Source organism: Phaenicophaeus curvirostris, chromosome 1 (assembly GCF_032191515.1).
Source record: "Phaenicophaeus curvirostris isolate KB17595 chromosome 1, BPBGC_Pcur_1.0, whole genome shotgun sequence".
Lineage (NCBI taxonomy): Eukaryota > Metazoa > Chordata > Aves > Cuculiformes > Cuculidae > Phaenicophaeus > Phaenicophaeus curvirostris.
In genome coordinates, this window is record NC_091392.1 from 139,312,384 (window position 1) to 139,778,233 (window position 465,850).

At 38.6% G+C, this 465,850-nt stretch overlaps 1 protein-coding gene across 4 annotated transcripts; it reads right to left on the reverse strand.

The window, feature by feature from the left end:
* Nucleotides 1–146,312: 146,312 nt before the first annotated feature.
* GABRG3 (gamma-aminobutyric acid type A receptor subunit gamma3) lies at nt 146,313–453,356 on the reverse strand. Of its 4 annotated transcripts, XM_069876156.1 has the most exons (11): nt 453,256–453,356; nt 452,390–452,455; nt 448,986–449,134; nt 434,103–434,170; nt 287,816–288,036; nt 285,412–285,494; nt 196,122–196,259; nt 161,013–161,165; nt 153,703–153,899; nt 151,296–151,325; nt 146,313–147,839 (listed from the first exon to the last, which is right to left on the reverse strand). In XM_069876156.1, exons 1-11 carry the CDS (start codon nt 453,354–453,356, stop codon nt 147,561–147,563), a joined length of 1,485 nt encoding a protein of 494 aa, XP_069732257.1. In that variant the 3' UTR covers nt 146,313–147,560. The 4 variants fall into 4 exon arrangements, with proteins under 4 accessions (XP_069732257.1, XP_069732248.1, XP_069732228.1 ...); XM_069876147.1 differs by lacking the exon at nt 453,256–453,356 and having other exon boundaries at nt 161,013–161,075; nt 452,390–452,585; XM_069876127.1 differs by lacking the exon at nt 453,256–453,356 and having other exon boundaries at nt 452,390–452,585.
* Between the last annotated feature and the right edge of the window lie 12,494 nt (nt 453,357–465,850).

Sequence of the window (465,850 nt, forward strand, 5' to 3'; positions counted from 1 at the left end):
TACCTAGGATCTCACTCCAGGTCCATGTATCTAGATAGGTTTCTGTGGTGATGCACCTGCTCACTCAGGAATTAAAATGGATGCTCTATTTCACTTGCTGTGAAAAAAGGATACAATATTTACAACAGCTCTAACTCTGCTTTGTGCTGTTGTGTTAAATGTGATAAATTGACATAAAATTACCTTTTAGACATGAATACACAGTAGAATAAAACCAATTAATTTGAACTTGGGTGAACTGAGCATCAGTGTTTAGTGTAGAAGTGGTCCCTGCTGCTACACAGAAAGCCTTAGCCCTGAAGATGCTGTGACTAAAGGACGCCAGACTGAATCACTTAAGTAGTCTTGCTGTCAGCAGACAAAAATGAAGGTTCCTTTTGCATACTAATAATAGAGATCCTGATCTTTTTCATGTGAATCTTTATTATCCTTTAAGAAAGCAAACAAGCTGCAAAAATATTAGTGATAGAAAGGGATGACCATAGCAGTAACTGCTGTTCATCTGTGCATGAATTCTCTTGCTTATGAGATCTACAAAGATATCTTTGGCACCCAGGAACAAATTCAGTCAGCTGAAATCTACAGTGCCTCAAATGTGGTGTAATTGCTCTAAAATTCAAGAGAAAAGAAGATTAGTTTGTACAACAATCTTATTCTCTTTGATGTGATTTGATGTGCATTTGACAAAGTGTTCAAAATATAGAACTATGGGGTTACCTCTCCAGAGCCCAGTCCTGACTACAGTGGATCCTTATGTTGTGTATAGGTATTCCTGATATCTACCTTTGGCCTTGAGTTTATGTGCAGTGAAGCGAACTGGAGTTAGAAGCCCAAAACGTAAAGTCTTTCTGCAGAACCTCGACTATGTGTATCATAGAATCGTAGAATCGTAGAATCATAGAATCACAGGATAACCGGGTTGGAAGAGACCCACTGGATCATCGAGTCTAACCATTCCTATCAAACACTAAACCATGCCCCTCAGCACCTCGTCCACCTGTGCCTTAAACACCTCCAGGGAAGGTGACTCAACCACCTCCCTGGGCAGCCTGTGCCAGTGCCCAATGACCCTTTCTATGAAAAATTTTTTCCTAATGTCCAGCCTAAATCTCCCCTGGCAGAGCTTGAGGCCATTCCCTCTTGTCCTGTCCCCTGTCACTTGGGAGAAGAGGCCAGCACCCTCCTCTCTCCAACCTTCTTTCAGGTAGTTATAGAGAGCAATGAAGTCTCCCCTCAGCCTCCTCTTCTCCAGGCTTCTCCACGTATGCTGAGCAACTGCAAGAATATTCTCTGCAAAGTAAATATACCAGTAAGTGTGCAGTCTACATCTGTGTCTGAATTATCTTGGCATGAGGAAGAACCATGTGAGGATTGGAACCTTTTTTTTGAAAGCTGAATTTACTTTTTGATTGCAAAAGTGAAATTCTTCTGCAATAAAACTTGAGGCACCATTACAACGCTGCTTGTTTGTTACTGCTGAGTAGAACATATGACTCTTTTTCTCTTTTTTTTTTCCAACCTGATAATTTCTTTGCCTTTGCTGCTATTAGCTGTACTCCTTCCCTGCATATTTTCCATGTCTCCTACAAATATGCTCTACTGATACAAACACATTTAGATCTACACTGCTGAGTTTATGCTCAGGAGGTTTTACTAGTGTAACTACACAGCATGATTAAAGCAATATGACTTTTGTGTCCTTATTCTTTCCCTGAGGCTGTTTTGCCTCAGATATATGATCATCCAGTCTCACTAGAATTCTCCTACTTTTCCTCCTTTTGAACTTTTTTAATTAATTTTCCCTTCTAAAATGTGTATGTTTCCCTTTTAAGACGTGCACATTTCCCATTTTTGCCTTCCATTTTTCCCCTCATGTTCTGTCTCCTATACTTCTACTTTTGCTCAACTTTATCTAGGTCCTTGGCAGTCTTTTTCTGTATTTTACTTCACCTCTGTCTTTCTATTTATTTTCGGGTAATTATTCCCCTTCTCTTCTCCTAGACATTTACAGGCTTCCTGAGAATGCAAACTGGCCCATTTTTTTGTTCACTTATTCCTTGTCTTATTCTTTTTTAATGTTTCAGACATCTACTCAAGCTTAAGTTTGCAAAAAGATATGCAGGTTTGATGCCTCTGTTTCCTTTTGCATAAGGGAAAGGAAGGGAAAAGGTGTTACTGCTGTTACAAGTCATCTATCACCCTGCCAATTTTTCTATCTCTCCTGATTTTGAGGTAAAAGAAGACTGGCTACTTGTCTGGTATGGTCTCTACAATTCTATGCATGGTACAGGCATGACATATTTCTGTCCAAGAAATCACAGCTAGAAAAATGGGGATGCTACATCTCACAGGTGTATGTGCCACGTTCTGACTGTTGAGTGGTGGTGGGTATTTTTATGTCATTAATCACATGCCTCTCACTGTATATAAAAATGGATTTCTCACACCATTATTTTCATATGACCACCTCCTTTCTTTAAAGGGAGGCTTAAAAAAGAAAAAATCTATTTGTAATGGGACATATATGGTATAAGCAACACATGCAGCATTATCCTATAAGCTGGAAAAAATCCCAGTGACAGTTAAGAAAGCCTATGTGTCTCATAATAACACAAAATCAAAGAAGTGTCAACAAAAATCAGTCTTGAAAGTAGACAAACAATGGAACTACAGTCCCAGCAGACACCTGTGACATCTATAATTTATAAATGCACTAATTAGTATGTAATTAATAGCTTGCTTTGAACCCAAATATAAGTGCTGTAAAACAATGTGATCTACGACAGCATATAAGTATTTCACAACAATGAGAAAGCAAGACACAATTTTTAAGGATTTTACAAAGGTGTATGAGCAACTTGACCACTAATAGGCAAAGAAAGACTTGTGTAGCTGCAGGTAGGAAGCATGGGAAAACATTTAAGAAGTAATCCTTGTAAGTAAATTTTAAGCAAAAGAGCATTATCAAGAGTGAGTTGTTAATGAATAAGCTTCGTAATGTTTTTTTGTAAAGTTTAACTCTGGCCTGGACAGCTGGAACACCTTTGCTATGAGGACAGGCTGAGAAAGTTAAGGCTGTTTAGTTTGGAGAAGAGAAGGCTCCAAGGAGATCTCATAGTAGCCTTCCAGTACCTAAAGAGGACCTACAAGAAAGCTGAAGAGAGATTTTTTATAAGGGCATGTAGTAAGGGGACAAATGGTAATGGCTTTAAACTGAAATAGGGTAGATTTAAATTAGATATAAGGAAGAAATCCTTCTTTATGAGGTTAGTGAGGCATTGGAACAAGTTATGCAGAGAAGCCACGGGTGGCCCCTCCCTGGAAGTGTTCAAGGCCAGGTTGGATGGGGCTTTGAGCAACCTTAGATAGTGGAAAGTGTACCTGCCCATGGCAGGGGCATTGGAACTAGGTGATCTTTAAAGTCCCTTCCAACCAAACCCATTCTCTGATTTTATGTATCTAAGGAAGAAGAGATTTTTTTTCTGCTCCTTTAATGCAACTCCTGAATTTCATGTGAAAAGATGCTAAAGGCCATGGGCCCCAGCTACATGGGTATCTCCTTTCTATAGTTGCTGATGTGGGCAGCTTTGAGTATAGCAATGAATCTGAGAGTTTATTACTGTTTGACTTCCAGCTGATTGTTGTGCTTATTATCTTTCCAGTGCAGGAACAGCAAATGTCTGGAGGGGCCAGGGAAGACATGGCCCCTGGGAATATCAGCAGTTGTGAGGATGTGGTGGTCAGTGCACTTGATCTATGGTTCAGACCCTGAGAAATGCAGCCTGGGAGCAAGGTGGTAAAGAGTCCCAAAACAGCCAAGAGGTTCATTAGAAATAACCACCTCACACCTGTGCCAGGGATTCAGGGATTAAGAAACAAAGCTTCATCTGTGGTAAAGGAAAAGGAAGGAAGGAGAGGAGAATGTGTGAATTCGTCCTGAGCGACTAGTGTGACTGTGGGGAATGGATAGCATGTTTATTCAACCTACTGGGACAGGAAGGACAAAGGTAGGAAAGGCTGGGCCCTGTTAGGTAAGGGTTAACCACAGCACAAAAGCTTGTCCTGCGGCAAGGTTTTCATAAACCAGCAAAAAAAGGAATGTGAAGCACAGATAATCTCACTCTGGTGGTTTTTGTATTCCCTTTGGAAACTTTTTTGTGTAGCTCTTGAGTATAAACTTCTAAAAATTTCCCACTAATTCAGTCCAAAGAGGCATTAATGGGCTCATGGTATTAAATTAAGAGTGTAGGCTGTGTTTCAGCACTATGGTATTTGTGTACAAATATTTTGCAGTTATGATGAAAATTAATTCCAGAATTAGATTAACTTAAATATTCATCTTCTTCAGTTGTATTCAAAACAAAACAAAAAACACTTGAGAAGTAAAGTTCAACTCACTATCAATGTGTTAATATTCTGAGTTCGATTTTAATAATACCACTTTTCTGTTGGAATAGAGTCATCTCAGCACTGTCCCTCTCATCTGCTACTCTATAGCAATGCTTCATTTTCATGTGTCTCACTTGCTGCAACTCAGGTTTAGGATTTATATCTTTTTCTCTCTTGGCAGTATTTGTGTTTCTTTCTCTCCTCATTCATTCCAGATAATTATTTATACCAATTCCACTTTCAGATTTTTGTAGCCTTGACAGCTTTGCCTACAGGGATATCTTTGTGTTTTACCATACAGTTTTGTAACCACTCATCTCTTCTGTTGAGACCAGGTTCTTTAATAATTCTGTATTGCCAGTAAGAGGTAACTTGTGGTACTAGCCGACATCTCAGTGTGCTGCCAGTCTGGAGTCGTGTTTCAGAAGTGGAAGAATTTTTACTGTCGGTGCCACTGATGCTCTGTGATGGAGCCCAGATGTGTTTAGGGACTGTAACACTGAGGTTTTAGCATTACAGTTTTGGTTTATATTCTCTGTTGGCGAAGAAAAGAATGTGCTGGCTGCTTACTTAAATGCTCCTGTTGCCACTTAAATGCTGCCATTGCTACTACAAGAGCTGTAGCTCTGATCACTTTAATGCTTCAGTGACAAACTTAGATGGCATTCTGGTCTCTATAAATCTCAGCCTATACTGTAATGGAGATTTACTCTAGGGGACAGACGTCCAGCTCTGCAAAATGAGCACTGCTATGGAATTGTAAGCAAGTCAAATTGAGCTCTCTGGGAATTTTCTATCCAATCTCAGAAGTGACCAAGTTGCAGGACCTACAGACCTATGAAGAATCCAGCAGTAAGGACAGAGATAATGTTTACAACATGTATAGCCTACCCCTGCTTCACACATTTAAAGCATTTAAATAGGAAAAATAAATTAAAAAATCATAATTTTTTTTGCTCTCTCTTCCAAGAAAGTCACATGGTGAAGTGACTGTAGCATAATTTTGTAGAACTGGCATAAAGGACAAAGAGCACAATATGAGTACAGGTAGATATTTTCTGTGAGATAAATGATTCAAAGTAAATGTGACAGCTTAATTCTCTAAGATATTCCAAAATGCCCTATCCCTTTCTCTTTTATCTTGTTCTATACTTTGGTGGGTTTTTTTGTTTTATTTTTTCTTTGAGAAAAGATAATGCTTTTTTTTTTTTGAGAGTGAATTGAGTTTGCCAGACTGAGGTTGCAGATGCTGGAAGAGAAAAGACGCATGGCTGGTATTGGAGTCAGAAGCAGTCCCCCGACCCAAGTTACAATTTCTACATGTTGCTGCTCCTGTACAAAGGCAGAGAGGTCATACAGGTGGGAGACTGCTTCTCTCTCTTTTATTCATACTATGCTAAGACTTTCAGTGGGGGAATACTTTAGACAGGTTGTTTTCTTAAATGTAGTACATCCTTGGCTCCATTGATAATTATGGAAGTTTTGCCACCAGATTTTGAAATGCACGCATCTATTTTCTTTTCATTTTCATGTTTTTCCAAAGATTTCTCTTGCAAATGGGTATTTCTACAGAATCTCATAGGACTGACAGTCCAGGGATCTTGCACTCCTACCTTCTGTATGCAGTGAGTTCCCTCAGTTGCTGTCCCCCTTGGAGATGAAAAACTTCCCTAATACACTGCCTTACCTGTTAGAGGGATCTGTATGCCTCAGGGGATGTATAATGCTCTGGAAGCTCAGGTGAGAGAACAGACATTTCAAGTCGGGACTAGATCAGTGAGTGGGCAATAGCTGGTATTTTGATACTTTGCTAGTAGGTTGAAATTTTCTGTAGCAAACTTGTCCAAAAAGTATGTGTATGTATGCATACATATGTGCATGTGTATGTATATACCTAAAAGTATGTACATATTTATACATATATGTGTATTTTGGTGTATCAAAGAGTTCTTATAAACTTTTCATGAGGGAACCCTCTCTGCCCTATGTTTTTCAGTGATCTGCACTGGTTGGTGTTAGTGTAGAATTCAGCTGCAGTGTGCTTGACTTACAGACAGCTGCAAGTATGTTTGACTTACAGACAGCTGCAAGTATGTTTCTGTTGTGATGTCAATACAGTGGAATCGGTCTGGACAGCAAGCAACTGGAATACACAGTAAATTACTATTGCTATTATTTTCATTATTTGTGTACTTATATTCTTACATTTGCTACAAAATAAGGCCTGCAGCGTATGTTTCACAATCCCATTTACTCCCATTAGCACACAGATATATTCTGTTTCAAATTGACTTTTAAAACCGATGTTGCATCAAATCCATTTCAAAAATAGTTTGTACCTACCCCAGGGAGATCTGGAATCCTTTAAAGCCTACGGCAATTTACATTCAGAAAAAGAAGTTCAAGTCAAGCTTTATCAGTTCATGCTGTGCAGTTTGGTGTGTTCAGAGTAGATTGTAAAAAACAAGAGCTTTGTAACCCGTAGCAGTGTGAACATAGGGCTGATACAGTGTTTAGATTAAAAGAACAGCTTTTTCTCTTAAGTAAGTGGAACAAAATCATCATCTTGAACCTTGCATCTTCTATGCCTCATTAGAGGTGTTAATTATTTCAGCATAATCACTGTCTGCATTCACAAAGTGTGGTCCCCTTGTGACACTGTGCTACCTCTTGTCAGCCACTTTTGAATGGCACCACTTGGCTGTTGGAGTTGTGCTTTGCAAAGCAGGTTAGATGGGGTCAATAGCTTTTTTAAGCTCCTACTTTACAGCCATGTATATGCTTGAGTGCTCTTTAGTTATTCATATGCTTTGTGTAACTGGGCATTACAAGAATAAAAGTAATTTTCCTTCTGCATGTTTTAGTCACACACTGTTCCAGTCTTATTTTCAGCTATGTTTTAAATGATCAGTTTGGGATAAGAGCAGGAAAGTTTATGGGGTCATCTGCAAACCCAGTTATAAAGCTTTCCACTGCCTTTCTGAAAGAATCCCAGATGGGTCCTAAAGATTAAGGCCTTTGGACACCTAAGTACTTGAGCTTCTCTGGGGTGCAGTTGTTTGCTGGCAAAAGGGAAGATGTGTATTTCCTAGGGGGAGATGCTTTGGGTCAACAGTGTGGTTCATAAGTCTAGCAGAGGAAACAAAAAGAACAGAGGTGATGGGGAACACAGACTTTTGAATCTGAATGGTATCTTCTAGTGCTGCTTGCTTTCTGATTACTTCAATCTCTTCTTCAAGTCTTCAAGACTTTGCTCTCAGTTTTTAGTGCACCAAGCCATTGTTGACATTACCATCCTTCAGTACTCACTTTATCTTCTATATTTCTTCATGCCAGATAATTGCTTTTGTACCTCTGTCTCATCTGTTATTCTTTTCTGTAGAACGTGAGCTCTCCTGAAAGATTCTAGATATCAGCAGCAGAATCGTGCTCTACAGTGCATCTTATAGATTTATTCCATACCTGAACATTACTTTTCACTTTTTTGTCTTAAAGAACAACCTTGTCTTTTGCAACATCTCCCTTGAAATAAGCTTTCATGGATTGGAGCCATTCTCCTTTATGTCTTCCTGTGCCACTTGCAACAGGAAAAGAAAGTCTCCATATTCTGTTGTCCTGAATTCTTGGACTGCTGGGTCATAATTTTCAAAGGCAAAGCCTGTTCAAAAAGAAAAATCTTAAACACTAATTGTAAATCAAGAGGCAAGCAGAGCTTTGGACTATAGTGCAATGTATGAGCATTTCCACTGAGCTGAAACAGAATCATAGAATGAATCACAGAATGGTTGGAGTTGGAAGGGACCTTGAAGGTCATCTAATCCCAAAGCCCCTGCCATGGGCTGGGACAGCTCCCACTACATCAGGCTGCTCAAGGCCCCATCCAACCTGGCCTTGAATACCTCCAGGGATGGGGCATCCACAACTTCCCTGGACAACCTCTTCCAGTGCTTTACTACCCTCATTGTGAAGAATTTCCTCTTATGTGTAGCCTAAATCTGCTCCTCTCTAATTTGTAGCCATTCCCCCTAGTTCTATCACTACATGCCTTTGTAAAAAGTCTCTCTCCAGCTTTCTTGTATGCCCCTTTCACGTACTGGAAGGCCACTATAAGGTTTCCTCAGAGACTTCTCTTCTCCAGGCTGAATGACCCCAACTCTCTCATCCTGTCCTCATACGGGAGGTGCTCCATTCCTCTGATTATCTCTGTAGCCTTCCACTGGACCTATTCCAATAGTTCCATATCCTTCCTGTGTTGGGAATTCCAGAACTGGACACAATATTACAGGTAGGACCTGACAAGAGAGGAATAGAGGGACAGAATCCACCCCCCTCACCCTGCTGGCCACTCTTCTTTTCATGCAGTCCAGGATATGGTTGGCCTTCTGGGCTGTGAGCACACATTGCCGGCTCATATCAAGCTTCTTATCAATCAACAACCCCAAGTCCTTCCCTGCAGGGCAGTTCTCAATCACATCACCCCTCATCCTGTACTGAAACCATGGATCGCCCCGACCCAGATGTAGAACTTTGCTCTTGGCCTTCTTGAACCTCATGAGATTCACACAGGCACACTCCTCCAGATTGTCCAGGTCCCTCTGGATGGCATCCCAGCCCTCTGGTGTGGCAACTGCACCACTCAGCTTGATGTCATCTGCAAACTTGTTGAGGGTGCACTCAATCTTGCTGTCTATATCATTGATGATGATATTAAACAGCACTAATTCCAGTATGGACCCCTGAGGGACACGACTTGTTCATGGATCTCCATCTGGATATTGAGCCATTGACCACTACTCTCTGAATACAACCATCCAACCAATTTCTTATCCACCAAACAGTCCACCCATCAAATCCATATCTCTCCAATTTAGAGAGATGGATGTTGTGGGGGAACATGTCAAAGGCTTTACAGAAGTCCAGATAGATCACATCTGCTGGTTTTCCTGCGTCCACAAATGGTGTTAACCCATCATGGAAAGGTACTAGGTTGGTCAGACAGGACTTGCCCCTGGTGAAGCCATGCTGACTGCCACTAATCACCTCCCCATTATCTATGTGTTTTAGCATAGTTTCTAGGAGGATCTGTTCCATGATCTTCCCAGGCACAGAGGTGAGGCTGAGAGGTTGGTAGTTCCCAGGGTCCTCCTTTCTGCCTTTTTTAAAAATGGGCACAATGTTACCCTTCCAGCCACCAGGGACTTCCCATCACTGCCATGACTTCAAATATCATGGAGAGTGACTTGGCAAGCACATTAGCCAATTCCCTCAGGTCTCTGGGATGCATCTCATCAGGTCCCAATGACATATATGTTCAGGTTCCTCAGGTGGTCACAAACCTGATCCTCCCTTACCCGGGTTCCTGGGGGGCAGCAGACTTCCCTGTGAGTAGGGTCTGCTCGACCTATTGGACTATCTGTTCCCCTCAGTGGGGAGTCTCCTACAACTATGACTTGCCTTTTCCCCCTCGTGACAGTTGTAGTAATATGCGTGTGTGTGTGTGTGTGTGTATCATTCTGGTCTTGGCCCTTCCTTTGATGTAGATGAGTCATCACTCACATTTTCAACTGGTCAGTCTTCCACAGCTACAGCCTCGTGTCCGCTGTGCAGAGGCACCTGGGGAGGCATGGGCAAGGAGAGGGTTCATTTTCTGCCCAGTTTATGGATTTGCTTCCACTCACTGCTTCCCCTTATGTCCCTGCCTACTTCCCAGTGTGGGGGAAGATACCAAATCCCTTTGATCAGGGGCTTTTTCTGGTGGCTGTCTCTGTTCCTTGAGGTGAGTCACAATTGTCTGCATACTCACAGAAATGTTCTTTGGTGCACTCTTGCTGCAGGTTTTATAATTCATTCAGCTTCAAGTGCAAGCTGGAACTTTTTAAATATCAGTTTGCAAGAATGATAATTGCAGACCTTTCATAGAGTAGGGAATGCTGTAGAGGAATTCTGTGCACAAAGGAGGTCTATGATTTTCAGAAAAAAAAGCATGATTGCCTCTAAGGACAGTTGAATTGCAAGTAACTGTTCAATGACATGTCAAGAGAGAAGCTGGAGATCAAACACAATCTGTAGGTGAAATACTTTAAAGGCAAGGATCGGAAAGTAAAAAACTGGTCAGTGTTTAAGATCTTTTGAAGATCAGTGGACTTCTTGTTTCCTTTTCCTCCTTTTTTTTTTAATATTTTATGCATTAGATTGTTAATTCTCGGTGGTGAGAGATTAGATATTCAGGTACCAGAAATAATAAATGTTATCCAAAGACATATTTAGCAGTCAGATCCCCTTACTCCACTCCTATTAATCAGAAAAATCTCTGAATCATATGGGGGACATCAAAATTGGGGCCTTTCAGAGGCCTTTCCAAAAAATTAGAGGAAACTGAAACAATTTAGGAAAGTAAGGAACAAGAGACAGTTAAAAACAGATGTTATGTGAGCACAATAAAGGTTACCTTTAGCACAAGCATGAGTAATGTTTTGCAGGTAATATAGTAAGTTCACCTCTGTTAAAAAAGAGAGACAGCTATAAGAAAAGCTGTCTCTGCAGAAGAAGAAACATAGCCTCCTTTTTTTTTTTTTTTTTTGCCCTTTTAGGGAAACGGGAGGACAAATGTGAAAAGGAATAGCTTCTTAAACTTTCTAACTTTGTTAGAAGTAATGATATCCTATGGGGCACCTGGAAGAATGGATGCCCACCTGGCTTCTGCTGACAGGGCTATAGACTAGTCTGCCAGAGAACATGTTTCCTTCCTTCCCTGGCTGCAAAATCACTTCCCAAGAGGCCCATTTGTCTATGTTTTGGATTTTCTTTCTCTAGCTCTGTCTGTTCCACCCTCCCCTCTCTATCCCTCAGTTTTCTGAAGTGTAGCAAACTCAGTCTTTCCTTCTTTCATAAACTTCGTTGTTTTCATCACTCTATGTGGCAGTGCTCTCATGTCAGAGAACATCTGAAATTGCCTTGCCATTTCTCTGAGACTGTCTCCAAATTTCCCCAATGACTTTTATATCCTCTCCCTTCCTCCCATCCCTGTCTGACTCCAGGCAGTTCTTTCACTTAGACAAGTCAGACACTGTTGAAGACCCAAAGCCTAGGATGTCTCTGACTTGTCTGTCATGCTTGTTAGTCAAACTTCAATCATTTCTTTGTTAGAGCATTTTTTAAAAGTGGATTTTTACTTAGTAGAATAATGAAAACAGCACTTATCCCAAATTATCACTGTATTATGCCTATGCTGCTCCATCTCCTCCCAGAGATGAAGTCTAGACTACTCCTTAATTTTATCTTCTCAAAGAAAAGGGAAAAAAAGTAGAAATATGGAATGCTGCAAAAGCCAGAGGCCGAGTAAAAATTTCCATTTTTCCAGACAGTGTCAGCTGTGTGTCTGTGTTTCAAGCCTGCACAAGTTCTGGTGACAGAGTAGTGATTGAGTGGGGTGCACAGAAGATGGCAAATTCTAACGTGTTAAACCAAAATAGTTGAAAACATGCCTGGCTGAAAAGAAGGCAAAGAATGAGAAAGAGAAGTAATTTAAGAAAAAAAGAGCTTTGTTTCCAGCAAGTTATCTTCTCTGATTCTCACTCTTTCACCAAGCATGTCATGCTTTTCCACTTAAATCACTTGGAACATGGATGTGCTTATCCAGGTTCAGCAATTTCAGTGGTTCCATCAAGCCAGTGACATCAGCTGACATCAGCTGATATCAGCTGTATTTGTGTTGCATAGCATTTACAGAAAATCTGCGTTTGACTAGGTATATATGCAAGTTTTCATACAGTCTGGATTTTATAACCAGAAAAAAGCTTGAAACAGGAACAAACATTTTCAAAGTCTGAAGAAGCTGATTTTCTTCAAAAGAAAACAAATAATGTTCTACATTTCCAACAACCTCCTGTAGAAAGAAGCCTGATCCTATTGTAAATGCTAAGTAACTGATCATACCTTACAGAACAGGTTTTCAATACAAGACCATGTCAAGAAATAAGCCCAAAATGGCTAGGAAGATTAGTTGCAAATTTATTCAGCTGCTTTTATTCCTGAACAGATTATGATCCTGGTATTTCAAAATTGATGAAAAAGAGTGGAGACAAACCCATGCTGGAAATCGCGGATTTTGAAATGACAAGTGATATTTCTCAGAATTCTGGGAGATGGCATACACTATTGCAGATGAAACAACAGATTCTGTCACACTAGCAGGTGGTTAAAAGCAGAGCCAAACTCAGTGAAAATTTTGAAAGTGTTACAAAATCACTGAATCAGTTGAAGAATTATTCAAAATGATAAGGTGTACATTAGGATCCGAAGTACACACATTCAGATACTCTGCCAGGCTATCATTCCATCAAGCCACTACTACCTGAAAGAATACATGTAATCAGGTAGTGTCTGAATCTGGCCCGAATCAAAATAATAAAAATATATATTTGCACTTATGATGAGTCTTAGACCTTCAGGCAATTATTTGTAATTAATGCTATGTATATATTTTCCTTTTATTTCTCTTACTTTTGTCTCTTTGGCTCACAGTAATTCACATTTACAGAGGAACTGCCTAATTACTGCTTTTCTTAAAACACTTTTATACTGATGAATGAGAAGTGCCGTGCAATTATCTTTTTCTTTTTCTTTCACTAGCTCTGGAATAGAGAATATGGAGTCTTCTCCAAGTTTCTCATGAGAGAATTTAGCACTGGGAGAAACTTCTGCTATAGCACAGACCTCCCTCATCTACCACCAGTAGAAGAAATAGCTCTCTCTCCCTTTCTTCTGTTCTCTTTTCTTTTTGGGAAACAAGGCCTCCCTGGGTATCTAGAGTGCAACCAGCAGACGCTGCTGGGGCAAACCTGGGAAAATCTTTCCTTTGGTCATTTGTTGACAGACACTGCATGGCAGTAGAAAAGTATTCTTTTGTGCTTCATTGCTGCAGTTATCTCACTGAGCAAAAGGCAAAGCAGACTTGCAGGACTTGAAAAGACTTGAGAAATTGTGCTGGTTATGTAGGGAATTTTACACTCCTGAGCCCCAGTCAGTGTGCAGGGGACCTTTGCGATGTCATCTAGTCACTTGGCAGCAGGCATACAGGAAGAGGGGAGAGCTGCACTTAGGCTGCAGGCAGCCACTGTGGTTTTGGATATGTTTTGTGTAAAGATTGTTGCTGTCCTTCTGGAACCTTGCAATATATTTCCTTTAAATGGCATCCCATTTGATTTTCATGCATAAACACTTCATCTGGAACTAAACAGGCAATGGGTTCATTAGATAGCTTAAAACACACTTAAAAACTATGTTTTAGTATCTGGTTTTGAATTAGTCTAATTTCTTGTCTGTTTAATAATAGAAGTAGAACGGGCAAGATTTTTCTGCCTGTACGCAGCAGCACATAAATGTTAGGAAAAAAAAAATATGTACTGAATCTGACAGCCTGAGAGAGGTGAGTCTGCAGTAGCTTCATGCCCCAGGTCCAGCCAATGAGGCTGAAGAGGCATTCCCAGTAGGCACATGCACTCAGAGCACATACATGCACCACCATGTGTACATGCATATACATGACTGTGCAGACACACAGAACACTTGCATGTGCACAGTCAGCACTAACAGCCTTGTCCTGCTCCTCTCTCTTGCTGAGCAGGGTGGAGATCACCTAGGGAGAATACATACATGCATGTACAGTGTAGACTCCTCCAGCAGCTGGGCTCAGACACTCAGTCAAACCAGCAGCTGCCCCTGGATTGCAGCATCCCCCATTGCTGGCTTCTGACTGGACATACGAGTTCCCAAGGCTACGGCCCCACTCCAGTTGCTGTCACAGACCCTTGAGTGCACACACACACAGAGGCATGACATTCACCCCTAGAGACCTTGGATCCTGCCATACCTCTCTCAGTTGTACAGGACTCCACTGTTCCTCACTGTACAACACACTCCTGAACTTGCCCTGGCTCCCAGGACACCTACTCACTGGCTAGTTGTGCTTGATCCTTCCTAGCTATCACATGCTTATTCACACACCCACCTACTGCTCCAGTTGCTAAGCTCAGACCCTCATACACACATGGGGCAAGGGTAGACAAGGGTACAAAGCAGCCAGTTACTTATAGGTGATCAGACTCTTTTATCCCTTACCTTTCTATTTTTCCACACCTTTTGTTCCCCAAATCACCCAAATCCATCCCTTCTTCCACTTCTGGTTCCCTCCCTAAACATTCTATCAGTCTTGTGCAGTTTGAAATGATTCTTCCCTTGTATCCCATCATGTCCCACACTCCTAGACAACAGCACTCTCAAGCCCAAAAAGTGCTTTGGGGTTAATGCCTCTTGGTCTATTTCACACCATTCCTGAGAAGGAGCTGGACACAGCATCCATTTCTCTGAGTCCTTAATTTGGGTTTCTGTGTGTCTTTGAGCCCCTGTGCATCCCTGGGTTTGTGGAGATGGGCCTTTGATGGTCTGATGGCTTCTGTGATGGGCCTGGAGCAGATAGGATGTTATGTGGGCTCTCCCACCGTGCTCCTTTGCAGGGTTCAGGAAAGATTTTATGACATAACCTAACAATAATAATTTTCCTGCTAATGGTCCACTTTTAACTTTATAACTGCTCTTCCTCTGCTACTCTGAGTTCTTTGAAAGAGTAGACTTTCTCTTCAAGTAATGCCAATTTACAGCAGACAAGCTAAGTAGTGTAAAGGTAAGTCTTCTAAAAGTCAGCATTACAATAACGAAGTTTAAAAAGTGTTTTCTGGTTCATGATTTAAGCTCAATGTACCAGGAGAAGTATTCTTGTAGTATTCTATGGACTCAGAGTGAGAGTGAAAATCTGATTCTGGACACTACCTATAAGATTGAAGATTTCTGTCTGAAGAGGAGCTGATCAACTTCAATGTCTCTTCAATGGCAGACTTACTTAAAAAATGTCCTAGACATTCAGAGCTCATCTGCACAAAGCAAAAGCTCCTCCATGTGAAAATCCTCTTGTGTCCTTGTAAGTAAAGTTGCTATCTTGCCTAACACTTGCGCTTTGTCTCAAAGCCCCACAATCTTGGTTGTCATTTTTTAAATTTTCATCATTGCAGAGAGAAACTTGAAAGTGTCAAACCTAGAAATGTGAATTAAAATGAAAAGCGCAAACCCATTGATTTTTAAAAAAATGTTGTTATTTTCACACTCATCGCTTCCATTGTTTTTCCATGGTAAAATACACAAAGTCGTGGAAAAAAAAAGTGTTATAGAAAGTCAATATAACAAGTTTTTAATATGAACTATTATCAAAAAGTTACAGCAGACTCAAAGGACAAGAAATCCAAAAGCTATGAAAAGAACCTTATGAGATACAAAAATAATAGTTCATTTCACCTGGAAATAAAAGGAGAGTGCTGAGGAAGGAAAAAAAGTAGCTGCTTTCATAATTCATTCAAGAACATGTATACCTAAATCCAAACCCTCTCCTTCTTCTGATATGTCATTCCGTAGTTAAGGTCTCCAGTAGAAGTATGTAATCAGTATTTATGCATAACATACAGGAATAACATTTAAAGGCAGAACATGCTGCAGTAAAATCAGAGCATTTTCAAAGCTCAGTAAATATTAAATAGCTCTTTGCACTCAAGCTGTTCTTCGTGTTTCTAGAAAACCTTAGGATTATCTTTATTTTTGTTTTACTTAATGGCAAGTGGTGCCTAATGATGATTTAACTTAGAGGCATAGCATATAGTTTAGGTGCTGTTTGCTAATATCTTTCTTTTTAGTGAAACTGTGTTTTATAGCAAATGCTTGTAACAAAGCTGTCTTCTTGGGTTTTTTTTTTCAGAAAATTAATAGCTTACCAAAAATAACATTAAAAACTGTATGGGTCTGTAAGCACCACACACCATAAAAATTATCATTCTAGTAAGCTCTCTGTTTTCTAAAATATTTGTCCCCATTTGAGCAGTGTGGAAATGCTTGACATTATTTAATATTTGTAAGTGCTGTATGTCTGTAATCGATATCCAGTTTTGTAAGCCAAATCAGTAAAGGGTAAGCAACTCAATGCTTTACCAGAGAGATTTAATACAATATATTTTTTTCATATTTTCTTTGAAAAACTGCGTTTCCCTCCTCCCCATTAATGATCTGAGAAGATTAAATGCATGAAGCTATCAAAATACATCCACTAAATATAAGAAATCAGGCACTTAACGTTTAGGATATCTACTGGAATGCCAATATAGTGACAGAAACTGTATTTTCCAGCTCAGTTTGTCATTTGAAATGTTGATCTTACATTGATGTTTCTTACTAAAATGTACCAACAAGCAAAAGATGAAGTAGAAACTGACAATTTTGCCTTATCCTAGCAGCAGGAGGTATTTTGCTTTTTTTTAATGAGGAAAAACTTGATGTCAGATTCACTTTTTTCAGTGTATAAGGATTTCATGATGTACTGTGTATGAAAATACAAATCTAGCTTTTACATTTGACCTCTGAAAAATAGCCATGCTCTTACTAAAGAACTAAAGCATAATTTCCTTGCATTGCTGTTTTATTTTGGGAGAAATAAAAGGAGTTTGAAAGGCTTCTACATGCATTTTTTGCTGTTGCAGATTTGAGGAAGGAAAAGAATTTTTTGGTGGTATCATTGTGTCTGTCTTCAGAAAACACTATTTACTTCATTTCTCAGGAAATTACAGTGCCCTGAAAACAACAAAGCCCTAGGTTGTTTCTACAACATACATTGTATGGTAAAGAAAAAGAAATGAATGATTATCTACTCTAATCTTTTAAAACTGAAAATAAAAGAGTGTGTTTGTAGTTCTCTAAATATCCCCAGATCAATGCCAGAAAAGGAAAATGTGCAGTGAAGGTGATCTTGTTTGGAAACGACATCCCTGAGATCAGAGGCACTGAACTGCTTTCATCTCTGCCTACCATCCACTTCCTTTGAAAAACCACAAAAGTTCAAATAAAAACATAGGCAAAATTACTTTTGCAACAGCCTGTCCCCTGCAAATGTACATCATCTTCTGATATGCATTGGAGAAGAGAGTTTAAATTTGTGTTTGTATCCTAATCCTCTCAGGATAACATCAGAATTATCTAAACACTGTCACTGCCTCTAGGTTAAGTAACAGCTTCCAAACCTGAATGCATCTGTCAGTGGCAGATTGCAGCTAACACCATACAATTGGCACCATACAGGCAGAGACGGATTAGAAAGAGCCAAGTGATTTTGATGCTTAGTTGTTTCCTTTTGTTTGTTAACTAGTTATTGTATACAATAAATTAAAAAAAATGCATGGTACTTTCCTATTTGGGGCTGAAATAATGTGTAATTAAGATGCATATCTGTTTGCAGGTTTTTCTGTAGGTGCCTGCTGTAATTTCCCAGAAGAGTAGAAAAATGTGATTAGACATAACTTTTTTCAATTCCACAATAGTTCCTTGCAAGATTACTCTTCAGTTTATAGAAGTAGTTTGTTACTGGACACATTTTTTAACCTACTGAATTCCTGCTGAAAGCTAAAAATATTGGATGCCTGCTGTTTCTGAAGTCTTCTATTTATCTCAAGTATTTGGATAGTTATCCACTCTCCTCCTGCTTTGAGGCTTCCTTATGTCTAAATAAAGATTTCTCCTACACCAAAATCTGCCCATCAATGAGCAGTTGCTATTTGGCAAACAACAAGCATCAGGAGGAAAAAAATAGTAAGTGGGTATGTTTCCATCAGCTGATAAAAGAAGCATTTATAAACAGAAGCAATAAAGACATTTGATTTTCTCAGTTGCCAGGATTTCCTTTTTAAAGAGCAATCAGCCTTTCTGGGCTCCTTTGACCTTAAGAACTGCCTCCCAAGGAACTTTATCAACCAGCCTTCTAAACAGTCAGAAGTCTGCCCCCACCGTTCAAGGTGATCCCTCTCCTTACATCTCCCAGAACTGAGAATCCTATCAAGTTGTGATCTCTGTGCTGTCCTCCAGCTGTCACATCTCCTGTAAGGCCTCCTCGATTCACAAATGGGTCCAGCGTGGCACCTTCCCTAGCTAGCTCACTCACTGGTTCTGTCAGGAAGTTATCTTCCACACACACCAGGAACCTCCTAGACTACTTCCTCTCTGCTGTATTATATTTCAAGCAGACATCTGATAAGTTGAAGTCTCCTACAAGGACAAGGGTTAGCAATCGTGAGACTTCTCCCAGTAGCATGTATAATAACTGATGAGCCTCTTCTTCCTGGCTGGCTGGTCTATAGCAGACTTCCACCACAATATCTGCCTCATTGGATGCTCCACTTATTTTTACCCATAGAGACTCCACCCTATCATCACTATCATGAAGCTCAAGGCTATCAAAACACTCTCTAACATAGAGGTCTATCCCACTGCTTCTCCTTCCTTGCCTATCCGGCCTGAAGGGTTTATAGCCAACCACAGCAGCACTCCAGTTGTGCGAGTCACCCCCCACATTTCTGTGGTGGCAATTATATCACAGTTTTCTTGCCTTACAATAACTTCTAGTTCCTCCTGTGACACTCTGCAAAGTTGAAATATGGTTCGAATCACAAACTTGATCCTAAACAGGTTACCTGCATCTCTTCTATTGTCTGTAAGAAAAAGGCTTGAATTGCAGACTTCACAAGTACTGCTGTACTTAGACAAGAGGATGAGGGGCTGGATGAGGGCTCAAAAGAGTGGTGCTTGCTGACAGGCACAGGGCTGTCACTGAGCTGCTTGGTTGAGTGCCCTATATGGCGGTGGGAAGGCTGGGAAGGAGACATATGCCATCTAGGCAAGAAACCAGCAGGGCTCTTCCAAGCTATTCGGACGTGTTTTCCAGAACTTCCAGGACTGGTATTTATAAACTCTTCTGGGAAAAGGGTCTTCACTTATGGCTGTTACACTCATATTGCTAAATATTCTGCAAGCCAGAAAGACGAAGAAAATTTCAGTGGTGATTTAATTATGGACCTTGCTACAAAATGTAGGTTTACATCCCTGTTTGTATGAATATTCATTTTACATGAAATGTAACAGGAAATACTTTGCACTTACCTGATGGTTGAGGTGTCTCTGGGGAAGACTGCGAGCCTGGCTGTGAATCAGGTAGAATGAGGATTTAAATCTGGATCTCTCATATCTCTGACAAGTGCCTTGACTCGCAGAGCTGGATTCAGGGGCTGTCAGGGAGGAAGAAGAGACAATAAAACCTTATTTCCCTTATTTTTGTGCATGGCATCCAAGTCCTAGTCTTTAATGGCGCATCTAGCACCATTTATCTGTCTTAGAATAGCTCAACTATTCACACAGAGCTGAGAGCTACGTCCCAGGCTGCTCTGGCTGCTCTACAGTGGGATATTCAAAGGGTATTCCGATGACTCTAGAGAGTTACACTAAGGCAATGGAAACTTAGTCTTAGTTTCAGAAATACAGACATAAGATACTGGATTTTAATTTTTCTCTTATTTGGACAAAGCTGAATGTTTATCAAACAAACTACATTCCCCAGTAATCTCCCTATTTTATCTGATAACAGGTACTTACTCATGTGAAAATGAAGAAAAAATTCCCAAAATCCTCCCTACACTATTGCTGTAGAGGTAAAGAGCAAAAGAGGTATTTCAGTTCACTGTTTCACTTGCAGATACCTCTCCAGGAAATAAACACATGAGCAGAAATTCTTCAGATGTCACAGATGTGCTGACCTTATGAAGATCTCTGTGTCTAAAAGAAATGAGGTGGCAGTACAGGGCAGCAAATTCCTCATATGTGTGACATCCAGACTGATCCAACACCAGTAAAGGTTTTGCAATGCATGCTGCACTGGGCTTTCCTAAACAGGCACTTGATGTTGGCACAAAATTGCATCTGAGAAGGTAGTTGGATTTCATCTGTAAACGCGGATCAGGTAGTGTATGGGCTTAATCAACAATTCCTCATTTTTATTTTCAGCTTAGACATTTGCTGTAATGCATACAGTAGCTCAGAAATATTGCCACAACCTCCACAAAAATATTGACTGAGGTACTTTCAACTTTAGTTAAAACTACTTTTTAGTTCAACTACTTTCAACTGTAGTTACATGAGAAAATGGGGACAGTCCATAGATTTAATGCTTGAAAATTCAGTTAATGAATGAAATTATCCTACAGTAAGGAGTATTGTAGTTGCTACACAACAGGAAAGTTGTTCATAATTTTTTATGAAGGGCTCTGCACAGGCCTCGCTGATGAAGCACCCACTGACAGTAATGCTTAGATGATGCGTGTCTGGGGCACTGCTGATGTCTTTATATGGGCTGTCTGAGCAGCAATACCCATGCACACTGCTTTTATTATCTCCCAAATAGGAGAATGAGCTTCGCCATGTTATATGCCCAGAGCAGACAATTAGTGTTAAAATAACAGGTATGTGTGTTACTGGATGCAAAGCTTTGCTTAATGTTAGTGGAAGCTAAGACCCATGTGAACATTATTCAGTTGTATTTTAAGAGAATAGCCTCACATGTTTTATGCAAGTATGAAGAAATATCATGTTAGATAGAAATGTATGATATGTATTTACATGTAGTCAAGTAGGCTATAAACATACCTGTTAGCTGCTGTCTGTAAACTACGGTTGCTATTAACACCTAAAGAATTATCCATACTACTGAAGCCCTTGGCCTAGAAGGATGTCTTGAATTATGCATGTCTTTTGGATTATATTTTTCTTTATCCATTTTAGGGAAATCTCATGTATCAGTTTATGATGAGATCATACTGCAATCTAAACTGAAAAAATGGTTTAAATGGCTTCTCCTTATCTGCTTTAAACTCATCCCAGGGTGTCCAGTCAGTTGTTGTTATTGCTATTACTTGGATGTCAATAAATAAAACGAAAATTTCTTTGTATTCAGTGCAGCTCACAGCTGGGACGATCTTTGTTTCAGAAGATGGAACAAAACATACTCACAGGATGTAAGAAACAAAGGATTGCTCTTGCTGTGTTACAGATAAGAGAACAGGCAAATAGACAGACTGGATGACTCTCTTGAACTCACACGTAGTCCGTTTGGAGAGCTGGACTCATCCAACACCATTCTGCTCTCCTATCCACAAGTTTATCCATCTCCAAAGAGAAAATTCAGAGGAATTTGCAACCCAGAAATCCAATATCCACATCCAGTTCATTCATTTTTCTGCTAATTATCCTCTTCTCTCCAAGTGCCTGACATCATCTTGCATAGAAAGAGAGATAAAGATAGGATTGACCTCTAATCTTTCCTGCTACTGATGTCTGCTAGCAGCTCAGGGGCAACACACTGCCTGCATTTTGAGAAAAGAGGGCCCTGTTTTCCAGGGCCTTTTCATAGAATCACAGAATCATAGAATAACCAGGCTGGAAGAGACCCACCGGATCATAGAGTCCAACCATTCCTATCAAACACTAAACCATGCCCCTTAGAACCTCGTCCACCCGTGCCTTAAACACCTCCAGGGAAGGTGAATCAACCACCTCCCTGGGCAGCCTCTGCCAGTGCCCAATGACCCTTTCTGTGAAAAATTTTTTCCTAATGTCCAGCCTAAACCTCCCCTGGCAGAGCTTGAGGCCATTCCCTCTTGTCCTGTCCCCTGTCACTTGGGAGAAAAGGCCAGCACCCTCCTCTCTACAACGTCCTTTCAGGTAGTTGTAGAGAGCAATGAGGTCTCCCCTCAGCCTCCTCTTCTCCAGGCTAAACAACCCCAGCTCTCTCAGCTGCTCCTCATAAGACCTGCTCTCCAGCCCCTTCACCAGCTTTGTCGCTCTTCTCTGGACTCTCTCCAGAGCCTCAACATCCTTCTTGTGGTGAGGGGCCCAGAACTGAACACAGCATTCGAGCAGCGGTCTCACCAGTGCCGAGTACAGAGGGAGAATAACCTCCCTGGACCTGCTGGCCACACCATTTCTGATACAAGCCAAGATGCCATTGGCCTTCTTGGCCACCTGGGCACACTGCTGGCTCATGTTCAGTCGCTGTCAACCAACACCCTCAGGTCCCTATCCTCCAGGCAGCTTTCTAGACAGACTTCTCCTAGTCTGTAGCACTGCACAGGGTTGTTGTGCCCCAAGTGCAGGACCTGGCATTTGGCCTTGTTAAACCTCATGCCGTTGGACTCAGCCCAGCGGTCCAGCCTGTTCAGATCCCTTTGCAGAGCCTCCCTGCCCTCCAGCAGATCGACACTTCCACCCAGCTTAGTGTCGTCCGCAAACTTGCTAAGGGTGCACTCGATGCCTTCATCCAGGTCATTGATAAAGACATTGAACAGGGCTGGACCCAGCACTGAGCCCTGGGGAACCCCACTTGTCACTGGCCTCCAGCTGGATTTCACACCATTTCCCACCACTCTCTGGGCCCGGCCATCCAACCAGTTTTCCACCCAGGAGAGTGTGCGCCTGTCCAGGCCAGAGGCTGACAGTTTCCAAAGCAGAATGCTGTGAGAAACTGTGTCAAAGGCTTTACTGAAGACCAGGAAGACCACATCCACAGCCTTTCCCTCATCCAGCAGCCGGGTCACTTTGTCATAGAAGGCGATCAGGTTAGTTTGGCAAGACCTGCCTTTTGTGAACCCATGTTGACTGGGCCTGATCACCCGGTTCTCTTGCATGTGCTTCATGATAGCACTCAAGATTACCTGCTCCATGACTTTCCCTGGCACTGAGGTCAGACTGACAGGCCTGTAGTTCCCTGGGTCCTCCCTGCGACCCTTCTTGTAGATGGGCACTACATCAGCCAGCCTCCAGTCCAGTGGGACTTCCCCAGTCTTCCAGGACTGTTGGAAGATGATGGAAAGCTCCTTCAATACCCTAGGGTGAATCCCATCTGGCCCCATAGACTTGTGGCTGTCTAGTTGGGCTAGCAAGGCTCTGACCACCTCCTCTTGGATCACGGGAGCCTCATTTTGCTCCTCTAGCTCCTGGGTTTGTACACAGACGGAACGACCCTCCTTACAACTAAAGACTGAGGCAAAGAAGGCATTAAGTACCTCAGCCTTTTCCTCATCCCCTGTCACTGTTGTTCCTTCTGTGTCCAATAGGGACTGTATGGTCTCCCTAGTCCGCCTTTTATTATTTATATATTTGTAGAAAGATTTTTTGTCATCTTTCACAGACTTGGCCAATCTGATTTCTAGCTGAGCCTTAGCCCTTCTGATTTTTTCCCTGCACAATCTCACTTCCCTCCTGTAGTCCACCCAAGAGGCCTGTCCCCTCTTCCAGAGCCCATAAACATTTCTCTTCCTTTTGATATCCCTCAAGATCTCTCTATTCAACCAAGCTGGCTTTCTTCCCTGCCGGCTTTTTTTCCGGAACACAGGGATGGCTTTCTCCTGAGCTGCTAGGATTTCCTTTTTGAAGAGCTCCCAGCCCTCATGGGCTCCCTTGCCCTTGAGTACCGTCTCCCATGAGACTTCGCCAACCAGCCTGCTGAAGAGATCAAAGTCTGCCCTCTGGAAATTTAATGCTACCGCCCTACTAACAACCCTCTTCACTTGTCCTATAACAGAAAACCCTATCATCTCATGGTCACTTAGTCCTAGGCGTCCACCTACTGCCACATCCCCCACAAGGCCTTCTCTGTTCACAAACAGCAGGTCCAGGAGGGCATCTTCCCTTGTGGGTTCACTCACCAGCTGTGCAAGGAAGTTGTCTTCCACGCACTCCAGGAACCTCCTAGACTGCTTCCTTTCTGCTCTGTTGTACTCCCAGCAGATATCAGGCAGATTGAAGTCTCCCACAAGAACGAGAGGCATTGATCTAGAGATTAACCCCAGCTGTTTATAGAAGAGCTCATCAGCTGCTTCTCCTTGGCTGGGTGGTCTGTAACAGACTCCCATCACAAAATCTACCTTCTGGTGGGCTCCTCTGATTTTAACCCACAGGCACTCAACCTCCTGATCGCCACAATCCATCTCAATGGAGTCCAAGTCCTCCCTTACAAAGAGGGCTACCCCGCCTCCTCTCCTACCCTTCTGTCCCACCCGAAGAGTTTGTACCCCACCATAGCTGTACTCCAGTTATATGAGTCGTCCCACCACGTTTCTGTGATGGCAACGACATCATAGGCTCCTTGCCCTACAACAGCTTCCAGCTCTTCCTTCTTGTTCCCCATGCTGCGTGCATTGGTGTAAATGCACTTCAGCTGAACTGCTGAGCCTTCAGCCCTCTTAGAGGGAACAGAGTTCGTTCCCAATTGCCTGGTAACTGGAGTAGCTAGCTCCAGAGTTCCCGTATCTCCCTTAGCCCCCCGAGGTGTGTTCTCCTCCACTTTCTCTGTGGTGAGGTACTGGTGGTCCTCACCAGCACACCCTCTCCCAATCGCCAGTGCCCCACGTCCAGGCTTGTTCCTGTCTAGCCTGGGCTCAACCCCCTCCCCCTTCACATCTAGTTTAAAGCTCGATTTATGAGCTTAGCTAGGTTTCTCGCAAGGGCTTTAGTTACCCTAGGAGACCCACGTGTCCCGTCCTTATCAAGAAAGCCCAGCTTTTGTGATGAGCCCAGCCCCACTGACAGGGGACAGGGTCTGAGGCGGTCAGGACTGACCCTTCTCTCTTTCCAGGCTGGGCTGTATTCTGACTGAGTATGAGAACACTGTCTTGGTTTTAAGGGATTATCTCACTACACTTTCTTTCCTTCTTTAATTCATTCTGTTTTCTCTAATAATTTTTGACTGCTATCTCTTGATCTCTGTTACAGTGTCCTGAACATGCACTGACAAAATCTTACAGAGACTGTTGAATACACTTCCTTTTTGATAAGTCTCCATTTATTTTATCACTGGTACATATTTATTTTATCTTTAGGTACATACTTATTTCTTATAGCTTACAAATACCGGAAAAGCTCAGAGCATTTGAGATCTGAAGGCCTTTCTGTAGAATGTATTTTCAATGTAAGTATAACCATACTATTACTTTGTAGACTGGCTGTGGGGACTTAGGCAAGACTCAGAATCAGCTTAAACATGACACCCCTGGACAGTAAAAATATTTAGTCAGTTGAGAAGGCTTATGCTATCTAGCTTGATGCTTTCCACCTCCTTGTACACACATAGCTAGTTTTGGAGGCAGCCCTTCTGTCAATCTTATTACAGGTAGGCTACATGCCGTCATAAGGGTTTACCTGATGTGACATGGTAAGGTGCTAATTATTTTTTATTATTTTTTCATGTCATTTAGCAACACCCCCGTTTCCTTGCTATACATAAGGTAAAGGAAGAAGTTGCAGGAAAACTCTAAGACTTGATCTGTGTTCAAAAGGATTATCTTTGCAATGGGATAATCCTCACTATGTCAGCTAACAAGGCTTTAGTTTTGGATTATGTTTGCAATGTAGTGCAAAGCGATGATACTAGATCAGAGAGTCCAGCCTGTTCTGTGTTGGGAGTGATAATTCTGCATGTTGCAAAAAGGCATCTGTCATTTAATATATGTGTACATACAAAGTGAAAGAAGTTTTTTTGCTCATTGTATATTGTAGAATTGCAAAAAACCTTGGCTACAGTACAGTAGCTGTCGTGTTCCAGGGATAGCTCTGATGAAAATAAGGCTTTGATTTACAAAAATAATCAGGATAGGAAACAAGATTTCTGGTACAAACTCTCTCCAGTACAGAAAAAATTTTAGAGGAAAAGTTTACCACTCTGGGCTAGTTTCCTTTCCAGAATGTAAGTTTTGTACTCAGAAATTTAACTGAACAAATAATACACATTTCACTTGGATGTGACAAATTAAGAAAAATCTAGAATCAAATGGGATAAACCTCTTAAGTTACACTGAAAAAAAGATATTTGCAAGTTATTCAGAATCATTTAATTCAACATAAATAAAAGTTTTTGTGTTTTTTGAAATTATTATTGTTTGCAGATGGAGAATAATTTACTGCCATTATATCCAGATTTAAAAGTTTATTTAGTCATTTAAACTTCCTCCTGTCTGGCATCAGGCCATGGCTTGAGGCCATGTAAAATGTTGCCAGCCTAAGCCTACTAGATAAGTAGTCAACGATGCTCAGATTGGTACCCTAGTTCTGTCATGGCAGTTAGGAAATTATGATCACATTCAGTGCCCATGACATTTGGTGATGAACTAGCTCATGGGAAAACACCATTCCTGTCTCAAGTGCTTCACAACATCCTGTAGCTTCCTTAAAAATTGAAAATGCCAGCAACATATGTCAACTAAATTTGAAGGAGGCTTTTATTTTGTAGCTTATAATGTGAACCCTGACTTCAGGCTTGGTTTTGGGACATCTTCAGAGAAGGGGAAGTGCTGTCCATGTATATTAGTGGATAATACTTACCAGTTATATTACTAAACTAAAATTTAAACGAGAAGATATAGGGACAAGTAGACAAGAAGGAGCAATTGTCATTCCAGGGCAATCAGCTCCTATAAGAAATCTGATATCTGCATTTAGAGGTGCAAAAGCATGTGAAAAACAGCACATGGTTAACAGCAGGATAACAAGCAGGAAAAATATCACCACAGCAGTTTAGGTGAAAGATTACAGAGTGAAAGACAGAATACAGAATTGCAAATCTGAAATCTTTAACATTACAAAGGTTAAGGCACAGTGTGAGTGGGGAACTTGAAGAATTTGATGAGACAGTCATTATTCCTTAAAGAAAGGCAGGCAAGATCAATAGCAAAATAAATAGACCACTGCAGCTTGTCAGGGTTTTACAAGCTCCCCTAATTGCTCAGTTTCCTCCCTTTGCATCTTTCAGAGCAATAATGATACCTGGCTCTAAAAGTCACTGCTAAGAAAGTCAACTTGACAACTTCAAGTGAGGAATTTAGATTTCAGCTTAGATCTGCTCCGTGGGCAACATACTGCTGCGGGAAATGGGGAGAAATACTAGGTGTATGGCAAATATGCCAGCAGTTATGGTTTGTTGTGGAAAGGTAGTCCCTTTGAGGAGCTTTGAAAACAGAATAATTCTTCTAATGCTTTTTAGGGCTTGCTGAGTCTGTGATGCTTTCATGACTATCATCTGCTGTCACACAAAGGTGTTTCCATCCACTAAGTGAGGGTTTGGGCTGCTTGGTCAGCTAAGTCTTTAACTGTAAGTAAGCTCAGGCAAGATGTTGGGAAGACTTCACCAATTTGGCCATCTGAAGACACACTGAAGAAGGGAAGTATTGCCAGGAGAATTTCTTGACAAGTCAGTGCATCCTTGCTTAACCTGTCTAAGCTTTGCAGAACCAATTTCTCAAGAGAATGCCATGTCTAGTTGCTAGACATCAACAGCTCTAATAGGCATGGAAGCCGAAATTCTGGGAAGTTAAATATGATAGAATAAAAGAGCTTAGAGCTGGAAGTCTGTTTGTAATGCTGCTTTCTTGACAAAGAACAAACACAGCCAGAGATTTCTAGCATAGGAATAACTTAGTAGAAGATACAGAGAGTGTTTTCTCTAGAGGCTGATTTCTTTGGCACAGACTGTGGTGGTCCCTGGTAGTGTGCAATAGATACTGCTGAGTTTTTCAGTCTCTGCTAATTTGACTGACATTGCTACTACTTCTTTCTTATAAATATTTTCAAGTTCTAGGAGTTCCATTGTTGCAAACAATTCGGGCAGTTTTACTTAAGAGTAATAATTTTAAAACTACAGTGAACTTTGCATAAATTGCCTAAAACCATGCTGCTACTCTTGGTTTCATGGCTTAGTGCTCAAAGTTTGTAAAAAGAAAAGTGTCTCTGCATTGAAAACTCTTGAGAAATGCTAGTCTTCAATGCCTATTTGGGAATGACATTAATTACAAAATACCTAGGCAGAGTAACTACACAGAAAGCTGTCAGTGACAATAGTATGAATAATCCTATGGGCTTTATCCACACAACCTGCGTGCTTTTGCATCAATTCAAGTTGACTAATAAGATGACAGATTAAAAGGATCTTTTTTCCAGTCCCAAAATGCAAACCCAAACATTGTTTCAAAGCTCAAAATTATACTCCTGTGATGGTGTTTCTTTGGGCAACTTGTTCCAGAATGTTTAGCTTTGTGCAGAGATCCTGCACAAAGGAGGGTATACACAGCTTTAAAGGATAAGACAATTATGTGTCAGCCAACACACACACACATCAGCCTATATTTAACAAGGCACATGGTTTTTTATGTTCCCTGCAAGAATAAGAAACTTTAAGAGTGCTTCAAGGCCAGGCAGGCACTAGTCAGGAAGAGAAGAGTTGAATTGCACTACTGCATGGCATAAATGCTGTCGCTGAGCTGCCATCCTTCAGCACTGCCTTTGGTTTTTATATTTTAGGATTTTATACCTTTTCATGACAGTGCTCTCCTCCTTGAATCTTTGAGTCGGTAATGATCCTGTTTCAGAATTCTTACCTGTCTGCAATTTTATCTTCCTTATCTCTGCTCTACAGACTTTTCCACAGATCTTTCTCAAACTGAGCAGTTACATCAGAAGTCTGAGCCAAGGTTATGCAACTGAGCCACATCAGTGTGGGAGGTCCCATTCCTGGAAAGCCAGGGACAATTGAGGTACAGAGAGAGAAACCTACACTACCTTGTCTTTCGTATTCCCCACCAGGAAACTATAATTGAAACAAAGAATAGAAACTTTCCTATATGCTGAAATTTCACTTTAGAAAAGCTTCTAAATGGTATTTGACAGAGCTTCTGAAGTAAATCCTTTGTGTTTTTCCTGACTACTTTTAAGATAGGGTAATTTGGTGTTACACACATTACTTCGTACTAATAATGTGATCCTGAAATACAGGTGCAAAGTGATTAAAAAGACAAAGAATGATCGCTGCATGTGAGTTTGAGCATCTTCTTGGGTGAAACTGTCAGTTCATAAACACAATAGCTTCTTGTGCCTTCTTGGCTCCGGGACAAACTTTATGAAGTTTATAGCAACGACTTTTCTTCTGCAGAACTTTTTATGAAACTGAGCAATATTTTAATCCACACATAAAATCAGAGTAATCTAGGACAGAAGAGATCTCCTGGAGTCTCTAGTTCACACCCTGCTGAAAAGAGTGCTGGCTTCAAAGCTAGATCTGTTCACTCAGAGTCTTCTCCAGTCCAGCTTTGAAAATCTGGGAGGATGGTAATCACACAGAATCTCTTGGCAATTATTCCAGTATTTGACAGTCCTCACAATGAACACTGTTTTCCTTGCTTTCATTCAGAATTTTTCTGGCAACTTGTGTCTGTTGCATTTTGTTCTTTGTAGTGTACCTGAGAAGAGTCTGGCTCCATCTCCTCTGCAAACCCCCTTAAGTAGTGTAAGACATTAGCTATATCCCTGCTTTGTATTGATTTTTTTCCAGGCTAAATAAATCCAGCTCCCTTATCTTCATATGTTATTCCATATGCTCCAGCTCCACTCACTTACCTGTCTTTGCATTCTCAAGTTTATCAACATCTCTCTCGTATTGGGAAGCCCCAACTAGACACATTGCTCCAGAAGTGGCCCCACAGGTGATCAGCAGGCAGAATAACTTCCCTCGACCTGCTGACTGTATTACTGCCAATATAGCCCAGGCTGTTCATCTTGGTCTCCACCAGGACCACTGGGCCTTTTCTGAAAAGCTACTTTCCAGACAGTAGGCCCCCAGCTTGTCCTGGTGCATGGTGTTATAAAAGCCCAAGTGCACGACTTTGCACTTGTCTTTGCTGAACTCCATGAAATTCCCATCAGCCCATTCTCTGGCCTGTCATCCACGCACCCAGTTTGTAATGGTCATATACATTTGGACCTGCAGGCTTTCCTAAAGTGACGTTGATAAGAATAGGTAGTACTCTGTAATCACAAAGGAGAAAAGGGAGTCTTGGAACATAAGATAAATTTTACAACTGTGCCTTCACATAGCTAAATATAAGGTCAGATATCCAGCAGTTATGCATCATCATTATTCCTGCCATTGGGTTTGATTTTTATTTTCCATTATTTGCCTCGCCTCTCTTTCGGATACAAAAGAAGGAAGTGAATGAAATTCAGTCTTCTTCCAAAACAGTGAGAAATTAATCATTTAGTTCAGCAGACCAATATTCCTTTTGATATTTCAGCTTTTCTGCTGTAAAAATATAAAATTCAACTGAAAAAAATACAGTGAATGAAGAATATATTAGAACTTTTTATAGTTGACCTTGCTAAACATAAAAAAGCATAAAAGCTTCAGAAATTATATAAAAAGTGTTTGACCTGTATGATAGAATAGCTACTTTCGCAATTCATGTTCATTTTGGCTTGTAATTTCGTTAAAAGCCCTGTAGAGAAGAGCATTTATGTTTTGGTAGATGTAGTTTGCATACATGTTAGTGCACTTAGATTGTCTTGTTTGCACGGGCAATGAGATCTGAGGTTAATCACATCTAATCTAAATAACGCTCACGTAAGATTTTGCCAGAGAATTGCAGAGCAAGGAATCCCATGTCTGTGCAGATAAGTAGGCACTTACCTCCCAGATTTCTTAAAAGGAGCATTATTTCCACATGCTTTATGCTTAGCTCGTGTCCTCTGTTCAACTCAAGGGTCAGAAAGCAATTAACTATTTTCATTCCTGTGTCATCCTGGCTGGATGCACAGGCAGTAGCAAGCTGCCTAGCTTTCAGAATGTTTGACATGAAGGGCTAAATTTCCTCTTCAGTGCGTGGGATTCATCCTTCTGCCTCCTATTTACATTAATGGGAATCCCTTCACTAAATCCCCTCTGTACACTGAAAATCTCTTCCAGTTTATAACTCAGGGTCATATTGTTGTCTTTCCCTGGACTGTGTCTTGAGGGGATTATTTCCATTTTTATGCCCATGTTTTCATATGAAATAGATGGAGATGACGCTAACATTTTCAGACAGTATAATTTGCCTTTTATGAGTTTCTAGGAGCTTTAAGATGATTAATATGTTCTAGTTTTAATTTCCCTCTAAACCTGGTCTCACTGAGAAACAGTTCTTCTGGCCCCTCGAACCAAAACATAAATGAAATACATCCCCTTAGATCTCTTCAGCTTTATTGCAAGTTGCTTCAAGACCTGAAATCTAAACCTGCAGGTCATCTGGACTGACAATTAGCAAGAATACACTATAGATCCTGCATGGGTCATGTGTACAGGTCTTATTTTAATGTACTGCTTGGAATATCAAGGAATTTTAACACCTGGAATGCACTCCCAAATTTCATAGCATACAAGTAGTCCTTGTGTGGAAGAGCAGCGCTCTCTGTGTGCATAAGGTGAGTTATTGGCTTGCCTTTGCAGCTGGAGGTACATTATAGCAACTAAACAGGGTGTTATTTGGACAGATGAAAGTTGGTCACAACTGTCTTTTCAGAGTGGAGCAAAGTTGCAGCAAGAGATGAAACGAGAAAGTTGTGCAAACATTAAGAAGTAAATGCTTTAATAAATGCCTGAAATATCTGTAGAACAATATGAAAAATTCTGTGTTTAAAGACTATGTTTGTAGTAGTATATAAAAAATGACTGGGAACAATCCTGGGCATTGATGTCAGTTGGTACTGAGTGGTGTGCATCTCTGCAAAGGAACTCTACTATTCTCCCTAAGCAGTTTGCCTGCCTACAAACTGCATGTATGGTGGGCATGGTTCCTGTCATGTGCAGACTCTTGAATCATGCCTGGGAATCATTTGTACCACACTGACTGAACAGTCACGGAGTCTACCTGTTTAATCATGTAAAATGTTGTACTGCGTAATTCACTACTATTCACTACTATTAATGTTTGCACATACAGATTTGATAGTTTAAATAGCTGGCATAATAGAATTATGAAGATGGGTCATAGAATCAGAATTGTAGAATAGTTTGGGTTGGATGGGAGCTTAAAGATCACCTAGGTCCAACCCCCCTCTCATGGGCAGGGACACTTCCCACCAGACCAGTCTGCTCAAGGCCCCATCCAACCTGGCCTTAAATACTTCGAGAGATGGGGCATCCACAGCTTCCCTGGGCAACCTGTTCTGGTGTCTCACCACATTCATAATAAAGAATTTCTTCTTAATGTCTAATCTAATTCTTCCCCCTTCCAATTTAAACCATCCTCCCTTGTCCTATCATTATATGCCCTTGTAACTGTTCTTCCCCAGCTTTCTTGTTGGCCCCCTTCAGGTACTGCAAGACCGCTTGAAGGTCTTCCCAGAGCCTTCTATTCTCCAGGCTGAACAAGCCCAGCTCCCTCAGCCTGTTGTCTCAGTCTGTCCTCATAGCAGAGGTACTCCAGCCCACTGATCATCTTCGTAGCCACCTAATGGCCACACTTATTTTGTTGCAGCCCAGGGTATAGTTGGCCTTCTGAGCTCTTGAGTGCACATTGCCGGCTCATGTCAAGCTTCTCATCAATCAATACCCCCAAGTCCTTCTCCACAGGGCTGCTTTCAATCACATCATCTCCTAGTCTGTATTGAAACCATGGATTGCCCCAACCTAGGTGTAGGACCTCGAACTTGGCCTTGATGAACCTCATGAGGTTCACACCGGCCATCTTCTTCAGCTCATCCAGGTGCCTCTGGATGGCATCCAATTATCTGTGGACTTGCTAAGGGCGTACTTTATCTTGCTGTCGATATCATCAATGAAAATATTAAACAGCACTAGTCCTAGTGTGGACTCCTGGGGGACACCACTTGTCATGGATCTCCATCTGGACATTGAGATGTTTACCACTACTCTCTCAAGATGACCATACAACCAATTCCTTATCCACCAAATCTCAGGCTTTATCTGAGGTTGCTGCCAAGGTGCAAACTTTTGACTCCAGGACCTGCCTCTGTATGTGGCAGCACGTGTTAACGCTGAAACTAAACCATCCTTGCTGTTGCCTCTGCTATCTAGATTAAATCTGCCACAGTAGTTTTATGATGTGGACAGACCATATTTTCCTTAGAAATCAGTTTCCATTTTAAAAATAATTTGAGTGTTCAGCTGCCTTAAACTTCCTGAAAATCAGCAGAGTTTAGTCCACAAACGAATTCTTCCGTGAGTGCTGCTCAGTGCCTTTCACTGGCGGCTGGCAGCCAGGGTAGCAGTGCTGCAGCACTGCCCCAGAGGACTATGTCTGGACTCATCCTGCTTCAAGGCAGACTCTTGCTGTGTAGACCCGCAGCTTAGTCATAGTTTTCCATGGTACAATAAACTTGAGCTTGAGTCAAAAGGAAGAGTCCTGTCAGATGAATGATTTGCACCATCATGAGGCATCTTAAATATAATTATCCTGGCTACCAACCATTCTCCTTCATTAAATAAGGAGTGATGTAGCCTGCTACACAGCAAGAGTATATTTTTAAATAGACAAAAGTTATATAATAATAGAAAGTTTAGTTGTATTACTGCATGAAAATCATCTCTACATAACTTGAAGACCAGCCACAGGTTCCCTTCTCCCTTCTCCCATCTCCCTTCCAGGTAAATCCTTGCATTTTGCAAAAAGTGGAGGTCATACATACAGGCAATTTTTAAGCCCAAATTTAAAGGGCTGGTAGCAATTATTATATGAATTTTAATGGGTGTCATATTTATTTCCATGACCTTTGAGCCAGACTCATTAAACAGTGGAAAAGACTGAAGTATAATGCCCTAAACCCCAGGAAAAACTCACACAGACCTTTCTTTTCTTTTTGCACACCCAGGACATGTTAAGAAACACATTTCTGAGATTCACTGACTTTCTTCCTACCAGTTATTAAAAGGCAATAGTAATTCTGCTGTTACATTGTTCATTCATCATTGTCTTCCAGTAATTCAGAGCATAATTGTTTTGGGGTTTTTTTTTGCATGTTTCAAAGGATTTGATATCAAGTTATTTTTAAAAAAGTAGGAGGGGGTAGATATCCTGATAATGGAACGTATCACATCCCCATGGAACACTGGAAACACCTTTTAATTATTTGTGCAACCAGTGTCCAACAGACTTCACCTTACACCCTTTCACATTTTTCATTCAGATTGTATTCCTTTGGGGCGCACTTATTGTTCTCCAATAAATTACATTTGTCAATATATTACAAGTGACATTTTAACTCCTGGATGTCTGTAGCACCTATGTCTGTGTTCAGAGTGCTTGCTGTGGTGCTGAAGATAACACCTGCTACAGTATTCAGGTGATTTCAGTTGAGCTTGAGTTGACAGATCTTGGCCGTCTCTAGTGTCAAGAAGGAAACCTAAGAGTTACCTACAGCCTGTGAAGTTTGACGTGTGTAAAAAGGTCTTTTGCCCCTCCCCCTGCTCCCTTTGTTTGTGTTTTATCCTTACAAAGGATGTAATTTGGACATGGGGCCTGTTTTTTCCTGTGTTTCTCGTTCTTTGTTGAAGTAAAGAAAATAGGAGCATAGATATAGGATAACAGACAGGTTAGGAAATCTTTGTTTTCCAGATGCATATGTTGTTTTAACGCATTCTTTAATACTCAGAGTTTTAAAACATTCCTGTGATAAAACCAGAGAGATATTTTTCTCAAGATGTCACTCTACTACTTATAAGATATCTTTTTAAGGGACTAAACCCACTGTTGAGTACTTCTTGCAGATAAGCACTGGAGGAGATTGCTTAAGGGGATAAGAATATCTCCTCTACTATAGATCTTTAGGAAGCTCTGCTAGGCATGTCATAGGTTTAGCAAGCCAGATTGTGGGGAGAAACAGACTGAATGACTTCCTGGGGTTTCTTTTAAGTCTGTCTTATGCGAGTTCTATATGGATTAAAGCACAACCCCCCCACCCAAATCTGTAAGTACTACACAGGACTAAAGCGATTTTTTTTTCTTTGGTTTAAAATCTGTAGAATACAAACCTGAAAAACGGCATTGATTATTCTACAAGATTTAAGTGCACAAAATAAACTTTAAGAATGTTTTCAAATACTGCCCTTGAAAGATTGCATAGATATTAAAAAATATGGCATTGTAGATTTGATTACTTCCTTCCAAATGGCTGTGTTTGCAGTGGCTTGAGGAAGTTCAGAGACTGTGTTAGATTTCTTAAGTTTGTCATATTAACTACAGAAAAATTTTTCTACTTCTTTTTCTTCAAATACTGGAGTTCTGACATTAAAATGAGATATAAATCACAAGACAGATTTTTAAGTCCCCTTCTATCTTGCAAGACTAACATAGCTTTCTACAGCACTGACAGTGAAGTATCCACATAAAGTTGATGGATTCAGCATCTCACAGAAAATGGATATTTTCCATTTTTTTCGAATGTGTAGTGCAAGGTTTTCTCCAGATTGTCAAAGGAACATCTTGCATCTATTGTGCTTTCTTCAGCTATTTCTAGAATTATTTAATAGCTAAGAATTATTAGCTTTACTTCATTAAAATGCTGGACACCAAAGCAACAAACTCAGAGAAATTTTGCCAGTGTTCTCTGCTTGTGCTTCTAGCTTTTCATCTGCATGTTGAGTGAGCTCTGCTTGTATCCCTGTTTCTCGTCATTGTGCTGTGTTTTGGTGGACATCTGGGCCAGGAAGAAATGAAGTAGAGTGTAGAAGAAAGTGAAGGAAAACAGGTCACAGTTGAATAAAGGAAATTTGCAAAAAAAATAACAATGAAGTAACAATGATTTAGGTGCTAATTAAATTTCCCTTTATGTTTCAGCTTTACAGTATTGTATATAGTATAATATCTGTCTAGATATATTGTCCCCATCACTATAATAGTGATGACCTGACAAACATTCAAATATAGGAATAACTATGGAAAGTTATTTCTGGCAAAGTTATGCTCAGTGGAAGTTTGGAAACTGGACAATAATTCAGGTTTTATGGCCCATCTCTGACAATCTATAGCATGGACAGTGACATAATGACATTTCTAGAAGATCAGGTGTTCCCATGAACTGCTTAAATGAGTTCTGGCTCAGCTTTGGAAAGAAAGTCTGGTCTTGAAACAGGAATATAACTAACGTCTTTGCCTCTTGATTTCTGGCTAGTGACATAAGAGCCCAGAGTACTGAAGACTGCCTCTAGATAAATAATATATACCACTAAATTCCCTGGAGTCTTTTTAAGATACTCATGCCCCTCAAATGAGGAAAATATGCTATTAAATAGAAATGAGGTTGTTTGTATTTATTTTGCAATGGAAGATACAAGGCAGTAGAGAACCTGACTCCTGATATTTTCTCTGTTAGAGATGCACAGACTATTCAATCTTGTTCAAAGAAAGTGGAAATAGGTGAAGTCACTGAAAAACCCACTGAGGCAATTATAAAATTTCAGCAAACGAAAGTGAGCTATACCAGCAAACCAGCAATTTCTTTATTCCTTTACTTTTATGTCATTACAGACGGTTATGTATAGGAAAGAAGTAGTGTCACTGAACTGATGGTCTCTTTTCATCACGTATTTCTGGAAGCTACTACGAGTCATGCTGACGCCTTCTTTTTGGGTTATTATTGCATTGACAAATTCTGTGATACATCAGGAATTTCAAATGCGTCTGTGGAGACACATTCTACTTGTTGATAGGTATTTCAGAAACTGATTAATATAAGGAATGAGAAAAGCATATTTTCTTAGCATATCCTGTGAAAAATACGTTACAGAAATGTGATAATGTGATAAATGCAAAGAGCTTATGACTCAGTTTTACCCTGGACATATTTGCTTAGGCATGAGAAGATGCATAGTATGTGCTCAATGTTAGCATTTCTGTGTATCCTGCCCCATTTGGACAGCTGGGTTGTGTCTGATTTGTAATGGTGGGAGATTTTAATAAGGATTATAGAAATATTTCTAAAATGGATTTATCAATCAATTATACCAGGAAGATAGGATTTTCTAAAAGAACCATATCCAGATGGACATTATATACCAAACTGGATTTAAATAAAATATGCCGTGTACTGTTTAGAGAGCAGTGCTCACCTGTACTCATGGATTTTAAGAGAAATAAGAGTTTGTCATTCACACAGGGAGTTCTTCTAATTTACATGAGCATTCTGAGCAGATTTGAATGTGGCCAAGGCACTGCAAACAACCGCATTGATAGCAGTATGTAACTTTATGGTTCATTTTTTAATATACTTCTATTTTTTTCATATTTGCACCTGTAAATCCCTTTTCTGTGTTTAAATAACTGTTTGATTCTGGATGGCTGAACTTGCCACTTGAATGAGGTCAGCTGAAAAGGAGTAGTCTTTTTCCTCTTTAAGGTAACAATAATATACCCATCGGCTTGGGTAAACTCACTTCACTCATCCCAGGTATGCCAATAAAAATATATTACTGGCTCATCTTTTTTATTTGCAGAAAAATTCAAATTGATATAATGCTGGACAGAAAGTAAGTTCTATTTCGTCCGTGAAAGATTAATAATTCCAATTTGCTGCTGCAGTGGGACGCCCCCACCCTGTAAATCCTTCATTTTACTTTACTCCGTTCTGAGAGTTTGCTCAATTACTGCTTTCATTCTCCCAATTTATATCCTCACCCTGCTCATAGTCAGCTTAAAATCATCAGTTCTTGTGTCAGTATTGTTTTTCTGTCTTGTTTACATGTTCTTCTGTGTCTCAGGTAAGATTTCACCGTAGTTCCTCCTGGCCTTCACTGCATCAGATCAGATATATCAGTTATTCTAATCACCATGGGATAATATAATCTTCATTCTCCTACTGTCTTAGCATCTCCCTCTGTGACTTCTCACAATTCAGTTTATTTTCTCTAATCATAGCTGACAAGGAATGTATGTATTTCATGAATTGTGTAGCCAGTACTGCAACAGCACTTACATTTCTTCATCTCCTCAAACACCTTAAAATACCATTTCTCCTTATTATATATGACCTTACATTAATTGTCAATGATTAGGTTTTCCAGAACATTGTCTCTGACTCTGTTCCTGCTAAAGTCCATCTCTTTGTGAGAGATGGAGAGATGAAACTGTCCTATGTCTTGCAATATTTGTCTTGTCAAATAGAAAGGAATAAAAGACTGAGGAGAGCTGCAGCTTATAATTTCCCTGGCAAATGTACTTATAAATTTGTGGTGATAAAAGTAATTTAAAATCTATTGGAAAAAAAACTTCTTAATATCTTCCAAAAATCTCACACTTTCAAGAAACTTGAATAATAGTTGCAGGAGAAAAGGAAGATGCTGTAAAAATGGTATAATTATCACTTGCTAATTTTGGTTGTTCATCCCACTGGCTAATTGACCCTGTGCATATTTCTCTGTGTTAATCACCATGTATTGTATGTCATAATAACTAAGACAACCAGCATTTTCTTATATTGCTATTTTTAGTAGGCTTTACTGTGTAATGTTTGAGTTCTTTGATAACAGTAGAATATTTTTCTGTCAGAGGAGTTTTACATATATTTTCCTTGCCTGGTTAATTGTTAGTTGAGGTAGACAAGGAGAATGCTTCCTTAGCTAGTTATATTATGACTTACAGCTGCAAGTAATATTATGTTTGGCTTCCATGTGAAGATTATCTGAGGTTTTGAGTGAAATGGATGGACAGTGAAAATAGTATAACTGTCTTTCAATGAGATTATTTTGCTTTGATAGTCATGGCTTTTTTGTTCAAAACTGTGCAGAATAAATGAAGTTTATTGTGCCCTGTAGACACATTTAAGATGTTTCAACAGACATTTGATATTTAAATGTAGCCTTGTCTTTAGAATGATAGTCTCATTTACTTAAAGTCCACAGCTTCCAGCTGTGTGTAGTTTGTAAGCTGGAGAAGGCATTACTGCAGCTGTATTCAGCAAAAGTTATTCCATAAAGGACTTCTACAAAATGACTATAGTCCAGTAAAAATAATCCCTTTTAAACAGTGAAAAATATGTACCTAGAATTTTGCAATAGGAGAGGATCCGTTTCTTCTTGTTTCTGTGAATTGAAAAGTCTAATAAAACTTCAATGGGAAAAGAGTGCACACCACTAAGTTTTTCTAGATTTGTCTTCTCCAAAAAGGATGGGAACTCAGACCTGATCCTGTAGTGCAAGTGACAAACTCAAATACAGAATTAGAGAGATGATACTCAAGAAGAATGGGGTTTCAGACTACAAACCCAATGATAACATGTATCACACCTTTGGCCAAATGGTCTACTCTGGTAACTTCTTCATTGAGATAGGGCTTGCTGGGAGGGTTTCTCAATAGGCTAAGGAGAGACTCTGTAAGTAGAATTTGTTATCTGATTAACATTGAGAGATATTTCATAAGTTAAGGACTTGGGCTGCAAAGTAACCTTTTCTTGAATACTAGATTAGACTGATTGATTGGTACTGTTTGTGAGTTTAGTGATAGGATGTTTTAGACATAGTCTCTCTCCCTCAAGGTATTTCCTGTACTGTCTGCAGACATACTCGTTTAGTTTAACCTTCTCCTATATTAATAGGGGAGGCTCAAATTCCCGGATCAGCTTCTTAGCATGTGCACATAAGTCACATTAGAGTGAGTGCATATCTACTTTCTGAGGATTCACCTCCCCTAACTGGGGTTAAATCTAAAATACATTTGGTATTCATTGAAGAAAGCATCTTTCTGTTAACTGTTTTCTCAAGAGCTTTTCTCTAGAGCTCTAGACAAGGTACCCTCTATTATCTTTTTCAGCTTGAGCTATTCTGCAAGGTTAATAATTTAAAAAACGATCTCAAAAAATACCTGTCTGGAATTCACATACGCTTAATAACATTTTCATTAAAAACTGAAATAAATATGCCAACTTCTTCACAGAAATCACCTAGTCGCTTCCTGTTTTTTAACAATTTGATGAAGAATGGAAGAATGATCCTGTTATCAGTGAAGACAAAAGAGATGGTGAGTGCTTTGTTTTGCACAGAAACCACAGCTTTAATAATTAGTGGTAATGCATCAAAAAGTATGTATTGGTTTTAGAAGTCAGAGCACATAAAGGTGCAAACTTTCCTAACTGGAGAAGTCTTGTGTACTGCAGTGATTTTGCTAACAACTGTACCTTGTGGAATTATTACGAATTTTTCCCCTGATTGGTTCTATGTGAAATACGAACACTTTACTTCCTAAAATTAAGCAAAAAGAATCCTCTAATTGTGTTACTTTTGGAAGAACACTTATGCAATTAAATGTCCAGGGAGGGAAAAAAACCTCAATAACCATCCTTGGTAATAAAGGGATATCTCTACATAAAGTGTTTCTGAAGAAGCATGCTCCAGGCCAGACAGGAATCAGCTATTACCCGTAGTGTTGCCAAGCAACACTTCCCTTGCATTCTTGAAATTAAAATGATTTCTCTTCTGTTTTGCAGAGCAATGGGGTTGAAATGGAGGGGGCACACAAGCCCTTCAAGTGAAAAAGGAGCTGGAACTTTGTGTGGTTATTTATTCTCTGTGTAATTGAATAAAGTAGAGCATTCCTATTCTGTAGCATAAATATTTATTTATTGTGTCCATCACTGCAGTGTGTGAGCAGGTGTGTATATCTGATGTAGCCCACCCTGGTTTCTGTATAGATTTAGCAATATTGAATTACAAATTCTGGCTTTTTTTTGTAATCACCAAATTATTTTGTGCTAGCACAGTTAATTCTCTGTCATGTATCTCATGCTGGACAAGGATTTAAAGTGGTGATAACAGGTGACTAACAAAGCAAAACCAAGAACAGCTGATCACCTCTTATCAGCATTGTAAGACACCAGCTGCAGTTCGGAGGACCTGCTCCTCCACATTGTTACTCAAAGAAATCAACTAATGAAGTCCTTGAGTGAGGGATATGAATTCATAAACCAGGGAGAAGTCACCTAATACCTGGAAAATAGGGATGTAAAGAGAAAACTTCATTGCTGCTGCAGGAAGAAGAAGAGTGTAGAGTTCTGCAGAGTGAAATTTCAGATGTGGAGCTGAGAGGTGCAACAGAAATATCCCTCAAGGATTCCCAGAAAGGGACACTACACTACATTATTTTGCTACTTCTTCATATTGCCTTTCTGTGCTGAGACATACCGGCTTATGGATTTCCCAGCAAAGGCTACATGACACATGTACTCCACTAGCTCCTGAAAAAAGACATATTCTTGGCTTTAAAAGAATATGACATTCTGGACATTAGGAAAAATTTCTTCACAGAAAGGGTCATTGGGCACTGGAACAGGCTGCCCAGGGAGGTGGTTGATACACCTTCCCTGGAGATGTTTAAGGCACGGGTGGATGAGGTGCTAAGGGGTATGGTTTAGTGTTTGATAGGAATGGTTGGACTCGATGATCTGGTGGGTCTCTTCCAACCTGGTTATTCTATGATTCTATGAGTTTCTCAAGAAATTTGAGAGAGATTTGGGAGAACTGATATTAAAATTTATACATAGGAAGTCGATCTCATCTGTTTCTAGAGGCACAAAATTAAACAAGAGACCTCAGAACACCCCCAAAGCAGGGATCTCTGGATTGAGACACTGAATTCCAGGTATGGTAGGTGTCCATACATGAGACAGATCCTTAAGGTCCTGGGATGGAGCCAATACAGGAGATGTGCTCTGGTGAGTTATTCATCTCATCCTCCAAGGATAGCTCAGATGTTGATGTTTCATCACCTGAAAACATGGTTTTAGTCTTCTCTGTCCCGATCAGTTCAGTGGCTTAGTTATAGGTGACAAAGTGAAGATTTAGATTATCTCTGAAAATAATGAGAACTTAGATGTGTAGCATACAAGCTGATACCTATTGCATTGACATCTGATAATGCCTCAATCTTAGGCTTAATCTCTACAGGTGATAAGTCAGCTGTCTAAACATCAGGACCTAGTCATGTTCCAGCTCTTTGGAGATAGTAATCTCTCTGCTTGGCACCATTCTGGGAGGATATAACCCTACACTCAGTCGCCTGCCATTTCTGCCAGTCTCACCCACACATCTTGGATACTCCACGATTTATAAAATGGTACTGGATGTTTTTGGCAGAAATCTTCATGGGACCTGATGCTTTGGTCTGCGTATACCCTAGTACTTGTTCTCTGAGGTTCCAAGCAAGGCAATTGTAAAGCAAACAGCAGGGTTAATCTCATCAGACTACAGAGGCCTGAAGTGTAGGACCAGGCTGGTTGCCAGCCAAATCTGGCTAGAGTAATTTCAGACACTCAGTATTATCTGAGATTTCTTCACTGGCTAGTTAGGTATGATAAAGGACCTACCAAAGGACAGATCTGAAAACAAGGTGAGACTAATTAGTAGTTTTAAAATGGTAGTAAGTGCCTCTGTTTAGGTAACTGAATCCCATCCTAGGTATCTGTATCTAGGCTAGTCAAGTGATGCATATTCCTTTTATAGTCTGTAGAGGGAAACAGGCCTTACAGAAGTGTGAAATGTCTTATCCCAATATGAATGTCTGCTCTGCATGGCTCAAAAGTAGGCATCCAAATTGTGATTGTCTAAAGGAATGCAAGATGAATTTGGCCAGAGTTTCCCACTTAGTTTCATCTTAACTGTAAAGCAAGGATGCTACTACAGAGTGACATAGCATCTGCAGTTTGTTTTCTGAGGAAATACCATTAAAGAAAAAAAAACCACACCATAAAATTCTTTTAACAGTATCAGTATCTATAGCTTGTTCAAATTAGGTTTTCTAACTGGTTTTGCTTCATGCAAAGCATATAATAAAAAATTGAACAGGATTTTTATGAATGCAGATCTAGATCTATTTACTTTGTTAAAGATGAATAGAGATGTCTGACAAGGTGATAACTTTAGAGTCACTCGTGGTTTTCATAGCTCTATAAACATTGCAGTTGTGCTGAATATGCAGTGGAGAGGTCAATAACTTCCAAGGGAGTGAGCCAATAATGCCTAATAGTGTAAGATAGAGTGAAATTTCTTATGCTGACATTATGTCTTGTTCTCTGATCCACAGCGTTGCTTGCACTGTTGGTAAATGTGAAAATTACTTCTGATATCAATCATCTAAAGTTTGTCTCTGTGATGATATAAAAACACACTTAATTACTGAGATGTGAGATGGGAATTAACTGTAAAGCGCTGTGGTTTTACACAGTAGGTGGCAAGTATTATGGGTGTGAAAGGATGGTCCACCTTTGTATTGCCTGAATGTTGTCACAAATCTCAGGAGTACTTTTATAACTCACTGTAAATTAAAGATAATAATGCTTTATCATAACAAAACAAGGAGAGATTGTTTTCCTCAGTTACAGACAACACAGCCATAATTGTATGAGTGGAGGTGACTTTCCACAGAAATTTTTCAATTGTTCTGTTTGTTTTCTTCAGAGATCTGTAGAAAGTAACATGAGGTTAATCCATTTTCATGTGTGAAGCTAAACAGAACATTTCTACCTTGCCAGAGGGACTTTCCTGACTGTACTGTTTTTTGCTGGGATATTCATTTTCTTTATAGTACCTACTATGGGGCTGTGTTTTGGACTTATTCTGAAAAGAGTGTTGATAACAGAGAGATGTCTTGATTACTGCTGAGCAGTGCTCACACAATGTCAAGGTCTTTTCTGCCTCTCACTGCACCCATCTATGAGCAAGCTGGGGGTGCACAATAACTTGGAAGTGGATGCACTGGGGACGGCTGGTTCCAACTGACCAAAGAGGTATCCCACTCCATATGATGCTATGCTTGAGGCTGGTGAGGGGAGCATTACCTGGGGACTTGCTTGGCATCAGATGGTTGGTGGTGAACAATTGTTTTCTTTTGCATCACTTGATTTCTTGAGTTGTATTTCTCTCTCTCTTTGTTGTGTTTGCTTGTTTTTTTCTTACAATTTTCAAAAATAATAAACTATCTTTATCTCAACTCCCAGGTTTTCTTCCTTTTACCCTTCTATTCCTCCCCCTGTTGTACTGGGGGAAGTGAGCCAATGACTGGGTGGTGCTTAGCTTCAAGTTGGAGTTAAACCATGACAATGACCTTCTCTGATTATGAGCTGAATGTCATTACCACAATGTGTTTCCCGTGCAGCTTACTGAGAGGAAAAGTCCAGATATATCCCAATTCTGAGGTACAGAAATTAAAAAAAAAAAAATGGGAAAGGAATATCAGTGTACCAAAAGTTGAGAGGTACCACTACAATGTAGCTAATGCAGGAGATAGTGAATTTAACATACCTAAGAACGCTTCCATCCACTAAGTTTGGAAAAATCTTTTGGGATTGTTTTTTTGTGGCATGACAAGAAGACTCATGCATACAATGGATTTGCTTACAACTTAATTGAAATATCTTTTCAGTTTGATTTATAAAATACACCCCATTCTTCAAAATGGGATGGGACCCTGAGTCTTAATTAACGCCATTGCATCTTGTTTAGAAACATCCTGGGGAAGACAGCTGCCTTATATTTTATTTATGTATTACTATTTCTTCTCATTGTCCTATCTCGTCTTCACGTTTTTAATGAAATGCTTGGGTGCCCACTAGAGATGATAAAATGTATGACATTTGCAAATGCCAGTTTAATAAACGTCTCTGGAGACCCTATGTATTGTTATTGGCTTGACTGAACATCAGAAGCATGAAAAGTGACTGCTCCTTTCCAGCTACAGCTTATGAACGGTGGATACACTGTTCTGCTGACTGTCAGGAAATAAGGGTACCTAGTTAGACAAGTCTCCTTCTTCACACAATTACTGTTGATTAATCTTACAGAAACATAGATTTAAAGTTCACCTGTCTAATTCTCTAATTACTTCTTCCAAGAACTGTAGATTTTTTTGCTTCACTTTTATAAATATTAATTTTAAATATAGGGTATTTTGGACGTTTAAGATTTTGTTTATTCTCATTAAAAAGAAAGTCTTGGTTTTCTTCTGTTCTTAAATCTACTTTTCCTTATTTTTTTCTGATATCTCTCTGACAAAACTCAGTACCAGACTATGACTCTTCTTCTACAACCTGGGCCACTCAGGAGAAGGTGTAAAAAAAGAGTCACTTCTTCAGGTTGTAGGAAAGAGACCCAGCTTTTCTGTGTGCATTAAGGCCATTCCTTGGGCTACAAAGGTGATTCTAACCTCCTAGCATAAAATACCACAGAGTGAAAAGCCAAGGCTTTTGATTATGGTAAACACTATGTCATGGTGTATTTAACAGGCTCTACTGAAAATCACAGACCTTTTACAAGACAGCTGCTGTTGAATACACAGAGAGGCAAGAAGTACTGTTGGAGTGATGAAGGAAAAGGAATTTCTATGGCTGTTAACATGAACTTGCTGGAAGAGGGATGTGAGATATAGCACAGATTTGCAGTTTAACATCCAGGAATGTCTGCTGAAAGGTGAAGAAATAAATATGAATGAAACACTGGAGAGCAAGAAGCATGAAGGAATGCACAGGAACCTGTCATTTGGCAAGGGAGTAGTAACAATTCTAAGATACAGAACTAATCCTAGAAAGAAAACAAATAAACTTTGGAAAATAGCACATAACTAAAGGACTAATAAAAACCAAGATAATCTTAGATACCAATCCTCTTCATGCTACTGTAAAAATATTACACTACTCAAGCCCTCGACAACATTTTAAAGCATAAGAGATAACTATTATTATCCATAATTCACACCAAGAGGGAGGAAACAGAAGGATTCAGTAAGCCAGAACATCAGCACAGGGTATTGGCTGGGAGGATGGGGGTGGGAACAGGATTATAACTCAGAATACTTGGATTCCCAACAGATCATGCCATCTTATGTCTGAAAAGCAAACCAGAAGAGGATTTATAAAAACTGCTGGAGATTGTGGTGGGTATTTCCTATCACCTGAGTGTCTATTTTAAGAAGTTCTTTTAGCATATTTTCCTATTGACAACTGTGTTTCTGTACAATCTAACACTCCTTTTATGAGTATATCAGAGCTAGATAATAAAGGGCAAAGAAGCAAGAGGAAGAAGACACAGACCTTGCTTTTACTGTTGTATAGAATAGTCTGTCGTATAGTCTGTTATCTGCAGAGAATTTCACTATATCGTTCAGATTCCCAGGTTGGATCAAATCTTGAAACAAGTAAGTCCACTGACATTGACCTAAAAGGCTTTACAGCCAAACAAAAAGTTGGGATTTTCTTTTCACACCTAGAAAAAAATGGTACTTCATAAAACTCTGTGGTGATGGAAATGGGGATAAATGTTACTAAGATGGCTGTAGCTAAATCCAGAAAGGAAATTTGCTAAGAAGTCCCCCCCCATTGTTATTTCATGTTAATTATGTCAAATGCTCTGTCTCTAAAGAAATCCAGCTCACAGTGCTGTGGTCTAAAATATTTTGAGAAATAACAACCTTTTCCAGGTTCCTGTCATGACTATACTGAGTCCAAATAGTAAATTAAATTGCATCCAATTTAAATGGTTTCTTATACAAGGAGCTGCATCTTACAAAGCTGGGGTGAAGAAGCTGTCAGCAAAGTAGGTTCTAACTACTTTCTTCAAAAGAAGAGGAAAAACGCCATAGATGAATTTCCACTTAAATTAAAGAGGGCAATGAAATTTGGGTGTCCACCCAACAGCCTTCCAAAAAAATTATCTTGTGTACAGATACATCTTCAGAGCAGCTGAGTGTGCAGCAGAACAAAGAAGAATCTTTGCTAATAAGAATAAATATTTGATGCTTCCAAACAAGAGCCTTTGGTTAACCTAAAGGTTTGATTAGTGGGAAAAGAACTGGGAACATCTCAGAAAGACTGGAAAATATGACAATGTTTTGGGGAAAAACTAATCAGCCTGGCTGGAAACACTGAAGCCATCTACTTGGAGCTCGTTATGGCAATACATCTCTTGGGATCTCAGTGAAGCGTCGCTCAACCTCAGGACAACAGTGAATCAAGACAACAGGAGGTTTTCTACAAAACTACTGGAAATCTCACTGCTCCAAAACGCTTCTGCACACATGTTCCAGTGCCCGTAAAGAAACAAACAGAAGGGAGAAAACTGCAAAAGATGAATAAGAATTTAGCTTTCTTTGACTGTCAATGAAGAAGCTGTTCAAGATGGCCCTGTGTGAGGTGGTTGAAGCAGTTACTTGGATTAGAAGCTAGGAAAGACTGTTCTCATATTTGTGAAACACACAATGAGCACCCTAATGAATGTGATGGGCACACTTGACCCCCTGACCTGACTGGAGGTGGTTTGTTACAGACTCAAGAGGAGGTAAGGGCCTGAAACATGGCTGGGACCTGGACTCCTCTAGTTTCAACCGGTTCTCTGAAGACCCATAATGGAGCAGAGTGACACAGTCCATATCAATGTATATGATCCTGGGACACCAATTCTATGATTATCACGTGAATAGCCGGTGCCTTTTCCAGGACTCATTTATCAAGGGACAAAGTAAGTTGTGGGCACAAAGAGTCTCATGCATACCTTTCACCATTCTATGTAGTTTGACTATGAGCTAACCACTTTATTCTATAAGTGTGACAGTCTAAATGAACCTTCTTTGTGCTCTCCTTGGTATGCAGAGTGGCTGCATGGCAGCGATCTCCCCTAGAGCTGGGACACCTCTCAAAGCTGCTCCACAAGGCAGAAAGATCTTTTATCAAGGACAGAACTTTGGTAAGTGATTGATATCGCACATAAGCTTGTAGTATCATAACTCTGATTTTGCGTTGATAACTTTGCTAAATTGATGCTATTCAAACATTACTAATCCATCTAGCTACTCAATATTAACTATTATTAATTTTAAATATATAATTCTTTGTACATAAACTATTGACCAAGTCTAGGACCAAGTCTGGATCCAGACACACCTAGACTGCTTTCTGAGAAGGAGTTTAGAAAGCGAGTGGTTCCACTCTGAACCTTGTGATTCTATAGGAGGTTCCTTGCCCTTTTGTGTCTCCAGTCTCTCTGCGAATTGACTCTAACTCAATTTTCATTTGTATATTTTTCCAGGCATTAATAAACAGAGTGAATGTTGTCATTGAACTTTATAAATCGCACTTTTACAACATCATATTAAAACCAATTTTGTTACTATCTTTGACAGTGGTTCTTTAAGGCATCTAGATCTCCTTTTCAGGACAATGAAGCACAATGTATTCTTCAGCTGTGGTGAGAGCACGAACAGTTTGTGGATAGTTAGCATCAAGGCAAGTGTAGGAACCATATACAGAAAACATAGGATCTGTTCAGTGCTGGCAGTGTCAAGAGCTGTTAATACAAGAGATGTGCTGGTTTTGACAAAGTCTACTTAGGATGTTACAAATTACATTCTGTAACATGTAATGATTCTCATTTCTAGCTTCCTTACCAAATCAAATGAACTTTAATGAGGAAGCAGTTTAAGTTGCTCACTGTTGATCTGCTAAGAAAAGTTTTATACTTTTATAGTGAAGCTAGTCTCTGTGTGATCTCAAGGGCTAAGTAGATATGGAGCTGTGCAGGGAAAACCAAGTTACTCCCAATCCCAGAGGTGTTTGGCATTTTGTATTAAGGTCCCAGCTTGTTTAAAATTTTGAAATAAGCAACGGTTTCATTTTAATCATCATTGTGTGTCACTCTTGAAACATGGCGGTAAAATGAATCCCAAGTACACTGGTGGGAATCTATGGAGCAGTTTAAGGGACCATATAATTTGATTAGTTTGGGACTTAAGGAGAATCACCACATTTGCATACTTTCTTATAATTATTTTCTAATTTTTACTAGTTCTCAATGGGTATGTTAAAATGAAAGTATAAGATCAGTTCAAAATTACTATTCCAGAAAAGCAGCTGGCACACAAATCATTGTTAAGTTGCATCATCTGGTTGATTAATCATGCTTAATATATCCTGCATTGTAATGCATTTTATCAATTGTTTCAGAAGCAAACTATAATTTTACTTTGTCTGAGCATACAACACTGCATTCAGAGGAAAAGTTGTCTATGATTCTGCTTATCTCCAGTATTCATATTCAAAATACCCCAGTTTCTCCAAAGGAGACAATATGAGATGAGGACATGTATCATGCCTTTACTATTTTAACATGTCATAAGTTTGTGACAGAAAACTATTTAAGTAGGCTATACTAAGACATAGATGTTTGGTTTAGTTTCATTTGTGCTTTAATAGCTATGCAGTGAAAACCTGGAAGTAAAAAGAACTGGGGATGAAAATGGTTCGATGCTCGTTTTACGCCTAACTTGCTCAGAAAGGCACAAGACTCAATAGGGTTTGCCTATGGTATCTCTGTAGTGAGGGCTTAAAGATTTTATATTATTTGTTTGGTTTGAGATAGACTGTGCTTTTCAAGAAAATCTCTCAATTATTCCCATTTACCTTGATTGAGTTCATAACCTGGAAAAATACAAGTGTGGAAACCAAATTCCTCTCAAGTGAAAGTAAAGTAAAGGATGCCCAACTGTTAATTGTCAATGTACTTTCAACTCAGAGCAATATTTTAAGCTAGCCATAGTCACAGATCTTTTCAGGGGATATGTGAGGATGAGGATTAAAGAAAAGAAGCAAGCACTGCCGGCTTCCTGAAGTTCCCTAGGATTTAAACGTCCACAATGCACTTGTCAGAAAGAAATTCACCACAAAAAATTGAAAGCATGAGATATTAAAGAACTTTACTCCTGTATGTTCAAGGTAGAAGGCTGCATAATTGTTCATTTCTTCAAGAATATAAAGACAATTTCAGATGGCTGGAAGGGTTAATGCTGGGAATGTGAATTAAAAAGAAAAAATACAAATAACTAAAAATAATTTTGTAGTCTGGTTATGGCACAAATTGTGCATAGTTTAAGAATATAAGTCTAACATAGCCAAGCATGGCTTCTCTTTGCCAGAAATGCTTACTGGTCATCAGTAGGAAATCCCATTAAAACATTTATTTATATGAATAACTGAGTTGCTTAGACAAAATGGAACTGAAGAAAATTTTGCAGAGAGAGCAAAAGATATATTAGCATTTGTTTGAACTCAGAGAGGTCACACCATTTGTGCCAAATGCTGTCCACTCATAGATGGTGTCAGTCACAGGGGGTCAAAGATTGCTAGCATAAAGTGAATTGTAAGGAGATAAACCCTATTTTTGATATGGATGTTACAGCAATCTCTCTGAGTTTGAGCATCCTTAGTAATCAGCAACAACTTAAAAGTGGTGAAACAATTTAAGAACCTGGGGTAAATGAGAGACACTGGTGCCTGGGCTTGAGCTGTGCCTGAACTCCAGGAAGAAAATGTATTCTTTATCTGTAGGAACACAAAATATTTCAGTGCGATTAAGTCAAAGAAGAGGCTGATCTGAAAAAGTCCACTCTCATATAGGATTTCTCATATGAGAGTTGAAAACTACACCCCTAAGATTTGTTAATGCAAGGACTACATGACTGAGATGGGTCAGGCCAATGCTGAGAGGACTGCTTTTTCATCAATTGACACAGAATTTTAGCAAAGTCTGGAAGGATTACAAGTAACAAATAACATATAAGGCCTTTGTTGGGACTACATTTCCTTCAAGGCGGGTTAGTAGTTTGTTTATTTAGAAGTGTAGAGAAAAGTGGGCTTCATCTTGTGTTTGCATCTGACCTTCTTACCACAGATTTCCTCTGTAACTAGGTAAAGCAATGGACTTTCTTCAAGATATTATTTTAGGCAACTAATTTAAGATAAGAGTTTAATTCCTCTTAGAGCTTGCACCTGCTGGATAACACAAGCACTCCAGTAGGCCTTCGGGAGCATGGTACATAATCACTTAAGTTGGCTTTACACAGTTGGTTTTAACACCTTGTGAATATAAATGCACTGCTTAACTTTGGACCTGAGTTAAGATTTAAACATACGCCCCCTCTGCAGTCTACCAGTTCAAGCATGGCACTGCATTAACACAGCAGTTCAGCACTTAGACCAAAACCAGTACCACACATCACTCCATCTCCTTGAAAGACTTACCTTTGTGAAAAGTAGCAGGTAGTTGTAGGCAGCTTATTTTGATCCTCTCCCATCTTCTCAGAGCACAATTTGAACAATTAAAAGAACCCAGACCATCTGTGGAAATAGGCAGATGTCTCTGCCTTATATGACTTATGTCTTCTTCCTTTCATCAGTGTCAGACTCCTAACAAGAAACATGAAATCATTGTTTACTAGCTATTCATGAGTGCCTTTCTTCACTTAATCTTCATGGTCATGAATTCCCATTGTGCAGAAGAAAGAAAGGATATGTTTAATGGTATCTTGACCTTCTGGGTCATGTTTCACTTTCCTGCAACTTTCTCTCCTTGTCTCCGAAAGAAGGTACTAATAATTAATATACTATTTTTGTGGTTATTGTATATATAAAAGGTATTGACTCTTTGAATTTTAGCTCTTTATCTTGTGGAGAGGATCAGGGAAATTGCTTTGGCACTCTAGCACTTGTCAGCTTCTTACTATGATCTGCACCAAGTCTCAGATTTGTAGCCCAAATATTTAGCCATAGATCCATTTAAACACTGGTTCTTATCAGAGAGTCTTGTAATGCACTGTGCCGCGTCTATTGCTCCCACTTTGCCTTTCTCCTTCCTTTTGCCAAATGCGAACAAATTTTCCTTCTCTCCTTTCAGCCCACCACGTTCTTTCTTCTTTCTGTACTGTCACATCTTTCCATTTCCCTCTGCTCTGGCCACCTGCCTACTTCTCGTAGTCATCTTTGTTCACTTCCCAGTTCCCTGTCACTCTTTGTTGTCTGCTACACCCTCCCTCCCACTTACTAAGAAAGCAATTTTGTGGGGAAGACAAAATGGCTGTAGGCTTAGATGTTGACTTAGGTGATGTTTTAATACCGTGTGTTAAGTTTGTTGGCACAGTTTTCCCAGTCCCCCAAATTAACATCCCATTCTGCTTAAAGTGAGGAGATAAGATTACTAAATACACATGCACACACACTACTCCTAACACATACAGACACACAGACACTCTTCTGATATAAATTTAAGATTTTCTTTTCATACACACACTTATTTTTTACCTTTTTACTTTCTGGAAGACAACTTCAAGTATCCCAAAATGTTTCCAACCAAAGACAAGAAATGAGCTAATAGAAAAAAAATAATGGTAGATTATCATTTGATCACTTCCCTGTAGGAGCAGGACTTTAAGACAATGACCACTATAATTAAAGTTATGAAGTCTGAAATCTTGCAGTGCAGCTAAGCACTTGTTCATATTTTTTTCTTTGCTTATGGAAATGGGGTGAATATAATTGAAATAATTCCCAATTAAAGATGAAGAGAAAATTCATACCAAGATATAAGGTTTATCTCTAATTGTTCTGTCTGTATCTTGAAAATGTGTCTTGAATATGAAACGACCCCTGGTCCTGTTGCCATTTAATTTGACACGCAAATAGTGTACTTCCTAGTGACATGGCAACACTTCCGTACTATCTCATACAAAGATCAAAAATATTTCTCTTGTGAAAAGGACTTTGATGTTTGGATGCTATATTTATAACTATTCATCAGCTTCTCTTCATCCTGATTACACTTTTTAGTTAATATATACAAAAATTGTTTCTAGGCAAGTACTAATTAAAACTATCTTTATGGACAAATAGGAGAACAGAAAGAAACAGTTTTAGCATAGAGTTTGTCTGTAACCCTTTCATATATAACTGGGAAATTGCTTCAGAGCTCCAGAAGGAGAATGTTATAGCAATTATTTGTACTATTTTATTTTATGAACAGTACAACTGATATATATAAAATGATTACAATACCCTAATAGTTTAAGTAAATTAGAATCAATATTGCTATTTAAATGGGACAGAAACAGCTAAGCTCATAGAAAGTCAGGATAAGTATTAACACTCAACCTATTCTGAGTTCACACAGTGTCCCACTGCAGTGAGGTGCCTATAAGCTCACCGTTTCTTAATGACAAAAAAAGAATGGTTTCAGTTGTTTCAGGCACACATTCTGCTCTTTAGATTCAGAAAGGAATGAGATTGTGCAACCAGTTTCTAAACCATATAAGTTTGTGTGTTCTTCTGGCATCTATGATATTATAACAAAAATTTGAAATAATGGATGTGTTGCCACTTACTTTATTCAAATCAGGTATGCATTCAAGATGAGATTTTCTGTGCTTTTCAAAGCAGAAATTGTGCCTGGCTTAGATAAGGTAATGTCTCACTCTTACATAATACTCTTTTCAGCTTTTAGCTTGATTTTCTAAGGAAATGTAGTTTACAAGATTATAGTGTGAGATCTGGACAACTCTTAAACTGTGGATCAAATCCATTCAAGCTGGCAGATGGACAGAGTTTCCCACAGTTATGAAAATAGGAACTCAAACTAGAGACTAGAGAGGCCTTAGTTTGTTTTCTTTTGGGAGAAAGGCTAAAAAACTATCTCACTTCCTTGATTTTCTTATCAGAGAACCAATATCTGCTTCTCTACATATTTCTTTCACAATTTTACTCCGGTGTGTGTTTCCACATCTCTTGTTTATCCTGTTCCTGTTAGCCCTTACATGGTACACATAAATATGATTTAATACACTAACTATATTCATCAACAAATGCATCCTTAGGTCACACTGAGTTTACTAGGACCTACTCCCAGGGTATATTGAATTAGGTTGTGATAGAAAGGATACAAAAGGGGGCAAATTGCCTCTTCTTTGTGCTCTTGAGTGCCATGAAATTTAGATTGGCAATAGCCTTGCTGCAAAGCTATTCAGGTAGATTGCTTGTTAGGGCATGATTGCCAGACTTGCTCTAAATGAGTTCATGTGGGCTCTGAAAGTGATTTCGGCCACAGCAGCAACCAGGCTTACCCTGCATGTGAAGAGACTTCTTGATGTTATGGTTTTGGACAAACTAGTTTAAACAATAAAATTTGCCCGGAATGGGCCAGTCCTACAAGACTTGGGCAGCCTATGGTTTTTTTTAGACATGTTGTTTTGTTTGATTGTGAGTTTGCTTTGGTTTTATACTGTTGCTTATCAGTTGGGACCATTACTGTTTCATATCTTCATCAATGACACAGACACTGGATCGAATACATCCTCAGCAAGTTAGCAGATGACACTAAGCTGAGTGGGGTGGCTGACAGGCCCATAATGGGCCCTCACAGCCCAGAAGACCAACCGTATCCTGGAATATAACGAAAGAAGATTGACCAGCCGGTCAAGGGATATGATACTGCCCCTCTACTTGGCTCTTGGTGAGACCCCACGTGGAGTACTGCATCCAGCCCTAGAACCCTCAGCCTGAGAAAGACATGGACCTGTTGGAGCAGGTCCAGAGGAGGGTCATGAAAATGATCAGAGGGATGGAACACCTCTCCTGTGAAGAAAGTTTGAGAGGGTTGGAGTTGTTCAGCCTGGAGAAGAGAAGGTAGCTCTGGACAGACCTTATTGTGGCATTTCAAATATTTTAACAGCAAATATTGAACCTAGATATGAGGAAGAATTTTTTTAGAAGGAGGGTGGTGAAACACTGGAACAGATTTCGCAGAGAGGTGGTGGAAGCTCCATCCCTGGCAACATTCAAGGTCAGGTTGGATGGGGCTCTGAGCAACCTGATCTAGTTGAAAATGTCCCTGCTCACTGCAGGGAGCTTGCACTTGATGATTCCAAAGCCATTCTATGATTCTATGATCAGTAAATAACCCACAGTGTCCTGTTTGTTACTGCAAGTTGACAGAGAAACTTGAAATGAGACACCTGAATTTAAATGCTGCCAGTGTTTCAAGGCTTGTGGGTATTCACCAAAGATAAAACAGAAATACACATAAGATACAAACCCTTCGCAATTCGCTGGAAAACAATATTTATAGTGAAGGGCTTGGTTTTTATTTCAGCCATACAGCTAAACCCCTAATCAAGTAAAATATTAAAATAACTTAGCCTCAATCCAGACTGTCTGTATTACATGAGGACTACGCATATGTTTAATGATTTTGTTGTAATAGAATGACAGCATGCAGCAGAACTGGGTCAACATTTCTGAAGACTGAAAATGCAAGACTCATCTTGACCACATCATGACACAAAAATGAAACCTCAACAAGATTTTGCTAGATGAGATGAAACAAGTAAGTGGAAACATAACCCACATGTTGACATGCTATGAACCTGTGAGAAATACAAACACATGCCTGAACTGTGTGTGGCCACATGAGATAGGCCATGCACTTTAAATAATTCCTTTAATTTGCAAAAAGTGATGAAATGGTAGATTATTATGATTTGATTATATTTTTATTTGATGCACTGATCATTGCTTTAAATTATTGAAGAATTATCCAGCTGAAAATCTTTAAGGCATTTGACACTGCTTCTATAACTTCCTTCTCTACATTTTCCTCTGCTGTGGAAAATTAATCTTTTGATTTTCACTGGACACACTGACAAAATGAACTTGATGATTTCCTTCATTTTTAGCTTTATGATCACATTCTCCTTCTGCCAAAATTAAGTTAGCTGAAGAGATGTATGTTTCACTTATAGGCATAATTTTAATATCTTTATTTCCCCCCCTCATCAATAATCTTCTTCTTTCTATTTAGGTCTATGTGGCCATCTCTTACCAATATTTAAATGCAATCATTAATATGCTTGGGTTGACATTGATTCTGAGAAAAACAAAAGTAAATATGATCACTACATTTGATTTTGGCAATGGGCTTGGGGCTAAATCCTTAGAGATATACAGAACTTTTTAATAAACCCATTTTGTCAATATACTCATATTCTGAGCTAAACTCGTCCTCAGACAAAGACTCAGTGCTTTTCAAGTCCTTCAGCTCTTCAAAACAGGGCTTTGATGAGACAGAATTTACATACAGAACTTGTCCTGGCACTGCGTACATGAATATATCCATCTGGTAGGCAGTAGAGCCCAAGCCACTTCAAAGTTTTACTGTTTGGAGTTCACATGGTCATAAGGACAAGTATAGAACCACCCTTACAGTAAGCCACGCTATCGTTACCTGTTAGCCAGACCTTGAAGTAAAACACCAAATGCTGTGATGTAGCTGATGAGATCACAGCACGGGAATCCTGGGAATCCCTGCTCTTTTATTATGTTTCTTCACAGAGTCTGTCAAATTTTCAGTGGCTAAACAAATAATTTGCATTATTTGGATGTGTGATTGTAAATCCAAATGCAGTCTATCTGCATGTTGACAGCTGATGTCATCTTTAATCACTTTACTGAACTGAGACTTCTGTGGAACTAAAACATATCAGTATTTGCTGTCCTTTGAATACGTAGTTGTTCTATACATGTGTGTACTTACTGAACACACTGACACTGAATCATGGTAAATGTGGTACAAATAGTTCAACATCAATACACACAGCTCACTTAAACTGTAAAGTCCATTTAATGATAAACCATTGCTGAAGTAAGTATGGATTTTTGTGTATAGGTGATTTAAGTATTTGCCTCATTTGCTGTTAAGACTATGACTCGACATAAATTGTAGCTTTTCACTTCCCATTTATATACATTATTTTTTCTAAAGGCTTGCCATGTTATCTGACAGATATTTAAGAAAATAATTGTATCATTGTTATATTAAAGCATTACATTACATTACATTACATTATACCTCAGTATGGGAGCTCTGATTGCCTGTTGTCTTAGTTAATTGTGTTCAAAAGCAACATGGCCTTCAAAATCTTCCGGGCATTTTCCCACATGTGTAAAAACCATGGGGGTCAATATCTGTCTATTAGTAAGTGGCTGAGATAGTAGAAACAAATGATTTAGTCCTTTTCGAAGTCGTATATGGCTGTAGGGTAAACAGCACATGAATTAAAAGGTCAAAGGGAAGATGCAGAGCCAGCAAGAAGTAATTGCTTCATTTCTTTCTTGTAATGTGCCACTTTTCGTCAGCTGGGTTGTTATGATAAATAATAATGAGAATTGTAAAAGAAATTAATTTTAGTTGCAGGGCACATTAGCCTACTTTTTGTTGCTGGTTTGCTGCAATACAATATTTTTCTCTGAAGTATGGTGAAGTAAATGCTTTTTGTATCTGAAATTATACATGATTTAATTGGGGTCAGTGAAAGGACCATGGCAATTTGTCCCCTGACACTTCCTGTTTCAGTCTTTCCTGATTTTTAGGTATTGCAGCACTACATAGTTAGCTTGCAAAGAAGACATTCTGTGACTCCTATTACTGATGGCTTTGCTTAAATGTATTCCAAACATGACTCTTACCTAGGTTGAACGTGTGATAATTTCAAGAAATCAGCAAAAAGCTGAACAAATACCAATGTAACATTGATTCTAAGATTAGATAAAATATTTCAATGTCATTTATAAAATATGGGATTTGGAAAATGTGCTTTTATTATCTTAAAGCTAAGACTTCAATGTATTTTGTCTCTGTATTGTCCCTACATAAATGATTCTTTAATTCAATATTTTTTTTTATGTTAGTATGAGTGCCTGTTATGAGTCTGAATTCTATGCAGGCTGGTTATATTTTTGTATGAGCAATTATATGATTTATACCTCTATGGTAATGAAAAATCAAATGGTCTTTTGTTGAATACAGTACTCAATGGAAACAGATGTCATTGAAGCTAGTGAAAATGTTGACCTACAAAGGTGCAGAGAGAGTCTGAAAGCTGAACAGTTTATCTTTGCAAGGGAAAGTTTATTACTGTGGGAAATTATAGCTTTCCCTTCATTGTCTCTACTGATGCAGCTCCTATTGAAATCAAAGGAAAAGCTTCTGTTGGCTTCAGTAAGAGCAGACTGGAGATTTGTAATACCTGTGGGTCTCTGTAATAGAATAAATCTTCCTCTCTCATTACTTTAGAGCTGGCTAATTCCTGAGTTCTGCTGTCATCTTCCATGCAGTGCAATCTAAAATATCACCAAAGCACTTATACTAGCTCCTCCAAGCTCAGCCTCTCAAGAGAAATTGGTGCTACAGGCAAGATGCCAGATGGGGATGCAACGGGTAGGACAAGATTTATGGTGCTTCTTAGTATAATTCAAGTTACAGCTACCAAGAACTAGAGGGAGAGAACAGAGTGAACTGAGGGCAGGCTAAGTAGCAAGTTCATTTTTTGTGAAATTAAAGAGATGAATTGTAATAAAAATAAGAACCAGAGCGGGGATATATTATTGCTGATGGATAAGGAAAACAACCCAAGAAAAATAGTTAGTATGTGCTCGTCTTTAAAAAAAGAAAGTGCTCCTTGCCAGTTCCACTGCACATTCAATGTTCAGTCAGTTCTAGCTGAAATAAATTATTCTATTCTCAGGTTTGCAAATCTGATGTTTAGTGACTTGTTGAGTCAAGTACTGAAAAGGAACCATTTTCAGGAGAATAAGACTCAAAGATAGCATAGAAGAAAAATAGAATATTACAAATTATCATCTAAACTCTAGTTATTTAGAGTGAGAATCAGTAACACGAACCACTGGGGGTGAAGCAATGATTACAACTCTCCAACCTACTGCAACAATGCAGTACTAATTCAGCACTGAATGTTAATTCACTGAGAAAAGATATGTAGAATGTGAAATATAAATTATTCACTAGAATTTCTGATTGTACATTATTTCTGCGTTACATTGTCAGGTACTCTATGGTGCTTACTGTAAAAAGTAGGCTCAATTACTTTCTTTTAAGAGTTTCTCAAAACACACATAGATCAGTAAGTTTTAACAAATGTATATATTTGATGGAAATACACTATGGAAAGATGAGCTCAGGCAACATTAACTAGACAGATAATCTGGACCTTAGATTCAGAAGGGCACTCTGGATACCCTTGCAGCCATATCACAAAGTAAATATGTCATATATTTAGATTATTGAAGGGTAATGAATATCGGTCAGCTTTTCCCCAGCTACTCTCCAGTTTTTGTGCCTCCATCTTAACAGAAGGAAACCAGAGCCTGTAGTTTGCACAGGAACTATAGTGTAAACCAAGCAGATTGCCTAGTTTTTCTATCTTGGGAGTAAGTTTGGCGTTTTTCTTTTTTTCCCAAAAGATAGAACTGTTCCTTCTTTTTTTGCTGTATAATCTATTGGTAAGGCCACACGTGTATTTAAGGGCATGTTGGCATCAATTACACTAGGATAACATCTTTTATGTAAAAGGAAACCAAGAAACATAATATTTGATAATTTAGTAAATCTTATTAGATTTATTTAAATATGAAATAGATACACTTTTTCATGATGTATATCTACTGATGAAGATGTTGCCTTGGTTTTCTTTCTGTCTTAGGGCACAATTGGCACCACTTACTAGGCATTGTCCTCAGCTGAGAAGTATGAAAGAACTCGCCATACCAATTCTGATTACTCTCCATTTCATTCTTTCTTTCTAGGTCTTCAAGAGAACAAGCAGAGGTTAATGTCACTTAAACATGTAATTGATATAGAGTCAGCTTTATGGCAAGCATGACTTACAAAGCTTCTGCAACTGCAACTTCTCTCCTGCAGGCTGATGAAGTCTGGGAAGAACAGACCATCCATTACACAGATGAAATTGTGCTATCATAGAATCATAGCATGATTTGGATGGGAAGGGACCTTATGTTCACCTAGATCTAACCCTTCTGCCATAGGCAGGGATACTGTACTTTCCCACAGATCGAGTTGCTCAAAGCCTTATCCAGCCTAGCATTTAACACTTCCAGGAAGGAGACATCCACAACTCCTCTCTTCTGTGGGCACCCTGTTCCACTGTCTTACCACCCTTATAATAAAGAACTTCTTCCTAATATCTAGTCAAAATCTATCCTCTTTCAGTTTAAAACTATTACTCCTTGTCCTATCACTACACTCCCTAACAAAAAGCCCCTCCTCATTTTTTCCTATAGCCCCCCTTTAAGCACTGGAAGATCACAGTAAGGTCTGCCTAGGAGCCTTCATAACAACCATAATTGTCTCAGCCTGTTCTCACAGAGGTGGGGCTCCAGCCCTCTGATCATCTTTGTGGCCCTCCTCTGTACCTCCTTTGCTCAATCAGGACCATGTCTCTCTTTTACTGGAAACCCCAGAGCTGCAAACAATACTCTAGGTAGGGTCTCACAAGAGTGGACTAGAGGGACAGAATCATTTCCTTTGACCTCCTGGCTACTTTTCATGCAGCCGAGCATGCAATTTGCTTTCTGGGGTTTGAGCACACATTACCAGCTCATATTCAGTTTTTCATCCACGAATATCCCTAGGCCATTCTCCACAGGGATGCTTTCAAACCACTCATCACCCAGACTGTATCCGTGTTTAGGATGGCTATGACCCAGATGCAGGACCTTACACTTGGCCTTGTTCAACTTTATGAGGTTCACAGGGGGCCACCTCTCAAGCCTGTCAAGGTCCCTCTGGATGACAGAAATAGTAGACATGGTATCATCTGCACACTTGCTGGGGGTGCACTCGATCCCACTTCCATGTCCCCAATAAGGTTGTTAAACAGCATTTATCCCAACATGGGTCCCTGTGGGACATCACTTGTTACTGGATTCAAATGATTCAAATTCTAACTGTAAAAGAAAGTTAAGCTGACTTGACTAGATACAGACATCAGTGCTGAATGTGACTACACATGTTCAGAGAGACGAAATGCCAGTATCACTGCAGTGGACCATAGTGATAAGACAGAGCTCACAGTTATTGTATTGCTGTCATGACTGATAATGTCTATTGTTTCTGCGAATGATATGAAAATAAATGTCTTCTCTAAACCTTTCCTTCAGGTGGTCTTGATCATTGTATTCACTTCAGGATATATCTTTCTTACTGCAGAATGGAAGGACTGTATTTTTTTAATGTGATACATATAATATATTTATACATATATATGTGTCTGAGTAAGTATCTTAATAATAAAATAATGCTTCAATAGGACATTTTACTTTAGGAAACAAATGCAGTCACTCATTTTGGTTGTAGAAGGAGACAGACATTTAGACAGATAAAATACTACCTCCATTACACTCACAGTTTTCATCTTCATTCTGTTTCTCGGAATGTGCAGGTCTAATTCAAGTCTGCTGTCTTGCTTCTCTGTCATATCATTAACCTTGCTTGGAAAGCTATATGTGAATACATGTGACATCTGCTCAGCAGAGAAGTCTGATTTTGCCCTCTAGTAGTTAAAACCTTGCCACCATTATTTTGTAAAAATAAGTAAATTCTTCATAGAGTCAGGATTACAACATCTTCCTGCCTCAGCCAGTCTCTGTCTCTATAAGCACATTCATAATTCAGCAAATGAAGGATATTCTTCACCTTTATAATGTGTTTGTCACTTGTGAAAATTGTCATAAAAAGTTTGGGCCGTTAGAAATGGAACAGATAGAGTGAGAAATGTTTTATCACCATTCACTTGAACACTCATAGCAAACACAAACGCATGGGCACAGACTGTCCATGTAGTGATTTAATAGACTAGACATCTTATTCTTCAAAGGGCTGAAAAAGTTGCCCCCTTGGACTTGAAACTGACACCTACCTACCTCAGGCATGACTAATGTTGAAACCACTTTTCTCTGCAGTATTTTCTACCAGCTAATGTGAGCATCTAGGAAGTTGCTTGATGCTCTTCTTGCACCGTCTAGAAAATCTGGTCTCCTAAACCTGTTCCTTAGTTTTCCACAAGTAAGCAATAGGCTCAGAAACTGATTTTTTCAGCTCTCACCCTTTCATGAGATCGTCTGTGGATGTAGCTCTTTATATTTTAATACTACCATCCATGCTGTCTGTATTAAGACAAAAGATCTAGAACCTTAGAAAAGAAACAGAACTCATGAGTCATTACATCTGTTTTTAGACTTTTATATTCATTTTATGAACTTTTACAGTCTATAAATAGGAAATAATCCCTGAAAATGAATAAATCAATTACTCTGATTGCAGTTACAGTTTAAAAAAAAAAAAGAGAATGCATAGTGTAGTCAATCAGGAAATATTATGCTAATTACTGTAAAGATAGCAGCTGCTCATACTCTAGATTATTAACACTTTCTACACTCCAGCAGGGAAGCACCCCATGCAATGCTAATCTTCCATGTACAAACAACTGCTGCTCCTTCACAGAGAAGCAGGTAATACATTCTTCTCTCTGACAGAACAATAGGCGAACAACAGCCCGCAGAACAGAAGTTCTATGACGGGCAAGATTTTGTTAATGTCATTGGTGCGGCAAACTGTACAATACATATGCTACCAGTAGAAAACGAACGTGGCTCTTATAAAGCAAAAGTCACATCTAGCCTTTTATGTATAAATAAATTACTGGATTATGCCAGATGTTGATTTTTTCTTTCTCTATTGATTTCCTCCTCTATTTTTATTCTTTATTTACTTAAAAATGGTGGACACTTCACATTTGTTAAGAACTGATTTTGTGAAAAAGTCTTTTTTTGCTTTAAAAATCAAAACTATAGCCAGCTTACTACAGCACTCACTCCTCATTTTCTGGATTATCAAAGTAATGTCTAGCATATTGCTGCCTTAAATGTTCTGCTCATGTTAAAAAGCAGGGAAAAAAAATGTTATTTTAAGAAAAAAAATCTTTCCTACCAAGGAAAACTTGCTGTGATCCGGGAAGAGATGGAACAATATATCTACAAAAATTATCACTTGAATAGTGAAAAACTCCACTCTAAATCTCTGTAATGTAGGCTTTGAATAAGTCCAAGAAAAAAATATGAGTTGTGAAATTAGCAAGTTCAAGGGCTCTCTGAGATTTTAGGCCAAAAGAGAGCTTAATTAAAATTAATTGAGAAATTTAGAAGTTGTAAAAACTACGGCAAGAAAAAGGAACAAAACCCCAGACATTCATCACCTTGAAGGAAATAAGATAATTGCATTGTTAAAGCTATCCCTTCGTACTGTGTCATGCTTGTCCTGTGAATGAATCACTCAGCAAGGTGAGTGTTCTGTGTACTTGCTTTTGCAAAGCTGTAGGCAGGTGCATGTCTTCTTGCTGATGACCAGCCAGATTAACGGGTCTTCACCCTCAGCATCCCCGACTCCTCTTCAGCCGTCCATTAGACAAGAATGTATAAAATAGAGATTTCCCACGTATATGTTATACAGGCAGCTCCCCAAAATATGGTAGATTCAAAGTGCTCTGCATGTGCTATTCTTGCTCCCCGCTCCTCTTAGAGCACTGTTCATATGTTTGAAACATCCTGGACCATTTTGTCCACAGTAGGTCACCCCAAAAGCAGCTGTGCCAGCAGAACTGAGGAGTGATAACTTTTAACAAAATTCCGACTTTATAAATTTTGAAGTTTGGTTTTCAGTTATTTGCATTGCTCAAAAACTTTTCAGCTTCTGTGGTACTTCTGGTCAGCCTACAGCTAAGGAATATCCTTAACAAGCTGAGTCACTAGGTGAATCAGCTCTGCCTCATTCTGAAGCATTGAAGAGTGATTTACTTCACACCAGCTAGGGAGAGAGCTTAAGGTAATTCCAAAACCTAAATTACCACCTCATCTTATGCAGAATCCATGTACAGAAGGACATGGGTGTGTGCCTATCTTTTCCTTCCATAGTTAGTCCTCAGGCTTCATTATCTCAGAGAGATTTGAGGTGCAACATACTATTTGCCTGTGTGGATGATGAGCTGTTACACAGCCTGTCCCAAATGAGAGGTCACCTTACTTCAGTGTTAATGGGAGACCAGGAAATGTAAAAAGTTTTCCTTATTTTTTGAGATCTAGGGGAAAAAAATTGCCTTATCTGTGATGCATTATAGATATCAGACTTAGACAAGCTGGTAGTGGACTGACTTTAACAAACCAATCTGAGTTTCTGGGACACCCAAATCAACCCTAATGTAAAGGATATGTATATCTCTCAACTGATAGACATTCCTGTCACTGAATCTTAGACGTTTCCAGTGTAGACACCTGAGATAGCACCGTGTGGACTCCTTGACAGGCAATCAATGCTTTTTAGATCAAAAGTCATTTCAGCAAAAGGAAGTGCTTAATTTAGGATGAGGTGAAGTGAGCCACAGAGATAGTTCCACAGAAAATGAAGAGGGAATTGTCATTCACTGAGATACAATATCTATATTGAATCAGATTCATGCCATCACTTGTATGTAACTTGCAGTAAGCTTTGTACTAATTTAGTTGAATATTAAAATAAAGCAGGAGTATTGTCTTGTAATTCTATTTCTTCCCTTTTTTGTAACCACTCCATGTAACAAAATCACAGAATCACAGAATCACAGAATAACCAGGTTGGAAGAGACCCACTGGATCATCGAGTCCAACCGTTCCTATCAAACACTAAACCATATCCCTCAGCACCTCGTCCACCCGTGCCTTAAACACCTCCAGGGAAGGTGACTCAACCACCTCCCTGGGCAGCCTGTGCCAGTGCCCAATGACCCTTTCTGTGAAGAATTTTTTCCTAATGTCCAGCCTAAATCTCCCCTGGCGGAGCTTGAGGCCATTCCCTCTTGTCCTGTCCCCTGTCACTTGGAAGAAGAGGCCAGCACCCTCCTCTCTACAATGTCCTTTCAGGTAGTTGTAGAGAGCAATGAGGTCTCCCCTCAGCCTCCTCTTCTCCAGGCTAAACAACCCCAGCTCTCTCAGCCGCTCCTCATAAGGCCTGTTCTCCAGCCCCTTCATCTGTCTCCTTCTACTGTTCCCACAGTTCCTCCAAAACAAAGGAAACATGGCAGCCTTCCATCCTTTCTGGTGAACTTGTGTTCTCATTAAAACTTTCATATTATATATCGTGTACTGCATCTCAGATTGTGGCTATACCAATAGATCTGCTCTGAAGCAGGAAACCTTGACAAGAAATCTTGAGGAATAAATAGTCTGGTGAATTCTGTACAAAATCAACATTTTGTCTGTTTCCCTATACCAGCAGGAGCTGGAAAAAACCTTCCCAGATTAGTGAAGGTTGCCATGTGTTGAGTTCATAGATTTATATTTTCTTTTACTTTGAATCAACTTGGGTTTCTAGTTTGCGTGTATGAAACCTATTTTTCTGATGTATATGCTAGCATTCTGTTATTCCCTGAGAATTGGCTGAATGTCTTGGGAAGCCTGGGATAGTTTCCAATAGTTGTTTATAATTAGGAGCATCTCAAGTGTTGGTGTTTTTTCACATCAGTGGAAAATAGGAAAAATATTTACTTTTAGTACTTATTTAATCATCAGCTATGCCAAATTGTGTTTTTCACTCTGTTTATTGTGCATTGCTCTTTTTTTTTTCTCGTATTTTTTCTGTGCTGCACAAAACTGCAGAATTTCTGGAAGAAGGCATCTACAAGCTAGCTTGAAAATGTCTGTCATAAGACAACTTTAAATCTTCTGTCTGTGATTCCATGGGCTTTGGATGGTCATCAACATGGAGGTGATTACTTACACAGCACTACTGATGTTTTACTTGCTTTGCTGATTCACAGAAGGTGCTAGATTAACTAGAGAAAGTGATTTATGACATAGAGCTGAGCAAAGACACAGTAATCTGTGGAAATTTTAATTGTCATGTTACTAGGCTTTGCTTTTGTATTTTAAATCTACAGAAGAGACTGATACCTCCCTGCAAACTAGCAGAATCCCAGAGGATACCATGTGAAATAATGATAAAGTTTTTTTGTTCAATCTCCTGCTTTGCAGTTCTGCAGTCAGACCAAAGCTAAATTTTACCACCCCTCCTTGACAAGGATAAGTGAGGATGCAGACAGACATTCCTCAGTTTTGCATGTGATATGATCTTAACTCCTCAATCTAACAATATTTCATTTGCTTTCTTGTAGGAAGTCAGAAAGCTTCTTATCTTCACTGAAGCCAACCGTAAACAGCTGAGAGGTTTATTGACAGGTTGCAGATATGCATATACCACATGTGTATTGACTTTTTGTATTCTGCCTTCCAGGATAATTTATCGAGGCAGAAAGCTGATGAAGGATTTTTCATCTGCATGCAGGCTAGGACTTAATGGTTTGCATGAGTGGGAAAATACAAGGGTAAAAAGCTATTCAGTTTATCAGTGGTTAAGGACTGCAAAGGTCTGTCCTGGAACCTGTCCTGCTTAATGTCCTTATCAATGACTTGACAAAGGTGGCACAGTGCATTCTAGTTTGCAGGTGACACTAAGTTGGTGAACAGTTGATATGCTGAAGGGTAGGGATGCCATCCTGAGGGACCCAGACAGGTTGGAGGAGTGCATCAACAGAAGAATAAATTTTAATGACAAACGCAAAGCCCATATCTAGATAATGTGTCCAGTTTTGGACCCATAAAATAGGAAAGACATGGACAAATTAGAGGAAGCTAGTCAGGAGAAGGGATGTTTTTTTGGGAACACGTACCAGCTCCCCCTGTACCTATGAGGGGTCATCAAGGAGACGGAGACAGGCTCCTCATAGAAGTGCATGTCAGGAGGGCAACAATGGGCACAAGTTCAAACAAGAGAGGAGAAACTTTTTCCTGAGACTATAGTCAGGTAGTTGAGCAGATTGCCCAGAGACTTAGAGCAGTGTCCATACTAGGAATTTTTAAAGACCCAGTTGTGCAGAGATCTGAGTAACCTTGTCTGTTCTCTTAGCTGATCCCAAGATCTCATTCAATCTGAATTTTCCTATAAATCCTATGATCTTCTTTCAGCAGTTTCTCTTTCTAAGCTTCTTTTTAACCAAGATTTTTAACCTATGCTGCAGCCTTTCCAGATATTTTAGCAGAGAAGCAGTTTGAATTTGGGTTGTTTCTCTCTGTCGTTTCCTCTGTTAAGTAAGGTGTCTCTTGTCATTGAATGAAGAAGAAACTGTGAAAGTCAAATCACCTGACAGTTAAAATGTACAGCATAGATTCCTACATCTGGGCTAATTGTCTAGACTCCCACTGCAACTGACAGAGAGAAAGAGACATTTTGGGAATTACATTCATCTCAGCTGAAGGCAGATGTCTAAGATAGGTTGTCTGGATTACGCATAAGAATGTTTTTCTCCTCTGGCTATATTGCAGATTTAGATTAATAACTCAGTTGCAGCTGCCTGTAATATAGGTACCTACAGAGTTAAATTAGATCATCTATATATGAAATTCCAGCAACTACCCACCACCCATTCTGTCTGCTCTCTATGCGAAGAGCTGTATGACAGACTGAAACCAACTAGCTCCTGAGATCCTTTGCTTCTGCCGGTGGTGGCATGTGAAGTCCTATGAGAATGAGCCACATGTACTTTGAATCTGTGGGCAAAAATGGCATTTCCCATCATATAGAAACCACAAGTGACTGGCAGAACTTTATGAAGAATTTAATCTTGATAACACAAATGACATTTCTTTCATAACTGTCAACATAGCATGAATTAGGCGTAAATAGTCTCCCTTTCCCCAGTTTTATATTCAGCAGATGACAGCACATTTTCAAGGCTTAATACTTCTGGGAGTGAAGGAAATGAGAAAAAAACCTAAGAAACTAGCACTGGAATTATGTACGTTAATCCTACTAGCTGAATGACAATCCCAAATTACTCCTTCTGCTTGTAGAAGGATCAGGAGCTCTTAACTGATCCTGCCTCACATTCCTACTTATTAGGTTTGTATACAGTTCCTCTGAGTACTTTTGGCATGAAAGAATCATGTCAGTGGCATTGATTCTAGCTGCAAAACTTCTAGAGATGGAGAAGAATGTAATTGTAAGAATGGGGCTGAACGACCTACATCTCTTGCACACGGATACACACACACATGGCTGCAGTACCTAGATCATGGGAAATTAAACATGCTACCTTTGGCTGACGGTTTCAATGGTTAGTGTGTGGAGACTTTTCATATTTCAAAACACCAGTACATTAATCTCATCAATTTAGGCAAGTGAGATCAGTTATATACAGTCATATTGTAACAGAAGCCTCAACTTTGCAATGATAGGACCATGATAATTTACTGCCTAAGTGCAGCAACAGCTTAGAAGAAAATTAATTTTTCACTTTTCTAAAAAACATAGAAGTTTCATTTCTAGTTAGAAGCTTTTCATAACTAGATTCAATCCTGTAAGTCAGAGCATAAAATTTAATACTTTTTACTGTATCCCCATTAAGTCAATGACAAAACCACAATATTGTTCTGTGTTCCTTTTAGCAAGTAATTTATGACTCATGAATTTACTTGTTTATTACCTGACAACATTTCTCTGTCATTTCCTCCTCTCTCCCTACTGTGGGATTTCTGTCAATGATTTGTGGCAGATAATGAAGAAACAGCATATGAAATTAGACTCACTTTGGCAAAAATTGTATGGAACTTTTCATCTTTCTGAATGAATGAACACGTGACAATCAGTATGATGCGTACCTGAGAGAAAAGATCATTGAAGATGTCATCAGGTAAGCAAGGTGTATGGAACAGATAGAAGTTTTAAGATGACAAGAAGGACCAGGGAGAATTTTTGTGATTTAAAACTTTTTCTTTCTTGGTCTAAGTCATGTGAAAGAAAACAGCCTAACATCAAAGTTTCTGGCTCAATATTGGTAAAATTTAAGTATAACTTTTCATTATACTCAATCAAATTATTGTACATGAACATAATAAAAATAGGAGGCATAATTATGTTAATTAGGAAGATTGTTGTTTTTGATTTAAATGAAATCTGGATTTCACATTAGATCTTTAAAAATTTCCAAATGCAATCAAAGGGGCATATGCGTAGCATACACAGGAGGTAAAAATGTTGTATGGGTTTCAATTTTTTTTTTTTGTGTGTGTGTGTTTGCAATTAAGTGTACTGGGTCTTGCAAATGCAAATAATTACTGTATGCAGATTTTGTAGGTAGAAATGGATTCTCAAAGACTATTTGAAACTGTAGTTTATAAAGTTAAGATTTTGGAGCACTGAACAGAGCTGGTTTTGACATTTCTAATGAAAGAAACAAATTTCCATGTATTTGTGGAGCTGAATGAAGAGAATGTCAGCAGCTGAAAGGTAATTAAGCCTAAATAGCAAAAGATATAAAATGCAGCTATTGTGTCAATTTCCCAAAGCTGCACATAACTGGGATGTGTGTGCAGTTCACTAATCTGAATCAAAAGAAATAATTCCTCTTGCGATAACAATGACAAGTGTCCAAGAAAGACATTATCACTTCTGTCTAGATTGAAGGATACTGAAAATCTCAGAAATCACTTATATTTGCTTAAAGAAGATGGCATGGATTTGATGGCATGGATTTGTTGGCTTAAAAATATCTAGAAAGGAAAGAAAGAGAAAAGTTCATTATGGGGGGAAGTTGCTGTTAGCAGAAAGTCGATTCATGCTAGAATAAAGATCCTTCTTCCTTCTAGATGATATCTTCCTAACTCAGATAGCTTTTAGCAGTACATTAAGGGGAACACTTGAGATCAAAACAGGCAAAAAAGACACCTTTTTTTTTTTGTATTTGATGATGCCACTTTACAAAGTGCTGAGGAATTCCTTGCCTCAGAGCAATGGGTTCAAAAACTTAGGTGGATTCAAAGATCAATCTGACAAACTCTGGATAGAAGAATCCATTGCGATTAGCTTTGTGTCAGGATGTTTTTGAGCCACAAATAACTCGTGATAGTGTGACTATACTGGGAAAATATATCTTCTCTTCTCTCTATATTCTTCCGTATGTCCTAGGTACTGGCCTAGATGAAACTTCAGTTTGACTTCACAGCTCTTCCTATGGTACATTTTTATGTGTTCTGCATGGTTTTCCTTTATTCTTAGATGGAAAAGATGGACCACTTTAGATTTTGATATACCCTAGGGATGTTCACAATGTATCTCAAGTATAATCTCTTCTGTGGGTTTCTGAGCATATTTGTTCAATTTTGATAGGAATTCCTACAGAAAAAATTGTTTTGGGGCTCTGAGTTTTATTGTTTTATTCAGCAGATAATGACAAATGACCTGCAAAATCATAATTGCAAACTATTTATTTGGTACACAGGATAGAAGGGTCTTTGTTTTCTATTGACCTACATAAAAACTAGTGTTTACCACTAGCTAGTATTTCTGTGTTCTATATAAACAGGGAAGGGTTGTAGATCTTCATGTATAATAGGCTGGCACTGCGGGAGACCATTGGATGGGCAGGGATTTTGAGTAATTTGTCCTCCCATTACAGCAATTATTCCTGAATAATGAAATAATTGTCTCTGCTTGCACAAAGTTTCAGTGTTGAAATGCCACAATAAAGTTGTTATACTGAACTAAAAATTGCCTTTCATTGAAATTCGAGAATAAAAGAATTTTCAGCAGCAAAAGACATGGAGTCCTCAGTTTTCATCACTTCTCTTTTTAAAAGAACTCACCACTTTATTTATCCTGCATCCCTCAAAGGTTTTGTGTCATCTCTAGTTCTGTCAATAGTAGGTACCTTTGTAGAGACAAGCCATGTCATCATAAAATAATAGCCCGTGCTTTATAACACAGGGATAAGCATCCCTGTGTTATAAAGCATCCCTGTGTTATAAATTAGATTAATCGTGGGCAGATGTTAGTTGATGAAAGGAAGCCTGTGGTTGCTGTCTGCTTAGGCTTTAATTAAAGCCTTTGGCACCATTTCCCACAGCATTCTCCTGGAAAAAGTGGCTGCTCATGGCTTAGACAGGCATACTCTTCACTAGGTGAAAAGTTGGCTGGATGGCCAGGCTGAAAGAGTTGTGGTGAATGGAATTAAATCCATCTAGCATCTAGTTACAAGAGGATTCCCCAGGGCTCAGTATTGACGTCAGTTGTGTTTAATCTTTTTATCAGAGATCTGGACAAGGGGATCAAGTACACACTCAGTAAGTTTGCAGACAATACCAAGTTAGGTGGGAGTGTCGATCTGCTTGAGGGTAGGAAGGCTGTCCAGAGGGATCTGGACAGGCTGGATCGATAGGCGGAGGCAGACTGTATGGTTTCCAACAATGCCAAGTATTGAGTCCTGCACTTCAGTTGCAATAACCCCATGCAATATCATAGTCTTGGGGATGAATGGCTGGAAAGCTGTCTGGCAGAAAAGGACCTGGGGGTATTGAGTAATAACCAGTTGAATATGAGCCAGCAGCATGCCCAGGAGGCCAAGAAGGTGAATAGCATCCTGCCTTGTATCTGAAGTAGTGTGACCAGCAGGAGTAGGGAAGTGATTGTTCTCCTGTAGTCAGTGCTGGTGAGGCCACATCTCAAATATTGCATTCAGTTTTGGGCCTCTCACTACAAGAAGGACACTGAAGTGCTGGAGTGTGTGCAAAGAAGGGCAACAAAACTTATGAAGGGTCTAGAGCACAAGTCTTATGAAGAGAGTCTGAGGGAACGTGATTGGTTACCTTGTAGAAAATGAAGCTGAGGGGAAACCTTTACATCTACCTGAAAGGAGGTTGTAGTGGGATGGGTGTTTTCTTCTCTCAAGTAACAAGAAATAGGGCAAGAGGAAACAGCCAGAAGTTGTGCCGGGGAGGTTTAGATTGGGTATTAGGAAAAATTTCTTCACTAAAAGAGTTATCAAGCGCTGGAACAAGCTGCCCAGGGAGGTGATGGAGTCACCACCCCTGGAGTTATTTAAAAGATGTGTAGATGTGGTACGTAGTGCAAGAGTTGGCAGTGTTAGGTTTATGACTGAACTTCGTGGTTGTAAAGGTCAGTCTCAATGCTTCTGTGATTTTAAGCACGAAGGATCATAGAAATTCTTGTGCTTTACCACTACAGATTGTCTTCTTCTGAACTATTCACCGTAATATTCACTCCCTTTCTAGCTAATGAAGAGGAGTAAGTACTTTTAATGTATGATCAAGCTACTTTTTCAGATAACTCTTAAGGAAAAGTTCAGCAGCACATTTATTCTTTTTGACTGTAGGAGAAGCTGGGGGTCACTAGCTTCCTTACAGATGCTTTAATGTTGGCAGATGAATCCTATCTTGTGAATCTAGTTCCCTCGTCAGAATATATTTCTGCCTTCCTTTCTACCTGTGATGCAATGAACAGGGCTATCGGACTGCTTTGGGAAAGCCAGGTGGCTAAATGAAGCAGCCAGATGCACTGATCCAAAAGCTTTTTCATTTCTCCATTGCAAAAAAAGGCATGGCTATAGAGGAACAAGCACATCCTTAAACTCACGAGCATTACTCTCATATTGTCAGTCGTAATTCCAACATTTTGTTTACTAGCAAAATCTACAGCAGTAGGTGTGAAAATTTGTCTACGTATTGAAGTACATGGTAGCTGTATCTTTCCTGATAAGGTAAGCAATACTTCTTAATTAACAGTTGTATGTGTTCTTTTTTGTACGTTCTCCCCTAGTAATTACGATTCATTTTTTTAAACAGAATTTTTATTTAAAGATAATAAAAATATGTTGTTATCATGTGATTACAGTACTGTACATGTATAGAAAAATACAGTAATTTTTAGAAGTCTCCCTTTCAGAGGGAATAGAAAGATTACTGTGGATAGGAAAGCCATTGATTTGTTAATTTAAATAAACCCTCCCCATAGCCTCCTTATTAATTTAGTCCATAATGCTTTGGACCTCCTAGAGTCAGAAATAAAGAAAGAATCAGCGGGTACTGGGAGTGCAAGTGACTTCCATGTTTTTTACAAAATCCATCTATTAAAATGTACTGTCTATCAAACAGTCTATTCAACACAAGCAGTTCTCCAGCAATGCCAGGTTCCTTCCTCCTATCCAAGCTCATCAGGCCAGAAGAGCTCACTGTACAGAACACCTAGAAGCTGTTGGACATTTTCAGACCCTGCTCTACTCATTTACAGCTACACATGCTGGTAGATAAGAAGAAATGGAATTGCTTCTGCATAAACACTGATTTTGTGGAAGCTGGAAAAAAACAGATTTAATTAGTATTGTGGGCTTAAAGGATACATATTTCCACCTGGAAAAAAGGTTTTTAAACAGCATCTCCCTAGCAGCCATGGCACTCTCAGCTCTACAGAACCCTCTGAAAGATCCCAGGGTGCGCTCCTGTTTATTCGTGATCTTTTTTATCACTACTCCTGCCAGCAGCATGGCAAAGGACGTGTTCAATATCCTTTTCAAAACAGAGCATTGCTACTCTAAAATTAACTACTGAAGCTGCCTCTACCTGGTGAAAGTAAGAAGTTGAAAGACGGAAGGGAGCAAGGTGAGATGGAATTGTGCCTTTGATCTCTTTTATGGGTTTACATCAATTGCATGTGGACTGAGAGCACCACAATAACTGCACTGACACAGTCTGCTTGCCTACTGCAGCGTGCCAGGATGCTTTGTGGAATCTGCATTTTCTGAGAGGAGGTCTGCCAAACCAGGCCTCTGAAAGTTGGAAAGGTGGGGGAAGGCAGGGAAGGGGAAGGGGAAAGGGAAAGGGAAAGGGAAAGGGAAAGGGAAAGGGAAAGGGAAAGGGAAAGGGAAAGGGAAAGGGAAAGGGAAAGGGAAAGGGAAAGGGAAAGGGAAAGGGAAAGGGAAAGAACTACACCAACATTCCTGTATCCATCTGCAAGTAGACATGCACTACTGAGATACCCTCAGTACCACGTATGGCCACAGGCGAACACATGTTTCTTCACTGCATCAAAGTAAGTAGAGGATGCTGTTTCCTGCAGTGCTTTTATACCCCTGCAATGCTTCTCAGCAGCCTTTGGAGATCAGGGCCCTTTTTCTATGCCAAATAACTCAGTATTTACCACACCGTACTACATGCTGCTCATTAATTCCATTTACTACAGGAAGATGGCTCTATCACAACTTTCAACAACAGATGACTTGTCAACAGCAAAGAAATACTTTGTATATTTGTACTTTCAAAAATCCTCACCTAGGTCTTATTCAGCTGACTTCCTCTGAGTCATTTGAAACAGCTGCTATGTTCTCCATTTGGCTTCCTTTGTTACTAGTCCTTGCTGCTGCTGCTGATCTCAGCTTTGCTGCTTCTCTCCTAAGTTCCCTGACTCTTCCTCAGTTTGTTGCACCTTTCAGCAGTTGATGTGATCCCTGGTTGCCCTGCAACAAGCACTATTAGAGCTGCCTGCTTCACCTGGAGGGTTTTTTCCAAAGAATATTTGTATGCCTCAGGAAATGGCATAATTCAGTAGAGCAGGTAGTAATCTTTCTGGGCATTAATATTAATACAGGCCTCGGCATCATGTCAACAAGCTGTGCTGCCTGGAAGTATTTTGTCACTGAAGTGATGTACAGTTAAAAGATTGACCAATCTTGGTTATTAATTAAATATTTCGTTATAGGTCAAATAAACTTGAAAAGTTTCAGCATTTTTTTTCCTTTTCAGTGTGACCATTAAATAGAAAAAGTAATTATTTGCACAGTCTTACTGAGGTTGGTATTTTCTTCTCTCCCTCCATTATCAGTTGACACAAGAAACATTTAGTCACAATTTAGACAATTTAGTCACAATTTAGACTGTAAATGTTTAGACTTGGCCATGGTGCCATTTGTGCACAGCTGGGACAAAAATCACCTTCTTAATACTAAATCTCTGCATATTGTAAAGGAAGTTTGGAAGAAAATAACCAAAATCCCAAAAAAGAGTGAGTGCCGAGAACTGTAGTACTAGTTCTTTTACTGCTATGCAAAGACCTTTTTTTTTGTATATGACACATAATCAAGTATATTTTTCTATAGCATAGAAATTACTGCATGTATTCAGTTGAAACATGCAAACAGTTGATAATGTGAGGCATAGAATATGAGAAGATGAAGGTAGAGCCTAACTCACAACCCTTGCAGAGTGACAAAAGGAGGATTCAAAAAGGATTGCACAGACCACTTACCTGGAGCATGTATATTAGGCCTTCCTGCTATCTGTAGACTTGGAAAAAAACATATAAAATTGCAGATGTGGCTGTATAGCTGCAGCTCTTCAGTAAGCTGATAAAAACAAAGAAAGAAATCACTTCTTTGAAGAGAGTAAAATGTTTGCCCCCACTTTAAATACTCCAAAGTCTAAATTCTGAAGTCCTTTTCATAGATTTATATATTTTTTTTGTCTGAGATTGCAGAAATAAAATGTGTTTTTTTTAACTTGTTTATGCATTTGTGAATACTAAGTTTTCATTGTTACATTTACAGGAATGGGCCTGAAGTTAATTTGCATTGTCAGTTTTACATTTCAAACAGTTAAAATGAAGAAAAAAAACCAGTTCTGAAGTGGGAAGATATGTTTCTAGGACCAAAAAAATAGACAGAAGGAATCCAAGACAAGAAAACATCTGACATGATTTTTACAGTATTTTTCTTAAAATTTATTTTAATTCCCAAAATAGAATTTTTCTTGAAACTGCATAATATAGCAATATATTTTCCTTCTCTAAATAAGGTATGTGAAGTATATTATAGCATTGTATGAACCAGAGAAGAATCCAGTGAACTTTCAGCAGTAACATGCAGGTGTTCTTCACCAGAGGAATTTCACTAAAGAAATGTGGGATGTACAGGGTAGGCTTCTTCAGAGCATGCTCTGTGAACATACATTGGGAGGATATGATGCAAATTCAGCAATAACTGAAATGGGAGCTCATGTAAAACAGAAACCATGAAGGATGATTCGTACTGTTGCATAGACAGCTCAACTCTTAAAATAAAGCAGGACCAGGTGTGTCCAAACTGTGATGACTTAACATTTGATTTAACATTTAACAAAATAGTTTCTCAGAGTTATTATTGATTCTTACTCACATTGGAGTCCCCACCGTCACCAGAGCCTCTTTTGCAGCCCTGCTGCTTAATTAGTAGTCATTCACCCTTCACCTTCAGTACAGGTAAAGGACTTTAGGATTGACCATTTTGCATTTCACCATTTCACACAATTTATTTAGCTTTTTTCTTTTTTGCCAATTTTTAAGATCATCGTTGGTCTCACAAAACACCCTGGGATAATTTTGAGTCTTAAGAGTTTGTTTCATGCTCCTTGGAGGGAAGGGAAATGTTCCTACTACTTTTAGGAACCATACAATCCGTCTCTTTATACTCAATTTATCTCAGAGAAAGTTGATTGTTGTCAGGATAATTAAACTGTATTAGCAAAATCACTGAACCTGTTCTACAAAATGCAGATTTGAATAATGATATTATCTGTACAGGCAAAGATATTCTGGTGGACTGCTCATCTCAGAGTCAGTCCCTGTGTTTTCCATTGCTATTTTATATTATATTCTTTGCTGATTAATCTAGATTATTTTTGGTATTTTATAAATTTGCACTTACAGTCTGTATTTAATTGATTTTACCATTAATAATTCATGAATTTATAAAGTTGTTAATCACTATAAAAATCTACATAACAAACTAATGAAAATTAAAATATAATAATGATTATGAATACAATTGGGGGGTCTGGGTGATATGACTCTGGATGTGTTTTTTCTATACTCTATGTGTCCTCTCAAAAGTGGAAAGTGGAAGTGCTCCCTGGATGCTCTGATATTTCTAGTCCATGTACATTAGGAATGAGTCCTAATGAAAAGAGGTTTTGATATAGATTTACATCTGCATATATTTTTCTTTCTCTACAGCTAGGACTTTTATCTTAGTGTCACAGTTTGAAACCTTCAGCTATCTCTGGTGAAATTCCAAGGATGAATGAAATGATAAGCCTTTAAAACTAACCTCAAATCATGACCTGGATGTCACAGGAAAGTTTTAGGGAGTGGAATGTCAAGGTAAATTCCATGTTTTTCTAGAAACTTGGGCTTTTTTGTGTGTCCGTGTGTGTGGGGTCTTAATGAAATGTAGAAATGAAACTAACCTTAAAATAATAAGCTAATTTTTAAAGGTGTTTACAATTTTAAACCACTTTTATTGCTTCTCAGCTCTTAGTCTTGACAATAAAGAAGAGTGGAATTTTCTCAGGAGAAATTCTACCTGTGTGAAATGGATTCAATAATTTTTTTTAAGTCAAACTTAAAGGTAGTGGAGGTTAGTCTTCTGAGCAGAAAACAGAAACTTACTGTTGAAATATTCCCACTGTGCTTTCTAATTAATTTTTGTGCCACAGTAACATGGTTAATTATTTCAGATCTACTACTGTGATTTACATTTTCTTTTAAAAGTGCCAAATACTAAAGTTTGCGTTGCTTCAAATTAAGAATTTTTTCACTGTCTTACATGATAGATGTTACTAAGGAAATGAGAACTCTTTCCTTGCACAGACTACTTACAGAATTCTCAAAAATTCTTTGTTGAAAAGAAAGAGTCTAGAGTACAGTGAGTTTGGGGAAGAGTTAAGAGACAAAGTCACAATGTAGGCATGTCCAGACTGAAGGAGATCAGTCCATCCACTGTAAACATACCCTTCCGTCATGGAAGATGCATCTCAATCCGTTGATGTCCTGGAAGTCTCAAAGCACATGCAGATCTCATCTCTGTAGTGTCCTTCTGATCTTTTCTTAAGTGATGACTGATGACTAGATAAGAGTGTGATACCATAGGTACAGGGATTGCATCTTCAAGGACGGCTATTTTTAGGTGTTAAGGAAAGTTATCCAGGACTTCTCAGGCAACTGTGTTTCTATTATGATCAGCATTCCTTTCTTCAGCTGAGCATTCCATTTTAAAAGTCAAGTGTGGTTGATACTATGTAAAGCTTCCCTCACAAGACCATTAAAAGCTCAACACTCTGCAGAACTTCTGTTTAGACAAATGACCTAGTTAAATTCCTCTCCATTCAAAGACAGGTTAGACTAGTTCTAAAATATCATTTATCTACAGTAACAGTGTGTTAATCCTTTATAAGCAGTGATTTATTGTGTATATATTTTACACCCCTGTCTTTTGTTACTCATAGAATTTGTTCATACACCAGTGGCTAAGAGGAAGGCATATTGGAACTGCTTTTATCACCATTCTTATGGGAATTTCTCCTGACAACACTGCTGTTTGTGCTGGAGTTATCCCCTGTATTTCCCTGGGTAAGCACCAGGAAAATAACAACAGCAGGGTCTGATACAATATGCTCATTAGTTTTAAAATGCAAATTCACTGACAGAAGATGTTTTGAGCTGTAGCAAGGGATTGTGTTGTCCTCTGCTTTCTACATTCCTTCAAAAGTAAAAAAGTTTGGTTTTGTTTTTTTTTTTGGTGCTCTACTTGGCAAACTGCTTTAGAGTCCATTAGCTTCCTCCAGAGCCTGTCAAGCCCTCCTACCCTTTTATTAATTTTTGTGTTCATTTTCTCTTGAAGAAGGGAGCTTCACATATTCCTGTACAAGGTATAAAAGGTTACTGTTTAATCCCCTGGACCTCTGCAAAACTAATTTACTTGCTGGCTGCTTTTTCCTTCCTTTACTTCCCCCATGTATAATTACATTAATTACATGCATATAAAAATATGCTGTCTCTTTGACATTAATTATTTGACAGTGAAGATTAATGAACTCTGTAAAATGTTCAGTGTTGCACATTCATAAATGGCTAACAACCTGCATGGGCTACCAGTGTAGTGGGAACTCAAGTTATGACCACAGAAAAGTTTCCATTCAGTGGCCAAAGAACCCCCCTAAAACACTCCCAAGATAAATAAGAAGCAACTTGGTATACAAAAAGCTATGGAAAGTGCCTCTGTAGATAAAATTTTTGTCCTTTGCAGCCATTTCCTGCTAGACTAGGCAGTCTTTAATAACTTTTTTTTTAAAACCCTAATGGTTCTTAATTTTGTTAAAAGTTTGGTCAGATTTCTCCCTAAACCTTGAGTTCTTTTCTTCATATTTCAATTTCTGTACAAAGGAGGAAATCTACCACTGAATTGAACAATGGTAGCATTGTTCTTGCAGATCAGTAAGGGTTTTCACAACTGTTTGATCAAACATACCTTTTCTAGGAGAGAAGACATTAACACTGTTATAACTGGCTTATTATTAAGACTGGAGCTGCACAGCTAATAGCTGCAATATTATGAAAGTTGGAGAAAAGTGCTTCAAACATTAGTATGACCAATACTCCTCTATAATTTCTTCAAATTTACCCTTCATTGGCTACATTGTCCCAGATGGTAGGATGTCTTTTGGTAGGCAGCCCAAGAAAACTCGCCAGGGTCTATTTTCTTGCATTTGATTTTCAAGTGCCCTTAAGGTGCAGAAGAGAGGTTAGAGGAGCACAAAGAAGAAGAAAGTTCTATTCTTCAGGTCCCTGTGGACCCACGGAGGAATAGTTAGCAATAATTGTAAATTCCAGAAACCACACAAGGGATTACAGCTCCCTAGAAATGAGATTGTGTGTGTTGGGAAATACTGGATGTCCTGGCACTGCAAGCAAGATTAAGTTGGAGAGCATAGCATAACACAGGCTGTAGGTGACTTCGCTGGCACTTTTAGTTGGTAAAATAAGATGTGCATCTAAAAGTGGTTACCACTCACTGGGCTCACTGTTGCAGCAAAATAACATAGAGAAAGTGTAGAAGACCCCTTATAACGTTTATAATATTCAAGTCTTTCCTCCCTACTAAAATTGTGTGTGTGGTTAAGTCAATTACCCAAGTTGAGAACAGTGATGAGTGGTGTTCCTCAGGGTTCAGTATTGAGACCGGTATTGTGTAATATCTTTGTCAGTGAAAGAACAGTTGGATCAAGTATACCTTCAGCAAGTTTGCTCATGACATTAAGCTGTGTGGTACAATTGACACACTAGAAGGAAGGGATGCCATCCAGAGGGACCTTGACAGGTTTGAGAGGTGGGCCTGTGTGATCCTCACGAAGCTCAACAAGATGGAATGCAAGGTCCTGCACATGGTTCAGGGAAATCCCAAGTGCAAATACAGGCAGGGCAGAGAATCGATTGAGAGCAGCCCTGCTGAGGAAGACTTGGGTGTGTTGGTTGGTGAGAAGACCAACATGACCTGGCAATGTGCACCTGCAGCCCAGAAAGCCAACTCTATCCTGGGCTGCATCAGAAGTAGCGTGAACAGCTGATCAAAGGAAGTGATTCCATCCCTCTGCTCTGGTGAGACCCAACTTGGAATACTGGAAACACCTGTGGAGCTCTTAACACAAGAAAGACATGAAAGTGTTGGAGCAGGTCCAGAGGAAGGTCACAAAAATGACCAGAGCAATGGAACACCTCTCCTGCAAAGAAAGGCTGACAGAGATGGGGCTGTCCAGCCTGGAGAACAGAAGGCTCTGGAGAGACCTTATGGCAGCCTTCCGGTGCTTAAAGGAGGCCTGTAAAAAAGTTGGTCTCAAACTTTTTAGCAGGGCCTGTTGCAACAAGACAAAGGGTAATGATTTTAAACTAAAATTAGACTAGATACAAGGTAGATTTTTTTAACAGTGTAGATGGCAAAATACCAGAACAGGTTGCCCAGAGGGGTAGTAGATGTCCCATCTTTGGAAACATTCAAGTTTATTGCACATATTATTATACATATATTATTATAAATATGTTATTAAAGATCTTCTTTTAAATTATTTAATGTAGTAAAATCAAATCTAGTTTTTATGACTATTATATCATTGAAAGAAAAATGTAACAAGACCTAGAAATCAGTCACTCTTCTGATTACTAAAGTGCTGTCAATTGTTTTTGAAATGCATTTCAGTGTTTTCTGCTGTACTTAGGTACTTCAAAGTTCTTATTTGTTTCATTGCAACAACCTCACGTACTAGGGAAGTTCCATTATCCTGATTTTATACCTTTGGTACCAAGGAAAAGTCACAAGCAAATTGGTGACAAAGCTGGAAAGCCAACCCTGGCTTTAGAGTCTCAGACAGACGACCTCACAATAAAACTGTTCTTTTCTCTCTATAGTTATGTGTAGGCACATACAGGGGCTTATATATCCAAGTGCAAGGCCATGTATATTGACTTCGAAAAGCCTGTGTTTTATGCTTGTGACTGGCTATGGGTATAATTTTTTCTATGACTCCATTCAAGCACTAGCTTACTGCATCACTGTGCTACTTAAAGCTCCCATGAAAGACATTGCTGCGTACATCTTCCTGTGTAAGTACATTGTAGTTAATTATTTATATTTCTGCAGTTCTTTTTCCCTTTGGATGACTCATTCTATAATTGAAAGACATTTTTCAGGTGAAGTGTTCAGGAAAATTATGCTTGAACTTAAACATTGTTAGGTTGAGTTGTATGGCTTTGTTTATCTGCACAGGTCAAGTGCATCAGTGTGATCACTCAGAGTGCAAATGAGTCACTGCTTACTATTCTATTGCTCATCGTTAATTTCAGAATAACACCAGTCCTCTGTTCGAGGAAGGAAAAAGAGGTCTTTGATTTAGCTTGCTCAGAAATGAAACTCTGATCCCAATAATACACATGAGATAGCAAGGGTTAACATTAATTATGAAGGGAAGGTTTTGCAAGATCAGGCCTAAGTTATTTCCTCAGAGCATAAACCTACTTTCCTTAATGGGTAAAGGTATGTTTAGTCAAAGCTTTCTAAAATGTGAGTGTCTCAATTTGTGAGATCTAGTTTGAGCTACTTCAAAGGAACTCCATTTTACTTAGGTTGTGCAAGGAATGGGTTTTTGAACGTATAAATCATGGTCAATTTAGTTGTTTCACTCTGGACACTTAGAAGACTCCTGAATCTTTCAAAAATTTACAAGTATATTCTTTTATTATTCCAACATTTAAGAAGAAAAGGAAAACTGTGTACAATCTGGGAGAAGCAAACACAAAATACTGTATTTCTTTTCTTCCCTAGATTAAGAATACTTCTAGAGGTAAAGAACTTGCACAAACAGAATGAATATCTACGTTTAGTATATTTAAAAATCTCATTTAAAAAAAAAAACAAAACACACCAACCCCACATATTTGCATTTGGACAGAGTCCCCCAGCACTTCAGTAATAGTTGTCTGGTAAACAATATTCTAAACACATGAATCAATAAAACTATCAGTACATATAAAAAGTCTACTATAGGAAAGACATTGCAAAAAATGTAGTCATTGCCTTTACAGGTTAACTTAATTATTTTACAATTCAAATCCTACAACCTAGAAACATGAATTATAAGAATTTAACCCAGTGATGATTTCTCTGATACACGCTGAAGCAGAGAGCAGTGTAGGGAACCAACACCTGCAACTATATTTCAAGGATAACTTAATCATTACAGAATAAGAATATTAAAAATGTAAAAGGAAACTAACTCAGTAGGTAATATCTTTATATTTGTTGTCTTGCACTGAAGAATTATTCCTTAAATATTTGTCAGCAAAAAAAATAAATAAACCAAACATTTTTTGCTGTATAAAACCTAGAATGCCTAGGTTACACACCAACAACAGAATCATAGAATCATAGAACCATAGAAGCATAGAATAGTTTGGGTTGGAAGGGACCTTAAGGATCATCTAGTTCCAACCCTCCTATGATGAGCAGAGACACCTCCCACTAGATCAGGCTTCCCAAGTTCCCATCTGACCTGGCCTTTAACATCTCCAGGGATGGGGCATCCACAGCTTCTCTGGGCAACCTGTTCCAATGCCTCACCACTCTCACTGTGAAGAATGTCTTCCTTATGTCTAGTCTAAATCTGCCCCTCTCCAATTTATACCCATTGCCCATAGTCCTATCACTACAAGTCTATGTAAACGGTCCCTCTCCAGGGAAGGGTTTGATTTCTGAGTCAAGTCCAATATGTCATCAACAGCAGCTTTAGGTACAAAAAGGCATTGTCTTATCTTCTGGACTGGTGACACTGTTTAGTCACCCTTGGGCTGATCTGAGTTTTGTGTCTTCCCAGATAAGTTTCCTTAATAAAGAATAATAACATACTTAAGAAATAATAAGGAAGTACATTTGGGGAAGACAATAGACTATTTAAATGTTTTCCTTTTGTGTATTTTGCGCTTTTATATCTGGCTGCTTAATAATTGCCTCATGAAAAAAACAGCTGGACATAGTGACTTGAAGTTCATGGTGGTGCAGAAGGCTGACAGTGGGTACTCTGTGGTACTACAATTTTTTCCTGAATTTAAAGCCACAAAGGATTCCCAGGTCACCTCTTCTGAACTGCAGTATATTAAAGGAGGAGCACCATTTACAGGTTGGCTTTCAAGTCACTGTTATTTGAACAGAGTGGGTAATTCACATGTATGAGAAGTGTTCGTGTGCCTGTGCAGAATCCATGCGGATTCACTTATCAGGTCAGTCAAGCACTTGTCTAAGCAGGTCTACATCAGCACAATAAAGCAGGAAAGTCATATTATGTAGGTTGTGTAGGTATCATTAAAGGGGAAAGGGGAGGACAAGGCTGGCAAGGCATTGTGCAGCTGGAATACGTTTCCCAGACCCTTATTCACAAATGACTGACCCTCTCTGTGAGAAATCTCAAACCCCTCATACTCTATTTGCCTGTATTCCTTGTGATGCAACTCAAGATTTAAAATAAATTGTGCATACATGCTAATAGTGTAAAAAAAAATAATAGTCATGGTAAGGAAATTTCTCAGATCAAGATAAGCCTGAAGTTTATCTGTTGCATCTACTGTACCCTGCCCCAATGCACTAGTAATTAAGCAATGAAGGGGGTGAAAATTATATTCTTTGATCTAGTTTTTGCAGTTACTTTCACTCTTATTCTGTTTATTCAAAATAATTAAACAGCTGTATAAGGCCACAGAACTGCTCTTCATGCTCAAATGAACAAATAGAAGCAACAATTGTTTAACTTGGCAACTATTGTGTGGCAATGATGAACGTGGAAACAAAGATGAAAGAAACAAGCGTGGAAGCTCTGCATCTGTTTGCCTCTTCTTTTAAAAGTGGTTGATGTAAGGGTTATGGCATCAACAAAAGTTAACTGGATTGTTAAATAGAAACAATATTGCTTCTGTTCATTTATGTGAGGGCTGCATCTTTACTGTTCATGCAATGCAGAGAGGGATTCCAGGAGGCTGTTTTTTGCCATGTACAAATGCAAGAGATTTAATTACCTGTGCCAGTTTACCTATGCAGACAAATCAGAGATTGGTAATGGCAAGATCCTGAACTACTTCAAAGGACATAACTTATTTAGTTTCTACACACAGTATGAAGACCTACAGCTCAACGTAACTTGGGCTGATACACTCTGAGCTATCCAGGAAGTAGCTAGATTCATTCTAGATGCGGTGTAAAGTTTTTAGCCTGAGCCAATCATTCTTGCAGACATGGATTCTGCATAACACCATATGACTTCTGTGCCAGATCTAATTTGTGTCTGGACAGCCTGGAGCAGACATAGGTAAGGATGCATGTGTCTCTCTACACTGTCCACATGTATATATATACATCCCTCCATAAATATGAAAAAGCGTACAGAGACATTGCCCTGTTACAGTAAAATGCACTCGTAGAGAACACAGTTGAATGGGAAGGATGTAATGAGTGTGACAGACTCCACAAGAGTCTCCCCAGGGCCTGGTGCCTCTTAGTTATTTTCGTTAATGCTTTTGGAAAGCAGCTGACAGCTAAAGGGTATGTACATGCTAAGCCTCACTTCCTCATATCACTTGTTAGCTTTCTTTTATTCTCACAGCCCTCTTTGTTTATTATCTTCATTCTTGCCTTTCAGACAGCTTTTGACCTCATCAATCCTAAAGACAAGTTGTCCATAAACTGACAAAAGAAAACCACTTTCAAGTATAGATTAAGTTTTAAAAGCCTGCCTGCTGTGTAGCCTTAAAGGCAAATTTGAAATCACTGCAGACAGGAACAGCCTCTAGTGTTCTCACCAGTGATTCTCCAAAAATGCACTTTACTCTCCTCATGGGCATATTCGGGAGTTGTATGAGTCCTCTGGGGACCTGGCTTTTGTTTTGGCTGCAAAGAATGGTTTTCTAGACAAGTTTTGCAATAGTTAAAGAGAAGCTCTTCTTCAAGCACAATTTTCACTTTTACATTTCATAAGGCTTTAATATATTTTACAATTTTTGTTCCCATGTGCAAATGTTCATCCAGCTTTGATTTTCATTTGGAATTCAAACCACATTTTAGAAGCTTGGATGGGATTATTCTTACTGAGATTTAGAGGTGGGAGTTAGTTGCCCAACCATAGTAGTCTAGTGTAACTCGAGATACAGTAAAAAGGCCAGAGTTTTTGTTGTCATTTTGGTAACAGTCTTCACTGAAAAAGTTGATTTTAATCAGGTGGCTAGCTTAAAAACACAAGATTGAAAACACAAAAATTTATTAGTTGCTTATCTGAACAACTGAAGGACTTTTAAAACTACCAGAAGATACTTTTGAAAACCTGAAGGAGCTGGAGCTAAGTTTAAGCTTCTAGAAGACTGGAAAAAGACAAGAAAAATGCTTGTCTGCTTTAAAAGTGGAAGCCTTTCCTCCCAATCAAACAATTATGAGTTTAGATTTCTTTCTTCCCAGAAAGAAATTGAAATATGATAAAGCAAAAGTTTTACTAACACCTAGAAGACACGAGAAAGATATTTTCAACGCATATATGTACAGCTATTTCATTCAATATTTCTGAAGACAACCTAGCAAAATATGCATCAGCTCTTAGGTGTATGAAATTATGCTGGAAAATCAGAAGAATAATTATTCAATGTTCATTGCCAGGTGGGAGGGATGCATTGAAGAGAAATCCACAGGAATGTCCTCTGGGCTGTATTCTTCAATATTATAGAATCATCAAATCATTATATCATTTGAGCTGGAAAGGACATTAAAGATCATCTAGTTCCAATCCTCTTGTGATGGGCAGGAACACCTCCCACTAGATCAGGCTGCACAAGGCCCCACTCAACCTGGTCTCGAACACCTCCAGGGATGGGGCAGCCACAATTTCCCTTGGCAACCTGTTCCAGTGCCTCACCACCCTCATCGTGGAGAAGTTCCTCCTTATATGTAGTCTAAATCTTCCCTTCTCCAATTTATACCCACTGCCCCCTGTCTTATCACTACATGCCCTTGTAAAAGCTCCCTCCCCTGCTTTCTTATATGCCCACTTCAGGTAATGGAAGGCCACTAGAAGGTGCCCTCCGAGCCTTCTCTTCTCCAGGCTGACCAGCCTCAACTCTCTCAGCCTGTCCTCATAGCAGAGGTGCTTCAGCACTCTGATCATCTTTGTAGCCCTCCTCTGGACCCATTCCAGAAGTTCCATATTCCTCTTATGTTAAGGTTTCCAGAACTAGATACAATATACCAAGTGAGGTCTCGCATAGAGCAAAGTAGAGGGGCCCTCAGCCTGCTGGCCCTGCTTCTTTTGGTGCAGCCCAGGATATGGTTGGCCTTCTGGGCTCTGAACACATATTGTGCTGGTTCATGTCAAGCTTCTCATCAATGAGCACCCACAAGTCCTTCTCTGCAGGGCTGCTCTCAATCACGTCATCCCGCATCCTGTATTGAAATCGTGGATTGCCCTGACTCAGATGTAGGACCTTGTACTTGGCCTTGTTGAATCTCACGAGATTTGCACAGGCCCACTTCTCCAATATGTCCACTTCCCTCTGGATGACATCCTGTCTTTCTGGTGTGGCAACTACACCATTCAGGTTGGTGTCATTTGCAGACTTGTTGAAGGTGCACTCGATCTCGTTGTCTATATCATTGATGAAGATATTAAACAGCACTGGTTCCAATATGGATCCCTGACTGATACCACTTGTTATAGATCTCATTCTGGTTTTTGAGTCATTGACCACCACACTTTGAATGAGATCATCCAACCAGTTTCTTATCCACTGAACATTCCACCCATTAAATCTGTATCTCTCCAATTTAGAGAGAAGGATGTTGTGGGGGACCATGTCAAAGGCTTCAAAGAATTCCAAATAGATCACATCCATTGGTTTTCCCGTGTCCACTGCTGTGTTTGCCCCATCATAGAAAGCCACTAGGTTGGTCATACAGGACTTGCCCCTGGTGAAGCCATGCTGGCTTCCTCTTTATCATCTCCCTGTCCTTCACATGCTTTAGCTTCTAGGAGGATCATATTTTCTACTCTTTTTAAGTATGGGCACAATATTACCCTTCTTCCTGTCACCAGCAACTTCCCCTCACTGCCATGACTTTTCAAATACTATGGGGAGTGGCTTGGCAACTACGTCAGCCAGTTCCTTCAGGACTCAGGGTTGCATTCTATCAGGTCCCATAGATTTATATATGTCCAGGTTCCTCAGGTGGTCACAAACCTGATCCTCCCCTACTGTAGGAGGGGCTAAAACCCCCTGGTCCCCTTCTTGTTTTTGATTGAGTCAGGAGGGGTGAGGAGAGTGGTTGTCGGTGAAGACTGAGGCAAAAAAGTTTTTGAGTACCTCATCCTTCTCCCTGTCTGTTGATATGAGGTCACCATTTTCATTCATTAGTTGGAGTACACTTTCTTTGACCTTCCTTTTCTGATTGTTAGTCTTCACTTCCCTTGCCAAGTTCAGCTCCAGCTGCACCTTGGCTTTCCTGATCCCATTCCTGCACAACTGGGCAGTGTCCCTAGACTCTTCCAAAGTTTTCTGTCCCTACTTGCACTGACTGTGCAGTTCCTTCTTGGTGTTCAGTTTGGCCAGCAAACCTCAACTCAGCCACACCGGTCTCTTCCCTTCTGTGCCTTATTTCGTACATGTGGGGACTGAGCACTCTTGTGCTTTATGGAAAGCATCCTTAAATATTTGCGAGCTCTGTTCTGCTCCCTCCTCCCTGAGGACCGTATCCCAGGGGCAACTACTACTGAGTAACTCCTTGAGGAGCTGGAATTTTGCTTTCCTGAAATTTAGGGTCCTGACTATACTTCTCACCTGTCCTATATGCCTCAGGTCCCTGAACTCCACCAGAGGGCGATCACTGCAGTCCAGGCTACCTCCAATCTTGATGTCACTGATGAGTTCACTTGCATTAGTGACCATCAGGTCCAGTACTGAATCCCCTCAGTTAGCAGTATCTATTATCTGGGTTAAGAAATTATGTTCAATGCACTCCAGGAGTCCCCTGGACTACCTGCATCTTGCTGTGCTACTTTTCCAGCATATGTCACAGTGGTTGAAGTCCCCCAGTAGGATGAGAGCTTGGGACCATGAAGCCTCCTGTAGCTGGGGGAAGAAGGCTTTATCGGTAGGCTCTGCTTCATCAGGTGGCCTGCAGTATACACCAACCACAAGGTTCTTTTTGCTGCCTTCATCTTTTATTCAGACCCTCAAGCTTTCAACCTGTTTGTGGCTACTCTTCAAAGACAACTCTTCACACTTTATCCATTTTCTGATATAGAGGGCAACGGCTCCACCCCTCCTTCCCATTCTGTCCTTTCTGAACAACCTGTAGCCATCGACAGCCACACTCTATTCATGGGATTTGTCCCACCAAGTTTCAGTGATGGGAAATAGATTGTAACTTTGTAGAAGCACAGTAGCTTCCAGCTCCTTCTGTTTGTTGCTCAAGTTTTGTGCGTTTGTATAGAGGCATTTCAACTAGGCTGTTGGCAGCATCCCCTTCTTAGTGGAACACCTCTTATTTCCCTTAAGGTGTTCTGTGGGAGTTTCCTTGTTGGCATCTACCACCTCAGGCTCCCCCAGCTCACCTCTGCAAGACCTTGGCTATGCTGTAACATCCCCAGCATGCCCTGGGGCATCAGGTGGAAGGCCTATACCAGCACCCCATCCCTCTACCCATTGTGTGTCCTCCTGCAGCTTGTCATAGGCAAGCCTCATATTATCCCTCTGCCCCTTAAAATCTAATGTATATCCTTATCAATAAGCCATGCAAGATCCTGAGCAATATTCTCCTGAGTGGTCTGGATGTGGGTCTGGGAAGGGTAGTAGGAGGGTAGGCTCTGCATTCCAGCTACTCAATGAGCATTGAAGAAATGGTGCAACTTAAACAAGGCACATTTCCTTGACACCAAGAACCAAATGTGACACACAGGCAGGAGCTGTAGGTTGCACGAATACAGGGTAGAGAACAACTGGCCAGATGGGAGCTCTATGAATGTCACAGGGATCACAGTGGCACGTAAGGCAAACATGAAGCAGTAATGTTGTGCCACTCTGATAAAAAGTGTGTCTTTGGATATATAAACAGGGCTGCTATGCGTGAAGAACACAAAATAATTCTCCCTATTTGATCTTTGTAATATGTGAGCTGACATATGAGCAGTGTTTACTTCCTAGCTGCAACAGAACTTGCATAGATGGAGAAGAGTGCATTGCAAGCATGATTGAGAAAATACAGTGGATGAGGAAAAGCTAAAGGAAGCCTTGGAATTCTTTGATTTAGAAAAGAAATAACTTAAGATAGACATGAGACCACATTTCAAAAAATTAGCAATAAAGGAAGAGGAAATAAGGTCTTCTCCATATTTTCTGTGAAAAGGACAAAAAGGTTGTAAGTCTTTAAATGTCTATTGGGACTGTCACAAATATAGCTGAACCTGCCTTGGACCAGGAATGGATAATCTAGGTGCTTTTCCACCCCCATGGTTTGCGAACTAAAGCTCTGTATCTGTATCTATATTAGGTAAAGCCAAGATTTTAATTTATATTTGGTGGTGCAATTTTTAAGTGCTTCTGTTTAAAAGCAGAATTTTCAAAGAATTGGCAGCACACATAGCTTTTTTTTCCTGAGTTGACTTAGAGAATAAGTGTATAGATTGAGTAAATCATCATTCCCTCATCTGATCTCAGTGGGACATGACCAGAATCAATGCAGGAACCTTAGTCAGATCTTTAGAAAGACTTCAATTATTTTGGATTGATTTCATTTTAAGTTGTTACAGTCACACTGTGATTAATGGCTCAAGGCATGGTACAGTTTTTCAGCAGAGATGTCACCTACAGTCAATTTTTAAAGAGAGCCTTTGGGCTTTATTCCAGAGAACAAATGGGCAGCGCTTACCCATGAAGAAAGAAATTAGTTATAACAGTTAACATTTCCACACATATTTGCCCACCAAAGCCTCCCACTGAAACAGAGGCCATTTTGGGAGTTTGTGCCTGCATTCTTACCACCCCACCCCCTGGCATCATGCCTTGTTGATGGAGTCCCAGCTTGAGGGCTCAACATTTCTGTGTTGTCTGACTCAAAATGGGGACTATAATCCACAGTGCTGATATGTTCGGGTAGTGAATATTAGGAAGAGGGCTTTTTCAGGGTCTCCTGCTGGAGCATCATGTGGCATCAGGAATTCAGATTTCAGTGCATCCTGTGGCATCAGGAATTCAGATTTCAGTGGGACAGAAAGAGAGATGGGTATCTGTAATCCCCCTATTCTGTTTGCTCACAGGGGTGTTAAAGGCCCTCCACCAAATCAAAGAGAAAGATTTTGAACTGAAGTTGTGTCTATCTACCAATCTATCTAGATAGATGTTTACTTTGCCTCTCTGCCACTTGTTTACATAATGTCCTTCTGTTTGTGGATGGAATATCCCTGGCTGAGACATACTCTGGCCATTCCCACAGAAGGTTCATTCCTCTTGCAGCACAGGCAGAGAAAGGCTTAATAACATCTGAAAATCTCTCAGGAGCTGTAGCTGTCCTTTCAAAAAACTTACGTATTAAACTCTTGGCCAGTGCCTGCCTTCTGGCAGCTCTGTGCACACAACATGGCAGAAACTGAAGAATTTGCTACATAAAATAAATGTCAAGTTATGGTTTGAGATGATCAGCAATTCTTTAAAGAGCTAATGTCTCATTCTGCTGGTAAAGCAGGGAATTTGAATCCCCAGGCTTTCCTGGTTTCTCTCTGAAATCAGTTGTACATTGCCAAGGTGGGAAACTCAGGGCTCTGTATCTCTGTACAGAATCACAGAATAGTTTGGATTGGAAGGGACTTCTAAGGATCATCTAGATGGCTAGGGATATAGATGAAGTTGCTTAAAAGCCTTGTCCAAACTGACCGTGAACACTTCCAGTGATGACGCATCCACAGCTTCTCTGGGCAACATGTTCCAGTGTCTCACTACCCTCATTGTAAAGAATTATTTTTTACCTCCAGTTTAAATCTGCCCTCTTTCATTTGATCATGTCCCATTTTTCATCCATCAGTATCCCAAAGTCCAGCATAGGGAGTCTGAGCATCATGTGTTTAAATTGTTTGCAGCTTCTAAACATTCAAGAAAGTCTAAGTGAGGAATGGGATTTAATCTACGTCTTTGTTCTTTCAAAAGAAATTTTGAGTTAGTGTAGGTGGGGTTTGTCTGACAAACTCTTGACTTCTGAAAATGTGACTAGTTGTCTAGACTAACTTTATTGAAAAAAAAATAAAGAGAATGGATGGGTGAAGGGGGCAAATATTCTTGTTTATTTTAGGTGCCTGTCCTGAGTTGCAGTGATTCTCTCTGTGAAGTTATCTACAGGTTAATATTGTAAGATGTGAGATCATTGACTTTGCTGGCTAAAACTCTTATTTTGCACACATAGCACCTGCTCATTTACACATTTTTGTCCTTTTTTAATCACAACCCTCACCTTCACTGTCTTCATGTGACTTTCTTTCCAACTTTTTTTTGTTTTAGTATGTTTCCTTTTCTAAGTGTCCCCCAAGATCTGTGTTTTCCTGAAATATCAGTTAGATAAGTGCTGCGTGACAGTAGAAGTAGCATCCCAGATGAATCATATTTGACATACATTGAAATTATGCAGAAACATATAACTGAATTATGACTAACAGAAGAATGACACACTGTCTGACAACTCAGGCAAACGTAAGTCACTGCCTATAAATGGAGATGTTAGAGTCAGCTGAAAAGCAGTTAACTCTTTCAACCGGGAACAACACAACCTGTGTTTATTGATCTCTGTGCACATAAGAATAAGGATTGATCTGAGAGGTTTAAGCTCTTCTGTGAATGGCCTGTCCTTAGCAGTTTTTGAGGTAGCAAAATCTGTCTTGGTCTTTTACTTCAAACTGGATATAAGACACAGGGGATGCAACTGGCCTGGGGACAGATGCAGGAAAAGCAAGAGCTCTTCGTCTGTGCACACAGCAGGTATCTGCCTGCAACACAGGCTCAGCTGCTCTAAGGAACCCAAGATCCCCTGGTCTCTGCCAAACAGGGATACATTCTCAAGCACTACTGTAGAGCTGCAGTGAGGGAGCGTGGCAGGGTATACAGATGAGCAAATAAATTCTTACAGGCCCTTCAAGGAGAATGACCATGGTGCTATGCTGCTGTACTAATTAGCCCCATCTGAGTTAATTAACAGACTTGTAAACTGAACTCAGTCAAGTGGTGCTTTTGCCTCCAGTCCTGGAAGAATCTCATTAGGAGCCTGTGCTAGGGTCTTTGCACCAAGCACTATTACACCTCCAATAACATCCTTCAGAAGGCAGTGACCTGGTGCCAGCTTCTAACTTCCCTTGGTGCCACCAGAACAATCTGGACTTAGAAAGCACAGATAATTGTCACAGGCAGGTGTGGCACGAGAGTCAAGTTCATCGAGACATGTCAGGGAGCGTGGCAGTGTCAGCAAGCACTGTTGGTATAAGGACAGCATTGGCCTTGGAGAGTGATCAAGATGCTCCTTGCAGCACAGGCTGCCTCCAGCAGCAGGCTTGCAAGCAACAGGCTTCTCCAGAGACAAGAACCGCACTTCCGCTGTTCTCTCTTATGCTCTGTCTTGATCTTGCTTGGCTTCAATGGTAGCAGGTTTAGCATCATAAAATGGAGCTCTACTCCACCTCAATTATTTTTACCCTCTGAAAGTAAGGAATTAGCCTTTTCAAATACAGTTTAAAATATAGTCGTACAAGAGCTTTTCTTATAAAAATTTTCAGTGAAAAAGATTAGGGAAATCATTAAAGTAAAAGCCTTCCTTAGAACCTTGTACTAACACAGCCTTAACATTTTTCATTTTCTTCCTTTCCTGTATATTAACAGGACATCTCTGTTTTTTTAATAGTAGTCATAGCTGTGGGACAAAGGAGATTAAAATCACTTCTCAAACGCTGCACCTTTTTTGCCAGTTTTTTTACACAGATTTTCCCTGTGTTATTCACTGGATCAATTACAGAACTTCGGCTGTTCTTCTAGATCAGTTCAGAGTCCCTAGAAGGTGACATGTGATGTGCTCTGGACTGCATATTTTTCAGATGACTCTATGAAGAGTTTATGGTCAAAACATGAGGAAGAACAACTTTGGGTCCAGTTTTATGAAATCAGAGAGCATAGGCATTTGAATTTTCATTTTGTCAAGAATCAGTCAGGTTACTTCACTTTCTACTACACTTTTCAATGTGATCCTGAAAGGACCAAGATGGTGCATGTGACCTCTAAAATTTAGACTTGCTCTTTTTAATTCCTCTTTTCTTTTTTATGTTTTTTTTTTGACACAAGGTAAAGTATGGAGCTTCTTGGCTGCTAATTTTCTTCTTTATTTTCTACAAATCAATGTTCATACCACTTCTCAGGGGGCACATTTTCACGGGGCAAGGACAGATGATGTTTTTAATGGGTTCTATGCAGCAAGTTTGGCAGAGCTTATTAGTATTCTCTCACAGGGTGCATTGAAAAGTAACACTTAATAAAAAGGACCATGGGAAGCCAACATCAAGTGGTACATTTTATTAAATACAAAGCATCTGTGGTTTACACAATTTGGGAAAAATGAAGCTCAGTCTTGTCTTTTGTCTATTCCTTTAAACACCTCAGGAAGGAAATTACCAAGCTGCTTAGGGTCCTAAATACAGAAGGACATTCAGATCTACCATGGGCACTGAGCATTACAGTGCAGCCCATTGCAGCACCTAACTTTGTGTGCCAACCTTCCTAGAAACTGTTGCATCCACCTGGGTTATTCAGGATTCCTATGTAAAACAGGGGGGATAGAGTGGCTAGATAAAACTGCCCTATTTAGGCTTATAGGCACTTACAGTGGGAGATTTAGGTTTGTTTTTTTAACTGGGAGCAGGACTGCCATAGTTCTGCTGGCATCTGACATGTAAGCCAAATGTAATTTAACAAAAAACATTAAGTCTCGGAGTATGTTCTAGCTTCAGACACCTAAAAATATAAGTGAGCCTACAGTGTTCACCTTGTGAACAAAGTGTTTCATTTCTGCAGACAGTGGGGATACAGGAAATACATATAGAGAGCTATTCAGTTCAGCAAATATGACTTTAACTTTCAAGTGATTTGAACAGGTCTCTGTGCTTCAAAGAAATGTGATTTACTTCCAAGTTGAAACAAATTGCTCACTTGTAAGTGTCTGGTGCCATTTGTGCAATTCTAGGACATTCTACCTGATCTCCAAATGCCCTTCCAGGACACTATGGCACCCATCAGTACTGTGTGGTACCTGCCTATGCCTTGTGGGTGTCTCAGGTGCTCAGTGCAGAGAACCTCTGATGGCACCAAATGTCAGCAAATGACTCAAGGTCTCTGTTGGCTGTCATGGAAGCTTAGTTAATATATAAATCAATTTCCTACTGTTAGATAGTCACCTAATATATTTTTGGGAACTGTAGGAAATCCCACTGGGTCTCCAAATATTGTCTCAAAGGCTCCAGCTCTTGGTCACATCCAGCACCCACCCACAGACATTTCAGATGCTCTATGGTGTGTCACAGGGCTTTAGGTTCCTATATTTTAGCAGCTGAACTCTCATCCTGGTTCGTAGGCTGACATGGCTGAAACCTAAATCTAGGGGTCTGAACTTCAATCTATTTATTTTGTCTGCAAAATCTGGCTGATGGGAGCACAGGGGATGATCTCCTCTGAACAGGCTATAGCATTTCCTGGTCCCTTATCACTTCATTTCATCTGCTCCTCCCAATGTGGGCCAGTGCTCTGGGAGGCAAATTATTCAATTTTAAAATATTATTAATTGAGTACTGTTTTCTCTGTTCCCCTATTTTCTGTGCTCTTCATATGCAAATGGTTAATTGAAAGCTGCAGCAAGAAGCAAGTGGTAGATTCCATTGCTTTAAGGTTTGCATACATTGTACATTACAGTACAGTACAGTACGTGCTGACACTTCACTTGGTGGGCAGCATTTGGTAGGCTGAATATTCCTATCTGGTGAGGTACCAGGACAGCTGAGACCAGAGGGACCAACTGACTCTGTGGCTGTTTCCTAGTATTTCAGGAAATTTACTGTTGTAATGGTGATGGTGGTACATTAAACATGTGGCTTGGTAGAAGTCCAACTCTTCCACTTAAACCTCCAAAAGAGACCAGAAGGGTGATTTCAGCTCTCAGAGCTGTTGCTTCAGTGTCTTTGCAGGCTCAGCTGGGTAAAGGAGGACTTTGAAAGCATTTGAGACACAGTGTGAAACTTAATTTTCAAAATGAAGGCTATACTGCAATGCAATCACATTAGCCCAGGGGTGAGATATGCAGCTGAGAGTTAGAATCATAGAATCACTAGGTTGGAAAAGACCTCTAGGATCATCGAGTCCAACCATTCTTATCTGCCACTAAACCATGCCCCTCAGCATCTCATCCACCCATCTTTTAAACACCTCCAGGGATGGTGATTCAACCACCTCCCTGGGCAGATTCTGCCAGTGCCCGATGACCCTTTCCGTGAAAGTTTTTTTCCTGATATTCAGCCTGAACCTCCCCTGGCGCCGCTTGAGGCCATTCCCTCTTGTTCTATCACCTGTCACTTGGGAGAAAAGGCCAGCTGCCTCCTCTCTACAACCTCCTTTCAGGTAGTTGTAGAGAGCAATAAGGCCTCCCCTCAGCCTCCTCTTCCCAAGGTTAAACAACCCCATTTCCCTCAGCCGCTCCTTGTAATACTTGTTCTCCATCCCTTTCACCAGCTTTGTCGTTCTTCTCTGGACACGCTCCAGAGCCTCAACACCCTTCTTGTGGTGAGGGGCCCAGAACTGAACACAGGATTCGAGGAGCGGTCTCATCAGTGCTGAGTACAGAGGGAGAATAACCTCCCTGGACCTGCTGGCCACACCATTTCTGATACAAGCCAAGATGCCATTGGCCTTCTTGGCCACCTGGGCACACTGCTGGCTCATGTTCAGTCGCTGTCAACCAACACCTTCAGGTCCTTCTCCAGGCAGCTTTCTAGACAGACTTCCCCTAGTCTGTAGCACTGCACAGGGTTGTTGTGCCCCAAGTGCAGGACCTGGCACTTGGCCTTGTTAAATCTCATGCCATTTGACTCAGCCCAGTGGTCCAGCCTGTTCAGATCCCTTTGCAGAGCCTCCCGACCCTCCAGCAGATCCACACTTCCACCCAGCTTAGTGTCATCTGCAAACTTGCTAAGGGTGCACTCGATGCCTTCATCCAGGTCATTGATAAAGACATTGAACAGGGCTGGACTCAGCACTGAGCCCTAGGGGTACCACTTGTAACTGGCCTCCAGCTGGAGTTAACTCCATTTCCCACCACTCTCTGGGCCCGGCCATGCAACTAGTTTTCCACCCAGGAGAGTGTGCGCCTGTCCAGGCCAGAGGCTGACAGTTTCCTGAGAAAAATGCTGTGAGAAACTGTGTCAAAGGCTTTACTGAAGTCCATGAAGACAACATCCACAGACTTTCCCTCATCCAGTAGGTGGGTCACCTTGTCATAGAAGGCGATCAGGTTATTTTGGCAAGACCTGCCTTTCATGAATCTGTGTTGACTGGTCCTGATCAGACTTTATCTTGCATGTGCTTCATGATAGCACTCAGGATCACCTGTTCCATAATTTTTCCCGGCACTGAGGTCAGACTGACAGGCCTGTAGTTCCCTGGATCCTCCCTCTGACCCTTCTTGTAGATGGGCACAACATCAGCCAGCCTCCAGTCCAGTGGAACTTCCCCAGGCAGCCCGGACTGCTGGAAGATGATGGGAAGGGGTTTGGCAAGCACATCTGCCAGCTCCCTCAATACTCTTGGATGAATCCCATCTGGCCCCATCGACTTGTGAGTGTCTAATTGTCCAAGCAAGTAGCTAAGCACCTCCTCTTCAAACATGGGAGCTTTGTTCTGCTCCTTTAGCACATGAGGATGTACACACAGGGAATGACTTTCCTTACTATTAAAGACTGAGGCAAAGAAGGCATTAAGGACCTAATTTATTACATACTGAGCTGGTTCAATTGATTGCAAGACAAATCAGGACATTGTAGCTGCTCATAACTGTCTTCAGGGGTTTCAGACATTTTGTGAAGAGAAAAATGTCTGCTTGGAACCACTAGGACAGTCAGGATGAAATACTTCATTCAAAGCATCTCAAATTCAACACAGTTCCTCTGGAGCCAAAATAGGCTTGTGCCTATCCCAGACCTATTGATCCTAGGAGCATCAGGGTCAGCATCCTGGTATCCCACTCACAAATCTACTGTGGGCTGAAGAATACTGAAACCCCCTGAAAGTTTTCTCATAAATCAATGCTACAGCTATTTTTAGTCAAATAACTACGAAAGTAATTGATTCAGTCTCAGTGGCTCATCTAAAACCATATATTGAAGAAAAAGTGATTAAATATTCCTTCATGAATTTTATTAAAAGTTATAAATAAGCAGGAATCAGTTTAAAGAAAACACAGTAGTTAAGCCTTGTACAAATACTTCCAAATCGGTTAGGATTTAATCAGTGCAAATATCAATTTTGGTCAAAATAAAATCATATAACAATTCATCAGCACCACTAGGATTAAATCCTCAGATTAGTCAAAACCATCAAATGAACACTGCAATTAATCACTCCTGAATCCTAAAGAAAAAATTTTGGGGAGGTAACCACCCAGTTAGTTCCAAAACACAATCAAATACATCTGTGGCATAAGTCTTTAGCTGTGTAAATATTTAGGATAAAAAGCAAATGGGTATAAAATTACACTGCAATTTCAGAAGCCAATTAACGTTTTCTTCTTGGAAGTTCACCACCAAGTACAGGTACTAATCAACTTGCTCTTCCTGTCCTCTCTCCCAGGGAATATAAATGTTACAAGGTATTCTTATGAGCTGGTATCTCAGTAGTTCTTTTACTGATCCACCACTGACAAAACCCCTGGAACATCACAATGTTTGACTGGAAAGCAATGCTTTCTAGTTTAATAAGGAAATATTCTCTGGTAATTTCCTGTGTAGCTACAAGTGTTCGAAGGACAATCCCCATTAAAAATAGAGTCAGAAAGTAATATAAAATTTTACTAAACATTTCAGCTTTGGCCCTACTTGAAATGGGAAACTGTCACTGTGATTATACATATTTTGGTGTTCATTTTCTGAACTTGAAATAGTGTTTATATGGTTTTAATCCCCATTGCAGGCTGAAGAATCAGTGCTTTCATTTCTATCAGGAATGGTGGAAGGGAAGATGGCAAAGTGATATCTGCTGCACGGAAAGGCATATCAGGCCCTAGAGGAACTTATTTCTATGGTGGATGGTTCATCCTTACCCCCCCCCCCCCCCGCAACAAATTCCTTAGTTCTTAATAAAATAGGGGTATCCTGTTTGAAACTGGACCTGATGTCAGTATAATGACTCCTCTGCAGTCTGTGGCCCCCCATCTCTTTCACATCTCCTCATTTCGACTTCTTTTCACAAAGGGAAAACAACAGGTGAATCTTACAGAAAGGAACCTAAGATCTGGATCTGATATTTTACTTTGTCTTCTAAAGCTGGTAATGGCACAGGGCTTCACCAGGTGGTGGCCCATCACAGCATTTGAGCAACCCCTTCAGAGAGCAGTCCAATAACCCATTCATGCCCTTTAGAGATATTCACCTCCACCAAATATATTTGTACATCTCAGAATAAATCTGCATGGATTTAATGACAGCTGTAAAGTAGCTCCTTTGTAAGTGAGAATTAGAGTGGTCTGGCTAGCTGCCTGAAGATTAACAAAATATCTCCTACCCTTAAAGGTCATATTTTCTCCCTTCTAAAACAATAGAATTTCAAAAAGGCTAATTATACTAGAGCCATTGAAGTTTATATAAATACTCATTTGTATGAAGACAATTTTTCACTTATTCTAGGTAGACTTTTATGCCTTTCGTTTACTACTTTAATCTCCTTTTCCTTTATGTTTTGTAATTTCTCATAGGGAGGAATTTCTGGTGTCCAGATTAATTTGATTTTGGTGCTTAACCTTTAGATGCTTAGCTCTTGCTTTATGAAATCCACAGCCATGAGATTAGACTACTAATACCCACAGAGATATTGTTGTTTTATATTATAAATACTACTAACAGAGGTGAAATGATGTGCAGAAGCAGGAACATAAGTCCAAAAGTTCCTCTCTCCCAAATTCTTGTTTTTCTATTGTATGGTTTCTATGAACACAGCTGATCCAGATTGGGTTTAGCTACCCCTACAGTATGTAATTTTTAGTTATGGAATGAATAATACAATCAGGAATATAAAAAGTCTCTGCAGGTAGAGATCAGCCTTTTCTCATCTCTTTCTGTTCCTGTATGCCCCAACCACTGGACACAGATCCTTTTTGTTTTCTTTCCTGGGAATTCCCAGAATGCCTAATCATGGAAATCCTGTTACTGTTGGCTGTTTAATGGCCAGCTACCAATAGGTGGGGGCAGTAGGGTTCCTCCATCAAACCTCCTTTAACTTCTCGTCTTTCCAGTTTGATGGTGGAAATAAGTGATGTGAATTACCTGATGCTCGGGCTCAGGGTTTCAAATTTTTCTGCTTTAAGAAGTGGGCTGTTCTGGAGAAAGGGGAAACAGCACCTGCTCATTCTGCCCAGGAACTTTTAGGAGTAAGTTTTCAGCTTTGGATTTTGAATGAGACAAGAATGAAAAGTTGGAATGAAAAGTTTACCAAAGCATAAACATTGAGATGACCATAGAAAGTATAGAAGCACTATTCAAACTTTTGTATTAGATTATATTTTAAGTGAAAAAGAATTTAAAAGAAATCAAAGCTGCTGTAGTGTGGCTGTATGTCAGGTCCTGGTGCACGATTCAGAATTTTTCTTTCTGTAGTATTTCTGTCATGTTTTTCCTTACCACAACTTCAGCTGAAGACCCACAGTCCTTGGCATAAATTATCTGAATCGAGAACAGAATGATGGGATTCAGGTTGGAAATTCATTCTGTAGCGCTGTCATGACAGGAGAGTGCTCTACATGCAAGGTGTCCCATCTTGTGAATAACACAGGCAAAGGAGGAAAACTTAGTTCTGCCATACCAAATTAGAGGAATGACAGGACGCTAGGTGGCACTGTCCAGATGTTCATTTTATAGAATTATAGAATCATAGAATAACCAGGTTGGAAGAGACCCACTGGATCATCGAGTCCAACCATTCCTATCAACTACTAAACCATGCCCCTTAGCACCTCATCCACCCGTGCCTTAAACACCTCCAGGGAAGGTGGATCAACCACCTCCCTGGGCAGCCTCTGCCAGTGCCCAATGACCCTTTCAGTGAACAAACAGACTGCTCAGTTTCTAAACTCCCAAACACATGTGTGGGGGCTCCATGGATTCAGAAGTACAACCTGTATGCACTCGCTCCCCTGCTTCTAGCAGCTAGAGCTCCAGTAAGGACCACACACCAGGAAAAACCCTACGTGACACCATTCCAGTCAGGCAGCTCACCTGCTTTCCAGATTTTAAAGTGTTATTGATCAGAAAATTAAAAAAGAGGGACTTTTATGAGAAAAAAGTGCTCTTAAACTACTCTCATCAGAAAGCGTGGAGAAATCCATTCCAGCTACATGTGTTATCAAGCCCTGTGAAACCAGTTTAAGAAAAGGGAGCTAAAGAAACAGCCTGCCCTGAGCAACACATCTGATTATTTATTCCTGACTTTTAAAAAAGCACTAGTTGTAATAAGGCCAAGAAGATCACTTAGCCTTTACCAGAAAAGTTAAGATCTGTCTTAACTATGAACTGCAAATACTTACTTAGAAAAGATTTCTGGTGGAAAATGACAAGAAAAAAAATAGTCCTAGAGTTATAAGGCAGGCCTGTCTGACAGCAAACATTTCTTGATTTAGCTGGACTTTCTTTTCAGGCTTGATTTCTAGTACTTATCAAATCACAAATACCTGTCCTCAGTGCCACAGTGCTATTCTCTAATTACAGTGATCAAAACCAGAAGACAGATGGGACAAATATCTCTGCAGTGCTGATAGAAGTGGAAATGCTTTGCTGAAGATCAGATTATTCTCTGTTATGTCAGCTGGTGCATGTACTAGCACAGATAGGCAGAGAGGTAACTGTGATGCCTTCAGCTTTCCCAGAAGTTGCTCTTCAGCTAATGCATCCCATAACAATTTCTATTTTTTTGGCTGATAGAGCAGTGCACCAGGACCTGACACAAACTCACAGTAGAGCTGCTTCCTGACACCTCTCCTCTATGTTCTCCCTGACTTGACCTGTCGCTAAAGTGAAGCTCCAGCTCACTGGATGTTTATGGATCCCTAGAAGAATGATGGTTCCAAGTGGCAGACACTTCCTGAGGTGCTGTTCCTTTTTCTTTAGCCAAACTGGGCCACATCTGGATGTTCCTGCTGTTGGGCTGTCTCCAAGTGGTAAAAAATTGGTATAAATCCTTCTGGGCAGGGAAATATTTGATACCTGGGAGGCAAATCTCCTGAAGGTTAATGGCTGTGCAATTTCTTCCTCCTGCCATGCTGCAACAGAGGCTTAGTAGTAATGCAGCTACTAGCTGAACCAGGATGTAGATTCAAAAGCCTGTATTGCTGTAAACTCATTTTTTCCTAGCTGTATGTCAAAGCAGATTATGTTTGTCAGATTTGAAAGACTGCTGAAGACTGTTAGCACAGCAATGACTTCAGGTACAATCTGAATAGAAGGCATGAATTTTGAGCAGTTTTCCTGCAATGTTTAGTGAATACATTGTCCTAGGGTTTAAAATGCTATTAATCAAAGACCTAAATTAACAGTATGTACTGTTTCTCATGTTATTATAACCATAGCCTGTAAATGATAATGTTGCTAAAAGTCATGTTCCATGTCATACTGAGTCATAATATTTAGAGGTATAAATAAAACTATGTAGTGCAACTTTTCCCCTAGGTTAGAAAGAAAACATAATTATTACATCAGTCACAGTAACAAGAAAGGACTGCCAGTTACAATGGTTTTGAAAGTATTATTTCTACAAGAAAACATAGTATAAAATGAAGTCAATAATAGCTGTTAGAAACTTCCATAATATTTCAGTCAACTTTATAGTAACACTTGAACACAGTTTTCTGCAAAAGAGGTACAAAATGTTTATTTGTTATTGTTCAATCATTTTAAGCCACAGTTCGCTTACAACAGTATTTACTTCTCAGCTACACAAGTATGAGAAAGAATCTAGCCTTTAAAGTGTCTTTAGGTGAGTTTCTGTGGAGATAAACCAGAAAGGAAGTGATAAAATCCAGTCCTGGTAATGGATTGCAAGACCAGTTTGTCCACAAGGAATTTGGTGGACACTGTGACGTTAGCTGTCATTTGGACCTGCTATTTAGGGGTATATATATTTTGTTACACTGGAGAATAGTTTGAGAAGTTAATAATAAAACTAGATTAACACTTATATTTGCATTGAGGTGGGAAACAGCTTTTAAAGTTAGGAACATGTCCTGGGTTAACATGTCTCTCCTCATATTGGCCAAAGAAAAGAGAAGATAATAATACAGCTGAGGAACCTGGTATTGGCTAGTATGCAAACCAAAGTATTTAGGATCTACCTGTGCAGTATTAAGATTCATATTAAAAAATTTCAGGGAGCCAGGAGTCATACCTGGTCAAAATGGGTTCATGGAAGGCAGATCTTGGCAAACTAACCTGATCACCTTCTATGACAAGGTGACCCACCTACTGGATGAGGGAAAGGCTGTGGATGTGGTCTTCATGGACTTCAGTAAAGCCTTTGACACAGTTTCTCACAGCATTCTGCTTAGGAAACTGTCAGCCTCTGGCCTGGACAGGCGCACACTCTCCTGGGTGGAAAACTAGTTGCATGGCCGGGCCCAGAGAGTGGTGGGAAATGGTGTGAAATCCAGCTGGAGGCCAGTTACAAGTGGTACCCCTAGGGCTCAGTGCTGAATCCAGCCCTGTTCAATGTCTTTATCAATGACCTGGATGAAGGCATCGAGTGCACCCTTAGCAAGTTTGCAGATGACACTAAGCTGGGTGGAAGTGTGGATCTGCTGGAGGGTCGGGAGCTCTGCAAAGGGATCTGAACAGGCTGGACCACTGGGCTGAGTCCAATGGCATGAGATTTAACAAGGCCAAGTGCCAGGTCCTGCACTTGGGGCACAACAACCCTGTGCAGTGCTACAGACTAGGGGAAGTCTGGCTAGAAAGTTGTCTGGAGGAGAAGGACCTGAGGGTGTTGGTTGACAGCGACTGAACATGAGCCAGCAATGTGCCCAGGTGGCCAAGAAGGCCAATGGCATCTTGTCTTGTATCAGAAATGGTGTGGCCAGCAGGTCCAGGGAGGTTATTCTCCCTCTGTACATGGCACTGATGAGACCACATCTCGAATCTTGTGTTCAGTTCTGGGCCCCTCACCACAAGAAGGGTGTTGAGGCTTTGGAGTGTGTCCAGAGAAGAGTGACGAAGCTGGTGAAGGGGCTGGAGAACAAGTCTTATGAGGAGCGGCTGAGGGAACTGGGTTTGTTTAGCTTAGAGAAGAGGAGGCTGAGGGGAGGCCTTATTGGTCTCTACAACTACCTGAAAGGACGTTGTAGAGAGGAGGGAGCTGGCCTCTTCTCCCAAGTGACAGGGGATAGGACAAGGCGCAATGGCCTCAAGCTGTGCCAGGGGAGGTTGCATCTGACAAGAATCCTCACCAAAGGCTCTTAAAGAACATACCATAAAATAAGGGAATATGCCCCACTATTGAAAAACGGAAGGTGGAATAAATCCTCAACAGTCCTGCTGAAGGAAGTAATCTGTGCAGGAAATTATTCAGGATAAAGGAGATATGGGTAAAAGTAAGATATGAAGGTATGATGGTTCAGAAGGCCCTTATGACGTGGCATAGATGATAAAATAGCAGGTGAAGTTTAATGCACATGAAGCCTGATCAAAGCTTTGGAACAGGTTCTGTACAAAGAATAACTTCAATAAATAGACTATTCAGCCAGCTAAGGGAGAAGAACCTACAGAACAGTTCCCACCACTCCTTATGTTCCCTGAGTTACAGGTTCCTTCCGAGTGGGAAGGTTCACTCTCTCATGACATGAGAAGCTCCATATTATTCCAGTCCAAGGTGTCTTTTGTCAGTCCCCATTCAGTTTTTATAAAGTAAAGAAGCTGGAATAACTGAAGCAGCAGTAAGTAGGTCAAGGGTGGTGGGTAGTCAGTTCTTCCCCTAGCCTGGCAATGTCCTTCTCTTGGGCCAGGAGCTGGAGACGCAGGGAGGTGAAGTAAACCTGGGGGGCCCCAGGGACTCTCTGCCTTGGGTTATGATAACCAACCTGCATCGTGCCATGCAATTTGCAGAAGTAATACATGATTTTAAGGTGTACATAATACCCATAAATGAAGATGCAGATAAGTCATGACAATGACACATTAATATCTCAAAATAATTTCAGAATGGCAAGCTATTGCATTGTTGCATCAGCATTTGCTGTATTAGCATTTTGTTGAGCTCTCAATTTGTTTCTAGTAAGAAGACTGCATTAAAACTCCCTGTGTTTCTCAGGCTGTTTTGCAGTTAAGAACATGGTGCTCTTGCATGTCTGATAGCTATCATAAACTGGAATGAAGAGTGAAATTTTATTTTTAAATTAACAAAAATCAAGACCCTTTAATAGGTAACAAATAAATTGCAGCCCCCTCATAGACAACAGTCACCTTCACAATGCTCTTGTTAAAGCTATGGTAAAGCTTAAAGACATTTGCTATAAAATATTTCATTTTTTGTTAGTTTCCCATTTAATTTTTATCATCAAATACAAGAAATACAATGTTGCTCTCATTGGTTGCTCCTATTTGCAAAAATGACCAGTCTCATGAGTATTTAATGGAAATTCCTTTTCATGTAGTTGTAGCTGAGAAGAGAGATGACAGCTAAAGTCTTTGGTACTATCTATTAAATTCTTGTTCCCTGAATATTATGTCTTCTATGGGCTTATCTGCTTTAGTCTCATGGGATGCCAATAATTACTTTTTTGTGTTTATTTGGTTGAAAATCAAAGAAAAGGCTAATAGATTTTACGACCTAGGTTTTCATAGTCATTTAGACTGAATCTTCTCATCCTCAGGGGTAGAGTAAAAGCTGCAGCAGCTCCCTGTTGTGACTGTCTGAATTCTCACAACACTTATTTCCACAAAACAATTATATTCGCCGATGCACTCTTCTGGTCATTTTCTTTAAGTTTGGTAGAACCATTCAGTAGCTGTTTCAAACATGCCCTGCTTGCTTTAGCATGCTGCTTTTTTTTGTGTTGGTACCTGTTATGTTTCATCTGGCTTTCACCAGTTCTCTTTTCATCACTGAAGAAGTGGTACCTTGTTATGTCATTACCTAACAGTCTCTTCTAGCTCTTGAAATACTCACCATACACTTGTTTGGTTTATCATCTGCTTGCTCCTTTTGCCAAAATATTCTGTTACTCTCTTAACCCAGTCATATTTAGACATTCAAAATCTATCTGCCTAAGTCAGTGCTTTGCCTGTAAATATAACTAAAATTAGGATTTCAATTCTAATATGAAATGATGGCTCAACAAGAAAAAGAGGAAGAGCTAGAGTTACAAATAAACACAGCAGTATTTAATTCATCTACTAATCAGTTCCTTATGTTTTTAAAAGATCTAAAACAGTCTGGCACTGAGTGACAGATGTTCAACCACTGCATCCGAGCTCTGAAGACATTGCAGCTGCACTGTTGAAAAAAATAGTGGGCTCTCCCCAGCTGCAACTATAATATAAATGTAAATTTATACAGTCAGACATTATGTGCAAACTTTCTTGTGCAACCTTATTTGCTGCAATCCCAATCAATGTGATACTGCTGGGTGCAAATCATGAACACTGGAGCCATTAATCATATAGAAAAAAAGCATCACCAACACATCTGACCTCCAAAGCACCAGCAAATATGGAATGTGAAGGCAGTAATTCTGGATGCCACAGGATTCCTGACAGCAGAGCCTTCATGCCTCAAAGTAATCCTGATATGCCAATTGTTCTGTTGTATCAGATAAGTCCTCAGGTACCTGGTTTTTAAATTCCCTTGGTTCCCCTCATCTGACTTCTGTCTGAAATGATATGTTAGTAAAGAGTCTCATAATACCCCGTGATTAACTTTTATATATGTAAAAAATTACTGATTTCCCAAACATCTACTGATTTAAACGGCTGGTGTCTTTTGTCAACTATGAGGTCCAACACAAAAAACCTGAGACTAATGTGACAGCTCAGGAACCAAGAATGCGAAGGCAGAGACAAAAAAATGCTTGTAGAACATGTTCTAATCTGTCACAGTGAGACAATGCTCAATTCAATGGCTTCACTCAGTCCAAGTGTATCCATGTTCAAATATAGATGTTTTCTTACCCTCGGTCAGAAAATGTTGTAGTGCACAGCTTTGTCTGTGAAACAGTTTTTAGCTAACAACATCACTGTGCTTGAGCACCCACCCTATTCCCCAGACCTCGTTCCCTGGGATTTCCACCTGTTCCCAAAGATCAAGTTGGTGCTTACTAGGAACCCGTGTTTTGTTGGTAGAAGATGTGAAAGCAAAACTGACAGAGATCCTCAACAGCATTCCAGAAGATGATGAATTGCTTTGAACACTGACAGCATCATATGCAGCTGTGTGGCAACTCAGAATAGAACTATTTTGAAGGTAATCATAGTTGATTTTCTTAATTTGTTAAATAAAAAGAGTTACAGGCTCAGTTTCCTGGTTTTCTTTTGTGTCAGACCTCATATGTTCCAGAGATATGTGATCTGTGTCATTGTGATGAAACTTAAAGCATGATATATTTATCTCAGGTTGTGCAGATAAACCCTAGGTTGGAAGGTGTATGAATTCAAACAGCATTAATAAAATGGGACCAAACAATTTGCTGTTTGCTGTTTTATTGATCACTTCTGCTCCAGTGATTTAGCTATATAGTGCATTAGAAACTAATTGTTTTCTTGTAGCACTTACAAGGCCAATGAAATATGGACTGCTTGCCAGAAAATTGGTTTCACACACTGAAGTGACAACACAATCGAAAGATGCCAGTCCATCTAACCATCAGTCCCACAGAACATCAGGTTAGCTTTAGTAAAAGTTAATGTGAATGCCTGTTTTCTCCCTATAAGCTATTTTATGTCAAGACAGTAGCATAAATGCTTAAGATAATTAAGTTGAAGTCTGACTGATATGTTGGAGGCTGACACCCTGAGTAATGCTGACTTTCAAGTTGACTCTGATTTTAATTTTTGTCTTGATAGTCCTGGTTTTCTGTTTCATATCCTTGAAGGATAGATGCTTCTGGAAGGCTTCCTAGAGAAATTATTTTCTTAGGAAGAAATCCAAACCTAAGATACACCTGAAACTGCAAGTATTATTATTATCATTTAACTAAATATTAGAAAAGTAAGATGGCATATGCTCCTCTTGCTTAGCTTCCATGTCTTTTATATGCTGATTGCCTCACTGCTTGGACATCTCATATATTTTAGGGAACTGTCCAGAAGGTTGCTGCCTTTGCAGAAAATTAAATTTGCAGCCACTCAAAAAGCCCAACTGGATGATGCTCCATCTTGCTGTAGTGTTTGCTGTAATTACTTGTCAAAACTGAGAATGGCATTGCATGTCACTGCAGGTATAGAATAGCACGAAACCCAAGGTGAGCTCTTATGGTTACACTACCTTGTCAAGGGGCTTGAGGAATAATAATGAAGAAATCTGAGCAAAAATACAAGGAATTTATTTTTTCCCAGTGGATCTGCTAATTTCAGTTTCAAAATATGAGATTTCTTAAAGGGAGAATTTGATAGCCTTTATCCTGACAAAGTTCTGAGCATCACCTTTCAGAAAACAAAACTTTGCTGAGATTTCTCAGTCTAGGCTAAAATTTCTGGCATTCAACATCTGCTGGAAGAAATTTATTCTGGATGGAAACTAACTGAAAAGATGGCTGCAGTTTTTTATCTCCCATACAGAAGCAATAGATTTTGTACATGCACTTACTTACTGTGCCTGATCTGCTGTGAAAGGGAGTGTGTTAACAGTGCAACCAAACCCAAGAAGCAAACACAGTAAACTGAAAAAAAATCAAAAACCATTAGCTGTACAGTAGAAAAAATCACTGTTTTGAGCCTCTGGGACTGAAAAGTAGCTGACCTTAATAATTTAGCCAAGAAACACAGAAAGGGAAGGCATACTATAGTTTTAAAGAAAATATAAATGGGCTATTTAGGATCATCTGGTCCATGCTAAGATGCATAAATTATCTGCAGTACTTCATGTAGTTATCCTCTATATACAAGGGAGGCTGTACAATATTGCGTAATTCTAGAAATGTTTCCATTTTCTCTTGCTATGAGGAAACAAAAAAAATCCAAGATTTCTGCTGTTGGCATAAAGAGGGGGTGGCAGGTAGCTCTCACACCAGAATGACATCACTCAAATATTTCTACTAGCTTCAAGCAACACAGTGTCAAAACAGCAAAATCATATTGTGCTACTCCAAAAGACATTTAAGTGCTGCAGCATCCTGGAAATATGCCAGCTGCAGCAATGGGCTGCTTGGTCTGTATTTTTTCCTCATAAAGTTTCTGTGATTAACGGCACAGGACATCATATTTTGAATTAGCCTTTTTAGATAATGTAGGTGTTTACTAGCACAAGGTCTATGATGCTGTGAATCCCATACCTTCAGCATCTGCGTAAAGCAGCCCTACTGCAGGGATGGCAGGTCACTGGAGAGAGTTGTGCACATCTGAGCATTTCACAGGGCAAGTGAATCAAGCAGACTTACTGTTTTGCCTTTCTTGATATGCACTGAGGAAGTTTCCTCTGTGGATTTATGTTTTTACTGCAAATGATTTTTTTTTTTTGTCACAGAGCATTCATACTGGAGGAAGGAGAGGAGTCATAGACAGAATAAAGAGGCAATGGTAGTTGCTACTTTAAGATAGGAGAAACAGACTGCAAGCCCTGATATAGGCATTTTTCTGAATTAGAAAATAAGTTATATTCTGTATTGGTAGAGTTTTCTTCCTTGTTTCCCCATTAAGAACATTGTATTATAGAAAATGGCTTTACTTTCTAATTCCTTAGCCCCAGAATTTGCTAAAATACTATTTAAGATTGTGTACAATGTCTTAAATGGAACAAGAAAAAAATCCTTCAGACTGAGATGCATCAGAACTCCAGTGCATCCTTCTATGCCATTTCCAGCTGTGGAATTCAACATACTTTCCTGTCATATTCATCTTTGGGAAACACAGAATTCCTTCATTACCCATTTAAGATTAGGTCATTTATGCTGTGGATATTCATCATGAACCACTTCTGCCCATTCACGTGAATGTTAGTACCCTCTAGGCTATTAGAAGTTAAAAACCAGATACTTTCTTTATAAATTCCTGTATGAATGATTTTACTGAATAATGACGGGATGTTTTTATGGAACTTAGAGCACCTGCTTTGTTGGTGAAAGAATCAACATTTCAGACATGATTTTTCCCAAGAAGACAATAATTTCCATCATTAATGAGTTAGAAAGTAAAACTGCCTCAAGCTTCATTTGACTGGCAACTTCAGTGGCTTAGTCCATAGCAGAATGAGGTGGAAAAAATCTGAAAAAAGAAAAAAAAAGCATTACTCTTAGGATTTTCTGAATGCTCTGAATTTGTTCATACTTTGAAGACAAAGTTATCTGCAGGAAAGGCTTGTTGTTTTTAGGACTTTGTGCTCAGCTTAATCACCCAATTGCTTCTGAGCTGGGGGCTTCAACAGCTGTTCAGGCTTCAGTAGCAATCATGGAATAAAGTAGATTTCCTTTCTGTTGGGTTCAGTGCTAAGTAACAATGAGACTGAAAAACTGCATGAATGTAAGCTGGCATCAGCCAGGACTTGCTTGGTCCCCAGCCCCAGCTCACAGCTTGCCAGGCAGTGGGCAGGAGTCTGCTCCCTTCGGAAACCTCAGAGCTCTGTGCCCTCAGATAGAGAAATCCTGTTCTGGGAACAGCTTTTCACATTCAGCCTCTTCATGGCCAATCCTCATTGGAAAATTTATTCTAAATAATGATGACGGCCACAATAATAAGAAATAGGAAAAACTCAACTACTTTGTTAATGCTGGTTTTATCAAGTCCTTGATTTTCTGTTGAGTCGTGCTCACAGTCACAGTGTGAATGCACTATTATAAACAGTTAATTAATTCATTGATACCTCTGAAGGGTCCTGCAATTATAATCACATTTTAGGTGTTCTGTGTTCAAACCCTTTTTGGAATAACACAATTATCCACAGAACACAAACTGTGCTTTGTAGTATACCTATTATTTGTTCTTTAATGTCAAGAGAGGCTTTCCTGGAAGCTTGATTTTGTTCATCCAACCTCTGGAAAAAGATTATATTGCTATAAGCTTAGACTCTTATTGCTAAAGTTGATCATGTTGTGGAAATTTCAGCATCTCCTTGTATATTGTTTATTAATAACGATCACCACTTCAATAGTGTGTGCTTAGATGATGAATTTCAACAAATAATATGCTTCTGATGCATGTTCCAGGTAAGCAGAATTTACACTAGAAACAAACTTGGAGCAGAGCATTTCTAGTGAATACTGACAATTATTTGCAACAGGAAAAGATCGATCTTTCTATTGCTGCTTTTCAAGCACCTTTATTAGCATTTCCATTTTTTAGAGCTAAGAATCTGACTGTGGATATATTTATGTACTGCAGCAGTTAAGTTATAAATCTAGTTGCTCATTCAGATAACCACAATAAACATTATTCATTCAAGAGCTGCTGTTAACAAACTCCAGTTGTTGTTGCAGCTCCAGCTCCACCACAATGAAATGAAGCACAATAAATTCCACTATTGTAGTTGGTCTTCTTACTAAATAGAAACTTAGTATTTTTTGTGGATATGAAAACAGCAGGCTGTCAATCATATTGCTGTTGGCAAGAGATGATTTGCTTTAGTGAATTATTGCATATTTGATGGATTGCCAGGATAGGATAAGTCATATCTCACAAACAACAGAAGATAGGAATTTTAAAGCTCTAGGGGCGCATTAGGAAATATAGCACAAACATTAGCAACTCGCTGTGGATCAGATTTGTATAGGTGTATGTGTCATGTACTGAATATAGAAATTTTGCATTTGCTTTCATGTCAGTGTCTTAAATCTGAAGCAAGACAGCTGGCTGGAATTAATCAGTAGTTGGCATAGCAAATTCTAATAGGAGAATTTACAACAAATCTTGGGGAAAAAAAGTTACCATAGGTTTTTTGTTTGTTTTTCCAACCCTCCTTTCCCTCTCACCCCCAAAAACATCATTACTGCCCTTTCTAGGTAACATCTCTTATGCTATACCTGCATGATGAAAATGCTGAAAGTCTGTCTTTTATCTTATGTCAGAAATTCCATTTGATATGGGATCAGGTTTTTTCCTGTGAATCAAGGGAGCACTTACTCATGATTTCCTTTGCCACATAGAATCCTTTTTTCTTGCAGAGATGTGAAGAATATTTTTCTTTTTTTTTTTTTCTCCTCTGAAAAGTTAAAGAAGAACAAGATACTGTGTGGTTGACACTCTTTGTAGCTTAGGGAATTCTGGGGCATTGACAGTGTTAATGGCTCCAAATCTGCAAGAGCTCAATGTCAGTTATAGATAATTAAAGACACTAAACATCACTAGATAACATAGTCTGATTTCTAAACTGCACAGGCACTACATTTGATTCATTTCCCTTTATTCTGAGATGATTAACTTGTATTTAGCTAAACAGAAGTGTTATCAAGCATCGATGCGAAGATTTCAAATGATGAAGACTTTGTTACTTCTCTCAGTGTTTTTTTCACAGTGGTTAATCATACTTGTTTTCAAAGGATTGTGCTGTATCTTAAGCTTCAAGCTCTACATATTTGTGCAATTTCCATTGGGCTTTTATATTTTTACTTCTTTCTACACTTATTGCCCTGTAGTGTATCTACATGCCAAGGGAAGGTTGCCCCTTCTAGGATAGGGACTAGGGAACGACTATTCCATCTGCTCTAGGTGACACTGCTTGGGCAGGGTGTGGGACTGTATGCCTCCAAACTCACATCCCTTCCAACCTCAGACATCCTCTGGCTCTATGAAATACTTCCATGTGGTAGAGATTGGGCAACATTTTCTCAAGCACAAAGTGAAACCTTCTCAGTTTAGCCACAGCCTCACAAATCCACAGTGTGATGAGTGTGTCTTTCTTACAAGTCAGGTGAATATCTAAAAAGACAGGGAGTCCATGGATTAAAAGCTTATCTCTTAGATAGAGATCATTTGCCACCCTATGTGACATTCATTTGTAAGGCGAAATTCTCACCCATGGCTGCAGGTTTGCTAAATGCACTGCAACGAGAGAGGCAGGAGTAATGCTGATTCAGAAAATAAGGCTTTAAATTAAAGCTACTTTTCAGATACCCAAGTGTAAAGATTTAGCTCTTTAAATGCAGCTTCTAAATGTTTGCAAGCTCATAGGACTGAGTAATACTTGGGGAAAAGAGATATTCATTTTGATGCCAATCTGTGATATCCTTTTTCCTAAACAGGAGAAGTCGAAAAGGTCAAAAGCAATATTTTTTTTCTACAAAAGTTTACATAAGGCTGGGGAAGGTAGAAATAAAGTAACATTGAGGGAAGAAAAGAATTAGCATTTCATGTTTGGCTGAGCTGTGAAATATCTCTATCACATCAAAAAGACAATCAAAATCTAAGGATGAAACTAAAATATAAACCAGTCCAAATTAAAATATATAAAATTTCTGTCCCCCATATTGCTCAATATAGAAAGAGGAAATCTATACTTCTGTCTCAATAGAGTCACAGATTTTTCTAATGCTCAGCAGAGACAAATATGTGAATATGGTGGAGTATCAGTGGCTACTTATTCACAGTAGCTCATTTCAGGGACATTACTGACATTGCTTCTAAGCTTATTCCTTGGACTCAGTCATCATGAAAAATGAAAAACTGACTAAAATAGTATTTTTAAATGAAAAGTAATAAGTACAGCAAAGACAAGTAGCTTTTGCAGCAATTAGCTCTTCAAAACAAATTTTACACAAAATTCAGGGGCAAGGAAATGTATTCCTAAAGGAAAAAAGAGCATGAAAACACTCTATCAGAGTTACAATTGTCTGATGTTTGACCTATGTGTCACCAACATACACCATGGGGTTTATCACACTTAGCTATGTATATCTGTTGTAATCATCTGCACTGGACATTCTCTGATGTGTGATGGGGAGAAACTGGATCACTCAGAAGCATATAGAGATGTAGATTTGAGTTTAATGGCTCACCCTTAAGCATTATGGGCTTTCATCTCTGTCTAATACGGGAGCTTAGGGTGACTGGTTCAAATATGGGTACCCACCTCAGCTGGTTGCCAGACAAAGCATCCCCAGTCCTATTTTCCTTCAGAATTTCACCTGCTAGGATAAAAATAGTATTTTCTTCCTATTATGCAAGCTAGCTAGAATAATGAAATAAAGTATGAGAGATGACAAGACGTAATTTAGTGTTTAATTATGTAACTATATGCATCTCAAGAAACTATATTGGTTCCCATGAGTTTACTTATTTCAGCTCTGTAATAACATAGATTTTGGCATAACATAACATAAGCTAACTCTTAGTAAAATCCCAATGGACTTCTATCATATGCAACTTGTAGTATACCCAACTCAAAAATGTTAAACTGCATTTGGGAACCCAGGTAAAAGACTACTAGAAATGTGACAGCTTGTTACCAAGATGACAAATTCTCTTTGAATTTGAAATCTGTGTTGTAAGCCAAAAGATGGAGTATCATGTTCTGTGGCACTTCAGGTATATAATAGAAAAAGAAATCTGTATATTAATCCAGACATACAACAAATGTAGGAAAACTATTATGAAAAAGACCAACTTATAGAGTATGTACACTCTAATTGGTTTGAAGCTTTTCAGAGTATTTCAGATAGTTTCCACCTTACCCCAAACCACCTTTACAATTCTGAAAATCTTTTTCCTTTTTTAATCAAAGAACACTGCAAAACAGTCTAACAGAATGAGTGGAGAGAGCTGTGCGACGCTTAAAATTTATGTAGATTACAAAGGCCCATATATTCTTTACATAACACTCTCTCCCTCCGTACTGTATACCTTGCCTGGAAGGGAATCAAGATACAGATAACTGAACTGTGACTTATTGACTTCAGCTGGCTGGAGTTTAAGTTTAGAGAAGACAAAACAGATCCCAGGATATGAAAGGCTAAACACAAAATAGCATTTGGGGCACCGCCAGTGCTTGTTGCGGAAAGTTTTAGGAGTAGACTAGGCCCATTCGTCATACCAGAAGACAGAAAAAATTACTATTATCCAGCTGAGCTAAGTTATTTCCAGTGTTTCTTGAAAACTAAATGAGGGAAGTGAAATTGGGAACCATGACCATATAACCAATGCTTGGGTAACTTTTCAGTATGCACACTGTTGCCAAAATGATAAATCTGGGTAGCGAGCAATGAGCAGTCAGCAGCTGAGACAAAGACAGTCTGTCCTCTAATAGAAAAGCTCCAGTAGATACACACACTACTGTGCAGAACGAAGCAGTGATTTGTAGTCCTCATAAACAAGGTTTCACTAGATATCCTTGGGCTATCAGGTACCTGCTGTACATCAAGGCTCCCTCAGATTCTGCTTATTTAATTTCAAAGGATTAAGAAGTCCAAAGTGGCCATAAACTCTTAATTCTAGACAACTTTGTAATACTTTCCAGTTCTTTCTCTGAGTCTCTTCTAACCTCAGTAGCTGCTTATCCTGCTTCATCTCTTCATCTTTGGCTTTGTGAGTTTTCAGTCGTACTCTGGCAACAAACACCTTCTGAGTTCAGCCATTCTTACATATAGTAATTGTTCCTCATGCCAGCTACTGTTAAACAATTACAAAACTTTCCTCAACTGGTGACAGAAATCTTAGGTGGAGAACTAATCTTCACCAGTAGTACAAGCTGATCTGTCCTTGCTGTCCTTTTCTGGAGGACAGAAGCAAGGGTAATTGCTCTGGACTCCAGGTAATGGAGAAGACCCCTTGGATTCATTGAGACTGCAGGATATCTAAAAATAAATATTTCTTTATTAATTTCTGATACTTTACTCAGAAGAGTCAGACTCCTCTGTGTAGAAATGAAGACATATATTACTGGTTTTGAAAGCTAAATAATTCTGATTTAGACCAGAAAGTCCCGAGAAACATAGCTGATTTCCATTTAACCAGGTACAATGGAGAGTTAATTACTATGTCACTAAAAGATTATTTCCATTATTCGATGTTGCAAATAGGAAATACCAACAGGCACAGCACACTATTGCTTTATTTTTTAAACACAGTCAGAAATTTTGTAGTATAAAACCTGAGATGACTGCAGCCAAAATTGCATTTGTTTTTACAAGTGCTATTTTCAAAGTGGAACATTCATCTTACACGTAACAGAAAGAATAAACAGCGCACAAATTTGGATGAGGGGAACTGCATTTTGAAAAAAAATAATCCAATGTTTCTTATGGATCTAGAATGCCTAACCGCTATGCCTTAACCAGAATTTTGACACAGTGGTTGCATATTTTTCCCAAGCACACTATAAAGCTTCCTCCTCAAATGTGCTCACATTTTCTTTTCCTCAGGTTCATGCTCTTTTAGAAAGAACTTTCCTGCTCTTTCTGGAATTCAGGCACTTGACTGACACCGCAAACAAAAGTGCTTATTTCCACTTGGGAGCCAGACCTCTGCACCTCAGTTAAAACCTTGCCTGCACTTCTCCTTTGATACCACTGAGCTGAGTTCACTGGCTTCTTTAGTATCTTGATGGCAAGAGTACTGTGCTTTTGCATACCAGTGTTGTAAGACACTGCTGTAAATGTTTGCAGAACAGGTGATAGGCAAACCTTTGTGTTTGGACGGACGTACTGCACAGCAGAGAAGAAAATACACAAATAGTGCGAAAACTTCTTGGTGCTTCTATGCTGCTTCTGCATGTCAGTACCATCCTACTGTGTTAAAAAAAAAAAAGCAAGGAGAAGCGAGCTCAAGCATGGGGGAAAAAAATAGAAGCTGAAACTTTAGATGTCATAAGTGAGAGGGGGGACATCTGTGACTTTATGAATTAAATAATAATAGAAAACAATAAATACCTTATGGATAATTAAGTGACCTTAGAATCATAGAATCATAGAATCACCAGCTTGGACAAGACTACTTGGATCATCCAGTCCAACCATTCCTATCTGCCACTAAACCATGTCCCTGAGCACCTTGTCCACCCGTCTTTTAAATACCTTCAAGGATGGTGAATCAACCACCTCCCTGGGCAGACTCTGCCAGTACCCAATGAACCTTTCTGTGACAATTTTTTTCCTGATATACAGACTGAACCTCCCCTGTTGGAGCTTGAGGCCATTCCCCCTTGCCCTATCACCTGTCACTTGGGAGAAGGGGCCAGCTCCCTCCTCTCTACAACCTCCTTTCAGGTAGTTGTAGAGAGCAATAAGGTCTCCCCTTAGCCTCCTCTTCTCAAGGCTAAACAACCCTAGCTCCCTCAGCTGCTCCTTGTAAGACTTGTTCTCCAGCTCCTTCACCAGCTTTGTTGCTCTTCTCTGGACATGCTCCACCAGAGCTCCCTGGACCTGCTGGTCACACCATTTCTGATACAAACCAAGATGCCACTGGCCTTCTTGGCCCCCTGGGCACACTGCTGGCTCATGTTCAGTCAGTGTCAATCAACACCCCCAGGTCTTTCTCCTCCAGGCAGCTTTCTAGCCACTCTTCCCCTAGTCTGTAGCACTGCCCAGGGTTGTTGTGACCTTAGAGGTAATGGTTATGAGATGGCTATGTAATAGTTGCATTAATACTGCATTAGTATTTCAGTCTTTTATGGAGACAGATTGTGTAGTCCTGTTGCAGAGTATTTATTCTATGTCGGTTCTACTTTTGTTCAATACATTTTTTCGGGAGAACAAGCAGGAAAGCAGTATAATAAGATCCAGAAAAGTAATGCAGAAATGTGTGTGTATGTGTGTGCATGTGTTTGTATATATATATAAACAGTAATGGAGAAAATGCCAGTTATATTTCATGCTCCATCTCTACTGAGTTGCATGTTTCATTTGCTGTCCATGGAAAGAATTTTTATCTACAGATACTGACTGGATAACTAAAGCCTGGAATTTATGTTTTTAATAGGAATTTCCATGGGATGGACTATAGGTATGCAGTTTCCTAGAGACATTTTTACCGTCTTCTTCCTTTTATTAAGATGCCTTTCTCCAAAATGCTCCAGTTTTGTAGTGTTTCATGTGGTTATCCAGACATTGCTTTTGGAAAGTTCATTGGATGGGATTCCACTGTCATGGCTTTCAGAGGGGAAAAAGTGCCTCAAGTTTGCTGTGATAGCTGCAGATAGCGCATGGCCTAATCTGAGACAGGAGAGTCATGGGTGGCATGTACTGAATCAGCATGCAAACACTTGAGACTAGAGAAGAAAATAATCCAAAATTTGGTGAATTTAACCTACTGTAATGGATTTATATCCTCCAGGTTCAGTGGGGTATGGTGGGTCTAGCTGTGTCTGTCAGTGAACATTGTTGAAGCTTTCTCATGCAACTAGATTTATGGGTTTATTTGTATTGATTTTTTAATGGCCCTTCCCATTTGCAGTTGAATGCAATTATAATGGTGATTCACATACCTGGTGCTACTGGTAGTATTTCTGTTCCCATACTTGTGGCATACCACCTGACAAAGTTTCACTCCACACTGCACATCTCTTCCCCACCTCTCTTCTCCCTATGTGCATCCCTTGAGGTGGTGCTGCCTCCATGAAGTCTTTGCTTACAAAGGTGAGAGGAAGTTGAGTTTTCACACCTCCTTTCTCCCTCCTCTGCTCACAGTGTTCCTCTAATCACACCTGGGAAACTGAACAGCAGTCTATTCTGCTAACTCTAACTGATTGCTTCCACTCCGGTTATCAGGATTTTGAAACAGAACTCTTTGATAGAAGCCCTAAACAGCACTAGTTCCTTGACCATCTGCTACATGTCTTTGTGTTAAACAAGGATTTAGTACCCTGCTTCTAGTTGAACTTTTTCAGCAAAGAAATTAATTTGTTGCAAATTCACCTGTGAATGTTACTAAAGAAGTGCTTACAATTCTACCTGTGCCTTTTCTCCTGCTGTATTACTGAATATATGCATATATAAATATATACATATGTATATACATGACACTAGTCTGTCTTTTAAAAAAATCAACTGTGCATTAGTCTATATGCTACACACCAGGGTCTAATAGAGAGATATGAAGTGAAACTCTGTTATAAGTAGCTTCCAGTCAGAGATGGAATGAGCAGAATTGTGATTACCTCTTTTGTCTTAGAAGGGACCCTTTTCATTTATTTGCAGCACAGCTTGGCATTTATTTACACTGCAATGGCAACTCATTGTGGGCTCCTTTTCAATATATTTATTATAGCTCTGGGTTTGGTTTTCTGCATTACTGCTTTTCTAAACAGCAATTTCCAGTTTTCAATATATGCCAATTATTTTTTCTCCATAAATACACTACTTTACATTTATCTATTTTAAGTCTCATTTATTTTTATCTGCATCTGCTGTCTTGCCAACAGCTCTGCAGCACTGCTATATGTTCTTTTGGACCCACATCACCAATTCACAGTCATTATCATTAGACAAACTCCTTGTATTTTACCTTTTTTTATTTTCTCTTCTCCTGTTTATTCCTGTTGTATGATTTGCTTGGATTAAATTCCTCATCATATTCATGTGGTAATGATTGACTATTTGACACTGCTTCTTCACTGCCAAGATCAACCAAGGCCAACATTTTAATACATCTGAATGTCACCGATAAGAGCTCAGAAACAAACATGGGATGCCAAGTTGGATTTGGATGTTTAGTTCCTCAAAGTATAATGCTGTAAAGAACTGATGTTTGGTTGCAGTCTCCACTCCTTGAGACAGATGAAATGTATGACTCAAAATAAAATAAAAAAAAAAATAAACAAACCTTGCTTAAATAAAGATTCTCTGAGTTGATGTGAGTTGAAAGGCAAACTTCTTATTCTTCATTTCCTTATGTCTCTTTATTTTGAGAAAACTGTTGGGCAAGCTGGTTTTGATTCAAAAGTAAAAAAGGTCATTTAGCATCCATCTATTTAAATCTTGATACAGGCTGATTTTCAGGATGCATTTCAGATAGGTAAGGAATATGCATGCCTGATATAAGTGATCCTATACAAACTGGATGTGGTACATGACATGTCACCAGTTCAGAATGGTTTCAGTCCCACAATTGTTCTTCCTCTTTATTAATGCATCTTTAGCAGACCTGTCAAATCATTGAAATGTCATTATGGAAATGCTATATATATTAAATATGTGATCCATGACCAGATTTCTGCTTTTTTTGTTTCCTTTTCACTCCAGGATGTATGTATTACTGTTGGGTTCATGGGTTCAGCTATTACCAGCTTGGATAAATTGCAAAAGGAAATACTAAATAAATGTACAGATGTTAAAAGCAGCTTTTATCCCTATTCTTAGAATCTCTAAAAGCTTTGTGTGTGTTTGCAAGTCTTTTCTTGGTTAAAGGCATCTTCCTAGTCACAAGCAACTACTTCAGCAAACAATTGAAAAGCTGCACGGTAAACAAAGAAATGGAAAATCAGAATAAAATGACAACTTCAGAGAAAAACGTACCTGATGATAAGGAAAAGCCCCAGAGGCATTCCTGGAAAGGAGCCTGTGAACCAGAAGAACTGGCCAATGAACCCATGAATCCAGAAGAGTATTTTAAGGAAAGCATGGCTGCTGGGGAACTTACAGCTGCCTGTAAGACTGTGACACAGGGTACAAACACTTCAGCCACTGGTGGCCTTCTGGGAAGTGTCAGAAATTCCACGCACTTGAGTGGAAGGATCCCTCCGGCTGCTAAGTGTGAGCCCTCTTCTCTCCTCAGCCAGATCTTGATAAAGCAGTTGTTTCGTCACTGCTTGTGTAGCTAACAAAAGAAAGAAATATTTTGCAATAGAGGCAAAGAAAAGAAAAATCTAATGACTTGGAGCTGAAAGTGGACATCTGTATTGAGACCAGTTCTGTTTAATATCTTCATCAATGATACAGACAGCGAGATCGAGTGCACCTTCAACAAGTCTGCAAATGACACCAACCTGAATGGTGTAGTTGCTACACCAGAAAGACAGGATATCATCCAGAGGGACCTGGACAAGCTGGAGAGGTGGGCCTGTGTGAATCTCATGAGACTCAATGAGGCCAAGTGCAAGGTCCTACCCCCGAGCTAGGGCAATCCACGATTTCAATACAGGATGGAGGATGAAGTGATTGAGAGCAGCCATGCAGAGAAGAACTTGGGGACGCTCATTGATAAGAAGCTCAACATGAGCCAGTAGTATGTGCTCATAGCCCAGAAGGCCAACCATATTCTGGGCTACATCAAATGAAGCGCGTCCAGCAGGTCGAGGGAGGTGATTCTCCCTCTCTATTCCACTCTTGTGAGACCCCACCTGGAATATTGTGTCCAGTTCTGGAATCCCCAACATAAGAAGGATATGGAATGTGTCCAGAGGAGAGCCACAAAGAATGATCAGAGGGCTGGAGCACCTCCGCAATGAGAAAAAGCTGAGAGAGTTGGGGCTGTTCAGCTTGGAGGAGAGAAGGCTCCAGGGAGACCTTCTAGTGGCCTTTCAATACCTGAAGGGAGCCTACAAGAAAGCTGGAGAGGGACATGTTACAAAGGCATGTAGTGTCAGGATGAGGAGGAATGGCTGTAAATTGGAGAGAGGCAGATTTAGACTAGACATAATGAAGAAATTCTTTAGAATGAGGGTGGTAAGCCAATGGAACAGTTTGCCCAGGGAAACTGTGGCTGCCTCACCCCTGGAGGTGTTCAAGGCCAGATCGGATGGGGCCGACCTGATCTAGTGGGAGGTGTCCCTGCCCATGGCAGAGGGATTGGAACTGAATGATCTTTAAGGTCCCTTCCAACCCAAACCATTCTATGACTCTGTCATTCTATGATATCCAGAAAACAAGTGTAAAAAACTACAGAGGATTATTAATCACAGACTCTGATAATAATAGTTCCATAAAACTGGATAATTCATGGTATTTTTAAAGATTTAGTGTTAATCCTCTGGAGAGTAATGCTTTGCTCAGAGTCCATAATTTTATAGGTGAAACACAGATTCATTTGTCCATTCCGCATTATTGTCAGTTGTTCAATTTTTATCTCCTGGTTTTTGCAAGTTTTTTTCACCCCTCAGATACTTCATCTCAAGGTCTTCCAGAAATTTACTGCAATTCGACCTTGACTTTGCTGCCCTATACGCATAAATGCCATCAGTAAATTCTGTCCCCCAGATATGCACCTCTATGCAAAGCTCATAAACAAAGTTATAATAGAATAGTTAGTCCTACATTTTGAGGAGCTTAAATATGCTATTTCTCTCCCTGTGGAAAAAACAGTGTGTGTATAGTTTGCTCATTTAAATAGGAGTTTATTTCCCTTCCTGATGGGAGTTTTAGCCTTGTTTAAATGTAGGGAAAGGCCTATTCCACGTCAGACTTGGCAAGGAGGGATGTCTGTTAGTGACAGACTTGTGTGACCAGTTTCTACTGTCTGTCCAATCCTATTCAAGACAATCTCCTCACAAAATCCTGCAAGGCTTTGACATCTGCATTTAAGTCACTTCAATATGTCAGCTTGGAGAGGATATTGCACTCACCATCATAGCATCGTTCACAGCATGCCTGCTAACAAAATAAATTTGCAGTCACATTTGACCTAACTGATGATATACTAATGCACTTGCCAAGTCCATCTTGAGTTATATTCCAGAACGGCATTTCAGCTAAGGGGCTCTAGTAGTTACGATATAACTTCCCACACTGCCTTTTAGTTATTTTTTGCTCTATGACTGATTGCGAGGAGAGAAGTAAGTTTGTTGTACCTACATGAATGAGGTGCTTCTGAAAAGGAAACAAGTGTGCAGCAATATCCATAAGCAGCTGAAAATCTTTCCTTGTCCCTGGGAAGTCAGGACTGTAGGGATGGACAGGTCTTGTACTAGCTGGAATTTTTACCCCTGCCTTAAAGTGACCTAAATATTTAGGAAATTAATCCTCAATCCTTAAAAGTAAAAGAACATAACAGTATTAATTTAATATTAAATAGTTTTTTAAACATGCAGCTCAACAAAATCTATTTGCTCTTCAGATTCAGAGAAAATGGCTTTTTGATGCATCTTGTGAAGATAAATTGACATGCTTTTTGTACATGGGGTGAATATAAAGACTGTCATTAGAAGCCAAGTACCATACCTCTGCTGGGAGAAGTCAATAAAACTGGAGGAGAAGAACCATAAATCTAGACAACCTGTGTTCATGTCAATTATCTATAACTAACACAGTGGTAGAAAAACATATTTAGTTTCTAAGGGTGCTTGCATTTATTTCTGCTCTACACATGATTTGCCTGCAGTACCTCTGTGAGAAAGGACACTAAATGTAGGCCATACAGTAAATTGGCAGGTGGAGATCCACTCCAGGCTCTGTCTCACTCCATTTGGCCTTGGGCAATTTGCCTGTGCATCAATTTTCTATCCAAATAATGAGCGCTTCCTTTCTTCACTTCTCTGCTCTGCCCTTTTAGGATTGTATGGTTCTACACACTCCTCAGGCCTAAAGGGTGAATTAAGTGCTGTACCTCTGATATGACTCAGTTTTGTAGAGGTTCCTGTAATATAGATAATAATTACACTAAAAAATGATTAAAAGAAACTTTAGTGTTGACAAACCAAGTCTTTAAACTTAGAATGCATATAACCTGAGATGAAAGCTTTGAGGCCATCTTTCTTTTTGTAGCAGACATCAGTCCTGCTCAAAAATGAATTAATAAGGGTATGGTAAGAGTTTAATCATCAGGTACCAGGACAGAATGCATAAAAACTCTAACAGCTGTAATACAAAATATAGATGGCAGATTCAAAATATAAAAAGAAAAGTGCTTCTTCATGCTTTGCATGTATGACTTGTGGAATACCTGGGCACAAAATGTTAAAAACTTACGTGGATTCCAAAACCAGCTGGACAAATTCATAGAAAAAGAAACAGTGGGGTGGCTTCTGCACTGTTTGCCGGGCATCCACGGCTGGGTACCGTTGGGTTTTTACATGACTTTCTTGGACAGCCCCACCTCCTGTGCTTTGGTTTGCATTGTGGAGTGGTGTCAGAAAGCATGAATCCTATTGTATCAGACTAAACAGGATGGTGTGCTACATGACCATGTATAACACGCTACAACCACACACGGGTACTCAGTCTAAGACCTAGAGACAGTCTGAAGTGGAAAAGGCCCTGAAGTATGTCTAAGGTAGATGCCAGGACCCCAACATCAACACTTTGATTCTGATTGTCCACTCTTGTTGCCTCTGTCACTAATGGCTGCTAAGGCGCTGCCTCTGGCAGGTCACATCTGGAGGATTAAAACTTTTAGTACTCTGAGGCACCTTTACCATTGGAGTTTATTGCAGCAGTAACTAGATGTCACTCTGGACAGAGGGTCCATGGCTGTTCACCAGGAAGTTTTGCAGATATCGTTTGGGAGCAGACAGTGGTTGACATCTGGCTATTTCTGATTTCAAGACTGTTATGAAGAACTTTTTTCCTCTCCTGGTCATATCCTTCTCTTTCACACAGTCATATAGACCCTCTCACTGGTCATTTCATCTCCTCATCCTTGCCTAATTTTTTCTCTGTCTCGTTTTCCTTCCTTCCTTCCTTCCTTCCTTCCTTCCTTCCTTCCTTCCTTCCTTCCTTCCTTCCTTCCTTCCTTCCTTCCTTCCTTCCTTCCTTCCTTCCTTCCTTCCTTCCTTCCTTCCTTCCTTCCTTCCTTCCTTCCTTCCTTCCTTCCTTCCTTCCTTCCTTCCTTCCTTCCTTCCTTCCTTCCTTCCTTCCTTCCTTCCTCCCTTTCCAAGATCTGCCTGCCTGACTCCCATTCCTTAGCCCTTATGTGCCTCATTTCCCAACAGTCACAGCTATTACAGCCTGTATCTGAAAAGTTGAAAGCAAATTCCCTTTCTGCTCCCCTGGCTTTTTGCTGCAGCATATCACTGTAAATGATGCCTGTAAAAATGCAGTTTTCACACTCTACCCAGTGTCACATGATAATTTGCCAGGTGAGATGCATGTGTTAGTCAAAAATGGCCCAGATAGCATGATTGTGACAGATACCATGTAAACTCTCTCCCTATCTCTGCCTCCAGAGTTCTCTTCCAAAGCAGGAAACATGATCCCTAGCAACATCAGGGGAAAGGGAGAAAGTGTAATATGAAATAAATACAAAGGACATTGACAGGTAACCAAGCTTCCTAACCGTAGAGTGCCACTCCTCAAGAAAAAGGCAATCTATTTTCTCAAGTTTTTAAAGAAAGAATGTCATGCTGAGGTGAACTCTGTGTCTTGAAAATTTCTGCCTAGAAAGTTAAAAGCTAATAAGTGAAAATGAAGCCTTACAATGGCAAGCATCCAAATCTCTAACTCTACCGGCCACAGCAGAGGTTGTCTACAAACATGTAAGATATAAGCAAACCTCTGTACGAGGACAGATCCTGATTTTTTTTAAAATCTTTTTGTGTGACAGAGCAGTTAAAATGTGTCAGACTTTTTCTTTCTCCATTACAAAGAAACTGACTTGATAAACCTGACAGGCACAAGATTATACATAACTATGGTTTAATTTTTAATTTCAATTACATATTTACTAGTAGAGTTTATTATACCCTTGCCAGAGATGCCATTTGTCCAAGACTTCTGGATTTATTAGTGCTTATCTGGTGTCTTGCAGGAGTCAGAGAAATTATATCAGACTAGAGCAAGGTCTTATTTTCCTGAAGACCACTCACCCCTGCCTCACCGCTCCCTCGCATGCACACATCCACCCACCCTTCGTTCAGTTTACACTGAACTCTTGAGGAGAGAAACCTAAGCACCTTTCTCTGTAGCTGGGAAATGCCCATTTTTTAAGGACAAGTCAGGGTTTGCTGAACACTGTATTTACCCCTGAAGAACAATGACTGAGTTCTTTGCTGGCAGAAGCAAATCTGCTTTACTCAGCAATAACGTTTCCAGGATGGGAATGGTGAACATAAGCCATTTTTTTCATATCAGGATAAATATAACATTTCCCTTAGAATTTTTAAATATAGTTGGATCTCTTAAAATACCTGATTGTAGTCATTTATAGAAGGAAGAGCTGACAAAGATTGATGGAGAGTTGTTGATGAGCTTCCTTTAAGCCAAAGTGAGCTAGACAGAATAATACAGAACCTTGCAGAGGACTTCCTACTGGCTGAACTTATTAACTGATAATTTATTCGCAATCAGTGGAGAAGTCCAAAATAGATTAAATGATTATTCATCCTGAACTTGTATGCAGACATTTTTTTACTCCTGTGGGTCATTCAGTTTAGAATGTATTTTCTTCCTGTGTCACAAGATAGGAGAAAAAAGATGAGAAAGTAACATCATTTCTAGATGGCAACAGTGAGCAGAAACTATATCTCAGTCGTATGGCATTATTGTGAGGGTGAGTGAACGAACATATGCTAATTACATGCAAATATATGTGATATATGATACACCATATATGACGTATCAAAATATGTGGTATTTTGAAATTGGTCAGGAAAGCAGTGTGCAGTGTTGAGATGTTATTATTAGGGTTTCCTTTAATGTTCTTTAAATGAAACTGGATGAACTCTGAAATAATCCAACCCATTTGCCTTCACTGTAAATCTCCACCATACTTCTAGTGTCACAGCAAATCAGGCAAAAATATTCGTTGAGTAGTGGTTTAATTAATACCTGGAGGTATATAAAAGATGTGTAGATGTGGTGCTTAGTAACAAACTTGTCAGCTTCACATTTATGGTTGAACTTGATGATCTTAAGAGTCGTTTCCAAATGAAATATTCTGTGATTCTGGGTGGCATGGGTGGCATATAGAAATAAGCATGCCAACTTCTTTTTGCTGCCTTGTGATGTACGAAGAAATGAACTCCCAAATAAATCTGGGACCTGCAGTACAGTAGATCTGGAAAGCTCACCTTTCCTTCCATTCTGGAAATGTTCACTACATGCTAGCAAGTTTTTCATAAATTCAAGTAGTCCCCAAAAGCCCAGACCATTGAATCCAGTGGATAAGCATATGAGAAAGTTCTTTCTTAGGCTGCTGTTTCTCACCCTGGAGGCATGATCATCGCTTACTTCTGGGTCTATCCCAGACCATCCACTTTCCTAGTCTACACTGCAGGTATGACATATTCTGCATGGTGTGTCATTAAAAACCTTACCCCTTAGTCAGACAGGAGTAGAAATGAGAGATTATGTAGGAGCCATTGTTCTAGAACTTCTCTGAAAAAGAAGGTATTATTAGGTCCTGTTGCAAGAGGAAGAAAATAGTCAATATGTATTTTCATATTCTAGCCTTAGGTTTAGTACTTAAAAAAACATTGACAAGTCTCTATGCTAGTTCATTAACCACCCAATACTCATGTCTATTGTGTGGAAATATGTGTTTAAATTTCGCACTGAAACATGAAAGAAATTAATTTATTTTTCATTGACAGCAAGAGACAAACCAAACAGCATATGTATGACAAGTTCCCAGATCACATGGTCATGCTTCTTCCAGCAACACGAGTTGTCACCAATTGCTGGAGTTCTCCATTTCTAGATAGAGCAGCACTCAAAAACAAAGGCAAGTATTTTAGAAAATTGGATAGGAGAGAAGCTAAGAAAAAGGACTTGAAACAATGCAACATTTACGTAATGTATGCCAGAAACTTTTCCTTTATTAAAAAATGCTTTCCAGATAAATAACAGGCACTCAAGACAGCCATTATTTTCCTCTGCAATCATCTTTTCATGTAATCTATACAAGTATTCTTGCAGGAATAATTACAAAGTATTCTGATGACTACTATTAACAATCAACTGAATTGCATTTCAGAATAGTTCCTCTCAGACTGTGACCATTTAAAAAGTATTGTCAACATATGCCCAGAAGTTTAAAGAGAAAATAGACTTGAGTCTGCAAGGGAGGAAGAAAAAAGGAAAGACCAAGCCAGATAATTAAAGACACAGGTGCAGAAGATACATGTATGATAAAAGGATGAGTAAAATTATAGAATTCAGGCTCATAAGGAAGAATTTAATTTTCCAGTGTTTACAAGAGTAATCCTTATGAAATCTTCTCAGACAGAAAAATACACAGATTTGTGATCTGATGGCCTGAATTTCACAAACAACTGAATAACAGACAGGTCTAAAAGACTGGTTCCGGAAGTACTGTTCACACAGTGACTTGGTGACAACATCCTTATATCATAAATAGGAATGGGCTTTGCACCTAACTGGTCTTCATGACAGCATGGGCTAGTCTACAAAAAGAGCCTGTACTTTAATCTCTGTTCTTCAAGAACAAAGGCCATCCAGTGAAACTAAAACATTGCTACTGAAACCCATTTATATGCTCTGATGCCTGGGATAGAGGCAAGTTTCTTCAGATTTTCACACTGACACGCCTACGAGAAGCCAGAGAGAGTACGGAAAGCTGGGAGGGGACACAGTTGAGATAACTGACCCATGGGGTATTGATACCATGTGACATCATGCTCATCAGGTGAACTGGAGGACTTTTCCATGGGAGTAGAAGACCACTGCTTTGGAACAAACTGGGCATTAGTTTCCAGGTGGTGAGCAATTGTACTGTATATTACCCACTTTGTATATTATTTCATTATTATTACAGTTACTATTTTTCTCTTACTTTAGTCTTCTATTAAGCTTTCTTTATCCCAGCCCATGATTTTTACCTTTTTCTTTCCATTTCCCTTCCTCATCCCACAGGTGGGAGAAGGAGTGAACCAGTAGCCACATCACATTTAGTTGTCAGCTGGGCATAAACCATGACACAAAATCACTAGCTTCTCTTGCTAATCTAAGTCAAGTGTCCTAAATAAATATTTTCTGAGGTAAAGGAGATGTCAAAAACCAATGTGATTCCTTTCAGCTTTCACTTTATTGGACACAAGCACCTCTTATGTCCTGTGCCATATCTGCCATAAACATGGGTTCACTGGTTACTGGATCTAACCCTAGTTGTCTTGAAACCATTTATATGAAATGAGAGAAGTAAGCATTTCTAGGCTAAGTTCTAGGGCTTGATTCTTTTGCTCATACAGACGTATCTAATGCTATTTGAGACTCCCTGAGTTATCTACGGTTTTCTTGGGTCTGCCAGATATGACACGGGTCTGGAGGCAGCCGGAGGCAAGGCCCACGTTGTCACAGGGTGCTTGTGAGCAAAGGATGCGTATGCTATGCCTAAGCAAAAGAGCAAAACCTCTCAGAGAGGCTTGTTATCACTTATTTTTATTATTCACAAAGGGAGATAGTCATCTAGATTAGATTTATCTACCTGAAGCTGAGATCAGTCCCACCCTGGGTATGAGAGTCATATTTAGAGGTACATTTAGTTTGACAGAAACAATTTTCTAAAAAATATAGGATAACTCCTTCTGCAATTCTTGTTCTGGGAATACTGAAGCAAATAGATGTTTTACAAGTCAAGTTCAGTATTTAGTGTTATGAAAAAAACCAAATGTTTAATATTAGCAAAAACCTTTTGAGGCTTATCACCAGGCAATATATGTAATATTGCTATATCATCAGCTGTGACATGCAATTAGATGTAATATACATCTTTGTTATATATATTGTTCTTCCTCTGTTTATATATTAAAACAATATGATTGTGAAGTATAGTATTATATATATAACAATGTATTTAGCATTAAGAAAACTTTAATGCTTATTAGTACGCAAAGTATTTCAATAATTTAAATGTCCTGTGACATCAATGACAGGACTAGAATAGATTTTTCTAGTTTTAATACGTCATTTAAAAATCTCATAGTCTCAGAACAAGGATGTTACAATAGGAAGGGAAAACAGCTTTCAGTATATGACTTCATCCGAAAAACTGGCCCAATACTTCAGACAATAATGAAATTACACTACTGACTAACAAATCTGAAATTTTCAGAGCATGAAGAACCACTCTCAGCGTGGTTACAACACTTGACTTCCAGGAACATTCTCACCCAAATGCACATGTGGTGTTTTGAAAAATCTTTCTAAGTGCTGAAGTATTTAGAGTTTTTGTAGGATTTAAGTGGAAAGCAACCACTGCATCTTTAGGTGTATTCTTTCCAAATTAATTTTGATCTAAGTGTTGGATTTATATTTACCTAAGCATTACTAGGGTATGAGCTCAAGAACAACAGTGAAAACGCTCCATATGGCTCTAACCGTGTGCCTCAAGTTTGACTTGAAGAAACTGAGAAGAATGTTTGGAGCCCTGGGTATCCACGTTGACTCAGCCAAGAAGCTGCTGCTTACGTATCAGCTAGCAGAAACAAGTACCTACACTCCCTCACCTTTGTCTGTCAGGTTAATTTCCTGCAGAGAGTGCACAAAAAGTAAAGACAAGTGAAAAGGAATTCACTCCCTTCAGGGAAATACATGAAAACGATTTTTATTAATCCTTGAGGAGCACTATTTAAACAAGCAATGTTACTGTTTTCTAAAGAGAGGGTTGTAGTTCCTCTTCTGTTTACTCCAGAGGACTGTCAAACTAAGTGCCACGGTTTTCTTACATTATGAAAAGAATGGGAACAATAGTAGAAAACAGCCCTACTGCAGGTGGACGTGGAAACAGTTACGCTGGAGCTGGAGAACTGCACAGCAAGGCCACCCTTTTGGCAGGCAAGATTTAGTGGGATCAATTAAAGCAGTCAGTTGCCTCTGGTGAGTCACACTAAACTAGCATTTAAGCAGCAATAACAATTGTCTATCTCATACAATTTCTGTAGCAATTGTGGCCAGACAGAAGTGCAGCCCTACTCCCTGTTATGCCAGTAACAATGGCTACGTCCCTGTTTGTGAATGGAGGCCAGTATTTGTCAAAAGACTGTTGGATAGTGTGTGAAAGAAGTATGGAAAAACATTATAGCTAGGATTCACATTCATGCGCTTCTGCCAGATCTGAGTTGTTCTTCACATTGTGCCAAGTACAGGGTGAAATGCAAGTTAAAAATGGAGGGTAGTTCACCTCTCACTATAGACCATATGAATGTGAGAATACGAATGCTCTGTGGCTGTTCATGCTGGTCACTTTGCCTCCATACTCTATTGACAAGTGTTTTTCCTATATGGTAGTATATTCTCAAGACGCAGACATACTCTGTTTTCCATTTAGAACATAATCCTGGAAAGTGTGATGGCTAGTTTTTCAACAGGAGTTGAGACTGTACACAGGGATTTGAGAAATACGCACAATTTAACCACAAAGGGACAAATAACACACAGGAACAGTATGTCAGTATGTTGTGGCAACAAGATCTTTCCCTCCATTTCAGTAACTCTACTCAAAAAACCAAGGTCTTGATGGTATGAGTGAAGAAGAAAGGCAGGAAGGATGCTGCTACATAGCCACACACAAGATTCTCGATGTATTTCTACTAATGTTTGTGTGATAACGCAAATAATATATTTGTGAAATATTTAAAATACTGCATTGTAGCCTCCTGTGCCTGTATTCTCAGCAGTTATTTTAACATAAGCAGACGTTTGGCAGGAACTCCAGTATGAAAAGATGGCTCAGGGTTCTTTTGATGAAAGGAAAACCAGTTGTTGCAGCATTTAGCAAAGCACAATATGAAATGATTGATGATGGACCTATAAAATGACAGCAGAAAAATGATGGAAAATGTAGAGTGGTTCCCCTGAGGTCTGATATGTACTTAGGTGTGCTGTATAACATGCAGCACCTCACCCTACTTGAGTGTTCCTCATGTAGAAGAGGTCATGGCAAGTCCAGTAGCAGTAACATTAAAAGCATAATTATTTCCTGTTCCATGTCATCTTGTTTTCATATTTGTTGTTGTCTTTTGATCCTCATCGTGTTTAGGAAGGCTTGAGATCATTTAGAACCTAAATGGAACATGAGTTGGAGCACTTGCCTGCTATGCTACAGAGAACTGACCGTGACTTTTCAAGACTACTGTGCTATGTACATCTTTATATAGGTACCTTTGGGTATGAAACTTCTACATGTTGTTGTGAAATCTACAAATATTTGTGCTGGTTTTCTCCAAAGCTTTTATCTTACATCTCACTGCACAGTAGAGTGAGGGATCTCACACACAGCTCCACGTTACCAGAGCAAAAAAGGCTTCTGGTATTCGTGATACTACAAGCAGCACATGCTGTGATACTACAGGTGTGCAGTGTGTGCAATGTCATAGAACAGGTGCTGTAGATGTATTTGTGTTGGTATTTTCCTAGAAAGACCAGGGAAATCCTTACATCCATCTCTGTTCCTTGTAACCGCACTATTGCTTACACGTATTTCTTATGCTATTATTGTTTTGCATTCCTTGGTGCAGCATCCTTGTTTCTGCTGTTTAAGAGATAATGTGGGTGGAATTCATCTTCTAAAATTGTAACTGTTTATGGCTGGGCTAGGTCCCTTTAGACTCCCTTTATAAATGCTGAAAAATAAATGAAGTCTTTTAGTGTATGGTTTATATGACTTCAATTTCAGATGTCTACAGTAAGATAAAATTAGTTGCTTTCCAGAAGTGTTTGTGCTTCTCTGTCACCTGTAAAGGGAATTTACATTACCAACTCCAGTGACAATATCCATAATATTTATATCTGTATTTGAACAGATGAATTTTACTTTGTGTATATTGCTGTGTTGGGTTGTTTAGCTTTTTTTTTCCATGGACATTTGATTTGACTGAACTCTTGCAATATATAAATAGGGAGTTATTTTTTGCCCAATAGCCACCTCCAGTAAAACTAACTCAAGCAACACACTGCTTGGAAAGGTCCTTTCCCTTTTCTCATGGATCTTCTCTCACATCATGGAAAGCTTTTGACGAGTGAGGACTGAAGTGCTAAGGATACCTAGGGGCCAATAGAATAGGGAACAAAGACTGTGAATATGCAGATTACCTTCCAGGATTGTCAATACCTCAGATATTCCACACTTCAAAACCTGCATGCCCCCTTTCTATCTTGAGTGCATTGCTCTCTCCTGCCTGGCACTTGGGGTGGTGATAGAACTGCACTTCCAGCTGTCTACACAGAGCTGTAGCAGGGACCTCTCTCCTGTCCTGCACGTAGATGTGAAGAGGCTGTTAGGACGTTATAGATTGCCTGAGTACCTACTGCCTACAATTTGAGCTCCTCCTGGTTTTTTCATATTTGTGAGCATTGTCATGTGTAAGTGCTGGAATCCACTCTATGACTCTAAGCTGCATTTCAGTACCTTACATAGATGCAACGTAGATGAATTCATGCTGTGAATTCAACTCTCTTCATGATATATTCTGCATGTATTTGTACAGAAGCCACACTTCACTGCCTCATCTGAGATTCACGTGGCATGTGATAAGGATATTGAATGGCCTTACTGCCAGAAGCCCTCCAGCCTGATGTTTCCTTGGAATGAACTATGTAAACCATCCCCTTCCTAGAATCAACTGCATAGCAGTTGCTACAGTGATTTGCTTTGCACAAAGGTGAAATTGTTTTAGTAGTTTTTTTCCATAGATGTATGAAACTAATACCAGTACCTGAAAGATCTTCATATGATCATCAGCTCCAATCTAGCATTGTTCCACATATGCAGAGCTAATGAATTTAATGCCTAGCATTGTTCCACATATGCAGAGCTAATGAATTTAATGCCTTTACTAAGCAAGTAAGCGTACCAACATAACACAGATACAGCAGCCTTTGTGCCAAAGTTACTAACTAGAAATGTGCTCACTAACTCAGCCCCTTAATTTTCCTCTAAGTTTGCCATGTTCAACTGTCATTACAGTTTCCCACTTGTGAACTGCTGGTATTGTACAAGGACAAAGGGGATAAAACTTAGAAGAAGAACCTTGTAGAGTAGCCAATGTTTCACCATTTTGGATAGAACAGCAAATTGCACATTAGCTGCAAATCATAAGCAGATAGAAGTTATTTTATTCGTATATGTAACACACAAAAACAGGTTGAAAACACAGATATGCTGTCCATCAGTTGCTGAAATGACTGCAGTTATGCCTTTTGAATATCTAGTACACATTACACTATGAGGACTAGGAATATAATTAATTTGTTAGGAGGGTGCTTGGTTTTTTTTTGTTTGTTTGTATGTTTGTTTTTTCATTAATTGAAGTATCTTCTTACATTTACAGATATAGTTGAACCACATCTTAGATTCTCTATAACAATGAACCAGTTCTCAGCCACAAATTTCAATGTTCAAAGTTAATACTTTTGTCTCTTGTAGCCTGCATTTGTGCAGAAATGTAGCATGTAGGTTGGCTAGTAAAAGCAGCTAAGCATTTTTCTTCATGTAATATAATATGTAAATAGTATAATTTACCAGTTTGCAAGGGGAAAATAAGATTGGGATGGTATCAAATGCTTCTTTTAAGAAGTTGCATAGTAAACAATAATTTTTATTTGACAAAACTGGGGCAGCAATATACATCAAAAAAAATTCAGTGACATAAATGACATGTTCAAACTGGGCCTTTGCATAGTCATAAAAAAATCCTTTTCTCCAGATGGCATTGAGAGGTCTCGCTAGGAAAGCATAATGTGATTCCTGACATGGCTTATGCACTATATAAAAGAAAGAAATTGTTCAGAGAATGAACAATAGCAGCAATGCCAAAGCAAACATCTTCTATGTTGGTTTTAGTTAGGTGACTGTTCACTGTAAATCTAGTTGAATATTTATGGAAGAGGTAACTTGGGAAAAATTTCCTTTCACAGAATCACATAAATGTTGATTAGAACGAGAGTTTTATTTTGGAGGTCATGTAGTTCAACCTTGTGCTGGACAGGAAACTACCACCAACATGAGCTCAGGCTCTGTCCAAACAGGTCTTGAAAATATCTGTGGAGGACGCTTCCACAGTGCTTCCCAGCAGCTGTTTTCTTGCACTGCTGCGTTGTGGAAAAGTTGTTCCTCATCTCCAGCCTGAGTGTCTCAAGGTGAAACCCATTCCCCCTGCTATATTGTAGCTGTACTGAGGAGAGGTTCAGAATTTGACTTTTTGTAACTGTCCTTCAATTAGTTGGAGTTTGGAACTAGAACATCCCTTAGCCTCAGCTCCAGATGAGCTCAGTTCCTTCCATTTCTCACAGTTCATCTGCTCTGGGCTCCTGTCCATCTTAGTAGCTGCCTAACAGGTACTCTGGTTTCTCAGTGTCCCTCCTGACCTTGGAGGTGGGGAGGACATGTGAAAAACAGTATGTTTATTACTGCTCTGTGTTCACCAGTGATGAGCTCAAGACAGTAATAAATTCCTTTGACAGCATAGCACGTTACAGAGTCGCATGAGCTGTGATGAGAACACGTTGTTTACTTATGTTCAGCTTGGCAATTGCACCACTCTCCACTGGCTTCTTGTGCTGCTCTGCTACCTGGTTGCCATGTTATATTGATCCATGTAGTTTGTTTACTCTCGTACAGTGTGTTACAGTTTTTCTTGCTAAACTCCATGAAGTTTTTGTCTTTTTAATCCTTAGCATAAATGCCAGGAGTGGACCACTGAATGGTTTATAGTTCATTGGGTATGAAAGATATTCAGAGATAAGTTGTCAATTGCATTGTCAATGTGTGCTAGTTGCAGCATACACATGGTATGAACCCTATGGGTCTTTGGATGATTCCGAGTTAGAACCTTTGTATAATCAGTTAAGAAGCATTACAGATTTCATTAACATTTCATCTAGCATGGACACTAGAAAGTAGGGGAGTTGACAGGAATTTTGCATTTAACTTTTAGAGTTGCCATTGTTTCAAGTGGAGAGTTCTATCAAAAATGCATTAATGTCTTTTTTAAAAGAGTGTTTAATAATAAAAAACATTGGAAGTAGAATGTTTAAGAGTTTGGGACAGGTAAGGTTTGGGCTGAGCATGAACTTTGCCAATTCAGATTCTACTGGGTTCTGTAGCACCCTGACCAACAGTTAGATGTATTCAAATCTAATATTGTCTGATGAAATCTAATCTTTCATTAATGTATTAATATTTGCTCTCACTGAGGATGCATGATGGGTAACAGTCACAGCCTCCAGTCCTATGTGTCTTAGGCTCTGCTCCTTCATGTATTTCAGGTGACAATCACATTAGGTTATATAGGATTCAATGCTGTTTTCCCTCCTCCTCATTATGAACACAGGACTGTGGTACTTGGGCTGGCACAAGCTGCAATACCTTTATTGCTGTGAAGATACCTAGCATAAATGCTCTGACTCAAGCAATGCTATTTAGTCATGGAAAGGGAAGAAATGGATTTTAAAGGTGAAAAAACATACAACATAGCAAGAATTCCCTTCTTTACCTAGGAAGTGCAAGAGTTTGCTTTTTTCTTGATTTGCCTTTTTTTTATTTTTGTCTAATTGGACCTTTGGCTCCTGTCTGGCAAGACAGTCTCAGAAAACTTGGCTGCACCTTAACAAATGTTATATTTTCAGCCTTACTGTAATTCATGATTCTGTAGGACTAAGATTTGCTCTATAACAAGTAACCCAGCTTCTGACAGCCTAGAAGCTGAAGCCATTATAGTATGTAAATACATGTGGATTTTGGTTGCAGAAAACTAGAGGAAGGGCTAATGAAAGTCCCATTTGCTTAGATTTTACCAACTCGAAAAATTATTTCTTTTAAGGCCAGTCCTGTGACAGTATGAAAGAACATATAATAAATGATAATAAAAATAAGCAAACACTCAAATTAATACATAAAAAAATCCCACTGGAACACATTGCTGCATGTTAAACATTAGCGTATATCAATTATTCTGCATTGTTAATAAAAATACCTTCCATTTCTAAACCAACTTTTAAAAAGTGAGGTTCTTTTACTATGGCTATTGAACGACGGTGATCTTCTAATATCTATGAGTAGGAAAACATCTTTTTCTGTTCATTCCTTTCTTTCTTTCTGTCTAACTTCCTGATGTTCAGCTTTGTTCATTTTCTGTTTCTCAGACTAAGTTTCCTTTAACTGAAAATGCCAAGCAGTAATTCAGTTCTTAACTAGATTTGTGGTGGTGAGACAGAGGGTAACATAAAAAGGCAGAACTTATTGGCACAATTCATCATCATACTTTATTGCACACTTGAGCCTACTGGGCAGGAATTGTTATTAAATTGGAAGATGTATCAGAGCCTTCTGAATTTGGCAGGATGAGCACCTTAAATCTCTGATGGGCTCAACTCATGCTGAGTCCCCCAGAATGTCTGCAAGAATATAGGTGTTCCACGTTAAGCTCTGCAAAGGAGGACAGCTGGAACTGTGTTCACACTGTGACAATGGTAAGGATTGAGGACTAATAAGCAGAAGGCAAATAGTCATCACAATAATTATGCTTACCTGTTATTCTGAGGAGTGGGACATAACCACCTCTACTTGATTACTGCATGTCAAGCACTGGTATAACACGTGTCAGCTGCTGTTAGTGGAAGGAAAGTCCAGAATCTATCCTTATTTTTCAGTAGACTTCTCAGTACTAGTAACTAGTATTGTCAAACACAAATGGGGGTACACCATGAGTTACCTGTCAAACTAATAAGTGAGAGCAGTACAGTTCCGGAAGGGAAAAGAGATTGCTTAGTGAAAACTTAATGAGAGGCTATGGAAGAATTAGGTATAAACTATATGTGAAATAAGATATCGTTTGGAGAAAAAAAATGCCTTAGTGCTAGGAACATACAGAAAGTATAAATATGACAAGCTCAGATAGGGAAATCTCTATTGCACTATGGGATCATGAGAAATCTGAGAAATTCCTGCATTATTGTGGCCCAGTTGTTAGCTCCCATGCTGCTATGGTCTGGAACCCTAAAAAGCAGCAGGGATTACACACTTAGAGTGGGCTGAGACTGTCAATTCTTTGGACAGGAACATACAGAGGCAGAAATTAAACTGCATTTGAAGAGCATAAACCAAGAAGAGTCCAACTTAACAATAAGTGGAAGCCAAATAAATTATACTGGTAAAAATGCAGAGTATACTTTTACCAGTAAACTTCATTGTGCAAGCAGATCCAGAGAACTAGCCTTCCATGTACTGAAAAAGTTGGGATTGGGATAGTTTTGAAATCAAAATTGATTATAAAGTTTGAGGATTCAAGAAGTTTATGCAAAAGAGACAGGTTTTTTTTTCTGGATTTTATGGATATCTTTGAATTTCCCACTTTTTGTTAGCCCCATGGATAAACTTCTGTCTCAAATCTTTTCATACTTTTCATTACTGCCTGCTCATGCTGATTATTCAAAAATATTTTCAAAGAATCTTTGAATTCCTTTCAAGAACACCCTATCAGAAAGGTAACACACTATGCCCCTTTTCTTAGGCAAATTTTCAGATGTCTGTTTCTGTTCTGTTCAGCTCTCAATTTCCATAAGAAAACACAACCACACACATATGCACGCAATACTTGCATTTTCTGATAATGTGTATTTATTTGTATTCAGAAATACAAATGTTGGGATCAAAATACGAATATAAATAGTATTCTAGACACACAGCCCTACTCTTTAACACAAAGTAAAATGGAATGGATGTTGTCAATAAGGGAAAGTCTTTGAAAACTTGAGGAGATTAAGTACTCGGGTGTTTGACTTTTCTGGTTCAGTCAGTCTGGGGACTCACTAGGATGGCTATCTAACTTAGAGTGACATACTGGTACTAGTGCTACCTGTATTATTCAAGGCACATTGGGCACATAATTGTACTTTCATTTCACTATAACATCACAAGCTGCACTGCTAGCAAAGAAATCATACACCCCTAAGAAAAACTTAGGAAGGAAGGATAATTAGAAATCTAAAATTTTATTTCTGTTCTCTAAGAAAGTTCAATTTGGCACAGAATTGGCAGTTTTCACGTGATTCTTAAAGTTGCACTCACTTAAAATTAAAAAAAAAGACAAACGTATATTGTCATGTTTGGAAAAAATTTTCTGAGAGCGATATACTGAGAGTTTAAAACAAGACTGTATGAAGTGTTTTGATGACTACCGGTGATAGCCACAGACTAAGCTCAGATTCCCTTCAGCCTATTGTGACAGCCACATGTTGGCCAATGGTTTATGGCTGGTATTGCATGTAAGCATGGATGGCAAGAAAGTTACAGGATTCCTTAAGGACTACAAAAGAGAATATGTGGAACAGATCCTGTAATCTCTCTGCACAAGGTTTCCCACTGTTGTTCAGAAAACCCCTGTTTTGTGGAAGCTTATTCTGAAATCTTATTTCCTTTGGAGCATTTTCTCTGACAGTGGCATGCTTCCCTGGTCTGCCTGTGTAATACAGTCAGCTGACATTATTTTACCAGCTTTCCATAAGTTCAATAGCAGTGCACATTTTAAGGATCCCATGTGGTCTGTAAGTGCGGAATGGGCTCTGTAGCACGCGCTGTTCCACGTTCATTCGTCACCATGGGTTTTTTTCAAATGTGCTGTCAATATTGTTCCCTTCATCTATTTTCTATTAATGTGCAATTTAGAAATTTTGGCATTTGCCTGTATGAGGCCTTTCTTTAAGTCTGTAAATCACAGATCTCACTTTAAGTACTCAAGGTAAAAATCTGCTCTCCACAAATTTTGAAGCCAGTCATTTGATAGTCAACAATGCCAGAATATGATCCAAAGCTCTTCCTGTTTGTTTGTAAGGCTGTTTTAACTTAAACTTCTCATCTAGTCAATGGTCTTGATTGAAGAGGAAATTTTTGACTAGAGGAGTTTTCTTTAAATCTTGTAATAACATAGTCTCAATAACAACCCATTGCCAGCTCCATTGGGGATCTTTTATTCTTTGTATTTTATAATATACTGTGTCAGCACAGCATCATCTCTCCCAAGCACTTCCATAGGCTGCAAGAAGGTAAAGACACATTAGGAGAGTATTAAGTACTGTATTAAATACTAAAGGTAGCACCAGGTTTTCGCTATAAGAAGCTCTACAGGCTGATTTAGGCCTTCAAGTAAAGCTGTTATGTGAGTATTTCCATGACATCAAACAGGATGTTGTTGCTCCTCTGACTAGTGTCACTCATTACCTAGAAAAAAGAATATCTGGCAAATAACTATATCAGTACCTGGTCTGCCTGATTCAGTCCTTGAGAAAGTCTGCCCCCAGGCATATGAATAAATACAGCCATGTTTTCCGCTATTTTACTTTGTCCTTCATAAACAGCAAATGATTAGAAGATCAAAATGCATGTTTTGATAGGAAGTAAAGAATTCTCAGATGTCCAGCTCTGAGGCACTGAACTTCCTGATGAATTTTATTGTCTAATTTCACAAGTATTCCAGGAAAACTCTTGAGGACTCCAGATGCATACACACACTGGCTTGAGGACCCAGAACAATAGAGAAAAAATAAAAGAAAGTAAATTTTGTAGAAAGGCATACATCATCATAGACCTTGGTATACCCCTCGAGGAATGCCAGTGGTCACTAACCAAGTGCTTGAAGTCAGTCACAATCCAAAGTAATTTAAAGAGACAGCTGCAATGTAAGTTGGATGATTAAAACAATACTTATCCCTAATTTGAGTACAGTGTAGAAAAATTTACTGTTTAACTTGTCAGAGCAAAGCAGTTCAAGTGGAGATTATTTTTTCTGTTAAAACATCATTTCACTTTAGATAGAAAACAGTTTTGGTTTTAGTATCTGAAACAGTGGTCTAAATAAGGAGCAAAGTAGATTTTCTCTCTGTTTTCCAGACAAATCATTGATCACAGAGGAAATGGTAAAACTATTAAGGCCATTGAGCCTTGAAGGAAGGCCTTCATTCATCACATGTATACTAGAGTGCTTCAAGTAGAGAATGGGATGAAACATAAGAAGCTTGCAGACGTAAGTATGATATAAGTATATAAGAGATAAGTATATAAGAGATAAGTATACAGTATAAGACTAAAGACACTACGTTTTTTTTTAAAATGTAAGTTGAGATGATTTTGTGCTTCCCAGTTGTATAGGTGGAGAGAGGGAGAGAGGATCTGAAATTAACCTTGAAAAAAAAAAGAGCTCTGAAGCAAAAGGAACCTCACCTTTCAGCTGTGGACATGCATTCCCACATTCCTAATGCATAGTTCATTTTTTGCCTATTTTAAACAGTGTTCTGGGAAGTGACCTGGATGGGGTAAACACCAGCCTTGAGTTTATGTCTGCATCTCTCAGTGGAATGAGGTTGATAAGTGAAGAAGGAAGGATTCTGATAAACTGCTGAAACTCCACTCCTGTTTTCTTGCTACTTAGGAATTAAGAAATCTATAAAGTGCCTAAAAATAAAGAAAAATAAGAAAAATGCTCATTGTGGAGGCTGAAGATACTTAGAATATTGGTCACAAACTGTGGTGCTCAGGAAGAACTCCAGCAAGGTCACTGTCCTTCTTTCTAACCCTTAGGGCCAGAACAGTATATCCTTAAATATCAAGAAATCATAAAGGCACTAATGTTAGAGGCACAAACATTACAAATATTTCACTGTAAGCAAGAAGTATAAAACTTAAAAAATCATCTAATTGTGTAGGCAGCTGACATTATGGGGTGTGGCTTGCCTTTTCTTACTGCTTTATGGAAATCCAGAAAGAGCAGTCAATAGGAAAAATACAGACAGTTATGGATGGCCTTTACAAGTTGCAGTGGGCACTTTGTTTTACAGCTTATAAGGTAACACTAAGAGTCCAGATTTTGAAGCTAAGGAAATCTGTTTAAAATATTGAGTGTCCCTTCCATAAAGTCAGCAGTACAGCAATTATGGTCTTTTCAGAGCTGTCTTGCACCTGTCTGCTTGGAGTGTGGGCAGGGCAGAGCAATTTTTCTAGATGTATGGTGAAATTTGATGTAAAAAGGAGGTGAGCGTTCTTCCCTTCATGAAAAGACGAAGTAAGATGAGTTGTGATAAATTTATGCAGCAACATCAGGTGCTAGACTCTGAGACATATGAGGGCTGGAAAAGTGTGTGAGATGATAGCTACCTATCTGAGTTATTTGGTAGGATGCTTCCCGTTCCAGAAATATAATTTCCTATCAGCTAAAGGCTCATGTGTCACTGCTGTTCCAGCTGATGCATGTGCAAACCACTAGGTGAATGATTTGGAATTAGCTATGGGTAGTTGGTGGGAAGAATTGAGTAAGAGGAGCGGAACAGATAAAAACTGCACAGCAATAAAAAAGAATTCCTCCCTCCTTTTTCAGTCACACTACTCATCACTGTCTCAGTGAAGACAATTCTGGCTTTTTCAACTCTTCCTTCTGTAATTGTTCTTTTTTTGGGGGGAGGGGGGTGGTGTTATGTACAATAACCAATAAACAGTTGAGAGATGATGAAGGAGAAAATGGCCTTCTGAAAGAAAAGAAAGGTTATCAAAATACCTGAGATGCTTTAATCTACAGTCATAATTCTTGATTATAAATTTACATTATAATTGTGTGGTGTGTGGTATATTTCAGTTCCATATTACTGTTGGACATAGAGACAGCATAAACTGACTGCAAGTCTTTTACATACTTATTTGTGAAAAAATGGCTGTAACAGAAAGAGTTGTCACGATGCTATGCTTCAGGGCCAGAAGAACTGAGAGGACTGGATTAAGCAGACCAATATTTTTATGCATTCTTAATTGACTTGAAAATGCTGCCCTCAGTGCAGGAAACACTGTCCATCAAGCTCTAATTAAAGCAGGAGAATAACAGGTTTGACTTAAGATCCACCTGTGAAAAGTTGGTTACAGCCTTCCTCCACTCCCTTCTTTTCCTTGGAAGGATAAAAAGAAGTACTAAATTGAAAAAAAAATAAAAGGTAGTTGAGTAAATGCAAATCTTGAATATAAAATTATCTGATAATAATATGTTCTAAAATCCTAAAAGGTTATTCTTACATTTCTCATGTGACAGTATGTATAAGTGCTAATTCTTTTCAGTTTGCAAAAGAAGTAAAAGAATATCTGGAAGGTCAGTAGGATATTCTTACTACTGCAGAAAGATATTGCACGTAGATATATGTAGACTAAGTTATCTAACTGTCTAGAATAATTGTATTTTGAATGATGCAGAGCCTGGAAACCTTATCTTCCCTGATCCCTATGATTTTTCAGTGGCTGCTAAACCACAGAGCAGTGAAGCAGAGAGAGTAAACCAAGCAACTAGGAATAAGCAGAGGAATGCGTTCTGGAACCTGCCAGCCTATGGGCTTGCATACAAATAATTTTCTTCCACTTAACCCTGAAAAAGAATACATTACAAATTAGAGTATGTCTTCTTCTCTCAGTATATGAGCAGAAGCCAGTAGTGGCTGCAGATTCTTTCCTGCTTAGGACCCTGGAAAAAATGTGGAATTATATGCTCCCAGCTTCTGTTTTATGAAAGCACTCAGAAAACAGAGGGAATACAAATGGGCTTAGCAGTATCAGTCTTCCAAACAAGGATCTCATGGTATTGCATGCTCTCAACAGGAACAGGTGGCTGCGAGCAGATGTGTAATAAAAATATATGCTCATCATCTCAAATGGGAAGGTTCCACTTCCACACCTATTCCCAGGACATTAATTCAATTATGCAATTGCTTAAATAAATCTCACTTTACCTGTTCAAGATCTAGCGGTGGAAGGCATCTTCCTGTGCCTTTCCTGTCTCAATACTCCCACCAAAATCAATTCATTGTGCAGAGGGCTTGCAGGATCAGACCCCTAAAGGATGACTTTCCATTCTTTTATTTAGACTTGAAATATTTCTAGTTTTCTTGTAAAATATGGCTGAAGGTGGCTGTTAGAGTAGACTAATTCAGAATTACAGACCAGGATATTCAACTTCAATTCAATCACCTTCTTGCACTGCTGAAAATATATCTGTCATCCTTAAATAAAATCCATACTTCCAAGTGCAAGACACAGAGGTTTACAGAGTAATAGATTTTACAGAGTAAGTTGCTACTGGCAGCAAAAACTTCAACATATAGCTTGAAATCAGAAAGTTATAATGGGTTTAAAAGACATTAGATTGGGTAGTTTTTGCTAAAAACAAGGTTTTGATCCTGCCCCAAAATATTTCTTCTTTTTGCTTCTAATTCCAGTTTTGTTAGTCCTTAGAAAAGTGATTTCCCTCTTCACATAAACACAGCTCTGTCTCTCATATTGTAGAGTAGTGAAAAACAGAAGAAATTATTTTGAATAACTACAGTTAAATTTCAGTTTAGTAATCTTTTTCAATTAAAAACTCACTGGAAGCACAGAGCAACACCAATGATCACAGAATCACAGAATCACAGAATAACCAGGTTGGAAGAGACCCACCGGATCACCGAGTCCAACCGTTCCTACCAAACACTAAACCATATCCCTCAGCACCTCGTCCACCCGTGCCTTAAACACCTCCAGGGAAGGTGACTCAACCACCTCCCTGGGCAGCCTGTTCCAGTGCCCAATGACCCTTTCTGTACAGAATTTTTTCCTAACGTCTAGCCTAAACCTCCCCTGGCGGAGCTTGAGGCCATTCCCTCTTGTCCTGTCCCCTGTCACTTGGGAGAAGAGGCCAGCACCCTCCTCTCTACAACGTCCTTTCAGGTAGTTGTAGAGAGCAATGAGGTCACCCCTCAGCCTCCTCTTCTCCAGGCTAAACAACCCCAGCTCTCTCAGCCGCTCCTCATAAGGCCTGTTCTCCAGCCCTTTCACCAGCTTTGTTGCTCTTCTCTGGACTCTCTCCAGAGCCTCAACATCCTTCTTGTGGTGAGGGGCCCAGAACTGAACACAGGATTCGAGGAGCGGTCTCACCAGTGCCGAGTACAGAGGGAGGATAACCTCCCTGGACCTGCTGGTCACGCCGTTTCTGATACAAGCCAAGATGCCATTGGCCTTCTTGGCCACCTGGGCACACTGCTGGCTCATATTCAGTCGGCTGTCAACCAACACCCCCAGGTCCCTCTCCTCCAGGCAGCTTTCTAGACAGACTTCTCCCAGTCTGTAGCACTGCACAGGGTTGTTGTGCCCCAAGTGAAGGACCCGGCATTTGGCCTTGTTAAACCTCATGCCATTGGACTCTGCCCAGCGGTCCAGCCTGTTCAGATCCCTTTGCAGAGCCTCCCGACCCTCCAGCAGATCGACACTTCCACCCAGCTTAGTGTCGTCCGCAAACTTGCTAAGGGTGCATTCGATGCCTTCATCCAGGTCATTGATGAAGACATTGAACAGGGCTGGACCCAGCACTGAGCCCTGGGGAACCCCACTTGTCACTGGCCTCCAGCTGGATTTCACACCATTTCCCACCACTCTCTGGGCCCGGCCATCCAACCAGTTTTCCACCCAGGAGAGTGTGCGCCTGTCCAGCCCAGAGGCTGACAGTTTCTCAAGCAGAACGCTGTGAGAAACTGTGTCAAAGGCTTTGCTGAAGTCCAGGAAGACCACATCCACAGCCTTTCCCTCATCCAGTAGCCGGGTCACTTTGTCATAGAAGGCGATCAGGTTAGTCTGGCAAGACCTGCCTTTTGTGAACCCATGTTGACTGGGCCTGATCACCCGGTTCTCTTGCATGTGCTTCATGATAGCACTCAAGATCACCTGTTCCATGACTTTCCCTGGCACTGAGGTCAGACTGACAGGCCTGTAGTTTCCTGGGTCCTCCCTGTGACCCTTCTTGTAGATGGGCACAACATCAGCCAGCCTCCAGTCCAGTGGGACTTCCCCAGTCTTCCAGGACTGTTGGAAGATGATGGAAAGGGGTTTGGCCAGCACATCCGCCAGCTCCTTCAGTACCCTAGGGTGAATCCCGTCCGGCCCCATAGACTTGTGACTGTCCAGTCGGGCTAGCAAGGCTCTGACCACCTCCTCTTGGATCATGGGAGCCTCATTATGCTCCTCTAGCTCCTGGGTTTGTACACAGGCGGAACGACCCTCCTTACGACTAAAGACTGAGGCAAAGAAGGCATTAAGTACCTCAGCCTTTTCCTCATCCCCTGTTACTGTTGTCCCTTCTGTGTCCAATAGGGACTGTATGGTCTCCCTAGTCCGCCTTTTATTATTTATATATTTGTAGAAAGATTTTTTGTTATCTTTCACTGACTTGGCCAATCCAATTTCTAGCTGAGCCTTAGCCCTTCTGATTTTTTCCCTACACAATCTCACTTCCCTCCTGTAGTCCACCCAAGAGGCCTGTCCCTTCTTCCAGAGGCCATAAACATTTCTTTTCTTCTTGATATCCCTCAAGATCTCTCTATTCAACCAAGCTGGCTTTCTCCCCTGCCGGCTTTTTTTCCGGACCATGGGGATGGCTTTCTCCTGAGCTGCTAGGACCACCCCTTTGAAGAGCTCCCAGCCCTCGTGGGCTCCCTTGCCCTGGAGTACTGTCTCCCATGAGACTTCACCAACCAGCCTGCTGAAGAGATCAAAGTCTGCCCTCTGGAAATTTAATGCTACTGTCCTACTAACCACCCTCTTCACTTCACCTAGAACAGAAAATTTTATAATCTCATGGTCGCTTAGTCCTAGGCGTCCACCTACCGCCACATCCCCTACAATAGATAGTGAAGTTTTATAGAACATGACAGCATTTCTGTTCCTTTAGAATTACCATTGCATCAAGTTTTACTTGTTTGCAGGATTTTCCTACTAAGGAGAAAAGTAGCTGCTCTTCAATCACATCTCCTACTAATTTCTCATCATATACTGTGTGGAAGAGACACATATTTTTTGCTATGATAAAATAATTATAAAGTTCTTCAAAAGGAAGAAAAAAAGTAGAATTTTCTTTAGGTCTGTTTAAACTTTAATAATTTGTAACCATTTGTCTTCTAAAGGGTACTGAAAAGCCATTGCTATTTAGTTTTTAATCTGTTTTGTTTTCTTAATAACAACTATTAATATGGTCTGTAAAAGATATACTCTGTATAACACTGTAAAACTAGCATTTGAAAAAATTGGTAGTTTAAGTATTTAATGGTCAAAAGCTTGAAAAATACCAAATAGGTCTTAAGGGTAAGATATAGGTGATAGTTTGGGGAAAAAATTGAAACCACCTTTTTCTACTTGTGGCAACTGTTCTATGTTTGATCCAAGTGGGACAATTCCGTTTCTGTAATCCACTAGTCAAGTCATAAGTGTTCAGTTTTCAGCTCAGAACTGGTAACAACTGACATGAATAAGGACTGCAATATTTACCATTATGGAAGGAATGAAATGTCCTTTGGCACACATGTTTTTCAATTTTGTAAAATAACTTTGAGAGAAAAAACAAGAATGCATGACAGCACTTTTCAGCAAATTGAAATCTGAAGAAAGTCACATATTCCTAGTGCTATTATATAGTGATTTTTACTTATGGCCTACCAACTATGATCTGCTACAATGATGCAAAAGCAAGCAGGAATCTTCCTGCTTCAAGTACTGTAGAAATCAATGACCATTCTGTGTTTAACCAGTCATAAAAAAGACAGTTAAAAGCTGAAAATCTGTAGAAGTTATGCCTACTGCTGCCTCAGAGATAGGCAAGTCTTTTATTTATATCAAAATAATAGCTTTCTTATAACTTTGCATTCTCACCCTAAGTTAAAATCAATATGTGTAGGTAAGTGGATAATTCTATCAATATAAGACATTTGAGGGAAGTGATGTCTATGTTTTGAACCCACTAGAGACATTTCTTGCTGTCTTTTGGTGATTTCTCTATGTCAAGGAGATCACCAATGAGATATTTCCCAAAATCTATGGGACATAGCTCAAGCAATGAATGGATTTGTCAGCTTTGGCTTATTTGCCATTGCTACTGTATGTTGCTTTGAGCCTCTTGACAGCATTTTGAAGAACGTATAGGAATCAAAACCAAAAATGACATATATAACCCTTTGCCTGAATGGCGTATAGCTTTTATGCCAGGGGAAAATAGTAGAGATTATAATATATAATAATTATTCATAAACATTGCTTACACTACAAATTCAGATGAATTTTTAAAAATTCTTTTCCTTAAAATTAATAGCATTAAGGAAATAATTCATCCACATTTTTCTTTTTCAGGCAATTATTCATTAAAATTCTTCATCAGGCTTTGAGATAGTGAAGGTTAATGTGGCCTTTATAATTTGAGATGAAACTGACCATGTTCTTCACTTTTTCTGTACTTCTACCATCTCTTCGTGGTGTGAAAACACAGCAGTCTTCACCACTACAGGCAACATTTATAGATAGAGGTATCCAACCCAGTAGACCAGGTTAAACAGCAGGAAGGATGTAGGAAAAAAGACCCTAGAGTAGGAGTCCAGTTCTAAGATGTCTATGTGAATTCGTCCTCTCCTCCACGAGCCTGATTTACACTCTTCATAACAACAGAAAAAGCTCTGGCAGTCTTTCCCATCCAGACATTCATAGACACAGGCATCTTCAAATTCTTGCCAATACATGGCATTGTTCAATGCAATGACTGTAGTTGGTGGTCTCATATCAAGTACAGAATAATTCTGAAGAGAGAAGAAGAAAGCAACAGTTTGGTAAGCTTCCATGGATGATGCAGATGACAATAATCATTGGAAAAATCACAGGATAAGAGGCTGATACTCTAGGAATTCTAGATTTAGGGATCATATTTCTTTCCCTCAAAAGGTGCCTTTTCAGATGAGTTTCCATAGAGGTGTTGTAGAGTGTCAAATTTAATTCTACATGCATATTCTACTTAGGTAATTCAAACATATAGTTCATGTAGTAACCATTTTTTTTACACTTAGGAATTCACTTGCCTGTCAGAATATTATTTGCAAATTGCAGCTACTACGTTTAAGAATGGATTCTGAAATATAAGGAAAATGTCTCGCCTCCCCTTTTAATTACAGAACAATCTCCACTTAGAATATCTGCATTCATTGCCTCTGAAATACACCATGATTTAGAAAACCAGGTATGGTCAGCAACAGATAGTGAATATTTCAGTGCAGGACTTCTAAATGCCATCTCTAGGCATGCCCCCTTAGTGCTTATCACATCATATTCAGAAACTGGACACTTTCATATTACACATCCTCACAGTACCCCTTGCACCTACATGCCTCTCCTTCTTCAATGCATTCCCTATTTACACTTTGCCAACTTTTCTGTCACACCATTTCCTTTCCATGAAAGGTGCTTTCTCACAGTAGTCTCCTCTGTTATCAAACCACTCGTTCCTTCTTCACAAATGTCACCTCCTCTGCTGGCACCGCTAGGAAAGGTCCCATCAGCTTTGCTGCCTGTCTGCACTGCCCTGATAAAGCAGATTCCTGCCCTGTTAGAATGGTTTTCTCCATTCTGGAGGCCCTTTCTCTCCCTATGATTGCTCTGAGCACTGCCTTTGCATGCAGAAGCATGCTGAGTATGCTCTAAGAAGCTAGTCATGTCTCTGCATTATGCCTGCTTGCATTCTGGAGGGTGTTTTGGGCCACTGCTTCCACACTTACCCAAAGTACTCAATGTTTCCTGTTCTGGGTGTTGGGTTTACCTGAAAACTTTCATTCTAGATGTGAAACAAATCACTGATATGACCGATGTGCCTCGATGGAAATTTTCCTTTTTCTATTAACTTCAGTTTCTTTCTGCAAATCTTTTGTTTTGGCACACAATAATATTATCCATATAATTAAAAATGCCAGCCTCTGAGCTAAGAACTTGATGTGGCATCCTTCTGCTTAGGCGCTGGCATCTCCAGCATAGAAAAGTACATATGAACAACTGCCTTATCACATCCAGCCAATTACTTCTAGAAAACGATTCATCTCATCATAAGTAAATGGCTAAAATCTCTCAGGTGCCATGTGCTGTGGATTGTAAACAGATTGCAGTTTAGAAGCAGATTATTGCAAATCTATTTGTTGTGAATGACTTCATCTCTGAAATTAGATGACAGAAATTACACCCTGGTGGTCTTCTCTCACATTTGTAAAGTTTCAAGTGGCTAGTTTCAGAGCTTTACAATGTGCTGCCACATGGAAAAGATTATTGAACTAGCAATCATTTTTTGACTGAAGCACTTTGGAGACAAAAAAACTACGACTAAAGTGTACATGTGTCACGTATTATTCATTTATTTCAGGCCTTTATGAAGATTATCTACTTGGGGACTGAAATTTTCTATGCCTAGTTACAATATTTATGTTAAAATGAAGAAAGGCTAATTTAGATCTCTCCAGACAGTTTTGGTAAGTGAAGATAAGTGTCCTGATTCTGCAAAGGAAACTTTCTCATCTGTCAGTAGCCTGGGATTTTTTGTTGTTTTGTTATACCAACTATCTGCTCAGAATAGAAGATAAAACAAAGACCTTGATAATACAGAGAGATTAATATGATTGCTTTAATTTCTGTCAGCTAGGAGGGATCCTGAAGTGACTAGATATCAGGTGAAAGTGTATAATGTCCACAGTGTCCTGTACATTCTGCAGAATTGGGGTTGGGGAAGAAGGGATGCATGCACAGTGGATGCCAGCCCAGTACTACCCGAGAGGTCTGACAAAGCAAAGCGCTTCTCAGGTTCCTTGGACAAGATTGTTCAGATGCAGTGTTAAACACACTTAATAAAATTACTTCAAATGAGGTATAAGTGTGTCCTCTAGGAGGAAAAACATGGGATAGGATTATCTTAACATGGATTTACAAAGATTAATAAATTTCATCTTCTAGGTGGCATTACTACAAGGCTAGAAAAGGCAAGACAATATCTTGAGAGTCAGAGACACTGCTTGTTTTATGCAGTTTATACTGCAATTTGAATATGGAAGTTGTTTATGTGTAGAACAAGGACCTGCTCAGGACCTGTCTTATACTAATAAAAGTGAGTAAAAACTTGAAAAATTTCAAATACTTTCCAAACACATCCAAATGATTAGATCTAGACAAAGACTAAGCATTAATCCCTACCATTTTAACTGTGCATATTTTTCCTTTTTTTCTTATTTTTAAGTAGAGAAAGGAAAGTGCCACTACCCATTCAGTGTGCCTTATCATCATCTTTCAGACAAATCTTTCCAGGGAATGACAGCAGTACCGACTGCATAAATGCACAGCTTCCTGTCAGCCATTCATTGTCAATGAGCAGACTTTCAGTGCTATATGAGCTCTTAAGGTACATCGGAAAACTCATGAAAAAAAATGAAAAGTGTATAAAACTATTTGTAAAAGGTAAGCTAGTAATACAGATCTAGCAGCTGTAAATTACAAACTTCAGCATATCCAAACCAAGTAAAGCAAAAGCAGTATTTGAGTTTTTTCCCTGTTCCTATTTGGATCTGATAGCTGGGACGCAGACCATCCATCCAACTGATTAACTCTGCATGCTTTATATTTACATATATTATAGTATGTAGTCCATTTTCAGTTTTCATACAACTTAGAGACATAATTTTGTGCTCAATTTTAACTTTCACTGTATATATATAAACAGTTATCTAGAGTTGTGGGAAATAGAATTTATTCTGTTTGTGGATATATTGCAATTACCTGTGTGCTTAAATTATTTGAAAATTCACCTGAAAGCTCAATAAAAATTTTACAGATATGTATAAATTAATTATTTTCTGTGAAATTGAGTTAAAACTCCATATAAGTTTATGACATAACTTGTTCTTATTACTTTTTTATAAAAGTAATGAGAAACTGCAGTATTATATAAAGTGTACACAAAATTTCTAAGGTAAAAATAATACACAGTATTCTATGCTTGACCCTTCTCCCTCCCAAATCATTTGATAAGTCTTTATAGAAAGAGGCAGCTATGTTCTTTTGCCACAGCCAAAACCAAACTGACCTTTTAACAAAAAACCAAAATAATATTTATAGTGAAGTCAGGGTAAAACATAAGATAGTGGTACAGAGTTCTCAGGAATTATTGCAAGTAAATGTCAACCATACATTCATGCCTCCTTTGCTCTTAGTGGATAAAATAATTTACTTACCATTACATGACCAAAACTGACATCAGGTAGCTTAAAGAAAGATAATAAAAGAATTATTCAGAAGAAAACACACTTGTTGCTTCATATGCATCTAATGTTGCATAGCATTCCTTAAACTAAGCTTTTAAATGCATCTGTCCATAAAAGACTTCATGCTGACTATTCTACATGTTCAGCATTATATTCTGTGCAGTTTAAAACTGCATGAACCCCACCAGAATGCACACCTGGTTTCCATTCACTTTAAATCTTTATTCAACCCATTAAATTTATTTATTTAGCTAATAATAGTTAAGTGAGCATTTGTTCTTGTGCTGGTTTGCCTGGAGCACGTTGCTCAGGAATATGTCCAGGCAGGTTTTGAGTATCTCCAGAGAAGGAAACTGCACAACCTTCCAGTGCTCCATCACTCTCACAGTAAAGAATTTTTTCCTTATGTTCAGGTGGAACTTCCTGTGCTCCAGTTTGTGAACATTGCCCCTTGTCCTGTCACTGGGCACCACAAAAGAGAGTATTGCCCCATCCTCTTACACTCACCCTTTTAGATATTTATAAGCATTGGTAAGATCCCCTCTCAGTCTTCTCCAGGCTAAACAGACCCACGTCTCTCAGCCTTTTCTCATAAGAGAGATGTTCCAGTCCCCTAATCATCCTCCTGACCCTCTGCTGGACTCTCTCCAGTAGTTCCTTGTTTTTCTTCAACAGGGGAGCCCCAAACTGGACACAGTGCTCCAGATCTGGTCTCACTGTGGCAGAGTAGAGGGAAGGATAATCTCCCTTGACCTACTAGACTCACTCTTCTTAAGGCACTCCTGGATACCATTGGCCTTCTTCACCATGAGGAAACATTGCTAGGTCATGGTCAGCTTGTTTCCCACCAGGATTTCCAGGTCCTACTCCACAGAGCTGCTTTCCAGTAGGTCAGACCCTAACCTGGCCTAGTGCATGGGATTATTTCTCCCTAGGTGCAGGACTCTACATTTGCCTTTGTTGAGCTTTATTAGGCTACACTCCACCCAGCTTTCCAGCCTGTCCGTGTCTTGCTGTATGTCAGTACAGCCTTTCAGTGCATCAGTCACTCCTCTCAGTTTTGTGTCATCAGCAATCTTGCTGAGGATTCTCTCTGTCCCCTCATCCAGCTCATTGATGAATATGTTGAACAAGACTGGACCCACTACTGGCCCTTGGGGAACACTGCTGGCCACAGGCTTCCAACTAGACTTTATGCTATAGATCACAGTTCAATACCTTCCTTCACATTTTGCCTATCTGACTTTGCATTTCAGATTTCAAATGTCCTTATTTCTTCCATTATGCAAAATGGCACACAACATCTCCAGTTATGAATGTCAGATGTGGGGCCAGGTGGTGATTTGTTAACTGAAAACAATAAAGATATTATTGCCCTGGTAGGCAGGAGACCATGGGATACAGAGGGCTGGAGACTTCAGGGCCCTGGTTGTTGCTAAGAGCTGTAGATGGTTGGGCTAAAAACAGACTGTGAGGCTGGAAAACAAGAAAGCATAACTGAGCTATTTAGGCAAGTGGAAAGGCACTGCCTCAATGAGGCAGGGTATAAAAGGAATTGCTTGTGCTTAATAAAGTGATTTCACTTGTCACCTCAAAATGGAGTTCTTGCCTTAACTGCTACAGTCAAACACATAAGATTTTCCACTGATCTGGAGTGGGCAACGCTCTTTCCCCTCCCTATGTTCACACTGACATTTTTTTCTCCATTATGTTCTCTCCTCTCATTCTCTTAGTTAAATATGAAGTACACCAGGCAATTTCTTGTGTGGTTGTTTTAACTGAGTCGAAATAAACAGTTGTTATGTGCATCTGCGTGTTATTCATAGAAGTGTCTTTTTGGCCAAACGTTCAGCTGTGTATAAAACCTTTGCAATTCCCCTCCTCTCTTCTTGTACTTAGGAACAAATCAGTTTGTGCACAGGATAAAAACAAGTGTTGGTTCCCAGTGGAGACATTGAAATCCTGTTTGTAAAGTTCTAAATATTTCTAGACCTGTTAAGCCCTGAAATAGTAGGTGCATTTGAATATACAGTGATGTGTATATATTGTATAAAAAGCTATGCAATCTGTTTCAGCAGGAGCTCTTTATGACTACAGCAACAGTAATTGGAGGGCAAAAGATGTGTAGGCAGGGTTGCTGTCTCATGGTCAGCAAGCTGCTTCTGTTAGGAACAGACCTCACTCAAGAGGCACATAACTGCTTCTACTGTTACTGTGGGTAGCTTACTTTCCATCAGCTTTCTGGGGAGATCACAGCACAAACTGGGAAGAGCTCAGATAAGTGGGGTATTATGGGATTACAGGCTGTTATTGAATGATTCTCTGCTCTCTCAGCCACGCGCATACTAGAAAAGAAATTTCAGTGCTCCCATCTTACCGACTTTTTCTTCTTAGTACAGTTAGGTTTCCTGCAACTTGAGTAGTAGTTGAGGGTTGCATACTCCATCAGAGCAGCAAAGACGAATAGAAAGCATACAGTCACAAACAAATCCATAGCAGTGACATAGGAGACACGAGGTAATGACTTTCTTGCAATGGTACTCAAAGTTGTCATGGTCAATACTGTGGTAATGCCTGCAGAAAGAAACTTGGTTTAATTGTACGCAATACTATTTCTCCTTGTCACAGAGGAATCTTTGGAAACAAACACACAAAATAGAAATCTAAAGTGTACCCAAATAATCAGTGGAAATTCATTGATCAGTACAGCAAATGATATTTCGTAAACAAAGATTTCCTCAGCTGTTTATATTTGTATTTGCAAAACTAAAATTCCCTTGTTGCTCAATATGCTTTACCTCATCTCTTCTTTATTCTAGTCCTAGTTAGGCTGGGAATGGTGGTGAGGGAGAAGGAGAGAATGAGGAAATTTCTGAAGAGGAGTATAAAGTAGTAAAAGTAACATACTTGAAAAAAAAAAAAAGGAAACCTAGAATACAATGACGAAACATGGTCTTTTTCACAGCAGTATTGCTCTCATGAAAAATCTTATGTTCAAAAAAGAAAAGAGGAGGGAAAAAAAGAAAAATATTGCTGCAAAGTTCTGAGTACAAATTGTGAAAATATGTTTTCACACTGCTCCTTCCTTAGGAGTCCTCCACTACTATTTTCCTTCTGAGTGAGGGAAAACAGATTTTCATATAAACTTCAGATGTAACCTTAATGGAAATAACCCTTTTAATTCATACAAAGCATCTCATCTTACATTGATTTAACAATAATGAATATAATGGGAATTACTTAGTGTGAAATATCCTGAAACAATAAAATCAGTCCTACAGCAAAATCTGTGGGGTGTGAGTATTTGGCTGCTGTTAATCCATAGAATTTCTCTCCATTCCTGAGGAATAGAAGTATTTTCATTCCAATGTTGGACTGATGCTTTTAATCATTTGTTATGAACTGCAAGCATTCTGATAGAAAAAAATAAAACTCCTCAATGTCTTGGGAAATAAAATAAAGCTCCCACTTAAATAAATCTCAGGAGAAAACCTGCTCTTAAAACAACATAACCATAAGGTAATCTTTCTTTTTACAGTTAAAGTGTTATTTTTCAATGGCACACAGTGTTTGAAATGGCAGGAGATGTCTTAAATTATGCCTTATAGTAAAATTACTTCCTACAAACGGCACTCTGGAGAGAAAAAAGTGTCTGTGGATTACTTTTGACTACTTTATATTTATGAAGGAATGCCCACCTCTGATTTGTAGTATTTGATAGAAATTACAGTGTTTCACAAGGATAAGCATCCCTATTCAAACCCTCAGAAAGCCCATGCAAGGGCCAAGAGGCAAATAATTGTCTGGGCCTCGACCTTATTCTACAATGAAAAATAAATAAATGTATTCCCTAAATATCCCACAAACCAAAGAAAAAAAAAAGGCAAAAATAGTTGCTGAAATAACAAACCCTAACAATCAAGATGAAAGTAATGGTCATAGGAAGTGGGAAATGTGGACTTTGTATGAACCTTCAACATCTAAAACTTATTGGGAAAATATTTCAGGTTTATACTAACTCTGCCACCTCCCAGTGTAAGTATATGTAGTTGCCATGGTCCAGAAACCTCTACAGACCCATCAATAACAGTTCTGTAGTTAGCCATGCTTTGAAAAAACTCCAGAGACAAACCCCATGCTTTGCCATTCATCACAGCAGTCAACTGCTAAATGTCTAACTTCAAAAGGTGTTAACTCACTAACTTTGATTTGGCCCTTACTAACTACAGGTTAATTAGTCTTTCTATATAACTGTTTCCAGATTTGGGAGTCACTAACTTCAGAACAACTGCATCCAGGCTACAACATACTCTACCTTATGAAATAATTCTTTAACACTTTCTAACCCACATTTAGATTTCTAAAACAAATCTGTTCTTTTCAGATCCACATGTGCATGCACAAACTCTTAGGTATTTTACTACCTTTAAAAAATTCTTCAATACTTATAGTCTTCCTCCAGCACAATATACAGCTTCCTTTTTACCTGGACTCAAGGGACAATTTTTATTTCTCATTCATCCTGTTACAGGATCTCAGATTACTTTAGGACATTTTTTTTCATTAAAAGGTAAAAAGAAATGAAAGGGGGAAAAAAAGCATGCAATGTTCAAAAATATATATTTTTCTTGCAAAGATCTGTTATTTTACTACTGAGTACTGTATAGACTACGCAATGTTTTTCCTCTGTTTTTACTGTAATGTAGGTATAACTTTGTATTATTTGTGACAAGAGGTATTGTGGAGGTATCTGTAATGATGACCAACTGCAAAGGTGACTATGCACAGAAAGGCAGAGAAGTAAGAGAAAAATTTCCATTAGCCTCTGTACTTGAGGGTAGAAGTCCCTGGCTCACCCTGAGTCCTATATCCATGCATTAAGCCTCAGTGTGAAATTCCTGCCCAAAATTATGCTTGAAACTGAAAAGTTAGAAGCTCTAGGTGAGAACTGAACAACACCAGCTCATTAAATCATGTTGTAAATGCCTCACTGATACAGAATATGAGAGTTTTGGGTAGTTCTGGACTAATTTTAGCTCATTGAAACAAAGTAGTTTCTACTAAATTTATAGACACAGCAATGGTGTAAGATTTATTTTGGTTTTAAGATGGTGTGTCTATCCTTAGTTTCTGACAACGAATTATATTTTACTACCAGAATATAAAACCTTGGAGAAAGGAAACTTTAGTATTATCACAAGCCATCACAGTTTCTGGATTATATGTCACATTTGAAGGCAGGGGCATGCAACAAGATTGCTAAGCACATAGATGGGAGAATCCAAGGGTAAGAAAAACATATCTGTACATCTCTTATTCATGCAAAATGTTTTTATGACATGGAATCCAGTAGGAAAGCATCATTCTTCATTTAAGCTGTGGCTTGAACTTGGATCCCAGCTCACACCATTAAACAAACAAGGAATTATCAAAATAGTAAAATTTCTACTCAGTGTATCGATTTTACATTTGACATACAAGCACAAATTTTATACTATCCAAATAAGTCTTACAGGGATACGTGCAGAGAGCAAAAAGAAAGAAGATGTAATCCATGAAAAATGTATTCCTATACATATAAAATTTGTAATATACAGACATACATATATGAATAAAATACAGCACCCATTATTTCCTTCAAAAGTATCTAGATTCTGTACCTTTAACTCATTCTAATTCTTACGCTAAGAAAATTCAAGTTTTTTTGAATGGCTTCAAATGTAATGAACCTTGTCAGATGAAGTTGTTATGTCTCTTACTTTAGGGAGGCCTGTATGGTAAAGTGAGCTGTGCATCTATTATTGAAATTCATAGTGCTCTCGAACTGTCTGTTTCAACAGAATTTTAATATCAGCCACGGACAGGTTTGAAGTAACCTGGCATAAAAATTTTCAGGTAGACAGGTGTAAGGGGAAGCTTACAAGTTTGTGCATAAATACTGGTTTGTGACATTTATGTGCTATGAGCAAATACCATACCAAAATATGCTGTCTGATCATCAAAAAGGAGTGCCTAGGAGATCAAATGATGAAGGAATACATAATGCATGAGAACATTTTAACCTTTAGATCATTGGCCAAAACAGTTATTTAAAATTATTACTGTTTGAAAGCTCCTTACTAGACAACTCTATGCAAAGTGAGGTAGCAGGATCTTCAGTGTTAGAAACTCTTTGGTCAGCGTGGCTCATTTATTCTTATTTTCCAAAGGGTAAGTTGATGGGACACTGGGGAACAGGTGTAACACTTTTATCCATGCTGTCATTTGTTTATAACCTTAATTTCTCTACCAGGCACCTGTTTCGATCCTTTGCTTGTTTTTCTAATGAATGAGCTTAAGATGAATGACAAAGAGAACAATGTTCATTTTTTTATTAAACATCACCTTTTTCTTCTTTTTCATCAACACATTGCTGGCCTTGGCATCCTCTGTATTTTTTTAAATTGCGGTTCAAAGTTGCTTTATAGTAACTGCCTAGTCCTACTATATGTTATGAAAGCTTTGGTTTAACTTAATTTGCTTCATTTTCAAGAGAAATAACCTATTGTTTTCCAGATCGTAGCTTTTTTTCAGACACTTGCTGGCTGCTCTTGACTGAGAACTTCAGGAGAAGATCAACTTGATCATTCAAGACAAGCAGTAACAGCAGAGAGGTTTGGTTTTTTGGGTTTGGTTCCCCCCCTCACCCCTTAAAGGAGGGCAAAATAATCTGGGATCACAAAATACAGTTGTCATCCAACACTCAAATTCTATTTCCACTTTCCCACTTACTCTTCAAATGCCCTGGAGTGAGTCACATTGCTGCTGCGGGCCTCGACCCCTCAAAATGCATGAGTGAAAGGGACCATGATACTAAGTCTTTAAAGAGCATTTTGATGCCTCTGAACAGTTCTGTTGAAAGGATACCTATGGTCCCATTTTTTACCTCATAGCCAAATACCCGAACTGCATTTATGTTTTTTTGCACAGAAATACCTTATTACTTAGAGTTGTTCAAAAGGGGGTAAAAAACAACCTTCATGCTTAGGAAATTACTGTTAATTTCAGAGAGTGAAATATTTCCCTGATGTTCCCCTTTATATTAATGCAGCTATACTCAGAGCAGGTTTGGTATACTGAGTCTACAATGCTTTTTAACTAATTAGCAGAACAATTTCAGCAGTTTGCCCCTGGCTATGTTACTCACAATTTCACCCTCTACCATTATCCAAACATAGATTTGTACTATTGTCCAGACAGATTTCTAAATTACATTATACAAGCAGACCTAGAGAAAACTGGGAACACCTGCTTACTTCATCCCAAGAGTCAAAAGTCCATTGCTGATTTGGGAGCAACAGGACTCTGTGCACAAAAAAAAAGGGTGATCAATGTATGTATTATTTTCTTGTCATTTGACTTTATTTATTAAAGAGTTATGTTATAGAGTTTTAGGAGTTAGTCATGATTGACACTGAAGGCCTTGGAACATCTAATTTTTATGTTCTTATGTCAAATTCTGGACCTCAGTATATGAACATATTTTTTCTCTGAAGTTCCTGCTAGCTGAGGGGGTGAGGCAGGGAGAGTCACACTGTTGTGACTAGTGATCTAATCTACTTCCTTGTCTAATTAATTGGAAAACGGAGCTGTGTGGTTTGAGGAACTGCCCTCAGGGACAGGGTATGAAACACTGTTTCTGGAAAATTAGTAATGCAAACTGTTAGACACCTTTTCTCTTAAGCACTGTGTAGGATGGTCAATCTTTCCTTATTTTCACTGAGTCACCCAGTTTAAGAAGAGAGCAGTTCAGCAAGGAAGTACACTAAAGGCATATTGCTCAATTTTCTGGCCACCAGAGGAAGGTCTACACAGCCAGGAAGAGGCAGTTGTGTAGCCGCTCCATCCTCACCTTTGTGTCGTTTTCATGCTGTCTTGGAAGTGGAAGACATCACAAAATAACCATAAGTCTTAGGGTCTGTCAGATTGCTAGAGCCACGCTTAGGCACTCATGTGAAACAAGCGAAGACTGAATATTGCTTTACTGGAAAATAACCTCAGCAAACTGGACCAACATGATGCCACATGGCTTATAATGGTCAGATATGCTGCATTTGTTAGTTTTATAAACTCCTGGAACAAATAAAACAGGTTATGTTTTTATCTTGACCTCACACAAAATGGGCTTTAATACAGAATTACTTGTGAATTATGAAGCACCATTTACTGCCTGAGGTATTCTTATTACATTCTCTCTGGGAGTTTTCTTGCTATTGATCCTTTTCAATAGCTCCATGTCAGTCAGCTGCTCTTGGTTTGAAACTATGCCCCTCACCACTCACTAAGAATTAAAGCTAATACCACCTCTCCCTAGGAAGGTGCCTAAGGGTTGATAGCAGGAATGACTGGCATACAGTTTCATGGCATAAATAAAGCTGTGACTAGTGAGGTTTCATAAGTAACCACCATTTCTCGTAAGTGCTTAGTTATCTGAATGAAAAAGGATGAGGAGTACCGACTACCATTGATTCGGGTGAGTGGGAGACAGAGGTGGTTTTGTGCAGATGGCCTCTCCTATTCTGTGATTGAATGAAAGCTTGTCAGAACATGGCAGCACTTTAGAACACTTTGCCTGCTGCAGGCTGTCTTCACATGTCCTTCAAGGAGATGCAGCCTGCTCACAGCCTTTGTCCTCCATTTTTTTCTTGCAGCAGTATCACCTGGGGACTCAGCTACCTACAAATGGTTTCTCTCTGATTTCAGTTCAAAAAGTCAGGCAGGTCAGTTTTTAATAACCTGTTCTTTCAAAATGAAATTATTTAGAGTCCAATTTGTTAACTGGAATAGTAAAAAACTCCAGCAGAATGAAGCAATGAATAGCATGAAATGGAAACCTTTATGCTTGAAAACAGGCATGTAAACCTTGACACAGCCTCTTCTTTTTTTTCTAGACAGACAGATTTCTGAATCAGTTAGCACTGGCAGCCCCAGCAACAACAGCCTGGACTAAAATGTTTTTTCCCTCTGTTCTGATGTTTGCCTATAATTGGCTAAAATATAGACATATGTCCTTGATGCTGGCAAAACCTGCAGGTCTTTCTATAGATGTAAGAATAAATGATCAGCATTTCTAAGTGTATCCTAAAGCACAAAGCCAAAATGCACTCATGGGTCCTGACATAAATGAGCTGCTGGAAAACCTGTGCTAGCCTAAATCTCCACAATATCTGCACACCTAGTGTGGAACTTAACTTACAGCACACAAGCTAAAGCACTTCACATGAGTTCATATTATTATACCTCACAGTTTTCTGTATATATAAGACACAATGACCTGTGCGGGAAAGTTTCAGAAGGTAAGGGAGCCAGCAATGCAATTAATCTATTCTTCAAAAATTTCACTAAATATCATACTGAGAACAAGGAGACAGACATTAATACTACAATATTACGCAACATAAGTTGCGGTGCCATTCCAAAGGGCTAAGGTAGTTTACTTTTAATTACTCTGTTAAAGGCAGAAAACCAAAGACAGTGATGAATAGATCTGGGTATGCAGATGAGCTAGTGATAATTCAAAGCACACAGCTGGTAATCCTTTTGAAAGGAAGCTGAGATTTTCAAATTATGCAGATGATAGTATAGAATGCAGATGATAGCATAGAAACTGCACAAAGAGAGCAGAAAAGGGAATTATTAACAACTTACCTAATGCTGTTCTTGCTGGTGTGGCATCTTTCTTAATCCAAAAGGATACCCAGGAAAGAACAACTGTTAATATACAGGGAATGTATGTTTGAATAGTAAAGTATCCCATTCTTCTACTTAAGTCGAAGTATATAGTCATGACTACATAATCACCTGCAATAACAGCACAGAAAATGAATTGACATTGTGGTGAGATACAAATGGTTGTTCACTGAGGTGCTAATTTTTTAAGCTTCATAAAAATACTGTATATAAAATATTTTTAGTGTTTTGAGAGCATCTTTGAAGCAATCTTCACTTGAAATAGAATTCAGATAAAACTTCCCATTTTAGTTTCCTTTAGTTTTAAGTCTCTGTGGAAATGTTTACTTATTTGGACAGGCAAAGTCTCTCAGCAATCATTTTGGATGAGTAAATTTTTGAAAGGGATATTGGCTTTCCAGATTTGATAATTCTGGATTGCTCCAAGACCACTAAAATGAAGCATTCACCAGATTCTGTAATCAAACCACACAAAATCCCTCCTTCTGCAAGATGTGTTTTCCCTGCCTTTATTTCAGCTTTGATTGACTTATGTTATTTTCTTTTGAGATACGAATCAGGCAGTAGGGGTCTTTAGGGCAAGAGTAGCACTAATTCAATTCTGGCAAGAGAGATCAGACTACATACTTTTAAAGGACTCATAATTAAAAATCAAGAATCTTTTTATAAGCATTCCTTCACTTAAAAGCAGTTGTGGTTGCTTGTAGTATATGTAAATCTTCAGAAAGGGAACCTGAATATAAAGTTTATTATTTTGCTCTGATTCATAAAATCAAGAGCTCAGTAAGAAGGCTACTTTATCTCACATTATATAGTTTTCTTCTCGGTATCTTTTCTGTTAACCTTTGTGGCTCCAGAGGGGATAATAATCTGTCCTTCTCTTTCTACAGTAGAGGCTACTAACCTCATCACCTCTCTCCCTACCAACAGCTCCCTCAGCTTCAGAGATGTTAACTATCGTTTCTTCTCAGACAGCTGCAGTGATTAAAAATAATGAAACAGAACTGATACCAATTTCTCTGCTTTGCTTGCTTCCATTTCAGTCTTGAAGAAGAGTTCATATTCCTGAGAACTTTTAAGAAGTTGTCTATGTCAGACTTGACATAATAAATTATATAGCTTCTTGTCATAAACCTTCTCTTTCCAGAATACAATATTTGCAGAAGGTATCATTCGCAATAGGTACATAATTCTGTCATTTGACAGCAAACCATCAGAATACTGAAGAAATTAGTAGTCCAGAAGGATTAGTCTTCACAGTAATGTACATACAACTCACCCAAGTAGAGGCACAATGAGTTCATTAGAAGTTGAAACAAATTAAAGCCTAAACTTCTAGTAACAGAGAGCATTGAGAACATAAACATTTAATACAGTGTCTATTTTGACTATAGCTAAATGTTACATAGAAAATTAATTCAGTAAAAGTAACTTCCACTGAAAGAATCTCTGAAGGCCATTGTAACATGAGTGAACTACCAAAAGCTATAAATTCAAAGGTAAGTAAAAATCTGAGGGTGCGATTTGGGGAGAGAAACTTAGAATAATGAGTCAATGGTCTTTTCCAACCAACCAATTCTATGATGCTATGATTCTATGAAAATGGAAATTTTCGATGTACATTGCTTTGAGATGAATGTATTTGGAAGAGGTTGATAACTCTGTCGGTGTTTTCATCCTGCCTCTGTTAGATGAATATATACATCAAGACAGACAATACAGCTTCACCAAGGGCAAGTCCTGCCTGACTGGCTTGCTATTATCAGGTGACAACAACGGTGGACATGAAAAAGCAATTAATGTAATCTATCTGGACTCCTGTACAGCATTTGGCATGGTCCCTCGCACCATCCTTCTCTCTGAATTGGAGAAATATGGGTGGACTGTTCAGAGGATAAAGAATTGGTTGGATGATTGTGTTCAGAGACTAGTGGTCAATGGCTCAATGTCCAGGTGCAGTTCTCTGACAAGTGGTGTCCCTCATGTGTCCATATTGGGACCAGTGCTGTTTAATATTTTCGTTGATGATATCAACAACAAGATTGAGTGCACCCTCAACAAGTCTGCAGATGACACCAAGCTGAGTGGTGCAGTTGTCATAGCAGAAGGACGGCATGTCATCCAGAGGGACCTGGACAAGCTGGAAAAGTGAACCTCATGAGACTCAAAAAGGCTAAGTGCAAGGTCCTTGCACCTGGGTTGGGGCAATCTGTGGTTTCACTACAGGATGGGGTATGACACAAGTGAGAGCAGCCCTGCAGAGAAGAACCTGAGGGTGCTCAGTGATGAGAAATTCGACATGGGCCAGCAATGTGTGCTCGCAGCCCAGAAGGCCAACCATATCCTGGGCTGCACCAAATGAAGCATGGCCAGCAGGTCAGGGGAGGTGATTCTGCCCCTCTATTCCACTCCTGTGAGACCTTACCTGGAGTATTGTGTCCAGTTCTGGAAACCCTAACATAAGAAGGATATTGAACTGTTGGAATGGGCCCAGAGGAGGGCTACAAAAATAATCAGAGGAATGGAACACTTCCCGTACGAGGAAAGGGTGAGGGAGTTGGGGTTGTTCTGTCTGGAGAAGAGAAGGCTCCAGGGAGACCTTATAGTGGCCTTAGAGTACCTGAAGGGAGCCTACAAGAAAGCTGGGGAGGGACTTTTTAAAAGGGCATATAACGACAGTATGGGGGGGGTGGCTTTAAATTGGAAGGGGGAAGATTTAGACTAGACTTAAAGAAAAAATTCTTAATGATGAGGATGGTGAGTCACCAGAATAAGGAAACTGTGGGTGCCCCCTCCCTGTAAGTGTTTAAGGCCAGGTTGGATGGGACCTTGGGCAGCCTGATCTAGTGGGAGGTGTCTCTACTCATGGCAAGGGGTTTGGAATTAGATCATCTTTAAGGTCCCTTTCAACCCAAACCATTCAAGCATTCTATGATTTTCATAAGAATATTTTCCGAAGCCTTGTGTTTTGGGCATGATGGAACAGAGTTTTAATGAAAGAGCTCACTGTAGTTACAAGGAGGGAGTGTTGCAGTACATCATGGCATAGTAAGCCTTTTGGGTGTTCACAGCCTAAGGGTTATTTTCACTCCACTGCTCTCCAGCACTTTTCTTCATGCTGGGAATGGCACCAGGGAACTGATGTGTATTAGTAACCTTTGGTTTTGCTGGCTTATTTTTAGACTACACCAGCTCCCTAATCTGGTTTGCATCACTGAAGAAAGACTTACACCACAGAAACTGAAGTAATTTCACAGAGAAGGGAGTAAGGAGTCAAAGGCTTTGTAAATTGACAGGAATCAATTCAACAACCTTGGAAAAAAAAGTAAGATAATCTTTCAAACATTGTCTGTCAAGGCAGAAGGATGAGCAAAAAAGAAGGAAATCAAAGACTCTCCAGGAAATGTGCTGAGCCTTTACATTTCCCTTACCTGGTTGTTGTATCTAGCACTGTATATCCATGGATATGCTATTTGAGAATGGTATAAAGCAAAGCAATCTGCAGACTTCTGACTGTATAAAACAATATATAATATACACAATTCAAGTGTGTGCACAGCTTACTCTTCCTCTTGATAATATCACTTTGATGGCCAGCACATTGATTGAGAGGTGTTGACGGGAGCATCACGGATCAAACGCAGAGATCAATATGATCAGCGAGTGTTCACTTTATTGAGCTTAGCTGTTTCTTTATAAACCCTTTTCAGTTACATAACTGGGTGCCCACAAGGGTATCTACAGTGTATTATTGGTTAAAGGTAGCTGTCCATAAGGCTATTACTAACATATTACTGGCTAAACTACTGCACATGCTAAGAAACCAAGTTATACTAAAATTAACTATGTTGATAGTTCTCTTTAATTGTTTTTCTTTCAGCTGGTACTCGTTCCCACACAACTAGCTGCTGCATTCCTCCCAGCTGGCCCCTGTTTATCTTTTGGTTCTCTGTTTCAAGGCCTTGTTAGAGTCGGTCAGTATTAAACAATCTCACAGCATCCAGGCCTTGTTCTCTGTAGAATGTTCCCACAGAGAGGGGGGCTGGATACTGGATAGAAAGATACTGACCAGTAAGACAGAGAAGGTCTTCTGCTGAAATAAACCTGATAAACTGAGAATGTGAGAGAATTATGGGGCATTTCAACTCCTTTGCAGACAGGAACCAAGGCAGAGATTAAATAACATAGAGAATCCATCATTTCATTTAGGCACAAACTGATTCAGTATCTTTCGGATAGTATTCATTCCACCTGATTTTAGATACGTAGAATTCTACATCTGCTATAACTTCTGTGCTTTACTGAACAAAGAGAAACTGGTACTTTTAGTGTATGGCTTGCCTAGTCTCTTTCAGAAGTTCACTTTATAAGGAGGTCAACTTGCCCAAAACATTTCCATTTCTTTTCAGTGATTAGAAAAGGTGGGTGACTGGCTCAGGTTTGGAAAAAGGCATTGTAGGCACTTGCAGATGATCCAAGGAGTCAATTGCATCCTTGAATGCTTGGTGAAAGCTAAATTGGGCTGCTTTTGTGAGAGTGCTACGGTCATTTTACCTAAATATAATAACTTTCTTAGCCTTTTAAAGGGTATTTTTGTTATTTTACTCCTTTATGTCATGGTTAAACTTGATGCCTTCATGCTTGAGGACATGCACAACTCCTTCTCTTCTTGTTTCTCTTCTGCCTTTCTGTCTTCCTTCCCTTCTTCACACCCTCCCTTACTCCTTTTTACAACAGAACTATTCAACTTCTCTTTATCCCAGATAAAAACCTCTCAAGATGCCCCTTCTCTGCAGAACATCCTTCCAGCAAATTAAATGTGACTCAGTCAAATTTTACAAAGAACTGCAAATTCCCAAGTATTCAACAAAGACCCATATCTGTCTAGCAAGCATCCAATGAAAATTACATCCTATGGTAACGATTGGCTGCATTCATTTATCCACTAGCTTGTTTTCTCTTCTGAAATCCACACAAAAATCCTCACCATGAGCAATGCAAGGTAGACCCAGACATACAGGCAGCAGCTGTGCGTATGAACTTATCAACTGTACCTTCTGTGCTATACTCCAATTTACAGGAACGTGCTAACAATTATATGCCAAGAGACTGGGAGAACAATTTTGACCAGTGGAATTAGCAATGCAAAGTGGAAGTAAAAGCAGAATTTGTTGGTCCTCCTACAATAGTCTAACCATGCACAGAATGGACACAGCTTAGAGGCAATGAATGGTGATGACAATGCTTAGTGAATTGCCACTGCTGAAATGCAGAGCCTCGACCAGAAGCACCAATGTTGTGACTGCTGTCAAAGAAAAGCGTGTTTCTGTACAGCATGTATTGGATGTATTTTTTTAATAGCTAAAGTAAATTACAATTTTTAAATAAATTACTACTTCAGTTCTTCTATCTTCAGCCAAGCCAGCTTCTGTTGAGACTCCTGAATTTTCTCTTTGAATAAAGAAGAACCAGCATGTATGTGCTATGGCTGCTTTCCTCAATGCATTACTTCAAGCTGCATTATTGCTATTGCTATTGCTATTACTATATTACTATTACTACTGTCTAAATTACTCCTTCCAGAAGCAATTTTTCTCTATATATCTAAAACCACTTGTCTGCATCTTAAAGGAAAGTAGCCATGGTACACATATTTCTGACTTTTCTCTTTGTACAAAATAATTTGTACAAAGAAACTCTCCTCTCTTCTAAAACAACTGACCTACAATTAATTATGTATGTCCTGAAGGCATGAGCAACTCAAAAGACAGAAAAAGCTTTCAAGCACGCTGCACAGTGCCTCCTTGCTCCTTCAACAGCCTTCAGAGCTCCACTTGGCATTACTGCCACTGCTAGAAGATAAGCTGGGGCTGATTGTGCGACAAAGTCCCACAGTGCAAACAAGATAGGAAAAATCTCATTCCAAACTGTATATCATTAAATCAGCATACTTGGTTTAAAAATAATCACACAGTGATTGCCTAGCTAGGGACCACTGGAACAGCTAATATCAAAAAACTTCACTTTGAAACCAAGACAGGAATTATACTTTTTAAGAGCTTACATAATTTTCCAGGAAGCAAACTAACTTTTAACTGAGCTATCAGACCATAAGTTAACTGAAATAATGAAAATTGCACTGAGGCAAAATAGTGCCCTATCTGTTTTTTTATGAGAGCAAAGGATACATCTTAAGGCAGCAAATCTGAAGGAACAGGAATAGTGTAGCAATGCTTCCCATGAAACTAAGATGCCTGCTCTCTGTGACCTACAAGACTTACATTAATTTAACTTTGTAGTTTGAAAGTGGGACACTATTCAGAACAATAAGGACTTTTTAAAGTAATAACAGCTGTGCATTTTAATGAACAATGTTAACCTATAGCCTGTTTCCTTTGTCTTTTGAAGACCAAGGGCATGGTTAACTGAAATGGCAGAATTTTACCTACCTGGTACCAAGAGCTGCCCCCTTAAAGGTGAAATGTTTGAACAGAATGAAATCTGCTGTTTTATTTTAGGAAAATAATTTTAAAACATAAAATTATATACTAGAAATAATTTATTTACTTAAAACACACTGTACTATCTTATCATGCATTTCCATTTATCCTCCCATTTTATTGCAATAAGTACTACAATCCCAATTGTGTTAAAAAAATAAAGTATTACTTTACAAGGACTGCAATGTGAAAGTATAATGAATATTCAGAGAAATTTCAGCATATGAACGAACACTACACATTAGTTGTCTATCACTAGAACTGTAGAATGACTGTCAAAGTTTATCCATGTTGTTACAAGAGTTTGATTATAGAAAACTGTTCCAGTCATTAGAATGAGAACTCACACAGTGTTTCACAAGTACTTCTTTGTTGATCAGTGAGACCACAGAGGGTGCACTGAGGCATTCTCCTTATTATCTTAATAAATCAAATTTACCTAATAGTAAGCAAACTACACTTGCTGCGTAGTGGAAAGGGACCTTGGAGGGTTGGTTGATAGCTGCCTGAATATGAGCCAGCAGTGTGCCCAAGAAGGCCAATAGCATCCTGGCTTGTGTCAGAAATAGTGTGGCCAACAGGACAAGGGGAGTGATTGTCCCTCTGCGCTTGGAACTGCTGAAGCCACACTTCAAATACTGTATTCAGTTTTGGGGCCCCTCAATACAAGAAAGACATTGAGGTGCTGGACCATGTCCAGATAAGGGCAATGAAGCTCGTGAAGGGTCTGGAGAACCAGTCTTATGATGAGTGGCTGAGGGAGCTGGGATTGCTTAGTCTGGAGAAGAGGAAGCTGAATGGAAACCTTATTGCCCTGTACAGATACCAGAAAGGAGGTTGTAGCAAAATGGATTGGCCTCTTCTTCTGAGTAACAAGCAATAGAATGAGAGAAAATAGCCTCAAGTTACACTAGGGGAGGTTAGACTAGATATTAAGAAAGATTACTTCACCAGAAGGGTTGCCAAGCATTGGAACAGGCTGGCTAGGGAAGTCATTTCCCCTAACCTGTTCTCAGAACTTTGCTTCCCAAAGCTCAGTTTTTCCCTTCTGAGACTAGTTTTCTCTGCTTTCTTAGCAAGGTGAAAAATTTCTACTGTTTGAGCCACTGCTAATCAGGCACCCCGGGTGGTGTCCTTGCATCACAAATACTTTCATTTACAATTCTTCTCTCTGATATGAGGATGTAACCGTAATATTAGAATACAAATATCTCAAGCAGTAGACCACTGCTATAGTTGATCATTGATCAGACAGTTGAGAAATAAAAACCATTGTAAAACAAATTCTTCATCAAAGTCAGTATGTACAGAAGTATTTGCAGATGTTCACGAGAGGTTTTTGTGGAAGAGGTGCATGCTATCATGGTAGTGTTGGTGTCAGCTAGGAATATGCAAGTTTCAGGTTGAAGAGATGATTTCAAGTTCCAAATTTTGCACTATCTGGAAAGTATATCTCAGGTCAGAATCTGGCGGTAACAGAGTCTGTGGTAGGAAACCCAATCCTGCCTAATTCAGAGTAGAAATTTTCTTAAAAGCCAGACAGAATTGTTCTGTGACTTAGGTCTTTCCTCATCCCAGGTCATCATCCCAACCCCTCAGAAACATGCACTGTGGAAGTTCATGCTACGTTCTTAATAGCATTGCTAAAATTAAGTAAGACAGATTGGGAATTCTTAAAGTATTCTGTCTAGCATACTTTCAGCAGCTGGTCTGTCTACAGAGATGGTATCCCATCCTAGCATAACTTTTTTAGATACTCGACCTCCTGCAAGTCCAATTATGGAAAAGGTTTGAACTTTAGAAGATCCAAAAGCTAATCAAAATGTTGGAAGAAATAGCTGAATGCCCTTACAAGTGATTATGATTCTAAAAGGAGCTATTATTACAATAGAAAAGACAAGAGTGAAAAGATGATTTTGCAGTTTTCTTGAAGAGAAATGTAGAAGGAATGAGAGTCATGAAAGCATATTAAAAATGCCTTTATCTTCCTCAGCATCTCTATAAACAATGAAGAAATGCTGAGGAATTACTGCAGGCTTATTCTGACTCATTCAAAAGGTGTCAATCAGCATGCATCAGCATCTTTCATTTCCAGGAACAATATTTGCTCCATAGCACTCTAGGGCAAATGTTTCTAAGTCAAAAGGAAGAACAAAATGATCAAGATCATGCTGTTACTTAAGAGCTTGTCTTAGCCTTGGTTGTGGTGCTCTGGCATTTAGGTATCTTCATGACAATATCTAGATATTCAAGATATCATGCTTGGATAGGAGCATATCTACGGTAGAGAAACAAATTTGCATCTCAAACCAAATAAATGGAATGTTCTTGGAGTGGCAATGGGCACTCACTATATGAATTATTTCTGCATAAACTACATGTTTAACCACACAAGAAATGCACAGTTCTTCAAAGATACCATTTTTACATGTATCATCGTAGTAGCCAACTCATTGCTTAAGTTTCCCTGTTATCACAGAAAAATTGCTATGCCAAGTATACAAAGAAAAAGAAACTCAATGCCAACAGCATTGTTTGTGCTTGTAGAAATCGTGTTCAATAGTAAGTGTATACACATTCATAAGCATGTAGAATAAAAATCAAATAAGGAAAGATCAGATCCCAGGTTGTCTGAAGACAAAAAATTTTTTAAGACCAAGTAGGACCAAAACTTTGTCCTAACTTATTAGACACCAGTCCAAAAGACATTAAGTTGCTTTATATTTTTCCTTGTGTAATGACAAAGGATACTAATAATATCGAGGAACATATTTTTCCTTGAAGGTATCAATTTTTTTTTCAACACCATCAAAAAATTTGCATTTCTCCTGTTCTTTCCTCCTTAGATAGTGAACTTTCATTTTCTTTGATGCAAGCAGTATTTTCAAAAGGTTTTTGTAAGATGACAGTCTTGTTATATGAACTATTACCTGCTTTTAAAAGTTAATGACTATGTTTCCAGCCAATAAAGTTATTTCCTTCTTTCATTTTGGCATATAGCATTAAATCTGGAAAATCAATTCATTTATTCAAAGGTCTAATTTCTTTGTACTGAGTTTTTTTTTCCCAGAATTATTGGCATGCATAGGTTGTATGCTGGAACTTTTCATGAAGAACTGAAATTAAATAAATAAAAGACTCATTTTTTTTTAACATTTAAAGTCTTTGTGTCCCATAGTAATTTGAAATCTATTAGCCAGTATTTCTTGTGCCCTAACAAAATCATTATATGCTATATTGACACTTGCAAAATCAATTATTTTTTATTCGGCTGTAATTGTTTCACTGCCTGTAGCTGTAGCCCATGTCTTCTGTTAGGTGTCTGGAGTGCTTTAAATGTACTTGGGAGATGGATTGATTTCTATGAATACAATTGACCTCCAAAATTAATTCTAAAAAGACAATGTTTTGAGAAAAAAATACTATAATTGGGAGCATGATCAAGACTGTTTTGCTTATTTGTATACTTACATGTTTATATACTTATACAAGCTGTCCTGCCAAATACTCCTATTCTTTTTTCTCAGTCCCACTACTGTATGGAATACTATTCTCCATTAAAAGCTATTTGAAGTGCTAGCATCTTATTCATCTATGTGGTGTTAAAAGCATAAGATTTGCTCTCAGGCTGTTCAGGTACAATGACATTTTCATTTTACAAAACAACTTTTTTTTTGTATTTTTTTTCAAATGGGGTACTAGTTAAAACAGTGGAATTTTAATCTGACTGTTGTAAGGTGCAAGTAACATTGGAAAATCCTCCAAAAATGCAGTTTCATCAAGCTGCATAGCAGGGATAAAAATCTGTAATGTCATAAGCAAGATTTGATCCATGATTACCAGTCCAGTTCAATTTCTGCTGTAATTGTAGAAAAGTTGCCAACATAATCACCACTTGAATTCATGCATCAATCTGCGAGAAAATCAATGCATAAATACAGTGCAACATGCATGATCCATTACTCACTATTCCTAAGAAGTGTTGCTGTCTATGCTATATAGGTTTTCTTTACTGCTTAAAGAATAGAAGTGAACAACAGCAGATGAAATAAAACCAATAATAGATTATATAGCTGCCTGTATCAGTAAGAGTAGACATCAGAAAGACATCAGAGTGCAAATGAGTGTCATTTATGCAGGAATCTGTCTGGGAGTTTTTTTGAGAGGGTTTATTGAAGGGGGCTGTATGTTTCACACTCCACATTCTTCATTCTTCACACTCCACAGAACAACAAATACTGTAGGAGGTTTGAGAATATATAACACTGATGACTTTTGCACTCATCTTACTCTCAATAAGCGCCAAATCATGGCTGGGAACCCCCAGGTTTCTGTCATCTGTCAATTCTGATAACTTCTGATTTATTTCTAGGACTGAATTTCCTACAAGAGCTGTTATTTGTGGGAGAAGGCCCATTTGTACTGAAGTTTCATAGGATCATAGAATCGCCCGGCTGGAAAAGACCTCTTGGATCATCTCGTCCGGCCATTCCTATCTGCCACTAAACCATTCTCTGAGCAATGTTATGGGCAATGTTTGTTATGAAGTCTCACATGACTGCATTTAATGAGCACATAATTCCAAAATAATTTGGAATAGCTTTTAATTAGCTATCAAAAAATCCCATTTCACCATTTTTTAAATAAAATGATTTTTTTTCTTCCTCAGAATTTAATTTTACACACTTTTAAAAAATAATAAAAATGCAACACTGCTTGATCTGATATTCTTTTTGTCCAATTAAAATGTTCATGGGTCTGGCCTCACCATTATGACTGTCTTGTCACATCCTTCACATAATAGTGGAATGAGATAACCTGTTTCTTCCTATCCATACTGACACCTAGTCCACCTTGACTGTCCCTAATATATGCTCCTGTGGCCTGTTTTCCCTTATAATCTTTGAAGGTTTCAAATAGTATCTCACTGCAGAAGCCCATCTCCGTTGTTCATGTTGCATTCTGGAAAAGACTATGATTATTGTCTGGTCTTGCTTCTTGAATGGTATTGGATTATTCTGAAGTAATCACTGCTGCAAACCTAATAGTTATGGATAAAGTAGAACATGTTTTAGAAAGGCATCCTGTCTTCATTTAAAAATTTCCAGCAATAAAGTTGCACTGTAACCCTTGAAGTTCTTTTAATGTTTAGTTATTCTCACTGTGAAAAATGGTTGGTTATTTCTTAGTCTGCAATGGTCTTGCATCAGCTTAGACCTTGAGACTTAATATCTCTTTACTACACTGAAGAACAATTTTTAGCAGTTTTCTTTTTTTCATTCAGGTATTTAGAGATGGTAATCAACTAACCTTTATCCTTCAAGAAAAACACTTACGGAATCTTCACACATGGAATTATTTCTAGTCTCTAATAAATCTTCTGGCATTTTGATACACTCCACAACTTTTCAAAATAACTTTTGAAGTGCAGCATTGAGAATTAGGTCTTATTTTAATAGCTGTTGCAGAAGCATAACGCATAGCCATAATATAATGCCTGGATTAATCTTCTTCTGAATATATATCCAAAATCTGTGCTTGGTATTTTGGCCACACTTTCAGACAAAGAATATTTTTTAAAATAAATGTTAACTGACAATAAATATACCAGAGCATTTAGACCTACAGCACCCAGAATGGTGGGTCTCCAATTCTGAGAAAGCAAAATTCATGGTCTTCAGTTATGCTTCAATCCTGAATACATGTTCTGAAGTACAGAAATGCCTATTGACAGTTGAGTCCAGGCTCAAAGCTATCTGAACTGCTTTCTACCCTGACTTCTGTCTATTATTGACCACTCCCTCAGCTTTTGTGTCACCTATAAATTTTTAATTTTAATGTCATGATTGCGTGTCTGTCATTAACAAAAGTATTAAATAGCATCAAGCCAGAAGACATAGAATCTCAACAAAAGGTCCAGATGAATAATATTTTTTGTAGCTACATTTTGAATCTTACCAGGTGGTCAAAATTTAATAATTTTATATGTGCCACAATGATTTTTGCTTCTTAATCAAAATGTCACACTGCATCAAGTAAGATGTCTTACAAATGTACATTATACCACCACAAATGTATAAGCTCAGAATGTGATATTGAGATAGCTTGACAGGAATTAGTTTCTATGAATGAATGTTTATTGGTGTTAAATATATAATCCTCTACATTTGTATTAATCTATTCCAGGATCACCTGCTTCATGACTTTACTGTGACCAATGCCAATATTAAAAGCCTGTAATTAATCTGATCCTTTTTTTCACAGTTTTTTGAAATTGTGGGGAGAAAAAAAAATAAAAGAAATGCTTTATTTCCTCTCAATCTTTCCTTCGGGATGTCTTACAGATGGGTGGTAGTGATCCCTGGTCAGCCCTTCAAGCTATTGTTATGAAGTTATTAAAAGGTGTGTTAAGTAAAGAAGAACTTAATGACGGGATTATGCTAAGGAAGTGACTGGTAAAGTTAGAAAAAGAGAAAGATAAAGAAAAAAAAAGAAAGAGACTAGATTATTTCAGCTGTAAGGGACCTACAGTGATTATCTTGTCCAACTGCCTGCCCAATTCAGGGCTGACAAAGAGTTAAAGCATGTTATTAAAAGCATTGTAGAAATGCCTCTCAAACACTTACAGGAGAGGGGCATTGACCACCTCTCTAGGAAGTCCATTCCAGGGTTTGACAAACCTCTTAGTAAAGAAATGTGTCCTAATGTCCAGTCTAGACCTCCGCTGGTGCAGCCTTGAACCATTCTCATGTGTCCTGTCACTGGATACCAGAAAGAAGAGCTCAACATCTCTCTTACCACTTCCCCTCATTCAGAAGCTGTAGAGAGCAATGAGTTTGCCCCTCAGCATCCTTTTCTCCAAAGTAAACAAGCTCAAAGTCCTTGGTCGTTCCTCATAGGACATTGTTTCCAGCCCTTCCACCAGCTTTGTTGCCTTCCTCTGGATGCATTTGAGTACCTTAACATGCTTGTAAAATAGTGTTCTCTGGTTTTGCACACATAAAATGAGTGATTACTTGCAATCAAAAAACTGTGAGAGTTTGTTTATCCTTAACACTCTAGCTTCCTATCTTACACCAAATTCCTGTGTGCTAGAGAAAATGGGTTTTGAGTTGAAAAATTGTAAAAGGTATGGTGGAGAAATTCCAAGGAATACTAGTACTTCCAGAACGAGTTTTCTAGTAGAATCTTTCAGATTAGAGCTGTCTGGCACAGATATTTCTCACTTCACATTATATGTAGATGTGTTTTATTTTCCTATGCAGCTATTCAGTAGTCTGTAACAAATGCAAGCTTGCATTCTATCTGATGTTTTATCTGGTAGAATAAAGAAAAGTATTGATCCATATGCATTCACACTTACTTCCAAGTTATCTGACATCTGGGAAAAGGTAATGCCACTTCTGATTATGTGTTATTTTAGCTCCTTCTTTGCCTAGTCAGGCCTTCCTAACTGGATTATTATCAGTCTTTCTCACCTTCCCAACAATGACTGGTTTGTCTCTTCAAATTTCATTGATATCATCTCTTCAAATATATATTTGTAAACAAGCCATGACCATTGCATTTATTAATTCCCCTAGCTTGTACATCTAGTATTAATGTAATGCTTTTTCCTTCACATCCCCTAATACCTTTGTTGCAATGTGCTGTAAATAAATTAATTTTGTGTTAAATAAATGCTCTTTTTTTTCTTCTCTTCCTACTAGCCTTTTTTCTTAAGTGTACTGCCCTCCTGGATTATCTAGTTGGTCTCCTCAGTACTTGATAATTCCTCAGTCATAAATGAAAAAGCCAGCGTAAATTGCATTCAAATCCAACTGCTTCTCATCCACTCATCTCTATTTATGAGATTTATTTTTCAACCAAGTTAACTTTTTGAAGAGCATATGGTGATATCTTTCTTATCATTTTACAGGTTCCAGTTTTCCTCAACTAAAAATATCCCTGCAATTATATAAAAATATATGAGTCTTGAAATGAATGGAGTGGTCTGCTGTACTTCAACCTGTGAGTCACCATTAATCACCCATTGAAGTGACACTGTGTGAAGAGGATTGTATGTCAGATATGTGACAATTAAAAGGCATCATGAGGTAAATTCTAACTGACTGTAACACTACAAAGACTTTGAATTCAGCAACTTCAGGCAACTTTTTGTAAGAGGAAGCCATGCCCTGCTCTCATTAAATAACTAGGTGCCCAGTGGGGTTTTCTGCTGATTCTAGCCTAAATATTAGTGATAGCAATTTCAAAAGCACTTCACTGTATTGGAGATTATTGAGGGGTGGATTTTTAAGTCACTTATGTCACATATTTACAAGGTAATTGGATGAATGTGAGGGAGGGTCTAGGCACAGTGTGCTCTGTCCCCAGCCCATGTTGTGACTATATGAATATCTTGCTAGCAGCAGCATTTCCAGGGATTGCTGGTCTTAGTGGGATAACATTGGGACCACTGCTAGTGGGCATCTGCAGCATGCAAGCCCCTCATGACCTTATGCACTCCAATGACTGACCAACATGCATTTTTGAGCTTTTGAGAGTTTTCTCCTTTGTACATATGCAAACAGAATTTCTTAGCATTAGTCATCTAATGTAAAGAGTATAGGACCTACATTCTCTGCATTTCACTCAAATTAAGTCACTGGAAGGTGAAAGTGTAGGAATGTTTCCATTTCTGCTTAGGACTGCAGAAATGAAGTATTTAATGAGGTACATGAGGGGCAGCCAAACAAATTCAGTGACGGTCTTATTTTAAGCCTCTGATTATTTTTTCACAGCCAGCAGTCTCTTTGCCCTGTGTTTACTTCTACAGAGGAATCGGAATGCAACGTGGGGAGAAAATACCACATGTACACAATGGTAATAGGTTAGAAATATCCAGGTGTGGAAATACGTTTCAGTTCTGTGAGAAGGAAGCTCAACTTCAAAAACAGTTAAGGTCACATTTAAATAACACACAGACCTTTGCAATCTGACCACAAACAGAACAGCCATCAGATTCAAGACCTATTTTCCCTAAAAGCTACCTAAGCAACAGTCTACTTTTGGAAAGCAGCATAATTTTTTTTTTCTTATTTCTCCCCATTCATTTTAGAAACCACCAGACAGACTTGAGAATTAAATACCTTATTTACACAGGTTGAACACAGGTCTCAGCAAGACATTTAATATTGACAGTGCTTAGTAGGCATCAGCCTGAGGAGAAGAGTCTGCTTGAGGAAGATGATTAGTCTTAAGTTTCACTCCATAAAGGGTGCAGTAGCCAAGTGCTATGGCTGAATCTGTGCTGACAGCACCTGCTCATTGAATACTAGTTTCTGACTGTTCAGTGATATGCAACATACACAATATGCAAGAAGGGCATTAGATTAGCTCCGAGTAGAAATTGGTACTGTGTAAATAGGTGCTTGAGGAGTTTCTGTCAACAAGGTGTAAAGTTTGCTGTGTACATTTGTTCCAAGAAGAAGCGGTTTCAAAACAAATACCTGGTGAAGGACCAAAACATTGTGCCTATCCCTTTTTCAACCTTCCCGTTTTTTTTTTCTTATTACTGTTCTTTCCAAAGGAAGCCTATTTCTGCGTGCAGATTATACCTTATAGAATGAGTGCCTTCCAACAGTGAGCTACCACTGATCAATTAGTGTTGCATTTATTGATGAGCTAAAGTATGACAAGATGCTCCATGAGACAATATTTCAGGAAAACAGCTTGAGTATTTGGATATTAAGAAAAGTTTTCATTCAATGAGTTCTTTCTTTCACTACATGATTTGAGCCTTGACTATTGGTAATTTTATTCTGCATCTAGATCTCTGCTGGGTATTTTCTCCAATTTGTACCAGTCTGTGCAATCAGTTTGCAATAGGAATAATGGGAATAAATGCACTTGTGCCCTGTGTGAGTAAAAGGCTATTGTGTTAAGCCCTTATATGGTTTAGCACTTGGAAGTAGGTTTCTATGGGAGTGCCAATAAGTTACAGCAAACTTTGGGTCTTTGTACCTAAATGAAATGTTAATGAGATGCAAATGGCAGGTGTAACCTCTTTAAATTGTCAGAAAGTGAGTGAGACTGTTAAAACTGAAGTGTTTGGGAGAGCCTGAAGGATCACTTGTGATGCAAGTAAGTTGCTTTTCCGTTAATATATAAGTACTTTTAGAACAAGGACAACAATATTGATACATACCAAACTGAAAATGACATATCATCTAAGAACACTGCCTCGAGTTTGGTTTTTTTTAATGTGTAGCTGTATTTTGTCAGCATTTCCCAAAGATTTTAGGGATGCATGGGCCACCTGTGAAAATGTATTCAGAACTGAATTTTGGCAAACAATCCTTCAACCTTGGAGCTTTTTATTTTCAGAACTTCCAGAAAGATTACTCCAAAAAGAAGTTGTTCCACTTGTTAAAGATTTCTTAGTATTATTTTTAACCTGGTTTGATTTAAAACATTGATTTTGGCAAGTACTGTAATTAATGATTGGCATAGACTAACTGCTTTGGCTATTTTGGAAACAACATGTTTACATAACCACAATACAGAAAAAAACCAACAAACTAAATCCTTTATTTTCATGAGAATATCTTCAGATAAATTCAACCTCTAACCACTTTCTCCTTGCTTTTCTGCTTGAATCAACCTCCTACCTGCTTTATTTCAGTTGAAGCTACCTTGTCTTGGGCAGTCTTCATTTTTGTTTCATTACTTCCTTATTATGATTCTTTTCCTACTTTAAGCAAAGAGATATGTGCAATTTTGCTCCATCTCAACCCGTCACACACATTTTTTTTCCTCTAACATACTCCCTCTTAGTCTATGAATTTCTTTCAAACTTACCACTTCAGTAGTGTTCTGTACATTGAATTTTAAAGTCAGAAAATACAATTTGTTCTTTAAAGTAACGATTAAACACAGCTACTTGATGAAGCCAATGGGACCAGTACATAATGTTTTCATCTAAATACCAGCTGGAGTGACCTATACTTTTGCATGATAACACACATCTCCACCAGAAATGGAAAACATAATTAGTTCCCATGAGTACTCAGAAATATCTGCCTATTCTTATGATACCTTTTATGACACTATTGATGAATTATTAATTTTAAGTGGTTTAAATCAAGGCCTGGATGTTTTATTACTGATACAGTTCCATAGATTTGAAAATACATAAACATAAAAGATAAATCTTAGGACTGAAGCAACATGCAAAGTTAGCAGCTCATGAATGTAAGATTACGACTTGGTTAAACTTGGTGTACACATTGTTCCTTACCATCCCACCCTCTCAATCTTGCCGTAATGAAGTTCTGCAGTGACTGATATTCTGACTTTGTGGTTATGTATCTGCTCCGTACTTGAATAGATTTTTACATAACACCATAATAATTCTGTTTATAACAAAAAAAGGTTATGTGGAGACCAAGAGAGTCAGGATTATTCCTTACTACAGACAGGCAATCTAAGATCTAGATCTTCTAATCTATTTACAATATTTCTAATGTACTAAAAGAGCAAGAGCAGCTCTAAATCTAAAACTAAAACTAAATCTCTAAATCTGTCATGTTCTCTTTTTAGAAGTTGGCTTACATCTTTTCCTTTGTAACACTTTTCTTGAAGAAAAGCACCCTTATTTAGCCTGTCCTGCTAAATGGAGCTCTGCAGGTTCTCAGTCACAGTGATTTTATAGGATTATTCTTTGAACAGGTTCATGTCAAAGCCATCACACTATAATGTTAAGAGCTGAAACCTTCTTTTTCTTCCCTGTGTTCTGCAAGGCTCTTTCAGTGTAGAGGAGTAAATTGTTAATGCAGATTGTCTTGATTTTCCCTGCAGGAGTCTATAAAGCCTTACAAAGCTTGAAGCCCTGCCAACAGGGAATATTACATTTTTGGCAGTTCCTTCTCGATAGCAATGAATGACAAAAGCCAAAATGGTCAAAGCTTTGTGGTTGTTGCATTTAGGAGGTTGTTTGTTTGTTTGTTTGTGATAAAACAAGCAGCCTTGTTTCTTGATTTTCATCCAAAGTTTTGCTAGATTCAATGGCCTCAACAGAATCTATCCACTTCCCAATTGAACAAAAGGTTCCCCTGAACATTTTCCTTCTTTATTTATTTGTAAGCCATCCCGCAACCCTGCTGATACCTAAGCTCAGTGATTGATACTGTCCAAGATCATTTAGCACCTAATTCCAGAAATGGGCAAAACACGGATGTTTTGTCATGGATTCATAAACTTTTTGTTAATGGTGGAGAATTGCTGAGAGTCTTAGACTCCCTTCCAGGCTCTGAACAATATTAAGTCTTTCTACCAAGCCTGATATATTCTGCCTCTGTCCAAAGTCTTGTCCAATTCATAGCTCTGACTTTTGAGCTGGTTTGTGCAGACAGCTCTAGAAACAGTTCACCAGCTTCTCATACCAGTCCCAGCTTCCTCATCCCTGCTATCTCAATTCTACTCTGTGCCCTAGTCTTTCCCATGCTGCATGGATTTATTTCCTGCAACAGAGGTTTTCTTGTCCAGCCTTCCCCAAGCTCCTTCTCTGTTTTTCATTTTCCTCATTTCACAGGCTGCTAGTCCCATCTTTACCACTTCACCTCTCCCTGACTAATAGTGCCCTTGTGCAACCAGTCCCAGTCCCGTGATCCAAGCTTCCAGTTTCTTATCACTTCCCAGCTCTGTCTTCTCTTGGAAACTTAAATACTTCTTAATGGATTTATTAATAAACTGTGGACAGTAATGAGGCAAAGTCACCAAACAAGGTATGCTTTTAGGTTAATTAAGTTTGGAGAGAAGTATGACCTTGAAGAGAGGATTTGTTTCCTCCTGGACCTACAGGGTGTTTTTAAGCTTCTCTTTCAGTGTTATCTCCTGACCAGAGGGAGCCTGAACTGGGCTTACACACTTTTCAAACACCGAATAAGGAAAAGTATTTTCCCTGGAAAACCGTCACTCTGGATTTATTAACTCTGAGATGAAAGCTCTTCCTTACATGTCTTAACTTGCACAGTGACCTCACACAGGTTGAGTGAGGACATTTTAAACTCAACCTGCCCTCTTCCTTAAAATGTTTTATTTCAATGTAAATCTGTTTCCTCAATATTGTATTATTTTAATTCTTTCTTGGGCAGATAGGAACAGTTGGACTCGATGATCCAAGAGGTCTTTTCCAACCTGATGATTCTATGAAAGTTCTTAACTGACTGTAACTGCTTAGAATTTAGCTACTTAAATGAATGAGCAGGAGACCGGTTCATAGCCTTATAAGTGTCAGGCTAGACCTGTTTATAACTTACGTTGTTGGATTATATATTTAAAGAAAAACAGAGGACAGAGCTAAATGTCATCTCGACACTTCACTTGCCATTAAGTCAGTATTTCATGAAAGTATTTTCAAGTGCTTAGGCATTTGCCCTCTGATAGTATCAAGTTTTGATTATGTTTGGGTGGCTGAACGTGTTTGATTAACAAAATGACAGCTTTTAATTACTAATGTTAAGATTGTCAACTTTGTAAAATCTCTGAATTGTAAAATCAAAGCTGGAAATCATCGGAGATCCTGTAACACCAATGCTTGAAGCTGCATTCACATGGAATTGCACAGGGAGAAAATCGCATTTTGTCATCGTTAAATACAGAACATATTTAATTCTGTAGACACCATTGCAAAGAGGTTTTTCTGGGCTCTGGGTTCTTTGTTTTGGTTTGGTTTGTGTAAAAGTCACTGAGATGTTTTTCTTAAGATAAAATTCACTACGAATCAAAAATGAGTCTAAGCCATTCTGAGTGCTGTGGTTTGCTAACATTACAATAACAACTTTGTGCACTGTGGAATCAACCCCAGGCAGAAGGAGAAAAGCAGAAGAGCCTCAAAGCGGTGACTGCAGGTACATGTACATGTCATGTAACTATACAGCATTGTTATTCATGCTTTCAGTTGAAGTGGTGATGAAATCATTTCAAGTTTCTGCATGGCCCATAAATGGCTCAAGAAAGTGAGTGCATGATAGCTCAGTGCACTATGGATGTTGCACGGGGCAAGGAATCCAGTGGAGTTGAGAGTCAGTCTAGAAGGAAAGGAAGTGAACTGCTATGCTGCACCTTATGGGAGAAACAACCATCGAAGTAGAAATAAATTCAGGAAGAAGGCAACAATTCTGAAGATTCTTGCTGACCTTCATCTTTATTTAATGTAGCAGGTAGCTGAGAGGAATATGCTACCGAGTATGGAAAGAGATTTGCATAGCTAAGTTTGAAGCTGGAAATGCTTGGCTACCATCACTGCTGACTGCAGAGTGCAAACAGATTGTATCTGGAATGACAATGGCTGCCTACGTGATTCGAAAGGTGACACCTGTTATTCCTGAGGATCTTGGTTGGCAAGTGGAGTACATAAAGGAGAGGGCAGTCTTTTGATCCAAACATTCTTGAAATACTGAAAGGAGTTGATCTTTACAGGGATCTGATTGTACTCAATCTCTACAATTGTTCTTGCTGTCACAAAGATCTGCTAATGATCCATGAATCCTTCTTCCTCCGTAGAACATTAGAATTAGGTTTTAATAAAAGGAAATCATAGATACTTTGTCAATGTATTTCTGTCACATTCCAGAACTATTTACTCATCCTCATATAACTCTTCATTCCAAACACTGGTGTTGTGAATCTTTCATTAACAGTCCTGCATTGCTCCAGTTCCCTTGATCTGCATGTAGGATTATTTGTGCAGAACTGTTGCAATAAGCCATGCTTACATGTTGCCAGTGACAGATTCTGAATATTCCAGAGCACTATTAAATCCATCACCTGTGTCCTTGTCCCATTTGGATCGTGGCAGATAGAACCAGGAGACCGTGCATGGCTCTTATGTGACACAATGCTCATCAAGTAATCGTGTCATGCCTCTGGGCAGGAAAAGAACAGCAAGGTCTGAGCTTAAAAAAAGAAAAACAAAACAATAGCCAAGAACAAGACAAGATGTCTGTGACAACTGGTCAAAGAAAAATAAAGGTCTTTTCCCAGTGTATATTCAAATGAAAGCAAGAGTAAGACCCTAACCTGCATTAAAGGAAGGACAGCAGTACTAGAAAAAAATTTTCTTTAGGACAAAGGTTTGGGAAGAAAAAAAAGAAACAAGCAAAGAGGCCTGAAGGTTCAGTGTGGAAAGGCAAGACGGCTTTGACATGTAGTAGGACTGGCATAAAACTGGTCAAAGCAGAGATAACCCAACTCTTTTGACAAAATGTAAACCAGCGTAGTGAGCACTACCACTACAACTACTATAGTGTATCTGTGGTGGTTTTGATCCAATACCAGGAGCCATAAACTGTACTTTTGGTGAACCACATCCCATGACTAAAATTTTAAGACTGACATTAAGGAATGTGATGGGCCAAGGAAGACTTCATCCCATTTTTGATTAACATATTATTCCCAAACTGATCTTGAGTATTGACAAATTGATTTTTTGTTATTTGTTCAGTATTTGTTGAATGTCTTTGATAAATAATTTAACTATGCTTATTAAAAAAAGCCCTTTATGATATAACAACTAAAACTGCATTGTATGTGACTTAACTGGATGACAGCTTTCCTAGCTGGCAAAGTAAATTACTTTAAGAACAAAGGAAAATAAAGGTAACAAAAATGGCAAACCCAATGCTCAATGATTTATGAACTACATGAATCAAGAACATGAATGCAATTAAAAAATCTTCAACATGATTCCTTTCATTTTCTTAGTCAGTTCTACTTTGGAATGATTTATGGTCTTCTTTACTTAAAATGAGATAATATGAGATGAAGGTGTTTCTGAAATACATAATGCTAAGGTTATTTCATTGTCATTGGCTTTCAGGGTAGCTTTCTGAAGAAAAGGTGAAAATAATAACAGTTTTTTACATCTAATTTATGGGATCAGCTTGAAGCTTAGAGTAAGCAGATAATATTTTTTTCTGAGACAATATCAATACTAAAAAAGCACTTACAAATATGATTTAGAGGATTGTATGAAAATCTTACAGTCAAAGAGAGATTACCACAAGAAAATGGTGGACTGAGGTCTTCTATCTTCATTTTTCTGGTTTGTTTTTTGGGTTTTTTTTTTTTTTTTTGAGGCAGCTTGAGTCAAAATAAAAGATTAAATTCCAGTTGTGTAATCCAGGGTTGACCTGAAGTTCAAAGGTTGCTGGGGGATCCTTGCAGGCACCATGGAATCCTGTTCAAAGACTTATTTTTTTTCAGACATGATGTTCAGAATGTATCGCTAAAAATTAATCTCTCTGTTCATATAAATAAGAATAAGCCGATACAAGGTTTTCTTCAAATTTGAATGGTTTCTCTCTTTATCTAGTGTTCTAACATAGGCAACATTTACGAGATTTTCCTCCTTTCAAAGGACGTATTTAGAAAAACAGACATGTTTTCTCTCAGTAAAGGAACTGAGATAAGGACAGAGTTTGAAATGGGAGTGTATAAACTGATATTATTACAACAGACATTTTACTAGTGTTTCATATCAATATATATATGTTTAACATTATTTTTTTTCTGAGAGGTATCCTTATAAAAAAATGGCTAGATGGAGAGAAATTAGAACCAGGGTGGACCAAGACACAGATTAAAACTACGATATGGGAGTTTGGCTTTCAGCATTGCCTGAAGATTTGCATTATTTCGGAAAGTGTCCAAGTACAGTAGGAACACGTATGGGAATTTTAGTATATTTTTAACATCTTCATGTGCTTCATAGCAACTTGTATCCAGCGAATAATGCATAAGAAGAATATTATTTTTCTCTTCAAGCCACTTTATAATTCTTCTATAATTCTCATATTTCATTATATACTGGTTTGAACCAATAGTACAGAAAGAATAATTTGGCACTCTCTTTATTGTCTGCAAAAGATATGCCTGAAGCTGTGGAGATGAAGAGCAGAAAACTCTTCAGATGTTTTGTTTACTCTAACTGATCTTACTTGTAGGAGGTCTGCAATTAACTTTGATATTGACTTGAATTAGAATGTGGGTACTGGTTCTGTGTTTCTCACATAAAAATCTGTATTTTATACTTATCTAAAAATAAGATGTTCTTATGTACAACACCATGCATTACTTTGTTTGGGGGTGGAAGGGAGGGTGCTGGAGGGGTGTGTGTCATCAGGTCCAAGACACATTTGAACAATTAGTACAAGCTCAGGTGAACTTACTGCAGTTGAAGACACTTAAAACAACTAAGTCATGAGTAGCTGTAGAATGTTTCTGTTAAAGAAATGTAAAGTAGTTGGTATTGTAAAATCCTTGCACTGGGGAGAAACATAGATCTTCAAAATAGCTAAACGTAGTCCTCCAAAAGACAGTCTTTAAGGTCATGTCAGAATGACAATTTTAATTTTCCTCTTTACTGAAGATAAATACAAGATGTTAAATTCTGAGAGAGAGCAAAAGGTTTTGAAAGAGAGGCTGCCAGAAAATGCCCCAGTATCATGTTGAACTATTCTATATAAGGATATTGTCTACTGTTATGGTTCTATCACTGTTTGATACAACAAGGAATAAATGACTATACAGACTCATTTGCAAGGCTTATTCAAGGTGGTGATGCATTCAAGAGAGTTCATCTATTCAGAAACACAAGGACATCATTAGAACTCAGCACAAGCCACCTGAGTGTTTTGAGATCCTTGGGCTAATGCCGCCTCTGGTACTCTTGGGATTAAATATTTCACTTCTGCAAAACAATGAAACTCTGGTGCTCACCTTCAGTTTGGCTCAAATTGACTATGATTAACTTTCTCTGATGCAATAGATGATAGTCTATTAGGGGTCTTCTGCCAAATTCATTTTGTAAACACTGCAATGCATCATGACTGCTGCCAGCCTAGATTTTTGTCAATGCCAAACTGCCACCCTCAAGTGCCAAGAGTTCACCTCTGGTTCTCTGTGCAATGCTGTGGTATCCCTGGTATGGCAGGCTTCCTTATGTTTCCGGAGTGCTATCCTATATCATTACTTTGATTGTATTTGCTGGGAAGTTTGGAAACTTACTAAATGCTTATCCTTGTACTGTATCATATCCTTAGCCGTCTATCTGATAGCACAGCTTATAGTTGCCAGGCTCTCTAGCGGATATTGGTAAGACCCTTATTGGCCTCAGTGGGTGGTGGGTAAATCCAGCACCAGTCAACTAATCGCATAAGAGGTATTGATTCTTGCCAGTCTAACTGGGAAGGAGAAGGTGTTGATTGGAGTGGAGTCATTATTATTATAACAACCTGAATGTTTTGAATACTAGCAGCAGAAAAGGGTCCTAGGGGCAAAGAGCCTGCATGACCTCATGGAAGCAATCTGGAGACTTGATCCTGATGTGAAAGAGTAAAGGCTAAATATAAAGAGACCTTGCTAGCATATGACTAGTCTGTGCTGCACTTTTTCTAGGGTATGGCAGATTAAAACCTTATAAAGACACATCACCTTTCTGTGACAGGTATAGTGATTCTATCCTGTACCTTAAAATTCTCATTAAGATAGTAGATTCAGTAGCGAATAAAATATAAAATATTCTTTGCAATACTGTGAGTTTTAAATTAAGTATAATTGCTGCTTGTGAAAAACTTTTAGATAACATTGTAACAGCCCTGGGCAAAGGCCAAACCTTCAAATTTGCATTAATATAAAATATTTGATTAAGTCAACCATAAAACACCAAAATTGTGGTGTAATGATGCAGAAGTAGGAGTAAAAGCAAGAGATGCAGGAATAGTGAGAGTCTAGAAAGTTGTTCCCAGATGTATAAATGCAAAGAGACTCGCAGTTCTTCTGTAATATGTCTTTTCATCCCCCATTAAGGTGGTATTAATAGCAGAAATAGTATCATCAGTCTTCATTATAGGCCAGAAAAATCTCAAAATATGTTTCATAATTTGAGTAAAAATATTCTATCTATATTGTGTAGCTTTTTAGAAGTAAATTCAACTTCTTGATCCAATTACGCTTTGTATTTTTTGTGTTAAGGACACTTGTAAAGCCATTCTAATTGTAGTCATCATGTCTCTTCCATGGAAATACTTCCCTCTCTCCCCGCTGCTTTTGCCACTACAGACAGCATGTTACTGCCCTTGTAAATGCAGCCCCAGACCGAGGGTTGTACCTCTAAGGGCCTCGGTATTGAGTGCAAGTTCTCACTTGACAGTGCTTGGCCACACAATCATCCTCACGGACCCAGTTTTGCCACAGATCTCTCTGGCAAGCTGGGGAGATGGGCACCTCAGAATGAACCCATGAAAGCCAGCAGTTTGCCATGGTGTCTGCTGAGCTAAGCAGGAAGAAAGCACACATGAGGAAAAGGTGTTTCTAGGAAGGCCTCTGTTGCTTTGAAGAATTAAAAACTCTGAAATTTCTTTTCAAATAAGGAACACAAGTCATCTTTTTCCCGGCAAAACATGGAAGCAATAGGAGTATTCTGTTTTTTACATTGGTTAAAATGCTTAGCCAGGATATGGGAGACTCAAGTCTCTACCTTTCAAGGTTGTGATTTGGCTAGACTTCATGCTAAATTCTGAAATGGGTTCACCTCACTTCTGGTATTGCTATTAAATATTCAATCGCTCTCTCAAGCTCAGAGGAGTGCTCAGGTCAACAACTCAGGCTCTGGAAACTGAAGTCAACCCTGTTGTCCTCCTGTTGTCCTGGAATAGAAAGAGACATAGCTCCAACAGAAGGGAGCAGGAGATCAGGGCTCCATGTACAAAGAGAAGCAGGAAATGCAACATGACAATGTATGAATGAATGAGGACAAGAATTCAAGAACCTCTTAAACACATACAAAACTTCCAAAATATGGAACTCTCAGATAAAAACCTCAGCTGAAGAAAAACCTAATGGGAAAAAAACCCTGTGTGTTTTATTCTATACAATATGAAAATCATTAAAAAGGATAACTTGAGGTCCTTTATTGAGGACAACTGGATATTTTTTTAGGGAAAAATCACCTCCTACCGAAATTTTCCCATAAGAAAAAAATTCAGGTTGTGGTCTGTCTCCAAGTCTTCCACTGTCTATTTTATTTTACTTTTGCTTTTACCATAAAATAAAGTTACTTTATTTTTAATCTCTCTCTACATTTGCAGCAGAAAAGACCCATAGAAAGGCCACTAAGCATTTGTCTCTGCAATGCAAAGCATAAGAATGAAATCACTTAGATAGGCAGTTGTGCTGAACATAAAAAATAGTGAGAGGAACAATATTCTCTGCACCTCTCCAGCTCTGGTTGTTGGGGTTTCTAAAGCATGTATATCATTAATCTGAACTTTCTCTAAGTTTCTAGTGACTGAACAGTTACTCACATTAAATAGCCAATTTCAGACTTCTATCCTTCAGGATCTGATCCTACGCCAGCACCAGGGAAAAGATGCATTAACTGCAGTAGGCTATTGATCAAGTTATAAGTCACTCTTCAGAAGCTATCTTACCATGAGCTTTGTGAGACATTTTTGTAACAAGACAGGTAAGTGCTGGATTTGCCAGGCAGCGTAAAAGTTTTGATTCCCACAAATGTCACTTAGACTTATAATGAAGATAGGAAAACACTTTAATGCAATTGAAATACTATTAGTAATTGTCAATTTAATTGTTACACTTCTAACTTGAATGGCTTATGACAAAATTATCAGTATCTATTATATAAAGTTTGCAATATCAGTTCAAGATGAAGCTTGGCTAAAAAAAATGAAATTTCTTTCAGAAAAACTATGGCTTACTCAAAATACTCATTCTGATCAATTCTTGTTTGACAATGCAAATATCTTTGAAAAGTCCATCTATTGTCGATTATCTCTGTAAACTGGTATTTATTTCAAATACTTTATCAGAAATAAAAACTCAGACAACAAGAAGATTATTGCTAAATATTCTTCTAATCAAGGAGTTTTCTATTTTCTCATAAAGTGGTGCTTACTGTCAGAAAAGAAGTCCTATGATATTCCCTAATTCCAGAGATGATTGCAGTGGCAAGGACTTTCAGTAGTATTCTGTGCCTCTGAGAGCAGTCAAAGAGGGAGAGCAAATTCAAATCCAGGCTGTGTAAACTTGCTGGATTTAGAGGTGTTATTTGTGTCATATTTCACAATGAAATGTTAAACACGAACAGGGAAAAAGTAAGAGAATGAATTTGTTATATATGCCATGGGTTGGTTCTGTGGGTCAGAACTAGGCATTATTTTCAAGTACTAAGCAACATTTTCAACCTATTTCACATCCTAAATGGGTCTTTATGTTATTGCACTGGATCTGATGGATTTAATTAAGGAAAAAGTTGTGAAGAAAGCTCCAGATAAGAAAGAAAAGCTGAGTGAAAACTAGATTACAAATGCAATAAAGTGTGAATATCTCCCTGTGTGAAGACAGGAAGCACAGGTATCTTCAGCACCGGAGCTGGAGAGCTGGGCAAGAAGGACTTTGAAGGGTGCGTTCTAGGTACCTGCTAGTTTGGCAGTGCTGGAGCTGCTAAGGGAGAGGTCCCATAGAGGCAGAAGATGCACAAGGACTCTGAGAAGGGTATTTGTGCAAGCAAAGTGAGAAAGCACGGAAAGGTATGATGAGGGCAGCAGATTCTGGTGAAGGGTGGCACCTCAGGCTTAAGCTGTCTCTGTATGGTTCTGTCTACCACCTATACAAATAAATTTATATTTGTCTTCCAGACTCAACACAGGACTTTACCAACACAAGAATTTAGTTTAAATCCTGACTTCCTAGGATTTCATTTTAAATGACAGAAACAGATTTTTGAGAGCCCAAAACTGACCTAATGAACCTTAGGAACAAATGAAAACTCAGTTTGTAGGTTTGCAAGGTCTACAATTCAGAGCACAGATTTCAAGAACCCATGAGGATTATGACATCTACCTATTACAAGGGAAGAACAATAACTCATGGAAATGGATTGTATCTGGAAATGTCAAAAAGCCAGGGAAGGTATATGGGAAATGAAGAGCTGGAGAGGAGAGCAACGGAGAATTCTCCTACCAAAACATTTTCTGTTCTACCTCTTTGGAGAATTTCAGTTGGACTTTTTCTATGCACAGATGCAGGGCACACAGAAGTTATTGTCTATATGCAAAGGTGTACCTTTCCGTGGCAGCAGTTATGGTTGTTTATCAGGTTTAGGTATTGAAGTTCTGTGATTATTCAGAATGTATAAAATGGTACCTTCTATCTGGATCTGTATATTTCATTTGTAATGATCAGTTATTAAAGCTTTTAGATAGGGCACTTTTATGGTGTTTTCCATTTCTGATAACTTGTCTTGAACTTATTTATGCAAAGGCTCCTTTGGGTTGCAAAAATCTCTCAGGCTAAAGGCATCTGAGGAAGAACACAAATGGGACTTGTATGATGCAAAGAAGTTTTCAAGTAAATGAAAATGAAATTCCATAGCTACAAGGCCTTTATTTTTATCTAGCAGTGTAAAAAATTGAGTGGTTTAAAAAGAATGACTAGACTTTCCCTGGGGCAGATGTCAGCAGAAAAGTGCAAGCAACATTACAGCTCACTCCATGAGCTTTGCTTACAGATTCCTTCACAATTTTCTTTTGGGTTTTCCCCTTTTTTATTTTTTTGTTTATTTTGTTTGCTTTTTTTCCCCCATCCCCCACATGTACTTGGAAAGGCTGAGACTCAGAAACCTGAAGTTTACTGCAAACGTACTGACTGCTTTTAAGGATCATGTTCTCCCTCTTTCTCTGTCCTGTTTGCCTGACCACTCCTGTTAGTTAATTTGAAGTTTTAAAATTTGAGAATTTTCTCCTTACAAGTAGTTCCTCCTTTATTCATAATTCAATGCCAGGTGGCTTAGTATTGCCTCTACTTTAATTACCTTTGTCAGCCTTACTGGACACTGCAACAAGAGAAGCGGTCTTGTAATAGCAACTGAGTATCTTGCCAGACAGCAACAGGGGTATTCTTCAGTACGTGTGAATTAGTTTTATATCCACTGAGAGTGAGAGCTTAGTTAGGGTGTCTGATGTTGTGCCCATCTACAAGAAGGGCCGCAGGGAGGACCCAGGGAACTACAGGCCTGTCAGTCTGACCTCAGTGCCAGGGAAAGTCATGGAGCAGGTGATCTTGAGTGCTATCATGAAGCACATGCAAGAGAACTGGGTGATCAGGCCCAGTAAACATGGGTTCACAAAAGGCAGGTCTTGCCAGACTAACCTGATCGCCTTCTATGACAAAGTGACTCGGCTGTTGCATGAGGGAAAGGCTGTGGATGTGGTCTTCCTGGACTTCAGCAAAGCCTTTGACAGTTTCTCACAGCATTCTGCTTGGGAAACTGTCAGCCTCTGGCCTGGACAGGCGCACATTCTCCTGGGTGGAAAACTGGTTGGATGGCCGGGCCCAGAGAGTGGTGGGAAATGGTGTGAAATCCAGCTGGAGGCCAGTGACAAGTGGGGTTCCCCAGGGCTCAGTGCTGGGTCCAGCCCTGTTCAATGTCTTCATCAATGACCTGGATGAAGGCATCGAGTGCACCCTTAGCAAGTTTGCGGACGACACTAAGCTGGGTGGAAGTGTCGATCTGCTGGAGGGTAGGGAGGCTCTGCAAAGGGATCTGAACAGGCTGGACCGCTGGGCAGAGTCCAATGGCATGAGGTTTAACAAGGCCAAATGCTGGGTCCTGCACTTGGGGCACAAGAACCCTGTGCAGTGCTACAGACTAGGAGAAGTCTGGCTAGAAAGCTGCCTGGAGGAGAGGGACCTGGGGGTGTTGGTTGACAATCGACTGAATATGAGCCAGCAGTGTGCCCAGGTGGCCAAGAAGGCCAATGGCATCTTGGCTTGTATCAGAAACGGCGTGACCAGCAGGTCCAGGGAGGTTATCCTCCCTTTGTACTTGGCACTGGTGAGACCGCTCCTCGAATCCTGTGTTCAGTTCTGGGCCCCTCACCACAAGAAGGATGTTGAGGCTCTGGAACGAGTCCAGAGAAGAGCAACAAAGCTGGTGAGGGGGCTGGAGAACAGGCCTTATGAGGAGCAGCTGAGAGAGCTGGGGTTGTTTAGCCTGGAGAAGAGGAGGCTGAGTGGTGACCTCATTGCCCTCTACAACTACCTGAAAGGACGTTGTAGAGAGGAGGGTGCTGGCCTCTTCTTCCAAGTGACAGGGGACAGGACAAGAGGGAATGGCCTCAAGCTCCGCCAGGGGAGGTTTAGGCTGGACGTTAGGAACAAATTCTTTACAGAAAGGGTCATTGGGCACTGGAACAGGCTGCCCAGGGAGGTGGTTGATTCCCCTTCCCTGGAGGTGTTTAAGGCACGGGTGGATGAGGTGCTGAGGGATATGGTTTAGTGTTTGATAGGAACGGTTGGACTCAATGATCCGGTGGGTCTCTTCCAACCTGGTTATTCTGTGATTCTGTAAATGTTCATGACCATAGCACTGGCAGAGTGGTTTCTGCTGTATATTCCATTTAATCACTATATGCAGTAGGTATTTATCTGATTGAGTTTGTGTCTTAGCATGAAATTCCAAAAAATCCTCAACTTACAGATGGCAAAGAAATCTTTCCCTGGTTGCCAGATTATTGTAAAAAAGATAATCTTCTTGCAAGGAGATGGCACACTACCTTTAGTAGCTTTAATCTACTGCTGGTTCAAGGCAAGAGGTGACAACATTTGTCATCTTATCTAGGTTTCAGAAATACATTCTTTGTGACAGCTGGGTTCCTGCTTGTGTACCTCTAAAATTGCCCTAGACTTAGGTGAAAGTTATTTGCTTAAGCAAATGCCAGAAGAATAGCAGTGTGTTGCCACATGGTCATTGTGACCTCTCTTCATTATAGCAGGAACACTTAAAAGGAGCTAAAAAAGGCATCCCTGAACTGAGCACAGGTAGGTAACACTGTGGCAGCTTTCACGTTATAGATGAACACACAGTTTAGTGAGATGTAGTAGTGTCACAAACCAGTTGAAAGGTGTAAATCAGAAGCAAAAAGAGGTGTTAGGATTTTAAATCCATCTCTTACTAGTGGAGGACTGCAGGCCCAGCCTGCTTTCAAATGCCCCGTAGTTCTCACAATTTCCCTTTGGGAGGAGGAGACAAAGTTTACTACCTCTCTTTGTCAGCAAGCTGCCATTCGTAACCTGCCTGCTTCTTTTTTTCCTAACTCCATCTCATTGATCTCAATGATTCCCTGTGCAGCACTCTGAACGATTCTGTTCCTCTTTCCTGTCCTGAGTTTGAAAAGAGAAGGCATCTAGTAAGGTCTTCATGGGTTAAAGGGTGGGAACTGGTCTCTCTGGTAAGCATCCTGAAACTGAAGGGAATCCTATGCTCATTGCATCCTAAGGGCAGCCCTGGCACTAAAGCTGGGTAGATTTAGTGCAAATATGTCAGAAATCTTCCATGACAGAACATGGCACCTCTTTTTTGACCACTTGTAGCACCCGTGTCATGGCTGCAAAATTGTTCATGTATATGTAGGCAGCAGCTGCTGTCTCCTTTCATCAGAGGTTGCCCATGTGGTTGGAAACAGCTGCTTTGGGGGTTCCCTAAATCTCAAACTTTATGGATAGGGCTACTTTTCTTCAGTAAATAGGCAGGTACCACAGCACAGCTGCTTCCCTGTCCTACTTATTCACATATACTTCTAAGCTAACAGCAGGTAGCCACAGAATTACCTCATATTTTGTCTCTGAGACATACTGCACAGTCTCAAGTGGGTTGTATTCCATCCTCCTGCCTCTATTTTGGTAATTCTTGCTCTATAGCATAGGGCACACTCAAAGTTTTCCAATCTACTAGTTAGTTTTCCCAAGTTTTGAACCTGGGTTTGTTCCTGACAGTAAATATTGTTGATGTTCAGTACAGGCCTTGGAAGTACCCTAAACTATATTGTAAATACAACTAGAGAGTCTACTCTATGCAAATTCAGGTCCATGTGAAATCTCAGGGGTTTGTTTTTCACATCTTTTGCATTTGTGTTGAATAAGAGTCCCTTCTCAGTCATCTGCCAGCCAAATTGTATGAGCCAGATGTATAATTCATTTTTTCTACCCAAAAATGAAGCTGACAATATGACCCATACATTTTACATTGTCTCTTCCACATTAGTTTCCTCAATGTCCTGCTAGGGTTGTTTTAGGTTTGGGGGTCTTTTTTATTGTTTGAATAAACTCCAGTAGAGTTCACAGTTCTGAAGGACATGGATCAGGCAAAAGGTAAAGTCAGGACCCTGAATTTTAGGAAAGCAATATTCAGCTGTTCAAGGAATTAGTAAACAGAAGCACCTGGAAAACTGCCTTGAGGGACAACGTTGCACAACAGGGCTGGTAGATCTTTAACAACAATTTCCACAGAGTGCAAGAACTCTCCATCCCCAGGTATAAGAAATCAGGAAATGGAAGCAAGAACTTACCCTGCTGCCTAACCTAAAGGACAAGAGGAAATGCACAGACAGTGGAAGCACAGACAGATATCTTGGAAAGAACACAGGGACGTTGCCCAGTTGTGTATGGATGGGGTAAGGAAGGCCAAGGCACAGCTGGAGCTGGACTTTACAAGGAATGCAAAGAAAAATAAAAAGATCTTGTGCAGGTATATCAGCCAGAAAAATAATGTAAAAGAAAAGGTATCTGCCCTGATGGGAGGCAAACTGACTGGCAAACTGGTAGCAATAAATGAGGAGAAGGCTGAGATGCTCTACAACTTTTTTGCCTCAGTCTTCACTGAAAACTTCTCACCACACTTCTCCTGTCAATGGACCACAAGACGGAGACTGGGGGAATAAAGTCCCTCCTACTGTAAGAGAAGATTATGTTTATGACCACCTGAGGAACATGGACATACATCAGTCTATGGAATCTGACAAGATGCAACACAGAGACCTGAGGGAATTGATTGATGTAGTTGGCAAGCCACTCTCCATGATATTTGAAAAGTCGTGGCAGTCAGGGGAAGTCCCTGTTGACTGGAAAAGATCACACTCATTTTTAAAAGGGGTTGAAAGGAGGACTCTCAGAACAACTGACCTGTCAACCTCACCACTGTTCCTGGAAAGATCATGGAATAGATCCTCCTAGAAGCTTTGTTAAGGTATATGGAGGACAGGAAGGTGATTCAAGACAGCCAACATAGTTTAATCAATGACAAGTCTTGCCTGACCAAACTAAGTGCATTCTATGATGGAATGACTACATCAGTGGACAAGGGAAAAGCTACAGATGCTGTTTGTCTGGATTTCTGTAAGTCCTTTGACATGCTCTTCTGCAACATCCTTCTCTCTAAATTGGAAAGATATGGATTTGATAGGTGGATTTAGCGGATAAGGAATTGGTTGGGTGGTGGTATACAGAGGGTAGTGGTCAATGGTTCAATGTCTAGATGGGGATTGATGACAAATAGTATCCCTTACGAGCCTGTATTGGGACCAGTACTATTTAAAATCTTCATCAATAATGTAGCCAGTGGGACTGACTGCACCTTAATCAAGTTTGCAGATGATGCCAAGCTGAGCAGTACAGTTGACATGCCTGAGGAAAGGGATGTCATCCAGAGGGACCTGGAGAAGCTCAAGAAGTGGGCCTATGTGAACTTCACAAGGTTCAACAAGGCCAAGAGGAAGTCCTTTCACCTGGGTCAAGGCAATTCCCAGTATCAATATAGACTGGGAGGATGAAGGGATTGGAGCAGCCTTGCCAAGAAGAACTAGGGGTTACTGGTGGATGAAAAGCTGAACGTGAACCAGCAATGTGCACTTGCAGCCCAGAAAGCCAACCATATCCTGGGCTGCATCAGAAGAAGTGTGGTCAGCAGGTCGAGGGAGGTGATTCTACTCCTCTTCCCCACTCTGGTGACACCTCATCTGGAGTACTGCATCCAGCTCTGGAGTCCTCAGTACAAGAGAGACATGGACCTGTTGGAGCTGGTCCAGATTGGGGCCACAAAAATGATCAGAAAGATGGAACACTTCTCCTGAGGACAGGCTGAGACAGTTGGACATTCTGCCTGGAGAAGAGTAAGCTCCCGGGACACCTCATTGAAGCACTTCAGAGATTTCTGAAGAAATAAACTAAGCATAATCAGATTTTAATTGCAATCAGTTGGTAAGGTCACTAGCAAAGGCATTTATAAGAAAAATAATAGACTGACTTTGAAATATTAAAAAAAAAATTGAACTTGTGGCTGAATGATTAATTGCTATGGAAAGTGTCTAATTTCACTAACCTGACCACTGTGCTCAAAATCTTCACCTCTAATTTATGGTGAAAACATATATTTCAATACAGGAATGGCTTAATAAACTTAGTTGAGAAACGAGAATCACATAGTAACTTCAAGTATTTAACAAATATCAAAGTTAGGTTAGCATTTATTCCTTGGTTTGTGAAATTACCAAAAGAGTAGAGAAAAAGAAAATGTAGTTACCAAAATCTAGATAAAGTCAACAGTTTTGAAGTCTACGCTTTAGAGATTTTAATCTGAACATTGGTACACATCAAAACAAATTGCACTTGCATGAAAGCAAACTTGGAACAAATAAATAACAAGCACTGCCTTTTGTATCATTCTCACCTGCCGAGGTTTTCACAACTTCTGATGTATTTCTCAGACCCATAAAGTCAAACTGATAGAGTCTCCAAGATTTCTGGTCAGCAGCCTCCACTGAGTTTTTTCTCCATCTGTAAATCATTTCCTCTTTAGGGTATCCATCTAGAAATTTTTAAAAAATAAATATATATATATGTTGCATTTCATAAAAAAGGTACTGCAAAACAGTGTCTGTACTGAGCTACTTGGGAATACCTAAATTTCTGATCTGATGCTTTCCTGGTGAGTTTGGTGGCATAATTCAGCTAGAGAATTGTATAGCACACAAAAATAATGGTAATATTGACAAAATTATGATTTTTCACAATGATTATTCTTTTCAGTGGAGAAAAATTCTGACAAATTCTGTCAGAAGCATGTCTATTCGGAGATGCAGCTGGTTGAACTAAATTGAGGTCCACACACAGTAGTATACAGCTTTATATATGCTCTGAATAAGTTGTGCAAACCAATAGAATTTTTAAAAAGGAGGGTGTAAGCATAAGATGTAAGCGAATGAAAAGAACACATTGTTTCAAAAGTAACAACCGTTTTAATGTTCTCTGTGCTACTGTACCTCTGAAATGAGTTCAATACAATGCAAAAAAGCAAATTTTTAATCAGCATCATATTTTTAAAGTGATTATGCCATCATATTACTTCTAAAGGCTGTGGTATTTAACGAAGCACCATCTGATCTCTGCAGCCGAAATGACTTCTGAAAGTCTTACTTTATCAATTTAGCACTCAGAAGTCATAATTAATCCCCATGTCAATATTTAATCCTGGTTTTGTTAGAGAATGGCATTTTCCAATAGAAGTCCAAAAATAATTCTTCAACCAGCCCAAACCATAATAACAGACCATCTAGAAAACAACAGCACACCCATGCTAGTTAAAACTAGATTGTTCTCTAATGCATAATACAATAAATGCCTATTCATCTAATAATTAATATAGTAGATGTAGATTACAAAACAAATTAAAAGCCTAACAACAACAATACCAGTTAATATAACTGTCTCAGCTGTAATTTTTTTTCCCATTGGATACTGATAAATCTTGATATTTGCATTACAAAACAATTTCTCTGGTTATGGTGCTGCTTTCTTGATCTTTTCCTCCTATAAGTGTCTTCTTCATCTTGTTTAAGGTTCCATCCTGCTGGGGCACCACTGCAAGGTGTGCATGGTGTCATTTATCCCTCTCACTCACACAGCATGAAAAGTACCCACCAGTCTCTCAGTTCTAATCTGTAGAAAATGACTATGTGTTCATTCAAAATGTCATGTTCATATATTTCCCATCAATGTAAATAAAGAAATAGCCCATGAAGGACCCTACTGAGTAACAAACAGAAGGCTTGCCGTTTTCCACAAGAGCTCTTACTGTCAAGTAGAATACACTGCTGATTCTGCTGTGCCAGTCTGTGAGATTGATCTAAAGGTTAATTTTTTTAGCTAACAGATAATGGTAGATGATACAGAGGTACAGCGAATGATGCCAAGCATTGCAGGACCTCTGAGCCTTAGCCCCACATGTTCTGAAATCTTCTTGAGCCTTGCTCCTATTGGACTGAGAAGTCTGATTAAATTTTTTGTCACTTCTCTGTAATGGCAAGTCCTGCATTTAATCATAGAATCATAGAATCATTTAGGTTGGAAAAGACTTTTAGATGATAACGCTCAACCGTACACCCAACAGCAATAAACCACGTCCCTAAGTGTCACATCTACATGTCTTCCAAATACCTCCAGGTATGATGACTCTACCACATCCCTGGGCAGCCTATTCCAGTGCTTGACAGCCCTTTCAGTGAAGAATTTTTTTCTAATATCCAGTCTAAACTTCCCCTGGCACAACTTGTGTAGTTTCTTCTTGTCCTATTGCTTGTTACTTGGGAGAAGAGACCAACACCCACCTCACCACAACCTCCTTCCAGATAATTGTAAAGAGTGATAAGGTCTTCTCTCAGACTCCTTTTCTACAAGCTAAACAACCTCAATTCCCTCAGCTGCTCCTCACAAGACTTGTGCTTCAGGCTCTTCACCAGCTTCATTGACCTCTGGAGATGCTCCAGCACCTCAATGTCTTTCTTGTAGTGAGGGGTCCAAAACTGAATACAGTATTTGTGGTGTAGCCTCACCAGTGCCAAGTACAGGGGCATGATCACTTCCCTGCTTGTACTGGCCACACATTTCTAAATCAAGACAGGATACTAGTGGCCTTCTTGGCCACCTGGACACACTGCTGGCTCATATTCAACCAGCTATCACCAACACTTCCAGATTCTTTCCCATCGGGCAACTTTTCAGACACTCTCCGCCAAGCCTGTTAGGTTGCATAAGGTTGTTGCAACCCAAGAGCAATACCAGACACTTAGCCTTGTTAAACCTCATACAAATACTTCATTTTAGAAAATATCAGAACTGAAGACTTCAGTATTTTCACAAGAAATTGCAACTTCTGCTGTTCAGCCTGCAACACAACTAAGAGTATATTACCTATAGAATTGCCTGTTTTCTCTCACTTCCCCAGCATGACAAAAGGCAGTAAATTACCTGAAGTTCTTGACCTGATGACTTCAAGCCATCTATACCGAACAAATTGCCATCAAGTTTATTTACTCTGTCAGGTTGCTTTAGGTTATGTAAGAACTACCATACTGCAGCAGGGCAAGGCTCCAGAAGGTCCTGAAAGTGTCCCAGCAGACGGTGGAAGGTGGCGAGGGGGATGACATGGGAAGAAGACAACCACAAAACCAAGTGTGTGTTCTGTGCTACAGCCATTCAAGTTCTGGCAACCTGCAACTCAGGTGATTCTCAGCCAAAGTCTGTATCAATATCTTTGTTTAACCTCCTGTGAATTTATTTGATTGCCTTTAAGTTCTCCTAATTTTTGATCTGGTCATTATTTTGAAAGCTGTGCTGTTATTAATTGCGTTTTTTGCAGATTTTAGTTTTATATACTACCATGCAAAGACTTTTGGAAAGCACCTTGACTCTTCAGCTTTTTGTAAGACAAAACAAGCCAAGAACAATTTTTTTTTCTTTAAGAGCCCAATAGAAAGTATCCATGTAACACCTCCTGTTTACTTTCATCAAACATGACTTCTTGCCATGGCTTTTGCAGTTAACACAAATTATATGTACCACTGTTGTTTTACTCACAGAATTAAAGTTGTACATTTTCAAAGTGTGACACTGACCTTAACTCCAATAATGCAAATATGGATAAATGCACTTTTTGCCATTTTGGAGGTGAACCTATTACAACAGAAAGCCAAATTGCCATAACAACCTGTGAGATTCTATGGATTTTGGTTTATTTCTTCTTTGTTACTGGAATAATTGAACTCATGTTACCATATCTTCTCATAGCATCACCATATAACTGATAGGTTAAAAATATTTAAACTTCATACTTATCATCATACTACTACATTGCATACTGAGACTGATTTATGCAGAAGCCTCCATCAAACTGCTGAAAAACATGGTCAAGAGCAGAATTGTCTCCAGGCTGGATGAGAGGCATATTCAATCACAAGATAGCCATGAAAATTGGTGTCAAGTGGCCCTGAAACACATCTGCTATAAGAGTCAACACTGATAGAAAATCATCAGCTTCCATAACACAACCATTAATTTATCCATACTTGTTAGTGTATACTGTCTCTAACCTTATTTTCCTAATGCTATTATTGGTCTGGGTGTCTTAAATCAATGCTTGATTCTTTGTTTCACCTTCTTTTCTGTTATAATGGATCTATCATACAAAGTGAGTAGAGATGGGAAGAAGATGGCAGGACAAAAATCAAGTCACTTGAAGAACTAGATTCTGTCTAGAAAACTTCCCTTAGAAATGTATCCCAGACATGGAAAGACAAAGAGGCATGGAAAAAAAGCCCAACCTCTTTCATTTCTTCAGACATAATTCCCCCTCCTCTGTGTAACCTGTTTATTTTACTTCTGGTTCCCCACACTTTGTATTCAAACATAACACAGGCAGAAAACCCAGCTTCTAGCAGAAGGAATAATGTAACAAGGAAGGACATCTCTTCTTTCTAGCCTTGGAAAAAAACGTGTGCTCAGAGCATGTGATGAGGAGTTAATGAAAACAGCAGCAAACCTGAAAAAACATTGGTTCAGTTTAGTACCTGCCAGGAGAGTAGTTACTGAACGTATCTGAAGTTCTCGCTGTCCAAAAATGAAGGTGGCTAGCATTTTTTTTTCTCACTTAATTATTTGAAAAAAAATGAATGCATTAAAGATAGCTTTGGAAATTGAAGTGATTTATTTCAGCAGTTGTAGATGATTGCACTTCAGTGATAAATACAGCAATTACAAATGTTATTCTTTGCCCTGTTTACATGCATCAGTAACTGACACGTTACTCACAGTACATTAGTTCATGAAAAAAAATAAACCAACATAACCAAAACTGCAGAATAATGGATCTACTTGAGTGCACCCTTAGCAAGTTTGCGGACGACACTAAGCTGGGTGGAAGTGTGGATCTGCTGGAGGGTAGGGAGGCTCTGCAAAGGGATCTGAACAGGCTGGACCACTGGGCAGAGTCAAATGGGATGAGGTTTAACAAGGCCAAATGCCGGGTCCCACACTTGGGGCACAACAACCCTATGCAGTGCTACAGACTAGAAGTCTGTCTAGAAAGCTGCCTGGAGGAGAAAGATCTGAGGGTGTTGGTTGACAACGACTGAACATGAGCCAGCAGTGTGCCCAGGTGGCCAAGAAGGCCAATGGCATCTTGGCTTGTATCAGAAATGGCATGACCAGCAGGTCCAGGGAGGTTATTCTCCCTCTGTACTCGGCACTGGTGAGACCGCTCCTCGAATCCTGTGTTCAGTTCTGGGCCCCTCACCACAAGAAGGATGTTGAGGCTCTGGAGCGAGTCCAGAGAAGAGCAACAAAGCTGGTGAGGGGGCTGGAGAACAGGTCTTACGAGGAGCAGCTGAGAGAGCTGGGGTTGTTTAGCCTGGAGAAGAAGAGGCTGAGGGGAGACCTTATTGCTCTCTATAACTACCTGAAAGGAGATTGTAGAGAGGAGGGTGCTGGCCTCTTCTCCCAAGTGACAGGGGACAGGACAAGAGGGAATGGCCTCAAGCTCCACCAGGGGAGGTTTAGGCTGGACATTAGGAAAAAATTCTTCACAGAAAGGGTCATTGGGCACTGGAACAGGCTGCCCAGGGAGGTGGTTGAGTCACCTTCCCTGGAGGTGTTTAAGGCATGGGTGGACGGGTGGACGAGATGCTAAGGGGCATGGTTTAGTGTTTGATAGGAATGGTTGGACTCAATGATCTGGTGGGTCTCTTCCAACCTGGTTATTCTATGATTCTATGATTCTATAATAATGCACTGAAATTAAAGGATACACCTTGCACTGAAGAGAACCAAGGTTTTCTACCTAAAAATGTGCTTCAATACAATTGTGACATCACTTTAACTAGAAGATCCAGTTACTATCATCAACAGGAACACTTAATTAACCCTTTACTTGAGACTAATTCTGGTTTTGGTTATTTTTTGAGAGGAGTGCTAGAGCATTGAAACAATTTACTAATTCTTTATATGGCAGTTTAGCTTTAGAAAGGAACTTGTAGCATCAATACATCTTTTGGGTCTTTAGAATAGAAAGGAGGGAAAGAGAAGTGTTGCTATTAGAGATGCAAGTCTGAAAAGAAGTATTTTCTGATAATCAGCTATTGTAGGAGATAAACATTTTTCTTGGGTTTTTTGCTACTTTCAGACAAATGGTAACTTCAGCTTGGAGAAAACAGAAGAGAGAACAGAAAGATGAAAATGAGAAGACAGAGGAAGAAGACAGAGAAGAATGAACAGGACTGGACTGAAACGAGAGACAGAAGTTTTCCCCTGAAGATGTTTTGGGATGTGGGTTTTCCATGTACTCACTTTCTAGTAGATTCTAGTAGATTCGTCTCCTATAGGGGTGTTACAATTCTGTCACACAAGTGAAAAATCCCTGTTCCAATATCAGACTCTAAAGGATAGGTTGAATGGCTTGAAAATAAACTAAGAAGCTAAAGCAAGTCTGTTGCATCATCATACCTTTGTACTCTGTCCTTATGCTCACCAAATAGGTTTCCTTTTAATACATTTGCAATTGTTACCAAGAGTGATTTGCTTTTGGAAAAGAGTTGGCTTTATCTTATATTGTCCCTATAATTACACTTTTCTATTGCTTTGCAAATGATTTCAGCTTTTCTGAAAAAAAAAAAACAAAATCAAAACCAAAAACCAAACAAAAACCCCAGTCTTATCTCATAGACTGTCTTAATGTTTTGCGCTGCATTTTTATGTATATCTTTTTTTTTTTTACTGATTGCTAACAGTTTTATTTAGAAGGCAATATCGAGAAACCTTGTGTGGAGCAATTACTTCTGCCTATCTGCTTTCATTGGTCTGGACAGCCTATTATCTCACAAATTATTCCACTGATAATTAGAACACCTGATAAATGTTCTGATTCTTCTGATTTAACTATGTTGCATCCCTATTCTTAATATCATTAATGGGTAATAAGTCCATGTAACTCCTAGCTTACTGGATATAAAATTGTGTCTTTAAGAAGGGAATTCTCACACAGATTATTGTACTGAGGACATATATAGAAATCTTGCCCAGCCATATTCAATCTTGTTTGTACTTTTTACAGAATGGATACTTCACTCTAACTTCCTGTCCTGTTGTGTATGGAACAACGTGAAGATTTTCCCCTCAGTTTTCCCCTTGGTTTTCCACAATATTGATGCCCTGAACTTAGTTTTCCTAGCTGAAGTTCTCTTTTGGTGGGAATGATTCTGGAAAATGTGCTTGTTCTATTCCCTAACGTATTTAGAAGTTTTCTATTTATAAACAACGATGCCAGTAAAAGATAGAATTTCCTTTTCTAACTCCTTGTACTGAACATCTCATGATGCTTCAGATGTGTGTCATTACAAAGAGTAGTCTAAGACTTTATTCATAATGTGGTATAGAGAATTTTTTGAAAATGTAGACCAAGTCTCACATTTCTACTCATTGCAAGATTGCAGATAGTGATTCTAGGTAAGACAAAACTTTCAGAGGTGTCTTTTCAGAGTCTGCTGGGATCCTGTGTTGCTGCTTTATCCTACCCTAGACCTTACATACTACAGCCAGCTATGCATAGAGATGGGAGCCTTCACCTGAGCACTTGCTGTCTTCTGGAGGATGTGGGGTGAGATCTGACCAGCTGGCAGACTTGTCTCTTCTCTGTTCTTTCTCAGGGACTTCATGTGGCCTACAACAGTGACTGAGTGATGCTGAGAATTCAAGAGCTGGGTATTACTACATTGGCTTCATTATGGTACTGCTAAATACATACACTGAGTTCTGTAATAGAAAATGAACAGCACAAAATGAATATTTTAGCAGCTAAAATTTTGGGTGTGGCTGACTGCATGAACTCAAATGAGAAGAGAAAAATCACTTCTCTTTAGAGTTTGTAACTGATCCCAAAGAATATTATGCTGCATGCAAAATTTTCTCATGTGTATTTAGATATGAATTTTGTGCTGTATGTGTTGAAGCCAAATTTTTAGGTGCTTCCCAGGATTTTTGTTGAGATGTGCAAACCATGAGTGGCTGCACTCTTGTAGCATCTCAGGAAGATAACAGTGATGGCAATCACCCACCACCCATGATTTTCTGTATGGAAGTTGACTTTTAATTTAGCCCTATGAAAAAGAGGAAACCAACGTAACAATATAGCAGAAAAATATTTACATAAGCCAGAGCAAGTCAAACCTCAGTTTGGGTTGCTTTGGAAAAATTAGAAAACAAAGCTATAAAATAGCCAAAGCAGACCGCAACCTTTCAGTTTATTAAAAGAATATTTGTCAAATCTGCAATTCTTCAGTCTGCTGACATTCTCTGTAGGCAGGGCATAGTCTTCCTCTTCCCGTCATTTAAACTGCACTTCTACTGAAGATATTTAGTGATATAGCCCGTCTAAAGCTAGTACTTAAAGTCCTTATAACTAAGATAAACAACAATGGCCAGCTGAGTTCAAACGCCCCAGTTGGAATGGAATATCATTCTCTAGAAGACTTTAAAAACAACTTCTTTTTTTCCTTATTGATTATGTAGGGGACCTCAAATTTAGAGGCAGAATAGTTGTGTAAATTATATGGAGTAAATTCCATATTCAACACAAATATATGTGAATTGAACTAAAAACAGCCCTGGAATGCTCAATATCAACTTCAACTGTACTGGATAGTACAAGGTAACATAAACTTGCCTTTACCCATTTCAAAAACTCAATAAGCAGAGATTATGATGGAAATTCAGAGCTCTAGTAAAGTAAAAAGGCAGCCACAAATAGCTGACAAAATGGAAGAAAATAAACGTATTATTTTAGTCCATGCAAGTGAGGAGAAAAGAAGAGAACATAATTTATTAATATATGTCTTCCTTTCATTGACATGTATTCTATCTAAAGTTTTTACTTCAACACTTGATATGAAAATATTTTTTAACACTGAGAACTCATTTCGTGTTTCTCACACAAACATGACAATATTTAAATATCATGCTAAACATGCTTAACTCTCATCTTCCAACTGCCACTCAATCGGTAGTATACATTTGTTAAGCCTGAATGCAAAAGATAGATACCCATTAGCAGTAAAATAATATTATGATTAGAATTATACTGTTATCAACATGTAAATATAAGTATATAAGCTACTTATTGCACAAAGTATAGGAAAAAAAACAGGCAAAAAATAGCCCATATTTTTAAAGACAAGCAAGAAGATTTGTATTCTCATGCAAAATAATAGTAATTGAGTAAGCATAGACAAAAAATAAATACATTCACAGCTTGAAGGTAGCTGTTACAATAAAATAGTAAGAGCATCCACAGGAGTATTTACATCCTCCTATTTATCAGTGCTCGACTGTTCAGGATAGAAATACACTACAAAACATTCCATGTTGTCCAATATATAGAGATTTGCTATCCAACTGCAATTACAAAAATCATTGTAGTAATATATTCAGCTTACATAGTCCATAGGGTTTGTGACTAGTCTGAACTGTACATTTTCAGACCCACAAAAATGAAAAATTAAATGTCAACAATGTCTTTGGTGAATTGCCATAAAACCCATATCAGGCTTCACACAAACCACACCAGCAAAGCCTATGGGTTTGCAGAAGCTGTCACAAATGCAATGTGCATTGATGGAAGCAGGTTACAAATTAAAGATTTCTATACACAATCATGATGAGGATTTTTTATAGGTCTTCTCGGGAGGAATCAAAAATTGTTAATATAAGGTAAAACAACAGAACACTCAAAACTGAAAACACGGCATCTTTTGCAAATACTGCATAAACTCAAATCTAAACATAAAATTTCATTAGGCCTGAGATTAAGTAGGGTTAGCTTTTAAAAGATTTGTGAAACAGACTTGCTGTTATTGGAAAAAAAAAACCCCAACTGTACAAATATTGTTTTGTTGAAAGGCTCATTTCTCTGTTTTGCATCACAGTGAAACTTAGCATGTGAGCTGACACTGGAAAATCAAAATTACTTATTTACAATAAGACTATGCTTTTTTTCAGTCTTCCAGTCATTTGCAGAGAAACAAGTTGTATCTGCTTATTCATGTACTCATAATTCTGTATGTAGATTTTTGTCATTTACACGTATTTAGAGTCATTTGTACACATACTAAAATTCACAAATAATGTTTTTATAGCTCTGTAAAGTAAGGTATCAAAGAGATTTCTATTTTTGTAATATTTTACTAGTTTTCGTTTTTAGCTCCCTAGGACTTGTAAGTACCTTATTGACATAGCATTGCAAGAACCAGGCAGCCAAAGATAAATATTAACAGGCATTTTGTGCCTCCTGCTTACAGAATCAGTAGTCCCTGAAAAAGTCATGGCTAATACGTAATCCCCTTGTTCTTAGTAACAGCTAATCAGAAATCATCTGACAAACTGAAGTTTCAGATGACTAGGACACTTTGTTGAGTCTGATATATTTATGGTCACACTCAATTAAATTAGCAAGGGTACTGCACTGTTTTCATTGAAACATCAGTAACAGTGTATGATGAATTGGTAAATACATTATATTTTAATACACTAAATTTGGCCTCTCTCTTCTCTGGATTTATCAGAGCCTTGGCTTTTCTTTTTCCTGATAAAATAGAGATATGCAGCTATACTTCTCTCACCATTTCAGTTTTCCTAGTGGTAAAGTATTCCTCAGCTGTTAGGTTCATAGATAACTTTGCCTGTAGTTAATTGAGAAGTATTAGGATCAAGTTCTTCAATATATTGTTTCAGAATATGGTTCTACCCAAAATAAGTCTATGTACCAACTGTATATAGTTTTGTTCTGCTTCATTTTCCACTAAAGCTTTACAGTGGCAGTTTTGTGCATCAGCATGCAACACAACTGCCTCCAATAGCTCTGAATCCCCCAGAGGCTGCAGTTCCCTCAAGTCCCTTCAGGCAGCTGCTACCACTCAAAAAACCCAGAATGTTGTGGTTACGAGGATGCTCCAAGGTGCAGCCCTGGGAGCCTGGCAGCCCTGTCCCAGACAAAGGGAAACTCTGTCCCTTGGCTGATTCACAGTCAAATTGTGTTTCTTGCAGCAGATAAAATGGCAAAGAAGTCATTTTACAAAGCAGTTGCCAGGTTCTGTCATTTATGGTTGGAAAACGTGTGACCACGTTTCTGAAAGAAAATATTGTCTGTATATGCAGCTCATGGAAAACACTCTTTAAAAAAAAGTTGTGCTTTTATGCTTAGGAAAAAAAACCTAAACCAGTGAAACACTGTGCAAGATCCTACATATGAAAACTCCTCTTCTGGAATTTTTGAAAGAAGTCAATTTCTTTTTTTTCCCATGTTCACTGTGCTCTGCACTCTCACTACCCCTCATATCCCAGTTCCAGTCTGAACACCGTTCTCCTGAAAAGTGCACAGCTGTCATTTCACAGCCATTCCTGGCCCTGTATAAACAATACTTACAACTATTTAAAGAGATTAAAAATCCCCAATCAGAAAATCAGAACCTCAGAATTTTTTGCTTCATGTGGGCCAAGTTACAGTAATTAAAAGTTTTTAGCTTGCTTTGTTTAGGAAATGAGGCTTATCTAATTATATTTGTTGTCTATGTTTATGTGCATGTTATCTGCCCTTGTTTCAATAACTTTTGCAGCCATTCACCATTGAAATCTGATGGAAGAAGGCAAACTCTCTGACACAGGCAAAGGGATCCATAGAAACATGTACAGTGCTGCCTCAGACAGCAGACTGCCACGGACTTTGCCCTTCCTGGTTCTGACTCTTCTTGCTTGCCAGTAGAAGGCTTTTAAAGCAAGGAAATCAGGATGGTGAGAATTAATACACAACTGAAAGAGGAGAGCAAGGAGAGTCCTACAGCCCAAAAGATACTTCTTGACCTATACTGTGGATGCCAGCACAACCAGAGGAGTATAAGGTGAGATGGGCACAGGGGCCAGCATTTCTTTTCTCTACAGAAGTGACCCCCACTGAGAAAGGAACAGCATAAAGTTCAAGGTGGATTCTGAATATGTTGAAAAACTGTGAGCATCTGTTAAAAGATTTCTGGATCAAGAAAAGATGACATTTCCTGGAAGTACCAGCTACCTTTCTTAGATGACAGGCCAGAAGCTGTTATTCAGGCTCAACTCTAATACCAATAAAAATCATATTTCTCAGTAAAAGAAAGGATAAACGGCTCCACCACCTACTCATTACAGCACTGTATCTAGTTGCACAAAACTCACTCTCCTAATTGTCGACAGTTTCCTTTGAAAGGGGTTACTGAAGTCCAGAGCTGCTTGCATAGGGTCTTCACACTTTCCCCAGGAAGGTCCCCACACCTTGCACAGAAACTACACAATTTGTAATGAAATCACCTATCTGTGTATGACAAATCCCACTCCTTTCCGTGAAAAGTCTCCCATGTCTGCTAGCTGTCAGCAGCCTAAACAAACACGTGCAAAATAACAAGTCTTCTGGCTTTTCAGCTGGTTTGGCAAAAAAACCCATACTTTCAGAGGAGGGACAGCAAACAATGCAGCAGCCCTACCAGCATTGACGTAACCTTCCTCCCATCAGTAATACTGAAAAAGGTTCAGTAGACTTCCCCAAATGATATTGTATGTTATATAAGGAGTGAAAATGAGGTTTCAGTCCATGCTAGATACCAGCAGCACAGTTACGCAAATTTGACTGGCATATGATACCAGTTGCTCCAGCTTAAGAAAGATAGAGGTTTTCCACAGGAGGCTAGGATGAAAGGATATTGCCTCCTGAAAATACCACCTCTGCCTTACAGCTCTTTCTTGTATTTTTATCAATAGATATATATAGAATACATAACTTATATTGACTCACCCTTCAGTTCACCACCCCCATATCTGAGTGCAAAGACTCAGAGGAATGTCACTCTCAGAAATTAAATGAGAGAGAGAAATTGCCTCTGACTTCTGCTATACAGTGTAGAGAGAAGGTGGAATAGTTCACTGTGCTTCATTTACCTTGGTGAGAATATGAGACTGGTGCCTGTTATTTTAAGTATTTATTGGCACCTCTCAGTAACCTCCTCTCTTCCTGATTGCTCTATATATACTGCCATTTGCTCTACAGGGCTTCCTATTGTTATACTTAACTATTTTGAGCCTCTAAGCCATTGTGTTATTAGAAGAAAAGTATATATTTCTCATGTTTCCAGAGATGTTAATTAGCATGCCAGGGACATTAATTAGCTGCAGTGCTCCTCACTTCAGAACAGGATGGCACCTGTGAGAGGACAGTGTGCAAATGCCCTCCTTTTAAGTGTAAAGGCAGTCATAGCATTTTTTTTTCTGTTGGCGCAGATGCTTTTGGTGCTTGGAGAACCCTTTGTCTGCTTCTCTTTAATAAATGTCATCCAGTCTGGGGAATTATTTTAAGCCTATATTTCTCCTTACTTTTTGACGAGATTAAGATATTGGTGAGAGTTGTTTATAGGATATTATATTGGCTACAGATATGCTTTGAAAAGATCATTTTGTAAGGAACTTTTTCCTTTATAACTGTACACCAGTCAAGAGAATTTTAAGAGTGAAAGTTCACTTTTCAGCCTCAGCATCTCACAATGAGCTGGCACCTGCCACTCATCTGTGTTAGAATGAAGGCCAACAATGTCCTTCAAAACTTTCTACAATTTGAAGCGGAGTTATGACGTATAGAGAGGTAGATGTTGATGCTGCTTCATAGGCTACCTAGCAGATTTTTTCAGCTAGGTGCTATGAGTAAGTGTAGTATGAACTACAAAAAGGAGCTCAAAGTCTAACCCTTACTATAGACTACTTATGGCAGAGCGTCTACAAAACATGAGAAGATCAGGGCTGAAGACAGAAATTCTTTCCAGTCAGCCAAATACTGCTTTTCAATTAAAACCCCATTAATAAAAACAACCAAACAAATCCACCACCACCAAAAAAGCGCTGGTGGCTTTACAGGTAGTGACTGACTTGACTGCCTGTTTTTATGATTCAGAGGAAATATGTCTCTTGTGTATTTCTTGCATTCTTTCAAAACCCACTATATAATCAGAACACTTTCAGCAAAGTGCAGCTGCAAAACTAAAGTCATCCTGAGGCTGGAATGCAGAATATTTAACAGCAGTTAGGACTCTTGCAAGGATGATGCAGGTTGTTCTCAGGAGATTCTTAAAATTTAGTTATGACTTTGTCATGAGATGCAGGGGAGGAAGCGTGTAACTGTTCTATACCTTTTCACACACCAGTTCTGTTGGTGGGTGAAAAGGCAAAGTATAGTCCTCAGCTGCTCCCGGATCCTAGGGTGGAATACAGAAATGAATTTGTTTCCCTCTTCCTTCTTCCTCACTTATGCAGGCAACTCACCTAGGGTACCTGACATGTATCTCAATTTGGACTACTGTGCAAATCATATGTACACTCAGCCTCCATTTCCAGGGCCTGCAATAGGTTTCCTATGTAGATATAGATGCTTGATTCAGAGGAAGACCACACACCCATCAAAATTACACCATCATGGTGTTTATGATTGTTAAAATATGAAAAATGCTGCCAAAGTTAAACATTATTGTAGCTGGTGTTTAGAACATACACAGCAGGAGCAGAAACTTATGAATTCCCTTCCAGGGGGTTGTAAAACAAATATTGCCAAGAAAAGAGACATAGTAGAATAGCAGTACTGACGATATGCATGATATGAAATTAGTATAGTAAGAAAAAAAAGTCCATAGACTACAAACAGCAGACAACTCTAATAATTTTTTCTATATTCTTATGTTCTTCTACTGTACATAATTCTTATTATTTTTTACTTTAATTTGCATGTCACTAGATATCAATCTGTCCTACTCTGTTTTAAATACTAACAAAAGATAGCACTTTCATAAATCTTCGAAATGTAGTGATTTGCTCTAAGATTGACACCTATATTAGTATTCTGAGGCAAAAAAAGGTTCTCCTTTCTGTATTTCTTTTTGTCAGTCTTTGCTTTTGAAAAAAAAGATGAGATGGTAATGCAGATTCATGGTACTAAATTCAGAAACTCCACTAAATTTGAAAGGATTATCATTGCTTGCATAACAGCCTATTTCAACAAGATGTCAGATATTGTTTGAAATGAATAGCCTGGCATTACAGCTAGGTGTGATTCAAAACATCAAAGTTTCTAGGTGATCTGAGAGATATTTCCTGTTTTCCCCTTGCAATGTGTCATTGGATTAACCATTTTTTAAGAAGAAAGTGCATTTCTGTAATGGAGAAGCAGATTTTGGTGGGGGAGGGGTATATAATCTATATGGCTCAAGGTCTGATTTTGCTTGAGTTTTCTCATGTCTAGCGGGGTGCAATGTTTCACGAGACTAGATGTCGCTTGTCTAGTCACTGATGAGATATAACGGAGCCTGGGAGCCATGCAGTAGAATGCCGTGCTTATTATGGCTTTTCTCCAAGACAATGTCAATCACATTCAGCTCCAACGTGTTTCTGCAAGTTTTCACATTCTTATGCCCATTCCCCAAAGGACAGATCTCACTGACGTGTTACTGTTCAACCACATGGAATTATGCAGCTATTCCAAACTTTTTACTCTAGGAGATTCAGGTGTGCACCAGAAATGGAAGGGGTTTGAAGTCCTTGTTGCCAAGTGTCTGAATTCCTTTATTCATCTCATACCTACCCTACTACTCAGTGGTGATAATCTGTTATTTTGTATCTGTGATTCCTTGAAATAACTCTAAGAATTGGCTACTAGATCCATGTCACTTATTTAGTGCTGACCAGCATAATGCACACTAGGTGGAAGACTGAGTTATTCAAACTTCCACCCAGTGTCTAAATCAAAGCTGTAACAACTCTAGGAAAAGACCAAGTGAGTTCAGTGAAGGGCTCAGCAGTCAGAAAATAAATAAAAACCAAACAAAATTTTAGAACGAACAAGAATAGGAAACTTGGCCTGAAAATGTAAGAATTCCGTTAAAAAGTACACTGCCACCTGTAACATGGCACTCTTCTCCAGCTTTTCTATTTCTAAAAAAATGAGAATAGAGGGAGCTGAGAGATAAATGATGGAAATCGATGGATTCAGAAACTACCTTTGTGTGAAAAAAGGTTGAAAAGTTTGGAACAATTTATTTTAGGAAAAAAGACAAAGAGGTATTGACAACAGCTTTCAAAATAATGCATGACATCAAGAAGGTGGCACCAGTCACCTTCTGGATGCATCCTCACAATTCAGAGGGTCGAAAAATACTTATATTTCAATTAATCATACAGTAAATCTTATTGCTTAATGATGGTTATTATCAAATATATCATTAAAAAACCTCCAAAACTACTAAAGAAGCCTACAATTACTCAAGACACCGGTATGTACACATTTGGAATTTGAAAAATGAAATAGTGACTGGGAAAGAGAAACCCTCATTTCCTTTCAGGGCATCTGAGCCTGGATGCAGGGTCTTTGCATCCTCACTAGTTTGAAAGTTTTGTCAGTGCCTTTCAGTTTGAGGTGTATAAAATAGAAGAAATCAATGACCCAGGTCTTTTACCACCTGGTTAGCCTCTGTTATGTTGATGTCTGCTGGATGATTAATATGGGGAAGGTATAGACCTTGAGGTGCTTGCTGGCCAAGGAAATGATGCAGGAATAAATGAGCCAGCTGCCAGAGAGCCACTTGGACTCTTGAGACAGCCTGGTTTAGAGGTGCCCTATCATAGCAGGCAGAAGCAAAAGGGTACAGGGAACCTTGAAAAGTCCTGGACAGTGGGATGCTGCTACAGTGTGGATCCCAGCATTTACACCCACTGTAGGGAGGGGACACATCTCACATTGTCACAGCAGCTCTGCCTGGCAGCCCAAACCATCCGAGGGGGAGAAGATTGCTATCAATATTTCTATTGTGTATCTGTGGCAGGGACAACCAACAGCTGTTCACTGTCTTCCAGGACTCTTCAGGAACTTAATTTAAGGCAAAAGCAGGACAAAGAGGCAGCACAGTTCAGCATGTGATCTGACTGAAGCTTTAGTCCGATTCACACCTGTGCAGAATTCTCAAACTTCACATAAGCATCTTCACAAATTAACAAAATAATTTAATTATCTCTTGCAAAGTTTCTCAGAAACTTCAGTTGTGACCTTTTGCTAGAATATGATGCTGGACTAAATGCATGGTTTGGGTTGATCTAGCAATTTTATTGTTTTCAACAATGGAGTACTTATATTAATATAATGGGCCGTTTCTGCTGTCCTTGCATACTTATGAGCTGTAAGCCAAAATAATTTCCTTCCTCACAATATTAAGTGCAGCTAAAAGGGTGACTCCTTTTCTAAAATAGTTTGGAGACATGTTCATTCTTTTAGTGTTCTTCACACTCTGCTGATAATGCATTTCTTGTTTATGTCTGGGAAACAAATATACTGCCTTTTATCATCAGCCCTAGATGCTGTTACACTTCTGCTGAGCTCTCCACCCTGGATGCCATTCCAACAGCTATGTTGTAAATATTTTCTTTGCCTCAGGACCTTATATTTGCAAGGTCAATTGCTTCTGAAATGATGATTACTATAAAGCTGCTATGTATAAAGAAGCTGACAATCACAGTGCCCTTGAGCATTGACTGTGGGAGGTGGCTACCATCCCATTTTCTGTGTCAGAAAAAGCTATAGTTAACAAGTCTACTGTTCACTCTACAGTATGGTCTCAGAGAGGGAAAAACCGAACAGTTGTCCTGTGATTACATCTCTAATATTAATAATAACAAAAATGTGTCCAGAAAAAAAAGCCTTTAAAATTAAAGCTTTTGAAGACATAATGTTGATCCTGGTTTACAAATCAGCTTCTTCTTAGAGAATTCAAATAAATGTCTCCTCACTGCACATTTTCATATTTGCATCTGGAATCCAAGACTGAATTCCTTATCTACTACAGAAGAATGGAGTCTAATTTCTACTTTATAAATATAAAGCTGCACAAAGTAGAGGAGTAAGGCTTCAAAAATCCATAAGGAAATTGTGTTTCTGGACCGTCACTGTCTCTTGTTTTAGAAATGTCCACCACAACCTGGCTTTCAGGTGAGCAAGGGGGCAGAGCAGACAAGCACCAGTCCCTGGTGCAAGCCTCAGACCTCCTCCATGTTTTAGACATAGACTCTCAGGGGGAAGCAACATGGAGGAGAACCTATTGGCTACAGGTCATCCCACAAGACCAACATCAGCATCAGAAGAAGTACCAGTCCATGACAGAGTCAGAAGAGGTACTGAGGGCCCTTGTGTCTCCAGCCACATCTGCTACATTGCACTGATTATCCCAGAGGATTTATGAATGTACTGCAGCATGTCTGAGATGATCCTTCAAAATTTTCCTGTTGTTAAGGGTAAGCTAGTTTTAAGGTCCATACACTACCCTGGTCTCCAGACATTGAATATGTTGGTTTCTTTGGCTATTATTAAACCTGCTAACAGTTCTTTCTGTACATGACCTGGAATCCAGCTTAGTGTGCTGTGGCAAAAAGTACCACCCTCACTTCTCAGTGATATTGCTATCCTTCTTTCTTGATAGAAGAGCATTTTTTTGTGATCAAGATATCTCAAAATGCAATGGGTATCCCCCTCAAGAAAACCAAGGCTATTGCCATCTGTTGCAATTATTAGATCTGAGGGATTTACATAAAGGTAACACATAGTTGACTAAACCTCACTCATAAGAAATTAAAATAAAAAATTCATTATGTTATCAAACATCTTTCCTCACATAAAACAGCACATATAATATGTCTGGCCAAACTGGATGTGTAGAGTGTTTCCCTCTACATTTCAGCATTCCTTGCTGACTTATTTTTTTTCTAATTAAGAATTTTAAAAAAAATTAAGGCTAATTTTTCCTCATCAGATGTTTTTCTAGCTGTTTCATTAATAATCCACCCAAGTTATTAAGAAACAAGACAGTCAAACCAGATGCTATGGTCCACTAGTCCTTGAGGAGAGACCACACGTGAAAAAAAGAGCTTATTAGAGCACCCTCCTAGCTAGTGCATGGAGTACAAGCAGACTATGGCACTTGAGCAGACCCAGGCACCTCCAGGTTCCATTTAGGATGTTGTCTCGAGGTAATCCCACTTCCCAGATACCTAGCTAAATGACTCCATTTATGCTGGAGTGTCTGAGTATTTTAGGACTTATCCCAAATCTGATCACATCAATGTGAAAGGGCCTTGAGACAGCACTGAAAGCTAGCAGCTGCTAGCATTAACGTGGCTGGTTGTTAGTAACGTGTTTCCACCTACAGTAGTTTAAGGGAAGAGCTAAATTACTGCTACTACTTTTTTCAGGGTAAATTGTCAGATTTCCTCTCAGAGCTCCTTTTTCTTGCATGTTTCCTGGGAAGATGAAGCAAAAATTTTGGTTCAGAGGGGCTGCTCTGGGAATTTCATGAGAGACGTTTGAATGCGTGGGATGTCAATGAAAACAAGTGACATCTGGCCTGCTTCTTTCTATGTGATAATTTCAGAGCAAAAGGATACTGTAATAATAAAAAAAATATTGATAGATTTTCCTCAGTAATGAATTCAAAGTTTACAGAACACAGCAGGGACTCTGGTATAGCAACACCACATTCCTTAAGAAACATGATTACTACAGAAGTACTAAATTCTTTTCTAATAAAATATTTCATATACATAAACACATAAAGCAGCTGGAGAGAAAAATCAAATTCTAATTCTGTCTTTAAAACTTGGTGATAAATGGCTTCCTTCAGATTCCAGGAGACAGATAAATTTAAAAACAGACCTTCACGCAACCTTGATTTCTGCTGTCCTCTCAAGTACAGCTCAGGAATGCCTTATTGAAGACAAAATTTAATTTCTGTGAGAGGACTGGATGACTCTGGGAACAGTAAATGGCATGTAGAGACTTTTGCCTTTGTAAGTCGTTGGTTCAAATAGAGGTCAAACTGTGACTGATCTTTGCTCCTCTGTGATGTCTGTTGGGTATATAGTCCATGACATGAATCTGTCCTTCCCAGCTGCTTTCTGCATCCTCACAGCTGGCCCAGTCCCAGCTATTTTATCTGCCAGATACTGCAGGGATATGGGGACAATGGTGGTGGTGGGGAGGCCAATTACTTCTTTGTCATTGCTGGATTTTTGGCCTTCTTCCTTCTAATCAAGGTGGAAGTTATGTACTTAGAAGCATAACGAATCTCCACTGCTCATATTTTATCCTATGGCTGGCAGGGAATTTAATTCTCTACTGTTTTCAGACAAACAGCTTTCAGTAAGAATAAAAATCAATTTAAAACCAATGCCCCTATCTCCTCCCCACATACAGTATATTTTCACACATACAGAAAAGCCCAACCCAAGCCATAAGTAAAGGTACTTGTTATACAAACTGATCTTTCATAGAATCATAGAATCATAGAATAACCAGGTTGGAAGAGACCCACCAGATCATTGAGTCCAACCATTCCTATCAAACACTAAACCATGCCCCTTAGCATCTCATCCACCCGTCCACCCATGCCTTAAACACCTCCAGGGAAGGTGACTCAACCACCTCCCTGGGCAGCCTGTTCCAGTGCCCAATGACCCTTTCTGTGAAGAATTTTTTCCTAATGTCCAGCCTAAACCTCCCCTGGTGGAGCTTGAGGCCATTCCCTCTTGTCCTGTCCCCTGTCACTTGGGGAAAAGATACTTTGAAAGAGTATCAGTCATTTCAGTGAATTGTAGATTATTTAGCACTGACCTGATGTAAGAGGGGGAAAATAAGTCTATTCTTTGAAAATCAGAATGAAGAAGTGGTGTTAAAAGACTTTTCTCAACTGTGCCACTACCAATTTGAAAACGCTGACCTCTGTGAACATTATAGGCTTATAATTCTATGCTGTGGAATAGCATCCTGCTGAAGACTTGAGAAATACATAGTGAGAGGGTCTGTACAGGATCTGATATTCATTAAGGGAAAATAAAATACAATTTAAGTCTTTGAATATTTGTTTTGTATCTTCTGAATGAGGCAAATGAGATTTGACTCTAAAAGAAAAGGCAGAAATAGAGGCAGGATGCATACATCCTCATCTCCTTTTGTGTCCTCACCTTGAGCAGAATCTGCTGCCCACAGTTACCACTGAGTGTAAGCAAAACACCTTGGTGTGGGAGGTTTTTACTACCTTATATGTTCTTCACATCCTGCCTACAAGGTCACCAAACTACAGCTTTCTGTGGTATTATAACTCTGCATATATCAACATGATGTCAAAATCACATTGCTGGGGCTTAAATTTACAGTTGCCAGCAGCACTGGCTATATCACAATGATTTATTTCCTGCTTCTTTTCGACCATGCCAGCATTTCAGACTGCTTCTGTTATCTTATCAGCATAATACATCAGTCACAACAACAATATTAAAACTGTAGTTCTGGGAAGTGGAGTTGCCAGAAACACAGCAATGCCATAATTTTCTACATCTCCCGCTGTTTACAGACAGGAAACGCCTACTCTAGAAGAAAAAAATTAAAATACATTCAGTATCTCTCTGGATAACCTTAATTTTACATAGAAAATTATACCAAAACATTTAACAAAAACAGTTTCAACTGACATCATAGGTTTTAGAGAGATCAAATGTTCTGTGGAGTTCCAGGAGGAAAAGGCTACAGTAAACAGGAATATGTGGAAAGTTATGACAGCCTGTAGAATATTGCTGCTTATTTTTCAGGAACTACTAATTAAAAATTATTTCCATGGCAACAACATTTAGGCTTATGGTTGTTTTTTTTGTTTTAATGCAAAACAAACAGTCAAAATGCCCCTTAAAACATTTTGGGAAATAATAATTTTTTTAAGGATTTTGAATCCATTGAAAGCTTTTTAAGAAAAAAAAATCATGTTAACATGATTACTTTTCAAACAAATAATTTTGATCAGTACTTGTTCTAAATTTGATTAAAAATAAAAATAAAAAACAAATGCTCACTTTCTAAAGTATATGAATGTGTCTAGTTCCCAGGAAAGACAAACATCGGCATATGCCTAATTTTCCACAGATGAAGTCCCTGGAATACCTCAGGGTTAATTAGAAGTCCAAAGGACTTTTGGACACATTCAGCTGTGTAGGAAAGCAAAATTCAGGTAGAAGAGATTTACAAAGACTCAGTGGAACAAATAAAGCTAGAACTTTCTCTTAGAAAAGGAAAGACTGGCTTCAGCAGTATGTAGTCTGTTCCCCACCATGCGGAGTTCAGTGGAACCACTGATCAGAGGTATCACTGAACTGATCGCACTCACAATGCCTCCTACATATAATCAGTTGTAAATTCACTTATATGAATAAATAATAATTATGTAAATTTATATAAATACTTGAAAAAATCTTAACATATTTTAATGTGTTATGATTAATAAATTATTCTTGATTATCAGCAAACTTCCAGCCTAATGTTATGCACTAGTACATTTAATCAGCCTTTCAAAATAAAGCACAAAGATTTTCTTCCATAATTTTCCTAACAAAATCTGCTTGCTTCCCAGAAATCTCAGTGTGTAACCTCTTTATATTCAAAATCTGTTTATATAACAATAAAAGCTTAATATCAATACACATGTAAACTAGAAGTGTTGCAGCTGAGACATTAAATTTTCATTTATTATTTGATTTTTAGGCATCCAGTCAGAAAGAAAAAGCAATGCTATGATGGCTATGTACAAAAAGGTGTGAAGTTTGTTTTTCCCAAGTAAAAGTTTCCTTTTATGCCCCTTAACACCAAGGTTTCATCAATGATACAAGTAGCACACTAATAACAAAGAAAATATATCAATGAATTATTTTTAAAACCAAAAGCCACATTGAAACATAGGGAATCTCTTTTCCATTAATCATAATCTCCTTTGAATTATTCATCATGTTTCCAGCTTTCCAGTGATGCAGTCAAAACAAAAAAAAACACAAAACCCCACTCTATAATTTCAAAAGGTCAATGCAAGTCTTTCATTCGACTGATATCATTGCAGTTGATACTTTATTCGTGATTCTAGATCTTCCAAAAAATACTTAAAAAAATTTTTTTGAGGAATATTCATTTTCTTGGTTTGCTGCCCGAAGAGCTAATAGCACTTACTGATACTTTTCCTGCTGTACTGTCCAGAAATATAATGAATGTGAATAAATACCATATTATTGGCACAAACACTGGTGTAAATTTGCTGTATAAATACAGAGTACCTCAAAAGACAGCATCACACTCAGAAGATGTAACTGATACTAATTGCATAATGTGAGGTAATATTTAATTAGTCTAATTAAAGTCTCTGGGTTAACATCGAATTTTACTATAATGGCTAAGTTTGGTCCTTGACTCCGTAACATGTAGATATGGATCAGGACAAATTTGGAGTCTGGTGCTCCTGGAACACTGACAATTACCTGACACTGTTCCTGAGAAGCAGTGTTTGACCATGGAAGTAGCTCCCTTGGTAAAAAGACAGAGGACTGATTGAGAAGATCTAGCTTGTAGCATCTTGACTGTTTGAATCATAATACTCATTCTTCATTGTTTAACATTGTCCTACAAGGAGGGAGAGGCTGTTACGATGATTATATATTTCCTTGTCTGTGTGTTTAGAGAGCAATCAGCACAGAGTGATAGTGGCACACTCAAAAGAGGTCTGTTACGGCCCATTAAGGGCCAGCAACTCCATCCTCTATAAGATGTAGATGAAAAGTTTTCACTGTATTTCTGGTGTAGGCTGTGGTTAATTACGCTGATGCATTTATCCATGAATTGCTCAAGGACATCTTGAACCTTTTAAAGTAAACAACACCTAATTAATTATACACTGAATAAATTAATAGAACAAATAATTGAATAAATTGCATTAATTAATTGAATGAATGATCTTGCATTTAACATGTATATTCATCTTCAAAAGCATCTGGGCTCAGGCAAGTATTCCTTATTGCAGAAGACTTTAAAAGAATTACATTTTGATTGAAGACAAAACGCATCTGTTCTTTTTTATTTGTTGTTGGTGATTACAATAATAAAGACTGTTGCTTTTTGAAGACTAGCAACACACATAATATTAGGAAATAATTTTACAATAAAAAATAATAGAACGCCTTTGTCCTCTGCAGGAATGTGTTACCAAAAGAAAAAAAAAACAAAACCAAACAAAAAAAAAGATCTACCACTATATTTTCCCTGGTGTTTGCTTGTTTGCTTACTTTAATTTTTATGACTGCACTTCAGAAAAACCCATTTGTCTTTTTTCATCACTAGGGACCAGGTGAAAGCATATATTCAAAATCAGAAAGTATATTTCACTAACTAAAGAGAGCTTCCAAGGACACTTTGCATTTGGAGTTACCTTAAGATATGGTTAAACTTTTCCTTACACAAATTTCTTGGCACTCTTTAGAAATGTGTTAGACATGTTATTTATTAGCAAAATCTGCAAATAAGCATCACTCAGTCCAATAAGGCATTAATTTATTTATAAATTTATTTATAAATTCTTATAAATTTATTTATAGATCTTCTGCCAGATCTAAGTATTGGTATTTGTGGAATTTATTAATACATGTAGGGCAAAGACTGCAAAGCATAAAACCAGTGATTAACTTGAATAATATGAACTTTCTTATATATCTTCTAACATTTTTTTTTATTAATTGAAGCTCCTTTCTATGCGATGAATGAGCTCTGTGGAAGCAGGTTCCTTCAGCACCTCTAAGACCTTCCCTCTCTCCTCAGGGCTTAAATACTTATTTTGCAAATTAAAATCCTGTTTTTCCTCCCAAATATTCAGGTGCTTAGACAAATGCATGTGTATATTTATTCCATGTACTTTTAAGGATACAATAGTCTGAATGAATAATGTGACATGAAAATGAGGTTTTCTACAGCAGAGCCACTGGAAGTTTGTGTTAATACAGTTAAACCAAAACTGAGCCTTAGATGGAGAAACAGTCTTGTTAGGGAAAATAAGATTTCCCTAAACAATTGCTCAGAGGTTAAACTAAAATTAATCTCTTGGAGAGAAAGAAAGTATCGTTATGTCTATCTCTTTATTTTATAGTTTTATGCTTTTTCCTACCTTCTGGTCTCCAGCTAGGATCATGAATGTGAAAAAGCAGCGGAAGAGACTATTTTAACACCACCTGCTTAGCTGCAGTAACCAACAATGCTCACAGCACAGGCACAGCTGCTGCTGTAAATTTCAAGGCAGGTTTACAAACTGATGGGCATGATGCTTGGGGACTCTCATTTTATAATAACTTGAAAAATTCTAGTAAAACTCTCCAGTTGTATTGTCAAAGAATACAGTCTACATCTGGAGCCAGCCACATGCTGTCAGGCAATATGTAACTTGTACCTATCAGATACAAGTACAGCTGTTCAAATCAGGAATAATGTGGGTCTGATTAAGTCTGGGCTCATTAGGCTCGTTGGAGGTAAGGCCAAGGAACTGCCAAAAGAAACAGAGGTAAGAAATATATATGAGTTTTTAATATCTTTATTTAGATCTTTAAGTAAGTATATCCAGCTAGAAAAGAGTGAAAAATAGAAAAATAGCTCTCAGAGAGTTAGAATGTTTTCAACAATGGAGGAGTTGGGCAAGGGAGCTCAGCAGTGGCCCCAGAGTCTTTCATCTATTCAGGGACTGCAGAGAGACAACCTGTTCCCAGGGCACAGCCCAGAGGAGGTGAAGAAAACAGCCAATACTGGAAGCCATTTAGTTCAAAGAGAAATCTAAAAGCAGCTAAGGGCAACATGATTCAGCCAAAACGTAGTTGTCTGGAGAGTGTCCAAGTGGCTGGGCTGCTGCAGAGCTCTGTGGTAAAGACACAAACTTGGTTGAATATTTTTCTAAGGCCTATTGTCTATTTCAAATGACAACGTTGCCTCATACCAGACATCTTTATTCATTCCCCACCCTAAAAACACTCTGGTTCATAGATATACATTCCGGCTCCCAATTGCTCCCATACATAGATGTAAAGTGCTGTGTGATTTGCAGTGGTGGAAGTCCATGAATACCACCCCTCCTCCCCCAAACTAGTCACGTTGCAGGATGTTTCATAGGCAGTGATGCGAGGAAGTTCAGGGAGCTGTAGTGTTCCAATACAGGTATGTCCTTGAGAAGCTCTGTTTGAAAGACTACAACTCCCAGAATATTCCACTTTTTCATTAACTGTTGCAGAAACTTTTCTAAGATGACACCTGCTGCAGGAGGAAAAAAAATAATGCCAGGAATCAATTGTTAGTGTGAAAAAAAAAGTAATTAGGAAAGTATTTTCAAACTGACATTACAAAATCTGTAATGGTTTGGTTTTAGGTGGCTTAAGAAACTCAGATACAGAGGACTTCATACAAAGAGAAAAACAGAAATACAAAAATGTTTGTACTTTATGGAATCTCTTTTTCAAAGTTCCATCATGGCACTGGAAAGGGCACTCTGAATCTGAGTGCTGAACTGGAGATGAACTCCAAATAAATACCCTAGAAGGCAATATTTGTGGTAAAGTAACTATAGTCTGAATGGGAAAGCTCAGCAACTGTATGAACTCGGGTGCACACTCCTGATCCTGGGAAGTATTCAAGTAAAAGGTTTACACCTCTGTGACATAAGGAGACATATATAACCTCTTTTTATTTAAATATATGTATATATTTTTAATTTGAACTCATCAAAGCATGAAAATTATTTATGCAGTGCAGTGAACAGGGCCATTGAACGGGGACTAAAGACTTGCGTAAACTTTCAATCCACTGCAAATCCTCCTAGTCCGGATCCCCAAATATTCCTATATGATTATTTTTGCAACTGTGAATTTTCTTTCTTCTTTTTTTTTTAATACAAAAATAATCTTTTGAGGATTAGCTTCCAATCAATATTTGCTAAAGTTTCTCTATCTTTCCATTTCATACCTAAAACCAAGTGCTCCCAGACAGCAGCACTTCTAGAATATTTTTTTTCTCTGCAACTGCTTCAAATCGTTTTCTGGGCCATACATTCTGGAGACTGAAAATAACCCATACCACAACAGAATGAAATACCTGAGAATTTACACTTCAATATTTTTCTGATATGCAGCAACATCCCTGCATAAAGCCTGAAAACAACACAATAAGAAACAGAAGCTGCCACACATTCTGCCACAGATTCTTTCAAACCGTAAATGCCTTCAGCTTCATATTTTATTCAATATTTAACCAAGGACAAAAATACTTCCTCAAGACTCATGCCAGGCACATTTTGTTTTCTACAACTTTAGGTTTCTCCAGTACTTTAGATTGGTCCCAGAGCCTCTGTGAGCATCCTGGACATTAACGCTTACCTGCAGATGAAGTTCTTTACTGTTTTTACAGAGCAACAGTTTCTCCTTTCCACAAAGCTATAATCAGCAAAGACTACATCAGTGGCACAAGCAACAATGATAGTGGACAACCCACTAATTGTTTGTTACATTTGGCTTCAATTGACCAAGAAAGATACACACAACACTGGATAACAAGATTATCATGACTGCAGACATCCATGCTGCATTATGAATGATATATTACTCTATTTGAGTTTGCAATTTGGATGAACATCTGGAAAGTCAGAGAGGAAATAATCTGTGTGTTAACATACTCCATACACAAGTCTAAAGTCTACAATATTGCAGGCTATGTACCAAGTTAGCCTATGATTCAATTGTGCTATAAATGTTGGGCTTTTAGCAAGCGGTTCCTGAAACTGCAGAGAGGGTTTTCCAAGCATGTGAAGAAATGAACTTGCATCTGCATAGCAATGAGAGGTGTGGTGTCTCTACCTCACTAGTATCAGACAACGTTGTCTGATAGTCTTTATATTCACAGGTCTGCTCCCTCCCCTCATTGGGTCTGATGTCTGTACCTTGTAGAAACAGGCAACTAGTTGTATTTTGTAGTGAAAAACCAGCTACAGCTTTACCCTGCTATAACATCATCTGCTCTAATGTAGCAGGCTCTTGTGCCTGCAGAAGGACTAACGAGATCTAGCCCTCAGGATCTACCAAACCTTTTTGCTTATCATTTTGTGGTTTACCTTTTTCCTGGAACTTATCTGAAATTGATCCAGGAGCAAACTGAAATCGCAACTTTTACACTTTAAAACATGCTAACCATTTAAAGTCGAAAATAAGTGAAAATAACTTTTCACATTTAAGACTTAAAGACTAAGAATTTTGTCTTTTAGTTTCATTAGAGAGCAGGGGAAAATTTTGTGTGTGCATATGTGCCATAGTGTGCTGGAGAAGGACATGGATGGTTCAGGGGATGTGAACACATTCTGTCTGGAAAATCCTAGGAAGATTCTCTTATTGTAACCAAGCAACATAGATTTTAATGTGGACCCTGAGCTCATCTATATGATGGAAAAATAATTTTTGAAAACTCTACTAATGACTGTTCTTGTAAACTGGAATATGAGTACATTAAAGGTCCTTTTTGGCGTAGAGTTTACCAAAGTGACAACAACCAAAGGGTCAACAACCCCTTCTTCCAGCTCAAAGTGAGATGCAGTCTGAGATGCGGGAGCTCCCATTTCTAACTGAGGGTCTGCTAGTCAGCCAGTGATGTGTTTGACAAGATGGAACACAACAGTCATTTGTTACGAAAAGAACATTTTTCAGCATTCGTAAAATATAACTTCAAATTAAACTTCAGATTTAAAAGATTTTCCCCCTCAAAATCCCATTTTTTCATTATCTTAATTAAAAAAAATCCCTAAAAGACTTTTTTATCTTTTTTGCACATTTTTATAATTTCACCAAATCTTGAGGCACCTTAACCTGTCATTGTCCCTTCATTGTCAGCTGATCTTTCCAGAAATAAATAAAAACATAGACGAGTTATGACATGCTTTGTTCCCATATACATTGCAGAAAAGACAGAAAATAACTTTGATATTGGTCATTGTGTCTGCTTTCAGAATATGTTCTTCAAAAAGGAATTAACAGTAACATACCTTGAATTCGCAATTTAAATCATTAAAAAAGACAAAAGAAAACATTTGAAAGTGTAAATCCTAAGATATCCCAATATAATTTTATTTTGATCCATCTGCTCCAATTTAGGTATCTAAAACTGATGAAACAAATTCTCAGCTGGTAATTTCAGATTACCCAGACAATATTTTTGTGTGCATTTTTACAAAGTAATCCAGCACATCCTGTGAGTTTTCTATCATGCATCATGTGAAACACATTCTGGAGGTGCGTATTTTCCTCCATTTATGAACATGTGAGATGGACTCCATCCTTAGAATCCAAAAATTCAAAGATCATAAAAAATTGTATACTTAAAATATATTAGTTATTTAATTTCCAAGCTATGTCTACCCGTGCTGTAAACTCTTAGAACAGTAGATAGTACTGGATACTAAGTGGTTCGGATACACTTCTGTAGAGCTATACTGGTAAGCAAACCTGGGGTTTGTGTCAAGGAATGGGGCCTTGTCTACAGATTAACAGGTGTGGACTGTATCATGTTCAGTACTCCAGGGGGGAGAAGAAACCCTAGGGCAAATAATCTTTTTCTTTTTCCCAGATTTCTCTCACCTTTATAGTAACATGAGCAATCCAGACTGGAGCCTACATGCAAAGTCTGATGTACATAAATATAGGGTGGTGGAAATAAGGGCCAGGAGCAAAACAAGGAGCAAACCAAGCTGACAGTATAAGCACACCTACTAGTGCAGAATTGCATTGCCCCATGGTCCTACTGCAACACAAAAAGTAGGACTTTTCCCTGTTGCCATCAGATGCCATCCATCACATATACTTTTTTTTTCAGGAGTTATGGTATGCCTTGTCTGGTCTGAATATTGCACACAGCAGAGGCTTGGTATGCTTAATTTGTTTCCCGTTTCTGTTTTTAATTAGAAGGAGAACAGAAGGGACAGAAGGTGCATGTTCTGTGTCACCTTTTGCAGTGGATTTTCTGGTATCTCTTTGTTTCTGCTGTCCTTGTTCCCTGGCTATTTATTTTGATAACAAACAATCTGCCTGCAACTACTTTTTTTTTAATTACTGCTGCATCTGATTTTAGTACTAAAGCCAAAGAAGAGCGATCTGTATGTAGAATAAGTCCCTTTTATATTCAGCTCTGCAATACATCATTTAATGCTGTATTTCAGTAATCCTGCTTGTGATCACTTGCCTTCATGTATCATATCCATTGTAGACAGAGTGGTAGTGCTACTGTACAACAGTTAGGATGAAATAACATTTGCCATGTGGATGCCTTTATTGCATTTGGGTGACACACATCCACCCATTCATTCTGACACCCACCCACCCATCCATCCACCTACTTACTGTTACATAGGTATAGATATTGGCTTAAGTACTGCATTATATTTCTTTCTTTAAACCAATTAGTCTACTTTTTCATCAGAAATATCTGTAATTTCTCTCATAGCTAATTAGTTGATGTTTGCACAGTATCTAATCTGTAACTATTAAATTATTTGCTACAGTGTGAAAAACTGGAATGCCATGCCAGAGAGACATCCAATACCTTTACTGCCAGAAAGCAAGATCTGAGATTTTCAGTCAGCAAAGAAGATAGAGGGAAAAGGCCTAGAAACGGAAGAATGTTGGCAGAAGTTCACACTGCTGAAACCCGCTTTGATTTTAAGTTAAATTTAAACTATGTACAGTAACATTAAACACTGCTTGGAGAAGAGGGATGGCTTCTTGTTCACCAAGTTATTATTTTTCTGCCCTGTATCTGATGAAGAAGCCAATCTAGCTTTCAATCACACTGCAAATATATTGTATTCAAAAAAGGTAACTGTGGAGAACCACAGATAATTGTGAATGCTACAAAATATATTAACTCACTTATGTGTCAAACATCAGTTTTGACACTTCATAATACTGAGTACTATCAGGCAGCTGGCGCTTAAAAATTTTAGATATAAAAATATTGCTAATCTACAATATGTTTCTGATGAACATGACTCCACAGGTAACATTTTATTGTGACACAGAGATGAACTTACATCTAGGAAAGTTAAACCAATCAGAATAATCGGTCTTTGATCACTACAAATATTCAACAAAATTTAGCACTGGAATCAACAGAGCTAATGCTAGATAGTGATCAGTCACAATCCTAAGTGTCAATAATTTCATATACAAGCTGCAAAAGAAAGATTAAAAGTAATAATTTCCTGTTTGCATTGCATTTCCTGGTGACCACAATCAGAGTTGATGAAATACCAAGCAAGGTACCTTCAGATCCTGTACAATCATTTTCTCCTTTTTGTATAAGCCGAAAGGACAGAAAATGCAAACACACTTAGAAAACATAACATACTAAGTCAAATGTGGTAAAGCTAAATTATCAGCTTAAAGGGATCAAAATACAAACTAAACAGGAACCCTGAGTTTTATGAAATTTGACCTTGTAAAATCTGTCACAGATTTCATATTTGCATCTGATGAAGATGTTAAAGTTTCAGTTACAGGCCTAAATGTGCTTGCAATAAGTTATCATTTAATATAAAAGATACTGCAAATACATAGATTGTTATCATTTTCAGTATGTGATTTTTTTTTTACAGAGTAAAATAAAAAAAAATGAAGAAATTAGTTCCACCAATATGCTACACAAAATATCCTGTGTGATCTATGACTGCATTTGCTTCATTAACTGTCTTAGATTGGCAGACTGAGGGAAATAAAGATTTTAGATGAAGTATCCTGAAACCAACCATTGCCTATATCCCACGCTTTCTTCACAAAATAAATACAGAGCTTTCTCTTGGACTTCTCTTCTTCTGGGACTTTTTTGATCAGTTCACTAAATAAAGTTGCAGTATTTTTCAGTTATTGTCTGCCATCTCTTTGTAAACATTTAAGGAAAAAAGCCACCTCTGTTAATGAATTATATACCAGCTGAGAGATGTTTCAGGAAAATTAAACTATTTTTAAAAAACACTCAGATATTCCTTGAACTGTTAGTCCTTGGTGGGAGAAGAGTGCAAAAATGTTGTCATGGCAGCTTTTTTTTCATAGCTGTCAGATAGAAAACATGCTTCTTCAGTTGTACTCTGAGAAGGGAATATTTGAGTTGATAAAAAGTCAGCTCTTCCAAATGAACTGAGCTTCTTCAGAGAAAATGTGAATTCAAAGCAAAAATGGAAGCTTGACTAGCCACTCCAAAGAATGCGGAGGTTTGGATGTGAGTCAGTACACGGTTATTTAGAAGTAATACTCTTTGAGTCACCTAGACTCATTATGTAATAAGCTCTAGAGTGCATTGCTCATAAATGAACATCATCTAAGGGTACATGTGAGTCTCTCCTTGCATGAAGTACACCTCTGACAGACAGCATTTTCCTACGTTATAAAGGAGTGAGTAGCACTTCTCACTAGTTTCAATGTGTGACACTACCATGCAAAAAGACCAGATAAGAAAAAGCCTTTATTATTTAACAGGTACAGTTCTCATGAGAACTCAAGTTCATTTTCCATTGGCTTCACTGACAAATAACCTTTTAATAATGCATGTTCCCGATAGCACAGTAAAGCTCACATATAAAGGAAAGATGGAGATGGTTTTCCTACCATGAGCAACAGAATAATTTAGCAGTTTCTAACTCCATTGCTCAATTATACCAAAACCAGAATTTTTGAAGGATCGTTTTCTGGAGAGAATAAGATAGGCAGGAGAGAAATATTTTGGATCTGGTGCCCAGATGAAACTGCAGGCTTTGAAATGGAAAGAAAATTTATTTTCATTTGAAAGCTAAATGTTCTACTACCGTCTTTGTTAATACATCTGATAGCCTCTTAGAATATTTTTGCCTAGACATCTCTCCAGCCAAAATCCTAGGTTAAATAATTTATGCTAACAGCATGAAGAACTCAGTACACTGCCAAGCTAGAAAGCCTGTCAGTCTGCTCAACAGTTTGGGAGGCATTCGTACCTGTAGAGTTAATAATGATTTTAACTTGTTCTGGGAACAAGCAGACAAGGATTTTGTTTGAGCTTTCTACATTTGAGAAGTTATATCACACTCCTAAGGTCTCTTTGACAACACTGAAGTAATTTTCACAATAGATTACTGTGTTTCTTCATGTAATGGAATGTAGCAGCTAAAGGGGGACTGCTTGTGAGGAAATCTTATTTTCTCTTAGCCTTGTACTAAAAAGAAATGCTTCAAAATGGTTACCAAGAAAAAAAAAAAAGAAAGTAAAATTTCTTGAGATGTTAGGGCTTTATCTGGTTATGAAATTGGGCTGAAGTCTTACAGCAAATGCATAAGCCATTTACTTTTTGATTCATGAGCTCCACATGCAACTACTTCTCACTTTGTAATATCCTTGTATTACAGTGAAGGACAAAAACACTAAAAATTTTTTTTTGTGCAAGAAAAAGAGTTTTATTTTTATATGGAAAGGTATCCTCATTGTGGCTGGGATTGAATACTTAGAGCATTCCAAAATTTTCCTTTAGATTACATTAACTATGGTAGGATTCTTGGGTGTTAAGAATGAAGACTATTGCCTTTTCATTTAATTTGTTTAAATATTAATAGATAAACCTGACTGCAGGGCATACAATGAAAAGATGAAATTGTAACTTCAAAGAAGTCATATTCAAAGAGTCATAGAAATATTAATATTGGAAAGGACCTCCGGAGGTCTTTCAGTTCAAGCTTTCTGTTCAAAGCAGTGTTATTTTCAAAGTTAGATCTGGCTCGATACAGTTAAGTTTTGAAAATCTCTAAGGAGAGAGATACCATAGTGTCTCCTAAAGCACTTGTTCCTCTGTTTAGCTACTCTGACAGAGATTCTTCTTTTTCCTTATGCTTAGTCAGCATTTACTTTTGCTGTCTTTTTTTGAGAAGAGTTTGGATCCAGCAACAACATTCCTCCTTAGTCTTCCCTTTTCCAGGTTGAATGCATCCAGGCCCCTCAGCTTCTCCTCAGCCACCATAGTGGCCTCCAGCTGGACTCTGTCCAGTTTGTGGACATCCACTATTACAGCATTATAAAAGACTGCCAGTCTCAATTTAGAAATAATAATTGATGTGGGCTGGAAATAACAAAGATTTCCTGAAAAAAAAAAAAAAAGTTGGTATATGCTTGCAAGTGCTTGCAGGAAGACATGGCTATCCATCCTACTATTATATATATTCTAAGCAATCACAAATTCTTTGAGTCTTGGTCAGTCTTTCACTTCATAGCAGTCCTATTTACAAGAGTAACAAAGCTGTTCCTGTGGTCCTGGGCATTATGTCTTTGAAATCTGCCCAGGTAACCTTGGTTCAGGTCAATTTTATTTTGCTTTACCCTCCATTTCTTTCAAAACTTTGCTTTCAAAAAGCCTCTGGCTGGCTTTAAATATCTCTGTTTAATACATAACTGCTGATAGACTAGCCATTAATACTTCAGAGCTTGACACTCTGAGCTCTACCTGCTCTTTGCTCCCATTCTGTGACAAGAGGATGACTTGACTAAATGCAATTTAGGGAATTCTTGTATAAGCTGATATACCTTATGGCAGGCAATTCAGAAAAAAAAAAGATATCACTTGCTAGAATGCCCTACTCTATTTTTGCTGTACCAGACAGACTGCCCTCTGACAATGCAGTTTGCTGCAGAAATACGGGAAATACATGTAGAGTTTCACTTCAACTACAAGAAAAAGGTCTAGGAGACACAGCAGTGCTGAGGACTACAGTAAACAGCTCTTGGTGTTGTCTGAACATTTCCACATTTTTTCATTTGGGCTGGTGTTCGTCAACCCAAGGACTAAGTGCCCTTTTGCAGCTGGAGTGTCTCTCACAGGTGTACTGCCGAAGCACATCTTCCAGTTGATCTTGTGAGCTCTTAGACCACTCCATGCAGTAGTCAAAGCCCAGAAGGCAGAAGCTATTGGGAGATACCCTCATTTGATCAGAACCAAAACACTAATGCATATGCAGCCATAAATGCTTGCTGTGACACAGTACTGAAGCAGGAAAATAGGCCATGTTAGCAGATAGACACTGTGTGGCTCAGGTGTCCGGTCTGCATACCAGAGCTGCCCTTCTTGGAAACCTGAGCAGACCTCCACTACATACATTGTGTTCAGCAAAGGAGTATTTGCTCTGTTCCGGTGGCTCACTCAAATGTACTTTTAAAGGGAATTTCAGGCAAGACCCATGCAAGCATAAATCCTGGGACCCTGAAATGCCCCGATTTGTCAGTGACATCCTGTGACTGTTTGTCCTCAGACAGCGTATTAAAATGTATTGCTATAAAAAGGGTTTATCCTACTACGTAACAGTAAGGATCAAAGGCAGAAATCTCAAACAAAATCTGATGCAACAATGTTCTAGGTCTGTTTCCATTTTATGTTTTCAATAATTACATGAATTATGGAATAAAAAATACTCTCAAATTCTGCAAATTACATCACCTTTCAAAAAAGCTGTAAATGCTCTGGATCGGATCAGAGTTCAAATTATATGGATAAATTTGAGGTAAGGTCAGTAGAGTTCAAAATCAACAAGATGCAACTTGCTAAAAACACATATACTAACTGTCTAGCTGTGCAATCCTTTGTAGAAAAAGACATGAACACTGTTCAATTTTTATGTCTATTCAGTGTACTACCTTTTCTGAGAAATGCAGAGGAGCTGCAGAGAGCACTTCAGAAAACTAGGGAGAAAAGATGTTCAAGTAGAAGACATAAAGAGATCGTCTTAGTAAAAGTTATGCAGACTGTTAGACCATAGAATTTCCTCTTAAGGCTTTTTTTTTTTGCAGCTGATCAAATGAACTTCTGTTAAGGCTGATGTACGTATCCTTGACACTATTTCAGTGCAAAGGGTACTGGATGTCCTTTTGAAATTTTCTCCAGCTTTATATTTCTAGGCTTTCAGAATGTGAAGCACCACTGCCTTTATACAGAATGAAGACTTGGAGACTCTCATAGTCTCTGTGACATCAGAAGCACTCCTCTCGAGCCATGAAAAGGTGACATTCCTGGGACATAGACATCTAGAACTGTTAAAGCCCGTGTAGAAGTAGGCACTTAACAGATGTCATTTTTCACTGCTCCTCAGAAATTCACTCACAGCTATGGCGAGAGAAAAATCTTTCTATTCAGATGTGAATTTGAGTATAATTAAACTGATAGAGGCTTTTCCAAGGAGGATAAAAAGTTTCTAAGTATAAACACCAGTCATATATTACCGAATCAGAGGAGAATATTTGTTTGGAGCATGGCTGTGAGAGAAGTTCTGCTAGCAGATCTTTGGCATTTGAATCAACTTCATCCCTGAAGTTACAGGTAAATAACTCTCTCTTTCATAAATAGCCAGAGATTTTTTTTCTGCTATTCTTTTCTTAATACCTTTTTTTATTTTTAGATATTCACTGTTTGAGTATTAAAACGGTAAGAACTTGTAATAGAGAAAAGCTGAGGAAAGTTATGACTTTGATTAAGAATTTTTCTCTCTTTATCTCTGCAATGGAACCTTTCTTTCCTGAGCAAAACATCTTAAAGATAACTCCCATTTCATAAGGGATATGATGTAATTGCAGTCAAGGCAAGGATAACTGTTTGGTACCACTCTGTTTATTAATCCTTAGAGGCTGTGCTAATCAACAGTGTGCCCAAGTGTGCCAGCATCCTTGTAGCCAGCTGACAAGCTTTTGTGTTTGCCTGAGTAAAAAAGCCTTACAGGGCTCTGGCAGTCAAGCAGAGTTGCCATGGTTACTGGAAAACATGGTGGCAAAACATCAGCCACATAAACAAAAGCTCTAATAATACTCTGGGAACTATTTACCTTTTCATCTCCAGTATCCATCAGTTCTGCGAGCTCATTTGATAAGTATTTTGTGTCTCATAAACATGTTGATATTATTTGGCCTGCAAGGTCTCTAGCTGAGCTTTAGTGTCATTGTTAAGCAGATTTAACTGGTGTACTTTCAGAAAAAATATATATCAGTACATTAATTTTACTCCTGGAAATCAGTTTGGAGCCTCATGTTTACACTTATTATGCTACTTTGATTTTGAAAACAGTTAAAAACTTCTAATTTTATTTACTTCACAGCTCCATAAAACCGGAATAATATAAAGCAGACAGGACTAAGCTAGGCATAATCCCCCAATCTATGATTTTGATGGCTCCTTCAAACACTGTTAATTTACATTGTCTGGTTAACTTTACAGTTCAGCCAAAGAAATTAGAGAATGCACCTTTATTTTTTTGTTCTTTTTTAGCTAACAGATTAATTTGTGATCTCTTGTGTTTGAATTTGTGGGTACATTTATTTCACATTATATCCAGTACATAATATCTGGGAAGCATGCCGAGAAAAGGTATCCACTATGACTACATATTTCCCTTGAAGAGGAGCTTCAAATTGTGTGGAATATCCCTGCTTAAGGCTGACAGGTTTTTGCCTTTCCCAAGAAAGACAATGAAATTCTAGTGAAAACAACTGCAGTCGACTGACAATTTCCTATAAACATAGCTATATGATACAATTGTTCTAAATATTCCCTGTGAAAATTCTTCATGTACTGCATGTTCTGGTTTGACCTCCAAGAGCCCTATAACCCGTTATTAAAAACAGACCTCAGAGACACTCTTTAGACAAGAACTGAGAATATTACTTCAGTAAATCAGGTTTGAAACTGTTTTGCAAAGCAGTTAGGCATTAATGATCTTGTTTCAAAGGTCACTAGGTTTAGTTCAATTTGCTGTTATATGGAGATGAGAGCTCAGTCAATAATTAATAGCAAATGACTGAATGAATTTCACCTTCCCATTGTAGATACAAGCTCTGCCAGCAACTTGCCACATTCCTGAGGATGTTCTGAAATCATTGTCTTGGCTGTTTCTCATACTTTCTACTCTTGTAGTATTGGAGCTGGTCCATCTTTTGGCATCACATTGCTAGAACCCACAGCATTTTGGTTTGCCACATTCCTTCATCTCTCCAAATGGGATTCCCTCATCTATCCATGCACTGGAAATGCAAGCCAGCAGCAATACACATACTGTACCAATAGCAGAGTGTCACAGCTCATCAGGATCACACTCAAAGGATGAGATTTAACCAAAAAAAAGGGCTAAGAATTCACAGGAAGCTCTTGGAAGTTTTGACGTTCATGAGCTGAATAGGGCCACAAATTCAATACATTTGTTCATTGCATACTTCTGCAGGAAAAGGTTAAAACTGCTTACCACAGTGATTAAACAAAGAGCATGCAACATCCTAAGAGCAGCAGCCCATCAAAATCAACAACTCCTGGCTTCAGCAAAGGTTACAAAAGTCCTATGTTAAACTGGGTAACCATATACACAATAAAAAATGCTTCTTGAGAAGAAAAGGAGGAGCACCCTGTCTCTAGCCACCTGCAATAAGTCAGCAGGAATGTCTAACACTGAGTCTGAGGGACATCATTAGAACAGAGTGCAGACTTTCTTGGTTACACACTTCAAACTTTGTGCATTGCAAAACCTAATTTCTTCCTATAACATCAAACTCAGTTATCAATAATAGTGTTATATCACACTTCTTTTAAAAAAAAAAAACACATTCACTACAGATTACTAAAAATGAACAGAATTCAGGGACTACCAAAAATAAACTGGATGTTTCTTATAAGACTTAACATCAAAATGAAGAACATACTTGTATTATTCTCTTCCCTATTACATAAAACATTTGTCCTTATACAAAGGACTGCATGTGCAGCTTTCTATCTTGCCTTTTCAGCTTTTCTTTTACAGTCTATCCTTTGTCTTTGAAGCACACCCAAGAAAAAATAGAGATGTACTTTGGAAATTCTTTGGCTTCTCCAGTAAATGCTAATAAACTTCTCAAATCTTATCTAAACCTGCCTGTTTTAGCTAAAGGTAATTCTCTGAGACCATCTTTTTTTGGGTTTGGGTTTTTCTTGGGGAATTTTTCTGTTTTGAATGCAAGTAAGATATATAAAAAGTATTTCTGCTGTATGTGAGCAAACAAATCTATAATTTAATCTTTTTGACATTATGACCTCAGAAGTACATTAATATGGAAAAAAAAAATTAAACTAGTAATTATCTGGTGAGTTTCAAAGGCTCCTGGATTTTGTAATAATTCTGTGACATAGGTCTCTAATGGCTACATTTCATTTCGGTTCATCTAAAGCAGTACATTGGATAGGAGAAGTTGTTTATCCTCAACGTGTCAAAGTCTTTCGGTTGAGAGAACAAACAGACCTGAGTTCACAAAGAAATTTTTTGTCAATGCAACAGCAGTCACAGTCCAACAGGGATCCAACTAGGGATCCTGTCACAGGATAACAGGAAAACAGTGAATGGAGAGTCACAATGAGAAATCCTGGGAAGAAAACTTGCATGTTCAGCCCTGTCTTTCTGAATTTAGACAGTTTTTTCTGTTATGGGAAAAAAAAACACCTTAGTGGCTTAGTGTTCTCTGAAGGACTAAAGAGTCCCCACACTTTTCCTTAAAAAGTAAGATATACAATCCTTTTTTACAAAAACTCTCTGGAAGGAAGCTTCTGCTCACTGGTTACTGTGGGGATATTATTCTCTGAATATATGGAAAGCATAGGTTCATTTGCCTGGCTGAACAGACAGATCCAAGTTAACGTCCTACCATGGTAGGCTGATGAAATTCTTTGTTCTCTGGACCAATGCCATATTCACCAACTAAGGAAGCCTGACTGAATGCAGGAATTGACTCAGCTTTTGAACTTTCCCAACTAAACTTTTTAAATGGAAGTTTACATCTATGGTACTATATCATTCTTTCATCACTTGCAATAATGTTGGACTCAAAGGGTGAAAATGCCAGTCAGGATACTGAAAGACCCTAGAAAAGTCCTAAACAGAGAAGGGACTGGATTTCAGGTCTTTCCTATTCTCTAGATCGATTTATCAAATGCTGTAGTCACTAAAGTTACTGCATTGCTTCTTGCTGGCAGACTTTGGGAAAGCCTACCCACCAGATGAGAGAGAGGAACATCAAGTCTCTTCCCCAACAAGTGTCAGAAGTGTCAAAGATGCAGAAGTTGGCCACTGCAGTACTAGAGAGGCTACTGGGTTTGAGAGTCATTGTCTCATCACAACTGGGAGAAGCAAATTTGTGAGCAGATAAGTTTCTCTAAACCTAGAGAACCTATGGCTGTGACCTCTTCCAAAGGTGTTTGCTAGAGTATTTAATGAATGGTGTGATGCACCTTGGCATCTTGTTCAGAAAGATAAACATTAAACTAAACCTTGCACGACTAAGAGCCCCTCTTCTAGCTAAATTGTTTTAAGGCAGTTGCTATGAAGGCTAACTTGAACAGTGCTTGCTTTGCAGAGCTTAATAAAGGGTACACTTATTTCATACTCATTAGTACCTCTGATACAAAATATCCAAAACTTATTCTGGAAAATTTATCAGGAAGTTTTAGTGGTTTTTTTGAACAAGATAAAGCCTTTTCCCATGAAATATATGAATAGTAACTAACCATACTGCCCAAACACGGGATTTGGACAGCTTCATACAGCATGGCAAATTCATGTATTCTGTTCATGAAGGGATAAATGCAGAGACAGAGCTAATGGTTCTCTGCATAAGTGTAAAAAGTGTAAAAAAGGTGCCTCGTTGCTCTAACTCCTCTGTCTTGGCTGTCAGTCGCACTGTCATTGCATTGAGGCTAATAGTAACAAGATTCTCCTCTCACCATCTAATCACGTTTGCTATTTTTATTGCAGTTGTAAGCACACAAAGAAATTTGGCCCACTACAGGGCATAAGAAGAGGTAGCCAGGTCCCGATGGAATACTACTATATCGCTGTAGAGAAGACAAATGGAACAACCACGAGGAAAGGAAATGTAAAACACTGGGGCTTTATTAGTAATGGAGGTTCAACTCAGACCTGGAATTGGCAAGAGATACCATAGAGAAAGGAGACTAATTTGCAAAAGTAACAAGCTCTTTCATTCTTCTTAATAAATGATTTCTTCTGTCTTTTAGATATACATTCTTCCGGATTTTGGAAAGTGTCTGCTGCTATGGGAGCAATTCCCTAGAGCTAGATATTTTTGTATCCTTTTTTTGATGTTTAATAACTCTTGATGGGTTTTTCTCAATGTCTAGCCGCATGGCTGAGTGCTTTTTGAACCATTTATATTTTCAGTCTCCAGAGCACCTGTGACAGAGTTTAAAAATCAAGTTGCATGGCATATAAAGGAGAGTAAATCTATCCGTTTGTTGAAAACCTGCCCTCCAATTGCTTCATTTGATGCTTCTGAGTTCTTACATTAGAAGAAACACAGAGTAATCATTTTTTTTCCTCTGGGTTGCTGATAATTTAATGTGCTGTACATTATTCATCCAAAATTGTCATGATCCGTTTCCAAACTCTTTGTTATCCTTTTCTGTCACAGACCTGAATAATTTGGTAGCACCCACAAATTCTATAACTTCATTATTCATCTTCATTTCTAGGTCATTTATGACTATGTTGAACAGTAGATATCTCTCTGAGAGCTCACTCCTAACCTACCCTGTCGTGAGACCTTGGAATATATTTTTCTTTGTTTCCTACTTCTTATTCTCAAGCCATGGCCGTATTTCTAGCCTTGTCTGGCTTCCCCTCCATACTCAAGTTTAGTCCTAGAATGATTTCCAGGAAACACTTCCAGAATGTTTTGCCTAAATATTCATAAGGTTTTCTCCTAGTATATCTTGCAACAGTAAGAGAAAATGGGAGTAGGGACTTGCAAGGGAGTAGTATTTTATGTTTCATTTACCTAAGCATCTTTTTTTCCTAATTGCAGAGGTGTAAGTGCTGCACTGACAAGGTCCACCAAAGTGAGTAAACAACCCAATACCAATGTGAGGAAGGAATTAATTTGGCCTGTGAATGAGTTGGTTATCTAACGAACAGGGCAATGACTACATGATACTGAGGTAAATAACAGTAGAAATATCTCTGTTAAAAATTGTGTCTGCTTTTGTGTTTGAAAAATAACTTTGATAGCTGTGAGCTAGTTTTGGCTCCAGGTATATTTGTACCTCTGTTTGCATTTGTAGTGTATTGAAAAATATCAGAACAGCAGCTCAGAGGCAAATGATTAATCACAGAGGGAGCTAAGGCTAACCCCCCTGTAGGACCAGCATTCCCTTAATGCACAAACTTGCTCATGCTGAGTACCATCTTGCTCCGCCTATCAGCCCTCTGAGATTAATGTTGCTGTTTGTTTCAAAACCAAAGCCCCACTGAAGACAGTGAGTTTTACAAAGCACTTTTTCAAAAGGCAGTGGGATTGTATGTTTAGCAGTCAAAGGACAATCTATCCTAGACTATGAGTGGCAATCATTTGTTATAAAATATAAAATAAATCTCGCTCCTGGTTTTGAATTATTTGGATCTTCCTATAACTATTTCTGTCCTTGATTTAGATTCATCTTAATGTACTTGGATGAAAAGTTATTATAATTGGTGCTGGAGCTTATTCAAAGGTAGATTAGATTGTCTTAAATCAGGGCATCAAAGATGCAGAGTGTTGATGAGGGGCACTAGTAGTTTCAGCCATCTGACTGTAACTTGCTACCATATTTTTGCCAAAGTCCATTTGAGCTCAGTTAATGTAATAACAAGCAGCTAATTATTCCCAACTAGACTCACAACAAAATTCGTCTTTTCAGTAGACTCAGCCCTTTTTTTCCCCTTTGATTTTATTTGTTATATTTCTCAGCACATCCCTTCATTTACTTTCATTTCCTGAAGTAAACCAGATCTTTAGCCACATTTTCAGAATCTCCCTCATCTAGGTCCTTAAGCACATACAATTGGCATCAGCTAGGCTGCTTAATATACCCACATACTTAAACACCTTGATGAAGTCTCTGAATTTGTAGATAAACAACAATATATAAGGTGAGATCTTTGATTAAGCTGAAGCCAGATTAAGTACAAGAACAGTGTTGATGTTTATATTGTAAAAACATAGAAGTGCAGGAGAAAACACATTTGAGAACTCAGTCTATTTACTTTAGAACTATATATACAGAAAATGGCACTACTGAGATATAAAATGATGAGAATATTATGGTGTTAACGCTAGTCTGATTTCCAAGAAAATCAACTATTATGTGATCTCCTTCCCCACTGATTTGTGGATCCACAGGCCAGTTTCATTCAAATGAAAAAGCAAGAAGGAAGCTCAAACATACAAAGTTTTCACAGGTTTTGTGAGCCAGTAGTAACTACACGTCTGTGGCTGGCTGAGCCCTGTTCACCCAGATAAAGTGAGAACATGTGTCTCATTGTGAGTGTGCCCTGGAATTTGGGGCGTGAGCTGATGTTACCGTAGATGTTGGAGACAGAGTGTGTTGGAAATGGGGTTTCATCAGCTCCATGTCTTATTGGAACAATTTGTTATCATAGCTGTCAGAACAGGCTGGGCTTGAACCTAGCATCCCAAGTACGGTACATTTGTTACAAGGAGAGATGGATTGCTATTTAAAACACTTGGCTTTTAATTATTATTTCCCCTAATTGATCACAAGAGTTCAGAGACAGCAATACGATTTCTTAAAGAGCACCAGCTACTTTAGGGTTTTAGATAAACATTTTTCTATTCCAGCTAAAAGAAGCCTGAGATAAAACTGACATTCAGTCAGTTTTGGAAATGAGTCAATCATGCTGGAAGAGTGACAGTGAAGACACACATATGTGATGTCATAAGATCCTGTGACTCTCCTGGTTCCCTGTGATTCCTTGTGGTAGAAAGTTGAGCAGTACCACTATATAGTCTAGTCTATACTGGTGGTGAATCAGTAGCTTTTTAATGCTTTATCTGACCTAGTAGTAAGTGTTCTCTGCTTCCAGTGTAGTCACTTGGAGCTCTTTTGTATCACAAATACACATACTAAGAAAAATTGGTCTTTGAAAGAAAAAGACCTGACCACTCACAGTTTTAGCTCAGGAAAAAAAAGAACCAAACACCAAAACTAAAACCAATCAATCAAACACCTCCCCCACCACCACCAATCCAACCTTCCCCCAGCTCCCCCCCCCAAAAAAAATTAGACGCCCCCCCACCCCAAACCCACAAAAGACCAACTTAATTTAATGTAGCTATTTAGTAAATTCTACTGTTCTGGCTGCTTTGGTAATTCAGCAGGAATATCTTACTTGGAAATCACCTCTTATAGTATTACCCTGTGGAACACTAATACCAGACATTAAAAAATATTTGCTCATTATCACACCAAAGATTAACATCCTTGAGGGATTCTGTAGAGAGAAACAGAAATGAAGTAATTGCCTGTCTTTAAATTACACCTAAAAGATTAATGTATTATGGAGACAGAGACTACATGTATTCACTAACTTCAGAACCCACCTGAGGATGCCTGTTGATCTGGAGTATGTGCATAATAATAAATGTTATTTTAATTAAAAATATAAAAGTTTTTTCAGCTTTCCCCAGAATGCAAGGTAGCATATTTGTGCCACTAGCAGATGGTTTTCGTAAAGTAGATATATGTATGCACATATGTTTTTTTGTTTGTCTTCACAAATGACTTTAATATTAAAAATCAGTCTAATGCATGAATTCTACTCCTGCATTTTGTAAGCATCAGATTGCATGATTGCCAAGGGTCTCTAATGAAAAAAGCCCCCGGAGAAAGCTTTACAGTTATTATTTATGCTTGCACAGTGCTGGGTGGTAGAGAAAATGAGGAATTCCTTTGACAGATCATTTACAACACTCCATATCTGCTACACAGCTCCTTTTGTGACTCTGAATTCAAGACCAGTCAGGCTATATTGCAAAATCTGTGATAGCCGACAGTAACAGTCCTCCTGATGCTGAAATTCTCACAATGAAAAGGACAGAACTCAAGACTCTGTTGGAGTTCATAGGTCTAATTACATAAAAGTTATTAGAAGAAAAACAGAGACAGCATGACCAAAAGCATGATTAAAAATGGTCTTTCAAAAACCAATGGTCTCTTTCTTGGTAGCTTTTTGCGTGATTCGGGCTTATTTTTTCTTTTTGTTTAATAAAGCACACAAAATTCACATGCTCAAACAGAGAAAAAAAAGGGAAAATAGAGGAGAGGGGAACTGAATGAGAAGTGAAGGACCTCTTCTTCTGCATCTGTGAGGCACAGCTTGGTCTAAAGCTTTCAGCTGAAATGTCATTTGAGAACACAAATAGGGCTGCCAAAGACAAGGGGATATCCCAACAAACCTATATGCCATGCTGATAAACAGAATAATGCTTACCATTCCTAGAAGCAACAGTTTGGTATGCACATAACTCTGCTATAATCATAAACTACTTAAGGTATAGAAGAAAGAATTGTAACATTTATCTTCTTAATGTATTTTCATCTCAAACTAGCTCAAGTACTTTATTATGCTTCCTTCATTACACACTTCAACAGAAAAGCAACAGATATTTGTCAGGCTGACACAACAATTAAATGAACACTTAGTTGTTAGACCAGCTTTACAAAATCTAAATGGTATCTCTAATAATAAAATATGATAGACAAAATGTCACTCAGATATATTCAGGTAACACTTCTTAGGTAACTGATACAGAAATGAAAATTGGATTTAGAGTGCTGAATTTTAGAGCAAGAACAAGAAAGATAGTACAACATTTTTTTTCCCACTTAAGCTTTCATTAAGAGATGTTGCTTTCAGTTTCATGAAGGGACCTATGGTTTGGTTTTAATCTCTGCTAAAATGTAAAGGGAAAAAAACCCAACCTTTTCCCCTTACATCTGTCAAAACCAACTTGAAGTCCTTAATATAGCAGGAAGGCTAGTACATTAGTTCTCCTCAGCAATATCTCCACGTCAGCAAGAATTGTCATTAGCTAATAAATGATCCAAGGATGGTAACAGTAATCTACAGCTTAAAAACAAATACCAAGATAGAAAAATCCTTTAGGAGGTAATAGAAAAATAATTGAAAACAGAATACCTGTACTTAAAATAAATTAAACCATAATTCTTAGCTGATTGCAAGTGGCTGAGTCTGAGAACGGGTAAGAAATCCAAACAACAAAGACCTATCTGTCTTATTTACTAAGGAACATAAGAGAAGTTATGGTGGTACTCATTTACTCTGTCAAATAAAAAATACATAGTTGTTCATCTATGAGACAGATCACATAAAGGTGCTTGTGAAGAATTCTCAAAGCAAGCTGGAGATGATTTCCAGCAGTCACTACTTGTCTAAAAGGCATTGGACTCCACCAGTGAGAAAGCCAGGTAGACAGCACTGCAAGGAGGAAGACAATATTGAGATGATTTATGTCTTCTGACAGTAAAGAGCAATGGGTCTCCTACAAGGTCCTATGGGAAAATGGACACCTGGACAATGTTTGGTGTCTTGTCTGTGTGTAGCTCCGTAGGGCAACAGCTGAATTCCTTAGTCCTCTGACATTATTTATGTGCTTGATTCTGGGATGCTTTCAGGAGCCCGGATCTATATTTGTGCTCCTACTGTGTGTCATCTTCATACTAGGTCAAGATATGGGCATCCACCAGCCCCATTTGCACTCAGGTTTTCAGAGAAAGAAAACATGTGTATAGAGATAGTTCCAATGTGCTATTGAGAAAGTCTGCTGAATGACAGAGCAACCAAAATCCTGGGGGTACCACAGCTTTCCCCAATGATGATGACTTGATGCAAGTGCCTAGGGACAAAAGCATGCAAATAACATGAAAGGAATAATTATAATTTCTGCCTCAATAAAATTTTTGCCTCATCCTCTTGAAAGCTAATTGACCAGAACCTTAGATACCTATGCCTCTGCCCTCTAAGCCTTCAGGTGGAAATTCAAAGTAATTTGAGAGGAAATGCAGGAAGGAAAGATGCAAGAAAGATACAGTTGTACATATTCGATATCCCTGTGCTGGTACTGGATGGTTATGTTCTTTGACTACCCTCTGTCTCCCTCACCTCCAATAGCCAGTGAATGATTCTGCTGCTGAAGCCATTCCTTACTCTTCCTGTCCTCTTAAAAGGGAAATAGCCTCGACTGTATCTCTGACCTTATGTTACAATTGATATCAGTAGTGGTTCACCTATAAAGACTGAGAAACAGTGATTGTTTTCTGTCAGCTGTAAATACAAGGGAATGAAATGTGATTTTTATGTTTTAGCTATTTGTCCACAAGTAAAGACATTCGCTGCAATAGTATTTGTGTTTGCATTTATTCTTGTTTCCCATCAAGTTTGGACATGCATTGTAATGGCAATGTTCTTGTTCTAATTTGGTTCCTGTCACTACTGTGACTCTTAATGAATGCTTTGTGCATAGTGTTCCTGCAAATTGCTTTCAGGAATAAGTTTTGCATTTGTTTGGGATGCAAATCAGCCAAGAAAAGCTGAGAGATTTAATATCACCAGAATTGTTCATTTATTTCCCTAAGAATTCCGTGTAAGAAAACTTTAAAAAAAGAATTAAAATATTATACACAATATTATGCACTGGAAGGGTAACTTTATACTTGCAAGGCTCTAAATGAAAACTGCAAGTCATTGTAGAAATAAGTGACAGAACAATGTTATCTGTTCCAGTTATCAGACAAAATTGTTGCAATTTTTTTTCCTTTTCATTTTGTGCAAAGATAAGTCAGGACTAATGAACCATAGTCTTCTCAGCATTTTTTATACCTCTTCGGTTAAAAGCATGCAATTCACCTGGGAACTTTTGAGAGAAATTCAGATTTTGTGCATTTTATTTCTTCACATTATTTGCTCAGCTGTATCCTAGACTTTACAACAAATAACTGAGTAAGAGAATCTACAGCAGAAAGACTAAATAATTTCAACAAATAATGGCTGCCAACTTCCTACAGTCAGCTCTTCTTCACCTGAGAATCTTCTGAGAAAAAAAAATCAGCCTTTTAAGCCTTTGTGAAATACCAGAAGAAACATTCTTTCCTCTGTAAACAAATGATCTCTTGCCACTGGTCTCTATCTTTGTTTTTCATGAATAAAAGGATAAAATTATGGCCTTGCCTTCTGAAGCCTATCAGCTGAAGGATGTATAATTCAGTCTTACAGAAAAACAAGTCCAGATACAGCTCATTCATCCATTCAATAATCACAGAGATATATGTTTCTGTCTTTGCCTGAACTCCACATGCAGATGACTATCATGATCTTCCTGGGGATTCAAAACAGGAGACAAGTTATGTAACTGTAAAGATGTTGCACTTCCACAGATGATGGAGTTATTAAAATTGCATATATGTTTGTATATTTTACCTGGCAACGATGTTACATGGGTAGTTCGGTTTACGCGCACAGTTGGTACTTCATTTGGATAGGTGTCTCTTACAGTGCAAACACTTAAAACAGCTGTCCCTGAGAACAAACTACATATTCTCATGAGAAAACAGAAATTATTGGGATGGATCCAGTCCCCTCTCAAAAGAAATGTTCTGGGAGACAACAAAAGAAACAAGTCCTAGGAAATCGAAGTCCCCTAAAAGACTATGCAAATCCTCATGTTCACAATGAGCTGCTACCTTTATTGTCTGGCAGCTGGACTGTTTACAGAGAGGCTGCTGGGGGAGTCACAGTGGTGGAAATGAGGAACTGAACCAGCATCTAGTAACAAATCATCACTGCTAGCTGTAGCCTCAGGCAATCTCAGGATACATCTTCTGGCAGTTAGCTAAACCCACTGCCTGGACCCCCATTTGTCCATATTGCATGTGTTTACTTCGAAACCCCCCTTTGAAGTAAAACCACTGATGTCCTCTGACATGGAGATGCAGGACTCTTCTGGATTTGATTCACTCCAGAGTCGACTCCTAAGAGTCAGTGTAGATAAATGTACACCAGGTTTGTCCCTTTCCACATTACAGTCTTCCATCTTCATCCCAGGAAACTATATCCTTGCATACTCCCTATATATTTCCACGTCAAACCCTATTCATGCAACACAACCTCTCTATTGCATTCTATATAAATATCATTTTGCTTGTCTGCAATACACACATGCACTATTTCCATGCTGTTGTGAAAAAGACTCTTCAGAAAATACTACTTGCACTTGCAGGCACAGGCACAATGCAGGAAATTAGAAAAAATCAAAAAGAAATCCCAAATACTACACATCACTGAAGCGACTGATGTTTGTACAGTACTTTTTGTGTGCCCAATACCTTGCTCTCAGGTTTTTAATCCAGATTCCCTACTCCTGGGAGAGTCATGTGGCTACCTTTGAAGTCCATCATTGAAATTGTCATTGGCAAGTGAAGTCATAATCCATGAAAAAGACATGCACAAAGGTACAAAGCAGCACAAACCTTATCTAACTACAGCTAAAATTCTAGCTCACCCTCCAAGCACGCCTCTTTGCTTCACATGGGAGGAAGAGGGCAATATCCAAAGAATCAGTTTGATGTGTAATGGCAGATTCTTCCTGGACACTGGTAGTGACAAGATGGTTTTCCATCCAGACCAACAAAGCTTACTCATAGCTAATGTTATCTTAATTAGACACGGTAATTAATCAAACATAATTATTAGATGCAGTAATTAAACCCATTAATTAAATACTGTAGCTTACCCACTCTTCATCAGTGAGTTTCATCTATCCATACAATCTTTATAATTGAGATTATGTTTAATTCACTTTACTCATAAATAGTGAAATTCACCAAAGTGATAAGTGCATCAGTTCCACTCCTAAATACCCAAAGCCACCTCTTATCCTTGATAAGAAGTGCCTTATCCAAGAAGTGCCTGAATTCATGAGGTGCTTCTCTGCTTGACTTGAATCCACATTATGAGGCTGCATGAGACCAATATGTGGCTTGGACTAAGAACACTTCAAACTGAGTAGAGCTCAAAACTTCTGCAGGGGAACACCTTACCTCTTAGAGCTCATTTTGGTAGGCATTTCCAGACTGCAACTAAACAATACCAGCTGAAACTGTCAGATTCACATGGCATTTAGGTGAGACTAGGGAGAGGTGATAGTCTAGAAGATAAGAAATATTGTGAGAAAATTCCTCCTTCAGTTTCTGAGGATCCAAATACACACAACCCACTAATTGTAAGATTGCCCCATATTGTAGACAGGCTTGGGCAGACTAGGACTTCCATGCCCTCTGGTAAAGACAGGCAAAATACAATCCAAGATTCACTGGATCGGTCAAAAGCATGGCCTGTGGTTAGGACCATCGTGGTCTTTGTTCACACATCTGGTTTTGTATTTGTCCACTGTCAGCATTGTTAAAGTATTTGAAGTTGAAGAAAGAGCTGAACCTAGTTTTCTCTTCTCTAGGCCAAAAGCTGTTACATGCTAGGGATGAAAATATTTTTGTTCCGTGCCACTTGTACAAACCCTATGCTAAGATCTTTAGGCTAGTTCAAAAGAGACTCCAGGGCATCTGTAGCAGATGTTATGAAGCCCTGGCTAAGATGCCTAAGGATTGGGAAGAGAAACCATCTTCAAACATCCTTATCCATACTTCGTCTAGCAGCTTTCAGCTCTGAGGACCAGCCTGTGGGGATCCTGCTAGCCTGTGCTGAACTATCCCCACTATTGTTATGGGGGACCAGATGGCCTGGACATGCCCCAGACTCCTCTGCAGGGATAAGCTGCCTCATTTTAAACTCAGAAGGAAATAGCTGTATCTAATGCAGACTCCGCTTGGATTGAGATGCCTTGTTAACTAAGGCAGAGATGCCTATGTACAGAGCACAGCCTCATTAAGGACTTGGAATGTTCATCTCTATCCTAATTGAAAATGTTCACAAATCAAAAGGGAAACTCTCCAGACACAGCACCTCAAACATCATTAGAGACTCCTGTCCATAGGCAAAGATTTCTTACCATCCTTCTAACAGGCAAAATGTGCTGCTTCCCCTTAAAGTGTGATGCATATGTTTGCAAGTCACAAATGAATCTCTATCCATCAAACAAGGATGCTCCTGGTTGAAAGTTTGAAGGGTTACCTCTGTGCAGGGAGAAATACTTGACCACTTTCATGCTTCCTGTGTAATACTTGTCATGCCACCAGAAGCCAAGTAGTAAATGAAGCTTTAAATCCTACAAAAATTCCACAAACTTAGTAAGATAGGGATTCTTTTGATTCTTAAATGGTTCCATGCAATATCACCATTTTCAGCAAACAGCACATTAACTCTGAAACAAGAGCTGGAGTGTAATTACAGTAGTCATGAAAGGAAAAGGAGCAATAATCTGATAAGCAATCACAGTCTTGACAAAGAATGCAAAAATACAGAGAAAATTGAAAATAACAAACAAAACAAAATTTTACCATCTCCTAGAAGCATTTCCCCATCCTCCCAGTCCCAAAAAAACCAAAACCCAAACCACAACAGCCCATGATCAGATATTTGGGTCATACGAGAAACCCCAAGCAAAGATACATTATTATTCACTATGTCTACAGCACTGTAGCATATGTAAAACCATGATCAAGGCATTATTTTGACTAGCATGTTAAAAAATGTAATTATGTCTAAATACAGTTAATGGACTGGAAAAATCGTTCAACAGCTTAAAAAAAAACGCTAATGATTTTGCAAGCAGCTTAATTATAATTACATTAATTCTAGTCTTAGTTCATGCATGTTCTCATCTATTGCACTAGTCATGAAAAAATATTTGAGTCCTAGCATAGAATTTTAGTTCAAAGAACTTCATAAAATAACATTATTTCTTTCTCATGTATTTTTGTTTACTAGCACTTTAATGTAGCAGCAATTTGAGCTAGCACAATTGCACAGCAGGCACTGCAAGACGGCAAGATGCCCACCTGTGCAAAGCCTGGGAATTGAAATAGTCTAAGCTACCAATGTGCTAATGTGCTGGTTTTCCAACAGAAGTGTGGGCAGTACACACTGTGTCTTTCTATGGCACTTATCAGTATTTTGATGCAAAAACAGGAGGTAGGGTTCCACAGGAATCTGTCCTGGATCCAGTGTTACTCAGTATTTATACGAGCAAAAAAGAAATAAACCTAAGCTGAAGGTTCAGATGGCATCAAAGTCAAATAAAACTAAACAAATTAGGGAAATGGTTTGAGGAAAAGAGGACATAATCCAATAGCAAGTAACACAGATACTGAACCCATGATGTTCCACTCAGAGATGATTGGAAAACTGCATTAACTTGCACTTAAAAATTTGTAAAGTAATTAGAGACACAGGAATAACAACAAAAGTTCAAAGTATGTAAACTAGAAAAGGCTATTAGGAGGGCATAAGAAAGATAGGTAATTCTTTCAACTCAATAAAAAGACAGGTATAAAAGGAATAAATCCATCTCCCTTGTGGGCAGAGCAAAGATTAACGGCTTTAAATTGCACTAGAAGAATTCAGTCAGATATCAAGAAAATACCCAACAAAACCTAACAGTATGGACAGTGAGCCAAGGGTACAACCTCTCTGGGCAGGCTGTTTCTAGCCTCCAGCAATGGAAGAACTAAACAACAGACGTGGGATGCATTTATCACAGCCATGCACCTAACTGGGCTTGACTTTAGAACTCCCAGATTTCCTCCATTTTCTTCAATAAATGGGAGCTATGGTATGTTTACACCTCTCATTTTTTTTTCTTGTCTAGAAGAAGGAAATGCATCTTCCCCACAGAGGTTCTTGAGTGATGCCTTTGGTACATATTCAGGTCCCCTGTTTAGTACTGCAGTGCCTCACTTACAGGAAAGGGGATGTTTGTTTGCCTGTTTTACAAGTTTAAGAAATAAGTACATGAAAAATAAAACAAAGCAACTTTGAACAAAACAAACAAAAAAACCCCAAACTCGTTATAATATAAAAGGGGTGAACAAACTGATGGATTGTTCTTGTCAGATCTTTGCTGAAAGGCATAAGTTTCAGACAGCTACAGTAACAGAAAATGAATTGGTACTTCACACTCCAATATACTGTGAAGACTCCAGAGTGCTATTATTATTTTCAAGATGTTACCACTGAGTCCCTACACACTGGAGAGTAAAAACCTCCTTTATGAGGCCTACTCGTAGGCTGAGTCCTGGAGAAATTAGCTGAGTGCTGGGTAGTTGTGAAGTGCACAGGTGTTGCCCATCCTCTGGATGTGCAGACCTACTGTGGGATGACATGGCTCCTCTCCAGTCCCAGCATCTGGCTTTCCTTCAAAACCAGGACTAAAAAAAGGTCCTTCGTCCTTCCCTTCTGCCCCCGGAAGGAATGGGGTGACAATGAGGACCATAACCAGCCTCTCCACTATCGCCAATTTACTTGCATACCTGGATTCTGCACAGGGAAACACACCGGCATTAAAACTACAAACATTATTGCAATGTTAGTGTCATACTTCCTGCACATCAATGAGACTAAAACCCTTCTAGAGCCATGAGAAACACACTTGAAATTAAGACATGACAGTTTTCCATGTGCTGAAAACATTTAGTCATAAGAGCTCACATATCACTCATTATTTAGTGCTGACATCAGTTTTAGATCAATACCTGGGAGGCTGAAGAGGGCTTTTCAAAACAAATATCAGAGCTAAGGACTTTAAAAAAGGGGCATTCGATATTTCAGCTTTGTTTATTGTATGTTTGGTGGTAGTATTGAACTTTAGGAAAACGATGAACGTTGTTGCCATAAAAATATATTTGTGAGTGGCCCAATCCACTGTGAATGAAATGATACTTAGAGACCACTGTTCAGAGATGAGGACCCTTTTTTTCCAGAGTTCTGTAACAACAAAAGCCACCAAATAATCTCATTATAGTTATTTGTTTGATGTACTTCTGTCCACACCTGGGCAAGCTGTGACACAACTGAACTAAAGACAGAGCACTTCTGACCACCATAGACCAAATAGCAATCACTCTCTGGCATTTATGAAGTTCGGACTTATGTGGGGTTCTTGTTCAGCAGATATGGGACAAAGCCCTCCTTATACTATTCCCTCTTCACTCTTTGAGCGTATCAGACCAAATCTGACTCCAGGTTGCTGACTGTAAGGGTCTAGATACATTGACAGGCATTCCTTTTTGCTGTGTGCTATAATAACAGGCACTAAATATTAAGATTGTGTAAACAGTTTACTGGACACACTTGATATTTCACTTGTGATTTGCACCAAAATGTATTTATCAATAAAGGTAAATTCAATTCAATATTAAGTAAAGCCAATATTTACAGTTGCTCAAATAAAAATGTCTCAAATATGTTGCACATAGTAAAAAACTTTACTAAAACACATTCTAAATCTGAACATAAGCCTTTTGTTGAAGAAATTAAATGTTATTTGCACTTAACTAATTGAACAATTTATATCAGACCATCCTAGTCAAACTTTTAGGGCAACTACTTCAGGTCTCCTTGTAACTTAAACAAAAATACTGCATTGCTAGATAAAAATAAATATTCCTCTTTTTTTCTCACCTTCTATTCAGTTTGACTAGAAATGAAGCATGTGCTGAATTAATAAGATGGATAACCTGGAGAGAAACATGTTTCTGAAGTTACAGGAGCAGTTATACCTGACAAGGGTTAAGTTTTGACCTTCTGCAAAACTTCAACAAAATGAAAGGTTCCATGTTAGTTAAACTAATGCCAGAATTACACACACTGCTGCAGGCACTGTGGCATTAGAGGAAAAGTGACCTGGCTCTTGGAGTTAATTATTATATCCTTTTCCAAAAGACTGACTGTTCTCATCTTCTGCAACACACACCACAAAGTGGACCATTATGTGCTTGCTCTTTACTCTCTTCTACGCTCTCTATGAGCTGCCAAGACATTCCTGGTGAAGCAACTATCTGCATTTACTTATTTTTTTCAATCTCAGTTCTAACTAGAAATGGAGGAGAAAATAAGCTGAAAGCAGCAAGCCCTCGGGTACTGCTAAAAGTCAGAACTCAGATTAAGTCAGTGAGGCTGTATTAGATTTGCATCAGGCTGGAGGCATGCACTCTTGGGAACCTTGACATTTACCTTCCATCAGCGTACTGAATATACTGGTGAAAGACTTAATATTTTATTAATAGTATTTCACAAAATATCTGAACACACTGCTCCATAAAGCAACAAGATGTTTTGCTCCATCAGCAGAAATATCTCTTGCACACATGTGCACTTTCAAGTATTTTGCATATGCTTCATAGGTACTTCAGAGGCCTTTCAGTTTTGACTGGTGTAAGAGACAAGGAATTGTTAACTGAGTTACTAGCCTCAGATAATGGATCCATGTTATCTTGTCTCTTACTGAGGGCAAGAGAAGTTGTATGAATGCAAGAGGGCAGAGTTTAATCCATTCAGTTCTTTATTTTCTTGGGAGACAGCGACAGCAGGCAGGTTATCACTGTAGAAGAAACAGTTACATCCAAAGAATTCATTTTTTTCTTTTTTTTTTTTTAATATCTTAGCTTTTTTATTTGGTGCTCTTTCATTCTTTCTGTAGGTTTTCCAGAGACAAAGTTCTTTGAGAGAAGGTCTCTGAAAACCCAGGTGGGAAGGACACTGCCCTTTCAGAACATCTTCCCATGTCAATGCATGAAAAAAAGCAAAACTCACATTTGTCAGCTGAAAGGTTATGGTAAAGTCATGTGCATGTGGTTTTTTTATTATTTGCATTGAATAAAGGCCCTTCTGTTGAGATGCTACTGTTCACTCATCCTCAACAGCAGGTAGCCATTCTGACAATACTATAACAGCTGAATCCAGAAACTTTTCATTTATGTAGTCTCCAAAATTCAGTATAAGCAATCCTGTGCTAGAATCTAAACTTCTCCCATCTACTGTCATAAGCGATGGTTGATTTCCAGATCAAGAAACTTGACACATTTTGCAGTTATTCAAAATCAGACACTTTTCTGACTGCCAGATTTTGTTTACAAATATTAAAAAATGTTTGTTTGTTGTTTCTTTTTTTCCACTCTCTGAAGTATAACTTGCACATCAGTTGTCCTGAGAAGCCTGATTTTGCATTTACAGAAGTCTTTATATAGATCAAGGAATATACCACTGTCCCACTAGCAAACTAATATTTAGGTCATGAAACAAACAGAAAAATGCAAAAGAATTCTTGGTTACAGTTATGAAAACTGCATGCTACTATTGTCATTATTGTTCCTGATTATTGCAAAATTAATTTAGTAAATGCATTTATAACCATTCTGACAAACCTGGAAAAAATGTTATACTGTTCTTATTGTTACATTTTAGCACCAAGCAACTGTGTTTATAGGAGCTCAAAACATTGTATTATGTTGTGACTCCATGATGTACAAGTGCCCTGCCACCATCGCTTGCATTAGTGACTTTTCCAGCCTGTGTACAACAGCTGACTGCTGCTTCATGCCATGAGATAAACCAAGACAGCAGAATAAAACTTGACCCCTGCCCTTGTTCTACCCTCTTGTCACAATGATGTCATCCTTTTGGGTAAGTGATTAGACTACTTGTATAAATTCAACAATCTTTCACTGAGTTTTAATTGCTTAAAGCTCAGCTTCATGAAATGTTAATCTTTTCCACTTAATATTTACTTAAAGCTTATTATAGTTCATCCTTTGGCACAGGAACTGAAATTAGTTATCTAATTTTCTTTCTGCAAATTTGTACATTAAGCACGGATTGATGATTAGAGCTCTCAAAAAGCTGTGATTAATGCATTTTCCTGTACCAATCTGTATGCTTGGAGAACTTACAATTTGTCTAGCAAGAGATGTAAAGCTCAAAAAGCTTCATTTTAAAAACACACATTAGAATTGACTTTCTATCTCTATGAAAGAACTTTCTCTGAGGCAGCTGATAAAATATCAAAGAATGTTTGGATTGTATGAATAGGAAATTCAGTAGGAAAATCCACTAAAGTGGTTATTAAATTTCTATCAGATACCACTCAAGATACACACACTAAAAAAAAAAGAAAAAAAATCACATTCCATGTGATGGGAAATTAAAATGCTTTATTCTTTTGATCAGAATTATGTTTTTTCAAATAAGGACTAACTCAACCATTATAACCACATATTTCTTTGACTGTGCAGATGAAAATCTGTGTGAAAATAAAGTTGTGGTGATATTTTCATCTATTCTTATTGCCCTTCCATCTTCTTAGCTCTTAGAGAATGGAAGAGGTTGAAGTGAGGTTAGAAGAGCTCTGGTCCAGGAAGTAGATAGCTAAATTTAAGATTTCACTCTACACACAAAGATCACGAATCACACTGGTTTTGTCCCAAGACTAGATATGCTCTGAATAGTTACACAGTATGACTGGACAATTACCTCACTGGTGTTATAATCCTGAAAGTTTAGAAACCTACTGACAGCTTTAGTTGTTCCTACAATTCCATGGGCATTTTAACAATACTGAATTCACAAATGATAAAGTTTTTAATGGTTACCTACAAATAATTTCACTGGAGAATGTATTTTTTAAAAGTCTGTTTGAAAAGATGAACAAATTGTTTCCCTTCTTTGAAACTTTCAAACTACTGTGCTTGAGAAATTAGGTTTTATTTTAGATTGGTTTAAATATTGCAGAAACTCTTATCTAAGCATTTTGGTTGCATTTCATAGCCAGCTTAAAATCATGCTTGGAGTAATCCTCTATGTTTGTAAATTTTGTTGAAGATCATACAGGGATGAAAGACAATATATTTTACATAAACCTAAAATGGCTAATACAATTATACTTAAATAACAAATACACCACGAGTTACATCACTTCAGTCCACAAAATCCTTACTTCCACAGAAAATCAGCTAGATTTATCCCTGTTTACTTTAAGTACTTATGCTTTTCCTAATCCTAAAAAGAAAAAAAACAACTAATTTGTGATTTGGCACAGTTTCAATGAAATTTTACAATGATTTAGGGAAAACCCTTTTTTGTCTCTCTGTAAATAAACATATATTAACTGTCACCTAATTTTCTTAATACTGTATAATCTGTGGCCAAATAATTGGATGATACTCAGAAAATTTTCTTATGAAATATTCTGCTTTGTTCAGAAAAGAATCACTTAAAATCTGATTTCCACAGCATTTACTGGCAGCCTTACTGTGCAAAAATATTCTGCTTCAAAGGTGCTGAAAATTTGTCAAATCTACATAGATTATCTCCAACTCTTGGCAAAAAAAAAAATGCCTAGAGATGAAATACCGTGATGATATTTCATGCTGTAAATATTCGTAAATACCGTTTGTTTTTTTAATAGAATTACAATTTTTTTTATACTAGAATTAATCCAGTTTTACTTATGCCCCAATGTTAATAAGAGTTGCTGGTACATATATAGTGGGATAGTGGTGCAGCTAAGATCAGCATCAGTAAACTCCCAAACTCCCACTCCAAAAATCAAGAGTAGAAATTTGTGCCTGATTCACTTTATTTCATGCAGTCATAGTTGCTAAGGACTTCCCCTTGTAACAATCATCATTCATTGCAGCAAAGCTAATCCAAAAGAGGAAGTATTGCTATTACTAAATACACTACTGTGATTAATTTCTCTAACATAGAATCATAGAATCATAGAATCATAGAATAACCAGGTTGGAAGAGACCCACCGGATCATCGGGTCCAACCATTCCTATCAAACACTAAACCATGACCCTTAGCACCTCATCCACCCGTGCCTTAAATACCTCCAGGGAAGGTGAATCCACCACCTCTCTGGGTAGCCTGTTCCAGTGCCCAGTGACCCTTTCTGTGAAAAACTTTTTCCTAATGTCCAGCCTAAACCTACCCTGGCAGAGCTTGAGGCCATTCCCTCTTGTCCTGTCCCCTGTCACTCGGGAGAAGAGGCCAGCTCCCTCCTCTCTACAACCTCCTTTCAGGTAGTTGTAGAGAGCAATGAGGTCTCCCCTCAGCCTCCTCTTCTCCAGGCTAAACAACCCCAGCTCTCTCAGCCGCTCCTCATAAAGCCTGTTCTCCAGCCCCTTCACCAATTTCATTGCCCTCTCTGGACTCACTCCAGAACCTCAACATCCTTGTAGTGAGGGGCCCAGAACTGAACACAGTACTTGAGGAGCGGTCTCACCAGTGCAGAGTACAGAGGGAGAATAACCTCCCTGGACCTGCTGGTCACGCCATTTCTGATACAAGCCAAGATGCCATTGGCCTTCTTGGCCACCTGGGCACACTGCTGGCTCATGTTCAGTTGGTTGTCAACAAACACCCCCAGGTCCCTCTCCTCCAGGCAGCTTTCTAGACAGACTTCTCCTAGTCTGTAGCACTGCACAGGGTTGTTGTGCCCCAAGTGCAGGACCCGGCATTTGGCCTTGTTAAACCTCATCCCATTTGACTCTGCCCAGTGGTCCAGCCTGTTCAGATCCCTTTGCAGAGCCTCCCTACCCTCCAGCAGATCGACACTTCCACCCAGCTTAGTGTCGTCCGCAAACTTGCTAAGGGTGCACTCGATGCCTTCATCCAGGTCATTGATAAAAACATTGAACAGGGCTGGACCCAGCACTGAGCCCTAGGGGTACCACTTGTCACTGGCCTCCAGCTGGATTTCACACCATTTCCCACCACTCTCTGGGCCCGGCCATCCAACCAGTTTTCCACCCAGGAGAGCGTGTGCCTGTCCAGGCCAGAGGCTGACAGTTTCCGAAGCAGAATGCTGTGAGAAACTGTGTCAAAGGCTTTACTGAAGTCCAGGAAGACTACATCCATAGCCTTTCCCTCGTCCAGCAGCCGAGTTACTTCATCATAGAAGAACATATCTCTATTAACAAAGTTTTACTTTTATTTGGTTCATTTTGCTTGAAATACTGGAAAAAAATTTCTTTGGTGGTTGTATTTTATAGTAATAACCCAAAACCAAATAAATTCTACTATATTTTTTCTTTTAATATTTAGCCGGCCAAAATAATCTTTGCCTTTTTCTTTTGATAACTGCTTTGTGTATGACATTTACATACATAAACGTTCTTCTCTAGAACATATCATGAAATATCCCTCCCTAAATTGCCATGTAACTGACTGCTCTTGTCATCATCTTTCAATCAGAATCAGGCCATCTTGTCTTATACCTGAAATTTCCTCATAAAATTTTCAGGACATAAACTAAGCATCCTCATAACACATACATAACAGTGTAAAACTGAATTACTGTGTCATACTGTATGGAATACTACTTTCAAAATGACAAAATAAAGCATCTTGGGATTTAAGTGACCAAGTGGTTTCCTTGAATTTGGATTTTTTTTTCAAAAACATTGTAGCATACGAGGAATAACTGTCATTCAGTTCTTGGATGCTATCTTTACCCATATTTATAAAACACCTTGAAAGAAACTTGCAAAGTGTTTAATTTTTTAGATCTCATCTTACATACTCTGTTGAGAATTTCTCTATGGAAGAACAGCAGCATGTCCAAAATTCAGATAAACCATTTAATGAAATATCTCAGATGCTTACATTAGAAGATGGAATAATGTTGCACAAATTATCATATAAAACATGTATTCTTATGTTCACACAGGCAGAAAAAATTGAAAATTCATACTACCAATATAAACTGTGAATTAGCAGTAATCTTGTAACCTCTCACAATTATTAGGCATTCAAGTTAGCCCAGCTTGCAAGGTCATCTGAACAGTATTTGAATCTCTATAATTATGTTACTCAAAGTATCATCTGTCCTTTGCTAAAGTCTTCTGTACATCTGTCAAGCACAATATTATCTTACTTATTATGTTCCATTGCATTAGTCTATATGGAATTATGCTATAACAGTGACACTCTTTGAACTAATTTAACATGGTTTTCTTCTGAAAGAAAGATTTAACAAGTAGTCCAGTGTTTCTTGCTAGGCGGCTTATTGAAGATTTGAATAGAGAGAATTTCATAGCGAAGCCATCAAACTCTACAGTGTGCTTAATTCTTACTTACTCTTCAATTATTTTAGACTGCTGCCCAAATCCATGAGTATATTGCGTTAATATCCACAACGTGAAGCATAAGCAAAAACTCCAAATACTTAGGGTGAAGTTGTAAAGCAAACAAAAGTCGTGTATCTGACTCAGAGTGTCAGTGCTCCATACACTTCCTCTTGAAAATAAAGTCAAGCTGAGGATGAATGTAATTTTTGCTTCTTCAGTGAGACATAACACACTCCATCACTCTAGGGAAAAGAACCTTAGCAGGGAAATGCAATTTCTTAATTTCCAGCAGATTTTTTTATGCTTTAAGTATGGACGTCATCACAGTTAAAAAGGAGATAGAGACAACTACCACAAAAATAATCAAGATAAAATTCTGTTGATAATTGCACATGGAAAATGCTGAAGAACTGCAACTAGGGGCATGATATGAACATAGGATTTGGTAGAGCAGTACTTTTCCCAGAGTTCCATGGAGATTTGTTTGGTTCCATAACATTCCCAGGGAATACGCCACCTTTTGGTAAAGTGAAACAAATTCTATTAAAATATACTTTGATTTAAGCAGTATGCCTGCTTGTTTGCATTCTGTGAGACAAAGAGATAAACAGATAAATATAAATGGGTGGAGGTTAACAGATGACTAATAGCTACTTGAGTTGCCATCTCAACACTAAGATTATGATAGAAGTCTACCTTGCAGCTTTCCAGAAATGAATCTACATTTGGCCATATGGTAAATTTAACACATGGGGGTAGAGAAATGATTATTTATATACCATCTTACTTAAAATGTCTAGTTTGTAGTCTCTCTAAGCAGCCTGTATAGCTCATGTGCTCTGAATCACTCTCTTCAAGAGCCAAACTCCCTCCATTGACTGCCTTGGGAATCTTGGCTCAGATATTTAGTGGTTCAATTAGATTATGCAAATTTTCCCGTTCTCTTCCTCCATCTCTCCCACACACATACAGTTTATATATAAGAACTTTAAGAGAGGATACAGTAATGAAAGAATCACAGAATCATAGAATGGTTTGAGTTGGAAGGAACATTAAAGATCATCTAATTCTACCTCCCTGCCACAGGCAGGGGCACTTCCCACAAGATCAGGCCACCCAAGGCCCATTCCAACCTGGTCTTGAACACTTACAGGGATGGGGCAACCACAACTTCCCTAGACAACCTGTTCCAGTGTCTCATCACCCTCATTCTGAAGAATTGCCTCCTTATATCTAGTTTAAATCTTCCCCTCTCTAATTTATAGCCATTGCCCCTCATCCTGTCACTTCATGCCATTGTAAAAAGTTCCCCTTCAGCTTTCTTGTAGGCCACTTTCAGGTACTGAAAGGCCACTATGAGATCTCTTCGGGTCCATCTGTTCTCCATACTGAACAACCTCAGCTCCTTCAGCCTGTCCTCACAGCAGAGGTACTCCAGCCCTCTGATAACATCTGTAGACTTCCTCTGAACTCACTCCAACAGTTCCACATCCTTCTTACATTGAGGATTCCAGAACTGGACACAATACTCCAGGTAGGGTCTCACAAGAGAAGAATAGAGGGACAGAACCACCTCCCTCGACCTGCTGGCCATGCTTCTTTTGGTGCAGCCCAGAATACGGCCTTCTGATCTGCAAGCATGCATTGCTGGCTCATGTTGGGCTTCTCATTAATCATCATGCCCAAGTTCTTCTCCACGGGGCTGCCTTCAATCACATAATCCCCCATCCTGTATTGAAACTGCAGACTGCCCTGATCCAGGTGTAGGACCTTGCACTTGGCCTTGTTGAACCTAATGAGATTCACACAGGCCCACTTTTCTTTCTTGTCCAGGTCACCCTGGGAGACATCCCATCCTTCCCTTGGGGGGTGTCAACTGCACACTTGGTGAGGGTGCACCGATCTCACTGTCTATATCATTGATGAAGATATTAAACAGCACTGGTCCCAGTACAAACCCCTGAGGGACACCACTTGTCACAGATCTTCATCTGGACATCTAGCTGTTGACAACTACACTCTGAATATGACCTTCCAATCAGTTCCTTATCTTCTGAACAGTCCAGCCATCAAATTGGTATCTCTCCAATTTAGACAGATGGATGTTGGAGGGGAATGTGTCAAAGGCTTTACAGAAATCCAGAGAGATTACTTCCATTGATTTTGCCGTGCCCACTGATGTTTACCCCATCATAGGAAGCCACTAAGTTGGTCAGACAGGACTCATCCTTGGTGAAGCTGTGCTGGCTGCCACTAATTTCCTCCCCGTCCTCCACATGCTTTAGCATAGCTTCTAGGAGGATCTGTTCCATGATCTTCCCAGACACAGAGGTGAGGCTGACGGGTCAGTAGTTCCCAGGGTCATCTTTTCTACCCTTCTTAAAAGTGGAGACAATGTTATCCTTCTTCCAGTCACCAGGGACTTCTCCTGACTGCCATAACTTTTCAAATATCATGGAAAGTAGCTTGGCAACCACATCAGCCAATTCCCTCAGGACTCTGGGATGCATCTCATCAGGTCTCATACACTTACACATGTTCAGGTTCCTTAAGTGGTCACAAATCTGATCCTCCACTACAGTGGGAGGACATTTACCCCCTGGTCCCCATCTTGTTACCATTGTCGCAGGAGGAGTGAGGAGAGCGGTTGTCAGTGAAGACCGAGACAAAAAAGTTGTTGAATACCTCAGCCTTCTCCTTGTCTGTTGATACGAGGTAGCCATTTTTATCCATCAGTTGGGGTACACATTCTTTAACATTCCTTTTCTGATTGACATACCTGTAGAAACCCTTCTTCGTCTTCACTTCCCTTGCCACATACAGGTCCAGCTGCACCTTAGCTTTCCTGGCCCCATCCCTACACAACCAGGCAGCATCTCTACACACTTCACAGGTTCCCTGTCTCTGCTTGCACTGCCTGTTCAGTTCCCTCTTGGTCTTCAGTTTGACCAGCAAATCTTGACTCAGCCACACCGGTCTCTTCCCTTCCCTGCCCAGTTTCCTACATCTGCGGACTGAGTGCTCTTGCACTTTCTGGAAAGCATCCTTAAATATTTGTTAGCTCTGTTCTACTCCCATGTCCCTGAGGACCATGTCCCAGGGGGTTCTACTGACTAACTCCTTGAAGAGCTGGAAGTCTGCTTTCCTGAAATTTAGGGTCCTGACTATACTCCTCACCTGTCCTATACCACTCGGGACCTTGAACTCCACCAGTGCATGATCACTGCAGCCCAGGCTGCCTCTGATCTTGACGTCACTGACAACCTCACTCGTATTGGTGATCATCTGGTCCAGTATTTTATCCCCTCTGTTGGGGGTGTCTATTAGCTGGGTTAAGAAATTACCTTCAATGCACTCTAGGATTCTCCTGGATTTCCTACAGCTTTCCATGCTAATTTTCCAGGATAAGCCAGGTAAAAAAAAAACCAGTCCCAGCAGAGGGTAAGTGTGAGGACAAATTCCATTTCAGGAGTCTCATATTCAGTGTATAAGCGGCTATTTCTGTGCTGTGATGCATTTACCTGCAAATCACTGCAACATGCAGATTCCAGACTGTTTGATTCAGGTCCATCCAGACAAGCCACCAGCTTTCTAACATAGATGAGGCTAAAAGAGCTGGTACTGTTCAGACTGCAGAGGAGAGGGCTTAAGGTGATCTTATCCATCTTTATAAATACCCAATGTGGAGCGTAAACAACAGTGGAGACACACTCTTCTTAATGGTGCCCAGTGAACAGATGGAAGGGAAGAGGAACGAACAGAAATAAACAAAATTCCAATTTAACAGAAGAAAACTTTTTCACCATGGTCATAGAACAGTGGAGCAGGTTGTCCAGAGACAATGTGGAGCCTCTGGCTATAGAGATATTCAAGAGACAACTGGACAGAGCCGTGAGCAATCTGTTGCTTCTGACCCTGCTCAGAGCAGGGGATGACCCTCAGAGAAGCCTTCCAGTATCAACCATGCTGTGATTACACGTGCCCATTATCACTGCATAGCCGAACCACAGTCATAAAATTCCCTACTAAAAATGAATATGTTAGTGGATGCTGGGATGAAAGGAAACAAATGAGAAAGGTAGTCTTATTAGAAATATGAGAAGACAAAGGGTTTGTTTACATTCAGAGTAGATGACTTTCTGTTACCGGCTGTAATACTCATGATAAGATGCTTGAGACACTGTTGAATGTGTTAAATGTTTCTCAGGTACATACAACCATTGCACTACACACTCTATGACACAGTGGGATTTTCCTCATTCTGCCTCAGATTACATTCTACATTCCTCCAAAGGAGTGGAAAGCATTCTCTACACATTTCTTGTATAACTTAGAAATAAACTATTTCTGACTTGTCATATATTCAATTTACAGTAAAAATGTCATCATGCCTTAAACCAATGAAACCATCTTTAATTCAGGAAACCAATGAACATGATCTACTTTCTCTCCCTCATTTCTTTCCAGATATCACCCAATGATTAGATACAATACTAAACACTCAATGAAGCACTGAAACACAGGAAAGAAAACTATAATTTAATTAAGATATTGCTACAACATTTTAACAGACATGTAATTGTTTCCTCACACTTGTGATTTAAAACAATTGATCTATCCACCATTTATGTCTCTGTGGCTAAGCTTAAAAAAAAAAGAAATAGTCGGGGTACTTACCTTAGTGTAACTAATTTAGTAATAAGTAAAAAAGCAACTGTAAAAGGAAAGTGATCATTGTGAAGAATTTAAACATTGCTATTTGAGAGATTCAGAATTAAAATTTGACTAAAAATCACCTTTATATAATAATCCACACTACAAGGAAACGGCATAAATCTTTGCTCCTTTTTTTCCAGCTGAAGTCTTCGTTTATGCAACTACTACAGTAGTACTACTACATAACTACATAGTAGATACTAGATAACTACATAAGTCAGCTTTACGCTGGGAAGTGAAAATGAGTTAGGAAGGTGCATCCATAGTCTAGAGATATAGAGACATAGCAGCAAGGAACAACCAGTGGACTACTGTGCTAATCCAGGGATCAGGAAAAAAGCAATCAGGAAAGTGATTCCTGACTTCTAGATTTCCATGAATTTGGGTGTTAAAACCTTCTGTTGAGCAAATCCCAAACTTGCTCTTTTTCCAGCATTTTCTGCTCATGGTCTTCAACTTTACAGAGATCGTATTTTTGGCTTCCTCTCCCTCAAAAAAAATATCTTTCCATAGACCAGTCTGGGAATATCCTGAACACCCATTTTAACTAACTGCTTGCTTTTCTTCCAGAAATTCCATACATGAGTTGGGTTTGGAAAAAAATCCCTCTCTATTCAAAACACAGAGACATTGCCGTGGATTATGCCTGACTTGAAAAGAAGAAGACATCACTAATTCTCATATAGAGGGAATTAAACTGGGCAAATTGGAATAAGAGGAACATCACCATTAGAAAACACATGAACAATAACATCATTACTAACAATCCTGAGGGGTTTGTTTAAATGAAACTGAAAATAAGAAGCAGCCCTAGAAAGATTCAGATGATAAAAGATTCAGATGACAAAAATTTGCTTGAGGAGTAGCCACTACCATTTTCATGTGCCTCTGATGCTGGATTTTTACAGTGAAGTCCTAAATCAGACAGATTTCAATCCTTCAATTTATGTGTTTTACTAACAAAATGCCATTTAATATTGTGCTATCCAGGGATGATATCAAACTGAGAGCCACAGGCAAAAAAAACCCCTTGATAAATGGCTAAATGGGAACAAATCAACAGTGGTTTGATTTGTAGCATGACTACTTTTCCCTTATCTACTGGGTTATTAAAATCCACATGCTGATGTATTGAAATAACTTTTTAAAGAAGGTGGCCTTCTGCCTGACAAAGTTTGATCTTACTCAAACTGTTTCAGCAGTATGACACAAAATGTCCAATAATATAAGAGCGAGGACAGAAAAGGGTTTCAAATCTCTTTCCATTCTTTTTACATTCTCTAAATCTGCCTGGTCTCTGTATCAAATACAGCCAGGGTCGTTCACCACAGTGTTGCACATGAAAAAGTGTGCAGCTCCCTCAGGCAAAAATTGAAGTTCCCAGTTTGAAGCATGGACATAGAGGTTAGCTGAGGAGGAGGGAAAAAAGTCCCTGTTTAACAGCCATGCTCATTCCTGAGGTTTCTTCCTGTTGCTGATGAAGGTCAGGATTTATCCAGTCCCTCTTACTGAATGCAGAATATAGAACATCTGATGTCTTGCTGATGGGAAGGAAAGACAATGCAGTGAGAGAAGGTTAAAAATAATCTACAAGTCCGTCCCCTCCCCCCCATTATTTAAGTCACTAAATCTGTAAAAGGTAGAGTTCAAAGAATGAGAAAGAGACCCAGATGGCTCTTGGAATTAATTTTCATACCAGTATATAATTTTATTTTTATTAAATGGAATCACGTTCACCACCTGATGATTTCTCTCTGAATTAGAACACAGTAAGACAAAAGGTTTCCCAATTGCCCCCATCTGAATAGATTAGTGCTGAGTAAGATGCCATTATATAGGTTGAGAACATCCTCTGCACACCAGAATATTTTAAAGATGCATTTCAAATGAATAAAAAATACTTCACTTCAGCCCTAAGCAGTTTATCCTATTTTTTTTAATAAGCTGCCTTCTGGGAACAGGTAGTCTGAACTGACTAGTTTAGATTAGATTTCATCTGGTTTTAGGGAGGTGTCCTATCATTTCTGTCCTTCTGGACAGTGCAATTTAAGGCTGTGATTGGCTAACCAATTTCTAAGACAGATATAATTGGGATCCTTGTCTCATTTTAACAGAGAAAAGCCAGAAGTCTTTAGAGGCAGTTTAATTAATAAACAGTTGAATACTGCTAAAACACTTCTAATGGAATCCATACAAAGATTCTTTTATAAATAATAGAGATTTACAAGGAATGCCACTACCCACGGCAGAGGCATTGGAACTGGATGATCTTTAAGGTCCCTTCCAACCCAAACCATTCTATGATTCTATGATTCTATGATTCTATGAGTCTATGAGTCTATGATTCTATGAGTCTATGATTCTATGAGTCTACGAGTCTATGATTAGTAATGTAAATGCACTGCCTTTCTTTAATTTCTTCATCCATAAACTACCAAGGAGTAAGGTTGAAGAGACTTGGGTTGAGTTAGCCCAGTTAGTCACAGGTGGTTATCACCAAATCACCACTACTTTGCGGACCAACAGACATAATTTTTCATTTGTTCTCACAGCTCTCTGAAGAAGTACTGCTACGTCTTTTTTATCTGCTGGTGCAGCAGGGCAGGACAGGGGAAGATGCTCTTCTAAAAGCAACACCTCTACATCAGATGAGGACATAGTATCTTCCGAGCCTAGGTTAAGCCACAGCATATGGTTGACACAAAATTATGTGAGCAAAGCACTAGTGCTAAAGCATTTAAATTACTTTATCTTATTAAACTAAATAAAATGACAGCTGTGAGAAATCTGAAAAAAAATTAGGATATTAAGAAAGAAATTAAATCAGAGTTGAGAATACTAAAATAAGTCTTGACACATAAAAAAACCCCAAATAACAAAATAAGCAAAAAACCACCATGACCCCTGTCCCTCTCCCCCCAAAAAAGAGAACCCCAAGAAACTCAAATGACCAAGGAAATCATAATACTTTCAAAATATTGAAAATTTGAAGCTCCTACAGTCAAGGATTTCAGGAGAGAATTTCTCTATACTTATCTATTTGCTAAGCTTAGTACCATTGTCATAGTTTATGATAGATGGAAAAAGGAAGCAACTGTAAACACAACGGAAAACTGAGGAATCTATTTTCATTGTACATCTCAGAAATGCAAAGAGAGGAAAACTAACATAATTGGTGAGGAACAGAAGTGGAGTCTTTCCTAGTCTTAACAAACTTACGGGTTTTAAGGCTCAGAAAAAGAGCACAGATTAGAAAACCAATGCATATTTTAAGCAAATACATTGCAACCCAATATATATTTTAAGCAATTAAGTTCTGTATCTATGAAGAAGAATGGAAAGCACAGATTTCTATGTTACTAATCATTTGTGTGGCTGACTAGCCACGCCTGTCGGAGAAAATAGATGTTCTTCATATAGTTCTTTGTCTCAGCACAGGAAGGTTAGGGTTTGGATCATCACACATGTGCTTATTAGCTAGGGATAAGGTGTACTTCCAGATAATCATGCAACTAACACTAAAAATCAAGGGAAATATAATATTTCTTTGACATTTTACATAGAAAATAATTGTGAAAATCTCAATCCAATACACTGTATAGAGTGTGCTCTAGGTGACCCTGTTTGAGCTGAGCTGTTGGACCAGATGACCTCCGCATATCCCTTCCAACGTCAGCTATTCTGTGATCCTGTGGTTCTGTGACTCTGTGAACAAAGTAGGTTTTTCTTGTACACCTCAAATAAATTGTGATTGGCCTGTCAATAATAGTTCAGAACCTATAGGTATGGCTTGAAAATACTGCAAAAACTTTGTTTCTGTCTTAGGAGCACAGTAGATACAATAGGTCCTTGTAAAAATCAGGCCAATGCATTCAGTTCATCAACTGGCTGACTCACCTCATGGACTCATAGTAAGCACCCTTTAGAGCAGTTCTTTTTCATTGTGGGCTGTGTTAATTCTAAGACTTGAAGAATAGCTGAAACACTGATATTCAAGATTAGATCAACTGCATTTGACCAGACCATGCTTCCTTATAACAGGCAAAGGAAATTATATTGATTTATTTTTATCTTGCCATGCATTCATATTGTATTTGGTTTTAAATAACGGAATGCAAAGAAGTTGCTCATGGAGAAATGGCAATTAAGTGAGCAATTATTTTAGGAAAAATACAATAGAAGTGGAATTCCAAGTGTCCTCTAGTCTGTATTTTGAAAAGAGATTTGTCTCTATATGCTGTTGAGAAGAATACTATGCAAATATCTGCCAAGGAGAACTATTGCTTATCTTAACAGTTCTTGCTAATGGTCCTAGGTTGAATTTGAGATACAGAAAATATATTGATCAGATAAAAGTATTTTTTCCGCCACTCATTACAGGAGACAACAGACAGAAAGTGATCCAGAGAAGAGCGACAAAGCTGGTGAAGGGGCTGGAGAACAAGTCTTACGAGGAGCAGCTGAGAGAGCTGAGGTTGCTTAGCCTGGAGAAGAGGAGGCTGAGGGGAGACCTTATTGCTCTCTATGATTACCTGAAGGGAGGTTGTGGAGAGGAGGGAGCTGGCCTCTTCTCCCAAGTGAGAGGTGACAGGACAAGAGGGAATGGCCTCAAGCTCTGCCAGGGGAGGTTTAGGCTGGACATAAGGAAAAAATTCTTCACTGAAAGGGTCATTAGGCAATGGAACAATCTGCCCAGGGAGGTGGTTGACTGGCCTTCCCTGGAGGTGTTTAAGGTGTGGGTGGATGAGGTACTGAGGAGCATGGTTTAGAGATTGGTGGGAATGGTTGGACTCGATGATCCGGTGAGTCTCTTCTAACCTGGTGATTCTATGATTCTATGATATTGAGCACTGATATATGGCAGTAGTACAAGGATTACATCTGGCAATATAGTATTTGAGTGACTAGTACTACCTGGCCCACTGCCTCTTGATATGTTGACTTTTGGCTTAAAAAAAAGACAAAATAACCTTGAATGTTTTTTGCCATCTGGAATATAAGAAACACTGATATAACCATGAATGCTGCATCAGGAATTTATGAGTTCTCTTTCTAAAATCAACTCAGGTGTACAGACTGCTGTGGAAAATGCTACATGAAAAAAAAACCAAAAACAAATCAGCAACAGAAAACAAACTGAAAAACAACTATGCTCTAGAGCAAAACCTATGCAAGATAACCAAAAATATCATTATAGGGAAGACAAGCAGCAGCTGTAGAGTGCTGTAAGCCTATACTGAATATACACATAGACAACAACAATTCTTTGATGCCTGCCTCACCACAAAAAAAAAGTATTAAATTCAGAATGTGAAGGCAACCGGTTCTTCCTCCATGGCGATAGGTGGTGTTTACTACAGAGACTGATGGCCCCATGCCCCTACATTTACTTGCCATGCTGACTTTTAGTTTTTAGACAGAATATTTCACTTGTGACAAACATGGAGTCCATAGGGAAACAGAGTAGTGGTGGCATAGCCAGCAGCATTCAGGCAGCAGCCTGAAGGTAACCCTGATAATATCAAACTGACCACAGGGTAAGTGAGAAAACAAAGAGGAAGCAGATGCAAAGAAGGTAAATAAACACAGAGACATGGTAGTAAATACATGATATAGGACCCATGGAAAACAAGAAAGATGGAAAAAACAGATGTTGCTGGGGTTCTAATGAAACTATAGTCACGACAGCTTGAGGGAAAGTCTACATTCCTCAAGGACAGAACTGGGAAAAAAATCCACCAGGCTTTTTTCTGGAGCATCAATTTTTTTTGAAAGTTTGTCTTGGTTGGTTTTTTTTTTCCTGAAGCTCTTGTAATTTTCATGTTGTCGACAAGTACCTGGGTTGTTGTACACTGCTACAGGAGATTCTTCCCAGTAAAGATTAAAAATCATCTTATGCAGAACTCCCTTTAAACCTGAAGTGAAGACTTCTGTGAATCTTGACCTTCTCTATTGTGTTTGCTAACCGTCAGGTATTTTTCTCAATTTCTCTTTCAATACTGTCATTATGGAAATTGTGAACAACTGAAGGATAATTACTGCTACAGAATAACAGAATAAATTTTGAAGATTTTCTGTCCCTAGTCCCTCCTTTACTCCATTGTTTTGTTAATGAAGTGGAGGATAACACAACCGATGAAGACTGAATAGCTGAATGAATTTCTTGAATAGTTATAGGGAATCTAATTTCAAAATAGACCATAAAAATAATAGTTGATGTAACCTTTTGATGTACACTATTCTAGCTAGCCAGAAAGAAATAAAAAAGCAATTTCTAGTTTTCAAATCGTATTTTCAATACCGTGTACCTTAATTGAAAAGTGTATTTGATTTGCAAATGATAATTCTAGATACCAAGCTTACATATATTTTTGCCACTTTCCTCAAAAAAAAATTACATTGCTCACTCCTTTCTGTTTCACTGGTATTACTTGTCAGAGATTTCATTCATATGTTGGCACTTGAAATAACTTTTTTTTATTTTGCTAATAAATACTTTCTTAAACAAATTCCAAGATTTATGGCTTGTTTTCCCACTTTAAAATACTTTTTAAAATTATTTCACCTCTGTGTTACCACTGATACACAATGTCTTCTACTGAGGGTTCCTCAACTATAGAAAGTAACCCAGGACACCCAGGTCCTCTTTTTCAAAGCTGCTTTCTAGACAGTCAGTCCCCAGGAAGTAAGACCCTGTTATATGGAATTATTCCATCATAGACACAGAAATTTACATTTCCCTATATTAAACTTAATTAAGGTTCTTATTGTCTCATTTCTCCAGCTTGTATAAAGTCTTCTTTGTGGAAACCTTGCCTTCCAATGTACTGTCTCCCCAACTCCTTAAATTTGGTATTGTACCCAAGCTGTCTCACCATCCAAATAATTAATAATGGTATTAAACAACATTGATCCCTGGGGGATGGGACTAGTAACTGGCCATAGGTAGATCTTGTACCATGGATCCTTCGAGTTAACAGCACAGATCATTTTCTACAAATTTGCAGTCCATTTATCTGATCCATATCTCACTAGTTTAGCTACAAGGGATACTAAGGGAGACTATGTCAAAGGTCTATACAACATCCACTGTTCTCCCCTTACTCACAAAGACAATCATTGCATCACTGAAGGCAATCAGTTTGGTCAGGCATGGTGTGCCCATAATAAATCCACACTGGATGCTGCCAATGAATTTTCTGTCCTTCTTCTTTCTGGAGATGTCTTCAAGAAGGATTTGCTTCATAACCTTCCAAGGGATTGAGGTTGCACAGAATGGTCTGTAGCTACCTGGATCCTCCTTCTTGAAGACAGATGTGTGATGTTGCATTTTACAGCCATCAGTAATCTGCATCAATCACCCTGATCTCCCAAATGTGATAGAAATTGTGTTTGCAATGACATTGGCTATTGGACCCACTCTGTCTGGTCCCATGGATTTGTGAATATTCAACTAGCATAAGTACTTCCTAGTTCTATCTCTCACAGTTTATTCTACAGATGCTGCCAATAGGCTTGGGAACATGGGAGCAGTCCTTACTAGTAAAAAATTGAGAAAAAAAGGCACGAAGTACCTCAAATTTTTAAGTGTCCTTTGTTACCAGGAATGCTGCCTATAGAGCATCAGGACAACATTTGCCTTAGCCTTCTTTTTGCTGCCAAAGTACTTACCCCACTAGTCTCTGACTCGGTTCTTCTAGACACTCCACACAAAAAGGTCCTAATGCTCAGTGTCAGACTTACTTATTTGCAGGTATTTAACATGACACAGAATTTTGATTTAGCAGAGTATTACAGCAATGTGCTTAAATGACAACATGAGCATAATACAGCAATTCCAATATGCAGTTGAATCACAACTAAAATACGATGCCTATTACCAGTCTCCATATGCTCCAGCACCATGACACTAGATTTTCTCAGTCATTGGGAAGGAATATGTGTGTTTAAGCCAGCTCAAGCCCTGGGTGTTCTTCAAAGTATGTTTTAGTAGCTCAGTTTTTACACTTTATGTTGAACTAGGTCACATATGCAATCCTCTGCCCTCTATGCTGATCTAGCTGCCTCAGGAAAACATTACTCTCCACTAATTTTGTCAGGGAAGGCTGCTCACACTACCACAACCCAATCATCCACTGATAAAGCTGTATACCTAAAACAGGTCACCCTCCAGTCCCCATTGTGTTGAGATACATTCAGATATCTCGATGATAATTTGTGTTCATTCCTCACATCATTCGCTGAGCTCATCACTCTTGCCAAACTACAAGGCCACGATCACTCTTTAAATATTTAGTGTTGAGTTTAAAGGCATCATTCTTTAACACCTAAGCATTAAGGAAAAAGCTCATTGACCTTCAAGAACATCTTCTTAATGCTTAAGTTGATATGAAGACATACATTGCTATACTTAGGAAAAACTTGATATTTTGTGTCATGTGCACAGAGATGAGAGGAATCCTAGACTGGGACAACCTAGCAGGGAAATAGTAATTAGATGATGTTTTTCTTCCAAGTAAAACCAGCTTCCCTTTCCTAATAGCTAGAAGGTTCAATACATTATGGAAACAAAAGTACGCAAGCCAGCGATTGAGGAATTCTTATGCTTTTCTTTTACTGTCTGGCAACTCCAACTGTATGCTGTATAAAACCCTCTTGGCAGAGTTGCTATTGCACTGAAAAACTGAGCTCCTGGAAACAAGTAGAACATGCACATTCCCAAGTTGCCATTTTAAAATTCAGTCTCATAGTAGCAGGAGGACAACAGAAAATAATACCCAATGATTATAGGAATCGTCTGAAACATCCACTCTCGCCTGATAGCTTAGGTACCTGGCACAATTGCCTTAGAGTTGGTGTTGGCAGTTCACAGTAAACTAATTAGTTGATGCCTACAGCTTCAAGAGGAAAGACGCTGAGATTTTAGTGCCAGTTCTGCATAGATTCATGGACCAGCTAGTTTGATATCTGAAGATTTTTAGCAGATCTCCTATGTCCTGTAGCTAAGAAGATATTCACGGCACTAAACTTCTTAAACTTCCTAAGATTCAACTCTACATCATCACAGTACATGATTTTTGAGATGGTTTGCAACATGCCATGACACTGCCTCCAACCTAATAACTTGTAGTCTTTCTGGCATCAAGCTATTAGTGTTTCAGAAACTTGTATGTCTTACGCTATCGGAATATAACAGTGATATCCAAACTAACACAATGACATCTTATAAACACAGCAAAGACATTAGACATTTATTTACTTTCATGCAAAGTCTGAGCATATCAAACCCGAGGTAAGGCTAAAAGTATCTGATGTTAATATTAAAGTATTGTTATCATGAGAACAATATTTAAAAATAAACCATAGGAAATCCAAGTTATCTACTGAAAATAAATATGCAGGTAATATCACCTACAAAACTTCAATTTGTTTACATGCATTTTACTAGATCTCTGCTCAGTCTGTTTTGTAGGTTTATTGTACTTTTAGTTTGAAAGATTACTTGCCATTCACAGTGGTATAAGAACAAAAGAACAGGAAACATTTAAGAAAGTAAGAAGAAAAGATCCCAAAAGTGACATTGAACTCTGATTTAGGTCAAAATCTACTATGTGTGAGTCATCACCTGAAAAAATGTATCAGTAATATGAAGAAAATCACTCCAACTGTTCAATTTCTGGCTTTACATTAAAGACAAAACAAAACAAAACTCTCTTCAAATGGACTTAATAATTAAAAAATAATGACAAGGAATTGTGAACAAAAACTTCCAGTGTTTCTCTCTTGACTGAAAAAGATCAGCAATATTTATTTCTATGTTACTATTCTATAACTCTGACTGTGCTATATCCTATGCATGCACTAATACTGGTATAATTTACTTTTTGCAATTTTAATAATCTTGCTAGCTATAAAATTTCTCTAAGTTTTATATAGATAGATAAAATCCTTCAAGGCTGGAAAGGAAAGTCATATTCTATAGACAGAATAGCTTAATAGAAAGACTTTGCAAATAGTGACTCTTTAATGGAATATGTAAGTACTTTTGATCAGTTAACAAAGGCCTCTTCAATTCCTCAAGTACTTATATAGTTAGAAAAGCAGTAATTTATACACCTGAGTAGAGAGGTGAGAAGAAATTAAATACTATTTCAAAGACCATTGAAAAATCTCCATAAGTGACTTCAAAAACATAGTTTCTCTAACTTCATTAGTCATTATGGACTTTCTGACAATTACAGGTATTCGCTTTTCATATGGTTTCAAACGTGTTTTAAGCCTGTGATGGATAATCGTTTTAAAATGAAGTTAAGATTAAAATGATGAAGCAGATTAGGAATTGCAATCAGTCATTTTTGATAGCATTTGTCTGATGAGTTCATTCCAGAACTTCAAAACATTTTGTTCTGACCACCACTGAGAAGTGTTCTGTCTGAACAATATTTCAGTCTCAGATTCATTTATTACAGGCATCCAGAAATTCTACAGAGGTAAAAGCTACAGTGAGAAATTTCTGCTGTGCCCTGCCTTTCTTTATTGAAAAAATACCGTGAGAAATTTTTTTACAGTATATCAGCACTTCTGCTCTGAGTAAAATGAAAAAAATAAAGAAAAAATCAGAAGTGTGTGATAAGAAAATTACTGGAAAGATAAATACTAAATTTTCTTTTTAGTGAACTACTAAAGCTAGTCAGTTTGTTTGAATAAAGGACATAAATTCAGATCAGTTAATTACTTGAACTGATGCTTATGAAATAGAATTAGGAAAAACAAATTCAAAGAAACTGTGAAAAAGTTCAGAGACCCTGCATACTGTTGTGGTCTGAATGCTGTTAGCCAATGAGTGGAAGAATGATCTATCACTGCATTATTCCAGGGTCCTGAAAAATCAGTTCCTGGAATCTGCACAGAGTGGAGAGTTCTCCGGGGAAATAAATGGATAAATTCTATATCCTGCTTGACTTTTGAATATATTACCTGACTGTATTAGTCTTTCGAAGAATCCCCTAGTCTCAATCAATAAAAGATTACCTTGTTTGCAAATAATATACTGATGATTGATGATGGCAACAATCATTATACAATGAAAAAGTAAAGAAAAAAACAGCCATTTCTAACAGAGCATATACTCAGTCATTAAGAAAAAAATAAACTGTAAAAAAGGTGCAACAATTTTAAAATCTCCTTCCCTCCCATCTTTTGGGGAGTTCTTTAAGAAAGCCAACACTGAAAACTGATCATCTGAAGAAGTTTTTCAGGGAAAGATTGTTTTCACGAACACAGATTTTTATCTCTGGATATGAACAAATTTGTCTATAAGGAAGATTGACTACTTTAACACAAATCTTGTTTTGAATGTGAAAAAAATATTATGATCAAGTCAGTCAGGTTGGAAGGGACTTCAGGATGTTTCTAGTACAACCTCCTGTGCAAACCAGGGTTGATGATGAATTCAGATCAGGTGTCTCAGGACTTTATCCAGTTGTGTCTTGAAAACCTCCAAGGACAGAGAATTTACAGTGCGCCTGGACAATCTGTTCCAATACTGTCCTTGGTGATTTTTCTTCTCATGCCATCAAGTCAGACCCTCCTCTGCTTCAGGCAATAATCATTATTGCATTACTCCACCATGCACTTATGTATAGCATCTGAACATTAAAGAATACTACCAAACACTGGACATTAATGTGGTTTGCTTGTGCATATTACGCCAGATACTAGAGGGAAGACACCCTCTGGTCACTGTAGTAAATAACAGTGAACAGGATTATAAATGCAAGTTCAGCTACCATCCAGGAATCCTAGAAACACTTAAATTTCCTGCTGAAACTCTCATGCAAGCATTGACCAGTCTCGGATTGCTTTTGAAATCTGATAGTACCACAGACAAAGATTTTTGGCTGCCAGTTCTACTAAGTCTTGACATAAGAAATGCTGCTGTATTTTGCACATAAACCAATAGGAATTATCTTCCTCTTGTGTTGGTTAGACAAGAAAAAGCTTAAAAGATTTCAAGTATGGACTTTGAGGAAGGTAAGGAGGACAAAAAGAAAAAAAGGAAATACCATGTTATGAAACACTTGGATATCTCAGTTTCCTTTTAATCATTACAGACAGTTATCCAACAGTTTATGGTTGCTTTCTCTGGCTGCCAGAGGCAAGTAAATATTGTTTTCTTGAAATGTTGACTTTCAGACAACTGCTATGAACAAGTACACCATTCAGACCTCAAAATTCCCTTCTGTTGAAAGCCACCACTTGCAAAATTCTCCATGTTCATCCGATCTAATAACTTCATTTGAAGTCATTCAATACAGGAAGAAAATACCTGTAAGTACGAACAGGCATCTCTCGCTACTTTTTCTTCCTTTTAAATTGAAAAGAGCAACTGACCTTCCAGAATTAAAATGTGGAAAACAATGACTGCTCTAAATGGTTGATTTTGTTGTTTTTTTTTTTCTAAATGAGATGATATTTTTGCTCCCTCTCAGATAAATGCAGAGGGATTACTGTAACCACAAAATAGCTACTAGCATTCCCTTAGGTGTTCTATTTTCAAATACAATACTCATGTTTTCTTCACCTTCTGCAGTGAAAAAATCAGAGAGTCAGAAACAATTTTTAAAACCTATAAAATAGCCAATGTGTGGCAGGTCATTTATAAGCAAAATGAAAAGTATATTGAGATTCCTTTTAGGACAAGATTTGAAACTAAGCACCACATATTCAGGATTTGTGTTCCTCAGGATGTTATAGGATGGATACTTCTTTCTGTTGAGGACTAAAGGTCCCTAAAATCTTTCACAAAGTTAAAATGTGTATTCCTTGAAAATTCTGCATCAGCTCTGACGTTTAGCCCTCATCATTTCAAATAGTGTGAGATGTGCAGAGGATACCACTGCAGCCCATGAAAACTACAATATTAACACAGTTCTTTTAAAGCACAATTATAGGAAATGTGCATCCAAAAGTCAAATCAGTTAATGTAGATAAGGGGAAGACTTATAAGCATAGATGCATCAGAGTTCCTCAATGCCATAACTAAATTTTTGACACATATTCCATTAAGAAAAGTTAAAGGACAGTCAATTTGTCCATTACAGAGATTTCATAGAAGTATTTGTTCTTCTTTTAGCTTCCTTCTTTTTAATTCTATGCAGCTTCTTGCACATTTCTTGTTGCCTTAGTAACTGAGCACCTGCCAGTAATGAAAAGATTGAGAACTATCACGTCTGCTTTCTCATTCTTTCTCATTTTTCCAGGTGTGTCTGTATGTGGGTGTGGGTGTGTGCAGAAGTATTCATAGTTATGAGAGAGAGAACATAGTTTATTTTGGTAGATTTATTGCTGTTATGTTGCTTGTGTGTTTACTCAGGATGAAACTGGAGCAGAAGATGGTGAGATCAGGATGGGTCTTCTTTTCTAAGTTGTTCGTCTACAAATCAAGGACTAACTTTGTATCAGCCCTTCACACATGTGATTTTCTTCTATTCTAGTTAAGCAACAGTTTCAATTAGGAATTTAGATGGTTTTAATATATCCTAGGGCATGGTACGGAATATCTTGAGCTTAGAGACCTAGACCGTGAAATTAATTCATTTTTTCATTGCATAAGAGTCCCATGTCAGGGATGGAACAGCTCTGATGTGGTTTTCTAGTAACTTGTGCTGCTAAGGATGAAAACAGAAAGATATTGATGAAGGACCTAAATATTGTAAACTGCAATTCATCTCACTTCCTGATGATCAGATTTGTTTTAACAAGGCTCTTTGTTTCTCACTGATGGTAATTTTCCAGAGGGAAGTAACACAGAGATCAGATCAGGCTGTCAGAACAAAAAAAATGACATTAACTGAGATTTCCCCAAAACTGATGCACTCAGGACTGACTAAATAGAAGTGAGAGGTGCTGCTTACCATGCTCACCAGTGCTTACCATAAGACATCAATGCAAGTACCAGCAAAAGCAACAGACAATACAAAACAACAAGTCTGATTAAAGTTACCTCACAAGTGGTGGAGCCTGGAGAACTTCTGAGCTCTAGATGCTCCGACCCCACAATAAAGTCACACACCAGCCCTCCCCATACTGCCTTCGTTTCCTTGGGAAAGAAACTCAGGTAGAAAGAGCTAAAAAGGATTTGTCCAGCTGCCCCAGAATAGCATGTATCTTTTGTTCAATCTACATACCTACCTATGTTTTCATTCTCATGGCTGGTGGAAAGGTTTTGTGGAAAAGCCAGCTATTACTGATTTTTAGACAGATTAGAAGTAAAAGTAGCAGAAGTGACATCATGAAAAAAATAGGGAAAAAATACCTTATTTTATAATATGCATGGCTAACCCAAACTTTAAATCATAGCTTATTTCCATTCCACAGAAATAATCTCTGTTATTAAATACACAAAACTTCAGTGTTTCTTAAAGAAGAGTCAATTGAAAATCTACATCATATGAGAGACTCTAAGAATACTTATTTGTAAATTAAGTTAAAAATAAACTAAATGTTTTGGTTTATTTTTCTACTGTCTCCTGTCTAAATTTTATCTCGCATTTGTTTGTTTGATTTATCTGATAGTGAGTGACATAATCCCATCATATTTTGTTTTGAGAGACATATATGCTACCCAAGTATGAAAAAGGATTAAAGTTTTATTATGTCATATAGCATACTCCTTACACAAAATTAATCACTTTTAAGGAGACAGACTTGCCCTTCAGAGCAAGGGAAGCATTCAGGCAAACCTCAGCAACCTCCCCTTAAGGAGAACAGATACGGATGTTTCCCTGAATATCCTCTAGCAAAGCAACCTTCAAAGCTGTATTACTTCCTTCCCTTTCTTAACTCCATGGGCACTAGGAGCATCTTTTTGCTTTTCTGTTGAGCAGAAGTGAGAAAAGAGAGGGACCCTTGCTCATGGTAATGTTTCATGCTTCCAGGCTGTCTTGTTTTTCCATGTTAAAGTCAGATAATATTGACAAAACATGTCTAATAAGTTGAGGACTTGATATTTTCATTGTGGTTTGGAGTTTAGCAAACCTCTGATGGCTTCTGCTAGCTTTGATATCATTGGTCAGTCAAGCCTAGCAATAGTAATGAGCATCAGCTGGGCTCTAGGTAACGTCTTTAATCTGAGAGTCCATAGTCACTGCTGTTGTTAAACTTCAATGGCATACTGCAGGTTACCTGGCTGACCTTGATGTTTCTGGTCTCTCCTCCTTTTCTTTTTCTCTCCTCCTCAGTGACTTTACTTGGTATTTGTTCTGGTTCTGACACTCGTTCAGTACTTCTTGGTTCCTGAAGTGCCAAATGGTTTCTCCACACTTGGAAGTAGTTTTACAGCAAGTCTTCATTTCTTTTAAGATACCGGTGAATTCTTACAGTTGGAAGATGCATTACAATAACTTTCAGTGTGGCCATTATTGTGACCATGGAAGACAATAATACAATCATTTTTTAGTTCTTTTTTTTTTTTAAATCTACTCACTAAAGCAACTAAAGTAATCAGAAAACTATATGCTTTTTGTTTAAATAATATGCCACATTTTCTACTAGGGAACTAAAACAGCTTCAGCCTTCTGGCTTCAAGTAAGCTTGTCTCCTGCCTTTGGAAATTTGCAAATAAGAGTAAGAGAAGTGAAATTGTAGCTTTTAAGTTGCCAGGCAGTGGGTTACCTTGACTTATACTTTCAAGTTTTATGTTATATTTTGTGATGTACATTTCAGTTACTTGAAGCGAGGCTATAAGGAATAAATACATGTAGTTATATCCGCATTTGTAAAAATTCAACACTCCAAAATAAAGGAACCCCAAATAAATATTAGATGTAAAACCTGTGCACTCACAAGTGAGCACACATCTTGAAAAATGCCTTCGGAAATTTCTTCAAGGACCAAGACAACCACCAAAGATCAAAATCTACCCATAATCTAAAGAGGAGTGAACTATGCCCAGCACTGTTAAGGTTTTAGGCACTGCTGACTATTGAACCACCTCTGACTATTGCCTGTAAGAGTAACACTATGCAGGCTTTCCAGTCTGCTTTCTCATGTTGAAATAAAAGACCCATAAAGGGGTTCTTTTATCTTACAGGCAATTCTTTATTTACAGAATGGATTGCTATGACTCCCTCACTGAGAGAGAGTAAAGATTTCTCTTTAAGTGTGTCCTCACATTGTCCTGTGATCTAATTTTTCCAGAGTGCTAAAACTAGTCATGCCTTCTCATACTAAAAAAATGTGATCCAAAGGAATGTATCTGTTTCCTGATGTTCTTGTATATCACAAAGATGATCTTGTCAGAAGCTAGAAACTCAGGTCTGCCAGGAGTTTACAATTCATGCACCAGCCTCTCCATAAAGATAACATTAATTTGCAAATCAGTTATCACATCATTGAATAAGCAAATAACAATACTACAAATAGGTAGAATGTCAGAGGTGTCATATTACATTTGAGAGAGAAAGATACTTGTCTTTTGCTGCCTGTGGAGCATTCGTATCACACTGTCAAAAAAAAGAAATCTCACATTGGCACATGCTAACATGCTTAAAAGGGGTTTTGGCTTCAAGTAAACACCAAACATCATGAGATCTGGGATGAAATCATGGGAACTAGCAATGATTGTCACATGGCAGAGACACCAGGGACTTTCAGTGATACATTCAGCTGTCAGACATAGTCTTGCTTCAGCATTTTCTCTGATTGTCTCCTATGCACTATAAGCATAACTTCATAACTTAGTCAGGTACACATATTCTTGCCAAAAAAAAATGTGACTCGCAGGCAGATTGTCTTTTCTGTTTGTTTTTTTTTTTACTGATTTGTTGTTTTTTTAAAAAAAGATCTTACTAATGGCAATTTCAGAAAAATAGAACCAGTTGCTTTCAGAATCTAGACCCCAATTGGAATGAGACTTCTAGTCTCCTTGTTTAGACCTAAGTCAGAGCTGTGGGTTCATGTCCCTGAAATACAGTCTATCCTAATCATTAGATCCTGGAATAAGAATGGGTTTTGGGCTCTCCATCAGATTGCCTAGGCAATCTGCCTAGGGAGGCAGCCATGAGGGAGTCCATGAACAACCCTCAACCTCAGGGAAGTTTTGTTGCTTCTTCTATGCAACAGAGATCATTCATGTATTGGTGGCTATAAGATCTAATATCAAATTGTTTTAAGTCTGTTACTCATATCACAACATATTGTTTAGAAAGGTGTCTCTGAGATACATCACACAAAGAGACAGAAGACTAACAGAAAGTAGAGCCACACTGATGCTTACAATATCCACTACTTTGGCATGAATCTACCATAAATTAGATTTAGAAAGTGTAACTTTACAGTGAATAGATGATACGATGGAAGAATTTGACCAATTTCATAGATATATGGTACATCCTATTGGAGCAATTAGATAAAAATTAGCAGAACTTGCAATGCAAACTCAATTGTAAAATTTTTATGAGTCTTGACTTGACTATAAAATAGTCATAAAAATCTGAAAGACACTTAATGCAGTGTCTCTTCTATATTGAGAAATGTATTGACTCACACACAGAAAAGTAGTAGGGAATTAGCTAGTAGCCAGTAGTCAAGGAATTAACTAGACATTTGACAATACAAGCAACAATACATTATTTATGTTAGATAAAAAAGAATAATTTGCAGAGAAATTTAGGGAAGTCTAAGGAGAGTTAACTGAACAATGCAGTAGCAGATTACACTGAGAATGGCTGTTTGAATAAAGAAATTAAATTACTTACATAAGACTATAACATATTTCAAATTCACTATCTCCAAGCATCATTTTGGGCATTTTGGTAAAAGAATGCTTAGAAACATTAGTGCTTACAGGTTAACAAAAGCAAAGAAGATCCCTACAGAATTATGCATTCTTCTTCAATGCATCTTTGGAATAGTCAACTCAACCTTGAATACTGCCTTGCACACCAGACAAGGTATTTGGAAAAATGTGTAATGAAAACAGTAAAGTTTAAAAGAGAGTAAAAGAACTAAGAAGATATGGAAATGTCTGTATATAAGAGGGATTAGCAGATGGATAGGAGGAGGGATTTATCAAAGGTATGGTCCATGCATTGTATAAATGAACTGCCATGTATGACACAAGTCATATGCTAAATACAGGGTTTGGGAGGACTGTTTCAAAGGCCAGATTTTCATAGTTATATTTCTAATTCCTTCTCTATAAGACATCTCTATGTTGACTATTGACTGACATTCCAGGCTTCTAAAGAGAAAGATGCATGCATCCCACTACCCTAGTTTCTACTTCTGTAGTAGAGGCAAAATCTACAATAGCTAAAATAGGCTTATCAGAAAACCTGAATCAAGGATTCTGTTGATGCCTCATGACTTGGTTCATCCCATTACAGAGAACCCAGATGCAGATTATAGCCCTTTCTGAACATTACAATGCCTTCCCCCATCCTTAATGAAACTCATCCTGAGATATGAACATTAAGCTGTGTTCTTTCTGCCTTATTCTTCATCAGGAGTAAAATTCTGCCCTCAGACTTTATTAATGATTCTGCTGATACATTAAATGGAACAAAGCATAGCTCATTCCACAAAAACAGCACTTATTTTTCTAGGCTAGGAGTAACATTAAAATTAGTGGTGACAGCTAGTTCTGCTAGAAAACTAATGATATGAGGCTCAAAGTACTGATTGCATATCCATAAGAGGTTTCATGTTCAAAGGGGTAACATCTGATTGAACTGAGTTTATTTTTAGACAGACAGAATTTGTTTCTTTCAGGCACTATGTTAGATTTGGATGAATTTCTTTTAAATGCATTTTGCATTTCCTTACTTTTTTCCCACAATACTTTGCACACTTTTGTACAACACTTTAAAAATAAAAAAAAAAAAACAAATCCAAAAAAACCCAAACCCTTATCCTTTTAGAAGGGTAAAGGTATATATTTTAAGGCTTAACTGAGAAACTGCACCATCAATACTTGGAAATTTTTGCTTGCTGAACTGAAAACACAAATTTTTCATGACTCTCGCTGTGTATATTTTGTTGTTTGTAGTAGGAATGGTATTTTGGACATGCCCACCCTTTCCTGCCTTGCAGCAATACTCCAGTAATGGACAACTCAGGATGCTGTAGACCTCCTCACAAGGTAAAAGATAAGTAAGTGGCTACAAAAAAGTTTCTATTCATTTCTATTTCCTAAATCTAAGGTGCTTTTTAAAATTAACATCTGCAGTTTGATTAGAACAGCAGCAACAAATAGAAAGCAATGCGAATCCACTAATCAATCCAGTCTTATTATTTTTGTTCTGACATCTTGCACTGGAGCTCAATATCATTGCATCTGGTAAAGCCTTACGGATTGTTACAGATCTCATGTATGCTGCTAGCACAGATTCCCACCATAAAGATCCCTGTACATAATTAAAAACTTAGTTGGCCAGATGCTGTAAACAAGATATAACGGGTTTGTCAACTTCCTTTTGGTATGGCTATCATGTAACTGTCACCTGAAGGAGTGCCATGAATTTAAGTTACTCTGGAGCACGTGAATGAGGAGGGGAGGTGAAGGGTTGTGCTGGACTGAAAAATTGATCAACTCGAACAATTAACTGCTGCACAGATGTGGGTGCAAACATGCTCACATTATTCTGCACTGTGCCTAGTCCACTCAAACTGAGAAAATCCAGAACATTCAACAATCCTATCAGTGTCTGCCAAAGGCAAACCAAAACCATGCAGGCCTGTACAAAACTAGTCGTGTGACAGGTCTAATGGAAAGGAGTTAATTCAAGTAGTTTAGCCATACTATTTAAGCAGAAACACTTTTACTTCCTCAGAATGAAAAAATATAGTGATCTAATTATGCTTTATAGCTTCCAATGCATATTTATTCCACTGAGTCGTCCAACTATTTTTGAATCCTCACAAAATTTTAGCACTCAGAGTATCCTATGGTAGGATTTCCACAATTAATTTTGCTTAATTTCTCATTTTCAGCCTGCATTTTGCTGCCTGTGTCTTATTTGTTTATTCTTGTGCTGAAATCATCCTTCAGACAGAATTCCTCCTCTTCTTTACTGATGTTTGTGTAAGTACCGACTACCTCAATAAACTAAATTTTATGGCAGAATCCTGAAATTATTTCCACAATGCTTAAATCAGTGTTGAACAGCGGTAACTAAGACAGTTAATATTCTACTTGTGTACCAAAAGTAGCACAGCAGCCTCCCTTGCCTCAGGAGGATAAATTAACCTAAATGAAGAACCACACTGACACAATACTTTTAAGCAGTAGTACTTTAAAACCATATGAAGATGTTCTGGTTTGCGCTAAAGCAGAACCAATTTCCTAACTTTTCAGCTAAGCCTTGTCTAAGTAACTTCATTTTTTGAAAGTTAACTGCATGTACTTCAGACAGTGTTTCTGTCCACAGAAAAGCCTTTGCTTATACTTATTCCTATAGAACTCAAGGCCATCCTTGAGCTGATGGAATGCCGTAAGTGAAAGGGGAGGAAAAGGTTCACACCTGCAGGAAAGAGTGGACAGCACAGGTGATTCCAAACTGAGCAACAGATTATTCCATTCTATATACATCATACTTGTATGAAACTGAGGGATCATGAGAGATCATGAGCATCAAGCTCTCTTCTTTGATGACTGGTGTCCAATAAGGACCTCATCTGTCTTTTTGCTCCCCAATCCCAGATCCATGCATCCCTAAATCCAATTCCTCAGTCCATCTCCCTGCTGCTGCTGAGTCCAGCCCAGGATCTTTCTCTGTGCCTGCTCTGCAGCATCTGTGGTGATGCAGTCAGAGTGGGTGGGGTGCGTGTGCAAATTTCTATATTTGTATATATTTTAATATTTTCTTATTAATAGTATTTTCTTTATTATTATCATTCTTTCATTAAAACTGTTTAAGTTTTAGTTTCTAACCTACACGTCTTTTACTCTCATATCCCTTTCCCCATTTCCTGTGGAGGAGGGGAGGAATTGCTCACATTTAGCTACTGATTCAGTCTAGGCCAGGGCAAAGCCATGACAGAAAAAATGTGATCATATAGAGCAAAATCTATCAAAGATTGCTACATTGGGATAAAATCACAGCATCAATTCTTTCTCCACATTCACAAGGAAGCATACATTCATGGTACACATTGGCATTGATATCAGTGTTGTAGCATCTCTGTATTAAGGAATCCTGTTTGCCACATGTGGTTGATCAAACAAATCCAGTACATGGAGTGGGAAAGAGCTGTCACATTGCATAGCAGCCAAGAATTATGCCATTGGGCTCAACTTTTCACATAAGCAGTGTGCTAACTGCACAGCTGCATAAGGACTGCAACAACAAATGTGAACCTACCATGTTCCTTAATATACCAGAAGATTCAACTCATCGAGTCGCCTGAAGCACGTACAAAACTTGCACAAAGAGTAAAGAGCTTTAAAATTATTCAGTGCTTTCTAATTCTCATAAAAGTGACTAGAGACCTTCAGGAACCACTATTGAAAAAGATTTTCCACAGGAAGGTGGAGGTAGGTTTTAGTAACCACTGTTAGAACGCTGAAATGGTCTCTTGTTTATAAGCTGCTGTTTTCTCCTTATTCATCCTGGCAACTGGACAAGTAGAGCTCAGTATTCCCACTGAAGGAATGTCAGCTGTTGCCAGAGCAATAACAAGGTTAGGGTGTGAATTAGTTGGCACCAGAGGAAAATATTCTAGAAACAATTTGAGATTAGTTCCACATTTCTGACATATCATGGGAAACGTATATTAAAAAATTCTAATAATAACCTTGTTCATGTATGTGTAGAGACGCAAGGAATATTTTCTGAAATGTGTGATTTTTCTGTGCTTGCCTACAGTGGAAACTGAAAAGATTCACCTGTGTGCTAGGGAACAAATGAAAGGGATGAACAGAGTAGCAGAACTGTGCCAAGAATTCTACAAATATTTTTATTTTATTCAAAGACATACCTTTTAGAATCCATAATCAGCTTGTTCTCTCAGAAACTTGTCATAGGAAGCAGTAATAAATCATTCAAGCATTCACTCAGTCATACACCTTATAAGTCCCACTGAATGCCATGTATTTTGGGACTGCAATGTATGCAATATGGAAAATGTATGCAACATGGAAAATGCAACCCAGTTATGAAAAAAAAATCACTCAGGAGATATCCTACTAATATGATAATAGCAGTGCTAGAAGTGTTCTAGGAAAAGATCATGATTCAGTGTGAACCTAAAAAAATAAAACTTTATATCAATATGACCGAAAAAGTTGACAAAACTATAAACCATTATTGTAATTTTCCTCCATGGGTTTTTCCATCTGGCAAGAAATTACAAAGAACGCACACAGAAACTGCGACACATTCAGATTCTGCTTGATCCTATGCAATCTCTACCTTCACAGATCATAGTACGTGCATGTTTGTAATACGTGTATGTTTTCAAGGGCAGAAGAGCTTTGAGTTAATGGATCTAAATTAGGAGGAAACTCTGAAAACCAGGATGTTTTTGAAACTTTGCTATGGAGTGCAGCTTACAGAAGTTCCCACTTATATCCTTTATCTTTAAATATTAAAACCAGACCATAGCTCACTCGCATTCAGTGATGTCTAGATGCTAGGGAAGGCAAGGTTTGAAATTACTTCCCTGTCTATTAGAGTTCACCTTCATTGGACATTGCTAGTGCAGGACACACCAAATTTATGTGGTAAGTTTAATTAGTATCTCAGGACAGGGATTTTATTTTTAAGACCACACGCTCCTTTCCCTCAACAAATGAACAGCAGATTGCCGCAAGGTAGGAGTAACTTTATGCTAATGAAAGATAGCTGAAGTGGATAGTTCAGTGACAAGTGTTTATTAGCAGGAAAGCTCATTCAGGAACTATCTGCCTCTTGTTGAGTATGCATATATTCCACACACCTGAATTAAACATACCACTGCGTATTTTTGCCCAGGCTCATAAAACATAAAAAATCACCACATGATGATAAAGTCTTATGGGAGAGGGAGGTGTTTATACCAGCAGGCTTTTGTAAAACATTTTCGCAGGAAAAAATTATAATACACCCTGGATCAGCTGAAACTCAAATTCAGTTTCTAATTGGGATCATTGTTTGTATATTATTCATAAAGGAAAATCAATATCCTATTATCACAACAGTATATCTATTATCAAGAAAGTAAATAGTGTTATCCCTTTATCGCTTTTTAAGAGATTATGGAGAAAATACTGTTTCCTAAATGAAGGACAAAAAAAATACACTTCCCATTCACTTTTGGAGAACACAAATGCTGAGCTTCAGAGTTCATCCAAAGAAAAATAGGAGAAACTCTTCTAAAAAATGTTTGTAAAACATTTGCATTGTGTGAATTTGGATTATAAAACTGTGCAGGTGTACCCAGAGGCAGACAAGTCTCAAGCTTTTTCAAATGAATCAGCATGAACAGAATTTTTCCTTACAGTAATATTTGGCCTCAAGATTAACCCACTTGACTTCTGTTTTCTATAAATTTCACCAATTTGTTTGCCTGTTAGGTAGTTTTTAAATATGCCAACAACACTACATACAATACCACATCAGGACCACTGGACAAGCTGAGCTATAAAAGGAAAATAAGATTTACAGTAGTTATATCATTTACCTTATTATGGAACAGAAAGGCATTACCATGCTACTTGCTATAAACTCAAGTGTATGCCCCCAAACCGTGCACCTCCACTAGAAAACTGGAATTCCTATTCTCATTTACATGTCACATGACTCAGTCTGGTATGACTATCTCTCCTGCTTGAAGTGTGACTATAGTATCAACTAAAAGGGCTCGTTTTGCTGAAAATAACAGAATAAATCTATAGAAGACTTCATGGCATAATGTCATCAACCAGGAGTGCTAGAGAAGAAAATAAAAATTCCCTGAATATTTAAGCAAACCTAAACTTCCTATACTTGCTGTGAAATGGTTTAAGAAGCTCAGAGTTAAATTCTTGCCTCAGTATACTAGTCATATGCAACAGTAAAGCATCAAAGCAGTACTTACAGCTAGAGAATATCAGAGGGCATGAATGTTCATCCATTGGGAAATTGTGCAATTGCAGCTGGCACTCAGCATTGATGGTAAGCCTATGGAGAAACCAAGTGTCTGTTACTACACATCAGCACAATGAACAGTCACAGGAGGAGGCAGGGTAAGCTTGGGTATCATGCAAAAGCACTTTGACACCTGTAAGTAAGGCCTAAAAAGGCTTTATTTGCTGGTTGTTCACTGATTACTTAGGCTTGATCCCAAATAAAAATAAATAATCTAAACCCACAAATAATTTCAGACACACCATTAAGAGTTTCTTGAACTCAAGAAATCTGTGCGTATATTTGTCTGTGCATAGTTCATCACTGAAGGACATGGTATGGAAACAAGTACTTTTTACAAAAACAACAGGAGATATGGCTGTTGCATTTGTATGTTATTTCACAAAATTAAAATCTCATCAAGAATCTTATAAGGAACATTTACTTCTAGTGTGGACTTAAAAACCTTTCAATCATTTTGGGCAGTCTCTCAAAAAAGTGTAATAGGTCTTTGTATGGCATTCTCAGTTGTACAGATGTAACAAACACATCAGCAGAAATACCTTCGACATCACCTGAAAGCTTGTTTTATGTGACATCCGTAACACAAAGGACACTATGAATGGAGTTGATTTTCAAATGACTGTTAAAATGAGATAATCTTCAATCTGATAGCTTACAAAATAAATCTGTTTACCCAGAAAGACTGCATTAAATGCTACTTTATTATGCAGTCTTTTTCAGGAAACAGGCACTACATTAATCGGATGCTTGAATTTATGCAGAAAGTGTGTGGCATGAGGGGTTTTTTTTATTGCCTTTGGGTTTTTTCTGTTGTTCTTTAAACTAAATCAAAGGCTTATAAACCAGACAGGGCAAGGTTTGTGTCTCAAATTTAGGATATCATGGAGACAACATCTGCATTGAATAAGGTTACCTGTGAGGAACTTAATGGTATTTTTGCACTGACACTATGAGAGGATTTGCAGTGTTGCAGCAGGAGTGTGTTCACACTGAAAAGCAAGCAGTGAAGAGGATGGAAGGGCACAGAGCATGACTGAACCTTGTTTGCTTTATTCTGGGTACAGAACATCCAACAACACCTGACAGTTTGAGGGCATACAGCAGCTACCATTTCCATGCCATACCAATTCAGTGTGCTCACTTAAGTCAGATAAATTGTTTCTGAATTACACGGTGTTATCAATAAATAATGATCATTCTTACAGCTCCTCGTATGTAAATAGGAGGCTGATCTGAGTGGACGAAAAGATCTCAAACCATCTTTCACAAACTAAAAATGCTTATTCAAACAATCCACTGGATCAAGTATTGCCCCTTTTTCTAACTGTTTTAGAAAAATTTTACAGTCTATTCAACAAAACGTTTCTTTAGTTGTAGGTATATAAGTCTAACTACTATAAGGGAGATACTTCCAGTGCCACGAAATACTGAAAAAGGACTTAAGAGAAAAACAATCAAACAAACAAACCAAAACCCAACAATCTGACCAAGACAGTACTGGAGTTGACATCCTTATCACCAAAGTTTTTAGCTGAAGTCTAGTGAAATAAGTTAGAGCTCTTCACAACAGAGCAAGCCAAAGAAAGGAAGGGCACTAAGAATATCAATAGCTTTTCCAGCTGTTTAATTCCTTCCTTATTATTTTCCAAAGACTTTCTGTTGGAGCCCAACTGCAACTCCTGTTGCACCCAGAAGGCTGAACACAACCACTGAAGAAAATGAAGCATGAAAGGGATGTTTCTGAAACAGTTTGCCATGTGAAATACAGCTGATGGCAGAACTCCCTGTTGAGCAATTCATCTCTTCTACATGTAAACACAAATTTTGATTTCCACAGGCTTTTTAAATGCAAATATATATGATATTTCTAATACCATATAGTTGATGGAATCACAAAGATTAGAAAAAATCTAAAAGCCTTTCCTCCAGCAATTCACCCTTGTGATGAGATGTGACAGACTATCTTTCAGCGTGACTTATTTGAAGAATCAAGTATTGGCATTAACATGAATCTAGAAATACTTTATGCAGCCCTGGCTCTAATTCTGATCAGGAAGGGTCTTGACAGGTTTTATGGAACTACATGCTCCTGATTTTATCATAAGCACTAAAAAGCTCAGTTCCTACAATTTAGGCAGACCTATTTCCAGTTCTCAAGGATTCTGTTTTTAGAAAGACAAGAACCTGTATTTTAAACTAGGCAGTTCTTGCGCCTGAATATTTCAGTATTTGTCAAGTACGGTCAGGTAAGGATCAGGATGAAAACAGCAAAGAACAAAGCTGCTGCCGAACATTACTACTGCTACATCAGAGGCAGGAGAAGCTTTCAGTCCTGCATGCTGAGTGCTCACCTTAGGGTGTACAAGATCTTGCCATCGTTCCATATGCGGAGGAGCTGGTTGGGTGTGGTGATCCAGTGAGCCTCTGCGGTCTTTGAGTTACGAAATATGGTGTCTGGGATCCAAATCAAGCCAACCATGTTGCTGTTCAGAGTCAGTATTTTCATGGTACTGTTGAAACGAAGACGGCTATCCGTCCACGTCTGGGCAAAAAATATATCAATTTGATATTCCTGCAATGAAAGCATGATATACAAACTGAAATCAGTTCCAAGCTTCCACTATTATTTGGTGCCTGTTAAGCTCTATCCAAACGTAGAGCAGCAGGATATATTCAGATCAACGGACCTAAGTTTTCTTCGTTTTACTGCCTGAGGAAATATTTTTTTCTTCCCTTCCCTTTTTTTCCCCCCTCTAGCTACTTTAGAAAATGGACCAACCAACTCATTTGCCTTTAACCTGTGCCATAAGAATTTCTGTATTCGAATGTTATTTTCCATTGTCCCTGAAAAGTCACAGCTATAAATTACAATTTACAAAGACTTTTTTGTTGTAGAAATGGCCACCTGACCATGTCATGAAATATCCTCTCAGTATTGCAGGGTTGGTCACATTCATGACAAGAATGGCCTACAACACGGGCTTGTTCAGGGGCTGCGGATAATCCAGAAGAAAACATCTCTTTGAGTCCTGTAGTAGATGCCCTCTTAGTATATCTGAACAGAAAAGAATTAAGGCTGTGTGGAAAGCCTGGAAAGTCTTTGCCTTTGACCACTCTGACTAATAGCATTTCTTTCTACACCTTCTCTTTTAAAACTTAGGCACAGACAAACAAAGTTGCAATATCAGCACATTCAAACACTATTGCACATTTCTTTTCTTTATAAATAATTAGAAGAGCTCGTAGTCTGAGCTGAGGACAATGTTTTTGCTAAGAATCATCTGATTCTCCTGCACTATTACTTTTTTTATCAGGCCATACTTCCAAGGCTTATGTTATAACACCAGGAAATCTAATTCACTGGCACTGTAATCGTAGTCAAAAACACACTTTGGGCCTCTCATCTCTAAATGGCAAATGATCAACAGGTGCGTAAGTGGTGCTACCATGTATCCAAATACCAGGTAACAGAACACCTTAGGAATTAAAGCCTAGCCATCAAGGGCATTAAGGATCATTTTTCTTCATAGCCTACTTCACTACTGTTTATCAGCGTATTTTTAGCTTTACTTTCTCAGAGAAGCTGACAGATTTGAATCTGAAAACACTTTTTCTTTCATGTCAATGACCACAAAGTTGCACATCTGGACAATCTTAAAGGATGCAACATAATATACACTTTATACCCTTATTATTCATAAAGGACACCCTTAATCCACAAGATTTAAGATGGTAGAGTGCTGATATTGTTTCTTTACAACCAACTTTGTATCATTTTAGTCCTTGAAAGTCCAGTTACAAGAGTTCAGCATATTTGGCTTCTACAGAGAGGAATATGCCAGATATGTCTATGAGTTTTTCCAAATGCTGAGCGAATAGAGTTGCTTTTTTTAGCTCACATGTGAGAATCAGTATTTATAGAGTCAAATACCATAGATCATTTGTATGCAGCTGGCTAATGACAGTGCTGTCTTTTTACAGGACAAGTTTTTACATGATATTCGTATTTTAGGTTAATTTACATGAATGCTTTATTTTAACTTAAATTCAGAGCAGTCATAATTCCCTTCTAGTATATTGTATATACTTAATGCTATTCAGGATTTTAGGATTTAGCATACTCTGGATTTCCACCCTGCCAAAGGAAAGAAAGACCTTGAGCTCCATATCACAGTTTCCTGAGTGGGTACTGCAGATAGATCTCAGCAAATTGGGCATCAGGAGCAGTATAGATGTATGATTGTGGATTTCATCCAGGTAAACTACTCTGGCTGAGAAACAGATTATATTAGTCTAGAAGCAGGGCTATGATAATACCACTGTCCAACTCACATTTTGCATTTCCTTTACTTATTACTGGGACAAGAACACACCAGCAATGATCATTATTCCAAATATCTTGCAGTGGGTGACTGTAACTCCATTCATCTTAATAAAAACATTTCAACTCTAAATTGTTCATGGATCTTCTGAGTTATTTAGGTGTTTAAAAGGTGTTTTTCTTTTTTAAACTGAGTTCATAAAATTAAAGGAACATTTTTAAAGTAAAAGTCAATCAAAGTTGTTTGAAATTAGTTGCATCAACTTTTTCAACATTTTACCCCTATTTTTTTTATTTAAAGTATTTACAATGTTCAATCAGAATGCACAAACTACAAAACAAAATTTTCCTAGTAAAAATGAATGCACATTTCCATTTGATATCTGAATTGCAATTTAATCCTTTTTATTTTGTACATTAATCCTTTTTAGAAGCCAATGTTAAAGTGGTAGATCCCTTACATTAATCTTTGGAACTGCTTCAGTCTTCAGCCAAGCAGATAATGGGGTATAATACTCATATATTCTCTCTACTAGGAAGGCACAAAGGTCACTTTCGAAACTGGCACTCAGTTCTGCGCTTCTAATGGAGTTAAGCTTGTGCACACTTTAGGAAAATTACCATTATCTTCACTGACAACGGATGCTCGGTTCCCAGTGAAGTCAACAGTTTCTATACACTGCTTTGCCTTAGCTTATACAGTGATCAACAAAAAAACCCTATAAGAAAGGTTTCCATGTAGGTTTCATACACAGATAAATATAATGTAATGTAATGTAATGTAATGTAATGTAATATAATATAATATAAATATAAATATAAATATAGGAATGGCTTTCATTTGCTAGATAATACCTGCTATTTTAGGTCTTTATGAAACGTAGTGGTTGCACTTAGCGAGTTCAGGCAGGACACCATGTTTCAGCAAACTGATGCGTCAGATGAAGAAATATCATACAATTCTAATAATATTCTTTATGTTCTGTCCTATTACTGCACCAGGAATGTTGTTAATATCTTTCTGATTCTTTCTTTACCCTTCTATTTTTCTGTAGTAACCACTAACTACTATAATGAACACAGGAAAAAATAAAAATCAGCCAAATTTCTCAGGTGGAGAAAGATTAAACTACGTTCTCCATGAAATTAAGCCATGATTGTGTAAAGTGTTCTGTCACTAAGTTTTCTTTTCTGAGAGGCCCCTAATTTGCCATACTACCAAAACAGACTGAATATATTTCCTACTTATACCACATATTCACATCACACCTGTATGTGTTAACTGAAGCTACACTCCAGAGCAGCCACACTTCTGAAAAGACATTCACATTGAGAGGAAGTAAAGGTCAGCCCTAAGGCGAAATCTAGCTCTACATGTTAACATGAAGGGAAATACTAGGGAAATCTTATTTCCCTTAGTACATCACATATTTCAGAAATATTAAATTTATATATATATATGGTGCAAAATTCAGTTCCAAACTTGAAGGATTTGATAGAAGAATAATTTATTATAATTTTTAATAGATTTTATTATGTTTGGGTTTGAAAGTCACAATTGTTATATGTCAAATTCCCCATGCTTGAAAACTTAAATGAAATGGAATTGGTCAGAGGATTCCACGATCTGTCCAAATCTGATTACTTAAGGAATTTTTTTTCAATAAAATAAAAAATCTTAAGCAATTGGAAGAGCAAGAATATGAAAGCAGAATATGAGATTTTTTTCCCAGTCAAAGCCTCCTGACATTTAAAAGTACTCAGCTGAATCTCTGACTACATAACATCAGACCTATTAAGAAATTTTAAATTATCAATATTTTTACTGTTTCTGAAAAAATAATGCTTTTCAGTAAAATTAAATCACTTTGTATTTTGTTTCACCATATATAAATATAAAACCTCATTTCTGGCAGGAATATGTACTTCATTGAAATATCCTTATTTTCTTTTTTTTTTCCCTGATGATGACTAGCTTATGACCAAAGAACATGGCATCAATCCTTTTTTTTCAATCTGCCCTTTTCTTCAATTTGCCCTTTAGTCAATGCATTATCTCATGCATTTCATCATGTAACAAGCCAGTTTGTTCTAGCTGTGAGACTTATACTTGCAAGATACAGTACAATCTGAGAATAATAAGTCACTGAAAAGCACTCTATCACTGGTGCTCGACAATGCTCACTTAAGTTCCAAAAGTAACATGTAAAACCAAGAAAACAGATTATGGTCCTTTTGGCTGTACAGTGTGCAAGTAGTGGTCTCATGAAGAATATTTCTTCTCATTCAAATTTTCTGAAACTTTTGCTGAGAAAAATGACTGAATAACATGAGGAATACCAACTGACATTTTTTCTAAATCAAATGATGATTTAAGTAGACAGTATTTTCCATTTTTTCTTTGTGATTATTTACAGAGCAATATGCTAGAGGTGTTTTTTCTTTCTTACTTTCTATTGATTTATGGACAAGTAGACATAACCCAGATTTAACAACAGCACTAGCTGCAAGTAGCTGTAGCTAGGGTTCCAACTACTTGATTTCAGCATATTTTTTACATTTTCGAATATTCCTAATGTTGAATATTCAAATATTCCTTCATTAGTGACTTCAAAACAGCCAAGCCAGCAGTGAATTATTTGCTCTTCAACTGTGTAGCAATGATTTATGATTGGGAAAACATTGAAAATGCCATTGTTTGAGTCATCTATAGTCACAGAGAAAACTACAAGCTTTTCAACCAAGTCTTCTATTTTTTTTCTCATACAAAAGATGAACTAACAGGTTGTTGGCAACACACAGAGCTTTTCTCGTACCAAGATGTATCATTTTAGCTGTTGGTTAACCCTGGAAAATATGATTGAATTGGCTGTCACAGTCGGGTGATCTATTTGAATGACTATGGATAATAGTATGGTATGCCTTTGCTTCTTCCACTGCAACCTTCTCATTTTATACATTTTCACAATTCCTCACAACAACAGTAACAACTACAACGTCAATAGTCTTGTCCATGAGAAATGCAAGCATTTCTGGCATGATAATTTCCATGTTCTTACTATTGCCTACTAAATAATGCACCATCATTTCAAGATTCTGTTTTCCAGTACTGTAGAAAGCATTTGGAAAATTATTGCTTTATTTTCTGATGGATTCGGAATTATTTCTCTAACTCTTCCAAAGTGTTATCTTTTTTCATTGTACAGCCTGTATCTTGATTGGTGGAGTAAGACTGCCTTTGACTAAAGTTATTACTTGCTTTGTATGAGACCGCTACTCAAAAAACCGAAATACCTAAACGATTACAGTCCAGTTTAGATTACAATCATTCTGTGCCCTTTGCAACCCTTTTATATCATGCCAGCACAACACAAACACTGCTTGTATAAGCTTGAAACTAGTCTAGTACATTGTGTAAGGGACAAAATCTCCTTTAATTACCATAAATCTTGACTTCATTGAAGTGGGTAATCCTATTTGTAAGTCTTAAACTGTTCTGGAAACAAAGATTAAATCCAAACAATTCAGTATGAAGTATGCTTAAAAAAATTAACAATGGTAGAATCCTTCACATGTAAAGAGCATCACAGAAGTGTTAAGCACTATAGTTAAAGATTGGGACATTGAACAGGGAAACAGAAGAGAAAAGAGGGCAAAGCCTCTGAAGCGTGGGAGTCTCCCTCTTTTTGCATTCAGCCATAGACCACAGGCGAACACACTTAGAAATATTCTTTCTTTATGCCTTTGCCATGCTTGGATTAGAAGTACAAAGAGAAGGCTTTGAGATGCTATCTTGTAATAAGAAACATCCCAAACTTTAAAGCAATACCAATGATGCATATTTATTTAGTCTGTAATTTGGTGCACATGAAGAACATTAAAAGAGGGTAAACTTTTCAGAGTTTGAAGTTCATTTTCAACAAAAGAATATTTTTCCCTGCTCAGCTTACTGCTGAAAGTTTAATCAACAACTGAATTGCCAAAGACTACCCTGTAAAGGGCTGTCTAATTGATTCAGCCTTCCCTTTAACTGTGAGATCTTTCATCCCTGAAAGATGGGATGAGTGGTACCCTCTTCCTGAACTAGAATATTCACATTCATGAAATCAGAACACCAAGAATAATTCTGAGAGAACAGCACACCTTTAGCTTCCCTGATTTGTCGTATCTTATCCTGGTTCAGTGGTCTAGATGGAGGAGAAAAAAGTTCTTTGTCTGGTGAATCATCTTCTAAACAGGCTTCTGATCTTTGGAGGGGCACAGGCCGTGCTCACAGCTAGTTTTGAGCTTGATTGAAATAAATATTTCCACAGCAATTGCTGCATGGTATGTGCTGATTATTCCCCAGATTGCAGTTTATAGATTATAAAAAGCCAGGAAATATGACAAGTCCAGAAGAGCCCAGGAAGGCTTAAAATGTTACCTCAGAATTAGTCCTTGGCAGATATTTATTGTTTTTACATCCTGTGTGCAACTTGCATTCTAGTTTCAACTACTGAATATTCTGTGGGACGGAACTAAAAGTAGTGGGATAGTGCACTATTTTTCAGCAAAGCCATTTTAAATGCTACACATTCCTTTTGTGGAAATTATGTAGAAAGACATAAATGAAGTCTGTGGGATAAAAGCTGGTAAAATAGTGTACTTCACATGCAGTGTATATTCAAAACTCTTGTGGTATCATCAAGATCAACACAAACCTTCAGTAAGGACACTAATTCTCACACAAGTCCTGACGGTTTGCCTTGCTTTCACTACAGCTTGGAATATGCAAAGTAGCACCAGCAGGGCTTCATGTAACTTTCCCTGAAGTATCTCTGCTATCCTGGAGCCTCATGGCTTCACACTGTGTACAACACTGGATTTGGGGCCTAAAGGACAGCACATCATGGCTCACCTTTCCATTCTCCACCAGCCTCCTTTGTTTCCATTCTCTGCGCTCCCCACCAGCTCCTACACTTATTCCTCATAGTCTCTGAGAGGCAGAAGAGCTCAGGAAGCAATTTCACACTTTTGAACATTTTTTTTGTTTTTTTTTAATCTGAGTTCCTAACAGCATTGAGGCTGTACTTTCAAAAGACCCTCAAAATAAAGATATGAATCAAAACACAGCATTATAAGGTTTATGTTGTTAGTGAAAGATATAATACTGTGAACTTTCCAAACCACTTTATGCCTAGAAATACTTTGAATAACTTGCTCTTTTGTAAGAATCTGCTTTGATACTTTCATAAAGTTACAAGCATGATGGTTACATGGAGAAAACACAATGAAAGAAACAAAGTCAACATTGAGATCATCACCACAGGTATAATGGCTATTCAGGTAAGCTCTAGCAAAACATTTCAGCAAGCAGTCACAATTGTCTCCTTAGCTGAATGCTTTAAGTCAAAAAAACCCACAACCCATGTTGTTCTCAATAACAGCTTCAGCAGGAGTCTCAGAACAGGGAGGGTGGAAGCTCATTTTCTTCACTATAGTGTTGCCCTCTGGCTGCTTTAGGAGATTATTTCACTGGTTTCTTGCTATTATAAAGAGTCAAAGATAGCTAACCTCACATTAAAAACAAAACACGCAATTACCATGTAGCATTTCCTTTCCCTGAGAAAACATTTATCTGTCTCGCTGCACCAATTTTGGTTCCTTGAAGCCTCTCTCCAGCCCTGCTGTATTCCATATAATTTCTTACACCCAGTTAAAGGAACGGCTGGATATGTTTTTCTTGGCCCACCCCCAAAATTCCTTCATGCCTCCTCCTTACTCTGCTCTGAAGAAGTACCTCTTTTGGTTTGTCAACAATTCCATAATCAGAAATACAAAATGAAATTTAAAAAAGAATGGAGCTATTTTAGAAAAGCAGCTGTAGATCTATTCTCTTCCCATTCCTTTTAGTGGAAGACTCTTTGTTCTTGCTGAATATTGCTGCTTCCCATTTCTTTTGTGACACTTCTGGTGGCTTCTGTTACTCTTAGATCACACTAAAATTGCACTTCCATATCCTCTTCTCTTCATGCATCAACAAGGTTAGGATTCATGTCCTGTTGCAGACAAGGCCTGATGAGATCTGTCTTTGATGAGCCATAACTATGTGGCTTTAAATTGGCCCACTTCAGATAAAGGGTTGTCCAAATCACGCAAAGAAGTTGCAGGGCAAGTAGAGGTGGGCAATACATGGCAGTGCATACTTTTGGTCACTGTTAACTGGTGGGAAATGTAAATCAAAATGCTAATCAGAATAGTCAGTCCTAAGGACATTGCCGCCGGAAGAAACAATATTGTTTGGATTGATAGAGAAAGCACAGTGCCCACTCTGACCTGTAATTTAAGGCTTTACTAAGACTGCATGTATGCGGGTTGGGGTTTATTTAAGAGACACAGAGAGATTGAAAGAGAGAGAGATAGATTTCAAATGCATAATTCGTTATGGTAAGAAACCAAGGTTGTTAACTCGTGAATTTAATAAGACAAACACACAAGGACAAGCCTAACTCCTGTGGAAATAGTAAAGAAAAATTAATAATCACTGAAAAGAAGAAACAAAGAAAAAAGAGAGAGAAAACTAAGTCTTTGAATATATGTTAGTCACTGTACTTAATATAATGAAGCACAATACTAAGGTCTCCTAAGAATGGTTGACATCTGAAAAACAATATAAAAAATTATAAAGATACTCAATAGCATTCACACATTACACTAGAAGGTGTATTAACTTTATAAGCATAATTCTGGAGATGTTAGCTTACTCAAAACAGACGCTAAGCTTTCCTGTTCAGGAAAATAAGTGCTCACAAAGGCTGCACACAGTAAGACTTATTATGCACATAACCTCTATTAAAAAGTTTGTTCTAATGATGGAGAGAGGGACTTTTAGCCAAAGAAGTAGAACACTCTGAAACATCTTCTGTTCCATTAGCAAACTAGAAAAGCAGAGGTTAGTATGATGGTTCCATGTATATTGCCATTTTTAGCACAAGAACAGCTGTAAAGGAATGGGAGACAGGGTAGTCAGGAAAAAGCAGACACTCATCTCAGGCTGAAGGATCAGGTACAGCAAGGTCTCTCATAGAATCATGAGCAAAAGGAAAGATGGTAAGGAGCATTTTGTAAGGAGGCAAAATCAGATGGGTAGAAGTCCTGTTCCAACTGTTACCCTCTGGTGTCGTTTTTAGGGTAATTCCTGAGGCTATGTTATAAGTCAGGAATCCACATAGGACTCTACTACAGTATTCAAGTGTCCCAGAAAGTTGCTGTCTTATCCTTACAACACTCTGGTCAGGGAAAAAAAAAAAGTTATAACCTTCTCTTTCTCAGTGTCTTTGCAAGCATTTTGCAGGAAAGCTACAGCTCACCAGGGATTTAAACCCCATTCTTTCAAACCTTCTCCCATTTGAAACCATCCTGTCAGCCAACAGTGAACATTTTCAAGTGTCAAAATAAATAAATATATACAATTCTGCATTTGTTGTACTTTTTCTCAAAAGGAGCACTTAGTGATTGCACCCTCACAGTTGAATAAAAAAATACAATCATAGCTCAAGCACTGCATACCCAGTCATTCACTTTGCTCCATTGCCAGCTGGCTTCCTTACCTTGATCCTTCCAAGGTAAATCTACCACAGAGGCAGCTAAAACTAAGAATTGTAGACATACACCAGTTGGTGCCACTTAGTCTTGGGGACAAGTATTGGTCCCTGAACATCCTTGATTCAGCAGAATAGAAATATGCAGGTCACAAAGTCTAAATCCATTCCAACACAAACAGAAAAGTCTTAAATGTTGGATGACAGAAATCAAGTAAATAAATAAAGCAACAGTGAGTGAGTGAGTTCTATCCTGTATCCACAGGATGTGAATAGGTGTTACTCTCATTAAACAAAATGATGCACCAAAAACAACAATTATGGACAGAATATGAAGAAAAGCTTCAGTTGTAAAAGCCCTAATTTGCATTTAAGGCAAATGCAAATGTTTAACCACTCTAAAAACAAAAACAATTTGATTTGCCACATAGGCATAGAGAGGCACACTAATGACAGTCTCAAGCCTTTCTTGCTCTTGGCCTCCAGAGAAGCCAGGGCAGCCCTGTGATCTTCTGCACTGACGGCTCATGCAAAACCAGACACCTCTCTGCTTCTGCGTTACTAGAAGCACACTTCGAGGGGAGGCTAAGACTTCATATTCAAAATATATGGCCCCTAAAACTGCTGACTTCCTTCAGCATTTTCAAGACACCAGGGTGTTCTTACCAGTTTTATATGAGTACACTCACAAACTCCATCACTCCCCAGTTGGAGAAACGCAGAAGGAGCCTAGCAGAAATTTTCCATACCTGATACCAATAGGGAAAAAAAACAAAAAGAAAGAACCTAAGCAAGAAATTGTAAGATCTATCTTGCAAATCTCATTAGGGAAAATGAAATATAGTCACTAATGATGTGTAAGACAAACTCACTCCCTAACACAGTTTGAACTCACTCCCTAATTCAGCATCTCTTCTAGCACTGTAGGATTAACAAATGATACTGGAATATAGTTTTTTACATTAAAAATAATAAACAGTAATTCTACTACTATTTGTGAACTTGTTATGCTGCCATCAATCAAAAGAGATTAAAATGAGTGTAGACTGTATAGGTAAAAATACTTTATCTCCAGTTTCACTTTCTAACTAGAAATTAAGTAGGTAGTCTATGCAGCTGATAACACAGGCACATCTGATACATAGTGCCTAAATCTCGCAGCATAAGGCAGGTAATTAGAAGTAAGGGCAGGTGCATTTCCAACCCAAGTGAGGAAGGTGTTCTGTTCGTTGCCATGGTAACACACCCACGTCTTCTCCCCCCCCCCCCCACTGCCTGTCCCCTCCCTGCTGGTGTGGTAACCACTTGACACCAGTTACCCTTCTTCCACCACCACTTCCCTCACATCCCACAGCCCCACTTGGAATCACACGTATCCTTTGGCCATGGATTCAGGGCATACACTGTCATCAGCACTGTGTAGCTGGAAATTTAACCAGGGGGATGTAAGGAAGGCATCAGTTTCTCTCAGACAGAAGAGCCTATGGAGCTGCTGTTTGTTTTGTTTGGAAGCATTTATGCAGAGATATGCTACAGGGTAAAGTTGTAGGGTCAATATAATGCTTGTATGTTTCTTTCTGTGCTACAAGGACTCAGACTGATTTTTTTCACCAACAGAGAATGTCACCAGTAATTAACTCTAGAGCAGTATTTTTGCTGGTATTTTTTCTTTTGTAGTACTTAATTACAGAAGAAAAACAATAATATTGACCCAGCCACATTTCTCTAACTCAATATATTTTGACTTCTTCAGTCTGCATTTCATTCATTTCTGAATAATGTTTTTAAATTGATGAAGGTTTTGTTTGTATTTCAATTTTGTTGTTATTTTTCCCAATTTCTGTAAAAGGAAGATGAAAAAAAAAAAGGTTTTGCTTGGGATCTTACAATATTTCTTTCCAAATCCTGCTAAAAATTCTCCAGTCTTGAATGTTTTCCACTGCTAAGAATATAAATGTTTTAAGCTTTCCAGCACAAGCTTTCTCAACTTTTCTTAACCACTTTAAATTTTCTCAAACAATCAAAGTTCCTTTCACCAGAAGAATAGGACAAATCTGTCGTGGTCTATCCTAGTGCTGAATTGCAACTAGCAGAAAACTGGAAGTCCAGCAATAAGACACGTGGAAGTCCATAGGCTAACATTGATTTCCATTCTTACCTGGTATCAATACAAATTCACAGTGTTTTCTTCACTTGAACATCTCCAATCTTGGTGCTGTTGTTGCAGGAGAGCAAAACTCAGCTCTAATTCAACAAGTTATGCCCATACAGGAAAACAGAGATTTCTTTTCTGTGGCAACTTTCTATTTCACTGTTATTCTCTAAAATATATTTCATAATGCCCCAGCTGTGAAGTTTTGCTTTAAAAGTGTTCCATGAAACAATTCATAATATACATTTCAATTGCATATGAAAGGGAAAAGTTATTATAGCAGATTCAATACCAAAAACTAGTCCATTGTGAACAACATGAAAGAAGTGGACATGTTTTTTGCTAATAGAACCCTGCGTGAATCCTTACTTTTTAATTTCCTATCATAAGTGTAAGAATGAAAACAAAGGACTCAAAGTACAAATTGTTCTAAGTGGTTTTTCTCATTCTCAGTATGTGGAATGAAAGCCATGAGAAAGATGGTTGAAATTGTCTGGAGGCAATAATTGCCTGAAAAATTAACTAAGAAATGTGAGAATTCTTGAAAGCAGCTATTGAACAACTGAATTTTTAATTATGCATGTTTTTAAAAAGCAACCGTCAGTCCTGGTTGATAAATACACACATATAAGTCAGCTGTCATTAGAGTGAATAAAGCTTGAGGAACAATCCTAATGCTGTTTATCTCTTTCTCTAAACCCACAAAGAAGAACACCCATCAAAGCTGCAAAATGGCCACCTGCTGCAACTTTGCTGATTTGAATTTAGTGACCTTCGTAATTAAAGCATTCATAATTGGCACTACGAGCCTGAGACAAATGAGTGATCAAATATTAAACCAAATAATTTTCTCGTCTGAACCTTTATTTGAGGTTCTTTTCATCTTGCTCTTATTACGATACATGGATTTTGGCGTGCTTCAGAGATGAATGAGATTGAATAATCACAACGGCAAACATGGGAACTTTTCTACCTGATGTTATGCTGTTTGATAATAAGCCAACAGCAGCTACTCTGCAAGTGAGAAAATAACTCGAAGTTCTAAATGTTTTTTTAAAAAGGGTCCCAGAAGACAAACCCAGGCAATTGCCAGTGCTCTGCTGGTCAATGGATCTAAAAATAAAGAGAACTGATCATGATTGCATTTTAAAGAATGTAGACTAAATGAACAATTGATGGCAATCTTTATCTGTCTGAGGGTCAGCAAAAGCAGGTGGACATTCCTCAAAGCATTTAGGTACTCAAATATTTTTAAGAGCTCTAAGAAGCTTAAGTTCAGGAGAACAACTCAGGACAGCTCTGATGAAATCTGCTGAGGCTCTTCAGACACCTTAGATGTCTAAAGACATGCTGTAAGGTAAACTGCAGAGTCCTTGTTAGCTGAGGCAACAGATGAATGACCTTAGGAGACAGCTCAAGGAGCCTGAGGTGATAGCTGAGGTGACAGGTGATAGCCAAAGGGTTTGAACACTGAGGTCCCACAGAACAGAATATTGTTGGATAGGCTGAGAGGGAAGAATTTTCTGGATGGTAGCACGCATTGCCCCTTCTGTTGAAGATACATCATGGTGTCACCAGAAAGGTAAGTTTCACAGAGTAAGGAGGACAAAAAGAAAAGTCACTTTGCAATCTACTGCTAATTGCAAAGTTAGCTGAAGAGTGGGAGATGAGCAAGAGTTTACACACTTCACAGTTGATAATTATAAAGAAAATAAAAGTATTAAAAAGAAAAGTAACATTTTAAAGCTTTGTCCTTCTATCTTAGTTCTCAAACCCTGTCAAAAAAAGCATTTTCTTGCCCTGATTCCAGTTCTATGGAGGTATTTAGGGCTATGCAAAAGAAAAAGGGCACGTTTACACCACACTTTGAAAGCTTCCATAATACTTCAGAAATCAGTTATTTCTCATAATAAATATTGAAATAAAAATACTAATAAAGAATCACAGAATCACTAGATTGGAAAAGACCTCCAGGATTATTGAGTCCAACCTTTCCTATCAACCGCTAAATCATGTCCCTGAGAAACTCGTCCACCCTTTTAAATACCTCCAGGGATGGTGACTCAACCACCTCCCTGGGCAGCCTCTGCTAGTGTCCAATGACCCTTTCAATGAAAATTTTTTTTCTGATATGCACACTGAACCTCCCCTGGTGGAGCTTGAGGCCATTCCCTCTTGTCCTGTCATCTGTCACTTGGGAGAAGAGGCCAGCTACTTCCACTCTACAACCTCCTTTCAGGTAGTTGTAGAGAGCAATAAGGTCTCCTCCCAGCCTTCTCTTCTCAAGTCTAAACAACCCCAGTTCTCTCAGCTGCTCCTCATAAGACTTGTTCTTCCGCCCCTTCACCAGCTTCATTGCTCTTCTCTGGACTCGCTCCAGAGTTTCAACATCTTTTTTGTAGCGAGGGGCCCAGAACTGAACGCAGTGTTAAAGGTGTGGTCTCACCAGTGCCGAGTACAGGGGCAGAATAACCTCCCTGGACCTGCTGGCCGCACCATTTCTGATACAAGCCAAGATGCCATTGGCCTTCTTGGCCACCTGGGCACACTGCTGGCTCATGTTCAGTTGTCTATCAATCAACACCCCCAGGTCCTTCTCCTCCAGGTAGCTTTCTAGCCACTCTCCCCCTAGTCTGTAGCACTGCATAGGGTTGTTGTGCCTCAAGTGCATTCAAGCCAGATGAGTAAAACTTGATATTTGATGCAGTTTGGTCATATTTTTTTACATAGAAAACAAAAGAAATTAGAAATAAGGGCACAAACCTCAGCTAACATTATAATACATTTACATGGGTGAGAATTCTGAAGCAAATCAAAAGTTAACGTTATTAAATGCCAGTTGGTCTAAGCTGATTAAGGTGAATAACAAGCAAATGATCGAAGCATAACACCTGCTGCCACAGATGACATCTATATTAGAAGTATATTAATACTTGAAGCATCATCTCCATTCTTATCTAGATCCCAAATATTAAATCTATTAATCACAAGCAAGCCCTCACTCCTGTCAGAAATATTCTCATATGTATTCCTAAGTGACTTGAATTCCCCACACTGATGGATAGGGGAGGTTTATAATGAACATTAGGAACTGTATGGACAACTCAGCACAAGGTTAATCTAAATTATATCACCGGAATTATGATGCTAGAACTCCCAAATCTGGGAGTCAAACAAGGTTCAGTTTAGTTTTATTAGGAAACATAGTTCTAGCATGTGATTAAGAGTTTCTACATCAAAATCATTTTGTATCTTGCAGGTGAGGTTCTTAATGACACCAGACATTATGGGATCTGACTTGTCCCGTTATAGAAATCTATTTTCAGGACACATATCAAAAGCAGTATCAATGTCAATTAAATGACTCAGATCGACTTCATAATTATTGTTTTTATTTCAGTCAAAAAAGTACAGCCATTTCTGAGTATGAAGCTATAATAGCAACATCATCTTATTTAACATAATGGAAAAAGTTCTTGCAAATTCTTGAGGGAAGTTCTTCTGACTTGGATTGAGAAATTGATAGTGTCAGGAAGGGTAGCTTTGTTTTAGAAAACATACCTCTATCTATGCTGAAAATCTGCTCGAACTGTGCCCAAAAGAAAACAAAACAAATAAACAAAATACAACCACAAATCACAGTCTATTTGTTCTTGGTAGACACTTTCTAGAGCTTTGCAGCTAAATTTCCCAAGAATTTGTCTAAAACAGACAATTTTCTCTGCTGGCAGTAAACAGGATTTTCTTTGTTATCGCTGTTGAACTGCTGAGGCCTTTGCTGCAGAACAAAAAGCAAATAGCCTGTCTTTTCCGACCTGCACATTCTTTTATTTCCATGCGCTGTGGGTGTAGGGCAGTTCTTTCAGGTTACATCTTAGCAGAAACCAGCAAAAATTCATTGCAAAACTCAACTCCATTGAGTTACACAATTTCACTAAGATCATTGAATCACACCACGTGTTTCACAGGATATTCACTCTTTGCTCTTTACAGTGGAATACGGTATGGAGAGAGCAATGTGACTATGCATGAATGTATTCCAAAATGTAAGTAAACTTCTGTGTTACTACAGGTAAATAGTCCAACTGCAGCATTTAAAATAACAATAAAAGAGTAATAAACTGATAAATTCAATCAATCAAACTGAGTAAAATATTCACCGATAAGCACATGATTTTGACAAAAGCTAGAGAATTAAAGATAGGACGTGAAGAAGTTTCTGAGAAAAAATGGTAGTGATTTTGGATTTAGAGAGACCCAAATTTCTATCAGAAAATGCACTAGTAAATTCTTTGGGCTTTACCAAAACAACAACAACAATCGAAGACATTTATAAAGCATTCTTGCTTCTGCAAAACCTATGGAGACTTCATGTTTGATAAAAGTGTAATCAATTGTCCCATTACGCATGAAATACGCACATTCACTTATATTTTCTTCCTTTCCCCTTCCCCCCAGCACAAGCTAAATGTTAATTTTCTTTCTCTAACTGATATTCATAGAGCACAAGGGGCAGAACTTAAGATATCTATTTAGAATTCTCATTACATGTTCAATTTAAAATCCAAGTTCCGTTCTGAACCTCTTGTGCTCATTTTCAATTTTTTCAAGATATTTCTCCATTCTATAAATTCACTACATATATCAATGTACTTTCTCTAGACTACCGCAGAAACATGCTATATGTACACTTTCCACAGCTGTTTAAAATCTGTGAGCCTCAGGTTCTCAAATCATAGTGCTATGCTTTTTTTGTCTGAGCAATTATTTTTTCTTCTGGTTTGTTTTTTTTTTTTTCTATCTGATTTTCTAGATCATAATAACCTAAATAGGAACTAGTAAAATTGCAAAGTTTATCTCAAGACTGCGCTCCAGGCTTGTTTATAACTAGTGATCTTTATTTTTCAATTTATCAGATGAAGATGAAACAGTATGTTATTTTACACTATCAAAGAATCTGAATTTGTATATTTGATGTTGCAACTCTGGCTGAAGCAAAAGCAAGTGTGTTTTTTTAAAGAACTGTCCATGAAGAAGTTCTGCACACCTTCAGACCCCACTGAATTCTGTGGGAGTACAATGCCCTTAGATGCCTTTAAAGTCAGCAAAACCTTGGCCCTTGAATTGATTATGAAACTGGGCAGACTGGTGTTCAAAACCTGCTGCAGGAAGTTTAAAACAGCAGAGATTGTCAGGCTAATGGTAAGACACTGGTAGTACAGCAAGACCCACAAGTGCTGAGGGACGCAGCAGCTGTGACTGCAAGGCCACTCTGGACAATAGTTGATCAATAGTGGTGCGTGAAGCTGGGAGGAAAGCAAATGTCGCTCCTGCCTCCATGACAAGCGAGAAGGCAGAACCAGAATGCTATAGGGTCATTCAGCTCTTTCTTGATCCTTGGGAAGGTAATGGAGCAGCTAGTCCTGTAAACTACTTCCAGGACTATGAACAACTGTAAAATCACCAGGAGTAGTCAGCATGGATTCACCAAGGGGAAGTCACCCTTGACAAACTTAGTAAACTTCTACAATGACATGACTGGCCTGGTAAATGAGGGGAGAACAGTGCCTACCTGGACTTCAGTGGGGACTTCAACACTCCCATAAGATCCTCATAGACAAACTATAGACATTTGGGCTGGTTGAGCAGACGGCGAAATGTGTTGAAAGCTGGATGAATGGCTGGGCCCAGCATGTGGTGATCAGTGGTGCAAAGTTGCCTCTTTAGAAGAACCAAGAATTCACAATAACATTTCTATGCCTTCCTTTGACTTTTTATCCTGCCTTTTCTGCCATTTCTTGATTGTCAGGTAAGAGTTGTATCTTTATGCATTTCCAACAACAGTGTGCCTTCCACTATTGAACTGTTCTTTCATTTATTTTTGTCTTAGACCCCTAAAGGTTAAAGAGCATACTAGAGTGTTGTACTTCTCCATGCCTGTAAGAAGCAAAGGGAGGACAACATTTCAGTTTGTTAAACAGTGACCACATTCTGAACAACACTGCCTCTGTGTCATGCTAATTGTGTCCTCTCTCCCAAACATTATCATCGAAAAGCATTCTGTCAGCTCAAAGTATTTATTTTCCTTAAGTTACTTAATTGGTAATAGCTCTGAAAAAAAACCCCAAAACCAAAACCAAAAAACACCACTCAAACAATATACCCCAGGTGTAACAGCAACCTGTGTATGCTCAATGTGACCCTTTACTTTCGGACAGATATGTGATACTATCACATCACCTTAGTGAAATGTTTCATGTGACAGAACACTATTTTTTATCCTCCATATGTTGCTAAAAAGGATTTAAAATGTCAGTTGACAAGGCAGCTTGGTACAAAATGAGAGAGACAGCCTAAGTCTCCTGGTTTTCTACATGTACCATAGGTATTTTTGATGCAATAAGTACAACAATTTCAGAATACCACATAATGATTTCTGACATTAAGATCTTCATATCAGTCAGTACATTTGATAAAAATGAATCAATAGTAGGCATTAAATAACTATTTAGAGAAGAAAATACAGAGATCATAATCAAACATCACTTTTTTTCCTTTATCAAAGGCTCAATTTCAAATTGAATCACCTTGTGAAACATTTGCCATATTCTTTAAGCAGTGCATCCATCTGTATTTGCAAAGGCAGTGTTACCTCTGAAGGAGTTAATGTCTGATACATTTTCCTGATGTCACTTGTTAAGTTTACTCCAAGCATTTACTCCAGTACCACAAATTAAAAAATTCGATGTTGCAAAGGAGCAAGCTTGGACAAAAATCTTATCAAACTAATCAATTAATTACATAAAAGGCCTGCTTATCCTGCAAAAGTCAGTCTCCAAAATGCCCTTCCAAACTTTCAGCTATGGCTCCTATGGGGATTAAAAAAAGGACAGAGTTTTTATAACAGATCTCTCTGGAATGACTTGGAAAAACATTATAAGAAACTCCCTTCAAAGCATAATTTGCACAATGGATATCAGTGACCTAGTGGAAATTAGTTCTCCTTTTTTAATTAGGACCCCTTGACATATTACTCTGCACAGGATTACTTTTTCAACAGCAGCGCTACATTTGTAAAGCATGTGACTGAAGAACACCTCAGTTCACAGAGTGCCTGAGCATCAGTTGCCAACTATACACAACAGATGAAAGCTGAGAGTGGGGATGAACAATGCAAGATGATTAAGAGCATTATATTAGTACTTTTTTATCCAACAAATGAACAAAAACACCATCCAGAGGCATTAGTGTAAAAATATTTTTGTGATCAAAACCCCAATATTTGACCTTTGTTCACATACAACATCTATATTTACAGTATCAGAAGTTCTTCTCATATGTTCAAGAACAAAGATCTCCTTGGTCTTATTTCCTCCATTGCACCCACAAGACACAAATTCTACATGTTCAAACATGACACATATCAATAGTATTAGAATATCATCAGTTAAAAATTTCCATGTGTAACATCTGTCTGACTGCATACTTAGGTTACAATCAATTTATACAAATTTTACTTTTCTCCAAAATTCTACTGGAATCCCTTGGTTTTGGTTAAAAAAAATAAAAGTATATCAGATTTTGCCTTAACAAGGAGACACTTCTTCAGTGAAAACACTTAAAACACATCTGACCTGAGTCTTAAAATTCTCACAGACTATTTATACACACCTTTATCCATGAAGACGAAGAAATTCTGCTGATATGATAGGAATAGAAAAAATAGTGAAACAACTCATACCCTAGAACTAATTGATATTTTGCAATGGCTGAAAAAAGTAATAAAGTTGCAGGAAGAAGATGGGACAATAGCAGAGAATGTTTACTAAGGCTACAATTTGAATGCTGCCATTTCTTATACACAAGTGCTTAACTAAGTCTATGTTTATATTCTCTTAACATATTTATGGAATAAAACACTGTTGTTTGATGCTAGCATAATTTTCCCTGTAGGCTCCCTGGAAAATGTTTAAGCATAAATCTGTGGTCAGCGTTTTCAGACTCTGCTCTCTGTGTGTAGGTCATATAGCAATAGTTACGTACCACACAATCTTGCTTTTCAGAGTTGTGAGGCATCAACACATCACATGAGAAGCAATTCCTGATAGCTGGCACATGCATACTTTTGAAGACTGTACTCTCCATCCAGTTGCATAAATATGATGTAGTGACAAAATTTGGGCACCCAATAACATACGCTTTGGTCTATTTAACATTGAATTAACTTATAGAGTCATTTAACTTTGTATATAAAGCATGTATTTCGGGATTTTTCTTCAGTGTCTTTACTTCATTTGGAATATGGGCATGAGAAGAAGTCTAGAAAGCACTGAAACATTTTACTGTTTGAGTTATCGCTCTCAGCTGAACTAATAAATAGTGCAGAACTCAGTATATTTTAAAGGTTGCAAGTTAATTACATGAAATTGATCAGATAATAGAACACTGAACATTGCTAGGGAGAACCCCACTGAGGATAATCTCCTGTGTTCTCCAAGGAATGGTGGCACTGCAGAGAAAGCAGGGGAATTGTCAGCATTGCAGCAGCCCAGTCCTGCTCACTGGGGTAGATGACCATGACTGGAAACTGCTGAATTCACAGTAGGAACATTTATTGCAGGAGGAAGTCCATGCAAGTTTCCTTGACTGCAAGACAACAGCAGGAAGAAAAGTATTTGAATAAGATCATACTTGTGTTGCTTGAACTGTTAATTACAGAAGACAGAATGGCCCTCATGAAGAAATCTTTGTCAGCCAACCTGTGATGAGTCCCTTTTTAAGTTGTTCTAAACAAAAAAAACCATCACCCAGAGAGTTCAGTTGTATGTTAGTGCCTAATCCAACAATTTTCCAAGCACGTGGTAGTTTCCAAGGCAAAGGAGGATGCACTTTACTTTAAATCTTCCACTGGAGTGTAATACCAAGTTTCACTGTATTTGCTGGAGCTGCCGCAACAGTCAGCAACACAAGCCTGAGTTGCTCAGGCTTTGTGGCACACTTTGAAGGCCATCAATGTCACCTTGAAGCAGTAAAATTCTTTCATTACATTTATTTCTCAGTATTGATTTCTGATTAGCTTAAGGCAAGAATCTATCTGGTTCTGAGTTATGATGGAACATTATATTTTTATGTACAAGTCATCATTTCATGGAATTTGTTAACAGAACAGGACTCATCTCCAGGGGTTAGTTTCATGGAGACTTTCATCTTGGAACTCTTTATTTCCATTAAGGAAGCACATTGAATTAGGAAGTTATATCAGGATTAATCCCATTTGTTTAATTCAGGATTATATTTAGTATGTGAGTATATCAGTGCCTCTGCTACCAAATATCCCTGCACAGTTAGCCAAAGTTGGCTAAAAATGATACTGTCCATGTATTTCAAAGCCCTAAGGTATTAAACACTGTATTCATCATGAATCAGTACGAAAAAAAGAAAAATACCAGAATTGATCACAAAGCAAATATTCCAAATTTTTTCAACCTTCTAAAAATAGTTTATCCATAACAATACACTAAAAATCTGTCAAGAACATTGAAAAATGTCAATAATATTTTGCCAAACCTCCTTTTGAATAAAAAATATATTCCCACATAGGATCTTGATTTAGTTCAATCAGCATTTTCCAGTACAAAACATTTTTATGGCCGTAGGAAGCAATGTCATTAACTATTTGTTGAATGAAAACTTACAAGGTCACTTGTAGCAAAACTGAGAACTGAGTAAGATTGACATCTTTCATGTAATAGAAGAAATATCACCCACTTATCCACATGGTCTACTGCAATCACTATGCCAAACCTTACAAGCTTGGCTGTACAGGTGACACCAGTATTTGATAGTAGACAATGCCTCCATCTCATCCAGTTAGAGTTTGACAAGCTTGGCACCACAGGGCTGAATAATCAGGTTTGAAATTCTATAGCAAAATGTGAGTTATTACATTTTGCTAAACGATCCACACCGGTTTCTTTTTTCCTTTATTCTAACTCCTCTAACAGCAGAAGGGAATCTTAAGGCACTAAATTAGCCAGCTTTTAAGCTGTTCCTCCCAATTGAACACTACAGGACTGCTATGTGGTTTTTTTTTCATCTCTCTCTGGAAAAAAAACTTTTTTTATTTTATGTAATGAGAAAACCAAACACATAACATTGTTTTCTAGGTTACAGAAGCATTATAATTACAGAATGTAAATATTAGTAACCAATTAGTAACAAGCAGTTAGTTGTCTTTCCCACTAGGCTATTCAGTGGATAAGGAATTGTTTGGATGGTTGCATTCAGACAGTAGTGGTCAATAGTTCCATGTCCAGATGGAGACACATGGCAAGTGGTGTCCCTCAGGGTCCTTACTGGGACCAGTGCTGTTCAGTATTTTCATCAATGATATAGACAGTGAGATCAAGTGCACCGTCAGCAAGTTTGCAAACGACACCAAACTGAGTGGTGCAGTTGCCACAACAGAAGGACGGGAAGTCATCCAGAGGGACCCGGACAGCCTGGAGAAGTGAGGCTGTGAGAACTTCATGAGACTCAACAAGGCCAGATTCAAGGTCCTACACCTGGGTCTGGGCCATCCGTCGTTTCAATATACATTGGGGGATGATGTGAATGAGAGCAGCTCCGTGGAGAAGGACTTAGGGTTGTTGATTGATGAGAAGCTCGACATGTGTCGGCAATGTGCACTCACAACCCAGAAGACCAATTGTATCCTGGGCTGCATCTAAAGAAGCATTGCCAGCCCCTCTACTCTGCTCTCTTGAGACCCCACCTGGAGTATTGTATCCCGGTCTGGAATTCCCAACATAAGAAGGATATGGAACTGTAGGAGTGAGTGCAGAGGAGGGCCACAAAGATGATCAGAGGGCTGGAGCACTTCTGCTATGGGGACAGGCTGAGAGAGTTGGAGTTGTTCAGCCTGGAGAAGAAAAGGGTTTGGGGAGACCTTTCAGTACCTGAAGGGGGTCTGCAAGAAAGATGAGGAGGGACTTTTCACAAGGGCATGTAATGATAGGACAAGGGGGAATGGCTTTAAATTGGAAAGGGTAAGAATTAGACTAGACATAAGGAAGAAATTCTTCACAATGAGGGTGGAGAGGTACTGGAACAGGTTGCCCAGGGAAGCTGTGAATGCCCCATCCCTGGAAGAGTTCAAGGCCAGGTTGGATGGGTCATTGGGTAGCCTGATGTTGTGGGAGGTGTCCCTGCCCATGGCGGGGTCGGGGGGTGGGGCATGTAGAACTAGATGATCTTTAAGGTCCCTTCCAACCCAAACCATTCTATGATTAAACAATACTATTATTAAACTCCTGAAAAGATCTGTCCTTGATCCCCTTTAGTCAACTTCTCTCATCCTACCTGCTCAGATCTGCTGCTTTCCATGCCAGCTCTCATATTCATAACTGTGGAGCAAGCCAAATCAACTCTTTAACAAGGCAGAATACTATTTTCTGCTATACTGGGAACTGTATAAAGGGGATCCAGTTAAGTAGTATTTTTTAACAGAGAAGCAGTTGCTGCTTCTGCAAGGTAACGTGCCTGCAATCAGGAGCAATGCAGTTCTCCTTCACCTAGGCCATCACATATTGACTGGCTGTCAGAGGTGACACATGGATCATTCTAACTCTGAACACAGCAGCCAGTGGAAAGGCACAGCAGCAGTGTCAGATCCAGCTCAGGTGGCTGAAGTTGGAGCCTCTGTATCTTCACTGCTTCACTTTCCCCGAAGAAGATGCCCTAAAGTCAGCTTGAGAAGATCTGTATTCACATCTTCTCAACACAGTGAACACCTCTGTACATATATAAATACATATATATACACTGCTCATTCTCCATCGTTAAAGTAGCATACACTGTTTACTCATCTTATGGTCATACAGTGCTGCCTCTCATAGTAGTCACCTAGAGTTCAAAGACAAATTGACCCCGAGTTCACTTTATGTGCCTGTCTAATTTTAACTATCATTTACTTACTGTGCCTTCTGCAAGGTGCTTTGTTATTAAAAATTCAAATCAAATTGTATCATTGGTGCTTTAAAGAATATCATGCTGATGGATCAGGAGCACAAAGCAGTAATATATGGCTGCATTTATTACCCACAATCAGCAAAAGCCATCAAGAATGAAAAAAACCTAACTATATTTAAAAAATAATAAAAGCTACACTTTTGCCTATGCTCTCTGAACAAATTTAAGTGGGTTGTTGCTTATGACCAATTTAGAATAATTTACCATCCAGCTAGTCTGCACTGGAGCAATAAAAATCCCATTTGTTTATATTTATTTTAACAGCAAGATAATCATAGACTAATCACACATGCATCTTTTTCCCTACTGCACAACATATGTTTTCATTTAGGCAAAATTATAAGAATTTTAAATTCTCTGGCCTTAGAAGAATAGAAAGGTAAAACCAATTATTTTAACGAATAAAAAAGCCTTTGGGTCATTGATTATTCAAATCTCTAACAGAGAAAAGGGAATAACATTATAACATGGATCACAACATTCAAGACAAGAAAACAGTCTGGTTTATTTTTATTCTACTGACTTAGCTCTGTTTGGAAGATTTGCTAGGCACTAGTGTAGGCTTTAAAGTTCAATGCTTCTAAAAAAAGCCCCAAGCACAAGTAAGTTGGAAAAGCTCAAAAGAAAGAAACTGAGTGGCCAAACTCAAATTGTCTTCACCATCTTCAGACTAAATCTTGAATGAATAAATATTAATTATTAAATTAATAAACATTTCTCCAAGATTCAGGTCTGAATACAAGTGGTTACATTTCATGCTAATTTGCAGCATTAAGAGGATTGATTTTATGGGTATTTGCTTCAGTATTAGGGTCAAACCTCCCAAGTCTTAGGTCACTGTATCTCCAAGGGGCTCTCTCAGTAAATATTAGGAGTGAAATGGCAATGGAGTACATTCAGTCATTGTGAATGGCACCCAGCTGGCACTGCTGAATGACAACAGGCAGAAAGGGCAACCCGGGCACTGGCACTTGGCTAGTAGGTGGGAATTCAGAGTTGGAGACTCTGCTCACTTTCAACAAAACAGAGGGAAGCTTCATCCTGCAAGGAAGCCTCCTGCAGTAGCTTCACTGGAAGTAAAGCAATGCACAGTAAAACAGCACCGTGCAGGAAAGGTATTCATTTAGGGCAACTGATTTCTTTTTTTAAGCTTTAAATAGGGAATTATATTCCTCAATACAGCCCTGCAAGCCTGTCTGCAGCAGCATCAGGTAGGAGGGATGTACAGATTCAATAGCATCCCTGCTTTCCCCAGGCAGAGTTGCCAGCAATTGCCCCTTGAGAGAAACCGTGGCCCCTCAAGGCAGAATCAGAACACAGAGCAGGGAGGGCACAGGGTGGAAGCAGCACTCCTGGCCCCTCACCAGGGCTGCGTAAGTACTTGCAGCTCTGGCCACAGAGGATAACAGCACGCCCGGACAACAGACCCCCCAGAACCTATTACAACTTGAAGGTCTCTTTGACCTGAACAGCTGGTAGCATGTCAGAAACTTTGAGAAAAGGATATATTTCACCTTGGAGGCTTTCACCACTCAAACTCCTCTCTGATTTTCCAGGAACAGAACAACTCAATAATCATTTCTCCCTCTCAGCTCTCGTGGGTGACCTACATAATTCATAATTATTTCTTCACTTGCGTGTTTGCAAAACAAATACCCAAAACCATGAAGAGTAATGAAACCTGATATGCAAGAGGACATTAGAATACACATAAAATATAATGGTATCGTTCTTTTTAATTAAACTTCAGGGGAAATGAGTGAACTATTCCTCTAACACTATTTTGCAGCTCTTAGTGTAAAATCAGTTAAGTAGCTAAATAAGCACGGCTGGAATGGATGTATCATGACAGCCAGTCTCGCCTTAAAAATAATCCTAGGAAGAAGATGATTTTTTTTTTTTAATTACAATTCATCAGTAACTGAGGTATAATCAACAGTGACTGGCTCAGGAACCTGCCTTCATGCAATTTAGGAATTCTAGTTAATTATGTAAAATTGCTCAATATTTAATGCCTCAGTGTGTAATGAATCAGCCACAAACTAGCTACATCCTTTATAAATTACTGCCCACTCTTTTGGAAGATGAGCCCATAGATCATGAAAGACAGAAGTTAACTGAAATATAATATTTAGGGATTAGATTAAACTTACAGTCAGGTAAAAAAAAAAGAATATAATTTTGATAATTTTGGTCTATAGGTGGACCAAAAACTCTTGAAAAAATCCCAAAGAAGAAAACAGGGTGTACATTACAGAGCAGGGACTCACAGAAACAAAAGGAATGTGGGAGCAAGACAGTAAGAAGAGGGACACGCTTTCATTGCTGATTTGGCTGTGGGAGCAGCTGACAAAAGAAAAACCAGTTGCAGAGAGGAGGAAGAAAGGGATCATGACTGGCAGGAGATGCCAGTTGCAGAAGAGGATGCTGTCAGTTCAGAAAAGAAGAGAGGGCTATGTGTTTGCACCCCCAGCTGTGAAGGTAGGTTCATGTGATCAGAAGGGAGCTGTGCAGCTCCCCTTCCACCCTGGAGTCAGGTTCATCTGCCTAGTATCTGTGCTTAGAAGAAATATCACAGGTTCTAAGGAAAATCAGAGAGTTTAGTTGCATCTAGACCAAGGAAAAATAAGGAATGGGCAGATGTAGCACCTGTGTACTCTAACACAAAAACATGGTGAGCATCATGGACCTTGGCTAGGGTTACAAGGCTGGGGAGGATGGATTTTGTTATCTCTCACCTTGTTAGCAGGAGCAAAAAAGAAGCCATCCAGTTAATGTTCCATGAAATTTAAATTCTTGTTTCTCAGGATCATTAACAGTTTACTGCAGGATACAAAACTCTGATTAAGCTCCATTTCTACGCTGTACTATCAAGTTATTTTTGATTACATAAAGATGATTTCGAGGATACTGTCACTATAGAAACTAGTCCTAAAGGAAGTTGTTTTGCTCTGTTTTCCCACTGGAGAAAGCAAAGAAAATGCTCTCTTTATTAGCTGGTAGAAACGTATGTAGTAACATTTAAATATTTTCCTCCCACTCCTCTTTAACCACCTTTGTACTGACAATATTGCCTTCGAAAAAGCTTTCTTTATCTTCACTCAACACTGAGCTTTTCACTTTTGCCCCTTTAGGTTTTTCTGCTTGTATGCATGCCTCTGACCATGCTTGCACATGTCACAAGTAGCAGACACTGCAAACAAAAACCAACACAAAATCCTTTTAGATTGAAGCTGAAGTTTTCTAAAGATGTTAAGCAACGAGTGCTTTTGGACATGGGAAATCCCAAGATAATGTTCTTTTTGTAAAGCTTGTCTTCATGCATAATACACAATGAAGTCATGATGAGTAATAGATTAGGAGCAGAATAAAACTGAGGAAATCACATCTTAAATTCTGATATCACTAAGCATAGTATAGTAATATGTAGATCCTCCAAGCCCCTCTCTCCCACCATTGTGCCCCCAATTGAACTAGAGTCTGTAGCTACACATTGTAAATATATTTCTGGCTTCTAAATATTTTTTATTTCAGTACAGAAAGACTTTGTAAGAATCGTGCAGTTTGGGTACTTTAATACCATTCCTCTTTGCCATCCCTCTTGTAAGGAAAGGCTTCCTGTTTTGTGAAGAAGGTGCTCTGAACCATTTCTATGCAGATCTGAGCACCTTGTGGCCAGCTTTCTCAGTCTCAATGCAGAGGATGGTCAGGAGGAAGGTATAAGAGCAGGCAGGGGTTCCAGGAGAGCTTGCAGTATGTCTGGCATGCCACCTGGGTGGTCAATCCTGCAGGAAGGCTGATTGTCACAGCCAAGAGGCAACACATCACTGCTTCTTCAATTGCCCCTAAGACTACCTGACCAAGCAAGTGCTCCTGACTCACTCTCCAGCAGACCCAAAGAGACCTTAACTCACCGGTGCTCTGCATGCAGCATCCCAGCACCATAAACCACATGATCACAGCCCAGCTGACTGAGGCAAAGTGTTTTCCTACGCATTAGCTTGGGTACAGGAACAACCAGTGGGCAAATCCCTGGGTCAAACAAACCCAAAATCTAGCTGTTGCTACATGTTGAGGTCCCCTCCTAACCTGCTGCTTAACAAAGCACACAGATGCCATGTGGAAATGTGAGCAACATTGATTTGCCAGCATTTTATTCCAAAAGCAATTGGCAGAGACACTGGTTGAAAATGCATATTTACCTTCTTTGGGAGACATCAGCAAATGAATGAAGACTAACTAGAAGTGAACACAATTTCAGTAGCTCAGATTTACAAAGATCAATTTCCCCATTTTTTATATCAACAGTATGTCTTTTAAGACGAAGCAGCTAATAAACATAAAGCCACTCCAGCTCTATACAAACATCAAATGGTGTCTAAGGAAATCAGAAGGAGCTGATGAGCTGCAGAGAATGTGCTTTCTTCTTTCCAACTGGCTGTTGGGTGATATCATCAAGACAGTTCAGAGCTCATCTGTTTAATGCCACAGTGATGTAATCAGTTTGACTTTGTTTACCAAAATGCCTAGATCAATAAAAGTCCTTTAATCTTCCTTAAGTCTTCTTGGGAGCACCTGCAGCATTTGCAACTCAATTATGCTTTTTACTTTGTTATTTTAGGTTTCCTTTCCTCTATCTAGAATTTTTCTGTTTGTAGAGAACCATAATAATACGAGGAAACAGGGCAGACCACTTGCTACCAAAGTAAGGTTGCTACTTCCAAGTACATCTGCACTGAGTGAAGGACAGAGTTGAGTTGACCAGAAGAAAAGAAAAGATTAGACTGTGGAACTATGCAGTCATACCATTTTATGTAATACAGAAAACTGCATTGCACCTGTTGATATATAGAACCTTGCTTTAGACATCTGCAGTGCTTCACGGTGTACCTGAATCCAGCCACACAACAAATTAAATGTCCTATAGAAATTCAATAGAAATCTATGCTTTATTCACTACTAACATTCTGTCAATGCTAGCCTGAAAATTACAGAGCCTTTTTAGTCCCAGGAGAATTAAATTAGTGATGACACACATAAATTTGGTCCTAATGGATTTTTTTAAACAATATTTTGGAATAGTTTTTTAAATAATTTTTGCAGATGCTTCACTAAAAACTTTGTTAAAGAAAATTTCATCTATAATGTCACAGAAAATTCTCCAAGCTCTCTCTATGACCTTAATATATACTGCTCCCACTAAAGCTAAATGAGTGTCTTGGTCTTTGTATAGAATTTCCACAGGTAGAAAAGAAAGGCAAAGTGAGGCTAAGTTGATAAATGATGCATAATTATTTGCACAGGTATAAATGACTTCAGAAAGCACAAGACCTCATGATACCGGTTATGCAGTCTATACAGTTTTCCAGAGTTGGAGGAATTACTGTTGTGACTCAAAAATAAAAATATTTTATGATTATGGGATGCTGAATATTGAGTATTTTACCGCTCAAAGACAGCACTAGACTACTATAAGCTGAATGTACGCAGAATAAATAAAGTATTTTATGCTGTACAATAATAATGAACTTTCATAAATTAATGGGAACTGCACTCCTGAGGTTAATGGATTACTACCTGGGATTTCTTACTCGTGTGCCCCACAACTCCTACAGATCATTTGTTCTGGCACAAATGGATATGTTAACAAGTATTATACAACAGCCAATGACATTTTATAAAGACTGCCACTTGTACTAAATTCAAAAAAGCTAACCACTAGCATAATGCTAATGCCGTGCTTTTAAACAAAAGCTAAGGAAATCTGCAGGAAAATGGTATTTGTTCCTAGGCAGTGCTATTTTCAATTACCTGCTTGTGCACACTGACATTTTCTTTTTGAAGACTGTTTTAATAGAGCCTAAAGTATCAATTTAAAACAGTAATGCACAAATCTAAATAAAGCTGAAAAAACCCTGAGGTCCTTACTGAGGAGGAGGCTTTTCAAAATCAAATTATATGCCTTTGGCAATCAGAATATCAACAGGTTGAACTCAGTGAAAGAAAACAGTAGCAAATGATGGGCAAGGAATGGCACAGCTCCCTCCAACTGAAATTGAATTTGACTGAGGAGTGATGCGGTGATGTAGCTGGAAACACATTTCCATCATAATCAAAGATCGTAACAGGCAATCACATCAAGCCATGGTGCTGCACTTGGAAGACACAATTACTGGGGTACCTGGAAGTGAAAGAATGCAGTATTCAACAAAAGACTACATAGAGCAAACATAGATACTTGCTCTGGAGCTGAAAAGTAGTGCTATTTTGTTGAACAGCAAGAATCTAACCCTGATCCTTCTGTGATCAGGAACTCAAAATATATACTGACCCTCAGATTTTGTCTTGTAAAATTTATTAAGAACCTGCACTTGTGAAACAGCTCAGCATCAAAAGAATGGGGGGTGATGAATCATTTAACTGCATCTTTTCTTCTATTAAAATATATACAGCATCAAGAGAAAAAAATACATAAGGATTAATTTCATGTTATTATAATTCTATCCCTTCAAAGACTGAGTATTTTTAGAAATATTGTGAAATAGAAAATGCCTTTTCAGGATTAAGATGTTTACATTTAATTTTTTTCTTGCAAATATGGCTTTGTACCACCAATCTAGTACTCTTTAAAAAAGCCACAGGTCCAGAAACTTACTTTTTTTCCAGGATTTGTGCTAATTTTGTTTCTTTCTCAGTCACTGGGGTTACACAACACACAAAAATGTTTTGTTTTGTCGAGATACATGCCAAAAGGAGAACAATCTTATAGAAAGCCAGCAGAAATCTTCCAATTTTTTATTTTTAATGACAGAATTTCTTCAGGGAGAGTGGAGTGTTTTATTGTATTCAACAAACAGCAGGGTTTGGAGAAAATTAAGCCAGATTCTTCTAAGAAGAGCATGGCAGCAGAATGAGAAGAAAGGGTATACAAGGAAGTTTCTGGTTAGATGTTAGAACAACCATGACAATGTCAAGAAGTGTAGTCTGCAAAGAGAGGTTATTGGAGAATTTTAAATTTGAATGGACAACAGCTTGAGCAACCTGATGTAATTTGTCACAGCTTGGAATGGTGAGTTGGACTAAATGGCCTCCAGAGAGCCCTTACAGTCCAGGTAATAATTCTACATATGAGGCTTGTATTAGATACAAGCTAGGCACAGCTATAATTTAAGCTGGCTTCAGAACAAAGGAATTAAAAATATTTTCTTTAAAGGAAACAGCAGGAAAAGAAGTCACATTTCTACATACTCAGAGCTTGTTTTCTGGTTTCCTTTGATATCAACTTCCAAATAAACTTACCATTTGTAATTACAACAAAAAAAATGTAACAGCACAGAATACCATTCCTTCAAAATTCATTTAACTAGCTCTGCTATTTTGATTGTAATTCCTTTGAAACAGTAATTAATTGTATTTAAAAGCTACAGTGTTTTCAAAGTAGCAAGTGATTTGTAATACCTCCATGTTGTGGTTCTGATGAGAGATACCCTAAGAGGCTGTGATTTTCAAAAAACATTCAGAAAATCAGCACCAGAATATTAGCTCCATTTATAAGGCTTCTGGTTTGCTGGTTTGGATTCAGAGGTCCTTTTTTTTTTTTTTTTCTTTTCAAAATTCTGGCCAAACAGACTATGAAACAACATTGTTCTTGTTCTTCCTACTTTGCTTCTGCTATTAAATCTGTTATTTGGAATTCCAGTTGAAAAAATACTTACTCTGGTAATTAATGATTTGTATAAATTCACTCTTTCTTGTTAGGATCACTACAAATTATAAAATCCAAGTGACCAACATAGGATATGATGGGCCCTCTTCAGGCCTTAGATAATCGTTTTCTCCAAGCATATCTGAACATTCAGATAAAATAATGTGAGTGAGTTATCAGGATTTTCGGATTCAGATCCTTTTTCTTTCTTATCCAGTAAAATCCCAAGAGCAAAATATATGCTTTATTAGTAAGGAATTATATGACTCTTTTACTGCAAGTTATATATCTGCTTTCTTCATGGTTTTCTTCTCGCTTTTCCACAAAAGAACACAAGTTACACAAAACGTACAGTTATGTCACTTCCGCACAGATAAATGTCTGTATTATATATTATAAAGACATTTATCTGCCCCTAAAGGAAACTAGTATGATTTAGAATCAGACTGTTCTCTCTCAGCTGAACCAGAATGTTTTCAGATCAATTCCAGAAGTCTCCAGAAAGTTACGAATCAAAAATTCTTGTGTAGGCATTTAAAGTTCTTGTGAACCTACAAAAATCAGAGCTGGGAAATCAAAAAGATCTGGCAAGAACTGAGTTACCTGCACCTAAAAGGCAAAGGCACAACATATGCCTAAATGCTTATAGACAGTACATAATTGGATGTATGGGCAGGAGGTAAATGTTCAAAACTGAACTTTTGAGCTCTCAAGTACACATGTGCATCTTGCAATGTGCAGCCTGTATGGGCTGGTTGTAAGTTTTGATAGCACCATGTCTAAATAGAAGTGCTTTGCCCTAAATCTTTCAATTAATAACAAGACATGAGACAGTACCATCAATTAGGAAGCTGATCATGCCTTGTGATTTTGGGAAAACTGAAGGCCCATAGCTAAAGAAGGGCTAAATGGTGAAGAACCTCAGTTGAGGACAGTTTGTGGAGGTGGGGAAGGTCCTGGAGATCAGGGAGGTGTGTTAGAAGCAAGTACCACTAACCCCCAGAGTCCTGGTCACTAAAGCCTGAGACAGGTCTCTAATGGCTGAGGAGCTGCAGAGCACAAATAGATAACACTTTCTGTCCCACCTTCCCAGACCAGCATCCCTCTCCTTGCTGAGAAGGGAGGCTGAGATTTGTTGAATAGAATGTTGAGGGGAGTGAGACAATCAAATACAATCTTGACTGGTTTTTAAGTAATTTCCACTATCCAGATCCTCTATGGATTGTTTTTCACTCTGTTTCACTCACGGAGGAGACCAAAAATAATATCAACATGGGCAGCTAGCAACACTGCCTGCCAGATGGAAGGTCTCTACCTTATTCCAGTCTACTCGTTTTTCACATCATTATACTCCTCAGGCTATGTAGCTACGCAGCAGTGTAGTGAGACACAGTACTCTATAGTACACATGACAGCACAGATCACGTTGCCTTGTGTGCAACACAGTGTTCAAGGCAATTTCTCACTTTCTGTAGCTGATCTGCATTCAACAATGAGAATATTTCTATTTATGCAAGGAGAAATCACAACCACAGGTAATCAGCTGCACCTCTTTTTTTTGAGACTGGCAACAGTTTTAATTAATAGTTTTCTTACAAAAGGAAATGATTTGTTGAGCAGTAGTACTACTTTAAGATACGCAGAAAAACAGCAACACTAAGAAAGAGTCAATGGGAAAAATAAAAAAGAAAACATGAAAACAAAACCACAAGTCTTCAGAGGAATAATGGAACATGGCATGCAGAAGGTCCATCCTTCCACTTCCATAAGTGCAACTTAGTCAAATATACTTGTCTGGCTATAATCTTACCTACCTATAAAGGGTGACAAAGGGAAGGTAAACTGAAAAGAGCAGATAGAACAGAAAGGGATTTAGAAGTAATATAATCCTGTCTGTGTACTAGGACTTCATGAATTTTTCAGGTATTAAAACCAAATATTTTTAATGTGGAGTATGGAGAGAATAGAATTTACACATGCAAAACCATATAGTAATTAATTTTACTCAGACTCAGAAGTTAGTGTTCTCTTTTTCTTCATTTTTTTCTTATTTCTGACAGAGTTTAACCAGTGCTGAACGGTTATTGTTCATCTATCTGATTAATTAGATATGTTGGCCAATTAGATATGTTTTGAATTCGCATTTTACTCCTTGGGTGAAGCACAGCCTCCACTCCTGAAGGCACAGTTCTGACAGTTACCACTAAGTGTCACTATTCACATAGCTTCAAACCCCATATTAGCATGCAAACAAAAGCTGGGCTTAGGGAGGACTTAAGGTTGGGTAGGCTTGGGTGTAGAAGCTTTATGGGGGACCTTCTCAGGTCTTTGTGGTCAGCTACTGACAACGCTGCAGGCTGGGGCTGCTTCCCATCTCAGGTCAGAGACTGACATCTGCTGGGACACAATGGTAAGCGGGATTATAGTTATTGCAAGGAAAGTAGAAACACTGGCTACCAAGTGGTGAGCAAGAGTATTAACATGCAATACAAGAAACATGAGAGATACTTGAGGTTCCTTAATAAACAGCTCTTCACACCACCTCTTTGTTGTAACCAACTGCGAAAACATTCCTAGCCTGTTGCAGAGGAAAGCCAAACAGGTTAGATGAAAATACCAATTACCACCATCCTGTTAAATAGCAGGACCTAGCTGTGCGCTAATTCAGATAAAAGCAACCAGCAGCTGGCTGAGGCAAATAGGCTAAGCTTTTCTTGGGAACAGGTTCATGTGCATTAGCAGATCCTGTTAATTAATTGAATTCATTCTTAGAAGCCAGATATAAACTAGAATAAATGGTATTAATGTTGTTTGATCATCTAGTTTCAGAACTGGTACACATGTGAACACAAGTCAGATTTACAATGTACCAAACCCAGACACCAGCAGCATTTCAACTACAGAGTCACTCTATCCATCTTTCCTCACTTAGAGGCATAGTACCAATGTGCAAACGGCCAATAACAATAGTAGAGAAGATAATACTACCTCTGATACAGACAGTGATACAGAGACTTTGTTTAATCCATTTTTCAAGAAATATTGGACTAATAGAACCTGCTGAGTAGTGCTGGCTTTACTTACAAAGACCTGATAGCCAAGAGCAAGCGAAAAAAAAAAAAAATCACCCAAGCAGAGCCACTATTCACCTTTCTCTATCTGATAAGAGTACAATTTCTTCTAGAAGTTCAGCTGCAACTTTCTGCAACATAGGTGGAATTTGATGGCACTAAAACTTTTCTTCATATCTAATTCTGTTATGAATTTATTCAGACTCAGCTGAGTTATTTCTAATTAGTTCAGTTGTGGTAGTTATTTAGATATTATTTTAGTGAATATATATATAAATATGTCATCCACCTCATGTATCTTATTCACTTAGGATTTACATTGAAATTTATCTCTCTTTTAATTAACTCCATACTCTTCTGAGCTGACCATTCTTTTAGTTTGTTCATGGTTTATGCCAGCATAACAACACCTGTTATTGACAATTAATAGACGAAAATAATCAGTCCCTCTGGGGTAATCAATAACAGTCGAGTAGTTTCAGGCTAAGCTATCTCAATGTGTTTTCTTCCTTACACATTAGTAATTTAATAAATAATTTAAAAAATCTTGCTATTTCAATTGCCAGATAATCTACTTGCTCTGCAGAAGCTAGGTTTCATTCAACATCTCTGTACCAATATAGAATATCTATCTAGGAACAAGAACCCTTTAAACCAATTTCAGCTTCCAAATTGAAGCTGAAATGCAGCATCTCTATAGCAATACATAAATATGTACCTAGAAACAAGTATCCTTTTAATCTCTTTCAGCTTCCTTAACTTCTTCACTGAAAGTGTTATCAAGCACTGGAACAGGCTGCCCAGAGAGGTGATTGAGTCACCATCCCTGGAGGTGTTTAAAAGACAGGTAGATTAAGTACTTAGGGATGTAATTTAGTGGTGGTCAGGTACAGTTGTACTTGATGATCTCAAAGGTCTTTTCCAACCTAGGAATTCTATGATTCTACACTTTCTCACATTTTGACCTTCATAGTATTATTTATGAAAGCCCCATTTTTGGTAAAATCCCATTTCATATTATGGAACTAAGTAGTTCATTTTTGGTAATTTTTGGGTCATTTTTGTCATCTATTTGCAATGAAATACAACACTTCTAACAATTCTCAAATAGTATTTCAGCTTTTTATACAGCACGCCCCTAATCTCTGAAATATTCTCTAACTCCATAGTTCCATTGCTCTATTTAGACATAGTTTGTGTGTCTAAATAAACATGCCTTGATAAGATTTCCCAGTATCTTATGCTCTGGTCAACTGCTCTTCTACTCCAGGTTATTCTGGTTTGGGGCCTCAGAGAATATCAGTATGGTTGATGAGCCACATTCATGTGAAGTAAAAAAATATGCAGAAAATATATAAAATATGTGGAAGGTTAAAGCTTTAAAGATCTCCTATGAAGGAAGAACAAGACAAGGTACACCAAAGACCTCCTAGAGGTCTACTGTATTTGACAGTAAATAAAGTCTTGATATCACCTGATTAACAGAACGAGAGCTGCTTATGTCTCCAGGTATATTTTCCTTGGCCCTGAATTTCATTCAGTCCAGTTGCTAGAAGACTGTAAGTATATTTCCTCATCGTCTCTTAGGTGCATTACTCTTCACAGTTATTGCAGTACACTAGCCTTTAATCAATTAATTGGATATATTCATAGCCTGTATAAACTGCAGGAACACAACAGCCTTCTCACCAAGAAGCCATGTCTGAAACCAGCTTTGCAAAACAATTTCAATTAACCTCTCCTGTTGATCAACTCCTCCCATTTCCTGCTTGCCAGTCTCTTGATAGCATCATTAGCAACCAATATTTACATAAAATCTGGTATTTGTTTATCTCTCCTGTATTGAAACACGTACAAAACTCATAATAAAATAATGAAAGTGGCTGAAGATAATTCCGGTTCAATTGTTTAGTTAATACAAAAAGAAAAAAGTGATGATGGAGGAGAATTTTTAAAATGTCCCTTTTTCAAGTGCTCTAGTAAGCTTACTAATGATAATTGTGGATATCTTTCCAGTTAGCTGCTCTCTGGATGTTTCTCTTACCTTTAAATGAGAATAGCAAATACGATTTTTTTGTTTTGCCTTCCTGCTCCTTCGCTTCTGGTAGTGAGCAATTCTTTTCATTGCTTGTCTCTTTACTATAAGAAAGCGAATTTCCTACCTTTTTTTTTTTTTTCCCCTGTTACAGTGCTGCTCTCTTACAAGGCTCTCTGGGCAAACAAATAATCAGTCCCCTGCAACCTCTGCCCTACGCCTTTTGGTCTTTCATGCCAGCAGGAATTTGACAGACAAACATTTGACAAATAAAAACTATAGCCTGTGAAAGGAACACTGAAAAGTAGTTTGGCCTGTTGAACTATTTCTTTTCTATTGGCCTATTTCTTTACCACAGCCTTTGTTATTATTATGGATCACAGAACACCAGAGGGCTTTCTGGAGGCCTCTAAACAACACAATGAGACTATAATTGAGCTATGAGATGCAACGTTAAAGAGATAAGAGTTTAACCTCCTCAGTAATGAACAGCAGAGAGGGCGAAGATTCACTTATAGTGAATCCTATCCTTCTCCTCTCCCAAGTACACCAGGTGCATCTTAAATGCCTTCAGAGCATCACTAAAATTGAAGCTGGTCTCCTTGCCTCTCTGAGAAAGAAAGGGGCTGCCAACAGACTTAATTTAGAGATGAGCAGAAGTGCAAAAAACAGGATAGAGGCAAGACAGCTGATTGGAATATGGAGTTTGGGTTCAAGAGTCAGTCTGAGCCCTAAGTTAACACAGACTCTAAGAAGGAAGACTCAAAAATATCTTAAATAGTAAAAACCTGATTATAAAGTCCTTCATTTTATGTTATTCCCACATTAGAAATAAATTTCATCAGAAACCAAGGAAAAGAATAATCTTACTTTCCTGTTTCTAAACCTGCTGATCCATGAGCAGTTTCAGAATCTGCCTAATGTCCAATGTTAAAGATAACAAAAGGCACAACGCATACATGTATTGCCCTAGGTAAAGTACTAAATTGGAATACGGCAAAATTAGATTCAAAACCCTGCTCACAAAGTACTTTTTACGTTGGTATATTTGTATATTATGATGCCTCTCCTTTCCTTACAACTTTGAATAAAAGTATAATTAAATGCTTACTGCAGAGATATATACACATTATTGTAGCTTTCTCATATTTTCAGTACATCTACATAGAATTTTGGAGGCAATGATAACACACTATCTGAACTCAAGGCCAAGATTATTAACCAAAATATAACACAACAAGTTACATGACTGCAGGATTTCTGATTCAAAACTGGCTCACATCTGGCTGGTGTAGAGTATAGGCAGACCTCTCTTGAATCTACGTATAAAACTGCCTATAAACAAAATTAAACTAAAACAGCTCTGTAAAAGGATTTAGAGACACTTCAGAATATATGGTTGTCTGAGCTTCAGCCATTCGTTTGAAAAACCTACTTCTTCCTCTGCATGAGTTGAACACTTTGCATATGTGAACATGTGATGCATTTCTTGAGCTTTAACCTAATTTCCAAATACCTTATATTTCAGTCTGAATCATACGACTATATTATGCATGGAAGCACTTACATGATACCTGATTCCCAATGTAAGCCATGGTCTTGTCCCTGGGAGCACAGAGAGAGCTCTGTTGAGCACAGCTGTTTACTGATATCTCAGTTAATTAAGCTTCTGGGAAATATTCTTAGCATTATTACTCTCCCTCCTATGGGATAGTATCAAAGCACCTGGTATGTCTCCAACATCCGAGATGGGATGCTTTCTCAGCAGCAAGGTTCCAGGTTCCCAAGTCCATGGACTTGTATGTGAGGACAATGCTAACAGAGAACAACCTCCTGTTAGCTTTCAAAGTTTACACGGGTTCATTGATAGAAATAAAGTAGTAAAATAATCATCTCTGCCTTGTGGAAATCTGCTTTGGGTAGCTGGACCTCTGAAAATGTACTTCCTGATGATCTAAAGCTAATGACAGGCAGGGTGCAAGGTAGAGTTCAGGAAAATCCTAGGAAGCAAGGGCAGGAATTTGGATGACTTACAGGGATGGGCAAGGTTGAGAGAAGACTGTTGGTGGAATAATTCAATTACAGAAATTGTAATAAGTGGCTGTCACTTATTATAACTAGGCAGTTTGGCCTGAGCATTGAGATCTGGTTACTTACTATGATCAAACAGCAACAGCACATTAAAGAGCTTCAGGGAGCTAAAAATATGAGGAAGACTATGTGAACAGAGGTCAAGCCTCCTCCTGTTCCAGGACAGTGCCCAAAGACTATGTTGTTAGTTATTCTGCCACTGACCTTGAGCACCCTTATGTTCTCAAAAATGAAGTGAAGCAGCATAGCAGTGATTTAACTATAAATGCCTAATGGAAGGATTTCATATCTGTCACCCCAACACTAGGCAACCTTTGTGCAAAGCTCAGTTCTTGGTTCTTTTAAACCCTTTCCTCTGTATTTCATCCCTAAGCAATTTAGACAGCTCTCTCTCAGCTTGAGCCAACTCTTCCCATGCACCATGTAATGTACACAGCCCAAAGTTTAGGATTACGTCAAGTGGTAAGGTGTGAGGGCTTCACTGCCACATGGAGCAGGAACTTTGCCACTAGGGTACGGCTGCCAAGAGCTGTGGTATGGCACATGATGATCTGATGCTTTCATTTTTACGTTTCTGAGGAGAAAAGTCATATTAAAAGAAAAAAAAAACACCACATAACCCTCCCTCACCTTTGCTGTCCTTCCAATCAGATATGGTAAGAAAAGAAAATCATATTAAATCAAAAAGCAAACTTTTGTCATCTGCTTAGTAGATACATTTGCTTTCATTAAATACACCAAAGAACAAGATAAATAGAACATCTAGTCAGGGTGCAGACTGCTCTCTAATCTAAGCAAGAACTTAAAAAACATGCCTATACCCAGCTCTGTGTTTAGGCAAATTACAAAACAGTCTCCAGTTTAAACAATATACTGCCTGAAGTAACGTGTGAGAAGACATTTTAGTTTGTGCAAGTTAATTAGTTTCTTCTGCTATTAGATTAAGCTGCATATAGTAGGTCAGATGTACAGGCTGAAATATTATTCTCTAGTCAAAGGAGATCCTCCTAAAACAGATTTCAAAATATCTCAGGGCATTTCCCTTTCCTTTGTCAGTAGACAACTCTGATTTACACATGGTTCAGACCTGCACTAACTGTTGCTATTGAAAAAAAAATTACTAAAGAAGAGGAAATCTTATAGTAAATTATTTGGGCTGCTACCTATACAGGTGAAGATATTTGCGCAAAAAGCTTTATTTCTAAACCTGACTCCATTTGATTTCCTCAGACACAAGCTGAAGAGCAGAAGTTACAGCTTTCCCTCAGAGTACACTGTGCAGGAGGTCCATTGTGCCTGCCATTTGTCCTGATAAATGAGTACATCTTGCTGCACGGCATCAGTAACCATTTCTTTCTAATTATCATTTGGGCTGACATAAGTATTGCCACTGTATTACAAACTTAATGCAAACAAATAAACTAAACCAAACTCACTACAGCATATGGGAGTCATTTGGGATTACAGGACAAGGGGTAACGGTTTTAAACTAAAACAGGGTAGGTTCAGACTAGATATAGGGAAGGGATTTTTTTACAATCAGGGTTGTGAAACAGTGGAACAGCTTGCCCAGAGAGGTTATAGATGCCTCGTCCCTGGATACATCCAAGGTCAGATTTGACAGGGCTCCAAGCTACCTCATCTAGTTGTCAATGTCCCTGTTATTGCAGGGGGGGCGGACTAGATGACCTTTAAAGTCCCTTCCAACCCAAACCACTCTATAATTCTATGATTGTCATTACTTTTCAGGAGAAAAACAGAGATTTGGATATTTGCTGCTTAGAAAGACTAGACATCCTTTTTTCTTTTTCTCCCAATTTCCAAATAGCTGTACACAATTTATCATCAAGGATTTAGATTATTGCAAATTTACGCTGAGCAGTACTATGATACTGCTGACACAGCAGTAAATACAGCAGCAGAAGTTACAGCAGAAGGCAAACACAGCAATTTACACACATCTCTGTGCTAATTAATACAGGCACATCAGACATCTTAAACAGAGGTAGCCACACTGCAAAGCAAGCAGGAATGTGATGCACAGAAACCGATATAGCCCCAGAGAAGCATTCAACCCAGCAATTATTATTATTATTAATATTAGCCCTGAAAAAAGTGAGTTCTCATCTCTTTCAGATTCAGAGACAACCCTTCATAGACACAGCCACGTCTTCCTCTCTAACTTTAAGTACAGACAATCATCAGTTTCAAGAAGAATTTTAAATCCCTTTAATGGAGTATTCTGGCAGTTGGTGGCTTTCATCACAGCACACATCAACTAACGAGCCCTTTGTTTCAATGAAAGAAGTAACTACCCACATCTCGAGCCTACTAGGGCATTATTCTGTCCAGTGTTTATTGAGCTATCTAGTTGCTTGCTCTCTATAGGGTTTCCCCCCCACCCCGATTTTAACTTGTCTTTTTTTTTCCTCTTTTACCTCTGAAGCATGTCCTTTTCCTTATCTTTGAATTTAAGCCTGACCTTTCCCTTTCTGTCACAATGTTAGATGAGCTATTTGTCTTTATTTTTTTAGAGTTTCATTTCCAGGGCTTTTCACATTTTGCAGCTCAAGGTTTCTCTCAACAAATGAATGCCTTGTCTCTAATAAGCCATCTCTTTATCCACATTATTAAAATTGCAAACAGCAGCCCTGTAGTTGGCTTTTTGTTGTTTTTAATCTTTTTTTTTTAGTTTGAGAGAAGCCTAGCTATTGGGAAAAGAAATTTAGCCTTTCAGTATGTTCTCAATTGGCCCACAGGCACCTTTGTTTTCCCAGCTTAGTTTTAACTGATGTCAATGTCCTAGGAAAGAGATGAACGGCTAGGGAAATACAAGAGAAAAGATCAGATAACGTTTTCAAGGAAAGCTTCATCTGGATGGTGAAACATGTTACTTGAAAGGTTAAATGAAATAATAAATGTTAAAGCAACAGATTAAAAAAATGACAGACTCAGAAAATGCTATATAAAATTAAAATAATTTGTCAAATCACAATATAGAAACTGTTATCCTAGTCACTCTTTATACAGAAAGCAATTCAAAAGACATCTTTGCACATTCACACATGTGCATGAACACATGCACTCAGTTTCTCCTATCTGTTTCATATCACCTGTTGAGATGTTAAAGAAACATGATGGATGTCAGATAGAGCTGGACAGGCTGGAAAGTTGGGCAGAAAGCAACTTAACGAAGTTCAACAAAAGCAAGTGTAGGGTTCTTGCACCTCAGGAGGAATAACCCCATGTACTAGTACAGGTTACAAACTGACATACTGTAAAGCAACTCTGTGGAGAATGACCTGGGAGTCCTGGTAGACAACAAGTTGACAATCAGCCAGCAATGTTCACAGTGGTATCCTGGGGTCCATTAAGAAAAGGGAGGGTAGCAGGTCGAGGGGGTGTACCCTTCCCCTGTATTCTGCCCTAGGGAGGCTGCATCTAGAGTAATGTTTCCAGTTCAGGGGTTCTGAGATCAAGAAAGACAAGGAACTACTAGAGAGAGTCCAGTGGAGGGCCACAAAGATGATCAGTGGGTTGGAGCATCTCTCATGAGAAAAGGTTGAGACTCTTGGGTCTGTTAAACATGGAAAAGAGAAGACAGAGAGGGGATCTTATCAATGTTCATAAGTATCTAAAAGGTGGATGTCAAGAGGATGGGACCAGACTGTTCTTGACGGTGGCCTGTGACAGAGCAAGGAGCAACAGGTACAACCTGTAGCACAAGAAGTTCCACCTCAACATAAGGAAAGACTCCTTTACTGTGAGAGTGACAGAACACTGGAATAGGCTGCCCAGGGAGGTTGTGGAGTCTCCTTCTCTGGAGCTATTCAAAACTTGTCTGTACGCAATCCCGTGCAACTTGCTGTAGGTGAACCTAATTTAGCAAAGGGATTGGAGTAGATGGTTCCCAGAGGTCCCTTTTATTCCCTACCACTCTATGCTTCTGTGACCGCAGGAAGAGATATTTTCCAAATATACAGCTTTTGACTTCTGTTTCCCCTCAGACTTTTCAGGCACTCAGGGAGTTGATCAAATTTCTGTCCTTAAGACAAAGATAAAGAAGAGAAATGTAGCAAATAAGAGCTGGGGTTTGCCTGTTTTTAGGATTCAAAAAATTATTTCAGATTAATTCTGAGTTGGTGTAACTCTAAGTCTTCTCGCAGAACTGATAATCCACACAAATGGCATGGTCAGGCTTTCTTCTCCACAGATTGCTGCTGCGGGGAGTCATGGTATGCCACATCTTAAAGAGGCTAGGAGAGTGTCTAAGTGAGGAAAGTAAGTAAATTGTCCAGAGTGTCAAGGTGTTAGTGGCAGGGTTTTACTTTGCATCTCATGTTGCAATTTTTAGGAAAAAACAAAGGCAGACTTAGGAAAAGGACAGCTGAAAGGAAAAATGTTAAGAATTGCAGATGCATTTAATGGCTACCTTTCCTTTGGGAGATGTGCCACTGATCCCCATGCCAAATAAAAAAAAAAAAAAAAAACAAAACAGAGGAAACATCCACTTAGGAAACCAAAGGAAAACACAACAGGGGTCAATTAATATTATTCACCAGCATGGTGTCACTCTACATGAGCAGCTGAAGAATTAAAGGACGAACTTAAACAAAATAACAAAGCATCTTTGTTTGATTCCATTGATCTAAGAGAGAGCACTCACTATATCTTAAAATCTATTTTTGTCTCCTGCAGAGTGTCTGCTGTGAAAGAAATGGAGTTTTATAATAATTATTTGGAGCCTTAGGGGTTCAGAGCATCACCACATCACTGCTGTCTTACTACCTGAACACATTTTCATGTGTATCTTAATCAATTTATTTACTGTTTGAATGCTACTTTTGATGCCAAGAAGAAATGCCTGCGTAGAACACTGTAAAATCTTTCTCTTCAAAAGGAATGATGAAAATCCTTCAGAATTCATTTCAGACTGTATTATAAATTTTATCTGATAATTTGAAAACTCTACCTCCTAGCAGTGCATTGGACATATTAGTTTTAAGCTCTACTTGCTCATCACAGGATTTAATATGCGGTTTTATTTTCTAAATCTGACATGTCCCAGTGCAGGTTTAGACTAGATATTAGGAAAAAATTCTGCAATGAAACGGTTGTCAAGAATTGGCACAGGCTGCCTAACGAAGAGGTTGAGTCACTGTCCCTGGAGGAATTTAAAAGATTTGTAGATGTGGTGCTTAGGGACATGGTTTAATGGTGAACTTCACAGTGTTAGCTTTACAGTTGGACTTGATGATCTTAAATGTCTTTTCCAACCTGAACAGTTCTATGATTCTATGATTCTGTGTCAAAAGAGAGATGACAGGTAGCGCAAAGCTGCCCCTCAAATGTGAGGCACAATGAAAGTTTCCTGCATCAGGCAGGAAAAAAACAACATCTGGAAGTGAAAAAGGAAGGGAGGAAGAAATACGTGACTATTTCAATAACAGCAGCAAAACACTATGGTTAGAAGCATGTGAAGCAAGAAAGGGAAGTGTGGCAAACGTCAGGTGGGAAAGAGGGAAGATTCCTCTTACCAAGCAATTTGGTCATGGGTTCAGATAGCAAAATAGGCAGTAGGTAATACTCAAACATTGTGGTGACAGTTAGTAGACATTTACGAAAACATTTGATATCAGTTCTCTGTGATAAAATTTAATTTAGGGTAAAGGGTTTGGATTAGGTCCACATGTTTTCTTTCAAGAGGTCTTGGGTATCTTTTGTTGAAGAGAATATCATCCCTCACTGGTGTCTGGGCTGCTACTGAAGTTCTTAGTGGCTCCATTCATCTGATATTAGGCACAATAAAATCCATTGTGCTATTTGCATCATAAGCGATGTTACTTCTGAGAATGCCATACTCCATTCTCTGTAATAAAAGAAAGTAAAGTGCCATCTCTAGTTTTCCTAGAAACTGGTACAGACTCCCTTACCTTCCTTTGGAACCGCATCTTTTTAGCCCTGACTTCACATACATCCTTGTTGCAATGTGCTGCTCAGAGGCTTCCTGACCATTTGCTTCAGAGATCAGGAGACACCATCAATGATCAGTTCCCCAGCCCCAGGCAGTACACAGGGCACTCTATACCCCTGAGAGTGCCGTATTACAAACTGCAACACAATATTTTTAATCCTAGGAGCCAAGAACTAGAAAAGGACTTGACCACAACAGTACACTAGCATTTAAAATGAGGTGCTAGAGGACACCCAGTCAACATGAATCCAAGGAACATCAATGGACTTTAGGCTGAATGTGTGAAAAGCAGTCTAGAACAGCAGCTGGATAATCCCCAATCTAAGAAGCTTACTAACACACTCACAACCTAAATTTTTTTTATAATGGTATCCACTACCTTTGCTAGTTTCGTCATATAATACACCACTAACTTCATTCATATGTGTAAAGGTCATTTCCACATACAAGCCTGCAGATTTAATATGGGCTAACTCTCCTTGTAAGTTAATACAAAAGTAATATCAAACCTTCTCATAAAGTTTGAATATGGTGAAAACATCGCAGAAATTAGAGGATTTTGCAGATATCCTCTACTAATATTGATTTTCTCATGGAATAATTGAAAAGATGGAAAATGGCCTCCTAGAAAATTATAATGCCTTTTTTCAGAAAACAGTTATAGGAATTTAGCGTACAGTGGATTTAAGCAAATTTAGTAGTCCATTGTGGATACAGAATTTCTTTGTCATTTCATTGAGTTATAAATTATGTGAAATATTAAATGTCCTGAATTTTCTCATGGGATAGTTTAGAGGCATTGATTTTATTTCCTGTTAGCTCTGTAAAGACAACCAGGATGGGGTAAAGCATACAGCCTCTGTAGAGGGTCACCTTTTATCTACTTTCTCTGCCCACCTTAACACAACAAAATAATTTTTAAGTGGAATCACTTGAAGGAAGCATGATGTCTACACTAATGGAAATTCTGTGCAGTCTCAATTTCATTTCTTTTCCTCTGTGTCATCTACTGGGAACCTTCAGTATTCGCTTGAATCTCATGTGTTACATGTTGGAGGAGGAGGCTAGGAGGAACATGTGACATTCACCTCCTGTTTTTAATGCACAAGATTAGAAGATAATGAAAGATAACGAAAAATAACATAAATGTAGATGTAACAATGCATAAAATATTTTATGGGTAAAATACTGGACTTCTGCAAGAGGAAGTACAATACTAATGAGAAAGACATTAATTATATTATTGGCTGAAATACAGTAAACTTTGAATGCAAAAGTATGTGCCTAGTCCAGCCTAAGAACCTAGGTTACCTCTATAGTCACTGGAGATCATCATACCAAGCAACCATGGATCTATGTATGTAAGCCAATTCAGTCTGAGAGGAAATACATAGCTAAATTTGAAGATCTTGAAAAGGGTGACTTAATTGGACTGGAAAGCTTAAGGACTTTGATGCAGAGGCAGCCTTGAATTTCTGTAAGCCAAAGACCTCATTACTTGCTCTTGCTTGAGATTAGGTTTTGGCAGTAATCAAGAAACTTACAGTAATAGCATATATGGGGAGGTTGATCTGCAAAATTTTCTTTGATGAATATCACAGCCCCTGCATCAATAAATTCAGGTTTTAAAAAAATAGAAGTTGTTCTTACTGTAACAATTTAGGCAAGACAGCTTTTCATCCACTCTCACCAGGTGTTCTAGATTGCAGCTTCTTTGAAGATCAGAAAGGAGGCTTTGGCTTTCCTGCCTCATCTCAAGGTAGAGAGAAAGTTGGCATAAATAAAAGACACTTAGGGGTACTGCATGTTGAGTCAAAAAGAAACAGCATTTTTTCTTAAGTGGGAATAATACCATAAAGAGTGGCCAGACCAAATGGGTAAATCTCAACAAACGCAAGTAATCGAAAACAAAATAACAGTCTAGGGAGTCAGACTTTAACAGATACCACTGAAGAATAGATTAAATACCATGCTTTCAAAAACAACAGTTACAAGACCTAGTCCAATTGTTGAGCGCATTGATTAAGCTGTAATTGTATCAGCTATGTTTAACAGCAAGAACTGAAACAACTATTTGGGGTTCTTTAATTTTATTATCAAGAGGGACAGTATATATACAAAAGCACTAATACCTTCTTGCAGATGTTCCAGAAGTTATGAGATTGCTTGGATAATTCATTTTATAACTGTAGGCCTAGACAGTTGTATCATTTAACTATTGTCCATAACCATCAGCCTGTTACACATATTTAATAAATGTGTATTGTTCACCTGGCATTAAAATAGTTTCATGTCCACAGACTTGACCACCAGAAAAGGGTTCTGACCAAGAGTACCAATAGGACCTACAGGAGAAAAACTTTAAACTACTTTTAACACTGAGTTTATGAAATGGATTAAGCCATATGGTGATATCAGAAGACGTTTTTACTTTTAAGTTAATCAAGCTACCAAATATCTATAATAAGCAAGGGAAAAAAACCAAGCAAGGTTTACCAACACTGCTATTAATGTTAATTTTGTATTATAATTGTTTTTAATTTGGAGTCAGACCTGATTACAAAGGATTTCAAAAACACAGTTTAATTCAATTCATTTTAAGAAAATCGTCTTAGAAAGAGAAGTCAGCACAGACTGTAACAGTGTAACAATTTCACCTCTTATACTCCACAGCAGTGAAGAATATTTTTTTATTTTATTTACAGGATGCACTCACTCATATTAGCAAATTGATGCATACAGTTCAAAAGTAGATACATTTATATTTGAAACAGAGACATTTCTATGCAGCTTTTCACTCTTTTTTTCAACAGCTGTAGATTAAAAATACGGCCAAATGGAAACTAGGAGCCCATCATAATAGATAAATACTATTCTATATGGTATTTTAATTTAAAAGATATCTTTGAAAGTAGACTATGCAAATATATGAAAGAAAATCCACATGAAGCATACGAATTATCAACCACACTCTCCACAAATGGAATTTTCAGTCTTCAAAGGACAGGGAAAAAATCCTCTGTTTTCAGTTTTGTATTCACCAAGCTGCACAGCAAAATTAATTGAATTATGAAGAGAATGGCATAATCTTTAGGCACATTGTATCCTAAACTATACAGTATCAAGAGTGATGGAAGCCTTAGAGATCTGAAGGCTGAATGGAAAGAACTCCCACTTAGAAGTAAGGCAATAAAGTAACAACAAAAGGATCATCCTCGCTGCTCTTCAGGATAACCCAGAAGAGACTTAATAAGAGGCCATGGCACTCTCCTTACCATCCACAATGCCTGGTATGATATATTTTCCAGGTCAGAAGACAAATCTGTCAAAGTACCACCATAGCACTGTCATTCAAGCCACATTTCTAGAGAAAGTGCAGGTGCTTCTATGCTGTTTGCAGCCAGCAGTCTGTTTCCTGGGAGTGTTCATATACATACAAAAGATCAGGGGAAGCATTAAATGATTGTGAAAGCTTATACAAAATTTCACATTAGTATTCAGATGAAATTATTCATATTGCTAAAGTAGGAGATCTTGGTGGGTTTAAAAGTCATCCAGTTATGAAACTAAAACAGAGTGACCTAGTGAAGCAATCCCAGCATGAATAAGTAATCAAGAACAGTTACAGAAAAGAGTTTGAGAGTAATGTGTAGGGTGGAAAGGCTCATATAATAGTCTAAATTGAAAAAACCCAAAATAATCAACAACTCCACATAAAAAGCAATTCCTGACAGTAGACAAGTCACACATAGAAAATAAAACTAGCTTCAATATTGTGTTTGCTGTGAATAGCTGGTCTTTTGCTGTTCTGCTGGTGCAAGGCAGAACTGCAGCAGTGCCCAAAACCACTACTGTAACTGGAACCAGCAAGCTTCCTGTGGACAGAAGCAGCTTGAACAGTGCATTTGTGATACTGTTTAAGCTTAAAATCTTCTTAAAATTTTAGAAGTCACATTTTGATACTCACAATCTATAGAAATCTTTTTTTTCCACACAGAACTTAATTCAGTGCAGTTGGAAGAACTTACTGCAGCAAAATTTTTGCTTAATGCACAAAAGAAATGCATCCTTAAATTACTCTAAAGGTACAATGATAGCAAACAGCTCAAAACAGTATATGGGTATTCTTTGGAAGATATGATAAAATAATTGAAATCAGTTACTGCTGTTTTGTGGGATAAAATCACTTGACCACAACATGTTGGATGTGAACATGTTCTCCACAATTCTTCATTCCTTGACATAACTTTGCAAATGTGAGATCAAGTTATTTTAACCATATCTAATTTAGTGTGGACTCTTATAGAGTTTTTGAGTGCACATATGATGAAAAGTTGAGATAAATATTAGCCAACAAGGTGGCCAAAAAGCTAAACATGAACCTGCAGAAATTACACAAAAGAGAAATACTTCTGGTGTTTGGGAGCAGGGAGGAGGAAAGGAAGAAAACAAATTGGACATTACTGTTTGAAGTTATACACTGTGCCATGAGTACAGACAGATAGCAATTAAAATTTTCAGAAATATACTAAAAAATATGAAAACATGTAAGAATTTACAAGACCTTTCACAGAAGAAGAGCACAGGATTTCTAAATACAGGCATTTTAAATGGCTTATTGCTTTCATACCTAAACTCTCCCACAAAGACTATCAAGAAGAGTTTTAACAGGTTTTGAGAAATCTGTACCCTGAATGTGTAGTTCATCTCAGCTGCTCCTGTGCACTGAACCCAAACAGAGGAAGCCAAGGTCATTTAAAATTACTCTATCAGGTCTGAGGATAGCCAGCATTTTATTCTGACTCACACCATCTTTCCAGAAATTTAGACAAGTAGCAAGGTAGTCTTTATTCACAAGATGAAAAAATAAGATAAAACTCTCAAGTTTGCAATAGGTACATGATTTCAGTCATTTTATTCTTAAATCTACCTGGGTAGGACAGGAAACTGATTACATTAATATGCAATACCAGACTGAGTTTAATACTGACTGTCATAGCGAGTGAATATAAATCATAAGGCCCCACTTCTCCATCCAGTTAAATAGTATCTGCCTACATCCTTTGTGATGTGAAGGAAATTAAAATACTTAAATAACATAGTAAGGAAAGGAAACAACTAAATTATAGTTTTGCTATTCGTAACAATAAAGCCACTACCTGCTGTTCAGAAAAGTCAAAAATTACATTTAGTAAAGGTTACTCCAAATGTCATAGTATTAAAGCATAATTAAAATCGATATAAAAATATGCAGATAAAAACTATTAGCCTGTATTTCTTTTCTTTTGCCTACTAAAAGACAAAATAAATTCTACCAACAGCTGCTGTTAGACTGGAAATATTTTGGCAATTTTTACTATCCATGGATTACTATTTATACGAAAATATTTTGTATTTTGAGGGAGCAGTCTCCTGGGCTATCACTGTGCTTTTAGCACTGCAGATGTCTCTGAATGTTTCATAATAGCCAGTTACTGTAAGAATAAGCATATACAGATGGAAGAACGGCAAGATGATGCAGAGTTACAGTACCCCAGGCACTAATATTTTATGCACTTTTAAATGTTATGTTTAAAAATTTGTGAGAATCTAGTCTAACTATCTCTGTTCCTCAGGGTTAATGTGTGACTTTATATACCACAAGTATTCCAGGTGAGTTGGTTTGAGAACCTAGCAATGAAGAGAGGAAGCCTGTTTTCAGAATCCTAATGAGGGATATATCATATAAGCTGGAAGTGGTAGTTTCTATGCTAATTCCTTAATTTAAGTACTGGAAGAAGCATTGCTTCTGTGGTCACTATAATACCTGAGGTCAGCTGGATGATCTTTAACTAGATGATCTTTAAGGTCTCTTCCAACCCAAACTATTCTATCTAAAGATTCTTCTCTCCTTGTAATCTACTAATGTAAGCATGACTGATTGAGACTGTCCAACCAAGGCAACAAATATAATATATGTAACAATAGGAAAACAAAGGCAGCTCAGTGAGCCAAGAGCAGTTTCCAAACATTAGCTAAAAAAAAAGTGAAAATTGACTAAAGACAGACTAATAGCATAACATAAAAGCTCCCCTAAGTATTCTCTCTTTTCTAAGTCCCATATTTGCCATTAGGCTTCTCCTGATTTATGGAGTCATTCCAAAGATTGATTACTCTGCATTTTACTCAGAATTTGTGATGTACTGAACTTACAGCAGCAGCTTACTGGTACCTCAGGGATGGGAAAATGAAGGGTAGAAAAGTGGCATGTAACTGTGCTAGCTTTGAGATCTATCCCAGTTCCCTGCTAGTAACTAACCACTTCCTCCATCTTCATAGAATATTTTGTAAGCCATTATGTAGTGTCACTATAAAACGCAGAGGTGATAGTATGGACAGAATAATTTTTTAACATGCTTCCCCAAACCTTAATTTAACCTTCATCTGCAATTATGAATCAGCTAATAGCTGTAATTCAGTAAAGTTACACAGTTTCAAAACAGTAGGTGATCTGCATTTAAGATTTAATGTACAACCAAACTGTTACTGTTATATTAAAGGTGTGGTAAATTATCACAACACAATTAGCTGAAAATCTCAGCAATATAAATTAGTCCCACTTCAAGACACTAAGAAATCTCAAAGTCTTACTGAGATTTTATTGTATTGATTAAGGTAATAAGTTCACATGTAATGTCCGTTGACTCCTTAACACTTTCCTAGGAAGACAGCAGGTAAAACGCATGTCCATGAGAAGCCTAAACCAATGTCTCAGTCTCTTATATAATCTCACATCTAAGCATGTGAGGATCACAAATCAGACTAAATGAGAATAAGTTTGCAGTACTCATTGTAATACAATGTCTAGTACTTCTAACAAATGACATCATTATCTGTAATAAAACATATGTCTATGGCAATATATAGCCACGTACATCTATTTAAAATAAAAAATTATAAACACTCCAGAGCTCTTTTGCCTTCACATTATACTTATCTGTAGCATTCACAGCATTTTGCTTCTGTACAACGAATAGCAACTGAGTGTCCAAGTACCTCCAAAGCCTAAATTACTGATGTGCCACCAATTAAGCAAAGATCATAATGACATTTTCAGTTAAAAGAAAAGAAAATGAGGAATATATAATGAAGTGCAAATATACACACATTGGCTATCCTGCTGTAGTGTGCCAATTGATGCTGAAATTAAGGTCTTGCTCTACCCAAGCCCCTATTTTCATATGCAAATGTGTCAATATCTACACACTGAATGCCAATTTGAACATCTCAAATGTGAGTGTGCATGGTGTACTAAGGGAAATGGAAAAGCAGCCCCACAGGTGATAAAAATTAGAATCTTAGAAAAAGAAAAAAAAGAAAGAAGTATATTTAAGTAGCAATATTTGCTTGTGGCTTAAAATTCACTATAGAAATGGCTCGCATTCTCATTCAGCCATACACATTAGGGAGCTAATAAGATTTTGTTAATTTGCAAATACATACATAATAGGCCTCATTACAACTCATAATGAGTACAAAATGAGAAGTGAAGTGTTGATGGTATTATAATGCTAGATAAGGACATGCAGTTCATACATAGATATTTGCTGAAAGAAACAGAAAAAGTTTGGTAAAGTATGCCAGGGAAAGTGTTTGCTGATGTGGATGCTGCTGCTATATCAAAGACTTGCTAGCAAAAGGGGACGGAAGTTTCTAATGTAGAGTTAGTAGAGGACTATGCTGAATGGCAGGTTTTACTGTGTCTTCCTACGTGTCTACCGATCATCCTGAATAGCTGAAGCTACTCAGATAATGGCTAACCAAGTTTTGAAAAAAAGTCTCCTAGATTACAATCATCCACTTCCAGAAGCACGATCAATAATCTCCAGAGCAGTTATCCCCTTCTCTTTCAAAACTATTTATGAAAGCAAGATGTAAATTATGGCATTGTAGTACAGAGTAAGTAATACCATAATTTCCATCTCGCAATAACAAAATATATAACCCTTAGGACTGTTAGGCATAAAGGTGAACCAAATGATGGAACAGGCCCTGGTAAAAATTCCTTTGCAGTGCAGGAATATTTTTAGACAAGAACTCAGGAGGTCTTGTCAAACTCTGACAGAAGTAAGTAGCTGGCTGATTTAGATGCAGAGTGAAAAAGCTAGTACACCTGAAAACCTCCAAGGGAGAGATGTGCCTTTAAACGACAATCTAAAAATTCTTCTCAGCAAAGAACTTTGTTCTGGGACAGTATATTTGGTGTCTCACTAATGACCGATAAGCTATTAACTGCCCACTGGAAAGCTCCTTGAGCAACACTCTCCTTTCACCTTTCAGTAAGGAAGGCTGACAATGGGACAGATGCCTGCAGAAACAACAATTTACGTCAGTGGTTACCTTTCAACTAAGGGAGGAGAACACGCAGAAGAGGCCACATCTGTTAACAGAGAACAGTCAGCTAACCAAGGACAACAGAGAAGGAGGGGGCAAATGGGAAAGGACAAAGAAATCAAGGATGATAAAGGTTGCAAAAAAATGAAGATATTCAAACACTGTCAAGATACAGTAAGAGGTAGATTTAAAGCAGAAGTCAGAGTAGAGAAGAGAGAAGTAGCTCTGAAGTGATATCTCTGATAGGATTCACCTTATTCAGCCTAGGCAACCCTAGAGAATAACAGGTTCTTTAAGGCCATTTACACTCTAGAAGCATCTGGGTTTTTTTCCGTGTTGAATACTCAGGGAGTATAGATGCCTTTTTCAGAATTTGATATCTATGGTTGTGACCTCTGGGGACGAAACAGACCCACAGCTGATTAGAATGCATACAGTGTTGTTAATGAGAGGAAAAATATAAGATTATACAGAGGACCACTTTGAATTTGTGAATTGATTTAGTGCAATATTTTCACACTCTTAAAATTAACAAGCTAAGTTACTTTTTTTTTTTCCCCCCTTTCTTATTGGGATTTCATTTTCCCTGTAAGTATATTCTGGGAGAGGTACAAATATGCTGCATAAATTTTAGATGCCAAAATATGCCTCAACAAAAAATTTTGTCTTAACAGCTCTGGATACTGGAGCTATGCAGACATTCATATTGTTTTCTTAATAACCAATTAGAATAACCTCTAAGCTTTGCTGCATCTGGCTTTCAGACTGTGGTAATTGGTTTGGTCATCTCTACACTCCAAATAAGCCATTTCCCTTTACTGCATTTTGAGACTTTTCAGCTATTTTACTATTTTATCTTTCAGGGAATAGGATAGAAAACTTCGCAGTAGCATTTTCTGCTATATTCAAGGTAACCTACATACTCACTGCAGTAGCCAATCGATTGTCAAGCGCTTGATATACAGGCATGGTTTTTTCAAAGTCATTCTGAATTTGCAGAGATTTAACCTCGTGACAATTTAACTAAAGAAAAGCGGAAGAACTTTTGTGTAATAAGATAGTCTACCCTTGCAACATTTAGCAGAGGTAAATATTACCTTTAGGATCATCTTTTAATCAATATGGTGAGATCTGAATTTTATCTTGGGAAAAAAAGTATTCCTTAAGGGAACTGAAAAAGCAGGCCATCTCCCAGCCATCTTCCACATGAACAGACAAATATCAGCTGGAAAGCTTCAAGATACTGTGGATATCATAAGACATCTTCCCTCATTCCTCCTAAAAAAATCTGAAGGAAAAAATGGACAAAGGAATCAGAAAGGAAGTACATTTGTAAGGGAAATTATTTGCATACATGTTGTTTGTTGACAATACTGGTTGCGGACAAAAAAAAAGCACTGACGTTTTTACATTATAAAGGATCCAAAAATATGGCTGAAAGTGAGAAGGAACCAACTCCACGGTTCACATACTATTTGCATCAGGCACCTCTGCTTCTATAATGATGAAAGTGTATGAAATAAAAAACAGGGTACACTTCTATAGCAATTAAGTGCTTGTGACAAATTCCCATTTCTGACACCTGTAACATAATATGAAGCACTGTAAGGCAGCACAGCTTTGGGTGTTTTTATGTTTTGTTCTTCATCAGAATCTAAAGCAACGTGAAAATAAAAAGAGTATTTTACTATCAAAGGAAGTTGTTCTGGCCTAGAATAGATGAAATTGCTACAGGACTGCTGACCTACATAGCAAAACAAGTTTTATAGCAGGATAGAGCCAAATTTCGTAATCATAGAGATTAAGATTTGTAAACTCATCTACCATTGCATTGGAGAGATCAACATAATGCTAAAAAAGCCAGTGTGCCTTTCCCAAAGATAATTAGATTGAGATGGGTTTGCACTTCCAACCAATGTTTGAGTGCATTCTGTGCACTTGCAGCCCAGAAAATCAACCATATCTTGGGCTGAATCAAGAGAAGTGTGACCATCAGGTCAAGGGAGGTGATTCTCTCCCTCTACTCTGCTCTTGTGAGACTTCATCTGTAGTACTGAGTTCAGTTCTGGAGTCATCAGCACAGGAAGGACATAGATATGTGAAAGCAAGTCCACAGGAGGGCCACAAAGATGATCTGGGGGATGAAGCACCTCCCTTATGATGACAGGCTGAGAGAATTGAGCTTGTTCAGCCTAAACAAAAAAGGCTCTGGGGAGACCTTCTAGCAGCCTTCATCGTCATTGTACTCCCTGACAGGACAAGGAGTAACGATGTAAGATGAAAGAAGGGAGATTTAGATTAGATATTAGGAAGCAATTTTTTCCTGTGAGGGTGTTGAGGCACTGGGACAGGCTGCCCAGAGAAGGCATAGATGCCCCACCCCTGGAGGTGTTCAAGACCAAGTTAGATGGGGCTTTGAGCAACCTGATCTAGTGGGAGGTGTCCCTGTCTAGGTCACAGAGTTGGAACTGGGTGATCTTTAAGGTCCCTTCCAACCCAAGCTATTCTATGATTCCCTCAGTTAAGAAACATGGATAGCAGCCACTTGGATAAAAACCTTTAGACACAGACTCACAGAATCACAGACTCACAGAATAGTTTAGGTTGGAGAAGACATTTAAGATCTTTGAGTCTAACCATAAACCTAACACTGGCAAGTCCACTACTAAATGATTTTTTAAATATCTGTGGGAATGGCGACTCAGCCACTTCCCTGGGCAGCAGGACTGTCAGACTCATACCAAGCTATCTTAAAGCTCTACACATCTAAATTATTTAAGATGCTTGGGTCTTAAAAAAAACAAGGCTGAACAAACTTCCTTGAAATGCTTATACCACTTTCATTTATGTTGATTGCCAAAAATCATAAAGGAACAATTTCCAGGCTTGAAGTAAAGAAAGAAAATAAAGTAAACAATAGGAAATAAAAATCTCTTTAGAGTCAAAAATACTACAGGACTTTAAGAAAACTTTTGTTGTAGCACAAACACAAAGGCAGCAGAGCTCTGCTGCATCACAAGGAAGCCTTAAATTTTTGCTTCCACTCTGCAAACAAATAACACTAGAGTTATAAGTACAACTAATGTGGTTATCTTTATTATTCTAAATATTAGCTGAACTGGTTGAAACCCAAGCATGAATTTAACAATTTAAAAAACAATTTTAAAAAATTGACCGGTTCTAAATATAAAGGAAGTAGAAGATACCTGTTTTTCCTTTGTTTATAATGCACCGATACTAACATAGTTCAAATTTACCAGCTTTTGTAATTATTTTTTAAGACATCCTGAAAATATTTATTACAGAACATTGAATGAAACAAAATTTACTGAAGACTGTGAAGTATTTGGATTCCTTAAAAATAATCCCTGTATAAGTCCATCAGTTGGTGTAGTGGACAAATCAGCTAATTATATCATAGCAGAAATGATAATTGCCACTACTGTTTCTGAAGCCCTTTGCAGATCTTGAAAGAACCGCATCTATACAAAGAGGGAAAAAAAGAAAGGAAAAGGGAAATGGGATGTCTATGATATTTGTATATGCATGTATGTGAGCATACACAGACCTTTATACTTATATATAACATCTGCGAAACCAAGTTGGTGCATGAAAGTTTAGATTGGAGTCACAAGATGTATCTTCAGTCGCTGTTCATTTTCTCATGAAGAATATCCACCCGTCTTACTGCACACGAGGCCCTGACCTTGGAAAGGGGGCCTTAGGGGCCTAAGTTTTCATTAATAAAGGAAGGTTTTCTGTCAATCATTCAAACTGAAACTACTACTACAAGTAGTACAACAGCACGTCTCCTTTATTCATGAGCACGCATCATTTGCTAAGTTCATAAAAAATATATTATGGATCACTGTGGATGAGGCTCTTCCCACACTTACATGTTAATGACAGCCTTCAGCCTCTCAGATGGACTAACTTGTCTTTGGTGTCTACTCAGTCGAAGTATTTAATCAACAGCTTTTTCTTTTGGCAGTTCAGATTTTAGCCTGTTTCCATTAATACATACCTGTGGGTAGCCACAGTGCCATGAGAAATTCAGTGGATTTAAATGGAGATATTAAAATATTCAACTTTGGCAGCAAACAGACAGCATTTGTGGGACTGGAATCTTTGTACTAACATCAATGCCATTCAATTTCTGATAAAAAGTTCTCAAGATCTGAATAACCATGAAGCAAGTGCAGCTACTCTGAGAACATCAGCAACCTTCTCATTTAAATGTCATGTTACTGTATGAGACAAAAATAAACAAACATGCTTCCATAGGAATATACTGCTATAGAAACATTGTTTGCCCTAAACTTCTCTTAAACTTATCTAGGATCTGAAATATTATACCAGAAAACATTTGACAATTTGCTTCTTATGACATTTCCAGCACCACCAATTTCTAGTTTAAGAATTCCTCACCAGCAGCACCACTTCCAGTTCTTCAGTACCTTGACCGCTCTCAATAAAAAGGGGAAATAAGTGGGGAAAAATTACTAGAAAAGTTTAAATAATTTCCAAGATTTTGAAAACTCTACTGATGTACACAGATCTGAGGTGTTGGGGAAGGTGTTTGATATCCTTGGATAACTTACAGATGACTTATGATACACTATATTGTCTTGGCCTCAAAATGTAACCTGTGGCCATGTCCTGATTATCTATCAGATAAGAAGAAAAACATGACACCTCCAGGAAGTCTGTTAAAACAAGGCCCAGGTCTCTTGTTATAGATAACCTAGGGATCAGGACTATGATAATACACCTGTCCCATAGTGTGATCCTAGTAACTGTGCTCTAAAAGCTTGAAGAAGCAGCACAGACACTGAAAGGGAAATAAGCTAACCCCTTGCCTTGCTCTAAGAGTCTTTTTTTAGAAAAAAGGGTGTTTTTCTGCCATTCTGCAGAAAAAAGTAACAAATGAAAGAGTAGAGGGTATAGGCCATCTGAAGATATCATTGATGGTATCTAAGATTGAAAGGAAATATAAAACCAAAATAAGAATGCTGGATGTTTCTCTCCTGTCAGGTCAGCAATAAAATGCATAATGATGCTTTGCATTGTAAATATTATTCACCTTGAACAATTCCTTCTCTCATAAAGGGAAATTTAAAAGGTGAGACATACATTATGTTGAGGCTCTGGAGAGAGTCCAGAGAAGAGCAACAAAGCTGGTGAAAGGGCTGGAGAACAGGCTTTATGAGGAACGGCTGAGAGAGCTGGGGTTGTTTAGCCTGGAGAAGAGGAGGCTGAGGGGTGACCTCATTGCTCTCTACAACTACCTGAAAGGAGGTTGTAGAGAGGAGGGTGCTGGCCTCTTCTCCCAAGTGACAGGGGACAGGACAAGAGGGAATGGCCTCAAGCTCCGCCAGGGGAGGTTTAGGCTAGACGTTAGGAAAAAATTTTTCACAGAAAGGGTCATTGGGCACTGGAACAGGCTGCCCAGGGAGGTGGTTGAGTCACCTTCCCTGGAGGTGTTTAAGGCACGGGTGGACGAGGTGCTGAGGGATATGGTTTAGTGTTTGGTAGGAACGGTTGGACTCGGTGATCCAGTGGGTCTCTTCCAACCTGGTTATTCTGTGATTCTGTGATTCTGTGATTAATTGGAGAAAATAAAGGAGAACTACCACTACAACATTGTTCTCCTTGAGAGGACTAACACAGTGTCATTGATAAATTTATTTCTGTAACTACAATAAGAAACCTTTGCTAAAATTTTATTGATATAAACTACACTTTCAAAGCTATCAGTTCTAGAAAATTAAATCTATGAGCTTTGAAAACTGATTATAATTTTACATTCTCTCATACATCAGCATCATGAAATATTGTGAAAAGACTATCAAGAATTTTTATTTCAACCTAGCACAATTTTTTTTGGTGGTACTTACTGGTTTGCAGAAAGACTTTCCCAGCACAAAATTCAATGGATAAAATGAACATCAGTAAGCAAGAAAGGAATCTGTCTATATTTTCAGAAATTCACATTACTGAAACTTTTTTCACACTGCTAAATAAATCACCAGGCAAACATGCAAGTAATTCAAATAGAGGAAATCATGTATTCATGTACATGAGTATATCCATTATACTGTAAAGATGTACCATAAGCCTTTGCAGAAAATTCCCATTGTTTTCAAAGGGATTTAGAAGGCCTTGCTAGCTCCTTGCCTACAGAAGTGTTTGGCTTAGCTGCTGTCCAAACAGAGATGCATCACAGCAGGAAGGAAAAAGGCAGAACAAGAACTGAGTTCATTTCAGAGTGGCACTGAGTGAAATGGTCCTCCATAAACACATAAGGAAGCCAAGAATGAACACAAGGATCAGTAAATCTCACCTTCTCAAATTATTGAGACAAGCTAACCTGCTGCTTGTACTGCTAGAAAAATACAACTATAACCATAATGAAAATTAGGATCTAACATATTTTTATGATCATGACTGCACAGTATTCCAGATAAATGAAGAATATATATTTGCTGGAAGAACTCCATTGACAGTTTTGACTCAGTACAGATCACATCATTAAGCATAAAAACACTGAAGCCTTGGAGTGTAATTATTTATTTCCAACTACATAGGTGTATACTTAAGGTGAGTACACGTGGCACTATTTTGTTCTATGGGCAAGAATAAAAAAGCTTTGAAATCATCACCACGTCTAGCGTACCACATCTGATATCTAATACATTTTGTGAGGAATGTGTCAGGACTCTGGTTTCATACCCAGTGCTGCCACAATCCTTTTTGAAGACCAAGCATTTAAGAAAGAGGAACTCACACACAAATATGCATTAATTTCATTATCAATGGAAGCAACAGACAATAGAATGGAGGACAACACAAGGGAGATTAGAGCAGATGAAGGACAATAGAACTGATAATAATCTAAGAAAATTAAATGAACAAAAGTATTATTGCTTCTTTAGTGATATTGCAAATAATATATGAGAGTAGGCAGTAATCTTCAAGAACATAGAACTTTCCCAGTACCTCCCCTCCCCACTCCGAAAATGCCATTTCATTTTTAAACTTTGTATTGTAGAAGTATTCAAAACATTAATCTGTGCCTCTACAATTCCAACATGCATCATAAGTGTAAACTGATGTTTCAAAGGTGGAAACTCAATTTTTTACATATATAGTAGTAGGAGTGGGAATGTATAAATAAATCCAGAAATTTAAAAGAAAAAGAAAAAAACATAGATCTGGTATCTATTTGGTACCGGTTTAGACGGAAAATGTCATGGATAGCAAAGAATCCTCCTCACACATAGATGGATGCTGCTATGTGAAGGAAAAGAAACTTCATCCTTAATTTCAGCAGCAGAGGTTCAGTCAGAAGACTCCCAATTTCTAGTTTCTGCTAGTAGGTGTCTAGCCTTGTCAGGAAGCTCTGCAGAAATTAATGCTTCTTTGGATGCTGCGCTTGGCAGGACCAGGAATGGCTCAGCAGCTAGAAACTGACTTCTGCATGCTTCTGAATCCACTCCTAAAAGAAGTCCTCCTATGCTGAAGTCAAATGAATGCCTTTATAACTCTTAGAATGTATACCAGGACTGAGGTGTGAAGTCTTACGGAGGCCTTACGCTGTTTGGTTTTTTTTTTACATTTATTTATTTTTAAGGCTAGGATAGATGGGGAGGAATAAGAGACGTTCAGCTGCTCTCATCATGCCAGGGATAACAAAGACTATAAGGGGCAAGGGAATGTCTACTATCAACAAAACTACTGTGATGTTTTAAGCACAAACTGTGTATTGCACTATAAGTCACTAATGAGAAGTCTACATCTGTCCTCAAGTGGATGGTGAAAAGAAGGTGCTTTACTTACTCAAGGCCAGCAAAACACTAAGAACTTGTGTTTTCTTCCTCTTTTGTGTTTACACAACTTCTCTGTTCTTGTTATCTATAGTGTTGCAGCTCTAGATGTGTTTCAAGAGCCACACACATGAGAGAATAGAAAAATATTGAATATCCAGTTACAAGTCACTCGAGGAAAATCTTAAGACATCATTCCAAGCCTTAATGAATTTCATACAAAATCAAAAAAGGGAAACATTTTACATCCAAAAATTTTAAAGTCAAATACGCTGTGTTGCTTTTTCTTTAAGCCAGAGAGAACTTTAGGTATCATGTTAGAAGGTCTCCCGACCTGAGGTTTAAGTAATTATCTCTTGTCTTTATATATCTAATTAATACGTAGAGTTGAAAAAGAGACCATCTACTTACAATTGAGACAAAATGTAAAAACTATCTGTTGTGAATTTGGTGGTGCCTTGCTATCTGCAAAATACGTTGAGCACAACTTTTCAGGCTCAGTTAATCACATTTTCTAGTCTAGAACACCTAAAAAGTTGAAGTTTCATAATGTCTAATTTTTCCAGCTATCATATTGAACTTATTGTAGTGATTGACTGAGATGAGTATCAATTCCCTTCATAGAACTAATTTTAAATTTTAATTTTTAAGGCCAAATGGCTTTTAATATATTAGATGGATCAAATTACTTTGTTCACATTCTCATATTAATGTGAAAGTAGTCATCAACATACATCTTTTTAGTCTAATCAGAAATGTGCTCAAGTCAACTTTCCTATTGCAGTGTAGCATTTGAGGTTTGCTAATTATTTCATACTGTCAATTTTCCTACAATCTGCCAGGAATCACTCATGTTAAGAGAAGTAATATTCAATTTATTGATTCACTGGAATAAAAATATTATGTTAAGAGATGCTAATTCAAACTAAATTACATCCTGTACTACAATACCCAATAGAAGTACACATTTTTGTGTTGAAATCACAGAATTAGGAAGCATCTGTTTGCTTTAGATGTTCACCAACTGAAACATAGCTAATTGGATCACATAATCATTACTTTCAGAAGGCACAATTGTTCTACCTGTATCAATTTTATTATTTCAGTACAGTGGCTACTTATTACCTATACAGAGGTGTATGTTTATGTGCGTGTAGATTTAAACCTTTCTCTGCACATAAACAAGAAATAAATATTACAATCAGAACATAATATAATAAAATGTCCATTTAAAAAAAAATTCCATTGTATTCTTAAGTCAAGTTCCAAATTTAGGTGTTTAGGTGATTAGGTGTTACTCTCACTGACTACTGATGTCCATGCTCCAAAGAATAATCTAGCATTTTTTTCTGGATTATGACAAAAATACACAGAGCAAGAAGAAATATCAGTTAATGCTTCTTCTCTCAAGTTTCTATCACTAGGTGCTTTTACTAAATAAATAAATTCTAGGGATTCCAGGGATTGTAGAGCAACACATGGTTAAAATAGAAAGGCATATTTCACAGCATCCTCTTGGAATAAGGCTACTTGAAAAGCTCTCAAGTAAAAATGTTTTTCTAGTGTTTGTCCTGTCTATTCAGGAGTCAGAGCTCCAAACCCCTCCTATAAGTAAATATTATAAAATATTTTTCATTTAGAAAACAAACTAACAAAAGGGCTAGTAAGGCAGCTATTAGGGTCACAGTCTTTCCTTACAAATATGTCAGACAAGGAAATGGAAATCACCCGTCAAATTTATTCTGTAGGTAAATGGTTAAATGTATGGTCTTATACAAGAGGCTTAAGCTTAATTACCTCCTCTTCCTTGAACAGTTTGAACTCAGTCTCAGGAGGGCAAATAAACTACCAGATCTGGAAAAAGAGACACATTTGATGCTAGTGAAGCTATTATGTCATGTGTGCACGACATATATATACATAGTACTATTCCAGGGAAAGACAGTGCATAGCAATTAAGGCAATTATTTGTGAAGGGGGACTGGTTTTCAAACCTTGGAAGGCCATATATTTTTGATAAAACAGATGGCTATTAGGACAAAAAAAAAAAAAAATGCACACTTCCTTATCCTCCCTTGCTGGCACATGGCATTTGCAGGGTGATCTAGGTTTTCCAGTTAGGTATTTAAGTCCTGTATTAAATGCTTCATTTCTTCACCATTTAGTTAATACTATCTTGTGCTATCCTTGTATTTTTCTCAGTTCAGATCAGGGATACCTCCAGGAGAATGACTACAGCTGCAGAAGTGTAAAATTTGACACAGGAAAAAAAAAAGTTTCAGTTTTAAAATACAATGTACAAATTGTATGCTTAGAGAGAGGTTAAGCACACAAGTTACAGGACTTCTTGAAAGTAGAGAATAACAGTCCTCCAGGTAGGAGTTTCAATATCATGCCCAGTTTCCTGGTCACTACAATCAATGCCAGTAGTATTTACCTATCTGCCCTCAGGTCCCCATTTTAAAAGGCTCTGATGGTCTTTGGCAGGTGGTGGTAAACACAGTGTGAAAGCAGCAAGATCTCTAGGATTGTGAAAGCTAGCTATAAAAAAGGGTATGGATGCAGGTTTTCAAGTCTAGGAAATATTCTTGAATTCAAAAGTCTCCTATGGGCAGATCCTAAGGCTACTCTGAAACCATTCAATGTCAATGCATAGTCCCAGTACTTAACTAGTTCATCAGGTAGGGGGCTGAAGAGGACTAGGTGATCTTAACCCCGAGCTAAAGAGCAATTTGATGAAGTCACTTTTAGCTGGAAGTAGTTGACACCACCTTTTCAAACATACCCAGACTTTTGCTTAGATAAGCAAAACTAGTAAACCCAGCCAACTTTATGGAAGAGCCTTGAAAAGTAGCCTACACATAATTTGCACATGAATCACATACAGGGTGAGGAAAAGGAGGGCACACAGAAAAGCACATTTCTGATCTCTTTGCCAGCTATGCAACACCCATTATGGACTTCATAGTGTGGGGTGAAGGAAGGAACACACCCATACAATGTCATTACATGTGTGAAGCTGGGCACTGAATCTCAGTAGGCACTAGATGCCAAAACTATGCTAAAGTTGTAATAAAAGCATGTCCTGAGGATTATTCATTCTCTAAGTCATATATTCCATTGGAGTGATACACAGGACATGGACTCATTGCAGACAAAAACCTAGCATATTCAAGTAATAAGTAAGTATTTTAAAAAAATAAATAGTTAAAATACACAGTGACCAGGAGCACTGGAAGAGAACACAGTTCTGTGGACTTAAGCTACCTCAGGGCTTGCAAAACTGGTGGCTTTTGAAGACTATTTGTTAATGACAGTTTGCAACACTGTGGTAAACCAAGGCCTGTAATTTGCAGATTTTATTTTTAGAAATACTTATTGGAGCACTGTGGCATTGATGGCTATGAAAGAAGAAATAAAAGAAAGGGGTGAGGAAAGAACCCATGCAAAATTAAAGCCCTTTCAAGTTTCCTGAAAAGAGTTTTTCAGAACAAGAGGTGGGTTGTGCAGGGTTTTTCTTCTACTTCTTAGAGGAAGGATGTGAGCCTAAATTCAAGGGCATAGCATAGGCAAAGCTCATTCAATATGAAATGCCTGACATGGTATTATATTTATAAAAAGCTGCTGCTAGCAAAATAGATAACCAAACTGAAACACACAACCCATCTCTATAAAAAACAGGGAAGGAAATGTTAGCTTGAAAAACTGATGTCAAGATGAAAAGCAGGCTTTTGTCCAGCTGTCCTTACTCAACACTGTAGTCCAAACAATACCAGAAAGCCAGACAGCCCAATCACAATTAACTCTGAATGGGGTCATTAAAGGCAGAAGATACTCCTTCATGACTTAATTTAATTATTATTCCCAGCAACTGGAAAGCTATTTAATATTTTTAGAACATAGGCTTGTACTCAACAGATTTTCCTCTTTGCCAAAATGCTCAAGCAGTCATTTTTTAATTGGTTTCTTTCCAGAGGCAACAAGTCCTCCTACAGCTGCTTTTGTCAAGAGGCTCTGAAACCCCATTAGGTCATTGTAATTTTGTTTTCTGAACTAGGTGCATTTGTGTTCACTGTTTTACCTCAAATTGTCAATTGTTAAATTATATGCTGTCTTAAAAGTTATCATGACATTAGCAAATGCTCCCTCCCTTAGTGCCTGTCGAAAGCAATGCAGTTTGTTAATGTTACAGTGCAACCTGTTCCCTTTTTTCTGCTTTTTATGAATTCCTAATTACATTAGTGTCTTCCTTGCAAACATGCAGACATGTGCTGCACTAAACAGCCATCAGAAAATAATAAATGAACAAACAAAAATTTGTTAAAAGTAAATCCAACATTCTCCTTTCAAATAGCTACAAGGTAATTCTAAAGTGCCAAGTCAAAATTTACTGGGAAGGCTCTGATAGTGGACCTTAATGCTTGGCTACCAGCTCAACCTGCTGGATCACCTATTTTCAGCAAAAGGAACTGAAAAACTCAGCCCAATTTCTCATACCTTCTTGGATCTCAAGAGCAATTCAACACTGCAAAAGAAGCAACAGGTTCATCTCTTATATACATTAGGAGCCAACATGACCATAATGTGCAAATTCAAACAAACAACAGCTTCGTCACTGACAGCACTCTCAGTGTGGCTCAGGGTTTAAAAGCATGCACAAATCTTTACAGTTTCAGGCTGTAAGTCATTCACTCATTTCCAGTCCCATCAGCAGCTTTATGTGACATGAAGTATGGGTTTCTGTGGTGTTCATAGCTTGGCAACAGCATGACTTCTAAAAGAGCATGTGGAGGAACAGTATCAGAAGTCCTTAAACTACCCAGAGACTTCAGAGAACTCTGGAACAGATAATATTCAGCAGCCAAAGCATCAGAACATTTTGGCAGCTTTACTCTCTTTAAATTGTAAGCTGCTTCTAAAAAGAATTTCAGAAGCACCAGAGCAGGAGATCTCATTAGGACTGTCATGGATAGTTGGAATAAAAAAATAAAAATAAAAACCTGTTTCAAGATCAAATCTTTTTATTTCTCACTACAACTACTGTAAGACCATCCGCCTTTTACAGTGTTTGTAGGGCCAAAGTCTTAACTGTCATGAAATAGTTTCCATTTCTGTGGCTAGGAACGCTCAGCATCACAGGGTTTTCCTCTCATTCTGTACATAAAGGTTTGCAATAAAAGCAGTTCTGTAATCTCTCCTCCCCTGAGTCAAAACCTGAAAAGTGTTGCCATACCTCCCATATGGTTTCTGGTATTATACAGTAAGGCAGCATTTGAGAAACACAAGAAAACAAAACACACTTTGAATAATTGTGTTGCACAGCGTGGGGTGCAATTTGTCCTACTTGTACATACATACTCTTCCTGATTCCTAAGCAACATGTGCATGAGTATAAACATAATGAGTGTTCACTATTTTATTGCATGTCGTCCTAAGAAATGGATTTTTTTCCTCTAGCTCTTTTAAAACAAACTGCACATACGACAACTTTAAAATTCCTTCTTTGCAAACAACAAGAGTAATAAAAAGACTCCAAGCCCATAATGAGCTCTGTGCAGAATGTCTCCTTAGCTTGTCTGAAATCCTTCCACTCGGAGTCTGTGCTTTTGTAGAGATCAAAGAATAGACAAAGCCAAGCTCTTGGGTGCCAGATGGGTTATAAATTGGTACCTAGAGTTCACAGTACAACATACACCTGTTCTATTTGCCACAAGTCTTCTTTGTGGCACATCTTCCCCGTTTTCCATGGTTTTGCTCTGCATCTTGCTGCATCAATCAAAATTAAGTGAATGCTTTATTTGGAAGCTAAAATATCTTTCAAAGTGTGTGAAGAGTCACAAATAAATTTGCCAGGACTGTGCTTTCACTTGCTAAGCAAAACAGGAAGAAACAATGCTTTTTCCATTGACCTGTCATAATTTCCTTCCTTTCCTTCCTGTCTCTCTCTAATCTCTTTACAGGGACCTTTATGTGCAAATGGTATTCATCTGTCCTTAATTTTTTATTCCACTGCAGAAGTTTTGAAGGATAATCAGTTAACTTCACTTCTTTGCCCTTTAATATCTTCTCAACTTGGCAGAAACTGTTTTTAAAAGAATGAGTTTCTGCAATTTTGGTAAACTTTGTCTCTACCCTATCCAGACTCCTTTTCAACTCTTGTGAGTTACAAGTACAGAAAAAAAAATTAAAAATAAAATCACTGACTGGGTTTCCACTAACTGAGAAGTGGCAAAATAACGCTTTATCAATTATTTAAATCAATATGAACTTTACCATGACACAGGCATGTACTATTTTTCATTAGGTTTGGGGTTTTTTTTACAGTTACAGGTATCTTCAATGCAAACGTAACTCACATAATAAAGAAGCTATGCAATGCTTCCAACTGAATTGCACCTTTAATTAAAATATGTGTAGTTCAAAGGAGCACAGCAACTAGCAAGCATGCATGCAAGTATCACAAGTAATATTACTATAACTGTCCCTACGTCAGCTAGCAATACCTTCTGCCACTGTACTCCTGTTATTTCAGATGCAATTAACTGTTGAAATGGGGAATAACAGGATCTAAATTAGTGTATCAAACAACCAAGCCAGCAACTGGGAGGTTCTTCTGACTTCTTAGTTGACCCTAATGCAACACAGATGGGTAGCACCTCCTACTTTCTTCAGCTAGCCAGGAAATTATCTTCCTGGCATATGACCGATCCTCAGTTATATAAGACTTTAACATCTTAACATTGACCAGCATTATGGCTCTGAATTCATCCAAGCTGCAGTTGGTACAGAACATGGCATTGCACTTCTCCAGCGGCTCTGGCTATGGCAAGTAAACCATCTCCCTATGCTTACCTGGAAAGGAGTCAGAAGTGAAAAACTTGGTGATCTGGCCAATACCACCTACAAATGCTCGTTAGTGTTTTCTTTGCAGGATGTACCTTTACTTTTTACTCTGAAGACTGCTGTTGTAACATTTGGTATCTAGGGATATTTTAAAAGCATTATCATGCCCAGGGAGGTGGTTGATTCACCTTCCCTGGAGGTGTTTAAGGCACGGGTGGACGAGGTGCTAAGGGGAATGGTTTAGTGTTTGATAGGAATGGTTGGACTCGATGATCCGGTGGGTCTCTTCCAACCTGGGTATTCTATGATTCTATGATAATTATATGGGACAGTCCAGTTAAGAAGTCCTTGTCTTTCAGGAGGGAGGTAGAAAGAAGAGCTCTTTAGGCAGTTAAGTCGCTCAGCAGGAGCTGGTGCTCTCCGTTACAGCATAATGAGAGAGGGAGAGAGAAGATTAAAAGCTTATCCAATAACGGGCTACTTCTTTTATTCCATATAATGGACATAGGGGAGAGGACTTTCACATCAATAATCTGCTACTCTAGGCTTTCCTGTATTCTGGAAATGAATGTACCACTAAAGTAAAATATAATATAACCGGTCCACACCAACCTGGCAGCAAAGAAAGGAGATTTTTTTGTTTGTTTGTTTCCTTTTTTTCTTTCCAATCTTAAAAAAGGAAGATCAAGAAATGTTGAGGTACATTGCTTAAGCCTTTCCAAGGCTAAAAGGACTTGGAGCAGGGCACATGAGAATAACCAGTTCTTCACTATTTATTAAGTTCTTTCTTTGCTTTGATGACTGCTACTTTGAAATGATGCTCTATTTCAATGATCTATCAAAAATTACATTGATATGAGTCCATCTTCAGGAAAATCCTCATTGATGGGAACACTACAGAATTGGTGTTATAATTGATTACTGCAAATTTCTAATGTTTATAATAGAAGAATGAGATCCTTAAAGACAACACTATTGAAAACTTTCAGACAAAAATAACCTTTAGGCCTTTCCTTTCTAAACATAAGCCAGTTAAGTTCTGAAGGATAAGTGCAGCTATTTTCCTATGGCAACCTACATATTTTACACACAGTTTTCTATATATTATGCTATACAACAATCAGCTGATAAACAACTGAGAGGGATGCAACGGCAGAGGTTAATAACCCAAGACAACATTACATCCAAGGCAGCCTATTTCTCCATGTCACAACAATGATAGGTAAGTAGTCTGAAGGCTGCAAAGATAAAGATGAGGCACTCTACAAATATGGTTTTATGTGCGAAGCCTACAACTTAAAAGCTTACCCTATGTATAGGTTCAAAAGAATCCTTTGAAAGCAAAGAAAAAGCTTCTTTGAAGTGCTTCTAAATGCAGCCAGCAAAATAGAAGAAAGAAATTAAACAGATTGGGTACTGGAAGGAAAAGAACTAATTAATTAACCAGATAGGTGGCAAGCTTCAACTACAAGCATAGTAGCGCACTGACGTTAGCAACAAGGGATGAAGTCATGCACTTAGAAAAGCATAAAACCGTGCTTGACTTTCTGGATCAACAGAAAAAACAGGAACTATAAAGTACTTTATTTTCTAGAAGCGCCAACTTTCCTTCATTGGCAATAAAGCAATTGCCTCACGTACAAGTGTCGTGCAACATTGGCAGCATCCAATTGAAATGGGAGATTCTGGTAAAGCAAGGCCAAGCTATGCCAATCCATCACCAGAAATACTAATTATATTATGGTGATGTTACTACACAGCTAAAGGATCAAACAGCCAGTATTCTCATGGAAACAAACCTACACCCTCATCAAATACCAAGGTAACACCTTGTCCTCTTTCTCATTTCAGTCTACACCATGCTTGCTCTTAGCTAACACATCTATTAAAGAAGTCAGCAAGCAGTTTATTGCTCATCATTTAGAGCCCAATGACACAGGACTACCCACTTAATATGGTCTGATGTACATCTCCAGACTCATTACCTGCAGACGAGAAAAAGCCTAAGGTCACAAAGTGAAATCAAAGCTGTATTCAAAAAATCATCCTCACAACTACATGACTTAGATGCTTACATATGATAATGTGTTTCTGAACAGCATTAAGAATAGAATACAGGTGTTTTCTAGTTGACAAAAAAGGCGCAAGAAGTCTATTATCCCAACCCCAGTACCTTTTATGCCCCATGCAAAAAGCATTAGCGTTAGTGGAAAAGCTTCTGTTGAGTTTTGAGTAAATACTTACACCAGCAAGAGGTGTTTCTGGGGCAGGTTATACTACTTTGATTGAAAAATATCTCCCACCTTGTCTGTAATTTTTTTTTTCTACCAGCAGAATAGCAACAAAGGTATTCAGTGTGAATAGAAAAAGGAAATGTGTTGAGGGGACTTCGGAGCTTCTTGAATCCTTTCTTTTCCCTCCCCAGCTACTCTTAAATAAAAGTTATTGAAAGCTGGACTTTATACACCAAGAAATTTCCAGAAAGCACTGACTGAGAGTGAGGTTTTCATGAGACCAGAGTCTGAGTATGAATATCTTTGGGTTATGTTGCTTTTTAATATCTTGTTGATTGAGGCTCATTTGAAACTTGAGTGAGAAACTTAGCAACACAATTACTGTGGTTCACCGGCCAGCTTACTTCCTTCTAAGCACAGGTCCTATTTCATATTCATTTAAAAGGAAAATCCCTACTCCATACCTTCCAATCCCTCATCACTGCTGTACAAATCACGAGTCATCATGAAAATAATAAGAAAAACTCCATTTTGTTTAATACCTTGTATCACCTTAAGGATTTACGAGGATGTGACTTCACTTTGAACAGCAATCATATTTTATTCCTTCCAGTCTGTGTTAAGAGGGATTTAATGCTTCTTTAATGAAGCCTGGAGACATGGAGATGGTATTCTGCTTCAGTCTGCTTAGTTGCTTTGTTACAGTTATATCTCTTACAGAATTTTACTTATTAGTTTTTCAGCAGCAATATTTTTCGGTTTCATGGGAATTACAGTATATATTAATCTTTTAACGAAAATCCTGCTCTTTGCTCTAGCATGCATTATAAAGATCCTTCCTGCAGTTTTGTCTTTTAATCGCATTACAATGATTTCTTTGTTTTTATCTACTTTCTCTTTGAAATCAGGTATTTAAAAGTGGTGTTCATAAATTTACTTAGGTATTTGTGTACTGAGAATTTTACAGTGAGTTACACAAATTATCCTTTTAAATATCAAATACTGTTCAAAAATGAAACTTTATAAAAAACATTGGGGTTTTTATAGTATTGAAGGGAATATTTTGCTGAATATGTTTTAAGGACTGCTTTTCCAAGATTATGATTTTTTTTTCTTTTTTCCCCTAATTATTTTTACAGTAATCTGGTGTTTAGCTATATTAGAAGGTGTATATATATAAACGTTATTTGACTTATCATGTGATGCTATCTTTTTAATTCTCTTAGGTAGGGTATTTGTGCTATTATCAGTTGTTTCACTGAATATTACAATGTTCAATACAAACAGGTATTTCCTAGCTTAAACAGTCAATTGAACTGTCTGTCCTGGTGGTGAAGGTTTGTGCTTGTGATAAAGTTGAGCTTTCTCCAGGGATGGTGGAAGGCCATGGAGAGATCTTTCAAAGTACTAAAAGCAATAACAATTTGAGCTTTCGAGTTCAAAGAACATTTTTTTGACCCTGCTTCATATAACAAACTTAGAGTAAATATATGCAGGATAAATTTAATAAAAGCAACCAAACAAAATATTTCACTGCACACCCTTCTTCCCTTGGGGTATAGGGAGAGGAATAAACATGTGACATATGTTAGGCATTACTACAGGAATATGGATAGCATGGTGAAGGGAACAACCTGAAAACCAATGCACACTGCAACTTCTATGACAGCTATACAGCATTTGTTTTCATTGCCATTCATAGCTCATTTTAAACAATTTTTTTTCCAAAGCTGGCTTCTTCGTTAGGTCCATCTCTTCTGTTGAGGATGGAAAGTGAGGAAAGTGGGGGAAGTGAAGTACTCCTTTGAAGACAAAACTAGCAGAGTACCTTTTCTAGGGGCTTCTAACAGCAGCTACTCCTCCCCGTCTCACTGTCTTTGTAAATTTTGGTGTAAAAAACACCCTGATCCTCTCTAGAACTGTCCTACATAGATTCCAGAGCCTCAGCAAAGATGGGGCAGGGGCTATACTTACTGGTTTAGTGTTATAGGTTTAGTTGGGGAACCTGCCTTTTATTTCCTAGATTTCACACATATATATCAAGTTAGCTTGACATCTTATGAAAAAAATTTAAAAAAGGTGAATAAATAATACAAGCCCTTAAGTACCATCACTGATGAGATTACAAAGGATTCTTCTAAACTGTTGTTCTGAAAAATCATTTTTCTCCTCTTGAACATACATTGTTTCTCTCTGTTACTTCTTTTAAAAGTCCTAAAAAGAGTAACAACATCCTTCAAGACTAGGTAAAAACAATCTGCATTCAAAGCAAAGCATGATCTGAATCTGTAACATCAAAATGTTGTAGACCTATTAAAATTCATGTTCTAGAAGATGTAGCTTGATAATCTTTATAGCATCATTTGGAAAAGGAATCAGTTTTTAAATGTTACTGAAAAATACGCTGGAAAAGCATAATCCAGGTTGCATTCTAAGTCAAGAGGCTTTTATTTTACATAATAGTTCAGAAGGAACTTTTACTTACTTATAAGCACAAAATGTCCACTCCAAAGCTCTGTATTCCATTTGCAAAACTATCTTATTTTGGGTTTTATTTACTTGGGCTACTTGATGGGGGAAAAAAACACCCACGTAAAATATGATAATGAAGATCAGCATAATGCATAATCTTGTGCGACTTCAGCTGTTATAAGTCAGTATAAAGCCTTCCAGCTTCCACAGTGCATTACAGAAGAGCAAATATTTCCAAGCCATTTTTTAACAATAGGGACCATGAGAGCATCTAATACAAAACATAATTGGTTTATTTAGAAAGGTCAGCTTCTCTTTGAACAAGTTGGAAGAGCAAAATATAAAACAATTTTCTGGAAGAGTAAAACTGACAAATTCCTGATTCACTCCAGATGGTGTGGGGGTTTGGGTTTTTCTTTAAGTAAATGTATCGTCTATTTCACAATTTGAAAATCTAGGAAAACAAAAAATAAATAAATAAACAAACAAACAAACTGTTGGGGGGTCTTGTGTGAATATCTTGTCCAGGGAGTTGTAGCAACTCTTTATGGGACTGATGACGGTAGACAGGAAAAATATAATTAAAAAATGATTCAGGGAGAGTAGTTACAAGGCTCAAAGTCTTCAAACAAGCATGCTACTTACTTTCTTTAGTTGTCTTAATAGGCCCATCTGCAGGTAATTAAGTTTGAAAGAGTGCTGGCCAAACATACAGAAAAGAAGTACAATCACTTTGACACTATGAATTCATTCAGATATAGGATTGTCAGATGTGGGCTTTCATTTGACACTGATATTGAAGAGATTTATGATGAAATTGTTTCTCATACTTTCTTGTCCATTACTAAATGCTATACATGATTTCTTACCACACACCTTTTCATGCACTTTTTCACTTGATCTCAAGGTGAAATTAAGGTCTCATTGAAGATTAGTTCAGTGTTATCTTCACTGAGACCAAGACTGGTGCCCAAGTGAGACACAACAATTCTACCACTCTATGGGGCAAAAAATAAAATTCACACAAACCAGTATTTACAAACTTGATAGCTGTGATTAGCATTCATACTGTATTTTCAGGCATAAAACATAAGTGGATTCCTTTGCAAAAGCTCTGCATTCCTAGGAGATCACACCATAGAAGAAACATTATATTTGGATCCTTTTGATTTCAAAGTAAGCCAGCAGGCTTTCAATCACCTTTCTTATATGACAGGCATAGCCAGTATCCAAACAATTATGATTTTATCAGTGCCACTGTTCATATCTCAGAAAATACTTCACAGTTGAACATTCTTTTATTATCTTCCTGCAGAGTGAATTATTTCCCAAGAATACTAGAATTCATTCTTATCCTACAGTGTTTTAAGTTACTCTTATTTGAGTTTAATTCTTGAAGAACTGAAATGCTGTCTAAAATATTCCCCACAGAGTTTTTATTGTTATTTCCTAAAACAACTCTTCCAATTTCATACAAAAAAAGTAATTTAGATTTGAGTAGAAAAGGAAAAAAAAAATCCTTTTCATTTACTTGACCTTTCCTAGAACAGCAGTAGTCATTTCAATTGTTTTAAGCAATATTTTACTTAGAGAATATGTTAGTTCTTCTTGTGATGGAGACCAATGTTGAAATTCCATTTGAACACAAGAAAATATATTTTTATTGCAGCAGCTGTCCAACACCCGAACAGGTTGCCAAGAAAGCTTATGGAATTTCCACATGTGGATATATTAAAAATCCAACTGGACATGGTCCTAGGCTACTTAGTGTAGGTGATCATGTCCCATGTAGAGAGTGAGACTAGATGATCTCAAGAGGTTTGATACAGCCTCAGCCATCCTATGATTCTGTGATTACATGTGAAATGGAAATACCAAGGTTCTTCATCCATTGGGCCAGTAAACAAAAAAAACCTTGGAATATTTGTCTCAAAAAAACCCAAGAAATAAATATAAACATTTAAATTTAACAAACAAAAAATTACTACTAAACCAATATCTTGTAAGTTTCTGGCTTTGGAAACATCTTTAGGTATTACTTGTTATAACTAGAGCAACTATTTGTTGAAATCCATATCAACACAACAAACAACAAAATTCCAGGCTTAAACTATCTGAGATGCAGTTACTGGACTTTTAACAATATGTTCTTTGTATCCTCAACTCTAATGCCCTCTCTTTATCTGTAAAGTGTCAACACATCTTTTAATCAATACTATCATAAGTGAATGTTCCTATATTGTACATGATATATTTCTCTCTGAGCAGGTTTTTACAAGAAACTAGTGAAAGAAAACTTGCAGTATACAGTCCCTCCTTCTTTCAAACTCAGACCATAGAAAAACTATAAACTTCTCACAATTATGTTGAGTATTTTCTTGTTTTCACCATTCCTCACTGACATCAAAATGTCATAGTCTGATGAACAGAAATCTGAATTCCCGCTCTTAGTTAAGGACAAATCTGTAAATTTAAATATTTACACTGTGTTTTTCTTCAACAGACATTGTGTAATTCTCACCTTTGAATCTTCCAAATACCAAACTTTTAAGTTAAAAATAACTGTAAATTAAATAAGCAGTAATCTACATAGGTCTGCAGTTTAAGACTTTATCCACAAGAAAACCTTGTAACTTTGGTTGCTAGGATGTGGTCTTTCTCAGTAAGCAGAATTTCTTATCTGGCATCTCATTCCACAACATGGATAACTCTGCATGCAGAAGCTTATCTTGACTTAGCTTCGCCCTGTATCTCCACAAACCCCTTCTATGGTCTCCCTTCTCTTCTAGAATTTTGTACAGGATAGATTGCAAGCATATTAGCTGTAGAATCATAGATTCACAGAATCATTTAGGTCAGAAAAGAAGTTTAAGATCATCAAGTCCAACTGTTAACCTAACATTGCCAAGTTCATCATTAAACCATGTTCCTAAGTGCTACATTAACAAGTCTTCTAAATACCTGCAGGGATGGTGACTCAACCACTTCTCTGGGAAGCCTGTTTCAATGCTTGACCTCCTTTCCAGTGAAGTTTTTCCTAACATCTACTCTAAAACTCTCCTGGCACAACCTGAGGCCACTTCCTCTTGTCCCGTCACTAGTTACTTGAGAGAACACCTGTCTCACTACAATCTCTTTTCAGGTACTTGTATGGAGTGATAAGGTTTCCCCGCACGCTCCTTTTCTCCAGATTAAACAACCCCAGTTCCATCAGCCACTCCTCATAAGACTTGTGCTCTAAACCCTTCACCAGCTTTGTTGCCCTTCTTTGCACATGCTCCAGCACCTCAGTGTCTGTCTTGTAGGGCATGGTCCAAAACTGAACACAGTATTTGAGATGCAGCCTTCTCCGTGCCGAATACTGGTGAATGATTGCTTCCCTGCTCCTGCTGGCCACTTCATTTCTGATATGAGCCAGGATGTTATTGGCCTTCTTGGCCACCCAGGCACACTGCTGGCTCATGTTCAGCTGGCTGTTGACCAATAATCCCAAGTTCTTTTCTGACAGGCAGCTTTCCAGCTATTCTTCCCCAGGTTAAATTCTCATATATCAGGACTAGACAGTCCTCCCTGGACCTTACTCAGTACCACCTTTGTTTCCCATCAATCTCTGGCAAGTAGTTTTTGAGCAGTAGCACACAGTTGCCACCTTTCAACCAAACTGGCATTTTACTAGCAAAGGAAGGAAGTTCTGAGTAATCAGTAAATTAGGGAATGGAGCACTTCGTGATGCTTTTGGATGACAGGAGTTATGTAAAAAGAAATCATTCCCACCGAATCATTAGTGTCAAAGTCATTATTAGCTGATGGCAGGCTGGATTTCAAAATAAAATGAACTGCTATTCACTTCAGTAACCCCTTTAATTTGTCACAGCCTAAACCACAGAGCCTGTTCAGCTACATTATGTGAAAACGGTCATGTTAGCCATAGCTGTAACTTGGTGGATTCTCATGACTCAGGGCAGGCGTGTAGATCCCCTGCAATGCAGCACTGGTCAAGGACATCGCTTCAAGTGCCTAGAGGCCTTCCTGTGCAGAGAAGTCCTCCACAGATCCCTGCATAATCCAAGGGGCAGCCCTTTTTGGTAACTGGGTAGGTTACCTCAGGCCTTCTTCCCAGTATTTTATCTGCAAAAGTAGTTTCAAGCCCTAAAAACCACGTGCGCCATCTTATTTAAGTTCAGGTTTGAGTTTTGTTTCTTGACTTATTTTTAATTCACTGAAACTCATTCCCAGATTTTGCGAATATTTTCACTAGTCTGACTGAAACTTTCATCTACATGAGTTAAAAGTCGTCTTCCATAAGAGGAAATTCAATTCATATATGTGCATGCATGTGTATATGTGCACGTGCATTCTTGGCAGTGGTGGCGAGCATATCTACCTAACTACAAAAATAGAAATTCAGCAATTATTTCTTAAAAAATCAGTTAACTGAATATATTTATGTCTTCTAGCAGTATTTAGAGATCCAATCTCTTTTTACTACCATGTTATATTATGGTCATAGCAATGTATGAGAATAAACTAGGCAATAAATGGATCTTGAATCTAATAAACTGAAAAATTAAAAAAAAACCAAACAAACAACCCAACCTAAATTCAAATGCTGTGTTTTATAGTAATGCAAAGAGAAATTAAAAATTACCATGGAAATAAAGAAATGTGTTTATATTTCAAATTATCAGTACTGTGCTTTAACTGTGTCCTTGTCTTGGAATTCTCAAAGGACTGTGTCAGTGAAAGGTGGACAAGCTAATGCAAAAACTTGTGAAGACGATGTATCACTGCTTCTGTAAAAGTGGCAGTCTGCAGTCAGGTCCTGTTTTGTGTCCAGACACAATTAAGCTAGAAATCTAATGAATCTTAGCATAGAAATCTGTGTTACATTAAATCATTTATTGTAGTAAAGAGGCAAATTAAGTTCAAATTAAAAAAGAGCACTGCTGAAAAGACCCAGCAGCAAATTTAATAGCTGTCACTTTACACATAGATGGCGAAAATTAAACACAAATGATTGCTGTGTCATTTACATCCAACAACCTTTACTCTTAGAAAACACAAATACACCTTTTGGGAGGCTGCATGTAACATTTAATTGTTGTTACCCCATCTGAATGTCTGAAGAATATGAAATTTACTGTGGCTGAAAATACAAAATACAGCCAGTTAAAATAGTGCACTATTTCCAATCCCATATTTATTACTCTAATGTAATAAGAAAAATCATGAGTTAGCTTATTAAAAATTATAGAAGTATTCTGCTGTAGTCTCCCATCAAGCCATATAAATGACAGTAGTCAATCCTTTCTATTTACAGTGGTCTGTTCTTTACATTTAGAGTTTATAGTTGAAACTGGTAAGCAGTGATTGAAAGAATGGCATATCAAGAGCTATGATAATTCAAACATAAAACACATTTTCATACAGTCAAATTAAAATTCATACATTTATACATATGCCATAAGACACCCTACGCAATGGTTGTACTTTAACCCAGGAAGCAGTGACTGTAAAGGATGTTGGCTGGGTCATGGCGGATAAGCAGCAGACAGACTTCCAGGATGCATAAAAAGATTGACATAACCATTGTTTATATGCACAAAGGAAAATGGAACACCACTTGTGACTTTACAGAAGCTTCTAGTTCCCACATTTTAAATGTGATACCGAAAAGTCAGAGCTTATGCAAATATATACAAAAAAAAATTGAGAAGAAAGAGATTAGAGACTATATTGATCTATGTAGCAATGTTCCTATTTTCATTCCCATTGTTACAGAAAAGCTCACTTGAGAGAGCAGAGATTGCTGATGAAGTCAGTGATAGTATTCAGTTGATTTTGGAAGAGAATAGTTTTTCATATACACAGAAAACATGACTAATTTAAACTAAAATCAACTTACAAGTTCCAGTTCTGAATGTTACGACATTTAGATTAACAGGTAAAGTTCTGGTTTGTCCATACATGGACCCTTTCTCAATTCACCATTTCAAAGCATTTAAAAAAAAAAAAACAAACTTAAAAAAGGGGCCAAATTAAAAACAAATGAAAGAACAATGGTTTAAAATAAGGACAGAAAAAGAGGACAGAAGGACATAAAGGACAGGAGTATGGTGTAAAACGACAAAGCATCCATCTGAATATCCTTGCTAAATATTCGACATCAAAGCTATGATGGAATCGTCTACGTCTTCCTGGAATAGAAAGCATTAGACCAGAAACAATCTTCGAGATATGCATTTCTCAGACTAAGAAAATCCTCTATAATTTCAGCTGGCATGCTTTCCATGTCATAGATATATTTATGGAAGTCTATTATCCAAACCGGCTGTTTGAACTTCACTCTGTTACAATCTATGACATATTCAATTTTCTGCCTTTGCTGCTTTCCACATCAATGGATTTTATATTGTCTATAAGAGGTTGAGGCACTTTCCTACTTCTCACTTTAGAATATACAGACAAAAATACATCCTCTCTTCAAACTAATTTTCAAACACTTCTCTCATAATGCAGATTATTTCCATGACTTTTATTTGCATTTCCAGTTTCCCCTAACAGTTGAATAATCTTTTCAAGGTTTATTGGGATACATAAAAGCATTAGTGAGCTCACAGTTCTGAGACCAAGTGTTACAAACCAGTCCCAAACTATGTTTGTAAGCTTCAAAGGAAAAAAACTCCAAAAAGAGCTTGAAGTTTTACATCAGCTCTAATGATGAACTACTACACTGCAGATGAAAATTTTAGCTTTTTCCAAATCTAAAATCTGCACAGGAAATGTGTGTATATGCAAGGGATTTGGAGAGTATTTTGGAAAGTATGGCACCACTTGTTGTAACAGAGGTGTTCCTCTCACTTTCATGATTCTTTGCCTGGCAAAAGTTCTTCCAGCATTGCCATTTCAGTTTATTTTTGTAGCTTCATCTAGTTTCATGCACAGTTTCTTTCTGCTTCACTAGAAAAGCATAAGACAGAGCATGCTTATAGTTCAGCAGAACTTCAACACACAAAGCATCAATAGTTTTCATACAATCATCTTTCTTTTTACATGAAGTTCAAAGATTTGATAGTTTCTGATAACTCCAGAGTTTTTATCATTAAAAGCTTATTTACTAGGCGGTAAGTAATTTGAAAATATCCATAGCTGGTAGATTAATTACCTGGCCTTAGGTGATCAAAAGGAAGGGCTACAGTCTGTATTTCAGATAGGTCTTCAATAAAAATATATGAAAGATGTTATGGGATATCTTTGGGTAAAACCTGCATTTTTTAAACTGTGATATCGACCCAAATATTTTAATTAGTGATTTTTCCAGAACATTAGAAATGCTTAAAATTCTTTACTACTATGTACAGAAACACAAGCTAGTGTTTCTTGTTAAATTTCTCAGTCCAAGGCACGGCACTATGCATTAAGTCTTCTATGACTTCTTTGTCATTGCTCTTCAGGCCTTGTTCTGTTCCCAAAGCTAACGGGTTCCCAGAATACCATAAACAACCTCAGCAAACACAAAGATACTAGCAGAATATGGACATAGAATACTACAAAGTCCCAGCATTTTGTAAAGGGGATGTAATGTAGTCATTACATTATTTACTTCCCATCCCCTCTTAGTTTTAAGAATCTTCTTATTAGCCCTGATTGATTGTACTTTAACAGGGAGACTCCAGTCATCCACCCCACCTCAAAACTCTGCAATGCCAGGAGCAGGAGTTTAATACCAACCAGAGTCCGTCACTGATTCAGAGAACATGCTGTAACAGCACTTCACAATATAAACATTGTTGGTTTAATATTACATAACATGTATGGTGCTCAAACATACATGGGACAGGGGAAGAGTGTCAAATGCATAATCTTAGAAGGGGATCTCAAGACACCAACCAGTTCCTCTTCCAGCATAGGCAGTTTGCACAGCAGCAAAGCAGACCCACTTCTGTGTAGTCAGATTCTAGTTTAGACTTTGAACCCTGTGCCCATTAGCATCCCATCGCCTACCAGACGGTTTCTTTCAGAAATTCATTTCAGTTCATAGCAAAAAAAATTCTTTCTAATTACTAAATCTCCCTTTATGGAAATGAAATTAGAGTTCCTAGGCTAGTTTGAAAGCCAGTTCCTAAATGTATAATGGTCTATTGTTCTGCCTGAAGAGAAAACTGTGATGTTTCAGATGAGTTTCATGGTGACATAGTAACATGAATCTGTGGAACTTTTAAAACTGATAGGAACATATTTGAGAGAGAATAAACCACATTTTTTAACTTTCCCCTTTAATCTTAAAAATTCATCTTTAATGCAAAAAGAGGGAAAAAATTGTTTTCCAAGATTATCTCTTCCTTTATTAGGCTAAGCAGTTCTTCTTGAGGAATTCAGATAGGCCTTTTGTATTTCACCAAGCCTTCATCTGTGCACATGAGTAAGCGGTAAAACTGAAAGTTTAGAGCCACCAGTAGAGAGACCTAACTTTCAGAATTAACAATGAACACAACAATTGCAGAAAAAAAATGCACCTCTGGTTTTACATGTGTTATTGTGGTCTTGTATTTATCCAATTAGTTTAGTCTTTTTTTTTTTTTTTCCTCTAACAATAGCTTTATTTTCACTGGTTTTGTTATTTACAAATGTTTGCCAAATAGCCAGGTTTCTGCTTCTGGACTTCTTAAAATAATCATGTCAAGCCTGCCTCTGCACCAATAGAAGATGTTGGGAGCTTTAATCAAGAGGATAATACTCTCTGGCTATCTGCAGGGTGTGATCATCCACATCACATTAGTTTTTTTCCCTAATTAGGTAAATTAACTTCTTTGACTAAGAGAACATGGTAAAAATCAAAAGCTTTTTAGAAGAGATAGCATAGGTATTCCCATTATTAATCTCTCCAAGAGCACACTAAAGAATTAGAGACTTTTTCATTTCAGAAGGATTCTTGGGGGCAAAGAATTCCCAAGAATGTTTGTATACAAGCAGTTTAAAGGGTGTTTAATAGTATTGAAAGACTTTCAGGGCTTTTATCCAAAGAAATATTCACTCCATTAATCTTCTTATTTCAAACCAAGAGATCCATATGCATGAGTATCTAACAAAGTCTGATTTTCTGCACACCCACATGTACAGTGGTGGGGTTCTCAGGTCAGATTATAATCTCACAAAGACTTTTACTATTTTTATTAAAGAGTCCTTAGTATTCAATAATATACTTAAGTTCTTTTCTTACTTGGGCACCTGTATAGTGAGTTGCTGTTTGCTACAAAGTGTATTTCTGTATTTTTTAATGAAAATAGTAAATGCGACTAAGTCTTTGAGTTTTTTATGCTGTTGTATTAATTCAGTATCAGCAAGTAAATTTAAAGGCTATCCTGTAATAGAACAAATACAGCAGAGAAACTGCTTCCTCAAGAAAATCACAAAGAACTATAGCTCCCTCCCAGCGCTGCATCAGAACACATTTTATAAAACTCATGTTTAGTCTGAACAATTTTTAACCTGAAATACAACAGTGTTCTTAGGGAAGCAACAACGGCATTTGGCCAAAGTGCAATCTGCAATTATGCTTACTTCTTCCCTAATCTCTGCATAACAAGGCATCTGTGGCACTGGGCAACTGTTAAAGGTCTTAAATCCTAGCATGTGGCTGGGACCTAAGAGTCTTGAATGGAGTATTACACCAGACATACATTGTTTGTTTAATGTAAGTTTTTCATTTCTTTCGGTTCTAATTCTCTTTTCCTGCAGCATTACAGCCAAAGACATTGAGTTTGCATAATCAAAGGAAAAACTTGTTTCCATCTGAGGTCTGTAATTAAATCAAGCACTTCAAAGCACAGTCCTGAGTTGTTTTAAGGAAAAGCTACAAATGGTTTTGACTGAGGGGAAAATAAAAGAACAGAGATTACATATTCCTCTCCTAAGATTACTATCTGATCAAAATTAAAGTAAATCCTTGTTCTGGCAAAGACCCATGTTAACATTAGTTCTATAAATCCAAAAAAAGGATTGCTAGAGACTCGTGGGCAAGTTGAAGAAAAAGCAATTTGTCTGAAAACTTCAGACTCTAACTTCAACTTATGAGAAATCAAGGGGGACATCTGTGACAACTGGAAGAATGTAAATATTGTCATTTATTTTAAAAAAAGGCTGAAAGGTCAGTTGAGGGAACTGCAGACCAGTCATCCTCACTTTGGTTCTTAAGAAAATCATGGAGCAAGTGCTCTTGCAGTACATTTCTGGGTACAAGGAGGATAAGGTGACAGGGAACAGCAAGCATGAGCTTACCAAGGATTATGCCTAATAAACCCAATTGCATTTTATGATGAAATTACTGAATTTGTGGGTTAGGGAAGATTAGAGGATGCTTTTCAACTTTAGCAAGTATTTCAGCATTGTCTCCCATGGTATTCTTGTACACAAGTAAAAAATATATGATACATGTGAGCAGACTACCAGATAAATAAAAAAACTGTTGGGCTGATTGAGCTGAGAGGGTAAGAGCCAATCGGTCATACACTACCTGGAGATCAGCAGAGAGTGTAGTATCACAGGAGTCTCTCCTATTCACTCTTGTCAAATTTGCAGATCACAGAATCACCAGGTTGGAAAAGACTTCCAGGATCATGGAGTCCAACCATTCCTACCAAATGACACCAAACTGAGAGGAGCAGTTGATATGTTCAAGGGAAGGACAGTAGTCCAAAGGGATCTGGACAGACTGATCCCTGTGGAGCAACTCTGTGGCAAGGGGCTTGCTAGTCTTGGTAAACAGAAGGTTGAACTTGAGCCAACACTGTGCCCTGGCAGAAAAGACTACCTACGTCCGGGGCAGTACTAACTGAAGCACAGTCAGTGAGTTAAGAAAAGTAATTATTTTTCTTCCCTTGGCATTTGTTAGACAGTATCTAGAATAGTGCATTCGCTTTTGGGTCCTCATAAACATAAAAGACTGTGATCAACTTAAGCAAGTCCAACGCTGACTGTTAGGGGGGCTGAAGCACTTGCCTCACTGGGAGAACCTGAGAGAACATGGCTTGTTCAGCCAGCTTCAAGGGGGGCTGAAGCACTTGCCTCACTGGGAGAACCTGAGAGAACAGGGCTTGTTCAGCCAGCTTCAAGGGGACCTGACAGCAGCCTAACAGGATCTATCACCAAGTTATTAAGAAAACAGAAAGACCTTTTTAGCAGAGTGCAGTGGGACAATAAGAGACAATAACCATAAGTAGAAATAACAGAGGTTACAGCTGGACATAAGAAAAAACTTTTCCACAGTGAGGACAGTCAAGTAGTGGAGTGAACTGCCTTGCAGGTTTTCAAGGGCTGAGTGGAAAGCCCTGAGTAACATAGCCTGCTGTGCTAGCTGACCCTGCTTTGAGCAAAAATTTGGCTAGAGACCACCTAACATCACTTGTAACATATATTATTTTATAGGTGTATAAAATTCACTTTTCCAAATGTAATGCTGTCTTCTCAAGAGTTTTTCAGTTTTATTATTAGAATTCTGCTATTATAACATACAATATGGAAATCATTAAAATCCTTGTTTGTACTTTAGTAGTTTTAGAGTGTAAGTGAAGTGTGGTTTTAGCACAGAATATTGCATTAAGCTAAATTTTTAAATACACTAACAGACATTTTTATGGTAATTAGTTATTAAAAGCATTTTCTGAAGATAGAATACCAAATCAAGACAAATTATGGAGAAACTACAGTCCAGATATTGGAATAGTATGCTATCCTCCTTTCAAACTTTTCTTTGTAGGTTAGAAGAGAGAAAAAACATTTCCAAGTTTTTCCAGAAGTAACTAGTTGTCAGATGAGACAAGGTTATCTGTGGATATGCCATAAATATGATTAGCCTGACTCAGAGCTAAGATCAGGGAATACTTATGAAAACCAGGGATGCAGAAGTCCATGGACTGTGATGGGATGCATCAAAAAGTGATGAGGGAGCTGGCTGATGTCATAACAAGGCCCCTCTCAATATTCTTTGAACAATCACAGCAACTAGGAGAGATGTCTGAGAAGTGGAGAAAAGCAAATGCCACCACTATCTTCAAGAAGGACAAGAAGTTGTTTGGGAGCAGTCAGCATGGATTCATATAGGGCCGGTCATGCTTGACCAGCCTTGTAACCTATGATGAAATAACTGGCCTGGTAGAGGAGGGAAGAGCAGTGAATATTGTCTACCTACACTTCAGTAAAGCTCTTGACACTCTCTCCCATAAAATCCCCATGGACAAGATGATGAGGAATAGACTGGATGGGCAGACAGCAAGGTGGGTTGAAAACTGATGGTGGTCAGTGGCAGAAGATCTATCTGGAGGCCATTAACTAGCCACGTACACCATGGGTCAATACAGCGTCCAGTTCTGGCTTGCATTTTCATTCATGATCTGGATGACAGGGCAGAGTGTACCCTTGCCAAGTTTGCTGATGACACAAAATTGGCAGGAGTGGTTGATATACCAGAGGGTCATGTTGCCATCCAGATGGACCTGAACAGGTTGGAGAAATGAGCTGACACAAACCTCATGGAGAAGTGCAGAGCCCTGTGCTTGGGGATGAAAGACCCCATGCACCAATGTATGCTGGAAGTCACCCAGCTGGAAAGTAGTTTTGAAGAAAATAACCCTGAGGGCCTCATGGACATGAAGTTGAATATGAGCCATCAATGTGTCTTTGTCACAAAGGTGTCTAATGGTATCCTGACCTGTGCTAGGAAGAGTGTTGCTAGCAGGTCGAGAGAGGTGGATTGTCTTCTCTGTTCAGCACTGATGAGGCCATACGTGAAGTATTGTGTCCAGTTCTGGGTTATCCAGTACAAAAGAGACACAGACATAGTGGAGATGTTCCAAACAAAGGCCACAAAAATCAAGGGACTGGAGCCATCTAGCCTTGGGAATAGGAGAAGAAGACCCAGTAAAGCTCTCTTTTCAGTGGTGCCCAGTGACAGGACTAGAGGCAACAGGCACAAAGTGAAATGCAGGATGTTCCCTCTGAATAGCAAGAAACACTTTTTCACTGCGAGAATGACAGAGTACTGCAACAGGTTGCCCATGGAGGCTGTGGAGTCTCTGTCTTTGGAGATATTCAAATGTCATGTGTACATAATCCTGAGCAACCAGCTGTATGTGACCCTGCTTGAACAGTGGTGTTGGACAAGGTAACTTCCACAGGTTACTTCCAACCTGAACCATTCAGTGATTCTGTGACACTCAGATGAAAGAAAAAAAGAAATGGAAACATAAAAAGGTTACATTTTTTTGCTTTTGTTCTGCCTCTTTTGAAATTCTTCCTTTAAAGAAGCAGGTAAAGTTTTCTATAGTAAGAATGTTAAAATGTTCCCAGAAAACAAAGAAGAAAAAACACAGCATCATGAAATAATACAAATATATTTCATTTTAAAAGAGCCTTGGGAAGTTATGGGTTAGATTCAAATTTTTTAACATGATATATTTGTTCATTTAGGCTCATCTGTATTTCAGTACAGGTAAAAAATGAGAAAGAGTGAAACTTAAACATAACAGATTACTATAGCTTTGCAATAGAAAATACTGGCAGTGGACTCAGACAGTACATACACTTGCTTAAAATGAAGAATACGATACTGAGGGTCTTCTAGAAAAGACATTAGTATAAATATCCAAGGCTGAAATATTATTATTATAGATATATAAAACCATTTGCTATTCTGGATGCTAAAGCTGCCATGATACCACCACAAAGTTTGGGGGCATGTTAGAGTAAGACATTACTCTTCTCAAATATAGACAGGGAGAAGACACTGTGCTCCCAAGAGCTTGCATTACAAAGGTAAGGGAGAGGAAGACAAGATATTGTCATTGCCCTGGGGACAGTGTGACTTGCCAGTCCTCATACTAGGATTTCAACAGAACCTGTAAGGAAAAATACGGTATTACAGAAACATAACACTCTTCAGATACTAATAATACCTCTATACAAAAGCTTTCTAAATTTTTGTTGGAAAAATGATCTCTACAGACAACAAATAGTAGTACACAGTCATGCACTGAAGAAAGGCCCCCAAAATTGGACTGAAAGTTAACTTTGCTGCAGTGGAAAAGAGTGAGAAAGGCAGCAGTAGCATCTTTCCAGAGTATTGAATCAGAAATCAGATCTAAACAGGAATTTGAATGACAAAAGAAATTTGAATGACAAAAGAAAGCACCACTACTATTGCACTAAATACATACGGCAACTTAGAGGTAATCCTATCACAACTTTTTCTCCCCTCAGTATGAACATACAGTGTTTATGGACTTTGATATCACTATTTGAATTCTACATCTTGGCCCTGTCTCTTATGAACAAGTGACATTGCTAGAACTACCTGACTGCTACTTAAAGCTCCAGATGCATTCAGCTCAGTATAATTTACAGCCTATATTAGAAGAGAGTCCAGAAGCTGTGTCATAGATTTCTAATCAGCACATATTCTCCATCAATGAGCATATTATGAAAATCTACTGCTAGATAAAGTAATTCTAAAAATGGATGGCCTAAGATAAAGATTTAGAAACTCCTACTGAGCTGAGGGAATGCATTTGAAAAGAAAGAATCATTATTTTACTGGGATACTGTAACTTGTATAGAATATCAGATTTAAGTTTCTATTCAGTGCATGTTTAAGCATAGACCTAATTTTAGTTTAATGTGGTCATTCTTCTTGAAGTCATAGATTTAGGGGAAAACAGCTCTGAAAAGGACTGGATGATTCACCATGCCACCCAGAAGTAAAAACACACGCTGGCATACCTCTCAGAGCTTTTCCACTGGCCACTGGCCCATAGGATTACCCTAAGCTTTCACATGTAAGGTCAAGTGTACAGTGGGGAAAAATTGTCTAGGGTAAATAACCCTAACAAAAGCATTCTCAGCAGTCCTAGAAGACATTTAAATGATTGACCAATCACCTTATCAGCAGAAAAAACGTTGGCCCCAGTTCTCTGCCAACTGTCATATGAAATCAGAAAGAGCTTGCTTCTCACATTACTACAGCTCTGGGAGGCCAAGCATCACACTAGAATATTATCCAGAAAAATACTGCCTGGGTTTTAATGCTTTCCTTTTTCCTGTATAAACCTGTTCTGTGAGATGTTCTAACAGTGTACATCAGAAAAACAACAACAACAAAAAAAAACAAAAAAAACCAAAAAAGAATCCCTGCAATAAACAACCTGTGTCAATAAGCTCTACTCCATGCTGTGCTACAGATATTGACCTATAGGTAAACTTAACAGAAAAAAAGTTCTTTCTGCTTTGGATCATACCAATATCCAGATTGTGAAATAAAAAGTACTCATGCAATCAACTAATTGCATATCTTAGTACTAAGCAGTAAAAAAGTTGCTTTACAAATGATCACACATGAATATTTCTCCTGGGAGTGAAACAAAATTGAGGTTTTCAAAGAACATTGGAGCTATATTTGGCATTTTTACCATAAATTGCATCTAGTAATGATCCTTGAGGAGTAACTATGAATTCATTTTTACTTATCATCTGTGACAGCAGTGTTGCTCTTTGTGAGGAGCCCTACAAGGGCTCCTCTGCTTCTCTTGACATCAGGAGGCAAACTGGAGAATCATCTCTTGTTCTACCTAAGAGCTATATTCTCAGTGAGTAACTGGTTAAATATATCCACTGGGGCTAAAAATACTAGTGAAAGAAACAAACAAAAATGCCTGTGCCAAGATTATTAGAGACATGAAAAATATAAACAAATACAGATAGTGATAAGATGGATAAAGCTTATTTGAGGAAGATTAGAGAGACCAAGTTCCCATTTGTAGTACTTGGATAGAAACTACAGGAGAAGAAAATTCTGAGACTATGCTCTTCTTCCTTGCATACAAACAGCTAATGTTCTTATGGGGACCTGCAGTAGTTCAAACTGGGCATACCACAAGAACTGTAAAACACAGGGGATGGAGTTTGCCAAAGCAAACAGCAGCAGAGGGCATGTGAAGATGCTAGGTTTTGATGTTCTGCTAGATTCTGCTAGAACAATAATCTTTTTGAACACTTCATAATTTCAGCATGGAAGGCCTCTTGCCTCTGGAAAAACAAAAGCGTGCAAATGGAAAGATCTCATATCGGGGCATTGCCATACTTACAAACTGAGTTGGGAATTGTCTTCAGCATAGCACAGTTACACAGGTTTACTCACACATAGAACTCTGATAAGCAGCTGTTATCAAGACATGCTCTTCCATAACTTCTCTTCTATTATTCTAGGCACTGTGAATATTGTCTAAGCTAGATCTAATGGGGAAATTCAGAGACAGGTATTCTTCTTAAGTGTCATCATCATATCTATAGTCTTTTCTAAAGCCTTAAGATCTGTCATTATGTAAGGGCAGGATGATTTTGATACTGCACACACTGACGTGTGATCACAAGAGTGGTCCAGATCTTGCGTCTATCTATCTATTGCTGTCACCTAGATCTTGAAAAAGGCATGCAGATCCCCTCTAATATTTTCAAAGGCTATGTAGTGCCTAACTGGGAATGAAACACTAGGAACTGGAAATCCACTGACATTTTCATTCACTTTGATTCTTCTCTTTCTGAACTCACGGACCTTTAAAATCTTCCCCAAAATATGTCTATTTACCATGAAACAATGTGCTACAACCATTTGTACTTCCCCTCTGACTTACATTCACAACCTGGACTCACAACCTATTTACATCTACAAGCCTAACTAACTTTTAGGTCAATTCAGCTTTTAATTTTCAGTAGCTTTTATTTCCTTAGATATGGTAAACCACTGTTCTTCTCCTGTCTGACCATTCAGTAACAAAATTTGTCAGCTTTGTACTTATGTCATTAATTCCAACTTTGACCAGTTAATTCTAATTGCTCTCCCAACAGAAGCCATTTATAATCCACTCCTCTGAAAAAAGTCCATCCAAAACTAAAACAAAAACAGGGCATTTGAACTTCCTACTTAGTCCCAGAGCTTGGAGCTGCTTCAGCTGCCATTTCAATGCTTCTAATCTCTTAAGTGTAATTGCTTTTATTATATCAGTATGAACTCAACTGGCTGCCATTCTTTTTAACCTATTTCATTCAAAAATCACATTTAACCTCCATCAATAAGCATGGATTACTAGTTTGAAGCAAGAGAAAAAGCAGCACATTATGATAACAATGGTAATAGGGAAAGCAAGAATAACCAGTTACAGGGAGGAGTTTGAAAGTATTTTTCATGCTTTGCCTGGGAATGCAGCAGCCACACACAGCCATGTTACTTTTCCAGCAGGAAGGGTGACAGTGACTCCTGGATTTCAAGGAAGATGCTTTATATTTCTGATCTGATTCTAAGTCAAGCTTCTGGGAACTAGTACATGAAACATCATCACTCCCACCATCTTGTGTGAGGGGGTCCTGTCTGAAGAGTCAGCACTCTTGCCTTACCGAGCAAGCAGAGAGGTGACTGTTGTCACAGAGGACTCATGAACTGTTTACAAGCAAGAACACAAGTGTGAACAAAGATCAACAAGAAACAGAAACATGCTATATGCACACTTCACTATTTCAGACTCACTGTGAAGGCTTTTTTTCATAAGTGTAGCTATTCTTCAAGCCACCCTCAGCTTTCCTGGAGATACAAAACACTTAACTATATACATATTCTGACCCCATTCACTAAACATGACTGTTTTCAATGAATAGCAAACCTCCTTCAGGCAGAATTCCCTTCTTACTAAAGTGGCACGGGAACAGCCTGACTTGTCTTACGTTGTCTTCTCACTGTCACTGAGATGTGGAGAAATCTCCAGCACTGCAGAACATAGCAACCGCATAGGAAGTTCAAGTGAGCCATCTGGAAATGATGGATAAGTGATAAAAAAGAGCAGGTCTGATTCAGTTTAAGAACAATTTACATTAATAAAACTTAGGACCAGGTTTAAGCTGACTTGCATTCTCTCATATCAGTTTGCAGCCATCCTAAATCAAAATGCATGCCAGGCAGTTGTCCTGACTTAACTAACAGCTTGAAATAAATACACTGCAAACTGAGTTGCATAGGGCAGTAGTTTCATACAAGTCTCAGTACTGTTCAACTTACAGGCCAAACCAGCAGAAGATGATGGTTGTCCTCTGTTAATCTGATTACCCCAAACCAAAATGAAAAATAGAAAAAAATTCTCTCCAATATTGAACAGTCTAAAAGCTTAGAGTATGCTAAGAACTTTCTCTCTGGCACCAGCTGAAAGAGTTTGACAAACCACTCAATATTTCTTTCTAACAGATGAAAGGTCAACAGAGATACCACAATTATATTTCCATTTTTAAAGACTAAGTCATAGTTTGGTAGGGTGCTCGGGGCAGAAGGGTTGTGGGTTTTTGTTTTTTTTTAAAATCTCACTCATCTCGCAAATCAAAGGTTCAACACTGCCCTGACACCTTATACAGACTTATACCAAGTTGAATTAGGCAGTAACTGAGTTAGACTTTATTAGGTGTCTTTGCTGAGGACATAAAGTGCTCTTACTTTGCATCCCCTATGTTTTTTTCCCTTAAAAAAACCTCACATGCAAGTTTCTCCTTGTGAAGAAAAAAAAGGAAAGCAAAATAAAAAGTCAGATGGTAGATCATATTGCTGTCACTTTCCTGGAAGCATCTCAGATTTGTTGGCAATAGGCACACTACAATGATATGAATAGAATTTAACCATACACAGTCTAGAGAATTATTCAAGTAACATGGTTATACATTTTTCCATAGAGAGAACTCTTACAGACATACTTGTTAGCAATAGTTAATGGGTTGAGTAGGTGTTGCAATCCCTTTGCCCAAACTGTATTGACTTTTCCACTTAAGTGGAAGTGTTAGTCAAATGAAAATCCTTTCGTACTGAAATGGTTTTGTTGAATAGTTTCATTTTGGTAAGCCTCAAAATAAGTAACACTTTTTTTTTTTTTTTCAAATTCTGTAAAAAATTCTGATAGAAAAAAAAAATCCCAGATACATTTAGCATGTTGAAAAGAGAAAAAAATTATTTCACTTACTTTACATTTCCAGTCATTTAAAAGACTGCAAAAGTGTGCTTTGCTGCTAAGCATCCTCCGTTAGCTACAGGAGGCTGGAGAAAAGAGAGATAAGGAGGTTTTAATTGAGAAGAAAACAGACTGGCTATCAGGGAACCTCATTCCCTTTTCCCTCAAACACTTCAGCTTCTACTAAAGAGGATTATGATGTGTGTGAACATGGTAATAAGAAGCTGTAATACAAAACTACTTAATTATATCTGCCTCTTAGATTATGACCAAAAAAACCGGAGGGCTGAATGAGGCAATGCACCATTGGGGTCTAAACTCAATCCAGAATTATCTAATAGTTTTATTAACTATACAAAAATAGACACATAGCCACATTAGACACAGTAGAAGAGGATAAGGTTCATGACCACCTGAGGAACCTGAACATATACAAGTGTATGGGACCTGATGAGATGCATCCCAGAGTCCTGAGAAAACTGGCAGATGTGGTTGCCAAGCCACTCTCCATGATATTTGAAAAGTTATGGCAGTCAAGACAAGACCTTAGTGTCTGGAAGAAGGGTAACATTGTGCCCATTTTTAAAAAGGGTAGAAAAGATGACCCTGGGAACTACCGAACTGTCAGCCTCACCTCTGTGCCTGGGAAGATCATGGAACAGATCCTCCTAGAAGCTATGCTAAAGCACATGGAGGACATGGAGGTGATTAATGACAGCCAGCACGGCTTCACCAGGGGCAAATCCTGTATGACCAACTTAGCGTCTTTCTATGATGGGGTAACCGCAGCAGTGGACATGGGTAAACCAACGGATGTGATCTATCTAGACTTCTGTAAAGCCTTTGACACAGTCTCCATAACATCCTTCTCTCTAAATTGGAGAGATATGGATTTGATGGGTGGACGGTACAGTAGATAAGAAACTGGTTGGAGGGTTGTACTCAAAGAGTAGTGACCAACAGCTCAAAGTCCAGATGGAGATCCGTGACAAGTGGTGTTCCTCAGGAGTCCGTACTGAGACCGGTGCTGTTTGATATCTTCATTAATGATATTGACAGCGGGATTGAGTGCACCCTCAGCAAGTTTGCAGATGACACCTACCTGAGTGATGTAGTTGCCACATTGGAAGGATGGGATGTCATCCAGAGGGACCTGGACAGACTGGAGAAGTGGGCCTGTGAGAACCACATGAGGATCAACAAGGCCAGGTTCAAGATCCTACACCTGCATCGGGGCAATCCCAGATTTCAATACACAATGGAGGATGAGGTAATTGAGAGCTGCCCTGCAGAGAAGGACTTGCACATGCTCATTGATAAGAAGCTTGACATGAGCTGGCAATGTGCACTTGCAGCTCAGAAGGTCAATCGTATCCTGGGCTACATCAAAAGAAGTGTGGCCAGCAGGTTGAGAGAGGTGATTCTGCCCCTCTGTTCCTCTCTTGTGAGACCTCATCTGGACTATTCTGTCCAGTTCTTGAATCCTCAGCATAGGAAGGATATGGAACTGTTGGAATGGGTCCAGAGGAGGACTACAAAGATAATCAGAGGGCTGGAGCACTTCTCATACGAGGACAGGCTGAGAGAGTTGGGCTTGTTCAGCCTGGAGAAGAGACGGCTCTGAGGAGATCTTGTAGTGACCTTCCAGTACCTGAAAGGAGCCTACAAGAAAGCTGGAGAGGGACTGTTCATAAAGGCTTGTGGTGATAGGATGAGGGGGAACGGGTATAAACTGGAGAGAGGCAGATTTAGGCTTGATATAAGGAAGAATTTCTTCACCATGAGAGTGGTGAGGCAATGGAACAGGTTGCCCAGGGAAGTTGTGGCTGCCCCATCCCTGGAGGTGTTCAAGGCCAGGTTGGATGGGGCCTTGGGCAGCCTGATCCAATCCACACAGCAGGGGGACTGGAGCTAGATGATCTTTAAGGTCTCTTCCAACCCTAACTATTCTATGATTCTATGAATCAGGTGACATCAAGCTGTGACTGGCTCTAAGCAGCTAAAGGACAGAATATGAATTCAGAGAAAATTGGAGAATGCACTGGAGCAAAACTAGATGAAAATTGATAGAACATATGTAAATTTCCAAATGTAGGTCACTGTCATCAGCTGCACAAACAAGAAGGGTACATGAAAAAAATCCTGCTCTATTTAACACCAGTAAGACCTCATCTAGAATATTTTGAGACCTACTTTCAACCATGAAGTCAAGATAGGCATGGACTGTCAGAAAGTTCAAAGGCAACACAAAGTAGGATCACAGAAACTGAACATCTAAAATCTACTAGAACAAACTGAATGTGCTGTGGAATGAAAGAAGAGATGTTAATTTCAAGAATAAGAGATAAAAATATCAAACCTCTTTTTTAGTTTATTCCATATACATTCCCACAAAAGTACTATCTTCAAATCATTTGTCATCGTTTTAGTTGTTAACTAATATAGGGAGATTCTTCTCAACAATATATGCGTTATCTGCCTCAGTATTGGAAAAGACTTCAAATATTTTTCCCCTCTGCCTTCTCATTCTGATCTAAAAACAACCAGCAGAAAACTCACAAGCTAGCACCATTTGTAAATATTTAATAAATACTGTAGAAGAAGGTTCCAAGAATAATTACTTCAGATTATATTTCGCTGTGTTATAGATATCTTCATTGGTTGCAGCACTGAATGACAAACTATTATAAAAGCAAGCCTAAAGCATTGAATATTTATGCTTGCATGTGATTTGCATGAAGAACAAACACATCTTCCAAGTAATGCAAACAAACTTCTTAGCAGCAAGATAAGATACAAACAACAATCTGATGATCAGCTAGCGGCACAAATTACTTCAGGTTACAGCTTTTCAGACGCTTGCCAAACTTTACACTAGAACCAATTATTGCTCTAGTAATTTCTTTCTAAATTGTAAGAGTTTTTCTACTGATTTCAATTGGATTCAAGTCTGTATTAGAGCAGAATAGCAACAACTTAAAAAAAAAACCAACACGTCTCTCTTGGAAAAACCTGTCAGGACTGAAAACTTTGAATACAAAGCAACTTTCATTCAAGAGCCCCAAGGCATTCAGGAGTGTTGCAGCCCTTGTCTTCCCTTAGGCCAGTGGTCTGTTCACTCTCACCTATATTTCAGTAGATAAATGCCATAGAATACTTATGGAAAGTAATTTTTATAGATTCATGGACAAAACCAAAACAAGTGAGGAGACTTTAGGCCTCATTCAAGTCTCAAAAGTGCAGAGACCTGAGCCCAAATTACATAGGCTTTTGAGCAACCTGATCTAGTGAAAGATGTCCCTGCCCATGGTAGGTTGGCTGGACTAGATGATTTTTGAAGGTCCCTTACAGCACAAACCATTTTGTGGTTCTATAAAAGAAGGAAAAACTCCAGAAAGAAAATAACATCTTAGCCAAGATGAAGAGTGGTAGTCTGAGGTATGCTGGAATCAAGCACATAATGAAAGAGGAAAATCATTCAAAGTAAATTATTCTTTAAAGAATAAGCAGATCAAAGGAACTTTCCCAATATCTACTGTTTTCTGGTAATAAAACTGTAAATACCAATTCATCTGTATGTAGAAATAACAACTGCAAATGTGAATCAACTTAATTTTCAGGGAAGAGGTACAACTGAATTTCAGTTTGTGCCTACTGCAAATGACTCTACTAAATCCTGGTTGAGAGATTTAGAGAGCAGAGTTTTCCTGTGTCTTTTCAGTTGGTTAATCTTCCCAAATTACCCCTGCAAAAGCCATCAGACCTTGAAAGGGTCTTGCCACAAGCCTTACTTTTAACATCTTCAGTTGACAGACAAAAGGAACATGAGTGTGGCTTCCTACTCTCCACTAGTACAGTGAACTTAGATTTTTGTCCCCTGTTTATTCACTCCTATTTCTATGTTAATACTTGAAATGAAGTATTTTGGACTTGACTAAATTAAGCTTTTCTTTGTTCAACAGAACATAAAACTCTTGTTTTATTAAAAGAAAAATCATAGAATTTTTTTAATCTGCAGCAATCTTTCCACTTCCCCCAATTGAACTGCTTTGGAAACTATATTTAGTAACTACTTACACGCCCAAAAGGCAAACCCAGCCTAGTTATCAATGTTTCTTAAAAAGCTGACAATCTACCTCTACTAATTAATTAGCACATAGTTCCCATTAAAATGGGTGGACTTGTCATTAAGTCATTAAATTCCTTGGCTACTCGGACTGATTAAAATTCACATCCCCAAAGCCGAGCAGGATATTGCATGCTATGGCATGAATGATGAGCAATAGGAATAATTTACAGAAGTCTGAATTTAATTGACCATGCTGCCAGCTTCGCTTTCAAGTGGTCAGAAGGACAAGTCACCAATTTAAATTAAAATCTCATGTATCTTTACAAGAACAACAGAAATTGATTGCAACATCTCTCGATTACAATCCTGGGAGGATTAGAAGTTCTTGAAGTTTCATAATTAAAGAATGGTGTGTCTATACATTTGTCAACCTACCATAATATTGGAACTCCTAGTAGGAACCTATGAAGGATTTTTCTTAACAGGATCATAGACCTATACCCAAAAAGAGAGTGTTTTAATCAGAAAAAAAAAAATAAAAATTCAAGATTAGTTTTAAAGCAATTCCAAATTAAAACTCAAAAAGCACAGGAAGATTATTAATGCTTTTTCATTACCAGTTTTTAACTAAGTAGTACTATAGAGTGAAATTTTATATTCATAAGACAATTAAAATCCATTTTTAATTTTTAATAACCTAAATACTCCCATTTTTGTGCCATGTTTTATTATTTTCTTTGTATGCCCCTGCCACGGCTGAACTAATCATGCTATCCTATGCAGAGGACTGTGATAAAAGTTAATGAATAAACACCTACTGTGCAAAGCTGATTACTAGTAGCACTAGCTCACAGTAAGGGCACTTTGAGAGAGAAACAAGCTTTTATTTGCCACTCCTTGCAGAAAGCCAGTAGCACCATGCTGAAAGTTATGTTCAGTTGCAGGCAAGTTGGTGGAGCAGAAGAGTCTGAAAGAACACAGCTTCCTTCCAACCCAAATTTTCTTATGCGTTCAAGTGCTGCTTGAGCGTCTTATTGATGAATATAGAAACTGGTAGAGACACTAACTCACTATGGGCATTTTAAGCCCATTTCACATTTCACAAGAAAAAAGGAGAAGCATCCCTACCATGTTTCTAACACATCACAAAGAGGATCTCCCTACAGACACACATAAAACCCACAGGCCAAGCATCATATAGGATTTAACAAGCTCTTTCTCAAGCAGTAAAGTGCCTACTGCCGAACCATGTCAGTTGCCCAGAAAATTTCATAAACAATAACAAATAAACAAAGCATAGTGTTTGGAGCTCAAAAGATTTCAAGTCAGTCCATTTCAAGACCTTCAACTACTGTGTTGAACTGTGGTTCTTCAAACCACACTTATTTCTTAAACAGCTTTCCTTTGATTTTAGCTACCATCAGTGCTGTTGGTTGCATTACCAGCTAATATTAAATGCAAATGTTCCAAGGCTACCATTACACCCAGAAAGAAGCTGAAGTTTGGAGCAAACCTTTTTACCTAGCAAGTGGAAAAAGTCAGCATTGATCAAAATAGAGTTGAATGTGTTATGCAGGAACATTTCCAAACTGAAGTAGGACTTTCTTAGTTTTCTCAATAAACACACTGAATAGTTTTCAAAGCTTCTGTAGTTTTCAATCCTAGATCTGTATTTTGAGCTTTGAATCCAACTCTGTTTCAAATCTGATTTCTTGATGCTTATCATAGAATCATAGAATAGTTAGGGTTCAAAGGGACTTTAGAGATCATCTGCTTCCAACTCCCCTGCCACAGGAATCGGAACACCTCCCACTTAGATCAGGCTGCCCAAGGCCCCATCCAACCCAGCCTTGAACACCTCCAGGGATGCGGCATCCACAGCTTCCCTGGGCAACCTGTGCCAGTGCCTCACTACTCTCATGGTGAAGAAATTCTTCCTTATATCAAGCCTAAATCTGCCCCTCTCCGGTTCATACCCATTCCCCCTCATCCTATCATCACAAGCCTTTATGAATAGTCCCTCTCCAGCTTTCATGTAGGCTCCTTTCAGGTACTGGAAGGTCGCTATGTTTCCATCTGGCAGTTCAATTGTTCTTGCTCCTGACATATCCCTTAGCAAGTTTGCGGACGACACTAAGCTGGGTGGAAGTGTCGATCTGCTGGAGGGTCGGGAGGCTCTGCAAAGGGATCTGAACAGGCTGGACCGCTGGGCAAAGTCCAATGGCATGAGGTTTAACAAGGCCAAATGCCGGGTCCTGCACTTGGGGCACAACAACCCTGTGCAGTGCTACAGACTAGGAGAAGTCTGTCTAGAAAGCTGCCTGGAGGAGAGGGACCTGGCGGTGTTGGTTGACAGCCGACTGAGTATGAGCCAGCAGTGTGCCCAGGTGGCCAAGAAGGCCAATGGCATCTTGGCTTGTATCAGAAACGGCGTGACCAGCAGGTCCAGGGAGGTTATCCTCCCTCTGTACTCGGCACTGGTGAGACCGCTCCTCGAATCCTGTGTTCAGTTCTGGGCCCCTCACCACAAGAAGGATGTTGAGGCTCTGGAGAGAGTCCAGAGAAGAGCAACAAAGCTGGTGAAAGGGCTGGAGAACAGGCCTTATGAGGAGCGGCTGAGAGAGCTGGGGTTGTTTAGCCTGGAGAAGGGGAGGCTGAGGGGTGACCTCATTGCTCTCTACAACTACCTGAAAGGAGGTTGTAGAGAGGAGGGTGCTGGCCTCTTCTCCCAAGTGACAGGGGACAGGACAAGAGGGAATGGCCTCAAGCTCTGCCAGGGGAGGTTTAGGCTAGACGTTAGGAAAAAATTCTTTACAGAAAGGGTCATTGGGCACTGGAACAGGCTGCCCAGGGAGGTGGTTGAGTCACCTTCCCTGGAGGTGTTTAAGGCACGGGTGGACGAGGTGCTGAGGGATATGGTTTAGTGTTTGGTAGGAACGGTTGGACTCGGTGATCCGGTGGGTCTCTTCCAACCTGGTTATTCTGTGATTCTGTGATTCTGTGACATTTCACAGATACTCAGTTTATTTTCATGATGAAGTAAACAGGACTTAAAGCTACATCAATGAAGAATGGCAATTGTCAAAAATCTGCTGGAAATTTGACCTCCATTAAACATGTTTTAGCCACACTAGTAGATCTTCACATACTAGGAGTGAAAAAGAAGCACTACCCCTCTCCAAGTCATTCAAAACACATTGTATGTTTTTGTTTCATTTCTGGCAAGAAAAAGAAATCCAAAGAATTCTTATTTTAGATAGACAAATTTATCAGTAAGAAGAGGAGGCACTGAAACTGAAATGACAGAACAAAATACTTGGACCATTACTTAAATACTCAGTCAGAAATTAGTGAGGTAGAAGTGGTTGGATTTATTTTGGTTTGATTTTTTTTACAAGATCAACAAAGTGGCTAACATTTTCCTTCTGTGGAAAAATATGCTTTTTATTAATATCAGAGATTAGATAAACCATTTGTAAAGATTAATGGATGTTTTTATAAATAATTTTCAATTCTCGGTTTTTTTTTTTTTACTTTTTTTTCATCTATTTAGAATCTGAAGGTTAGAAAAATTCTAATTTCTTATCCCAAATACAGAAAGACTTCATTGCCACAAATACTAGCAATTACTTTGGATTTTGTATTGCACATCATTGTTGGCTTGAAAGCCAAAGGTAATTAAGATCTATAATATAATGAAAAAGCTTTTTTAACTGAAAATGGTATTTCAAAGATTATTTGGATTAGTTTAGCTACTATATCCTACCATCTCAATTTCTGCTATCTTCAGAAAGAAGAGCATATCTAATTCTTTCACAAAGGAAGAAACAGAGCCTAAGATTAATATATAGAAAAAAAATATAAAAAAGTTTATTAACATATTTCTATTGACCACTTCTGGACATGTTAATAGTGTGAAAATATGCACAAGTATATGAATAAGTGCCTATCTTCAGACTCTGTAAGTTCAGGTTTCCCTAAGTGACAGGGAGTAGTTGGTAGTATCACTGTGCAATGAAGGCTGATAATCTCCAGTTTAATGTCATGCAAAGTTAATTTGCCAATCCCCTCAAACATACCACTGAAAAAATCCAATATACTAATTATTTTTCCCATTACAAACACAGGATTGCACTGACAAATTCCTACATCCCATTTCTCATATTTTACTGTTATGTTTGAATAATAGTCTTTTACATGCTATTTTCCATGTTCTTAAGGTGCAGCAAATCTTACAATACACCCTAACTGAAATGGAACAGAAAATACCACTTAAACCTAAAGATTAAAAGTATCATCTCCTTCATATAATGAAATTTTGAGCTAATATACTTAGCCTATACCAATTTTGCACTGAATATAGCAACTGCCTAGCAACTAGCCTTAAAAAAAAAATAAAAACCAAAAAAACCCACTCAACCATATTTCATGCAGAGACTTGTGCTGATGAGCATACTGGGATACCACTGATATTGGAAGATGACACTACAGTGTTCTGTGACTGTCTTGCCAAGGTAGGCATCAAACCTGTAAAGAAGTTTAGGACAAAGACCCCAAAAGAAGGAGAAACGGCAGAAAGTGGACTGAGCTGCATTTTCTTTAAAATTTGCAGGCAAACACAATGAAACACAGCCTTTCATATAACTGGTGCATGCACAGTTAAAAATCTTTGCTGGAAGAGTGGAAGTAAACACTGTGCAGTAAGCAGCACAAGAATGGCTTCAGTTTAGGCAAAAGAGCAGAATGTGTGTGTCATTCCTCGTCTTAGTTTCCCTCACGTTCTTTTGGAATATGTTAAGATATAGTTGACCAGTTTTCGTCAATCAAGGTCTTCTTTGGTCTCATTCCTGCTAATGGTTTCTTTTCTGGAACTAGGATTCTTTCCCATTTCTTCCTTATACTGAACTTCAGCCAAACTGTCACTCAATTTCCTTTAACAGTGATTGTTATCACAGTCAAAACTCTCAAAACTCTCCAGTCTCTTTGCCACTCTGTTCTTCCTTGGCTTGGGCTTTGATAGACAGAAATTATTGGCTGCCCAGTAATAAATACAAACAGGATGTAAACTTGCAAGCTTAGGAATATTTCCAAGCTTCTGGGTCTGGGTATATGTCCTACCTGCATCCACAACAGGGCAGGACTCAAGCAAATAGCCTTTTGCCTAAAGCCTGGTGTCATTTGATAGGAAATCTATCCACACAGGATGAGTAGAAGTGATAATTTTCATTGACCAGGTCTTTACAGCACACAATCTAGGCTTGGCTTAGAAACCACCTCAGCTGAATAGATGGTGTCCCAGTTCAGATACCCTCATTGCCTTCAGAGAGCAAAGTCAATGCAGGATATATAGTTCACAGCCAAACAAAAACTTCTCCACCAGCAAACACAGAAGGGAGAGGGGCAATAATGAAGAAGAATGGAAGCTTGCAAGGTCAAAGACTAGCAGGAGGAAGAGGCTTCCCCCAAAGCCCGAGGTGCTCTTGCAGAATAGCTTCATCACTCTGCACACCTAAGATGAAACACTTGTCACACCAGGAGAGATGCTGGAGCTGATTAAAAGAGCCCAATCTGCTCCCTGGATAACATCCAGCACAACTAAGAAAAGGCGACAAGTGATAGTAGTAGGAGACCTTCTTCTGAGAGGTACAGAGGCACCCATATGCTGAATCAACCCACTCTAGAGAGGTGTGCTGCTTACTGCGTGCTTGTATTAGGGATTTCACCAAGAGACTACTAAGTCTTGTAGAGCCCACTGACTACTATCCACGGCTGTTGCTCCATGTGGGCACCAATGATACAGTCAGGAACAGTCTGAAGGGTATCAAGGTTACAGGGCCATGGAAGCAACACTAAGGGACTTTGGAGCACAAGTAGTTTTTTATCAATCCTCTCTGAGATGATGGAGTTTGAAAGGGCCAGTTGAGTCTGGCATATCAACAAATGGCTGAAGAACTGATGCTGCAGGTAGGGATTTGGCTACTTAGACCACAGGACTTGCTTTGAGAAACCTGGTCTAATAGGGGCTGATGGGGTCCATCTGTCAGAGAAGTGAAAGAACATCCTTGGTCATCGGCTTGCCAACATGCTGAAAAGGGGTTTAAACAAAAGTTGCTGGGACAGAGGAACCTCAATCCATCCCACTCCTATAAGTCTGATGCCAGTGCCAGCAATAGATGCCCAGAGCCTAAAGAAAGCTCACAGGTCAGCAGGAAAGCACCTGAAGAACATCAAAAATGATTTCCAGACAGTAAGACAGCTTAATCAGGGGCCTAGCTTAAGTGCCATTATGCAAATGCACATAGCAAGGGGAATAAACAAGAGGAGTTAGAGATATGCACATGCTTGCAGGGCTATGATCTCATTGACATCACAGAGACATGGTGGGATCCTATGATTGGAGTGTTGGAAAGGAGGGATACAGGGTTTTTAAAAAGGACGAGCAGGAGAGACAAATAGGGGGTGTTGTCTTCTGTGTTAATGACCAGCTAAAGTACATGGATCTCCATGTGGGGATGGATAACGAGCAGACCAAGATCTTATGGGTCAGTATTAAAAGGAGTGCAGGGACATGTAATATTATAGTGGGGTTCTGCTACAGCCCACCAGACCAGGAAGAACGAGTAGATGAGGCCTTCTATAGGCAGAAAGGTGCAGCCTCACATTCACAAGACCTGGTCCTCATGGGGAACTTCACAACCATCTTGGGGGACACACAGCAGGACTCAAGCAATCCAGGAAGTTCTTGGAAAGAGTTGATGGTAACTTCCTTCTCCAAGTGATAAAAGAGCCAATGCGGGAAGGTGCTATGCTGGACTACAGGACAGTCAGCCTCACTTCTGTGCTTGCAAGATCATGGAGCAGATCCTCCTCTAAACTCTGCTGAGGCACATGGAAAATAAGGAGATGATTTGTGACAGCCAACATAGCTTCACTAAGGGCAAACCATGCCCAACAAATTTGGTGGCTTTCTACAATGGTGCTACAGCATAGGTGGATAAGGGAAGAGTAATCAATATCATCTGGACTTGTGCAAAGCATTTAACACTGTCCTGCACAACATACTTGTCTCTAAATTAGAGACATGCATTTGACAGACCACTCAGTGAATAAGGGATTAGATGGATGGTCACACTCAGAGTTGTGTTTAACAGCTCTATGTCCAAGTGGAGACCAGTGACAAGTGACGTTCCTCAGGGGTCAGTACTGGGATTGGTGTTGTTTAATATCTTTGTTGCAGACATGGTCTATGGGATGTCAGCAAGTTTGCTGACAACACCAAGTTGCGTGGCACGGTCAGCACTCCAGAAGGAAGGGATGCCATCCAGAGGAACCCTGACAGGCCTGAGAGGTGGGACTGTGCAAATCTCATGAAGTTCAACAAGGCCAAGTGCAAGGTCCTGGACCTGAGTTGGAAAAAAACCAAGCACAATTACAAGTGGCCCTGAAGAGAAGGACTTGCAGGTGTTAGTGGATGAGAAGCTCAACATCAACGGGCAATGTGTGCTTGCAGCCCAGAAAGGCAACTGTATCCTGGGCTGCATCAAAAGAAATGTGACTAGCAGTTTGAGGGAGGTGATTCTCTCCCTCTACTGTGCTCTTGTGAGACCTCACCTTGAATACTGCACTCAGGTCTGGAGTCCTAAGCACAGGAAAAACAATGATCTATTAGAGTGAGTCCATAGGAGAGCCAGAGTACCTCCCATGGGAGGAATGGCCAAGAGAGTTGGGCTTGTTCAGCCTAGAGAAAAGAAAGCTCTGGGGAGACATTATAGCAGCCTTCAAGTACTTAAAGGGCTCTACAGGAAAGATGGGGAGGGACTCTGTCAAGAAATGCAGTGATAGGATGACGGGTAACAGTTTTAAGCTGAAAGAGGGAAGATTTAGAGTAGATATTAGGAAGCAACTTTTTACTGTGCAAGTGGTGAAGCACTGAGACAGGTTGCCCAGAAAGGCTGTGGATGCCCTATTCATGGAGGTGTTCAAGGCCAGTGACTTTTCTGTGAGAATCCACACACAAACCTTCCTAAATTTCCTTGAATAAAGCTCCTTTTTTTCCCAATAATTTATTGCCATCAGTTTATCTTGTCTCTATTTTAATCTTCATTATTCTACTTTGACAAGAATGTTTTGCCTGCTGATGAGGACTAGACTGATCAGACAGATTCTCTTGTTCCTTAGACTTTACCAGTATGTATCATCACTGTCTTAGAAAGACATGACTCATGGATTGCTAGAAGCATTGTTTAACTCAGACATGGAAAAAAACCCACTATATTACTCATTACTCAAAATATTCATAAATTTGGTTTCTAAATCATGATAAATAGTTGGTCAGATGCTTGGCTGAGGACTGTTCCTACTTATTATTCCTCAGTATTTAAACACAATGTAAAAAGAAAAAAAGCTATTTAGAAATCTGTGGCTAAAGCAGGAACCTGTTCAGTAGATGCCTATCATAGAGTCACTAAGAATTTGTGTATCAAATATGAAAACTGAGTTTCATTCAGTGAAGACATCAATATAAAGAAAAAAACAATGAAGTGTTATGTTTTCCCTTCTGTAAAATGCTCAATCTTTTCCACTGTCAATATTTTCCATACCACATTCAATCAGAATCCATTAGAAAAAGAGGAGGAATATAACAAGTGTTTCATAAAACTGTAAATGCTTATGGGAATTATCCCTAACAACATTGCTTCATCTAGCTGTAGCCCATTGATGGAGATTTTAACTAGTCTCAGACAGTTTAAAATCTGAAATTGATTGATAAGCAGTGTCCTTCATGCACCAGTAAGAAATATAATCCTACGGTAGTTCTACTTCTGTCCATTATCATTCCTCATCCTTCCCTCTTTTGCCCCTGGGAAGATATTGACTCACTGCTAATATTCCATCAGTAAATTGCTATTAAGCCCTGTGGGGCTAAAGTCAAGGAAGTGAGGGCCTTGAGCGCTTCTAGATTTCAAAGAGTATATGATCAGAATCCTGTTCTCAGTTACATGCGTCTTGTAGACAAACCCAAGAGTTATAGCCACCAAATGAAATGTGAAAGAACAATATCCAAAAGAAAACTTGATATTCCTATAGGAACTAAAAATAAATCTCAATCCAATCCTAATCTAATGAATGGATTTCCAAGAATGAGCAAAATAAAAATAACAGTGTCTGGGAAAACAACACTTTAAAAACATTGCATAGTATATTTTATATATTTTTTTATATCCTTTCATGTTCTTATCTACAGAATTTCATTTTGGAAGTGCAATCCTTTTCAGTGTCTTGATTTCAAATTCAAACAAGAATACAGATTAAGTAGTATATCGATATTTAACTAAAATCTTGTGTGCTTGCACATTTCTATTTGTTTGGTTGTTTTTTTAAGGGAAAGAAACCAGGACTGTTTGTCTCAGTCTTTTAAAGTACCACTGGCTTTAATCAATGAAGTTCTCAAGCTTTATGATGTCATAGACATAAGCTAAACATTTCAGAGCCAATTTGTGGCATTGGTTATTTTTGCGAGAGAACATATCGCTCATTACATTCCAATAATTACCACTGCTCAACCCTCAAAATCAAGTATGAGTAATTAATCTGCTGGCAGACTACTAGCTTATGGCATAGGCTTCCATTTTCACTGGACAAGATTTATGTTCACTTACCTTTAGTGGTTACAGGAAAGGGAAAACTATATTAAATAAAATAATAGGAATACATCTTTTTCTAATCTTCTCAGAAACTGAATCTCTCAAGACAACTTTGACTTTTCTGGACTCTCAGGATACTTGCTAGCAATCCTACAAATAAAATGAATATAAATTCTGCAAATAGCTATCAAGTGTTATTATTCATCATAAAGATCTTTCCAAAATGAGACCTGTGTCAACCATTTTCCTACTGTTAATTTCCTTAAAGTTTTGTGATTATCACAGGGATCTTTGGGGAGACCTACATGGGATGATGGGTGATTGACAACCAGCTGCATGTATGGGCATTTTCAAAGGGATCTATGCTTTATAATTTAACTCCAAATGAATGCTTATTAGATGGAAATAAGCATGAGAGAATGCTTTATCAGTCTATGACCTGCTTCCTAATGAGATGATTTCAAACTGAGGAAATTCAAAACAGAGAAAACAGAATCTGAAGATTAAAGATGAAAGACAAAAGTGAAAAACTGAGCTGACACAACAAGAGTGAGATAATCCAGTTTTACCCTGGCAATCAATAGAAAAGTCTGCAGGCTATATTTTTAGACAGTGTTTCACAGATGGCACTTCGGGCAGGAAACAGAGAAACTGCAATGAGTCAAGGTATTATAGTCCCAGGTTTAACAAGATTTGGACTCTGAAAAGGAAAATAGGGAGCAATTTAGTAACAGTCAGTGTCTTGCCAGGCTAGAGGTCTTGGTAATCAAAGAACATGACAGACTCTTGCTAACACAGAAATTAACAGCTTAATCAAAATGGATTCAACTAATATGTATTTTAATTGGTATTTCCCATTATAGTGCTTAGAGAATGGCACATAACACTGACTTTACACACTATATAAAGAGTGTGTTGTCACATTCAAACTGGTGCTAATGGAAAACAGCCTTGATTTAATCCTAATTCTCTCTGTTATAGATTTTTGACAGTGTGAAGATTTCATGAAAAGGCAGAAACAAGGCTGCATGAAGTATGATCTTGGATTGTGTTCTCTTTACTCTTCATAATTACCTAGTACTAATTCTGTAGCAAAAGGCCTAGAAGCTGCTTTTAACAGTTTATGTTAGCAGCAAACCTTTTCTCCCATAGAGCATCAAGGTAGATTAACCTGGATTGGTTAGCAGACATGCTGAAGCACCTGTCACCAAAGGAGAAATGTTCCTGGCAAGCATAGAATAATCATGCTCCTGAAAGAAAGACATCTGAGTGTCTCCTGTGTCCTCAACACCATAGTAGTAAGTATCTGCAAGGCTCTCATTTGCCAAGATTTCCTCTCGTCATCCCAATTCTCTGATGCTACCTGTCCCTAGAGAGAAAAAAAAAAATTAAGAAAGTGGAAAGACTATTTCTAGCCTTATGGGCAAAAAACAGGCAACATAAGAGATGATGGGCACAGTGGCAAAGAACCTCAAACCATGATCTTCAATATTTTCTTGGCAGGACCAAAATACTGTATAGCTTAGAGTTTTCAGTATGTTTCCTAAAACAGCTTTAAATTTGTATCAAACTTGAACAAGACAAGTCTTCTCTGTCACACGAGTTTTCATGGTACTAAGAGCAATTGGTGAAATTAATGGGCATTATTCCACCGCTTTATTGAAATTACAATAAAAATGTATTTCGAGTGTTGCTGGATCCCAGACTCTCCCTTCACCGTGATGTCTCATGCATAAGAGAGAAGGAAAGGCTACCTCTCTTGCTTAGTAGCCCCAGACAATGACTGTTATAATAAGCAGAAAGTAAAACTAATCAAGCCACATCATTTGTATTCTTCAATTAATCTTCAGTATCAACACTGCGCTTGTGTCTCATCTCACTGTTGATTGTTAAGCCCACAAAAAAAAAAAAAAGAGTATTTATTCTATTTAATCAAACCTCCACTGGTGAAAAAGTTTCATTATTTAAATATTTGACCTGCTAGACAGCAATCATGGCATAACATCCTGAAGGTTGCCTTCATCAATCTATGCCTTCAATGGATAGTGGTACACTCATCATGCAAATGGTTTGGTTGAACATATCAAAAGTTACAAATGTGAAAAAACACATAGCTGGAACATTGATTTATGATATCCCTGAAAAAAAGGTGAGTATTTGTCTTTTTTTGTAAAATAAAAACACTACAGGTGGAGATTTGTGATAAGTGGCATCCCTCAGGGATCTATATAGGGACTAGTGCTGTTTTAAGATTTTCATAATGATACAGACAGTGAGACTGAGTGGACCCTCAGCAAGTCTGCAGATGACACCAAATTGAGTGATGTAGTTGCCATACCAGAACGATAGGACGTCATTCAGAGGGACAGGGACAAGCTCAAGAAGTGGGCCTGTGTCAACCTCATGAGGTTCAACAAGGCTAAGTCCTACACCTGGGTTGAGGTAATCTGCAGTTTCAATACAGGATAGAGAATGATGTGATTCAGAGCAGCCCTGCAGAAAAGGCCTCAGGCATGCTCATTGATAAGAAGCTTGACATGAGCCGTCAGCGTGTGCTTGCAGCCCAGAAGGCCAAACGTACCCTGGGTTGCATCAAAAAAGAAGTGTGTCCAGCAGGTTGGGGGAGGTGATTCTGCCCCTTTACTCTGCTCTCTTAAGAACCCTCCTGGAGTATTGTGTCCAGTTCTAGAATTCCCAGCACAGGAATGATATGGAACTGTTGGAATGGGTCCAGAGGAGGGCTACAAAGATGATCAGAGGAGATACTATGAGAACAGGCTGAGAGAGTTGGGGTTGTTCAGCCTGGAGAAGGCTTTGGGGAGACCTCATAGCAGCCTTCCAGTACCTGAAGAAGACATACAAGAAAGCTGGGGAGGGACTTTTTACAAGGGCATGGAACGACAGGACAAGGGGTAATGGCTTTAAATTAGAAGGGGGAAGATTTAGATTAGACATTAGGAAGAAATTCTTCATGATGAGGGTGATGAGGCACTGGAAGAGATTGCCCAGGGAAGTTGTGGATGCTCCCTGGAAGCATCTAAGGCCAGGTTGGATGGGATCTTGAATAGCCTTGTCTAGTAGGAGGTGTCCCTGCCCATGGCGGTGGTGGTAGGGGCGGAGGGAGTGGTGGAATTAGATGATCTTTAAGATCCCTTCCAGCCCAAAGCATTCTATGACTCTATGCCCAAATATCCTCATTACAGACAGCAATGGGAAAGAATGTAGAAGCAGTGTATATCACACAAAGCTCAGGAGTTCAAAGTTATGTAGCAAAATGCTTCTGTATTTGGCAGCACTGTAACAGAGTCAGGACTTTCAGAGCCGAACCTAGCTTTTGGGAGAGGTCAATGATAAAGGAAAAAAATGAAAAGAACACTTCTTTTTGCAAAGGGAACCATCTATAATTTGCACTCCAAAATTCTTAGGTAATCTTTCTAGAAAGACACAGACATAGCTGTGTTTATGCTTTCGGATACATCCATATATTCCTCTGAATATAACAGTAGTTGGTAATTTTATACTAATTCATTAATTAAATGTGTTCTGTAGTAGTCTGCTGTCTCATGATGCATTTTTATATCCTCGGTAGAAAGAAAACAATGTAGACATTAGTATAAAACCTTGCTTATTATTCATAATACTCTCCCCTGGATTCCGAGGTAATGACTGCAAAAATACACCAGAAGCATCCTAGTGAAAAGAACTCCTAATGCATCCTGAGTCTAAACATTACCATCATTTTGAGAGATATTTCCAAATGTCAGAGAGTAAATTATATTTTATGTCAAGCCAAAGCATTTCAGTGTGGAAGTATGACTTTAAGTTTCCATTAATAGAACAATCTATTTTAACAAAGAAACACTAATCTGATTTTACATGATCTCCCCTGGAGTTTCAGGAATTCAGCTTGAATTTCTCTACACGTTTTCAGTCTAGTTCTTTTACATTTACAGTTTTCCAATGACCTATATGGCCATAGATTTTAGTTAGGTAACTTAATTATTTACTGGTGTTTCCATTCATGGTCTCTTACAGTACTTCTAAATTATTAAAGTTAAGCAAATTCCAATCTGTTATCTTATAATTAAACATTAACTGAAACACAAAAATTATATTATTCATCTCAAACCATAGCATTATTGCTTCTGGTTTACAAAAACAAGCCAAAATGCAGACTAGCCAAGATTTAGAGACAGTAACGTATTTACCATCATGCTCACCTAAAGTACCTTTTAACATTGAAAAACATGCAAATCTTTTCATATTTTATGACTTAAAACATTTAGGCCATTTTTTTCAGAATGAAAGAAGCTCTTTCCAAAGAGATTACTGAGAATATCGAGTGATTGCTTGTAGCTTCAAGTTCTACTTAGAAAAATAATCCTCCTTTACTTCCACAGCATTCTGCAGCAACCATAGTAGCCAAGGGTGAATTTCTTTCAGCTGCCTGAGAATTTTAGCATCTATATGCCTCTTGGTCAATGAAAAAACCAAATATGTTAGCATAAACTGTCCTTTGCAAATACTCAGGTCAAGTGTCTAAAATGGATACCTTGAGAAAAGTTCATCTTCTCTCTCAATTGGCTCTACAGAGAATCTAGATGATTAGCTTAGGTCAGACATCTAGAGGGTTTATAAATGGCTTGGATCTGGTGAGAGGCATGCCACCCAAGCAGCTGCTTCTTCTGTGATAACAGTAAATCCTGCAGGTGTCCATGCTAATTAAGCCATGTAGAGATGTTAATGTACATCAACACCAAAGGCAGTTATCAAGAGCCATTCAAAACAGACAGAAGTTAGAATTAAAATATTACAAAGAGATTCTTAGAAGCAACACCTGGGACCTGCCAACATAATTATAGGCAGTTGACCAATGTCCTTTGGATGTAGGGCAGTGTGCTCTCATGTGGACTATGAAGTTTGAAATCCTGATAATTAAAAAGGATTTGCAAACTTAGGTATTCACTTCATATTCGTAGTTCTGGAATACCTACTTTTCCATGGCCACTTCAGTCTTCCATTTAACAACTTTCCTTGGTTAAATGTCCAGTTAGTAGAGCAATGACAGATCTGTGTGTTTTCATCATGCCTCTGATTCTGGAGACATGTTGGCTATAAAGCAGAAGTCACATCACCAGCACAGCCTGATCCTGGGCTCATTTCTTCCTGGGTCCCTCATGTCACAATAAAACAGGCTGAGCCATTCTTGTAGCTCCTGGTTTTGTCCTTTACCTCATTTGCTTAAAGAAATTATTTATGTGGCTTCTTAGTAGGCTTTTCAAAATGTATTTCATAAACTGTTCTATTATGACTTTCTTGCTTTAGGGACATGCATCCATTCTAGGAACTCTGCTATTTATTTGACCCATTTTGCCTTTAAATACTTATGAACACAACTGCACTGAAAGCTACTCAATTTTGCATTGATGGATTTATTCTTCCAGGACTTTCAACTTAAGGAGGAAACTCAAAAGTTGCTCTAAAAGAACTTAATGTTGATTTTTTTTTTCTAATTGCACTGAACTCAAACTCCTAGATGATCTTTAGAAATCCCTATTTGTTTTATTTATTTTGAGCATCACCTCAAATCATCAACTACCACTACTGTGAACATGCCGAAAGCAGATTAGCTTTTCCCAAAGATATTTCTTTGCCTGAAAAGTACCTCACTGTCCATGAAACTAAGAACACTAAGCTATTAGGCAGGAACAAATTTTTTTTGTTCAACTGTAATTCAGACCTTGGAGTACTAGTCATAGCTGTGTACAAAACATCTTCTTTTATTGTTAAAGAAAGTCACCATGTCTTCTCCTGTCTCCCATGGCACAATAAGAATTGGTTACATATAGCACACAAGCAATGAATGCTTAATGCTCTGCTACTCTCCCTCTGGAAATTAGCTGACCACATATGTGTTATAAACATTATGGGTTTTTCTGATAGACCAAGTAGCAAAAACGACAATGTCATTTGTCATCCAGATGTCACACTTTAACAGAGAAGGCTATTACTCCATTACGATGTTTCCAATTAAATGAGAGGGAATGGAATGGAGGTTTGCAGGAGCACCACACAGCAAGGTTTTACCTCACTATAGTATTGGGATCTGGCTAGGGTTGTACCCAGACTTGACAAGCACACAAGTATTTCTATGTCTAGTAGCTTAACATGACTCAAGCAGTGACAGTTCACTATGTGATTGATAAGCCAAATAAAAGAGCCAGTAGAAGGAGCAGTTGCCTGCACACAGTTTCTCTATATTCATGTAACCATGTATAATGGAAATCTAGTTACAGTTTTAAGGTTTATCAGTTTTATTTGATCCATTATATATTCTGCTACAAAACAGACTTACTACCATGGGAAGAATATCCAGAGCCATTGGTACATGTATGGCCTTCTACGGATAACAACAGCATCCAGAACAGTATGAAGTTTTCTGAGTGGTGTTGATTGCCTGTTATAACACATTCTAGACAAAAACTGCTATGAAGCTGCCAGTTAGGAGAAGTATCCCACCAGTACCTCTGAGGGTATTCTGCCAACAATGCAAGTGACAGATCTATAGGTGGAGGTCTAGCATGACCTATGGTTCCTCTGGCTAACCAGTACAAACAGCCAAGTGAGCAATGCTTCAGGACCTTCTCAGAAAATGCACCAGCTTTAAATGCAGTGCTGGAGTGGTGTCAGCCTGTTAGTTTTGGGATCAGCAAGGTGGACTCCACATTACTCAGGAGACGACAAGAAGAGGTTGAAAGGTATGCATAGCTAAGAAAAGAATCAAGAAGGCAAAGCAAAGGAGGGGAAAAAAAGACAAAAAAATTAGGAATATTGTATTCCATAGGAAGAGTGAGGAATCAAAGTTTTTGGAGAAGGATGCGATTGCGTCTTTAGTCTGCTTATTTTTACCAGAGAAACAGTTGCACAGCATCATCTCTATTTAAAACAAAAGCAGTTATCATAATGAATCCAGAAGCAATTACTGCAGTCTTGGAACTAGTTCAGACTTTGCACACTTCCTCTGCCATCTCAGATTCCCCTTATTTGTGAGCTGTTAACTGTAGCTGCAATATTGCAGACCAATAAGTTACTATGAAGAATGCAAGAAGTCAATAAATAGTCACAGCTTGCACTCCTCCAAATGTTCTCTAACCTCTTTGAGTCCCTCAAAATCCTAAAACGTACTCAGCAAAGAAAAAGCATTCCTGTTACTGTTTAATAATAATAATTTGCATCAAATTATTTGACCAAGATCTTAAATATAATACACAAAGACAAATACGCTATCCTCATCAACCACCACTGCCTCCTGATCTCAATGACATCCATAAGTTGATCACTTTTAATAGTTTAAAAATCAAAGATACTTTGAATATCTTCATCCTCTGGAAGATACAGCTGCACTGGACACTTTTATTTGTATGCTACAGAAACAGAAAAATTTCTTTTACTTACTTGTAAAAGTACATAAAAGCTAATTTTGACCCTCTAGTATATTTCTATAGCTTGCTTACAACCTGGCAACACCTTTCGAGCACTAGTATGATGATAAGCGTTTAAGTAAAACAAATCTAAGGTTGTTTTTCTTCATCATCCCTTTGTTGCATTTACATCCCTGTCTTCAGCTAAAGACTTGATCCTGAAGCATCAATTCAGTTTTTGCTTTAATGAGACTCCCCTCCAGCTCAGCAGCACTTGTTAAGTACTTGCCCCAACACCAGTGTGTTCTCTATAGAGTAACAAGCTTGCTTGTGCAGGGTGAAGAACCTATGTAATCACTTTGGGTAACCATTTAACCACACTGTTCACAAAGACTGCAATGCATTGAAAGGATATTAGAAGGCTGAGAATTGTAAGAGAAAAAATGTCTGAATTAACACCATTTAATTCAACTTAACTTTCTATAAGTATATAGTTCTGCTAAAATCTTACAATGGCTTTGATATTTGGGCCTGGAAAAAAAAAAAACGAACATTTGAACTTTACCTTAACCACTATTAAGTCATGTAAAAGCAATTCATGTCTGCTATAGCATTCCCGACCCACCCAGTTAACCATTCAAGTGTCTTTAATTAAGTTGACACCGGTAGGCCAAGAACCACTGAACAATGCATCCAAGTGTCTTTCTTTTGACTTCATATTGAGGCAGAATTCAAGTGCAAACCAATTCTCAGCCCATTGGTCTTGGCTTTTGCAGGAAGGAGCCAAAGTAATTGAACTGGAGAGGAGCTGAAAAATTATCTAAAGAAACCCTTGATTTGGACAATCAAGGTATATCTCTCACTCCTTCTAGGTACTGCCAATGTTCAACTGTGGAGGGCAGTAGGTCTTCAGAGGAGAACATAGAAGAATCCGTTCTGGACAGTCATGTGCTTGGCAGATTTCTTCTTTACTAGACACATGTGCAGCCTTCAAATGTGAACCTGAAAAATAAATCTAGCCTTACATTTCCTATGGTTAGATCCAGCTAAGTTCAAGCACACTCTCTTCAATAGGCTCCTCTGATATATTTACAGGGCACACACACTTCTGTTGTCCCTTGATGGAAATGGCCCTGTACATCTATGAGGTCTTTAAGCAACCAGGACAACTGCTAGTTCCCTACCTTCCCGAGTACTCTCTTTTCCCTTCATATTGGTCAGTAGTGCAATTACAGTTTTTCCGCTTCATCCTAACTGTAGGTCTACAATTCACTCTTCCAGGATGCACAATTGCTAAAAGGAGATAGACTCACAGATCCAGAAGTCTGTTTCCATAGAAAATCAGTAGAGAAAAATACATGCTTGTAGGGCACACATGGTCTTCTCCTAAATTAGATATCTATGTTTGATCAAATAATGCCTAATCCTAGAAATATTTTATTTCTCTGTCGTTTAATACTGCTATTAATTCAGAGGTAGCTGCCAGAAATTCAATAAGACAAAACCTAACTGAAATTTTCCGTACAAATTACCTTCCAATTTTGTTGCTGTAGTTAAAAGAGAACCCTAGACAAAGTGAAAGCAACACACATAATTTCCCAAATAATTCTTGAGCACAGGGTCTTCAGAGGTCCTCCAAGATGCCTACTGTTCATATTTTTTCCTCTCCAGGGAGTCATCTAGCTGTTACTTCTGTAAGTTGGGCAATTTCTTGTTCAGCCAGTTTCCTTCCTCCCTACATACTCACCCTGATAAGCTGAATTTTTCGATTACATAATATGATCCTCTCTCCTGTCGTAATCCCATGATCAGTAGTTCCTCCATAACCTTGTGACTTTTGTATCTCAAGCACTCTGTTCTCTCTTCTGTTTCTGGGAAATTCCCTCATTCCCAGCTTTGGCCTTCTGCAAAGAGAAAAACTACAGTGCTCCTTCCCTCTTCACCCTTCCCATGTCTCTATTCTGTTCTCATGTAAACAGGAGCTCCCTATGTTAGAAGACTTCGAATAGGAACAGAGTTTCAATTTAAAACAAGTGATGCATATGCCTCTACATTCAGTTATTCAATACTGTAAACAGATGAGTCCTGACTGATGCTATTAAATACGTCACATAGATTAACTCCCTTGTAATCCACAGATCAATGTGGACTATATTGCATATTTTTCCTCTCCAGGTGGAGAGTTCAAGTCTGCAATTCAAGTCTGCAATCACCTGTCTCAACATCTTGTCCTTTAGCATTATACCCAGATACGACCATGATTATAACAGAAAGTGATTTTCAAACATGCACATTCCCACAGACTGAACATTTTGAGTGAAAGAGCAGAAGTTGGTTTCTTTCCCTGGAAAGGGATAATTTGATCAATACCATTTCAGAAGCACAGACAGCAACAGACTTGTGATCAATTTGAGTTATTTTTACATGACCTGAACAGGATTTCTACACAAAAGAACCAAGTGCATGATTACAACACTTAAACCCATAGAGCGATGTTTTCTGCTGTGCAGGATCAAAGCCAGATTTGAAACAATAAAACATACTCTCTACAGTTCTATATAATTCTTTTCAACTCAGAAGAGTCCCTAGGAAAAATGAATGTGAGGCAAACTACTCATCCAATTTTGATTACAAGTTTTATTCAACACTGAATGCTACAGCAAAGAGGTAATAAATCATTTGGAAAAAATGAAGTTCCCAGAGCCACTGTGCTGAAGAATAGTAAGTTAGATGTGATTCTGACAAATGTTTGACAGTGCATATCAGCTTACTCTAACATTAGATTCTCCAGCCTGTTGTATTTCTTTAGAACTGGTTTCTTGGAAGAAAACTGTGGGTGGGAATGCAAATTTCATTTCATATAACTCTGAAACAACATCGTATCTGTAATTTAAAAAAAAAGAAAATACCCCAAGTAAAGGGGATTTCTGCAGATGAACATCTACTGCAAAACCAGAAATAAATTCTAGCTTTAAGTTAGCTCCACTGTTAGCAGTATATCCTAACACCACAATGGTTCTCTAAATAGTTACACTCCTTCAGCTCTCACTCCCATGTTCAAACAAAGTAATAAGGAAACGCATCTGTTCACCACCTCCTTTAATCCACACCATGAGTGTTCTCAGGATGAAGGCCTTGCATCCTGCTGCTCACTATGCAGATGCCTCTATGTCATATTATAGCACAAAATGGTTCAGCCTTCACACACGACTAGAAAACACAATATGGATTACTGTACCACACCAATTATATCGGTGACTTAAATAAAATCTGTCATTTAGAGAAAGATACACCGAAAAATTAATCCCTAAACAGACTCTAATGAATACATCCAGTCAACAAACAAAGGTGTTATCAGACCAATCTTTCAGCTCAATACTCACTTTGTGTATTGTTGTAAAATAGACATTGAACAATGAATTATGGCCAAATCCTAGTTTTTAGATATACTTTAGATTTAATTTGTTTCTCTTTATCACTGTTAAGCTAACAGATGGAAGGGTGAAAAAGGAAGAATGATTAGGTTAATTAACTAGAGTACTTACGGATATAAAACACACAAATAGCTCTTATGTGAAAACATACATAGTTCATTACCTACAAATACTCTTGCTCTTGTTCCTCCACTCTTCACGGATTATGATGATCTCCACCTTAAACTGACTCGGTTTGAACAGCCTTGCTATAATTGTACCCATTCTGCATCCAGTGTGTGAAATGCCTTCCTACTTACTAGATAAACAACAACTACTAAGAAACAAAATAAGGAACTAAAACAGACTGAACATATAATGTACAAGATGCTGTAAGGTATTTTATGATTAAAATCTTGGTACAGGTAAAACATCATCAAGACTCTTCCAGGTAGTAACAGGTCATCATTCAGCCAAATAAGAATGACAAATAGACATTACTGAAAAATACTGCTGGCAGGTGCTCTAACTTCTTTCCAGGATGGATAATCTACTAAATTTTATAGAATGAGAATAAAGAAAGATTTAAGAAGCTAGCAAAGCATCTTACTAGGCTAACTGCAAAGCTTATTACAGACCTCTATTCTCCCATACTCCCGTCTGCTGTTTTCCAAAACAGTGTGAAAGAGTAGCAAGACAGACTCATGGCTCAAGTCCAACAGCAAAATTAATCAAACTCTGTTCAGAAAGAATCTAGCAGTATGACCCTAGCACATACATTAGAATTATTTTAAATACGTTTTCCTCAGGGTTGGGAAAGGCAAGGCAGAAAGGAAATCTATTCCTATCTCAAACGTTATTTTTCTAATTTATTAGCTGGATATAGTTTTCAACAGCCAGACTGAATTTTACATTAGCATTTGTTTTAGGTTGTCAATTCAGGAATACATTTTAAAAGAAGTATTAACTGTTCAGGCAATTTCTATTTATAAGTGAAAGAATGCTTTCAAATAGCTTTTGTAATGAAGAAAAAAAATGAAGTGGTATTTTGTAAGCCCACAAGCCGTAGGCAGTTAGCTCTTAATGTATGCTCTTCCTCTGGGAATTCAGGGGCTGGGGAAGAGAGGTAGAGAATCTGATGTTTAGGTCTTTTGCCTGAAGAGAGCTCAGGAGCAGGGAGGTCACTAACTACTTTCACTGAATGTTTAAGAAGACACATTAATATTTTATTCTATTGGTGGTATTATTATACATGATGGGATTTCCCATCCCAGCACACAGCATTATTACTATTCATATGGTCAAGCTGTAACACTTAACTGAATAATACATACTCATATTCTGACAGAATATACTTGGAATTACAACAGTTTATGCATAACCTACAAATTTTGGCAATACAGAGAAGAACACATTCCGGCAAGAGAGCATTCTCTTCCAGTTTCATTTTTATTAGGAAAGATCATAAAACATCCTGCTCATTAAAATCTGAATAACTTCCACTGGGAATGAGTTTTCTGAAAGTGTTTTCTTATAGCTGGTGGGAAGATAGATCTGCAGGCTAACCAGAGCTCTAATAGGACATTATGAAATCTACAATGCAGCATGAAGAGAGTTGTGTAATCAGAGCAACAATTAGCAACTCTGCTAAAAAATAGTAAAGGCTCAAGCACAACTAAGTAGCAAATCCTGGATGAAACTTTTATACGTTATATGATAGTATCACTTCCAGTGCAAGGAGGTTAAGAATAGATCCATGAAACAGGCAGCGCTGTATAAAATAAGACCATAAATCACAGGTACTAGAAATGTCATCATTAACTGTAGCACAAGATTCCAGTACTGATTACAGTGCCCCATTTCTCAGTTCTGCTTCAGCAATCCTGAAGCCCAGGCATCCCTGTGATAGGTGTCTATTTTAAGGGGTCAGGGGCATCAGTCACTGCCTCAGCAGCCTTGTAAGAGCTGTATAGCAGCGATGCCTCTGCCTGGGCATGGATGTCATAGATCCTGACCCTTACCTGCAGGCTGACATCCAGACCTGGCCTGGATGCAGCCCCACCACCGCTGAAGTTTCAGGAAATCACCTAATTTCAAATTTGTCTGTTACCTTAAGCCAGTCCACCTACCTGAGTCATGCAGATGACCCAGGGAATAAAGAGCTCATGCTTACTGGAATGATTTGACAAATCGTTATAAGACCTTTCTGGGTGGGACTTTCATACAGTTCCAGAAATTCCTCTCAGGCAGCTCCTGCTGTGCCTAGCCTGAGCCAATTGTATACTTTAACAAGTTGAGTAACATCCTAGGCAGAGAATGTGATCTTTTCCTCCAAAGACTCCTCTAAGTACTTCAAGCTGCAAGATAGATGACATTGTACCTAGGTAATACATTTGCAAAAAGTCATTAGGAAGTGTGTTTTGTATGTAGTCAAGATAATAAATAGCAATGAATTATGCATGTGCTGGGTGGCCACTGAGGGCCACAGCCAGAGCTGAGCAGAGCAGCAGCTCAGTGAGTCTCATCTGATGGAGCCTCCCACTACTGTTCAGATAGAGATTAACTGTCCTATTCAATAGATTTGACTGCCCATGAGAGCATTGCTCTGTATTAAGATCCAGATACATTAGTTTGTCTTTCAAAAAGACACTGTGCATTATTATCTTTGCAACAGCTTTATAAAGAACCAGATAAACAGTTTGATCTAGAAGTGCACATGAGAGCAAAGTTGATTTGTAGGTATACAGCAGCACTTCCATATATTCACTAGTTTGCTATACCAGCCTCTCAGTACTTTGGCTGTTTCAGTTAGTTCAGACAAATATGTGAAAGAAGATGTAAATTAAAATTTATGTTACCAATGTATAGGACACAAGAAACACACAGACACCCCCACTCCCATTTGCAGCAAATTTTCAGGCAGGTCTGGCCCATTGGTATCTAGCTCCACACCCCAGAAAAAAAAAGACCATAAAACAAAAAGAAATCAACTTTGTAAGATATAACATTTAAGTGTCAGCTCTCCACAATTTCAACCTAAAACAGCAATGGAAAATTCAAAGTTATGATTATACAGAATCTATCAGTTAAACCTCACTGCTCACACTTAATGCACATTTTTTTAAGTCTTATTTAATTATGTCAAAGGACCACTACTGGTCTCAGATGGGAGGAAAGAAACAAACTAGCAATTTCATACTGCACTGAAATTTTTCACATGAAAATATCGTTACAAAGCAACATTAAAATGAAAACTTAACGAATTATCTGATTTAGATAGATGTATATTGCAAAGTCCACAAAAGAAGTACTAAAGAAATTCACATTATCTAAAACCTTACTGAAGGCATATGAATCTTTCAAGTCACTAATAAACTGCAGGCTTTCCTGCAAGCAGGTCAAAGATTTTGTTCAAAGTACTTTTATGAGCATATGACTATAGACCTACTTGAACAAACCAGAGAAGCTGAAGGATTAAAAAGAATGCTGTATTTTTCAATGCAAAAGAAGACCGAAGCTAGAAGAGCCTTGTTACAACATTTTGAACATTATTACATTGTAAATCTAGAAATAAATAATGGAGCTATACAAGAAAGCACCGGGGAACATAAAATTGATTGAATGCATTATTGTCAGTAGTTTGGTGAGTCTGTGATTCATTTTGTCACCTGGAATGATAGAATTGGGTAATCAAATTTAGTCCTGTGTTATGGTTTGTGACACCACCACGTAATCCCTTAACAAGCCACCTCTTGAAATGCACTTACCTCTTCTTAGAGAAGACCATTTTGGTTTCACTGTTGTAACAAGTAGTATTTTCAGCCTGTCATGAGTCACTGCATATCTATAACTGCCCATTTTTATTAACCTTGTACTTTGAACTTCTTCATCCCTGGTGTTTGACCTTGTAAGAGCATACATAATCAGCAATCAAACATCATTTTACTAAACAAGTCAAACTTGTTTATGTTGTTCAGTTGTACTGTTCTGGTACTTGCACTAGGTTAAACCTCCAGAATACACATCTCCAGACCATCTTCCTTGCCTCTTCAAAAACAACAGATTTTGCATTGTTTGGGGTTTTTTCCTAGAAAGAAAAATCTCCACCTTCCTTATGATTTTAGTAGCTCTTCTCCGCATCTCTTCCATCTTCAAGTCATCTTTCTTAAAGATTTTCAGCTGAAGTCTCATCTCACCTCCTACAGTATCAGTAGCCCAACCCGCTGGTTGTAAATTTGGAGTTTGATGCACCATGTAGACCACGGCTAGGCCCTTGACTCAACTGCGTGTTTGTGCTTTACATCTACTGTCTTTATTCCTTCATTTCTCTCAGCTATTCTCCCTTTGCCCAACCTTCTCATTCAATCGAGCAAGTAAGACATTTAGTATTGGGATCATACCACACCATCAGTGAACAATGGCCCCAGTTGTCCGTATTCTCTTTGTACTTGACAGCTATAGTACTATGAGTCCTAATGTTCTCTGGAAAGTGAGTTAATCTTTTGAGTTATTTTATTCTCAAGACTTTTGAAAAATGGGCTGGCTTCTTAGTGATTAATCCAGTTTCTGTTCTTAACAGGCTCTTTGCTGACTCCTAATTCTATTTTAAGCTAGTTCAGTAGCCCTCACCTTCACTATCCCTTTCACCTCCACATCACTCCTCCCTTAGCTTGCGATGAGTCAGTTTTAGAAATTTGAAGTACAAGGCCCTTTAACATTAACTTTCTTGACCTGTGCTGTCAACCTGACTTGATTTAAAAATTCCATTAACTTTCCCAAAATTTTATTGTTAAATAAATCAACTGGAAGGAAAATAAAACCAGGTCTGAAGTGAAAGTCAAATTGAACAGATGTGCATAGTACACATTAGGTACTAATATGATTTTGGGGTTTTCTTAAATATTTTTTTCAGTACATACAAATCATTACTGGTTTTAGGCTCAGCAACTATTTAGTAAAGAAGTCAGACTGCTATCACATACAGGAATAACTGAACTTTATGATGACCTTCATACATTGGTTGAGAAAACTACAAGCCCATAAGTGATCAGATTTTCAGTGAAAAAGAAAAGTTCTTTTTAGCTAACAACTTAATTATGCAGTACCGACATCAAGGCTAGAGAGCCATATCAGATATGAACATACTACACTGCTAAGCAGCTGGTGCAAAGGATGGTTAACTAAAGACAGAATGAAAATAAGAGTAAAAAAAAAATAAAAGTAAATCTTTGAAGCCTAAAGTAAAGACTATTTCAAAGAACATTAATAGTAAAATTACTTGTACAGGCAGAAATCTTACCCAATTTCTCTGAATTGTCAACTGAGCTTCAAGAAAGCGATCATATATGATTCTCATAGTATTATTCTGAAAATTACTAGGAATGTATAGGATATCCTATATATCCTATAGAGGGAGTTCCTTTAAAATTAAAACAGAAGAATAAAAAATCAAAACCTCAAAAACCAGTTCTACACATAAGTAAAAGGGAATCAAAGAATCATAGAATAACCAGTTTGGAAGACACCCACCGGATCATTGAGTCCAACCATTCCTATCAAACACTAAACCATGTCCCTCAGCACCTTGTCCACCCGTGCCTTAAACACCTCCAGGGAAGGTGACTCAACCTGGGCAGGTAAACTCTCAGTAAACTATCCCAGCTTTATGATAGTTCTGTTCGTTGTCACAGAAGGAAAAATCCCCTATATATTTTCTTTTGCTTCTGTTTTGACAGCTTCTCCTCCTCTGTTTCCAATATAGCTGTCTCTTCTTCCATTTTCAGTTTCTTCTTCAACTTCGTCATCATGGCCATGTATTTCCACACATTACACTCACAGTCCAAAAATCTGTCTCTTATGTTCTCTTCTTTTGTAGACAGCTGCAAATATTTGTACGGTGCCCAAAACTTTCACTCTGTTTTCATCCTACCCTAAAAGCTGCAGTAACATTTTTGGCCTTCATTCTTTCTTTTTGGTGGGGATAGGATGAAGTTTTGTGCAAAACAAAAAGACTTGAACAGGTACAAGTATGTTGCACTATTTTGGCATCAAAAAATGTAAGGCGATCTTCTTCAAACACAGCATCCAAAATAAATTCCTTCATCTACTGACTTCTTTCATTTTTGCTTCTCAGTTTAAACCAATTTTTTTCTTCCCACTAATAAAAGTAACTTAGCACCATAATACTCCAAGGAGTCTTATACAGATTCCTGCTAGCATGGTGAGGTGTTTATTTCCAATTCAATTATACAGAATCCCATTAGGACCTGATTTATTAGGATTAGATACTGAAAATGCATACTGCTGATCAGATCAGGTTAGGAAGAATAAAGGTTTGGCAGCCAATGGATCAATCTGTTTAGCTGCCGAAGTACACACTAACCTAATCTACTGGCAAGCAGTGTATTAAAATACCCATAAATTTTCTACTTTTCTACACGAAAGCATTTCTGCAATATTTTCTCTGGATCTTCCAGACAGCAATAAGGGAAGAAGCAATTAGCATGTAGACTATGATGTCCCTGAGACAGCCCAGTTCCCTACCCACTACCAGGCACTAGTGTTTTAGGATTCCATGACTTTTTAAGGATGTACAAGATTGTCCATTTGGGCAACTATACAGGAAACAAGTTTGTCATAACTGCACGCTGTTGTCTTTCTACTCACCTATAAAGAAAGGTAAGAAAAAGTAAAGTAGAGAGAAGAGCAAAGAATTGATCAAAATTGTGTAATGAGCCTGGAATACAAACAAAATATTCCAAGTCCCTTCCCAGTTCCCACTTCCAAACTCCATGTCAATTTGGTGTGATAAATTTTGAACTAAACTGAACATTCTCACACTTCCTCTGCACTCAGGGGAAGACTGAAGTGTAAAAAGTGTAAAGCTTTCAGAAATTAATACTTGAGTTTGCAAATCACCAGTACAAGTAAAAGCACTACAGCTTTATCCAATTAATATTAGTTATTTCATGACAGTTTCATGATTTATAAAGTTCCTCTCATTTTTTTATTAACTCTGATGAACATGAGCCAATATCACAGTATCAAAGGGTACTAATTAAGCCACCAAAACATTACAGATATACCAGCAAACTAACCTGCAAACTTTAGAATCTGTTTAGATGAGAGCCAGGTCTCAGAAATCTACTCCAAAACCCCAGAATATTCCATCTTTTAGCATCTCGTAGCTTGTAACCTACCCAACTTGTTTCTCTCCTGATAATTTAATGAAATCACTTTTGCATAGTTTATCTCAATATTAGACTTGCAGATTTTTCTAAAGCCATACAAGATGAAAGACCATTTTTTCACATAAAGATGGATATGGCGACCATAAAATAAGTTGTCCTAAGAAAAACAAAGTAAAATTAAGCAAGAACTGACTCAATAAATGGAAACTAAAAAAATCAAACACAGCTGAGAAAAATCTTCATAAATTAGCTGAACTTATCTTTAAAATAATAAAATAATAATTAATTAATAATTAATAAAATAATAAAATAATTTACAGCCAGTTTTAAAAGCCTCTCTTTCAGCTTTTTTCAAGAATTTTATATATAGTCAGGGAGGTTTTGTCAACCTCTCAGGCTGCTCTTGTACACTTAAAGCCCCCATCATTATGTTCTCCCCTGAAATTACACGACTAGTTTTTTAAGAATTCCTTCTGTCATTGCAGGGTAACAACAGTCAGATATCCATGACTTATCAAGGGTTATTTACCATAGTCAGGCACAGGACAAGGCAATAGGAGAGAAGTTTGCCAAATTCAAGCATTTTTTATTTGAATTTCCCTATTCAACATTCCTTATAAACGAAAAGTGGAATTTTGGTATGGCATTGGCTTGAGTGTCACAGCTGACAGTACAAAAATATATTAGTTTTCCTACCTTGATCCTAAAATCTTTAGATACTTATTAATATTTGGCAGTTAAACCCCAAGGGCTTTCTCAATTATGCCCCTCTTGCCACAACATTTCTGATATCGGTTAACCATAAAAAAAAAAAAAGCTACATTCAGCTGAAACCTCAGCTTATAGAGAAGCAGAAAGAATACAGAAAATGAACAGCTTCTAACAAGTAACACACAGTTTCGAGCTTCTACTGTATTATTATTTTTTGTTCCTTTTAAAAAAATTATGACCTTCACAGTTTAACAGAATGCAGTAGCAAAACTTGAGACAGAAGCCAACTGAATCTGGCAAATGAATACAAATAAATAAAAATGTTAGGAATTGGTAGAAAAGAGTGTAAGATATCAATTTATTAAACATTATTTGTATTTTTTCATTATAACCCCACCCCCCAGTACTTGTAGACAAACTGCTCCAGAAACTAGGGGAAGTATAAGAACACTAGTATCATACACTGCTGTTTTTCTCATGAATTCAACACAAAGGAAATGTAATTAATTGGATTTATCTCCTACTTTCTTAACTGTGCTGTCATTAATGGTGAAAAAAGTAAATGATGGCTGCAAGAGTCAGTTCTAAATCAGAATGCTTTCTTTTTGCATAAGTGTAGATAAAAAAAAATTGTTCAAAAGGGAAGGTCAAATAAGAATCAAGTCCAATAAATTACTAGGTGGATAACAAGATTTCAGAACAAGTTGAGTAATCCTCTGTATTGTTCTACTTCTTCCAATTGTTTGCTGAATTAATTTCCCAGTCTTTCCACTAGGACGACTAAGTTTCCTCCAAAGAGGTTTCAAATGTTTCCAGAATAGGTTTGACTCCACAGATATAAGTACACCTCCATCACCTATTTGGAAGCCAGTATCAATGTCTGAAAAACAGTTTAGCAATGCAAAAAGATATGTAATGATAAGTGACAAAAAATGCTGGGGTCTTTTCCCTCAATCTCCCCAATATGGCTTGGGAAGGATGGTCTTGAGGCAGCCTGCAGTCATGAAACTTCTTCTGAGCCCTGGAGTACACACCTCTAAGTCAAGAGAAATAAGGTTATAAGCTTTAAATCTTAACTGATATATGTACATAGCTACACATTTTTTTTTTTTATAAAAAGTGGAGAAAAAAGTTTTCAGAAGTACATAGCCACACTGTCTTGCCTGTGAATCGCTTCTAGGTTGCCAAAGCAAGTGCTTCCTTCACAATGCTTTTAATGAGTTTGTTAAGAAGTTTGTGGATATCAAACATGCCTTTAGGACAAAATGCTTACACTCCTCTGTTGATCACAAAGCCATGCTTAATGTCAGGGCTGAAGCACTGAATCACCTAATTAGACCAAAGTGCATGTGCATTTTCACTTTGCTCAACTGTAACAACACTTCATGAAAGCTGGGATAGCTCTGTGATTAGTACAGCCAATCTATCAATAAAGCAAAACCCCAGGAAATAAAAGCAACTTATTTTTTAAGGAAGTGAAAAATGATTGCAAAAAGAAAGAGCAGCTCTCTATGTTTCAACAGCAGCAGTGTTATTAAACCTGCAAAAGCTGTTGTCAGCTTTAATCCTATGGACACAAACTGATGATATCTGCATTGATACATGTTTCTGGTGATAAACTGGCAGACTGAGATAGCCTGCTGTAGCTGGACTCATACACACGTGGAATAACTTCTGCAGATATTAGGATTTCCTTGGCTTCAAACGGTTGCCTTGGACACAAAAAGACACAGACTTAAAAATAGAGCAGTCTCTACATGTGGATTAGATAGTCAGAATTCTCTGAGCAAGCCAAATGAAGATAAATCAAAGCTTGAAAGGCTGGGAAGAAGCTCCCTTGCTGTTCTGCCTGATTGCTAAATTAAATCGATTGGGTTTGAGAGAATATTGCAATTACAGGCAGATACACCAGTGTTTCCCCGATGGGAAGGTATTCTTTCATCTACAGATTAGTCCAACCAATAAAGGTATTGCACAGTTAACATTTCACTTTTGCTATAGTTAACTATTAATCAAGATCAGTCATTGCATTAGGAGACCATTGAAAATAAAATTCTGAATAATTTCTAGTGAAAGAGATTTTGACCGCCTGCCCTGCAGCCTTTTCCCACTCCTCTTCCCTAATGTCAAATTAACTTTTAAAGGATATCAATTAAAATTTATATATTTTTGGATACGAAGGCCAACCACACATTGAATTGCATTAACAAGAACAAAGCTGGTGAATTGAAGGGGATGATTATTTCCCTCTGTTTAGCACGTGTGAGACTGCATGTGGCATATTGTGCCAGTTTGGAGCTCCTCAGTGCAAGACACTGACTTTATGGAGCAAATCCAGAGGATGACCAACATGACATATGAAGAAAGATTAAGAGAACTGGATTTGCTCAGCCTAAAGTGAAAGCTAAGGGGAATTCTTCAGCTCCATAATGGGAAGGTAAGATCTTGCTTAGCTGATTCCCACATACCTGCTGAATTTAGGACTGAAGCACTAATTGCATTCATGCTAAGGACATGCATAAAAATGCATTCATGCATTGTTTGAATAAAATATCCAACAAAATGGACACAGTGCCAAATGATAACAAATATGATACTGATTCTGACCCTGCATCTGAAACAACCTGTTGTCCACTTCTGCTGACTCAAGTCAGACTTCTCCTTCTGACTACAGAGAAACTGTCAAAATTCTCTCCATTCGTATCTAAAGGAATTACTAGATATATACACTCTGCTTTAACAATTTTTTTTTATGTTTCCTATATTTATTCTATCACTTGAAAAGCTCAGGTTTAAAAACACTGCCTGTGGATAGGACTGCTCCCTGCTCTTGCAATCACAATTTAAAGATTTCCATTTAAGAAAGAAATTGAGCAGACAAATATGGAAAATTTGAATTTCATCACAATCTTTTTCAACTAGCTCACTGATTAGTCAAAATCATCCCCCACCTTGATCCTTTTCACAGTCCAATTTTGTAAGTGCATGTATAATGAATGAGAGGTCTCTTCTGCTAATATTTTTTCTATGACGACATGAGGATGTCTAAACTGATGAGAATATTCAATCATACACCTTAAGAAATGCTTTACGGCCCAAATTCCTTGAAGTCTGAGTTTTCAGTTTGAATGCTTTGGTATTTTCTTAGTTCATCTGGATGCACCCTGATTTCCACTCCATTTGCACGTTGAAAAATTTCAGTAGTTTATAAAAGCCTCTAAATTTTGGATTGATTAACTTGTGTGAACTTTGGAAAATTTTAAGATTCATCCAACAGTGATTATAGTGTACTTCATACTCAGGCAAACACCATTACGGAGCATACATTGACATTTGCAATCTTAAAATGTTACGACTGTAACAGTTGACATTTATACAAGTATCCCTCATATTTTTAATTTCAGTACAGATTGTATTTAGGCTAATAGTCTGCATTTAATATTAATCATATTTATTAGAGAGCAATTACATGATGGTAAAATCCACCACGATTCTGCTGTACACAGTTAGGAATGTCCTATATCCTAAAGTATCGGTAGGCAGGACAGAACAAAAGCAGAGAGAAAGCAAAAAATCATGCACAGAATGAGTTATGGAAGAAGACCAACTGTGCAACAGTTCTGTTGGAAGTGAAGATGAAGATGTGGTTGGTATAAATTAGGAAATTATAAGCTACAGAAAAAGAAAAGGAAGAAAAGGACTGTTCAAGGGAAATGAAAGTAAGAAATTAAGAAAGACCTGGCATAAAGATGAATTATAGTGAATGAACTCAGAGGAACACTGAGCAGAACCTCTCCTATGTAATTAGCAATTAGTAATGGATTTCAGTGGCCCTTCCATTCTTTCTTTCGACATGGTATTCTGATTATATGCTTCTTATGTTAGACAACTGTATTCATGTTTAGACATGCAATGCCAGCAGCTTGCATTTATTTTCATTTCTACCAACGACAGACTGCACGAACTAAAACTCACAAAGTGATGAATTTTCCCTCCAGCTTCCCCCCACCCTTTTTTAAAATATATAGATTTTGGGAGGGGGGCTGTACAAAATCACTTCTCCCTCTGTTCATTTACCATATCTAACATGGTATATCTGGCAGCCTAGATTTCATGCTCTACTGTAATACAAGAAATATGAAGAAAAGCCATTTTACACTATGATATGCTTCCTCACTAGCCTAATAAAAGAAGAAAGTATTAATCTCTGCATTCCTCAGAATGTTTGAAATTGAAAAATCTGGTAAGCCAAACCATGCAATTCAAAAACAAGTATTTAGGTGCCAAAAGGAGGATACATGAAAAGGACTAGCTTACATGGCTTCCTACAGCATGATGACAGAATCAGTTCAGTGACATAGGGAATAACTTTGACTTTTATTGCCCAATATAAGTAAATACTGTCTGCAAGCATGGCTTTAAGGTTTTTATACAAACCTGTCCATTGTCTAGGCTACAAACCAGCTCTCCCGCAAAATTTTTACAGTTACTAATTATTGAGAGATTTTTTCCTTCCCTTTAACTAATTTAGCTTTAGTTGCTACTATTACATATTTAATTCTCTCACTCACACCAAGCTATTCTTTGCCCATAATAGAGTTGTCTGATTCTCTTTGGACCAAGAAATCTCAGGCAGGGATTGTATTCTCAGTATAGCAAGCGCTGAAAAAAGCACAGGCATTTTCAGCTTACTGTTCACTAACAACAAAGACCTAACCAATCAATATACAGCTGTTACAAAGAAACTTAGGATTCTGTGGTCTGTAAAGCAAGTGTCAGAACAGCTACTGTGAATTATAAAGTAAAATAACGGCAACTTTATAATCTTTATAAGAATATGACATATAAATGTCCTTGTGGTCATAAAGCCAACTGAGACTATCAGAGCATTCAAGGTGCACAAACATCCCTTATCTTGAAGACACATCCAGCAATCTCACAAAAATAGCAACACTTTTTTCTTTATAGCACATCTTTTATTCCCTCCATCGCAAAGCATTATCTGTATTACATCTAGGACAACAACGAATACTTTTTCCATTCATGACTTCTCTCTGCCAGCAGTGACACCTCCCTATCTGAAACATTTTAAAAGATTGTACTGTGTCTTGCATACCTGACATAAGAACAGCATCAATACTCCCACTAGTTTTTCCTGGCCCAAGAAAAGGTCTGACAAAATTTTATGGCTACAGCCTACAGAAGGAATAATTGGCAGCACTAAATTGCTTATTACAACACAAGATATGAAAGACTGCAGGTACATAGCAATTCTGTCATTTTGTTCCAGCATCCACAGGAAAATCAACAGATCCTCCCAGCAGGCCTCTTGGAGTCTCTTAGTCTAACAGAATTATACCATTATAGGGGTAGAAAGGATCACATATCCATGCACTTGATCCATTAAAAATTGGAATTGAGCTACTGGCCTGCACAGATAAGTCACATCAGAAAAAGACAAACATACTCAAGATCCAAAATTACACAAAAGCTCCTGAACTGATCGAACCTGATCAAATGGCATTATTTTCTTGAGGGACAAGGTAGTAGTGGTAGCATCTTGGAAATTCATCCTCTTTTCCCTCTACAAAGGAGGTAGAAAGTGTTTTACATGCAACAGCTTGAAATGTTGTGACTGACACTAGCCATAGAGAAAGCAGCCTTGGAGAAAAAAGAAAGAAAATTAAGAGGGAGGAAAGGAGAAGTGAGGTGAGGTGAGGCAAGGCAACAGAACCAGAAGCCAAGGAGACAGCAACTTTGCCACACAATTGTCCTCTAGAGAAGACTAAAAGCCCATCAACATCATCATATTTACTTCAGAAGCTTTCTAAAAATAAACACACTTTTTGAGAGGAAAAAATGGGTTGAGGAAAACTCATATGAGAAGAAAAATAACACTGATCTGCTGAGAATCTGTTGAACGAATAAGCAGAAGAAAAGCCGTATTTCATATTGTATTTCAGGCCTTGCCTTTAAGCTATATATTGGATAGGTCTGTCATTTTTGGTTAACCAAAGGAAAACACGGAGCTAAACAATTGTGTCTTAGCTAGAAAAGTTTGTTTGTTACACTCAAGGTTTGTTTCTACATGAACAAGCATTATTATCAAATATTCTAATCAATAATTTGTTGATTGAAATAATTTTTACGCGATACCTCCTATAAAACATACAAGAATCTGAACCTGTAGACTGACAGATTTTGATTATTCATGGGAATAACATTACAAATTACAGGTTGATTTCATAATGCATTTGTTTCAAATCAAAGAGTAAGCAGTGAGTTGATTTGCTTGCCAAAAATTGTAGTCTTACATCCAAGAACTGCATTCTCTTAACATGATGTAGAATTTACCATATGTCATATGACCTCAAGCAGATTACACTGAACCTCCACCCAAGCTTTTATCTTCTTTGTTAAAGAAGTGCTCCTTGCTTATCTATGTCGGAATACTTAGGGGGGAAGAAAGATTTCTGTTAACATTTGTCCTCCCTCACCTCAGTAAAAGCATGTCATAAATTATATGGAATAGATTATAGGATAATATTTTGAGAGTATCCCACATTATCTACCTTCAAAATATGAGGTAGGTTACTTTCCTTATCCAGTTTTCTGATCACTTTGATTTACTCATAGTGTATCTTTTTAGTAAATATAGATTATGTTAATTTGCCTCTGAGTATCTCTAACAATTGCTTAAGAGGACAACAAAATATTCATGGAAATAACTACATAATAGTAAAAAATACCCCAGAACCAGTCTAATTGCCACTCACTAATTACGCCATTTAGGTAGTATTCAGTAGCAAACTCTTGAGTTCATGTCCCGTCACCTTCCCAGGCAGGACAAAAGATTGTGTTTATATTCTCCTTCATTCCAGCTGAAAGGCCTCCCATTATTTCTTTACTCACTGTATTTCTACTTTGAGTCCAAGAAATCTTCCTAATTCCTGAATAGAAAACTACTCTTCTAAGGGTTCTTAGAAATACTTAGGTTTTAAATGAGAAATGCCAGTTTTTAACTTATTTAAAAAACAACAATAAAAGCAATCTGCCCATTCCCATCAATTAGCTCCCAGCTGCACTTCTGTCCAAGAGAAGGACACTTCTTTCAGGCTTATTACCTGTTGACCATAGCAACATCTGAGTGAGCTTCAGGCAATTTTTTTCTCCAGTTTATTTGTTTGTTTTAAACAAATCCTGAAACAAATGTAGTCAAACAATATGCAGGCAATCCATCCTCTGCAAGCTTTTCATCAGGTAATGTGCCCGTGTGTTCTGCATAAAAAATAGTGACTTTCTACCAGAAAGTGAGATCTTTAGCCATTTCCAACATCTCGTCTACACAGATACAAAAAAAAAAAAACAAACACCAAAAAAAAGTGGTAAAACTAAGATTAATTCAAGCATTTAACCAAAGGTGGAACTACACCTTCACCTGAAATAGTACCAGAGAAGGATGTCTTTCACTGGCCATCCCAGAACTCCATAACAGAGTAGTTAAAGAAATCAAAACACTTCCTTTAAACAGCAACAGGATTTCAAGCCTTACCTAAATCATGCCTCATTTCAGAAGAACTTACACCTCTCAGCTGAAGAGAGAAAAACAGGGTAAAATGAGGACAAGACAGAGTGGTCTTTAGTTGTGTGTGGAAGCAATGCCAACTCCAAGCCCCCATTTTCTACTTCTAAGAAAGCCCACAAAGTTTGTAGCTGATGCCAATTTACAGTAAGAAAATAGACATGCAAGGATATAGTAAAAAGAGAAATATAAGTAAAATTCAGAATGCCATTAAGATCCTTTTCATCCACCCAGTCATAATATTGCCAAGATAAGCATAGGGTGCCAACACACACTCATCTTCCTATGTTTGCTCATAAAACAAGAAGTTTGCTGTAAATGTCTTGCCCCAAGTCCTTCAAATTTGTCTTTGGCAGAAGATGGATCCAGTTTTTTGGAGCAGCATTCTGCTGCTTCAGCCTCAAGATCCTCCTCTTGTCTCCCTACAAATGCCTACTGGTACTGCCATAGCAATAAAGAGAAATCTTTAATGGACAGTCTGAGACCAGAGGAGTTTTGTGTACTTGTATGCTGAAGGAGGAATTGTTTTTGCAGAAACATGGTAGATTATCAAGAAATGTAGAACTGTATTATCATGTTAGAGTGCAAGGGAGTAAAAAAATCAACCATGTTTTTGACTTTTTATGCCTAGAATGTTTTTAAATATAATTTCTGTGAATACTTCCCTAACTTTTTACATGCAAAATAAACTGTTGCATGCCACCATATCAACATCACGTATATAAACAGAGTTCAAAATATCAGATCCATCATAGTAAGTTCTGTTCAAGGTAAAAGACCGCGTTAGTTCCTAGTAACTACTAACCACTGCATGCCCTTCAAGGACCAGGAGAGTTTGCCACTGGGTTTCATAAAAGCTTTATGTTATGAATGGTAACGAATTCGTACACCTGTACAGTTCTCTTGGATCAAACATATCCAAGCCTGAGCCTAGATCATATGTGTGTCTTTCATGTTATACACTAGCTTTCCCTGCACACTCACTCCATCTTCAAACTGACTCAGTTCGCTACTCAGATAAGGCAAAATAAACGGACACTAGTTCATACCTGGTAGCTGTCCCCATAGGCAATACAAATATAACAATCAAGATGTTTATATCTAAACTTGCACACCGCTTTTAAAAGGAATATCAGCATGGCCTTGAATGCCCTCTTTGATTTTAGAGGAGCATGAGGGTTCTGACAGATTCTCCTATCCATTCCTCCTGGCATGTCCCTACTCACCTTGCTTTTTCTTTTTACCTCCAATCCTGATTTCTCCACACCTCAAATCTTCAGTTCATTCCTATTTAAGACACTCAGACAGTCCTCAATCTTTTATGCTCTTCAAAGCAGCTATGTCTCGGTCAGTTCTCAAATTTATTTCATGCATTCCAGTACCTGACACTACCCCTGGCGTTGTTCATTGCACTCAGGCAACTCACTACTCCATGCCACTGTGGTACAGCAAGAACACTAGGAGCACGCAATACTGTTCTTTCACATCCGTTACAGCAGCTCAAAAGTAAACTCTCCAGGAAATCTGGTTCCCGCTTACACTAAAACATATGCTACGCAGGTGGAATCAAGGAATTCAAGCTGTTAAAATAACTTTTCTCTGCAGAGCATGTGCAAACAGACTTGCAGGCAGATTTTCACAGTGACAACAGAAGGCACCTCTGACATACAGGAAATGCACTATTATCTCTCTCTCTCTCTTCCCTAAAGCCTTAAAATATTATGTCCTTTCTAAGTAGCATGAGGTAGTAAGGTTTGGAGAGAGGTGGAGGGTCACTCACTTTTTAACATAAAAAAAGGCTTTTTCTTACTTTTGTTCCATAAATAGCCAAACCAGTGTCTGGACCACTTATGAGAAAAGTTTTGTCATGGATAGCTGCAGTTGAAAAGTTTACCCCAAATCTTTACAATACTCAGCTGAAACCCGATATTAATGAAAAAATATATTATGTAGCTGTTCAATTAGATTACACCATAAGTACTTATACCCTTATTTTCCCAATCTCTATTGTAATTCCATAATCCAGGACAGTACTATGGAACAAAGTACTTATGCAAGGGTAAAATTGTGTACAGTTTTCTAAGTAAAAGTGACCCTGTCCTACATCTCATCCTGGAAAACAGTCAATTAAAACAACTGGAGTTTTAGCCCATGGAAGGGCTTCAAATTCTGAACAAAAATGGAAGATGAGCCTTGTAAAGTTCAAACAGGCATAATAATAATGAAATAAGACTTTCAAATCTAGTTCCTGAGTGTGGCTTCCATGTGATACTTGGCATAAATCAGGAAAGATTTTTTACATATCTCTCATTTTTATTTAATTAGTTTTTGATTGCTGGTTTGTTTGACATTTTATTCAAATACTTTTACAAGACCATTGTAACTCTAGATCTATGGAGAGTTTAAAATTTGAAAGATGTTAATCTGTTATCACAGCTCCTACGTATGTTCAGGTTAAGATATATTAGCAACAGAAAAAAAATGCATTTCCAGGTGCATGAGACCTCAGAAAGAATGGAATTTTCTCTGTATGAGAAGAAAATTGACATTTCTTATTCTCGTACTAAATAAGTTTACCCTCTCAGTCTGTTGATACAGTTTTATTTGCACAATAGCAGGAAACGTAACTGCCAGCACAGGTTCTTCTGCACTCAAAAGTTATACCCAGCTGCTTATTCTCCAAGCACAGCAGAGTTTATGAGCAAAAGCCTTGTACTCCAAACTCTAGCTGATGGGTTTTCTGGTAAGGTATTTTGAAAGAAGAAATAGTCACAAACACTGCTTTGTCAGCAGAATTTTCTTGCATAAACCTAGCCTAATCCAAACAACAAGAGCAAGTTGATCACTCAAGGTATCAGCTGTCATTGTTCCCATTAGCTAGAACATTCACACAATAGCAGATTAGACATTTTCAAAATCCAGAAGAGACTCCTAAACAGTAATTTTAACCTGCCTCTTTTCAGTTTGCTAATGTAGCTGTAACACAGCCTGTCTAGAGCTTTGTGAGCTAGTCCAGTCAGGCTGCTTCCAAAATATATGTACAATTTTCTTTTCCTAAGGCATTATCCTAGGCTTCCTACATTGGTTTTCACTTTCCTTTTCTTCATATCACTCTTACAGTACTATACAGAGAGTATAGAAATGCTCAGCCATGTTTTCATTAATACAGTTTCAGACACAAGAAAGTTAGAGAACACATTGCGGGGAAAATAATGAAGATAAACTTAGCAGCTTTCAGGTGAGTGCAATCAGAAAATCTTGAAGTCTTGTTTCTTTTCTTTAACACACTAGAAAAAAATGATGTAACAGATTATAGTACTATGAAAGAAAAAAAAAAAACAAACCAACCCCCTCTTGATCTAACACCTAACCTTTTTACCTGGAAACAATAAAAAGCACCTAGGAAAAAAAAGAAATCTGAAAACAGCAGCTATGCACTAGCACAGCTCAACACGTTTCCTTTTATGCTGATGCTGTCAGCCATTCGTGTCACACAAGAACCTAGCCCCCCTGTGGAATTCAGAGCATAACATTAGGCACCAGGCAGATCCTTCGCTGCTGCACCTTTTTATTCGGCCCCATCCAGCACAGAAGAAACTCCCCAATTTACTGGTGTTTCACTTTTCTCTCTCCACAATAGCACAAATTAGAAGAACAGACAGAAGGCAGTAACTATCCAACGTGTTCCACTACAAAATTGAATGTCGGGTTACTTTGGATTTTATTATTAGCTTCTCAGTGTGGAATATTTTAGGAAAATGTGGCTCAAATTTATGCTTGGCATAGTCCCATTCACTTCCTGAGAGATTAATTTAGCTGTTTTTGTTTATGCTGTTTCACACATTGCACATAGGTATCAGCATAAGTTGGGAACAGAGATAAAATCATTGACTGCATTTACCTAGATCCCTATGCATGCCCTAATTGAATCACAAGCAAAAATGATTGCATGAACCGAATTTATCAAAAATTGTTAGTCTGATTTCAAACCAGCATCAAGATGAGAAGCAAGCCTACATTATTCTGACCAAACAATACAGCTTGATAGCTCATCGCAGTGTCTAATGAAGTAACATTTGCATAATGCATGAAGTCCAATTTAGGAAAATTGAAACTGCTTTGCCTTAAAGATGGCCAGATGTTTAGTGAGCATGTGATCAAGTGACAATTTCACCCAGAGAAATTAAGACCATAACTGAGGCAGATGAGTAATAGGGGAGTAAATTTTTTATTTGCACTTGCAGTGGGGAAGACCAGCAAACAGCTTGGTGATCTCAATTCTTCAATTACTAAAGGCAGTAAAATTAATTAACTAAGATTATTAGACAAAAAACCCTGTTTTGTTAAAATGTAATAGTCTCTATAAATTGAAATAATGAGGTCATGCCTTTCTACAGATCACAATTTTGATTGCCTTGTAATTCAAGCTCAATCTACAGGCCTGTGCACACTACAGTAAATATACTCCATGGAAATATCCACCTGAAAAAACATTTGAAAGCACTATCAGAATCTGATATATGGAGTGTGTGTAAGCAGATGGAGGCTATTTCTTTGTCACAGTTGTTTCTTTGGCTCAGTTACACAATACACTTTACCAAACACGAGCTATCATCCAAAGCTTACTATCTCTTGAGTCCAGTAGCTACTCTTTCCAAGAATGATTTTGAGAGGCAAGATATGAAATCAGAGGTAATTTATTTTTTGTTGGTTAAACAATACAGCTGGAAAAAAAACCACAAAACCTTGGGCACACATGCCCTTTTTCTGATCTGAGAGAGACATTGGAAAATTCAAGCCTGTTGAGATTAATATGTTCTGCATAAAAGTAAGTTACATTAATCAGCAGACAGTTAAAGTACAACTGAATCAGTAAAAGATGCAACAGACAGGAAAGGTGACAAGTATTTACTATTTGCAGAGGTTATCAGAAGCACATCTTATAGAGAGATATAAAACCAAAGCCACTATTGAGTTTGTGTCTTTTCCATATTCAATGCAATTATGAAATTTAGTTTCCAGGCTTCTTCTTTTGAAGATTTTACTAATCTCTCTTGAGGATAAGGACCAGAAAGTCTGAAATAGCATGGCTATCTTATGAAATGTTCTCAAAATAGTATCCAACCATTTATATCTTCCATCCTCTGTAACATTTCACTGTGATGCATCATATTTGCTCTGTTTCTCCCATGAAGTCATCACAGGAACTTTTGGCTTCATAGAGAAATAGTAATACAGAAGTAGATTACACGACAGTGTAATCATCACTGTGCCTATGTCAAACAAAATGAAGTGTCCACATGTCTAAGGGTTTCTCTGTTTTTCCAAATATGCATTCTTTATAACAGCTGGCCTAATTTCCTTCCTTCAAACTTTGCTTTTTTAAATCTCAAATCACAGCAGGTACAACAACCCTATTACTGCAACATTTGGGTTTTTTTAAGGCCGGAGTTCCTATGTAAGAACATTTACAGAGAGAGTATTAAGAATTAAACAGGTTTCCTCTAAATTTCTAATCTCATCTAAATCAAGTATTCACTGTTTATGCAGGGAAAATATCAGTGGAGTTCAGACCGATCTAAGTATTTAGCAACCATTGATATTTATAGTAAAAGTTATGCATTGTAAGGAAGGGCTTGACATCCTCATACCTTTGTGAACATGGCCCTCAATTTGTCAACTCATTTCATATAATCATAGAACTATTTTGGTTGGAAGGGGCCTTAAAGACCATCCAGTTCCAACCTCCTGCCACGGGCAGGGACACCTCCCACTAGATCAGGTCGCTCAAAGCCTCATCCAACCTGGTCTTGAACACCTCCAGGGATCAGGGGATAGAGCATCCACTATTTCTCTGGCTAACCTGCTCCAGTGCCTCACCACCCTAAAAGTAAAAAAATTCGTCCTAATATCTAATCTAAATCTCCCCTCCTTCAGCTGAAAACCATTACCCCCTATATGTATGAGAACTACAACAAGTTCATATAGCTAGGTATTTAATACCTCCCATGATTAAGCTCCTTGAGCACTTTTGAAAATTTTGCTCTGCTTGCAAAATATATTACAAATGCAAGTCAGAATAAGCAAGAATCAGTTATCCTTGTTTCTAAGTCTCCCAAGGAATGTTATTTCCTAGATAAGCTTCAAGAACACACAGCTAGCCTTGGGGGAGGCACAGAAAATAGTCCGAAAGGAGGGCAGCAGTTTCTTTGGTTTAAGAATCTCACAACAGCCTTAAGAATTTAATCTCCTAGACCCCTCAGCAGTTTCCTTATCTTTGCCATTTAAAACTTAAAAAAACCCCAAACACTTAGCAAAATTTTCATATTAACATCAAAATATTTGTTGCTGTTTATAATGGACTGACTCTACTTCACTGTTAATACCTAAGATGATTAACTAAAACACATCCAAAACTCTATGGTCAAAACTGTCTGCTTCAGTGTAATACACAAATTGCTAATAATAGTTACAGAAACATCTTCCTCTCACCAAATTTCTTCCACATTCAAAAGACACAAATTTCTGGAGGAGATAGCAGTTCTAAGGGCAGAAAACAGCTTGTCCAACATCCTATGTTGCAGAATCACCTGTATCTTAAAAAATCTAGTGAAAAGCAGACACATAAGAAGACAGAGGTGGAGAGAGATTTGAGGAAGAAATCCACAATGGCACATAAAAAAATCCTAGTATATCACTATTTTGACCACATAAAAGTCTCTTTCCCAGATCAAGAAAGTGATAAATGAAGACCATAGTTATATAAAAGGAGAAAAGTGTAAGACGTTGACAAAACATGGACGTGTTGGGATATAGAAACATCCCTGCAGTCTGTAGACTTTTTAATTGCAGAAACTAGGATTTTTATTCTTGAGTTCTGTGTAGTCACTCAGCCAAAATACCTTGTCTGTAACAGAAAAATAATGTCTGAGAGTACTTAAGAGTCAAAGGACACCAAGTTCACTAAAAAAGCTTGAAGGGAAATTAAATACAATTCTCTAAACTGTATTTTTCAGCAGTGAGACAATAAAGGAAATTATGCCCCATTAGACTGATGACAAGCTCTCATGTGGAAAAAAATTAAGGTATGTGGGTTCTTCTGGATTTTATTCATTGTAAGAATGGTTTGAAAAATGAAAGGCATTGTTCTGATATTTAAATGACACTGATGAATATTATTCATTTGTTACCACCCAAAAAATCTCATAGAAACATGAAGACCTTTGTGTAACCTAATTAGGGATTATGCGGGATCACATGGTATTCAAATGTTCCTTCCCAACTGCAAGTGCATTTATAATGCCACTGAAATTACTCTGTGGAAGCTGTGATGGCTGGGTCTGCATTCCCAAAACTTTGTACCATGAAATTTTACAAAAATTGTCATTAGGACTGCTCAACTATTTATAGAACCAATCAGCAACATTCATCTGTTTCTTGGGTAAATACATCACTGAAAGAACTAAGGAAGATGAAGTGCTGAATACCAGGTTTTAATTATGTCAGTATCATGCAGGAAACCAATAAACATGTTGACACAAAAGTAATTACTCTTTTATAGAGAATCATGGAAAGCTCAAACTCTAAACCAAAGCTGATAAATGCTTGACCACTCAAAAATTAATTTAGGCAAAGAGACACTCAATTTACCCTCCAGTAATTCAATATCCAGAATTTTACCCATAGCTTTTCTAAATTGACTTTTCCAGGTGCTGGCAACAAAGAAAGTGATGCTGTGTAGCACTGGACAGACAAGGAAGGCAACTGTTACTTTCTAAAGGAACTGTAGCAGTGTCTACACTTACTCCAGAGCCTCCTACCTGCAGACCCAAGAAACAGGTTACAGAAGTGGGAAAAATCAAGTATAAGAACTGGCATTAGGCTGGAACATATTTTCTCTCTACACTTTGTACAGAGGCCAATGTATTCACTCAAGGATGAGGTACCTGTTAGATACTGTAGCACTGTTTCTATGGAGAAAAAAACATTCATTCAAGCTGTTCTTCAGATTTTTTTGCAATGCCCATTACTAGGCAGATATTTCATTCTCCTATTAACTGAAAGTAAATTACTCATTTATTATCCACCTTTTGATACAACACTACAGCTAAGTCATCCATATTCGACAATCTGCTTGAACTCCAATAACACAGACCAGCAGACAGATCAGCCTGTTACCACAGACTTCTGATAGAAACTGTAATAATCCCAAGAAACAAACTGGATTTCCTGCCAATACTCTAAATTATGGCAATAAGTATTTTACTGCTGCACATCACAGTATACAAGCTTCATTACAGAAAAATGAACATTATACTAGTCCACCCCATTGCACCTCAACCAAAGGCAGCCTTATGGCCTTTATCCGAGTGTCTATCACCCAGGTCACATTTTAGTCACATAAAGTGAGGCTCTAGAGGAGATAAAAAGTAGAAGCTGCCAAGGTGGTATATGAAAAAAAATCAATTCATACTCATTTTTTTCCCCTCTAGCTTCCTCATTTCCACACTGTTTCACTTTGGAAATCATATTAGCCTCTCACAAGCTCGATGGTGGGACAGAAATCATAAATGGACTCAAGTTTCAGCTTATTACTGCTACAACCCAGGAACATTTTCATAGTCAAGTATTGACTTCCAGATGTTGAAACAGCAAAAGCAAGTCTGTATAGGAGCGATTTTGATTTCCAGTAAAAATCCATATAGCTTAGAAGTTTTCTATATTTCATATCTTTTCTATCATGAGTGATCCAAACTTAACAACAGGATACAAACATGTTATAGAAACAAGAGTGGTAATCATAATCTAGATCATAATCTAGGAAAATGTTTCAGTATATGAGTAGTATCTTAGTTCGCGTAAATGAACAGACCCACTGAAACTAAAATTTAATCCAGGACTTGAGTGTTCTCTGAGATCAAAGAGCCAAAAAAGAAGCTTGTGAATTTTTTAGAGAAAAATATAAACCACCATTCCATTATTTTAGAGATGATTTGAACTCACCAGCTGGCAAACTCACTCCTCAAAAGACCTTATCACTGTCTATGTGAATGGAGGTTGTAGAGAGGTGGGTGCTGGTCTCTTCTCCCAAGTGATAGGCGATAGGATGAGACAGAATGAACTGAAGTTGCACCAGGGGAGATTCAGATTGGATATTAGGAAAAATTCCTTCACTGAAAGGGTTCTCAGGCACTGGTGGAGGCTGCCCAGGGAGGTGGTTGAGACACCATCCCTGGAGGTTTTTAAAAGACAGGAAGATGAAGTGCTTAGGGATATGATTTAGTAGTGGACAGGAACAGTTGGACTTGATGTTCTCAAAGTTCTTTTCCAACCTAGTGATTCTATGATTCTATGAAAAATAACAGAAAACACCTCCCTACACAATTGTTACACAAATAGATTAGGCAAGACATTGAAATACAGTTAAAAAAACAAAGCAAAACAAAACATTCCAAGTTAACAATGAACAACATGATATCAGTATTATGCTGAAATAGTATCTTGCAGTATCTTCGAGAGGAATCTTGTATAGGAAATATTTGTGACTACACCGTGAGGTGAAAACCATATGATATCTGGATTTAAATAGCTTTGCTCTTGTGGAAAGATTCACCAGGCTGTGTTTCTATAATTGCAAATGTTCCAATAATAGTTTAAACTAACAAGGAAATAGACACAACAACTAAAAATATGCAAGAAATTCAGACTTAATTATAAGCTCTGAATAATATTTTAGGCAAGACTCCTCACCAAGACTATTCTTTTCAATATCTATCATGTCTGACAGAGAAGTAAAATGAGCATGTGGGGACTTTGAAGTTCAGAGAAGTCTATCAATACATCAAGAGGCAAAAGAAAGTAAAGATTGCTTTTGTTCTACAACATTTAACTGAATAAAAGGGAAATATGGCATCCATAATAATCTACGACATAGCCTAGAGAGTGGACATAGAAGAGTGAAGTGATGAAACAGAAAAGAAACACTCCATGAATTACCCTTTCAGATTACCTGAGAACAGAAGATGAGCATATATCCAGCAGACAACGAATTAATATTTTTATGAACAGTTTATAAGTAAGTACAGTTTATAAGCTTGTTTCTCACACTGTCTCTTCAACATACTTTCTGTACAGCTGCATTAAAGTGAGATTTCAGTTGCTAAAACCATATAGGTGTCAAATTCTTCCTTCAACAGTGAATTGTGCGGCAGCCTCAGGTTTCTGTGGCTAGTCAGTTAAGACTACATGCGTGTACACACAAACATACAAGATTTTGATACTTTCAAGATTTAATACTCTATGTAATCTCAGCGTGCTTACATTCTTGTCCCACAAAACTACTTTTAGGATTTTTTTCTCCATCACTTACATCTGATTCCCACTTTGCATACTGACATGCTCTCTCCTTTTCTGGTTATTTCATACATGAACCAGTACCAGTGCTTCTCTGTAGTAAAACAGGCTACAGTAAGCCAATTAGAGATCTAAATTTCATAAAACATCTTATAAATCTTTGCTCTTCTAGACAAGAAATAGGTTGTTGACAAAAATTGGAGCATGGATTTTAATGCAAAAGCATGTGCTTCCTGGTTGAATGGGAAATGTTAAAAAAAATACACTAGGACATGAAAATGGAGTGATCTGGAATTCATACACCTGTTTTACAGTATAAAGTGTATGGGAAAAAAAACCAGCCAAGATTGCAGATGAATTTTTAAATTTAAAAAACTCACTTAGCAGATCCTTAACAGCTGTGGATGCATGTTCGTTGTGATTACAGATATAACAAAGCTTTTAAATACAGAAAAGCTTGAAATAAAATCTTGCAATAGGTATGAATATCACATGCTACAACTCAGCTTCTCTAATAACATTGTTATATGAAATGGCAAGTTGCAGATTTCTATAGCTTACATTATGAAGAGATGAAAATCAAGATAAAGGGATAGAATATGCACACATGAAGACGTAACTTGGCTCAGAATATCCATGTGTCATTTACTTTTAAATCAACCAGTTTACATTTCTTTTACATCAGTCAAAGCTCACATCCCATTATGTTTCTGATAAAGGACAGGCTTCAAGATATTTGTACAATAGGTGGCTTTTACCTGTTAAAAGGCCACGCTAAAATATTTGAATGAGTATTCAAACATCCCAGAGTTTTACATTTCAAAGTAATTTTGTCTAGTATCAATCATATCTGTCATTTCATAACATCCTGTCATAGCTCAAAATATTGAAATTACTTTCTTCTTCATAGTCATTGCCACTTGAGCATCACTCAGTTCATTATTCACCCGGTTTTTACTTCTTTATTCTTACATAATTTTTATTTCTTGCTACTAACATCAGCTTTTTTGGATCATGTCTCAAAGAAACCTTCTATATCACAGACAGTGGAAGAGTCATCACTGTCTAGCCAGAGAAAAAAGTTTCTATTGTCATCATAAAGATGATATAATGTTAAGTCTCTAATAGAAGAGCACCCGTGTTACGTTCTCAAAATAACTCCTGTTTTTCCTGGAAATCCTGAGATGCTAAATAGATATTTTTGAAAGCAACTAGGAAATGATTTACTACCAAACCCCTTAAGGGAAGTCGCATAAGTCCTCTGCAAACAGTCTGGAATGCATGAAATGCATAGTCAGCCATATATTTCTGTGGATTACAACATCTTTATCGCAGAGAACATTACCCTTCCCTTGACCACAAGTCTTTTTGAAGGGCTACCTAATGTTTTTTCCCCTTGAGGCACTTTAAGAGGATTTCTTTTCCTCAGGGATACAGGTATTCACACACAATTCATCTGAGGCTATCTTTGCTGTAGGTAGGGGTCTGGTAGCAACGGTCTTTTTCCTGACTATTAAACAAACAGTGAGATATCAACAGTCATGCTCAAGTCTAAGTATAATTACAACAAAGTAATTGACATCTGAAAAGGTTTGCTCTACAAAATTGGCTTGAACATTCCTTTGAACACCCATTGAATAGATAACAATGAAAATTATCTTACTTCCTGGATTTCATCCGCAGGATGTAAACTGATAACAAAATACACCTGCAGAGTTTGATCTCTAGAGAAGCTCCACATGATTTTCCTTTTGAAGTGCTAAAGATTAAGAAAAAGTGCTAAAGCTAAGGACTAAGTTCGGAAGGACACAGCAGGGAAGTCCTCTTTGTACATGTTGATGATTTCAGTCTTGAAATAGAAGAGATGGAAATCAATGTAATCATCTTTCTTTTTGCTCAATCAACTACCACCTTGCCTAGTTGCCTTGTCAGAATAGCTCAACTTTTCATATTAATTTAGGAGAGAAAAGCTTAAAGTTTCTGTCCTGCAAAGAAATATAGCATATGTAGATCCTTGCTAGGATACTCTATTTTTTCTCTCAGAATACTGTCCTACAGTCTGTACACGATTTTCACATACATTCCTCTCCCTTTAAGAGTTTGGCTATACATCAGGAATCTGATGGTCCCTTTCCTTCTTCTTCCTATGCCACAGTTAATTTCCAGCTACTGCTTCTGTTCAGCTGTTTGTATGACAATGCTTCAGTCGTTCACAAGCTACATGAAAAACTGCTTACTTAAAAACTAATATTTTTAATTAATATTTTTCATTCCAAAAGGTGCTAGGTTTTTTTTGTTTGTTTTCAACAGACATCACAGAGCTACCACATGCAGCAGCCAAATAGTATAAATAACACAAATGGGGCAGAAGGTAGCTCCTCAATCAGGTCAGCCAATGGAGAAACAAGTTGTCATACAGCACCATAGCCTGTAGGTTTGTGAGAAGGACTTCCCATCTTCGCTGCAAATTTGAGACTGCAAGCTCACTTCTGCTCTCTCATTTAAGTTTGGACAAATTTCAAAGTAACATAGCAAAAAATGAGCTTTAGGACAAAAGTTTGATAATTAAGCTTGAGAACAGAAGCAAAACTCAAAAGTGCTTAGCTTGTTCAGATTCAGTTTCATTGGGATATACTGTCCACAGGCATATCTGAAACAAGATCCATTTATATTCAAAAGTTTAAATATAGCTTTAAACAGACTTCAGTCCTTAAAACTTCAGGTACCTACATTTTATATTTCACCATTGTTTTATTTATCATTCTGCCCTTACGGATTATAAATAACTTTTTTTCAGCGATAAGCAAGAAACCTCTCTATACCATACATTCATTAACTACCCTAATAAGACCACCTGCTATCAAAGAGATACAGTATGCATTTTTTAAATTGATATCTTGGTGCATCTTTCCAACTTGGTGCCATAAGATAACCTGAAATCAAAGTTAAGGGGCAAGTAAACTAGTCATGTTTTGATTGTGCCATAATAATCTTCCAAAAATCACTGGTTCCTTCTATTATTATTCCCCTTCTTCCTACCTGAAGTGGTTCCGATCAAATGTTTCCTTAATTATTATTCCACATAAATTTCCATCACCCCAAAATGCTACTTACAATGTAATTCAGAGAGGGCCAAAGACCAAAAAAAAACTTTGAAAAATAATGTACCGGTATCCACATCATTGTCTCCATTGCTGCTGTACAGACTACCCATTCCTAGAGCACACATAAATGTAAGCCAGAGGACCATAAGCAGAATAGATCTTCTGATAAATCATTCCCTGGACAAGACATTTTGGTGTGCAGTCAGGGAAGGGCAAGATAATTAGCTATTTATTAGTTCAAGAATGGAGCAGGTACTTCTATTGCTTGACATTCAATGCTTCACATGAAATATGACCAATGCATCGCACAACCTTTGAATATGTGGCCAAGTCATTCCCAGCACATAATTTATTCTGCCTTTACTTGCCAGATTTCCCACTGCCAGGGGGCATAGGAGTCTCTGACCACCTAGTAATTGACACAGTGCAATAATTTACGTTCTCCCATATACACAGGCAAACCCAAACAATCAGGCTGAATGATCACCTTTCAAATTCAGGAGCTTTTGTTCCAAAAATACAAAACATACATTTAGTGCTTTTATTAGATTCTTGTAAGACCACTGTACACAGCAGCCTTCAAATGGCATTGTGAAAAAGAGAAAGTCATTGCTTTGAAGAGCTTAGTATAAGTGCTTCCTGTAAATTAAGATACTATCACATCCTTCATTTCCAAATTGTATTAAGGAAAAATTCAGTCTGGTTTACAAAAAGGAATAATGTGCTGAATTCAAACTTGAGGTTGAACAAGCAGCCACACTAACCCATACCTGCATAAATATCCAGATTGCTTTCTAAATCAGAATGTGTTGCTGCAGAACTGAGGAATGTCCTGGAGTTAAGAAGGCCACAACAACTTGCCAACTATTATTTGCTAGGTTCACTATTGTCACTATCACAAAGACTCTTTGAGTTTCTCCTGCCTTTACACATGCGGTACTAGTATGTATAATCTTTTCAAAATTATACTTAAAGTCTAGAGATTGTTGATAACTCGGTAAAAAAAAAGTAATCACTGAGAGATGATGACTTTCAAGTAAATATATTGATAGCATGTGTTGACTCTCATTGACCTCACATTATGAAGCTCTGTATATTGATTCTTGAAACATTAACTCAATAATCTTCTTAGCAATAGTTTTACTTCTTAATTATTTTTAATTAAGATGGCTATTTTACTGTTCAAGATCTAACAGTACTTTGTGGTAGACAACTCAGACCATAATATTGCTTGTAGGTTTGTTCCTCTCTTGAAGAGACACAAGAGAAACATCTGAAAAGTAGAGCTATAGCTGAACACAGAACTAAATCAGCAATCAAAACAACGTATTCCAGTGTTATTCATTGTCTTTTTAAAAAGCCAGTATAGATGCCAAGACCAGTAGTCCAGATAAAGATATTTGTTATCAAGTCACTTACCATATTTATTGATGACACAGGACCAATGCTGTTGACATAAATGTCAACATCAATAACTGTTGGTTTTACTGTGGAGAAAAAAAAATACTTAATATTATTTTGCAGAAAATGTAAGTAGTCACATTAAATACTTTCTTCCCCAATAACAGAAAGGTCTACTCTTCAGGTAAAACTATTGAGATATATGGATCATGTATTTTTCAGGAAGACAAGGTTCTTTTCCTCCTACCCAACAAAAATTGCTGTAAATTACAGCCTGTGCCACTTTATCATCATGATCCTCATTTATCTCAGCAGCAATCTGTTAAAGAATCTTTCACTGCTAAGCACACTGGCTCAAAGTCAAAACCTAAGATGACTGACATCAAACCAGAAATAATGCAGCATATCTCTTTTTTTCATTGCCTCAACATACAGGTCCTTTAGCATGTTTGTTCCACACCCAAAAATCTTTCCAGATATTCTCATCTCATCAGCTGTGAAATCAGCATAACTTAGAGTAAAATCACTATGAAATCCTTTTTGCTAAACCTAAGCAATTATTCTCTTTTCAATTTAGACTCATTCCTTTCAGTTGTCTTTGCACTTGTTCATTCAAAGATTTTTGATTATTTTTTTTTTTTTAGTCAACACAAGTTTCTTACAAGATCTTCCATGCTTTCACACATCCAGGATTTAATAGGATAGGACAAGTGCTGTAGTCCTTTCTTTAACTAAGGCCACTAGGATTTAGAATCATAGAATCATAGAATAGTTTGAGTTGGAAGGGACCTTAAAGATCATCTCATTCCAACCCCCCTGCCATGGGCAGAGACACCTCCCACTAGACCAGGCTGCCCCAAGGCCCCGTCCAATCTGTCCTTGAACACTTCCAGGGATGGGGCAACCACAGCTTCCCTTGGCAACTTGTTCCAGTGCCTCGACACCCTCATTGTGAAGAAATTTCTCCTTATATCTAGTCTAAATTTGCCCCTCCCATATTTACAGCTATTCCCCCTAGTCCTATCACTACATGCCTTTATAAACAGTCTCTCCTCAGCTTTCTTGTAGGCCCCTTTCAGGTACTGGAAGGTCGCTATAAGGTCTCCTCAGAGCCTTCTCTTTTCCAGGCTGAACAACACCAATTCTCTGTGTGTCCTTGTACGGGAGGTACTCCAGCCCTCTGGTCATCCTTGGAGCCTCCTCTGGACCTTCTTATGCCAAGGATTCCAGAACTGGACACAATACTCCATGTGAGGTCTCTCAAGAGAGGAATAGAGGTACAGAATCACCTCCCTCAATATTTTAGCATCTTTGACCTCAGTGTACCTGATGAACACTATTCAAATGGCTCTTACTTGCAACGTAGCCTAACTCTAAAATAAGGCCACTACTTACACTGATAGGCATGTTGGTTTTTTTAAATATACTGCACTCCTTCCAACCCTGCAGGGTATACATTAACCTCTAAGTTGAAATCTATATTGATGTTTTACTTTCTTCAGGGTTAGCTGACCCAAGACTATGTCAGTATAAATCCTGTTCTAATCTGCACAGTCAGAATTGATGCAAACTTGGTCCTTGTAGGCCAACAGCTTCTCTTAGACATCTCCCTTTTCCACAGAGGCATCTTCCCCTCTCCATGGCCTTCAAAAGTCCCCAGACAGCAATTCAAATCACTGAAGTCTTGGAACTATCCTGAACTCGAGACTTTTTTACATCAATCACCAAGTCCCCTAGAATGAGGAAATGTATGTACATCAGCCACTCAAAACTCGGAGAGCCTTCCCCAGGAAAGCTACCGAGTAAAGGAAGTGAGGAACAGTTACATACCACGGTTCTGTGGGAAGCTTATCTCAGTTGGATAACAATTTTTTTAAAGCTTAAGAAAAAAAAGCACAAAGCTGAAGACAGACAGGAATCTTCATAGATAAAGATGAATACATTTTGCCCACACCCTCCAAATTTCAGATTAACAATGAGGTGCCAAAGAGTTTTAAAGTACCTGAAGTTAGATGGTTCTGAAAATATAGGCTTGTTATGTAAGACCTTGTTACGTACATATCATTAGGAAAACTAGATCTAACGTTGCAAAACCAGACATTAATGTGGGTACACATTGTGGTTAAAGATGATAAACATTCTCTCTAATTCATTAAGTACCACACACTTGTTTGACTGCATATGGTCAGAATCCAGGATTATTTAAGGTCATGGTTTCAAACTGTGTGAAGTATTGGCTTAGAAGCTTGGATCTTCCCCCCAGCAAAAGAAAATCTGAACTTAGCTGAACAAGCACAACTGATTAATGCAACTCTAATTGTATCCAGCTAATAACTAAATAGGAGTCTAGCAGCTTCTGGTAATGAGACTTGCCGCAAAATGCCATAATAAATGTCATTACATAGGAACTGGTAATAGCAGGGAGCTACAGCTAGTTCTTTTACCAAGATAATATACTTGGAATAAAGGGAGCTGATCTTTTTAGAGCTTATGCAGATATGTAGCTGGAAGTTCAATGCTAAGGAGTTCTGGTGAACATTAATGGGACTCGACTTAGTGATGCAAAATGGCATGCAATTGAATTTTGGCAGGAACAGGGACATAGTTCAGGACCAAAACATAGTGCTTGGGATCCATTTTTGTTTAATCATTGCATTTAAGTATATAAATAGATTATGAGACAATTATTTCTCTTGAATAAGCTGGGCTATGTTATCTTCCAGTGCCAAAAAAAAAAAAAAGAAAAAAAAAAAGTAAAGATCTTTACTTGTTAATGCTAGAGAAAAGGTTTAGATGAGATATTAGGAAATATTACTTCACTGCAAGGGTTGTCAAGCATTGTAACAGGCTGGCCAGAGAAGTGGCTGAGTTGCTGTCCTTAAATGTATTTAAAAGACGTCGATATGGCACTTAGTGATATGGTTTAGGGGTGGACTTGACAGTGTATGATCTTAAAGGTCTTTTCCAACCTATTCCAACTGATCCCACAATTCTGTGATTCTATAAAGACCTAATCTTGAAACAGAGAAAGTTAAGCAGCAGCCACATCTTACGTCAAATTAAATCAGCACCTTGCCTCAGACATTTCCAGTGAAATTCAAATTTAAAATTAAAAATAATAAAGTAACCTATGATGTCACTACAGCAGTAAAAAAGACTGAAATTTCCCTTGAATTATATTTTGTTTTCCTAGACAGAGGTAGAAAAAATAATTGGAATGCAATTGTATGGTAAATATGGGTTTGGGTTTTGAAAGAAGACAGAATAGTACAGTTCTTGTTGCATGCGGTGTCTTGTGGATATAAATAGATATAAACCAAGAGAACTTTCTGGTTTAAATTTTAGATTTGTTATCACAGGATTTTAATTTAAAATACGAGCCATAATGAGGCAAAGATCTAAGATTACTTCATCCAAAATGCATTATGGAAAAAAAAATAACTGAGTCTTAAAGTTGTCACATCTTGTAAGAGAATTTCACCTTCTACCAGTCTTCAAAATAAATTGAGTTTCATGGCAAGTCATAAAAAGTTACATTATTAATTATTTCAAGGCCAGTTCAGTTTTTCTGTGTATTATATGTATTTCTGAACATTCAGTCATGGACTCACTTAAGCCATGCATGGAGTTGCTGAGCCATTTTCCTTGCATAAGAAAGTCTTCTTGATTGAACTACAGAAGTGTTAATACTTCACTAAAAGCTGGAAATAAGATTCCAAATGGACACTCAGCTCCAGTACCATTTTGATATAGGCATCAGTCCAAGATAGTTCTGAAGAGCTCTCAGAAACTTAGAAAAATTACTGGCAGAACCCTGTGTATACCACTTGCAGAACAGCAATTAAAGGTTGTTAACAAGCGTACCAACCTTCTCAAAGTTCTTTGAAATATTCTTTAATATATTGTCTTCCCCTGAAGATAATGTAAGCACATCCAAGTAACTGTAGTGTTACACTGCGACACAGCGCTATCTAAGGTTAGCTAACAGTTTATCACAATCATTTCATCTTCAAACATGTTGGTTTTAGTTGAGAAGGAGACTTATTAAGCCAATCAAAATATCTGCAAACAAAACTAAAGTCACAGCAATAGTCCCCACCTGATCCCAATTCCATGGCTTTGAGACACAGTGTTTATATTCCAGTCAGCCTTTTGACTTCCACATCGTAAAACCACAGTTAAGTGAAATTTGTCTACTAACTTTAGACAGTTTGAAAGACGCCAAGTCACAGAGTCGTGAGTTCAACACTGCCTGCAAAGCTTACTTAGGAAGTTAGGAAAATAATTAGATAGTTACTGTAAAGTTAGGTCACCTATCTCTGGACAACAACAAAACACAGAAACTGCTAGAATAATGCACTGATCACAAATATTCATGCAAGCCAAGTACATGATTTGTGTACTCCTGCTTTATAGATTTACACTGGCAAAATAAACAGTGCCTGAGCTTGAATCCCATTAAAAAGTGTGAATACTTTACTCTTGAATGTACACAATCTGATCACGTGTGTAAAAAACTCAAAAGATAAGCCAGGAGAATTTTAAAAGGAAATGATCAAAGGGAGTGTTATACAACTTCACAAGTCATGTGGGGAAAATATCTGCAATAAATTTATTCATAACTTAGTACTTTAAATTATCCTGTCCTTTTAAAATACCTCTTAATTTTTCATAATCTCTGCTATTCAGAACTGATGCTTATTTCATGAATGAAACCACTTTGTTTACTTCCTGCAGAAAGCTTCTTCCACATTTGAAGTCTATCCAAATAGCATTTATGTTCCTGCACAAATCATAAATATTTAGAATTATTTTTTGAAGTTTAATGTTTAGAAATATTTTTATGGAAGCTCATTTAAACATGAGTAGAACTAGTTGAGCTCTCATAAATTTAAAAATAAAATTAAAATTCATTTTCATTGAGAGTTAGTCTTTCTTATGGTGTTCAAGCAAATCCTAGATCTAAATTATTCTGGTTTTATCCAAAACAGGTGGCAAAAATGTTATGGATCGATACACACATATTTATAGAAGCAAAGCTATTAGCACTAGATTTTTATAAGGCACGCGCTCACATAAAAAAGAACCACAATATGAGCTCTGTTCCAGAAATACACAGCCACTTAAACTCTGCGTAAGTTCCACAGAACTTCTGAATGCAAAAGACTAACAAGATTGGCTCTATTGTAATAAGATTTTTTTAAAAAAATTACTCCGTAATGGTATTTTACATTATCTCATTAGCACATAAATTGCTATTTTTAAATTGGGAAAAAGCTGTAATAAATCATTACACAGTTATCAGTAACAACAGTCATTATTATAGTGTTAATGTTTACTTGGCATTAATGATAGTAACTATTAATATTTTCCTATATGACCTTATAGACAACATCTAATTACCTGCTTGTTCCTGTAAAACAAACCACTATGCTACCAAATAACTATTCAGGGATAACTGTGGTCAGCTCAGTCTTCCATATTTTAGGAAAAAATTACCACATTTGACGAAAGACATAGTAATATGAAGTGCTGAGTCACCTTCCCTGGAGTTATTTAGAAGACCTGTAGATATAGTGCTTAGGGACATGGTTTATTGGTGGAATTGGCAGCTCACAGTGTGACTTGATGATCTTAAAGGTCTTTTCCTAAATTATTCTATTCTATGAGTCTACAAAGGTAACAGTGAGGAAAAAAAATAAAGAAAACAACTCTTCCTGCATAGAGGAGAATGGGCTTGAACAACAGATACAGGTCAAAGCTCTCCACTTGCTACAGCCAGAGAAATTCAGACAGAATTGTCAAACCTATGTTCTAGTACCAAACTACCAAAACAGGACTGCAAATTAAAATCAAAAGTATAACCATAAATTGGGTGCAAACTTGAAAGAAAACTCAGATAACAGCAATAATAGGATGAGAACACAGTCTACTGAACGGCGTATTTTATACACATGCTAGGTTTTGTTGCCATTCAGTCCAAGAATGTGAATGACAGTGCGCACATAAATGGACTCCCGCAATTAACTACAATCACTTTTGTTCTTCATATCTTACCATCACCGTCAATCAACCTCCAGCACTTTTATATTTCATTTACCATTTCCTAATGCATAAACTGTAAATTCTCCAGTATTAGGTTGTTTGGGAATGAAAACTGTAGGTCTTAATCATTAGGCTGTTTTTACAATCAATCCCTTAACTTTCAATTTTTGTTTTACTTATATTCATAAGAGCGGGAAGGTGCAATTTGATATCATAAGACTAAACAATAACATGATTTGTTCCTGCAAAGTCTAGCAAGCTAGTAATGAAGGTCTAGATGAACAATACCAGTAGTAAGGAAACCAACTGCAACTGCAAAAGAAGAGCAACTATATTGTAACATAATGTGTGCAGAAAGCTTTCCTTGTTCAAATATGACAGAATAATTTATTAATTTATGCCATTATGTAGCACTGTACATCTGCCCCATTTACAAATACTTGCCCAGAACCTTCTTTAATAATAATAAAAAGAGACTTCTAAATACACTTCTACACTTCAAAGAGCCAGCATAGTCTGAGTAATCATAGAAGGAAGGAGAAAATAAAGGGATTTTCTTACATATTTAATATCACACATTTTTCCTAACTCCTACCTGACATTCACTCGATGGCTTTCCAAAATATTGTATGTTATACTCCCAACCTCTTCTCAGATTTCTTAGGTGAAGTTATGGAAAAGAAAATAAAAAATGAACTAACAGCTACTACACATAGTTTTGAGTCTCAGTTTAGATGAAGAGTTTGGCAAACATTAACTGTCAACCAACCTTTCCTACCTAAAATGCCATTCAAGACAAATCTTCAGTCTGAGTTTGTATCAAGCCACCTCAGCAAGTAATCATTGCCAGGAAGTAAAACTCTTACTTAGAGTTATCTGTGTAAATGAATTATTCACATTCAGAAAGAGAAGGCTTTATTGTAAGGGACCTCACCCTTAAGTACTCGGGTAAAAGGCCTCTCTCTCCAACACAAAACCCAAAAGCCTACCTGCAAGACATAAGTAGTGCAAAGATACAAGCAGCTCATTAGAAATGAGACAAAAGAGCTGTTTTATCTACAAAGAACTGTATTACTTGGGTTAAATTATGAGATTAGTTCCAGAAAAACAAGTGTTTAAATACGGAAATATTTCCTTATATTGAAGTACTGTAGGCTTCAAATCAAAGTATTTCTTTCCAGTATTCCATTCAAATTAGGTGTTCTAAAAAAAAAGACAAATAAAGTATCCCAAACCTGTTAAATATCAAAAAAAAGAAACCCATATTTCCATATTTTGAAAGAGCCTATGTTTGATGCACTATATTGGCACCAGGTGAGGATTAGGTGCAACCAACCCATTTATTTATGTAACGTTTTAAAACCCAAACATGGATGACAGTTTTCAAAATCTAAAACTGGGATTCTGGAACGGCCATAGAGTAGATTTGCCTTCACTTATTAGTCTTGCTATTAATATTCTAGAACTGTTCATGGCAAAGTCTGCAGAAGAAAACATCAATTACCAAAGATGCTAGACAATTAGAACTTGTGCAGACAATTGAGAAATCCCTTCTCTCCTCCCATCTAGAACAAAGATTGTTCTCATTTGCACTGAATATCAACCTTTTCCTCAGGAATATTCCTATCCTTTCATAGGTGTACTTATACATTATGCATGGAAGATGCCTGACACTAAAAAAGTCTTCATATTTACTGTCTTAATCATGGAAATGGACAGTTAATGGATTTGCATATCAGTGTCTGAATCAGAACAAAAGTTTTCTGAAATAAAGACAATCCACCTTCCTTTCCAAAACAAAAAAAAAAAATAGAAAGGGAATTCAATCAGAATAATTAAAGTATTTCCAACTTTTTCTTTTTCAACTCCCGAGCTCTCACTTTATCCAGCCCTGTTTTCTAGCTGATCCTTAGTTACAGCAGTCTGCATCCTCATCAATGAGTTATTCAAGTTTCTTCTTCCACAGAAACCTAAACTAGACTAATCTGCAATATTCTGCAGAAGCTAGATCCAGGACTAGGGCTTTCCACTCCTGAGCGCTACTGTAGTTCAAACAGAAGTTACTTCCTCTCTCCTTTCCATAGTGCAGAACTTGTACACTTATTAGCTCTCCAAGTACAACTGTCTAAAGTCAATCCCTAAGTGACAACTGTCTTTCTCACTAATTTCTGTTATGAGATGCCTGTCATCGTCTCTCATAGGCTAGCACAAAAAAAGACTTACAGTAGAAAGTAGTAACTTGACCTTTCATGACAGTTCACAGCTTTCTCTACACTATTGTGATCTGTAAGGCAATAAGCAACCCTCTGTCACCACAAATGGGAAACCTTGCTGGAGTTAATTTAAAGAGTTTCAGGTGTGGCAATCAGCAGCTAGCAAAAATAACTTGACAGCCACAGTGGTAATAGCCTGTGGTGCACTTCAACATTCATTTCTGTGTGGCCTGCTAGGAAGGTAGGTCAGACAGAAGAAAGGTTGTGATAAAGCTTCATAAGTGAAGCAAGGTTTTCATCAGGATTGTGCTTGAAAATGCACATCTCCTTTAAAAAGCAGCAGAATAAAAGTTGCCCAATGCTCCTTGCATACACTGAGAAACTGCTTAAATTAGTCAGAGAAAACTTTTAACTGCTGAAAAGGAGAACTGCTGTTAAACCGTGCCAAGCCAGTACAGCAAAGCATGTCAGACAGAACTTACTCTATGTTTGCCGACACAAATGAGCCCACCTATTTCTACCAACTATACTTGTACAAACCTACTCAAGTTACTGAGAGCTGCACAGCTGTTTATGAGACTGCTGTCCTCTTCAGAAATTTGCCTAGCAGATGGAAAGACACTTGAAGAGCAAAGAAAAACAGCTGGATTCTCAAGACAGCTAGAACTGTCTTAGTCAGGCGGTATATAGGCATTAAATTAGGAGGTATATGTACATGTACATGAACATATATATACATATATGCATGTACACTTTTGTACTTCAAAGTGAATGTATTTGGGCTTATAAATATAGAACACTAGAGGCTGTAAAAATATCTAAAGGATCCAAGAGGAATCTTGTTACTGCAGAATAATTAAAAAGAAAATCAGACATTAGTGGTGAAAGCACCTCAGAACACAAATTAATGAAACTTTGTTCAGTATGTGCATTTCAGAGCCTTCCCTAATATAGTGGTACATTTAAGAAACAGAGGATATAATATGCAATACAAATTGCCCTACTACTCTCTTTCTGTTCTTTCAGTGAATAATCTCAGTAAAACAGTATTATTCATGCTTTTTCTGTTTCTCCCATAATGCTTTTCGTACCAAATACGAAAACCTACCACATTTATGCAAGACTTCTGCTGCCCTAAAAATGGAATTCAGTCCTTTCAGTTCTGGCTGACCACTGTAAGAAGTATCAGTTGAAAAACTTGCTGTCAGCTAAGTAACTCTGAGGTACAAGAAGCTCTGTCTTCTAACTTTCTACTCCTTGATTGACATTTTAATCTTATTTTACCTTAAATTCTAATACTTATGATCACAACCTAATTTCAGTTTCCCTGGATAGATTAACTACACAAGAGTCTAGTCCCTTCTAGTTGACTTTTCTCTTGCCAGTGCTATTTTGCCTAACCCTCTGAAACAGAAATTAACTGAAAGTGTTAAACTTCCCCTGGCAGAGTATAAGTAACTGCAAAGATCATTGGTACAGCCTGAAATGCAGGGGAAATTGCTTCCATGTTTTTTTCCTGTGAATTTTTAAAGCATTTTTAAAAAATGCTAACCCAGAAATTTATCTCTTTCCTAACACCACTTGCTCACATTAGGAGCACCACTGCGAAAGATAGAGGACAGCAGTTCTGTCTGTTTGTACCTAACAAGCGTGTAAAGCTCTCTATTTTAGACCTGTTGTGTTCTCAGGAGCTAGGGAAAAGGGTAGGTACTCACAGGAAGGCTGGAGAGCACCTCGTCAGAACGCAGGATATGTGTTCTATATTATCTTTTGCACTTTAACTAGAGTGCTGAGGGAACTGACTGTTAGAGATGATCAGTGAATGGATTTTTACCCTAAAAATCACTGATGAAATAAAATGCTTTCTTTCACATTAGCAGGTTGAGGTAAAGGGGGAAGCTTGTAGTTTATCTCAGCTTACAAACTAATCTTAACATTACTATTGCCCTGTCATCACTGAAATTTTGACCCACATTAGCTATTTCTTCTTAACGAACAAGAGGTAAAATGATCTTTTCCCTGAGATAGGCAAATCAGAGATTTGTGAGTTTTTTTCCTTCTGCTACTAATGTCACATTTCAGAAATCATTCACATACTAACTTTTTTTGATGGGTAAGGTGACTTTCACAATGAAAGAAAAAGATAGCGTATTACCTTCCACATGTAAAGCTCACTCAGAGAATAGGATTGGCAAAACTTTCACTTCAGAAAAATACACTGTTACAAGCATTATGTCTGCTTAAGACAACCATTATTCCACTTGGAAAGAAGCATGAAACAATATAAGGTAATAAAGGTAACTTCCATATTCCAGGACTCTATTTTAGACTAAGCTCTCCATTAAGGAAGGTGAGATGGAAAGTTTCATTAAAGTAAACTGACTTTGAAGGAAATACATTTTGCCATGTGCTACTTAATTTACCCTTAGTTTGCTTCATTTTTTTTAAACCTAAATTTTAAATCAGCTAATCAAATGTAGGGCAATGGTAAAAACCTGGTTTATTAATAGAACAGAAGTAAGACTGAGATTTTTCTAGCTGTAATTATCATCATTCTATTCTGCAGCCTGTGATTTGCCTATTATTCCTAGTCTCATTTTACTAATAAGAAGGAAGAATAATCTCAGGGCCAGAACTTAGTCCTGCTAAATGTCAGGACTTAAGCCAGTGACATGGTAAGGGGAAAATCACTCTTGCAGGACAGTAAGCCTCATTGCACTTAGAAAATGTTGCATATCTATTAAAGAAGTCTTCACTTCAAAGGACTTCGAAAAAACTCCAGAGTACCTGCATATGGAAGAGATTTTAAGACCTTCATCGTTCAGAACAGGTTTACTTTTTATCTGGGACTAGTGCCTTTTACACCATACAATAGACCTATGATTCTCAGCCTTATAACTGTAGCTGGTAATAAGTAGATGGAAGAGATGTTTTGCTTTGTCCCTATAAAACACTCTTCTTTTTGATCTAATCAGTACACTTGTATAAACCGTCTAGTGTGAGGTGCTTTCTTTCTTTTTTTTTTTTTCCAATTCCAAAAGGTGCGTATGTTCTGTGGTATAAAGGAAAACTGCCAGATACCATCATTAAAATTAAAATCCTCACAGGCTGTGATAGAAGACCTCTGCAAAGTGTGTGGCCACAGGGGATTCAGTCAGATGTTCCACTGCTGGTAGAACGCTGCTTTGTTTCCAAAGACCTGAGGCCTTTGCTAGACAAGTCTTGCTAAGCTGTCAGGTTGCTGATAGCCTTCATGGGGTAACTATTTTGCCTAATACTTAGGTTATTAAATCCACTCTTCCAAATCCTGGCTTCAAACCTTGCAGGTGATGCCTGTACAGCTAGGTGGAGACTGAGCATGTGATTTACAATCACTTACATGAAAGCCTAGGCCAAGTATAGGTCAGCAAAAGGAAAAAGAAAGGAATGAGAAAGTCCCGGTCTGGCATCTTAGCATTGACCTACACACTCTTTAGAGTGATTTAGATGGGCTGGACAGAGCAGGAGAAAGAAGGGTGGCTGAGTGTCTGTTCACAGAAGCTCATTTATTGATGGATATACTCTTGATCTGGAGGTGACGTGATTACTGAAGTACTCAGTACCCACAGTATGGCAAGCGCTCACTCAGAATATGCCTGTACAATGATAAGTAGTACCTGGGCATACCTGAGCTAGCCAAAACATCAGTTGCCCTGGGAAGACCACAGAAAAGTCACTCCCTTGGTCAGCAAGCACTTCAATAGCTTCCATCTGCCACAGTCTTGCTGTCTTTTCATGGACTTTGGCTTGCAAAAGTATGTTCCCGAGTGATCTAACAGTTGCAATCCTAACTTTTGAAAGTACAAAGAAGTCAGTATTTTCTCAGGGTTTGCTGACCGCATTCAGAGAGATTACCATTCCTTCAGGAGCATTGCTAAAGTTATCGACTGCTAGAAATAGTGGCTTTGCAATAAATGACAAGAAAACTGAAGACCAATAAGGCATGAAATGGTGAGGGTCCTCTGCTCTGTGGGACAGCTGATTCACTTACAGGCAGCACTATGGAAATATAAAGGTCCTAATGAGTAGGTGACTGCATGTTACTCCTGGATTTAACCCTCTGAATCTTTTTGGCTGCACTTCCACTTGCTTCTGAGAATAACTTCCTCAAGTGGTTCGCTCCATAGTTTCTATCACGGAAAACATGCATTTTCTTACTGTATGCTCCGTGATACCTAGTCCACCCCTTTTTTTTTCCTAGTGCTTTAACTGATCTATATTATGCTTTAACTGACTTTTATGAATACTGGCATCTTCATGGTGGGAATGTGACTCAGTTCTCAGTACAAGTCAACCACCTAGTTCAGAGGATAACAAGACGGAAAAGAAGATGTGCTTGTGTCTGAGGAATCAGCTGGCAATTCAGGGAAGTTAGAAATAATGCCTGATTATCTAACATTCCCCTTGTGTTCTCCTCGACAAATGCAGCTGTTCCTTAGCTCCAAAAGGGCAACAATATTTATCTGCATCAAAGGTAGGAGAGGTGGAAAGAGTGACCATGAAAGGAAGCAGAGGTGAACTAACTTCTCTAGCATCTGAACAACACTCAGCTCAACTTCCAAAACAGCTGGATTCCTACGCCTATTCATGTACTAGGACTGAGTTGCTTGATAGAATAGACATAGTTGAGAATTGTAATATCTCTGTTTGGTACGATACACGAGGAGCTGGGTAACTTAACTCCTTTCTTTAAAACAGGATTCATGAAAGTTTGTGGAGAGACAAAAGGAATTATTTTGGTAACAATGATTTTCCAGTGCTGTAAGATACGTCTGACCTCTACTGATTTTATGGCAACACACATGAGGATTTTGAATGATTACTTTGCCCCACACAGGCATAACATAATTTACTCTGTCTGAAGTCAGTGATCTGAGGATGCAGTGTACAAAGTAAAATAAAAAATTTGTCTGAGAATGTCTTTCAGATGTTGATATTGGTGGGGAACTCCATTAAAGCACTTCTCCATCAGATATTAAAGATAAGCTAAATCCAGTATGACAAACTAAGCAGAGAGAGATAAATGTCTCTCTGTGTTAAAAACAGACACTTTTATCAAATATGATCTTTATAAATACTACAGAAAATCAAAGTAATTGCTATGCAAAAAATAACCAAACACAACACTTTCTTTCATACCACAGCATAGGTTTTTTTCTGGAACTGATCTATTATTTTGTAGTTATAAGACACTAGCAATAGTAATGAATACATGCAGATGGCTCTTACTTTGCCCTTCAGTCACCCGACGGGATCACCTAGGAGTATATCTATACACACGCCATCAGCAAATGATTCACTTATAATCAATGGCAGGAATTCTAATTCTAATCTCTGCAAAAATTCAGGAAAAGCAAATTATATTAGGTGGTTGTTTTGAGTTTTCCTCGTTCCCAGTTCACACTGAAGTATATGCAAGGTACAGTAAACGTAAATGACAAATTATCGCTGATTTCTGTCAAATTTGCCGTGAACAAACTGAACAGCAGTTTTATTATAGCAATTCTGATCTAAGGATGCAAACAAGGCAAACAGGACTTAAGCAAGGCTTCAGATACTTGAAAGGCACCTACAGGAAAGCTGGAGATTGACTTTTTATCTGGGAGTGCAGTGACAAGATGAGCAGTAATGTTTTTAAGCTGGAAGATGGGAGATTTAGATTAGATATTAAGAAGAAATTTTTTTCCTGAGCGAGTGGTGAAGCAGTGGAACAGGTTGTCCAGAGAGGTTATAGATGCCCCATCCCTGGAATTGTTCAAGGCCAGGTTGGATGAGGCTTTGAGCAACCTGATCCAGTGGGAGGTGAACTTTCCTATGGCAGGGCGGTTTAAATTGAATGATCTTTAAGGTCGCTTCAAATCCAAACCATCCTATGACTCTGTGATAGTCATAAAAGCTAAAAAACCACTGGTTTGAAATACACAACCTCACTATATAAATTAATTAAGAAAAAAAGGAAAATCAAATATCTCAGAATGGTTATATGCAGTTATTTATTGGTTCTTATCTGAAGTTTATACCCATATGTACAAGTACTGCCCACAAGACACTTCCTTTCTATCAGACTTCTTTGAGAGATAAGATGTCTGCTGGTTTTGGGAAGAAAATCTCTAGAGTTGCTCTATAAACAGGCAAATACTACTGCCTTCCCCTTGTCATTAAGGAATGTAACTTTTGTGATCACATTTTGAAGGGAGTAGATGCACATTGTTCTCTTGCTGTCCTACATGTTTGGGTTTTTTTAATATGCCAGAGATTTCATCATTCCTCAGAGCGTGAGTTTTTCACATACATGGACTGGATGACATAAAAGGCAAGTATGTTCCTAACTCTGCCAAAAGCCTGCTGAATACTTTAGAGCTGGCCCTTCCGTACCTCTTCCCAAACTCTGTACAAGCAAACCAGAGTTTAGTACCTTAAGTTACTACCACATCTTCTCGGGAGCACAAGCATTTTTTAAAATATTGACTTGGAAATAAACTTCAGCCAAAAAAACTTAATCTCCACTTTCCCAGACTTTTGTGCACCCAAACCAGAATATAACATAACATCTTTTCTGCACCCATAGGTGCTTTTTGTCATTTGCACAGAAAGGAGTACTTACTTCCAATATCTGGCCGTAGCTTTTTGTCATACTCTCTCAACAGCTTGTTTAGTATGAGAGTCACATCTGTGTCTTGTGTTTTTGGAGCTAAAACCCATTTTTGGTTAGTTGTTCCATCTTCATATTCATCCTCTTCAAGTTGTCTAGAACTGCAAGAACAAATCAAAAAATATGTTAGTTTAAAAGAACTAAAATCTGAATTTACATTCTGTGTAAATCTCCACACTTATCTGATGAAGGTTAATGTATCTCCTCTGGCTTTGCATCTACTCAGCTTCAGGCTGTTTTTGCAACAAGATGCTCCCATTAACCGTTGCTGAGAATTTGTGGATGGGTCATGATCGAGGGTTGTTTAGAAATTGCCTTCTGCCAATCTGTCAAAAATTTTACTCTAGGAGTTATTATACCTATCAGAGTACTATTTTATATTCTGTATTTTAACCAACCTATCACAACTAGTTAGTTTGCAATATGCTTTTGTGAAGAGTGAACATCTGCAGTATTATTTTATTAATATATCAAGACAACTGATTCATCTCTTGCACAAAGGCTAATAAGAGTATTAAAAATTCAGATCTTTTAATACTTCCTGATCTTTTTATCCTATTAATAAATTATTATATTCTCAGTGCCTGAATTTCAGTTTAATGTATTACAGGGCTTAGAATTAAGAGCTTGCTCCTTGAATTCAAGACGGATTATCACAAGCACATAAACGTATTGCATAAATTCATCTGAATTTCCCTGCAATTTTAATTTTTTTAAAAAACAGTACTACACCAAGAGTTGCAACTTCTTTCCTTCATAGATGGATTATTTATATTTCAAAAGAATGCTAATACAAATGTGGTGAGACTATAGCTTGCCTAAAAATCCATAGCTAAAGATATTTTCACATAAGACTAATTTCACTTGTGTGGTTTTTAGTGAACGAACAGTAAAACGTTGATTTGAAGATACATCTCCTGGTATCTTAGAAACCAAATCTGTTTGATGTCTCTCACTGGAGAAAATCTATGACAACTAAACAGAGACGAAGTTACCAGGAGAGAAGTGGTGTATCCTACAGCAGTAATCATGTGTTCCTCTGATCTGCTATTACCCTGCTGATAGAGCATCATGTTTTCCCAACCTTTTTACTCAAATGTCAATAATTACGCAAGGTGCAAAGCAATGGATGAGCAGAGGCATCAGCCCTGCTTATTCATGGGATATGCTACATGCATCCAAGCAATGTCCTTTCTCTGTCTCTCCCCCTCCTCTCTATAATGACACTAGTGTCTTTTAAAATACCCCACGTGCAGAAGACTTAAAAAATTACTCTATGGTAGAAGTATGTAAGTATACACTTAGTATAAAAGTATACAAAAGTATAAAAGTATATAAGTATATGCTCAGTCACAGGGCATCAACCTTCAACATTACTTGTAGACCACTGTCTGAATATTTAATGAAACTTTTAATTGAAACTGTTCTACAGCCAATACAACCCTAGGGATTAGCCACGAATCACTTAACATGATCCCACAAATTGTGAGCGCTCTACATATAACTTCTTTATAAAAATAATTTTGAAACTTAGCCCCTGACTATCTTCTAGAGAGAGAGATTATATAACCAAGTTGCAAAAGTAGAAAAAAACTAGAGGAAATTTTGAATAGATAGGCATTCCTTCCCTGTTAGAGAGTTGTATTTTTTAAACAACTTGATCTTCTTTGTCTAATTCATCCGATGAACATTAAAAACCCCAAGATGATTTTTCCTAGGGTTGTTTTCTCACTCAGAATCATGAGAAGACCTGTGTCTTAATACTGCAGCTACAGAACCAATCTCAAAGGAGGCACCAAACATACGTGGTTGATATTTCAGAGCTGAAACACTGCAGTGGTGCTGAATCGCTGTTAGGAAAGGAGCACAAACCGTATGTCTTTTTCTGCCGCCCCTACCACAACTTTACCAGAGGCATTCAGAATGCACGTGGAAATGAGAACGAAGTTCAGGTAGGATTATGATTACATTTCAGGGAGCCACTTCTGTAAAACCACTCACTAAGATGGGTCTAAGCACTGGCAGATGTTTAAAATCACTTCACTCTCCCAGCTTGTTTCCTAGAAAGTATCTCCAAACTATGTAAATTTCTACCTGCCTTCTGCATTAAGATTGGGGGTGGGAGAGGTTTCACAGCGCATCAGACTAATACACTAGACGTTTTTCAAGGTGTTTTGTTTTCTTTCTCAAGAGTTTGTTATTTCACTTCCCTTGCTTGTCTCTACACAATTAAGCTACTTAAAGGCACTTGAGATTGCATTTTCACCTTACCGGTGACTGCCAGTTCCCAGCATGTTCCTGCTACCCAGAGAAACAAGCAGGGGATGCTGACAGGCCATTCTTAACTTGGGGAGGAAGAAAGGTTGCACGCCGTTCCCAAATTCCTAAGAGACCACTAGTTTTGATCCTGTGAGAACATAGGGAGGAGGCAGTGCATGAACTGCCAAGGAGGGAAGCTGGAAAACTCTAAAATGTTGTGGGGAAAGGGTTTATTTCCTGCAACACGTGTGCTTGGGACTTGCTCTGGGGGTGGCATGAAATAGCCTCTTGTTCCTGTGGGAAGAAGGGAAGGGAAGGGAAGGGAAGGGAAGGGAAGGGAAGGGAAGGGAAGGGAAGGGAAGGGAAGGGAAGGGAAGGGAAGGGAAGGGAAGGGAAGGGAAGGGAAGGGAAGGGAAGGGAAGGGAAGGGAAGGGAAGGGAAGGGAAGGGAAGGGAAGGGAAGGGAAGGGAAGGGAAGGGAAGGGAAGGGAAGGGAAGGGAAGGGAAGGGAAGGGAAGGGAAGGGAAGGGAAGGGCAGGGCCTCTGAGCTGCCTGCAGCCCAGTTTGTGCCACATCCTGCAGAGGGATGCTGAGGTGACACCTTTGCCCGGGTTATGGGGTCTGGGTGGTGGGGGGTGCCTGGAGACCCTTCCCACCCCAAGGAAGGTGCCAGAGGATCCCCTGCCGTCCTCCTCCATGCCCGCCGGGCCGAGGGCTGGTTGGTTAAGAGTAGCACCAGGGCATCCCCAGCACCCCCGGCAGTGGGAGGCGGGGGGTGCCGGGGCTTCAGGACCTTCCCACTCCGCACTCCGGACTCCGGCAGCCACCCGAGCGGGGAAACTTTCCGCCGGGGCAGCTCGGGACGGAGCCCTTGGGGCCGGGAGGGAGAACAGCGGCGATGCTGCGTCCCGGGCTGGATGCAGGGGAAGCCGCGCTCGGGAATAAAAATCCCGTGCACGGAGCAGGAGAGGCGGGGAAGCGCTCGCTGCCCTTCCCGGGTATGTTGGAAACTCCGTGGAGCGGGACTCCAGCCCGCAAAGCCCCGGTGCGAGGGGAGAGCAGAGCGGGTAGGGGGAGGCGAGGGGAGCGCAGACTTACCAGGCGTGAAACACTGAGAGGAAGAAGAAAACCGGCAGGAGCTTAGCGGACATGATCTGGGCAGCGGCGGCCAGGTGAGAGGTGCGGCAGGATGGAGGAAATGTTGCAGGATGTTCACATGGAAGGGAGAATGAGGCAATGAGGTGAAGCTCTTAAGCCTCTCTTCCTCTGTATTCTCAGCTTTATACCCTGAAGAAAATACCCCCTTTTCACAGCGCTCCAGAAAGGGAGGGGGGGAGGCGGAAAAAAAAAAAAAAAAAAAAAAAAAAGAAGTGGGACGAGGGGGGAAATCCCCAGCGGAGAGGCTGCCAGGGCCAGGTATAAATCAGGCTGCGGAGTCTGACAGGTGTTCAGCGGGCACCGAGCTGCGGCGCTTCCCCCCTTTCCCCGCAATCAGCTGCCGGGAGCAGCTCTGCGGCCCCTCCCGCTGCCCCGGCGGGCGCTGCCCGTGCCCCCCGGGCTCCGCACGGCTCCGAGGAGCCCGGTCGGGGCCGCGTCGGGCGGGCAGGGGCTGGGGGAGAGGGTGGCGCCTCGCACCGCTCTCCGCGGAGCGCCCGGCCCCGCCGCGCGGCCCCCGAGCGCATCGGGGAGCGCCTCGTCCCGGCTCCTCTGCCCAACAGGTACCCGCCTCGCCGGCGCAGGGAGGGGAGGGGAGGGGGGAGCCGAGGAGCGAATCCTGCCCCCGCCCCGGCGGGCGCGCACACCGGTAGGAGAGAGGGGGAAGCAGCGAGAACTCGCCACCCGCAGTCAGATGCCGGCCGGCAGCGGGATTTCTCCCCGCCGTCCCCCATCCCGATGCCCCCGGTGGGGCTGCGGCACCTCATCCCCCTCCATCCCCTTCCCCGGCTTCCCCCTCCCACACTCACTTGCCAAACGGGGCAGCGATGCTGTTTTCAGACGGAACGAGAGGGGCCGGCGCTGCCTCTGGTCTCGTGGTGCTCAGAGCCTCGGGCATCCCAAGGTGCATCCCAGTGGGCATCCATGTAATCGGGGCGGCTACGGAGGGGGATCTACAGACAGATCTCCCACAGACAGGCGGACAAACACGCACAGAGCGGTTTGTTTGTGCCTCTGTGTCGGGCTGTACGAATGGAGAGGTTTGCGTGCTCTGCACGAACGCGTGAATGCACACAGAGACGCATAAGGTACGCCTATAGAATGTGTACACAGAGAAGAGAGAGGGATGCCGTAGACCAAGCGACATGGATTTATGCGTATATGGGAACTTCAGGATAGATGAGGATTTTTTTTTTTTTTTGCTGTAAGAACTCAGAAATGTGAACGGCAGCCAAGTGTATTCAGGGCAAAAATAGTTTGGGTTTGGACATCATGTGTCTTTGGACTCCACTGAGGACAGCACAGGCGTGATTTTTACCCACTTCATTTCTCTCTGGGTGTGTGGAGCTTTGCCCCAGAGGTCAGCGTAATAAGAATGTTCCCCTTTACTTTCAGAATCGGAAATGACAAAATTTCACTTACATGGTGGCAATCTGGAAACAAAAAAGCTCTGCTAGGGGTGATCGTTTTACTGTGATCAGAAATCTAGGGACCATAAAGCTTTGTTTCCTCCTGCCTTAGACATGATTTCTAAGTTCTGGAGAAATCGTTTTAATCATGACATTACGTTTAAAAAAAGAAAAAAAAAAGTTCTGCTAGAAGATGCAAACTTGCTTCATTGCTTTTAGAATAACTCCTACACGATGCTTAGAAGAGGTGGCTGGAGACAGTTCCGTTCCCGAAGTAATTTATTGAAGGAATGAGACAGCTTAGGGAAAATCCGCTGTGAGCAAGGCAATTAATTCCCCGTCATGCACTTTAGGGTTTTGGCTTTTTTCAACTTTAACGTCTTTTTACTAGATTATACAGCGTGTTGACTTTGGCTAATTGCAGTTAGTGTGAATTGTTAATAATCACTTTTTACAAGCCTCGTGCTCTTTTCCGTCGCTAACAGCGAGATGCAGGTGGACTCCAGCCCGCCTGCTGCCTTGTGAGAAAATAACGGGAAGGGTAAATAAGGGAAGGGACGGCAGGAGCTAGGGGTTTGCCTGGATTTCTCCAGGAATAGCTGGGGGCAGCGTTCCTTTCTTGTACAGCGGCCAGTTAAGCAGCAGGTCGATCGGACGGTGCGAAGTTTGCGGGCACCGGCGCTGCGGGAGGCGGGACGGGGAGAGCCGGGGAGACGCCGCCTTCCCAGCTCCGGGAGAACCTCCCGGTGGGTCCCGGCAGCCCCGCAGGGCAGTTCGCTGCGGCCAAGAGGGTTTTGCCGGCACCCGGAGGTTTTGTGAAGGCCGGTGCTTATGGAGAACATCACTTGGCGCACCCAGATCCGCGTTTGGGAAGCGAGGACCGGGGGTAGCGCCCTGCGCACGGAGGTGGGTTTCGCCATCGCCGACCGCCTCTGCGCTGGCCACGTAGAGAAAAACGTGCGTAGTCGCTCCCGCACACACTCAAGACGGGTTAAATACAACCCTAGCCCGGCCTCGGGCCGCAAGAGCGAACGCCCGGGGAGATGCCGAAGCGGCGGCTGCCGCGGCCGGAGCGGGGCTGGGGATGCTCCGGCTCGGGGCGGGGTCGCCCTCTCCTCTGCCAAGAGACGGTACCGTGGCTGAAACCCCGGGAGCGGGGCCACGGCGGCTCGGGAGGAGCGATGGCGAGCCCGGGTCCGGCGCCTCCTCCCCAGCGGGGACCCCCGCGGGCCCCTCCCCGCGGCGCCGCCTCCGCCGCCCGGCCCCGCTCCGCCTCTTCCCCGCCGCCTCCCGGCGCGGCTCCGGGATCCTCTGGCGGCCGCTGCGGGAAGCGCGGCCGGGCGGGTGGCGTCGCTGCTCCGGGAGCTCGTGTGCTCATGGAAAACCTTCACGGTGCTGGGCTGACTATTCCAGCTTCCCTTACAGCGGGACAGCGAGGCTCAGGTTCATTTGCCTCAAGCTCCGCCAGGGGAGGTTTAGGCTGGACATTAGGAAAAAATTCTTCACAGAAAGGGTCATTGGGCACTGGAACGGGCTGCCCAGGGAGGTGGTTGAGTCACCTTCCCTGGAGGTGTTTAAGGCACGGGTGGACGAGGTGCTAAGGGGCATGGTTTAGTGTTTGATAGGAATGGTTGGACTCGATGATCCGGTGGGTCTCTTCCAACCTGGTGATTCTATGGTTCTATGATTCATTATTGCCTCGTTCCCCTCTGCTGCGAGGAGAGGGAGGAAAAGTCACGTTTAAGGATTTCTCTCTGTTGTCCTCGGAGGGCTGTGTTTAATGCCGGAGGAATATTTCAGCTCCACTCTTTATTATACTTCAACCCTCGGTCGTTTGTACTTTTCCTCTTTTCTCCGTACTCAGGTGTTTTATCTTAAGCACACTCTGCCTTGAATGAGCCTTTTCAAATCACGTATTCAGGTAAGGATCATGATTAATAATAATGGACTCGATGATCCAGTAGGTCCTTTCCAACCTCGTGGTTCTATGATTCTATGATTATCCAGCACGCATTTTAACAAAAGAACTTTGTGTCGTACCCTGTAATGATACCGAAATGTTTACATTCTCTAGCACAATAGAAGTGCTCCGCGTTTTAACTTTCCACAGAAGATGGCTATCTTTTCAACCCGAGGGATTCCAAAGTGGTGTTTCTTGTGCGGGAGGAGAAGTAAGAGTGTCCAAAAGCAGCTGTGCAGGGAGTTAATTACCATAAAGAAGGGGAGAAACGCAGAGGGAGGGGAATGGGGCTCACAGATGAGTGTCTCACTCGCTAGAACTGAGTGCCCCTTTTCTAGCACTGAACAAGTTCCTGAAATTGGATGCCTGAACTTTTTTGTGATTAAGTGTTGAAGGAGAGCCTTCACTGGTGATTTTCCTGTCATCCCAGTGACTGAGGCTGCCACCTACATCACAAGTTGTACGTGAGGGAGCTGGCACTGCTCTGAGACGAACAAAAGGGAACAGGCTGAAATCTGTCTCTTACAGCTCCTAGGGTTCTTCAGTTGGAGGCTTATTAGGCATTTATTAGAGACTAGAGCCTTATTATTCTGGCCGATGGTCTCTGTTGCTCCTGCTGGAAACACTCTGCTTTGTACAGATAATAATAAAATCTGCCTTGAGTTAGGAATTTGAACTTCAGAGGTCCAGACACTTACTGTGTGCCCTCGGCTCTGTCCTTCAGTACGGTACTTGCTGCTTTCTTTGGTGCCAGGAAACATCTGAAGAATTACTCCTGCTGCTGCCACTCTGCAGCTCCTCAGCAGCTTGATGCACACTTGCACGGAAGAATGGTCATCAAGAGAAGGCAGGTGTGGACCTCCAGGGCCAGACAACCCCTGAGCAGTTGTTCTGAGAACATCAGTAACATCAGCCTGCAGTGAGTGAAGAACTGAGCTCTGGTCCACTGAGGCAAAGATGGCTTTGAGTGCCTGGTTTCAGCATTTGCTATTGCATATGTGACAAATTATGCCGTATTTTTTTGTCCTATGTGTAGTACATGGATTTTTCCCACCTACATATGCAATCTATCATTGTCGGTCCAGTGCATTGCAATCTGTCTGTATTTCTCTACAACTCTCTGAATTCATCCAGCTAAAATAAGCTGGTAACTTCAATCAACATTCGTAATTTCCTTTTCAGTTGGTTTTTGGCCAGAGCCAATTTAAACAGCAACTTCTAATACATGATGACTGTCAGAGGTGGTAATTGCTTTTGAAGATGGCAGTGAAAAGGCAAATAATGCAATACAGAATGGGACACTTACACTTGAGTCTAAATTAGTGTTAATCCTAAAAAGATATTTCAGAAGTCCTCAGGGCTTCTTAAAATCTGAATTCCATTCTTTCTGTCTTTCTCAAAATTGAACAAATGTCTATAACAAAATCGTGGAAGGTGCAAAAAAGTGCAAAACAGGTAAGGTGAGGATATCATCTGAGATTTTCACCAGCCAATGGCTGTAAGTATTTGTAGTGACAAAAAAACATATGAAAAGCCAGAAAGAATTTAAGCATTTAGATCAAACACTCCTTTAGAATAATTTATGTTCCTGTGAACATTTCAGTGTCAATTCCAATTTGAGGAGCCAGGGTGTTAGGGGAAATATATCCTTATTACAAAGAATATTATCTCCAGATTTAAAGAAACAAATAGATATTCAAGTCTTACATTCATCTTGTCTGCATAAACTGAATAGCAAAGCAGTTTCATTTAGTTTTCTTGAAAGTTTAATTTGTACGTTCAGCAAGAATTTTTGAAAGACAAGATTATTTCGTAAAATCATTTATTTCTCAGTTTTGTTTAGTTCTTCCACAGAGGCCATATTGCATTTAGGAAAAAAATCAAACAGATGCAATTGAGATAACCGAAGAGGGCTAAGCTTTAGAAAATACATTGTTGCCTGAATTTGTCTTTGGAGGAAGCTGGCACAGCTCACATATCAGAAATAAAAACCTTTTCCCATTGTATTTGACTTGTTCTTTCACTCTTAATGGGCACAAGTGAGGAAATTTGGCAGTAGAACTGCACATACTTACTCTCCAGTGCTGAATTGTTGTAATTCACTTTGCAACTCTTTTTTTTTTTTTTTTTTCCAACAAAGCATACAGGAAAAAAACAATGACAAGCAATTCCTATTTATTACTCTCTTTGGCTTGAACTAAACTGTGAAGTAGATGTGCCCTGCAGGGTCCCAGTTCACCCATACTCTGGGGACAGTGATAAAGCTCACCCCACTCCTGATGGCCCAGGCTCCTTCCAGGGGATACCAGAGGAGGCTGGTGCACATCCAGACACCACCCTAGCCCAGAGCAGGACAAGGCCAAGCTGTTTACTTTGAGCCAGGATCTGAGAAACACTCCCATCTCCCACAGTTCAGATGCCGACAATGAGTACTGGTCTACCACACAAACGGTCCACTGACTGCAGAGAGATTTAAATCATTAGGTGTTGTGTAGTGCAAGACAGTGGTAAGTAAGTATTTATGGAGTTGATCAGTTCATTGAAGCATCTCCCGAACTATGAGACAACACCTACTTTTCAGGCAGGAGCACATGTTGGGAGGTAGCTTCTTCTCCTATCATAGCAGTTCTCAGCAAGGATTAGCAGTGCATGGGATTATCCAAGAAACATAAGATAAATGGTTTCTTCAGGAAACTTCAATCTCGTCTAGCAAATCCACAATAACAGAATGAGCTCTAATCATTATTTTCTGCCTTTACCTTGAAACACAAAATGTGACAGTCAATATAACTGGAAGCAATTTATATTAAAAAAGTCTATGGTGTCATATGCTTTTGGCAGGTAATTATTGGGTCTTCTACACATCCCGTAAACTCCAATAAACTGATTACCCTGATCCTGCAACCATGGGATTCCACTGTTCACAGGTAGTTCCATATTCAAGGAAGACAAAAAGACTGTGACAGTAAAATTGGTCAGATTTAGAGGTCCTGGAACCAATTGCTGTAGTGGAGACCAGAAAATGATGCTGAGCTATTCAAGCACAGAAAACTGTCCAGGGCTGTGGAGAAGATGCTATAAAGATGGCTCTGAGTTTTTCATTTGTGTCAAGAAAAGCCTCAGACTGGGTTTTTTTTGTGGAAGTTTGAGGAAAGTGAAAAGCAACTTTTTGTGATTCTTTCTTGTTTTGGGATTCTCATGTATTCAGACATTCTTCTACCACGCATGATGTCCTCTGGAGGTTTACAGGTTGCTCACAGTTTTCAGCAGTGTAGGAAACACAGCCTCAGTGTTGTCCCAGAAGCATTTTGGTGCCACTTTCACAAGTACTTTGTGGCCTAAGGGTCTGACAAGGCATTCCTGCACTCCAGCCTTTTCTTGCAGAAGAATGTATGTTGAGTAGCTGTATGTGATGAAGACAAAAGGCTGAAGAGTGCAGTATTCTTCTGAAAGTGGCCAGGAGCAGATGGGTTTTTGGGAAGAATAAGAGGAACAGAGCATATTTTGTATCTATAGGTATAGATATAGATATAGACATGTATGTTGTCCCTTCCATATATGCCTCTAGCCTCTAGTGATCAACATCTGAAGAACCTATGCAAAAGTCTCATGCTCCAGATTAAACCCACAGAATGTGGCTTCAGTCAGTAAGTGTTCCATTAGTTCCTCGTTCATTAGAACATTGCTATTCAGTAACTGTTTTTATTTTAAAGCTCTACAAGTACCTAACCTTGCCATGGAAAACAAAAAACCAAAACCAAAACCAAATGCTAAATCACCATCTTTTTCATTTAACTTGAATACATGATATCTGGAGTGTTATAATTATTGAACAGAATCCAACTTTACAGTTGCAAATATTACTATAAATAATAATGTGTGATAAAGAAGTTTGAGCCTGTGCCACCTGTAGGTTGCAAGAATAGTTGGGAAGAGAATTGACCTTACAGGTACTGATTCACACCTGTCGAAACTGTGGTAGCATGTGTACATATGGGATCAAAAAAAGAGCAAGTCATCATGTGGACTATCTCCTGATGTATTGTTATCAGCCCACCCATCACCCTCAAATACTGGGCTGAGCAAGGTTCATTTGGTGCATTATGCTGTGTTACTGATGTTGCAAGAGTTACACCTCATCTGTTATTCTGGTAAGACTAGAAATAGCAAGCTCTTGGCAAACTGATTCCTAGGAAAAAGCCTTGTCCTGATGTGTTACCCAGCATACACCCATCTGCCACAAGTGTTAATGGCAGGCCCTATCACCACCAACCACAGGAAAAAAATGAAGGACAGTGAGAAAATACTGATCTGTAGGTTTGCAGGCAGTCTCTTCCGCTGATTAACAGCAAGACCCTACTCATTTCACAGCCACTTTCCCTTGCCACAGGAGAAATGTGCACTCATATCAAACAGTTAAGAGAAGTTCCCCAGGTATGTACATCCTGACTAGGAGCAGTCGTAGTATTTGCTTGTACTGACAGCAGATTGGGCTCGCCTCTCCTTGAGTGGATATTCAGCCTCCAGGAGCTTAGCACTGCATACATTGATGGGCATAGAAAGAGGCATCATCCCAACAACTGCACCAGGACTGCAGTGCTAAACAGGACAGGTTTGCAGGGTCCACACTGATTTTGATACAGATACCAGACAAAACAACTGCCAGCAGCTGAACTTACCAGAACAGGTGCACATTTTTGGTGGGAAAATAAGGGGTAGAATTAGTGAAATGACCCTACTGGCAAGGTATGATCCCGAGCATATAAAGGGCTGAAGCAAGGGCGAGGTTTTGGAGAATGTTCTCCCCCCAGACTGAGCATTGGACTGATGGGATGCTGCAGCGCTATGGGGGTAGCTTTTCTCTTTTCTTTTCTTTTCTTTTCTTTTCTTTTCTTTTCTTTTCTTTTCTTTTCTTTTCTTTTCTTTTCTTTTCTTTTCTTTTCTTTTCTTTTCTTTTCTTTTCTTTTCTTTTCTTTTCTTTTCTTTTCTTTTCTTTTCTTTTCTTTTCTTTTCTTTTCTTTTCTTTTCTTTTCTTCTCTTTTCTTTTCTTCTCTTTTCTTTTCTTCTCTTCTCTTTTCTTCTCTTCTCTTTTCTTCTCTTCTCTTTTCTTCTCTTCTCTTTTCTTCTCTTCTCTTTTCTTCTCTTCTCTTTTCTTCTCTTCTCTTTTCTTCTCTTCTCTTTTCTTCTCTTCTCTTTTCTTCTCTTCTCTTTCCTTCTCTTCTCTTTTCTTCTCTTCTCTTTCCTTCTCTTCTCTTTCCTTCTCTTTTCTTTTCTTCTCTTTTCTTTTCTTTTCTTCTCTTTTCTTCTCTTCTCTTTTCTTTTCTTTTCTTCTCTTCTCTTTTCTTCCCTTCCCTTCCCTTCCCTTCCCTTCCCTTCCCTTCCCTTCCCTTCCCTTCCCTTCCCTTCCCTTCCCTTCCCTTCCCTTCCCTTCCCTTCCCTTCCCTTCCCTTCCCTTCCCTTCCCTTCCCTTCCCTTCCCTTCCCTTCCCTTCCCTTCCCTTCCCTTCCCTTCCCTTCCCTTCCCTTCCCTTCCCTTCCCTTCCCTTCCCTTCCCTTCCCTTCCCTTCCCTTCCCTTCCCTTCCCTTCCCTTCCCTTCCCTTCCCTTCCCTTCCCTTCCCTTCCCTTCCCTTCCCTTCCCTTCCCTTCCCTTTCCTCCTTCCTTCCTTCCTTCCTCTTCCTTCCTTCCTTCCTTCCTCTTCCTTCCTTCCTTCCTTCCTTCCTTCCTTCCTTCCTTCCTTCCTTCCTTCCTTCCTTCCTTCCTTCCTTCCTTCCTTCCTTCCTTCCTTCCTTCCAAGTATCTGAGCTAAATATACCTGCATCTTTACGGCACATGTCACCTTTGCTCATTGCCAGGTGTTTTTAGCTGTTTTGGAGGTGCTCAGCGAGTAGATCACTGGGGATGTCCAGTGCAGTGGTGTATGCACTTCACTGCACTGCATCCCTGTTGCACTTGGTGAGGAGATCTTGTTCATTCCCACCTTTTTGTGGGAATAACCTGCACACAAGAAAATAAACAGCCATGGGGCTGTAGGAGGTTTTGCCTTCCAATAGGTTCTGCAATTTTTTCACTGGCTTTGATCCCCAAAAGACTGCATTCATTGCGTTCATATACCACTCTCACACTTTTAAACACAAAGAAATTATGAATTAGGACAAGTGTGGCTGCTCAAAGCTGCTACGGAAGCCTATACAAAAACAAGATCCAAATCCTCACTTTGGCTCAAGATAGCACTGTAACTAATAGATGTCCATGCCCTTCCCTTGCTTCTCTTTACCAGTTTCCAATCACGTGCCCAGTCCTGTGGCTTCTCTGTGGCTACTGAGAATTTGCAACATTCTAATTCCACAGCGTCAAATGGAAAGCTGCAAAAAGGAATAGATGTGTCAGATTTTTTCTTGGCAATGTTTGGGAATGAAGGGGATGAAAAGACCTAGAGACTAGACAGAAGACACCGAGGACCATGGTGGCCACCCGGCAGAAGATTAAAGCTGCTCCGTGTGCTGCAGCAGGCAGGGTGGATGCTGCCACTCAGACAGAGCCACAGTGGGTGCAGGCAGCTACCCAGACCCTGGGCTACAGACAGTGCCCCCCTCCCACACCAGCTCATGCCTCTGGTACTGGCTCCACTTGTGAAAGCTGCACTCGAGTTGGGGAACTCCTTCACATGGTGGAGGAGTTAAGGGAGGAGGTAAAGAGGCTGAGGACCATCAGGGAGTGTGAGAGGGAGATAGACCAGTGGAGTAGTGCCCTCTCACTAACTCAGCAGCCTGTTGGAGCTGGTGTGTCCAAACACCATCCACCTGCAAACTGCAAGGTTGGGGTTACAAGAGATGGGGAATGGCAGCAAGTTCCTGCCAGACGAAAGAAACCTGCTCCCCTCACCCAGACACCAAAACCCCAGATCCCCCTGGTGAACAAGTACTAGGTGCTGCAGGTGGCATCCAACCCTGAGGATGAGGATGATGGCTCCCACAGCCTAGAATCCTTCCCTAGGCCACACCATCCTCAGAAAAAGATAAAAACATCCTCCATTAAGACAAAGAGGAGGGTGATTGTTGTAGGGGACTCCCTCCTAAAAGGAACAGAGGGACCCATTTGCAGACCAGACCCGCTCCACAGAGAGGTCTGCTGCTTACCGGGGGCATCAGTGAAGGAGGTAGCTAGAAAACTTCCTTCCCTGGTCCACGAGACAGACTACTATCCTCTGATAGTAGTCCAAACTGGTAACGATGATCTAGTAAACAAAAAGACCAAAACCATCAAGAAAGACTTCAGGGCCATTGGGAAAATGATGGAAGGCTCTGAGGCACAAATAGTATTCTGCTCCATCCCAAGGCTAAATAGAGAGGAGCGGGAAGTCAGGAAGAAGAATTCAATTAATGCCTGGCTCCGAGCCTGGTGTGAGGAGAGGGGCTTTGGCTTCTCTGATCATGGGGTGGCTCACACACCCCCAGGCTTTGTTGCTAAGGGTGGGACACGTGTGTCTCCTAGGGGGGCTAAAGCCCTTGCTAAAAACCTAGCTAAGCTCATAAATTGAGCTTTAAACTAGATGTGAAGGGGGAGGGGGTTGAGCCCAGGCTAGACAGAAACGAGCCTGGACATGGGGCAATGGTGATTCGGAGAGGGTGTGCTGGTGTGGACCACCAGTACATCACCACACAGAAAGTGGGGGAGAACACACCTGAGGGTGCTAAGGGAGATACAGGCACTCTGGAGCTAGCTACTCCGGTTACCAGGCAATTGGGAACGAACTCTGTTCCCTCTAAGAGGGCTGAAGGCTCAGCAGCTCAGCTGAAGTGCATTTACACCAATGCACGCAGCATGGGGAATAAGAAGGAAGAGCTGGAGGCTGTTGTAGGGCAAGGAGCCTATGATGTCGTTGCCATCACAGAAACATGGTGAGATGACTCATATAACTGGATTGCAGCTATGGTGGGGTATAAGCTTTTCAGGCGGGACAGGAAGGGTAGGAGAGGAGGCGGGGTAGCCCTCTTTGTAAGGGAGGACTTGGACTCCATTGAGATGGATTGTGGCGATGAGGAGATTGAGTGCCTGTGGGTTAAAATCAGAGGAGCCCACCAGAAGGTAGATTTTGTGATGGGAGTCTGTTACAGATCACCCAGCCAAGGAGAAGCAGATGAGGAGCTCTTCTATAGGAATGTTGTGTTTGGTAGGAATGGTTGGACTCAATGATCCTGTGGGTCTCTTCCAACCTGGTGATTCTCTGATTCTATGATTCTATAAACAGCTGGGGTTAATCTCTAGATCGATGCCTCTCGTTCTTGTGGGAGACTTCAATCTTCCTGATATCTGCTGGAAGTACAATAGAGCAGAAAGGAAGTAGTCTAGGAGGTTCCTGGAGTGCGTGGAAGACAACTTCCTTGCACAGCTGGTGAATGAACCAACAAGGGAGGGTGCCCTCCTGGACCTGCTGTTTGTGAACAGAGAAGGCCTTGTGGGGGATGTGACAGTAGGTGGACGCCTAGGACAAAGTGATCATGAGATGATAGGGTTTTCTGTTCTAGGTGAAGGGGGTGGTTAGTAGGACAGTAGCATTAAATTTCCAGAGGGCAGACTTTGAACTCTTCAGAAGGCTGGTTGGCAAAGTCTCATGGGAGACAGTACTTAAGGGCAAGGGAGCCCATGAGGGCTGGGAGCTCTTCGAAAAGGAAATCCTAGCAGCTCTGGAGAAAGCCATCCCCATGTTCTGGAAAAAAAGCCGGCAGGGGAGAAAACCAGCTTGGTTGAACAGAGAGATCTTGAGTGATATCAAGAAGAGAAATGTTTATGGGCTCTGAAAGAGGGGACAGGCCTCTTGGGTGGACTACAGGAGGGAAGTGAGATTGTGCAGGGAAAAAATCAGAAGGGCTAAGGCTCAACTAGAAATCAGATTGGCAAAGTCTGTGAAAGATAACAAAAAATCCTTCTATAAATATATAAACAATAAAAGGAGGACTAGGGAGACCATACAGTCCCTATTGGATGCAGAAGGAACAACAGTAACAGGGGATGAGGAAAAGGCTGAGGTACTTAATGCCTTCTTTGCCTCAGTCTTTAATTGTAAAGAAAGTTGTTCCATCTGTGTACAAACCCAGGAGCTAGAGGAGCATAATGAGGCTCCCATGGTCCAAGAGGAGGTGGTCAGAGCCTTGCTAGCCCAACTAGTCTATGGGGCCGGATGGGATTCATCCAAGGGTATTGAAGGAGCTGGCGTATGTGCTGGCCAAACCCCTTTCCATCATCTTCCAACAGTGCTGGAAGACTGGGGAAGTTCCACTGGACTGGAGGCTGGCTGATGTTGTGCCCATCTACAAGAAGGGTCACAGGGAGGACCCAGGGAACTACAGGCCTGTCAGTCTGACCTCAGTGCCAGGGAAAGTCATGGAGCAGGTGATCTTGAGTGCTATCATGAAGCACATGCAAGAGAACCGGGTGATCAGGCCCAGTCAACATGGGTTCACAAAAGGCAGGTCTTGCCAAACTAACCTGATCGCCTTCTATGACAAAGTGACTCGGCTGCTGGATGAGGGAAAGGCTGTGGATGTGGTCTTCCTGGACTTCAGCAAAGCCTTTGACACAGTTTCTCACAGCATTCTGCTTAGGAAACTGTCAGCCTCTGGGCTGGACAGGCGCACACTCTCCTGGGTGGAAAACTGGTTGGATGGCCGGGCCCAGAGAGTGGTGTGAAATCCAGCTGGAGGCCAGTTACAAGTGGGGTTCCCCAGGGCTCAGTGCTGGCTCCAGCCCTGTTCAATGTCTTTATCAATGACCTGGATGAAGGCATCGAGTGCACCCTTAGCAAGTTTGCAGATGACACTAAGCTGGGTGGAAGTGTTGATCTGCTGGAGGGTAGGGAGGCTCTGCAAAGGGATCTGAACAGGCTGGACCGCTGGGCTGAGTCCAATGGGATGAGGTTTAACAAGGCCAAATGCCGGGTCCTGCACTTGGGGCACAACAACCCTGTGCAGTGCTACAGACTAGGAGAAGTCTGTCTAGAAAGCTGCCTGGAGGAGAGGGACCTGGGGGTGTTGGTT

What these genes read in the sequence shown, in the direction of transcription:
- GABRG3 (XM_069876156.1), bottom strand. Translation starts at nt 453,356, where the DNA reads ATGCACCTTGGGATGCCCGAGGCTCTGAGCACCACGAGACCAGAGGCA. An exon ending in CTCTCAGTGTTTCACGCCTG is followed by an intron (nt 449,135 to 452,389) that starts GTAAGTCTGCGC and finishes TTGTTCTTGCAG; the next exon opens with TTCTAGACAACTTGAAGAGG. An exon ending in AAGATCTTGTACACCCTAAG is followed by an intron (nt 285,495 to 287,815) that starts GTGAGCACTCAG and finishes GTTTCTCCATAG; the next exon opens with GCTTACCATCAATGCTGAGT.